This window comes from Lynx canadensis, chromosome A2 (assembly GCF_007474595.2).
Source record: "Lynx canadensis isolate LIC74 chromosome A2, mLynCan4.pri.v2, whole genome shotgun sequence".
Lineage (NCBI taxonomy): Eukaryota > Metazoa > Chordata > Mammalia > Carnivora > Felidae > Lynx > Lynx canadensis.
This window is the reverse complement of record NC_044304.2, coordinates 157,546,403-158,123,118: the sequence shown is the minus strand read 5'-3', so window position 1 is coordinate 158,123,118 and position 576,716 is coordinate 157,546,403. Positions and strand designations below refer to the sequence as shown.

The following is a 576,716-nucleotide window of genomic DNA, read 5'->3' as shown; positions in this document are numbered from 1 at the left end:
GCAGGGAGGGGTATAAACAAAGCTATGTGAATGAATAAGGTATGACTTGAATTAGGCAGAGGTTATTAAAGAAGGCTGAAAAGTAACCAAAGACACTGTGATGCTGTCTATCATTTTCCTCAGTTTCCTTATATATAAAATGAGGAGTTAGCTGAATCATTTTTAAGGTTGCCTCCAGCTTGGTAGTTCTGTGAATGGATTAACCATAAACATAATTTATACGATAGAGGGAAAACATAAAACAAACCCAGAGTTTATTTATGAGGATCTAGTTTGAGAAACAAACTTAATGATGTCAAATGGAGACAACTGTCATCTGATAAGATGGCATTTCCATTAATTGGTCATTGACATGAACTTGTCTAATTATTTCATCATCAATCATTCTCCTTCTCCCTTCTCACCTGCCTTCCAACTGTATTTGGCTAAACAAATTTATGTTTAGTATTTGACAGAGAAATACTTTCTTTTCTTAGAGAGTTAACACTGTATCAAAGTGATATATTCCCTACTGGTTTATCTGAGAAATATGGGATCAATTATTATGCTCTACAAGAGCAAAAATCTGAAAGCAATTAATCTATCTCAAATGAACAATATAAAATTGTATTTATAGAATCTGAAATGAAATTAACATTAGTCATCCTTCACGATTGATCTGAAGCATATTTCTTGTTCCAAAATGATCTGAAGCAATAGAGTAAAAACTCAGGAAGAACTTTCAGGATTTCTCATGACTAAACACAAAAATAAGACCTGTAAAAAAGCTAGATTAAAATTACCAGGGAGTGTTTTGATTTGTTTTGACACATTGCAAACTCCAGTGATAAGACATTCAGTACCTTACTTAGGAATCACCTTTTCACCTTGTCATACGAGGATTCATGTTTTCTTTAATTAGAAATTGATCAGAAGCCTAATAAAGCTTGATGAGTGGTAGCACTAAAAATCCCTTTGCAAAAGGCTAAATTCTTATCTACTCACACATTTTCTTTCCTTGTACTTACTCCATGTCCAAAACCATGTCTGAAAAGGGATGAAGCGTTGGGGGGGGGGGGGAGAATTCAACTTATTTTTCTTTGGACAGTTTCTCACTAGATGTTTAATGACCAGGAACAGTTCTTTTTTTATTATTAATTTTATTTTTTTTAATTTGCATCCAAATTAGTTAGCATATAGTGCAGCAATGATTTCAGGAGTAGATTCCTTAATGCTCCTTACCCATTTAGCCCATCCCCCCTCCCCCCCACCTCCAGCAACCCTCTGTTTGTTCTCCATATTTAAGAGTCTCATATGTTTTGTCCCCCTCCCTGGTTTCTTTTCAATATATGAAATTTACTGTCGAATTGGTTTCCATACAACACCCAGTGCTCATCCCAAAAAGTGCCCTCCTCAATACCCATCACCTACCCTCCCCTCCCTCCCACCCCCCATCAACCCTCAGTTTGTTCTCAGTTTTTAACAGTCTCTTATGCTTTGGCTCTCTCCCACTCTAACTTCTTTTTTTTTTCCTTCCCCTCCCTCATGGGTTTCTGTTAAGTTTCTCAGGATCCACATAAGAGTGAAAACATATGGTGTCTGTCTTTCTCTGTATGGCTTATTTCACTTAGCATCACACTCTCCAGTTCCATCCATGTTGCTACAAAGGGCCATATTTCATTCTTTCTCATTGCCACATAGTACTCCATTGTGTATATAAGCCACAATCTCTTTATCCATTCGTCAGTTGATGGGCATTTAGGCTCTTTCCATAATTTGGCTATTGTTGAGAGTGCTGCTATAAATATTGGGGTACAAGTGCCCCTATGCATCAGTACTCCTGTATCCCTTGTCCCCCTCCCTATTTTTATATTATTTTTGTTTCCCTCCCCTTATGTTCATCTGTTTTGTCTCTTAAAGTCCTCATATGAGTGAAGTCATGTGATATTTGTCTTTCTCTGACTAATTTCACTTAGCATAATACCCTCCAGTTCCGTCCACGTAGTTGCAAATGGAAATATTTCATTCTTTTTGATTGCTGAGTAACACTCCATTGTGTGTGTATATATATATACCACATGTTCTTTATCCATTCATCCATCAATGAACATTTGCGCTCTTTCCACGCTTTGGCTATTGTTGATAGAGCTGCTATAAACATGGGGGTGCATGTTTACCTTCAAAACAGCACACCTGTATCCCTTGGATAAATACCTAGTAGTACAACTGCTGGGTCGTAACCAGGAACAGTTCTAATGAGTAGGGCAGAGTAACAAAAAACTGTAAATAATCTTTTTTTTTTTTTTTTGTACGGAGTGAAATGAATAAGTTTCAAGATTCACTTGAGGAAGTTTCTAGAAATTTATTGAAGTGGAGGAACACAGGATTAGCTGAGAGAAATACTTTACACAACATGAACTGTGGCTTGTGATTCATTAAGACCAAAATCTTCAACTCTCCCTTTAGGGACAAATACATGCTTAAAGAATCAGAAATGTAGATTTGTGTGAGTCAATAAAATAGCATGAAGATCTGTTAAGCAAAAGCTATTGAGTAGAGTTCAAAGTCTATTAGTTCTTAATGATGGTGTAAATGATCATACTGGGTCACATCTTCTTCATAGTCAGGCTCAGGATTTATTAGGTGTATATTTTGATGGAGATACAGAGAGAGAGCTATAGGTAAAACTTCTGTGGTAATGGGTAAGCAAGAGATCTTACTATTCTTTCCCAGAAAAATAAAACAAAAATTCCATGGGAAAAAAATAGATCAAATGAAAAAGTCTGACCCAGAAGTAAAGCAGGAAGAGCACAGTTAAACAAAGCAAAAACAAGATCTGGAGAAATGCCCTGGCTAGAAGGTTCTGTTTGGGTTCAGTAAGTGGAACACTCAGCTTCAGTTACCACCAGAGCAGTTACCTGAGCGAGAGTAGAACGGAGGAACAGACATGGATGTGGGCTCATGACTAGGTGTCAGAGGAAGTGAGTAGACACAACAGGCTTGAGTGGAGTCACAAACAAGCGTCGAGAAGCTGGGGATCGAAGGGATCACTGTCAAAGAAGTAAAAACAGCAAAAGATATCTGAGAAGACACCAGAATTCTGTCTTTCCACGAAGTCTCATTGTTTCCATAGTTCAACGTGGTAGTTGATTTATCTGAAGAAATGACAGACATCCCCTTGCAGGTCCTTCTTCCTCACTAGAAGGATCCGAAGCCCAGAGGAGTAGTTTTATTTTCATCTAATTAAACTTTTTCTAGGTCTATGCCGGGTGCTAGTCACCCTAGCTAACCCAGAGCCACACCCAAGATGCCAGTGGAGGCAGAATCCTTTGAATCTCCTTAAACCTTCTTTGTTCTCTTCTTTCTCAAGATACGAGTTCCAATATAATAGCTCCTCTCTTACCTGAGATTCTCACATAAACTAGAAAAACATTCAAAGAGTCATGGAAGCTGACTGTACCAAAATATGGAGCTCTAGAGAAAACAAAACTAACCAGTTGACTACTGTTTCCTTGAGAGTCCGTGGAAGATTGAACATGGATCCCGGATGGAATCTCTATGAAGCTACATAAGAATGAAAAATGTCTTAAATGTCCTTGGGGAGAAAAGTAAAGGCCATGAGGCAAGGTACAGGCCAGGTATGGGAGGCAGACCAGGAGTGTTTGCTATAAGTCTCAGTGATTGCTCACCTGAAATAATTTATACTTTTTTTTTAAATAGTTATCTTTTGGGAGAGCGCAAGTGGGGGAGGGGCGGCAAGAAGGGGACAGAGGATCCGAAGCAGGCTCTGCGCTGACAGCAGCCAGCCTGATGCAGGGCTTAGCCCACAAACTGCGACATCACAACCTGAGCCAAAGTCAGACACTCAACCAACTGAGCCAACCAGGCGCCCCAAGAATTTATACTTTTAAAAATCTTCAGGTACTTTGGTTTGTGTTTCAAAATATCCTTCCTAACCACAGTGAGGGGATTAGGAAAGAAAAGAACAAATTTCTGTGAATTTTTATAGCAGTATTTTAACTGGATATTTTTAGGCCTGAGACTAAAGGAATTAGGACACAAACACAGTACTCTAGTTAGGAAATTTGTTTCTTACCGGGCATGGTTAGCAATTTTGAATCTACTTAAGTATATACTAGTGTTAAACAAATAAGGAAATAGTTTATAGATAAAGGGAGCCAGGTTTTACACTGTTGGAGAAAGAAGTTTCAAGTACAGTAAGGAACAGACTGGAATGAGTCATGTACTTCTGGGTTAGGACTGGAGATATTGGCATGAACTCATGGTCTTTAGATGACACGGAGAGAAAGGCAGAGAGACAGGATCTTTTTATGCACATAGTTGGTACGGATTCGTACATCCCCTAAGGTTGTCTGCTGGGAGTGCCAGATGCAATAACACCCAGTAGAAATAAACACATCTTAGCACCACATCTTGGTTTAAATACACTGTTCTCCAGTAAAAAGAAACATTTAGAGAAGTGGTTAAATTCCAGGGCTGGGGCAGGGAAAACACAAAATGAGCCTCGAGACTCCTGAGGGGCTGTAAAGCAAGGAATTTCTCTGAAAAAATAGGGGTGCCTGTTGAAAGAGCACAGGAACCACCTGAAAAGCTCCAGATAGCCCAAACTGGGACATTTTGAGATGAATGAGTGAGTGGATGAGATTATAGCCCCATAAAATAAAATAAGTATCAATTAATAAATGTGGGAGAAGAAATAGCTCTTATTTATGGCAGAATTCTTTTTTTAACTTTTGAGAAAGAGAGAGAGAGAAAGAGATAAAGGGAGAGAGAGAATCCCAAACAGGCTCCTTACTGTCGGCACAGAGTCTGACTCAAGGCTCAAACTCACCAACTGCAAGGTCATGACCTGAGTGGAAGCCAAGGAAGGGGCAAAAGCTTAACCAACTGAGCCACCCAGGCGCCCGGAAAGAGAGAATCTTAAGCAGAGTCCGTGCTCTGCATAGCCCGACGTGGGGCTCAATCCCACAACCCTGGGATCATGACCTGAACTGAAATCAAGAATCGGATGCTCAACCGACTGAGCCACCCAGGCACCCCTACAGCAGAATCCTTTTTAAGAAATGGGGAAGACGTGAGGAAAATAGACCATCACAACCCCGCAGTAATAGTGCAGGCAAGACCCACCCGTGGATGGTAAAATTAGCGGATGAAGTTTAGGGAAACGGTAATTCCTCAAACGATCTTCCCGAGATATGTATTCATTAAAAAAGAAAGCCAGTAACCTCGGAGGCAGACACTACCGTCACCTGTGATAAGGTACGCAGTCATCGTGCACTCCCTGACAAGGTGCACTGAGAAGGGCACATCACTTCCTTGGCACTCATCAAGGTGAGTGACCGTCATCTTGCACATCACGGGTGGCTCACAGACTGTGCCAGAGGGGCAGCTGAGGCTTGGAGGTTGTGAGGGTTAGAAGTTAGAGGGTTGCTACAGGTAATGCAACCGCCAAGGGGACTCTTTTCCGTACAACACGTCTCTCTCTCTCTCTCTCTCTCTCTCTCTCTCTCTCTCTCTCACACACACACACACACACACACACACACTGTGTGTGTGTGTGTGCCTGTCTCTGCCTAAGAACAGGGACACATGGAACAAGAACCAGGCATTCTTGCTGCTTCTGCATGGGAAATGCCAGGCTTTGGAGGACTCGGGGATCCAGAAACATAAGATAGTCAAGCACATAGACTATCAGGAGTGGAGGCGAAGGGCCTCGTCGTGGCAGCGATGGCAGGGGAGGGAGGGGTGCTGATGGCACTTGGGTGGCAGAGAAAGGCAGAACTCGGGGGGGGGGCCTGGGGGGCTCAGTCGGTTGAGCATCTGACTCTTGATTTCAGCTCAGGTCATGATCCCAGGGTTGTGGGATCCAGCCCCAGGTTGGGCTCCAGGCTCAGCGTGGAACCTGCTTAAGATTCTCTCTCTCTCCCTCCCTCGTTCCCTCTCCCCAGCTTGCACTTGATCTCTCTCTCTAAAAAAAAATTTTTTCTTAAGTAAACAAAATAAAACAAAGGTGGGAGCCTGTGGCACCATGTCTGGAAGCACTCAGTGGCCCCGTGCACAGGGATAAAGCTTCTTGCAATTGTCAACAGAGCGTCTCAGCTATCCCGCCCTTGCAGGCAGTTGCATAATGCTGGAAACCACGCCGAATAGGCTGGAGAAGGCGTGAAACGAACAAGGTGGCAGAACGAACATGTGTCCTGAGCATAATGTGCGATTCCTCCGAGGAGTCTGAGAAACGACTGGGGGCCCACTTGTGTGACTGCATATGCGTGGAGGTGCCGTGTGAGAACTCGGGGTAGAAGGCGGTGAAAACTAACCACACAAGGAGTCGCGATGGCCTAGAATTATGGGAGTGTAAGTTGATAAGTCATTGTACGAACATCTGGCAATATTTAGTGAAATAAAGTGTGGGTGCACCTCATGATCCCTTAATATGAGGGCAATTCTTACATGGTCTTATAAGAGGAAATGCTCATTACAGCTTGGTTTGTAATAGCACGAATTGGAAAGCAATCTAGGCATTCGTTATTAGTTTATTGGATAAATGTAGGGACATATGTCAGAGTGAGGAAACAGAACAAGAACTTACATGTGTGTCACAGTACAGGGTTTGATCATAAAAACAGAGAGTTGAGAGAAAACACAAATAAAAGAGTGTAATGGCTAATACTTAGGTAACACTTATTATGTGTCAGGCACTGTTCCAGGCACTCTATACTCATTCACTCACGTGCTCCTTGCAAAAACCTTCCGACGTAGGCACTGTCATCGTCCCCTGTTTACGTGTGAGGAAATTAAAGCACAAAGGGATGAATTGACTTGTCCAAGATCAAATAGTTAATAAGTGGTAAAGAAAATATTTAGACCCAGGCCACCTACCTGTAAAATCCATGCTCTTTACCACTACATGATACCAATTACCCTCTATCAATAAGAAATAGGAAGCGACTTTGTGCTAAATACACTGTTGTAATTTTAAACCACACATAAACCCCAGTGGCTCAGTTGGTTAAGCGTCCAACTCTTGGTTTCAGCTCAGGTCATGGTCTGCTCTGTCAGCGCAAAGCCTGCTTGGAAATCTCTCTCTCCCTCTGTCCCTACCCTGCACATGCTCAGTCTCTCTCTCTCTCCCAAAATAAATAAAATAAGCTTAAAAGGGGCACCTGGGTGGCCCAGTCGGTTAAACATCCAACTTGGGGTCAGGTCACGATCTCACAGTTCATTAGTCCGAGCCCCCACATCGGACTCTGGGCTAACAGCTCAGAGCCTGGAGCCTGCTTCCCTGTCTGTGTCTCCCTCTCTCTCTGCCCCTCCTCCACTCACGCTCTGTCTCTCTCTCTCTCTCTCAAAAATAAATAAACATTAAAAAAAATTTTAATTAAAAAATACAAATAAACTTTTAAAAAACATGTATATCCCAAAACTAAAGTACAAGTATACAAAGATACATATATTTCTAAGAACACATAACAAGAAATAATAGAATGAATATGCCCGTTTGGGGTAGAGCAGGCGAGGGTGAGTGAAGAATAGGATGGAAAGGGGGAAATAAACAAAATGAATGAAATACTGTAAAATAAACTACATAAAATGGGAGTAAGGCTTGGAACTGACGAGGCAGGCAGGGGAGTATTAAAAGAAAGCAAGGGGACCAGTGCCGGGAGTATAGGCTCAGTGTTGTCCAGGCTGAAAGAGAAACCAGCAAAGCCTGAAACTAATGGTCTACCCCACGAATCAAGATGCCCTCAGTAGCAGAAGCAAGCCCTCCTCCAGGGGAGAGAGTCTTTTCTTTGGTCGGTAATTACTGTATAATATTCATTAAATTATTTGTCCATTTATTCACCAAAGCAGAATTTTTTTTGAGTGGAGATATAGTTGACATATAACAATACGCAGTGACCTCTGAGATTGCGAGTAACTTGTTCTGCGAGTGTTCTGCAAGATGAGCAAACATTTCTAATAAATCTTCACTTGATAAACGAGCGATGTCTTGGAATACGAGTAGTACGTGTCACCAAACGTCACATGATCACAACTGAGCCAGTGGTTCTTGAAATTTGCTTTCGTATGCAAGTGCTTTGGATTACAAGCACGTTTCCAGAATGAATTATGCTAGCTAACCAAGGTTTTACTGTATTAGTTTTAGATGTGCAATATAATAATTTGATATATGTATAAATTACAAAATGATTGCCATAATAAATTTAGTTAACATCCCTCACCATACATAGTTACAAACACTTTTTCTTGTGAGGAGAATTTTTAAGATCTACCCTCTTAGCAACTTCTGAATGTACAATAGAGTAATTGTTAACTGTAGTCACCATGCTGTACATTACATCGTCAGGACTCATCGATCTCTTAACTAGAAGTTTGTATGTTTTGAACACCTTCATTCACCCTTTTCCCCACCACACGTCCCCATCTTCCACCTCTGGTAACCACCAGTCTATTGTCCGTATCTGTGAGTTTGGGGGTTTTTGGGTTTCTGGTTGTTGTTGTTTTTCTTTTTTGGATTCCACATGCAAGTGAGATCATACAGTATTTGTCTTTCTCTGACTTATTTCACTTAGCTTAATGCCATCAAGGTGAACCCATGTTGTTGTAAATGGCAAGATTTTCTTCATTTCTATGGCTGAATAATATTTCTATATATATATATATGTATGTATATATATATACACACACACACACACACACACACACACACTACACCTCCATTATCCATTCATCTGTTGATGGACACTTAAGTTGTTTCCATGTCTTAGCGCTTGTGAATAATGCTGTAGTGAACATGGGTACATATATCTTTCGAAAATAGTGGTTTCATTTCCTTTGGGTAAATATTCAGGAGTGTGGTTGTGGTATCATATGGTAGTTCTATTTTCAATTTTTGTGGTGAGCTCTATAGTATTTTCCATAGCAGCTGCACCAACTTACATTCCCACCAACAGGGCATAAGGGTTCCCTTTTCTGCACATCCTCATCAATGCTTGTGATTTCTTGTCTTTTGGTAATAGCCATTCTACCAAGTGTGAGATGATATGTCATTGTGGTTTTGATTTGCATTTCCCTGATGATGAGTGATGTTGAGCACCTTTTCATGTACCTGTTGACCATCTGTATGTCTTCTTTGGGAAAAAGTCTATGCAGTTACTCTGCTCATTTTTTAATCAAGTTGTTTGGTCTTGATTTTTTTCTTTTGAGTCGTGTGCATTTTTTTATATATTTTGGATATTAATTCTTTATCAGATATATGATTTGCAAATATTTTCTCCCATTCTGTCAGTTGCCTTTTCATTTCGTTGATGGTTTCCCTTGGTATACAGAAACTGTTTAGTCTGATGTAATCTCACTGGTTTATTTTTGCTTTGTTGCCATCACTTTTGGTGTCAAATCAAAAAAAAAAAAAAAAAAAAAAACATGCCAAGACCCATTTCAAGGAGGTTTTCCCCTTTGTTTTCTTCTAGGAGTTTTGTAGTTTCAGTCTTATATAAAGCAGAATATGTTGACCCCCAAATTTAATACCTGTATGCCTTAGATTCTATACCTTTGACCTACTAATTCTCTCTGTTCTTATTAATTATTAATAAGATTAATTATTAATCTTATACCCAATTCAATGAATCTTTCTGATAGTAATAATCACTGCAAAATAAAACTAACGACTAAAGTTGTATCTTTAATTTTTACTAATGACTACATAATATTGGAAATATCAAACATTTCTTGAAAAATTCATCTCAAAATTTAGCTCAAGAAAATTGGGTACTTTTGGACACAGGAAATAGTAGATACAAAAGAAAATGGCAGTATTGGACTAATGGATGGATTTAATCTTTGTTGTAAAATTTATGCACAAAATTGTTTTCAACTTAGTTTCATTAAAATAAAAATAGAATAGAATAGAATAGAAAAAAATTGTAATGGCTTTTACCCTACTATATAAAAAGTGATTAAGTAATTTAATTATAGTTAGCTCCAGGAAATTCTTTCTTACTGAAAATTCATCCATGATGGTAAAATACACATTGAACATACCTGTAGTAACAGGAAATCAACCCTTCTTAGGGTCACAACCAGGGAGAGCATTAGGTTCTCACAAGCATGCAAGCAACACCAGACGGCACGGGTGTGGTGGGGTAGGGCAGGCAAGTCCATCCAGATATATGCGAAATTCAATTAAAAGTTTAGATTTCAGAGCAAATACTGTTGGCTAAGGGAGAGCAGGAAAGGTTTTCTGATCTGAGTCTTAAATTATAAATAAGATTTTAAGGGATGCAGAGCAGGGGTCAGAGGAATCGGAATCGACTGAGAAAATTAATAGAATAGGGAAAATATAAGACATGACCAAAAAAAACATCAAAAGGTAACCTCTTTGGCTTCATCATAGGTTTTATGTAGGACTTCAGGGGATCATGAAAACCAGTCTGCCTAGTTAGGATGTTATTAGAGAAACCATTGAGCTACCTAAAAATTTTGTTGGTTTGATAAGCAAGCATTGACAAAAACAAAAACAAACAAACAAACAAAAACCACCCAGAAGAAACCTTCAGAATCCAGGATGCTTTAGGAAAAAGTATTACAAATTATGCACTGAAAGATTGGATCCGATGATGTAATTTTGCACTTGCTCAAGTCCTATAAAATATCACACCAGCCACAAGAGAATCCTCTAAGGTCCTTGTTCCGAGGATTGTCTCCCTCCCCCAGCAAGCGGAATAAATTTACTGCTCAGAAGCCACCCCAACTCTTTGACTCCGCTCTGACCCAGCAGCAACTCTGCTTTCGGTGTCGCCTTCTGAGGACTTGGGACTTGTGTCTGTGGCTGTCACTTCATGCTCAGGGCTCTTCCTCTCTGCTGCTGAACCGAGGCAACTGTGGCTGTGGTGGAAAAGAGCCTGGAACAGAGGACAGAGTTCGCTTCTCAGTTCAGCAGCCGCTCCAGAGCTTTGTAACCTGGGCGACTGCCTTACCCAAACTGGGCTTCATTATCTTTCCCTGCAAGGTGAAGAACTTGACCTGAGACGACCTCTCAGCTTCCTCAAGCCCTGACTTTTTATGTCTTGAAGACATTCCTTTAATAAGCTACCCCAGCATTTCCAGAACTGCTGTCTGCAGTGCAACACAGAAAGTTCCTGAAAACAGGCATTAAGAGATCAGTGTTCAGGACAAAATTATAAGGGCATTAAGCAAAAGTAGCTCTTTCTATTTGCAGTTGAAAATACAGACCTCACCAATTTGCCTTGTTTCCATATACTTTCAAGTAAAATACAGCCAAGCTACCTGGGCCCAGCCTGGGTCTGGTCTAGCATCATTCTGCCACACAGATTAGGAAACAAACAAACAAAAAGTGTCTAATTCCATTCTATTCTTTTCAGTCTGCTTTTAATACTAATCATGGCAGAATTAAATACAGTGATCAATAAATACAGAGATTAGGATCAGAAGACACATGTGTTTGACTATGATCACTTCCACTTACTAAATTACCCTGACCAAGTTAGTTAATCTCCCTAAGCCCCAGTTTCTACATGTATGAAGTGATATTTTGTGAGGATTAAGCAAGATAATGTAAGTAAAGATTTGACATATAATAAGATCTCAGGAAACAGAATGTAATAATGATGTTAAATGCACAGAAAATATTGACTCCAAAAAAAGGGATGGCTTTTAATATGGCAACTTCCCTTTAAAAAAATATCTGACTTGAAAAAGTTACCTGCTGACATTTCCTGTCATCCAATTAAGTTGTTCTCAATATTGGCTTCATGGTAGAATCATTAGGGAGGTTTTCAAAAGTACCGATTCCCAAGCCCCACCCACACCGAGTAAATCAGAATATCTGACTCGCTGCGATGCAACGTGCTATAAAGCTGGGCTACTCAATTTGAGAGCTCTCAGGTCTCCAGATCTGGACATAATTTCAACGTTAGAGACTCCAATGTAATTGGGTTGCATCCTCCCATAAATACCTGAAATTTACAGACCTAGACTAGTTTACAGGTGAACTCGTGCTATGTTTCATACAGTGAAAAACCCCTGCTGGAAAGCAGTCACTTCCCCCAAAACCGGGGATTCTTATATGTGCCGTATATTCTGGGAGAATTTTCTTTTCAAATAGGCTGATGAATGTCTGAATTTGGAGCTTGGAATCAACTGTCTCTCATCCAGCTCAGACCTAAAAACAGAAAGCAGGCCTTAATGATATGTGACGGCAAGATTAATATCAGAAAACATACTGGATGGTTTTTTGTTGGTATACAAGTACGTGATCTGATAACAGGACAAGGGGTAATGCAGAAAGAAAAACACTTTAAAGTTTTTAATTCTTCGTATAAAGTGTAGGCTTCTTTCCCTCAATTTGATAAAGATATTTTGCACCTAGGAGCTGTTGTTATTAAAAATAAATTTTTAGGGGGCTCCAGCCTGGCTCGGTTGGTAGAGTGCGTGACTCTCGATCTCAGGGTTGTGAGTTCGAGCCCCATGTTGGATGTGGAGACTACTTAAAAAAAAATTTTTTAAGCTTTAAAAATAAATAAATAGGGGCGCCTGGGTGGCGCAGTCGGTTAAGCGTCTGACTTCAGCCAGGTCACGATCTCGCGGTCCGTGAGTTCGAGCCCCGCGTTGGGCTCTGGGCTGATGGCTCAGAGCCTGGAGCCTGTTTCCGATTCTGTGTCTCCCTCTCTCTCTGCCCCTCCCCCGTTCATGCTCTCTCTCTCTCTCTCTGTCCCAAAAAAAAAAAAAAAAAAAAAAAAAAAAACGTTGAAAAATAAATAAATAAATAAATTTTTAGGAGTAATAAGGGCCAAATAACTAAATTAGATTAAAGAGAAAAAAATAAAAGGAAAAAATGTTAACAACAGACATGACTATATCCATTTCAATTTTGAAAGCATAGTAATTATAATAGTGTTATTTTAATGATAACTTTTGTACACCGACATAACTTTCACTCATCATGAGCCATTCCTGTTATGATAGAAAGATAAGATGACAAACGATTTTTCCAGTAAAAATGCCACCGCTCACAATATTGAACCTCGCTATATCATTATCTATATTTAGAAATGATCCGTGGTACTAAAGAACATTATCACTTCCCTGCAAAACAGATAATTCTCTTTAGGAATTAACTTGCAAGTTTGCCATGGGGAGATCCTAGATTATCTCCTATAGCATATCTTGAGTTAAATTGGCATGGCTAAATATATCACTATCAGTCAGCAAAAAATCTCGATGTCGTATCTTGACAAATTTTTCAAAATATAGTACATGTGGGGATGAAGCAGTTTGTATCACAAATGAAGATGTCTTTCACTAAAATATGAGCAAATTTAACATCCTGTAATTATTACAATGGAGATTAATTTAAAAGATTCTCTAAAAATTAAAAATTAAAAAAACAAAAACAAAAAACAGGACAGGGAATAAACAGCACTGCTCAGAGCTAGCCCCTGATCTTTGTCTAATTAATAATGTGATTCTGGAGAGATTGCTTAAATTATCTGGGCCTCCATTTTCTTCCTCTGTCTCTCAAATCCTTGCAAGCTTCAATATTCCTTAATTCTTTAATTATATGTGCTGTCATGTTTATAATCAAGAGGACCAAAAGCTCATTTCCATGATGTACGAAGTGAGTGAATTTCTCCTTGGTTATGTGCTGATCTTTAACATGAGAGTTTTGGTCTGCCTGGCACCATATTTCTCCATTAAAATGAATAAACTCACTTCCTAGCCTAAGTTACTGTTCTGTGATTTGGGACAGCTATATTATTTAAGGAAAAGGTCAAGCTTCTATAATAAGGAGGCCCTAGAATACAAGGGCCTAAATAAGATGGAAGTTTATTTCTCTTTCTTTCATGTCTATCATTCCAGGGGACCTGGACAGGTGGGGAGGACAGCTCTTTTTCAAGAGGTCATTCTGGCAGACAATTTCTTTCCCTCATGCTACTCCTCCATGCTTCCAGGGTATTGTCCTCATCATAATTTGGGAGTCGAAAATTCCCTTAGTAAAAGAATTCTGGTTTTAAAACCTCAGTTTGCAGTGATTCATGGTGGGTAAGTGAATTTGCCCCATGTAATACAACTACTCAGGGTTAGCATTAATCCAGTACTTTATCAACTTGGGCAATGTGTGTCTACCGATACTTCAAACTCAAAGCAGCCACTACTTAACAACGATGGAAAGATCAATGACTTAGGGTAAGCAAACATGTTTCTCTCTGAGCAAGCGACATAATGATGCATATTTGTAAGACGGAGATAATTCTTATTTCGTGGAGAAGTTGGTATGAAATCACGTAAGGTCAATCAACTCACTTATCCTGGAACCAGACACATAGTAAATGCCATTTAATGCTCCTCACCCTTCCTCACACAGACATGGAAGAAAATACTTCCCGTGCTCAAGTACTGCATTGTGGCAACAAGGTATTCTGCCGTGATCATCTCTTAAATGACCAACCTTCTGCGCCATACAATGATGGTTTACATTCATATCATCCTCTACGGTTATCGGACCACATCTGTGTATATTATCTCATTTGCTCCCACACTGGGAGGCGAGTAGTGCCAGAAAAACCACCCTCGTCTTACAGCCCACACAAACCACTGTATCACACTTTGCATTTCCAAAGCCCTCCGGTACGCATTACTTCATGCGAGGATCACAACTTTGTGAGGTAGCAAGAGCGGATGTCATTGTCATTGTTTGACATCTAATAAAACTGAGCTTGGGAGAAGTCATTAGTTTTTATTGGAATACGAAGTTAAATCTTATCTAGTCAGTTCTCGAAAACTATTTGTTAAATGAAAAAAAGCAAAGGGATAAATCTGTCTCTTGATTTCAAATACTGTTTTATCTTGAAGTCTCAGAGAAAACTACATCCCACAGTTAAGCCAAGATCTGATTTAAAAATATATATATTGACCAGGATGCTTCCCACTCACTACACTGTACTAGAAGGTATCTGAGAGGTTAGAGCCACAAAATCATGGGATACCTTCAGCGTCTCTCTCTGAAAAGATAGAGACAACCACCTCTGTGGAGCCTGCCTGCCTGTTCCAGTACTTTTACTCTCCTCCTCTCCTCCTTCAACAGGATGTCAATCAACACAATCAGCCTTGGGAGCTGGCAGTGTTGGTCCACCACAGCCCTTCCATCCATTTCAAGACAAGACAAAATTGCACACTTGCAAACCCCTGCTTGACTACATCTCTCACCGGCCAGAACTCTATCACATGGCCACTCTCACCTGCAAGAAAACTAATCACCTGGATATATGGGTCATAGGGAACTAGTTTTCTTCTGATTTCTTCCTGCCATTTTTTCTTCTCAAAAGTAAAACAGAAAAAAAAGATAGTCTCCTAATCATTTTGGAAACATTGGTAAATAAATACGTACCAACATGGAAAAAGTTCAAATGTATTTTGTATATACACACATTTAAATGCCTAGAAGATGTACCAAACTTTTGCCAGTCATAAACTGTGGGAAGAAAGATTAATTACATTTATTTTATTTAGTTTTTAAAAACATATTCAGGTGTCATTTGCATGCATCTTTTAAAGAAGATACAGCCCAAAAAAATTCTTGGAAACCAAGTTCTTGATGTTTTAATTATCACCTATCTTCTTCATGAATATTCTCCCTATATGGAAAAGAGGCTTCCATAGAGGAGATCTATACATTTAGCCTCTTTCCAAGTGATTTTAATGAAAATGATTTCTTCAGGAATTTTTGTCCTCTGTACTCTTCAATATTTAAAACCATAACTTGAGTAGAACAAAACAGACTTAGTTATACCATGAACTCCTCACATTAATTTCTTCTCCCTGGAAATAACATATAAGGCACTAATAAGATTTGGTCTATGATGTTTAGTCAAACTAATAATATAACACATTTAAGTGCCACATGTACTACAGGAAAGAGAATAATTATGTGTAATGAATCTATAAATTACACGAAACCAGTGGGCTGCAGTTGAACTTATTAGTGATAAAGAAATAGCATAATAAGTTCAACAGCTCAGTGATGTTCCATATGGGATTATTAAAGCAGCAATTTTTTAAAAGAGTATAAATGGAAAACTAAAAGTACAATTAGTCGTAGGAAAATATTGATTGCACCCAGTAGTTTTATAAAGAAATGACAAAATAAAAACATGCAGTTCTATGATTGGCTATTAAAATACCATGCAGGCAAAATGTAGAAGTCAAAAAGTCATTATGCTTAAGAGAGTATCACCAATGGGAACAACGTGTGGCTTATCACAACCTGTCACACTTCCGATGTGTGCTTGAATCTTGTTCCCTGTGAAGAAAGAAAAAGAAATTGTTAAAAATACAAATAGAAATGTATATATACATTAAATATTGGAATATTTTGGCAGTGTGATATATCTAGCTCCTAGAGCAATGTTGGAAAATAGGAGGCACACAATAACTATCGTCAAACCAATTACTAAGTTGAAATACAAATCCAAAAATGCTACCTTTGGGAAATGGGATTAGAAGGCATTTTCGTTTCTCTTTCTTTCTTTTTATCTTCTCTACAGCTTTTAAATTTGTATTGAATATATTTTTCTTCATCATCAGATAAAATAAATGATAAAGTAGTGTATAGAATAAAGCGAATTAAATGAGGCAAGCACCATTTGACGACCTACCAGGTTCAGGTTACTGCGCAAGGCAGTTAGGAATATAACTCACGCTTGGGGTTATCTAAGGGAGACTCACAGCCAATGAGGTGAGGGCAGCAACAAGGAGAGGCCCAAACATAGGCCTTACCAGCTCACATTTTATGCCTGTTCTCATTTAGAAAGCAGATATCCAGGAACATGTTGTCCTTCTCTGAATATAAACCTGAACATCTCTTTGCTACCCTCAGGTTATAGTCATAAATGAGCCAGTAGCCTCAGGGCCTGGAAAAGAAAAAACAAACAACTATTGAAAGAAAGATTGAAATGCCAAGTTTGTGCTGCACATGCCTGTGTGGTCTGAATCCAAGCTGTCCACATAGAATGCAAGCCCAAAACAGTAATGTTAAATTGACTTCAAGGAGAGAAACCATGTAAGACCAATCCCTTGGCACAACTTCATGGCCGTCCTCACCTGTTAACCTCTGAAAATTATTCTCTCAGATGATGAGTGTGGATAAAGATTACAAAATATGTGAAGTAGTAAAAAACCATATTAGGCAGGGGAAAAAAATACAAATAGGATAATTCACAGAAATGTATTCAAATAGAATAAAGCAAACTGAAGAAAGAAAGAAAGAAAGAAAGAAAGAAAGAAAGAAAGAAAGAAAGAAAGAAACTTTACAATAGGATTATTTAAAGATTTCAGAGACACCATGTCAAAGAGTATCTTTCAACAGGAACAAGCAGTTATAAAATAAGGAAAGGAGAAAATATAAAAGAGCCAAGGTAGAAATCCTAAGCTTGAAACACAAAGTCATTGAAATAAAAGTAAAGTACTTAGTAGACTAGTAAAAAAGCATGATAGACACTGGTAAAAAGAGCATTAGTACATTGGAAGAACAAAGTACATCTCCCTTAATATAGCATACAGAAATAAACTTGAAAGAGAAGTCAAGGCTTCGAGAGCAACGAGAATGAGAAGTTTTAGCATCTAAGGGAAGTTCCAGAAAGAGAGGAGAGAACATGACTGAGAGAAAGTATATAAAACAACAATGGCTGACAGTTTCCTGGAAATTAGTGAAGAGGTAATCCCTTGGTCCAAACAGAGCTAAGGAAAATGTTTAAATCTACACCCAGATCCATGTAGGGAAAGTCAGATCATCCAAGATGAAGTGAAAACTATTTAAAGCCACTGGAGACCAGAGGGCAGTTTTCTATCAAAGAACCAAAGTCAGACTAAAATAGATACCGTGTCAATAAAAACAGATACCAAAATGCAGTGGAGAAATATTTTCAAAGTACTGAAGTTAAATAATTTTGAATCTGAAATTTTTAAGCAATGAAACTATTATTTCAGAGTAAGGATAAAAAAGACATTGCAGAGATACAAGGATATAGAAATTCACAGGCCACAGAACGACTAAATCTATTTCTGCCTTGCTCACTTGGTGGCCAAGGTGCTATGTCAAATCTCTATCATTTAAAAACTTCTTCAGAGAGTAAAAATGAAGGAAAGCCATCGAATGCATTTTATGAGTCAATTATTAACATGACACTAAGACCAAATAAAACCGTTACTGAGAGAGAAAACTATAAACCCATTTTATTTATAATTTTAGAGCACAATTTCCTTATACATAAGGATACATAAAGAAGTATATTATGATAAAGTAGGATTTTTTCCAGGAGTGCAAGTATGATTCGATATTAGACTGTTAATGTTTCTAACAATGAAAGATTAAAGGAAAAACTGTATAATCATCGAAACAGAGAAAAATTATTTGAAGAAATCAATAGTCATTTATTATTTTTAAAACGCTTAATAGGGGCGCCTGGGTGGCGCAGTCGGTTAAGCGTCCGACTTCAGCCAGGTCACGATCTCGCGGTCCGTGAGTTTGAGCCCCGCGTCAGGCTCTGGGCTGATGGCTCAGAGCCTGGAGCCTGTTTCTGATTCTGTGTCTCCCTCTCTCTCTGCCCCTCCCCCGTTCATGCTCTGTCTCTCTCTGTCCCAAAAATAAATAAACGTTGAAGGAAAAAAAAAAATTTTAAACGCTTAATAAACTATGAGTGTCAGGAGAGTTACTTTACATAATAAGGTGAATCTTGCAGCAACCTAGAACAAATGCCACACTTGTTGGTGAAACTTGAGAAAATATTGTTATTAATGCTGGAAGCATAACAGGAAAGCCTGCTATTACTTCTAGTCAGTATTCTTTAGGAAAGAGTAATCAATACAATAAGATAAAAAGAAGGAAAATAAGAATAGGACGCTTAAAGACAGGAAGTGTAACTAAGTATAGGTCTTGCTATGTCACTGATAAGAAACTCCGACCCTGGACAAACTGGATGAAGCAACTGTTTCCAAGAACTGGGCAACAGACATGGAGGTGTGGTCTTTGAGAGAAAGGGAAAGCAAACTGAGCTCTACTTTCAAACTATGACATAATGCAGGAAACCCAAACAGAATGCAATGGTCTGGGTGGACTGAGGAAATAGATTGGAAGTTGGGCTTTGAGGAAGCTGGAATTTGTGGGCAGGGAGCAGGAGAGGAGAAGTCCTGGGCATCACTAGAGGGGTGCCATTTTGTTCTTCACCAAATCGCATGCTGTGCGATGCAAAGAGCAAGTCTCCCTGAGGCCTGCTTGTGAGCAGCTCCTGGAGATGAGCTTGGGGCTGTGAGCTAAGCAGAGATTCTGTGGGTAAGGCCTTTGTGGAGAAAATTATACAAGTTTACTAAAAGTAATATAAAATAATTATGAATACATGAAGACATGTGCCACGTTTGCCAGAAAAACATCCTGAATACATTTATTCTCTTCTAACTAATCTATAAATTCAATTGCATGTCAATAGAAATTTCTCCTAAAATTAAACAGGGAAAAAATTAAAGTGTGTGCAAACTCAAGAGAATCTTTTAGGATTGAAAACAAATAGGGGGTGTTCACACTGGGGTAGAGAAGATATTAAGACACAGCCATCAAAAAGGAAGCAAAGGTAGAAGAGTTTGACTATATCACAATTCCAAATTTCTGTAAGGCAAAAGGAACTACAAACACAATAATCAAGATCAAGGAAAGGCCAGAAAAAAACTATTACCCAGAATATATGAAGAGTTTTGGAAATAAAAGTACATAAATAAAATGGTGAAAATTAGAAAAAGATTATTGGCAGAAGAGGGAATCCTAATGAAAAGTAAATATAAAAAGTTGCTCAACCTCAACAATAATCAAGGAGCCACTGATTGGAGACATGAGATACCACTCTTCTTCCTTCAAGTCAAATATAAATAAGTCTCATAGTACAAAGTGCTAGTGAAGATATGAGGAAAGGAAATTTTCATACACTGCAGGAGGGAGTAAAAGCAAGTGCAAACACTTCTGAGGATAATTAAGCAGATTTTGCAATAACATTGAAAATACTCATAACCTTGAACCCCTGCCATTTCATGTCTGGATATATAACCTCTTCCATCCAGCAGTCCTCCACCCTAAAATGTTGTATATTTTTGCGCCAGGAAACGTATTCAAAGATATTTTTTGCAGCATATTTTTAATAACAAAAATAAAGAGGAGACTAATGTAATTATACTTCAACCTAAGAATGACCAAATAGCAGTATCCTTGTGATAAAATACTTTGTAGCAATTAAAAAGCGTGAACCAGATTTGGGGCACCTGGGTGGCTCAGTTGGTTAAGGGTCCGATCTTGATTTCGGCTCAGGGCATGATCTCATGGTTTGTGAGTTTGAGCCCTGCATTGGGTTCTGTGCTGAGTGTGGAGCCTGCTTGAATTCTCTCTCTCCCCCTGTCTGTCTTTGCCCCTCCCCGGCTCACACTCTTTCTCCCTCTCTCTCAAAATAAATAAATAAACTTAATAAATAAATAAAATAAAAAGAATGAACTAGATTTATATATTTATATATATATATATATATATATATATGGTAGGAGATTAACATAATGGCAGATTGTAGAAAGCAAATAGAAAACAAGTATTTATATATACACATATACATAAATACACACTGTGTATTTATATATATACATACTTATACACATAAAACACAATAGATAGTATACGTGTGTGCATGTATTTGGCTTGTCTGTATTTAAGGAATGCAAGAGTAAACATCACAGAATTTACTCCAAGTTCCAAATTATGAGTGGCTTAGCTAAATTTATGTTTCACTTAAGAAAAAAATACTAAAAGAGATTTGCGATAAAATATTAACATCTGTCAAGTTGGGGTGGAAAAAACTAATTGTATATTATTCTTGATCCTCTATTTTTTTTTTTACATATCTCAAAGCTTAAAAAGATCAATGTGTATGTAACAGGTGACAGAAATTTGTGGTGGTGGAAAATAGCTGAGAAAATCTTGGGTCATTGCAAATACCATCACAAGTCACAAGTCATTTGGGGGATCTCGTTTTGCTTGTCAGATATAGCTTTGAGATACCTAGATTTTCATTTTTTTATAAAAGAGGTAAATTAGGATGGCCTCAGCTTCAAAAAGAAACGTCTTGTTGGTTTACCTTAAATAACTCCCATCTGCAATGTTTGTTGGTAACACATAAACTTGGAAGAATTCTTTTGTTCCCTGTTCTCCAGCAGTGAAGTTTTCCCTGGGAACATTTTGAAGCAAAAGCCAGCCACAAGGCCATGCTCTAACGGCACCATTAAATTGTTCAGTGCTTGCTCTGGTACTTACAGTAACCCTTAAAGCATTCCCCCAAGACCCATCAGAATAGAGCTGAGATATTATGTTCATTCAAACAAATGTCTTGCAATTTATACCTAATGAAATTTTCTCTAACATTGTTTCCTTCACTCCTCCCTCGTTAATCAATTAAGAAGGAGTAGAATTAAAATACCAACTGTAGCATAATACGAGAAAGTTTTCCAGCCCTCCGGAACTAGGGAGTAAGCAAATGACACATGGTTTTTTAAGTGTGTGCAATCTATCAGAAATGGACAGAGGAAATTAATGTGAACTTGGGGGAAGTAATAAAGCTAATATTGTTCAGCGGCAGATCTTGGATTTGTTTTTCTCTTTGATTTTGAAATTATTGGATACTTTTATGGACTTTGCCAGTAAAATAATTCCAGTTTTATTGCCATCCATATCCTGTGGTTTTATTTCCTAATAAAAAGATGTGTAGTGTTAGTGTTGTCCTGAAATGTAATTGATTTCTGAGAGGTATAATTTGCTATCTGGGAAATGGTCTTTTGAATTTCTATAAAATAGTACATGGATGAATGAGATGCTGAGAAAGGCTTCCGTGCCAAAAAGTGATAATGGAGGTAAAAATTATTTTCCATTATTTTAGTACTGGATAGTTTTGAGTTTAATTTACCGAGCTTTTTAAAGCTTTTATCAAAATTGCGTATTCAATAGAAATCTTCAAAAATTAGCTTTGATGTCATCGAATTCTTTTCATTCCTCAAATCATTATGAACCCTCCTTCCCCACCCCCCCCCCCGCCAGAAATGCAGACAGATATATCTGGGATGAAATCAAAGATCACAAGAAATTTAATTGGGCAGTCTTGGAACGTGACAATTCCTCATTTGTTTAGGATCTCGCCACAGGAAGCTGCTGAAACATTCCAAAGAACTTAAAATACATACTGAGGGCTTATGTGAAGCCTTCATGCTAAGCATTAAGGGGGGCATGTAGACAGAAGATCTAACTGGGAGGAAAGATGTTATCCCAGCCCCCCCCCCCTCCCAGAGACAGGAAGAGAATGCCCTCCTCCTGCACTGGCCCACAGATCCCAGCCCCAGCCTTCAAACCTTTCAGCAGCCTCGCAAAGCCCCCCGCTCTCTGTTGGGGGTCACTTGTGTAAGTCAAAGTTTGGGAAGTAGCCCCAGGGAGAGCGCTGACTTTGTGGACTTGCTTTCTCTTAAGAACCACACCCTGCACATTTGTTGTCAAATACTTGAAGACACTTGCTTTGCCTGTTTTGTGCCGTATTGTAGTTGTTTATGACAGCGGAGCAGGTCTGATACTCATTTCTACTTCGGTCAGAACTGCAAGTCTGTTCCCCTCTCTTTATATCCATATAACTCTTTTTTCTTTTTTCCTTCTCCCACACCATGGCGTGAGCTACCTGAGGGTTGGAATTACGTATTTCCTTATGATATAGACCCAGGGCCCAGTGAAATGTATATTGCATGAAACTAAAGGGACCAAAAATCTGAATATGATTGATGGCCAAAGGTTTTTCCAACCCTAGTTTTTTATTATTTCCTCTGAACAAGAGATGATTTTGTTTTGGATTTCTCTTCAGAATAAGAATAAAATGATCAGAGGTAACAGTCTCCAGATACAGATGCATAATCCCTTGTCCACAATTCTGAAAACCACTAAAACTCATTCTTTTTCCCAATTTTGTGCCAAAACTCATTCGGTAGCAAAACCACACCTGAAATGCCACAAGTGATCAGGTAGGTCTCCATATTCCAGCCACAGGCCCCAGGACTGATTATCAGTTTTCTTTATCTTGTAAATTTTTGGTTTAATTGAACAATGACGACATCAGAGTGAAAATTTGGGTAACATTGAAAAGAAAAGGAAGCATCCGGTTGTGCCTAAGCAAACCAAACACATTTACCTTTCAGTTCTTCAAAAAATGGACTCTTAAGAAAATGGGACATTGTCAAAATTTCTACATAATGCTGAAGTTTCAGTTGCTCAGTCTTGAGCAACTACTGTTCTCCTGGGGAAATGCCAAGCAATACGATCCTGAGACTTACTTCTAGAATTGGGCTAGCCCAATCACACCCTACTAGCATTCCAAAATGTTATTTTTTTATTTTTTCAACGTTTTTTTTAATTTATTTATTTTTTTTTTATTTTTGGGACAGAGCGAGACAGAGCATGAACGGGGGAGGGGCAGAGAGAGAGGGAGACACAGAATCGGAAACAGGCTCCAGGCTCTGAGCCATCAGCCCAGAGCCTGACGCGGGGCTCGAACTCCCGGACCGCGAGATCGTGACCTGGCTGAAGTCGGACGCTTAATCGACTGCGCCACCCAGGCGCCCCAAAATGTTATTTTTTTTAATATTTTAATGTTTATTTTATTTTTGAGAGAGAGTGAGGGGAGGGGCAGAGAGAGAGGGGAAAAGAGGACCCCGAGCGGGCTCTTTGCAGACATCAGAGAGCTCAGTGTGGGGCTTGAACTCGTGAACCGCGAGATCGTTACCTGAGTCCAAGTAGGATGCTTAACCGACTGAGCCACCCAGGTGGCCCTAGAATATTGTTTTTAATGCATGCGAGTTGATGAAAATATAAAAATAAATATTAAAAGATACCATAAATCAAAATTTGACTTATCAAAACAAATAATATGTGAATTTAGATGTTTTCATTATGTAAGTGATGAATCACTAAATTCTACTTCTGAAACCAATGTTGTACTGTATGTTAACTAACATGAATTTAAATTTAAAAATAATTATGTTGTTATTAGAAGTGGGTTTTTGTTTTAGTATGTCTATGAGCAGTTCCCTCTCACTTTTCTAGCTTGCTTATTGGGTCAGCCTGTGGCACAGATATAACACAAGTGGAACCTGGTACAGAGAGAAGGAAAGGACAGAGCTATGATTTTTTGTGTGCGTGAATTAGACCACAATACTATGAAGTTAAATTGTAATGCTGTCATGTTGCTGCTAAGTTCTTTGATAAGAGAGGTGGACAAGAATTGCAGAAATTTTTATTTATTCACCCACATGAAAACTGGTTTTTTCATTCTCTACCTTTTTTATTTATGCCATTAATTATATCTAATATTATTGGGGGAGATCATAGCCCACAGAGTATTCTAGAACATTTTTTCTGCACCATGTTAGTTTTAAGGAAGTGATATGATTTTCACATGTTTTATATAATTTGTTTGTATAGATGCAGCCAAGTGGGTTTTTTTCCTGCTTTCTTGGATTTAACACCAATTTAGTAAACCCTATCTTGATCCAAATTGCCATTTGGAAATGTAGATACTATTGATTTATTTTTTGATTTCCCTAGTATAAACACAACTCTGAAAAATGTACCTAATTTCATGAGTTGTTTTCTAAGTATATGAAGCCTTTCCTTTCATACCTAATGATTTAATGAAATGTATATAAATAAATTTCCTCTTTCTCTAATAAATGTTTTAAAAGACATAAAAAGTTTGTATTCTGACGTAAACAAGGTTCTTGTCAATCTATGTAGATACAACTCCGAATGGTAAAACAAACAAACAAACACTGAATGCCTTCTTTATTCACTGAAAAAATATATATACAGATTATAAAAGCTGTTAACAAGACACAAAGTGATCTTATCCTAAACGGTAATAAAAGACAAACAGATCTCAGCAAACTTGAGATATCACTTTGCCTCACTAAATTAGCCAAAGAAATTCTAAGAGCCTGGAGCGTGCTTCAGATTCTGTGTTTCCCTCTCTTTCTGCCCCTCCCCCACTCGTGGTCTGTCTCTCTCTCTCTCTCTCTTTCAAAAATAAATAAACATTTTTTAAAAATTTAACTTTGGGGCGCCTGGGGGGCTCGGTTGGCCAAGCCTCCAACTTCAGCTCAGGTCACGATCTCACGGTCCATGAGTTTGAGCCCCGCGTCGGGCTCTGTGCTGACAGCTCAGAGCCTGGAGCCTGCTTCAGATTCTGTGTCTCCCTCTCTCTCTGACCCTCCCCCCTTCATGCTCTCTCTCTGTCTCAAAATTAATAAACATTAAAAAAAATTTAATAAAAAAATTTTTTCTAAATTTAATTTTGTTAAAGTTGTGTAAAACTAATATACCCTTCTACTGTTATAAGCTTCCTTGGAAAGCAGTACAACAACAGATATTGCATCATAAAAATGTTCATATATCAATTATTTAAAATAATGCTGGTGAAAATAATAGTCTCATATAAGGTTATTGAGTATCTAACATGATTGAAAGTATCACAATAATAAATGTTATGTTCACTATAATCGCATCTGTCAGTAAAAATACAAAATGTTGCTCTTACAGATTTAAGAGAAAGCTAGAGCGTTATTGATCAAAAACAATCAAAGCATTACCTGTGGATTTTCTCTCCATTTTTTAAAAAATGGCAAAAAGGATGGGGTGCCTGGGTGGCTCAGTCGGTTGGGCGTCCGACTTTGGCTCAGGTCATGATCTCACAGCTCCTGGGTTCAAGCTCCGCATCGGGCTCTGTGCTGACAGCTGGGAGCCTGAAGGCTGCTTCAAATTCTGTGTCTCCCTCTCTCTCTGCCCCTCACCTGCTCGTTCTCTCTCTCTCTCTCTCTGTCTCTCTCAAAAATAAATAAACATTGAATTTTTTTTTAATGGCAAAAAGGAAATTATTTTCAGGCTCTAGAGCTGCAATATCCAATAGGGTAGCCCGTAGCCACATGTAGCTGTTGAGCACCTGTAAAGTGGCTGGTTCAAACTGAGACATGCCATAAACATAAAATATACTCTGGATTTCAAAAACTTAGCATGAAAAAGAATGTAAAATATATCATTAATAATTGTTATATTGATTACATGTTCTAATTATAATATTTAGCTATATTGGGTTAACTACTATATTATTAAATTAATTTTGCCTGTTCCTGTATACATTTTAAGATGTGACTACTAAGTCATTAAGCATGATTCTAAACTAAAGAAAGCCCTTGAACAAAAAAATTGCAGATTCTTTTTTTAAATGTTTATTTGTTTTTGAGAGAGAGAGAGAGAGTTGGGGAGGGGCAGGGAGAGAGGGAGACACAGAATCCGAAGCGGGCTCCAGGCTCCGAGGCATCAGCACAGAGCCCGATGCGGGGCTCGAACTCACGAACCCTGAGATCATGACCTGAGCTGAAGTTGGATGCCCGACTAACTGAGCCACCCATGCATCCCCCCAAAATTGCAGATTCTTGAGAAAGGAATCCACCAAAGCTGCAGGTGACCTACACAAGTGGACCACGAAGGTATGGGCAGGGTGCTTTCTGCTGGGAGAATGTTTGACTGGAGACTGCCTTTGACGGCAAGCAGCATAAAACTCAATTCCAACTATTTTAAATAATAAACAGAATGTATTATTACATGGAATTCAAAAGTGCACAGATAGTCCGGGTAGCTTTTGATGCCATAATTTCATAGTTCAACAATGCCACAAAGATCCAATGTCCTACTGTATACAATGTCGAAGTCACCCTAACAAGAGCCCCCTGGTGGCAGTAAGAGGATTGCCAAGTGATAATGGGGGCTCGCTCTGTGCTTCAGACTTCCTACTTCAAGAGCAGCCAGTGAAAGAGAATGTGTCCTTATTTTGTTGTTGTTGTTATTGTCATTGCCCTCATGGAATGGAAAGGAAGTTTCTTTCCCAAAAGACTCTAACAAATGCCTCTCATTAGCCTTAATTGCATCCCAGTTCCATCTCTAAACCAGTCACTGTTGCCAAGTGTTAAGATGAGCTGAATGGCTTAAGGCAATCAGGGGTCACCACCTGTGTCTGAGAGCTCAAGGCTAGGGGTCAGTCCTGCCCAAACTACACAGTTGGGAAACTCAGAGTTGTTGAGAAAACGATAAAAAGGAAAATGGATACTAGGATGTACCCAACAAACATTCACTTTACAACCTCGGGCATAAACACAAAGGCAGGAATTCTGATGGGAATTTTAATTAACATCTTAGCATAAGGAAAAAATACCCACAGAGGAAAATGAATATATAAACTTTGTTAGATTTTTTAAAAACTTTGTACTATCTCCAAGGTCTTTGCTTTTCATCTCATTTTTTTTTCTCATAGTCCAAACAATATAACCCTTAAACTTAAAAGGCATGAGTATTTTTTTTCTCATTATCAAGAAAGGAACTAGTGAGGGGATATTGAGCTAAAGAGCTAAGAGAACAGTGACACAAAACTGAGCAAGTATCAATAGTTTGGAAGGACAGGGGTGCCTGGGTGGCTCAGTCAGTTAAGCATCTGGCTTCAGATCAGGGCATGATCTCATGGCTTGTAGGTTTGAGTCCCACATTGGGGTGACAGCTCGGAGCCTGGAGCCTGCTTCGGATTCTCTGTCTCCCTCTCTCTCTGCCCCTCCTCCTCCCCCCCACCGCCTCAAAAATAAATAGCCATTAAAAAAAAAAAGTAAATTGGTGGAGAAGCGCCTGTGTGGCTCAGTCGCGTAAGCGTCTGACTCTTGATTTCAACTCATGTCATGATCTCATAGTCATGGGATTGAGCCCCATGTCAGGCTGTACTGACAGTGTGGAGCCAACTTGGGGTTCTCTCTCTCCCTCTCTCTGCCCCTCCCCCTCCTCAAAATAAGTAAACTTAAAAATAAAAATAAAATAAAAACATAAACCCAAAGGAATAAGAACAAGTAGAAGTTCAACAATAATCCCCAAACAAAAATGGAGACGGTTCCCCCCAAAAAGGGGAGGAAACAGCTTAAACGACTGGAATGGGTAGTGGCAGATAAAGAGGAAAGAAAGTCAAGAGTGAACCCTAGAAATGAAAGGATTTGAGGATACTGGCAGAGATCAAGGTGGTTCTGGAGGATCAATAGTAGAAAAGCACACAGAAAGATGAAAATATGAAAATAATGTTTCTGTTAGATTAGTGGCTTTTCTATGGTTGTATTAAATCCAATCATTGCTTGCAAGTAAGACCGAAAGATACTTGACTTGGCTGATGCAAACCAAAGGAGAGACAGCAGAGTTCCACTTTAGGCACTGGCAAACTGGCTTATTTGTGACCAGCCATTCCACTAAGAATAATTCAATAACATCAAAAGATATCTTCAAATTCTGTTTGAATGCTTCAAAAACTACCATAGGGGATGTCACACTACACTCCCTATTTGCCCCACTCTTTCACTGAAGTGCTCATTAATTATCCTGGCTGCTAAGAGTGTTGGCTGCCTTCAGCTTTCAACTGTGTCCCTCTCAAGGACTTGAAGAGAGCCACCTCATCTCAGGCTAGGTTCCTTCCTGGGCGTGCCCTCATCCAATGACCAACATGATGAGGGAGGAAAAAGCATCTTTACCCCAATGGGATTCAACTCCAAAGGGCCATGCTTGCAGCAGAATACCATGTAAGGTTGGCTGAGATCTTTATCGCAACTGCATTGTAGTTCAACTTCTTCTGCTTCTTACTCCCCCACAGCTGTCAATCCCCAAGGAATTCACCAATAAATGTACGGTATGAAAATCTACATCTCAGATTTAGCTTCACACTAGTGGATAGTTGCAGGCATGTGGCGGTAATGCTATTGTTAAAACTTCCACTGATGAGGAGCTAGGAAGGGATACAAGTGAGAAAAACATCCGCTGGTGGTAACAATGTATCCAACATTGAGAAATGCAAGGAAACAGAAATTATAAGGATGCTGGGGTGGCTGTTGCTGGGGAATATTAATATTTTCGAGAAAGACAATGAAAGGCTGAGGGTTATTAATTGCCAATTTAATGGAATGTGTGAAAGCTAGTGGACATCCTTGTCAGCATTTTAAAACTCTCCCACAGCCAGAAGGTAAAAAATAGTGAAGAATAATTCCAAGGCTTAATTATAAAAGCAGCAGACCTCTAGAGTGAATGAATTCTCAAACTCCAAAAATCTGCTATGTCAAACTGTTGGGGGGAAAATGGGACTCTGAACCTCTTCCTCAAGACAAGAGGACTTAGGGGATTCAAGAATTTTAAGCACATCAGTTCAGACATCTTCATTCCATATCTGAACATAGATCCCTTGGACTCCCAAGCAAGGTCATGCCACCTGCAGTGAGGAATTTTACACCCTTGGAAAGAAAACATTCTAAATAGAAACAGAGCAGATAACTATGGGACATCAAAGAGCCATATAACCAAAGTTTCCCATGTGAAGCTGAATTCTGTCAGGCCCACAAAAGGCAGGAGGGCATAGCAGCAATTCACTTAATTATAAGTAGTTAATTCAGAATTCGTCTTGAGCAGGACTAGAAGGTACAAGTAAGACCCTGATGTCATTTACCGCTAGTGCACTAGCTCCTCGCCTTCACCTGACATCTAGGTCATACGTGTGGTCCCTTATAACCAACTGATGGGGGAGGAAAAATGCTAGCTTCCTTTACAGACAGGTTGTCCTCAAGCAAACAGAGATGGCCCTGAAAGACATCAGTGGAAGTGAATTGTCCTTGAGAGCAGTACCTTGGACAGTTCACTTCACACCCAGTCTGTGGAAGGGGAAGTCATTGCAGGTTAGAATGCTTGCACGCTGGTGGGCCATGGGGAGTTATTGAGCTGGTTGATCTGGGGAGGGGCCTGGAAGGAGAGAAACGGTAAGACTAGAGAAAGAAGGGGGGTGTGAGGAGGGTGTGCAGAGGATCTGTGGGAGTGTGTATGAGATGTGAAGTTCACTGAAGCACACACTTTGATGGCTTTGTGATGTGTCAACTAGGCTAGACTGCATTCCCCTTTCTCATATGTTTCCAATTAGGATAGGCTACAGGTGAGATTCTCTCTTGCTAAGTGGCAGACTGAATTTGGGGGTGGGGGCAACCATAAGAATAACAAGAAACATTTAGGGGTGCCTGGGTGGCTCAGTCGGTTAAGCGTCCGACTTCGGCTCAGGTCATGATCTCACAGTCTGTAGGAGCCTGCTTCAGATTCTGTGTCTCCATCTCTCTGTCCCTCCCCAGCTTGTGTTCTCTCTCTCTCAATAACAAATAAACTTTAAAAATTATTTTAAAAAAAGAATAACAAGCGACTATTCTTCTAGTTGTTCAGTCAAACACCAGTCCAGGTGCTGCTGTACTGAGATTTATGCAGATGTGATCAAAGTCCCGTAAATTTTGGGTTACTCAAAAGGGAGAATAGCCAGGGCTAGAGATGGGTGGAAGCCATTTAAAGAGACTAGGCCTTCCCTGAGGTTTAGAGACTCCAAGTGGCAAAGGAGAAGAAAAACTATAAAGTAATCTCTACATTCTGGAAGTTGGGTTACTCAAAAGGGAGAATAGCCAGGGCTAGAGATGGGTGGAAGCCATTTAAAGAGACTAGGCCTTCCCTGAGGTTTAGAGACTCTAGGTGGCAAAGGAGAAGAAAAACTATAAAGTAATCTCTACATTCTGGAAGTTGTGCCCTCACCTCATCACTCCCCACCTGCCAAGCCACCTCACAGGCATAAAGTAGCAACTGGGACCACAGTTGTTCTTTCTTCAGCTTGGATCTTCTTTCCTTGTTGTTTCCTTGACTGATAGGCCATATTTGTGTGTAAAGTTCTCTGGGGAAAGGCTCTGGCTTCAGCAATGCACCCTCATCATCAGGATCAGAGGCAACACGACCAGATACGGCTTCAGTTTGTCCTTTTGGGGCTCCGCCTCATGCCTATGGGTTTTCAGCCCACTCACAATCTTGCCAAATCCTGTCTGTGGTCTTTGGGCTCAAGCATTAGATGTGGAGACTACATAGGCAGCCCTCACAAGTGTGCCAACCAGTTCACCATGATAACTGATGGGCACATGGGACATCTAGGGAGAAAGGAAATCCAGAGAGGTAAACGTGAACTTGGCTTTTTACTTTTTCCCGTGATGGATTTGTTGATTTAAATCAGCAGTGCAAAGACTTAGAAGACAGGAATAAAGCAGAGGCTGAGCAGAGCTTTTAGAAGTTTCACTGAGGGTAGAGGCAGGGGGAGTTTTTACTTCAGGGCTAGAATAGGAGACAGAGCCTGGTAAGTACCCCCTGCTTTCATTTGTCAGCACAAAGAACTACAGCTTAGGAATAAGAGTGTACTAGAAATTGAACATCTTCAAGGACTGAAGACCAGCTTTGACTTGGTGCAATTTTTTTAAGTGTATTTATTTATTTTGAAAGAGAGAGGGAGCAGGGGAGGGGCAGAGAGAGAGAAAGAGAGAATCCCAAGCAAGCTCTGCACTGTCAACAGAGAGCCCAACATGGGGCTCGATCTCACCAACCATGAGCTCATGACCTGAGCTGAGATCAAGTCGGATGCTTAACTGACTAAGCCACCCAGGCACACCGGTGCAATTTCTGATTAATGTGATCTGCCCTTAGCTCAATTGTTTGCCAGGAAAAGAAGAAGGTCTTTAGCAGAGGAAAATAAGGCCAGGAGCCAAAAAATTATCCTCATAATATTGTTTTAAATACATTAAAAAAATAATCAGTAATTTTTTTAAAAACCTACAATTAAGAAAAACAAGAAAAAATATGAAGATTCGATATTAGTATTACCAGATGGAGATTTTAAAATGTTGATCACAGGAAGGCACCTGGATGGCTCAGTTCGTTAAGAATCCAGCTCTTGATTTTGGTTCAGGTCATGATCTCATGGTTGTCAGATCAAGCCCTGCATAGGGCTCCATGCTGAGCATGGCTTACGATTCTCTCCCTCTCCTTTCTCTCCTCCCCCACTCACATGCATGCGCTCTCTCTCTCTCTCTCTCTCTCAAAAATAAAGGGTAAAATGCTGATCATATGTATAATATATTTACTAAGATAGAAAACAATGATAAAGGGTAGAAAAGTATAAAATAAAAATCATATTGAAATTCTAGAACTGTAAAATCAATAAATGCTAATAGAATTCAATGGATGAATGGTCTTACAAACAGATTAACAACAGAGAAGATTTAGTGAACTAGAAGATATGTCAGGAGAAAATGATTCAAAAAGGAGTACAGAGAAGCAAAAAGATTAAAAATGCAGAAAAGCAGCATAAGATACATGAAAGACACAACAAAACTGGAATTCCAGAAGGCAAGGAGATGGGGAGAATTTGGGATCTGAGTCTAGAACTTTTTCAAAAATTTCCAAATCAAGATATCAACCCAGAGGTACTTATGTGTCTCAGTCGGTTGAGCATCTGACTCATAATCTCAGCTCAGGTTATGATCTCACCGTCCATGAGATCGGGCCCCACATCGGGCTATGAGCTACCAGCACAGAGCCTGCTTGGGATTCTCTCTCTCTCCCTCTCTGTCTCTGCCCTTCCCCTATTCATTCTCTCTCTCTCTCTCTCTCTCTCTCTCTCTCTCTCTCTCTCTCTCAAAATAAATAAATAAACATTAAAAAAAATATATATATAGCAATCCACAGGTTGAAAATCTACAGTGAACCCCAAGCAGGAATAACAACAAATGGTCTAAGATATAAGAGAAGTTTGATTATCCTTTTGGATCAGAGCAAGTAGCTCCTTCATTAGGAAAATAAATGGCTACAGAGATAATCTTTATGGTATGTGAATATGTTTCTAAGGCAAGTGAAAGCGAAACATCTCTAAATTTATAGCATATTTGTTCCCACAGCTAGGACTTTTTCCATGAACGCTGAAAAATCCAGGATGTTTCATTTCCCCCCTATTATATATCCAACCGAAATGTGTATGCATGTGTACCAAAGACATATATTCAAGAATGTTCACTGCAGCATCATTCCAATCTGGAAACCACTCAAATATCTACCAACAGTAGAATGAATAATGACCTTTCACAGGTATTGTAAATTGATACCATAGAATTCAACATAGCAATTAAAAATGAATGAACCTTTGCTATATGCAGCAACATGATGATTCTCACACACGTAGCTTTAATCGAATGAAGCCAACATAAACAGAATACACAGTATGATTCCACTGAAATAAAATTCAAAAATAGGCAAAACTAATCTATGATGTTGGAAGTCAGGATCATGCTTACCTTTGAAGAAAAAAAATGGGACAGCAAGTGGGAGGGAAGCAAGACAGGGACCTCTGAGTAATATGGTTTATGTTCATCCGGGTAGCGGTTACACAGGTGTATTCATTTTGTAAAACTTGATGAGCTGTTCAGTTATGATTTGTACTTTTCTGTATATGTGTTATATTCAAAAATTTATTTTAAAGCAGGGGAGGATTTTTCATAAGGGCACAGCAGTTCTGACAGAATTTAAGGTCGCAAACATTCTGGCCTCTGGAAATGCTAAAACAGAGGCTAGAAGGCGATACGACCCAAATGCTCACCTTCCTCTGCCTCTCCTCCCTGCTTCTCGCGACTCCCCTGCCTCTCTCTTTCCTTTCTCTCAAGCCCACTTGCCGGAGCAAGATAGATGAAGGAGTAAGAGTAGTTAATAGTGTGGTTAATATCATGTATTCCTAAAGGGTTTTCTTAATGGAAAATGTACAGCATTTGAAGTTCTCTTGTTTGTTTTACCCCCGGTAGGAATTAGAACAGAGCTGCTATTCTTAGCCTCAGTGTACAGGCAGGGTGACCATTTATTCGGATTGGTGTAGCCCGTTCTATATTCTCGTTAAATAGCTTGACTATGATCTCTGGCTTAGACTTTTTTAAGTAAATAAAGGGGAAAAAAACCCTTCATTTCAAAGCAAATAGACACTAATTATAAATTTACACTTTAAGTTTTCTGTAATGAAAAGATTTTGATCACTGAAAGAATAAAATAAAGCAATCTGACAGTTTTCTATGCCAAAGGGACTACAGGTGATAGCTAGTAAATGGAGAGATATCTCTAATGTTCCAAAGCAATTTTCTAAAGCCAGAATCATTCCTTCACACACCTGCAAAAGATTCAGAAGCCTATGGGGAAGTAAACATTTATTTCAAAAATAAACTTTAAAGTTGGGAAATAAAAACAGACAAGCTGTTTTCGTCTATAAGAAAACGTGGCTCGATGCTACCAGAGGCACTGTAATCAGGATTTCAAAGAGCGGAAATAACAGGTGACAACTTCCTCTGAGACGCTCAAACCAAGCGAACTGCAGAACAAGTGTAATTTACATCCAGGAAACACCAAATAAGCAGAGAAAACTAGAAATAAGGAGGCAGGGGTTCTAACTCCCGTTTGCCACTGACTCCAGATTTTCTCCTCTGTAAAATGGGAATAAGCACTCATGGTCTATCGAGAGAAACAAACGACGGAGGTGAAAATTCTCCCAAAGGAAGTTACCAACAACTTTTATTTGTAATTATTATTAAAATCTTCTGAGGCCTCTTTCTGTCTCTTTGCCTTTTCCTCCCTCTCTTTTCAGCCTTTCTCTTTACCTTTTTCTTTCTTCTTTTTTAAAGATTTTATTTTTAAGTAATGTCTACACCCAATGTGGGGCTCGAACTCACAACCCTGAGATCAAGAGTCACATGGTCCACCAACTGAGCCAGCCAAGCACCTCTACTTTTTTCTTTCCTTTCTACCTTCTCTCTCATGGCTGTAACTGTCCATAGTGTGCTATTTTGATTAATATAATATATATATACATGTACATTTGTATATACAATATACATATATATACATATGTATACATATATATATATATATATATATATATATATATATATTTGTATTTCTCTCTTAAAAATCAACTAAATTGTTATTTTTACTTGTTTGAGACCCAAAATTAATTTAGTTTCAATGGGTCACTGGTTTATAAGAGATAAATAAAAAAACTTTCTTTACCCTAATCTGAAAGAGTCATCCTTGGGTTTATTGAAATAAAAGATTTTGTTTGTTGGTGAACGATATTTCAGGGTCACAAAGAGCCGAGCTCTTAGTGATTTTCCTTTCAGAGACACTTAACCAAACACCACCTCATTTCTTTGGCTGCCCTGCATCCTACCCTTGGGTGAGTATGTATCTAGCATGCCTCCCCTCCCTGTCCACTTACTGAATGTTAAATGAGATCCCAGGATCTCTGATCAATGTTAATCAATCAATAAACACTTTCTTAGCATTCATGGTATGCATGGCTTCTGTTAGATCTTTGGGAAACTGGAGTTAAGAGAGATGTGGTTTGTGACTTCAAGTATCTCACTACACATTTATACTGGGAAATAGTGTAAATATAATCTTATAAATAAGAACAGATGCATTCGGTTTCATTCACTCTTTCAACAAACCCGGAGAACCTTTTACTGAGTACTATTTCGCAGGTGGGGAGACCAAGAAAATTAGGGGAGGCTCGCTACACTCAACATATGTGTCATCTGAAAGGGAAGAAGGACAGGTAAACAAGTGTATCAGAATACAATGTAATACGTATCATAATAGCGGATTAGGAGTAAATAGGATGAGGAAGGATTAACTCTGCCTGAGAAAGTCAAGGCTTCGGAGAAGAGGAAGCATTCAGCCGAGGTTAAGGAAACTCACGTGGTGAAGGAGAGAGGAACACACTGGTGAAGTGGGGTTTTGTCGTGTTAGCTTCTCCTCCTGCCCACCCCTCAGATGCCGGTATTCTTCAGAGCTCTCTACGGGTCCTCACCACTTCCTACTCTGAGCACCCTGTTAGAGTGACTTCATCCCGCTCATGACCTCTTTGCAAGGACTCCCAAACCTGCATCCTTAGCCTTGGAACCCTATGTTGAACTCCCAGCCAGAATTCTACATCTAAAGGGTCCAGAACAGCTTCATATTCATCATTTCAAACTGAACTTCCCTTTCTTGGTGCTTCCCACCTGTAATAATGCATCAGCCCCTTGACTGGTCTACTCTCATCCGTTCTCACTACTAGGGACACAGTGATATTTCCAAAACATGAACTTGGTCATGACGTTTTCCCTTTTCAGCTTTTCAAAGTTTCTCCATTAGTCTTGGGGAAAAGTCCAACATCTTTTTCTTACTAAGATGCTGGATTATCTGGTTATAATTTATCTCTCCAGCAATCTTTCTTGTTCTCCTGACCTCTCCTTTTACGTCCTGGTGATACTGAGCTTCCTCGAATTCCTCAGATCAAACATAATTTTGGGACTTCTCTGTTCTCCACCTTCAACACAATCTGCTCCTGTGTTATGTCCCGGGTAAGGCCTTCTCATTCCCCGGATGTCAGATTAAAGGTTTCTGCCTCTGGAATGCCATTCTTGGCCCCACAATGCAGGCTGGCTCCCATCCAGTAGGGTACCCTCTAAAGATCTTATTACACAAATTGCCATCGCCCACTTACTCCTTCGGCTATCCCCTCTCCACTGAAAGTCCCCAGAGGGCTAATATGTCGGTCTTGAATAAGGTTCTACCCCTTGGCACGTCAGTTCTCAACACGTCAGAGGAAAGACAGACCAGTACTGGTGAAGATAAGGCCAATGTGAGAGAGCAGAAAAAGGAAGAAGCCAGCAGTTGAAAGAGTGTCAGGTGCAGGTAAACCACAAGAAGGAAAGCTCGCCTAGACATAGAGTGCATGGTGTGGAGTCCAGAGAGAAAGCAAACGCATAGAAACTGGTGAGCTGGTTTAGAGATAATGTTTGCAGGCTCATGTGAAAGGGGCTGGTTTAGGCACTACCAAATTCATGGCTATTTCCGATTCTCATTTTCATTCAGATGCTCCCTTAAAGAGGAGGATTACAGTCACCTAAGAGATCACCTAAAGATTCTTGAGTGTTCGCCCCTCCTGAGAAGTCTTATATTTGGTTGCTCAGCTTACAATGAACTCGTGGACGGCTTCAACCCGCACCCAGAATCCACACAGTACTGGCTGGCACAGTGCACCCTCTAGTTTAATGAAGACAACATTCCTATCTTAATTGATGAAAACAGATTTACCTACCTGTGCAAATGGAGTAAAACAGGTAAGAGTTGGAAAAGGACTTGGTTATTTCTTGAGGTATCAGCGTGTTAGTTAAATAAATATAAAATAAATGATACATTTCTTTGTTCCTGTTCGTGTAAAGCTTAGAGAAGTGACTGGATCTTCTCTTCAGTTTTGCTATTATTAGTCATCAGCTGATCTATAAATACAGAGCAGGGCTATAATAGCTATAAAAGGTTTACCTAAAACATAATTACTTCTTCCATAAACAGCATTACTCAAATATGTGTCATTCTGGAGAGCGGTATGGAGCCATCATAGAATTGTCTCCAAAACTAAATTGTCAAATTACTAAAATGCGCCAATGCAAAACAAACTCAGAGTATTTCTTCTGGTTTTGGTTTTTGTTTTTGTTTTTTTAAGTCTTGCAGTGCTCCAGAGATCAATTTTGTATGTTTCTATGGATGGGCTTTTGGTATGTCGATAATGGAGAAAATGATAAAAGCTGAGTAATCACATGCGAATAGATTTTCAGCGCATAGCCAGAGAAAGCAAACAGCTTGGGACCCACGTATTAGAAAGGTTCCAACAAGATGAGAGGGCATGGTATTATTCCATCTCAGGGAGAGGACCCTTCTGGAAATGGATGACATGTGAATCAATACAAGACACTCAGGGAAGAATCCAATTCCAGGATCTAGGGAGCAGCGAGGCCTAAGCAGAGCTTCCTTATGGGGATACTAGGCTTCAGGGAAGCCTCAGTCGCTTAAAAAATGTGAACTGGACCTAATTTCTTTCTGTCAATTTCTTTGTTCTGCCTTCGTTTTTTAAAAGATAATCTTATTTATTTATGTATTTATTTGAGAGAGTGAATGAGTGCTGGAGAGGGGCAGAGAGAGACACAGATGTAACGACACACACACACACAGAGAGAGAGAGAGAGAGAGAGAGAGAATTCCAAACAGGCTCCACGCTCTGCACAGAGCCCTACATCGGGCTTAATCACACAACCCTGGGATACCTGAGACAAAATCAAGAGTCAGAGACTCAACTAACCGAGCCACCCAGGTGCCCCACTGCCTTCTTTTTTTAATTTTTTGTAATGTTTATTTATTTTTGAGAGAGACAGAGCATGAGTGGGGGAGGAGCAGAGAGACAGGGAGACACAGAATCCGAAGCAGGGTCTAGGCTCTGAGCTGTCAGCACAGAGCCTGATGCGGGGCTCAAACTCATGAACCATGAGATCAAGACCTGAGCCGAAAACAGTCACTTAACCAACTGAGCCACCCAGGCGCCCCTCCACTGCCTTCTTAAGATAGACTCTATTTTGGATAGACTGTGATCTTGAGATCCTAAAGTAGCTTCCACATCTCACTGAGCTACACACACCACGGTTAAATTCCAAGAAAATCTGTGGCTTGGAGAGTTCAAATAAAACTCCTGGTTTTGAGTCTCTTTGGACCTTTTTGGCCAGACTTGAGACAAATGTCCTAACCAACCATTGTGACCAAAGGGATGGGATCTGTTGATTGGCTTAAGCCAGTTGGGTTCTAACTTAGGGGTTGACAGTGGGTTTCTTCTCATCTAACTCACATGGCTGGAAAATGCAGGGTATTTTTAGGAAAGGAGCAAAAAGGCTACGTTCTAGGAAAGTGTCCAAGAAATATCCTTTTTCATATCACTTCAGTCACACCAAACAGTTATTATGTACATAGGATATGCCAGAGACTGTACTAGGTGCTGGGCTTGGAGAAGATTTGGAATGAGATATAGGGAATGTGCAAGATATAAACATGAATATGACATGGTCAGTCATTTCTAGGACCCTAACCCTCTGTTTGGGGAGACAAATAATTTCCTTGTCAGATCATGCTAGGGTGTTGACAAACATGGGTCCATCATATAGCCACAGTGGAAACACCTGCAGGACAACTTGGCAATGAACTTGGGTCCCCTTCCTGCCTTCATGTCCGTGGTTCCCACATCCTCTGTATTAAGGTCTTCTATGTGGCGTCTTTTGACAAAGCAGGAAATGTCCGGACTATTGTGAGATTGAGAAATCCATAGGGAAGGAAGCAAAGATTTTCATTTTAAATCTTGAAAGATTTTATGAAACCGGTGATTGCCTGAGATAACAGTACTCATTTATTTAAATCACCCTCTATGTTTTCTTTCATGGTTTTCTTTAAATTTAATTTAAACAGTGATTATTCTTTCTCCAGCATGATGTCTTGCCTGTCTCCCCTCCTGCTGATGGTGTTTTTAAACAATGACAAAATGACATTAAAAATTCAATCAAAATGGCTATTTTTTCATCACTATTCAACTAGAATTATGTATTAAACTGTGAAGAATAGCCTTTTCCTTGGCATGAGGAACATTTTTAGAATCTATCACCAAGATTCACAGGGTTTCTCTTAAAATGCCAGGTCTTGTGTTTTATAAAGTCACATTTTCTGTGACTAGACCATAGTATAACCTAAATATGTAGTTATCCCATGAATTACCAAAACTTTTGCAGTATTCTGTTAATTTTTTTTTTTTTTGACGTATTATAGAATATCTGCTATAGGGAACCTGGTTGGTAGAGGGTTATCCAACGTTAAAAGGGACACAGGCTTCTTTACTGCCCCCTAGTGCCACTGTTCAGGATTGCATGAGAGACCATGGGAACTGGTAAAGCCATTTTAGACAGGAAAGTAGAAATGAAATAAACCCCTAAGGATAAGTGTAAGCATCCTAAGAAATCCTTCTAAGGAAGAGCAGGAAGGCCAGCAGGGGCGTCCAGACCCGATAAGATAAATGCCAACGGGGTTGTCAGCCTCTGGGTGGAGAACAAGTACAGAATGCGAGAACATAGCTGGGGGCAGGGGCGTGGGGCGTGGAGGTGGGGGCATGGGAGAAACTAGGTGTGCACAGGAAGGGAAGGACTGGAGAGGAGCCCCTGGAAGAGCCCCGTGGAGCCCCAGGGGAGCAGCGTCGGAGGAGAGTGAAGTAAGGATTTCACCTTTCTGCTTCCCAATCTGTGGCCTAGCAGGCATCCAGTTTTGAATGACTGATGCCACCTGCTCCCCCTCCCCTCCCCACCCTCTCCCCCCTGCCTCCCCCCCGCCCCGAGCTGCCATCCAACGCCACAAGCCAATAAATCCTTACAAGCTTAGTTCTGAAGCTTTGGAATTCATATAAGGTGGTCCTGTCCACAGGAAGATGCTGCTAGCGGAACAAGAACAGTAAAAAGTTGTAAATTAAAACACACAGTCCCCTTTCATCCCCTTAATTAACTCTGAGACATAGATTACAGACGAACTCTGTCTCATTTCCCAGTTGTCTTGTCTGAGCTCAGAGTTAGTAGTAAAGAGGACCTCTACATTTTCCTTTCCATTTACAACAGGAAGTACGTGGCCTCTCCTCCTAGACCAGATGCCAAGTTTACATGGCCACTTTCACATCTGGGTTCCAGGAGATGTCAAAATATCCCTGATGATGTGCAAAAAAAAAAAAAAAAAATTGTTCTTCTGTGCTTGCGATCTCTTGCCAGGGTTAAAGTCTGTGTATCTCGTATGGAATCTTTCTCCTTTATTTTGCCCTGTGAACTTCATCTCTCATCCTCTGTCAGAATCTCTAACTTGGTTAAGTCCCGCCTACCCCCCCCCCCCACCATATCCAATAACCAGAGAATATAAGGATGCTTCTGTGTTTTGACAGGCCAGCCAGGTTGGTTAGATTATTTGAAGTTAAGTATGTTAGTAACCAATAATAGTTTAATAATTTTTTTGGATATAGACATATGCTTTTTTAATAGAACCCTTCAATATTTGCTCAGAAAGTATTATCAGGGGATGACAAAAGAGCAGTCTTTCAATATCTCTCACATAAACCATGGCTGCCTACCCTATTGTATACAAGACCCCTTCTCCCTGCCAGGATACCTTTGTATTTTCTCCTACTGCTTGAGTGTCCGCAAGTTAATTTTATATATATGTGCCTATTTGATTTTTGTTTATTGGCCTTTCTGCCCTTTAAATCCATGTGTCTCGATGATGCCTTAAATTCCTTACGTTGTAGATCAGGAGAGGAGAGGGAATCTGCCAAATTCAACCTAATACAGTGTCACATTTAGGTAAATGTACTTAGTAAGTGCCTTTTATTATCAAAAAATTATGTGCAATATTATGTCACAGAATTATTTCTTCATGATGTCCTTTAGGGGGGTCTACTGTTCACCTGCCTTTACATTAAACTTTTTTCAAGTCTCTCTTAATAGTGTCCCCAAGATAGAGGACAAGAAGTAGCAGTCCTTTAAAAAGTGGGGAAAATAGCAGGCAGGGTCCCCTCACGTCTGTTGTGTCCCTGGTCACAGGACTCTGAGCTGTGTTTCCTCAGTATGCAATGCAGATCACATAGTTTTATAAGACACACATTTCCCCTGAGAATTGAAGATGACAGCTTTCTACTCAAGCCACCAACTTCGACATCTCTGTATGTCAAAAATGCATCTCTTCTTTTTTTTTAGTCTTTTATTTTACAAACGAGGGAATCGAGATCTTTAGAGGTTAAATGGCTTGTTCATGGGGACACAGCTAATTAGCAGACTTGCAGACATCATTCATCAACCTTAAAATGTCCTTTCAGTACTTTGCCAAGTATAACCTATTACCCTTAAGAAAGCTCCTTTCCTGAGAACCAGGAGTTCGTCAATACTGCCCACCTTCCTTTATAATTAACTTTTGTTTTATCTCTCTGAATAGAGTCCATAAAATAGAGGACAAACACCAGGAGGTATTTTTAACCTGTTATAGTTTCTGTATGTTATCAAGCCAACTTTAAAACAATGTAAAATATTTAAAATAAGAAGCAGCCATAGTCTCACCAACATAATAAAACCACAAGTATTTGATATTAGGTTCCTTCCCAAACTTTTTTTTAAAATCTGACAATATATATACTTTTTAGAAGGCTGTAGAATATTTGTTATATGTGTATTTATGTATAGTAATGTTCTATTTTTTTCTCTTAATACTATCTTGTTCGTTTTTTCTATCCTTCCATGAAACTCTACAGAAATTTCTGCAAAATGCATAATCACGATAAAGAGGATAAATCACATAAAGAGGATAATTAACTTAACCTCCCCTACTTTTGGATGCTTAGGGTATTTCCAGTTATTCACCATTATGAACAATGCAGAAGAGAACGCGTTTGCACAAGTAGAAGCATGGAAGTCTTTCCATGGAAGTCTTGCCTGGGACAAATACCCTCATGCCAAGGGAAAAATCTGGTTCAGATTGACCTGTGAAAAACAACACGCAGATATTGAGCGTTGTTTTGACACGGAACACATTTGCTTCGCCATGAGGATAGAATGAACTTCTCTTCAAAACATTCTAAAGTTTTTCTTGGATAGTAGACTCCTTAATTGAACTGTAATCTCTGTATGGGTAAATATTTCTGTTTCCTCCATTTAGACAAGGATAGGCACTTATAAGTTATTCTGTTGTGTACGTATTACCGGCCAAGTACTTAACATATGTTATACAGAACCTTCCCAGAAATTCTATAAGGGAAGTGCTATTACTCTGTTTTATAAATTTACAAATGAGGAACCTGAGGCTCAGAGAACTTCAGGGACAACAGGAGCCAATTGCCAGTTAATTGACATCAAGCTCACATTCTTGACATTGGACTGTCTCACCCCACATCACAACTGAGCAGAGATGAGAGGAAATAATACCCAGTTGTTTTATTTAAACAGCTTCGTTGAGATGTAATCCACATGCTGTACAATTCACGCATATGAATTACAGTTCAATGGTTTTTAAGTAGATTCATGGATATGGCAACGACACACAGTCTACTTTACAACACTTTCATCACCTCAGAAAGAAACCCAATACCTTTTAGCTATCGTGCCATCCAGTCCCCCCAACCCCAACCCAACCCTAAGAAATAATCTATTTTCTGTCTCTAGGATTTCTGTACCTCAAATGTCCTATCACTGGAATCATATAACATGGGGACTTTTGTGTCTGCCTTCTTTCACTTAGCATAATGTCTTCAAGGTTCATCCAAGGCGTAGCATGTGTCAGTAATTCTTTCCTTTTCACGGTCGAGTAATATTCTATTGCATGGATATACCACATTTTGCTTACATGTTAATCCATTGATGGACATTTGGGTGGTTTCTACCTTTGGCTATTATGAATAATGCTGTGATAAACATTTGTATACAAGTTGTAGTGTGGACATACATTTTTATTTTTCTTGGCTACATATCTGAGAATGGAATCGTGAGGTCATATGATAATTCTGCTTAATTACTTGAGAAGGTACCAGACTTTTCAAAGCAGCTGTGCCATTTTACATTTTTACCAGAAGTGTCTGAGGGTTTCAATACCTCCACATCCTCATCAACACTTCTTATAATCTGACTTTTTGATTCTAGCCATTCTAGTGGGTGTTTTTTAACTTCATTTTCTGTCACCTGGAGATGCCAGAACTATATTCAGAAGGATGCAGAGAATTTACGTCACTGTCTCTCAACTCCCCCTTTGGAGATCAAGCAGATCTGGCCAATCACATAAAAAGTTCAACGCCAAAGAAAAAGCCAAAAGCAAGACAACTCAAAAATGTATTTTGCTTTTGTCAGACAGATGGGCTTCAGTTTAAAGAATATTTATGTAATCTACCTATCTAATATATCCTAAATATAGGATATATTTATCCTAGAAGTAGTTATTTATAACTATGAACCTTATGAACTTATTTCAGTTGCAAAGTGGTTATTTCTCGAATATATTCCTTTATCTCCACCACCACCCCCACCTTCATTGCCTCCCCTTTCATCTGAAATCACTTGTGGATGTGAGAGCATTAATTCCCTATAGTATCACGCGCCTTAGGTTTTAGGAACACTAGGCAATGGATTCAATACAAATACACTTACTGAGCATCTCCTGTAGCCAGACCCTGGCTATAGGAAAGAACTTGAATTCTGAATCAAAACCAAATAAAATCCTTGCTACCTTGGGACTTAACCATCTAGCGAGGAAGAAGTTATCCATCAAATAAGCACACAAATCAATATAAAACCACGCCTGTGCTAAGTGCCACAGAGACAGGTACTTAATTTAGGGATCTACCAAATGGCGTGTGCAGGGGGAGTGAGGAATTAGGTTGGCAGAGAAATTTCATTTCAGGGAACATTTGCATTTTTGACACTGACGTGTTCAATTTATGGCAGCGTATTAATAGTTGTCACTTCATTTCAAGTTTTGTTGGATCACACGTATAAATAGCTTCCGGTGAGGCTGCTGGGAGCTGGGAGGAAAACAGAATGTCTTTTTTCCTTTCGGTAAACAAAAATAATTTTCCTAACATGAAAGCTCACGTCCCGATAGGTGTGTATATTAGCCTCACTACTAAGCTACCCAAGGCGTTCAAATATATTCCCATGGACCTGATCACACAAAATCCATTTTTCTTTGTGTTTATTCATTTTTCTTTATCTCTTTTCCTGTGTTTCCCATTCTACTTGTTTTATCCAGGTGGGTTTGTTTTTTTTTTTTTTTTTGCACTCTTTGTTTCATTGTTTTAGATGTTTATTTCGCATAACCTATGGCCCTTTTTTGAGCATTGGAGGTCTTATCTGTTATTTTAGCTACAAGTAGATGAAAGTTTATTTTCAAAACAAGATGGTTTCTCAGAGATTTCTAATTGGAATAAGGAGAAATGGCTTTGATGTTTTATAAGTTTATATATCAAAGCTTAACTAGACCTCTGATTTATATGCCTATTATTCCCTATTGTGTTAACACTGTTCTTTGGACGACTGGGGTTCCAAACAAGTGTTTACATGGATTTCACCTGACTTAAGTACATCCTAATGTCTGATGCTGTGCAGACTCTGAGGTCAGATCTAGGTGTGAGTCCAGACTCTATTACCTACTCTTGGTGTGATTATCCAACAGGCTGTTTGACACCTCTGAACCTCAGTTCTTTCATTCAAAAAAATAAAAAATGGAACCTCTGCAGAACTTTTAGCATTCAATAATAGAATTTATATAAAACATTTTTTGTGGGGCACCTGGGTGGCTCAGTCGGTTGAGCGTCCGACTTCGGCTCAGGTCATGATCTCGCGGTCCGTGACTTCGAGCCCCGCGTCAGGCTCTGCGCTGACAGCTCAGAGCCTGGAGCCTGTTTCAGATTCTGTGTCTCCCTCTCTCTCTCTGACCCTCCCCCATTCATGCTCTGTCTCTCTCTGTCTCAAAAATAAATAAACGTTAAAAAAAACATTTTTTGTACATTTAGCAAAAAAATATTATGGAAGGGTAACCTATTGAATAATTATTTTGCTTCGTATTTTCCCCTGCTTTGGACTAATCTGGAAGGGAGGAAAGTTTACCTTCTTCCTCCCAGAAGAGTTACAGGCATTTTGTTTCTACATACTATCCTTCTTGACCCATGAGAAGGGTAAACAGGCTCCTTTGTGCTCCCAGAACCTGAAACCTAGCTTCTTAAGAAATCAAACACTAGCTGATGGGCCATCGTGTTCTACTGATGAGGGAGAAGTGTCCATGATGAAATGCAGCGTCTTGTTTTATTTCACTGGAGGAAGGGAAGACGAGAAGACAAAGGCGGCCAGTCCTCAGGTGGGCCGGTGGAGTCTGAAGGAGGGTTAGGGGAACCTAGAGCGCGGAGCCCAGGGCCTGCTCTGATGCGGCACTTGGGAGACAGGTGTCAGAATGGCCGTGGGGATGCCACTACGTGCTGGGGGCTGCTTAGGGGGCTTTGTGGCTGCCCCAGCCCTACGCTTTGCTTGGCAGACAGAATCGCTGAATATTGGGCGCGGAGCTTGGGGATGGCACCGAGCATCGGTCACAGGGTGATGGGGGGGTGACCAGCTCACTCCCAGCTCACACTAGCACCGAAAGTGACCTCAGCAGCCATGGCAGCCAGAGCCCAAAATGACAAGAACTCCTCCCTACTAGGGAGTTAAAAAAATAATAGTAACAGAGCTCTTTAAATATCTGGGAATGCTCGCAAAATTGCAAAGACGAGAAAAGATCCCACCAAAACAACGGATGGACGTCTTGCCAAGCGTGCGTCTGTCTGTCTGTGGTGGCGGAGGGCAGGGAGCCCATGGGGCTGTTCGCAACTCAAGCAAAGAAGCAAGAAAAATGTGACATTGTTTACACCCTGAGAGATGTGAGGCAGTTCATAGCTACTGCATATTTCCAAGAAAGGAACAAGTATTAATCATTTGATAATCAAAAAAGCCCATACGATATTTTGGCAACAATACTGAAATAATAAATGCCTATATGATACTGTTATCGTTTCGCCTTTGTGGGTCTTTTTCTTAAATAAAACCCCGTGCTTTGGAAAACCATAAGCATAAAACATAAAAGCCATAAAACATGAAACCAAAGGAAGCCTGACTTCCCGCCTTTATCACCCTCAGTCCCTAACTTTTCCCTCCTCTGCTTCTTCCTTCTGCCTCTCCTTCACCTTTTCAATTACTCCTTCCCTTTCCTGTCTTTTCCTCCACATTCTAGCTGTTTTTCCATCTCCCCCCTCTTTCTCCTCGTCTTATTTTACCTGCCACTCCTCCCCACCTCCTTTTCCTGTTGACTCTCCCTCTCTCCTTGCCACTCACCTGTCTCCCCCTGTGCTCTAGTCACCTACTCTGGCCATTAGCCCCACTCCTTTTCCCCCCACCTTTAGACTTTTTCAAAATAGAAGTCCCTTTAAATAGAACCACCACGGTAGATCTATAGTCCCTCCCTTCGCCCACAAGGGAAATTTCACCTCAAAGCAGCATAAGCGGGAAGTTTCCGCTGTAAGCCCTTGAGGGTCTTGCATTCTGGACAACTGATGCTGAAACCTGCATATGTCTGTAAAGAAAACTTTATATTTAAATAAAAAGTGCCCAAAATATCTAGGAAGCCTTTTTTTAAATAGCCTACCTCTCCGGTAAAACCAAACAGAACAGACATGGCCGCTGGTAATGGAAAGGGTTCTTTGGGGCTGAATTTAAGCTGCAAACAAGGACACAGTCAGATAAAGTAGCTGGTGAGGTAAAACCCTAACACCTTAGAGTAATAAGATTCTGTATTAAAATAGCTGAAGTAGAAAAAAGTATAAGTAATATTCTGCCTACCTAAGTAATTATGACTTACAATTTCTTTTAGTGACGTAGCTTCAAGGCCTGACCTTGTTTACCCTTGGGGCTTCTGTTCTAGAGGCAGAGAGAGCATTGTGTGAGCTGAGGAGAGACAGCAGGAGTCCGGACCCTGTCCATAGAGTTGATTTGAATAGATGGTCCAGATGTTTCCTTTTGCTCTTTTAAGAACTGGTATTATTTTTGCAAGAGGCTAATCAACCAAAACAGTAGTCGGTGTCCATGCTGCGTACTTTTTACCTGGAGACCTTTTAAACAAATGCCTAACAGGACCTTAAGAAACATCTTCTAATAACTAAAGTGAGTCCCTGCGACCAGGAAGTTCCCAGTGAAGAGGGCTAATGCAAACACAGGAGGGAAACATAAAAGAGGAAGGCCTGCACATTCTTCTTAATGATTGCCCATTTGGAAGGCAAGGAATATTATCATGACAGCCTCACGATTAAGTAAGAGGATGCAGTCTCCTAAATTGTAAACCTTTCAGATAAGGGCTTTCTGACATTCAAAATACTGCCTCCCCTTGCCTCCCTGATGTTTCACAATTAGAAAGTAATTCCTTTCTGTAAGTCTCTCTGTCTCCTGTTAACAGAATATAATAACGATAGAATGGGTAAGTCGGTAAAGAAAACCTGAGGACAGTTTTTCTAGAAGACTCTGTATCAGTGCTATCTAATAAGAACAGGATGTGGGTCATATATATAATCTTAACTTTTCTAGGAACCACATTAAATACGTAAAACAAACAGGTAAAATTAATTTTAATAATATATTTTATTTAACCCAAGGTAGCCAAAGTATTATCACCGAAGCACATAACAAATATGGAAAAAGAGTGAGGAACTATTTCACGTCTTTTTGTGCCAAACACAAAAAGGCTAACACTGTATGATTCCACACACATGAGGTATGTCGAGCAGTGAAATTCATAGAAAGTAGAATGGTGCTGGCCACGAGCTTAGGAGGGGTTATTTCTTTAAATAGGTACAGCGTTGGGGCACCTGGGTGGCTCGGTCGATTAAGCATCGAATCACAGTTTGTGAATCTAGAGCCTGGAGCCTGCTTCAGACCCTGTGTCTCCCTCTCTGTCTCCCCCTCATCCACTCACACTCTGTCGCTCTCACGCACTCTCTCTCTCTCTCAAAAAAAAATAAAATAAACATCAAAAAAATATTTCAACTAGGTACGGCATTTAGTTTGGGGTTATGGAAAACTTCTGGAAATGGATGGTGATGGTGGTGAATGTGGTTGTGTAAGGTTGTGAATTACCTAATGCTACTGATTACACCCTCAATGATGGTTAAAATGGCTAGTGTTATGTGATGTATATTTGATCACAATACAAATACTCAGCCTGTTAGCCCTGCCTTTATTTCCTTTACTTTGGGAAAAACAGCTTCTCCGTGCTGCTTGATGATCATAGTTTAGGAAGCGTTCAATTATATGGTTATTTCTAAAACTACATCTTTGTTCAGTGTGGCGGGCTACTAGGTGGTTCATGCAACAATGAGTGGGTTCAACTCTCACTTGCAATTAGCAACGCTGGGACCAGCTGAGAGTCGCGGAAAAACAAAGCTAGACAACTGGGTTCCTGTTATGGAGGCGGGTGTGCTTGACAGGAGAAAAGCAATTCAGCTCAGTAGAAGAACGGTTCTTTTAACAACTCAACACAGGAGATTCTGGCTTTGGGGGGAGATGTAGAAAAAATGCTTTATAATTAGTAAACGGACGAAAGGAATTGCCAAGTTTTTTTCCATAACGACTCCCACCAGTGCCGTGCTTAGCCTATCAAGAGGTGTGGGTTTTAAAAGTGAAAAGGAGAGAACATTTTTCTAACTTGAACGTCAGTTAACTAGTACAAACGTATTTGAGCTTCAGGATCACCTAATCTTGAAAATCTAAGCTAAAAGCAATCATATCTTACGGGCGAGAGAACAAGTTCCCAACTTTCCTGTCACTGCATGAGTCCTGCCCCCAGAAGAAACGGGATGCTGGAGAGCCCATGTTCAGCTGCTGGAGAAACGGCGTTCAGATCCCAGCCCTGGAGTTATTAGCTGAAAAGCATTAAGAAGTTAGACTCTTTGAACCCCTTTCTCACCTGTAGGATGGGGAGATATTTACTTTTCAGAATTGCCATAAGGATTCAAGATGATTTACATGAAGTGTCTGACATTGATAAATGAACATAATTATTACTCTCCTTGTGGAAGTTAGCTTAGGACTTATTCAACTTCTAGACCTACTTTTACTTTGAGTAGTGTAAAAGCTTTATTTGTCCCTGTGTTTTGTAGAATAATTACAACAGTAATTAAATACTCGTACGTTTAATTACCTGCTAAATGCCTCTTTCCCCTGTAACGCTTTTTCTCTGTATAAAACTTTTTGTAAACCCCATAAGTTCAGAGAACTTTTTCTCCCCAGATCCTTGGGAAATCATGCAGTAGATAAAGAGCCATGAATTGCAGGATAGGATGGTACCCAAGGATGGTAACCACAGTCCTGAGAGTAAGAGTTTCATGTTCTAGCCCCAGCTAGCACGAATTACTAAACACAGGAATGTGAGTTCTAGTCCCATCTAAGATGTTATTTTTGTCCTGACACTGTCTTCACGTGGTTCATACTATATATCCATGACTTACCAAGGTGAATACACATGGGGCCTACCGCAATGCCCAGCACAGAATAGGTACTCAACAGATATTTTTTTTAATTTTTTTTAACGTTTTATTTATTTTTGAGACAGGGAGAGACAGAGCATGAACGGGGGAGGGGCAGAGAGAGAGGGAGACACAGAATCGGAAGCAGGCTCCAGGCTCTGAGCCATCAGCCCAGAGCCCGACACGGGGCTCGAACTCATGGACCGCGAGATTGTGACCTGAGCCAAAGTCGGACGCCCAACCGACTGAGCCACCCAGGCGCCCCTCAACAGATATTTTTAATAAGTCAATTATAGGGGCCGCTAGGTGACTCAGTCGGTTGAGTGTCCGACTCTTGACTTTGGCTCGGGTCATGATCTCACAGTTCATGGGCACAGCATCAATCTCTGTGCTGACAGTGCAGAGCTTGCTTGGGATTCTCTCTTTCTCTCCCTCTTTCTCTGCCCCTCCCTTGCTCTCTCTCTCTCTCTCTCAAAATAAATAAATAAAATTTTAAATAAATAAAAATAAATCCATTTTATTTCAACGTTTTTTTTTTTGTTTTTTTGTTTTTTTTTTGGGGGACAGAGAGAGACAGAGCATGAACGGGGGAGGGGCAGAGAGAGAGGGAGACACAGAATCGGAAACAGGCTCCAGGCTCCGAGCCATCAGCCCAGAGCCCGACGCGGGGCTCGAACTCACGGACCGCGAAATCGTGACCTGGCTGAAGTCGGACGCTTAACCGACTGCGCCACCCAGGCGCCCCAAAATAAATCCATTTTAAATCAACCTTCTTCATGTACCAAGTGAATGATGCCCCTGACTTTGTAAAATTGCATGGTGCTGTTCATATAGCCTCTTATTTCTTAATCTAAACAGTCATAGAAATACCCACATGTTGCTCTTGGCATAGGTGCAATTGTAGAAACAGCACTGGATCTGGTTTTGGGAAAAGTGGTTTTTAAAGCACTTTGACTTTGGTTTGCCCATCTCTAGAATTAGAAAGCTGGAATAAATAAACTCTAGTTTCCTTCCAGATATACCATTATTTGATTTTTTTTTATTTTTCTTAATTTATTGTCAAATTAGCTAAAATACAGTGTATACAGTGTAGTCTTAGCTTCGGAAGTAGATTCCCGTGATACATCACTTACGTACAACACCCAGTGCTCATCCCAACAAGTGCTTTCTTTCCTCAATGCCCAGCACCCGTTTTCCCTGCCCCTCCAGCGCCCCCCACCAATCAACCCTCAATTTGTTCTCTGTATTTAAGAGTCTCTTATGGTTTTCCTCCCTCTCTATTTATAACTTATTTTTCCTTCCCTTCCCCCATGGTCTTCTGTTAAGTTTCTCAAATTCCACGTATGAGTGAAAACACATATCTGTCTTTCTCTAACTTATTTCACTTAGCATAATACACGCTAGTTCCATCCATCTCATTGCAAATGGCAAGATTTCATTATTTTTCATCACCAAGTAGTATTCCATTATATATATATGTGTGTGTGTGTGTGTGTGTGTGTGTGTGTGTGTGTGTGTGTATACCACATCTTCCTTATCCACTCATCAGTTGATGGACATTTGGGATCTTCCCATAATTTGGCTATTGTTGATAGTATTGGTATAAACATTGGGGTGCATGTGCCCCTATGAGTCAGCACTCCTGTATCCTTTGGATAGAATGCAATCAGGGGAAAGGGGCAGAGGGAAAGAGAGTGAATTTCAAGCAGGCTCCTTAGCTCAGAGCAGAACACAACACAGGGCTCAACCCCACAACCCTAGGATCATGACCTGAGCCAAAATCAAGAGTTGGCTGCTCAATCAACTGAGGCACCCAAGGGCCCCCATTATTTGATTCTTAAGTATGTATACTTCAGATAAAGAGAAAAGAGTAAATATATATAATTAAAACACTGAGCAAATTTTAGTGATTCAAAGCAATGCGATAGCTTCTGGTCACCACAATAATCTGGACAACTTATTTGTATCTCTCAAGTTTTTTTTTTTTTTTAATTTTTTTTCAACGTTTATTTATTTTTGGGACAGAGAGAGACAGAGCATGAACGGGGGAGGGGCAGAGAGAGAGGGAGACACAGAATTGGAAACAGGCTCCAGGCTCCGAGCCGTCAGCCCAGAGCCTGACGCGGGGCTCTAACTCGCGGACCGCGACATCGTGACCTGGCTGAAGTCGGACGCTTAACCGACTGCGCCACCCAGGCGCCCCTATATCTCTCAAGTTTTAATTAACTATTTAAATCAATATATGTTTAAGATACTGGCCCTAATCACTCTGATGTCAAGTTAGAACTTTTGAGCAACTTGTCCATAAGAGTTCTTATGGGTGGAGGCTACTTAAACCTGAGCAAGTATTCCTTTGTCTACCGTATTGAAAATCTGGATACTGGAAAATAGAGCCTTAGGAAAGCAAAACCAGAAATCTGTTCACCCCACCACTCAACTCCATGTTGACTCATAAGAGCAAACTGTCCACATAGACATTTGGGTGCCTATGTCTCCATCCAGCATTATCTAATATAAACCAGCATTATCCTTCTTTCCACCCTCTAATTTAAGGAGTAAACAAAAGCTGATCTTTCTTGTGTCAGTCCTCTCTGGAGTGTTGTTTAGTTTTTGTCTTTCTTCCGGCTCCCACTTTCACTGGAACTGATCCACTGAAAACAGATGTAACCGTGACCTAATAGCAGCAGCCTGTATGATAAGGTATTGTCCATCACCAGCAGACCTTGCAAAGAGATGAGGGTCCCTTTTCCCCCAAGTTGTCCTTCCATCTTGCCTTTCTGAGTCTCCAAGATTGGACCAATGGTATGTATACGTACAAGATAGTGACATTCAAAATATTTATCAACTGGCTCTGCAGAGGCATGAATCTGTAAGAAAGGATCACAGTATTTATTGCTAGAGTAGGGTCCTGGAGGCCTCCTGATGTGCCAGCAGTTAACTGTCTACTTGTTGTGTCCTGAAGACATCAGTGGTCCTAAGGATGAGACTAGAGTGGTGGGTTGGTAGGCAAAGGAACATTTAAGGGACCTCAGGGAAGCATAATAAGAAATAAGGAAGAACTTAAGTATTTTAACAACTACTATGACCATAACATTGTGTGCTGATGGAACATCAGCCTTCAGTATATGTGAGTTGCTCTACTGAAGAGTTCAATTTCAAGAGTGAATTGCAATAGGAAGAAAAAGGTTAAAGCTCTAGCTAAGTCGGACTTCTTGCAGTTCCAAAGTAAAGGCAGGTAAAGTATGAATCCTACTCTTCCAATTCCAAATGCCCCCCTCCTCCCATCCTCAGGATTGTGTTACCTTAATTATCTCCTTAATCTTTCTGTTTGAATTTCCAATCATTTTCCTGTGGGGAAGCCATTACCTCCTTCTACAGAAAGAAACCTCTTCTTGTGAATCATTCTTCCCTTTGCCCCATGCCATGCCCAAGAGTAAACCAAGCAGGCTTGAAGGCTCCCAAGGCTTTTGCCAAGTGGACAATGACACCCATTGTATTTAAACAGCTAAGGTGAAAGTGGCCTCCAATACTACTGGAAAGAAGGAATGCAACCCTCCAGTCTCAGCTTCTTTTTAATATTCTTGCCAATGTGAGCTATAGGTCTCCCAATTTTCAAATTTGATTATGTCCTCCTTAGAGTAAGCACATGTACTTAAAACTCTCATTAACATTTTCACACTACATAGATGCTGTGAACTGAATCATGTCTCTCAAAGACTCATGTTGAAGCCTTCTCCCCCCCTCCGCCCAGTGTGACTGTATTTAGAGTAAGGAAGTTATTCAGGTTGTGAGGTCATAAGGGTGGCTCCTTAATCCAGTGGGATACATGGCCTTATAAAACGAGACACCAGAGAGCTCACTCTCTCATTGCCATGTGAGGACACATCAAGAAGGTGGCCTTCAGCAAACCAGGAAGAGAGCTCTCACCAGAAGCCAAATTGGCCTGCATATGGATCTTGGACTTCCCAGCATCTAGAACTGTGAGAAATTAAATTTCCATGACTTAAGCCTCTTGGTCTATGGCATTTTGTTATGGCAATCTGAGTGGAAGAAGACAATAGTCCAATCCCATATAGAGAAAGAAAGTTATTTTCTCAATTAGCATGGGATTGTCATATCCTTTGTACGAAATGGTCTCATTTATTCTAGAAAAGCACTGCTTTGTTTTCTTTGGTTGGAGATTTGTTTTTAACTCTGACCTTATAGCCTATTTCAATTATTTTTTTAAAAGAACACAAACATTAGTTTTCATGGTTGTTTTCTAAGCTTCTGAAAGGAACTCTGAAAAGGACCTACTGACAAAGGGGAGGAAGCTTGAGGAGGTATTTCTCCGCTGGTTCAATCTGCTGCATGAATACTGATATCCTACAAATCTGTGTAGTTACTTCCTGCTTACAAAGAGTTCTCTCTTGAGTTGTCAGGCCTCCAAGACATAAATAATTTTGTTTAATTTCAAAGATGTTAAAACTGAGGCTCAGAACAATTAAGAAATTTGCCCAAAAAAACCCCAACAAAATAGAAAATATATGATTCAGATACCAAATTAAGTCCTCTTTCTCTGGATCTAACACTTTTTCCACTATGCTATTTTTTCTTTCATTTTTTGGTTTTGTTGTTGTTGTTGTTGTTTGGTGCTAATCTTGTCCCTGATAGAGGATAAGTTTCAGAAGTTCAGAACTATGTCTGCCTAATCAGTTTCACATAGCATCTTAGACAGATGGCTACTTTAATCAACTTAATTCAAGATATATTTATTGATCATATACTACATGCAAAGCACTAGGTTAGGCATTCTCTCTAGGCCTTCAGGAACTCAGTTACCAATTGATGACAGCCTACAATAGAATTACATTATTTTAAAAAATATGTTTTCCAGGGGCACCTGGGTGGCTTAGTCGGTTAAGCATCCGACTCTTGGTTTTAAGTCCATGATCTCACGGTTTGTGGGTTCAGGCCCCATGATAGGCTCTGTGCTGACAGTATGGAGCCTGCTTAGGATTCTCTCCCTGTCTGCCCCTCCCCTCCTCATGCTCACTCACTCACTCTCTCTCTCTCAAAATAAAAATAAATAAACTTAAAAAAATATATATGTTTTCCAGAGGGGTGCCTACCTGGCTCAGTCGGTTAAGCATCTGCCTTAGGCTCACGTCATGATCTCATGGTTCACGAGTTTGAGCCCTGTGTCGGGCTCTGTGCTGACAGCTCAGAACCTGGAGCTTGTTTTGGATTTGGTGCCTCCCTCTCTCTCTGACCCTCTGCTCATTCTCTGTCTCTGTCTCTGTCTCTCTCTCTCAGAAGTAAAGAAAACATTAAAAAATTTGGGGGGAGTGCCTGGGTGGCTCAGTTGGTTGGGCGTCATCTGACTTCAGCTCAGGTCATGATCTCACGGTCCATGAGTTTGAGCCCCACAATGAGCTCCATGCTGGCAGCCCAGAGCCTGGAGCCTGCTTCCGATTCTGTGTCTCCCTCTCTCTCTCTGCCCCTCCCCTGCCCATGCTCTGTCTCTGTCTCCCAACAATAATAAATAAATGTTAAAAAAAATTAAAAATTAATAAATAAATATGTTTTCCAGACTCTGTGCTGACAGCACAGAGCCTGCTTGGGACTCACTCTCCCCTTCTCTCTCTACCCCTTCCCCCACCCTCAAAATATATAAATAAAGAAACATTTAAAAATAAAAATAAATAGATGAATAAAAATATGTTTTCACAGACATACCCAAATTGATTCTGGAATAAATAAGGTTTAGATATCTATGTCTTCCTAGCATACTCCTCTTTATTGTTGGCTCATTAACACCACCTCCACTCCAGCTCTTTTGGTAACAAAGAGGCTGACTCTTCTGGTCTTATATGAGCCACCCTGATCACACTCGGGAGGCCTCGCCTGGATACCTAACCCAGGCTGGGCCAGTGAGTCCTCTCCCTAAAGTTTTGGAGCTTGGCATCCAGGGAATCAGAGTAAGTCTCCACTTAGAAGCTAAAGACCGAAAGTTAATTGTTGGGAGCTATCAGTAAGGATGCGTCTCCCCACCCCAAGTGGAGAAAGGGAATCTGCGAAGCATGAGCATGAAGCCAACAGGTCGGGCGAAGCAGAGATCATGGAAGAGATTCAATTCACCATAGTCCTATAAGGAAAAATAAAATGTGTGAAAATAAACGTTAACAGCTCTTGACAAAACCTATTCATCATTTAGAATGAACATTATTTCAGAGGTGCCTGGGTGGATCAGTCAGGCAGGTGTCTAACTCTCGGTTTCTGCTCGGGTCATGATCTCACGGTTCATGGGATCAAGCCCTGAGGCAGGCTCTGTGCTGACAGGGCATAGCCTGCTTGGAACAATCTCTCTCCCTCTCTCTCTCTGCCCATCCCCTGCTCGTGCTCTCTAAGTAAATATATAAATAAGTAAATAAACTTAAAAATGTATTATTTCAGGGGCGCCTGGGTGGCGCAGTCGGTTAAGCGTCCGACTTCAGCCAGGTCACGATCTCGCGGTCCGTGAGTTCGAGCCCCGCGTCGGGCTCTGGGCTGATGGCTCAGAGCCTGGAGCCTGCTTCCGATTCTGTGTCTCCCTCTCTCTCTGCCCCTCCCCCGTTCATGCTCTGTCTCTCTCTGTCCCAAAAATAAATAAACGTTGAAAAAAAAAATTAAAAAAAAAAAATGTATTATTTCACAAGGAACAACGGAATTCTGTTTCTGGAAGGATACTGGGAAATGTATTCCATGGCAGTATTTGAATGCTGCCCTCACATTTTTTATATCTGAGGACACAAAGCCCAGAGCCTTTAAATGTCGAGCTCACCTGCATCAAGAATGGAATCATGTCGGGGCACCTGGGTGGCTCAGTCGGTTGAGCGTCCGAGTTCAGCTCAGGTCACGATCTCGTGGTCCATGAGTTCGAGCCCCGCGTCGGGCTCTGGGCTGATGGCTCAGAGACTGGATGGAGCCTGCTTCCGATTCTGTGTCTCCCTCTCTCTCTGCCCCTCCCCCGTTCATGCTCTGTCTCTCTCTGTCTCAAAAATAAATAAAGGTTAAAAAAAAATTAAAAAAAAAAAAAAAAGAATGGAATCATGTCACCAGACTCCAGGTAATATGTTTCCTTCCATGCACATATGGTAGCCGTGTCCAGAAACATATTAAATGACAACTGAGAGTAACACACAGTGCCAGACACTGGGGAAATTACCGCACACATGATTTATGATGCCACACAAAGCAGGTTGAACGCCACCTTTATCTGCCATTGACAGTGTTTCCATTTTCTCTCCACTTTTCCGTCTCTGGCTCTCAATCTTTTATCTGTCTATCTTCAGTGTGTACCCTCTCTCTGAGTTTTTCCCCCAGCAAGGTTGTTGTACCTTCCACAAGGTGTATTTATTTACTTGTCTTTCGCATCTCCTGTAGCTCCGAGCACAACGCATCAAAACCAAGATCGCCTATTTGATAGTCATCAGGCTGCCGGAGATAACTGAAGTGCTCCATATGGATTATTTTCCTGGGGGAGCAAGATTTTTGGAAATACCCACCATTAGAAGGCTTAAATAGAATAAGAAAAAATCATTGGAAAAAGAGAGGTGAGTTGAGTCCTTCGAACTTTCTGATCCCTCTGCCAAATTCCCTTTGCGCTTCTGTCTTCGTCCCATACTTCACCTGGCTAACACTTCCTCATTCTTCAAGTCCCAGCTAACATCCCATTCCCTTAGGAAAGCCTTTGCCAGACCCCCAGGGTAGGTTTATGATTTCCTGTAATAAAGTTTCATTGCATGCCATGTTTCCATATTTTTGGCGTTTATTACACTATTATTTGTTAATATTTGCATTTCCCTCCGAGATAAAGCTCCTTGAGGAGCTCGTCTTTCTTGTTCTCTGGTATATTTGTGATACTCATGAGTACCTGGCACATAGAAGATATCTAATAAATGCTGTGTTATTGATTGAATGGAAATACATCCTCATAGAAGCCACAACACGGAAAGCATTTCAGAAAACAGGAAATTCATTCATTAATATGCCTAGTCGCTAATTAATCAAACATTCAATAAATTTTTATAGCCCGGATGTTCTATTTCTGACACCTTGGTATATGGATATTGGAAGAAAAAAAGCTACCACCCCATGAGAATGATGTTTTCTCTAATGGAGGGAGCCTCACTTCCACAAATACTTCTAAGCAAATGTGATCAGATAGCTATACGATGTTGTTAACATTACCAAATATTATAGAGAAGTCAAAAAGAATCAAGTATATTTAACATGCTATGTATATGCTTAGCATGGAATTGGGAAGTGTAAGATTTATAATTTTCTTAGTCATTTGGTATGTTTAAGCCTTGCCTTCTTTATAAAGGTACCTACTTAATTCTTGTGCTGTGAGAAGTCTGTGTATAGCCCTTCATATTTTTAAAATATACATATATATTTTAATATTTTAATAAAATATTTTGAAGGATTTATATATATTTATGTTTTTATAAATATTATATATTATATATGTATATATATATATAAATCCTTCAAAATATTTTATTTAAGTTTCAATCTGTCAACAGATACTCATGATATCCTATTTGCTCAGTGTGGAACTAAATACTAAATACAACTCTAATTTGGGGATAAAAAATGTGATGACCGTGTAAAAATATTCTACCAGAAAGAAGATAATAAATATCTCATTATTCCCTGCTATTTGTATGTGTATTCCACCCACTCTAGTGAATAATGAAGCGGCTGTTAAAAGTTCGGTAAAAGATAAAATACTAGTGATCCTGAACCCCAATCTAATTAGGCTTGGCCAGGATTTATTATGAGTGTAGAGAGACCATCGAGAAGTTTAAAGAAGTGAAGCTCTGTGGAGATTATCTATGCAGTGCGCATATGTATTTATAACTCCACTGGGCTCTTTTAACTCAACAAATAACCTTATTTTTCTCTTGCCCAAATAACTTTCTCTTTTGGAAAAAAATAAATTTCCTTGAACAATAGGAACACTTATTTTTAAGTGTAGGAACTGGCTTTATCGTTGGTCAAAAGAGGCTATAAATCAAGTGATTCTTACTGTGTATTTGAAATCTGACTACCAGTCTGGTGGGTGAGAAGCCTGCCTGGCAGAAACGGCCATGCTGTTGAAGCCTAGAAGGCCCCTGTTCCGGACTGTCAGGGCTCCACCAACTTGTGACATTGTGATTATTCCTTTTGGGGACAGTGTTACGGGGCCTTATCTCAGGATAAGACAAAGTGGCTAAATTATATTCTGGGAGGACAGCTGCTTGCTCAGTCAAGAAGGAGGCCTTTCTAGGGTTTGCACAGTCAGGTCCCCGAGCAAAGCGTCGCTCGCTGATGGAATAGCCCATCTTACAGTTACAAATCTGTGCGGAATGGTGGGACTGGATTCCCAACATTATATTATAGATGCCAATTTATTCCATTGAGTGAATGGTTCGACTTAAAGTGCCATCTGTTTTGTTGGGACATATTTTACACCCTTTCTCTGGAGAAAATTAACATGATTCAACATGCCACCCGAGTTCGCCGTGAGAGGGAAGAGCTCCAGGAAGTTTAGAGGTAATTAATTAAATAGATACTCGGAGCATTATAATTTTAATAGAATCCATTGTCACGTCAAAAGTGCCTTTCAATATTATGCTGAAAACCTGGAACGTTATGTCCTTGAACGTTCATTACAGTCGCTGAAAGGGCTAAGGGAATTCATTTCCGTTTTGTTTTCTCACTCTTTGTTTGAACTTTTAACTAACCTATTTTTTTCCACCCTTCTCTCTTGCCATTGCTGGGGTAGTGAGTATTTATACAGCTGTTCTCATCCCTGAGCTGCTGAATAAGGGCATGATTATTTCAAACAACTTTTGTAATTAGCTTTCAAGAAGCAAATTGCTACGTTATGTACAGTATCTGTGATTACGATAAACTGTTCTTTTTTATAACATTTCAATGTGGGCTTTAATTGGCAAGCCCCAGCAGCTTGGTGAGCATTCTGTGAACTCACTCAGTATATTGAAAAAACAGAAGAATATTTGACAATCAATAGAACAAGTACAGTCCTTTTAGCTCAGTTTGGTTTTAAAAGGATCTGTTCAATCAAAAAAAAAAAAAAAAACCCTAAAATGCAGTGTTGTACTTCTCCCCGGGGATAATTCTGTGACTCAGAGTGGTAGTGATAACTTAGCAAGCTCAGTGATTCAGGCAGTTATATCTCACAGATTCTGCCATGCTTTGATATTTCTTTATTTAGCACTCGCTCAACAAATACTTAGGCCAACACTTAGGATCCCTTAGAACTATTGTCAGATACCCCATGGGGAAACGCTCCCCAAACCTCCTGTCGGATGTAGCCACAGAGGATGATGCTACGGGAGATTCCTGTGGGGCAGGGCTTGGAGAATGAGCTGTCTAACCAGGAGCCCACTGCCCTACCAGGGAGAGAAGCCACAAACACCGGGGGCGGTGACCGCACGTTGTTTTCCCTTCTCTGATTTCCAGAAGGGAAATATTTGCTGCCGCCAGAGATCCTTTTTTCCTTTCTACCCTGTTTCCCAGGAGTGTTCGGGTGGCTAAGTGTCTAGCGTAAGCATAAGGTGCTACGTGAGTAGAACAGAAATCTGTACACAAACCATGAAGAGCGTCTCGCCCAGAAATCCAGGGGCTGGAACTGGATGAGACTTTGGCATTTGTCCCTTGGAGGAGACGGTGAGTGCATTTCTGAGCAGGCATATGATAGTTGCCTTACTGGAGCTGTCCGAAGTTGTGGACGTAAGTGTAGGTATTGCCTCTGTTGGGAATGAAAGGTTTCCACACCCAGTTCCCTGGTACGTGGAGCGGGACGAGGGGCTTCCCACACCACTAAGCAATTCTCACCACCAGCGGGGTGTCCTGCGGTTCAACTCAGTTCTCACAGTATCCACCCAGAGGTAGCGTCCGATTGCACAGCTTAAGAGGTCAATCCTGCAAGACTGCCTCTCGCCCCTGCCTGACTTCAGATACCAGTCCGTGAGTCCAGGTCATTGCCTGTGCTTCTGACTGACCGGGTAGGGACTGGATGTTCCAACAACCCGCTTCTTAGGTTTGATTACTTTGCCAGAGTAGCTCACCTGACTCCGGGAAACATTTTACTTACGAGATTACCTGTTTATCATAAAAGGATAGAACTCAGAAACAGCCAGGCGGTGGTGTGGGGAAGGGGTGAAGAGCTTCCGTCTCTAGGCAGGACACTCTCCCAAGGCTCCATGCGTCCAGAAGCTCTCCCAACCCTGTCGTTTGGGGTGTGTATGGAGGCGTCATTCCATAGACGTGATTGATTAAATCATTGGCCATTGGTAACTGACTTGACCTCCAACCCCTCTCCCCTGCCCGCCCATCCATCCTTAGGTGTTTTCCAAAGGCCACCTCATGAACCTAAGCCCAATTGTGGTTGGAAGGGCCTGGTTATGAAAAGCCAGGTGCCCATTTCACCTTTATGGTTCAAGAACCGAGGACAAGAGACCAAATAATGGAACAAAAGAAGATCCCATTGCTCTTATCGCTCAGGGAATCACAAGGGTTTGGAGAGCTGTGGCCCAGGAACGGTAGATAAAGACCAAATATACATGAGAAATGTATTTGGGTCATCTGAATGACCGAACATATATTTCTTATAAATCACAATATTGCAGGAATCCAAGAGGTGAAACCTAGCAGACATCCATTGTTTCTCCCTGTTCTTCATTCCTTCATTACTCTGGTATAAAACCCTCTCTTCCTTTCTCTAACTGCCTGTCCCCAATGTGATGGTACGGACAATTACAAACACCTGTTACGTGCCACAGAAGTAGTGTTGACTGGCCAAAAGGATTCTACAGACACCTGTCCAGAGATGAGGGCTGGACTCAAAGAGGACCAGACCCCTCTGCAAGGAGTGATCTTCATTCTGTGAAGTCATTGATGGGCATTGGGTGCTGAAGCCCCGGGAGCCCACGCCAAGGTCTCCCCCACATGAGTTGCACGTGGAAGAAAGAAGTCTGCCGGTAGAGCCTCTTATGCCTGTGATGAAGTTGTCATACTAACCTAAGCAGGAAGCAGAATAAGAAAAGCTCATTTCAGATGAAACCACGTCCCGTGGAAGACCAACTCCAAACCGTGGCATCTGGAAGATCCAGGAGAGTAGTGAACATGGACGAAGAACCCTGTCTGAGGATATCTAGAAGTTCCTGCGGCTCCCATACAGCTCTGAGAGGAGATGGAGTGTCCCCAAAAATAACTTTGTTGGACCGGAGTCTTTGGGTACACCCCCAAATCAAGGTTCTGATAGAAGTTTGTTTTAGAGGTGATTTCAGGAAGTAAAGTGAAGTGGGAAGTTAGACTAGAAAAAGGATGGAAAGTATCAGTAAAGAGCGAGCTACTGCTATGGACAGGGGGCCCGATCTTTTCAGAACCCTCTGAGAGACTGCGTCCAGCACAACAGACAGCAGGGACTCTGGACGCTTATCCACCAACTCTTCTCCCTCTTTAACTGAGGGTCACTCCTCAGCATTAACTTCCACCGCGCATTCAGCTTGCCCACAAGCTTGTTCACGTGGCCAGAACGATGCTCTCATGTAAAGAGACACAGAAGGTGGAAATCATCTACAGGAGCCCCCCAGGGTGGGTCCAGGGGCTATGGGCAGCACACGGAGAAAGTCCGCTGCAATTTGTCACCACTCTTGGGGAAGAGAGCTCTAATAATTTTATCTGTCTGATTTAGAAAGATAAAGATTCTAGTCAACATGACAAAATAAGCTAATTCACGGAAACCATTTCTTGTCACCCCAGCTCCAAGTCCAAATAAGTGTAAGCACAAATATTCAGTTTAAGAGTAGTTCATTAGAACCAAGCTTTCAAAAAGAAAACAAGAAAAAGAAAAAAAAAACAGCCCCAGGCGACACATACAGAACACACGCAGCAGTGATTTGAAGTTACATGGTCCGTGGGAAGAACCAAATATGTGATTTAGGGCTAGCATTGTAAACCTTGAGTGAAGAATACAGTCTTAAAAATGAATCAGACAGATTCTAGATGCGAAACATACAGCCACCGAAAGAAAAAAATGAAGAAATATATCTTTTTTTATTTCCAGTATTGTAAAGCAATGCATACCTGTTACAAATACACAAAAATAACATTAAATACAATGCAGTACTGGAACCACATCTTCAAAATTCGGAGGGAAAAATTGTCAAACAAGACCAGATTGTATATTTGGCTCAGTTATTAATCCGTACGGTGGCAGAATAAAGATAAATTTAGATCTACAAGGACCTTAACATTTACTCTCATACATTCATTCCTCAAAAGATGCCTGAAGGTGTACCCCCGGAAAATGAAGGAGAAAACAAAGAAGGGGAGACAGAACTTTCCAGTAACAGCCATTAAAGGAAGCTATGCACAGACCTGGGGAGCAACCAGGTCATATTAAAGCAGGAGACAAGGGGCTCCAATATCAATAGAAAAAGGGCAACAACATTGTATAGATAGAAAGATTGGAAAGAGAGGGCATTCCAGAGAGAATGGAGAAAATCACAGATGTGAAACCATCATGTGTTCAGGGAACTCGCAGTATTTCAGAAGCAGAGGTAACAAGAGATGAGTCTGGAGAGGTGAGCAGAGCCAGATCACACGGGGCATTGTGGCATGCGTAGGAGACTGTTAGCCTACGTGGTCCCCCTGCTGCTCACCCAAGAATGTAACAATCAGACCCCACCACTACTCCCACCTCTCTTCTCAATCTCTTTGAGGTTTTTTGACAGGTTTTGTGTGGGTGTGTGCTTGTGTTTCCTTATTCATTTGTTTAGTTTTCATTCCATCACAGTTAACATACACCATTAGAGTAGTTTCAGGTGTACAATATGGCGATTCGACCAAACAGTACTCAGTGCTCATCAGAAGTGTCCTCTTAATCCCCTTCACCTATTTCACCCATTCTCCCACCCACCTCCCATCTGGTAACCATCAGTTTGCTCTCTCCAGTTAAGAGTCTGTTTTTTGGTTTGTCTCTTTCTTCCTTTGTTCATTTGTTTTGTTTCTTAAATTCCACATATGAGCAAGTTCATATGGTATTTGCCTTTCTCTGACTAACTTATTTCACTTAGCATTATACGTTCTAGGTCCACCCATGTTGTTGCAAATGGCAAGATTTTGTTCCTTTTTATGAATGAGTAATATTCCAGTGTGTGTGTGTGTGTGTGTGTGTGTGTGTGTGTGTGTGTGTTTGCGTACCACATCTTCTTTATCCACTCATCAGTCAATGGACACTTGGGTTGTTTCCATAATTTGATTTCACACCAACGCATATTGGCCACAGCCAACACAGGCAAATTGGAAATAATCAGGTGTCATCTGTAATGACATTCTTTGTGCCCATTTTTTAGTGGTTGGATTCACCATCTACAGTCTAGGAGTTTTGCTTCAATCTCTCCCCAACCAAAAGTTACTTTAATAATTTCTAAACTTCATTATCCATTACTTAAGAGTGCTGTAAATGAACGTGTTGTTATCATTTTAAGCCTTTTTTTTCATTGTGAAATGAAAAGCTTTGCTTTTTGTTTAGTAAGCTTTCTGTTGTTAACAATACACCAACAGTAATCCAATCAAGGAAATTTTTCAGAACTTATACAATATTATCATCATTTAAAAACAGATAAACCAGAAAGGAAACCTCCTAGGGTTGAAAAATAATTGCCCTGATACAATAAAATCATACTTTCAAATTTGGCAACATTTTAAAAACCTTGTAATCACTTAATTAAGAGGAATAATAATTTTATAGTGAAAACATTTAAATATGTTGAAAATAATAGCAATATGATTATGCTATGCTTAAAGGACAAATTAAAATTAAATACTAATTTTTTTTTTAAATCGTAGGCTTCGGTTTATTTTTCCCAGCACTTTTACCCTAAGGTTACACGATGATAAAACATCATAATACCACTACCTTTACATCTTCAATAATTTCAGCATTATTATTATTATTTGTGCTTTTCTTCAGCCCAGAAATTCACTACCTTGAGTCCACATAGAACTTTTTTTCAGTCAATGTAACACACTCTGATAGGAATAGAAGCAAGTGACGTGAGCCATAGATGTCCCAGTACTTATTTAATAACAAGAGATACACTTACCTGCTTGGATAGACAAGACAACATAATGTTAGAACAGTTCTAAAACTTTACTCTGCATTTAGCCCATAATAGCTAAAAAGAATCACCAAAGTGGCAGATTTAGCCATGTTAACCTTTTTACTAGGTATAAGCAATGAGGAAACGTCCACTTAAGAAGCCAGGGAAACATCAAGGATCTCTGCAAAACAAATACTTCTTGTCCGTCCCAATAAATACTAAACTCACATCACTTAAATGGAATGCTTCTATTAATATAAATGTAAAATGTATATAAACATGCTCTGTATGCTGTAAAGTGCTATTATACAAAAGTATTATAAATGCCATAAAGTGGGAAAATGAAGATCAGGGTCAAGTCTTAATCCCAAGGAACACAGTAACCTCATCCCTTGGCAGAAGCAATTATAATTCAGTTAAAAGATGATGATGTCAAGAGATTCCTAGATCCCCTAAACCCGGGCACTTATATTGAATTTATGACCTATCACTTGTGAATTCCTCTTGTGCCAAAATATGTTAAAATAGGTAATATAATAGATATCCGCATGAATTGTTCCAAAGAGTGTGTTGGTTTTACTCTTGTGATTTTTCCAAAGGATTTTTGGTTTCCCCATTAGTCTTAAATCTGTTGTTGTAGACTATATGTAGAGTGACCGTATAATTTATCATACAAACCAGGACACTTTTGAGAAGAAAGGAGGTTCTATCAGCCATAAACATATCCTGAGGAACCTGGGACACAACTACCCTAACTGTAAGGAAGAATAATATTACTTCCACGTTATGAACTTCTGCAGCTGTCCTTGTATTGAGGTTTGAATTTTTAGATATGAACTACCTGAAACATGTTAAGCATCTTTAATTTAGCTTTTCCAGATATTTCACAACCTTTTAAAATTATATATTTAAACAATCTGAGATTTATTTGGACCTACGTATACCATATTTTCTCAACTCTCTTTGGGATCAGTCAAGACAAGTAAAATATAAAGGATTATAGGGGCACTTGGATGGATCAGTGGGTTGAGCGTCCAACTTTGACTCAGGTCATGATCTTGCAGTCCGTGAGTCCTAGCCCTGTGTCGGGCTCTGTGCTGATGGCTTGGAGCCTAGAGCCTGCTTCAGATTCTGTGTCTCCCTCTCTCTCTGCCCCTCCCTACTCATGCTCATGCTCTGTCTCTCTTTCAAAAATAAATAAACATTACAAAAAAATTTTTTTCAAGGATTATATATGGCACCACAAGTCATTCATTATTACAAATATTTAACTTCATTAATTCTAAAATGTATCAACAAGCATTATGTCTATTATAGTCAGGTCATTACCAAACTGTAGTACATTGTAGGAGACAGAAAATAAAAAACAAATTGATTGTATACAATCAATACACAAGTTGATAACACTATCCTAGAAGTATATACAAGTAATTGGTAAAAGGCATGCCTGAGAAGAAGTCTCAGAGAAGTAAAGTTTAAGCTGAGTCTCAAAAGATAAGTTCATTAATTGGAATATGACATTTCAATTCTTATGTGTACAGGTATGGAAGAATTCAGAAGTGTGCCCTGTTGATGTAAGGAGATCTGAGACCACATCAATGTGACCTAATATAGCTTTCCATGGAACTGAAAAGTAAGTGGAAACTCAACCATGAAAGGCATTGGGCAAAGCTGATGATGAGGACACATAAGGAAGGTTAAGTTCTAAAGACAGTGGAAAGGTGAGAATTACATTTAGTTAACACTGACCTTGACAATCTCTTATATTGTTCATAGAGTATAGTATTCATTTTTTAAAAATGTAATCCTGTGTGGTGTTCTTGTGTACAGTAAGGGTTGAGAACCACTAAATTTCCTACAGGAAGGATCGAGTGAAATTGATATGCAAATTATCTGGTCATTCAAATCTTTCTACTTTTTTTTTAAGTTTACTTATTTATCTTGAGGAGAGAGAGAGAGATAGCATGAATGAGGGAGGGGCAGAGAGAGAGGGAGAGAGAGAATCCCAAGCAGGCTCCACACTGTCAGCAAAGCCCGATGTTGGGCTCAAACTCACCGACCTTAAGATTATGACCGAAGGGAAAGTCAAGAGTCAGATATTTAACTGACAGAGCCACCCAGGTGCCCCCAAATCTTTCTATTTTCTGATAACTATAAAATCTCTAGGATGAATGGAGGGTAGGGAACAATTCTCTGTTTGCTTGCTTACAAGGGTTATCCCATTTTGTTTTAAGATTAAGCTTCTATAACCATAATTCATGCTAATTTGATTAGCCGATGTCACTTCACTGTGTTGATTAGATTCATTTGATACAGACTATACAGAATACATTCCATATAGACTGTGTTTCAATAAACTAACTATAAACCCAGAATCTGTAATTTACCATGAGTTAAATTAAATTTGTCTTTCAAAGAGAAACAATTTATATAGCAAACTTTAAACAAATTTAAGTTTCCTAAGAATAAACTTAAATTATGAATAACTTTTAGATTAAATTATCCTCATATAAATGCAAAATTTTAATCAAAAATTGGCATAGAAACCTGTACACTCTGTTAGCAATTAGTCACCAGTTACTTGAAAACATGTATCCCTTTGTTTAAAAATTTTCTGTAATGCATTTTTTCACTGATTCGGCCTGAGTCTTTCTCTCAAACTGCCCCTCCTACCCCTATAATGTTAATTTAAGTAGGTGATATTGTAATGTTGTAGCCTTCTCCATTTCTAATTAAGAATGATTTTAGGCAAAATCAAATTAAAAATAAAGCAGAGGCTGCAAAACTGAGTTAAGATGTGTAAGATTGCTGATAAGGTATGAACACAAATAAATAGATTACCATGCTGTGGCTTTTTAAAAGGACTTTAAATGATAGATCACTCATATCATGGGTATTGCAAAGATGAGCTGAAATCTACCAAAATTCATTTTTAGTTTTTAAAATTACCTAAAATATATTTAAACTACTAATGCAGAATGAAAAATGAATTAGAGGTAGACACTTTCAAATGAGGAACACAAAGATAAGGTGTTAGAATAAATTATCTATTCTGTCTATATTGTTTAGCTTTATCTTGGTGCTTTTAAATTAATTGTACTGAGCTAATGGAACTATGAAATTAGCCTTATAAAAAAAACTGGAGTCCAGAGTGAGTAAATATTTATTGAATGCCTACCATTTAATGATGCAAGACAAGGCATTGTGCAGAGGGAATATCTTTATATATGCATTCAAGATAATAATGTGAGATATTTCTTAAAGAAGCATTCCAGAATATTCCACTGGAGGGCTTCATCTTATAATTTAGTGTTTCTACATATCCCACCTTGCTCTACAAAAGGGTTTAAAGTTACCAATATTTGAGGGTACTTTAAGGCATGGATGAAAACAATACCATAAGCCAGTATATATCATATAAACTCCATAAGCATGGTACAAACAAAAATACTATTGGATTCTGAAGAGAATAAACTACTTCTGTCTTTGATGATCAGAGAAATCTTTAAGGATTTAGTGCTTTTTGAGTCTGGCTTCAAAGGACAAATAAGATTTCAAATAAAGGGAGTTGCAAAAGAAAAAAAAACAGCATATTTCAGATTCTAGAAATGGCTTACTTAAAGGAAACAAGGCAGGCAAGCCCATGATGCATTTGAGTAGAGTGAATGCAGCTGCCTTTTGTTGATGGCTGATTAATTTGTCGGTTGGTTGAGAGAGGGGAAAAAGATGTTCCCTCCATTGGTTTTTCAAGCACTGAGTTCATGTAGGGGAAATGATGAGATTAGAAAAGTAGTGTAGAGAAGATAGACGTAAAAACCAGACAGACCCGGGATTGGTATCAGAACAGGTTACTTAACCCTTGAGAACCTCTTTTTTTTTAATTGTCTTCTAAAAACAGATTAATAATTGGCTACTACAAAAACTTAAATGAAACAGCATATATAGAACATCTAGCCCATAGTTCTGTGATTTTTTCCTGTTGGAAAGAAACAGGATGATGAAAAGGCTTTGAATGTTAATAAAAATAATAGTGTTGTTGAGCGCTTACAATGTGCCAAACTCAGTTTGAAGCATTTGACAAGCATTAATTTACGAGAGACTGAGGGAGTAGATTCCCCAAGGTCACAGAGCTACAGCCAGGATTTGGACACCAAAACCAGCACTAGCTCAGTTGTGACTGCAAAGGCCCTGGAGTCCGGTGCCTGCGTGTGAATCCTCCTGACTTCAACGCTTTCTAGCTGTGTGACATTGTCAAGTAATGACCTTTTCGTGGCCTCAATTTCTTCTTCATGTAGGAAATAGAGTAACTCCTCCATAAGGCTAAGTCAAAACTTTATTTTGTGTTATGGTAAAACTTTATTTGTCAAAACAAACAGTGGCTGGACTTGCCCTCCTGCCTCCCCTACTCGCCCCTCCCCCCATCATAGTTTACTGACCCCTGGTCTAGCCAACTACAAGCTGGGTGACATTTTGAAAACCATTTAACTAACTTTTCTAACTTCACTTTCCCTTCTGTTATTTCAACATCAAAGCACTATTGTGAGGATAAAATTAAATGAAGTGTGTAGAAATGCTTTGTAAATTCAAACTGCTGGAGACTTTAGATTTTATAGTGTAAAGTCTACAAAATATAAATTGCCCTAATGGAAGACGTCATCCACTTCTACTGAAGAGCCATCGATCCCGGTGTCCCAGTGTCTTAGAATCTCAGAAATCAATGATGTTTGAAGTGTTTCCTTCCTAAAATTTACAGGATCTATGACTAGTCTCAAAAACTTCCAATGGTTTATTTTTGATCTTTCATATCAACCTGTTCTTCCTACTGTGGATTCTTATGGGCATTGTATTCTGAAACTAATAAAGTAGAGACAGTGTCCATTGACATGGAGTCAGTGATACATGCTGAAAAGAAATCAATTACAAGAAACATTTGCCCATCATATTTAGCAATATACTGATTCGGTTCATTTTTTCAACAAATATTGATTGGGCATCTACTATAAAGCTAAGCACATCGATGTCCTCAAGATACAAAAACGAGTAAGATGAAGACCCTAGTTCATATGAATAGACCAGTTACATGAACTCTATTGTTTCCAAGTATGAAACTCTTCTACTTTGAATGGCTCAGTAAGCAAGCAATCTTTGAGCTGAACATGGAAAGATTTTGCTAAGTAGAGAATATATGTGTGTAAGTTATGAAAAGACATGTCAGAAGAGGGCCATGTTTCAGAAATAGCATTCATTTGCGCACTATCTTTGTAACTTTCATCATGTCTGCATACCATTTTCCATTATTTGCTTTATAATTTCTCTTTAAATCAACACATAGTTTCAAGTTTAAGGAAATTTATTTACAAAGAAAACCTCAGTTTTGTTGTACCAGTTATAAGTTTCTCAGATACAAAAATTAAGATAAATAAAAAATAGCAATAAATTTAAAAATGTTAATTCTTGTGCCTTTAACGTTATTTTCTTGACCACCAGTGACGTGCATTTCACAATTTGGGTAACAGCATTTGGAGGAGTGGTGAATTCAACCAGGGATTTGAAATTACCTAATAAAATCACAGAATGTTTAGTCTAGAAGGAATCTTAGAAGCCATGTAATCTAATTGCCTACATTTTACTGAGGCCAAGGGAGAAAGTATTTTGCCCAAGATGGCAAAGATAAATCTTGAATTGAGACCTTACAACTTCTAATCTAATGTTCTTTCCAGTGTTCCATGGCATTAGATTTAACTTTCAATACTTAATGACTCTGATAAATAAATTTATAGATCTCCAATTTTAGCATGAGTCATCTAGAAACTTGCTTGAAAAAAAATGCATTCAAGAGGACTTGTTCTTTGGTAATGACATGAATAACTTGGAAAAACGCTAATGAGATTTCTAATTTCATTCGATACCACCGTTAGCCTAATGCCCAAAGATAAAAGAGTGAATAATGACCCTTCTAAATAAACATGGCACACACAAGATTTGTTCATCTCTGCTGTGAACACTCCAGCAAAATAACAGTGAAAGATTATTTATAAAAATCCAAAAAAAAATGTAGCTCTCTCCCCCAAAATAAGAAAAAATGAAGGAAAATAACAGTAGAGAGAAGGTAGCAATTAAATTATGTAACAAAGAAAATAAGGGGATAAGGAGATACCAAATTAGCAGAGCAGAGATAGCTAATATTAAAGTGCCAACAAGCCAGGGCATGGGAAAACTGAAAGCAGAGATTGAGGGTTCCTAGCACACCTGAACTGAGGGGTAGGCTTTGAAATGGAAGTGAAAGCAGAAGGATCAGTTGAGGGTCTGCAGGTCTGCATAAAGAGCAGTTAGACCCTACTATCTCCTCCCAATCCACATAGCCAAAAAATTGGCCCCATTTGGGAGATTAAATCATCTGCAAGTCCCTGGACTTGGGACTCCAGGCATAGCTGACAGCCATGGTTAAATGAGGGGGTTAAATAAAAGTGAGCCTTGTGGGCAGGGGAGCCCCCCTTCTTCCCTACCCTTACTCCCAGGACAGCCTAAGCTAGTGATGAGGGGATTCCTTTCTGATGACAGTAACCAAGACCAAAGAAAGAAACTACAAGTACTGACACTTGAATATCCCTTAACCAAATGAACAGTTTCCCCAGGCAATTGTCCTGAAGTGAAGTTGAACAACCCCTCACCCTCAAACCAAAAATGCCTCCTGCCCTCAGACTGGCTTTGGAATGACTCTGTTTTAAATATGCAAGGACAAAGGACCACCAGACACACTAAGGGCAGCTTTAGTATAAAGAACAGTGACAAAAATAGAAAAATAATTTGAAGTGTAGAGATAAAGGAACTAGAAAAACTTCAGCAAAATTGTATTTAATGATTTCCAAGAGATAGACGGTAATTGCTTTTATTAAACAAAATCAGGTTACCAGAAACAAAAAATAAGTAACATTTAAAAATCAAGAAAACTGGAAATTGCAGAGTAGAGAAAATATTTTTATTAATCAATGAAAGGTTGGGAGTTGAAAAGAGGAAATAACCCCCAAATAGCAGAATCAAATGACATATTAATAGGAAATAGGAATAGGAGAGAAAATATTTTAAAAAGTGGATTTCCCTAGTGAGACTTATATAGGAATTGATCTATTTTAATTATAACAGGGAAATTTCCCCAAGTAGCTCCTTGAGTAGTTTCCATTCACATCATATATGTTTGCATTAGACTTGCTCCAAATTGGGTTATCAGATCTTTTTGTTGAGAACAGAATATTTTAAATGTTTAAAATAGTCAAGTGGCAACTTAATCATAGGAGCACAGTCTCCTTTTATATATATCACCATTATTATATTCCTGCTTTATCAACTTCAGCCCATTTGGCTCTCTTTGCTTTAAGAAGCCCACTGTGCTGCTCATTTGGAACTCTCATTTCCAGATCTGTGCTTCAGTGAGCTGTGGGGGGATAGAGGAGAGTACAGAACAGGGTTGACAATAGAGGGGTGCAGGGTGAGGGGTAAGTAAGGGCTATCTGATCAAATGAGCAAAGCCTTCTAAGGTGATATTGTGTAGAAACAATTTCTGCAACAATCTCCTAATACCATGGCCACCCATAGAAGTCAGGGGTTTGATCACTATCAGAAGAAACTGAGAAGGAAAGTCGGCAAGAGCAGATTTAAAAAAAAAAAGGGGCCAGCCAGATGTCCGAGGCCGGATCTACCCTTGCGTGCTTTTGGCTTCTGTAATCTTGCTTGCCTCTTGCATCAGCCAACTGCCCACGTAGCACAACCAGTTGTGCCCCACCACCCCGAACGTGTAGCCAATAGAATGTTTCCAAGTACCGGGAAGCTAGCCAGGCATAAAAGAAGGCCCACACCAGGGCTTACAGCTCAGCCTTTGGAAGTGACTCTGCTGGGCTGGGACCAGTGCGAAATAAACAGTCTTTTCTGATTTCCCGAGTGCGTGTCACTTGGGTCTTTCTGGGCACCAAGTATTTGCTGTAACAAAACCAGAGCTGGGCAGTAGTAAAAGCAGTAAAAACAGATTTTATTCAGGAACTGTTGCGATGGGGGAAAAGAGACCTCGGTATAGAGTGGGGCTCAGTTCCAAATATAGCGTTGACAAGTGGGAATCTAGCGAAGGAACAAATTGCAGGGCAGATTCTTGCTAAGACTGAATTCCACAGGACGGAGATGACGGAAGATAGAGACGGAAGGCCTAGGTCAAGCCTACTCAGAGGGACCTGACCAAAGTTTGCTCAAGGAGAGATTCTTTGTCATCACCTTAACACAAAATCGGTGTTCACTACACTTGTAGCTTTCCCAGATCGTTTTAGAAACTGATGCACGCACGTGGCATCCCAGCCAGCTGAAACCACTACCCAGAAGCAAGAAGCTTCCCCAGCCTACCACCCCCACACTCACTATGGTGAGCTTTCCTGTGTTTTCCATCTAATCCCCAAACCTGAGATGCATGTGTGTACTCAGAAGTGCTGTAGTGGAGAACCTAAGAGCTCAGACTTGAAGCCAGAGGGTGTGGGTTCCGATTTTGACCCTGCCACTTGCTAGCCAAGTAATCTTGAGAAAATCACCTCATCTCCCTCTCACTCAGTTTTTCCATTTGTAAAATGGAGATAATCGTTGTACATGACCTCATAGAGTTGTGAGGATTCAAGATTTTGTATGTAAAGAGCTTGGGACAGTGCCTGGTACATAGTAAAGGCTCTGTAATTGTTAGCCACGATTATTTCGTGATGTTCGTTGTTCTTCCAGGGAATACAGGATCTACCAGTCCTACATTCACCATTTTAAATTTTTTTTTCCAACGTTTATTTATTTTTGGGACAGAGAGAGACAGAGCATGAACAGGGGAGGGGCAGAGAGAGAGGGAGACACAGAATCGGAAACGGGCTCCAGGCTCTGAGCCGTCAGCCCAGAGCCCGACGCGGGGCTCAAACTCACGGACCGCGAGATCATGACCTGGCTGAAGTCGGACGCCTAACCGACTGCGCCACCCAGGCACCCCTTACATTCACCATTTTAGGACAAGAACATGGGGGAGGAGTGGGCTCCCTGCTCTCATCCTAAGATTTCTCCACCCATCTGCTCCTTTGAACCCAAGGTTGCTCTTTCTGAAGCACGTAATTCTTTCCTATTTCTCTAGATTAAACCAATGCTATGTTATAAAATAACAAATAATCCCATATAATCTTACAAAGAAGGTGGGCCAAAATTAAATCTTCCCATCGGTGAAGCAAGCCCGTTGTTCTGAATCCTAAGAAAATCAGAAACACTGTTTTTAATGGGTACTATATTTTGATTACTATTTTTAAAATATAACAGTGTGATTTTGGGAAAAAATACAACTCAAAGGTTTTTAATGAGAAGCAAATCTCTTGCCCCTAGCATGCTAATCCTCTAACTTCTTCCCAAGAGACAAACATTTTGACTCTTAATCTCTTTCTTCTTGTAGTTATCTTCTTACCCTGCATAATATGTTTATATTAGTATCTCTTATTTTTTCCTTTGTATGCACTACCCATTGCTTTTCTTCTGTGGATGAAGATATAATTCGTGTACATTATGTCCGTCTCCCTCTCCCCATCTGCCTAGCATACCGGCATCATCCTTCAGGTGAAATCAATAAACCATGGTTACATTACTATAAATATGTACTATTGTTTACTACAAAGCAAAGTAGTGTATTGTGATTATTTTTCCATTCTTGTAAAACCCTTTGTTCCCCTGGAACTTCAAAGTGATTCTTTATCAGTTCTTCCACTATTTGTCCTTTCCATATTTGAAAATATTTCCAAGTACTCGCTCACAGTACATATTCTTCCAAGGACCAGAAACTCTCAGTAGTTTCTATTTTAATCGCAACATTCTCTCACCTTTCCATCTCCTTCGATTTCTGAATTGTTCTGGAGGGCAGAGGTAACTGCGCTAAGTTTCGTGATTCATCCTTTTCAGTTCTATCCGGATGCTATCACTGCTTCCTTAGGGCACTCGGGCCACCGTGCTTTGACCACCTCTGACTTATGATCATTCATGTCCCGTGGCGGAGGTTCATGACTGAGCAGCAGGAAGAGCGCCAGCTTAAGGTGCTTAAATCTACCACTTACCGAATGTGTGATCTCAGGCTATGCAATCACCCTGGTCCTTCGTTTGCCACTGCACATTAAGAAATGCATTAGAAAAAAAAAAAAAAAAAAAAAAAAAAAAAACGTTGAAAGAAAAAAAAAAAGAAATGCATTAGAGAATTCTTCAAGAAATACGCATTTCCTTACGGAGCACATAACACGTCCCGGGCACTATTCTAAGCTCTTTACATGCATTTTTCTCATTTAATCTTCACATCAATTCAGGAAGTAGGTAGTTGCATAATCCTCATTTTACATCTAAGGGGTCTGAGGCATCTGGAGGTTAAGGAATGTGCCTCGGGTCAAACAGAGACAAGAAGAGGAGCTAGGATTCACAGTCAAGAGTCTGGCTTCCCAGCCTAGACCCTCACCTCTTACAGCGTGCTTCCCCTTCGTACGAAAATGCATCTTGACAAACTGTTCCCCACGATAATAAACCATACGGCTTCTCATATGCATTCCATGTCCCAGGATATATCTGTAAAGGATGGTCAGTCTAATGGAACATTCTGTTACAAAACTGATCGGCTGTAACTACCTCTCTAGGCAGAGCCCGCAGCCAGCAAAGCGGATCTGTGAATAGAGTAACTGAGTACATTCCGCAAGGCAGATGCGGCCCCATAGGCTGAGAGCCTCAGTGAACCTGCTCGCCTCTATTACCCGTTAGCCACCCCACCCATGATGCAGAAAGTTCACAGCTCCAGAAACCCTGACACCACAGCTTTCTACACAGGTGTCTCATTACCAAGAAGCAAAGCTACCCTTCTTAACCTACTTCCTTGGCTTATTGAAAAGATTACCTGAGAGTGTGAGTGCTAAAATCACTGGTGGTCTGAATCACTCACAAAGCATCTCAAGTGATCAAGAGGACAGATTTATAATATACACACACATCCGAATTCCTGGGCCTCACATCTAGACATTCAGATTAAATAGGTCCAGGTGATGGGGTTTGGGGGTGATGGTGAGGTGGTCCAGAGCCAATCGCCAAGGAAGAATTCTCGAAGACGTCTTTGGTGCAAAAAGGTGATTTTATTAAAGCATGGGGACAGGACCCATGGGCAGAAAGAGCTGTACTGGAGTTGTGATGGGTAACTGTCTACCTTCAGGTTGGGAGAGGGTTAGGGATAGAGTAAATCTCTAAGGTATTTTGGAAGCAAGGTTTCCAGGACCTCGAGGGGCTCAGGTGTTGTTACGAAACGTCATTTATTACCGTTTAGTAAAACCTCAAAGACCCTTCAGATATATATCAGGGGGCCATAAGCTTGGAGTATGATTGCCAGCATGTATCTTGGGGGAGTTGAGACAAAGGAAATTTCCAAAGGAATTTTTATATGTTAAAGTAGGCTTACAAGACACTTGCACAGGGCGGGGCGGGATAATGCTAAGCCAAGATATCCTTTTGCCCCTAGCCAAGTGTCATCATTGAGGCAGCTGAGCTCCCAGAAGGAGGCGACTCTGCCTGTTTCAAGGACTTGTCAATGGGCTGTAGACAATAAGGGAGTTTGATTTTTCTTCTGCCTTAGTTTCCCACATCACCATGGCAAGCGCTTAAACCCCTTTCCTTTCTTCTTGGATAGCCAGGAGTGTCCGAGGAATATCACACATATTCCATCTGGGTGGGGTGCAGTCAGCGTGTACTCTGCCCTCAGCTTCCCCCACGCTCCCTCGTCGCAGGGAAGGGACACCTTGCACAGTTCCTAAAAGCCCCTGCAATGATTCTGATGGTCACTCGGCTGTGGGAAGCTCTGCTCGAGGCGCCTAGCCCGGCCGGCCGGCACGCCACCGGGAAAGGGCCGCCCTCTGCCCTGCTTCGTTTCTTCTCGCTGGGAACGCTGCCGTCGGCTGGACTTAGTCTTGCTTCTTTCTTTGCATCTTAGGATTCCCGACCAACTGTTAACCTATATATTTTCTACTGAGATCATCACTGAGCTAAAACCACAAGTTCATTTCTCTGCAGATATTTCATTGACCTCTGGTATTTGCCTTTTAAATTGATTTTTTCCCCCTTAGATCTTTCTCCTTCTGTCAGTTTTCCATATTAGAAAATATTCCATATTTTCTCCTTCTGTCCATTTTCCATATTCCATTTCCATGGAAATATCCCCAATTCTCACTTTCCACTGTTCCCTTTGCCCAGACCTTTGCCTCGGCCCCTCAGCTCCCCCTGCTTTCCGATTCACCATCATATTTTTTTTTTATTTTTTTTTTTATTTTTTTTTTTAATTTTTTTTTTCAACGTTTATTTATTTTGGGGACAGTGAGAGACAGAGCATGAACGGGGGAGGGGCAGAGAGAGAGGGAGACACAGAATCGGAAACAGGCTCCAGGCTCTGAGCCATCAGCCCAGAGCCCGACGCGGGGCTCGAACTCCCGGACCGCGAGATCGTGACCTGGCTGAAGTCGGATGCTTAACCGACTACGCCACCCAGGCGCCCCTCACCATCATATTTAAGTTGCCTTGTCCCCTTGTATGTCCTGGACCCTTGCAGAGGGGCCCGGACAGCGAATGGCCATAGAGATGTGTTTATTGGGGGGGGGGGGGGGGCAAGGAGAATTCCAGAAAAAGAGTTAAAGTCACCTGGTTACCTGATCCCCTGCTGCTTGCTTCCGGGCACCAGCGGGCTCTGCTTTCTCAGCAGGAGGCTGGCAAATTGCAGAGAATGGCAGGAAGGTTGTATGAGAGCAGGAGAGGGGAGAGGACCAGGGCACAGGTAGAAAAGATGTCATTATCAAAAGATTGATACCTTGTGCTTGAAGACTAGAGAAAGGACTGGCGAAAATAGATGGGGAGAGAGAGAGATCTATTGACTCAGGCTGAGAGTGGTTAAGGGGCTTGTGCCAGCCTGTCGGGAAGTAGGAAATCCATGACCTCGAAAGGAGGATTCTTTGCTGTGCTAGAAGTGATGCAGGATTAGGTGTTTGAAATAAAATTCTTCATTTGTGAAAGAAGCTGGATCCTGATAAAGCTCAAACTGGTGGGATGTGAGTAGGGAGTGACCTAGAGAGAGGCCTTTCACGCTGGGTGGGCAGATATTTTGTTTGCCCCAGGGGTGGTGGTGGCAGGAGGCATCCTGATTTGACTTCAAATCGCATTGTTGATCCAATAATACAATTATAATACTTTAATTTCGGATGTTTATCAGTTTGTATATGTTGTAAGTCAAGTAAAAGTACCCGGTGGGTTGTTATCACCGCACACCCAATTTATGTAATCCTGAGTTGGCCAGGACCGCTCATTTTATTTATCAAATACCTAACACCTTATTTTCACCTGGAGGACATCTCTGCAGGACAGGAAACACCAGTACTGGCTGGGGGTTGGGAGGAACGGGCGCCTGGGCAGTGAGGACACAGAAGGACTGGGGCTGAGATGCATTATTTCTTTTTTTGAACATTACAGAACAAAAACCACAGTTAAACACAAATACCACAACATAAAAGCATGCTGTGCCCCAACCTGGAACACCGTCTGCCTTGCCTGGCAAACTTTTACTTACTTTCCATTTATGCCTCAAAGCCACTCCTTAATAAACTATTTCATGGCCTCTCTGGGCATTTCTATTTTTTCTATGCTACCACAATAGGTTGAACTGACTATAGGAAGTACCCTGTTCATCATGGTGCATTTGAAATAATTGGATACAACTACCTCTCAATTACATTTTGAGTTTCTCCCAGGAATTGTGTTTTATTCACCTTCCTAGTCCTTCAGGGGCGACGTGGTGACAGACAGGGAGGGGAAAGCTTACAAATGAACAGTGGGAAGCATACTAGAAGTAAATATTTCCATAAAATACTTTAATGATGTATAAGCATGAGACCCTACCCAGTGCTCTATACACTCTGGGGTAGTCTGAAATTCTAGCTCTGAGATTAAATAGACTGAAAATCCAGTGGCAAGATAAGGTAGAGGAGATTGGTCACGACTCTCAGAATCTTGTCAGTGTGTTAAATTTCCACTGTGTAGAGGTTAAGAGCTCTGGATTTTGAGTCAGACACCGTGGAATTTACTAGCTCTGGGGCCCTAGGCAAGTCACTGTCTCTCAAAGCTCCTCTCCTCCTCCGAATGATGGGGAGGTTGAGGAACTGAAATAAACACAGTCCTTGGTACTCAATAAACATTATTGTCGTTATTGTTATTATAATCCAACCAGATTTGTACAAGAAAGAAAACCATTGTCCTGGAAAAATAAACTATCACTCGCTAGCCATGCATTATGAATGTCAGAAAATGTTGTATAAAATTAAGAAGTAGGGAGGAGGTACTAAGCCAAGGCTGTCTGTGTGTCTGAGATGCAGGGTTGTCTATGTGTCTCTGTGTGCACACACATACACATACATAGGCATGAGTGAAATTGGTGGGGAAACACTATGGATAAACAATAATTGCCAAGTCACAGTTCATCATGTACCTTATAGAATAGAATAAACGGCTTTTTCGAATTTTATAGGCTGCAGTGTGTTCTCACAACATTCACATATTGAAGCCCTAACCCCCATTGTGACTTACATTTCAGGATGGAGTCTTGAAGGAGCTAATTAAGGTTCAATGAGGTCCTATGGTTGGGCTCTGGTCCAATAGGACTGGTATCCTTATAGGAAGGAAAAGAGATAACCAGGGAGGCAAGCACACAGAATAAAAGGCATGTGAGGTCGCAGCAAGAAGACAGCTGTCTGCAGACCGAAAAGGGAGACCTCACCAGAAACTGCCCCAGCTGGCACCTTGATCTTGGACTTCGTGGTCTCCAGGACTGTGAGAAAATAAATTTCTGTTGTGTAAGCCACCTGGTCTGCAGTACATTTTTACAGCAGCCGGAGAAAATAAATACACTGAATAAGAGTACTTTTCACAAAAATGTCTCTCTCTGGAAGCAGGGATTTGGAGACCATATAGTCTGACCCTTCATTCCCGGTGGATTCTACCACTCGTGTTGCATATCCAAGTTTTCCTTCTACTCAGGCAGAGAGGAAGCTCCCACATCAAAGGTCTTTTCAGTGCTTATCTGGGAGCAAATATTTATGGCGGTTTCTTTTTATTGTTTAAAAAAAACTTTCTTTCTAAGGACACAAGAAAGTAGATGTGAAGCCATGGTCCCAATCCAAAGATGCCAACTCTGATGTCTGAACTTTTTCTAGAACAGCCTCCTCCCAGAATTTCCCCCAACATGGCACATAGAAGGTGGTCATAGTTTGGCTGAATGCTTCACTGAAAATTGAATAGTATGTCAACTTGTGTTATTCACACCAATTGATTAGTTTACGGTACTTATTGGACAGGAGGAACGATAAAGCTAAAAAGAACAATAAAGCTAAAAAAAAAAAAAACCCAAAAAACAAACAGAAAGACACCTAGAGGAACAATTTGCATAAAGTCACTGGAAAAGAAAAATAAAGTGATCAGGGGCCTGCACTGAAGTCTTTAAATTTGCTAATGAAATTTTCAGCATTACCTTCCTAACGCTGGATTCAAATACACAGATGTACTTTTTATTTTTATCTCTTTTTTAGCAGGTTCAGTTTCTACTTTCTCCCTTACCTTTAGAAAAAGCATCTGTTTGGGATTTCTCCCGTTCCCAAGGCTGTAGCTGGAGCGTGGAATTGGCTGATGCAGGGAAGGGGTTGCCATGTGCTTGCACCTCCCCCCCACACCCCCACACCCCCTCCCCCCACCCCCAACCTCACCCCCACCCCCAAGCTATTAAGTCTGCTGCTGACTGAGCTGACAAAGCAGCCAGGAAGAGCAAGCCGGCTCCAATTCTGTTTCAGTCAAGGAGCAGGGGGAAAAAAAAGAAATAGGATGAGACCCACCTGCCTGTTTCCTTTTCTAAAAGACACAGAAAACTCACTTTTTTTTTTCCCAAAGCTTTGAGTCAGAACACTGAGGGAATACAAGTCATTAACGGCTTCATATTTTTGTAATGCTTTACCTTTCTGGAGACTTGCAGTGATTAATTCGTTGTTTTCTTTATCTGTTTAGGTAGCAAGAAACCTAAATAACATTTCACTCGCTGCATTGTCATACATTGTGTAAACCTTGAGATGGGCGTCCCCTCCCGCATGAGTTCAACAGCTAAACAGTCAAACAAAAACACCTCAATGGCAGGCATCCATCGCTCCTTAAGTTTCCTTTCCCGAAATTTTAGGAGAGAGGAGGGGAAACATGATGGCACCTGCCATTACTCTGTATTGGGCTTTTCATTGGTTAATTCTGTCCATTTTTTTAATGACAGGGTTTTGTTTTTTCAGAATTTCTGTTCCAAACATTTGCTTTCTACAGTTTCTGATGGCTTGGCCCACGCTCAGACCTTCTCCCGTTAAAAAAAATAATAAATGAGAATAGGGGCGCCTGGGTGGTTCAGTTGGTTAAGCTACCGACTCTTGATTTTAGCTCAGGTCATAATCTCACGGTTTGTGAGTTTGAGTCCTGCGTCAGGCTCTGTGCTGACAGCACAGAGCCTGCTTGGGATTCTCTCTCTCTCTCTCTCTCTCTCTGCCCCTCCCATGCTCTTTGTCTCAAGTAAAATAAACTTAAAGAAATAAAAAATAAAAAATAAGCGAGAATAGAGGTGGAAGTTTGGGATAATGTTCAGTAACTTAATTCCTTTGAATATTACCAATTTAGCTTTTAAGAATACAGAAGAAAAATGGTCTTTTCCCAGTCAGACCTGTCTATCCAGAAAAAAAAAAAAAAATGATTCTAACTACTACAAGTGGAATCATAGATCTGCTTGTAAATTTGATAAAGAATGTTTTTAAAGGGTCAGGGTTGATTTCTAAGCCTTAAGTAGGAAAGAAGGGAGGGCAGATAAATACTTTTGCCAAGAGATTACAACCAAATACAAAAATAAGACATTGAAGCACAGATCATTTTTGGCAAGCCACAATATTGCAATATGAAAAAAAAAAAGTGTTTCAAGAGAATCAAATGAAAAAAAAAAAAAAGAACAGAATTTAAAACTGAAAGTAGGGGTGCCTGGGTGGCTCAGTCAGTTAAGCATCTAACTCTTGACTTTGGCTCAGGCAAGCCATGTTCTCGTAGTTCATGGGTTCGAACCCCTCATCAGGCTCTGTGCTGATGCCACGGAGCCTGCTTGGGATTCTCTGCCTCCCTCTCTCTCTGCCCCTCCCTGCTCATGCTCTCTCTGTCTCTCAAAAATAAATAAACATTTAAAAAAAGAAGATGTTGGGGCGCCTGGGTGGCGCAGTCGGTTGGGCGTCCGACTTCAGCCAGGTCACGATCTCGCGGTCCGGGAGTTCGAGCCCCGCGTCGGGCTCTGGGCTGATGGCTCAGAGCCTGGAGCCTGTTTCCGATTCTGTGTCTCCCTCTCTCTCTGCCCCTGCCCCGTTCATGCTCTGTCTCTCTCTGTCCCCAAAATAAATAAACGTTGAAAAAAAAATTAAAAAAAATAAATAAATAAAATAAAAAAAAATAAAAAAAAAATAAAAAAAGAAGATGTAGGGGCGCCTGGGTGGCGCAGTCGGTTAAGCGTCCGACTTCAGCCAGGTCACGATCTCACGGTCCGGGAGTTCGAGCCCCGCGTCAGGCTCTGGGCTGATGGCTCGGAGCCTGGAGCCTGTTTCTGATTCTGTGTCTCCCTCTCTCTCTGACCCTCCCCCGTTCATGCTCTGTCTCTCTCTGTCCCAAAAATAAATAAACTTTGAAAAAAAAATTTTTTTAAAAGAAGATGTAAATAAAAAAAAAAATCAATACTCCCTAAACTCATCTACAGATTCAAGCAATACCCTGACAGAATTCCAGCTGACTTTTTCACAGAAATTGACAAACTGATTCTATAATACACGTGAAATTAGAAGGGACACAGAACAGCCCAATCTTCAAAAAGGAGAATAAAGTAGGATAACTCAGACTTCCTAATTCCAAAACTTACAACAAAGCAAATTTACACCCACAATACACCATATTACACCCACAAATATGGTTAGAATCAAAAAGACAGATAAAAACAAGTGCTGGCAAACATGTAGAGAAATCAGAAACCTCGTACACTGCTGGTGGGAACAGAAAATTGTACAGCTGCTTTAGAAAACAATGTGGCAATTCCTCAAACAATTTAACATTGAATTACCGTATGACCCGGCATTTCCACTCCTAGGTACATATCCAAGAGAAATTCAAATATATCTGCATAAAAACATGTGCATGAATTATTGCAGCAGCATTATCCGTAATGGCCAAAACATGGGACTAAACACAAGTATCCATCAACTGACAAATAAAACGAAATATAATATATCCATACAACAGAATATTGTTTGGCCATAAAAGGCATACAGCTACTGATACTTGCTACAACACCAATGAACCTTGGAAACATTACTATAAGTGAAGTAAGCCAGTTGTAGAAGTCCACATATGACATGATTCCATTCATATGAAGTTCCAGAAGAGGGCAGTCTTCAGAAAGACAGAAAGTAGTTGAGTCGGGCTCAGGGGTTGCTTGGGGTTGGGGGTCATGGGGGGACACAAAGGTGGGAGTTAAAGAGTATGGGATTTCTTTTTGAGATAATGCAATACTTTGTGTTGTCTTTTAAAGATTTATTTTTATTTTTATTTTTTAAGTAATCTCAAGCCCCAGTGTAGGGTCCAAACACACAACCCTGAGATCAAGAGTCGCGTGCTCTACCAACCAAGCCAGCCAGGCGCCTTATGGTGACGCAATGGTCTAACATTGACTCTAGTGATTGTGTACTGTAGTGATAGCATACCTGTGACTCTATGAAACACCACTGGAATTGTACACCGTGAATGGGTAAATTGTATGGTGTGTAAATTATATCTCAATAAAGCTGTTTTTAAAACATTTTGAAGTGCACCATATCGGTAATCTGAAAAGTAAAGAAAATCATGCTATAAAATGCCTGATACATTATGCAGTTTCATTTAAGTTTTCATTGCACCAGTATTTCCAGAATCGCGACACAATTATTTTTTCTAATATTAAACACGTCACCATCATCTTCGTGTCCCCAGGGCTTGCAGAGAAAAATTGTAACTCCTTAGTTTGGAATTCAGCCTTCTTCACAATCTAGCTTTGTACTAACCATCAGAAAAAAAAAAAATTCTGTTTAAAAAGTTATATGAACATTGGGGCGCCTGGGTGGCGCAGTCGGTTAAGCATCCGACTTCAGCCAGGTCACGATCTCGCGGTCCGTGAGTTCGAGCCCCGCGTCAGGCTCTGGGCTGATGGCTCAGAGCCTGGAGCTTGTTTCCGATTCTGTGTCTCCCTCTCTCTCTCTGCCCCTCCCCCGTTCATGCTCTGTCTCTCTCTGTCCCAAAAATAAATAAACGTTGAAAAAAAAAAAAAGTTATATGAACACAAGTAAATAATTAAAACCATGCAAAGGGTATACAGTGAAGAGTGTAAATCTCCTTTCTATTTCAAATTCCTAGTTTCCTTCCCTACTGGCAACCGCTTGCCCATTTCCTGTGTATCTTCTCCGAGATGTTTACTACGACTCTGTACCCAACCTATTGTGATCTGCCTATGCATATTCCACTATTCAGGACCTAAAATTGACTGTCTTTATTATTAACCATGAGTTCATATGCATAAAAGTTAAATTTCCCACTGAAAGTACAATTATATGCTATATTTTTAAAACTTTCACCCGTAGCACCAAAACTCCAGGAACTTCTACATTGTGGATATCCCAGTAAATATTTGTGTATTGGGAAGATTAGAGGAAACTTTGACTCCCCTGCCCCCACCAAAAAATCTTGGCTCTGTGGTGACAGTAGAGACCTTAACAAGGCAAAAGAGATGAACAGGAATAGAGGTGTATGGAGGATATGTTCTGGAATGTTTTCACAAATGCACAGGGGCAAACACAACACAACGAACTTCCATTGAGAATAACCCAACTTGATATAGCTCTTCTGATAATTTTACATACCGGCTGCTGATAAATCATACTCCCCAAGTGGAAATTCATAGCCAAATAATTGTGCTCATGAAATGTTACAATTATACCCGCTAAAGCAATACTTTTTTGTCCTGAGGTCAATGGGATATTCTATTAGATTACAAGTTCATTTCGAACACGTAAAAGATTTTCTTCTTGTAGCTCAAAAGCTAACAATGAAGATAACAATGAAACAATTGCTCTATTCATATCTCTGTATTTGATTCTTGGTATTGAGAAAAATAATTTTCTCTTTAAGTAGCTTTTGTAACAGTTTGTCTTCTTTTCACATCTTTCACACTTTTTTCTAGGTGTGTTTTTTGACTTTTCTGAGTTAGTCCCCATTATATTTACTTCCTTTCTTATTTCTACATGCTTCATGATATTGAATGACAATCTTAGTTTTTGTACTCTTTCTGTTTTCATTTTGCTTCTCAAATTAGGAACTAAGCAGATATTCCCTTGAAGATCATGAAAGTGTGATGGTTTCATCTTGCATTATTAAGTAATAATACTGTTTTGAGATTCTGGTTCTCCAAGATCCACCAGTCTTTGGCTTTGCAGGGTGGTATTAATGACAGCACATTACCAACTTACCTGGACTGAATGGTTGCAGTGAAACTAATAAACTTCACTCATTAGTGAGTTCCATGAATGAGCAGTCTGAGTTTATTAGCATTTGAAAATGAACAACAAACCCCTTTACAATGTGGAAAGTAACAGTTGAAATGCCTAAGTGATTTAGTTAAAATTTTCAGTTGCAGAACTTCAACTTGGTCCTTGATATGTTTAGTTATTTGTACTGTTATTAAAATAACGATACGGTTAAATATTTCAGGTCTTCTTTCTGGAGGGCAGTGATTAATTCCACATCTTATTTCAAGATTTCTTTTCAGCCATGCACCTTAACTTGACTTCATCTAATATGCAAATAGACCAAAATATTTGCATTTCAAAAGATCAGAAACATCCCAAATTAATTCCAAATTTTTGTATACTTTTTAAATAAGTTTGGTGATCAACATCTGAGCTTAAACATTTAACTTCCATAACCTCATCCATTCATGTAACGTGTTTAATAAAGCATATTTAATAATATGTTTACTTAAGAGACCTTCAAAATGCTAGTTAACAAATGATAGAAGGATGTATACATTTGAATACCTTAATATTTGTTAAATGGTGCTCATTACAGACAATGAAATGATCCATTGGTAGAGCTTCAACTGCAGACCCAGACATGACAAGCTATTTAGTGAACAATTTACTGAGTGTTTCATTACCTTTTCCCCAACCACAGACATGTAAGTTCATTCTATTAACCTTAATAAGGTTGCTTTTGAAGCTCTTTACTTCTAAGATTTAAATGGGAACTCTCATATGTCAGCCTCCAGCGGAACTGAAATAACCAGACCAGTAAGGCAGATGCACTGTGTTAAAGATTTCATCTGCTACAGATGAGTTAGGATGCTCCCTTTTGCTTAAGTAAAGCTATTTATAGTGTGTTGGAAAATGAAAACTTAAGCAAGGAATAGGCTTTCTGTATCCTCGGAGCACGGATGTTCCTTCATCTTTTCAGGTTAGTGAAGCACATCTCTCTCTAGGGCTGACCTATATAATCCTCAGCCCAGAAAGTTATTCTAAACAGAATAATTTGAAAATCCATGAAGTGTATACATTAAAATTTAAGTTACAAAGAGCTTTCATGTTTCTAATGGAACCAAGACAATATTCAACAGCTGATTTTGTATGTCCAACACACCCGAAGATTTGGTTCTTTACAAATGGAATAATTGCATATTTTAAATGTGTTTTACTACTGAATGAAATAAAATAGTGTTCAGATGATCCATCGTTTTTTGTTTGTTTTATAAAATAATGGGAAATACTGAGTCTTACAAGTTAAGTCATCCTAACATCTTTTCTTTTTTTAATGTTTATTTAGTTTTAAGAGAGAGAGAGAAGAAGAAGCAGAGACAGGGAGACACAGAATCCAAAGCAGGCTCCAGGCTCTGAGCTGTCAGCACAGAGCCAGACTCAGGGCTCGAACCCACAAACCGTGAGATCATGACCTGAGCCGAAGTCGGATGCTTAACTGACTGAGCCACCCAGGTGCCCCAAGCCATCCTAACATCTAAGCTTTCTGTCCCATCTCTGACAAGTAGCTGCTCAGCCTCTGCTGGAAAATGGGGAGTCACAGAGAACCAAATGCTTCATTGTTGAAGAGTCCAGGATCGATAAATTCTTCCTTATGTTTAATCAGAAGCAGTACTCAGTAATTTCTGTTCATTCTACCTCTTAGAGAAATCTAAATCAGTCTAAATTCAAGGGGTAAATAAAACTGTAGATGATTTTAAAAAATGCATTTCAAGCTTGGTTTTCTTGATTCCTTGATTAAATAGCCCAATTGGTGGACAAGAATTTCCCAAGTAATTCTATTTACTAGAATTTCAGTGAGAAAGGGAAGCCCTAATATGAAGGAAAAGGTATTGTTGGCATCTGAGAGATCAAAGGTATATTTGTGATTACTTTTCCTCTCACTTTTGTGGCCTTTCCTCTACTTTCTTCATTCTTCCCTTTAAATTAAAACTCCTTTCCACTGGGGATGATTTCAGCTGGGTTCCTCTCTGATGAAAGCAAATGACATTGTTATTCCAGAGATATTTGTTAGAACGAGTGAATCCAATTGGTGAAATATAGAGAGTAGAATATTTTTTGCACTTTTTACCACTCAGAGAAACCATTTTCCTCTCCATTTATCCCAAGTAAGCCACTGGGGTGGGGGTGGGGTGGGGTCGAATACATAGAGTTATTTGCATTGCTTATTAATGCACACCCACATATTATTTGTGAAACACTTTGCACCTTGTGGGGAAATAATGCCTTTAACACTAAACCCTACGGTGGGATAGCTTCTACCTCTCTGGCAGGAATTTATCCTCAAGGTCCCATAGCAAAATGTCTTTCTCTTTCAAATGCCAGTATTAAAATTGAATTCCATCTTTGTTTGCACTGTGTGGACTCAAACAAAATCTCAGCTTACATAATGATGCATACCCACAGCACCTGAAAACTCCTCCTTTTTGAAGATGTGATAAATGAGGATTGCAGCCGAAACATGGTTGCCAGAGGTAAAGGCTAAGTGTGAATTTGAACTGGAGCCAAAGCCTGATGCTTAGTTGGACATTAAAACTGTCGGGTGGTCTTATAAAATATGCCTGGTGTTTGTTTCACTGGGCCAATTGGCCTTCTAAGTGTACTGACTTCCAAGTTTCATCCCACACTCTGAGACACTACCTGAGAGCCAAGAGACATGAAATTGTTGACACAAGAGGATATAATGTTTGTAATAAAATATTCCATCTGTCTCTTCTATATCTGTGCTTTTTTTTTTTTTTTTTTGAATTATAGGGCACTTAAGATGTTCAGGCAATCAAGTTTTGGACAGGCTTAACATTTAAACTTTGCTATGAGTTTCAAGCCACTCACTCTGTGAACTTCCTAGATCCATGTAGATTTGTTTTAATAAATGTGTTCATTTAAGGTTTAATGGAATTAACCTTTTTAATTCTTAGCTTTTTAAGAATTTACTTCCAGTGACCTGACATTACTAATTGCTTCTTGTGTTCTAAATAGGCATTCTGGGTTCTTTTTTACGAAGGCGTAAGTTTCTTTTTGTACTGAAAGTTACAAATGAAGTTTTCACCGGCAAAGAAGGTAAGAATAAAGAAGGGAAGTGGTTGGTTTTAGCCTATTTAGAATATGTGGTGACTTATGATAGATGGGGAACTATATTCCATTGTGTACCGTAGGAAAATTTTCTTAGACTTTCTTGGCCTCGGATTCCCCACTCATAAAATGCATATTAAAATGTCACATTTTATCAAATCTAAGCCACCGTTGATTGTGACATACACCATGATTTTATGTAACTAAGGAAAACAAAATACTCCATAACCTATAGCATAACACTTTCTTACCCTTGAAATTGTCATTTGATACTCATTGAAAGGGCTTTGGTTTTTAGCTTTATTTAGATATATTTAATCATATGTCAGATTTGTTTCTATGATTTTCTGTGTTCACAATAATTCTCAATGCAGTAAAAGAAAGAAAGAAGAAAGAAAGAAAGAATAGTATTATCAACAATCTGATACACAATTATCTTGTTGTATATTTTGCCTTTGTACTCAGAGCCATCAAAGTCTTCCGGGTATTACGGACAGCTCCAGTCTCAAATACACTTCCCTCTAATTCAGTACATCGGCATGAGTAGCTTTTAACAATAACTCCCTGTGAGACTGACCCATCAGGCACCCAAGTGTGCAAGCTGGGCTATCTTACTTGCTCTCTTTCAATTTCTACCTCCTCCCGTGACAGGGAACCTTTAAAAAAAACGATAGCTCCATTCTGTCAAGCTTTACAGACTTTAGGGCTTTATATAAATTCCATTGAACCTACATATTCTAACTTGATGGCCTTATCCTAGCTGAACACTTGTACTGAACTACCTCACAGTCAGTAGAAGTATCTTTGGAATCGCTTGGCACATGCCTCTACGATTCACTTTCCCCTGACTCATCATGCAAGGATACAGTACCGCAGAATTTCTCTCTCTACATTCAGTAACCTTCCTGGTTCACTCAACCAAATGAGAAAAGCATTAGACCACCTAATGTAAAAATAAATCCCTCACTGTGATATTTGGAAAGATTAGAAGTGTTTCTGGTTCATATGTAAACTCCCTTCCTCTCTTTAATGAACACAAAACCCAGTCGGTTAAAATTCCTCACTCTTGTGTTTTCGATAAAAGCAAAGAGTGAATTCATAAGGGGAAAATAGGAAAAGCTGGCCTGCTCTCACCAGTAATAGCATGTGTGTTCCTGTTCATGAGAATAAGATGGAAAGCTTATCCTGTTAAAAGCAACACATTTAAAGTTCTGTAGGTTTTCCAAATTTTGAGACGTTTAGTGACTTTATGCTTACTATATCTTCTCAACTTGTATCTTCTCAAATTGATTAAGTCTTCCTTTAAGTGACCCAGCCACATATCATTCCAAGGGGAGTCCTAACAAAGGGACTTGGGAAGCCTCTGGATTTTCATCCCGAGATGATGTGCTCCTCTACTGCCCTCTCCTGTAAGTATCAATAATATCCACAAGGCTGACGGAATGGATGCTATTGTTATTAACTGAAAGCAGAATATCTAGTAGAAGCTCTACTATGGAAAGAAAGAAAGCACCAAGATAACCTTTAAAAAAGTGGTAAATTTTCATTATAAATCACCACAAACGGTGCTATTTTAAGTCACCATTACTAAAAAAAAAAAATGTTCCAACAATACAAAGACCGCTAAGCGGAGTTGGCTATATTCGTAACAGCAAGAGGTAATTATCGCCAGATCGCATGTTGGAACTTTTTTGTTCACTCCATGGTAAGTAAATGAGTTAAAACATGAAGTGTAGTGAAGAACATACACTAACTTCTGCTCCCAATTTCCTCTTTTTAAATATCTCCTCTCTTTACTGAGAAAAGATACTCATTTTTCCTCTCTTATCAGAACTGGAGTGTAATATAGGGTCACTTATTTGCTCTTGTTTATAGCTGGGTCAATTTCACTTTAACAGAAGCTTATTCAGATTAAGCCTCCTGATATTTCTTTAAGAAGAATTTTTTTAATGTTTATTAATTTTTGAGAGAGAGAGAAAGAGTGAGCAAGGAGGGGCAGAGAGAGAGGGAGACACAGAACCCAAAGCAGGCTCCAGACTCCACGTACTCAGCACAGAGCCCAACGTGGGGCTTGAACCCACAAACCGCAAGATCATGACCTGAGCCAAAGTCAGACACTTAACCGACTGAGCCACACCCAGGTGCCCCAAGCCTCTTGATATTTCAGTGTCTTCTTTCTGTTTTGCCTTCCTTTCTTCCTTCAACAAATATTTATTGAGCATATTCTGTACCTCCGGTATCTTATTGAGAGCTGGAACAAGACTGGTTCCTGTCCTCATGGAACTTAACAGTCTATGATTAACAAACAATTGCAAGAATAAGTATTTTTAATTATAATTTTCCAGAACATTACAGATTGAGCAAGTAGTAGTTGTAAAGGACCCTAATTGGGCTACGGAAAAGTAACTGAGACGTCAGCATGCTAAAGAAATGTGGTATGTGAATCTGGAGAATAAGGCATGGGTAGAATATGCTGGATCTTTTAGGACATGTTAATGATCTGGGCCTTTATCTCCAGAGTAGTTGGAAACCATTGGTCATTTTAGGCAGAGGAGTGACATAATCAGACTATGTTTAAGAGAGATAACTATGCCATCTGTGCGGGTCAAGTGGGGAGAAGACTGGATGCAGATTTTTTTAGGAGATATTGCCTGAGTCCTGTGAAATATGACGGAGGCCTGAAATAAGGAGAGAGTGGATGAGTTGGAGAAATTTTTAGAAGGCACATAGGAATAAACTCATCATGTAAGCAGAGGAGGCATGTAAGTTTCTTTGTTAATCAAAACAAAACTTGCCCGACTGTACCTTCTCCCTTACTCATACAGCTGCACCAAGCACGTAGAAATCCCAACATTTAAAGGAATTTTAGGCATGTTTTAGTTATACGTCATCTAAACCGATATAGAAGGCATATCCTTCCATGATAAATATATTGAAATTTTAAATACATTTAATTATACAAGTGTGTGAATATGTATGCATGTATTTGTTTTGTGTATGTTTGTGTATATGTATATCATGTAAATATGTATATGGATGTACATATATGTATATATACACATACACATACACATACACATACACATACATGTGCAAGATGATTCAGCTGCTGCTAATGAGGATTCAGACCCTGCTCTAGATCTTACAGTGGGGGACCTTTAATGTACACGGAAGAACATTTGGGACTCAGGTGGTGGGCTTCCCAGAAGCAAACCTTTGTATGATGCCACTTCTGTTCATGAACTCAGCGAGGAAAACCATAAAGAAGCTTCCTTGCACCTTAGTGTGTTAAAGGGAAAGTAACTTTAATTTAAAAACCAGCCAGGAATAAACTAGCCTGAAATTTCTGCTACACGTTGGTGCAAAAACTGTAAACTGAAAATCTACAGTAAAATCTAATTCAGAAATGTTGAAATCCAAAGGCTGTTTTCATAAGCAAACACAAAAATGCTGCTAATATGTGATCAAAAATTTTAAACCACATGAGAAACAAATAACAATGTGAAAGAGTCAGTAGATAGAATCAATAGGAAAATTAAGACAAAAACTACAGGTGACTTCACAATCTGAAAAGGACTATAAAATAAGCTTAAAATAACTGAAAAAGTAGAAGAAAGAATAGATGTCCTAATAATACAAAAGGGTATGAATAAAACATCAGTTGTATCCAAAAATGAATGAAAAAAGCAATGCAGAAAACATCAAAAAATTAAGAGAAAATATCTTCAGAATATGGTTAAATAGCAGAAAAAAATAAAATTGAAGAGAGAAGTATTAGAGGACCCTAATCAAAAATAAAAGATTTATTTTCTAGAGACATCTTAACCAAAAAAGATCTGAACTCAGGAATAATTGAATTTCAGAGTGAGATGCCCAAAAGAATGGTTCTATGTGTAATGACTTTTATGGGGAAGGATAATGAAATCAATCACCCATTCTATCATGTGGATCAACAGTCAAAAGCACTTCATCAGAAGCACAGAACTTCTAAAGAACTTCGTGGGATTTAAGTTTTAATCTTCAACTTAATGAAAAGAACTTCCTCCCATATAGACATATGTGGCACAAGATCTGCTTTTCTGCATAAACTACTAGAAAACTGCATAAAATATATGAAATAGAGCAGAAATGTGATGCCTGAGAAAAGAGAAACAAACAAGATGAGCTCTATGATCGTTTCAGTTTTCTCTCTGGAAGCAATTTCCACATTACAGCATAGACAGAAAAAAAAAAAAAAGGTAAAAGCAACTTCCTCACTGAGATGAAAAGACAGACATAAAAATTTGGGGAGGCTAAGGTGGCTGAGATTTTCAGGGCAAAGAACCAGGGAACCATGCAGAAAAGGAGCTCCAGAGAGCTGCATAGGCATTGTTTCAAGTCTTTGACTGAATCCAATTCTAGTCATGCATTAAGAACTCTACAAGGCCAGCCAAAACAACATCTGGAAAACTATAAACTGAAAAATTCCCAGACTTCAAACAGGGTTGGGAGATATTGGAATTCCTATCAGCCAGAGAGGAATGCACTTGTTAAATACACAAGACATTCACTAGAGACCTCAGAGGAGTCATGCCTTAGTTCTAGGACCAAATAGTCCTAGACGAAAGGCTACAGTACTGTGGACCCATTCTAGCAAAGCCTGAAGACAAACCTCAAAAAGGATAAAACAGACCCTCAAGTAATTTAACTGTCTGCCAAAACAAAGTTCAAGATCTTTAAAGGAAGAAAACAAAATGCACTCAACTACACAAAAATTATAATGTCTAGCACCTAACCAAATATTGCTAGACATGCAAAGAAGCAGAATTACTTGACCCATACTGGAAGGGAGCGAGGGAGGGGAGGCTATAAAGAGATCCCCAAATGGCAGGGATGATGGAATTAGCAGATAAAGACTCTTAAAAAAGCTATTACAATTATGCTCAAGGTTTATAGGAAAAGGGAAGATATTTTTAAAATAATAAAACAAAACTTCTAGCATTGAAAAATACAATACCTGAAATGAAAAATTCACAGTAACGTCAGCATCATGGCGACAAACAATGTCCCTCATACTTTTCCCCCTCCCTGAACAACAAAAATTCACCATCCATCCACAGACAAAAGTGCCATTGAGGGAGCTATGGGATCCAGCACCATATACCAAGGGATCTGGGAGGAATCTTGCCAACCCATGCATGGGGTAATTGGCAGACAGACCCCAGTAGCAGGTGTGGACCCTGCATCCATTCATGAGCCAGCTCCAGCCCCACTCAACCATGATCTGGAAGCCCCTGGAAAACACTGTCTTAGTTGATCATTCACATCTGAGAAAGCATTTGTGGAAGTACAGGTTTCCAAAGGAAAAGATCCAGCACACCATTAGAGCCAAAAAAATATGAACTTGGACACATGAATTTGGATGGTTGAGAGGCAACTTGACTTTACCCATATCATCCCTCTCCCAAGGCAGCACAGCTGAGGGCCCTTGCCAAACCAAACATATTACAGGAAAGGGATGACATTAACTAATATCTCCTCATGGTCATAGATGCAAAATCTTTAACAAAATATGAGCAAATCAAATCTAGTAATATATAAAAAGGATAATATATTATGACCAAGTAATGGAGTTAATATTGGTTTAACATTTTAATATTAAGCAATATGATTATAATATTAATCGAGGTAAATAGGAAAACCATATAATCTATAATCGTAATCTTAAATCATGTAATCATATAATCTTAAATCATATAATCTTAACCAGTGGGGGAAGAAAGACATTTCACAAAATTAGCTCAATTACAGTGAAAATCTCAGCCAACTAAGGAATAGAAGGAAAATTCCTCAACCTGATAAAGCACATTCATGAAAAACCTATACATAACCTCATAATTAATGGTAAAAGACTAAATGCTCTATGCCTAAGATTTGGAAGAGGGCAGGGAAGTCTCTTCTCAGTGTTTCCTTTCAAAATTATACTGGAGGTCCTATCTAGTGCAATAAGGCCCAAAATGAAAATAAGTTAATAAAAGACATACAGATTAGAAAGGAAGACATAAAACCACATTACAGACAAAAATGATCAGATTTGCACACAACATGATCTGGAGATTCTAATCTAAATCCACAAACACAGTTAAATGACTAAAGGGTAAATTTAACAAGATCACAGGATACAAGTCCAGGGTAACAGATAAATTATATTCTATATACTAACAAGAAACAATTGATGTATAGCAGTTGATGTATAAGTGTCTCATAAGTGGCACAACCCCAAAGTATGTGTTTCCCAGTACTTCCCATAGGACATAGCTCCAGTCTCCCATAGATACCTGGTGTATGCACCCTTCTGTAGCCCCTTCTTTAATCATTCCACCCTTGACAAGTGTTTCTGTACCTCCAAATAAACCGCAATTGACCCCTAAACAATGTGGGGGTTGGAGGTGCCAACCTCCTGTGTAGTTGAAAATCCAGATACAACGTTTGACTCCCTAAAGTCTTAACTACTAATAACCTAGTGTTGACTGGAAGCCTTACCAATTACATAAACAGTTAACACGTATTTTGTATGTTATATATATTAAATACTGTACCCTTATAATCAAGTAAGCTCAAAAAAGGCAAATGTTATTAAGAAAATCGTAAGAAAGAGAAAATGTATTTACAATTCTGTACTGTATTTATAAAAACAAAATCTGGGGCGCCTGGGTGGCGCAGTCGGTTAAGCGTCCGACTTCAGCCAGGTCACGATCTCGCGGTCCGTGAGTTCGAGCCCCGCGTCGGGCTCTGGGCTGATGGCTCAGAGCCTGGAGCCTGTTTCCGATTCTGTGTCTCCCTCTCTCTCTGCCCCTCCCCCATTCATGCTCTGTCTCTCTCTGTCCCCCCAAAAAATAAATAAACGTTGGGGGAAAAAAAATTAAAAAAAAAAAAAGTTTAAAAAAAAAAAAACAACAAAATCTACACGTAAGTGACCCATGCAGTTCAAATTCATGTCGTCAAAGGGTCAGCTGTATGTCTACCCCAAATCCCTGTTTTAGGTTCTGTTCCTGAGAAACCCAAACCAAATCATGTGGCCACACCATTGGCCTGGAGTTGAGGTCACCATGACCCTACCTGTTGATGCCTCCATACTGAGGAGTATAGAAAATGGATCCTCTGACTACAGACAAGCCCAGACTGTAAGTAGGTAAAGTTAGGAACTACAGACTTTGGGGGTCTCTGCAGTGGGTGGTACCAGGGGCAATGTCTATAGGAACTGTTTTGAATTGCTTCCTTTATCAGCGTGCGATGCATCATGATTCCTTCATCGATGTCGTGCGATGATGTCACTTTCAGCTCCCATTAATGTCTGCAAGCAGTCAAAAGTCCATAACCAATGACAAAGAGGCAGCGATATCATCTTCACAGTCTGTCTACTTTTTCCCACTTCACGCTCTAAAGTTAAACATTAATTCCAAAGAAAGGCGGGAAAGGAAAAGACGTGAGAGAGGAGGATGTTTTTCTCCTGCACGCAAAATTGCTACCCCTGAAAGGGTCATTTGGAAGATGAAGAAAGCTTTTAATCAAATATGAGATCTAAGTTTTACAGTGAGTAGCCCAGAGTTTTCATAACTGAGCCTATTTTAATATTTAGATTTTTAGTTTAATATTGAATTTTTGTATTAAAATAAACATATTTGGGGGCACTGGGGTGGCTCAGTCTGTTGAGCATCCAACTTTGGCTCAGGTCATGATCTCACAGTTCGTGAGTTCAAGCCACACGTCAGGCTCTGTGTTGACAGCTCAGAGCTTGGAGCCTGCTTCAGATTCTGTGTCTCTCTCCCCTGCTCATGCTCTGTCTCTCTCTCTCTCTCAAAAATAAACGAACATTAAAAATTTTTTTAATTAAATAAAAACATATTTTAATACTAAAAGTGACCAAAAAGTATAAATTGGAATAATGTCCTAAATGAGTCTGGTAGTCACCAGGAGATAGAGGTGGGTAGGGGGTGGGATCTAGGGTTTCAAACAGAGCACAGCTCCCAGTAGTCATTGAAAAATAAACATGGGGACATGTAAGTACATATGAATATATAATAAATATATATACATAAATACCGTCTAAGTGAGCTGTCTCTATTCCCTGGAGCATGCACATGTATCTAACAACTGAAAAAACAAAGCATGGTTTTCGGATGATGCTTCTGAAGGATGTTGGTTGTAAATACATCCAAATCACTTGGATTGTCAGGATTTCTGAGAATGTGGCCTCAAAAATCTTCATTTTTTTAATTAAAAAAATTGTTTAAGTTTATTTATTTAGTTTTGAGAGAGACAGAGACAGCATGAGTGGGGGAGAGGCAGAGAGAGAGAGGGAGAGAGAGAGAGAGACACCCAAGCAGACTCTGCATTGTCAGTGCAAAACCCAACATGGCGCTCTAACTCACCAAACAGCCAGATCATGACCTGAGCCTAAACCAAGAGTCGGACACTTAACTGATAGAGCCACCCAGTTGCGCACAAAATCTTCATTTTTAGACAAGTTCCTCTTGGGGCACCTTGGTGGTTCAGTCAGTTAAATGTCTGACTCTTGGTTTCAGCTCAGGTCATGATCTCAAGGTTTCATGAGTTTGAGCCCCACATTGGGCTCTGGGCTGATGTGCGGAGCCTGCTTGGGATTCTCTCTCTCTCCCCCCCTCTGTCTCTACCTCTCCCCTGCTCATGCTGACTCTCTCTCTCTCTCAAAACAAATACATAAATTAAAAAAAAATTTTTTAAACAAGTTCCTCAGGTTAATCTTAAGAACGTTACAGTTTAAAATTATTGTTCTACATATTATCCTGTACCTTGCCTTTTTTGGAGATATTTCCTCCTACTTTATTGTTCTTTTTAAAGATTGTGTTGGCTATCCTGTGTCCTTTGTAATTCCACATGTAATGTAGAATCACTCTGTCATTTTTTATAGTATAGAAAGGTCTGCTTCATTTCATTTAATCACTGCATCAGATTGTCTTGTATTATTTAATTTATACAGTCATTCCTCTATTTTGGATACTTTTAACTTTTTTGCCATTTCAAACCATACAACAATAATATCTGTGTGCATATGTTATTAAAAAGTATGCAAGTACTGTTTATTCTCAGGCAGGTTCTTAGAAGACTGGACAAGGTATGTGCATTTCAAATAATGATAGACATGATCAAATTCACTACCAGGAAAGGAATTAACTCCTTACAATATGTAAATGTGTATGAAACTGCCCATTTCCTCAAGTCCTTTTAAACACTAGATAGTATTTATCTTTTCTGGTTTTTTTTTAAATTTTTTTAGTATTTATTTTTAAGAGAGAGAGAGAGACAGAGTGCGAGTAGGGGAGGGCCAAAGAGAGAGGGAGACACAGAATCTGAAGCAGGTTCCAGGCTCTGATCTGTCAGCACAGAGCCTGATGTGGAACTTGAACTCATGAACCATGAGATCATGACTGGAGCCGAAGTCGGAGGCTCAACCAACCTAGCCACCCGCGCCCCTCCATTCATGAATTTTGCAAGTTTTATTGATTTTGTTTGTATTTCCATAATTATTAGAGAGTTGGGCATCTCTGATGTATTTATTGACATTTTTTTTTCCCTTCTTCCATGAACTGCTTTCTTTTTTTCTTATTGATTTGCAGAAGCTCTTTTTATGTTCTGGATAGTAGGTTTTTGCCTATTATTTATGCTGCATATATTTCTTCCCTATGTGCTGCTTGTCTGTTTAGGTTGTTTTTCTCTTTATAAAAGTTTGAAATTTCTCAGTCAAATCAGAGTTGACATCTGAATTTTGTTTATTACTGAGAAAGACTTTCCTCATCCAAATATTATTTTTTAAAATTCTTGCTCAAAAAGGATTTGACTTTTATATTTAGCTTTTACTACATTAAAAATTATATGGTGTGAAGTAGAGATTTATTTTTTTTTCATTTGCATGTATAGATAATTGCATCAAAGATATTTATTAAACATATCACTATATTTTTTGTCTAATGTAAAATGTCACCTTTATCATAACCAAATTCCCACATATATGACTGTGTTTCTGAACTCTATTTGGTTCTTTAAAAAAATTATTAAAAAATATTTTTTTTAATGTTTATTTTTGAGAGAGGGACAGACAGAGGGTGAGCAGGGAAGGGGCAGAGAAAGAAAGAGACACAAATCCGAAGCAGGCTCCAGGCCCTGAGCTGTCATCACAGAGCCCGACACGGGGCTGGAACTCACAAGCGGCGAGATCATGACCTGAGCCAAAGTCAGACGCTTAACTGACTGAGCCACCCAGGCGCCCCTAAAAAAACATTTTTTTTAATGTTTATTTATTTTAAGAGGGAGACACACACACACACACACACACACACACACACACAGAGTGCTCGCGGGGGAGGGGCAAAGAGAGAGGAAGACAGAATCCCAAGCAGGCTCCAGGCTCTGAGCTGTCAGCACAGAGCTCCATGTGGGGCTCAAACTCACTAACTGTGAGATCATGACCTGAGCCGAAGTCGGATGCCCAACCGACTGAGCCACCCAGGTGCCCCTGAACTCTATTTTGTTCTATCAAAGTATCTGTTTCTATGCTTACGCTACCTTTTAAAAATTCGTGTGTTGTCATATTTTGCTTTACCTACTGGAAAAAGTCTCTTCTTACTGAACTTCTATTAAAAAAAAGTTATTAGGGGCGCCTGGGTGGCGCAGTCGGTTAAGCGTCCGACTTCAGCCAGGTCACGATCTCGCGGTCTGTGAGTTCGAGCCCCGCGTCAGGCTCTGGGCTGATGGCTTGGAGCCTGGAGCCTGTTTCCGATTCTGTGTCTCCCTCTCTCTCTGCCCCTCCCCCGTTCATGCTCTGTCTCTGTCTGTCCCAAAAATAAAATAAAAACGTTGAAAAAAAAATTAAAAAAAAAAAAAAGTTATTATTGGGGCCCCTGGGTGGCTCAGTTGGTTAACCGTCCAACTTCAGCTTAGGTCATGATCTCATGGTTCATGGGTTCAAGCCCCACGTCTGGCTCTGCACTGACAATGTGGAACCTGGAGCCTGCTTCAGATTCTGTCTCTCTCTCTCTCTCTCTCTCTCTGCCCCTCCCCTCCTTGTGCTTTCTCTCTCTCTCAAAATAAATAAATAGGGGCACCTGGGTGGCTCAGTTGGTTAAGTGGCTGACTTCGGCCCAGGTCATGATCTCAGAGTTCCCGAGTTCGAGCCCAACATCGGGCTCTGTGCTGACACCTCAGAGCGTGGAGCCTGCTTAGAATTCTGTGTCTCCCACTCTCTGCCCCTCCCCCACTCATGCTCTGTCTCTCTCTCTCTCTCTCTCTCAAACATAAATAAACATTAAAAATTTTTTTGAAATAAATAAACATTTTTTAAAAAATTATTATTGCATTAAATTTATTAGAGTTGCTTTTTAGGGATGAGTCTTCTCAATTAAGACCATGTATGTCTTGCTATTTAAAAAAACCTTTCACAGAAAACAGGACCAGTTTTTAACATTTCTTAAGGCCCCCCCAAATTCTGTAATTTATTGATTGAAAAACACATAATCATCAAGACTACAGTGTATAAGGTAAGGCTTATAAGTACTGAAGAGTGGCAGGCTATGCAACCAAAATATGCCACTGTGGCTTAAGGAACATTTTGAACTAAAGGCACTTGAAAAACAGCAGGTTCAAGAGGAGCAGGCTGACCTCCCCTTGTCTTCCTGGAAGCAAGAAACAAATCTGGCACGTGACAGCTGCCCTCTCTGTATCAAGAGGAAAGAAACATTGTTACTACCAGAGACCCAGAGTGGAGACGGAGAGAATTCTGTACAAATAGACCTTGTTAAAATAGCTCATCTTCTGTTGGCCTCCCCATACGTTTTCGTTACTTTTCCACAATTGCCTTTCTTCAACCTAGTTTGAAGGCATTTGGGTTTTGCCACTTCTTTGGGTTTTCATTTCTTTAGGAGGGCTACCATGTCCCATAAAACTTACATTCAATGAATCTGCTTTTCTCCTGTTAATCTGTGTTAAGTTAATTTAATTCTCAGGCCCAGCTGGAGACCCTAAGAAGATACAGGTGAAATTTTGTCCCCTACCCATATTTATACATATATATCCTACATTTATGTTATTCCTTTTAATTGTATCATATTGTATTGTATTGTATTGTATTGTGTTGTATTTTGATTTGGCAGAGAGAGAGAGAACAAGCAGGGGAGGGGCAGAGAGAGAGGGGGACAGAGGATCCGAAGCAGGCTCCAGGCTCTGTGCTGACCGCAGAGAGCCTGATGCAGGGATCAAAACTCACCAACCAGAGATCATGACCTGACCCCATGTGGGATGCTTAACCGACTGAATCACCCAGGTGCCCCTCCTTTTATGTTTTTAATCTTTAAAAAAAAAAATGTTTTTTGTTTATTTGTTTGTTTGTTTAGAGAGAGAACAGAAGCAGGGGAAGGGGCAGAGAGAAAGAAGAGTTCCAAGCAGACTTCCATGCTCAGGATGGAGCCCTACGCAGGGCTTGGTCTCAGGAACCTTGAGACTGTGGCCTGAGCCGAAATCAACAGTTGGACACTTAACCAACTGAGCCACCCAGGCGCCCCTCTATTATCCCTTTTAAATTCTTTTCTCTCCCCCTTCACTAGTCCTCCTCCCTCTCAGTAGATAAAATTACTATATAACTCGCTACAAAAGCCAAAACTTTAGGAGCCAAATCTGTGATGCCCCGTATTTGATGCTTGGCCAAGAAGAGCTGATTGTGATCCCCAAATATATCCCAAATCCTTTCACTTTTGTGCTTCTCTACTGCAATCACTCAAGGGCGGTCATCATTTCTTAGGTGATGTGTCAATTCAGACTAAGGTTGGATAGTGTATAACCAAAGGTTGTGTGTCTGGGGGCGGGTGGTTACTAGATAAGATTGGCTTAACCAAGATAGAAGCTTTATTGCTCTTTCACAAATACAAATACGATAGTGTTTGAAACAAGATAAAAGTGTGTTCCCTCTCAGTACTAAAAGGCAGTTGACTTCTATTGACTTCTGAAACAAGAATGGTTTCTAGTATGCCGGTGGCTTCCAGCCTGTGGGATGTCAATGCCTGGGAGTTCATGGAGTGGCCAGGTGTTCCCCAAGCCTTTTATGCATTGAGTATTATCCATAGGTTAAATAAATAATATGTATTCTATGGTATAACAGATATTTTTTAGCAATATATCAATCCTTTTGTGGTTAATAAATCCTGCACATAGGGGCGCCTGGGTGGCTCAGTTGATTGAGCGTCTGACTCTTGGTTTCCACTCAGGTCATGATCTCACAGGTTCACGAGTTCGAGCCCCACATCAGGCTCTGTGTGCTGACAGTGCAGAACCTGCTTGGGATTCTCTCTCTCTCTCCCCCTCTCTCAGCCCTCCCCCTCTCGTTTTCTCTCTCTTTCTCTCTCTCACTTAAAATAAATAATCTTTAAAAAATCCTGCACATTCATATATAATATATAAAATATATAGATTGTATATATGTTATATATATATAAATTGTGTATATATACATAATAATGCATATATAGAGAGAGACAGACAGAGACAGAGACAGAGAGAGGAAAAGAGAAAGAGCTCACTATGCACCATATACTATGTCTGGCCTGAGAATGTGAACAGATTAGGATAAGTCCCTGCCTTGTCATGGAAAAGAAGGTCAATAAATAAATGAACAAGTGTTCTAAAGAAGAGAAACAGGGTGCTAAGACAGAGAGTAGCTGCAGGGAGGTAATTTTAGATAAGAAAATCAAAGGCTTCTTTGAAGCGGTGACATTTGAGCTTGGAATGAGCCAATTATATGAAGAAGGGGGATGAACATTCTAGAAGGAAAATGAAATAGAAAGGACTCGTTCTGTTTAAAAAGCATGACAGGGGCAAGTTTGGCTGGATCTTCACATGTAAGGAGAAGACGCTTATATATATAAGATAAGGCAGATAGGCAAAGGGCATATTATTCAGCACCTTTCAGTTTGAATTTTATCTTTAAATCAGCTGGTGAGTCTTAAGCAAGCAGGGACATGATCTGTTTCCGTTTAGAAGAACTTTGGCTACTCTGGGGGCACTAGAGGAGAGAGGCTGGCAGGTGGAGAGGACAACAGACAGCAGGTATTATGAAGTCTGGATATGGGACACAGGAGGTCGGCTGGCTTGCTCTCAACATTGAATCGTTTTCTGTTCAGCAATAGCACCCACTTTTGTGGGCTCTACTGCATCCCATCTAAAAAACTACATTTTCCATCCTCCCTTCAAACTGGGCGGGGTCACGTGATGAGGTACTGGCCAATTAGGTTTGACCTAAGTATTGAGTGAGACTTTCAGGAAGCCGTTAATGACGTCAGACTCACCTGAGTCTGTCCTCCAGGAAGACAGTGATAGCTTAGAAATTCCCCCACCCTCTTGTTTGCTGAACACCACCCCCCAACCTTTGTGTGTTCCAGGAAGAGGATTACTTCAATGAAATGCCCTTCCCCCTATGGCTTAGGTAAGACTCCTTCCACAATCTCTCCTGAATCTCATAAGACTCTCAGATGATTACCTGTGTTTACCAGAACCTCTGAGGAGGCCAGAGTCCCTCCAACTCCCCATTTTTTTTTTAATTGAGATAGAATTGACATATAACATATTAGCTTCAGGTGTATCCAATGCCCCAGTCTTTGTCTCATGAATGATTAGCTGAGATTAGAAATATTTGCCTGAAAAGAGCTAAATATAGAGACAAATGTTTCTTGTTCAGCTGACTGAAATTTCCTCTGATTACAAAAAGTTTCCAGCTCTAAATCATCCCACCTGAGACTTGTCTATGCCTCCTATGAAAATCTAAGGCAAAATTACACTGTGATGATACTGGGACCTTAGATCTAGGGTGTTTTATTGCAGTAGCCTGAACCAAATGATATCCTTCTTTGTCTTACGCATTTTGTCTTTCACATCCTTTTATGAGGCAGATAGTGCATCTTCCTTGTCCTTCTTCCTTCCTAATGCTTGAAATGTATAAGCTGAAGGCTGGAGCTCAGGCAGCCTTCTTGGGCCATAAGGTGGCATACATTTAAAATCAACCATACTGGGGCTCCTGGGTGGCTCAGTTGGTTAAGTGTCAGACTTCAGCTCAGGTCATGATTTTGTGGTTTGTGGGTTCTATCCCCACACCCAGCTCTCTGCTGTCAGCATGGAGCCTGCTTTAGATTCTCTGTCCCTCTCTCTCTGCCTCTCCCCTGCGTGTTCTCTCACAAAATAAATAAGTAAATTAAAAAAAAATAAGAAAATAAATGAACCATACTATACCAGCCTGTGGAAAGGGCTACAAAAGAACCATAAAAGAATGTAAAGCAATTACAGAGAGAAAAGAGATTAACTGTGAGGGGTCTGAGTGAATCTCACGGAAGACTTCTCAGAGATGACACTTCATATAAGTCTTAACAAGCATTTTTGATCAATGGATGAGCAAAAATGACGAGCATGATAGAATCTGATCCAAATTGACCTCGACAGGTGGGAATAAGTGATCAGCACAACAAAAGTTGGCAATTGGCTGGATTTATGGAATGAAATAAAAGGCAAATTAAAGTTATTTACCAAGGAGGCCAGAATAATGATGCTGAGGAAAGAAATGGAGACTCTGGGAGGAGCAATAAATGAATCACTTGATCAGAGGTAAGTAAATGGCCAAATCTTTAAGTGGAAATTCCCTAGAGGCAGCTAGAAACACTGCCTGAGCTGTTAAAGTGAGATTGGAAAAGGTATGCATTTTGAAGTTGAGAGTAGATGTAGATGAGCTTATGGAAGCTGCCTGGAGGCTGGAAACTCCACCACCACCCCGTGGGGCTGTAGCAAGATCAGCTGTTGAAGCCTGTGGAGCTGGCGTCTGGGCTCACCGACTCTTGTAGCTTCTCTCCAGCCGCTGTGTGGAGCAACACTGTTCTGAAAAGATTTTTAAAAAGATACGCGAAGAAAACAGTGTTACTGGCTCCAGCGTTTTTGAGACATTCTGGGTATGGAGATAAACAGCTTCTTCTGGTCTTTAAGATATGTTTAAAGATGGATAATGTGTTATAAGTCCCAAAGGAGGTTGGTGATTGTGTGCCATGTTTTCAAAAGTTATTTCACTGCAGAAAATTTTTACTGTAGAGTCTTTTGGAACAATACACCACGTATTTTGAACTTCATCCTTTCAAGAAAACGAGAGCGGAGTGGAAGATAATTGGTAAGGAAGATAAAGAGCCGTCTTTGTACCCTGGAGAAAACCATATAGCTTGCTATTAGGAGTTCTTTCTATTGGAATCCATTGGAAATTTGTTTGAAGCTATGGACTCACTGCTCTGAAAATTGTACCACGTTTGTATGTGGGTTGCCCTCTTCGGAAGCCCAAAGTACGCCACTGTTAAGAATAATGACTCACTGAGTCACCTGGGTATCTCTGTCAGTTAAGTGTCTGGCTCTTGATTTTGGCTCAGGTCATGATCTCACAGTTTGTGAGTTTGAGCCGCGGGTAGGGCTCGACGCTGACCATGCGGAGCCTGCATGGGATTCTCTGTCTCCCTCTCTGTCTGTCCCTTCCCTGCTGGCTTGCTTTCTTTCTCTCTCTCTCAAAGTAAATACGCTTAAAAAAAAAAAAAAAAAAAAAGAATAATGAATCATTAATTTTCCTTGAATACGCATTTTTACAAACTTAAAATTTTAAATAAACTGCAAGAGGATTAATGCATAAAATACAAAATATGAAATAAAAAATACTATTTCCCTCAGCCTATGGCCTCCTACGTTCTTCATCTCTTTTTCTCAGGGGTCACTTTTAACCCTTCTTTCTATGGATATCCAAATGCATTTAAAAATGTAAGTGGGATTATTCTGCCATTTGCATTCATTTAATTTATTAATTTATTTTTAAATGTTTACTTAATTTGAGAGAGAGAGCACATGCGTGCACACAAGAGGGAGAGGGGTGGAGGGGAGAGAATCTAAAGCAGGCTCCCTGCTCAGCATGGAGCCCAGCATGGGTGATGTGGGGCTTGGTCTCACCACCGGATCATGACCCAAGGCAGAATCAAGAGTCTGGTGCTTAACCAACTGAGCCACCCAGGTGCCCCACCGCCATTTATTTGCATTTATAAAATTGATTCTGTCATGAACATTTCCCACAGGAGGGCATATTGATTTCATTTATCGTATTGATTTCGCTTATATCGTCGTATGATACACTATAATTTCCTATTCCCCTACCATTACTGTTTATTAATCCATTTAATAAATGTTTATTGAGTCTGTGTTATGGGTGCAGTATCCTGTTTCCTGGAGAATAGCAATGAACAAAACAGATAGGGTTGCAACTCTTAGGGAGCTAGTGAGAGAAGGCAAGTCATAAACAAAGAAACAAGGGAGTTAAAGAAGTTCAGATTTTGAGTATAGCTACGCGGGAAAACAAACAATCCCAGATGAGATAAATAGTAACTAGGGGAAGATTTATGCCCAGTCTTAATGAGTGAGCCAGCTGTGAAAAGAACTGGAGAAGTAGCATTCCAGGATTTTGCCAACAATTTCATTATGAACGTTCAATAAGTTGTCATTGCTTGTTCTTTGCCAGCAACGGAGCTAGAGTACGAGGATTCCAAGGTGAACTATTAAAAGTTGTTGCTCGTTGTGTTGGAGCCTACATTTAAGGTAATGAAATAAAATATAAATGACCTTAACACAGTGACTGCAACAAAATAATTGCTCAATAAATGTAAATTTGTATTATTATTTAAAAGGGTTTTTTTTGCAGTCTGGCAAATCAGTGTATCTCATTGTTCACATTGGCTTTTTTCCAAATTCTATTAATGCTGTCATAAAGGAAATTTTCAACTTTTAGTGTTTGTGGGCCCTGCTCCTGGGCTCCCAGGGAAGCTGTATTTTAACATTTACCAAGGTCAAAATGGCTCCACGAAACCTCAAAGCTTGGGGTTGTGCCCCAGGCATACATTGTACATCTGCTTTGTTAAAGCCGAAAAGCAGCATTCTGAACACAAAAGATAAGAAAAAAAAAGGAAGAAACTTCCCTGGCTCCCATACATTAAAGTCAAACAGCCCTGCATATACTAGAAACTGAAGATCTACAACTTTCTGAAATGTCCTTTGTCTAATGATTTGTAACTTTTTATGTTAAAAAGCGTACATAGCCCTACAGCAAATTTTCCTTTGCCAGAGCAGTCTCTTGTGAAGATTGTGTATCTGGGGCGGCTCTCCTGACTGGGGTTCGACTAAAACTCCTTTCTAAAGGAAAGGAAATTCTGAAAGGTCTGTTCATTTTGTGTCAACAGTTGTGTTTTCCACGTGTTTATTTGCCATTTGAGTATTTTCTGTGATTTGCCTGTATGTATCCTCGGTCAACATTTTACTGTTTTGTTTGCCTTTTGCTGATGGATTTGTAGTTCTTCATGTGATCTGGATACAGGAGCACTTGTCTGTTACGATGAGGGAGCAGAAGGCCCCCTGACAGGCTGCAAACACTGCCCCTCCCCCTCGGCCCCTCCCAGGTGGGATATGTGTGCTATTCCTCCGGCATTGGCATTCCCGGCTGCCCAAGAGAAAAGCAAAGAGGAAAAACAAATGGTTAGCTGATAGAGATCACAGTCCTGCAGGACCTGAGTCTCCATCCATTTACAAATATCTTAGTAAATCACAAGAAAATCACAATCTTAACCAATAGCCTGATCTCCGGAAACCTATAGACTCCGTTTTCTGGAGCCCCGCATCATCCCTCCATAGTGATGTGGGGAACAAGGGCAGAAGGAAATGGTAAATAGAAGTCAATTTCCTTACAACCTGCAGCCCATTGACAACTACTTGAGGCAGGCAGAGTAAAACATTTCTCTAGGAACTCCCTAATTACTTCGCTAGAGGGGAAAACAACCCTACTTTGACAATAGCTAGGCCTCCAGGACCTTGTGAGTCTTCAGCAGGTGAAAATCTCACTGGAAACTTCCCCTGGACTTTACCTCCCCCAGCTCCCTAGTATTTCACCAGTGTCTCTTCATGGTCCCAGGGCAGCTCTTCCTGCCCACGGGTCCTGTCCCCGTGTTTTAATAAAATCACCTTTTTGCACCAAAGATGTCTCAAGCATTCTTTCTTGGCCATCAGCTCTGGACCCCGTGAGCACCCCCCCCATCACCCCCAAAACCTCATCATGTTATATGTGCACATACTCTCTCTCTAATGTCCCCCAGCTAGTAGGTGACATAGTTGTTATGGCCTATGTGCCGCAACTGTGACTGCAAACGCATAATATTTAATTAGCACTTGGGTTTAAAATTGTGTATGAGATAGGTGTACACTTGGCTTAAGAGAGGTTAATGGGAAAGATACCTGGAGGTTCTGTTTGATCTGGTAGCTAAGAAAGTGAACAACATAGACTGTGGTGAGCTCGTCTACGACGGGATCACCCCTGGAACATCGTGACCGGTGTCAAAGGTAAACATTCAAAGCAGTTAAACACAGATTTTTTGTAGGAACTACTGACAGTAAGAGAAAGAGCTGAGCTCCGTTCTGATTTGTGCAGAACTGATTTGGATGTTTTAAAGGGAGAAGAAGGGAGGGAGATGATGGGGACCTAGAGGTAAAGTCAGACAAGTGAAGAGTTTACAAAGGGTTGGTAAGTGTAAATGCAATTAAGACCGCTGTGTTTGCGAGCTGGTGGCTGCAAAAGTTAGGGTTCTGTCCCCCAACAGAGACTGAGAAACAAAGGCCCTATCCTTCCTGTGGACTATATTTCAAAGAAATGACTCTCAGGTTCCGAGAGAGAGAGAGAGAGAGAGAGAGAGAGAGAGACTTCTGAGTTAGAGATACATGCTCACGGTTGTAAGCCCTTTGAGAGGTCAGGGCCTCATCAGGTTTGCTTGGAACAAATCGTGATTCTGGCAGCCATGAGGTTGGGAACAAAAGACCCCAGTGATCAGAAAGTAATAACTGACGGACAGGATGGGTTCCCTGATGATGCCAAGGGAGGAAACACTAAAATTTTAAACGGGACAAATGACCATGAGGAACAAAGCCAGTCACACAGCCTAAGGTGACAGGCTTGCACAAAATTCAGCAAAATTTGCAAAAAGACCCCTGCAGCACATTATATCATGCTCTCCAAAGGCCACCACATTCTGAAACGACCACTGGAAATATCGAACTGTATCCTGCTTGCCATTCTGCTTCGGAGATTTGTTGTTTGAGACAGGAGTCTGACCAGTCTCCGTAAAAGGCACAGAATTTGTGTGTTTTGTCTATTTAATCCTTCCCTTTTAGAGCCTAGTCTTTGTAGGTGAAAATGGCATTTCTCCATTTGCAAACTGCATGATAAAGCTTTTCCAATGGCTCTGGCCAAATCCTGCAATTCCAGGTTTTTTTGTTGACCAGCTTTCTTAGGCAGACACTTCATGGGGTTTGGGGGAGCAGCCCTGGGGTCAACCTGGGGGCAGGCCCGTGCAAGTAGAAGTCGCACTAGAAGTCGGTCAGGTGTCTTAGTCTTATAGGCGTCTGCAGGAGTTGCTGTATGCTGAGGGATGCGCAGTTCTCACTAGTTCTTGGACCCACAATTTATGAGCAACATTAAACACGGAGAATGGGAGCCAGGATAGCAGAGTCTGAAAATCACATCCCATTAGAACTTTGAGAGAACTGGGCTTCGCCTAGAAAAGGCAAAGCCTAGGTAGTTGTCGCGAGCGTGCTATGGAGGTGCACACGTGAGTTATGAATTTCCACAATGTCGGCTTTATTCAGTCACAGAGCAAGATTAACATAATTGTAAAGCAGGTTCAGGATTTCAAAGTCAGTGACATTTTGCTACCTCTTTGACTTGGCTTCTCACATGTCACACAAAGCAAAGCATATGATAGAGTCACCCAACAAACGAGATACAGCAAGGGGTGGGAAGTTAACAAAACCAAAGTCAAAGTCAGTCTGGGAGTGTGCAGTTGAGATAAGGGCTCGGACCAGTCAGGGTGTGCTCTTGGCACGTGCTGCTTGTTATGTTCAAGCCGTGGAGAATCTCTGTTCAGAGATCAGTAGGGTAAAGCCTTCCGTGGCAGTTGCCTTTTTGATGTGGTCAGACAGGAAAGGACCGTTATCTAGACAGTCTGACAGTTTGCTGCAAAGATCCTCCTTTTTTAAAGGCGTTTAATCAGTCTTCGGCCTTTGCAGACCTCCTTTGCTTTTGCTGGTTATCAGTTCTGGGTATCCTCAGCTTGTGGTATTTATGGCCATATCCGGCCTTAGCTACTCTTTGGCTGCTTACATCACTGCTTCACATAGATCAGGGACACGAGTGACTCTATCTTGCTTTCTACGGTAGTAGTAACTCTCTTCAATACCTCCAAGATAGTTATGAGAACCAGGGATCCCTCTAACCCACGGTGGGCCTGGGAGTGGGGCAGAACAGTGACAGGTGCACGGAGGGGATTTTTGCCTCCAGTAAGAATTTTTTTTTTTTTTTTCTGGCGATTAGGGCTGCTCAGTTTTGGAAAAGGCTGCACGGCAACAGAGTGAGCTCTCCATCCTAGGAGTATTAGAGCAAATGGAGCTGTAAGTATGCGGTTCAAAATTTCTTCCAACGAAATCTTTATTGACCTTTAAAGATAAAACAGGAAGTTATTTTGTCAGCAAAACGCGCTTATCCGGGAATAGCAAAGAATTGCAATTCAGGACGTGCAAGCTGTGGCCAAACCATTGGCAAGCCCAGCAAAGGAGAGGACCGTTATTTCAGGAAGAAGAAGGAAGCTGGGGAGGGTTGCTTTGAACCGAAAGTTCACTGAACTTCAAGGGAGAAAAGTGATGAAGGTTTCTCATTGGTTGAGTTGCTGGGGTTGCTAGGAGATGCGACAAACATCTTTTCCTGCTGAGGCCTGGGACTGTGGCTTCCTTCCCATTGAAGATTCTTCCGTGGGGGTCTGTAATTGACAATTCTCCCTGCAATTGGCAAGCCTTCTTATAATTGGCAGGAAGTGGTACAGCCTGAGGGCTCCACTTTAGTGAGGTTTCCCTTTATTAATTTTGACAACTTTCTCTGATTATGTTCAGCAGGAGGGGAGGAACGCGGGCGTGCTCCGTAAGGATACTGACAAGCAAGCAGGAGGTCAGAGAGCGTGAGGACCAGGGGAACGGGCTCTGGAAAACTGGGGCGTGTGCTGGGCTGTGAAGCCAGGTTGGGGACGCTGCCGCTCGGTTTCGAGCTGAGCGCGGCCTCCTTGCCAACTGCGGCGAAGAACGCCGGGCAGACACGCCACAGGCGGCGGGAGGGCAGAACCAGGGTAACGAGGCGACTGCCGCCGGAGGAAGGGGGCGGGCGGACCGCCGGCGACGCCGGGCGCGCGCGGCCCGGCGGGGACGCGCGGCTCGCACTGGCCGCCGGCTCCGGAAGGGGGCGGGGCCGCCCCGCGCGCCCGTTACTTAAGCCTGCGAGCGCCTGGCGCGCGCCGCCGAGGCTCCTCAGCTGAGCTCGGAGCGGTCGATCGCTCTCGCTCGCGCAGCCTGCGCTCCGCTCGCCGCTGGCTCCACCCGCCATTGTGTAAGTGCGGCCGCCGCTCGGCGCGCCGCCCGCGTCCTGGGCGCGCGGGCCGCGGGATGGGGCGGGCGGCGAGGGGAGGGGGCGGCCGCCTCTGGCTCCTCAGTGCCCGGATGGTGGCGGGGCGAGGGGAGAGGGAGGCGCGCGTCGCTCCCGCCCCGGCCTCCCTCCCGGCTCCTCCCCGCCCGGCGGCGCGGGCCGGGCCGCCAGCGCCAGGGCGCCGCGGGGGCTCCGCCCGGAAGCGGCCGCCGGGGTGCGGGATGGACGCGGCCGGCGCTGTGGCGAATTCGCGCGCTGTTTAATTAGCTAGGGGACATACTAACGTGGCGTTTCTGTTCTCTTAGCGCAGAGGCCTCTAGTCCGGTATGGAGCATGCCTTTACCCCGTTGGAACCCCTGCTTCCCACCGGTACTGTACTTTTGTCCACGTTTCGGTGTCACTGACGCGCCCCTCCTCGGAGCCCAGAGAGGCTTCTAGACCAGAAATGTTTGCAGTTGGCCTTGGACTCCCGAGTTGTCAGCCTTAGGCATACCCCGCCAGCCTCCCTTCTGCGTCACTTTCCCCACCTGAAAAAAACAAGCCTAAACCTTAGTCCTTGCCACCTGGCGTTGTTAGGACCCAGTGACTTTGGTTAACTAGATGCGGTCCCCCTGGGGAGGAGGGCGCGCCGCCTGCAACGTTAGCCCCTAGGCCTCTGACCGCTTGAGCTGCTGTGGAACTAGATTAGGAGACACCGAGGGGGTTGAAGGCAGTCACCTTCTCCAATAAAAGGTTAGAAAGTGGCCATACAAAGCATTTTAAAGCCGTAACACTCACTCGAGGATTTTTATTATGTTAAAGCTCAAAATTATTGTAATTCACAGGGTGCTGGATGGAAAGCAGCGGTTTTGTGAGGCTGCGTTCACGCGCCTGTGTAATTGACTCGTGCACCTTTCTTTTGGTTGAGAGATACTGCGAGTGGGGGAGGGGCAGAGAGGGGGCGAGGGAGACTCCGAAGCGGGCTCCAGGCTGTCCCGCTGCAGAGCCCGACCTGGGCCTCCAGACCACGAAAAGTGAGATCATGACCTGAGCCAAAGCCGAGAATTGGATGCTTAAGCAACTCAGCTGGTTCCTGAGCCACGCACGTGCTCCAATCATTTCTTAATCTTAATATATTTCTTATATATATATAAGATATATATATACATTTCAGTTTCTACTGGTGTAGAGCTTCTCTTTTATCAGTTCATGTATTTAAACAGAATGCATAATTTATCTTATTTAAATTTTTTTTTTTTTTTTTTTTTTTTTTACATTTATTTATTTTTGAGGGACAGAGACAGCAGGAGCTGGGAGGGAGTAGGGAGAGAAGGAAACAGAATCGGGAACAGGCTCCAGGTTCAGAGCTGTCCGCATAGAGCCTAACGTGAGCCTGACCCCGGGCTGGAACTCCCAGACCATGAAATCAAGACCTGAGCCGAAGTCCGAGGCTTAACCCACTGAGCCACCCAGGTGCCCCCACAATGCATAATTTAAAGTTTACTATAAACACATGAATAAATGGGCTTTGTTAGGGTACTGAGTTTGATTTGAACTTGTCCAGTTACACAACCTGGAAGTATTGATGGTAGAACAAAGAATAGAAGTGGGGGACTTTGACTTCTTAACTCTGCATTCCTTCACTAGGCTGAGTTTTTCGCATAGACCCTCATAACTTACTTGCAAGAGAAGGAAAGCAGTAGCAGAGCTAGAATCTGAACCCAGATCTGTTTGACCCTTGTTAAAAGGTCGAGTGTTGAATTATTTGTGTAAACAGCTTTTCAAAAGTTTGAGGAAAGCATTGACAAAAAAAAAAAAGGTGTGGGCAAATATTTTGCAAAATCAAGTTTTTAGTACTCAGTAGTAGCCAAACCAACAACATTTCCACGAGTCGACACTTGATCCATGTGGCTTGTTGATCAGCTGTGTTGTGAAAACATAAGTGCTTTACTGTGATCAAGGAAATTTTCAACTTTTTATATATTTGGGCCCTGCTCCTGGGCTCCTTGGGAAGCTACACTTTAACATTTACTGAGGCCAGACTGTGCAGAATCTTAAAGCATGGGCTCTATTTGTGACCCGAGCACAGATTGTACATCTGTTAGGTAAAACCAGAAAGGAGCGTTCTGAACACAAAAGGTAAAAAAGGAAGACACTTCCCTGGTCCCCATAAAATTAAAGTCCTGCATATTGTAGAAATTTAAGGTCTGCAACTTTCTGAAACATCCTTTGTCTGGTGGTTTGTAACCTTTTATGTGAAAAATATTGATAACCCTACACCAAATGTTCCTTTGGTGGAGCACTCTCTTCTTTGTGACAGTCGTGTATCCAGGGCAACTGTTTTGAGTTGGCCTTGAATAAAACTCAGTTTTTAGAAATTTGAAAAGATTTGTTCGTTTTGTGGCAACAGCTGACTGAAGGTTTCTTGTGTTTTCTAGGTTGAAAGGAATAGATCGTAGAGATAGTGTAGTATAGTAAAGTTTGAGTCAAGGAATCTGAATCTCTTGGTTTAAACCCTAGTTTTGCCACTACTTACAGTGTTTAATAACAAAAATTCAACCGAGTGCATTTTCAAGATGTAATTGGCTTTATTAACCAATTCCTGAAATTCTCGGCAGCATCCCAGCTCCAGAGGGCTATGGAAAAGGAAAGGATTTTAAAGGGGGACAAGGAAATCAACAGACAAAGGATTATTGTGGATGAGGTCACCTTCCTTTGGGAGATGGAGAACTGCCCATGTAAACAGATCACCTCATGGGTGCCCACTGGATAATTCCTGACTGACCAAAGACTACATTCCTGGGTGAGGTCGAAATTGCAGTTAGGTTGGCCTAGCCTAAGTGACTCTCATTTGAGCCTATGGTTTTCTTTTTAGCCCTAGTTATCAGACCTTGTATTTCAGGTTTTTCACAGATGAAATACAAATACTTCACAGGGTTATTGGGAGTATAAATTAGTTTTAATGCATATAAAGCACTTAGCATCCGTACTGATAAGCTATTGCTATCGAGCGAGTCTAAGGGGAGGACAAGAAGGCAGTTGGATCTTAGGGTCAGTGCTGAGATGGGAAAAATTTGGAGCAATAAATTGTAGGAAAAACAAGCAGTTCTGCTTGCTCTGTTTTTATGAAAGGTATAGTGGAGAAGGCCTGGACTCCTCAGGTCAGACACCTGTAAGCTCCTTGCTAGAGAAGAGCGTGGACAGTGACTGTAATATCTTTATGAAGCACAGATCTGCCCTCACAGAATCCAGTGTTCCTTGGGAGATTCTCTGATCTAGTGGTTCTAGTTTCTTCCTCCACTGAGGGTGAAAGGATGTAGGGATTTCTGCCTTATCTCAGGCAAGTTTACGGTTGACTCTGAATACCTAAGAGATCTTCAAAAACAGAACAGTGAGTGTATTATGAGGAACCAGTGCATTGCCTGGCCTTTTATAGCGATTCAGTAACTATTTAAGTTTAACTTTACATGAGAGGTATTCTCTTCATCAAACAGACATTTAGTACTTCCCTAGTAGAGAAGTAGTTTTTCAGTTGGTAACTTCTGTGGGTCTGATTTGTAGACCTGAGTGATCTGTGATGCTTACTTAGTACCAGTGGGCAGCCCCACAGCTGAGCTGGGCCTGGTAACTCATTGCCAAGTGGACCGACATGCTGATCTCTCTGGGATCCTAGCTCAGAGAAAGAGATTTTAATTAAAAAAATTTTTTTTTGGTAACTAAAGTAAGTGCTTCTTAAAGAAAAACCTCTGATATAAATTAGGAAAGTTTCCTGAAATCCCTCTTCTAGAAATAACCACTACTAACCGTTGGCATATGTTCTAAATATTCATTTTGGTACATACACCTCAGCATATTATTACTCTTGTTTTAGGGAAAATGGATTCATGGTATAAATTATATATTACTGTTAAGGGGCAGTGAGTGAAAATATATAGGTAGTTTTCCCTACGTACGTAGCATGTCTTCCTTGTTCAACTTTTTTTTTTTTTCCCCAAACAGAAGTTTCTAAAGTGAAAAAGTCCATCCTACATGCCAGAGATTATTATTCTAAAATTTCATGTTTTTATAGATTATGTGTCTATGTGTATATATATAAGATAGGACCTGTTTTACCTTTTTCCTGCAACTTTTTTTCACTTACTTTCACTTGTTAGGATCTGTGTATGTAGATGTCCTAAGTTTTTTTTTTTTATTTCCAGTGTAGTTAACATGTAATTAGTTTCAGGTGTGAAACTAATGATTAAAAAAGAAAAACGATGGTTAGATGCCAAGACGTAGGTGGCAGTGCCTTAAGTGTGTGTGCATATTGTTAAGCCTGAGGGTCTCTTCCGTCCTCGTCGAGGGAAGTGCTGACCTTGTTTCATACAACACCCCAGGTTTTGCTTTTTAATAGGCAGTACAGTCTCCAATGAAGTAGTCTTTCTTAATAGACATTTAGGGTTTTTCTAGTGTTTGTTATAATCTGCAATGCATATCTTTGATCATAGTGTTTTTGCATATATATGAATACATCTGTAGGATAAATTTCTAGAAGTGGAATTGTTAGATGAAAGGGTATGTTTGCATTTGTTATCAAGAGGCACCAACCACTAGCTAGTGTATGTTCTTTGGTAGTAGGTGCTGCGGGGGTACAAAAGGGAAAGGGGTGATCCCTTCTATCCATGAATTTATGGTCTGGTTGGAGAGTTGAGAACAAAACAAGATGGATTCTAGTTAGATGTTGAATTATGTATCACAGGAACCTACATAGGGAAGGTTGGGGCTCGGGGGAAGGAGATGAGGGCAGTTTGGAGTAGGCAGGAAACCTAGGGGTGGAAAGACCTCGGCTGCATCTCTGCAAAAGCACTGGCTTTGATTGAGAGAAGGCTCAGGTAAGGAGAAGAGCAGCGCAGGTGATGTGCCTTCAGTGAAAGCTCCGTGCCTCTTCTGACCTGGTGGTGAGAGAAGGGAAAGAGGTCTGATGAGATTGGAGCCTGCAGGTGGAGACTGGGGTTGAGCAAGGAGGGCAAAACCAGATTGGTGAGGAGAGAGGAATTCAGTGCAAGGTAGAAGATAAGAAAGTGTCTGTATCCTCCCCGCTTGGAACATTCTGTACAATGCTGTCATCCGTGTCACGGTTCGCTGATCCTATATGGGTTGAAGTCCTTCTCTTGGACTTGAAGACCCTCCAAGTTCTGAATCCTACTTTTCCAGAATACATTTTTATTTCCCCCCTCTGTGCCCAAGCCAAGTAAACTACCCACTGTTTACTTTTGTGAACATTTGTTCCAGCTTTGATATTCTTGCCTTAGCTCATGCTAAATTTACCCCCTAGAATGTTCTTTTCCAGTCCTTGGTATTAGTCTTAAATTTTATCCATTTGGTGGGTGTGTAGAGGTATCCCTGTGATTTTAATTTAGATTTCCTTTATGTCAGAATGCTAATCTTTCACATGTTTACTGGCCTTTTGCAGATATTTTGTGAAATATTTATGATTCTTGCATTTTTCTAGTGGGGGGGGGCTTTTTAAATTTTATTTACATTTTTATTTTTAAGCATACACCCAACATAGGGCTCGGACTCATGACCCTGAGATCAAGAGTCTTCATTTTTATGAGCCACCCAGGCACCCCATCCTTCCTTTTTAAAAAAATCAATTTGTAGGGGGTGCCTGGGTGACTCCGTTGGTTCAGTGACTGATGTTGGCTCAGGTCTTGATTTCACTGTGTGCCGGTTCGAGCCCTGCATCAGGTTCTCTGCTCTGCTGTCAGCACTAAGCCCGCCTCAGATCCTCTATACCCCTCTCTGTCTGACCCTCCCCAGCTTGCATGGGTGCGCAGTCTCAAAAATAAACATTTCAAGAAAATTTAAAAATCAGTTTGGGAGTTTTTGTTTTTCTAAAAATTGAGGCGTAATTTACATAACATGGTATTAGTCTTAGGGGTACAGCTTAATAATTTGATGTATGTGTTCAGTATTGCAAAATGATTACCAAATAGGTAATATATTCTGGATCCAGTTCTTTAAATCTTGAGTTTTCTCATCAATGAAATAGGGAGAATGAGACTTTCCAAGGACGGTGATTGTGAAGATTGAGGATACCTGTAAAGCATTTTAACGCTGTTGTATAGGAAGAATACAAACGTTTTTATTTTTTCATTGCCTTCTTAACTTTTTATCTAAAGGTTTTAGATTCATGATGAATAATATTTAACTGGCATGAGCATGCAATTGCTGTTTTAAACTCTCTAAATAGAGGGATGGCTTTTCAAAATACTTTTATAAATAGGGACTTTTCCTTGCTTTGTTCTTCAGTGTCTGTGATCATTTGATTTTGTTTTTTTTTATTGTGAAGGTTTATATTCAGAGCTCCATATGTTTGAAAGTAAAGTTGATTTATTTTAAACACCTCACAGCGAAAATAACAAGAGTCAAACCATCTTCGAGATAGTTATTTCACATGTGCTTGTTTCACAAACGTGAGACACAGCCAATGGAGAGGTTTTTCATTTTTGGCTTAATAAAAATACTGATGTTATTTTTAAATTTTTATTTTTACAACATAGTACATATGCATCATAAAAATTTAGAAGGTACAGATAAACAAAAATGAAGTAAAAACGCCATATTCGAGCTTCTCAGAGATTATAACTGTTCCTACCATGTATGTATAAGTGGTGTATGTGTATTTATATCCTTCTAGATATTTGTCGTGTATAATTATACAGTTAGGTATTTTAAACCTAAATGAGAACATACTGTAAGTTGTTTTGTTCAATTCATAACTCCATTTTCCCCATATAAAATTTCATAGTACCCATCCATATTTAAATTTTCCCACTGTTGCAAAATACCTTTTCTAGTTGCTCATTCCAAACTTGGACCGACTGTGCATTCTTCAGTCTTTTTATTTTGAATTTTTTAATGCTTATTTATTTATTTTGAGAGAGAGAAGCAGGGAGAGGGAGAGAGAGAATCCCAAGCAGACTCTGTGCTGATAGCACAGACACCCTGACCCAGGGCTCAATCTCACGAACCGACCTGAGCTGAAACCAAAGGTTGGATGCTCAACTGACTGAGCAGGTGACCCTCTTTAAATCTAGTTCCGTTGTTTCTCACTTTTTAAATCCCCCTTAATGTTGACTATTGACATTCTAAATAAATCACTTTTATGTCACTCTTAAATGGATCTGATGGAATAAAAAATAAAGCAATTAGATATGAAACATTATTCACTTAAAAATAAACTCTGGTTTTAAAGCCCCATTTTATTTTCTCAACTTAACCTGATCATCATAAATAAATTTTATGCTAGAAAGCCTTCTATCTACTGCCTGGTAATTTGCAAAAAGATTATATACATTTAAATTAAAAAAAAAAAAAAGATTCCTGTGACCATAATGCTCTCAGGAATTATTTCTTCTAAACTGAATTACCATGGTTGAGATTTATGCCGAATTTAATTACCATTTTAAGTATTGTCAGTACACACTTGATCAAGTCACTGTAATTGTATTAACAATTTTTATTATAACTAACATTTACCATACTACTGTTCTAGTCATAGTTTTAGTGCTTTAACAAGGTGAAGCTTCCAAAGTTTTGGAACTAGAAGACTAAGGTTTGAGTTTTAGTCCTTTACAAGTTACATGACATCGGGCATGTCACTTAATTTCTTAGAGCCTTAGTTTCTTTATATAAAAGAAGAATATATCCGAACATGAAGTTCTTGGGCAAATTAAAGATAAAGTATAAAAAGCAAGTTTTAAGAAGTAGAACACTACACAAATGTAAAATACTTTCCAGTAGATGAACTTTATTATACTGATAATTACATTTTGGAATTTCTACATTCATTTTTCTAATTCTTAAAGGAGAGACCTACTTATTTTAGTAAATGTGTTCAGACCTGTTAGGCAAGTCTAGCAGAACTATTCTCTTCATTTCTTGAATTCTGTGTTTTTCTTCCATGCTTCTTGAACACTGTTATTTACAGATGCATGAAATTATTAATAGTAGACATAGTTTTTGATGCCTCATGGTTAAATGGTAATGAATCCAGGAATATCCTGTTCTGAATAGTATTCATGCCATCTCTTATATTTCTGGAATTTGATTTCCATTGAAAATGGCTGATCAAGCCACAAAAGGTATAATAAAATCTAAAGATGAGTATTAGCATTCTCCAGTTGGACCTGTTCATAATGATAAATGTATCCTGGCCACCTACATCAGTAGCTGTAATTTGCAGGAAACCTTGGTGATGACATTCAGATGTAACAAACATAGCTCTAGACTATGAACTCCCTTCTCTAATCTACTCAGCATATCATAATAATAACCTAGTGTTGTTTTTCAGTCCTTTGCATTTACATTTTGTTTTAAAATTAAAGATTAAAAATGCTTCCATATGTAGTAGTAACACACTTTTTGGTCACCTCTCCCAACTAGTTAAGTACTCTTTTTTTGGGAATTTTTGGTTTGGTCTCATCTCTAGGTCTGTACTGTACAGTATATCGTGGTCACTGGCTGCATATGGCTTTTGAGCTCCTGAAATACAGCTAGTGTGAGTGAGGAACTGAATTTTAAGTGTAAAAGCCAAAACTCCACTTTGTTATTGGAAAACTTTATGTGTTTGGAACAATGTGTTAGTGTACTAAGGCTGCATAACAAAGTACCATAGACTGGGTGGCTTAAATGATAGAAATTTATTTTGTCATAATTCTCAGGCTAGAAGCCCAAGATCAAGGGGGTGCCTGGGGGCTCAGTCGGTTGAACGTCTGACTTTGGCTCAGGTCATGATCTCGCAGTTCATGGGTTCGAGCCCCGCATTGGGGTCTGTGCTGACAGCTCAGAGCCTGGAGCCTGCTTCGGATCCTGTGTCTCCCTTTCTTTCTGCCCCTCCCCTGTTCATGCTTTGTGTCTCTCTCTTTCTTTCAAAAATAAAAATAAATAATAAAACATTTAGAAGTCCAAGATCAGTGTTGGCAGCTGTGACTTCTTATGAAGCTTCTCTCCTTGGTTTTTGAGAGAGAGAGACAGAGCACGAGCAGGGGAGGGGCAGAGAGAGAGAGAGAGGAAGACAGAATCTGAGGCAGCTCCAGGCTCTGATCTGTCAGCACAGAGCCCAACGCGGGGCTCGAACCCACGAACCATGAGATCATGCTTGACCTGAACTGAAGTTGGACGCTCAACTGACTGAGCCATGCAGGCGCCCCCCAATCTCCTGTTCTTATAAAGACACCAGTCCTATTGGATTAGGTCTGCCCATAGGACTTCATTTTTCTTTAATCAGCCTTTTAAAGGCCCTGTCTCCAAATACAGTGACTTTCTGTGGTACGGGTGTAGGCCTTCAACAGCAATTCCGGGAGGACATAATGCAGCCCCAAACAAACTAGGTATGCCAATTCACTTATTCAGCTGAGAGGTTTTTTGTTGTTGTTGTCTTGGTCCTTATTTCAGAATTGCCACAGTTACTAAATAAGGGAGGTTTTTAGTGTCACTCCAACAGAATATAGCTGGTACATGAATCAAAAAGTCAATTTTGATCTTACTTTGTTGCTGTTTTATGCTTCTATTTAAAGTTTTCTCTGTTCATTTAATGTTTTTTGAGTATTTGTTATGGGCCATACTTCAGTAGATGCTGTAGAAGAATAAAGAATTTACAAACCTTACTGTAAAGAGTTCAGCCTGCAGCAGGCCATGCAATACAATAAAAATGTAATTTCACATGTAACTTAAACATTTCCAGTAGCCTTACTGAAAAGCTAGAACAAGTGAACTTAACTTTAATTATATGTTTAACGTAGTATCTAAAATGTTATTGCAACATGTAATCAGAATAAGCAATTAGTAATGCAGTAGTTGACATTTTTTGTACTAAATCTTCCAACACCAGTGTGTAGTTGATACTTGGAGCACATCCGAATTCAGATGCTAAATTTTCTTGATTAACACTTGGTCTGTATTTAACGATAATATATGATCTATATACAGTGATAAGTTGTCATACATTTTATTTATATTGGCAAGGGCCAGCTGATAGACTAATAGTTCTGGAATGACCTTTCAACACTGGGAATAGAATATTCCTTTTCTTAGGAGAAGCCTTTGGAAATGGGTATTGGAGATAGAACTGGGACTAAAACCTTGGTTTTCTGACTGTATTTTTCCTGAAATCAGGGTGGCTTTTTTGTTATGTAAATCAAAGCACTAGGCCTACTTTGAAACTTGGAAAACTTGGCAAGGTTTTTTTTTTTTTTTTTGTGGATGGCAAAGAAATCTCTAGCAAAGCTGCTGCTTAAGGATTGTGATATTTTTGTCATCTGGGGTAGCTAGGACATCTAAGAGACAAAGTGGTGGATTTTCGAGTTTCAGGGCTTAATCCTCTTCATTCTTCTGCTATATTAGAAATCCATCCCGGGTAGTTGGACATTGAATAGGAAATTTACTTCTTTTGACTAGTCACACTTCCCTTGGTGTATAACTCCTAATTGTTGGGATTTTTCCTTTTTAGTCTCTTTTATTTATTTCTAACTTGCTAATAAGATTTACTGCTCTAACTTCACTTTGCATGTTTGAGGTGGCTTAATTTTTTCCTGTACTTTCATTGATTTTCATATTTGTTTCTGTCATTCTTTTAATTAGTGTCATTATATTTGATGACAAACATGTTTGGCTTGTCCTCATTGCTAACGGCCAAATTGTTTCTTTTGCCTTAAGTAATATCTCATTAACTTTATAAGCCAGCTTTTCCACATCATCTAGAGAATCAATTTCCTGTGTTTTACTGGTGTTAAGCCTCTGTGGCATCGTCTTTCCATACTAGCATTTTAATAGCTATATGCTTTTAGAAACTAAAGCTTCTGAAGTGAGTTTAAAAATAATCTTAATTCTTAAAAAAAAAAAAATCTTGTCAATTGATACTTGGTAGCATTATCAGAAATAATGGCATTCTTTTAGGTGAAACCATTGAAAATACCGAGTGAAGTTGCGAGGGCAGTTTTAATATTCACGATGCTAAAACGTTATGGATTGATCACCCCCAAAAAGCCCAGGAAACAAAAAACTGGTGGGTTTTGATACATCAACACCAGATGTCTTTTGAGGTTTTCTAGGAAAATGAGGTGTGTTTCTGCATTAGCGTCCCATCAAATGAATTTTATTATCTTTTTTCTTGGTTAAATCCATCAGAAAGAGTTATTCTTTGTAGGTAGCAAACAGATGCTTAAACAAATGGATTTCATTCTGAGAGTATTCCTATATCTTTATCACACCATCGTCTTTGAAGGTATTCATTTATCACAGTGGGATAATTTCCTTTGTTATGACTTCCAGAGAATTTAAGCTTTTGATTTACTTTTAGGTCCTGTGTAGGGTTGTGGCTTCCCACCCAACTGCTACTTTTTTTTTTATATTCAAAGTAGGAAAACTGCTGTTGAAATTCCTAATCTAGTAAAGATGTTGTGAGTAGTGAATCAATCCTATGTGCAGAGGGCAGGAGGGCAACCTCAGAAATCCCAGTGTTTTCAGGGCAGAGTATCGTCTTTCTTCATGTTCCTCTAACATAGCATTTGGGCTTTTTTGCTTGAACACATTCAGGCAACTCTATTTGGGAAGACACATACCATTGTTGGGCAACTGATTCTTAAAAATGTGTATTTAAAATGAGCTGAAATAGACCTTTCATTCTTTTTTTCTAACGACAATCGTATGGGAGACTTTTTTTTTTTTTTGATTTCTAGTTAGTTGCCTTCAAATGTTGAAAAACCTTAACTAGATTCTTGTTTTCTCTTCTTCCAGGCTAAATACTGTAGTCATTTGTGCAACAGTTACTTGAGTGCCTGCCGTGTACCGGGAGCTCTTCTAGGCACTGGATGACATTCGAGCAATTTCCTTTAGTTTCATACTTTCCAGATCCACTAGCTTAGTATGGGTATCAGTAATCTACTCCCAGAAAATCAGATGATCTTGTCAAGAATGCTTACTGGGAATGTATTTTCCTTTATTTTATTTTACTTTGTTTCTTTTTTTTTTTTTTTTTAAACTTCTTTAGTGGTAGATATACAACAAAATTGAGAGGAAGGTGTCTAGATTTCCCACATGCCCTCTGCACACGCATAGCCTCCTCCATTATCAACATCCACCAACCAGAGTGGTACATTTGTTAAAATTGATGACCCTACATTGACACTACATAACCATCCAAAGTTCATAGTTTACTGGTGTTCTACATTCTATGGATTTGGACAGATGTATAATAAAACATATCCATCCTTAAAGTGTTGTACAGAGTATTTTCACTGCCCTAAAAATCGTCTGTGGTCGGCCTAGTTTTCTAAATCCCTTCACCCTCAGTAACCACTTAGTTTTTTATTTTCTTCATAGTTTTGCCTTTTCCAGAATATCATACTATCATACAGTATGTAGCGTTTTCAGATGGGCTTCTTTAACTTATTATGCATTTAAGGATTCTCTGTTTTGTCACGGCTTGATAGTGCATTCCTTGTTTTAGCACTGAATAACAATTCCATTGTCTGGATGTAGGATGGTTTGTTTATACATTTACCTACTGAAGAGCTTCTTGGTTGCTTCCAAGGTTTGGCATTTGTGAATAAAGCTATTGTAAACATCCGTGTGTAGCCTTCTGTGTGGACCTAAGAGGTAGTACAGGAGCACGATTGCCAGATCTATGTGGTAAGAGTATGTTTAGTTTTGTAAGACACCACCCACCTGTCTTCTAAATTTAGTGGCTGTACTGTTTGGCATCCCCCCCAGCAATGTGAGACTTCCTGTTCCTCCACATCCTCATCAGCATTTGGTGGTGTCCGTGTTTGAGATTTTGGCCATCCTGGTAGGTTCGTGATAGGTTTGTAATAGTATCTGTGATCATGTTGTTTTAATTTGCATTTTCCTGATGACTTACGACGCGGAGCATCTTTTCATATACTCATTTGCTGTCTGCCTTATCTCCCTAGGTGAGATGTTAAGGTCTCTGGCTTATTTTATAACTGGGTGGTTTGTTTTCTTGAGTTTTAACTATTTCTTGTATATTTGAAGAACAATCCTTTATCAGATGTGTCCTTTGCGAATATTTTCTCCCAGTCTGTGACTTCTTTTCTCATTTTCTTGACATTGTCTTTTTCCAGAGCAAAAGTTTTTAATGTTAATGAAGACCAGTTTACCGATTATTTCTTCCATGGATTGTACCTTTGGTGTTGTATTTAAGAAGGCATCACCATACCCAAGGGCTTCCAAGTTTACTCCTATGTTATCTTGTAAGAATTTTACAATTTTGCAGTTTATGCCCATTTTGAGTTGATTTTGGTGAAGGTGTGAGATCTGTGTCTGAATTACTTTTTTTGCCTGTGGATGTCCAGTCCTAGCACTGTTTGCTGAAGGGACCATCTTTGCTCCATTTTATTGCTTTTGCTCCTGTGTCAAAAGATCAGTTGGCTGTATTTATGAGAGTCTATTTCTGGGCTCTCGTACTATTCCACTGATGTATTTGTCTAATCTTTTGCCAGTATCACACTGGGGAAGCTCCAAGTTTCTCACCATTAAGTATGATGTCTGCTGTAAGTACTTTGTAGGTAGTCTATCAAGTTGAGAAACTTCCCCTCTATTTCTGGTTTTATGATGAATGGGTGTTGGATTTGTTTCATATGTTTTTTTCTGCCCATAATCATATGATCCTGTTAATTTTCTTTAGTCACTGATGTGATGGACTGCATTTTGATTTTCGGGTGTTGACTGAACCTGAAATCTAACTTTGTTGTCAGGCATAATTCTTTTTTTACTGTTCTTGGATTCATTCTGCTAATTTTTTTTTCCCCCCTTGAGGAGGGAGAGTGTGCCCACAGGAGCAGGAGTTGGGGAGGGGCAGAGGAAGAGGGAGAGAGAATCTTAAGTAGGCTGCATGCCCAGCGTAGGGCCCGGTCTGGGGCTTGATCTCACAACTGAGATCATGACCTGAGCCGAAATCAAGAGTCAGATGCTCAATTGACTGAGCTACCCAGGCTATGTTCATGAAAGATACAGGTCTGTAATTTTTTTATAATGATTTTGTCTGGCTTTGGCATTAGGGTAATGCTGGCCTCCTAAAATAAGTTAGGAAACGTTCCCTCAGCTTTTATCCTCTGAAAGATACTGTGTGGAATTAGCATAATTCCTTCTTATATATTTGGTGGAATTCACCAGAAAATTATTCTATTTTGGAAGGTTATAAATTATTGACTCATTTCTTTAATAGATATAGGCCTATTCAGATAGATAATCCATTTGTTGTGTGAGTTTTGGCAGATTGTGTCTTTCAAGGAATTGATTTATTTTATCTAGATTATCCCATTTTGGGGCATAATGTTATTCGTAGTATTCCTTTTATGTCCTTTTAATTTCCATTGGATCTATGGTGATGACCCCTCTTTTTATTTTTGTGTTTCCCATTATTTTCAAATGGTAGTATCTACAGAGTATTGAGAATCCTGAACCAGGAAGTTTTTGAAAAATCATCAGGGAGATAGCAGGTGCTTTAGGATTCCGAAAAACAACAAAAACAGGAAAATGGAGCTCTGCATACCTTTCTTTGCATTTATAAACTGCCCTTCTAAGAACCGCTACCCAAATCGAAGTCTCCCGACCAGCAGCACCATTGGTTTTACCTGGGAGCTTGTAAGAAGTGCAGAGTCTTGGGTCCACATTAGGCTGACAGAATAAGAACTTGTGTTGTAACAAGACCCCTGTATGAGTCTTCCTAAAGTTTGAGAAGTGTGGCCTAAGAAACATCAGATTCCTTTTTAAAATAATTTTTATTTTTTTTAATTAATTAATTTATTTTTTTTTCAACGTTTATTTATTTTTGGGACAGAGAGAGACAGAGCATGAACGGGGGAGGGGCAGAGAGAGAGGGAGACACAGAATCGGAAACAGTCTCCAGGCTCTGAGCCATCAGCCCAGAGCCTGACGCGGGGCTCGAACTCCCGGACCGCGAGATCGTGACCTGGCTGAAGTCGGACGCTTAACCGACTGCGCCACCCAGGCGCCCCTAAAATAATTTTTAAAAAGTCTATCACAATTAAGGATGTTTATCATTATCCAACACTTCCTTTAAGCTAATTGCATAGAGCGGTTTTCTTTAGAGCTCTGTTCTTTGGAGATGCATAGTGTGATAACGCATCCAGGAGACACACACGCGCGCACACACATGGCAGAGAGAGAGAGAGAGAGAGAGGCACTCCTGACTGTGACCCTGCAGTGCCTTTCTCTGCACCGGCAGTATGGGAAGTGCGTGTCCTCTTTGCTGGCAGTCTGGGTGCTTTTCCAAATACCTGCATATGATCTTGATACTCTGTCAATAGAGTTGAGATGGTAGCTTGAGGCTTTTGTCATAATAATTTTAATGTTTAATACTTATTTTTTTATCTTTTTTTTTAAATTTTTTTTTTCCAACGTTTTTATTTATTTTTGGGACAGAGAGAGACAGAGCATGAACGGGGGTGGGGCAGAGAGAGAGGGAGACACAGAATCGGAAACAGGCTCCAGGCTCCGAGCCATCAGCCCAGAGCCTGACGCGGGGCTCGAACTCACGGACGGCGAGATCGTGACCTGGCTGAAGTCAGACGCTTAACCGACTGCGCCACCCAGGCGCCCCTTATTTTTTTATCTTTATAGAGGAAACATACTCGTGTATGTATTTTTAGGCTACATAATATTTTATTCATTGAGCCAGCATCTGTGTGCCTACTGACTGGCATTATGCTAAATTCAAGCAATTGAATTCTATGGCACAAGCCTTCATGGAAGTTACAGCCTAATAGGGCAAGTGGATAAGCAAATCAGATTAGAGTGCAGTGTGGTAAGAGACCTCCTAGGGGGAATGGTGGGTATTAACTGGATCACACAGAAAGGATTTGGGGACTTAGTGAAGGCTTCTGGAAAACGTATTTTAAGGTGGGAAATCTACAGAAGTTATTTTACGTTTTTAAGTTTTTGTAATTAATGCTGTGAGGTAGGTGTATATCTTAGTGCACATCTGATTGTATGTTGAATGAAAATTTCTGGGAGCGGAGGTACAGAATCAAAGGTATGTGGCTAGGGGTGCCTGAGTGGCTCAGTCGGTTGAACGTTCTACTTCGCCTCAGGTCATGATCTCACAGCTTGTGGGTTTGGGTCCCGCGTCGGGCTCTGTGCTGACAGCTCGGAGCCTGGAACCTGCTTCAGATTCTGTCTTCCTGTCTCTCTGCCCATCCCTCACTAGTACTCTGGCGCTCTCTCTCTCTCTCTCTCTCTCTCAAAAATAAATAAAAACATACAAAAAATTTTTTTTTTCAAAGATACGAGCCTCTGCAGTTTCTAGTACGTGTTACCAGGTGGCTTTCCAGAAATGTTATACCAAGTTACATAGTAGCAGTGTATTAAAGTGTCCTCTTCAGTGTACCTTTGCTGGTAATGCCCGCTCTGCAGTTCTTGATGAAAACACTCGTTGATTGTAGCTGCCCCTGTATCCCTCCTCCCGCCTGGTGTGATTTTTTGCTCTACTCCTGTTAGAACCAACTGTAACCTAAGATGGAAATACTGTCCATGACTTGTAAATGAGCAAAAGAGATGACTGGGTGTTTTTTCAGCGAAGTGCTGTGTAGTGGATCCTCTAGTGATGGTACTTGGGATGTAAGCCTTTTACTCACTTTCTTTCCTTTGAGCTATTGGGCAACTCTGTAGGGGTAGAAGTTAAATAGTGTGCAAATGACTCTTACATAATAGTGCAAAATGTTTTTGTCTAGGAGGGATGCAGATGATTGTTGCTCTAAAGAAAAATAACTCCAATATTTTATTGCTCTATAGCAGAGGGTTATAGATTTTGTGTTTATGGTATTTTTAGTGTCTTTTTTTTTTTTTTTTTTTTTTTTTGTGGTGCCACCATGCCAAAAGTAAAACATAAGCTCCTTTTATTAAGTTAGTTCCAAACAGCTTAGTAGTGGTTTGTGCACTGTTAGTTCACTGAGGCATTTTGAATGCCTTGGTGCTCAGTTTTCAAAGCCTTTTCCTAATAGATTCACAATCTTTTTGCTTTTATTAGCACATTCATTTTAGTAATCCTGTTTGCCTTTATTCGAATTTTTACTGATCCCCTCATTAATTAACGAAATGAATAATAGCTTTTGCATCTGTTCATTTTATATTTTCATGAAAGTCATGGTTTTAAACTTTTGAAAATTACACTTTAGCACCAGGTAAATTCTTACTTTGTTGTTAATTTAAAAGGTAAACTAAGTAGATAGTTTAAACATTTTTTTGAACTCCGCTTCCTTGTCTTTAAGTGGTTTGTCAAAGGATGTGAGTCACAAGTGAAAATGCCTCTGCAAAAACATAGCCTAGAGCCTTGCAGGAGAATGGGTAAAGTGGACAGGGAAACACAGCTTGATAATACATGATGCAGTTGTGCAGTAGTGGTTTTTTTTGGGGTGGGGGGGATACTTAGAAGCAGAGGCGTGGCTGAGCACACAGGATTCCGCAGGCGCTCATCCAAGAAGTATCTTGGGCTGGGCACAGCTGGTTTGTGATTGCCTCGGACATGGGTCCAGAGGAAGACTTTCACCCTGTAACGTTGCACATTTGCTGGAACCTCTAGGTTATTCTAACACAAGGGAACTTCGAGTCATTTGTGGTGGGAGCCTCTGTTCCTTGGCAGCTAGTTCCTTTGTTGTTAACTGGCCTGTTGAATTAGCTTCTTTTAGAGATAGAGAACTATGACGGGAATGAACCTCCAGGGCCGTGTGGACTTGTATTCGTATTTCCTCACATGTTTCCTAAAAAAGTGAAATGGGTGTAGTAAGTAACTTTACAATGACATAATTTTACATATTTTATTCAAGTATACAGTATTTCAGGTGTACAATGTAATGATTAAACATTTCTATACATTTCTAAGTGCTCATAAAGGGAGGTGTCCTCTTAATCCCCTCTATTTCCCCCATCCCCCTACTGAGCTCCTCTCTGATAACCACCAGTTTGTTCTCTGCTTTTTTGTTGGTCTTTGTTTCTTTGCTTGTTTGTTTTGCTGCTGAAGTTCTACATGAGTGAGATCATAGGGGATTTGTCTCTCTGTCTGACTTATTTCACTTAGCATTATATCCTCTAAATGTAACCATGTTGCTGCAAATTGTTTTTTATGGCCAACTAATATTCCGGGGTGTGTGTGTGTCCATCCGTTCGCACGCACACATGCATGTGCCAGATCTTCTTTATCCATTCATCTCTCAGTGGACACCTGTATTGCTTCTATAGCTTGGCTATTGGAAACAATGTTTCTGTAAACATAAACATGCCTGTACCTTTTTGAATTAGTGTTTTCATTTTCTCTGGGTAACTATCCACTAGCAGAATTACTAGATGTCATGATAATTGTATTTTTAATATTTTGAGGAAGAACCTCCATATAGTTTTATAGTGATTGCATCCATTTGCATTCCCACCAACAGTGCACAAAGGTTCCTTTTTCTCCACGTCTCAACACTTGTTATATCTTGTTTTGATTTTCGCCATTGTTATACATGTAAAATAATACTCATTGTGGTTTTTTTGATTTACTTTTTCTTGCTGATTATGATGTTGAGTATCTTTTCATGTGTTTTGGCCATCTACATGTCTTTTTTGGAAAAATGTCTGTTCAGGACTGTGCCCATTTTTTAATGGGATTATTTGTGTTTTTTTGGTGTTGATTTATAAAGGTTCTTTATATATTTTGAATATTAACCCCTCACCAGGTACATCATTTGCAAATATCTATTCAGTAGTTTGCCTTTTTGTTTTGTTGGTTTCCTTTGTGCAGAAGCTTTTTATTATGGCGTAGTCCTAATGGTTTAATTTTGGTTTTGTTACCCTTGCCAGAGGAGACATATCCAGAAAAGTGTTTCTATGGCTGATGTCAAATGATGCCTGTGTTTTCTTCTAGGAATTTTATGGTTTCAGATCTTACATTTAGGTCTATAATCCATTTATTTTTGTGTATGGCCTAAGAAAGTGGTCCAGTTTCATTCTTTTGCACATAGCTGTCCAGTTTTCCCAGCACCATTTATTGAAGAGACTTTTTCACCTTGCATATTCTTTCTTCCTTTGTCACAGATTAATTGGTCGTATAATTGTGAGTTTATTTCTGAGCACTCTGTTTTCTTGATCTATGTGTCTATTTTTGTGCCAGTACTATACTGTTTTGACTAGCTTTGTAGTATATCTTGAAATCTAGGATTGTGATCTTCCAGCTTTGTTCTTCTTTTTCCAGATCGCTTTGGCTACTCAGCATCTTTTGTGTTTCCATATAAATTTTAGGATTATTTGTTCCAGTTCTGTGAACATTGCTGTCGGTATTTTGATACAGATTGCATTAACTCTAGATCGCTTTGGTAGTATGGACACAGTCTTCCAGTCTATGAGCATGGATATTACTGAAAGGGATTTGGTTTGTGTTGTCTTCAATTTCTTTCATCTGTGTTTTATAGTTTTCAGAGTACAGGTCTTTTACCTCTTTGGTTAAATTTATTCCTAGGTATTTTATTCTTTTTGGTGCAATTGTAAACGGGACTTTTTTTCTTAATTCCTCTTTTTGCTACTTGATTATTAGTGTATGGAAATGTAATGGATTGTATTGATTTTGTAGTATCCTGTGACCTTATTGAAATCATTTATCAGTTCTAGTGGTTTGTTGGTGGAGTCTTTAGAGCTTTCTTTATATAGTGTCATGTCATCTGCAAATAGTGGAAGTTTTACTTGTTCCTTATAAATTTGGATGCCTTTTATTTCTTTTTCCTGTCTGATTGTTGTGGCTAGGACTTAGAGTACTTTGTTGAAAAAAAAAATGGGGAGAGTGGATATCCTTGTTTTATTCCTGATTTTGGGAGAAAATCTGTTTTTCCCCATCGAGTATGATGTTAATTGTGGGTTTTTTATACATGGCCTTTATTTTGTTGATGTATGTTCCCTTTAAACCCACTTTGTTGAGGATTTTTATCATGAGTGGGTTATTGTACTTTGTCAAATACTTATTCTGCATCTGTTGAGATGATCGTATGGTTTTTATCTTTTGTCTTGTTGTGGTATACCACATTGATTGATTTTGCAAATAATGCACACTCTTGGATCCCAGGAATAAATCTCACTTGATTGTGGTGAATGATTTTTTAATGTATTGTTGGATTCGATTTGCTTATTATTTTGTTGAGGGTTTTTGTATCTACGTTCATCAGAGATATTGGCCTTGTGTGTTTTTTGTTTTTGTTTTGTGATGCCTTGACCTGTTTTTGGTAATCAGGATGGTGCTGGCCTCATTGAATGAATTGGGAAATTTTCCTTCCTGTTCTACTTTTTGGGATAGTTAGGGGATTGGTATTAGCTCTTCCTTAAATGTTTGGTAGAAGTCACTTGTGAAGACATCTGGTCCTGGACTTTTGTTTGTGGGGAGTTTTTTGATTATGATACAGTTTTATTGCTGGTAATTGGTTTGTTCAAATTATGTATTTCTTCTGATCTAGTTTTGTAAGTCTATATTCTTCTAGCAATTTATCCATTTCTTTCTTCTGTGCTGCCCAATTTGTTGACATTTTTATAGTATTTTCCTATAATTTTTGTATTTCTGTGGTGTTGGTTATTTTTCCTTTACTTCTCATTTTGAGTTCTCTCTCTCTCCCTCTCTCTCTCTCTCTTTCTTTATGAGTCTGGCTAAAGCTTTATCAATTTTGTTGATCTTTTCATAGAACCAGTTTCTGGTTTCATTGATCTGTTCTATTGTTTTTTAAGTCTCTATTTATGCTCAAATTCTATTTTTTCCTCCTTTCTACTGGCATTGGGCTTTTCTTCTTTTTCTAGCTCCTTTTGGTATAAGGTTAGATTATTTTTCTTGCTTTCTGAGGTAGACCTGTGTTGCTATATTCTTCCCTCTTAGAACAGCTTTTGTTGCATCTCAAAGATTTTGGACCACTGTGTTTTCATTTTCATTTGTCTCCATGTATGTTTTGTTTTCCTCTTTGATTTCTCAGTTGACCTAGTCATGTAGCATGTTATATAGCCTCCATGTATTTGTGTTCCTTCCAGAATTTTTCTTGTGGTTGATTTCTAGTTTCATAGTGTTGTGGTCAGAAAAAGATACATGGAATGACTCTGATCTTGAATTTGTTGAGACTTGTTTTATGGCCTAGATGATCTATTCTGGAGAAGATTCCATGTGCACTTGAAAAGAATGTATTTCCACTGTTTGGGAATGAAATGTTAGGAGTTTATGTTAAGTCTGTCTAGTCCAATGTGTCATTCAAAGCCACTATTTTTTTTGTTGTTGTTGATTTTCTGTTTGGATGATCTATCCATTGATATAAATGAGGTGTTAAAGTCCCCTATTATTTTACTACTGCCCAGTTCTCCCTTTATGGCTGTTAATAGTTGCTTTATGTATTTAGGTGCTTCCATGTTGGGTGCATAAATATTTACAGTTGTTAAATCTTGTTGAATTTTTCCCTTTATCATTCTATAGTGTCAGTCTTTGACTCTTATTACAGTCTTTGTTTTAAAGTCTGTTTTGTCCAGTATCAGTATTGACACCTAGCTTTCTTTTTGCTTCCGTTTACATGGTAAATGTTTTTCCTTCCCATCACTTTTAATCTGCATGTATGTTTAGGTCTGAAGTGGGTCTTTTGTAAGCAGCTGGTAGATGGGTCTTGCTTTTTTATCCATTCACTCACCCTATGTCTTTTGATTGGAGCATAATTTAGTTTATTTACATTCAGAGTAACTACTGATAGGTATGTACTTATTGCCATTTTGTTATTTGTTTTCCAGTTGTTTTTGAAGTTCTCTTGGTTTCTTCCCTTATGGTTTGATGGTTTTGTTTGGATTCCTTTCTCTTTATTTTTTCCTATCTACTGGAGCTTTTTCATTTGTCGTTACCATTAGGCTCATATATAATATCTTATGCATATAGCAGTCTATGTTAAGTTGATGTTCACTTATGTTTGAATTCATTCTAAAAGCACTAAATATTTACCCCTCCCACCACATTTTGTGTATATGATGTCACACTTCGCATCCTCTTATTTTGTGAATTCCTTGACTAGTTTTTATAGATATAATTGATTTTAATGCTTTATTTTTGAGACAGAGAGACAGAGCATGAGTGGGGGAGGGGTAGCTTAGTTGCTTTTCATTCCTCTGTCCTTGAGCTTGCTTATCTATTCTTTAGTCTATATATTCTCTCCAGGGTATTTTTAATTTCAGTAATTGAGCTCTTCATGTCTGATTGGTTCTTTTTATATTTTCTGTGTCTGTGTTGAGAGTCTCACTGAGATCCTTCATTCTTTTCTCATGATCATTACTTTGAATTCTTCATCACTCATCTTGATTATGTCCATTTCATTTAGCTCTTTTGCTGTGGCATTGTCCTGTTCTTTTATTTGGGACATACTCCTGTCTTCTCATTTTGTCTCTGTTTCTGTGTATTAGGAATGTCAGCTACCTCTCCTGATCTTAAAGTAGTCATCTTCTGAAGAATAGGTCCTGTGGTGCCCTGTAGCTCAATGTCCCTGTTTATCAGAACCTGGTGCTCAGGGCTGTCTCCTTTGTGGGTTGCATGTACCCTACCATTACTGTTGTGGCTGAGCCTCATTTGCCTTCAGTCCACTTGGCTGCAATGACCCACTTTGCCTGTTGTGGGCCAGATTTGGTCCCTGTGCTGTTAAGAGACCAATCTGGAGCCATAGTGGGCTTGTAGTTGGTTGGTGTCATCAGTCAGGCCAGATGCCTTCCTTTAGTCTATTTACTGGGGCTGCAGTTGCACTGAACTACAGGGAGTTCTCCCTAGGTTGTCCCATGAGAGGCTTTTGTTGGTGAGCAGGCTGGTGGTCAGCCCAGAGGCCTGCTGGGGGCTGGAGACGCACTGATGGGCAGGGTGCACTCTCTTCACTGCCGGTTGTAAGACTTGGCTGCCAGGACTTATGAATTTCTGGTGTGTGTGGTTCTCTTCTCCTCTCCCCAGGACAAGAGTCACTTTGAAATGATGCTGGTTCTTGCTGGGGCTGCTTGCTGGATGAGACAGGGCAGGAGCCACTGGGGAGGGACTTCTGCAAAGCGGGGTGTGTTGGATGGGACAGATTTGCTGGCGAACATGGGGGCCGATGCTCTGTGTTAGCAGGGTAGGTGGAGAGTGCTGTTTCCCACAGGTTTCTGACTACCTAGGCTGGGGGCAGGGGCATGAGGGAAATTGTGCCCACCAGTTCTTTTGTTCTTGGAGCAGTCTCCTAAAGGTCCCTGCCTCTCCAGCACACTTTCTGGGGTTAGTAATGAGTCCCCTACATTTATACTCAGGTGAGTTTCAAACTGCTACTAATACTGCTGTATCTTGGTGGGGTTGTTACACTGTTTCTTTAAGGGTGGGAATGTAGTTTTCTGTTGCCCTCCAGCTCTCCTATAGCTAAGCCCAATAATTTTTGAAGTACCTGGTGTTAAGTCCTGCTGGTTATAAAAACTCATGGAAGTTAAGCCCTGCTGGTTTTCAAAGCCGAGTGGTATGGGGATTTGTCCCTCAATGCAAGTCTGTCCCTGTGTCTTGAGTGCCTGGTGTGGGGTCTGCTCCTCTGCCTTCTCTGTGCCTGTGGTGTCCCTCCCATTCGTACTGAGTCTGCCAGAAGTTTGGTTCCCGACTGTTTCTCCGTCCTTACCTTGTTTGCCATGTTTCCTCTCTCCGGTTAGCTGGAAAGTCTGTTCTGCTAGTCTTGGAGTCCTTTTCAGGGTTGGATGCACTGATGGGGCATCCTTAGGATTCTCTTAACTCTGCCATCTGCCCAGAAGCCCACGAATTTTACACATTGTAAGTTATGTATGCTTGATCCCTGTGTGTTAGGTATTATCTGTTGACTATGGAGAATGACTTTCTGTTGCCTGCACTAGAGTGTTGCAGTTAATTCTGAAAATGTCTTTTCCCCCCAAATTTGAAGGTTTTTAAAATTATAACTGAAATTTGGAAATAGGATGGGATGCATTTGGGATTGGGATATCCAAGGAATGGAAAGCAAAAGAAGCTGATTTATCTGTGATAGAATGGAAGGGCTAGGATCACTGACATAGGAACATTAGGAACAGAACCTGACCGGGGGGAAAGTGAGGTGATGATGAGGTATCTAGTGCCTGAGGCTTTTAGGTAAAATTTATAACCAGACTACTTTGGGGGTGAGAAGCCTAATGGAAATCGTGTTTACTTTTTATTCAAAACTATAGAATAGTTTACCTTTTTAATTTCTGTTTTCTCTTTCTTGATCCAAATTACTATTATCATAGGAACAATTAGTTGTTGAAAGTTTTCTTTGCCTATTAATGACTCAACTGAATTAGTGTTACCGGCTTCAGTGACTTTTAGGATTTGCCTTCAGTAATTCCTCTGGATGAAAAAGTCTCATGTGAAGGGAGCCCACATGCATGCCAGCTCATACTAATGTCATTCATAGAAACCAGTAATTCAGCTGAAATGTGCATTGGGCTGTGATATTAGGTAACTAAGAAAGGATTATGCATATTGAAGTATTGTATACTCGAAATCGATCATAAATTCACCCTTTCTATTACTGTTAGGAGATGAGTTATTGTTTCCACTCGTCAGGTAAGAACAATACTTGAGGTACAATCTGACATTATACTTTTGCCCTTCAACTGCTTTTTGAGGTGTAAATGGCCTATGTTTAGGCAATTTCCTTGTTAGGAAATTGAATCAGTTTTATGGAATCTACACTAGAACTGCTGATGCAGCTATTAACAGACACAGAAGAACTGCTCAGTTGAGATGAGAGCTTTCAAGATGGTTGAGTTCAGGGAGGGATTTTCTGCTCACTTGTACCACACTGTTGGAGCTGTGTGTGAGCTGCATCAACTAAACCATACTCATCTTTATCTGTTTGTGTTGGCATAATAGCTATTTGTGTTTGTGTCATTGATGTGAAGATGATGATGATCATGCATATTTGCTGGGAGCTTGTTGTATGTGAGGAGCTATTCCGTGAGTTTCACATGTGTACCTTGTTTGTTCTTACGACCGTTCTTAAGAGGAATGTATTGTTACTTCCATTTTAGAGCTGAGAATACTGACGTACAGAAGTGCCTTGGCTGTCTTGCCGAGGTCACATATCTAGTAAGTGGGAGAGTCGTGGTTTAGACCTAGGCAGTCTGGCTGCAAAGCCTGATACATAGGCCCTGTGCAATGGTGATTCTGTACGTATACATGTGGAATGCCTGAAACTGTTTTTATTTCTCTCCTTTGATGGCTTTCCCACCTCCATATCTCTTCTCTCTAGGATCATTTTAAATTGGGTCTCATCCTAGTTGGTGAGACCACCAGTGTCCTTAGTTGGGAATGAGTATATCAGTTAGGAGTGTATTTGGAGATAAGTAATAGAAACACTAATCCCACGGTAGATTAAATGATTTTTCTTAAATAACAAGAGGTCTTGGATTTGGGTGGTTGAAAGCTGGTGCAGCTGCTGAATTTTCTTGATAGGGACTCAGACTTGTTTGTGCTTGTCCAACCCCTTTTTTTTTTTGTAATTGAATTAAATTTTTATTTATTTTTTAAATGTTTTGTTATTTATTTTTGAGAAAGAGAGTGCGAGTGGGGAAAGGGGCAAAGGGAGAGGGAGACACAGAATCCAAAGCAGGCTTCAGGCTCTGAGCTGTCGGCACAGAGCCCGACGCGGGGCCTGAACCTACAAGACATGAGATCATGACCTGAGCTGAAGTCAGACGCTCTTTTAAACATTTACTTACTTTTTGAGAGAGACAGAGCATGAGTGGGGGAGGGGCAGAGAGAGAGGGAGGGAGGAAGGGAGAGACACAGAATCAGAGGCAGGCTCCAGGGTCCAAGCTGTCAGCACAGAGCCCAATGTGGGACCTGAACCCACGAACCATGAGATCATGACCTGAGCCAAAGTCAGACGCTTAACCAGTTGAGCCCCCTGGGCACCCCTGTGCTCTTCCATTCTTACTTACTGCCTGTTGGCTTCATGCTTGTTAGTCTCCCGGAGGCAGAATGAATTTTGGCAGCTCTAAGTATTAAGGTTGCATTCCAAGCAGAAAGAAAAGGATGGAGGGATTTTAAAAGGTGGCAGCCAGCCTTGTTCATGCTTCTATATCCAAAAAGAAAAAGCTTTTCCAGAAGATTCATGCAATTGACATTTTTGTTTTATGTCTTATTACCAAAACTAGTCACATGGCCAGTTCCAGACACCAACCACATGGAATCATGTTACCATGACTGGTTTAGCCCAGCCACAACTTGTCACCAGAGATAGTCACAGGGACGTACTGCCACCCACATAAGTTGAGGTTGTATTGACAGAGGGAAGCAGGTTGGGTGGGGCAGATGCTGGGGAGACAGCTGACGAAGTCGAGCGTAGGGTGATTTGTAGGAGCTACGGGCCTCTAATCAGGATTTGAAATCCTTGTAATCTTGCTTGTCCTGAGGATCGAAGTCTCTGGTTTCCGGGATGTGCTTGTCATCTTTTATCTGATGAAGGGGCTCAATACCACTCTTCCTCAAAGGCCTTTTTATAATTCTCAAGAAGTCTAGTTTTTTGGATCTGGGAGTTGAGATTTCTCTGCTTTCTACCCATTCCAGAGCATCTTAAGTATAAGACACCTACTGAATTCCAGTCCTTGGTATTGGTGACCACTTTCTCTGATGATCTCTTTTGTCTCAAAGGATTGTCTAGCTCAAAAGTTAATGAGGGGCAGGGTCCTCAGATCAGGGAAGTAGGGCAAAGATTACAGGACAGTATCACTCACTGAGTGCGACTGTAGCTGATCTGTACACTTGTCTGAATTCCTGGAGCTCAGTGACACGAGTTGTTCATCTTTATATCTCCTATGCTAAGTGTTCAACTACATGTATTTGGAGGATGAGGCCATTAAGTTGACTCGGCTCCACACGCCTGCTTTGCATGTGCCGTGGTTTCTTTTCCCATCCTTGCATTGGTGTCAAAACCCAGGCTAAGAAGCGCCTAATGAGGCCCGGCCTCTGGCCGGACTTCGTCTGCTCCTTATCTTGACCCTTTGCTAACAGCATCAGGAGTTTGCTGTTCTGGCGTTCAGTTTCCTCATGTCACCCGCCAGTACCCACCCCCGCCAACACCCACATTTGAGAATTTGCCTCTCTCGTAAGGCCAAGCTAGAGTTAGAGCAGTCTTATTTACTTAATCTGTTTCATCCAGCATTTTGAGGTGTGTATAGTAAGAGGCCTTTGTATAAGTTTAGTCTGCCATGTTTCTGTGTCTTCTTTTAAGCAGAGCATCTTACACACACTTAAGCCTTTTACAGATAACTCACTGTTTTATCTTCCATTGTATTTATTAACCATCAGCTTAGTGTCTTAAGGCCATAATAATTTTCTTTTTCCTGACAGTTCTGCAATTTGGGCTGAGGGGGGTCATTCTCTAATTACTACCCCTTCCTTGGACACAAGTGGCTTCTTCACCTCTACATAAGGTGCATGTAATGGAAAGCATATAGTGAAATGGCTGGAAAGGGCCCGGCTGAGTGTCTCTTCCCACATGGTTTCTCCTTTGTGGCACCTGGGCGTCTCTAAGAACCCCAGGAAAGTGCATCCCGGGAGAGCAAGCACCATCATAGAAGCACCTGTCAACACCCTGCTTGTGTTGTACTTGTTAATGTCACTTTGGCGGAAGCAATCACCTGACTCAGCTCAGAGTCAGATGTCCAAGGGCTTGAATACCAGGTGTGTTTCTTTGGGGACCATCAATGTAACAGGCTCACTGGTATGTATGTATACCTATACATTATACATAGTCTCCTGCAGCAGCTCCATAGTGGCTACATTTTATTCCACTTCCTTCTGCACATAATGAATTTTGCTATGAAGTATCTTCCTTTTAAATTGCAACCATATTTTGAGGTAACACTGGATTTTCCCACAGAGTTGCAAACATAGCGTTCCCATATGCCTTTCATTCAGCCTTTCATTCAGCGTCTACTATTGCTAACATTTGCCTTAAACAGGAAACTGAAAATTAACATTGGCACAACACGATACTATTTACTATACTACAAACTTTATTTGGTTTCTATCAGTTTTTCTACCAATATCCATTTTTGTTCCGGAGTCTCCTCGTGGATCCCATACTGCATTCACTTGTCATGTCTCCATCTTTCCAAGCCTTTCATAGCCTGGATACTTTTGTAGAGTAATGGCTAGTTATTTTGTAGAAGGTCCCTTGATTTGCCCTTGTCTGATGTTTTCTCATAACTAGGTTTAGGTAATGCATTTTTTGGCAAGCATCCGACAGAAATGATGTGCCCTTCTCCATGCCTCGTGTTGGGCAGTGTATCTTATTACTGGCGCTGTGAACCTTGTTCACACTTGAGTAAAGCAGTTTCTCCCAGGTTTTTCTACTAAAAAGTTTTGTTTTTTCCTTTTCAGTTAATAAATGTTTTCAGGTAGATACTTTTATGAGAATACTGTTTAGGCTTTGGCTCACTAGTTTTGCATGCATTGGTGAGTTTTTGTCTGCAACAGTTCCGTGGTGTTCTACTGGTGATTTCTGTTCCCTTTTATAGTTATTTATATCAATATGAACTTGTGTATGTTTTATTATATGGATTATAATCCAGCAGTATTGTTTTGTTTCCTAAATTGCAATAGCTTTGACCACAGAGCTTAGATTGATTCCTAAGCGCGTTTGACATATCTCCATCCTTTTTGAGCACTCTTAATTTCTGGCACCACAGGATGCTCTAGGCTTGTCTTGCATTTTCCCTGCCCCGGCCCTGGAATCAACCCACTTAAGGAGCTCTGGGTCCTTTTATTGGAGAATGGTCTTTAGGAGTCAAGGTTTTGGAGCTTCCTGTACTTCTACTGTTGTAGGAGTTTCGTCAAGGCTCTCTGAGCCTAAGGAGCCAGGGGAGTAAGTGCAGTAACTCCTACCTGCTTACAGCTCTGTTCATGTCTGTATGTCTCTGTGTGGACACATCTGAGCATTGTGAGTTCATGCTCAGCACCTCAAATTCAGCCCAACGTCACAGGGTTCATTCCAGCCTTCCTGTGTTCCTTATTCGGGATTTCTTCGACAGTGAAGAACCTGGTTCTCGTTATCCACAGTATTGTTGACTTGTTTGTTCAACCCTAGTGTATGTATAAGGTACCTCAGCCTTGCTGACGCATAACCCTGTGAGAAACAGATTCACTTACTGGAGCACGGAATTTGCACATCGTTCTTGTCTGGAGCCTTACAGTATCTAGTCCAAATACTGTTTTCCAAAGTGCTGTTTGACTTTTAATGTGCTCTTTTAACAAATCAAAGAGTTGTTAGACTTTGTCAAATGTAGGAGAAAGTGAAGAAAAATAGGGAAGTAGATAATAGATGAAGGAATTATGGCTATTTGTTTTTTTTTTTTTTTTTTTTTTTTTGAGTTAAGTGGATGTATATGTGTGTATCTGAATTCCCGCATTTTTGGACTTCTACAGTTGCTAAGAAGTATTGTAGATAATTTTGATTCGACTCTCAGTTTGCCAGAGAGGTGAACTAACACAGTAACACGGTATTTAAACTTCTTTGTATATTTTACTGACATTAAAACTGTTAAACATAAATAAGAATTTTTAAAAGTCACCTTTGATACGCATGCAGTTACGTTCTAGCAAGTATAAAAACAGGAACTGGTGTATTGCCAGCCTGATCCCATTCACCGATTGTTTTGAAATAATTAGGTACCCTACTTTTTCTTACTTTAAAGATAGTTTTACTAGTACTGTAGTATTCTTGCAGAATGGTGGGAGGATAATGCATTAAATCTCTTACAGTGATAAAATTATTCTGTTTTATGGAAGAGGCTGAGTTTGAGAAAAATTGGGAACGATTGTCTACTGGTTACATATAGGTAGCCAAATTAAAAAAAAAAAGTGCATTGGAGCCCAGTAGATACCTTACCTTTAATGGAACAGCTAGTTTGGGTAGTACTGTAAATAGAAACGTATTGGACTGGAAAGCCTTGCAGGAAAAGATAATGATTACATAGTTAAGTGTTTTTAAAACAATAGTTATATTTACTCTAACTTCTATTTCTTAGGTGTGCCATAACTTAAAAATGTCTGTGGATGCAATATCATTCTAGTTCAATTAAAAACAGCTCCATTAGATAGCATCTGGGTAATGTGGTATAAATAGCCAGTTTATTGAAAAAATCCAGAGTATATTAGTTTATATTATGTTACATATGTTATTTAAGAAACATGCTAAGTATAATAAAATTGTAAATGTATTCATTAGTGTGTGTTCTAGGTCTACTGGAAACAGTCAGGTTTTAACGTATCTCTTGGGAGGGTTGGCCAGGTAACAAAATTCAGTGGGTCCTGTAAGGAGTAATTGCTGGTTTGAGTTCATCAAACTTGGATCTGTTAAAGAGTTCTCTTAAAATGTAGACTATGGCGTGTGGGTGGCCCAGTCAGTTAAGCATCCAACTCTTGATTTTTTTCTCAGGTCATGATCTCATAGTTCTTGAGTTCAAGCCCCGCATTGGGATCTGCACTGACAGCACGGAACCTGCTTTAGATTCTATGTCTCTCTCTCTCCCTCTCTCCCTCTCTCCCTCTCTCCCTCTCTCCCTCTCTCCCTCTCTCTCTCTGCCCCTCCCCTGTGTGCTCTCTCTCTCTGTCTCAAAAATAAACATTTAGAAATGTAGAGTACAAAACGGGATTTCAGAAAAGCTGTAAAGATTATTTCATTGGTTTAATGACGTGACTTAAAAGAACTGCAGCTGCCACCTGTGTCTTAGGATCAGTTACAGCAAGTAGTATTATTAAACCAAAAAATGAGTGATTGTGGGTTCCTGTCCTTTTCCCATTTCCCTCCTCTCCGCTTTAAAATGTTTACTATTTTTTTCCCTCTTACTGTCTTTCAGGCCTCTTTGTAATCTGTTCTTGATCTTTAAGGACTTAGAGAAATCTAGAAAGTAAGGGAAAACTCATACAGATTTCTGAAGTGGAAAGAGGTGTGTGTGTCACACAGGTATATAATTTACAGCATATGATTTTGAGAATTATATGTATGAAATAAACATAACAAATGTGTATATGACATACATATAACACATGCATGTAAAATGTAGGCATGTAACAAGTTCTCAAAAAGTAGAAATCTAAATTGACCTTTGTCTAAACAGCCATCTGCTCTGTTTAGTCCTGCCTCATCAGAGTCTTTTATGAATAGACAGGCTTTTTTATGTAGGAGTCTGTCAATAAATTATGTATCCCAATATGTTCACTCTGTTTTTGATAAAACCAGACAGTATTTGAAAACATGGAAACCCCATCCAAAACTAATTACTGCAATGTTATCAAATAGGATCACATGGTAATTAGTTGCTAAATGCTTTATCCTGCCAGAGAATAGCATAAGGGCAAGCAGGGGCCATGGGTTGTGAGCATTTTGTGAAGTTACTGGATATAGTTATTGTGAATTTTTGTCAGTGTTTGGGTTTTATGCATAACTAAGGATATTTGGCTTGGTTTTGTAAAAATTAACGGTGAAAGGATGATCCTGTAGAGTGTCAGATTTTACCTTGTAAAAGAATGTTATTTAGCTGATTAGATTTAATTAACAATAACATTAAACTCGTGTAGAGAACTGATGCTTGTTCAGAGTTCTGAACTCCATGTATTTTTTCCATGGAAAAGAAGTTGTAATGTTGGTCACCGTCTCAGACTAGTGTTTAAAAGCCCACTCAATGCATCACTGTAGCAGAATTGTCATCATTGTAGTAATGAGGTGTTGTTTCTAGCTTCTGAAATTCTGGCAGGACATGAGCTGGGGACTCTGGGAGTGGCCCTGGTGGCAGGTTTGAAGGCAGTGGAGGAAAGGTCCCCTGCTGCTTCAGCTGCCTTCAGCTCTGGAAGTGGAGCCTTTTCCGTATCCGGACCCTTAAACCCTTCGATGAATGCTTGCTGCCCGGGTGGTATAGTCCAACTTGTTTTTCTTCTTTGAGCCTCATTTCATGTATTGAAGCTCCATTTGCCCAATAAATCTTAGGCTATGTTATAATATTTTAGTTTTCTTTTTTCACATAGTCCGTGTGCGTGAGCAATTGTAACTTTGAATTGGAAAGCTAATTGTAATATGAAACTGAAATCTGAGTGTTCTTGAAGAAGCTTGGAATATATTGACGGCTTTTTCTCTGAAAATTAATTTCTTTTATCTGTGTTCAGTATCTTACGCCTTTAAAATAAGAACTAATTTTCAGAAGAGCTGTTCTTTCCCCTCGTGTCAGAATCCCACGTAGTGATAGCAGGCTAAATTTTCAGTGAAGGTTGAAAAGTAATTCTCTCTTTTTTTTAACGGCAACACTGTCAGACAAGTGGTAGAATGATGCAGATAATTTTTGTGGGCTGTAGCCATTATGGTCCTACACTTGTAATTTCAGGTGTATTCAGTCTTTATGCAAGCTTGAAACCTAGGCAGCTGATCTGATAGTTTGCACGTGCCAAAGTTTTAGTTTTTGTATTTTTATTGAAAGTTCCCGTATATAGTTTCTAAGGGATGACAGAGTAAGCTGAGTTACTCTGCAGTTAAAGGTTTTGTGATTTTTCTCTCTCTCGGGTTTCTACTTTCCTGAAGAGTGGTGGAGTGGAGTTTCTTCCAAAGCTGTAACCTTCAAAAAAAAAAAAAAAATCTCTTCTTTCCTCAGACTTTGCTCTCTCTGAGACTGCTTGGGTAATGGTCTGGTTAGCCCTAAGAGTACTAGATGTCTTTGTCATAGAGAGAAATAACCATCTTGGGATGTGAATGCCATCCAGGAAGCTTTAGCACAGTTTAACAGTGATTAGACAGCTACAGTTCTAGTTTATTCTGACTGTAATTTTGGGCTAGGTTCTGGATGATACAGCATTGAAATGGTCCCCTAAGTTCTGATTTGGCATTTCCGTTGTCTAGATTTTGCCATGCACATTTTTATCCTTGTAGGACAGATACTTCTCTGTCTTTACTTTCTACTTTTATACTTCTTCTGACTGTTCTTGAGGTGTTCAAGTATAACCTTCATGGTCTCTTGTTGGGAGAAACTAGAGAGCCATACTGGAAGGGTAGCTGGATTAGATATGTTCATTTTGAACCCAGGAGCCTGTGGCTCTGGTCCACCTCTGTAGGGTGCACTGCCTGGTCTCTGGTCAAAGGAGGCAGTTGGGGATGCTGAGGAGCTTGGCTTGGGTGATGAAGAAATCAGAGGATGAGAAGTATAACAAAGTTTGTGGTAAACTAAGGGCTCAGTTGACCTCGGTCACTCAGGGCCTCTGCTCTGAGTGAATAGTAAGAAGTAGCTAACAGCTTGAAGAAAGGATTTTTGAGTGAAAAAGTGGTGGAGTTTTCATTCAATAAAGTTACAGACATAGCAGATCATCTTGGCATTGGTTACTCAACCTTTGAATAAGCCTCCTGGAGAGCAGGAGTATACAAAAAAATGTTTACAGAGTCTATGAAATTGTCTACAGAGATCTATGATTAAAGGAAAAGATTTGGGGCAGCTGGGTGGCTCAGTCAGTTAAACGTCCGACTCTTGATTTCTGCTTAGGCCATGATCTCATGGTTCGTGGGATCAAGCCCCGTGTTGGGCTCTGTGCTGACAGCACGGAGCCTGCTTGGGATTCTTTCTCTCCTCTCTCTGCCCTCCCCTGCTTGTGCTCTTTGTTTCTCTCTCTCAAAATAAATAAACATTTTTTTAATGTAAAAAAAAAAATAAAGGAAAAGACTTAACAGAAGTTGCATGTAAGGTTGGAGTTTTTCAGTGACTTCAGGATTCAAAATATTTTTTGAAATTTTTATATAATTATGAAACTTAATGGTAATATACAGGCCAAAAATAAAGTACGTTTCCATTGCTACTGCGGGGTACATAGAGAGGAATGAGTATAATTTGCTGTGAAAATATTTGCATTTGGATCCCCAGTGATGTTTATATGTATTTGTGTGGATCTATTTGAACTTTAGTTACATATGTAACTAAAGAACACAGAAATGAGGCTCAAATTGCAGGAGCATGAATTATTTTAATAGAATGTTGTAACCACAAGAGTAAAGAGCAGCTAACCATTTTTCTTTTATACTCAGAATTTTCATTACTACTATAAAATTTCACTTTAAAAACAACCTTTCATAAATTTAATTGGTTGTTTACTAACAAACACAGAAGTATGAACTTGCTCACCTTGTTGAGGAAACAATCTGTGTGGTTACCTAGTCCTTGAATTTTATGATGTCAGATTGGAATTACTGACAGTTAGTGTATACAAACATGTATGTTTTTGGAATTACTTTAGAAATATTTCCTTCATGGTAGTTACAGTGGAATAATCTTATTCTTGAAAAATGAGTTTTAAAAGTCTGTTGTTTTTCATTTTTATTAGAATTGAGTTATGTTACATCAAGTTATGTTAAATTTGCATCATGCTGATTAGTAGAGGTAAAAACGTAAATTGGTTTTTGCGATCAAAAAGACTGATACAATTATGTGGTTTTTTTCCCCCCTTAGAAATATATTATGAATTATTAAAATGTGGAAAATGAAGAATACATTAAAACTTGTAATGAAGGGAAAATGGCATTTTTTCTTCAGCCCCATGTTTAGTAATTTTAGGGTACTTGTTGTGAAATTAGTACTCTAGCCAGTCATATTTTGAAGAGGGAGGATATCTGTGGATATGTCCAAAGCTAACTGCAGGCAGGTATTTAGATACCTTTTTTGAAAGATAAAAGGAGATGAAGTTAATGTTATGTAGTTCTGGTAGCTTTAGCACTGACAGCAGGAAATGAGCTGTTTGTGAAAATAGCATGAAATGTAATTCAGAGCATCTGTCTAACTTATCAGCAGAACAAATTGCTCATGTTTTAAAGTATATCAGTTACTCTAGGTACCCTTTATTGACTTGTTCAACCTACCGATGTTTGCTCAAAACTAGAGGAAGTTTGCCAATCTTTTTTAAATAAGCCAGATGAACCTCTTACATTTAAGTATTAATTTTTGAATTTGTACCTACTCACTATTAAAAACAATAAAACAAAACAAATAGAAACTTTATTGAAGGTTAATAACCAGAACCGGAAAAGTGTTTAGCCTGGTCAGTCTGTACGTGTTGGATGCATCCCATGTCACCAGCACCCAAATCCTGTTGCTCTGTGTGTAGAGAGGGCTGTGGAGACCTCCATAGGTCTCTAGATTGAGCAGTGTGGAGTCCCTGCTGACTGTGCTGTGAGCGTTTTCATTGGGTGGGAGCGAAGGCCTGATTGTGTCATGGGTTTAGAGAGAATGGGATATCAAGGAATTGGAGAAAACATTAGAATTCTCAAAAAAAATTTTTTTGAGGCATTCTGCATTAATGTCGACCAGAGAAATGGAGAGGTAGCTTAGGGAAGCATGAGGGGGTGTGTGTGTGTGTGTGTGTGTGTGTGTGTGTGTGTGTGTGTGTGTGTTAGTTAATGCTGTTAATTCTCCATGCTTTTAAGTGAGCTGATGGGAATGGTTATGTAGGAGAAAAGAGGGAAGAAGTATAGAAGAGGTTAGATCTCATAATGAGCTCTGCTACTAGAGGGAATGGGGCTGGGGTACAGAAGGAGTTGGGTGGAGAAGCTGAACAGTTATTGTGTAGGAAGGAGAGCAGTGACAGTGTAAGTGGGCAGATGTTTTTGTGTGACTTTGTGGAAGTTAATGGACTCACTTTTATGGCTGAAGAAGGATGAAGGGTTATAAGGTCAGAGTGAGAAGGAGGTAGGAGGGGAGAGAAGTGAAGTAACTAGTCCGCAGGAGAGTGTGGACCTTGTGTGGACCTGTGTCCCCTCACCCCTATTGGGCAGACCGTCTCTCTGTCCCTGAGAAGCATGTCAGTGACTGAATATTTTTTCATTTGGTTTGAGGTTAGTTATTCCCATTAGTCACCAAATAACTTAACCTCCGTGTATAATTCAAATGTATTTAAGATGCCCCCAAGTTTTGCAGCTCTGCTGTTGTAATAATTGGAAGAAAAGCTCTTTGAGTCTGGGTCCTCCCAAGCGTTGAGTCCATTAAGAATGTGCAGGATTTGGTACAGTGCAGTGCAGGAGGGGGACGTGCTGGGGCCGGAGTCCCCACTGCTAGTTCTGTGATTCTGGCCAACTGACCTGACCTCTTCAGACCTCTTCAGTTGGCTCATCCTAACAACAGGAAACAGAAGGAGTGCTTACCTGCGGTGCTGTGTGCCCCTTAAAGCACTTGGAACAGTTAGGGCCCCGGTAATGCCAGTTCCAATAACAATTATTCACACCCTTCTGCTTCCCCATTGCAGTAGAATGAGCTTTTTAAAATTTCCTGGGTGGAAGGAGGTAACCTGTTTTGGGTCGGATCTCTTTCTCTCAGATGCTCTGGTTTATGTGCAATGTGTACAAAAACACGAGACTCAAATTTAAAGTGTACTTTTTTTTCCACTTCGTAAGGTGGGCCCAGATCCAATCTGCTCTAACAGTACCTGGCACTTTGTGATGGTGAGTTGACTGGTGTCTTCCAGTAAAGATCTCGTCCTCGTTGTGCAGGACAGGTTCAGGTGGTACAGATACTTCCTGGATGTTTCTTTGTGGGTCTGCAATAAAATTAGCCAAACACCAAGAGTTGGCTGGATAAAGGAGAACTAAAGCATGAATATGATTCTCTATATCTTGGTTAAAACACCTCATCAACTGTTTCTTGCTTTTGGGCTAGGGGGAGGGTAGGTAAGGGCTTACAGTCTAAATATATACCTTAAACTGGAACCCTCATCTAAACTTTAGAATTTCTATATTTTAAAAAATTCAAAGAATTTATAGATATTCTGAGGCAATAAGACCTTTTTTTGGGTGTTCCCCAGAGGAGTAAAACTGCATTGGACACAAAATGTTTTGTTTACTGAGAATAGAAGTGCTTGTTAAAAGGAGACATTTTTGTAAAATAGTTCATTGTAACTGAGTTTCAGTGAGCCACAGGGCCGTGACAGACATGGGAGCTGGCAGAAATATTTTAGGAAAGCAGGAAAGCACTGGATATTGGATCTGGTTCTTAACCATTTTGTTAGGAAGTGTTGATCATCTGCTGAGTGCAAAGCTCTGTGAGGGAAACAGAAAACTTTCTGCCCTCGAGGTGTGGGGTGGAGATGGTATAAAATTTTAGGATTTATGAGAACCACATTTCATCGTTTCTCCGCCTTCTAAATCCATGCAGCCAGAGAACACAAATGCAGCTGTTTCCTCTGGGGATTACTGGATGATGCCCTGGTTGGCCGGGGTGTTTTTGTGTGAATGTGTGAATGTGTATTTTAATTTTTTACTTCGAAATAAGTATAGACATAGAAGTTGCAAAGAAAATACATAAGGAAGTCCTATGTACACCGAACCCAGTTTACCCTCCTGGTAACATCTTGGGTAAGTATAGTATGTGTCTATATCCTAGTTTTAATACTGTTTTTACGTTAGTACTTTCCAGGAAGCTCATGCACATTTCACCAGTCTTACATGTACTCTTGTGTGCATGTGTGTGCATGTCGGCATGTATTTAAGTCTACGCAGTTTTCTCTTACCTGTAACTGTCACCAAATTCAAGATATGCAACTGTTCAGTCACTACGGGCACCCTCATGCCACCTCCTTAGAGCCTCACCTACTCCTTTCTCTCTCCCCCTTCCAGACTGACTCCTGGCATCTACTCATCTGTTCACTGTTGCTACCATTTTACCTATAGAATTTTGTTTAAATGGTATAATACCTATGTAACCTTTTGAGATTCTTTTTTCCCCCCCCTCAGCATAATTCCCTTGAGATCCACTTGAGTTGTTGAGGATATCAAGAGTTAATTCCCTTTTACTGCAGCATATTACCATGGTAGAAATGTAACTGTTTTTTAACCATTTACCCAATGAAGGACATTTAGGTTGTTTCTAGTTTGGGGCTATTTTATTTTAATTTTTTTTTTTTCAACATTTATTTATTTTTGGGACAGAGAGAGACAGAGCATGAACGGGGGAGGGGCAGAGAGAGAGGGAGACACAGAATCGGAAACAGGCTCCAGGCTCTGAGCCATCAGCCCAGAGCCTGACGCGGGGCTCGAACTCACGGACCGCGAGATCGTGACCTGGCTGAAGTCGGACGTTTAACCAACTGCGCCACCCAGGCGCCGTTTGGGGCTATTTTAAATAAAGCTGCTGTACACATCCATGTTCTGCTTTTTGTGTGGTCGGGTCTTCATTTCTCTGGGATAACAGTTGCCCAGGAGTGTAATTGCTGGATTATGGTAAAACTAAGCATGTTTAGTTTTTTAAGAAACTGATGTACTCTTTGGGAGTTGACTTTCTCACTAGCAGTGTATGAGTGATCCACTCTCTCTGCAGCTCCCCAAACATTTGGTATGGTCACTCTTTGTATTCTCGACATTCGGGTAAGTGTGTAATGATAATCATTGTGGTTTTAATTTGCATTTCCCTAATAGCTCGAGGTGAACATCTATTCATGTACTTCTGTCTGTATATCTTTTAGTGAAATGTCTGTTACTGTTTTCTTGCCCAGTTTCTAATTGGATTGTGGTTTTTTTTTTAATTGTTGAATTTTGAGAGTTCTTTCTATACTTCAGATACAAATGCTTAGTGTAAGATACGTGGTTTTCAAATACTTGGTGCCAGTCTGTAGCTTGTCTGTTCTCACTCTTAACAGGGTCATGGGTGGAGCAAAGGTTCTCAATTTTGACAAGGTCCTTACCAGTTTTTCTTGTCAAGGATCACGCTTTTGGTGTCAAATTCGACTTTCTTTGCTCTTTCTTGTCTAGGAATTTTGTTGTTTTTAGAAATCTTATTTTCTGGTAGATAGGGGGAAAAAAGTCAAATGTTTATTCTCCCATACTTAAGCAAACTGAACATCGGGGTAAACCAATAATCTGTATGAGGAAGTTTGTATTCCGTATATTAAGTAAAAGAGTAATGATACAGTTAGAATCTCACCAACTCCTAATAAGCAGTGATAGAATTAAAGAGCAATAGAATTAGAATTTCGACTCCTAACAAAATAATGGATGTAGATGGTGACCATGCCAAAAGGAGAGACCTGAGTCTATTTGGGCTACTGTAACACAGTGGCACAGGCTGGGTAACTTACAAGCAATAGAAATTTATTTCTCTCAGTTCTACAGGCGGAGAAGTCCAAGGTCAAGGTACCAACATGGTCACCTTCTGGTAAGGGCCCCCTTTCTGGCTCATAGCTGGCGCCTTCTCTCTGTCCTCACTCGGTGGAAGTGGGGTCTCATCTCTAAGGCTTGGATTCCATTTATGAGAGCTCTATCTTCATGACCTAATCACCTCCCAAAGGTCCCACCTGCTACTAATGCCATCACCTCTGGGGAAGGCTGTCCAAAGGGAAGTGGTAGCTGCTGGTCCTCTGATGATGTGTTATTTGTGACTTTAAAAAAGTTAACTAAAATAGCAACCAAGAATAGTCAAGTCTAAAGAAGGGATTGGATAGTTAAGGTATTCTTAGATTCCCAGAATTTGCTTTGGAGGTAGGCAAAAGTTAGCTTTATATTTTATGTAGACATATCACTTAGAAACTTAAAGATAAGCACGAAAAATATACATGGGGTATAACCTTTATTGATGAAGCCTAACATTGGGCCAGTTGGCAAGGGAGAAGTAAGTGCCATGTTCAGCTGCACTGTCAGAGCAGGAAAGAATAGTAGTAGATTTGGGGATGGGGGGACGAGCAGAAAATTAACTGGCACAGACTACCAGATTACAAGAAATTTGGGTGATAGAGGAGTATTCTATGTGGTAACATTAGATACAATCAGCAAATTATAGAGCATGGGATAAACAACCTATTTCTTTCAGCAAATAAATTGCTGGGAGAACAAAAGAGATGGAAGGGAAACCTGGATTAAAACAGACAAGGGTGTGGACCTTTTCTAAATTTTCCCTGGAATGAATCAAGTATAAAAGGAACTTTGGTTTTTGATACAGGAGGAGATTTGAACACAGTGTAATTGATAATAAGCGATCATTGTTCCTTTTGTTTTTATTTTTGGATGTGACTGTGTTAAGGTGGGTGTCTTTTTTAAAAAACCTCTTTTAGAAATGCACGCTGAAATATTTACAGATGAAATGATAGAATGTCTGGGATTTACTTCAGTATTGTTTTTGTTGCCTTTGTGTTAAAAAAAAAAAAAAGAATGTGAACACCATTTTTATTTAGAGTACAAAAGTTATTACCCTCCAGCAGCCCCCTACCTCAGCCCTGTACAAAGTCCTCAATCGTGAATGAAGACCTGTCTTTAAAATAATGTAATTTTGGATCTTCTTCCTGGATTTTGTTTATAATGAGCTGTTAGAAATTTATGATAAAGATAACTGTCATTTACCGAGTCATATTCTGTGGTTACATTCATATGCACGTATTTTGACTTGGTAGTTTATGATGTGAACAAAAGTATCTTGTGCTTTATAGGATAGTTAATACTGTCTCATGGAAGGAAAGAAAATCAGTGATCGTTTCCTGCAGTCTAGTTGACGTAGACATATGTTTTCCACCCATAAGCCTGAATATGTATTCTTCTGACATATTTACTGTTTCTATAAACTATGGTATTCTTAAACATTTTAAAAATGTGACTTCTGTAATATTTATCCTCTGCTGATATATTATTTACAGCATAAACTAGAGTTGTAAATTCTGAGAAAAATTCGTATTAAAACAACTACAAATTCCCAAGAGACAACATTTTAGATGCCAATCAGTGCTTTTATTAATTCCTGAAAAATTTTTAAGTAACTGTCCTTTATAGTCGTTTTCTAGTGTTCCTCCGCCCTGTATAGTTTTAGTCTTGTTCATTTCATAGCTAAAAGTACAGTGTTGGGAATTTATAAAGTTCTGATGGCATGATGTAAGTAATAAAATTTAGTGCCTATAAGTATTGATGATATTTGTAGTTGGGGAAGGTGCCGAGCAGAGTGGGGTACGGTGCGTGTTTTGTTAAATTCAATAACCTGTTTCTTAACTTTTTAGGGGTTTCGTAAATGGGTATATGCAACCCACTTTTGTGCCTAAAACTATAATTTACTTTTTTTTTTTTTTTTTTTTTTGGGTGCTATAAATTGTTAACTACCTTAGGTTTTTACCTTACTTGGAAGCTAACAAGTCAGTCGGCACCACTTTCATGGACACAGGTAAAAGACATGAGAATTCTAGATCAGAGATGAAGGACAGTTTATTACTCACAGCAGTAGCAGTTATCACATGATTAGCGATTTTATGGGACCTCATTTCCCATGAGATGATGGGTCAGATGACACCTGTTTGTGCTGTGGGTCACATTACAGACCAGAACCCAGAACCTGAGAATCTCAGACTTTTTATAATAGAAGTAAATGCTCTGGAAAGAGACTAGGTCTTTATTTTGCTGGAGAGTAAACATGCCTGTGCTGGGCTCCAGAGGTGACACCATCTCTGTCTGCCAAACTGTCCTTGAAAAGGTATCTTTTATCTGGAATAAAAACAGTTGACATCTCACTTGAAACTCATATAGAAACATGAGAGGCCCTTGGAGAATGAGCTCTCAACAGAATCTACCTTCTGTATTGTCTTGGCTTCTGACGAATTTTCACATGAATTTTCCCACTCTATCAGCTAGTCTGATTAATCAGATCAATACTCAGACCATAGCTGTTCAATTTGTGTCCTACGCAGTTTAACCAAGGGCACTATCAGTAATACTTGAAGCAGCAGGATGAGGCCAGCCTGAGCTAGGCCCACTGCTGTTACTCCAAGGGTCAGTACAAACATGTTAAGCTTCATCAGGGCCCTGTTGGCCAGAGCTATGGATGTGGCCTTGAGTACCGAACAGAGACACCTTGTCCACTTTGCTTCTGCACAGTTGGTGCTGAGATTGAACAGCTGCAGCAGCCCAGTGGACACTGGGTCTCAGCTTATTCGAGAGCAACATGAGCCAGTGACTTGGCTTCAGGTGGTGGCCTCAGGAATAGAGTTTCCCCGCAGAGGGAGAGCTGCCGCTTTCTCATGGAAATCTCACATGCCAACTGGGAACCGGTCTGGCTCATTCTTGAGTGTATCATTTCTGTTTGTCACCGGGCACTTAGGGGCCCTTCCCGCATTGATAGTCATGGAGTTCAAGTTGAGCCGTCCTCGACTGCAATATCAAGCCAGAGAGTCAGAAGGCTTCTGTTGGTCACGCAGTTAGTTTCCAAAGAGCCCGGCAGCATGCTCATAGCTGCTTTTTACAAGGGATGCGCTTGGTAACCATGGCACAGAGGTGCGGAATCCCAAACCTCAAGGCAGGTCTCTGGAGGTCGCTCCCTACCTTGCTGGATGCTCCAGTTGGCAAAACCCTTACTTACACAGACTTGTTGTCTAAAGGTCCTTCGGGCTGTGGCCCCAAAGGTTCAGCGTGTGCCACAGCCTGTTGCATGATTTCCCATAGAGCCTCCTGGTTCAGGCTGGTCTCCGTGGCTCCTGGCTTGTAGATGAGCTGACTCAGAGTACCAAGTAGAACGCTCAAGCATGGCACGTAGCGTCACCGGAGTTCAGTGAGGCATTGGGCTCCCTTTTGGTAGTGGTAGGGGAACTGAAGAGCCCGTGAATTTCCCTGACTGCCGGAGAGATTGAGCATGGATCGGTGCACTGAGTCCCAAAAACTGTGAACTAGAGAAAGACCTTGGATCTTGTGAGAGTCTCTTAGCCGCCTTTGCGGGCAGAGGTGTGATAGCACCACAGTCAGACTGTTGAGAATGAGGCTTCGCTTTCTCATAACCAACAGAATCTCCTTGATAGTGAAAATTTCGATGTCGGAAGACACTAAATTCTGACACCCCCCCCCCCCCACCCCGGTAGTAAATAGGCTAAGGAGTTTAGATTTTCTCAGGGATATACCTGGAGGCCTTGCCCCTGAATGCAAATTGCTCTTGGACCTCAGGTGCCTGTGGGAAAGGAAAGAAATGTTTGGTAAAGCCCAAGACAGCAGCCAAATGGCATCAGTCCGAAGTGGATTCGGTTATAGACACAGCGCTGGAGTAATCTGGAGCAACGACCGAATTCAGTCAGCCCTGATTCTACTCTAAGCTTCCAGCTTCTCTTTCACTGGCCATGTGTGGCTGTTAATTACATTGAGATACTCTTTCCCTTACTGCTTCCTTTAAGTCCTTGACCGAGGCTATGATTTTGTTTCAGTTGGCCCGCTGCAGGGAAAAGAAAGGGGGAACAGTTTCCACATTTGATCGTAATTCCTTGACGTGCTCTTTTTCCTCATCGAGATAAATCCCCTCTAGCACCAGGGGACGGGGAGGTACAAGCATCTCACACACAACTCTTCTTATACTTTCACACTTGCAGGCGACGCCACGGCGTTTAGGAGAGCCCCCTGCAAGGTCCCCGACTCAGCTCCAGAGGGGGACATTCTGTCTCCCTAGTGTCTTGACTGTACACATACCCTTGAAAAGCTGGTCCAGAACGAAGGGGTCAGTGCCGTGCCCCAAGGTGGACCAAGGTGGAAGCAACTCCTGGAGAATCGTCTCGCGACAGAAAACCCATCCAGGCGCGGTCGCCTTCTGCTCCGTGTCTGCCGTGGAGCTCGCTCGCTCTCTTCTGTTTTATTGGAAGGTGATCCCCTCTGGTTTACGTCTTCTCACTTCGCAAAGTTTTAAGTCGCTGATGTTGTTCTCCTTTAAATTTATATGCTTCAGTATTGTTACGTCCAAGTGATCCTGAGGAAGGAGCCGGCCAGTTCTGTGTGCTCCGTCGGCTTGATGCGTGTTCAGGTTTTCCTTCCCTTTTGCCCTGAGGAACCCCTTGTCCTCAGGTTTCCTTTTTACTCACTGTGCCTTCTGGACTTCTCCAACGCCTTTGAACGTCTCTTACCATAATTCTCCTTACTCAGTAAGGTTTTATGCTGGTATTTGTTCAAATAGACAGGGCGTCCGTTGCGCGGCAGTCACCCTCGAGGTGCGGCCTTGCGGTTCTTCGTACTCTGCTGGACGTTGTGCTGCTGCCCTTCGTCGTTTAACCCTCACGCTAGCCTGGTGGGGGTGGCGTATCCCTCCCACCTTGAGCCCTGACATCCCTGCTGGGTCACCTTCTTCACCTCTGTCTTCAAAGAACAAAACGGTCTTACTCGTTCTAATATCTTCACGAAAAATAACGGGCACTGTAGCTGTTCAGTATTAAATGCCAACTACTTAATGGAATTCGGGCAGAAAGAATGAATGAAATGTAAATGCAAACCAGGTCTCACAGTTGACTGAAAAATTCTGAACATGATACTCACATAATTGAGTATTTACAGGCTTTCAAAAAAGGCGTTAGAACCAGATTCTAAGGAAAAAAAACCCACATCTTCATATTTGCTTAAGGAGTTACATTTCATGTTTTTGGTAATATTTTCCTCAAGAGGAAAACATTGAATTGTGCTTTGTCTTAGTTTTATTATGTGTATTGTTAATAGATTTCCTTACGCCTCTTTTCTCTTGTAATTATTCTTTGTAATTTTTATTTTAGGAGGTTTCCTTACTACATCTTTCACATGTATAATGAAGTCTTTTTCAGTGACTATTACTGTTTTTTACTCGTGTTGAATTTAATTACTTATAATTTGTCCCTGCCCACCCCTCTCTCCCTCCTTGCTCCCTCCCTTCCTTCCATTGTTATCCCCATAGTATCTTCATAGTATCTCTGAAGATAGTCTTCAAGGAGACGCTCCTTTGATCTCTGCTTATTGTCTTGAGGTGGTGATTCTGAGATTCCTTGCTCTTTTTCCTTGATACTCTTACTTATCCTCCGGTATCTCTTAATTTTTCATTGAGCAGTAAAAGATTTCCTTCATTGGTTTAGGCCAGGCTGGATTTCCTTTATGGTTGTATAGTCTTATCCGTATGGATTCTTCCCTGAAGGAAGTCTTCTGAAATGCAGGCCTCATGATTAGAAATTAATACATTTTAAAGGGCACATGAATTTTCATAGCTAACAATGGGGTGTTTGAGCCCCGGATAGGCTTCAAATACATGGAATTTTCCCCTTTTCTCTAATCCTTTCAAATAGCGAAGTTTTTTTTTTAAATTTTTTTTTTTTTCAACGTTTATTTATTTTTGGGACAGAGAGAGACAGAGCATGAACGGGGGAGGGGCAGAGAGAGAGGGAGACACAGAATCGGAAACAGGCTCCAGGCTCTGAGCCATCAGCCCAGAGCCCGACGCGGGGCTCGAACTCACGGACCGCGAGATCGTGACCTGGCTGAAGTCGGACGCTTAACCGACTGCGCCACCCAGGCGCCCCTCAAATAGCGAAGTTTTAAATTTGAATGAATCATCTTGTAATTCAGATAGAATTTTTAATTGCAGACATTGAGAGACGGATAGCAGTTATTTAATTCTTTAGATTAATACTTCTTTTGGTGAAAATTTTCAGTATAATCTTGGCCCTGAGTCCACACATGCTAATCTTAGGTTTATTCTTACACTTTTACTTTATTTTTCTCACATAACCTTATGTTGGTCATCTGTCTTCTGCCAGATTCTGGTATATTTGAGAACAGATACAGTGTTTCTATCTGTAGTACCTTTATGTCAAACTCATAAAAATGCCAAGCACAAGAAAATATGGTTATATAAACAGATATATGGGAAAATTGAGGCCAAGAAACTGACTTTTAAAAAGCTACAGATACATATTGAGTTTATTTATTGAGTGCTACAGGTAGAGTTGTCTTCTAGACATTAGGGAGCCCGTGTTCAGCTAAGTATGGTAAAATGGAACACAAGTCCAATATTACTTCTTGGTCTACTTTACCTTGCTCAGCCAAAAATTAATGAGAAAGTGTATAAGAATTATAATAGGTGAATCCATTATATTATTTGGGGCCAGACTCCATTCATTTGTCCTCATGAGACTTTCCTATTTGGTAGCAAAGATAAAGATTAGGTCTATGGTTTCTTTTATGTTGCTCCTTGGTTCCTAATATAGATGTTTATCATTTCCCATTTTCTTTGTCCCCCTGGTCTGCCCCATGGTGCTGCAAAATAACATGTTTAACTGGGGATGGGCTTTCACATAGTTTCTTTCTGTTCTGTTTAGTCTGTTTGCCATTTACTGTTTGTCACATGAGCTTCCATTATACATAGTTTTATCAAGATCTTTTGTAGGTATTCCCCATTTTTTTCAGGATAAAAAAATCTGACCACCGACATCAGTGTTTTCTTGTGTGTGATCTTTGGTGTCCTACTCTTTTTGTCTCTCCTTCTGTACAAAGCTGTGCAGAAAAATAAGGAAGTCGTCCCGTGTATAAACATAACCACTATTTTAGGATTTCTTATTTTTACTCTCTTCCTCATCTCTGATCGGTGTTAAACATTCAGACTATTAAAAAAAAAAATGATTCCGTGACACTCGTTAAAGCACAGTTAGGTTTGATTCAAGGGATGATGGACCATGGCACTTGGCACAGGGATCACCCACTGGGTCTCATGGTGGGAGATTTGATGCAGCTCTCAACACAACAAGGGCTAGTGGGAATTTGTAGCCATGGAGCAGGGGTAGGGATCATTAGATGGGGTATTAGCAAGAGGAAGCATCAGGGGTAGGAAGATTCTGGCTAAAATGATGTGACAGGATTCTTGCTGAAGGCAGGGTAAGATCACCTGGGGGATGCTGGAGCATAAGGGACCTGACCTGATCTAGAGGGTGATCAGGTACTGAGGGTGTGGGATAGGGGCGACAGTTCTGTTTACACCGACTTAGCAGGGTTCTTGGTAAAATTGGGTGGTATGAAATGAACATGGAAGTCCAAAAGGTCAGGTGTAGTTGAAAAAGAGTTCAGGATAGCCTGAGTAGAGTTTGGTTAGAAAGAAAATTTTTATCTTAGGCTGTGTACCATTTTTATCTGGAGACCATTTGTATTTTCTTACTTACAATTTAAAGTTGTTACAGCTCTACTCCATTTTGATGCTGTATACACACCATATACATATACATACATACACATATATACATGTATACATATAATTTACATTTGAAGAAAACCAGGTTGACTTGAAGCTTTATGTTAGCTGAGTTTTGTTAACTGCTGGTTTTAGATCCAATATACATTAAGATTAATTTGCCATGTATATGGAATAGTATATAAATTAATGTTAAAAAACAACCATGACAATTACAGTTACCTACAGTGAGTATCTGCTCAGTACTCTATGCAAGTTACATTATTTTGTTTTTCTTGTAAACCTTCAAGCATTTGTAGGAGCCTCCAAACACTAAGTCACATCTTTGTGTGATATAATCCTTGCCTCCCATGCATACTTTCTATTTTGCTTATTATTATTATTTTTTAAATTTAAACATGCAGCCTCAAGGCATCTGGGTGGCTCAGGCGGTTCAGTGTCTTGACTTCGGCTTAGGTCATGATCTAGCGGTTCATGAGTTCGAGCCCTGCTTTGGGCTCTGTGCTGACGGTTTAGAGCCTGGAGCCTGCTTCAGTGTGTGTGTGTGTGTGTGTGTGTGTGTGTGTGTGTGTGTGTCCGTCCCTTCCTCTCTGCCCCTCCCCAGCTAGTACTCTGTCTCTCTCAAAATAAATAAATAAACAAACAAACATTAAACATGCGGTGTTTCGTGGTAACACACCCAGAGGTTTAGAAATGATCCATTTTTCCAGTTTATCCATTGTTTGGTTTAAAAAAAAAAGTTTTAATACACCTTTGTGTTGAAAATTTTACTTCATATATTATTTTAGATATATTTTTAAAAGAAATACACTACATACAGAATTTAAAAACAAACCATTAATTGTTCTATGTATTTTTAGTTGATATTTTTTGGACTGCTACATTCTATTTGATTTTGTGTTAAGGCTCTTTGGGCAAAGCATAAGATTCCTCTGTTCTTTTTTTTTTTTTAATTTTTTTTAATGTTTTATTTATTTTTGAGACAGAGAGAGACAGAGCACGAGCAGGGGAGGGGCAGAGACAGAGGGAGACACAGAATCCGAAGCAGGCTCCAGGCTCTGAGCTGTGAGCACAGAGCCCGACGCAGGGCTCCAACTCATGAGCCGTGTGATCATGACCCGAGCCAAAGTCGAAGTCGGATGCTCAGCCGACTGAGCCACCCAGGCGCCCCAAGATTCCTCTTTTCTTGAGAAACTTTCACTCTTGCACACTCTCTAGCTGTTGCTCTGTTTTTCCATGGATTAAGAGAGTTATGTTTCTGTCACTTCTTAACCTTCCTAAAATTGGAATGGCACCTTGCAGTCACTGTCAGCAAATGACAGTCATGACCTAGTTGTATGAAAAATCATTCTTGGAAACATTCTGATAAGCTCTGACTTAGATTTGACAAAATATTACTTAAAGTCAATACGTTCATTGTATATAATTTGGGAAAAGTTAATGTTTTGTTAAATTAAGTAATCTCCATGCCCAACATGGGGCTTGAACTCCCTCCCTGTTATTGAGAGTGACATGCTCTACCAACTGAGACTGCCAGGCACGCCTGGGAAACAATTTTAAAAGGCTGATAGAAGGAAAAATAATAGTTTGAAAAAGAGACTTTACTTACATTAATAATCAGGGAAATTTAAAACATTCAAACAGCAGGACTTTTAATGCTGAAACATCCATCAAAATTGCCCTTCATCCTAGAGACTCCTTTAATTTTCTTAGCCCTTCTCTGCTTCTTTGAAGGTTTTAGAAGCAGCCTGTTAATTCGGCTGGAAACTCAGTGGTTGTTGACAGATTATGGAGAATCTTCGACTTAGCCTTTCCTGAGGTGTTTTTTTTTTTTCTCCCTATTTTGAACTCTAAGTCTCAGACCTCTTGGGATTTGCATGAAGTGTTGTCCTAAGTAGGAAATTAACACAGATATGGAAGGAGAGGCTTGGAGGTTAACCACTGAGGCTTTGGTGGGAAAATGTGGCCTTGTGCTGCCATTTGGCAAATTAATTTCTGTTTTAGGTGTTAGTTTTTCCTTTGGCAAAATGGGAAAAGCAACAGGATTCCCCCCTATTTTGTAGGGATTAAGTAGTGCATATGCAATACTTTGGTTTCCAACTTGTGTTTTCTTTTTTATTCTGTATTTAATGAATACTTACGAAGCGTCTCCTCTATGCCAGGCACTGTGGATACAGCAGTGCATTCTAAGAAATTCATGCCCTCTTTGAGCTTCTCTTTGCTAGTTGGGGAGACTCTTAGTACTTGATACCTCGTTAACATTCAGTAAATGTTACCTTATTGTATGGGAAGTTAGTGTATAGCGGTCTGTGTAACAGTATAATGAAAGAGTAGCATCTTATTATTCTTTTGAGCCTGACAGTACTTGGAGATGAGAGCTCTAATCGCCTCCTCATGCAGCCCTACTCTACGGCTCCTGCCGTATCAGGGCTCAAAGGGAGGAGCTGCGAAGAGTTCTAGATGACAGCTTGCTGTGTTGGCACTTACTATTCAGATGCTGACGGGATATATTCTTGGGCTTTTATACTTGGGAGCAGATTGAACCTGTCCGCTTTAGATTTCATTCATAATCTTAATCACATTCCTTTTAGCTTTTTCGAGCAGTCTGTAATTTTAGAAGCCCTACCTGCTGAATCATAATGGTGAAGAACATGAGTTGATTAGCCAAAATAATGTTAAGAGCTGTTTCATTTTAATTTGAGCACGTCAGGTCTAAAGAAGACATTCACAGTCTTACAGCTAGCTGGAACACCTTGACATTGCTGTCAGCAATAAGGCCAATAATAGCCATATCAGAATGGAGATTTTTTAAAATATCAATTATTTGCATCTTCAGAATCTTCAGCTGAGATTAATGGAGAGGAGAAGGTGGTGATCATTACTTGAAATGGTCTGAAATATATTTTACTATGTGGCTACCACCACTGTCTCTAGGTTTCACTCCTCCCATTACCCCTGTTAAAAGATGAACTGGGACACATAAAAATTTTCAAGAGTTTATTGGAGCAAATATCTGTCTAACTTGGGCAGCCCCAAACTGAAGCAGTTAGGAGTGGTCAACTGCCAGGAGCCCCAGGCAGAACTTAGAGACGGCAGTCCTGGCAGCAAGGCAAAGAAATTATTTGATTAGCTGTAGCTTAATCTGTATTATATATTACATTTCTGTCAGTGCAGAGCTTGATGCAGGGCTCCTACTCACAAACCATGAGATTGTGACCTGAGCCAAAATCAGGAGTTGGGCACTTAAGCGGGTGTGCCACCCAGGCACCCCGAATTTCATTTTCTAAGATGCCAGTGCATTTACAGCAGACTGGCTCAGCTTCCCATTTCCTCACATAGGCTCCCAGGGCATTAGGGCCACCCCAGTCTGATGGCCTCCTTAACCCCCTCCTTTTCCCAGTCTGATGGTCTCCTTAAACCCCTCATTTTCCCAGTCTGATGGCCTCCTTAAACCCCTCCTTTTCCCAGTCTGATGGCCTCCTTAAACCCCTCCTTTTCCCAGTCTGATGGCCTCCTTAAACCCCTCCTTTTCCCAGTCTGATGGCCTCCTTAAACCCCTCCTTTTCCCAGTCTGATGGCCTCCTTAAACCCCTCCTTTTCCCCGCTCATAGTATTGCCAGTTAGTGTGTGTGTTTGACCCTTTTTGCAAATGATATTGTATCTGAGTACCATACTTCCACCTGAAGGACTCACTATTGCTGGTCGGTCCTTCATGAGTGCCCCAGTAAGTTTTTTGTGACCCTCTCCCCGCATCTCCCCCCCCCCCCCGCTGGGGGGTTAGGTTTCCCTTGACATGGAATCTCATTGTACTTGGCACATTACTTGGCACATTGGCTTTGTTTCATTTGTTGTGCTTCATGTCGTCTATTTTGAGACTTAATTTCTTCGTTGGCTGTAAGACATTAGTAATCATCTTAATATCATCAGCCCCTTATGGCATCACAGGGAAATCATGACTTTTAACTATAAAGAGTAGTTTCTGTTAGAAGAGCAGAGAACGTTACGATCATTCCTGGTTAATTCATACTTGTTTTATTCTGGCACCTTAATTCCACAACCTTTAATTGATTTATTTATAGTCCGTATCTCACATAAATATTTGTGACATTGGTGTAAAGTAATAGCAAGAGTCGCTTAAATATTGGCTTTAATTGCATTGATGATGTCCTTTAGGGGGCTTTTATGAGGAGAAGGAAGTGGGCCAATTCCGTGAAATAAGAGGGAAAAAAGTTTTCTGTCGGCGTTTTGACAAACCAAGCCACTGGGGTTATACGTGGAGTGACTGCTGACTTCATCTTCAGAAAGTCCGTAACTGCCAGTCTTGCGACCATGTGTGTGTGCTGCTGACTTCTCAAACAGTTGCCATTTTGTCCCCGTCCACGGGTTTTGGCCCAGTTCAAACAAAGGTGGGTGAGGGAGTTTCTCTCCAGTGGCCACTCCAGCTCCATCTGAGAATGGCTCCGGTCGTGTCAGTTTTTCCCAGAGGACTAGACACGGGATCTGGGAACCCACCAGGTTATATCATCTGCTTTCGTAATGCTAAATGTAACCTACAAATAAAATAAGAGAGTTATAAGTAGATAATTGGTTAGCCGTGTATGTTCATGAGAGTTACGAACAAGTATCTCATCATGTCTGACAAACTTTGTGTCCTAGGACGTTTTACGGCAAGTAGCACCAGCTGCCCTGTGGGGATGTGGGACAACCAGTAACTGGGTGCATATTGGGCAATGAGTTGACTTGCTTCAAAATCTCACATGATTGCTGGGTACAAAGGTTAGTTAGTAAGAGCATGAGCACTGGTTGTGTTTCCCTTGACTCAGCTAATGTGGAGTGTTCTTCATGTGTTAGGTGCAGAGAAGGGGACCCTGGAGATGGTTTGGTTTATTCTCAGGGTTTGCCAGCTTTTTACGTGTCGTACTTTTACTGCTCGCTGATCATTTTGTAATAATGTCGCGGTCCTAGACGACAACCTGGATGGCACGAACTACCCTACTTGTAGTTAAACGTCTGGTGGCATGAGTAGTGGACTCAGAAATCTATAGCGTCACCTTGACTTCTGGCAACAGTGTTTAAATCTTTATCTTGCTGGACCTTGTTCTTTTGATATTGGCTTCTTTTCCATGAAAATGATATTCAGCCCGTTCTCTTCACGGACTCTGATTGTCATTTTACACTGTGAAACCAGCAGTTTGCTGAATTGTAAAGACTGTTTAAAAAAAAAAAAAGGTGTATAAAATATCATGGAGCTGAAGAGTGAGAGAAACAGAATATTCATCCCTCTCCCCACTCCCGCCCTCCACACGTTTTCAGGAACAAAGCAATGAAACTTCCGGCTTTTTCCCACGTTGAGAACATTCTCTTTGTAATGATAGCAATTGATGTGAAAACCTTACCACAAATCCATTTAATTACTTTAAAATAAAAAAAAACAACATTAAAAGTGTAAATGAGAAGTTCAGAAACACAGGTTTTAAACCCCAAGTTAACTTCTGTTTGTGGCCTTAATTCCCACCACTGTTCCCCTTTCTTACTTAGCTCTAGCCAGATTGGCTTTGTCCATCTTTCTCTGAACGTTGCAGGGAAGCAGGTTCCTTTCCCTACAGGGAGCCTTGGGCCCCATCTGTCTCACTTCCTACTTATCACCTCCTTAGAGTCTAGATGTTGCAAGTGACCTAACCTCTCCTTTTTTACTTCCCTGACTTGTTTTTCTCCTTAGCATTTATCATTGTGCAACATCCTGTGTATTTTATTTATTTTGTATATTTTCTGTCTTCTTGCACGGAATGTGAACTTCGTGAGGCAGGAATTTCATTGCTGTAACCCTTATTCCTAGAACAGTTCTGGGAGTGTAGAAAGTGTTGAGTAATACTTGGTGAATGAATAAAACTGTGCTGGCATTTGTGGTTACTTTTCTTGTCTGCTACAGGTGGAATCATGAAGTGTTGTGTGCATGATAAATTGTTTCCATATAGATCTCAAATAGTTCTTTAAAATTTAAATCAGTGATTAGATAAAACTGAAAGATTCCAGATGTATTATAAAAATTAGGCCCTGGGATTCGCTGTCACAACTGAATGTAGTCAGTAGAGATTTTTCTGGCAAGTAAAACAAAACAAAAACTAGTTTGATTGTATTTTTTTTCTCCTTTGGTGCAGATCATATTCTCTTTATTGGAATATTTCATTCTGTGTCTAGGGATGATAGAGGAATTATTAGACACCTGATGTATTAAAATATCTTCCAGGTCAAATATAGATGTTCCAAATTTTTTCTATTAGAATTTTAAAATTAAAATGATTAAATTTTATTTATTTGCAGTCAAGACCTAGGGAACTATGTTTTTTCCCTTTTAGAAGGGTTTTAATTCATGCTGAGACTCAGATACAACAATATGAAGTAGTTGATTACAGTTTTATTGAGTTTATACAAGGTAGAATTAACATACTTTGTCTTTTTTTTTTTTTTTAATTTTTTTTTTTTTCAACGTTTATTTATTTTTGGGACAGAGAGAGACAGAGCACGAACGGGGGAGGGGCAGAGAGAGAGGGAGACACAGAATCGGAAACAGGCTCCAGGCTCTGAGCCATCAGCCCAGAGCCCCACGCGGGGCTCGAACTCACGGACCGCGAGATCGTGACCTGGCTGAAGTCAGACGCTTAACCGACTGCGCCACCCAGGCGCCCCTATACTTTGTCTTTTAAGGTTACCAGAAATCTAGGGATTCAAGTATCCTTTTTCAAGAGCAGTGATTGCAAGAGAGAGTCTCCAGATGCTTATTAAGTACTCAAGAAATGTGCAAGCCACTTATTAGGTTGTAAATGGCCATGGCCATGGCCATTTGCTGTGTGGAAATTGGCAAGTGCTTGAAATCAGGGCTTCATGCATCCTTCAGCTATTTGGGCTAGTTGTTTGTGGTGTGAATTTGCTAATGTTTGTCAACTTACAGTGCCGTGGTATTCCTTTAGATTCGGATAGGCTTTTTAAAAAAAAATTTTTTTTTTAACGTTTATTTATTTTTGAGACAGAGACAGAGCATGAATGGGGGAGGGGTAGAGAGAGAGAGGGAGACAGAATCGGAAGCAGGCTCCAGGCTCTGAGCCGTCAGCACAGAGTCCAACACAGGGCTCGAACTCACGGACCGTGAGATCGTGACCTGAGCTGAAGTCGGATGCTTAACCGACTGAGCCACCCAGGCGCCCCTGGATAGGCTTTTTTTAAAGTCCTGGAAGGAGGAAAAGTTACAACCAGGTTCATGGATGTGTGCCCAGGATATTAAAACCATTCTTTTTATGTGTCCTGGCAGGGGAAAGCAGAGGGGGGGGGGAGGTACATTTCCTCCCTTTGGCCCACATCATTTCCAGATGTGTGTGTGGGCGGAGCGGTGGTGGGGTGTAGTTCACACGGAACCTTCTTGGCATTGGCAACTTGACCGTAAATGTTACTGATTATTAACCAGCTTGTAGATTTACAGGAAGAGGTTTAAGCATCAATGTCTTATTTTTATAATGAATGCCGAAGAAAGAAATAGAATTCAGTGTGTAGCTGCTTTAGAACTTGACCATATGGTTCATTAAGTGAGGGACCTCTATATTGAGCCTCTCGTGGTTTGTTCTTTACATTAAAAAAAAAAAGTTCTAAGATTGGATTTCTGTTCATACAGGTTATGATGTTGTTAGAAGCAATTTTATAAGACATAGTCTTAGAGACTAATTGGAAAGTTAGAACACTCTAAAATTATGATGGTTAAGTTTGTGAGCCTCTGTACGTGTGTTGAGTTTTGGGGGTAACTATTTAGTGATACAGGAAAACAACACAATGCATGGTTTTTAAAGTTCATGTTACAGAACTGTTATTTCAAGACTTCTTCGTGCTGTGCCAGGAGCTATCCTCAATTTCGAAGGTAAAAGGAAGGAGTACATTATTTTTTTCTACATGCCTTGACTATACACTTTGTTGAAAGAGAAGTATATAACTACTAGTGGAAAGAATTAAATACTATGATATACAGGTGAGAATAATAAAGGGGTAAAAGAGAGAGAGGTAGAGAAAAGGAGTATAAAATATTTGCTCTAGGTTTTGAAGGATAAGCAGGTCTTTTCCAGGGCGGACAACTACGTTTGCTGAGTATTGATTTATTTTGTTCAGACACCATCCTAAGCTCTTTCTACATGTTTTTTCATTGAATCTCCTGTTATTATAGTCCACACTTTGTGGACTCAGACATGTTAAATAAATGTCTCAAATATCTCCAAAGTCCTACAGCTAATGACACAGCTGGGATTTGAACTAGGTCTGTGTGATCCCAAAGCTGATGTTGTTAAGCACTGAGTTATTCTGAGTAGTCTTTAGGGCAGAAGGAAAATCACAAAGATACGGGGATGAGGAAGGTGACTGACCACAGGACAGTGAACCAGTCTAGACCCTTCCTGTAGACCGGAACGTAGGAGGAGTTGAGAAGGTTAGAAACCTGACCAAATTGCCACGGCTGCTGACCAAACAGGATATGCGTTTCAGTCACTGATAGACTTGATCAGTGTTACTGGGCACCTACAGTATGCTGGGCATTTTGCCTCATGTGGGAGGTTCAGAGATGAGCACCTGAGCCTAGGAATAGTAATGATCCCGGTATTTTCGGTTTTGATCTCCTGCCGTGCACATCGGCCTAGAAGGATTTTTCTTCACTCCATCTTGAGAGAAATTTCTTAGTTTTTGTATTAAATTTACAGTTTCATAACTATATGTAACTTTATATACACGTTGCGTGAGTGTGTAATAGAATTTTACTGTGTGGTGTGAGGCAGAAAGTTTATGCCATCTGTATCTTCAGTTTTCATCGAAGTAGGAGGCCTCTTCTCCCTGTTGAACAACTAGGCTGCTCTCATTTCAGTGCCGCAACTATTGACTTAAAAAATGCATTGTGCAGGCTGTTAAAATCCTTTATAAAGTTAGGTAGGCAAATACTAAATGAGTTTATGAATAAATGAACCAAAATGCTTTATTTTAACTAGCATGTGACTGGTGGTGTTTCCTACCCCCCCCCCCCCAGCTGCCACCCCCGCCCTTGTCAGCTTCTCCTTTTCTGAGAGAACAGAACTAACATTTTGAGGTCTACCCCCAGCCTGTTTTCAGTTTCTAATCTGATTCTGTGTGCTATTTTTGCTCATAAATTCTCCCTCCTCACCTCCTTCTTAAAGAGCTTTTAAATGGAGTACAGAGTTGATTTCAGCATTTATATGATATAAAGGCAAATACAGAGAAAGTTAATGATTTCTTGCTCCCTTTTTGATTCTCATTCTCCTAAGGTAATTGGTTTTTAGCTTGTTACACCTTCTTCTGTGTTCATTTCTGGTAAATGTCAACCTTAAAAATAAAATAGCCAGTTACTTTACTAGCAAAATGAGTTTATCAGGGAATGGCAAAGGAAGTGCACCTGGGGACAAGCAAACTATGGTGAACCACAGGCAGGTCCGAAGAGACCCGGGCAAGGTCAGCTTTGACTAGTTTTAGGGAAGAAATTGGGGAGGGTTGTTTTGCACAGAGTTTCACTGGAGAAGGACAGGAGTTCCAAGTTGTGGTGGTTTCCTCACTGGCTGCAGGAGGTGATTGCTGCTTTGTTGCTGGGGTAGGGAGGGAACTTCCCTTCCTTTTCTTAAAGGCAGCAAATAAAATTCCTATGTGAAAAGCACACTCCCTGTCAAAATAATTCCTTTCTGCTGGTGATGCAGGCTGCAAGTGCTGTGTATATGTGAGAGTGGCCTGTTAAGGGTTCCCCACTCCGTTTTCAATGAGGTTTCCTGCCCTCATTTCAGGGAACTATTGAAGGGAAAAGTTCTTTGTGGGAGCAGTATGAAAATACTGACAGAATTGGGAATGGGGACTTGGGTACATTCTGAAATGTAACACCGATTTATACAAACCTTACCCTAACCTTTGAAGAACAAGTATTTCCTGAATTTTCTACAATGTGTTACAGTGCATGGTGGGGGAACCCTACATTCTGCTCTATAAAATAGAGTGAGTTGGGGCGCCTGGGTGCCACTTCGGCTCCAGTTGTGATCTCAGTTCGTGGGTTTGAGCCCCGTGTCGGGCTCTGTGCTGACAGCTCAGAGCCTGGAGCCTGTTTCAGATTCTGTGTCTCCATCTCTCTCTGCCCCTCCCCCACTCGCACTCTGTCTCTCTCTCAAAAATAAATACACGTTAAAAAAAATGAAAAAAATAGAGTGAGTTGTATCTTTATTGGCTGTCCCGAGAATCTGGTTGTAAGTCACTTTCCCTAGCTTCTTAAAAAACACTTAAAAACACTGTTTAAATAGCGTAAATTACTTGGTAATTTGGGGAGGAGAGATTGCTAGATAGTGTTCCACAAATTCTCTGCTTTTAACTTTCACTCTGAAACTCAATGTACCGTGTTAATAATTCTTTGTTCTACTCCAGTGTGGTGTTTAATGATTGTTGGCCAACACCTTTGGGGTTGGGCAAGTTGGCTGGCATGTTAAACTCTTCTCTTTCACCTTCTTTTTAATCCCATAAGCACAGGGTGCCAAATTCGTAAGATAGAACAGATTAACGTAAAATTAATGCTCCCTTCTATTTTTGTGTTCTAACTAACATTTTTCCTCTTGGCATTTGTAAAAATATATGTATATATTTCCTTTATAAAATGCAGACACATACTCATTCATTTGCAACCTTGCTTTTGCACTTACTGTTATCTTGGAGACTGCTTGGTATGTTGGACGTAGCATAAGCCGATTCTAATGCATTGTTTCCTTTCTTTTCTATTAAAAACCAAACCAGACCTTTGGATAGCCTTGCTTCACGTTCTGTTTTGTGTGTATATCATTCCTGTGAAAAACAAAATCGAATCACCCAGAAGTTGAAAAACCTGACCTGTTCTGTTCCCCGGACCTGGATCTGAGTAAGGGCCACTGAAGTGTTAGGTGTTAGCATATGAAAGTGTTTACCAGTGTCCTAGGGCAGATCTTTTGTTGAGAAGCTGGGGCCTACTCCTAGAAGTTGCTCTTAAATTCTCTAAAAGCCCATAGTACCCATGAGCTAAAAGTGTTTATTTACCTTGAGTTTAGTAAGGTTTCTTCCATTGTGGGTTTGCCTTTTCCTGTAGTGGACCCTATGTAGATAATCAGAATTACTTCATGGTACGTGGTTCTTTGGAATTAAAATCTGTGTACTTTTTACTTTTTTTTAAGGGTGAACAAAAAAGTTCTTTTTTTTAAAAAAAATTAATGTTTATTTTATTTTTGAGAGAGAGACAGAGTGTGAGCAGGGAGGGGCAGAGAGAGAGGGAGACACAGAAGAAGCTGAAGCAGGCTCCAGGCTCTGAGCTGTCAGCATAGAGCCCAACGTGGGGCTCAAACCCACGAACTGTGAGAACGTGACCCGAGCCGAAGTCAGATGCTCAAATGACTGAACCACCCAGGCGTCTGGAACAAAAAGACTTCTATTTTATTCAGAAGTACTTTGATCAATCACATGATCGTGTACTATGTAACCAGTATCAATTTGAGAAGGACATTGACTTAGTGCCTAGCAAACCCTGGAACTCCAAATAAATGTCATTTGTTTTCTCCTTACCAACTAGAGGTCTCAGAGAGTGTCAGAGTGTGGTTTGAATATATCCCAATGTAGCTTAATTTGGACTTAATTTTGATTATAAATATTTGTATTCCTTTTGAGTCAAAATCCTGTGTAAGGAAATTTAAGAAGTTCTTTATATTGTCATTATGTATAATATTGCTGTATATGAAGATCTCCCTATCCCCCCCCCCCAAGTAGTTCTCATGATATCTAATCAAGCCCAAATGTAAGATCTAGAGAAGGTATTAAAAACGGATGTGCTTATTGGCATGATGAACCTCTTTGGCTCTCACTGTGGGTCAGTTAGAGGGGTGCTGTGCTTTTTGAGGTGATCAGGAATAGTTGAGGTTGTAGGAGTAGCCTAGGGATAGAAGATAGGCCTTCTGTGTTAGAAGCATGTGCCAAACTTAAATGGATTTTGCCTTCAGAAAATGTTATGGATTGACTTTTCAAGTGTGAGTACTATTGTGGACCTAGCTGTCAACACGTCAAAACCAATGTGAGGGACTATAATTTTTTAGTACTTCATGATGAACCCTTAAGGTTATGACACTACGTCTACAGTTTGCTAGGCAGTGATTGATTTATTGATTGACAGGAAACACAGTTTATTGTCGCCCAGGTCAGCAGGGCAAAGGACAGTTGATGGAGCAGCTTTGAATTCTGTCAGCAGCTCAAGAGATGTCAGCGTTCCAACATGAAGAACTCCGCTTCCTTCATTTGGGTTATGGTGAGGATGTTTTCTGGGAACAGGTAGATGGTTAACCTTTACAAGGGTCAAAAAAGAAAAATTCCTTCACTTGACTTTTTTTCTGTCCAGAAAGACTTAAAACGTTGTTAGACTTAACTTCCTTTTCCTATTCCCCTCTGCTTACACAGTAGAAACTTGCCAGGTGTAAAATACATTTCTGGCATAGTGGCTTCTTGTGAGAATTTATCAGAAGCATTTGGTTTTTAGTGGCATAGTTTTTATAATGTTAGGATAATCAAACATGGACAGACCCATTATGGTTGCATTGTGGGAAGTAGGTAATGCTCTTTATAGGAATTGATTTAAACCTTTCAGACTCTTAAATACACTTTTAACCTAAAGATTAAATGTTAATAAGATTTTTCAGGCTCTGTGGCATAATACATGGATTTCTTTATTCCCTAAATAGGTACTAAATATAAATATCCATTTAACTCAAAAAGTCTTAATTGATTCTCATAAAAAACTATTTCCAAACTCTTTAATTATTTAGTTGTACTTCTGCAGAGCATCTTCAGTTTTTTTTTTAGATTTTTCTTAATGTATAATGATTAAGACACCATTTATTCAACATAGTATTGGAAGTCCTAGCCAGAGTAATTAGGCAAGAAAAATAAATAAAAGATACCCAAGTTGAAAAGGCAGCTGTCAAAGTATTACAGTTTTCAAATGACAAATTATATATATATAAATTCTAAAGTCTGCATCAAAAAAACTGTTAGAAATAATAAAAGGATTCAGTAGAGTTGTAGGATATAAAATCAATACACAAAAATCTGTTTTTTTTTACATGAATAATGAACTATCAGAGAAATTAAGAAAACAACCCCATTTACAATCCTATCAAGAAGAATAAAATGCCTAGGAATAAATTTCAGCAAGGAGGTGAAAGAGTGCACTGAAAACTATAATACTATAATGAAAGTGGTGAAGATACAAATAAATGAGAAGATATTCCGTGTTCATAGATTGGGAGAACTGATATTATTATTATTTTTTTTAATTTTTTTTTTCAACGTTTATTTATTTTTGGGACAGAGAGAGAGCATGAACGGGGGAGGGGCAGAGAGAGAGGGAGACACAGAATCGGAAACAGGCTCCAGGCTCTGAGCCATCAGCCCAGAGCCTGACGCGGGGCTCGAACTCACGGACCGCGAGATCGTGACCTGGCTGAAGTTGGACGCTTAACCGACTGCGCCACCCAGGCGCCCCAGAACTGATATTATTAAAATGCCAATACTACCCAAAGGAACATACAGATTTAATGCAATCCCTATCAAAATTCCAATGGCACTTTTCACAGAAGAACAACAAACAATCCTAAAACTTGTATGGAACCATGAAAGACTCTGGATAGTCAAAGTGATGTTGAGGAACAACAACAACAAAGCTTGAGCTATCACATTCCCTGATTTCAAAATACATAGATGAGAAAGCTATAGTAATCAAAACAGTATCCTATTAGACACAGACATTGTGTGTGTGTGTGTGTGTGTGTGTGTGTGTGTGTGTGTATGTATGTCTATTTGTGTCTATTTGTATGCTAATAGGATACTGTTTTGATTACTATAGCTTTCTCATCTACGTATTTTGAAATCAGGGAATGTGATACCTCAAGCTTTTTTTTTTTTCTTCTCAAATATGTACACACACACACACATATATATATATATATACACATACATACATATATACATATATATATGATGAACTGATGACAGAGAAGCCATGAATAGGGGCTTTTGGGTGGCTCAGTTGGTTACATGTCTGACTTTTGATTTTGGCTCATGGATTGTGACACTGAGCCCCACATCAGGCTGTACACTGACAGTGTGGATCCTGCTTGGGATTCTTTCTCCTTCTCTCTACCCCTCCCCTGCTTGCACTCTCTCTCTCTCAAAATAAACTTAAAACAAAGAAAGCCTCCATGAGTATATAGTGCAGAAAGGACAGTCTCTTCAATAAATGGTGTTGGGGAAACTGAACAACCACATGCAAAGTAATGAAATTGGACACTATTTTAACAACTTACACACAAAAAAAATTCCAAATGAATGAAAGACTTGAACATAAGACCTAAAACCATAAAATTCCTAGAAGAAAACAGGTGGTAAGCTCCTTGACATAGGTCTTAGAGATGATTTTTTGAATATGCTACCAAAAGCATCAGTTCGGACTATGTCTAAAAAGCTTCTGCATACAAAACTGAAAGGCAACCGACAGAATGGGAGAAGATATTTGCAAACGACATTTCAGATAAAGGGTTAGTATCCAAAATCTATAAAGAACTTATCAAACTCAACACCCAAAAAACAAATAATCAGTTAAGAAATGGGCAAAAGACATGAATAGACACTTCTCCAAAGAAGACATCCAGATAGCCAACTGACACATGAAAAAATGCTCAACATCACTCATCATCAGGGAAATACAAATCAAAACCACAATGAGATACCTCCTTAATACCTGTCAGGATGGCTAACATCAACAACTCAGGCAACAACAGATGTTGGCAAGGGTGCTGAGAAAGAGGATCTCTTTTGCATTATTGATGGGAATGCAAGCTGGTGCAGCCACTCTGGAAAACAGTATGGAGGTTCCTCAGAAAATTAAAAAAAAGAACTACCCTACGACCCAGCAATTGCACTACTAGGTATTTATCCAAGGGGTAACAGGTGTGCTGTTTTGAAGGGACACATGCACCCCCATGTTTATAGCAGCACTATCAACAATAGCCAAAGTATGGAAAGAGCCCAAATGTCCATCGATGGATGAATGGGTAAAGATGTGGTATATATATACAATGGAGTATTACTCGCAATCAGAAAGAATGAAATTTGCCATTTGCACTATGTGGATGGAACTGGAGGGTATTATGGTAGGTGAAATTAGAGAAAGACAAAAATCATATGACTTCACTCATATGAGGACTTCAAGAGACAAAACAGATGAACGTAAGGGAAGGGAAACAAAAATAACAAAAATAAGGAGGGGGACAAAGCATAAGAGACTCATAAATATGGAGAACAAACAGAGGGTTACTGGAGAGGGTGTGGGAGGGGGGATGAGCTAAATGGGGTAAGGGGCATTAAGGAATCTACTCCTGAAATCATTGTTGCACTCTATGCTCACTAACTTGGATGTAAATTAAAAAAAGCTAAAAGATAAAAAGCTTCTGCACAGCAAAGTGATAGCATCACCAAGATGAAAAGGCAATGTGCTGAATGGGAGAAAACAATTACAAATCATATATTAAGGGGCTAATATCCAAAACATACAAAGAATTTGTACAACTCAACAGCCAAAAAAAAATCCATTGAAAAAATAGGTTGAAGAACTGAATAGAACATTCTGAAATACACGTATATATATATTTTGAGAGAGAATGTACATGCACAAGCAGAGGAAGGGCAGAGAGACAGGGAGATAGAGAATCCCAAGCAAGCTCCATGCTGTCAGCACAGAATCTGATGTGGGGCTCAAACTCATGACCTGTGAGATCATGACCTGAGCCAAAATCAAAAGTCATATGCTTAACCGACTGAGCCACCCATGTGCCCCCGAATAGACATTTTTATAAAAGAAGACATACAGGTGGCTGACAGGTACATGAAAAGATGCTCAACATTAATCATCAGGGAAATGGAAATCAGAAGTACCATGAGATGTCCCCTCATGCTTGTTAAAATGGCTATTATCAAAAAGACAATAAGTGTTGGTGAGGATGTGGATAAAAGGGAACCCTTGTGCACTTTTGGTGGCCATATAAATTGGTGCAGCCATCATGGAGAACAGTATGGTGGTTCCTCACAAATTAAGAATAGAACTACCATATGACCCAGCAATTCCATTTCTGGGTATGTATCCAAAAACAAAAACACTATTTCAGAAGAATGTAAACACTTTTCATGTTTATTACAGTATTATTTACAGTAACCCAAGTATCTATTGATGGGTGAATGGATAAAGAATTGTGGCATTCATATACATTGGAATATTTCAGCCACAAAAAAGAAAGGAATCTTGCCATTTGTGACAACATGGATGGATCTTGAAGGCATTATGCTAACTGAAGTAAGTCAGAGAAAGACAAATACTGCATGACCTCTGTTATATGTGGAATCTAAAAAAACAAAATTAAGCTTGTAGGTACAGAGAACAGATTGGTAATTGCCAGAGGGGTGAGGGGTGGGAGAAAAGAGTGAACTGTTGGTTTGTTTTTAGTTTAAATATATTGAAATTAAGAAAACAAACAAACATTTAAAAAGCACCATTTAGCAGTTTTAAGGCAAGATGATTGGTTTTATTGCTTACTTTTTCCAGTATCCTTCCTGGAGTATTTTGTATAACATTCGTTTAAGAGTAGTACTCAGGACTCCAGGACCTAGAAGAGGCCATTGTGTTTTACAAGGGTGTTATTTCATTCTCTGAGGAATTTTATTAGGTAAGGAGCCTATTCATCCCCAGACAAATTGGGGGTGGGGAGTTCACTTGATTATTAGAGGAAGTAGCTTGAGTGAATTCATTGTAAATGGATGTAAAGTAGAATTGGAAGAGGTACTCACCAAAATGTGACTGCTTTCTTTCAATGCTGCTTTTGCGAGAGATCACACGTGCAATAGAACACCTGTGCATGCGGGGGAGGGGCAGGGAGAAGGGGACAGAGGATACGAAGTGGCTCTGTGCTGACAGCAGTGAGCCCGATATGGGGCTGAAGCTCACAAACTTTGGAGATCATGATCTGAGCCCAAGTGCTGTGCTCAACCCACTGAGCCACCCAGGTGCCCCAACAAATACGGGAGTGCTTCTCATGCAGATGATGAGAAAGCAGCAGTGGGTACTGAGTGGCCAGGCCGATGGGAGGAGAACCAATGGAGAGTGGTTGCCAAAAAGGCAAGGGAAGAACGTGATTCAAGAAAGACGGAGGCAAGATGTGGTGTAGTTTGCTAGGCTATGGAGATACGTCAGGCAGGATGAGAACCTGTATTTAGCTGTTGAATTTTATAATAGATGGTTACCGATGACTGAAACAATAGCTATTTCATGGAGGTGGTGGGATGAAAACCTCGTTGAAGTGAATTTTGCTGAAGACTGAAACAAAGATGGGGTCAAAGTTGAAGATCGAGGGCGGATGACCATCTTAACTTACCACTTAAACCAGGACCTTTTGCGAATGGAAGGGGGCACAATTTACCCATATGCTAGTGTAACTGGGATATATTGACTGGTCATTCTTGGTGGGGGGAGCCAGAGTTTTCTCAGGGATGTATCTATTTATGTCTACTCTTTGTTTACTTTCTCTGAAGCAATTTCTTCTATCTGATTTACCAGTGCTTAGTTCATTGGTAATTTGATTATTTTAATAGACTTTGATATGAAATATTTGTTCAGAGCTCTTTAATAGTTCTGCTTTTTCCACATGCAATTTATTTTCTCAAAGAATGAATTGAGTTTTGATTTCCCTGTGCACACTTGAAAAAAAAAATCTTGCTTTTAAATGTACAAGTTTGTATAATATGAAAATGAAATTCAGTGCCCTAGAGTTTTTATTGTTTAACTGAAATACTTTTAGGGATGAGAGATTCATAGTAGTGGTCTTTGGTCCTCTGACAACCTAGCTGTTATATATAATGAATGGCATGTGTTTTGGCTAATACTGATTATATCTGTCTTCCAGTAATTTTTTAAAATAGGGGCACCTGGGTGGCTTGGTCGGTTAAGCGTCCGTTTTTGGCTCAGGTCATGATCTCACGGTCCGTGAGTTTGAGCCCCACGTCAGGCTCTGTGCTGACAGCTCAGAGCCTGGAGCCTGTTTCAGATTCTGTGTCTCCCTCTCTCTCTGACCCTCCCCCGTTCATGCTCTGTCTCTCTCTGTCTCAAAAATAAGTAAACGTTAAAAAAAAAAAATAGAGATCATTAAATCCTTGATAAGTTACTAATGCATTTCAGTAAATTTTTTATATTTTAAGTTGTGTTTTATTTCAATGTATTTTCATTTACAGTGCTGGTCTTCAATTCTTTTTTGATCTTATACCATATCGGTTAAAGAAATTTTTTTAATAAAAAATTACAAATAATTATGATAATAAAATATTAATAAGATGATATTAAAGACTATGATAAATATGAAACACAGTATTTAAAAATAATGATGCTATTAATAATGGCTTTCTACTATCATTTGTTAATATCTCAAGGCACTGTACAAATGATTCTCAACTTTGATTATGTATTAGACTGTCTTATGGTTTTTGTTTTTGTTTTTTTTTTAATTTTTTTTTTCAACGTTTATTTATTTTTGGAACAGAGAGAGACAGAGCATAAACGGGGGAGGGGCAGAGAGAGAGGGAGACACAGAATTGGAAACAGGCTCCAGGCTCTGAGCCATCAGCCCAGAGCCCGACGCGGGGCTCGAACTCACGGACCGCGAGATCGTGACCTGGCTGAAGTGGGACGCTTAACCGACTGCGCCACCCAGGCGCCCCTGTCTTATGGTTTTTAAGAAAACATGATGCGGGGCACCTGGGTGGCTGAGTCGGTTGAGTGACCGTCATGATCTCACGGTCCGTGAGTTTGAGCCCCGCGTCGGGCTCTGTGCTGACAGCTCAGAGCCTGGAGCCTGCTTCCGATTCTGTGTCTCCCTCTCTCTCTGGCCCTCCCCCGTTTGCGCTCTGTCTCTGTCTTTCAAAAATGAATAAATTAAAAAAAAAAAAAACTTTAAAAAAAGAAAACGTGATGCACCAGCCCAATTGCCAGCATGTTGAATCAGAATTTCCAGGGAAGGAAATTGGCTTCTAAAAAAAAAAAAAAAAAAAACAACCTTGTGATGCTGATATATAAGGAGGCTGATACCTACTTCTCTATATACTTAAGAGTAGATTTATTCATTTGTGATAATTGATGTAAACCCAAAGTTTATACCATCTACCTTTTTTCCTTCCTTCCTTCCTTCCTTCCTTCCTTCCTCCCTCCCTCCCTCCCTCCCTTCCTTCCTTCCTTTTCTATCATTCTTTTCCTCTTCCTTTTTTCCTCCCTCCCCCCACCCACTAAGTTCCTCTCATAACTGGTGAGATTGCATTTGAAACTTATGAGCTGGTTCTAGGAGGTAGGCATAATTAATACTGTCATTTTCTTATATAATTAGGCTTTTGCAGAATTTGTATTACCTTCAATATGTGTTGAATATTTTCAAGCCACTCAGCCATTTGTGAAGATTAGTTTATGTAAAAATCTTGTTATTTTACTTTACCGGGCGCAGGTAAACTGCATCATCATAATGTATTGAGAGAGAAGCGAGAATGGGGCACTGCTGATGCCTCTGTGTGGCGCTTCCCTTTTTCCTTGGGAATCTCCTTTATAATCGATAACTCATGGGCATCTACTGCAAGGATGAGTGAGGTGCTGGGGCTCCCCTGTATGTTAAATATCATTAAGTCTTAGTTTCTTTTTTAATTAAAAAAAATACATAAAACTTTTACACCTGAGCTGCAAGACTGCAATTCTTAAATCATTGATTTAGACATGTGAATAGAATCTACCCCTGCATATATATTAGGAGATGTAAAGGGAAAAATTGCAATACAATAAGAGTTTGGGAATTTAGTATCCCACTTACATCAATGGATAGATCATCCAGACAGAAAATCAATAAAGAAACATCGGTTTTAAAGGACATGTTAGACCAGATGGACTTAACATATATGTATAGAACGTTTCAAGCAAAAGCAACAGAATACACATTTCCTCAAGTGTACATGGAACAGTTTCCAAGGTAGATCATGTTAGGCCACAAAACAAGTCCTAATAAATTTAAAATGGTTGAAATTATATCAGATTTATTTTCTGACCACAGTGGTATCACAGTAGTAATTACATGAAGAAAACTGGAAAAATTGCAAATATGCAGAGATTAACATGCTACTGAACAACCAGTGAGTCAAAGAACAAAGAAGTCAAAAGAGAAACACCTTGAGACCTTGGAAAATGAAAGTGTAACATACCAGAATTTGTCAGATGCAGCAAAAGAGGTTCAAAGAGGGAAGGTCATAGTGATGAATGCCTACCTCAAGAAACAAGAAAGTTTGAAATAAGCAACCGAGCTTTACACCTTAAAAAACTAGAAAAAGAGTAAGTGAAGCCCAAAGTTATTACAAGGAAACAATTAACAAATACTAAAGTAGAAATAAATGAAATAGAGAGTAAAAAGAAGGTAGAAAAGATCAATGAAAGTAAGAGCTGGTTCTTTGAAAAGATAAACACAGTTGACAAACCTTTAGAAAGACTCACCGAGGAAAGGATTCAAATAAAATCAAATGAAAGAGAAGATATTACAGCTGGTACCATAGAAACATAGAGGATGAGAGACTACTGTGAATAATTATATGCCAACAAATTCGACAACCTAAAAGAGATAAATTTCTAGAAACATACAATCTACTAAGACTGAATCATGATGAAATAGAAAATGTGAATTAATCAATTACTAGTAATAAATTGAATCAGTAATCAATAGCCTCCCAACAAACAATAGTCCAGGACCAGAATGACTTCACAGGGGAGTTTTAACAAAACATTCAAAGAAAAGTTAATATCAATCCTTCTTAAAGGAGGGAATTCTTCCAAACTCATGTTGTTATAAGCCCAGCATTACTCTAATACCAAAACCAGACAAGGATGCCACAAGAAAAGAAAATTGCAGGTCAATATCCCTAATGAACATAGATGTAAAGATCACCAAAAAAAGTATTAGCACATCGAATTTAACAATATATTAAAGGATCATTATACTATGATCAAGTGGGATTTATTCCAGGGATGCAGGGATGGTTCAACATCCACCAATCAGTCAACATGATAGACCTCATGAACAAAATGAAGGATAAAAATCATAAGATCATCTCAATAAGATGAAGATGAACACATTTATTGAAATTTAACATCCATCTATATAAAAACTCAAGAAAGTGGGTTTAGAGAAAACATACTTCAACGTAATAAAGGCCATATATGACAAGTTCACAGGTAACATTACCTCAACTGTGAGAAGCTGAAAACTTTGCCTTTAAGATCAGGAACAAGATGATGCCCATTCTTGCCTCTTCAACATAATATTGGAAGTTCCTAGACACAGCAGTTAAGTAAGGAAAAGAATTAAAGGCATCCAAGTTGGAAAGGGAGAAGTAAAACTGTCACCATTTGCAAATGTGTGATATTATATATAGAAAACCCCGAAGACTCCATCAAAAAAACTGTTAGAACTAATAAACCAGTTCAATAAAGTTGCAGGATAAAATTCAGTACATAAAAATGTTGCATTTCTATATACTTACAGCGAACTATTAGAAATGAGGATAATCCCATTCACAATCACATCAAAAAGAATAAAGTACCGGGTCGCCTGGGTGGCTCAGTCGGTTGAGTGTCCGACTTTGGCTCAGGTCATGACCTCACAGCTCGTGAGTTCGAGCCCTGTGTCGGGCTCCGTGCTGACAACTCAGAGCCTGGAGCCTGCTTCTGATTTTGTGTCTCCCTCTCTCTCTGCCCCTAATCCACTCACATTCTGTCTCTGTCTCTCTCAAAAATAATAAATAAACATGAAAAAAAAGGACCTAGGAATAAATGTAACCAAAAAGGTGAACGATCTATATATTGAAAAATATAAGACATTGATAAAAAGAATTGAAGACACAAAAAAATGGAAAGCTACTCCATGCTCATGGACTAGAAGAGTTAATATTGTTAAAATGTCCATACTACCCAAAGCACTGTGCAGATTTAATGCAATCCTGGTCAAAATTCCAATGGCATTTTTCACAGAAATAGAACAATCCTAAAATTTGCAGAAGCACAAAAGGCCCCGAATAGCCAAAACAATTTTGAGAAAGAACAAAGTTTGGATACATCACAATCTGATTTCAAAATAGATTATAGAGCTATGGTATTTAAAGAGTCTAGTATTGGCATAAAAATAGACACACTCAGAAATAAATCCACACTTATGTGGTCAATTAATTGATGACAGAAGATCCGCAAATATACAAATGGGGAAAAGATAGTCTCTTCCATAAATGGTGTTGGAAAATTTGGAAGCTACTGTGAAAGAATGAAACCGGACCCACACTATCTTACATCATGCACAAAAAACAAACTCAAAATGGGTTAAAGACTTGAACATAAGCCCTGAAACTGTAAAACTCCTAGAAGAAAACATAGGTGGTAAGCTCCTTGACATGGGTCTTGGTGATGGGTTTTTGAATCCACCAAACTCATCATTGGGACAACATGAATCTAAAAAGTTTCTGCACAACAAAGGGGTAGTATACCAAGATGAAAAGGCAATGTACTGCATAGGAGAAAACAATTGCAGGTTATGTACCTGATAAGGAGCTAATTTTTACAACTACTTAGCAAACAAACAACCAAAAATCACAGTGAAGAAATGGGCAGAAGATCTGAATAGACATTTTTCTTTTTTCTGTTTTTACATTTCCATTTATTAAAAAAATTTTTTTTAATGTTTATTCACTTTTGAGAGACGGAGACAGAACAGGAGCAGGGAAGGGGCAGAGAAAGAGGGGAACACAGAATCCGAAGCACACTCCAGGCTCTGAGCTGTCAGCACAGAGCCCGACGCAGGGCTCAAACTCGTGAACCGTGAAATCATGACCTGTGCTGAAGTCGGACGCTTAACGGACTGAACCACCCAGGCGTCCCCATTTTACATTTTATTTTTTAACTTCTACACCCTACATGGGGCTCGAACTTAAGATCCTGACGTCAAGAGTTCCATGTGTTCTTCAGGTGCCCCTGAGTAGACCTTTTTCAAAAGAAGACATGGATGTCCAACAGGTACATGAAAAGATGCTAAATGTCATTAATCATGAGGGAAATGCAAATCAGAACTACCATGAGATGTCAGCTCATGCATATTAGAATGGCTCTTATCAAAAAGGTAAGAAATAACACATTGGTGAGGATGTGGAGAAAAGGGAACCCTATGCACTGTTGGTGGCAGTATAAGTTGGTGCAGCCACTGTTGAGAATAATATGGAGGTTCCTTACAAAATTAAGAAAACTACCATATGACCCAGGAATTTTATTTCTGGATATTTATCTGAAGACAAAAAAAATACTAATTTATAACTTAAACAGTTAAAAACAGCTCCATGTTTATTGCGGTATCATTTGCAATAGTCAAAATATAGAAGCAAGCTTTGTGTCCATTGATGAATGGATAAATTTTGGGGCGTGTATTTATATATATAACATATAAAACATATATATATATATATATATATATATATATATAATGTATATAGTAAAATTATTCATCCATAAAATAGGATGAAATCTTGCCATTTGCTGCAACATGGATGGACCTTGAGGCCATCATGCTGAATAAAATAAGTCAGTGAAAGAAAAATCCCAGATGATGTCTTCTTTATGTGAAATCTAACACAAAACATAGGTGCAGAGAACAAATTGGTGGTTGCCAGAGGTGGGTGTGGATGGTGGGGGAAATTGGTGAAATGTTTTCTTTTTCTGTTTACCTAAATTGGATTTGGAAAAATCTAATTTTCATTTTGGAGCTCTGAAATAAAAAGAAATTGGTTTTCTTAGGATTTGCTGTTCTGTTGTCCTTGCTTTACTTTGTTAATTAAAATAAAATCTTGATATAATATAGTTTTCCAAAATGAAATAGAATTATCCTTGCCTTCTGTTGCACTGGGCTTTTTCTTGGCTTTATACCTGAAGTCCAGACAGACTTTGGGGCTCAAATGACCCTTGTTGGAGTAATTGCTGAATCATTACTTTATGGGATAGTTTTTAGTTCTGTTTTATCCCATGCTCCAGGAATTTAAAACATTTGTAGACTTTATTTTTTTTAAAACAGCTTTATATTTACAGAAAAATTGAAATAGTAAAGAGAATTCCCTTATAATTCCCCCAACCATGTTCAATTTTTCCCATATTAGCATTTTACTTTAGTATGGTACATTTGTATAATTAATGAACCAGTATTAATATATTATTATTGCATCATTTATTCACATTTCCTTAGTTTCTAACTAGTGTTAATTTTCTGTTCCTGGGTCCCTTTCACATACCATTTAAATATATTTAATTGTCCTGTCTCCTTAGGATCCTGTTGTCTGGAAATTTCTTTTTGTACTTAATTCAGGATTCCCAGGCACCTTTGGAGCACTTTGGTTTTGATATATCCAGGGTCAGGGATTTTCTATCTTCTGCTTTAAATGAAACCCTTTTGAGAAAGCAATTCTAGTACTTGTGACTTTATGTTTGAAGAGTTGAGACCAGTCTGTGTTCTCTGTTCTTTAAAATGGAGTGCATTATATAAAGAAAAAGTTCTCTTACTCTTGAAATCATGTTCTCTGCTCTTACATTTCTCTTTGAGATTGCCGTGGGACCCTTGATATAAAACTTATAGTCTTTATAGCATAATGAGGAAGTTCTTCCCAGCCTTTCTCTGAAATCTGTTTGCATATCCAAGAAGCACATCACATCAGTGTGACCCCTGGGCAAATACTTGAAATAATACTGTCCACTTACTTCCATATAAAGACTTTCTCTCTTTATATACGCTTTTCCAAATTTAGAGCCAAAGGCAGTGTCCCATGATTTAGTACCCCAGAGGGATACGGAGTTCTAGATTTTAGAATGTCTGCTTTGAGATCTACTCCCATAAACCGTGTAGTTACCACATGTAATTCTGGATGCTACTTTTTCTGCAGCCCGTGCATTAGTAAGGCTTCGAGTGTGATATGAATGCCAAACTGACTTCATTGAGTTAAAGTTCCAGAGGAGACTAGATGAGAAAAGTTAAGAATTTCGGATCCCAGTATTTGAGGACCCGTAGATAGAATCGGCTTAACATAAATGTGATATATAGAAGTCGCTGAAGTGGTTGGTTCTTGATTATTAATAACTTACTTAGTAAAGCTTTATTGTATATTTTCATACTGTGTCATTCTTTTCAAGAATCACTTCACAGATCCCACCTTGGTGGAAGTATTGGTTTAGAGGAGCAGTAACATGGATAATAAAGCCTTTCCCTTTGAGGGATGAGTTTACATATCAAAGAATCTGTGACAGAAGGTGGTTTCACTCATTTATTTAAATATACATATTGTATCCTTGAATGCCTTCTTTAGCCGTGCAGACCTTGTCAAACATTAAAGGACCATTGGTTGATCCAAATTATTAACTCCTTGCCAGTAACATTGAGCACCTGCCGTGTGCCAGGGTTTGAATTTCTTAGATTGATGTTCCCTCTATGTTGAATGAATGAGTGGGTTAAAGTTTTCCTTCATTCTGATGCATGCCTGTTCCTCTTTAACGTCCTCTCCAATTCCTGTCTAGATTGTCTCAACACAGCCTGGACCATGATCATTGCATTAATTAAAATTTAGTTTCTGTAGAATAGGGAAACCCTAAATAGTAATGATTTGAAATAGAAGTCTAGTTTTCTTCACATGAAAGAACTCTGCAGGCAGGCAATGAGGTAGTTTAATGGAGGCTTTGTGGAGTCATGGGGGACCCAGCCTCCTTCAGGCTGTTGCTCGCTCTTTTGATGCTTTTGATGATCGTAGGTGGCTGCAGAAATTCTGTTCAGCAGTTCCTCAATCCTTGATGCAGAGGGCAGGATGGAAGAAGAAAAGAAGCAGAGGATAGAGCCGCCACGTTTTTTTTTTTTTTTTAAGTGTATTTATTTTGAGAGAGACAGAGAGAGTGAATGGGGGAGGGGTGTAGAGGGGGACAGAGGGTCTGAAGCAGGCTCCAGGGGCTCACAGCCTGATGCAGGGAGCCGCGAGATCCTGACCTGAGCCCCAGTCAGAAGCTTAACTGACTGAGCCACCCAGGCGCCCCGAGCCGCCTCCATTTTGAGGAGGTTCCTACAGGTAACTTACAAAGGTCTGATTACATCTCCTTGGCCAGACTTCACCTGTAGACTACATTTTGCTACAAAGGAGTCTGGGATACACAGGTTTTCACCTGGACAGTAATGTGTCCAGTAAAACAAAAAACAGCCAAACAAAGCAAAACCCAGAAATGAAGCAAAATGAAAACACCCTTCAGGATTCTGTTGTTAAACAAGAGAAAGAGCCTCCTGAGGCGGTTACTGGTCTCGGTCACAGTCGTTCACGGTCATGCTGCCCACAGGAACGTCCTAGATCCCTTTGCCTCCTGACCAGTGATTTTGCCAATTCTCAAACCACATGTCATTAGCGTTTGTCATCTTGTTTATTTATGCCTGTTCCTGCTCCTCCTAGCAGAATTAGTGGGGGCAAAGTGCTGAAATTACAGATGGGTCTGATATCCTCTATTTGCTGGTTAGCCCCAAATGAAATGGTAGTCTTTTTTTAAAAATTTTTTTATGTTTTTCAATATATGAAATTTATTGTCAAATTGGTTTCCATACAACACCCAGTGCACATCCCAAAAGGTGCCCTCCTCAATACCCATCACCCACCCTCCCTTCCCTCCCCTCCCTCCCACCCCCCATCAACCCTCAGTTTGTTCTCAGTTTTTAAGAGTCTCTTATGCTTTGGCTCTCTCCCACTCTAATCTCCTTTTTTTTTTTTCTTCCCCTCCTCCATGGGTTTCTGTTAAGTTTCTCAGGATCCACATAAGAGTGAAACAATATGGTATCTGCCTTTCTCTATATGGCTTATTTCACTTAGCATCACACTCTCCAGTTCCACCCACGTTGCTACAAAGGGCCATATTTCATTCTTTCTCATTGCCACGTAGTACTCCATTGTGTATATAAACCACAATTTCTTTATCCATTCATCAGTTGATGGACATTTAGGCTCTTTCCATAATTTGGCTATTATTGAGAGTGCTGCTATAAACATTGGGGTACAAGTGCCCCTATGCATCAGTACTCCTGTATCCCTTGGGTAAATTCCTAGCAGTGCTATTGCTGGGTCATAGGGTAGGTCTATTTTTAATTTTCTGAGGAACCTCCACACTGCTTTCCAGAGCGGCTGCACCAATTTGCATTCCCACCAACAGTGCAAGAGGGTTCCCGTTTCTCCACATCCTCTCCAGCACCTATAGTCTCCTGATTTGTTCATTTTGGCCACTCTGACTGGTGTGAGGTGCTATCTGAGTGTGGTTTTGATTTGTATTTCCCTGATAAGGAGCGACGTTGAGCATCTTTTCATGTGCCTGTTTGGCCATCCAGATGTCTTCTTTAGAGAAGTGTCTACTCATGTTTTCTGCCCATTTCTTCACTGGGTTATTTGTTTTTCGGGTGTGGAGTTTGGTGAGCTCTTTATAGATTTTGGATACTAGCCCTTTGTCCAATATGTCATTTGCAAATATCTTTTCCCATTCCGTTGGTTGCCTTTTAGTTTTGTTGGTTGTTTCCTTTGCTGTGCAGAAGCTTTTTATCTTCATAAGGTCCCAGTAGTTCATTTTTGCTTTTAATTCCCTTGCCTTTGGGGATGTGTCAAGTAAGAAATTGCTACGGCTGAGGTCAGAGAGGTTTTTCCCTGCTTTCTCCTTTACGGTTTTGATGGTTTCCTGTCTCACATTCAGGTCCTTTATCCACTTTGAGTTTATTTTTGTGAATGGTGTGAGAAAGTGGTCTAGTTTCAATCTTCTGCATGTTGCTGTCCAGTTCTCCCAGCACCATTTGTTAAAAAGACTGTCTTTTTTCCATTGGATGTTCTTTCCTGCTTTGTCAAAGATTAGTTGGCCATACGTTTGTGGGTCTAGTTCTGGGGTTTCTATTCTATTCCATTGGTCTATGTGTCTGTTTTTGTGCCAATACCATGCTGTCTTGATGATGACAGCTTTGTAGTAGAGGCTAAAGTCTGGGATTGTGATGCCTCCTGCTTTGGTCTTCTTCTTCAAGATTACTTTGGCTATTCGGGGCCTTTTGTGGTTCCATATGAATTTTAGAATTCCTTGTTCTAGTTTCGAGAAGAATGCTGGTGCAATTTTGATTGGGATTGCATTGAATGTGTAGATAGCTTTGGGTAGTATTGACATTTGGACAATATTTATTCTTTCAATCCATGAGCATGGAATGTTTTTCCATTTCTTTATATCTTCTTCAATTTCCTTCATAAGCTTTGTATAGTTTTCAGCATACAGATCTTTTACATCTTTGGTTAGATTTATCCCTAGGTATTTTATGCTTCTTGGTGCAGTTGTGAATGGGATCAGTTTCTTTGTCTTTCTGTTGCTTCATTATTAGTGTATAAGAATGCAACTGATTTCTGTACATTGATTTTGTATCCTGTAACTTTGCTAAATTAATGTATCAGTTCTAGCAGACTTCTGATGGAGTCTATCGGATTTTCCATGTATAATATCATGTCATCTGCAAAAAGTGAAAGCTTAACTTCATCTTTGCCAATTTCGATGCCTTTGATTTCCTTTTGTTGTCCGATTGCTGATGCTAGCACTTCCAACAATATGTTAAACAACAGCGGTGAGAGTGGACATCCCTGTCGTGTTCCTGATCTCAGGGAAAAAGCTCTCAGTTTTTCCCCATTGAGGATGATATTAGCTGTGGGCTTTTCATAAATGGCTTTTATGATGTTTAAGTATGTTCCTTCTATCCTGACTTTCTCGAGGGTTTTTATTAAGAAAGTTGCTGAATTTTGTCAAATGCCTTTTCTGCATCAATTGACAGGATCATATAGTTCTTATCTTTTCTTTTTTTAATGTGATGTATCACGTTGATTGATTTGTGAATGTTGAACCAGCCCTGCATCCCAGGAATGAATCCCACTTGATCATGGTGAATAATTCTTTTTATATGCTGTTGAATTCGATTTGCTAGTATCTTATTGAGAATTTTTGCATCCATATTCATCAGGGATATTGGCCTGTAGTTCTCTTTTTTTACTGGGTCTCTGTCTGGTTTAGGAATCAAAGTAATACTGGCTTCATAGAATGAGTCTGGAAGTTTTCCTTCCCTTTCGATTTTTTGGAATAGGTTGAGAAGGATAGGTATTATCTGTGCTGTAAACGTCTGGTAGAACTCCCCTGGGAAGCCATCTGGTCCTGGACACTTATTTGTTGGGAGATTTTTGATGACTGATTCAATTTCTTCGCTGGTTATGGGTCTGTTCAAGCTTATTATTTCCTCCCGATTGAGTTTTGGAAGCGTGTGGGTGTTTAGGAATTTGTCCATTTCTTCCAGGTTGTCCAGTTTGTTGGCATATAATTTTTCATAGTATTACCTGATAATTGCTTGTATCTCTGAGGGATTGGGTGTAATAATTCCATTTCATTTATGATTTTATCCATTTGGGTCATCTCCCTTTTCTTTTTGAGAAGCCTGGCTAGAGGTTTATCAATTTTGTTTATTTTTTCAAAAAACCAGCTCTTGGTTTCATTGATCTGCTCTACAGGTTTTTTAGATTCTATATTGTTTATTTCTGCTCTGATCTTTATTATTTCTCTTCTTCTGCTGGATTTAGGCTGTCTGTCTTTGCTGTTCTGCTTCTATTTCCTTTAGGTGTGCTGTTAGATTTTGTACTTGGGATTTTTCTTGTTTCTTGAGATAGGCCTGGATTGCAATGTATTTTCCTCTCAGGACTGCCTTCGCTGCATCCCAAAGTGTTTGGATTGTTGTATTTTCATTTTCGTTTGTTTCCATACATTTTTAAATTTCTTCTCTAATTGCCTGGTTGACCCACTCATTCTTTAGTAGGGTGTTCTTTCACCTCCATGCTTTTGGAGGTTTTCCAGACTTTTTCCTGTGGTTGATTTCAAGCTTCATAGCATTGTGGTCTGAAAGTATGCATGGTATGATCTCAATTCTTTTATACTTATGAAGGGCTGTTTTGTGACCCAGTATATGATCTATCTTGGAGAATGTTCCATGTGCACTCGAGAAGAAAGTATATTCTGTTGCTTTGGGATGCAGAGTTCTAAATATATCTGTCAAGTCCATCTGATCCAATGTATCATTCAGGGCCCTTGTTTCTTTATTGACCGTGTGTCTAGATGATCTATCCATTTCTGTAAGTGGAGTGGTAAAGTCCCCTGCAATTACCACATTCTTATCAATAAGGTTGCTTATGTTTGTGAGTAATTGTTTTATATATTTGGGGGCTCCTGTATTCAGCGCATAGACATTTATAATTGTTAGCTCTTCCTGATGGATAGACCGCGTGATTATTATATACTGCCCTTCTTCATCTCTTGTTACAGCCTTTAATTTAAAGTCTAGTTTGTCTGATATAAGTGTGGCCACTCCAGCTTTCTTTGGACTTCCAGTGCCATGATAAATAGTTCTCCATCCCCTCACTCTCCATCTGAAGGTGTTCTCAGGTCTAAAATGAGTCTCTTGTAGACAGCAAATAGATGGGTCTTGTTTTTTTATCCATTCTGATACCTTATGTCTTTTGGTTGGTGCATTTAGTCCATTTACATTCAGTGTTATTATAGAAAGATATGGTTTAGAGTCATTGTGATGTCCGTAGGTTTCATGCTTGTAGCGATGTCTCTGGTACTTTGTCTCACAGGGTCCCCCTTAGGATCTCTTGTAGGGCTGGTTTAGTGGTGATGAATTCCTTCAGTTTTTGTTTGTTTGGGAAGACCTTTATCTCTCCTTCTATTCCGAATGACAGACTTGCTGGATAAAGGATTCTTGGCTGCATATTTTTTCTGTTCATCACATTGAAGATCTCCTGCCATTCCTTTCTGGACTGCCAAGTTTCAGTGAAATTGTAGTCTTAAAGCTGTGGACCGTCAGCTTCTGTCATCCACTTCTTAGAGCAGTTGTTTGAAAATTGTTCACATTCTGCTCTAATTCCATACTCTCGCTTCGTTTTTGTTCACATACAAGTAAATCGACCATACTCCACCTCTACCTCTGCATGTTTTCGCGTACCTCAATCTCAATAACTATTTTCATCAGTAGGATGGAAGTCTGAGGAGGTCCAGAACCTCACTTCTGCTGCTCGCTGCTTTCGCAGCAGGGCCTGAATGGGAGTGCTTTGTGCTCTCTAAATGCCTGCTAAAGGAATGACTGAGTTCTCTCGTTGTTTCCTCTCACATCTCTCCTCTTTAGAATGTAAGATTACTTTCGTTTGAAGAACTTCCTCTTGACTTCGCTGCCATTTCCCCCACGCTTCTCATGGTTCACTTTTTATTTTTGTGAGAAGAGGCATCTCTCCTCCGGATTTACTAACTTCTTGTCTCTTCACTGTCTTGAGGCTCTCTCTGTGACTTCTCAGATTTTGCTTTGAGATGTGCCCTCCTCATTGACCTTTGTTGGTTCTTCAGTCTCTGTGACATCTCAGCAGCACGCTGTGTTACTGACAGCACGTTCTTGGAAATCCCCTCTTCACTCTTTTACCTTTCTGACTTTTCTTTCTGAGTTTCCTTTGTTGATGTCCTTCAGCTCTGTGGTGGTGAGCAAAACAGAATAATTTTGCTCTCATCCTTTGTTCTTTTCTCTCTGCTTTCTTTGCAGTATCCTAGGCGCTAGGTTGCTCTTTGACCTTAGCTATTGTCTCTGTGTGCGTGATTACCAAATAGAGACAAATTGCCTTTACTACTCATTTTGTATCCTTTTAAATATTTCCTGTGTGCCTCAACCTAAACTCCTCTGTCAAGTTAAACAGTATGTGTGAAATTTGGGATGCCAGTGCTAATGCCTTGGGCTCCTGTCATTAGGGCGTCACTTCTGAAACTATGGAAGTAACCCTAATGGCAAAGGATAGCAATTTCCGCTGTGTTGTTTTCTTTGTCTGGAATGCTCTTTCCTTTATTCTTTTCAGCTTCCTTTCTCCTTTTAAGATCAACTTTGGAAACCTGCAGTTCACAAAGATTTCTAGGGTGACACCAGACCTTATTGACTTTCTGGGCTTTGAACTCCCTCCATACTCATTTATCTGTTACCTGGCACTCTTCGTATACTTGTGTCGTATTGTGTTGTAGAATAAATCCTCTTTGTTATAAATGTTTTATCTCACAGATACTCTGTAATCTTAGTCCTCTTTGTGCTCGCAGTGCCTAGTATATGATCAGCACTTAATAACGTGTGCTGTGGATGATGGCTTCCCCTTTGCATTTCCTTATCTTGTTCCACTTCTAATACTGAGATTGCTTAAAAATTAATTTTTCTTATCACCAAACAAACATTTCTCTTTCATAAATGAAATGGAGTGCTTGGACTGAGCCGAATGACAGATTTTCGATAGCCTGATTGCATTTTGCTTTGCACTATTTTTAGTACATTATAAAGGACTTGGAATGACTGTCGGAGAAGTAACTTTCCTCTGTCTTTTCAGTGTCTTCATCTTTTGAGTGTCATCTAAAAACTTGGAATGAAAGAATCATGATAAGAGCTATGGGATTCTGTGCAGACACACGCGCAGTTTTGTATGCAGTGGGGAGAGATGGAGTGGGGGAGAGAATATGAATAAATAAAAATGAATGTGAGGACACACCGCCCAAGCCCATATACCACCTGGCAACTAATGTTGGGAGGATGCCGGACCAGCCCCGCAGAAGAGTAGTTGTGTCAAAGGGGTGGTATCTCATAAGGATGTCATTTTAAGAGCATTCTCCCCCTTACCCCCTGCAAAAAGAAACCTACCCAGTTTTTATGATAAATTGTTGTTATAATCAAGTCCTCAGCAATATAGTAATGTGGTAGACATACTGAATAAAGAAGATCTAGTTAAACTATGGTGTCTTTTAAAAATAAGGTATAAGAAATTAGCTGTGGTTGAAATTTAGCTCTGTGTAGATGGAAAGTCTGGGTTAGTTGGGGCACCTGGGTGGCTCGGTCAGTTAAGCATCCAGCTCCAGGTTTGATCTTACCGTTTGTGAGATTGAGCCCTCCCATTGGCTCTGTACTGACCGTGCAGAGCCTGCTTGGGATTCTCTGTCTCCCTCTGTCTGCCCCTCCCCTGCTCATTCTCTCTCTCTCTCTCTCTCTCTCTCTCTCTCTCTCTCTCTCTCTCTCCCCCCCCCTTCAAAAGAAATAAACATTAAAAAAAAAAATCTGGATCAGTAGAGGGTAATTCCAGGCTCAAATGAGGGGAACAAAGGACTTCACCTACTTATTTACTTCTTTTTTTTTTTTTTTTTTTTTTTTTCCGTAGGGAAGTTGAAATACTGCCTTGTGGTTCTGAATCAGCCGGTGGACAAATGTGTTCGTCATCTTTGGAGCAAAGGTAATCTCAATTAGCGTTCACATTTCTTTACTTTCTTTACTCCTTGTAGGATGAACATGACTATTAAATATTCCAAAATCTGACTGTCATACCAAAAAGTGTAATTCCTAGCAAAGTGATTTAGTTATTGAATTACCAGGAGAATAAATCTTTTCTTAACCAGTTTCCACTTGTGGTTTCCGCATCATGAATCCCCAAGGACAGAATTACAATGTAGCATCATTATACCACATTTCTGATCCACCCTGTGGATGTTAATCCTGAGTACTTACTAGGTGTTTGTTGAAGTGTGAATAGTTTTGGCACCAGGGACAACAAAAAGCATCCTCAAGCCTCACTCATCCCAGCATCCAACAATAAGATATCTGCAGGGTAACCAGATTTGCAAAATTAAAAAAAAAAAAATGTTAACAGGGTATTAGAATCTCTAGGGAATGCTGAAAAATAGAAACAGTAGTTTTACAGAATTCATACTTCCATGAGTTTTCCTGTAAAAAGCAGCCTTTATTAACTTTTTTTTTACACTATTCTTTGATTTTTTTTTTTTTTTTTTTACATTCTTTGATTTGTATAGGATTAACCCTAGGCTAGAAAAGATTATTAAATACCATTTGGTGTTTTGAACCTCTGCTCTTCCATGAGATTTGAGTTTTTTTTCCAAAGGGATACTTCTGCCAAGGTTCCCAATGTAAGTTACAGGCCAAATTAGATAGACAGAACCACATGATTGTTGATATGCTGATGCATATTCCAGATGACTCTTCTAATCGCAGAATTCTTTAGTATTCTCAGCATCCAACTCTCACGTCTTGGAATGCAAACCTATTCGGCCAATAAGCTCACATCTGCGGACAGGGGTCCTTGTAATACTAGAGGGAACAGATCATCGTGGATGATTTTGTGTAAGGAATTGTTCTTGTCTTGTGTGATTACCATGAAAATTCTTGATTCCAGATTTAGCTATCTTTATGTGAGCCCACTGAAAATGGCACACTGTTACTGTACCAACACTGCCCTGAAAGCTGGCAAGTTATCTAACCAGAAGCTTCACTCTCCTCGCACTTCACACTTGGTTGTCATTAGGTAGTTACTCGGGGGCGCTAAAAAAAGGTCTTTTTTTTTTTTTTTTTTTTTTGTCACTTCAGTGCCTACTGCTGTGTCTGGCTCATAATTACTTAGTAATTATAACAAAGGAAAGTGAATTTGAGGGGTGCCTGGTGGCTCAGTTGGTTAAGCATCTGACTCTTGATTTCAGCTCAGGTAATCTCACTGTGATTTGTGAGATCCAAACCCACATAGGGCTCTGCACTGACAGTGTGGAGCCTGCTTGGGCTTCTCTGTCTTCCTCTCTTTTTGCCCCTCTCCTGCTTGTGCTTGCTTGCACGTGCACTCCACTCTCTCTCTTTCAGAATAAATAAACATTAAAAAAATTTTTTTTTAAATCTTTATTTTTGAGAGAGAGTATGGGTAGGGGAGGAGCAGAGAGGGAGACACAGAATCCGAAGCAGGCTCCAGGCTCTGAGCTGTCAACACAGAGCCAGATGTGGGCCTGAACCCATGGACCGTGAGATCGTGACCTGAGCTGAAGTCGGATGCTCAACCGACTGAGCCACTCAGGAGCCCCATAAATAAACATTTTTTAAAAAATGCTGTGGTTTTGGAGTGATGGTTGGATATTGGTGGGGGGTGGGGGACGGAACTGAAACTGATGGCCAAGAAAAAATTCTTGAGACACTTTTGGTGCGAAAGGTGGTCTTATTAAAGCATGGGACAGGACACCCATGGGCAGGAAGAGCTGCCCCAGGATTATAAGGAGTGCCTGATAATATACTTGGGAGCTGGGGGAGGTAAAGGCAAGGGGAAGTTTCCAAAAGGATTTTCATATGCTGAAGAAGACTCACAGGGTCCTGGAGGCCTAGCTATCATCAAGCTAAGGTTGTTTTTCCCCTCTAGCAAAGCATTAACAGTAAGACAGTTGGCTGTTCCTGGAGGAATGTTATACTCTGCCAGCCTGAAGCATTTGTCAGTGAGCTGCAGGTTATAAGGAAATTTAATTTTATCTGCCATTTCCTTCTGCCTTTGTTTCCCGTGTCATTTCCCCTTGAACAGTTTTGATCCTTAAATCTTTAAGGTTGCTGAGGGTGGAAGGTCTTCTCATCTGTAACTTCTTCATGCTATTAGGGGCATAGAGGTGTCCCTACCTATGGGTCAACAATGGTCAGTTTGAGGAATTTATATAGAGGAGTTACAAAGGCAGAGGCAGCCAGTCCAAGGGAGAAAACCTATATGAACCTCCTTGAGTAGAAAGGATCATCTGTCAGCTAGAAGTTATGGCAGTGAAGGAGGCTTGGCACGAGGCAGGGAGACACTGGAAAAGACAATAAAATAAAGTTAATAGTATGAGACAGAGAAGCCTAAATAAAAGACCTTTGGTAGTTAATCAGAATTTTCCGTCAGTCCTTCATTGTCCTTTGAAGAGAAATTTGAGGTCTTCCACAGGTTCACAGGAATAAGAAGGCGTGTCAGCTGACATACTAGACTCCTACGAGGAAGGTAGCAGTTTAATTCTTGATATATGAGTCCATGAGAAATGTCCTCCTAATTTTACTGTGGTGGAAGTGCATAACATGGCCCCGTAGGAGCCCTTCCAGGAGTGCATAATATGGCCCGGTAAGAGCCCTTCCGTTATGGAGTGAAATCCGTTGCTGTTTTAGGTTTCCAATCCTTTAAATAAACCAGGTCTTCTGGGTTTACATGGGGTGAGTTGCTAGTAACTGTCAGATCAGGCTTAGGGAGGATATGGTTTGCATATTCATTTAGAGATTTATGAATTAACCTGGCCTGACATGAATAATTTAATAGAGCATTCTAGTATCTATTTATTGATAGGTCTGCAGTAAGAAAAGGCTTTTTGGAAGAAGATTGGAAACCTTAGTTTGGAGAGCCATAGCCAAACAAAGACTAATTTGTTTGTAAAACAAGTCTAATTTTAACAAACCTGGCCTAATTATTTACATAAACTTAGCAAGAATAGTGATAGATCATATAGATGTTTTAAAAATGTGCTTTGGGGTGCCTGGGTGGCTCGGTCGGTTAGGCGTCCGACTTCGGCTCAGGTCATGATCTCATGGTCCGTGAGTTCGAGCCCCGCGTTGGGCTCTGTGCTGACAGCTCAGAGCCTGGAGCCTGTTTCAGATTCTGTGTCTTCCTCTGTCTCTGCCCCTCCCCTGTTCATGCTCTCTCTCTGTCTCAAAAATAAATAAACGTTAAAATTAAAAAAAAAAATGTGCTTTGCTGGAGCTTTTTTGTAAGGAACCTCTAGATTGAACTTTTAATAAAGCCTGTCCAGGTCAGGAGCCAAGTGCTTGCCATCAGGCATGTCTAGAGTACCTATAGGTTTGGGTGAATTCCTCTTCTCAAGGTCCCCAAGTACGCTGAGGTTCCTGCACCTGCCAGGAAGTGACCTTCTTTGCTTACCTGGTAAGGCTGCTGGGAGCTATGTAAGCAAGGTATCAGGCCAACAGTTCCAATGGGCTGCATGTTTCATAAATTCAACCTCAGTTTCTTAAAGCTGCCTGGTCATATCTGAGTCTATGCATGTATCTCAAATATGACATTCCAGTCAAAGCCTTGGTAAAATAACCAGTATTTCCAATGGTATCAGAATAGATGCTTATTGAATTATGCAAATAACTGTAGTTGCCATGAAAGAAAGAACACTCAATGAGAGTTTTCTGAATTTCATAGGGGTCAAGTAGAAAAGTTAAATACTTCAGTTCACAGAGGAATACTTTATCCTATTTCTGTGTATCATATGTATCTTTTTTTTTCTTCTAACGTTTGTTGTTTTTTGAGAGAGAGGGAGAGAGAGAGAGAGCGCACACGTGAGTGAACAGGAGAGAGAGGCAAAGGAGAGAACAGCAAAGAGAGAGGCAGACACAGAATCTGAAACAGGCTCCAGGCTCTGAGGTGTCAGCACAGAGCCTGACGCGGAGCTCGAGCGCGCAAACCGTGAGACCATGATGTGAGCCAAAGTTGGACACTCAACCTACTGAGCCACCCAGGCACCCCTGTATATTATGGATATCTTAAGAGAAAGTTTCCTTAATCTGGAAGAGCAAACATTAGAGAACCAGCAATATTTCAAACAAGAGTCAACAAAAACTATGATGACAAAAAGACTCAAAAATGGACACAGTTAAAAAATCTGATGAGCGATTACAACATAGCTGTCAAGAAGTCCAGTTATTTCTGTAACTTATATCACTTCAGTCATAGAATATCACATGATGGCATCATACTAAAATATATTAAAACTTTAAGAATTGTATATAATCTCCAGAATAGTTACAGTATTTACCCAAATGTAACCTACAACTATTATTTGTGCTTTCAGAGTAACTTAACATACTAAATAAAAAGCCCTGCTTGGTCAAAAAGACTTGACTTACAGTTTAAATCTTGGGAAGTTTGTTAAAAACCTCAGGACGTTATAATGCACAAAGCAAGTATACCATCAGACCCAGATATCCTTAGTTTCTCTGCAGGAAGTACAAAACACAAACCAACATGCCATAATCAATACTTTAGTATTTTATCTCGTTTGAAAAAGACCTAGATGTCCAATGGACTCAATTCCAATTTGTCATGCAAGCAAAACTTTAAAATTTCAGGTTACCAAAAACTTTGAAATCTTAACAATTACCCATGAAAAATTGTGAGACAGAATTAACCATCATTTTAAGTCACCTTTTTGCTAACAAATTGCAAAAGAGAAAACAGCTTATTTGACCTTCAGTAAATGTAGGTAGAATAAAAAGTTTAATATATTTAATGCTGGTAAGTCTTTTTTATTAAACCAACAAACTTAAATTAGTTTAAATACTAAATTATGTTCCACTTGGGTCCACTTCAAAGACAATTAATTTGTTCCCCATGGTCAATTTTTCCCTGGGACACTGGTGGGGAAATCTGGACAGTCTAAATAGGGTGCTCTTTGCTCCTGACATCGAGGGCGGGAGAAGTAGCCAGTGGTGCCCGAGGCCCTGAGGATGGTATAGAAGCCGGTTATACAGGAGGAGGAACAGGGGGAGGGGGAGGCAGAAGAGGTGAGGTGCCACCAGAAGTCAGAGGAAGAGTATTCCTGGTTCTAAACCTTGTCAGCTCAGACAGATGAGCAGACGCCACTTTTTTGCCCGACCGAAGTGGAGTTAGGCAGTCCATGTCAGGCAAGAGAAGACAGGGAACTTCCCTGAAACGAAGGGAGTTTCAGCAGATGCCTCGGAATATTCCTTCACGTCCCTGTCCTGAGATAGACTAACCACAATGGACTCCATTTACCATAGCCATTAACCTGGGAAATAAATGTGGGAAAGGCCCCCACATGTATTAGGAAGAAGGAACAGTGAGGGATAGTGTCCCCTTCGTTAGGGATGGCTTGTGTTTCTTCCAGCAACCTGGCTTCTGTTAGGCAGAGGCCTATTTAAATTATCATCCAGAATGTCAGGAAGGAGTTTATCAGCCTGGTTCTGCAGGAGACTATTAGGTCTGCATGCTGATTTAGAGCTATGAAGGCCTGGACCCAGGGTACCTCTGTCTCATTTGCCCTGTTTCCTGCAAAAGATCTAATTGAGATCCTAGGAGGCCATGCAATGTTATAGATCAGTCCCTTCTCAAATGTTGCCATCTGACTTGTTTCCAGTGGATCAAAGAGACATGCTAAAGGAGAGTCCTTGGGAACTAAAGACAGAGGTCCATTACCAAGAAAATCCACCCCTTCCCCCCCCCCCCCCCCCCCCCACCCCAACTCCCAGGTTGTGTCCCACATGTAGGATATGTCAGAGGTTTCTGGTGTCAAAACAAGCTGAGGTGTCCCTTGAACAAAATTACCTGCCGTAAAAGTTACCGCCTGACATAAAGGTCCCCACACTTCCCCATTGCATTCTAGACTACAGTGGGTTCCAGTGTGCGGACTCAGTTTGCCTTGCTGAGAAGGCCATGCATAAAGGCCAAGCTGTACGTTGGCCTGCCTTGCTGAGAAGACCATGAAGAACCTGCTGTTTTTAACCCATGGAAAACAGTGAAAAGTTTTACCAGATGAAATTACCCAATTCTGTAACTTAAATAGTCAGTAGAGGATAATGACGAAAAACAGTAAAGATAGAAACCCATTGTGTAAATGACATTCCAACACATGTAACCTTTAAAACTCATTTCCTGGGAAAGGGCCTCCGGTTGGGTTTTAATTCATTCGGGTACTGGTTTCGACCGGCTCTGAGCAGAGGTCTCCTGGCCAGAAGCAGCTAAACCAGAGATGTGGAGGGAACCTCCCACGGGAGTCTTAAGATTAAGGGCTGTCCTGGTGACTTTAGCTAGCTGTCCTGGGCCCAAGATGGACCACCTTGTATAAGAACAGAAACGAAGAGAAAGCATTTAAGTCTGAGTCTTCTTACCATCCCGAGCATGGCACTAACTTCCAGCCAAAAGGCAGGCTTTCTCCTCCCTGTGGAGTAGCCACTGGCTAGAGGATTGCATTCTGAGCAATAGATGTGAAAGTGTTCCAATAAGACAATACTCCTTGAAAAGCCCCTCAAATGAAAATAAAAGGAGAGGAGATGTACTCCCCGAGGCTCAGAGTCCAGATGAGAAGGCTCAGCCCCATGTTAGGTGCCAAAATGTTGTGGTTTTGGAGTGATGGTGAGGTGCTGTGGGGGTGGGGGTGGGACATCCAGAAAGAATTCTTGAGACATCTTTGATACAAAAAGGTGGTTTTATTAAAGCACAGGGACAGGACCTGTGGGCAGGTAGAGCTGCCCCAGGACTATGAGGAGTGACTGATTATATACTTGGAAGTCAGGCAAAGTAAAGAAAAGGAAGTTTCCAAAAGGATTTTCATATGCTGAAGAAGACTCAGGATCCTGGAGGCCTAGCTATCATCAAGCTAAGGTTGTTTTTCCCTCTAGCAGAGCATTAACAGTAAGACAGTAGGGAGTTCCTGGAGGAACGTTATACTCTGCCTGCCTCAAGCATTTGTCAATGGGCTGCAGGTTTTAAGGAAGTTTAATTTTATCTGCCACTAACGTCTGCCTTTGTTTCCCACATCAAATTTGATTTGAAAAAGTCTCTTGTCTGACATAGACAAAGGATTTATTTGATTTGCATGAAAATTGAACACTAGGTCCGTTTGTATACATGGAGAAAACTAATGGTGTCTAAGTGTGACATGGCCTGAATTGGTTAGGTAAGTCTCCTTCCCAAAATACCTTTTCTTCAGGTTATTGAAATGTACTTTCTTATATACTTCAGGATAATTCTTAGCTCTCTGGAGCCATTAACCATTGTAGAAAGCAGCTCTGTTAATAAGTACTGAGGAAAGGTAGAGTAAGGTTTTTGTGGTTCTCATAGTAGAAGCTGTGATTTTCTTTTGTTTGTAGTATCCTGTTTTGTATTGTTATTTTTCCAATAAAAAGTAAAAAAAAAAAGAAACTTTGAGCTTGAGTCTGAGTTGATGATCTTAACAAAAGTGAGAGGCCTAGAAAAAAGTATAGGGTAGCCTTGAGGGCCTCGATGGAACAGTGGTGTGGCTTGGGATTTCAGCAAATAAGGGCCAGAGGCAGCTTTGTCTGGTGCTCTTTGTGCTGTGTGTGCAACACTTTCTAGAACCTTCCTTCTGTGGATGTGAAGATTTGTGAAGAACGGAAATGAAGGGGTGAAATCAAGACTGTTATATCAACCCACAGACAAATTTGGAGGCTGCTGCACAGTATAAGTCTCTTATATAAATCGGTAATTTAACTTTAATCTATGCTAAGGACTTAGGATGAGCAGGTATATCCTGAGATTCCTTTAAGGGGAAAGACTATTTTGAAGGCTTATTTATTAGTTTTCCCCTGCAATGTTTATGTGACAGGTTATGCAATTTACATTAAATGACTAAAGAAGAGCTTCAAGGGAATTTAAAAGTGGAGGCTTTTAAATGTATTTTGTTTTTAATACTTCATGAAGTTTCAGTGATTTTCTTGGTTACGGGTCTGGGTCATTTTTATTTCTACCTGTCCCAGCCTTTTATATACCCAGTTTGATCTGGGGATAGATAAGTATATAGATAGGTAGGTGGATAAAAAGGCAGATAGAAATGTAGTTAGTATCTGACTTTTCTGTTAACTATCAGAGGTTATTGGCATTTGTGAATGGATATTGTCCTCAGATTTCTTAACCTTTTTTTTTTTTTGAGTCAGGCTTTCTCTTCCAGTAAATGTCTTTCTCATCCTGAAATATGTGTTAAATGAACAAAAATAAGGATGTCTGTGTTTGAAGGATTCTGCTTATTTCTTGTTGTGTAGATCAGTTATTCGCCACTTGAGGTCACCATGCTAATCAGGATCTTTAAAGGTATTTGGAAAGACCTGAGTTACATAAAATTAAAAAAACAAACGAAGAAATAAAAAAATCTAACAGACATTCACTTACCTGAGATGAGGTGATAGATAGACCATAGATCAGGTTTTTAGGAGTTTGACTTCTTAAAGAATATCTTCATTAAAAAAATTTTTTTTAATGTTTATTTTTTTTGAGAGAGAGAGAGAGAGAGAGTGAGTGAGTGAGTGGGGGGAGGAGCAGAGAGCACAATGGAGACAGAATTTGAAGCAGGATCTGGGCTCTGAGCTGTCAGCACAGAGCCCGACACGGGGCTTGAACCAACAAAGCTGGAGATCTGAGGTCAGACGTTTAACCCACTGAGCCACCCAGACGCCCCAAAAATATCTTCATTTTTAATGTGAGTTCACAGCTTTTCTCTATTTTCCATTTGACCCATAGAACATGTGACCATGTTAATTATATTATGAGTAGATTATCAGATTACATTGATGCCAATGTGATTTGTTTTCTCCTGTAAAAGGAGTTAGTTTTCTTCACTTGATTTCTTTCTTTTTCAGTTCTCTGGCAACAAAGCTTCAGATCATGCCAGAGTACGGGGGTATGGGCCCCGTACTCCAGCTCATTTTTGATGAAGCTTTAAGTCCTACATCATTTGGCAAATCAGGCAGGTCTTTTAGGTTGAAAGACCTGTTACTGCCCATGCAGTATACATGAGTCAAAATAGAACAAGGTCTTTGGTGTTATAAAAACATCCGTGTTCTCCCTTCTGGTTCATTTGTAACTGCTTGTTGAGTATATTCACAGACAGAAGCACAGAGGCATGAACACTTCCTCATGAAGGCAGGTCTGAGGCTCTGGGAGCCACAAGTCCTTAGGATGATCTTGCTCGTCCTTGTTTCTTAAGTAGCTGAAATTATTGTAGTATGTGATTAAATGTACTTGGTCATGTCTGTATGCCTTTTGCTTTCTTTTTTAAACAAAAATACCTTACACTTATAAGTGCTTATAAAGCAGTTTTTAATAGAATCCTGACGTGCTCCGTGAATTAAACTGATCTTGTGCTAGTGAGTAGTATGCCATCAGATTAAAGTTTTAGGTGATGTAGAAATCTGCTATAAGGCAACCTACTCCAATAATAGTTTTGTTGTATCAACCTTTTGCTTTATAAATTGTGCACTCCAGGATTCTCAAAGCTTGTTTTTAACCTGGTTATTTGCGGGGAAGGTCAACCAAAGTTAACAAATTTATATTGTGTAGTTTTCTTTTTTTCCTTTTCTATTCACTGGGACCTCTACCTCATTTTGGTGTCCAATATGACACCTTCAAATAAATGAAATTCAGTAAAAGCCACTTTTAGGTGTAGATTGGTTGAATTGATTGGTTTACTTTAATGTGCTTGGTATCAACCCGCGTTTTAATCCCACTGGATCTGTTTGAGTACTTTATCCCTGTTAGATTTCCAGGGAAACATGGTTTTTGACAATCACCTTGAAATTTTGAAATCACCTTAATGCTATTCCTACAGCTCACTCTGAAGGCTAGTCCTGGTCCATTTTATTTATTCATTTATTTTTTCTTTATTAACATTTATTCAGTTTTGAGAGACAAAGAGACCGAACATGAGTTGGGGAGGGGCAGAGAGAGAGGGAGGCACAGAATCTTAAGCAGGCTCCAGGTTCTGAGCTGTCAGCCCAGAGCCCGACGTGGGGCTCGAACTCATGGACTGTGAGATCATGACCTGAGCTGAAGTCGGGTGCTTAACCAACTGAGCCATTAAGGGGCCCCAGTCATTTTTTTAAAGAGTGTTTCTGGAGTGCCTGCGTGGCTCAGCCGGTTAAGCGTCCGACTCTTGGTTTTGGCTCAGGTCATGATCTCATGAATTTGAGCCCAATGATGGACTGTGTGCTGGAACCTGCTTGGGACTCTCTCTCTGTTCCTCCTCCACTCGTGGGCATGTGCGTGCACGTGCGCGCGCTCTCTCTCTCTCTCTCTCTCTCTCTCTCTCTTAAAATAAGCATAAAAAAAAAAGAGTGTGTTTCTACATACACTATGGTTTTTTCTCTGGCCTCCTCTCCCAGAGCTATTAATGATTGATTTAATTAAAAATGATTTTTTTTTGTTTTGCGCAACATAGATTTTTTATGTGTATTGCAAACTCCCTCTCATTCTTTAAGATCCGACACCAGTGCTGTCTCTTGTGAAGGAGGGCTCCCTTAGCTCTCCCACTTACCAGAATCTTCTTTATAGTATTTGTATTGTTTTCCTATTGCTCATAAATGTCCCCTTATCCCTCTTGGAGGATAAGCTCCTTGAAAATGGATATAAAGTGCTTTTCAGATGGTGTTTCCTCTTCTCTCCTGTGAGACTAGCCTGGGGGGTAGCGATTATAGGTCATGCTGGCAGTTGCTTCTTTTCTAGATCCTGGGAATCCTCTTCCCCTAATGTGAACTTCTTAGCAGGAGCATGCATGTGGGCTCTCTTTTGCTCTTCTCTGATTCTTTTCTGGTCCTCAGCCTCCGTTGAGTCCCTTTTTACTTATGCTAAACTTGGGCCCTGTCCCTCATTTCTTCCCCCTCTGCTCTGTGACTCCCAGATGCTTATTTGGTATGTCCTTGTACAACCAGTTAGAACTGATTTTTTTCATGAATCTCTCATTCTTTTCACATAGCTCATGTGCCAATGTATTCCTTTTTTGCATCTATGATTTTATGCGTTTGATGGTTGGGGTGCTAACAAATACGTCATTGGGATATATCCTCTTTGTTCATTAAGGTATTATGGGTAAGGTACATCTTTTGTTGTATAGAAGGATATAAAATCATGCAGTTAAGCAGTACTCCTATCTTTTGACAATCTCTCAAGAAATTTATCATATGTTCTCATTGTAATACTCATAAAGCTCCTTTCTTTAAAATAATTTTGTTGTGAGAACTGTAAATTAATTTTATTTTTGTGAATTATAAATGTTTTTCTCTAGATATCTTTTTAATTTTAATTTTATTTTATTTAAATTTCTTTTAAAGAAGTTTAGTTATTTTGAGACAGAGAGAGTGGGGAGGGGCAAAGAGAGAGTGTGAGAGAGAGAGAGAGAGAGAGAGAGAGAGAGAGAGAGAAAATCCCAATCAGGCTCCTCACTGTCAGCATGGAGTCAGATGCAGGGCTTGAACTCATGAGCCTATGAGATCAGGACCTGAGTTGAAAACAAGAGTGGGACATTTAACCAACTGAGCCACACAGGTGCCCTGTTCTCTAAATTTCCATCTTTAACTATAGAAATAGGTGTGCATTATAAAAATTTTAAACTTGGGGCGCCTGGGTGGCGCAGTCGGTTAAGCGTCCGACTTCAGCCAGGTCACGATCTCGCGGTCCGTGAGTTCGAGCCCCGCGTCGGGCTCTGGGCTGATGGCTCAGAGCCTGGAGCCTGTTTCCGATTCTGTGTCTCCCTCTCTCTCTGCCCCTCCCCTGTTCATGCTCTGTCTCTCTCTGTCCCAAAAATAAATGTTGAAAAAAAAAATTTAAAAATTTTAAACATCAGTTTATAATGAAAAATCAGTCCCTAGTGACTATTTACTATTCTCTTTATTGCTTTTTTCATGCTTGTAATTTTTGCTTTTTAATTATCCCCTATGAAATGATTTTTGAATGTATTTTTAATATCAGGGTAATGGATGAAATATTACTACTACATAGGAAAATCCTCCTGAAATGGTGAGTGCCAGGCCATGTGACTGTGTGCTTCATGGCAGTAGGCATTTTCACTGCCTGTTTTACTTCATTCTGTAGGCCATTTAGTTCTGTTTCCTAACAAGTATTGTCAGTTTTTCATGTGACCAGAAAATAGATTCCAAGTTAGTATGGGATATATGTATATGTATACATATACGTATATGTGTATGTGTATGTATATGTATGTATATATGCACACACATGTTTATATGTATTTACATTTCTGTACATGTATGTATACATATGTATGATTATTTACATTTGTTCCATGTTTAATTTGTACATGCATTTGCATACACACACACACACACACACACACACACACACACACAGTCTCTGCTTGATGTTAAGCCTCAGTGTAAGTGAGCCTGATGTGTGGTCCGTGAGAGGAGTACGTGAACATTGTGGATAGTTATCCTTGCTCAGGAGGCTAAGCAGCACTAACTACCCACGGGAAACTAAGTAGAAGGGAAAAAAGTCTCAAAATGTTCTAGTTTTACCGTAAGTAGGTGGTGGACTCCCACTTAAAACCTGGAAAACGTAAGTCAAACGTCACCTTTGGATAACTCTCCAGGGGTGAATTTGACATTTTGCATTTCTTGTAGTTAATAGTACAGATCGCAGTGCTCAGGTGTTAGATGGCCCTCTCTGAAGTGCAGACATCGTCACGCTCAACAGCTCTTCTCAGCAACCTGTTAACAAGAAGCAAATGTGTCTCTGTGGTGTTTTTTTCTCTATTTCAGTCTAATACACAATAACCCATTTAATGTGAAAGACTTCTGAGAGAGCAGGCTTGGGAGAAGCAGCCAGAGAAACATGGCGGAGTCCATCGTCATTTTCTCCCACACTGTATTGTATGTTGTGCTCTTAAGGATCTAGAAGCATTTATTTTTCCTTGGTCCTCCTTTAAACCCTATATACTGTTAGGTGTTAGATAAGCTCTGTTGTCTCTGTGTGTATTGTTTGTCCACTTTGCTTAGTGGCCTCTCTTTACAATAGAGTGTTTCAAGGCCAGCAACATCTGGAATTTTATTTAATTGATTATAGATGACCACTGGTTAATATTTGTGTACAATTGTAGATTAAAAAGTAACTTGAACTTTTGTGTAGTATTAGTCTTTGGCAGAAGCTGAGCGTCTCTGAGATTTTAGTTTTACAAGAATAGCTGCTTGGAGTCTTTGGAAAGAAGCCGCCCCTGGGAAGTAGAAAAGATAGTGAGAGGGTGTAATGAACGGACTCTTTACCACCTTGCTAGGAGACAGATATTTGGCCCTGAGAAAATCTGGTCTACATTCTTTCTGTGTCTAGAGGTTACTGGTGATGTTCAGTACAACTTGAATGGGATACCAGAGGAGAAACTGTAGTGCAAAACTTGTTTAAACTACTAGAAGAAAAACACTGTTGAGAGGAAATACGCTACTTTTGAACATGTTTAGTAGAAACTGGACAGTGAGAATTGTTTGATTCATCTAATGGCAGAGTCTACAGAAATGAAAGTGACACCTTCTAGGAAGGCTTCCTTGCTATCTAAATAGTTACCATGGATTTAGCTTGTAGGGATGAGCTGGTTACGACTGCTTGGATAGGTAGAATATCATGTACGTTGCTGTCATTTGAATACATTGAGGCAAAGACCTAGCGGATATGTTATCTGGGAACATGCTAGGCTTTAGGGTATTCAGATTTTAAGTTAGGATGATCTGGGAGGCATCTGTTCTAGTAATGAGCAGCTTAGTCGTTAGACTTAAGAATCCTGTAATAGTTAAGCCTATCACAGTTTATCGAACTACCAAATTGACACCATTTGTGTCATTTTCTATGCTTAGTGTTTCGCAGAACTTATGCTTTGAGCACATTTAAGAGAACATTGAGCCAAAGATCCGATGAGCAATTTGCATACTTCGTTCAGGTCCATTAAGTAAAACAGTTATGTACAAGCTGTGGTCCCTGTAAATAAGGCTGGCAGAAAAGATCTGTCCCAGTCATACGGAAACATTTGGGAGACTACAAAAAGATTATTTAATATAGAGCACATTTCAATATATTAGTGGCACAGAACAAGATACATTTTGTTTGATATGAGGCCAGAGATGTATTTTACTATTCCCATCCCCAAGATGATGGTCCATTTCTGCTGAATTAGATCTTTTATCATTCTGGGTAGTATAATACAAATATTATCAGATACTAAAGACCTCTGTGTTATTTTTATTCCCAGGATCCGCTCTTAGGCCTTTGTGTTGTTTTAGTAACCGTAATGTCATAGGGAATGTCGGGAATTTCTACCACAATTTTGGTGCTTGATATTTGAAATGCATTTATAAATCTTGTACTATGCTTTCTAATTCCATGGTACTTTATGTAAATTGCTGCACTTGATGTTCTAAAGACAGGTCATTTTTAAATACCAAGTTTCACAGCATTACATTTTGTAATATGTGTAATAAAAGGCCAAAAAAATCCATTATTTTGTTTTTTAATCCATATTTAAAAAACTTTTTTAATGTTTATTTTTGAGAGACAGATCTTGACAGAGTATGAGTGGGGGAGGGTCAGAGAGGGGGCACGGGGGACACAGAATCCGAAGCAGGCTCTGAGCTCTCAGCACAGAGGCCAACGTGGGGCTTGAACTCACGGCCCTAGAGATCATGACCTGAGCTGAAGTAGGATGCTTAACCGACTGAGCCACCCAGGCGTCCTCATCCATATTTTCTGAGCATTGTCTGTGGCAAGCAATGTACAAGGATTGTATACCAGTGAGAAAGACACAGGCCCTTTCCGTAAAGTGCTTGCAGTCTAGTGTCTAATGTACCCAGTCCCAATGTGTACATCTTAATAGTCTCTGTAAAGTGTATTGTTGTTGTGGACTGATTTGTTTCCCCCAAATCATATACTGAAGCCCCAATATGATAATATTTGGAAATAGTGCCTTAAAGAGGTAATTAAGTTTAAATGAGGTCTTAGGTGGGGTCCTTATAAGAAGGGGAAGAGACACTGGGGATGGTGCTCAGAGTAAAGGCCATGTGAGGGCGCAGTAAGAAAAGGTGCCCATCTGCAAGCTAAGGAGAGAGGCCTCAGGAGAAACAGCTGACACCTTGATCTTTGACCTCTAGTCTCCAGAACTGTGAGAAAATAAATTTCTGTTGTGTAAGTCACCCAGTCTGTGGTATTTTGCTACAGAAGTCCTAGCAAACTAATGAAGTTACATATAAGGCTTCTGGGCAAGTGGAGAATTGTTCAGCTCTCTCTTCTCTGTAAAATAGCATTGATCTCAAAGGTCTGTTTTATTTGTAAGCCTGGTGCCAGGTTTTCTTATAGGCAGTCTTGATCTTACTTAGTACTTTGTAGTTTCAATCAATTACTGGTAGGCATTGATACTCCCTTTGATTCGATTCCATATAGCCTCAGACTGATATCGTCCCCCTTATTTAAAATTTTTTCTTGTACATTTATTCATTTTTGAGAGACAGAGACAAGCACAAGGGTGGGAGGGGCAGAGAGAGAGGGAGACACAGAATCTGAAGCAGGCCCCAGGCTTCGAGCTGTCAGCACAGAGTCTGACACGGGGCTCGAACTCACAAACTGCGAGATCATGACCTGAGCCAAAGTCGGATGCTCAATCGACTGAGCCACCCAGGCGCTCCTGGCCCCCTTGTTTAGAGAAGACATTTCAGTGACTTCAGAGGAACAGTGGAAATTTAAAAAAATCATATATATTAGATATTAATTTGATGGATATAAATAGATTTGGAAAATAAATTTTGGACATGTTAAACAAATACAGGAAAAAATGTAGACCAAATAGAGGAAAATACAAATTTAAGTAACTTAATTGCCATTGATTATTTTCAGCATTAATTTATTACCCTGTATATACATTATTTGCTTTTCTTGTAAAACCTCAATTAGTTCTTTGCATTACTTTGGGACCATTATAAACTTCAGTCTGGGTATTTGGTAGGTCATTTGACATCACACCAACCTTAAGTGGACTTCCCCCCCCTTTTTTATAAAAGGATGTGGTTTTTATAAGATGTGGTCTTTTCTGTGGTCTCGTGGCCAGCCCTTTTACATTAGCTTTGTTTATTGAGTGGTAAATAAGGGATTGCTAATCCCACCCCTGGACTCTTGGTGAAACTATCTTTTGGTGCTTGGTAAGATCACCTAGGGATAGAAGGATGTTTAAGATGAGGGGGGCAGGTGGCTTTTAAACTAAGACGTAAATATGTTTATAAAGAAAGGTTGTTCCTGTATCTGCTTTATTTTATTTTTTTGTAGTTTTGTGTTTCTGACTTGGAACATACAGTTCTTTTCTTTTTTTTTTTTTTTTTTTTTTTTAAGATTTGGTTTCAGGTCATCTCTACACCCAGTGCACGCCCTGAGCTCACAGTCCTGAGATGAAGAGTGTCATGCCCCCCTAACTGAGCTAGCCAGGAGCCTCTAGACATATAGTTCTATAATAAAAATATTTCAGATATGTTACATTCTTTCTAATATATACATGAGGAAAATACCTCCTCTTTCTTCACCCTCAATTCCTGCCATGTTAATAATGTGTTAACGTGTTAATACACACACACACACACACACACACACACACACACACACACATACACACTTGGGTAGTTTTTATGAGGTGAGTAGACTCATTGATGGAGCCATACTGCAAAAAATATTCAGCAGACTGTCCAAGGATGGTAAATAAAGTGCGTTAGTGAAATCAGCCAAGATATGTTTGCCAAACTTTCATCTTTTAAAAAGTTACCTGCTTCTCTCTTCTTTCATTCTTAAGAGACTTAAGAAAGTTTCTTTCTTAAGCGACTTAGATAGTGAAAAGGGGAAAATACCAGTGTTGGTTGTTATTTCTTCCCAATCAGTAATAAATGAATAACTCTAAGAATTGAGCATTATAAAATATTTTAAATTCTTTCACTGTACAGTTGAAATTTATCTATTCTATAGATCACTGGTCAATGTGTAAAAACACATTTCCAAGGTAGTGGATGTCAATGGAAAAATAAAAGGATCATCCAGAATATTTGTCTTTGATTCTGCCATTAAATAAAACTGTTCTGTAACTTTATATTGAAGATCAGAGTGTCAAAAAAATGCACCTTCCCCTCCTGTATTCTATCATTCCCTTTAAGAACATAGGAGTATTTTGCTTGCTGACTAATGTGATCATGTCTTTGGGATGTTCTTGGAAGTTAAGAACAGGAGACAGTAGGGGATAAATCAGGTATAATGGATTTTTTTTTCAGCAGTCAATAACTTCAGGTTATGTTAAAAAATAGATTGGTAACATATGTTTAAAATGTTCTAATTATTACCAGCCTGGATCACCTATTAGACAGATATTTATTGAATGTGTAACTTACTGTGGTTACAAACCCAAGCTAGTCTTTTTACTTAAAGATTACTTTGCACATCTTGTTTATAATGCATTTGGTAATTTCAGGCCTTTTCTTGGGGTTTCACTGGCACTCATTCATGATTCTCAGCACTGCACATTACTTCCTGTTCAATGGCGTATAGAATATTGCAGAAATAATAAAAAGGGTATTACCTTTGTACTGGCTGGAAATAGGCAGGATTTGTCATCTTGGAGAGAGGAGACAGAGATAAATATAGACTAGAATTTGTGTGGATATGAATGTAAATAGAAAATTTAGGAATCTTGAGAAATATAAATATGCCAACTTTAACATCTATATATTTGTTTAACCTAATAGATTTATTTTCACTTACCTCCAGATGCTTGAATTCACCAGATTCTCCTTTGCTTTGATTATGTAGGCAGGACTATTAGTTTTGGTTTCCTTACTTTTTAACTTTATTAATGCCAATTATTACTAAATCAAAGATGTCCTTGAGAAAGTAAGCTTTTAATCATAACATTCAGTAGGCCTCTGCGTGCTGTAGTCAAAAGCTCTCACTGCTTGAATAAAATACTATCTCTCATTGTTGGAAGTGGGATAGGAATATTGTCATAATGGTGAACACAGAACAGTGTGTCTGGTTTTTAATGGATATTTTTAACAGAGGCCTCCATAATAACTTTCAGTCGCTTTGTGCCCTTTTATATTTTGTCTTATATAGCAGAGCAAAACTATAACATGTGAATGTTACAAGTTAGTCTACAACTGGCATCTTTCCCCAATCATAACAGAATTGTAAGCATGCCTTAATAACTTACTCATATTTTCTTGGAGAGGTGAATTGTTTATGTTCTCAGACAGTAACAACAATTTGACATATATATGCTTTCTAGGTTTTAAAGAAGCAACACTCCTTTTCTCCAGAGGAGAAAAATAAATAGAAAATATACGCAAACTTTCTTTTTCTTTTTTTTTTTTCTTTTATTTATTTATTTATTTATTTATTTATTTATTTATTTTTTAATTTTTTTTTTCAACGTTTATTTATTTTTGGGACAGAGAGAGACAGAGCATGAACGGGGGAGGGGCAGAGAGAGAGGGAGACACAGAATCGGAAACAGGCTCCAGGCTCTGAGCCATCAGCCCAGAGCCTGACGCGGGGCTCGAACTCCCGGACCGTGAGATCGTGACCTGGCTGAAGTCGGACGCTTAACCGACTGCGCCACCCAGGCGCCCCTTTTTTTTCTTTTATAAATAGAAAGTAATCTTTTCATACTTAAAAGCATTAAAGGCTGGGTATGTAGGTTTAGTTAAATGTGGTATAGAAATGGTTTGGAGGTTTCTACCTGCAGAAAATGATTTTTCTAACTCTCTGTAAGCACACAACTGTGAAATGCTGCAGCTAAGTAGAATCCTGAGGCCTTCGACAGTAGCTAGAAACATTACCACTCATGGAGTTTACCAATGATTTGAGGTTGTGGTATGAATGTGTATATTTTATCCTGGAATAGGTACAACTGGCATTTAAGTTTCTGGAAGGAAGACTGAGCTGTGCAATTCCTGTATTTCTTGTAAAACAAAAACAAAACAAAACTCTAGTTATGGCGAGTTTGGATGAACTGGGAGTCTCTGCACTGGACATTTTTTCCACACTAACTTTACTTTTAGAAGTTGCGAGTCCTGAATGTCAAACTCCCAATCAGTATGAAGACAGCTTGGTAAAGATTCTGTCCATGTTCTGATTTCTCTGATCTCTCCACTAATGAGACTCCATGTTGAATGTTGGTCTTGGTACTTGGGGATCTTTGCCATGAAAGAGGTTCAGTTATATTTACTCCATGGTACTGTGTCAGGAATGGTCATTAATTATTTTATATGAAGATTTTGAATACTTGTTAAACACAGGTTGGAACAAACTGGAAGTGTTTATGTGTTACTTAGTGACCATTTCTATTTCAGGATCATACAGATAACTTCATTAGCACTTCGACTTCAGAATTAATGTAAAATTTACTTTTGTCTACTGAGCATTTTGGGTTTCTTGTAAACAATTTTATATTATCACACAATTGTTGATGGTATCAGCTTATTTTTCTTAATTTTCAAAAATGTTTATCTATATTTGAGAGAGAGACAGAGATAAAATCCGAAGCAGGCTCCAGGCCCTGAGCTGTCAGCACGGAGCCCTACGTGGGACTTGGACTCACAAGCCATGAGATCATGACCTGAGCCACATCGGATGCTTAACTGATTGAGCCACCCGGGCACCCCCAGTGGTGGCAACTTACTAATTCTGAGTGGCGAACTAATTGTAATTTCACCTATTTTATATTCAGTTTTGAATCAAAAGTAAAAGGCCATGTATTCCTCGTGGTACGTGGACAGTGTCACTTCAGTAAATTTAAGTAGGATCTCAAGCAAAATATTAGTTAATTGAATTTGTTTTTTCAGGTTAATGAATGATACCAACATACTTCTGTAACTCATTTTGTGGCAACCAACCAATAAATATGTCACCAAAATAAGTGAGGAAACATTACAGAGATAAATATAACAAGTTATTTACAACGGTGGAATAAAAAATTGTAAATTGAATGCACTTAAAAATGAATATAGGAGAACGTTTATCACCAAAGTTTTTGTTATTACCTGTATTCTTTTTCTTTCTGGGATGTATGGAGATAGCCTTCAGCTGTCATCTGATGGATGTTGTTGGGTTCATCAGATTAGGAGGTTATTTTTTTGATTGATTAATTGGATACTGTCATCGTCCTTTTTTCGTTTGGCCTTTCCAGACAGCACATTTTCACCTTTGGTGTCTTAGGTAAAACTTCCGGCAGCACTGCTCCGAAACAAACTCTAATACCTGTTTACTACCTGTTTTCACCTTCTCACAACATCAGTCAAAAAGTGTGGTTTTAAAAATTAATTTATGAAATTGGTTGCTTTTCTAATTGGCTTCTTCATATTCACATGATCCTACTTTGGCGATTTGGACAATACGATAGATGATGGTAATTATCATTTTTTAAGTAGCAACTGGAAACTTTCTTCAGTAAATAAAAACTATTATGTTAATACTACTGAAGGGAATTAAAGAATCGCAAAACCTATTTTTACTCAAGAGCATTTGGTAAATGTGTCTGTAGGTAACCAGTATTGCGAAGGGATTGAAACGCACATATTTCCGAGTATGCCAAAATAATAAAATCCAAATTTCCGTGTCTGGATGAGTTAGAGAAGATTTTCCAATTTCAAAAATCCCTTCAGTTCTCTTTATTTGATTGTCTCAGGGAAAGGGGATCTTTCCTGAACACATTTTACAAGGATGAATAAAGAAGTGTTGCTTTGAGCTTTTGGAGATAAGCATTCTATGAAAGCAGATAAAGTCCGGGGGCTTTTCCTGAGATTTAAATTCATTAGCACAGCACGGATGGTGACCATAAAAAAAGAGTCCAGGTTTTAAGTGGACACATTGATGTCAGGAGTGGACGCTTCAGTGTTTCTCTGCTTCAGACTCCTTTACCATCTCCGGCCGACTTACATAAAGCAGTGTTTTTTAACAGTATTGCCTCCTCCCCAGCTTTGCTTTTCACCAGTGCTTGGAGAACAGTGATACCTAATTTTAATTAAAGGGCATGGAAGTTTTTCCATGGGGAATTGCATGTAATGGAATTGTTGGAGCTCATACCTTCCGTTATTGGATTAAGGTGTGTTTTCAAATTGCTAAACTGATGCTACCTTTATTATGGTTGGCCTGAAAGATGCTTTCCCCTGGAAATTTCCGGATTCGTCTCTTAGCACATTTGAAACCGCCTGTCGTTTCTCTTAAAATCCGAGCCCCTGTGGGTATACATCCGTTGTTTCCCACTAAGGAGGGCTCGCTCTTAGAAGCCATCCTTCACCACCACCCTTCTTTCTTTCAGCCTCACAGAAGTATAGCAACTGTTGCCTGTTTTCTCTTCACACTGTTGTCATGTCCTCATCCATTCTCTCGTGTCCCAACTAATCTCTTCCGGGTACTGGTCCTGTGCTGCTTATTTCCAGTTGGCCTGGGCCGTCTCTGCCTACCAGTGATGGCTTTCCCTTTCTCTCCTGTCTGCCATTTTTAGGTTCATTTATTCTCCCTATTCAGAAGCTTTGTCCCTGTTGCCTACAGGATCAAGTTTCCACTCCTTCAGCCTGTAGGCTTCTGTATTTCACACTTCTTTACTATCCTCATTCTTACATGTGCTGTTGTCACAAGTAGGCTTTTAACTTCAAGGGTGAGGTCTTGATTTTTATCTCTTAAAAATAGCACCTTGCATGTTGTGGACCCTTGGAGATGATAGAATCTAATCTCCGTTATTTGTCCCTCTATCTGTCTGCTTGCCTTTCTGCCAGTCAGTCTTCTGTCTTCCTGTCTCTGCTTCTGTCTATGCCATTTGGTCTACTGTTGTCTCACGTTCTGCACTTCTTTTGAGGAAAATTCATCTAATGTCTCCTATCTCTTTTACCTGACATCTACCCCACCTTTGTTTTGTTTCGTTTGTTTTTAGTAGACATGTGACTCAGTTTCTGTTCTTTTTCTAGATTTCCAAGATACAATAATCAAATTTTTTTTCACAGAACATCCTTATGTTGCCTTTCTGGGGCTTGATAACACGAGAACTCTGTATATTGTATGCCAAGGAAAATTACCCTTGGAGAGTATACAATATTTTAAAGAATTTAAAATGTACAAAGCAGATGAGTTCTTCATTTTGTATTATCTTTTGTATTTCTGATTACTTTGCATCCAGTGAAAGTGATGTTACTATTACAGGTGATGGCAAAGTTGACACAGAACCGTTGCTTTTTACATTTAAACAACGAATCCAAATACTCTTGACAGTTCAGACCTGCTCCTTCTGCCACCTGGTAGTATGTCAGGTCTCTGTGTTGCAGTCACTTCAGAAGATAATCTGTCAGCTCATTAAGCAGTTAAATGTAGAGTTATCATTTGACCCAGAAGTTCCACTCTGAGATGTGTCCCCAAGAGAAATGGAAATATACGTCCACCCGAAACCTGTATGTGACTGTTCACAGCACCATTGCTCATAATAGCCAAAAAGTGGAAACAATCCTAATGTCCATTAACAGGTGAATGGAGAAAAAAAAATTACGTCCATACCTTGGAAAAATGTTTAGCCGTAAAAAGGAATAAAATACCGATAATCTGCTACAACATGGATGACCCTTGAAAACATTAAGGTAAATGAAAGAATCCAGACACAGAAGACCACATATTTCACAGTTTCATTCATATAAAATGTCCAGAACAGGTGAATCTGCAGAAACTGAAAATATACTAGTGGATGCTTACGGCTCAGTAATGGGAATGTGGGGGAGAATTATTTAATAGGAATAGGGTTTATCTTTAGAGGGATGAAAACATTCTAAACTTGATGGTGATGATGGTTGCATACCTCTCTGAATATTCTGCAACCGTTAAAATTCTTTAATGGCATCAATGGGATGGTGGGGGATTACATCTCAGTCAGCGGTCACAAAAAATAATACACATTAAGGTGTAATTTAGGATCTTGTAATCTTTATTAGTCTAATAACTTTTAATGTTTATCTTGATTAGGATATTCCCTTTCTTACAAGCTTTAATTTACACCCAGATTTGTCTCACGTTCCATCCTCACTTCTGGATATATTCATGGAATTTGGGCTGGTGGCTCTGAAATTCAACCTGCATTAGAGTTACTTGGGAGGACCCAACTCCAGCGGGTCAGATTTTGTATGTCTGGCGTCAGGCTCAAGAATTTCCCTGACATTCTGCGTTGATAGTGTGGAGCCTGCTTGGGATTCTCTCTCTCTTTCTCACTCTCTCTGCCCCTCCCTTGCTAGTGTTCTCTTTAAAACCTGGAAAAAAAAAAAAAAAGAATTTGCCTGACAGATTTTATGAGAACTCTTGGTACGGTTTGAGCCTAGTGCTTTAAGTCTTACAACATCATTTGTTTAGCATGTTTATTAGCTTCAAGCTAATGGCCTTGGTAGACCTTGATTTCAGCTCTATAGGATCTCTCCCATTCTGCTGTTCTCATACAGCATCTCTCTTTTACCAATGAGAACATAGCTGTTTAGTGTTCTGATTTCCTTTGGTGAGCACACCTCTCCCCTGGTCTGCCTAAGGGGCTTGATGTCTGAATGAAAGGTTCTTACTTACTTTTCAACTTTTAAAGCTCAATTTCCTTTCACATTTGTAGCACAATTTTCTTTGCAAATCTGCCTTAGAAACTTTACGCTGCACAAAATAAAATTTTTTTGCAGAAAGAAATGAAAAGCAGTTTGTTTATAAAGTGATACACTTAAGCTAGATGCAAATGTCACTTACCATTTTTTGGTGTACTTCACTATAGTCTTAGTATTTGTTTCGATTCCCAGATTAAAGGGTGACTTCAGTTTGTTTTAATTAGAGCTTTCTTATCTGAAATAGTTTCACTAGGTAAGCTCTATGTGGAAACATATGACAAAGCATCCATTATTGGCAAATGCTTAAGGAAACTGCTTTCGGAGGAAATTTATCTTCTTGATTTAATGCAAGCAAACAAAACATTTTCTGAAAAGGAAATATCCTTAGGATCCTGTCGTCATAAAGTCCTTAAGCCTCTTGCCCAATGTAGAGAATTAGTGATGGTTCAAAATACTTATTAAACTAATAAATGAATGAGCCATCGGCTGGGGATCTAGCAGATTGCTGGGATTACAGAGACAATGAGACCCTTGCCTTGAAGGGATTTACAGTCTGGTAGTGTGCCTTGTAAATCAATCAGTGAGGATTTACTTAGCATCTGAGGTTTGCTGGTGCTGTGTGAGATGCTTGAAGGGGGTCTGAGAGACATAGAAGGGAGGCCCTGCCCTCGAGAGTTTGTAACCTGTTACGAGAGGACACTCAGCACAAGAAATAACCACCTGACACGTGTAGTATATTGTGTGGTGGTGACTGCACTTGCCGCTGGAATTCAGAGTGGGGCGCTGGGGATTGAGCTGGAGATGTATGTGGACGCACACATCAGGACTCCGCTGAAAAACAGCTGTAGGCAAAAATGTCATCTCTGAGAATAAACGGCAAGGAGCTCAAAAGTGATGTTTCAAAAAGAAAAAAAAAAAAGCAACCAGCCAGAATGTAGAATTCTTTACTGTGCTGGTGTGGAAGCAGCAGCTGTTCTCTATCAAACGGAGGAATCCTGATTCACGCTGGCCAGTTTAGTGCCCCTCTCCTGCCTACTGTGTTGTTAGAGGCCCTTTTATATGGGGCTCTGGCTGGCACCATAGTTTGGGGAACCGTCTGGAAGAGCAGAAAAATCTAGAAGCCAAACGACAAACAGCTTGCTTAGGATGTTTTACTATGCTGGAATAAGTAATGCAGAATTTTATTTTATGAACAAAGGTAGGAATATAACAAAAAATACAATGATGATAGAGAGTATTAGAAACCGAATACTTTGGGCTTATCTGCCGCGTTTGAATGTTAGAAAAAAATCTCAGGTTATTCTGACTTTGGAAAACTCTTTCCAGTTTCCATTCTGAGCCAAAGTATTGGATGGTCTCTCTTTTATATAATGGTAACAGTAACATAGACCCAAATGGGGAATGCTGTGTGCCACAGGTGGACATTATATGCTTAAAACTCTGAATTTAACTTAAAAATTCCTATTTGCATGATAGGTGTTGTATGTATGTGTATGGAATTAGTTAAGTTTTTGTTGATTATTTTATTATTGCACTAGCATTGGTCTTGTTTGAGTCCTGTGACTTCAACTTTATGAGAACATACTTGATTTAGCCAGATTTTTAAGTTGAGGCCATATGTTTGCTAAAGTGAATTAGTCAATAATTTATAAGTATGGTGGATATGTACATAATACATATTTACCTTTTTTTTACCTTATTCTAAAAATGATTTAATAAGGAAATTTTAACTTAGCCTCCTTTTGAACACTGCTGAATAAAAATGTATATGTTTATACATATACAGTTTAATAAAATGTTTATCTTCCCCATAAAGACTGTATACTAATATTGGATTCTTATATCATATGTGGAAATATTTCCAAATGTATAAAAGACTAAAATGTAAAAAATAAAAATCTTGGAAGACAATCATTTAGGATATATGTGAATGTAGGGTTAGGGAAAGTCCATCCTAACTAGGGATGGGAAGCCCAGAGATTTCAAAGATAGGCATTTTGACTATATCAAAACCTAGTAAATTTTTACAGCTGAAAATATCATAAACCATGTTAAAAGAAGAACAGATTTGGAATAATAAGTATAAAGAGATGATAGATAAAAGGTTTTACCTATAATATAAAGAGAATTTTTATACAGATGAATAAAGGTAAGTAAAGACCAAATTTGTCAAAAAATTTTGCCAAAGCTACAAGTAAGCATTTTAGAGAAAAACAAATTCCAGTGAACCCCAAACATATGAAAAGATGCTCAAAGATGCTCAGTGTATTTGGGGAATGCACGTTAACATAACGAGATACCATTTTATACCTATTAGTGTGACAGAAATGAGAGTAATCAGTCTTGCTGTTGGAGACAGGAAATGGGGCAATCTGCTGTTGTTAGCAGAGATGGGAACTATTACATGTTTTCTTTGGAAAATAATCTCGCTAACCTCTATTAACATAAAAAAATACATGTCCCTTTAATTCTGCAGTTCCAATTGTGACTATCCCATAGAAATATGAACAATATGTGAAATACATATGTGAAAAAATATTTCTATGTACCCATATATAGACACTTATTGCAGTACCTAACAGAGGCAGAAATCTGGAAAACAAAGTAAATGCCTATCCATAGTTGAATATTACCATATATTACGGTGTATCTGTGTCACAGAATGGTATGTCATTTGGGGGGAAAATTAGCTATGTTAGTTGCCTTGGAATTGCAATGATGTATTACTGAGAAAAGCAAGTACAGAAAAGTTCCAATTACATAATCCTCTCTTTGTAGAAGTTAAAAAAGAAAAGTTCATATGGGCATATTTTAGTGTATATATGTGAAAATCTATGTCTGTTTATAAATACAGAGACGCACAGCCCTAGTATGTGTGTTGGACAAGGGGGTTAAAGGAAGGGTATGAGATGTTTATATGCAAATAAAGAGAAGGAGAGACAGAAAACCAAAAATGAGAGTATGAATAGCATAAGTAAAAGCATTTGTGATAGCAACAAATTTATATATGTAAGTTTTGAGACATTTATGTAAACTACGTACATGTATTTAAAAATCTAAAAAAGGTGAAAACAATCTCAAAGAGGGAGGGAGCTGGTATGCTTGTGCCAGAGAAATTGACCATGGACATCTCTTTTGGCTGGAAGATACGGGCAGTCCTGTAATGGTGTGAAAAATGCCATTTGAGAACTACAAAAAGGTTATCTCTAGTGTTAGAAAAAAACTTTCTGAGATTGGCATGCCCTTTTATATTGCAACTCTGCACTTTCAGTTTATTGAGGAAAAACAACATCCCCAAATAGTATACATTACTACATTACTTCGGTAAAGACGGATTATGATAACACTGGAGTGTGATACAGATAGGCTCTGGACCTAGTGGCACACTCACTGTATGAGGCAAGGTATGTAGTTTGACTGAGGGAGGTCACAGAAGGCTTCCAGTTGGAAGCAGAAGAAGATGTGTTCTAGGCAGAAAGGCAGCAGGAGAGGCCGCGAGAAGGCGTGTGGGTCTTTGTGTTAAGTGCAGTGGAGCACACCAATCAGCTAAGCAGGAGACTGTATATGGAAATTGCTCCATTTTATTGACTGTAACACTCCGTCGATTGTAAGATACATTAGTATTTTACGTACCACTAAGAAAGAAAGACATGCCTATTAAGCTATTATACCAACATTTGTATCTCATGGTTTCTCTGAGATCCGAGAGTTCTGAAATTCTCAAGAATCCAGTAGCAATTTTGGCATCCATGGTTCTGGCTTAGGATCTCTTAGGAGGGTTACCCTCAAGATGTTGGCGGGGACTGGGGCACCTGGGTGACTCAGGCAGTTAAGCGTCTGACTTCGGCTCGGGTCATGATCTCATCTCGCGGTTTGTGAGTTCGAGCCCGGGATCTGTGCTGACGGCTCACAGCCTGGAGCCTGTTTCGTATTCTCCTTCTCACTTTGCCCCTCCCCCACTTGTGTGCGCACTCTCTCTCTCTCCCCCTATCTCTCAAAGATAAATAAACATTAAGGAAAAAAAAAAGATGTTGGTCGGGACTATAGTGATTTGAAGGCTTGACTGGGGCTGGAAAACCCACTTTTGGGACGGCTGCCTCACATGGCTGACAGGAGGATCCCTCGTGGCCCGTAGGGATGCTTGAGTGTCCTCACAACATGGCAGATACCTCATTGCAGAGTGAATGATCCATGAACATGAGTGAGGAGGATTCTGTACTGTCTTTTATGACTTAGTTTCAGCAATCACATGGTATCACTTATAATATTCATTAGAAACGAGTCACGACATCCAGCCTACTTTCAGTGGGAGAGCAATTGGATTCTGTCTTCTGAAGCATCCAAGGAGGAGGGTCACAGGGTATATGGGCATAACGGAAACCACAACGTATGGAAAAGGAAGTATAAGTGGACAAAATGGTTAGTTACTTTGTAAAACTTCATCATGGTCTTCCTCTTCTCAACCATTTTACAGAGGAGTTGTTGTTTTGTACCTTTTGACACATATTGTTCTCTATGCGATTAAGAAGATTGCTGATGAAGGAGTTTTAAACAAAATGATACACTATTGACTCCCAGGTTTTTTGTTTCCAAGTTGCTGTCAACAGAAATGTGGGTTTTAAGGCCAGCCCTTTCTTGACCTTACCAGAAAGTTAGAAAAATTTCCATTAACACAATCAGGATTTATTTTCCTTACTCAGATGGTTCTCAAATGGCTTATTGATTGAAATGTTGAAGAGTTTTCATGGTCCAGACAGGTCACTGGGAGTAACAAACCAAGTTTGTGCATGCAGGGATAGTGACAACTGTGTCACAGTTGCCACCAGGCCCACAAGTGTTGATTAAATTAATTAGAGCACACCCTTATTTCAAAATGTGAAAATATAAAAAAAAAAAAGTGTGGTTATTACTCAGTGATGTATACAGCTGTTGTTTTTGGTGGCTCAGCACACTCCCTTTTGGCTAGTTTTCTCTCTCTCTCTCTCTCTCTCTCTCTCTCTCTCTCTCTCTCTTTTGGGGGTAATAGTTCCACATCCCACACATTTTAGGGGAATTGCTTCTCCCTCACCCTCACCATGCAGTCTTAGGGGATGCCGCCAGTCCTACCTAGCCGTGAACTGTGGTGGTGGACCCCCAAGCTGTTATCCAGGTGACCACTGTGAATGCCTCAAGGATGGAGTCATGACTAAGTCTGTCAGTATCGTTTGGAGAATATTTGTAAACTGGAGGTAGCCAGGCTAACTGCCTCTCTGCAGTTGTCTCCTCGCAGGAAAGATAAGAGTTCAGCTTCCCTTGCAGCCGTGTGTTCTGTTTTGGGCTTGCGGGGTGGGGGTGGGCGGGCAAAATCCGCAGCAGAAAGCTATGAAACTAATAAGGCTTTTTGGAAATAAATCCACCGCTTTTGCTTAAGGTGGTTCAAGTTGAGATTAGTCCTGACTATTAAAGATTTGTAAAATATGATTTCTCTAGCTTTGTTTAGTGTTCTGCCTTTGCAGTAAAAAATGTCACATCACCCATAAAGGATGTTGCGATTTTTGTGTTATGAATTTGATGGTGACCAATCCGGTAGTTCTCACTAGCCTTTTTTTTTTCTTAATTTAGTCCCAGAGCTTGCTTGCTTTATGCATTTATTTGAAACATAATTTATTGTCAAGTTAGCTAACATAGAGTGTATACAGTGTGCTCTTGGCTTCGGGAGTAGATTCCCATGATTCATCACTTACATACAACACCCAGTGCTCATCCCAACAAGTGCCCTCCTCGGTGCCCATCACCCATTTTCCCCACCCCCATCAACCCTCAGTTTGTTCTCTGTATTCAAGAGTCTCTTACGGTTTGCCTCCCTCTCTGTTGTAACTATTTGTTTTTCATTCCCTTCCCCCGTGGTCCTCTGTTAAGTTGATCAGTTTCCACATATGAGTGAAAACATGATATCTGTCTTTCTCTAAGGGACTTACTTCACTTAGCATACATAATACCCTCCAGTTCCATCCACATTATTGCAAATGACTGCAAATGGCAAGATTTCATTCTTTTCATTGCTGAGTATTATTCCAGTGTGTGTGTGTGTGTGTGTGTGTGTGTGTGTGTGTGTGTGTGTGTGTATCACATCTTCTTTATCCATTTGTCAGTTGATGGAAATTTGAGCTCTTTCCATAATTTGGCTATTGTTGATTGTGCTGCTGAAAACATTGGTGTACATGTATCTCTATGAATCAGTGCTCCTGTATCCTTTGGGTAAATTCCTAGCAGTGCTATTGCTGGGTCAGAGGGTAGTTCTATTTTTAATTTTTTGAGGAAACGCCATGCTTTTCCAGGTGGCTACACCAGTTTGCATTCCCACCAACAGTGCAAGAGGGTTCCCATTTCTCCACATCTTCACCAACATCTGTTGTTTCCTGAGTTGTTAATTTTAGCCACTCTGACTGGTGTGAGGTGGTATCTCAATGTGGATTTGATTTGTGTTTCCCGGATGATGAGCTATGTTGAGCATCTTTTCAGTGCCTGTCGGCTGTCTGGATGTCTTCTTTGGAGAAGTGTCTTCTGCCCATTTCTTCACTGGATTATTTGATTTTTGGGTGTTGAGTTTGGTAAGTTCTTTATGGATTTTGGATACTAACCCTTTATCTGATGTGTCATTAGCAAATATCTTCTCCCATTCTGTCGGTTGACTTTTAGTTTTGTTGATATTTTCCTTGGCTGTGCAGAAGCTTTTATCTTGATGAGGTCCCAATTTGTAGATCGAGTTTTTGATGTGTAGCTAATGAGAAGAGAAGATGAACATAAAATTGGTAGATGTCTGAATTTGTCTTCCAAGAAAATAATGGGGATTTTAAGCATTGCTTACTGGTTTACATTTGATTTTGACCAACTTGTTTGACTAAGTGGAAAAATCATTTTGGAATAAGGAAAATTGAAGTTTTAGCAACAACCCCGGAAGTCTGAAGTGCTGAGCATTCTGGTTTCCACAGGAGATGTTTGCGATGCTGAGCTTCAAGCTACTATAGAGGATTGCTCAGGAGAAGAAATAGTCTCATTAGATGTGAAGTTTGTTTTTTTACATTTATTTATTTTTTAGAGACAGAGACAGAGCACAAGCAACAGAGCACGAGCTGGGGAGGGGCAGAGAGAGAAGGAGACACAGAATCTGAAGCAGGCTCCATGCTCTGAGTTATCAGCACAGAGCCCCCGACACGGGGCTCGAACCCACGAACTGTGAGATCATGACCTGAGCCGTAGTCAGTGCTCAACCGACTAAGCCACCCGGGTGCCCTAGATGTGAATTTTTTTTTTTTTAAATTTTTTTTTTCAACGTTTATTTATTTTTGGGACAGAGAGAGACAGAGCACGAATGGGGGAGGGGCAGAGAGAGAGGGAGACACAGAACCGGAAACAGGCTCCAGGCTCCGAGCCATCAGCCCAGAGCCCGACGCGGGGCTCGAACTCACGGACCGCGAGATCGTGACCTGGCTGAAGTCGGACGCTTAACCGACTGCGCCACCCAGGCGCCCCTAGATGTGAATTTTAATAGTGATATTTTATACTGTTTACACAGTATTTACCTGAACATTAATAACTAGACACTCCTAAAAAATTCATTTTTTTGTCTTCTCTGATTTCTTACATATGCATTTTGTAAATTTTTTTCCATGCAGAGCCTTTCCATGCATTTTTGCATTTGTACCTAAGTATTTTGATATTTTTCAAGTGTTTACAAGCAGTACTTTGTTTTAAATTTTGGTTTCCACATATTCACTGTCAGTATGTAGAAATGTGACTGGATTTCATGTGGAGTTGAAGAAGTCCTCATGTGAAAAATGACACTGTTTGTTCCCATAGGAAATAATGAACCACACAAATGACTTTGTTCTTATTTAGGCAAAATCTTCAAGATTTTTTTTTATGATTTTTGAGGTTTTATGATTTTCAACCACATCGTATATATCACTTTAAATATGACTTTATTTTTGGAGAAAACTTTACAAAGAAAGCATCTGCCCAGAGAAAATATTTTTCTAAGTAAATGAGTTATCCCTGATGCATAATGGTTTTGAAGTTCACTTATAGCATGATACATGTGGAAACAATAATTGAAGCTTAATTTCTCTGTCAGCTATTTTTTAGACTAAACTTGTTCTGATTATGTGCTTAGTTTTAAAAAGTCAGCTTGATCAGACTTGCCTCCATCATTCAGTGTATTCCCTTCTAAATAGACACGTAAATTAAACATAATGATTTGGACAGCTAGTTAATGACATTTAAGATGAACTTAACACATATTGATTTGCTTATTCAATCCTCTATTTAGAAGCATATATTAGGTAAACTCAGTCAATCCACACATCTCAAGTCTTGCTGTGGATTTATGTGTCACTTTCTCCGTAATCTCAGGTTTGCTAGTAACTTCGTTATTCTCCGGTAAGACCTGCCTTTATTGGTTAATGTTGACTTTGCTGCCTTCACACAGTATTCACTACCGCTCTTTATCGGTTGCAGTTACAACCACCATAAATAAAGCATGAAGAGAAGAGACAGAAGGAGTCGATTTATTTTCATGCATTTTTGGTTACCATCTAAATCACAATTGTCAGAGGCAAGTGGAGTTTAATGGTCATCCTTAACAAGTTTAGGGAAAAATGTGCAGTTTTACTCTTTCCATGTTGTGTTTTATGGCTCTTTCCCATTTGGTTCTGAATAATGATGATTCAGTAATGACATTTTATTATCCAAGTTTGATGAATAGGAGTGGAAAGTGTTTATTTTCTCCTTCCACTTCGCTATAACACCTCAGCAAGAGTGAGAGACGCTGACTGATGTTATACAGAGACCGTGTTTAATGTTTTTTAATGACGTGCTTGAGTTAAAATAGAAATATCTCTGGCCTTATTTGGACCCTGGCAGGTAAGGCCTGTTCTTTGTAGTGTGTTTGTTGGTTGGGGCCATGTCCAGTTTCATTGCAAATGTATGCGTTGACGATCACGCAGTACAAATACACAGGCATATAAATGTATATATTGAATAATCTTTTACAGTGTTTTAATTTTGTTTTACCTGCAAAATCATTTTATTCAAGGGCAATCATATATGAGAAATCTTCTGGGAGTTCCAAGGCCAGGTACTAGATGAAAGGCAAGCCCTTTGGTTGAGGTGGCTTGTGTAGTGCTGGCCACCGGACTTCCCCCTGCCACCTCCACATCTCTGCACTGATCTGTTACAAGCTATAAAATCACAGTAAAACCTTGGATTGCGAGTAACTTGTTCTGTGAGTGTTCTGTAAGATGAGCAAACATTTCTAATAAAGTTTCACTTGATAAACGAGTGATGTCTTGGAATACGAGTAGTACGTCTCGCCAAATGTCACATGATCACACCTGAGACAGTCGTTCTGGAAACTTGCTTTGATTAACAAGTGTTTTGGATTACAAGCATGTTTCTGGAACGAACTATGCTCACAAACCAAGATTTTACTGTATAGGGTTTCTTGCTGTTGTCTTCTTCGCTATTTCTTAGGCTTTTTTCTTCTCACCGTAGGTAAGTCGATACTACCTTTTGATTATAAGGAAGTTTTAAAATGATCGAATGATGTATTTTAATTATTTGGGATGGAATAGATCCAAAGTTGCTTTATTTTGTTTTACTTCATGGACTGATATTACTGTTGGCAACATGACTGTTTGGAGAGGAAACTAATTTTTAGAGAATTGGAAGTTTTAATAACCTTGGAGATGGAATCAATCCAAAGTAAATATAGAGAATTCCATTATGCTTTATCATTTTGATATTTGTTAACCAGTTTCCTTATGTTGGCTGTGTAAGAAGATAGAGTGAAAAAGGAAAAAAAAATAGATGCTTGCAATGAATTGTTCTGTAAATTTAACATATCTTGTATTTTCAACTACGTGAAGTTTGAACCATATTGTTTGATTAACACTTTTAAATGATTTTTTTAGATATAATTAAGGTTGCAATATTTGCCCTTTGATAACTGGAATACAGTGTTTGTCAGTTGGAATGGTCTGTTAATGTGATTGTTTTTTGGCCAGGACAGGATTTACTGAAATAGGCTAGGTTGCTTCAAGACTAAAGGGACAGTCCTGTGGGTATTTTGGATAACTGGCTTGTGGATCTGCCCATCCTTCTTCTGAAGGGGCCACTCCTGGTATTCTTGAAGCATGTTAACAGTGAATGTTCTTTATATATGATTTTTAATCATTTGAACGAAGCTTTATTCTGGGATCATTAAGCTTCATTATTATCCTTTTAAGTGTTATAAGAAAGAAGATTTAGTCTTTATTACCCTAATCTAAGTGGGATTTCCAGACACAGCATTGGTGTGTAGCTTGGTATAAAATTTGAGTTTATGACTGAAAGAAATACATGATTTTTTAAAAAGCAGTTAAAGAAGGAGTTAAATGGTGGTGAGAGTTTTTATGATGAAATTTTCAGAGAGAATGGCCCAACGTCCCCATTGCAAATCTGTGGTGGGAGGGACGGAGGGAGGGAGGGAGAGGTTCTGCGTGTGTGCCTCCCAGTTGTTTATAGATAGAAACAATAAAATATACCTTATTGGATTACTGTGAGGATAAAGTGAGATAATATCTAAAACTGGGTAGCTGTAATTACTTGATAAATTGTACTCATTATTAGAATTGTTATTCTTAACACTATACAGTTCCCATCCTTTTAGCTTTTTTGGAGTGTCAGGAATGTAGTGTGTCTCTGGTCCAGTGAGGACGTTTGCCAAGGTTTATCCTCCTTTATTCTACTTAAGAACTCTATTAGCTTATTTCTTTAACTCGATTGGGTATTCCATTTGTTCTTTCTTAAGAATAAAAACAAATGGGAAAAGCAAAAGAAAAGGCAACCCATCTTACCTTAATATTTTTATCAAAATTTCAACTGCAATTTAAGATTTTAGACAATGTAAAAAAAAAAAAAAGAAAAGAAAAAGGAACAAAAAAGCATAACAGATTTTTATTAATTGGTTTAGTATCCTGCAGCTTTATTGATTTCATCTATTCCAACATTTTTTGATGGACTCTTTGGGATTTTGTATAAGTAATGTCATCTTCAAATAGTGATAGTTTAACTTTTTTACCCCCAATTTGGATGCCATTTATTTCTTGCCTGATTGCTCTGGTGAGAACTTCCAATACTACGTTGAATAAAAGTAGTGAGAGTGGATACTGTCTTATTCCTGATCTTAGAGGAAAAGCTTTTAGCTTTTCACTCTTGAGTATGGTATTAGCCATGAGCTTGTCATATATGGCCTTTATTAAGCTGATACAGATTTCCTCTATAACCACTTTGTTGAGTTTTTATGATAAAAAGTATTTTGTCAAAAGCCTTTTCTTTATCTGGTGAGATAATCGTGTGATTTCTATTCTTCATTTTGTTAATGTGATGTATCACATTGACTAATTTGTGGATGTTGAATTGTCCTTGTTTCCATAGAATAAATCCCACTTGATCATTCTATATGATTTTTTTAAATGTATTATTGAATTCAGTGTGCTAATATTTTGTTGAGAGTTTTTACATCTATGTTCATCAGGGATATTGGCCTGTAATTTTCTTTGCTTGTGGCATCCTTATCTGGTTTTGGTATCAGGATATTGCGGCCTTGTAAAAATCTTTTTGAAAGTATTGCCTACCCTTCTGTTTTTTGGAAGAGTTAGGAAGGATTGGTATTATTTCTTCTTTAAAAGTTTGGTAAAATCCACCAGTGAAGGCATCTGGTCTTGGACTTCTGTTTGAATCAGTAGTTAAAAATCCCTCCCGACAATCTCCTTTATGGAAATCAATCTGCTCACATTTTCTGTTTCATTATGATTTTGTATTAGTAGGTTGTGTGTTTCTAGGAATTGATCCATTTCTTTGAGGTTGTCCAATTTGTTGGTATGTAGCTGTTCATAGTAGTCTCTTATGATCCTTTGCATTTTTTTCATGTCAGTTGTAGTATCTCCTCTTACCTTTTCTGTGGTGAGTCTGTCTAAAGGTTGTCAGTTTTCTCTTTTTAAAGAACCAGCTCTTACTTTCATTGATCTTTTCTATTGTCTTTTTAGTTTCCATTGCATTTATTCTGCTATAATGGTTGATTGTTTACTTCTTGCTTCAAACTTCGGGCCTTGTTTATTCTTTTTCTAGTTTTTTGAGGTGTAAAGTTAGGTTGTATATCTGACTTTTCTTTTCAACGTTTTTATTTATTTTTGGGACAGACAGAGACAGAGCATGAACGGGGGAGGGGCAGAGAGAGAGGGAGACACAGAATCGGAAACAGGCTCCAGGCTCCGAGCCATCAGCCCAGAGCCCGACGCGGGGCTCGAGCTCACGGACCGCGAGATCGTGACCTGGCTGAAGTCGGACGCTTAACCGACTGCGCCACCCAGGCGCCCCTATCTGACTTTTCTTGATGTAGGCATTTATCACCATGAACTTGTCTCTGAGAACTGCTTTCGATGTATTTTGTAAACTTTGGTATGCGCCATTTCCATTTTCACTTGTCTCAAGGCATTTCTGTTTTGATTTCCTTTTTCCACTAGTTCAGTAGCTTGTTGTTCAACTTCCACATATTTGTTAATTTTCCAGTTTTCTTTGTGTAATTAATGTATAGTTTTATACGATTATGGTTGGAAAAGGTGCTTAATATTGATTTCAAGCCTCTGAAATTTATTAAGACTTGTTTTTTTGGCCTAACATGTGATCTTTGAAAATATTCCATGTGTAATTAAAAAGAATGCTTATTGCTTTTGGATGGGATATTCTGTAAATATCTGTAAAGTCCATCTGGTCTAATGTGTCACTTAAGCCCAAATTTATTAAAGTTGCAGGATCAAAAATCAATGCACAAAATCATGTGATATTTCTATACACTAATAATGAAGTATCAGAAAGAGAAATTAATAATAGTCCCATTTACAATTGCATCAAAAAGAATAAGTACCTAGGTATTTGTTTAACTGAGGAGCTTAATGACCTGTGTATTGAAAACTATGAGACACTATAATGAAAATTAAAGATACACATAAATGGAAAGATAATTATGTGATAATGGATTAGAAGAATTAGTATTGTTAAAATGTCCATACTACCCAAACCAATCTACAGATTCAGTGCATTCTCTATAAAAATTACAATGGCATTTTTCACAGAAATAGAACAGGAAAATTCTAGAATTTGTGTGGAACCACAAAAGATACTGAATAGCCAAAGCAATCTTGAGAAAGAACAAAGCTGGAGGCATCACACTCCCTTATTTCAAACTATATTGTCATGCTATAGTAGTTAAAACAATATGTCATTGACATACAAATAGACATATAGATCAGTGAAACAGAATAGAGAGCCGGCAGTAAACCACATATATATGGTCAATTAGTTTATGATGAGGAGCCGATAATGTGCAATGGAGAAAAGATACTCTTTTCGGTAAATGGTGTTGGGAAAACGGGACAGCCATATGTTTATGTTTATACAAAACATAAAGCTGGATCACTGTCTTAGACCGCACAGAAAAATTAATTCAAAATATATTAAAGGTTTGAACATAAGACCTGAAACCATAAAACTCCTAGAAGAAAACATAGGCAGTAAGCTCCTTGACAGAAGTCTTGGTGATAGTTTTTTTTTTTTTTTTTTGACTCTGAGAGCAAAAGCTAAAGCAACAAAAATGGAAACACACAAGTGGGACAGCATCACACTAAAAAGCTTCTGCACAGCAAATGAAACCACCACCAAAATGAAAAGGTAACCTACAGATTGGGTGAAAATGATCACAAATCCTATATTTGATAAGGGGCTATTAAAAATATATAAAGAACTTATGTCCCTCAATAGCAAAACGAAAGCTTAAACAATTTAGTTAAAAATGGGCAGAAAATCTGAAGAGACGTTTTTCTAAACACCTACAGATGGCCAACAAGTACATGAAAAGATGCTCTATATCATTACTCATTGGGGAAATGCAAGTCAAAACTTCAATGAGATATCCCCTTAGACTTGTTAGAATGACTATTATCAAAAGACTAGAATTAACAAGCGTTGGTGAAGATATGGAGAAAAGGGAACCCTTATTTACTGTTGGAAATGTAAACTGGTGTAGCCGCTATGGAAAATAGTATAGAGGTTTCTCACAAAATTAAAAATAGAACTACTGTATCACCCAGCGATTCTACTTCTGGGTATTTATCAGGAAAAAAAAGTGAAAACACTTACTTGAATAGATGTGCAGCCCCATGTTCATTCCAGCATTATTTAGCCAAGGTATGAGAACAGCCTCGGTGTCTATCAGTGGATGAGTAAAGAAATTGTGGGGTACATCCGTGGTGGACTATTCAGCTGTGAAAAGAAGGAAATCTTGCCACTTGAGACCACATGATGTACCTTGGGAGCATTATGCCCAGTGAAATATGTCTGCAAAAGACAAATACCGTATGATGTCACACGTGGAATCTAAATAATCGCACATTATATGGTCACACATCATACGTTCACATATCATGCGTTTATACATACAACGTACAAAACACTAAGTCTAATGATACAGAGAATAGTGTGGTTGTTGCCAGAAGCAGGGGTTATGGGTAGATGAACTTTTCTTGGGGGAAGGAGATAAATAAATTGGGAAAGAAAAGGGCACCAAGGGGATATCCCATCAACATCTTGGAGTGTTTCTTTCTCATTTTGTGTGTGTGCGCACATGTATGTGAGATTGTATTTACTATAATAAGACATATACTTTGAAAATTCTTTGCTGGGGCGCCTGGGTGGCGCAGTCGGTTAAGCGTCCGACTTCAGCCAGGTCACGATCTCGCGGTCCGGGAGTTCGAGCCCCGCGTCAGGCTCTGGGCTGACGGCTCGGAACCTGGAGCCTGTTTCCGATTCTGTGTCTCCCTCTCTCTCTGCCCCTCCCCCGTTCATGCTCTGTCTCTCTCTGTCCCAAAAATAAATAAACGTTGAAAAAAAAAATTAAAAAAAAAAAAAAAAAGAAAATTCTTTGCTTACTGATGTATCATAATTACACAGTTCTGTTGCTCTGCTCTGCAGAATAAATGAGGAGTATTTTTTTAGTCTCTAGAAGAAGCACCACTTTAGCAGAAACGTTGCCGCCCAGTTTCTTCTTGTCTTTTTTCTCCTTTGCACTGATTTTCTTCCCTGTCTTTTTCATGTCATGTGCTAAACTAATGCATCAGAAAAGAATTTTTTTTTTTTCAAAAGCAGGTTTATTGGTAGCCTCTGGCTCAAAACGTAGCTTAGAGATATTGATAGGTCCTGATCTCTTCAAGGACACAAATTTGGCATTCTGAGAAGTACTGAATCTGAAAGATACTTTGGAATAACGTCGAACGAAATGGTACTAATCGTTTAGCATGTAGGCAGTTCTTTAATACATGTGCATTGAAAATTTAATAGGCAGTAAACTTAAAAAAAAATTGAAGTTCAACATTAAAATATTCATTTACCAAATATTTAGCTCGGTGCCTGCTACACACCAGCCAGTCCAGGGATGAAATGGTAAATAAGACGTGCTCTCTGTTGTCACGGAGCCTGTAGTTTATTGGGATAAAGGGATACGAGGAAGACAGATCATAAAAGAGAAAAGAAAAAAATGAAGGAGAATATCCAACGGTGATCACACTGCATTAAATCAAAAGGTGAGGTGGTCAGGGAGCGTCTCTCTGAAAAGGATTTGAGCCGCAATCTAAACATAAGAAGAAACTAGCCCTGGAAAGCCAGGCAGCAAAGTACTTCTGTCTAAGGGAGCGATAGGTGCGAAGGCCCTGCGAGTGGAGTGGGGTTGGTGCGTTTGAGAAGCAGGAAGAAGGGTATTTGTGGCTGGTGGCCAGTCAGTGAGGAGGGTACGCAATTTCTCACTGAAGTGAGACAAAAAATACATTTTGAGTTATATGTATATGAAAGCCCAAGTAAGATTTAAGTTGTTGTTTTTTTTTCGTAAGAATTGTGTGTGCACATACTTCCCCACTTTCTTGGAAAGAAACGTTAAATCTGAGCTGTTCTAATTTTTAACTTTAGTTGTGGACTGTTAACTTCAGTTGTGGGCTGAGAAGGATTGTGTGTCCCCAGCTCCTAACTGGCTGTTATTTACCATGGGGGAGGGGGAGGGGGAGGGGGAGGAGGAGGGGTGGGGGAGGGAACCCTGGGAAGAAGCCTGATGTGCATTTTTGTATGGGAAGGTGGGAGCTATAGACATGCTCACTGGAGCCGGCTGGGAGCCGCAGCAGTGCTAATGCGTTCACAGTGTTTATGAAGTGCCAGGCACGCTCCTGACATCATTTTGTAGGTTGATTCATTTAATTCTTACCCTAGGAAGTAGGTGCCCCATGTAACAGATGTGGAAATAGAGACACAAAGAGATTGAATGATCTGGTCAAGGTCACATAGGAAGTCACACTTGTTCAACGCCACAAACAAGTAGCTGAGCTAGAATTCAACCCCTGATTTACATGTACCTGCTTAAAATAAAGCAAAACTTTGTTTTTAATTTTAAAAAACCTGTTTATTCTTTATTTTTGAGAGAGAGAGAGGCCGAGTGCAAGCAGGAGAGGGGCAGAGGGAGAGGCAGGCTCCAGGCTCTGAGCTTTTATCACAGAGCCTGATGCGAGGCTTGAACTCATGAACCACGAAATCGAGACCTGAGCCAAAGTCGGGCGCTTAACCAACTAAGCCACTGAGGCACCCCTAAAGCAAAACTTTCTAATAAGTCATCATTGGTGATTCATTTCCTTGTGTCTTAGGAAAAGTTAATGATTACAAAGTATAATGGGATCTGGTCCTTCATTTTTTCTTTATGGAAAATCTCCTCCTTCAAACACTCTTAGTACTTAAAACCTTTTTTTTTTTAATGAAACTTTTATTTTTTTAATGTTTATTTATTTAGTTTTGAAAAGGAGAGAGAATGAATATATCTGAAGCAGGCTCCAGGCTCTAAGCTCTCAGTGCAGAGCCTGAGGCAGGGATCGAACTCACAAACTATGAGATCATTACTTGAGCCGCAGTTGTTCACTGAACTGACTGAGCCTCCCAGGCGCCCCTACATAAAACCTTTTCTAGGTATTTAACAAAGCTTTTTAAGGAAGAAAGTGAGACCGTAGACTTTTGTTTAGTTACATTGTTCTTTTTAGTATGATAAAATATTTTTCAGGATTTAGAGTCCTTGGATGTTTAAATTTTTAGGAGGGCATACATGCTTGGGATCCAATACATTGTGCGTCTCTAAGAGCTTAAACATACCCTGCATCCCAAAATAATTCTAAGAAAGCAAATGCATTAAGGGTCTGTTGCACTTTAAATTATCTCGAGGTTCTTAGTTAACTAACCATTTACACTTTATTAAGAAAAATTTGCTGACTCCAAACTGTAGCTTAAGATTAATAGTTTATATTTGATGTTCATGTACTCAGTTATATACCACATTTTTATTGGGATGCAATGGCAAGAGATAAGATATTTCCATCGGTTACTATTTGAGAGATCTAGCTATCCAAGGTGCAAAGTTTCCTAAATGTATTTTACCCAAAGTACTGTACAATGTGTGTAGCACTGAACTGTAACACCAATGCTTGCTGTTTTCTATATCTTGTTGATACTAATGTATTAAATATTAATCTGTTTTTTAAAATTAGAACTGTTTATTAATTCTCCTTGACGTCCACTAACGTGCAGGGGTGAATGGGGTAGGGTTTTCTGTTTGTTCCATGTTTTTTGCAGTTATGTTTAGTAATGGTTATAATGCGTTAGATTTGCCTTTTAGTCAGAATCATTTACAAGTTACAGGATCAGATTTCACAATCATATCCTTTAGAAGGGAGCGCTGAGTGAATGGTCAGATTCATGTGAACAGATAAAAGTGGTCAGCTCTCTAATAAGCGGAGAGGATAGTTTACTGAGCCCCCATGTACACATCATCCACCTTCAACAATGACTAACTCGTGGCCATTTTTGCTTCATATATACTCTTCCCCACTGGATTATTGTGAAGCGAATAGCAGGTATCGTGTCATTTTCATGCACAAATAAGGAAACTGTGTTTTAAATGTATTCGTAAGTGTTTTATGCGGTTGCACTTAATAATATACTTAAGCTTCTTCTGTTGAAAAATGCTGGAGGGCCTCATTTGGCATGCACGATTTACAGCAGAAGCCCGGGAAAGATGTGAAAACAGATGGAGTTTTTATGTGTTTTGATGTTGTGATCAAACCTGCTGCCAGTCTTTCCTTGTGCTTTCCTAGATGGGAACATTGAATCATCTTGGATGCTTCCTTGTTTTCCTTCTCCCCTTCCTGATAGGTCTTCAAACCGTATGGATTTGTTGTTGTTGTTGTTCTTTATATGTCTCCTTAATTCACCTTTAACTCTGTTTATCCACTGCTGCCATCTTCCTTCACTAATTATTCTAAGTCCCGTAAGCTGTTTGCTCTGATCGCATGTCATGTCTGTTGCTGTTCATCTCTGGGCCACTCTTCCTAGCTTTCACCGTATCCCTTGCGGTATCTGTCGTGTTTATCCCACCCATTTAAATTCCTTTTCTCGGACACTCCGTTTCTTCCATAAGCTGACCCTGCCATAACCTCGGTTTTTCTTTTTTTTTTTATTTACCAACATAAACCTTGTAGGCTGCTCTCCTGAATACCCTTCGCACGTGCTGGGCCATGCTCATTCCTGCCTCTCTCTGCTTTGATGTACACTCTACTCCGTTTGTAAATGTGTCCTCTGTCTTCTTTGATCGATTGCCTACCTTTGACTGAAAGTCCAGTTTGCTTTCTTCCTCTTCCGTCAAGTCCTTCTTGACGACTCTAGGCCTGTCCTGATCTTTCCTTTTCAGAATTTACATGACGGTGACTACTCAATGCCATGAAAATGAACTCTTCGGTTGCCCTTTTTTTTATATTATTCGAGTTTTCCTATGGATTTATGTTTCTAAACTGGATAGATCTCTTCTTTTTTTAAAACAAAGTTTTTTTTTAATGTTTTTATTTTATTTTTTGAGACAGAGAGAGACAGAGCATGAATGGGGGAGGGTCAGAGAGAGAGGGAGACATAGAATGTGAAGCAGACTCCAGGCTCTGAGCTGTCAGCACAGAGCCCGACGTGGGGCTTGCACTCGTGGACTGTGAGATCATGACCTGAGCCGAAGTCGGACGCTCAGCCGGCAGAGCCACCCAGGCGCCCCTGGATAGATCTCTTCTTGTAAGCAGGGAGTTTTCAAAACAGTATTTGCCACATGGTATGCACTTCCCATGTATCTGTTGAATATGATGTATATGTGTGTTGTTTTGACAAACCATCTAATTTTAATACGTATTCCTTTGTCTTTTTTTGAGAATGATTTCCCTTCTTTGTGTTGTATTTGCTGTGATTCATTGTGCCAGTCAATGTGCCTTTAGCTTCTCTCTCTCTCTCTCTATCTCTTTTTTAAGCGTTTATTTATTTATTTATTTAGAGAGAGAAAGAGAGCGTACATGCATGACAGAGGGAGAGAGAGAGGATCCCAAGCAGGCTCCGTGCTGTCAGCCGAGAGCTGATGCGGGGCTCAATCCCATGAACTGTGTGCTCCTGACCTGAGCCTAAATCAAGAGTCGGATGCTTAACCGACTGAGCCACCCAGGGGCCCTGCCTTTAGCTTCTGATAAAGGTGATCCAAGAGGGAGAGGCCGTTGGCACACTTCTCTTACTTTAGCACCATTGCCATGATGCCTCTTCTACAGAGCAGTGGGCCCGTGCTTGGGTGTGTTGGGAATGCTCAGTGAGCCTCCCTTGTGTCCAGTTCTGCACCGAATTCTGCTTTTTCAGGGACCAGGAGAGGAGAAGGCTCAGGTTTATTAAGCCCTTTTCAAAAGACTTTTTAAAAGAGTAGGCTTATTGGGGTGCCTGGGTGGCTCAGTTAGTTACGCCCGACTTCAGCTCAGGTCATGATCTCACGGTTTGTGAGTTTAGGCCCTGCCTTGGGCTCTGCACTGACAGCTTGGAGCCTGGAGCCTGCTTCAGATTTTGTGTCTCCCTCTCTCTGTGCCCCTGCCCCACTTGCTCTCTCTCTCGCGCGCGCTCTCTCTAAAATAAAGATTAAAAAAATTTAAAAGAGTCAGCTTATTAAATGAGCAAAATGCTTTACGTTTTTTACACAGGGACATGTGTTTATTTATAAGTAGGGGGAGGAGAGGAAATGAAAAGTAAGGATAGCTGTACAGAGAACTGGATAGGAGAAAAGCAAATGCGAAGTGAGAATAAAAAAGAAATACAAAAAGAGTAGAGTGAGTGGTGAGAGCAGTTTCAAGTCGGGAGAGGAAGCCTGAGAAGGATGGTCATTGGATTATGAAAAAGAAAAGGAAAAGATGAGCAGAAAGTTTAAAAAGAAAAACTGGAGGCAGAGGCCTGAGGTGGAAGGGAAATAATGTAACCATCCTCACTGTCAGGGACATCAGGGACTGAGGTGTTAGATAAGTGCTATGACTTTCCTTGTTTACAGGAGGAGGAGATTAGGAGGAAAAAAAGTAATAAAAACTTTTAAGAGATTGTTAGCAGAAGTAACTCTTGGGGGAAAAAAAGACTATATTATTAAAGATCTTAACGTTTTACTGTTGGTGAATTTGTCTGTTTATTCTGTATTGCTTACTTGTGTGCTGTCCCATTTGCAGTTAACCTGTGTAGCCGTAATCAAACAGCTCAACTGGTCTCCTGGTCTCATCTCCATCCAGGTCTCAAAGGAACAAAAATAAACGTTTAGTTGTGTAACCACTTCATCTTTTGGACTGTGTTGTTTCCAATATGGTAGCTGTTAGCCACATGTGGCCATTTAAATTTAAATTAATTGTAGTGAAAAGAATTTAAAAATTCAATTTCTTAGTCTCGATAGCCACATGTCAAGTGTCCAGTGGCCACATGTGAACAGAGGTAATCGACACAGATGTGCTGCTCAGACGTGATCATCGTAGATGTCAGACGTTTCCATCTTCACCTAGAATTCTGTTAGACAAATCCAGACTGTAGGCCTTACCAGTAGAACTTTGAGTTTTTTAAGTATGATGTAAAACAGATAAATATTTTGCTTTCATGATCAGAATAAAATTTTCATATGTTGAGCATACAGTTTGCAGTTACAATAGGACAGGGCAAATTTACTTATAAATTGGTGCATCCCAGTTGAAAAATGTTGATGAGTGTGTGAAATAGTTCTCTTTCTCCACATTTCAAGATGTGTTCTTTTTCTGGGTAGCTTTCTTCAATTATTTAGAGTCCTGAAATGGAATCTGAATATACATGTATATTATAAGGCTTTCGGGCACATAAAAAACAAAATCTGTGTATGTGTGTTTTATTTTGTAATGAATTTAAAAGGCCTTTATTTAAAACAAACAAAAAAAAGTCTTTTTCTTTCACGACCAGTGTTCTCTTGAATTATATATTCTGAGATTTTACATATTCTATGCAACAATGTTCCTCTGTTTTGTTTACGGATAAATTTTACCCATGGCGTGTGACTCCAAGGCTCTCCCTTAAAACAGTGCATCCTTGGGGCGCCTGGGTGGCGCAGTCGGTTAAGCGTCCGACTCCAGCCAGGTCACGATCTCGCGGTCCGTGAGTTCGAGCCCCGCGTCGGGCTCTGGGCTGATGGCTCGGAGCCTGGAGCCTGTTTCCGATTCTGTGTCTCCCTCTCTCTCTGCCCCTCTCCCGTTCATGCTCTGTCTCTCTCTGTCCCAAAAATAAATAAAAACGTTGAAAAAAAAAAAACAAAAAAAAAAACAGTGCATCCTAATCTACAGGGGAGGCCCCGGGAGTCATCATTTCTATCTTGTTCCCCAGATGCTTCTCACGAGGCAAGTTTGCTGAGCACCCTTTGACCACGGATTCACCAAAGATCAGCTTTGGTGGGTTTGTGATTGCTGACAGATACTAAATTTGCTTCACCTGAGCAGACTCCGCCCTTGGCTGCCGGTAGGCTATATTCACAGTGTCTGAGTCATCTGAATTCTGACATAATACTGTAAAATAGGGGGAAGAAATATTATGAAATTAGTAATGAAACAGTATTTACTATCTGCACATTATCATACATTTATTAAGTCACAGGAAATATTCTTGCTTGATGAAGCTATTCAGTCATTAATAGTAAATTATTTAATGGATGTATGCTTGTGGAACAAATAATTGAGGATCTTCCCAAGATTGAAGTTGCCTGCAGTAGAGTAATATAGGTTTGTTTATGTTTGTGAAACAAATATTTTTGTAAAGTCACATCCAGTTTGTTTTGCTCTCTCTTTTAATTAAAGCACTTGAGTGATACTTATTTAAAATCTAGTCTGAAAAACCTTTTACTTTTTTAAAGTTTATTTGTTGAAGCAGTCTCAACACCCCCCAACGTGAGGCTTGAACTCATGATGCCAAGTTCAACAGCAGCACGCTCCTCCCACCGAGCCAGCCGGCGCCCCTAAAAACCTTTTAAAATGAAGTATAGTGGTTTCTGCGTGAAAATATTGTGTCATTGTTTAATTAGTGTAACTTTTTTTTTCTTTCCTGGTGGTATGTAGAACATTTCTGTTAATGATGTCTTTGGTCTAGTGAAAATACACTTGAGCTTAGTAACTTTAGTTGACCATGTGAAGCATATAACCAGTAGGGGAACAAAAGCACTGGTTATGGCATAGGAGAGCGGGGTTGAGCCCCATTCCTGCCATTTATTAGCTATGTTACCTAGAGTAAAATCAGTTTTTTTGAACTCGAATCTTAGCTGCTAAATACAATAGCAGTGGTTTACGATTTAGTGGTCCTTAACTGGACGGTAACACTATGTTCATCTATTGAATACCATATCTTTTAAATGGCTCCTTTTTATGTTCTTGATGAGGTTAATAAAGATCCCCCCCTTTTTCCCAGATCAGCAGTTCATTTTGATATACCTGTGTACCCACCTTCCCTCTTCAATTCCTCCCTTTTGACTTAAGAATGAAAAATTTCCAAAGAGAGATTAGGTTTCTTTCTTTCTTTCTTTTTTTTTTTTTTATTTTACAGTTGGTTCCCATTTTTATTACATAGTGATCATGGAGTGTTATTTGTCTTGCTTTTCTTATTAGGCATTTAACCTTTTCTTTGTGGCCTGGATATATAGCTAATTTTTGTGAATTTTGTATGGACAGTGGAAAAGATCTATATTCAGATCACAGCATTTGATACACTTCACTTAATTGTGCCTTGCTCGTTATTTTTTAACGTCCTTCAGCTTCTTGGATTGAGAAAGGCGAAAAAGATCCTTCCAATACTGATGCATGACCGTTGCTTTCTTTTTGTTTTCACTTACAAAGTATGCCTTTGCCCATTTTCAGTCTTCTGGAGTTACTTTATTTTAGATACAGTATTTATAGCACACCGTTGGGTAATTCATTAGAAATGGAGAGAGAAGTCCAGACAAATGACATCAGAAAAGATTTTAAGGAAGATATGATGCATGAGTGAATTCTTCATGGAAGGAAAGAGGGACCTTGGTGTATGAGGTGGCAGGGAGGGAGACGGGGAAGGAGGCAGGATGGCAGAGAGGGGGCAGGGAGACGGGGCAGGTGGGATGGAAGGAGGGAGACTGGCTGGGAGGGAGGCAGAGGGGTTGGGAGGGAAGGAGGCAGGTGGCTGAGTGGGCCCATGAGAGGGATGCTGCAGGAAGAGGTGTAACAGCAAAGGCTTTGGTGTGAGAGGCAGTCAGTCGTACTGTTTGCATAAATGTGTGTGCTAAGTTGAGGCTTTTCTTCTAGTAGTAGCGTTTTCAAGAAACGTCAATGGGAATGAAATTTCATGGATTTAAAATGTTTCAAGATGAGTATTTGTTTCCTTTAAACTTACACAGTGTGACTGGATACACTTTCATTTACTAAGGACTTGATTGGGATCCTTTCAGTTCCTCAAGTATATTGAATGTTTCTGGAGGGAAGTCTGAGGCTAGTGAGACTGACTTGAGAATACAGTTGGACTTTTACCTGTAAGTACAGCAATTTTCATTAGACTTGACTCAACATCAGTGTGCCTTGGTTTTTCTCGGCATGCCTGTGCCCCCTGAATCCATAGGTTGAAGTCTCCCTGTAGATCTGGACAATTGGTCTTTGATTTGTTCTGTGTTCTCCTAAGTGAGTAGTTATACATGTGCCATTTTTTTCTTAATCTTCCATTTCTCATTTTCTTTTCATCGCTAATTTCGTTGTTTCCATTTAATTTTGCTCATTTCTCCATTTTATCTAACGTGTGGTTTACTCCGTGATGCTTAACTCTGCCTCAAACAACTTAGTGCTGAGAGTTAATTTCCTCGGTGAACTCTTTAGGCTCATAATTCATCTTTCTCACAATTCATCATCATCGTAATTCTGTGTTTCCAGAGTTCTTTTATCTCTTCTTGGAATGTTTCTTACTTTTTCATTAAGTTCTTTGAACCACAGTGGTATGTCCGGTCACGATTTTCATTCGCTTGGTGGCAGTGTATTTCTGGTGACTCTCCGTCCTCTGTTTCTCCCGTTGACTTCTTCTGCCTCTTCCTGCTTGCTTCCCTCCTGTTTTTCTCTCTCTGTCCTTCCCCCTCTCTCCTGTGACTTCTTGGTCCAGTTCTTCTGTTCCTGGTCTTCGAAGGAATTGGCTTGAAACTGGGTTATGTGGGAGCTGGGAGGGCAAGGGTAAGCAGAGATTGCTCCTCAGGCACAGTGAAGGGCTTCCTGACACTGACCTTGACTCACTGCTGGCCGAGGGACCAGCCACAAAGCTGCTCCCACTTCAGTTTTTTCTATTTTTCTCCACCTTATCTCAGCGACCGTGTTTTCTGTCTACACTGCTTTTGTATCTGAATCTTTAGTCAAAGACCTCTTCTCAGTATCTTTCCATCCCCTGTTTGAGTTCACTGCCTCTGGTGGCCTTTTCACACACACTGTGTTTGGGTGACAGATTTTCCCTGGTTTTACCTTTGTTTTTTTCATTTGGCTGTTTTGGGATGGAGAGAGAACAGAGACTTCTCCACTGTCTTAAGGCACTCATCTTCAAAATATTTTTTTCTTTTAGTCTTTTTTTAAATTTTTATTTTTTATATGAAATTTATTGTCAAATTGGTTCCCATGCAACACCCAGTGCTCATCCCAACAGGTGCCATCCTCAGTGCCCATCACCCACCCTCCCCTCCCTCCCACCCCCCATCAACCCTCAGTTCTCAGTTTTTAAGAGTCTCCTATGGTTTGGCTCCCTCCCTCTCTAACTTTTTTTTTCTTCCCTTTCCCTCCCCCATGGTCTTCTGTTATCTTTTAGTCTTCCGGTAAATTTGTTTTAGTTAACAAAAGCCTTCTGGAAAGTCCCATTTAGGATTTGGCCTCTTGGCTCTTTCCGTTCCTTCTTTTATTTCCTGGTGATGTTTCTTCTGGTTGTTGATTACTTTTCTGGAGCACCAGATTTCACTGTCGATGGGGGGGTTTCCCAGATGGGTTAACTCTGAACAAGAGTGACATCACAGTACTGTGAACATTGAGGGCACATGTTGGTATTGCATTTATTAACTGTATTGTAGGGATCAATATTTCCACCCCCGTTCATTTCTCTGGGCTCTGTTGTACTTCCTTGTGCGCTCATGATGTTGCGCATCCTATGGATTATTAAAACAAGTTGAGTACGTCTTTTAAGAAGAACTGGAGTAACTTTCATTTGCCTGCTATCCCATCTGGAGGCCCTGGTTTCCTATTACTGAATTCTACTTAGTGGTGTTGTTTATGTTCCAAGGAGCAAAGAGAGGGAAAAAAATGCATGGTTAGAACCACGGTTAGAACAGGAGAGAGTTATTTTAGTTTCTGTCGAATACCAAAAGTTATTTGCAAGCACTGCAGCCAAAAAAGAGAAGAGAGAGGGAAGAAAGAAGGAAGCCCTGCCAGTCCATGAAAACACCAGCATGTGCTGTCGTGCAGCACTTAACACTTGTTTCAGATTTACAAACCCAACAATGAAACACATTTTGCATAATGAAATATTTATTTTTTATCCATCATGCTTGCAAGCTGCTCTCCATTCATCATGTTTACAAACAGCAATGGCAGTGTTTCTTTCACAGGAGCCGAATGCAATTTCCAGCTATTGAAATTAATTCTTTTTAAAGTCCTGTGAGAAACTATCCTCCAACAACGAATGTCGGCATTTATATTTTTGTTCTCTTTTACATTTCCATTGGCTTTTGTTTTTATTTTCACTCATTAATAAAAGTGTTTTCAGTGGTGCTTGGTGTTTGAGATAGAACTAGAATAAATAAAAGGCTTTCTTCTCATTGTGTAACTGTGTCATTCACCGAGTTGATCACATTCTACTTTTGCACCGCCTTCATTGCTGTTATATGAAGATCATACTGTTCTCATGTGATTTTGAGCCAAGACTTGTATAAAAGCCTCAAGGTGTAAAGTCTTCTTCATCTTCCTCTGGGGTATAATAGGTTGGGATATGCCGTGGGTGGTGATACGTTCTGCTCTGGGTACTGTATTCCCTTAGCATGGATGTTATTTACGCCCTGCTTAATTTCTGATAGTACAAAAATAAGTAATTGGTACTGTGAGGTAAATAATGGGTTAACACTTATTTTCTGTATGAAGTTGTGCTTCAGTTGTCTAAAAGTTGCCGTCTTTAGGGAAGAAATAATACAACAAGACGGTTATTATTATTTTAAAAATATTTTTAAGTCATTTTTGTTTTATTTTGATTTTTTTCTGTACGTGCAAGTTGGGGAGAGGGGCAGAGGAGAGGGGATCCCAAGCACGCTCCATGCACAGCATGGAGCCCAGTGCAGGACTTGATCCCACCACCCAGAGCCGAAATCAAGGGTCGGATACTCAACCGACTGAGCCACCCAAGCACCTCGGTTATTGTTATTTTAAATGAAAAATACTGATCTTGCACAGGGTTACGAGGGGTAATGTGGCTAATCAATCTAGCCTAGTGTCTGCTGATAGGACTAGTTTTGGTTTACTCTCTATTCTGGGCGTCTACCTGGAATGATTTCATTCTCTTCCTCTCTTTACATCTAGCTAACTCCTATTTTTCAAATAATAATAATAAAACATTTTTTTTATTATCTGTGGTCTCAGTTCCTGTGGTTTGCTTTCTTTTAAACCTAAAGCTGAATTGACTTTGTCCTTTCTGCCTGCTCCCATAGAGTTTTGAACTTAGTCTACCTCTCTGTGTTCTACTTAATCTCTCATGCCGCCTTCTTTTTTTCTCCTTTTCCTCCTCCTTCTCCTCCTCTTCCTCTTCCTCCTCCTCCTTTTTTCTTAAATAAGTTTTTAGTTACTTATTTGAGTAATCTCTACACCCAACGTGGGGCTCTGACTCACAACCCTAAGATGAAGAGTTGCATGCTCTTCTGACTGAGCCAGCCAGGCGCCCATCTCATACCTTCTTAGCCAGTGCTGGTCAATATAATGTGAGCCACAAGTAAAAATTTCCATTTGCTTGTATTCATGTTAGAGTAAAAAGAAGCAGGAGAAAGTAGTTATTGTAATGCTGTTGTACGTATTTAACACAATACATTCAGAGTATGATTTCAACAGAAAGCCGATATAAAATTATTGAGACGTTTTATATTCTTTTGTACTGAGTCTTCAAAATCTGGTGTTTGACACTGGGGCACGTCTCCAGTGAGCCTAGCTGCACTTCAGATGCTCGCGTACCCAGGTGGCTAGTGGCTACCATATTGTATAGCTCTAGACTGTTCTTGACAGTTGGAACCACGTCTGCTTTTGTTGGCCGTACTGCTGGCCACAGTTGGTGCTCATTCAGTACGTGCCTACAGATGAATGAATAAAAGATACTGGGGGGGTTATGCAGATCGACGTCTTCCCGAATAATATCAGTACCTCCTGTTAGGATAACTGAGGCACACGTGGCTAGAAAGATCCTGTGTCCAGTGATCAGGTAGGGTAGTGGGGGCAGCCTTCATAGAGGTAAGTTGCTGAGGATTTATTGCAGAAGACAGTGGGGTGAGGGAATTAAGAAGGTGGTCAGTCTCTATCCACCATCTAGTTTCCAGCCGACAGACCCTGATCCAGAGCATTGGACCATCAGCACCTTTCACTTTTACCGGTGGATGAAGCATCTTTCCAGTAGTCATAATCAAAATCTTTTTTTTTTTTAGTTTATTTATTTTGAGAGAAAGAGAAAGAGCATGAACAGGAGAGGGGCAGAGAGAGAGAGAGAGGGAGAGAATCCCAAGCAGTGATAGATCAGGGCCTGATGTGGGGCTCAAACTCACGAACCACGAAATCATGACCTGAGCCGAAATCAAGAGTTGCACCCTTAACTGACTGAGCCACCCAGGTGCTCCCATACTCAAATTCTTACTCAAGTCCTGTGCACACCTATTTAATACAAATGGTTGGTAATGCATCTGCTTCCGTTTGCTACTTAAAAAATACAATTTCAGGGGCGCCTGGGTGGCGCAGTCGGTTAAGCGTCCGACTTCAGCCAGGTCACGATGTCGCGGTCCGCGAGTTCGAGCCCCGCGTCGGGCTCTGGGCTGACGGCTCGGAGCCTGGAGCCTGTTTCCGATTCTGTGTCTCCCTCTCTCTCTGCCCCTCCCCCGTTCATGCTCTGTCTCTCTCTGTCCCAAAAATAAATAAACGTTGAAAAAAAAATTAAAAAAAAAATACAATTTCACCTGACATAAAGTGATAAAGTCTACGTGGGATAACAGTTCAAAATTGTGTACTAAAATAATTAATGTGCATATTCTATGACCTGGTAAGTATCCATTTATGTATGTACCATTGAGAAAATGTTTCATTTGTGCACAGGGAGGCATGTAAATGATAATTGTAACATTTGTTTTAAATAGTAAAAATCTGTAAACCACCTAACCATCTATTGATCATATCAATGTTTTTGACACATTCCTAAACTCTGTACAGTAGTTAAGTGAATCTAGAGTTTTATTTCTTTAAAAGGAATTTTTTTAATGTTTATTTATTTTTGAAAGAGAGAGACAGAGTGCGAGCAGGGGAGGGGCAGAGAGGGAGACAGAATCTGAAACAGGCTCCAGGCTCTGAGCTGTCAGAACAGAGCCCGAGGCAGAGCTCAAACTCACGGACCGCGAGATCGTGACCTAAGCTGAAGTGGGTGCTTAACCCACTGAGCCACCCAGGCGCCCCAATCTAGATTTTTATTTCTAAATGGAGCCCTCAAGTATATAATGTCAAATGACGAAAACAAGGTTTGGAACACAACAATTAAAGATAACCATGTCACATAATATTGCATGTGGCTCGTTGATGCCAATGCATGCTATGAGAAAGTTTAAAAAAAAACAAAACCGAACAAAACACAAAACTCTAAGCCCTCTATTCAGAATAACGGTACGGGGCATGGAGGTAGGTTGGGGCATTGGAGAGGTATCTAGGGAATATAAACTCCCACAGTTTCTTAGGTGACACAGAGTGCTGGGTGGAAACACTTGGCGGTTTTAGGTGGAGGGGACAGAGGTGTTCTCTTACTCTTTGCTGTATTTTAAATCGTTCTCAATTTATAAGATGCCTTCCATACATTCAGAGGATTTTCTTTGTAGTATATATTTTTTTGAAAGTAAGGATTTCAGATTAAAAAGGCTAGGGATATTTTTCCTGGTGCACTTCATGTGAATTATTCCGATCCCTTGCTGAAAAAGGGTGCCCAGGTGGAGAAGTATCATTTTGATGTACAAAAGTGCATTCTGTAACTGAACTTTGTTCTATATTTCAGGCTAGAATTTTAATCCAGATCCCGATAGGAAAATACCCAATAAATTCAGTGTCCCGCAGGACCTTTTGTAGCCTCTTGAGTTAAGGTGGAAAGTACTTTTTGAAATCTAGAATAACCGGAGCCATTCAAAGATGTTTTGGCTGTGGCGCACTTGGGCTCAACAGGCGCTTAACAAAAGCCCGCGTGTGCGAGGTACCGCGTCAGGCCGGAGGGTGGCTAGGAGAGAGCAGGCGTGAGGGGAACAAGAGAATGGCTGCTCTCAACTTTGCAGGATATCAGAGCAGTTGGGCAATGTTTGGTCAGTTGCTCAAGATAGAAAGCTAAAGGTCATCTCTGGTTCCTTTTGCACTGCCCCCCCCCCCCCAAGGCAGTTTCTCAGCCCACAGTCCCTTCCACCTCCTGAATATATCTTGAGGTACATTTATTTCTTCCTGCCTTAAATGCTGCCCTCCTGGTCTAAGCCACCCTCTTCATTCCCAACTCATTCCATTACTTCCACTCTTTTCTCCCTCTAACCTGTTCCCAACAGAAAAAATGATCTTTCCTCTGTAAGCTAGAATAGAAAACTCTCACACAAGCCCTTAATGACTTCCCTTTGTGCTTAAACTCTAGTCTAGGCCACAACCTGCTTAATGTGGTCTTTGACTGCCTCTCACCTTCATCTCTTTAGCGGCTGTTCCTGTACCTGACGAAAGGCCAAAGCAACTGGCCTTTGTTTAATTACTTTAAAAATAAGCCTTCTCATATCTGATAAATCATGCTTTAAAGATTAAGATGAATTTCTCTCTAACAGTGCTCTGAGACAGCTTACAAACTAAGAAATGTGGTAGTTAATAAAGCACTCATCCATCTTCTGGAAGCACTTAGATCTTTGCACTTTGTCCCATGTGGTGGTGACTCTTGGCCTAAGGAGTTTTTGGGTAGTCACTTCTCGCTTTTAACCTGAACGCAGTGATTCCTCTTCTTTCCTTCTTTTTCTAGAAGTACAGTCCCTAGTTCTTCTCTCTTTTTTCTACTCATAGTCTTCAAATAGCTCTCCTACCTCTACTTTTCTTCCCCCTAAGCAGGAAGGAGAATTAGCTTATAACTGTGCTCACTTAGAAAAAGAGCATAGTCAAGTTCGAAGATTATGTGGAATTCTTACTTTATTTGGTAATAATAACATGTACTTATTTCTCTGTTTCTAATTATTTTGAATAAAGGCCCAATTACTGAAGTTAACCTATTATTGCTACTTAGGTTTCATGATGATTGGTTAAGAGTTTAGTTTGCGAGAAACTCTCACTAAATAAATAGTGTTGGAATATTTTTATAAAGATGTCAGAGGTACTGGCAACAGTACAGACATGATCTGTAGGTGCGTTTCTTTATCTACAAAAAAGGGCAAATATATCACTTGTGTAACAAACATCTGATTTTGACCTCACTTGTGATATATGCACCAATGAATCTCTTATTTGAAATATGTCTTGTATATAAGCTATGAGGTCTGTTCGCAGTGATTCATAAAAAAAGGAGAGGTGAAGGAATTCTGGTACCAAAGAAACTGGCAAAGGATGAAAATTGGTTCCAAATCTCTCTGCCTTTTGTTATGTTACGTATTTGCATCAACAAAGTGATTTTTATTTAAAGGCTTTTATTTTCGCTACGTGGTGCAGCCCCCACTCAACGTTGTTCTCCCTTTCTATCTCAACTCTTCTTAATACTTGTAGGCATTTTGTTATTTTTACTCCTTCACACAGATTTGCCACATCTCCTCATTTCGTCACTGCCATCTTACCAGTCTTTGTATATTAGGAAGTGAACAGAGCTAATAGAAGTGGTCACTTTTCATGTCACCATCCATGGTGACATCTGTGCAGTGGTTGTTCTTATCTGACTTGGGAGATGTGAACTACCCAGCAGTTCCCCAGAAGACCATCAAAAGGACCTAACTTCAACTTCTGTGACTAGTGGAAATGATTTAGTCATAGGGACTCAAATGAGTGTGAAGCACATATGCGGTGTGGGGTCATGATTAGAAGATTACCCAGAATATCACAAATACCCAATATGTGCAGAGAACATATGAGAGAGCTTATTGAAGGTTCAGAATGCTAAAATAGAGGTTAAGATGGTAGGTAGATTTGCATCTGGGAGAGACAAGAAGGCAGTCGATTGAGTTTGGACATAAGTTGCTTTGTTAGTTCACCTGACTTTGGTAGCTGGGTAGAATGCAGTTTCTGGGTAATAGTCTTGCTTGTATTTTTATTTGTTGATAGTCTTGCTTTTAATTTGGAAGTTGAGAGATGGCGGCAAACAATCTGCTTTACCGCTGGATGTCGTGGGATTGTGGGCAGGCTGCAGAAACGTAAGCGGTCCTCTGGTTAAGGCACTGGTTCTCGACTGGGAGTAATTTTGCCCTGGAGGGGACATTTGGCATCATCAACTTGGGGGTGCTGTTGGCAGTTAGCGTGTAGAGGCCAAGGATGCTGGTAAGCATTCTACTGTGCTAAGCGACCCCCTCGCAACAGAAGTTCAGAATGTGAATAGTGCCAGTGCTGAGCGAGTGTTGTGCTGTGTTACAACAACACCAACAAAGCTCTGTTGTATGTTGTTTTACTCGCCATAGATAAAGCATGCGTATTTTCTACCTTGGCCCTAAAGAATGGCCAACCTTTAGTAAAGATGTGATGATTGAGGATGGACTCATCCTTGTTTTTAACAAGACACATTTGTACAAATATGCCTATGCTAGCTTCACGTATATAAGACCATCTTTTTCTGTGCTGCTTCATGCTTTGCGTTTTTTACACATTATGAGGGTACTTCAGGATAAGCAGACAGTTTGATAGTTGGCTGTTTTTAAGATTTTTTTATTTAGTAATGAAGTATTTGGTATCACTCAGTGTTAAGGGGGTACCTGATTTTAGACTTTATAAATTGCATCAAGGATAACCAAATGTCATCCTTCAGCTGCATGCTGTATAACTAGGAGGGGGGGAGATAGAAGGTGGCAGGGAGAAAGGATTAAAGAATTTATACTGCAACACTTACCTATTGGTAATAAAAATCTTAATTATGTGGCATGAACCCAGATCATTAGGACTAGTACAGCACTGTGCCTATAGATGCTCAATATAAGAACTTGGTTTTTATTTGAAATAAGGAAAATTCTGTACTACTGACTTGAATAAAATTTAAAGAGTATGCCACTTACTGTTTGTAGGATATTACAAATAATATGAGCCTTCTTAATTGTACATAAATATACTATAAAACCTTTTCTCTAAAACTGAGTTATCTAAACAGCAAATAATTACGCATTTCAGTACGTCTGTGAGCAAAGTAAATTGTTGCTATCTCTCTCGGAGCATATATTTCTGTGACATCCTCTGAATGAAGGTGTTTCCACATGAAATCATGTCTTGATAGGAAAAGCATGCTTATCTGTCTCTGTTAATCCTGCGCATGAACCAACTGCTTTGCATCATAATCAAGGCTGTGCTGGTGATAGTCTGCCTATTTTTACTATATACTCTCTAAAGAAATATGCCTCTCCTCTTAAGGGCTTGGTCCATCACAGATTGGAGACCTGAAAAGTAGTCTTCTCCACCTGATAGAAGGAAGATTCAGTGTCTTTGAAACAGAAATTAAGATTTGTATTAGTTAGGGCTCTTCCTGTTTCAAGTGTACTTGGCCTGAGCCCGAAAAGGGCGTTTAGAGTTCATATAATTGAAAAAGCTAGTGCCTGGCCCTTGCTATGGCTGTGGGACCCAAACAGTGCTCTTGGCCTAGCTTTACTTTACTATGCTGACTTCATTCTCTGTGTTGATTTAATAGATCATAGACCCAGCCTTCTCAAGGTCAGGTCAGAGTCTCTCTGGTTGCAGGGCAGTAGGAAAGGGAATGTGGCAAGTCTTTTTCAGTGTCATTATTATTTTTTAAAAAAATTTTTTTTTTCAACGTTTATTTATTTTTGGGACAGAGAGAGACAGAGCATGAGCGGGGGAGGGGCAGAGAGAGAGGGAGACACAGAATCGGAAACAGGCTCCAGGCTCCGAGCCATCAGCCCAGAGCCCGACGCGGGGCTCGAACTCACGGACCGCGAGATCATGACCTGGCTGAAGTCGGACGCTTAACCGACTGCGCCACCCAGGCGCCCCTCAGTGTCATTATTTTTGAATGGATTGAAGGAGATTGGCGTAGATTGGGCCATATGTCATATCTGGATTTGGGTATAGATTTAATGTCCCCTATGACTGAAAGTACAAAAACCAATCTTTTTCCTAATCCTGTCCTCTTTTGCAGAAGTACCACTGTAAGCAGTATCTTGTGCTTAAAGTTGTATAAATGTAAAAATCATTAACTATCATTTTATATGTAGATGATTGTATCTTAATAGTGTTTTTCCTTTTATCAGAGATCATCAATATATTCAACACCCCCACATATGAAAGATCTCCAAGGAAGTTCCTTTAACTCTCTTTTAAATAAATAAATATCTTAAACAGATTTCTGTTTTTTTTATGAAGTGTTTAAGAAATGCCAAAAGTGGATAATACCTAAAAGAGCTTAAAGGTAATAGTTCACTAAAGAAAAGCTTCCGTGAATCCTCATACAGAATCTGTTTCTTACTAGGCTTCATTATATGGTTGAGTTTTTAATACCGGCAGAGAATAACTGTAAGTGAAATAAATGTTTTTAAGCAAGAGATATTTCTGGAAGAATTAAATCATTCAGAGCTTCTTGGCTGATTTAAGTACGACGTGTAAATAATTGCTAAGTATAGTCTCTCATGATAAAAGTTGGTTAAAAACACTTATTTTCAATGCAAAATGGATTAAAGAGTTAAATGTAAAACCCCAAACTGTAAAACTTACAGAAGAAAACATAAGGAAACACGTCACAACATTGGCTTTGTAATGATTTCATGGATATGATGCTTAAGAGCACAGGCAACAAAAGCAAAACGAGATAATTGGGATTACGTCAAACCAGAAAGCTTTTGTGCGGAGACAACAACAGGGTGAAAACGCAGCCTACAGAATGGGAGAAAATAATTTGCAGGCTATGTATCTTGCAAAGGACCAAAACCCCCAAAATATCACCACCACCGTCTGATAGATGCACAGAACAAATAGGTGGCTGCCAGAGGTGGTGGGAGTGAGATGGGAGAAATGGGTGACGGGGTCCCCCCGAAATAAGAAAGTTTTTAAAAGGAAGAAAATCTTGCAATACGTGAAAACCTGGATGAGCCTGAAGGACATTAAGCGAAGTGGGAAAAGCCAGCCACAGAAGGAAAAGTACTGCCCGGACCCCTTGTGTGAGGCAGCTAAAATAGTCAAGCATGTAGCCGAGAATGGAACGGTGGTTGCGGGGGGCGCTGAGGGAAGGAACAAATGAAGAGTTGTTATTCCAGGGATCCAAGGTTTCAGTTATGCAACACCATCAAGTTCTAGAGATCTGTTACACGACACTGCACCTCTAGTTAATGAGACTGTGTTGCTTACCTAAGCTTTTAAGAGGGTAGATCTCCTGTGAAGCGTTCTTACCACAATAAAAACAAACCAAACAACACTCTTCTCTGTAGTGCCTGATAGTGAACCTTCTGCTGGCATCAGTGTAGTTGTGAATGTGCTCACGGTGGTTCTCCGCGATTTTCATTTCCTTATTAATGTGTATTAGTGGACTGTTGCTGAGTCTCATCCAGGAGGGACATACTTTTTCTGCCGTAGCTGGATGAACTCATGGATGGCTGTGTCAGGCAGGGAAAGAATCCTGGCTTAAACTAGTAGTATTGACGGATTAGATTGGTTTCATGTACGCAAAGGCTAATTGAATCCTTGGGGTACTAGGAGTTAGGACCCGTGCTGGGAAGAAACAGGATTTCGGTAATTAGAGTTACTTAGCTCTCTAGGGATACAGTAAGACTTCTAAAGAAGATTCGGACCTTCTCTTTCCTCTAGATCAACTGTAGGCATCTGCAATTCAATCCTGACAAAGTCTGACCAAATATTTGATTCCTTCTAACAATGGGGTTAGATCTGGAATTGTTACATTACTTTATGTGTATTTCCCCTTTTAGTTCCTACTGCTGATTTTTTAAAATTAAAATTACACTATGATTCAAATTCTTTTGTGCAGATATTTTTAACAGCACAGGGTTTAACGTAAAGAGTGAAAAAACAAGTCTTCTCCATGATGCCATACCCATTCCTCACTAATAATCACTGTTAAAGGGTTTGGGTCTGTGGGATACAGAGGTGGTCTTGGGTTTGGATTAACGCACTAGTAACACATGATAGGCTTTACTCAGCACTAAGTGTTCTTAGCTTTTAAGGAAGGGTACAAGACAGATCCTAAAGTTTGTTTGATAACAGAAGTAGTGAAGGTCTAGCCATGTCCTAGGAATGACTTTGAAATGTTCTGGTCACTCCATGTGTGGGATGCAGGTGGCCACAAAAGCCATCAGTTCCCCCGGGGGTTTTATCCTCTGCTGGTTGTTAGGAGTTTCCTCAGGGGTGTATGTTAGCATTCGTTCTGCAGCACATCTTATCAACTGAGTACTGATTACTTGATAAACATTCTTGGTAATGTAACTTTTGCCTGACTCTTTGTTTTCTTGGATTTGTTATACCCTTACACATTCTCTGAGTCGCTATTGCAAGGAAGATTTGACCAAGGGTTATTTAAAGTTTTAAATAACAATGTATCTGATAAGAGCACACAAATACATATAAGAGCTACCTTTTTTTTATGGTTCTCTACTATGGTTATGATGTATCTTACCCCTATTCGACTGATGACCGGTTAAGTTTGCTGGTAGTTTTTCATGATTACACATCATATCACAATGAATATCCCTGTGTATATGCCTTTGTGAATTTGGGCAGGTGTTTTTATAGGCTACGTAGAATTTCTGGATCAAAGGGATGCACACTTAAATTTTTATTACTCTTCCAAACTGTCCTTCAGAGTTGTAGTGTCCTCAACAGAATGTGAGAGAATGCTTCCCTCTGCTGCTTCCTTCTAGTTCCACGTTGTCTCTCCTGAAAATTATGGAAATTTGGCAAAATATATATCGTAATTTTTATTTTACATTGGAATCAGCAGGCTTGGGATTAGCTTGAAGTTAGAGGGCTAATAAGTGACGGATCTAGATTAGAGTTGAAACCTTTGATAGTCTGCTTTTCTTTGACTTCAGCTGAAACTGCAAAATTATTCTTTGGTTTTATTTTATTTTTCCATTTTAATACTTAGAACAAATTTAATAGCCTCCTTTTGAGAAAGTCACATTATTTCTGTCCAACTTTATTCAACAGAAATCCATGAAATAGCCAATTAACCTCTGCTTTTGAATGGAGCTCTTCATTTTCTGACAGTAACATTAACTCACGTTATGCCACTTACACGTTTAATATACTTACTGGTAGTACCAATATATAAAGATAATGTAATGATTTTACTGTACTGTAGTCTTTAGTTGCATATTAACCCAATGCATAGTAAATAATTGCCCAATCATTGAAGTTACAATATTTCACAAATGTACACAACTTCAGCTGTATATGCCAATGAAAATTTCACATTAAGAGATAAGTCATGGACTAACTTGTATTTGTTCTGGTTTGGAACAGTTTAAATGATGGAGTGAACAGGTTTTGAAGCTGATTCATTATGACTTATAAAAAAATGTGTAAGAGTACCTTCTACTTCTGGGTCTTTTAGTTTGTTACTTTCATCAACAGGTATATTTGTAACTTTTTTCCACATCCTCTCAGTGAATTTATGCCAACATTCTTCATGCTTGAAATATTTTGTTTTTCAAATGAAACTTTATGTACATATGTGGAAAGTATTTCAAACCAGCCAAAACATTTTATTACTAAAATTTTAAAAAGGTAGAATACATCTTTTTTTGGTCAAACTTTATTAAAAACAAAACTGTTTTAGGGCTAGATGGGAACTTGTTTTTCCTTTCAGGTAGATTATACCCCCGCTTGCAACTTAAAGGTAATGAGAGAAAAGTCTATAGAATTTCTCAGGGTTATTTTAGCTCCCTTTGCCATTTAAAACAGGAATAGGGGCGCCTGGGTGGCTCAGTGGGTCAAGCGTCGGACTTTGGCTTAGGTCATGATCTCACGGTCTGTGAGTTCGAGCCCCATGTCAGGCTCTGTGCTGACATCTCAGAGCCTGGAGCCTGCTTTGGATTCTGTGTCTCCCTTTCTTTCTGCTCCTCCCCCTCTCTTGCTCTGTCTGTCTCTCTCAAATAATAATAATAATAATAATAATAATAATAATAATAAAATAAAAAACATTAAAAAAATTAAATTTTTTTTTTAACATTTATTTATTTTTGAGACAGAGAGAGAGCATGAACAGGGGAGGGTCAGAGAAAGAGGGAGACACAGAATCTGAAACAGGCTCCAGGCTCTGAGCTGTCAGCACAGAGCCCGACGCGGGGCTCGAACCCACGGACCGCGAGAACATGACCTGAGCCGAAGTCGGACGCTTAACCGACTGAGCCACTCAGGCGCCCCAACATTAAAAAAATTTTAAACAGGAGTAGATATGGACACATTTGCTTCCTATGATCTAAATATTTCTCTTTTCTTTTTTTTTAAATTTTTTTTTTCTTTTTTTCCCAACGTTTATTTATTTTTGGGACAGAGAGAGACAGAGCATGAACGGGGGAGGGGCAGAGAGAGAGGGAGACACAGAATCGGAAACAGGCTCCAGGCTCTGAGCCATCAGCCCAGAGCCTGACGCGGGGCTCGAACTCACGGACCGCGAGATCATGACCTGGCTGAAGTCGGACGCTTAACCGACTGCGCCACCCAGGCGCCCCTAAATATTTCTCTTTTCATAAACTGCTCTAAAAATGTCAGTGTGAATTTAGGCGTAAGAAGTAACAGAAATTAGAGAAAGTTTTGGGATTGTGAAAGTAACACTAATCTTCCCTGAACTAGATTTATTGATAAGCAGTTGTTCGGAGTTGTTCACTGAAACTTCCTTCTCCCTTCCTTGTCTTCCCATTACATTTTGTTGCCTTTATTATAGTTCCCTGAGAATCTATAATGCATCCTGTACATTTGCTTCAGTCTCTCTTTCTTCTGCCAAATTGTGAGCCTGGGGTATTAAGTGTGTTGGTTACTCACCTTATTATTCTGTTTGTGGCCTGGAACATAACAAGTATGAATGTTGAATTCAACCGATCCTTGACAAATACTATGCTGTGAAGTTGACAATTCACTCTATTTGCTAATCCTTAGCCACTGCAAAACTATTTCTTAGATTTCCTTATTAGTTGGGCGAATCCCTTTTTATATAAAAAGATTTAATATATGTTAATTTTGTATAAAGATAATTGTTTTATGTACTCAGAGGGTAATTACTGATAGTTTACCATCTGTCTCTATTTTCATCAGTCTCTTCTGTCTTCCTATTCAGTTGTTGTATGCCGTGTTTTATATATGAGACCCAGTGTAGTTTTTGATGGTTTTGAACTTTGGGGTTTCGATATTTAGAAAATGTGCAGAATATTCTGTGATCTTCTTGAAGTTATGTTTGTAGCTTATTTGAATTTGGGTGTCCTTCCTCCTAAGGAAATATATATTGTCAATAATTGGTAAAATGAGAAGGGAAGGGGATTTTGTAAGTGCCAGAAAATGATGCAGTAGCTCCAAAGAGTAGTGTTTCTTCTGAAGGTGCTGGTGCCTAGGGTCTTTGCTGATCTTTGTGGCCCTAGTGACTTTGGTTTTAACAGCTGTGTGGGGATAGAGACAAGCTTTGGTTTGTTCGAGATGAGGAATTGGAATCTTGGACATATCCACATTCACTGTCCTTGCCCAAGATAAAAAATAAAATTTGATATGAAACCTTTTGGTAAAGAATATCTATCTATCTATCTATCTATCTATCTATCTATCTATCTATTTATAAAATTTTTTAAGTTTATTTATTTTTTGAGAGACAGAGAGCATGAGCAGGGGAGGGGCAGAGAGAGAGGGAGTCACAGAGTCCAAAGCAGGCTCCAGGCTCTGAGCTGTCAGCACAGAGCCCGACGCAGGGCTCGAACCCACTAATTGTGAGATCATAACCTGAGCCGAAGTCAGACGCTTAACCGATTGAGCCACCAAGGCACCCCAAGAATATTTAAAAAAGAAGAAAAGAAGGAACTGATGATAAGATACTGAACATTTCTGGGAAAATTGGAAATGAGAGCAGTAATGACAAGAAAATGGTAGTTCCTGGGCTAAGAGAATTTCAAGGAACAACTGCTCAGTAGCTCCAAATCCTAGAGTGAAAGCAAGACATAAAAGTCCCGGTTGGAGAGACAGCCAGTCTTACTCAAATGTCTTGGTATTTCCCGAATTTTACTTTTGTGCCATCTCATAATTTTTACTGTGTGCACACATTACCTAGATTGTTACTTAATATTTTAAAACAGTCTTATGACATTATGTTTATGATTTTATTTTTAAAAGAAAATGGTTATATCACAACAACATATGGAAACCCATTCCTGCCATCAATAGAACACATCTGTAAAATTAATCGAGGAAGGGAACAAAGTGACAACTATGTCCTGTTGTCTCCTGTTGAGCATGAATCCTATCTTCTCTTGTAAAGAAGGAAAAATAAGCTTTGAGAGAGATTGAAGACGCCCAATACGCTCCTCCCCTTTGATTTTATAGGAGGAATTTAAAAAGATGCAAAAAAGAAACACTGTCTTAGGTGATTCTGTCTAACTTGACCGTGTGCTATGCAGGATCCCTTGCGGTATGTTGTACAGAGGTCACGGGCTGAATGTGACAGGTCCAAAGCGGGAAGGAAGCATTGACATTGTGTATGTCTGAGTGCCTACTTTGTGATGTTTATCATTTATGTGGTGCTGCTCTAAGCTTCTTATATTGAAATACTCTTTGTTTTTTCTATTTGAAGCTCTTTTAAGAGCCTGTGCTGATGGAGGTGCTAACCGCCTATACGATACCACGGAAGGAGAGAGGGAAAGGTATGCTTTCTTCTAGTCAGTGTCAAAAATACCACTAATTCTATTCTTGGGTTGGTTTTCTTCTCTCCTTGGTAAATGATGACTATTAATTTTACTTCGAAGTGAACAGAAAACCACCTCAGTGAGAGACCTGCTCCGCCCTGTTAATATTATTTCTTTGTTTTGAATGTATCTCTTAGAATAACTAGGCCAACCATGTTATTTATTTATGTGCTTATTTATGTATTCATTTATGCTTAAAGCTTATTTTTGAGAGAGAGCGAGCGTGCACATGCGTGAGTGGAACAGGGGGGAAAGGGGCAGAGAGAGGGAGACAGAGGGTCTGAAATAGGCTCTGTGCTGAGAGCAGACAGCCTGATGTGGGGCTGGGACTCACAAACCCTGGGATCATGACCTGAGCTGAAGTTGGATGCTAAACTGACTGAGCCACCCAGGTGCCCTGGCCAATTGTATTATTTAACAGTCCCTCACTCTGCTACTTGAAAAGTCTCATTAAGTAGCATTATCAAATACTTGTATCTAGGGGGACTTTGAACATTGACTAAAATAAAACCAGTAATGATTATTTGAGTTGTTATTCAGTTTAAATGAATGAAAACTGGCCTTGTAAACAAATGATACATTCTGTTGTAGAAGCAAGACTTTTGTATTAGTGTTAAGTAAAGCTAAATATAATTTAACTTCGTTACTTCTGAGTTATGCACCCACATATTTTAGGAGATAAGTTACTTATTTCTTTTTTTAATGTTTATTTTTATTTTTATTTTATTTTTATTTTTTTAACGTTTATTTGTTACTGAGAGACAGAGACACAGAGCACGAGCAGGGGAGGGGCCAAGAGATGGAGAGACACAGAATCAGAAGCAAGCGTCAGGCTCTGAGCTGTCAGCACAGAGCCCGACATGCGGCTCTGACTCACAAACCGCGAAATCATGACCTGTGCTGAAGTCAGACGCTCAACCGACTGAGCCACCCAGGCACCCCAATAACTTACTTCTTAATGATTTGGTATCTGTACTGTCTGATTTCCCAGATCTTTGCATGATGAGCTATTTTTAGACAAGGGAATACGTTTGATGAAAGCAAATTTAAATCCAGCTCATTGCCAACATGTTTATGGTTCAACCTCCTGGCAAACATAAGAATTTATAGTCCAGATATGAGTAGACTAGCTGTGAAATTTAGTTCCGTTTCTATCATATGTGTTATTAAATGTACTGAAATGTTTATAGTTTGAGAAATCACCTCCTTGCTGCAAAAAATAAAATAAAAATATTATGATTCAACAAATCGCAGGTGTGAATTAAATATATGTAGTTTGAAATGAGGTAAAATACATCTTTATGGCATCAGAATTTTTAACTTCAGCCTTCTATTGGAACTGCTTTTTGAAAGCAGCCCGTTGCTTACAGGAGGAAAGCATGTTTCCTTTGAGATGGGGCATACTAATGTCTAGGGCCCGGATGAATTATCAAGAACTATGGCAGTAGAGACAGCCTAGGAAACAATTTAAATTCTTAACACTTTATGGTTCTTTATTTTTTAACTTTATGGATTCCTCTGACCATATTCCCTAAGACCTGACATGGACAGTGTATGAAAAATACTCTAAAAAGCGCCTGGGCCAGTTGGTTCAGGGAAGAGCATGATACCCAGGAGGCCAAGATTAGGACCTGGAGATTGCATTTCATGCCCGTAGCCGGCTTGCTGGCGAGGGATCTGGTACTGAGTGCTGTTTCCCTACGGGTAGGTGCAGCTCATGAACATAATTACGTGAACCAGAGCTGTGAACAGATAGTAACACAGTGCTTCCCAACTCTGCTCTGACCGTCAGAACCATCTAGATTGCTTGTGAAAAAAGTACAGATTTCCCTGCTGATCGCTTTTATTGGATTGGGTTGGACGCTCATAAGAGAGAGAACATTAGAACACCCTAATAAGAGAGAGAAATGTGAACTTTCATTCACATTTAAAAGCAAAACAGGTGACCAGGGTGGTGGAGTGAGTATCATCATTTTTGCCCAGATTTCAAAATAATCATTTCTAATATTCTTAACACATTTATCAGTAATCTTATGGAAGACTTCCAAAAAGATTTACATGATTTTATCTAAGAACCATTTGCCCGTATATGAAGATGTTCAATACTAAGATGTACTTTCTGTTACTTTTCTCATTATAATAATGTGTTTGCAATGATTCATACTCAGATACTTAGGGACAAGGCTGGCCTGGGTAGAGTGTCTAATAGGGAGCTGAGTAAACTAACTGCCCCGTGTGGGAATTGAATCCTTAAGAGTAAATCTCATTAAATACAAACCGTAACCAGTTATGCTAATTGGATATAGGTGACTAAACGTGATTCCTATTTTTTCTCACATTTTTGTCAGAAAAGCAGAAAAACAGAGTTAGAAAGGAGAAAACACAGGTTTTGAAAAGCCGAGTATGGTTTGTGGACCACCGCTTGGTTGGTTTGTATTTGTTTATTTAATGCCGTATCTACAATGTAATACCTTATAATTATGCAATAAAACATGAATGTGTAGAGAATCTTCTCCAGCTGAGGACAAAATGAGCTGTTCACACATTTGAAATGGAAGGAAGGGAGACTGATGTAGACACCAAGAGAGGAGCAAGGGGGGAGGAAGAGATCCTGAGGAAGGACAGAGCTGAGGCGAACATCCGCAGTGACCTTATGTCTGATCCTTACCAAATGCACTCAGCTGTCTACACCGTCTTCATAAATGTCGGTCTTTGTTTCAACTCTGAGAGGGGCCACTCCGTATTTATCAGGGTTGACTTTTCATAAATAAGTCCGAAGTGTTTTTTATTGCTATGAAAATAATACATGATGATTTGAGCATATGTTAAGAGGTTGAGAGAAACAAAAAGGAGGCAAAAAAAAGATCTGTTTTTCCTTCCTAAGTAGTAAAGAGTTACATTGAGTCTTCCTATTGGTTCCGCTCTTTGGGAAGACAGAAAATGTGACTAATTTTTCTTGTTCAGGTGAATATAAGCTTGCAGAATGGAAGCTCGGTGGTGCCTAGAGAATGTGTGGGAGTATGAGAGATTCAACAAATATTTGTTGATAAATGAATATATTGTTGCAGTCACTCTGATCTCTCTTCCCATAAGGTTTTGAGTGACTTCGATTGACCCTCACATTTTAGATGAACGGATTACCTCTGCTCTGAGGACTGGCAGGTTCTGACTTGGGGGTGTGCTCAGTCTGGACATCAGACTGAGGCAGGTTGAAGACCCAGTCAGGGAATTGTAGGATGGGCATCGCCCATGACAGTGGGGTCTTAGCTTTGGTTATGGACTCGAGATTAAAGAGGAATGCATTTTAGGAAGACTCCATACTTTGTACTCCCATACTTTTTTTTTTCTTTAGTTGAGGGAAAAAAACATCTTATTTGGTTAGCCAGTTTCTCCAACCTTATTTTTTAAATCATCTGAACTATCCCCACTGATTTCTGATTTCAATGTTATATTGAGAGTGGTATATTATATCCTATATTATATATATTTTTTATTGCTGAAATATAGTTGATCCACAATGTTACATTACTTTTATTATGCAACATAGTGATTCCATAACTCTGTTTCCATACTTTTTTTTTTTAATGTTTATTTTCTTTTTGAAAGAGAGAAAGAGACAGAATGAGACAGAGCGTGAGCAGGGGAGGGGCAGAGAGAGAGGGAGACAGAATCCGAAGCAGTCTCCAAGACTGACGTGGGACTCGAACTCACAAACTGTGAGATCATGACCTGAGCTGAAATCAGACGCTTAACTGACTGAGCCACCCAGACACCCTTGTTCCCATAGTCTTAACTGACTGTTTTCCAAATCCCAGATACCTGTTTTTAGAAATGTGAGGTACTATGGTGGTATATTAGATGTGTGGGCCAATACCCCCATTTCTGCAGCTTCAGCCTAATAATGAAGTCACATGTCTATATTTTGATAGGTGTCTGTGATTAAAAACTCGTATGGTGGCCTCATAACATCCACCTCCTGCTTTCTGGCAAGTAGGTCAAACCCACCATTGATCTGAATCGGCATGGGAAAGCTCAGCCTTGTCAGAATAATCACAGGAGGCTGAAAGGAAAAAACAAACACGAGTGAGGCAGAATAAGATTTTCTAGGAGGATTTTATGAAGTGGATTTTGCTTCTTGCCCCTTGTTGATAGACTTTGGAGGGTTTTGTTTTTCTAGTGACAGTTTTATTAACGTTAAATTAGATCAGGAAAGTGTAAATTGTCCACGTCAAAGAATATGAAAAGATTGTTATTTATGGGTACCAGGTGAACAGTAAGGATTATGGGAGAGTTAACCTCGGCCCTCCTCCCATACCCAGTCATTGCTATGTCTGCATCTTTCCCAGATACCCTAAGAGAACCACTTCTCCTCTCATCAGTTCCTAACCAAAGGTGGAAAAGTTGTTAACTATGCACCACCTTTTCCACCAGAGGGAATATTACAAACATATAGAGAAGTACACAGACTATAATGATATAGCTCAATGAATTTTTACAAAGGGGAGCACATGAACGAACAGTACTGAGATCAGTAAATTGAGTATTAGCAGCATTGCAGAGGCCTTCTTCATGTTCCCAACCCCCAATTGCCATCTCCCCTCATAGGACACTGTCTGACCTAATTAATGTTAGATTCATTCTACCTATCTCTGGTCTTTATAAAATGGTAATATATTGAATTTTGACTGTGTGGCCTTTTTTTTTTTTTAGGATATAGAATTGATAGCTCTTTGCACCCAAAAAATGGATTAAGAAACATTGCTATAGGTTCTTAGAATTGTGGTCACAACTAATTATGGTAGGAGGTGGAAGAAGTGAGGGAATCAAGTAGAATAGGAGAGGTATGGAGACCAACTAGAATCACAAAATCAATGCCACACGAAAGTTATTTGACGGTACGGGAAAAATAGTTGATATTGATGATTCTTTAAAAAAATACTTTTAAAGAGATGTCAACATTTGTAGACCTTATTCTATTAGAAAGTTGAGGTAAAGTAATCAAAAATAAAATAAAATTACAGTTAAAAATAAAATTAGCTTTTGATTGAGACAGGATCCCTCAAAAATATAATCCAGTGACAGAATTAAGAATGTAGCATCTAGCTTATGATTCATTCATTCATTTTATTCAAACTTTTATTGAATAACTTCTCTGGTTAGATATTTTGATAGTTACTGTGAATATATAAATAAATGATTCCTGCCCATAAAAAACTTAGAGTGATACAAGTAAAGAAGAAATTAGTGTGCAATATGTAGATTATAAAGCACATAATGAGAAAATTCTAGTCCAGTGCGATAGGTTCTATGACAAAGAAAAACACAGAGAATGGACAGTTAATCCAGAATGGGCGTATTAGAAATAATCCCGAGGATCCTACTGGAGTGTAAAAGGTTAGGGACACAGAGTGGTGTGTGTGTGTTGACTAGTAGGGAGAAGGGGAGGTTCTCATGTCTCCTGGATAAAATCTAAACTCCTGACCTTGAGAATCAGGGTTTGTCTTTTACTTCTCATTTTAGCCAAGCTGTTTCCTCTGTTTTCTCCTTTGTCCTTTCTCCTTGCTGCCTGGGCTACAGAAGAAACTTTGGATAGTTATTTATTAGCATGTATAAACCAGAGTGCCTTCTATCTAGAAAGATTTTGCATGTTTTGTCTGAAATCACATGTAGAATACATCCCACCTATTTTCAGAATATTTTATATTGCATTCGAATCCCTATCTAAATGAGTCTTTTATCATGAAATGAAGATCCTTGCCTTTAAATTCATTGGTATTCTGAAAGCAACAAGAATCTAATGTTAAATGTGATAATTTCTTTGAATTGTGATTCTAAAGGACATAGAGTCTTTGAAACTCATCTGTGTACTTGTCTAAGGGATAGCTGTGGATTTTGGTATCGTTAGTGTGTAAGGGCTTGAAATGGGGTGTGGTGGTATGGTTTCCTGGTTAGTTTTCTCAGAATAATTGATGAATCCAGCATCCTGAATGGGAGATCCTACAGATGATCATATGAACATTATTCTAGCTTAGCTCAGATGGTGAAGAGCTGCTCTCTGTGGAATTTCAAAGATCAGCATCCAGTAAAAATTCCTTGAAATCACACAGATGACCCTTCACGTAAACAGTTGTTAACATTGTGGGTTGAGGAGGAACTTGTGGGGCTCCCGCAGAAAAGGAGGGCTCATTCTTGATTGCTTACTCCCATCAGACCATTCATTTTCTCACACATAGCATTTCAGACTTCCTAGCCTTATATATTCTCGCAGCTTTCTTATCAGCAGATCAATACCACTTTTCTGAGCGATCAAGTAGGAATAAAGCTGACCTGACTCTAAAGCTTACTGTGCCCTGACTAAACCAACTTCAGAATGGGATTTAAATAAACTGAATAATAAGAGGTTCCGATGTTACAGATTATCCTCCAAAGTCATTGTCGTTATCATTAAACCAGGCACCTGGCAGCAAGAATCAGACATCCTCTTGAAGGAAGCATTGACTTGTCTGTTTCCATAGGATTACCTTTGAACAATTTTGTCCTCTCTGTCCATTCACTGCAATAGCAGGATTTCCACGTTGGGAACTGTGAAGTGAGAGGGCACAGACTCCTTAGTGAGGTCAGGATTCAAAATCTGATCTGGCGACTTCATTACTATGAGACTTTGGCCAAGTAATTCCACTTCCTTGAGCTGTAGTTTCTCTATCTGCGACATTTCAAGGAGAGATCAGGATCTTCTGGAGTACTCAGCGAAGTCATAATGAAGAAGTGTTTTACTCGGGCTGGTTATACAAGAATTGGATAAGCCAAGAGGGTGGAGGGTGGCCCTTCAAAGCTATGATGTGATGAATTACAGAAAAGTTAAATGCGTGTATGATATAGGTTTCGATAATAGCTGTAAACATTCTTTCATGGTTAGTGCATTGCATGTGGTAACTGAATAGCTTCCAGCTCTTTTCATATTGTTGTTGAAATGAAGGAATATGGTGTTCAGCTTCTCTGATTCCTTTTTTTGTTTGTTTGTTTTTAGTCAGCTTTGTTCAGGTATAATTTCATACAATAAAATCCACCCATTTTAAGCACACAATTCAACAAACTTTGAAGTAATCTACAGGTATATCCACCGGCAATCAAGATCAGAACATGTCCCTCATCCCAAAAAGTTCCCTCATGTCCCTTTGCGTCCGTTCCCAACTTCTGTATCCTAGCTCCTGCAGCCTTCTGGAATGTCCTATAAATGGAGTCATTCAGCTTGTTGTCTTTTGTATCTGACTTTTGTGACTGATCACATGCTTCTGAGATTGAGCTTGTGACTGTATCAGTAGTTTGTTCCATTTCACTGTTGAGTGGTACTCCATTGTATAGGCCCACCAACAATCTTGTTTGTTCCTTCAAGTTAGTTGATAGACTTGATTCTTAAGAATTGTCTTTTTAGTTGGGATCTGTTGCCACTTTTTTCAAGTGATTCTTTGGGAGGAATGTTAGTTCTTGTAGTCAGAACCAAACATAATTTTCAAAGTTGGCACTTCCACCGTGGAAGGGATATAAAGAGTAGCAGAGACTCATATAATGCCTATATTTGCCGTATCTTAGTGAAAATCTTGCAAAAGCTTGCTCAGTACTGTTAGTTTTTTATGGAATGAGACAACAAATATAAAAATTGTTGTGGAATAAGTTGGTGTCAAGGATCTGAGCAGATACTGTGATCTCAATAACGTCTAATGTTTAGGACAATTGATTTCAGTCTCCCTGTGACTGTAATTTTCTGAGTGATTGGCCTTCATTTTAACTAATGCTCACGCATTTCATGGCATAGTTAAAAAAAATATACCTTCAGTATGTGTGAACATATATAGAAAGGAAACAAGTTTGTACTTGCTTAAGGAAAACAAAAGATCACTGGTTTACCTTGATTTCTTGTAAGCCTAGCCTTAAGCAATTATGTAGTCATTTGCTTTGACAAGTTTCCATTAAAAAGTATTTATGCCATCAAATTACTAAGTCTGTAAGCGTGTCAACATTACTGGGCCTTTGAATTAAAATGATGGAAGGTAAAAATGATTAGCACATTTAAAAGAAAATTTGTAATAGGAGTCTTTATTAAAGAACCCTACACAATAAACTGTGAGGACATATTTTTCTTGAATTGCTGATTGAATTAGTTTCCTAATATATTTTAGTCTGTTGGTTATCAAATGCTATAAATCAGAGATCTCAAAGTTATCCATGCATAGCTCTGAATCATTTGGGGGGATGTGGGGAGACAGAATATGTATGCAAAGATGCTGTGTTTGTCAGATCATGCATGAAGTCAAAATAAATTTTCAGAGTGAAATCATTTTAAGCAGCCGCAGGAAGTCAGTTTACAACTAAATTTAATCAGAGGCATTGTTCTTTATGGCTATTCTATTTCATAAAGTATGTTCCTGACAAAACCCTTTTCCTTTCCTGCACTGTGGATGGAGCCTTCAGAAATAAATTACCTTCCGATGATTTTTCAGAGAAACCTGGATCATCTGTCAAAAGTTCTGAGTAACACATGGCTCTTTTAATTTTACTTTTTAAAAAGAAAGGAACTTGAATTGTCTTAGGCCTTGTCAGTACAATGTAAGAGCTCATGTTTTTCAAGTTTTTTGGTTTATTTTCAGTATATTATAGATTGCTGAGTTAGGAGTAATAATTGAGAATCACATATGTGTGTATGTGTATAAATATGTTGATTAAAAAGTTGTAGAATGGTCCTTCGCTGTCTGATTTTTCAGACTCGTTTCAGTGTGTGCGCATATGGGAGCGCGCCCCCAAATGCACCTAGATATTTCCTATTTCTCGTTATTAAAATTTTGGTTTTGTATTATGAGACCAAGAATAAGCACAATAACTCCAACAACAGGACACATGTACTATTCGTTGACACATCGTCATAAGACATGAAATTTGAGTGGATGCTGGATTTGTACCTGCGCCAGCTATGGGGACAGAAAAGTGACAGCTGGAATTCAGTGGGAGCAAGGGCTAGTTAATAAATTTTGTGGGAATATATCCAAATGGCACTTACACCAGGATAAGCTCTGGACTTTTACTTACAGTCCTGGCTTAGTGATCTGAGAGGTGTTTGACACTGTATTCCTTGAAGACTCCACTTTTGTCTCTAGCCAGAAGTTGGAGAATATGCCAAAGAGTCTCAGAAAGGCTATTTAAAATACAACCAAAAACATTTTATCACTGCAAGAATAAAATCATTGTGTGTATGTAAGTGTGTATGTATATGTGTGTATGATATATATGATGTAAATATCATTTGTGTGTATGTATATATTATGTCTAATGTGCTTATCTCTGGATTCTCTATCACTTCAGAAAGTCGGGGGAAGGGAACTTAAGTGATGAACAAGGAGACACTAGTGTATAAATGCCCAGGCTCATAGGAACTATAATTTAAAAAATCATGAACATTAAAGATGTTGACTTACCAATCCAAATTGTATGATTTGGAATTGCACTTAGTACTTTTCTTGAATGAGATTCGCCATGTTTTGCCTGAACTGTAGGGAAGAAGTTGTCGGTCCCACAGGATTTCGATCCACGAGCTCTGTTTTCAGCTTTGGATGCTTGGTTACGTCCATTTCTGCTGGATACCGTGTTGGGGTGCCTGACACCTGGGACCTGCTCCTCAGGGCAGGAGCAGCCGTGAAGGGAGCACTTGTGTGAGCACTAGCACTCTTTAGCAATGGTTATTTAAAATATTGGTGCCATCTAGGGGCGCCTGGGTAGCTCAGTCGGTTAAGTGTCTGACTTCAGCTCAGGGCATGATCTCCCCATTCGTGAGTTGGAGCCCTAGCTTGGGCTCTGCGCTTAGAGCTCGGAGCCTGCTTGGAGCACTCTCTCTCTGCCCCTCTCCTACGTGCTCGCTCTCAAAAATAAGTAAACGTTAAAAAAAATACTGGTGCCATCGAAATACTGATCCTACTTGGTCAGTTATTTTTCAAAACCGTGGGAGTATACATTGAAAGGTCAAGGAATTAGTTTTAACATCACACGGAGATACTTTTTTATAGAACACCATGTCTGACCAACTTATAAAACCCAATTCTATAACAAAACCCTCTTTTAAAATTCTTTCATAAAATCCCTCTTCTGCTTTCTTCCAAGTCGTATACACTCCTTTCAAAACTCAGTTCCCTTGGGTTTCCCCAGAAGTCTTTGTTTCCTCAGACCTAATTCAGGCATAAATTAAAATTTTCTAGGCAATAATTACGTATCATTGCATATTATGTCAAAATTATCTGTGGGTGTTTCTATTTAATTTCACACAATTCTTTGTTGTTGTTTTATTTATCTTGGGAAATAACTCTGGCACGTAGGACCCAATTTAACAAATAAAAGATGATAAATAAATATTTTTGTTTTCATTAAAAAAAATTTACGTTTATTTTTGAGAGCGAGAATGCGAGCAGGGGAGGGGCAGAGAGAGGGGGAGACACAGAATCCAAAGCAGGCTCCAGGCTCAACATGGACTGTGCCACCCAGGTGCCCCGATAAATAAATATTTTTAATTGAGCAGTCTTACTCCTTTTTAGATAGCTTTCCCTGAAAATAATAGTCATTTCCCCACAGGCCGTAGATGACAAATCCTAAATGAACCTCAGTGAGGGTATTTGGTGGCTAGATTTCTTGCTTTACCAAGTGGAGTTCATTGTCCTTCTGAGATGTTCTCTCACCCGGTACTTCCCTTATCGTAACACTTATCACAACACGTTGGAACCACTTCTTTCCATGTTCCCACCCGCCTATAACCCCAGTGGAAAGCATTGTACTGTCTCTGGCTTTTTCACCGTCTCATCCCCAGGAACTAGGTCACTATGTGCTTAATAGTTATTAAAGAATGATTAGACACGCTCTTCCATAAAAATTTAATGTCTTCAACTTTCACAGATTAAGTATGAAAGCATATTCCTGACCCAGTAAAGCAATTCTTAAAGTTGCTTTTATTTAAGAGGAGAATCAGAGACTGATACTAAAAGCTCTTTTGTTAACGTTGTCAGGAACTTCTTATTTAACTTTTTGTCTCATTGAGGGGTCCTGGTTGTAAAGAACAGAGGAACTCTGACCGATGTAAACAACAACAAAATCAGTCGAAAATATTATAACTAAGAGTAAGTGGAAGGACTGGAAAGCTGGGCTTGCGAGGGAATCTGCTGGAATCTGGAAACCAGATCCGCAGTTGCATTTGTGTTCTAAGAACAAGTGTGAGCTGGGCACCGGGTGCTGCCCCTGAATTCCCAGTGGCCTGTCTTTTCTTGTGTAAGGACATACGAGTGACTGACCCCCCTGAGGGGGCGAAGGGGGAAGACTGCCCGCGCCCTTGATGGGAAGGCTGACATACGGAGACCCCTGACTGGAGGGGGCTGTGCTTAGCACCGGGATCCACTCCGTGTTCGCTTCGGTGAACATGGGTAGGGACAACCAGATGCAAATACAGACACAAACGACATTTCCACAAATGCCCCCCGCCCCCAGCGCTTTCTCTCTGGCTGCCGTGCTATCATCATGGTTTGGGATCTTCTCAGGGTCTCTCGTAATCTGCACACTTCTGCTACCCTGGGTTCTCCTCTAACTTAAAGTTTACTGTGATGTAAAATGCCCCTCGATCTGTGATTTTTTTATTCCTCACACTCTCGATGACAGTGAAAAGGAATTAAATGGTTACCTGTCATACGTAGAAGTGATAAAAATACCTCCTGTGCGTTCTGAGAAATTTAATAACATTCCTCACAGACTTTTTAAAAAGGGTATATAGTATACGTATACTACCTCGGTTTTAGAAAAGCTTGCTTTTAATCAGATGATTCTGTTTTCCCTGAACTCATGGTATCATGCGTTTTTTTTCTAAGTAAACTCCTTAAAACCCCACTCTTACGATTCATGATTTTTCTGTGGGACTTGGGATATTTTTTAGATCTCTTTTGCTTTTAAAAATATCTTCCTTTCCCAGGGCACCTGGGTGGCTCAGTTGGTTAAGTCTTAGACTTCAGCTCAGGTCATGCTCTTAGGGCTTGTGAATTTGAGCCGGCATGGGCTGGGCTCTGTGCTGATAATTCAGAGGCTGGAGCCTGCTGTGTCACCCTCTCTTTCTGCCCTTCCCTGGCTCAGGCTCTGTCCCTTCTCTTGCAAAAATAGATAAACATTAAAAAAAATTAAAAAATATACATATATATATATACATGTATACATACATATACATATACATATACATATACATATACGTGCGTGTGTGTGTGTGTGTGTGTGTATATATATATATATATATATATATATATATATATATCTTCCTCTCCATGAATGTATAACCAAGACAGATTTACATCATTGAGCATAAGGTTTTCTTTACTTGATCTGAATCTTTGTGACAATTAAGAGAATAACTTATTCTCCTAATTTGTACTCTATAAAAAGGATTCATTGCTTTAAAGGACAGCTTTGCTTTAATAATATGGTAATACAGAAATTAAAAAAATTTCCTTGATTTGTCATTTTAAGATGAAATTTGCCCAGCTCTATTTCTTTTATTTCAAGAAAATTTAGGAGAGGTTTATAGATGGAAAAAAATGTTTTCTGACTTGAAGGATAGTACTTAAAAAGGCAGCTGAAGCTAGAAGCTTAGAATGCAGTTTTCTTTGTACTGCTCTCATCATGTTTTTTACTTCATGCAAAATTCACTTATTTATCACTAGCGGCCTCTAGTGTGTATTCATTTTGTTCCTGCTGGGCTGTACATTAGTAGGTTATTAGTAACTAGAGAGCAGTTCCTTGTGTTAGGAACAAGAAAAACAACCTCAGTTTCTGTCATCTTCCCATTATATCAGTCAGTGAGAAGAAAAGTTTCACATAGTGGTGTGGTCTTATGATTCCTATTACCAATAATAGGGCTTTCGTGGTGAGTTTCCTCTGTGCAGTAGCTGTTCTCCGACGAATACTTCTGATGCGGTGCAGAGAAAGGGTTGATGGTCGTGGACGGCACTGATGCATTCTCATGCTTCAGTAGGATGGAGTCGTGAGGATACAGGTGGCAGTGGTTACCAAAAACAGCAATTTCAGCCAAAAAGTCTGAACCAAACTGTGCTTTTTTTGTTCAATTTTAAACAAAACTGTATACAAGCAATCTCGGTGAAATCATAATTATAAATGATAGCAGTAGAAAAAGAAATTCATTTAAATGAACCAAATCTGTACTATTTAGTATTTACCTTTTTTGATTATTGATGGAACTTTATTCTTTTTTCTTAACGGTATATCATCCCCTACCCTCACCTATCTTCCTGCTTACAGAAGTAATATACAAGTTCATTATAATGAACTTGGGGAATGCAGGAAGATGCAAAGAAAAAATAAAAAGAACCTGAAACACCGTGATTCTCACTGTTCACATTTTTACATACCTTTTTCAGTTTCATATTTTTGTAAGCATGTTTCTCTTGCTGTGTGTGCACATGTCATAAACTAGGGATTTTTAGGCATATACTTTTACATTATACCAGTTTATTTTTTTTATTTAAAAAAATTTTTTTAAATTTAAATAAATTTAAATAAATTTTTAATTTATTTATTTTTGAGAGACAGAGAGAGACGGAGCATGAGTGGGGGAGTGGCAGAGAGAGAGGGAGACACAGAATCCAAAGCAGGCTCCAGGCTCTGATACTTTGGAAGCTTTATTTTAAACTTTCTTGAGGTAGGTCCAGAGCAACTTTTATTATGGGAATAATTTAGTCTTACTTTTATTTATTTTATTCATTTTTAAGAGAGAGAATACATAAAGAAGGGGCAGAGAGAGAGGGAGACACAGAATGCAAAGCAGGCTCCAGGCTCTGAGCTACTAGCACAGAGCCTGATGCAGGGCTTGAACCCACGAACTGTGAGATCATGGCCTGAGCCAAAGTCGGACACTTAACCAACTGAGCCACCCAGGTGCCCCAATTTAGTCTTACTTTTAAAGTGAGACTCTACTTAATGACCTGTTTATGACCTGTGTCTCTGTACTCTTGATGACCGGAGCATGGATTCTACCCAACTGTGTTTTATTTCTGGGAATTGTCGAGACCACTGGTTTCTGGTGATCATCCTAGCTTTTCATCTTCCATTAAAATTGGTCCCCTCATTTGGGGAGACCACTGATCTCTGACTTTTCCCTCACTGTGCGGTGGGCTAGAAACTGGCTCCAGAAAGAAAGCTGAGGCAATAATACAGCTCATCTCCCCTGTTCCCCTTTTTCCAGCAAGTACTGTCCTGAGCTGCCTATTTTCTACTGTCCGGATACCACTGTTTCACATATTTTGTCTGGTTTTCTAACTGGTTACAGTGGTTACAGGTTAATTCTCGTAGCACAGACAGTGATAGCAGTCCGTATATTTTAATTTTTTAGCCACATAATTTGCATTGCTGATACTGAATTAGAGCAGTTACAGAATTAAATCTTCTTTTGTTTGTTCACTACCTAGAATGAAATATACTTTCAGCAAGTCTCATATGATTTTGTAAATGTGCCTCTTTTTATCACTTCTCTATTCATTAAAGTAAACCACAGGCCTTAAAAGTTTAAGTTGAGCTTGCTTAGGAATTGATAGCTTATGGTGTGGAGTAACTTTGCACGGCACTCACACTGCTATTTGATTATCAGGCAGCTCTGGTTGGACATATTTCCAATAAGGGCCAAGATTTTGGGAGAAGTAGGATTGTATCTTGTGAAGGGAATGTAGCAAGAGGAGGAGGAGGAGGAAACATTATGAATCTGTGTGACATCTATGTATGTTGCTTCCTATCTCTCAGACTTGGCTTTCTACCATAAAATGAGGATGTTAAAAATCAACTTTGGGGCACCTGGGTGGCTCATTTGGATAAGTGGCCAACTCTTGATTTTGGCTCAGGTCATGACCCCAGGGTTGGGGGGACTGAACCCATGTCAGGCTCTGTGCTGAGCATGGACCCTACTTAAGATTCTCTCTCTCCCCACCTCGGCCCCTCTTCCCTGGTTGCACGTGCTTTCTCTTTCTCTAAAATAAAAAGAAAAATCAACCTTATGTGGGACTATTATGAAAATCAACTAAAATTTTACTAATTAAGAAGTATAAACTGCATGAATGAAATACAGAGACTGGCATATAAGAAGGATTCAAAAAATATTTCCCGAAAGTTTTCTTCTAGGGTAAGAGCCCTCAGATCTTTCTCCTTTTTGTACCTTTTTTTTTTTTTTGCTTTTTCTCTAATTCAACTTTTTTTTTTGCAAAGTTATATTTTTCCCCTATCATTTCTTTCTCCTCACTCTGTCCTTAATCTTTATTTTAACTATGTGATACAGAGATTTTTATCTATATTTCCATTATTGTTACTTTTGTTTTTTCTAGGTATTTCAGTTATCTCATGTAGTTATTCTAAAGTTATTTTATTAAAATCTTAAAAAAAAAACCCATCCTCTGAGATCAATCAGTGTCAACAGCTTAATTCACTCACTACCATGATTTCCTTCATGCTTATACCAAAATGTATGAACATGTCTACAGGTATTTGCATTTCTTTTGAATTTTATTGTTTTAAAGCACACTGTTAATACTAAAACTTAAGGGATGCATCAAAATCTGTATTAAAAGAGAAGTCTATAGTAATAAAATTCTATATGAAAAAAAATCTCAACGTTACACTTCAGAGAAGTAGAAAAAGAACAAACTCATCCCAAAGTTAATAGAAGGAAGGAAATAAAGATTAGAACAGGAAGAAATGAAAGAGAGAAAAACATTTAAAAACTCAGTTAAAGTCAGAGTTGGTTCTTTGAAAAGATAAAAACCAAATTGAAAATCCTTACACAGTCTAACCAAGGAAAAAAGAGACAAGATTCAAATAAAATCATAAATGAAGAAGACATTTTAATTCAGTGCCACAGGAAAAAAAATCATAAAGGAGTATTATGAACAATTACGTGCCAACAAATTGGACAACCTAAAGGAAATAGATAAATTCCTAGAAGTATACAATAAAGCCTACCAAGACTAAGTCAAGAAGAAATAGAAAGTATGAACAGATCAGTAACAAATAAGAAGATTGAATTGGTAATCAAAAACCTTCCAACAGGAAAAGGCCAGAACGGATGGCATCACAGATGAATTTTTCTATTTTTTTAAAGAAAAATTAATACAAATACTGCTTAAACTCTCCCAGAATACAGAAGTAGAAGGAATACTTCCATTTTTTAAAAATCAAGTCAGCATTACCCTGGTATAAAGCCAGAGATCCTAAAAGAAAACTATGGAACAATATCCCTGTTGAACATGTATAAAAAAGTCCTTAACAGAATAGCTAACCGAATTTGAAGAACACATTAAAAGAATCACACACCATGACCAAGTGGGATTTAGCCTTGCTATGCAAGGATGGTTCGACATATCAACAGGTTACACCACAGTAACAGAATAAAGGACAAATCACATTATCATCTCAATAGATACAGGAAAAGCATTTAACAAAATTTAACATCCTTTTGTGATTAAAAACTCTCAAATTTCCTCAACATGATAAAGTGTGTACGTGGAACACCTACAGCTAACATCATACTCAGTGGTGAAAAACTGAAAACTTTTTCTCTAATACCCGGAAAAAGGCAAGGATTCTCACCTCTCACCACCAATATTCAACATAGTACTAGATGTCCTAGCCAGAGCAATTATGCAAAAAAAAGAAATAAAAGGCAACCAAATCATAAAGGAAGAAGTAAAATGAGCTCTATTTGCAAATGGCATGATCTTATATCTCTAAAACTCTAATGACTCCACAAACACACACACACACACACACACACACACACACACACACACACACACACACTAAAAAATAACCAAAACATCTATTGGAACAAAAAAAGAGCAAAATTACAAAATCATTGCCCCCAAATCAGCTGCATTTGTATACACAAACAAAAAATTATCTGAAAAGGAAACTAAGAAAACAATCCCATTTACAAAATCATCAAAAAAAAAAAAAAAAAAAGAAACAAAACTAAAAGCTTAGGAATAAATTTAACCAAGGAAGTAAAAGACTAGAACACTGAAAATGATAAAATGTTAATGATCTTATATTAACTGTTCTTTAAAAAATTTAATAAATAATAGGAAACTTTGGAGGTGTTGGGTATGTTGATGATGTAGGTTGTGGTCATGGCTTTATGGGTACGTCCTTATCTTTAATTTATCAAGTTATATATAGTAGTTATAAGCAACTTGTATGTAAAAACAAGGTAACAACATAGACATTTTTCTACAACTTGTTTTTTTTTTTTTTTTTTTTTTTAACTTAACGTGGAGTAGACATTTCCTCTGGGACAGTTGTCAACTCTAGGATGAAGTCAACTAATCTTCAAGCTGCCTAATTTCCCTGTTAGGGTACATGATACTCTGTTTGACCTCTCCTGTATTATTGAACATTTAGTTTTTTTCTCCTTATTATTATCGTACAGATACCCTATATAGTATATTTTTGTAGGATAGATTCTCAAGTGGGGTTGCTGGTCTGTAAGTTGTATTCCACTCAGGATCCCAGAAGTCTGTGCTTTTATTTAGCCTAGCAACACTTGTTCTTCCTAATTTTTGACAAGTTCTTGTGTAAGTCAGTATCCTAGTATTGCTTTAATATTTATTTCCTTGATAAGTAGTTAGTTACCATGTTTTCATATACTTAGTGCTCTTTGTATTTGTTGTGTGGCTTTTCCTTGTGTTAATAGCCTCTGACAGTTTTTCTACTGGATTTGTTTCCTTTACCACCTTGGAGTACTGTTTTATTTATATATATTTTAATGTTTATTCACTTTTGCGAAAGAGAGGGAGAGAGAAAGCACGAGCAGGGGAGGCACAGAGAGAGAGGGAGACACAAAATTTGAAGCAGGCTCCAGGCGCTGAGCTGTCAGCACAGAGCCCGACACGGGGCTCATACCCACGGACCTTGAGATCATGATGTGAGCCAAAGTCAGACACTTAACCGGTTGAGCAACCCAGGTGACCCTGGAGTACTATTTTCATATTACGTACTATTTTCATATATATATATATATATATATATATATATACACACACACACACACACACATATTGTATATTTTGCATATATAAAAATATTACTATTTTATAAGCACATTGGTACATTTTTATACAGTTTAATAGGATTTGTCATTGTATGTTTTCTCTTTCCTCAGAATAACTTTTGTCCAAAATTATACAACTATTTAAATATTTCTTGACATCTTTATTACATTTAGAGACTTATTTATGAAGATAGTTGAACTAATTGCTTCTAGATACACAGTCGTTTTTCCTTATTATACTTTGGACCCCCCCTTTTTTGCCCCCTCCCCTTATTTAAGTTATGCGGTTTTGCAGAGAATGTTAGCTCAGATCTTTGAATGATGACATCATTCATCATAACATCATGCCTCTACGTCCCCTCCTTTCTTTAGATGGAGTACCATTTTTTCCCTTGTATCTACAGCCATACTCTTTTTCAACAATGTTCTCAAACAGTCTTCTAACATATTCCTTTAATCAAAATCTCATCCTTTTTTTAGCAACCAGTGCTAAGTGTTCCCCCCCCTGCTTTGGTGATCCATTTGTAACATACACAGGTTGACCACGGGTTGACCACATTAACACTGATGAATCAAACCCCTAGGGGAGTGATGTGGTTGTGTACAGAACTTTCTCCACGATGAAGTCTTTTTCTGTTTCCTTAAATGCATGCACGTGTGGAAGGCTGTGGACGTAGTTGTCTAAGATCAAAGATGGGGCTGCCTGGGTTTGAATTTTGGCTCTAGCTCTCATTAGCCTTGTAACAGGCTCCTTACTTAGCTTCTCTAGTAACATTTATTTTAGCTGGAAGCTTTAAACTGTGCTTGCTGTGTACCAGGATTTTCTAAGTGCTTTACATCGATTAACTCATCATCTCCACAACTGCTCTAGAGTAGCTTCATTTTACATGTGAGGAAATGAAGCTCAGACAAGCTCAGTCATTGGGACAGGCTAGGAAATAGTGGGCCAGGCATAATAGGAAGTTGGTAATAAGTGTTTCTTTCCTCCTGCTTCTTTTTCACTCTTGTCTTCTCCTGCCTCCCTGTCTCCCCCTTTTCCTACCACCTTTCCCCATTCTGCCTCACCCTGTTCTTTTTACCCCTCTCCATGCCCCTCTGCCTTCTCCTCTATCTTATATTCTTATCAACATCTCTGTACTTGGCGCTCACGCATCATGTTTAGGGATGTTTTCTAAATATATCAGCCTCCCTGTTGATTATTACATGTGATGAATCTTTAGCTCATTAATTAATCTCTGCTCCTTTTGAACTCTGTATTTTGTTATTAGTGAGTGGCCAAGTACGATAAGAGTTAAACGTAAAAATCAAAGGAGGCTGCACCATTTATGGAGCGTTCGGAACACCTTTTAGTACCAGCCGGCCAGTGCCAGTGGAGGGAGGATCCCAGCATGAGGTGTACCGGTCTGATCGATGACAACAGCGAACAGAGGTGTGGTCAGTGGAGAGAGAATTCCATCTACCTTTAGTCAGTTGCTTGAGCAGTCAGTCCCCAGAGAGTTGTGAAAATAATCTTCCCGTGTAAACTGTCTTTTATATCATGACATCATGCTTCGACATCTGTGAAGTGTCATCCCCAGTGTTTCTTCAGAATGCCGAAGCACCATGGCAACCAGTGCCTCAGAAATGTGAGGTGGGCTTTTAATTGCTTGTATCCAAAAGCACATTTCAGGAAGTTTCAAAAACTACGGTATTCTGAGGAAAGTTTACAATTACTGCAGTCATCTCAGCATGTATACCAGGTGTATTTTGGGCATGAGCCTTCTTAGAAATAAGAATCTTTGTTCATTTTTAAAGCATGCATGTTGTTGTAGAGAAAATTATATTAAAAGTTAATCAAAGTTTGTCATCCTTTATCAATGTAAGTTTGTTTTCCTGTTAATATTTTATATGAAAATACAAGTAAATCTGTATGATTGCTTTCCTTCATGATTCACAGTGTACAATAAAAAGAGATCTAATTGTCTTTAAAATTCTATATCCTAAGGGGAGAGAGATTCAGCTGCCTGTGTGTATCAGTTTTTATTTTTCATTTTTATTATTGTCAAAATCAATATGATATTTGGAGACTGGCAAATTGATTCTAGATATCTGAGGGACTAAAATTTGTAGAGCCATATAAGTCAGTCTTGTGGCTTGTAAACACTTCTCACAGTTTTGGAGGCTGGGAAGTCAAGGTCAAGGTTTAGCATATGATGAGATCTACTCCCTCGTTCATAGATGGCTGTCTTCTTACTGTGTCCTCATATGGTGGAAGGGACAAGAGAGCTGGGGTTTCTTGTACAAGGGCACTAATCCCATTCACATGGGCATCACCGTTCTGAGCAAATCACCTCCTAAAGGCCTCACTACCCTGTAGCATCATCGCATTAAGGGTTAAGACTTCAACATATACATTTCAGAGGTACACAAACATTCAGAACTTAGCAAGCACTTAAAACAATCTGTGACCTGTATGACCTTTGTTGTATGAGTTATTGAATGTTGGCTGATGGAGGCATTTTAAAGAAAGTTTAAAAAATCAGTGAGTTTTTGCAACAGGAAAAACAATGAAGAAAGAGGAAATGGGCTATTTTTAGTCTTCATATGGGTAGGGTGCAATGTATTTACCTAAATGTGTCTAAAATGAAGTTGAAAGTAATGGATGTGGTGGCATACACGTTTTGAGGAGACCAGTTTACAGGAAAATGTTGAAACCAGGCAAGTGACTGAAAACTTAGGTACTTTCCAATTCTGCCTTATTCTGAAATAAACTATTGTCTTTTCTGTATGCTTGATGTTCAGTGAATATGTCTGGAATCATTTAATGTAATAGTTTTATTAAATACCCCAAATTTTAATAGTTAACCATCGTTGGTTAACAAGAACAAAAAGGAAACAAAACCCAGCACTTTACGCAGTACAGACCAGTGTGGTAGAACATTCTTACTGTTTGTTCTAGGAAGACATAGAACGCCGAGAAGACTTAACACAGATTAGTAAGATGAGGTTAGACCTAAGAAGTCCTATTTCCAAATACATTAAAAGCTTGAAAAAAAATTGTATGAAAGAACAAGGTTAGTATTGGGTTTTTCATGTTCATCTTTATTAATTTTTAATTTTTTAATGTGTATTTATTTTTTAATGTGTATTTGCACACGAGCAGGAGACAGACACAGAATCCCTGAGCTGTCAGCACAGAGCCCAACATGGGGCTCAAACCCACAAACCATGAGATCATGACCTGAGGTGAAGTCGGATGCTTAACCGACTGAGCCCCCCAGATGCCTCTCAGCTTTATTCATTTCATCCTGAGGGCATACACAAGGTGTTCTGCGTCTAGTTTAGTTTTATCTCTGTCCCCAAAGCTCTAATTCTTACACCTTGGCCCTGCAGTGATGGCCAGGTCCATTGTCCTGTGCTTGTAGCTGCACACCACGGGTGAAAGAGGAGGAAATAGGATTTTCCCCCTCAATTTATTAAGTGGGTTGTGGCAGGTTACTTCCCCCTCTTGCAAGGGTCTCTGTGGAAATTTGATGACCCTGAATCCTAAGCCCCACCCCACTGGTATGTCAGTAAAATCTCTCCGGGAGCCTCTGTCTTGGCTTTTATGACTTAAAGATGTCTCCAAGTCCTGGGGCTTCAACTCTTTTGACATGTAATACCTAGCGAAATGAAACTTGAGTCTCCATTTAGCCAGAGATCTAGTCCATGATATAGCGACTTGGCCCTCTTGAAAAGACACACGGAAGTTTTATTATTCTTTTGAATCAGAACAGTTAGATAAATGTCGGCAGATCTAATTCTCATGGTGTGTGAAAAGAAGAATATATCTGTAGGATGAAAGTAAACATTCCCTTCTTTACATTATATATATTTTAGAGACTCAGGAGGCTAGGGCTTTTTGTTAGAGCACTGCTAAATCCAAGGAAGCTTAATTTTTCCACACCGGGAAGAAATTCTACCAGGTCATGTGAATGTTTTATGTAAAGTGAACGATGGCAATGTATGTAGAGTGAGGTAGGCTTTCTGGATGAATTCTGAAAAAATGTAAATGGTAGAGAAGAGAAATAAGATACTTATGATGTAATTAAAAACTTTTACTTTGGGGAATTCTCTCCCTCTGTCTAGTAACTGACTTGTGTAGTATTTCAAACTTGTCTGGAAGCCTCCTGTTCCTAGAAATGTGTCAATAGGATATTTGGAAAATGTGTCTGAACTGATTCCGGCTCTAAAGGGAATGCCTAATCCTCTTCCTCCTCTGTTTAAATTTGTTGAAGTTGTGGACTTGTGTGAGGGCACAATAATGTAAAAGTTTGTATATATGTAGAAAGTAATATAGAAAGATGGAGTCGTGATGTTAGGGTTTTTGAACTGGGACTTTTTCAAACCAATAATCTTCTTTAATCTCTATTTTTTAAAGCAGGATAGATATTGGCTGATAGTGTGACTAAGTTGATGAATTATGTAGAGTTACTCTTAAACATACCATATAGAAACCAAGAGCGTAAGACATCCTATTGGCGTAGTTTTTCAAAGATAACCAAAAGTAGTCTTGATTAGTTGACTTACTTGGAACTCTTTCTTTCAGCTTTTTGCCTGAATTCATCAGTGGAGACTTTGATTCTATTAGGCCTGAAGTTAAAGAATATTATGCTGTTAAGGTAAACTCTAAACTCTTTTTATATTTAAGATCTCTTATGATTGCTTTTCCTGTGTTCTTTCTGATGTCCTTGACGTATGCATAGGGGTTTACAAACTGGTTATTAAAAAAAAAATATATAGCAATTGTAATGCACATTTAAATAGAAATTTAGAAATGACAAGTGGAAACCCAGTCTTAGAAATTCTGTCACCATCAGATGATCGTGAATGCTTAGTCCTTTAAACATATATATTTTAAATGAGTTTATCGTTTATGTAGGCTCATTTAATAATAGGCTCATTTAATACTCTTGCCTACAACCTCATTAGTTAATAATATTTTTCACAAATCATTTTTAATTTCCTTTAATGAGTCCACTGTATTTAATTTAACCAATTCCCAATTTATTTATATTTAAGTTTGGAGTCCACTATATTTAATTTAACCAATTCCCAATTTGTATATATTTAAGTTTTATCCATTTTTTTGCATTGTAAACTAATAAAAACATCCTTGCAAACTGAATTTTCATAAAAATACATAATTTCATGTTCCAGAATTTGAGAACCATAGTTTTTTTCTGTAATATTTAGTTTTCTTGAAACTATTATTACTCTGTTCTGAATGAAACTATTCATTACAGCTTGAAATTAATAATGACATACAGCTTATTAACGTGTTTATGTTATCATTCCTATTGTGCAAATATTCCAGAGATCCTTGTCCCTTATAAATGATCTAATTGAAAATGAAAGAAGACACGTAGGAGTGTATTGCGGTAATTGATCATTTGAACTTTCGCTGGTTTTAGAGGACAACGCAGAGTTTTTAAAATAAAAATTATAGCCTCAGCAATTCTTGCCACACACCGCCATCTGTGTTATTCTGAACTTGCATTAGCAAGTCATACGTGTTTGTAAAAAAAACAGCAGTTACCAACACAAAAATTTAAATTCTTTATGGGGCTTGGGGACGGATGAGATCAATTCAGAAAGAAGGGAGGAAACCTTTCATAGGAAGGAAAGAAATAAAGAGGGAGGGAGGGAAGGAAAGAAGGGGAAAAAGAAAACACTTGATTGCAGATGGGGACACAAAGGTCGCCAGGTTATAATGCATTCGCTGTGGTAATAGGGAATTTCTGGGGCCTGCTGCGAATGCGGGTCTGTGCTTGTTCCCTCTGCCCACCAGCTGATCAGACTCTCTATCAGCAAATGAAGACTGTTCCCAAGTCAGCGTTTGATATTCATGCTCAATTACTTTAACATTGGCATCTTTCTGTTCGTTCCCCAGTCTCACTTCTCATTAACTCCATACCTCACCCTCGTTGGGATGGACAGCCCTCAGCCTTGCTTACAATGCAGAGTGTTATAAATTCATAGACGTTAATCATATTTTTGGAAGCAGAAGAAACAGCAGGAGAGGCAGGGACAAACAGACTTAGAAACACGTTGAAGATCTGGCCAGATGTGACTTTCCTCCTCCTCTCTGAAATGCTGCTGGCTTGCAACAACTGGAAATGTCCATCTGATGATTCCTATCCAGGATGGGGGAAGTAACAGGAAATAAGGGGAAGCCAGCCTCTTAATTTCTTACTGCAGTCAAGCATAAAGGAAAGTTTTGACTTATTACTATTTGATGAATTTCTCTTATATTTCCTACTTCATTTTTTTAACTTCAAAGCTAATTTATATGTGTTAAGATATCATTTTTAAAGTAAGCATAGCTCATTTTCTAATTCCTTCATTGCGTAGTTAACAAACTGGTTTAGTACAATCCAGTTTTTTCAAGTATATATGGGAACTCAGTTCTGATCTGTTCCCAGAGGGTCCCAGTGATGTCTTTTATGTAGCTAATGTGCCCTGTACAACACATGGTGAGTGTTTAGCTACAGTGTTAATAATGATGCTAATGACAACAAGTTAATGCAGCGTCTCGCGATTCATATAAGCCATTATCTCCAATTTAAGCAGTATTGAAGCTGCTCTTTTACAAACAAAAGAAGGTTATCTCTGCTTTCAAATACACTCCTCCCACCCCACATGATCTGGGTTTTCAGTGCAGCTGAAACTGGGGCTCTAGTAAAGAAAGTAAAAAAAGAAGTTTAGAATGCTAAAGGTTTGTTAAAATTTTAAAGTGCGTTTTGTAGCCAACATTTACTCACACAGTTTTCCCCCAGTAGATATGTCTTTGACGTATCGAAAAACCCAGCGTTACATGATTATATAAAACTTGAAATTGGTCTGCCTGCTTTATTTCCGAGAACCTAAAATATAAAGTACTTGATTTGTCAGCTTTTAAATAATATATCCCACATCTTGCCGTCTTTATCAGTTGTCTGTTGTGGAATAAATTATCCTAACATTTAGCAGTTAAGAACAGCAAACTTTTTATCTCCCATACTTCCTCCAGGTGAGGAATATAATGTGGAAGTCAGTTAACTTGGTGCTTCTGGCTCAAGGTTTCTCATGAGCTGGGTTTTTCAGTCATCTCAAGGCTCCACTGGGGCTACAGAATTCTCTTTTAATTTTTTTTTTTCAACGTTTATTTATTTTTGGGACAGAGAGAGACAGAGCATGAACGGGGGAGGGGCAGAGAGAGAGGGAGACACAGAATCGGAAACAGGCTCCAGGCTCTGAGCCATCAGCCCAGAGCCTGATGCGGGGCTCGAACTCACGGACCGCAAGATCGTGACCTGGCTGAAGTCGGACGCTTAACCGACTGCGCCACCCAGGCGCCCCCAGAATTCTCTTTTAAGATTACTCATGTGGTTGTGGACTGGTCTCATGGGCTATTATTTGTCACTGGTTCTTGATTGGAGGCGTCAGTTCTTTGCCGCTGGGCTGCTCACACCATGGCAAGGAGAAGGGAAGGACATACAAGACAGCCAGCCCAGGACAGAAGTAGCTATGTTTTTTATGACCAGACTTCAGCAGTGATTCACCATCTTACCATCTCTTCTGCCAGGTGCCGTTAGTCACACAGACCACCTCTGGTACAATGTGGGATCAGATTCCACAAGGTTGTCCACACCAGATGGCAGGAATCCTTGGTAGCCATCTTGGAGGCTGATTACCGCACCATCTTACTGACTTTGTTCTGGCAAAGCCTGAGTGTTAGGCGGTGGCAAAGTTGTTTTCGTGATGTCATAATACATTCTTGGTCTTTATATACAAGAAGGAAGAAGACTTAGCCTTTTAGAATTCGCTGTTTGATTCTTTACATGCATAACCTGCTTCAAGCAAAGTTACATTCAACAACCAAAACACTAGTCTTTGTGTTCATAGCCCTTAATTATTTATTCCTTTGGGATTTAGGCAAGTTGGGGGCAAGCTCTGGTCCATCACTTAATTCCATATGGCCCATAGGAATGCATAGGGCAGGCCTATCTTAATTTATTCCATACAACTTTCCTTTTCAGATAGAGCTATAAAATCTTTGTGTTTCTCTGTGTTGGCTCAGTTCTTCCTTGCATGGTTCATGAATATTAGCTCAGAATGAGGAATGTCTCTTACAGATTTTCCCCTTGATATTTTTATGTTTATTTATTACTTTCTGACTCAGTGTGTCTTGACTGAAGGCTAGAATCACCTATTTCAACCTTCTTAATTATCCAGTCAGTCATGCCCACATTTATTTCAGTTTCTTGAGAACTTTTGAAGAAGCTGTTATCTCCTGTAACTCCGTAGACGCTTTGATTGACGTATAGTCTATGGTGTCTTCACTAGATATAGGAAGGGGGATTTTTAAGGATGCTTCCTTCGTATCAGGAGATTAAAGAACTGGTTGCTGTATTTTAAATGCCTTAAAAAGCCAAAGAATAACAAGGTTTTTGCAGATACGTAGGTGTGTAGGATAGAAGTAAAATATGGTAAATATAATGATAAAATTGCACAATAATTAGGGGTGCCTAAATTATTAGGCTCAGTCGCTTAAGCATCTGACTTCGGCTCAGGTCATGATCTCGCGGTTCGTGTGTTCGAGCCCCGCATCAAGTTCTGTGCTCACAGCTCAGAGCCTGGAGCCTGCTTCAAATTCTGTCTCCCTGTCTATGTCTCTGTCTCTGTCTCTGTCTCTGCCCCTCTCCTACTCACACGCTCGCTCTCTCTCAAAAATAAATAAATGTTAAAAAAATTTAAATACAATAAAAAATTAAGCAGTGTTATGTAGCTCAGTTTCCTGATGAAAAAACAGGCCCATAAAGTTTAAATGACTCAAAAGAAAATGGTAGAGCTAGTCAGAGGCACCTGTTGGGTCAATACCCATGTTTTCTATAAAAAACTGGGACTCAGCTAATACTGCTGGTTTTCAACACACTGTATCTTTGGCCCGTTGGGCAAGTTGGTTGCACAAGGTATTTAGTATGGGAATGAATGCCAGTGTCACCGTCAAAGTGGTAACAGTGTGTTCACATTTCTATCTTGTCACTCACTCCTACCCTCAACTCTGAGGTGGCAGTAGTTGGGCCAGACCAAGAATGACCAAACAAACTGATCAATTATTAAGTTACATAAAAGCCCCTAATAGGCCTTAGGATTGAGCCAAGGTAGAACATTGAAGAACCAAATCGATTTGGTAATAGAAAATTAGCAAGGGCATGGGTAGCCTCTGAGTCTATGAATGTCTTCCTTTGTGCTACAAATGAGTATTTTGGCATTCCAGAAAGTGTTGCGATAAACAGAAGACCATGTTTCAGACCGTGTGGTGAAAATGACTCTAGTTGTAGTCAGGAATAGGACTCTAGATTCAAGTTCTGGTTTTATCTTCTCTGTTAATCCTTGCAAGTCCCGGAATAACACAATATGGTATCAAACAGTGATCAGAAATACACAACATCGTGTGGGTCTACTGGTAAAACCACAGTAGAACTTGATTGAAAAGATACAATGAACCCTGGTGTATATGATGAAATGAGACTAACAGGAAGGTTGAGTTGATGCTAAAACACCAATTTGCTATTACAGACATAACAAGATTATTCTAGGCTACCAGGCTATTATTCTAGACTATTCTGAATGTACCAGAACTGTAAATTCAGGGGCAGAGATAGAGATCCAGACATATGGTCTCCTTGGCTTTCATTATATCTTCCTCAGAACTGAGGAAAGTTTATTTTTTCAGCAAATAAATGAATTATTGAAGAATGTCTTGTATTAAATCAATTTTTTGACGTTTATTAATTTATTTTCAGAGAGATAGAGACAGCACAGGTAGGGAAGGGGGCAGAGAGAGGGAGAGGGAGAGGGAGAGAGAGAATCCCAAGCAGGCTCTATGCCACCAGCACAGAGCCCGACATGGGGCTCGAACCCACAAGCTGTGAGATCATGACCTGAGCCAAAGTTGGATGCCTAACTGACTGAGCCACCCAGGTGCCCCTAAATCAGTGTTTTTGATGTTTTCCCACAGTCCTCCAGCACCGGCATGGCCATATCCAAAGTTTTGAAGTCTACTCTTGAAAGACAAGGGTAGTATGTATAAACTTTTTAAACCTGTGCTCCTTTTGATAAATATATAAGAAACGTTACATATAATAGAAAATTGCTTATCATTTTACATCTCATCTTAATGGCTGTTACCTCAAATGTTTCTGTTATATTTGGGGGGACCAGGAATTTGGGTTTGAATATAACTTTTTCCAGTCAGAATAATAAGAAATTGACTTCTCATTGACCTTTGAATAGAATGTCTGATTTTTCATAAGTAGACTACCAATGTTAAACAAGAAATGCTAGTGTATTAATCCCAATTTAAAGATGAGGACATTGATTCTCAAGTAGTTGGGATGGCAGGTAAAGGTAAGTTTAGAACTCAGAGAAGTCGGCTGACTACCACTTAGTCTTGGCCATTAGTAGCGTGCGGTTTTAGTTTTTAGATGTTTACAAATAATAAAGTCATTATATTTTCTTGAACTAGCTATGCAAATTATGTTTTGAGTTGTTCGCTTACACATATGGAAGTCTTCCTAAGGCATGTGAAATTAAGTCAGCCCTGACTTTCTCATACACTTGTAATAATGAACAAATAATGTTATACACGTGGCAGTATTCTAAAAGTGCTAAAGAAGTATTTTAATATAAGGCCGTAGTATTTCGTTTTACTTTCTAGAGCTTTTTTTTTTTAGTAACTATTCTCAGTAATACTGCCTTTCAAAAGATACCAATCCATTTATTTCTGTAAGTGTACAATTTATGAACCTAGATTTAATCAATCAGAATAAAAATTATTGAAAATATCCTTTTCAGTTTGATAATTGCTTGGGTCCAGGTCTATTGAAATGTCACGGAATCTTCACAGATGTTTTTAATCTCCAGTTACAGACATCTTTATTGGGGTGCCTGCGTGGTTGAGTTGGTTAAGTGTCCAACTCTTGATTTCATGATCTCACAGTTTGTGAGTTTGAGCCGAGTCAGGAGCTTCACAGCGTGGACCCTGCTTGGAATTCTCACTCTGCTCTCTCTGCCCCTCCCCTGCGTGTGCACTCTCTCTCCCCGCCCCACCCTTTCTCTCTCTCTTTCTTTCTCTCAAAATAAATAAACATTAAGAAAACAAAATAAAACAACCACATCTTTATTGATCTACGTAATTTCATAAATCTCACTATTTTCTCCTTGGAGCTGTATCTCTTTCCCACTTCTGCCCAGCCACGTGCCAACAACTTTTAGATGTGGTGAAATCAATTTAGAGATGGCAAACTGGACTGTTAGAAATTGTAAGCTGTTAGCAAGTTTGAATATTATGCCAGACAGAGCAAACTGTATAAATATATAAAGCTCAACTCCATTGACTGGTATATTTCTTTAAAAAAATAAAACAGGGGCGCCTGGGTGGCTCAGTCGGTTAAACGTCCGACTTCGACTCAGGTCACGATCTTGTGGTCCATGAGTTTGAGCCCTGCGTCGGGCTCTGGGCTGATGGCTCAGAGCCTGGAGCCTGCTTCAGATTCTGTGTCTCCCTCTCTCTCTGCCCCTCCCCATTCATGCTCTGTCTCTCTCTGTCTCAAAAGTAAATAAACATTAAAAAAAATTTAAAAAATAAAAAATAAAACAAAAACCCTGAGTACAGTAAATTCTTAGGCTCCCCTTGAAGGCTAATGAACATATGTTGAGGTAGAAAGGCTTTGTTAAGGGAACCATAGGCAGTTTCCATTGACAACTGAGTGACAGGTTCTTCACTTCATATTCTTAAAACCAGTGAGCTCATCCTTATTAGCATCTCACCGAGGGAACGATGAGACAGGCAGGGGACATTAAGTGAAACTGTCTCCAGTCTACTTTAATTCTTAATGCTTTCCTCAATCATAGTCCCTTCAAATTGACGTTATTATAAATGGTTGACATTTTTCAAAGCCTGTTTTGTTTGGATTTGTTTAACATATTTAAGGCATTTATAACTGTTTAAAGAACTCCTAAGTGCCTCACAAATGACCTCACCCCGCCTGCCCGCCTGTCCTTTACCTTACTGTGTTCTCCAGGGCCTCTGGACTCGGTCTCCCTCCATTCATTCATGTGGTTCACGGGACGCCCCTGCTCCATCCCTTTCCCCTTCTGGGCTCCTTGCCCATAATATCTGTTGGGATTCCCTCCTTTGTACTTGTCTTGCTGAGCTTGATATAAATAATTTTGTCATAATTTTCCTCCTCAATCTCTGTTAGTACGTGATCTTCTGCAAACTGACGTCCGGGGGTGACTAATCCTGGTTCCCCGAGTAGGTGGTAGGCTCTCATTACAGTTGATATGAAGCAGTTATCCTGCTTTTAGAAGAGTACATGGGGCGCCTGGGTGGCTCAGTCGGTTGGGCGCCCGACTTCGGCTCAGGTCATGATCTCGTGGTTTGTGAGTTCGAGCCCTGAGTCACGCTCTGTGCTGACAGCTCGGAGCGTGGAGCCTGCTTCGGATTCTGTGTCTCCCCCTTTCTCTGCCCCTCCCGTGCTCTTGCTCTGTCTCTCTATGTCTCTCTATAATTAATAAACATTAAAAAAAATTTTAGAAGACAGCAACCTCTAGCACCACACAGCACTTAATACAAAAAAGATTGCCTTGATCAAATGGATTTGTGAAATTTGACATTCTGTGTGCCCCTTTTGGAAATTCACCATGGGCAATATCATTTTAAGGAAGTCTGCCAAAAGTCTTAATTTTGTTTGCCTTCCTGTTTCTCAAATGAGTTTGACCACAGAACACTTACCCTTGACCTACCAACACCTAGTGCACGTTGGCTTCCAGTGAGACTAAAGTGTATTTGGCCGTTTATAATCTTGTTTCACGTTTTCTCTACTTTTAAAAGTTGATGGGAAAAAATAATCAACCTGACTTTCAAAATAATAGTAAATGCCACCAATGATTTTAAAGTGCTTCCAATATGCCAAACATTTTATAGGTACTTGCAATTATAAATGCATTTATCTTTGCAGCAAACTTTATCAGGTCGGGACTCTTGGACACACTTTACAGATGACAGAAGCACAAAGAGATGATGCAACTTGCCCAAACATAAGCAGCTAAGAAATGGTTGAAGTGGGGTCTAACAGACATTCTGGCCCCAGAATCCAGTTTTCTAACCACTATGCCATAATGCTCTAGTTGAAAGGGAGTTTTCTCAAAGCAAAGTGAGGTCATGTGCTGAGGAAGTTCTCTCTGTGGCATTTAATTTTCCTTTCTTGGTTCTACTTCGTTCTATGTAATTGAGCAATAGTACCCAACTAGGCTACCTTCAGGCTGCCTGTCCTGCCCCCCTGTGTCCTTGCTTTTTGGGGCTACTTGACAGAGAGCCCTGGTGCGGCTCATTCTTTCTTTAGCATGTACAGAGTGGTTGTGAAGTAACAGCACCCAGGCCAAGAGCAGATCTCTGGGTCTAGGTGCGTACAGGAATGTGATAAAATAGAAGCTTATCCAAACATCCTAACTGAGGAAGTGTCTGTCTAGCGCTTTGTTTTGGGGGTTTCCACGACCACCCCCCAAGTTGGGTGATTCACTAGGAGAACTGACTCACAGGACTTGTCGTGTAGTCCTACTCATGGCTGTGATTTTTTGATTGAAGCATAGTTGACATGTAATGTTATATTAATTCCCGGTGTACAACATAGTGATTGGACAATTGTATCATCAGGCGGAGATCACCATGATAGGTATAGTTACCGTCTGTCACCATACAAAGTTATGATCGTATTATTGACTATCTTCCCTGTGCTGTAGTTTTCAGCCCCATGATTTATTTATTTCAATACTGGATACGTTTGTGGCTCTAATCCCCTTCACCTGTTCTGCCCATCTCCCTACCCTGTCGCCTCTGGCAACTACCAGTTTCTTCTCTGTATTGATGATTCTTTTTCTGGTTTTGTTCATTTGTTTTATGGATTCCACCTATAAGTGAAATCATGTGATACTTGTCTTTGACTTATTTCACTTGGCGTGATCCCCTCAATGTCCATCCGTGTTGTTGCAAATGGCAAGATTCCATTTGTTTTTATGGCTGAGTAACATTCTCTTGTATAAATATGCCACGTTTCTTTACCCATGCCTCCATCCATGAACACTTATGTTGCTTCCATAACCTTGGCTGTTGTGAATAAAGTAGCAATTAACAAAGGGGTGTTTATCTCTTTTCACATTAGTGTTTTTGTTTTCTTTGGGTGCATACCTAGAAGTAGAATTACTGGAGTACATAGTAATTCTATTTCTAATTATTTGAGGAGCTTCCATACTATTTTCCACAGAGGCTGCACCAATTTATATTCCCACTAACGGTGCAGGAGGGTTCCCTTTTCTCCACACCCTCACCAATGCTTGATTTTCTTTCTTTTTTTTTTTTTGGTGATAGTCATGGCTGTGATTTATTAAAGTGAAACGATACAAAGTAGAATAAGCAAAGGGAAAAGGGGGACATGGGGACAAGGTCTAGAGAAAGCCAGTCACTAGTTCAAGAGTTCTTTCCCAGTGGAGTCACACAAGATGTGCTTAATCAAATTGTGACCATACGTGTGAGGTATTGTCACCAGGGAAGCTCAAGGCCCCAAATTTTACTGGGGCACCAATATAGGGCACCTACACCCTCTGCACAGCATGTATCAAAATTCCAGACTCCCAGGAAGAAAACAGGCAGCAGCTCAGCATAAACCACATTGAATAAACAGGTTAGGCCCAGTGAGCCACTGCTAGTTTTAAAAAAAAAATTTTTTTCTTTTAAGTATAGGGAACTGTTTACCATTCAAGTTCTCAGATGTGAGCCAAGGGCCAACCTTGCGGGCAAACCTTTTTTAGGATAACAGTCTGAAGCGTGCTATGTTAACACTTTAGGGCACTCTCTTCCAAAAGAACTCTGGCTCTGCCTTTAGGAAGAAAGCCATCATTTAAGACCCTATGCTGTTCTAAAAAAACTTTTGCCTTCCGTTAATGGAACTAGTGACTTTGTTGTTTGTAACGCTAAAGTTTTTATTCAATGCCATGTTGAAAGGAAAGGTTATTTTATAACAAACACCCAGGGCAGTGAAGATTGCACTAGATTAGAATGTCTCTTTATGTTTGGGATTGAATGGAGAATTGAGACAAGGTTAAATTGCATTTATTCTTTTCTTTTGTGCATGATCTAGAAAACCAGAAGGAGAACACTAAATTATATCAGGCAACCTGTTACTTAGGGTTTTTAAGAGTGTAACTATGTGACATTCTTGCTGAAGAAATCATTACTCATACGCTGTCATTTGAGGATAAAAAAAATCGTTTTTGGTTGAAAAGTGAAAAATGTTTTTAGAAGGTTGGTAAATAAAATGGAAGGAGCAATCTACCAGAGTATGCTTTGTACAAAAGGAAAGTGGGAAATGGTTATTTTGTGATTACATTTCTACAGAGTAGAAGACAATTTTAATACCTATATCAAGGAACATAGATCATTTAGATTCTGAGTGGCTTTATCTAGAGAACAAGCTTGGGCTAATTTTAGAACTGTATTTTTGATAATCCAGAGTATATGTCATTTTGCCCTCTGCCTGCCATGCTGTTAATCTGACAGGCAGTTTCTTATTACAGAATTCTGGTCAGTTCAGTTTAATGACCAATTACGGAAACTCATTATTAATACTTTAACATACTCAATTTTTAGAATACTCTTGAATATATCTGCCCAGAATATTTCCAACTGTGTATCAGGCTTGTATACAACAAGAGAGGCAACTTCAGCAGTAAATAGGGGATGATAAAATATGTGGGAACCAGAATTTTAAGAGTCAGTAAAACTCTTATCATTGCTTATTTACAGAAAAATCCACATCAGTACTCTAATATGATGGGATAGTAAGTTATTTCACGTTTTCAGAGCCAACTTGAAAGATAATCTCTGATGTAGCTTCTTGCCTCCTTTCCTAGACGGTGTTGATGGACACCTATCTCCCCTTCCAGAAATGTCCGTTTCTTTTATACTGTCCTTCATCCCTTCATTCCTTGACCTAATGAACCACCTCCAGCCTCATTCCTGCTTCACACTCCAGGATTTTCCTTTCTTTTCCTTGCTTTCCCATGGATGTCCTCTTAAGGAAAATGACTTCTCTTTGCTATTAAGAAGCAAGTACAGCAATTAAATTAATTCACAGTAAGAAATTGGTGATGAATTATCTTTCCTACTATTATATTTAAAATTTTTAAAAATCTTTATGTATTTTTGAGAATGAGAGAGACAGAGCATGAGCAGGGGAGGAACACAGAGAGAAGGATACACAGAATCCGAAGCAGGCTCCAGGCTCTGAGCTGTCAGCACAGAGCCCGACGCAGGGCTCAATCCCATGAGCTGTGAGATCACGATCTGGGCTGAAGTTGGACGCTTAACCGACTGAGCCACCCAGGCGCCCCTTCTACTTTTACATTTTAAAAGAAGAAACTCTTTGCCCTTCTATACTGCTAGTGGGAATATGTATTTTTATGTCCTTCCTAGAAACGAAAGCACTCTGGCAGTGTGTATATCAAAGATCACGAAAATTTTTCTTAGATTTTTCCCAGTGATTTCATTTTCTAGTAATCTAATTCTAAGATAATAAACTGAAATAAACACTTATATACAAAGATAATGATCATAAGGGTAAGTTTAATAGCTGAAGAAAAAGCGAATTGTGAATATAATGATAAGCATAGTGATGATATTATATGATGATATTATATGTTAGGAAAACAGAACAAAGGAGAGAGAGAGATCGCTAAGCATTCACTGCCCATTCTCAGATGTCTGAGGCCTCCGAGATATCTAAGCCTTGGGCTACTATGGGAGTAGCTTGGAGTCAGGCGGGAGTCATGTCTGCTAAGAGTTACAGCATTTCCAGGTATTTAAAACCGGAGAAAACCAACAAAATCAAGGTTCAGAATAAATTATAAAGCAAACTTTCTGCTTAAAGCTGCCAAAATACCCAAGGTTTAAATAAACAGGGTAGAGTACAAAGCATGGTTAAGAGTACAGGCCTCTTAACTCTGCCTGGGTGGCTCAATCAGTTGAGCGTCCAACTCTTGATTTTGGTTCAGGTCATGATCCCAGGGTCTTGGGATTGAACCCCATGTTGGGCTCCTTAATGAGTGTGGAGCCTGCATAAGATTCTCTCTCTCTCTCTCTCTCTCTCTCTCTCTCTCTCTCTCTTTCTCTCTTCCTCCCTCTCCCTCCCTCCCTCTGCCCCTGTCCCCTGCTCTCGCTTGCTTGCTCTCTCTCTCTCCCAAATAGAAATTAAAAAAGGAAAAAAAAAGGTATGGGCTTCAGATCACATACAATGTCCTCAACACTTGTGTGACCTTGGGCAAGGTATTTAATCCCTCTAAACTTCAATCTGAGTATATTAAATGTGATCATTGTGTTTACCTTATAAAGGGTATTGTGGGGATTCAAGACAGTAATTCAGGTAAAGTGACTAAATATCTCCCATAACAATGTGTTTGTATTAATGTTAGTTAATGAGGAAGACAATTATCAGCAGGTGGCAATGTTAACATTCTAATTTTAAGACACTTTTCGGGGCACCTGGGTGGCTCAGTCGGCTAAGCGCCTGACTTCGGCTCAGGTCATGATCTCACAGTCTGTGAGTTTGAGCCCCGCATCGGGCTCTGTGCTGATAGCTCAGAGCCTGGAGCCTGCTTCAGAGTCTGTGTCTCTCTCTCTCCTTGCCCCTCCCCTGCTCATGCTATGTCTCTCTCTCTCTCTCTGTCTCTCAAAAATAAATAAAAAACATTTTAAAAAATTTAAAAAAAAGGACACTTTTAAAATAATCTGATTTTTCGAAGAATTGGGTTGTATTTTGTTAGGAAAATTCTTAGTTTCTTGAAAAGCATCTTAGATTTTATAGCTACCTACACATCGCATTTAATTATGCTAGATGAGAGGCTATACGCAAGCCACTCCAAATAAATTTTCAGAATTGGTGTGCACGGCACCTTTGAGGAAATAACACTTCTGAATTCTTAACCTTATACACTCAGCCTATAAAGTTACAGTAGAAGTCTCAGAGCCCCGTAAAATCTTTTCAGGGTAATTTGTGCAAGTCCTTTCTTGTCCTGGGTAGATGGATGGGCATCGAATGACTTCACCGAAAATGAGTAAGCTAATAGCAGATTGGGGAATGCCTTCACCAGACTTAACTCCTTGCTTCTTGTTTTAATGAGGCCAAGTCTCTCTGTGGATATAGTGTATGAAATGAGTTGATATGTTCTTATGATTTTTTTTCCCAAAGGATCTGTTTTCTTTTCCATTAAAGAGTTTTAGAGGAGTCAGCATAGTATCACCTGAAAGGTGTTAAATGTAAAATGTAAAAACTCATTAACTTACGTTAGTTAAATTATTGGCAAACAGTAAATTAATCAGGAATGACAGTCTCTCGGCTTCCGCATCGGTCTTTTGCAGTTAGGTTGATTATTGATACTCATTGCCTTGTAATAATTTCTTTGAGTTGTCAGTAAATTAAAAAATAGTTCAGTAAGCATCCCACACAAAGTTCTTTGGAGAATATTTACGATATGGTGCTTCCTCTAGTAATCTTTGATGTGCGGTGATCTGACTGCAGCAGCTGATGTTTCTAGAGATTCTTCTGAAATGCTGAGGTGGCCCCTCGGGGTGTTCATCACTGTGCCTGGGGCCTCATGTGCATGGAACATGGACCCTCAGCCGCAGTTTTGGTGTGCACATTACTTCCATTACAGATGAGGAAAAGGGAGTTCAGAAAGATTTGATCAAGGGCTGAATCTTTTTCCTTATATGAAATTCCTTGCGCGAGTAGAGAGTTTCGTTGTAGTCACAAAAACTAATTGTGGTCCTGGAACTGAGATTAGGTGGCAAACTTCAGCCCCTAGGCGGATCTGGCCCACTGTCTGTTTTTGTACTGCTCACAAGCTAAGAAGTGTTCTGACATTTTTAAATGGTTGGGGGAAAAAAGAAATCTAAAGAATTAGAATAATATTTTATGGCATGTGAAGATTATATGAAATTCAAATTTGAAATGTCAGTTCTGTTGGAATACAAATCTTCCTATTTATTTGTGTATTATCTGTAGCTCTTTCATGATCCCAAAGCAGCGTGAGTGGTTGGGACACGGGCCCTGTGGCCTGCACAGCCAGAAGGAGTTTCTGTCTGCCCCTTTCCAGAAAACTTTCCTGATCCCTGGTCTACACTGATCATTTACCTCAGGACTTTATAAGTGACTTCATTCATCACTGAGTGCTTACCTCTTGCCGTGCACTGTGGGCAGGTTCGTGTACGGGGGTCCGAGAGTGAACAAAAGTTACGACAGACACCTTCATGAGGCTCACAGCCTGAAGGAAGAGTTGGGTTAATATTTTAATAGTAATAAGGTGGACATACTGTGTTTATGTAGCAACATTACTTGGTCATTTGAATAAAATATTTTAATACTCATAGGCTATTTATAAAATAATGAAATGGGTTAATGTAATAATACAGTTATTTGGTTAATGTAAGCAGTTAGCACAACCCTTATTGTTTAAACCTTTTTTCTTTAAAAATGTAAGTCTACCACGCTCAACATAAACCTATCTCTTTTAGATGATTTGTGATTTTATTGTGATGAGGCTCATGCATTACATATATTGCATGCATTTTTGTGTTTGCTATGACCTTAGATGTTGGCAGTGTTAGAAACCGAAGTGAGCTATTGTCATTCTAGGACATGTTCTGCAAACTGTTCATTGCTAAATTTTTATTGAGTCCCTGATATCAGTTTGATTCCTTGTCATTTGTCTTTCTTTTAAGAAATAAATTACAACTCATTGTAAAACATTTCGGGGGGGTGGGGTGCCTGGATGGCACAGTCTGTGAAACATCCGACTTCAGTTCAGGTCATGATCTCAAAGTTCATGAGTTCGAGCCCCACGTTGGGCTCTGTGCTGACGGCGTACAGCCTGCTTCAGATCCTGTGTCTCCCACTCTCTGCCCCTTCTCCTCACGCTCTCACATTCTCTCTCTCTCAAAAATAAATAAACATGAGGAAAAAAAATATTCTGAGTTCCTTATGCAGTACTTTCGTAGTGCTTCATTTGTTAGCCTTAATGTACAATTGGTAATTCTCTTCCCTCATTGGATGTTAACTACGTTAATGTTATTGTGGGATTTTAGTTTCCTTAATTGCATATGAAGCACTAGCATATGTCACCTCTTTAAGAATCTGTGTCAGTCATGCCCTAAAACAAAAGTGTTACATGATTTTCTTAGGGCAGCTGTGGAATGGTACCCGGAAAAATAATTGGCAATGTTGCTTTTCTGTATTATGCTTATTGTCTAAGGCTGACCCACATTTGTATTTTAGAGAAGCATTCCGTTAGTGCCATGAGGAGAGAGACGGTGTTAATCCGTCCATCGTTATTCTGTCCATCAAATTTCTGTCGACTGCTTGAAATGCACCTGTACTGTCCCTGCGACTGACACGCAGGTGCCGACGGCTGCTCAAGGAGGCTTGAGTCTTCCCTCCCTGACCGGACATCCAGAATTCCCAAAGTAGTAGGCAAAGATTGGCCAGACGAGAATTTGTGTGTGTGTGTGCGTCCGTGCGTGCGTGCGTGCGTGCGTGCGTGTGTGTGTGTGTGAGAGATGTGTTCCACTTGGGTTCCTTTGCTCCGTGAGCTCACTCCCTCATGTGTAAAGTTCTGCTTTTGTTTACTTAAGTAGGTTTGCTTGTTTGTCTTCATTCTCCTCAAGTCTGCTGAATCAGCATGTTGGCAACCGGCCTGATTTACCTTATTTGTAACTTCTCTACATCTTTCTGCACCTTCCAGTTTTGTTTTCCTGAACCTTAAGGCACCTGTCATTTTAATATGAATTCATGATATTTGCTTGATATTGTGAATTCTTTCATTTTCTTAGTACATGTTTTCTATTACAATATGATTCTCAACATTGTAGTTTGGGGATGTTCATTATACCTCTATGGAGCAGAAGCTAATATAATCGGCAGTTTTCTGAGTAGGTATCTCATTCCAGTGTATTGCACTTGACTATTTTCTTTTATATTTTTATTTTCTAAATTAAAAAAAAATTATTTATTGTTTATTTTACATCCAGGTTAGTTAGCATATGGCGCAACAATGATTTCAGGAGTAGATTCCTTAATGCCCCTTAAGCATTTAGCCCATCCCCCCTCCCACAACCCATCCAGCAACCCTATTATGTTCTCTGTACGTAAGAGTCTTTTGTGTTTTGTCCCTCTCCCTACTTTTATATTATTTTTGCTTCCCTTCCCTAATGTTCATCTATTTTGTATCTTAAAGTGAAGTCATATGATATTTGTCTTTCTCTGACTAGTTTTGCTTAGCAAAATACCCTCCAGTTCCATCCATGTAGTTGCAAATGGCACAATTTCATTCTTTTTGATTGACACTTGGCTCTATTTTAGAGTGTAGTTTTAGTCCAAAAGCAGAATGGGATCTCAAATGCCTACACTATCCCCACTACCCAACAAAAAGAAAGGAGAAATTTAGGGATGAATAGAAGACGGACTTTCTTGCAAGCAATCACTGGCTAGTGGTGAAGTGTGGCTAGGAGTTTCTCGGTATGGAAAGAGGAAGAAAAGGAGCCTCCCCTTACCTGGCTGTCTTTCTCACACTCAGACACACACATATTTATAATTTACATGTTTACTGATTATGATATTCATGTTTTTATTTAGCACTGGCCCTTTAGTATCTGGTAGAGCCCCACTTCTTCCATGCACAGTACAGTTTAATAAAACAGCGTACATAGAGTAAGACTCTAAAAAGTAGTCTACTGGACCCCCTGGTCATTTATTTATAATTAAATTTACATGCGTCTTTTTCTGGTTTTGATTTATGGGATGAGAAAGACCTGATGAGGAAGTCTGTGGTAAATACAACACACTGGAACAGAATTCTTAAACTCGTTCAAACTTAGTTCTCCTCGCTTTTCCTTTTGTGTTTGGTTATGGTTTAGAAGGAAGGGGCGGCATTGTGCTTTCTCATCTTCAGAAGACTGTTTTTGGGTTAGAACAAAATTAGGGTAGCCTTGATATTTACACGTACTGAAATTCGTGACATCAATTCTTTGAATTCTAATATAAAACAAAATTAACAGTGTAATATTAAAAAATAATCCACTTAAAAACATGTATCCACCAGTGGAGCTTATTATTAGAATTGAGTTATTTTTTTCAATTTTCTTTTTATGTTTATTTTTGAGAGAGAGAGTGAGCGAGCATGAGCAGGGGAGGGGCAGAGAGAAGAGGGAGACAGAGAATCCAAAGCAGGCTCCAGGCTCTGAGCTGTCAGCACAGAGCCCGACGCGGGGCTCCACTGCGGGGCTGGAACCCACGAACTGTGAGATCATGACCTGAGCTGAAGTCAGATGCCTAACCAACTGAGTCATCCAGGTGCCACTAGAATTGAGTTATTTAAATTTCTATTTGTATAATGACAAAAACTTCATAAGAAAAGCACATAGAATGAGATTGGAGCCACCTGCTGGCTTATAAAACAATAATATGGATCCTAAAAAATATATTCTAAGCAACTAAGAAAAATCAGAGTCAGTAATGGTTAAAACAAATGTTTCCACTCAAACATTGATATGTTAAAGCTGTTCTTAAAACGTTTATTAGTTTATGCTTTGGAAATTTTCCGTATATTTTCAAGTCAGGTATACCTTCATCTATTAGGAAGCTAACACTAGAAACCATCTATTTGGTTTCTAATAGTGATACACTTTCTTATTTGGCCAGATTTCCTAGCTTTTATATCTCCTAGGTCCTTGGATTACTGTGAGTTTTTATTTTGTTTTTTAAACATCAAATCCAGTAAAATTCTTCACAGTATCCAGTGCTTCTGACTCTAGTAAATTGAGCCTTACTCTATACATAAATAATTATAAATAAACATTAATATAAAATAGTTGAACCTCACTTGATACCTAATAGCATTTCTGCATTTTTCCTATTCTGCAGAATTTTGCTGATTATTTCTTTGGTTTTATATGTCTCCTCTTCTAGACCTTCTTGTGTTATCATGAGACCCAGAAAACAGTAAAAACATCTTTAGTTGGCCAAAGGCCTGGTGTTGCACTTTGGCTAGTGCTCCGTTTTGCAGGTGTCCTTCTAGGTGTCGCGAGCTTCCCTGTGAGGGCTGTTGAAGCTGTTTCCGCTTCCAGTGAATTTGTTGCCCATCTGTGATGAGATTAGAATCATTTAAACTCAGGAAGATTCCAAGAAGCTACGGATGGCTGATCGACACCTCAGAGTTTCTAGAAGTTCTTGCTTTAGATACAGTCTGGATTTTTCAGTTCCGGTGATCTGTCTCCGTGTCCTGACTTACACTTTTCTGTGTGTCCGTCTTAAATTGATGAGATAAAGTCAGGTATTATTCAAGCCTTGCTCCTTTTTCGGGGGTAGCTTTTTCCACGATGCCATTCTTGTGGAACCAACTCTGGAGATGTTATTATAACCTTTTTGTGTCTGATATCTAGGCATTTGCTCCCACTTGAGAGTAAAGAAGCAGGATTTCTAGATGTGACATTGTTGCACCCTGCTGTCCGGTGATTAGCAAGTCCACTTAAATCTCTTGTTTTTAGGGGCGCCTGGGTGGCTCAGTCGGTTAAGCGTCTGACTTCAACTCAGGTCATGATCTCACGGTCCGTGAGTTCGAGCCCCGCGTTGGGCTCTGTGTTGACCGCTCAGAGCCTGGGGGCTCATTCAGATACTGTCTCTCCCTCTCTCTCTCTCTCTCTCTCTCTGCCCCTCCCCCACTCATGCTCTGTCTCAAAAATAAACCTTAAAAAAACCCACCTTTTTTAAACCTTAAAATCTCTTGTTTTTATTTCCTTAATCTACAAAATATTATAGTGGGACTAGAATCTTTCTTGGGTTCTCATTCACGATTATTTTTCCTATGGATCTGTGTTGATTCCATGAAGATAGCTGTGAAGGTAAACGGGTCTATTAATTGTTTCTTGTATTATTGTTACTTCTGTTTGCCTTTTTCATTGTGTTTCCTTTTGCTGACGTGATTGTATTATCAGCACTAAAAAGAGCATAGATTATTTCCCATTGTTAAAATTCTGTATTTGGCAGTAAGATCCCATGCTGTTACTCGCCCCCTGCCCCCCTTTGCCAGCTTACATTTTTATTCCTCAGGAATATTAGTGAAACATTTATCAAACCCTTACCATGTAGCAGACTGGTGCCACACATCATTCACTCATGGTCATGAATGCAACATAATTCCTGTCCTCAAGGAACTTTCAGTATAGTGACAGTTTGGTTGGGTGACAATCTAATCTCAGCACTGCTAACATCCCCGTAGGTTCTGGCATATTCCTATATCTTTTTTCTAGGAGCATTAGCTTAAGACGAGTCAACTTCTTTATGCCCTTGCTTGGTGATGATAGTAAATTTCAGTGTTCTTTTAGGGTCAGAAAAGTACATGTAGACGATTTTATAAAGATGATATATACATCTTTTAGGGTATAACATATTTCTAAATTATGAGAAATTAATTTTTTCATTGGTTGCTACCTTGTAGGACAGTAGTCATAAATGAATGAAGCCCAGGCTGAACTTGACACATTTAGGGAGACCTTGAAGTTTGAGAAGAACCTTTAAATCTACTGAGAACAGTTCTTAGAATAATTTAGGAGGCAGTATGGGTGTTTTGTATCCTTGAAAACTCTTTGAATGGCAACTTTATATACTGGATTATATTTAACTTCCCCTTACTCAGCTGTTTGTGAGAGACCACGGATTGTTACGTTCCTGAATTAAGAAGTCTCCAGTCCCACCACGCTCTGGTTTTATACACCTTTGCCTCTGTAAGACATTGGAGGAGAAAGTGTCATTTCAGAAATATTGTTTCTCTAGCCATCAAAGTTCACGAGTGCCAACCAGCTGGCACTTTTGTGACTTCATATATATAAATATATTCCTAGTTTTTCACTAGGTATCTGGTGTAGAAGAGGCAAAGACCTTATAAATTCACTTCATTATGTCCAAAAAATAATCCAAGAGACATATTTATGCAGGTGTAGCTCTCCATGCTTCTTTTTACATTGGGTGAGGAAGGTCCAGTAAAGTAATTTTATACAACAATAGACTTGATTTTACTTGAAATGTAGTTTTATCATTAGTTCAATATTAATATTAGTTTTCCCATTCATGTAAGTGAACTTGGGAGGTCTGCTTTAAAAAATGCAGACTTTTTTTTTCTTTTTTTTTTAGAGATAGTTTCATTTTAATTTCAGGTAATTTTGCTGTGAATATATTTTATAATACTTATACTAGAGCCCTTATGTTAGTCTCAGATGTCATCACAGCAGTGATTCTTAAAGACCAGTAACGTAGTGTAAAGCTGCACTTTTGTTGAGTAAAATGATTGTCATAATCAGACCATTATTGTGATATTCTAACACCATTTCTGAGATGTCTTGTTATGTGAGATAAAAAAAGATGATGACAATGATACTAATGATCGGGGTATATAATACAGGCATAACTGGCTGTGTCTATTGATACCTTATCTTTTATGGTTTTTGATCCTGTTCATAATAAGGCTGCCTTCATTACGTGTTCTTACCTTTTCTCTCTCTTTAAACACATAGGGATGTGAGATTATATCAACGCCTGACCAAGACCATACTGACTTCACCAAGTGCCTTGAACTGCTCCAAAAAAAGATAGAAGAAAAAGACCTACAGGTAAGATGCACACCTTTTTGGTGGTTAGGAGTCTTGGTACCAAGGATGTGAAAATCCCGCTTAAACTTTTCACTCATCGGAAGTGATCGGTTACTTTCCTGTCAGTCTTTTAGATTCCCTGTCAGATTTTTCCCATATACTGAATAAATCTGTACTTAGCTGCCAAAGTATTGATTTGTTCACTTAAATCAGAGGTCACAGATGCAGATGCTTTATCATGGGAAAGTCACAGAAGAGGGGAAGTGGACTTTGTATAAAGCAGCTGAAACTGGCTGCTCATTTTTGGCCTAAAATAAGTCCCCACTTTTCATCTCTTGTTCATTGTTGCCATGCAGACCTAGTGTGTTCAAATATTGTGGGGGCAAAACAGGCAAACAAGTACGGCCTGTATTTGGCCCAGGAGGCATCATTACAAACTCTCGTCTATAAATGAAATGTTATCAACTCTTCTTTTTGAAATCAGTGAAGAGTCCGCTGCTTTGCATTTGTGGGCTCTTTTTTAAGTCCGGTTTAGTGAAGGTCAACAAAATTAAATGTGAAGCACTGAATGACAGTTGACCATTCTTTTACTGGCAGGGGCAGGAAAGTAAGCTGAGGCACGTGATGTGTATGTAGTGTTAGACTAAGAAAACTAGCGGGACGCCTGGGTGGCTCAGTCGGTTTTGCATCCCACTTCGGCTCAGGTTATGATCTCATGGTTCATTGGTTTGGGCCCCGTGTTGGGCTCTGTGCTGATGGCTCAGAACCTGGAGCCTGCTTCGGATTCTGTGTGTGTCTCCCTCTCTGACCCTCCCCCACTCACGCTCTGTTTCTCTCTCTCTCTCAAAAATAAATAAACATTCAACTAGGAAAACTAGCAAAACTTGCTTGTACATTCAAGGCAGCCCTGAGAAGAACTTCCTCTGTCACAGAAAGTTATCAGAGATTTCTTTTAGCATGTATTTACCTAGGTGACATAGTAGATCCTTTTCTCTTTTTGAAGACAAGCCTTGTTAATTGTCATAATTGACAAGAAGCACATTGTGCGAACTGAACAAAAGTAATTGAGTGAACATTTCCCATCTCTGTTGTAGCTTGAACGATACCAAATGTATTGTGCTATTTCTGGCAATAAATTGCTATAATTAAATATTTGCTTAATGAAAACAGAACACAGCCCATTGAGAGTTCCAAAGAAGCCCATTGCTTCATCCGGACATAACTGAGTTTGAGTTTCTTAGAAAAAAAAAATTGTAAGTTCTTCACAACTTGCGTTTCAGTTTTCCCGGCATCAACACTGAAATTAAATTATGTGTGTCAAATTGATCGTATCTGTAATATAGTGCTCGGTCGTTAAGTCTGAAAATAAATAATCATATCTCAAACTCATCAACAGTGAAATTCAGAGAGAGCTTCAAGCTGGGGAAAGAGGGTAATCAGCTGTATGTGATCCACAAAACAGATCTAGTAAAGTCTAGGTGGGCCCAGTGGGAGGGCGGAAGCAGGAGGACCTGTTGGAGGCATCCATGTTGGGTGGAAAGGACCAGACCCTCCCAGTCCCACTGTGCTTAGTCATGGGCTGGACGCTCTTAGGGACCGCTGTACCTTGATGGCACTTGCTACTGCATCCTGAAGGAGTTGCCTCTGGGCCATGACAGCCAGCTGCCCCCTCCCAGGCCTAGCGAGTTCTTTCTGGGAGAAAAAGGAGCAGTGAGCTTCCATGGATGCCTCTGGGCCCTGGCATGATTTAGGCCCAGTGCCTTGTCCAGCTTATCTTGCACTCCTTTTTCTCTTTGCTCCTAAAATATGGCCTGTTCCGTCTTCTCTGCCTTGAGCGATTTTTGCGTATGTTGCCTTTTCTGCCTAGAATTTTTTTTTTTTTTATAAATTTTTTTTTTTTTTTTTCTTAACGTTTACTTATTTTTGGGACAGAGAGAGACAGAGCATGAACGGGGGAGGGGCAGAGAGAGAGGGAGACACAGAATCCGAAACAGGCTCCAGGCTCTGAGCCATCAGCCCAGAGCCCGACGCGGGGCTCGAACTCCCGGACCGCGAGATGGTGACCTGGCTGAAGTCGGACGCTTAACCGACTGCGCCACCCAGGCGCCCCTCTGCCTAGAATTTTTATTTCAATGTTCATTTATTTTTGAGAGAGAGACAGAGCATGAGCAGGGGAAGAGCAGAGAGAGAGGGAGGAGCAGAATCCAAAGCAGGCTCCAGGCTCTGAGCTGTCAGCACAGAGCCTGACGCGGGGCTTGAACCCATGAACCACAAGATCATGACCTGAGCCGAAATCAGACACCCATCTGACTGAGCCATCCAGGCGCCCCTCTGCCTAGGACTCTTTACACATTTTTCGAATATTTTTCAAATTTTTCCTTCTCTTGGTCTATATCACGATGGCAGAACAGGGGATGTCCTTAAAGAGGACTCCTCTTCCCCCTCCCTCAAGTGGGGTCTGCCACACTCTAGCACTTCTAATAATTTTGTTGGTTATTTCTAATTGTTGGCTCGAAGCCTTTCTTCCCAGCTTTACTGTATGACCCACAAAGTTGGGACAGATCTATCTTGCTCACGACTGAACAGCAGGACCTTGAGTGTTAGAAGTGGCCTATGAATGTTGAGCCTGTGGGAACGCACAGGAGGGTCGAGCCCAACACAGAAAGGGGAAGGGCTTTTTAGAGAAGGCTGGGGCATCATAAACAAGTGGGGGGTGGGTGGCAGAGGGAGAAGAGCGTTCAAGGACAGATACCTCGGCGTGGGGAGGATGGATAGTGCTTCAGCGAACCAATGGCAGGGAGTTTAAAGCATTTTCAGATGGACAGTGAGCGTGATGGGTTTGGTGTTTTAAAAAGCATAATTGGGGGCGCCTGGGTGGCGCAGTCGGTTAAGCGTCCGACTTCAGCCAGGTCACGATCTCGCGGTCCGTGAGTTCGAGCCCCGCGTCAGGCTCTGGGCTGATGGCTCAGAGCCTGGAGCCTGTTTCTGATTCTGTGTCTCCCTCTCTCTGCCCCTCCCCCATTCATGCTCTGTCTCTCTCTGTCCCAAAAATAAATAAACGTTGAAAAAAAAAAAATTTAAAAAAAAAAAAATAAAATAAAAAGCATAATTGAATAAACCAAAGGCTCCATTACTCACAATGAAAACCTTGTGGTTGTATTAGTATAACCTTCAGGTTATAGTAAATCTGACAAAATGGGGTATCTGTGAGCTTCCACCTGTCTTTACATTTAACCTCAAAGTACATCATTTTATGTGATTTAATGTAATAGCAAGAGAAAAGCAAGATTGGAAGCATTAGCAAGGAAAATTATAGAAGATGCCCCTGCACACGTTGTCGTACCCTCTAGTGAGATCATCATGAGGACCGTTAAAAATTTCTTCTTAAAATCTGCATAAACTGTATAAAAAAAATCCTTTATGCTTCTCCACCTAATAAGTCCAATCAAATTATCATACATTGCTGTTTTTCTACTTGCTAAATTATAAATATGAGGTTGTCATCAATGTCTGTATTTTATAGTAAGATCTTCTCTTAGGAGCATATACTTTAAAATGTAATTATAGGGGCGCCTGGGTGGCTCAGTCGGATAAGCATCTGACTTCGGCTCAGGTCATGATCTCACGGTTTGTGAGTTCGAGCCCCGCGTCGGGCTCTGTGCTGACAGCTCAGAGCCTGGAGCCTGCTTCAGATTCTGTCTCCCTCTCTCTCTGCCCCGCCCCTGCTCATGCCATCTCTCTCTCTCTCTCTCTCTCTCTCTCTCTCTCTCTCTCTCTCCCTCTCTCTCTCTCTCTCTCAAAAATAAATAAATATTTAAAAAATTGTTAAAAAAAGTAAAATGTAATTAAAATATAAAGGAATTGAATTAAAGTAAGATTTAATATGTTAAGGAACCATACTGTGTACCATATTAGAACTTTATAGGATTTGAATTAGGGTTTGTCCTTAGGCTAAAGGAGTTTACTACCCGGAACATATGATTAATTTTTAAAAATTTCCCTAAATCGGGGCGCCTGGGTGGCTCAGTTGGTTGAGCGGCCGACTTCGGCTCAGGTCATGATCTCGCGGTCCGTGAGTTCGAGCCCCGTGTCGGGCTCTGTACTGACAGCTCGGAGCCTGGAGCCTGTTTCAGATTCTGTGTCTCCCTCTCTCTCTGACCCTCCCCCGTTCATGCTCTGTCTCTCTCTGTCTCAAAAATAAATAAACATTAAAAAAAAATTAAAAACAATAAAATAAAAAAAAATTTCCCTAAATCACCTGATCTATTTATTTATTTACCTATTTTAAACCTGCTCACCCTCACCTTTTATTTTTTTGCAAAAGGCTTCATCGATACATGTGACTTTTTAATGCTTTGCTTTTATGTAACCACATTGTTTATCTGGAACTGAGTCATGAATAATACATTATCAGGATGCCATCTGATATGACTGGATCTTCAGGGAGCACATGTTTCTTCTGATGCCATGATGCATACTTGAGATTCAAACCTTTGAATTCAGTAAAAGACATCAAAATCTATTGCTCTGACTTTGTAAAAATGTAAGGTGTGTGTGGTTCAGGATGAAGCACAAATACATCCAGATTGTAAGGCCCCAAGAATAACAGACCTCCTAAAATAGAGGAGTATTATATGACAACAGAATCTGTTATTTCAGTCTCTGATATTTTGCACACAGGTTTAACATTAGACACAATTTGGGCAGATAAGTTGTCATTAATTTCACACTGTCGATTGTGTACTCATTGTGTTTGGTAAAATTTTAATACATTTTAGCTTCCTTATGCCATGTCATTTTCAATCAGTTTTTCAATCAAATGATGCAGTATGCTGAATAAGGACTGTATGAATGAGAGCAAGTGCCCAACCTTTATACATGCACACAAATATTAACGACTGCAAGTTAAATAAGGACTGTGGGATTATGACCTATTGTATTAAGTTTTTTTTTAAATTCTTGTAATAGCCTGAGCAAATATTAAATTGTGATTTCTATGTATTAGAATAGTTTTTATGTGATTATTTCTGAATTGTAGTTCTCAACTATTGAGATTCGGTAAGGGATATTAGTCTTTCTACTTAATTCCTACGTGGTATTTCTCAGATAGATACCTTATGTTTAGGCATCTTCAAGTATTATGAGTTTTAAAATATTTATTTGTATCCATTAATTTTCTTTTTTTATTATAATTTATTGTCAAATTAGTTTCCATACAATACCCAGTGGTCATCCCAACAAGTGCCCTCCTCAGTGCCCATCACCCACTTTCCCCTCTCCCCCTTCCCCCATTGACCCTCAGTTTGCTCTCACTATCCAAGAGTGTCCTATGGTTTGCCTCCCTTCCTCTCTGTAACTTTTTATTTTTTTCCTTTCCCCTCCCCCATGGTCTTCTGTTAAGTTTCTCAGGATCCACATTGGAGGAAAACATATGGTATCTGTCTTTCTCTGACTGACATATTTTACTTAGCATGATACCCTCCAGTTCCATCCACGTTGCTGCAAATGTCATGATTTCATTCTTTCTCATTGCCACGTGGTAGTCCATTGTATATATAGACCACATCTTTATCCATTCATCAGTTGATGGACATTTAGGCTCTTTCCATAATTTTGGCTGTTGTTGAAAGTGCTGCTATAAACATTGGGGTACAAGTGTCCCTATGCATCAGCACTCCTGTTTCCCTTGGATAAATTCCTAGCAGTGCTATTGCTGTATCCACTGATTTTCAGTGTTGGGTTATTTGTGCATTATTGTTTGTAATGGACTGATGACTTTTTTGTCTGTTTATACAAATGCCTGTTGCTCCTCACTTAAGACTGTATCTGACTGGAGTAATTACTCATCACTCTCCTAAGTTCTGACTCCTAGGATTGTAGGAGGAACCACGATAGTGTTCTGAGCGTTAACTTCCAAGGGACTCTGGTGTCTCCAGTACAGTCTACTCCCATAAGCCAGTATCTTCGGCAAGATTCCAGTCTCCTCTAAAGCAGAATTTAATAAATGTGGTGTGTGTGTTAACATGTATTCTGGAAGGGAATAAAAAGTTTACAGTAGAGACACTTGGCAGATACCAACTCAGTCAAGTAATCAGAATCAACAATGTCAGTGGTAATTCCTGTTGATAGCCCAGGCCCCTCTATCTAACATAAAGGGTGACAAGGGTACTTGGGAAGTTCTTCCCTAAGACCCTTAATCCCGGGTTAATCTTTGAAAAGAAGTCAGAGAAAGTCACATTGAATATCATTCTATACAATACCTGACCGATATTTTCAAGGTCTTGAAAAACAAGGGAAGATTGAAAAACTGTCACAGTCGAGAGGAGATAAAGGAGACATGGAAACGAAATGCAATGTGACATTCTCATTGGTCCCTGAAATGGAGCAAAGGTGTTAGTGGAAAACTAGGAAAATGTGAATGAAATCTGAAAGTGAGTTCCTAGTAGTATATTGGTGTCCATCTCAGGTGGAACAGGTACACCATAGTTACAGAAGACGTTAATATTCAGGGACTGAGTGAAGGGTATAATCCCTGTACTGTCTTTGCAACTTTTTACTAAATCTAAAATTATTCCAAACTAAGGAGTTCACTTGGGGGGGGGTGGGGAAAGATGTTCACTGTTTGACATATGCTCTAACTATAGGGTGGTGTCATCTTTTTGTGACATGGCTCAGTGAGGTAGAATTAAAAAGCACGTACTTCTTAGCACCCAGGCAAATCCAAATACCTTTCTATGACCTCTTTCACCTTTCAAGTGGTTCCTCAAAAAGTTTCAAAATAGCCACAAAAGTTTCTCTGTCGCATGTTTTGGCAACTGTTTAATGGGCAAACTATGCCTGATTGAAAGTCTTAGTTGGAAACTTGAAGATCGTTAAGCTATGGCAACAGCCCAGGTCCTCAACCTTCCTGGTTTCCCAAGACATCAAAGGGTGGTGCTAGTTAATCAAACAGAACTGGGATTTGATAGAATTTTATCGCGATTGGCTCCAGAAGTAACCCTCATTCCTGCCCTGCCTCCTTACCTGTCAGAGTCCTGTGGTCTCCATCAACACCTCCATTTTCACCTGGCTCTTCTTAGGGCCATACTCTGCCACACCTGCCTTTTACTTGTATCTTTTTTCCCTGGGCTTCAGTGATCACTCCTGTGCCATTAACTCCTTAATTTATACCTCTCAGCCAAAACTCCAAAGCCTTTTTCTAACTGCTGAGAGGAAGGCCAGAAGAATTTCATTTCAGTGTCTAAGACAAAATCCATCATTTTTCTCTCAGAATCCCATTTTCTCATTCTTCTCTCTCTCATTCACTGGTACCACCATCCATTTGCCTGGCAGAAACCCGAGAGTATCCTTATATTTCACTCTACCGTCCCTGACCCGTTGGTCACAGCTCCTTTAATTCATAGGTACGTCTTGTGCCCGTTTGTCCTTTCCAGTCTTGCTGCCACTCGGTTAGTTCAGACTTTCATCATTTCTCATTTGGGTTATTTTATTAGCATCTGTTTGACCTCATTCCCTCTAGTCTCTTATTAAAACTCCTATCTTATATGTTAAATGCATATCTGCTTGAGATCTTTTATGTCTCCCAGTTATTTGCTCAATAAATATTTGTTCAACGAATAAATAGATTTCCAGTAACATTAATGTAAATTCCCAAGGACATCATAGCAAACCTTAACTCAGTCCTTCTTTGAAGGGATTTTCTTAATAGTATTCTGGATATCCTACTAATTCTCCTGCAACATATGTTGAGATGATGTATCATCCTTGTGTCTACCATTGTAATAGGAAATATGTTTATTACTAAAATTATTAGTCTTGTATTGTCGTTTTTTTGTTTGCTTCAAGTTTTTATTTAAATTCTGGTTAGTTAGCGTATAGTATAACATTAGTTTCAGGAATAGAATTTAGTGATTCCTCACTTATGTATAACACCCACTGCTCATCGCAACAATTAATACCCTCCTTAATACCCGTCACCCATTTAGCCCAATCCCCACCACCCACCTCCCTTCCAGCAACCCTCTGTTTTTTTCTCTATGGTTAAGAGTCTCTTACAGTGTGCCTCCCTCTCTTTTTTATTCTTCCTTCCCCTATGTTCATCTGTTTTGTTTCTTAAATTCCACATATGAGTGAAATCCTATGGTAATTGTCTTTCTCTGACTCATTTATTTAACTTAGCGTAGTACACTCCATCTAGCCCTATCCATGTCATTACAAATGGCAAGGTTTAATTTTTTTGATTGCTGAGCAATACTCCATTGTGTGTGTTATATCTATATATGACCTCTTTATTCATTCGTCAGTCGATGGGCATTTGGGCTCTTCCATAGTTGGGCTATTGATAGCGCTGCTACAGACATCAGGGTGCATATATCCCCTCGAATCAGTGTTTTTCTATCCTTTAGGTAAATACCCAGTAGTGCAATTGCTGGTGGTAGGGTAATTCTATTTTTAACTTTTTCAGGAACCTCCATACTGTTTTGCAGCATCGCTACACCAGCTTGCATTTCTACCAGCAATGCAAAAGAGATCCTCTTTGTCCGCATCCTCGCCAACATCCGTTGTTGCCTGGGTTGTTAATTTTAGCCATTCTGACTGGTGTGAGGTGGTCTCTCAGTGTGGTTTTGATTTGTATTTATTTCCCTCATGATGAGTGATGAGCATCTTTTCATGTGTTTTTATTTTTTAACATTTATTCATTTTTGAAAGACAGAGAGAGACAGAGTGCAAATGGGGCAGGGCTAGAGAGGGAGACACAGAATCTGAAACAGGCTCCAGGCTCTGAGCTGTCAGCCCAGAGCCCGACACGGGGCTTGAACCCACTGGCCGCGAGATCATGACCTGAGCCGAAGTTGGCCGCTTAACCTAGTGAGCCAGCCAGGTGCCCCTCTTTTCATGTGTTTTTTAGCCATCTGGATGTCTTCTTTGGAAAAATGTCTGTTCATATCTTCTGCCCATTTCTTCACTGGATTATTTGTGTTTTAGGTGTTGAGTTTGATGAGTTCTTTCTGTATTTTCGATAACCCATTATCAGATATGTCATTTGCAAATATCTTCTCCCATTCTGCAGGCTGCCTTTTAGTTTTTTTCACTGTTTTCTTCCCTGTGCAGAAGCTTTTTATCTCAACGAAGTCCCAATAGTTCACGTTTGCTTTTGTTTCCCTTGTCTCTGGAGATGTGTCTAGTAAGAAGTTGCTTTGGCTAGGGTCACAGAGGTCGCTGCCTGTTTGCTCCTCTAGGATTTTGATGGTTTCCTGTCTCCCATTTAGGTCTTTTATCCATTTTGCGCTTATTTTTGTGTTTGGTAAGAAAGTGGTTCAGTTTCACTCTTCATGTTGCTGTCCAGTTTTCCCAACACCATGCAATGCATTGCAGTTTAGACATTTGGCGTTCAAATGCTTGGAATAGGGCTGGCACTCTGCATGGTGATAGAAAGCTTTTTAGTTTTTGAGCCTCGGTTTTCTCATCTGCAAAGTGAGAATAACAGCTTACCCGTATCAGCAAGTTATGGGGCAGAGCACCTCATTGCCTGCTACATAGAAAATGTTTAATAAAAATATAACAACAGTAGTATTAATAGCCATGCATTGTTTTATACCTTAGTTCTTGTGATCTGCAATGTATTTTATATAATGTACTTATATATTTACATAATGCATTGCATGTTGCAAATTATAGAAGACACATAATTTATATATAATTACTTTACAAAAACATTTTGCGCATATCATAAAAGAGAACTATATTGTGATCTTTTGATTTTATGATAAATTTCAAAGACTGACATGATTTTAGAATTAGACCCTGTTTTTAGAAATCTCTTGAACTAGTTACAGTTTATTGCCCACGTTCATGCGCTTACCAGTAGCATTGGTTCTTTTGGACATATTCTGATTTCACAAGAATTACCTTACTCTCAGAAACTTGAAGGAAACGGAGGACTCCTTATGTGTTGAAATGTTTCTCAGGGGATGTCTTCACCAGCCCTCATTCCCAGGGAACTGGTGAGAATGGGGTGTGTGTGTTCGGTAATGGAACCCAGCACAACCCCGCCAACCACCGTTTGTAGCTTGCCTTGGTGCAGAGAGAAAACAGGAGTGATTGGACTTCTCTAGTCCCGCAGTAACCACTGTGTGCCTTACGCTCGCTGACGGATGGTTCAGAATTTTAGGGGCTGGTGAAGACCTCCCCTTAGACTTGAAAGGGCAGACCTCCTCCCTTCAGATACACTGTGGAAGCTACTGAGGGTCTCCTTCCTCGCGGAGCGAACTCGTGTACAGAGTGCCTGTTGTGGTTGTTATGCTTAGTTGGGCACCTAAGTTCAAGGCCCCAACCCTCCAGTCTCATAGAGGAGACAGATGTGCATGTAACCATAGAATAACTCAGACTATAGTGAATGCTGTAACTTGCCTCTACAGAAAAGAGTCGGCTTTTTTTTTTTTTTTTTTTTTAGTTAATTGTTTATGTGGAACTCTCACCCTTTAACTTTGCATTTGAGAAAATGGGATAATATAATTAGTTTTCTGATGATATTGCAGCTCATATCGATGAGGCCTTCCATAAAAATTCTTAAAAAATTTTTTAGCATTTATTTATTTTTGAGAGAGAGAAAAGAGAGAGAAAGCGAGCGAGCGCAAGCGCATGGGCGGGGGAGGGGCAGAGAGAGAGAGGGAGACACAGAATCCGAAGCAGGCTCCAGGCTCTGAGCTGTCAGTGCAGAGCCAGATGTGGGGCTCGGACCCATGAACCGCGAGATCACGACCTGAGCTGAAGTCGGACGCTTAACCCACTGAGCCCCCCCCAGGTGCCCCCATAGCCTCCCTTTTAAAATAAACACCCCCATCCCAACCCCACCTCCTCTTTGATCTCTTGGCTCAGCAATCCTTGTCCCCCTGTCTGCTCAATCTTCCTCACACATTTGTCACCTGTGTATTTAGGATATTTGTTTCTTTTTTTTTTTATTTTTTTTTATTTTTTTTTCAACGTTTTTTATTTATTTTTGGGACAGAGAGAGACAGAGCATGAACGGGGAGGGGCAGAGAGAGAGGGAGACACAGAATCCGAAACAGGCTCCAGGCTCTGAGCCATCAGCCCAGAGCCCGACGCGGGGCTCAAACCCACGGACCGTGAGATCGTGACCTGGCTGAAGTCGGACGCTTAACCGACTGCGCCACCCAGGCGCCCCTAGGATATTTGTTTCTATTACACCTTCACTCATGGAAATGCAAGCTTCATGTGGGCAGGTAACTGTGCATGTTTATTCCCTGTTAACATTCCTAGCACCTCCAGTAATACCTGACCCAACGTGAACACAACATAAATGTTTACTGAACGAATGAATGTGCACATACACGGAAGGATCCTTTTTTAGCAAGCCCTTTTTATCAAATGTTGGTAAATGTTATTAAGTAATCTACTTTAACAAGGCTTATTCCCCTGCTCCAGCTCTTGTCCCATTATAATTGAAGATTTTTTGGCATTGGCAGGACATGGAGCTATTTTTTGATCCTATATGCCTTTGGTTTTTCTCTTCATTTTATGGGGTAGAGGAGGAGATATGTGTTGTGTGTAATTAAAAATGGTACACGAACTGCCTTCTTTACGTTTTTTTAATTGGCGTTTTGTAACTTCTGAGACCTGCTTCTTTTTCCAAGTTGTAAGTTGCTTGGAAAAGTTGAGAGCTGAAAAATGAAAATACATAGAGATTGTCTCATAAGCCATTACCAATGTGAACTTGACAAGGATAAATCTTGCCCGCCTCCTTGAAGTAATACTGAAAGCAATACCATTCAATTCCAGCGTCTGCTGTATAGCTGAGGCAATGTAAGACTTCTGTGACGACTTTCTCTACCTTCTTGACTGTGCCTGTCTACCTCAAAGCAATGTTATAAACTTAAATTAGTAATTGTTACGAATTTCTAAAAAGTAACACATGTCCGCATACAGACATATTCTGCTATACTTAAGTATGTCTACACAGAACACCTCTTGTTTTTCAATATATAAGCGGAATCGTTCTCTTTGTCAAGTGCCGAAGTAACTGCTTATACATTCAGGTTCTGGAACAAATGCGCAAGCTAAGTATCAGATGAGGAATCAAGAAGAAGGAAAGTGTTCTGGGCATCGAGTGAACTAGCTGGCTGTTGCCTAGATCACTTCGGAGAAACCTTCAACAGAGAAATTCACATCTCTGTTTTTCCTTCTTCTTAGAGACCAGCAATCTTTTTTATAGTGCTGTGTAACAAGAGAAAATAGATACACCCGGTGCTTTGAAGTGACTCGGGAGATGTTGCTACGGATATAAAAAGCTTACTGCCTTAGCAGCTCTGGCAGCCTCATCCATCCCTGCCACAGGAGAAGCATGCTTTTATAGGCCCCGGGACAGGGGTTAAGTTTATCTGCTTACCAGGAATCTCAGTTGGGTGACTCACTTGCCAGATAAAATTTCTTATTAATTCAGAGAATTGCAGATACGGTTGGTGTGATACTCCTCTGCAGAAGGCATGCCGACCTCACGTGGAAAGGACGATTTTCTTTTGAATTACTGCATCGAGAAGATGCAGAAAGCGCAGAAAGTGGAGGAAGAAACTATCTTGAGGACATCTGTAGGAAAAACGCACATAGAATGGAATATCCTGCAGATGCTTAGTGGATTCTAAAATCTCCCCTTATTCTGCAGATCCCTTAGCAAGACCTACGTGGCTGTACCCACATCTATGATTGCGATTGTCCGCAATAATAATTATAGCTGCATTTATAAGAAATGATTTGTATGTAGTTTAAGTCACGACTGACAACTAGAAGAAAGTTACTGCTTATCCCAGGGATGTGCATATCAGATCAGTATGTTTTCAGTGGTAGTTAATTAAGTCGTCAGGAGAAGAGAAATACATCCATAGGAAATGCGTTCTTCTTTGTGTTAAACGACAAGGATAGGTATCTCAGAAAGTTTCATTTAAGTCAGAGGGGAAGATGGAATTTATATAATATTCACTTTCCATTCTTCTCTTAGTAGAAAATGCCATTCCGTCTCCATGACCATCGCTTTCCCAGTTGGACTTAGCATACCGTGGTCAACTTGCTGGTCCAGGACAGCAAGTGGTGTGCTAAAATCCTGACGGCTGGAGGAGAAGGGAGGGGATTACAGCTCCTTTCCTGGGTCCGTGATGTACCTTCGCCTCTTAACATCTATGTGAATATATGTAATCTCCAGTATGAGCAGCTGGGGCTAGATATTTGGGAACACATTAAGCAATAGGAAGATCTGAATTCAGAGTACACCGATTACATTTTAATTCTGTTTCCTCATCCATTCCTACTAGAGATTTTAGATGGTTATAAATAGACCCTAAGTATTCTTGGTTTTTTATTTTTGTTTATTTTTTAAATGTTTATTTTTGAGAGAGACAGAGACAGAGCACAAGTGGGGAAGAAGCAGAGAGAGAGGGAGACAGAACTGAAGCAGGTCCCAGGCTCCAAGCTATCAGCACGGAGCTCCACACGGGGCTCAAACTCATGAACTGCGAGATCATAATCTGAGCCGAAGTCGGATGCTTAACTGACTGAGCCACCCAGGCGCCCCAGTATTCTGATTTTTTTAAAGCATTCATACAAATACAGGAAATTATTTCAGAAAGAGGACATTACTATTGAACAAATGTTTGATCCTAGATGGCACTCCATTTGTATGGATGCTCATGGATATGGAATACATTTAGCAAAATCGTCAACAGAAGCATTGCTTGTAACAGTAAGGTGAACCTGAGGACGATGAGGTGATCAGCTATTTTGCGTACATGTATTAGGTAAAGCACGCTTACTCACTTTACAAAAAAATAAGCTTTAAGTAATTAATGTCACTGCAGTAAGAGTTTTAACATTCTCATTTGGCATTATAAAATGGTCGAATGCATATCTAGAAACCAGAGTGTTAATGACCAAGTGCAAAATTTGCAATCAAAATGTTCTCTATTCTCCCAGAAGGTGGAAAGGGAATAATTAACATAAACTATTTATACTGCTCCAGATTGCAAAACCTAAGGATTGCACTACAGCAAATCTGATAGCCACCTATTATAAACTGGTCAGTAAAAAATGAAGAGAGTTTTATATGGCTCAACTTTGGGAAAATAATACACTCAAAGTACTGCAAATAGCTAAATCTAATCCATCCAGACATGGAAACCAAGGGTTTCATTTATCACTTTGGACAAGAATATGCAGCGAAGATTTCTTTTATCGCCAGTGCAAAGCAAGAAATATCGTTGGGTAAAAAAGAATCCTGATGATGCAAAAGAAGATAATTGCTATTAAGAAATGATTGCCAGTGCAGAAATACTCATCTTCTAAGAACAAAGCATTTCTTTTTTTTTAAATTTTTTTAAGCGTTTATTCATTTTTGAGACACAGAAAGAGACTGAGCGTGAGCAAGGGAAGGGCAGAGAGAGAGGGACACACAGCATCTGAAGCAGGTTCCAGGCTCTGAGCTGTCAGCACAGAGCCCGATGCGGGGCTGGAACTCACTGACCACGAGATCATAACCTGAGCTGAAGCCAGACACTTAACTGACTGAGCCACCCAGGTGCCCCAAGAACAAAGCATTTCTGACCAAAGTCAGTCTGTTTGCAAAAAGGTTTGGACAATTATCTGTCTCTTCTTACCTTTCTCAGTAGGTGGAAATAAGTACAGGACATAGGTACAAGCTCACGTCCGAGTTTCCACAGAGTGGGAAGAATGACAGTTCAGTGTTCTTTCAAATATCCGTCTTCAGTAGGGAAACATGTATGTTAGAGAATTCTTAGCCCGAGTGAAAAGTATCTGATCCATTTCAAATAGGATGCTCAAGAATGCAGAAGGGAATTTTTTATTCATTGACCAAGCAATCATTTAGCTTCTTTGGACAAAATTGATAATATGCAAATTGTAATAGCCTTTCAAAGTGTACTTGCAAATAGCTAATTGTTTCTGAATATGATATAAATGATATTTTGATTTTTTTATTTTACACTAAACATCAACTATGTTGAAGATACTATGTGCGGTGTTTTGGCTATTCTAAACCATAAGAAATTCATTTTTCCATTTCTCAGGACCCCATAACTCAAAAGGAATACCTTTGAATACATTTTCCCGAGAAAAATCTTCATATCCTGATAGTGTGAGAGGTTTGGAGACCATGATTACCTCCATTGGATTTATAATACCCATGTACTTATTTATACAAACTGTGACTTTCTATAATTATACTTACTCGTGAATATATTCCTGACTCTTCAAAGAATTTAATTTTCAGCAGAGATAATAGAATAAAATCATGTAAAATATCCATCAGTGTGTTTGTTTATTCCATCCAACTCTCCTTGGCGCTTACTTCCTGATACAGAGAAATGTGAACACATACAAATTAGCTCTTGCCATCCCTTGGTGTATTTACTTGGGAAGGAAAAATAACACGTTTCCACATTTTTGTCTATATCACAGTGTTGTTTTGTTTGTATGAAAAAGATGCCTCGTCCCCAGGGATCTCCCTGATATGGCTTGAGCCTGTAGTCCAATTAATCAAGGAAATATTAGTACTCAGTACGGATCTGTAAGGGAAGACAGAACTATTACTAAAACCAGGCTTGAAATGTTTGAACTAAAAAAATTCTAAGCTTTGTCTAGGGCCAGCCAAAAACGCATTGCATCATTCTGGGAATGAACTCACTCATTGTCCTATACTCTCTCATGAGCAGCGTACCTGAAATTAAAGTGCTTCACGCATTCTTAATGGCAGTCTGAGTGTAAACAAAAAAAATTCACACCGCGTGTACAGTAAGAGCTCTAAGGATGAGAACTGTTCACAGAAATCGTCAGATTACATTTACAGTTACAAAGATGGTTTGTGATCAACATGGAGAATCTTTAGTCTCTAGATACGGAATCTGAATTTTGATCCATGGGTAATGGTAACCCATTAAAAACTTTTGAATGGAAAACCATAAGATAATTTAGAAAAATAGAGTAGTGGTTGTGTGCAAGCTGAATTAAAGGACAGAGATGACAGGGACAGTAATAATAGAACCAATTAAAGGATGCTTTGAAGAATAACTCTTTAGTCATTTTCCCCATCAAGAATTTGAGAAAGGAATAGGGGCCATAAAAATAGACAAGGTGGATACTGGATAATGATTTGGAATTGTTTGCCAAAGAGTTACAGCTTAAAAACTGTAACCATTCGGCTAACCAAAGTCTGTTATAAATATCCAGCCCTACTATTAAGTATTACAGGTTGAAAAATGCAAACTAAATGAGGTGTAGTTTCTAACTCTAATACTGTGCAGCCTTCAGAATAGTTATTTTAGTTAAGCAGATTATCCTGATATGTTGTCAGTGATGCTGTAATTGAAGTCTGATGGGACCCACGAGGAGCCTGTTGGGAGTGAACCTTGTGCTGTGTCCACTGTCCTTGGGCAAGACAGATGAGGGGCTAGCCAGAGTGAGGGGAGGGTTCCATTCTGAGTGTTGAAGGTTAAGGGTGAAACTCGTAGGTTTGGGATGTCAAAGGGTAGACAACAGTGCAAGTACTAATCACACACACAAGCCAACAGAGAACGAAGTAGTAGGGGAGGAGACCCCGCGCGCGCACACACACACGCGCACACACACACACACACACACACCCTTCCCCTTCCTGGGATGGATCAGTCTCTCCTGGGTGCCTCCATTGCTCACTTGCAGACAGTGTGTCCAAGAGCTCCACCAGCAAGAGTTCCTTCCAGTCTGCACGAGACGTTGGAGTCCCCGGTGCTGAGCTCTCCAGCAAGGCATAGGTCGCCATGGTCAATGAGTGTGTACACGGCCAGGGTTTTTACGCTGAAACTTGTAGCGGGGGATTGTGGGTTATAGCTCAGGAGTCTTATTACGTGCATCCTTCTCACTGCCTCCGTAGTTTTTCCCTCAAATGCAGACAAGCTTGGATACACTGATCAATTTTCAGTGATATAAATATGTTTTTCTCCTCCCTTTTTAAAAAAACTTTTCTCTAAAATGACATGTTCAAAAACAAGTTTTGTATAAACATGTTGATGACATTTCCTTTTTTTAATACATTTTTTAAGTTTATTTTGAGAGAGAAAGAGTGTGTGTGTGTGAGCAGGAGAGGGGCAGAGAGAGAGAGAGAGAGAGAGAGAGAGAGAGAGAGAGAGAGAATCCCAAGCAGGCTTCACACTGTCAGTGCAGAGCCTGATGCGGGACCTGAACCCACAAACTGTGAGATCACTACCTGAGCCGAAATCAAGAGCTGGACACTTAACCGGCTGAGCCACCCAGGTGCCTGATTTTTATGACATTTCTTAATAAGAGCATATTCGCAATTTGACAAAATTGGAAACGATACTCTGTTCAAATTCTTTTTTTTTTTTTTTTTTTTTTTAGAAAGTGGAAGTAGGCATCCTTTGAAAAGTGCTTACACGAATCACACACTTCACCCTGAATTTTCTTAGACCTCTCATCTGTGAACGGAAAACTCATGGTCTCGCCATTGGAAGTGACATTATTTCTTTCTGACTCCAACAGGCTTACATTAAACCATGACTCCGTTATCCTTGTTGAAATTTAAATGGGATCCCTGTAGTAGTATTTTCATGAGCCTCCATTCAGCTAAGTATATTCTATGTTTGTGAGTACAGTATGTCCTTATACTATAAGATCTGTGGTCTTTAATTTCCTTGGTGTCTCACTGTACTTTTTATCAATCACTGGAGTTATTTTATAGGCCTATGAAAACATTTTCGCATTGATGATTTTTTGGGTCACTTTATTGCTTTCGCTCTATCTTTATCCGACTTTTTCCTTCATGGCCTGTGTTGGATTTTCCATCTTTAAAGTATCAGACAGTTGGACCAAAGAATCTCATGATTCTATTCAAGCCTAACTGTAGTACAGTACAGATCTTTGAAAGGGAACAGAAGCTTAATATTCACGTCTATGTTTTTTGAGTCCCTAGTGTTTACTTTTGTTAAGTTGGCTATGCTAATGTTAGTTGTAATTCTCAAACAGTAGGGTAGACACGTCTTGGTTTATGAGTGTATTCTTGGTGTAATTACTTACATTGTCCCCTTTTTGCTTTCAACAGTGTCTCAGTTTGTGTGTTAAATTGTAAGGACACCCTATATATCAGGGAGAGCCGTAAAGAAATTGTCCATTTGTGCAACTCTAGAATTCAATTTATGAAAAGTGAATGTAATTAAAATATGCTGACAGCCACTGTCTCTGCTATGGACTTCATGTGTGCTGTATCTAAGATTTTTTGAGGACAAATGGATAAAACATAGTGTTTATTTACTGAAAGGTTTTTAAAGTTATAAAAGGAAAATGACGTTGCTTTTCCTTTTAGTTCTTCTCTGCCTCTCAACCAGTCTTGTCATGATTCTATTAAGGCAAGTCGCGCGAAGCTAAGGTGTTCATTTATTTTCTAAACAAAATAGATACAGTTATGATTTAACCAGTTATGGTGGAAGCCAGAGAACCTTATGTGGGCTGTTGGAAGTGAAAGGAATCTTGAAAAATATGTTCCACGAATCTGGTCTATCCCTTTACCTTTATAGATGAGCCACTACATCACAAGGAAGTTTCATAAGTTGTATGTGGTTTCCTGGCTTTTAAAAGAATATACCACACTATGGTCAGATCTCCAATATAGTAGTCCAGGGTTTCACAGTTCCTTTTGCTAGACACGATTGCATATGAAAGGCCAAAGGCAACCCTATTTCACACCACTCTCCCTTGCTAATAAGACTGTGACCGCGCTTGTTTAGAATTACAGCTATTGGATCCTTGGTACATCACAACCAGTAGAAAACATGTCAGCCTCTGAGACTGGCCGCCATTCGTTAGAGAATAGGAGGCATATTCAAAACTAAATGTCTGGCCCTAGACTCTGTATGCCCTGCCTGCTAGTGCCCTCCGAAATTCATGGTCTATCCTCACTAAAATCTCCTATATTCGCTATGTCTTTATAACTAACTCCAACACAAACTGGGCTTTTCCCCGAGGACCGCAATTCTCCGCAGCCACAGGAGTGCTTTTGTTTGGTTTCTCCCACTACTTTTTCTAGAATGGGCTCTGGAAGTAGCAGTAGCTGTCCTCCCTGCTTTTTGCTGTTTTTAGATTTGTGCTGTCCAAAACTCTAACCACTAGTCACTTGAGTACTTGAAACGTAGCTGATTCAAATTGACATGTGTTATTAGTGTGAAATACATTCAGGATTTTGGAGACCAAGTATGGAAAAAAAATGTAAAATATTTTGTTATTTTTACCAGCTTTATTGAGATATAGCTGACATATAATAATGTATAAGTTTAAGGTGTACAGCATGATTTTGACACACACATGTAGTACAAAATGATTAGCATAGTAGAGTTGGCTAACCCCTCCATCACCCCACATAATTGCCTCTTATTTTGTTTTGAGTTTTTCATATGGTGAGAACATTTAAGGCTTATTCTCTTCACAGCTCTCAAGTATATAGTACAATATTGGTAACTTCAGTCACCATGCGGTACAGTAGATCCCCAGAGCTTACTCATCTGATAACTGGAAGTTTGTGCCCTGTGACCAACATCTTTCATTTCCCCGCCACCAGCCCCTGGCAACCATCACTGTACTCTCTGTTTCTAGGAGTTTGACTTTTTTTAGATTCCACATATGAATGAGATCGTGTAGTATTTGTCTTTCTGAGTCTGACTTACTTCATTTAACATAATGCTTTCACGGTCCACCTGTGTAATTCTTACTGGTAGGATTTCCTTTTTTCTGTGGCTGAATAATACTCCATTCTGTGTGTGTGTGTGTGTGTGTGTGTGTGTCTTTATTCATTCATTGGATACTTAGTTGTTTCTTTACCTCAGCAATTGTGAATAATGCTGCAATGAACATAGGAATGCAGATACCTCTTCAAGATCCTGATTTCATTCTTTTTGGATGTATAATGAGAACTAATTTACATTTCTCTGATGATTAGTGATGTTTGGCATCTTTGCATGTACCTGTTGGCCGTGTGTATGTCTTTAGAATATGGCTAGTCAGCTCCTCTGCCCATTTTTTAGTCAGGTTTTTTGGGGTTTTTTTGTTACTGAGTTACGAGTTCCTTATATATTTTGGATCTTAATTTCTCATCAGATAAAATGAATTGCAAATATTTTCTTCTTTATGTTGCCTTTTCCTCTTGTGGATTGTTTATTTTGCTCTGCAGAAGCTTTTTAGTTTGATGTAACCCCACTTATTTTTGCTTTTTTTGCTTGGGCTTTTAGTGTCCTATCTAAAAAACAGTTGACGGGGCGCCTGGGTGGCTCAGTCGGTTAAGCATCCGACTTCAGCTCAGGTCACGATCTTGCGGTCCGTGAGTTCGAGCCCCGCATCGGGCTCTGGGCTGATGGCCCAGGGCCTGGAGCCTGCTTCCGATTCTGTGTCTCCCTCTCTCTCTGCCCCTCCCCCGTTCATGCTCTGTCTCTCTCTGTCTCAAAAATAAATAAATGTTAAAAAAAATATATAAAAAACAGTTGACAAGACCAACATCAAGGGTCTTTTTTCCTATGTTTTCTTCTAGGGATTTTATAGTTTCAAGTCTTACGTTTAAGTCTTCACTTTATTTTGAGTTAATTTTTGTGAGAGGTATAAGATAGGGGTTCAATTTTATTCTCCTGCATTGATCAGTTTTCCTAACACAGTGTTTTTTTTTTTTACTGTTTATTTTTGAGAGAGCAGGGGAGGGGCAGAGAGAGAGGGACAGATGACCTGAAGCAGGCTCTGGGCTGCTGACAGCAGTGAGCCTGATATGGGGCTTGGACTCACAAACGGCGAGATCATGACCTGAGCCGAAGGTGGACACTCAGTTGACTGTGCTACCCAAGTGCCCCCTCAGTGTTTTTAACACAGATTTCATTTTATAATGATATTTTAGATATATTGCATTAAAATCTTTTAAAATTAATTTTACCTCTTTTTTTTAAAAATGTAGCTGTGAGAAGCATTTACAGCTGCCCGTGTGTCTCCCCTTATATCCACGTTGGACAGTGCTTGTTGTATTCCATTCCTCTTTTGCCCTAAAAACTCTAGTTCTCAACCTCATGGCATCAGATTTTATCACCCTCATTACTCACTGCTGTGGTCCTCGTTGTGGCAGTCCTGGTCATTTCCCTTCATGTCTTGGTCAAGTTAACATCTAGGTCATCAATATTTTCTCCGACAATATTGTCCCAATTCATGGTAAATTCCGTATATACTTGAATGAACCTTCCAGCACACAGACCTCTTGTTTCCTTAAATGTATCCCGTCTGACTTATTTATTTTTTTTTAACTATGACAATACCTACACTTTGTTGATACCAAATTTTTATAAACCCTCTCTCATCTCTATTTTGCCCCTTCGACTACCTTTCTTGTTCCCGGACTCCAGCAATTCTTCGACTCCACCAGCACTCTGATCCGTTCATTGGTCATGCTCTTTTACTCTCCATCCATCCTGTTTCAGTCCTCTATGTATTCAAAAAATATTTACTGGACACCTCTTACGTGCCATGCTTCATTCTGAGTGGCAGAGATAGAAAATCTCTGCCGTCATGTTGCTTTTAGTCCTCTTGGCGTGACAAATAATAGGACAGGCTAAATTAGTAAGATATTTACCATGGTATTGGATAATAAGAGCTGCCAAGGAGAAAATGTAAGTCAGGAAATGGGGATACAAACCGTTGGCGTGGGGGTGGGGAATTTTTAAAAGAATAGCTAGCGAAGAAAGTAAATGAGTTAGCCGAGTGAGTATCTGGGGCTAATGCATTCTAGGAAAAAAAAAAAAAAAACTACAAATGCAAAGTCCTTGGAGTAATAGCGACTCTGGTATACTCCAGAAACAGGAAAGAAGTAGGCTGGAGAAGAGAGGAAGAAGGGAAGAGAAGTAGAGGGTAAGATCAGAGAGACAGCTGGATCTCAGATAGGGCAGGGCTTTATAGATCCTAATGGAAAATACTGTAAAACCATTGGAGGATTTTGAGCAGAAGAATGTGATAACCTGACGTTAGAGGCTTGTAGTATTTCGAGGGCCGTCTAATGGTGGCTTACCCCCTCTGACGATTTTGGTGGCTTGAGCCGTACTTGTGATGAGGTTGTAAGCGTTGAGAAGAGGAGAAATTCTGGATACATACTGACTTTGGGAATACATGGATCATGTCATTCCTCTGCGCAAAATAGCTCCCCCTTTAATGCCAGTAAGCATCAGGGGCTTAAGAATGTCTTAACGAGTCTCTGCGAATCCGACACTTACGTTTTACTCTGATTTCTCCTAATTTCTCATTTAATTTTAGCAGCTAGCCCTCTGATAGTCTTTGAAAATGCCTGGGGCCACGTTGCTGCTTCATGGTCTTAGTAAAGCCTGCTGTCTGGAGAATCCTGCCCCAGGTATCCATGCACACGGCCACCTCCCTCTTCTCTTTTGGGTCTTTGTGCTACTCTTACCACTTGTGCAACACAGTCTGCTCTAGCTCCTACTTAAAGACGAAGCATCATCCCAACCTGTCATTTTTGGTCTCCTTTCTCCTGCTCTGTTATTCTCCAATTTTACCACCATTTCACATCCTAACTAATAGACTGACTATGTATGTCAGTCAGTTGCGTATTATCCTCCACCTGAATGTGAACTCCATGAAGGCAGGGGTTTTTGTCTCCTTTACTGATAATGTCCTGAATGTTTATTATGGTACCTAACACGTGGTAGATGATGAGTAAATATTACCAGAAGTAGTAGCAAATACGAAATAAGTTAACTCTTTTCAAAAGCCGAGGACTATTTGAACACTTGCTAAGTAGGAAAGTACTATTTTATAGGAGTTAGATGATGTTAACTTAGCCTCATTAGCTTTTTGCCTCTCTGGTTATTTATTCAGTTTTTCCCAAAGCCTTTATATGCTTAAGGGAAGCTCAGTAATTACTTGTTGTCTACTCTGTTGCAAACACTGCGGCTGGCATCTGGGATACATGAGCCTCCTCTAGGAGGAGAGCTACTGCAGTATATCAACAGTTATAATCAAGTGCACTGGGTGTGTTGTAAAGGATAATTACGTTACTGAAGTCTGGAGTGTTGATGATCCATCTGATCCAGACGCAGAGAAGCATGTGGAATTGAAAGGTTATTATACTTCCAGGCCCTGGAGAGGAAGGGGCGTGCCATGCAGGGGTCCACATGGGAGGAGTGCCGAGTGAGCAGGCTCAATCAAACAGGTCCAGGAGCCAGAGGATAGAGCGAGGGTCCATGGGAAGTGGCTTACTAGGGGGTCGGGGTTGGGTATACAAGCAAAAGAGTGAGTCAGTTTCATTGGCGTGTTCGAATGTCACTAGGTCACCATCACGGGAGGGCAAGCAGGGGGAACTTGTGACAGGGACCAGCCTTTATCACTCTGTGCACCTGGTTGCCGGGGCCAGGTCTCACAGCCTGTCTAGTAAGAAGGTGGAGACCTCAGGAAATCAAAAGTTTTAAAAATTTACAACACACTGGGTGATACTAGAAATAAACACACAAGGCTTTGGATCCACAGAGAAAAGGCACCCTGGCAGTCTGTAAACAGTCCATTTCGGATTGAATGCTTTCCCAGTGGCATTGTAGTCCTAAAGACAGAAGTCTGGCCTCTTAAAACCTAGGTAAGCGTGCAGGGCTGGTGTCTGTCTCCCTCCTATCTCTGTGAATATCAGATGCCCTACTTACAGCCAGAACCAGAACCCTCCCCCACCCAGCCTGCAGCCTGCATTGAACCTCTAATGTTTTTAATCAGTCTTGCTAAATACTTCCTGTAGGGAGAATGAGTAGTGATGAGAAGTAATCTTGCGGCTTCTTTATTCTGAAAAATTCAATCACTGATCTACAGATACTGCTTATTCATCATGATACCCCAGTGTAGAAGATGGGGATTAAATTTCAGCCTTAAAGGTTGTGGGATCCCTCAAGGCTTAGAGTATGGTAATGAAAAATTGAGAACCTAAAAAAGGGATTCCAGAATCTGCATAGTGAATAAACTCTCACCAGGCCTTGCTTCTGATGTGAATTTAGGATTATGTGCATAGGAATATGCCATGTGCTTTTCACTGGAGCCTTAGTGCTTTGTCTATATTTCACATGTAACTCCTTTTCATGTCCTTTTCTTCAGTTTCAAGCAAATTCTCTTTAGTTTCTTGAGGTCATATGTGATTTCTGGGCCTTTCTTCACTGGTCTTACTAAGTATGTAAGTACTAGGAAGGCCTCCTGGTTACAATTAGAAGCCATTGACCTGACTCGATACTCTAAACAGAAGCTGTCTCCTTGGCAGGTCTATGCCTGGTTGCTTACCAGTGACCCCCTGCCTCTGAAGGTGAGCGCATGTCCCTATCTTTGCCTTTGTATTCAGAGTAATACATGTTTCCCAGGATCCATGGTCTTCCTGGACCCCAACTCTAATTCTGTGAGTTCTTGAAAGATCTCCAAAACTAGCTATTAGGTCCTTCACATGCGTGGTACGCTTGTCTTAAAATATGCTGACTTGAGCATGAAGCCACCTTATCTAAAGTAAAAATTCCCGTTCTTCCTACACTCCGGTAAAGTCAGAAATAGAAAATTCATTTCAAATGTCTTGGCTCTTGTATGTAATTTTCCTTTTGTGCTTTTGTGGGACCGCATTCTGATTTACATGTTCTCACAGTATGGCAGTGAATCTGTTTCTTTCTTACGTGGATGTGTCCTTTCTTACAGTGTCTCCACTTACTTATTCATCAAGCACTTTGCTGTCTTGTGTTAGGCATTGTTACCCGGGCTGTCACATTGGAACCAGAGGACACAGCCTTTGGCTTCGTGGACTTTCGACCACTTATTGTTCCTCTAAGAACCATACAGGTCATATTGGTGCTTGGTTAACATACTATTCTTTTAAAATCATGGTGTCTTGGGGCACCTGGGTGGCCCAGTTGGTTGAGTGTCCAACTCTTGATTTTGCCTCAGGTCATGATCTCAGGTTCGTGAGTTCGAGCCCCACTTCTGGCTCTGCACTGACCGCACAGAACCTGCTTGGGGAGTTTTCTCTCTCTGTGTCTCTCTCCCCCTTCTCTCACTCATATGTGCTCTTTCTCAAAGTAAATCAATTTTAAAATAAACAAATAAAAATAAAATCATGGCGTCCCTCTGACGAAATGTTATTTAAGCCCTTTTCTCATGAACTATTGTAAAAACCTGAAAACCAATACTCCCAATATTTTTAATTAAAAAAAAATTTTTTTTAATGTTTATTTGTTTTTGAGAACGAGAGAGACAGCACAAGCAGGGGAGGGGCAGAGAGAGAGGGAAACACAGAATCCAAAGCAGGCTCCATACTCTGAGCTGTCAGCACAGAACCCAACTCAGGGCTCAAACCCACGAACTGTGAGATCATGACCCAAGCTGAAGTCAGACGCTTAAATTGACTGAGCCATCCCAGTGCCCCCCAATACTCCCTATTTTTCAACGATTTCTGTTTTATTCCAGATAGAGTGATTATTATAGTCAGTTTTTATTGCTTGTAAGGTTTTCTTACAGTATTTTAATTAAGTTCTTTAATACTTCCTCTTCCATGATGAATATACCAACTTTGACTATGTTGTTGCATTATAAGGTTAGGATGATCGCAAGAAGGCAAGTAGGGTCAAGGGAAGAGACAGTGCCTCCAGCTCTGTTCTCCGGGAGCCTTTTGGTACCTGCTCTGTGCAGGAGAAGGTTACTCCACCCCTCTCATTCCTTGCAGCCCGTTTTCACCTTTAGTCTTACATAGAAGGAAAGCAGCACGGTAATTTTATATACAAATATCCTGGAAATATATTTTCAACAAAAGGGGACCATTTAAATGAATTACACTTTAGTTACAGGAAATGCTATCTTGAAAACATTAAGTGAAGAAATAACATCAAACTACAGGTAACAATCACAAAAATGTTAATATAACTGTAATAATACCCAAAATGATAAAGGCAATAGAAGAGTAGCTAATATTTTTATTTATTTTTAAAGTTTGTTCATTTGTTTGTTTGTTTGTTTGTTTTTGTGAGAAAGAAGAGCCGAGCAGAGCGATAGTCCCAAGCAGGCTCTGCACTGACCTGAGGCTCAATCCCACAAACCATGAGATTCTGACCTGAGCCGAAATCAAGAGTAGGACACTCAACAGACTGAGCCACCCGGGCACCCCAGTAGCTAATATTTTTTAAGCAATCGCTATGTCACGAACAGGTTCTAGATGCTTTACACTTAATTCTTTTGATTACTTCATCAAACCCCACAGCAACCTTATCAGGTGGCAAACACCATCCAACTTTTCCATGTGAGCGTAAAAATGAAGTACTGTGAGTTTAGGCAACATTGCTAGGTTCAGTGAAAAGATGATACCCATCCTCAAGACACTTGGATTCTAATGGTGTGACAAACCTGTGAAACAAGCGTGGTGTCTGTCACGAGCCGTGTGTTACCAGGGAAGACGCCACAGGTTCACGACGGGATTCCACCAATTGTGAAACCAGAGAAGATTCCACATGGAAGAAACACGTGAACAGAGTTGTAAAGAAAGGACTGCCTAGTGTTTCGGGTGAACAGGCAGATGGGAAAAAGCTAAAAAGAGTTGGTCTCAAAATGGGACTGCCACCCACCAATTATGTGACTATGCACAAGTAGCTTTAATCCTTCATCTGAACAACAGAAATGATATCTACTATTTCTTTATGGCTTATCAAGTAAAATACAGTTGATTGAGAGCTCTTTTTGGTTACTAGATACTATTCAGTTATTGAAAACTCTTTAAATACGTGACTCTCCCTTTTGCTTCGCCTTGCTTAGGTAGATGTAATTGTGACCTTGGGAGGTCTCGGTGGGCGTTTTGACCAGATCATGGCATCTGTGAGCACCCTGTTCCAAGTTACTTGCATCACTCCTGTGCCGATTATAATAATCCAAGAGGAATCTCTCATCTACCTGCTCCAACCAGTAAGTGAAGAATAAGTATAATGTCAGCACATTGCTTCCATAAAACTTCTAACATTTGAGTAGACTAGAACGAAACATGAGCCTAGCGTGTGTCTTTGAATTTGACACCTGAGGGAAGTTGACCATGTTTGCTTCATTTTATCATGCCCCGAAAAAAAAAATCGCATAACTTTTAATTAAATTGACTAAGAATTAAATTTAGCCCTTTTGCATTTTGAGCAGCTGAATGTGAATGCCACTTGAGAAACATCTCAACAGAGGAAGCCCAAAGCTTGGCAAATATTTCAAACGGAATTCTCATATATTTTCAGTGCTGTCGTTATAACTGGAAACTGGATTTGATTTTGTTAAGCACTAAAAAAAAATTTTTTTAGCTTTTACTCTTCATAAGTTGCCTGCTTATTAATTTCACTGCTTCAGAATACATTTCTAATGATCAATGTCATTCACTTCCCCTGATGAATATCATGGAAATTTTCTATCGATCCAGTGCTGAGAACAGAATCCTTATTAAATAAACCAGTTTTATAAGGTTGATCAGTGGGCTCCTCTAGAAAAGTAATCGTTTGGTAACGTTTTTAAAAGAGTGGACAGTTGTTCTTCCTTGCCTCTCACTGTCATGTGCTGCTTACAGCGTTGCTCCTGCCCCATCTGCCAGTCTCCCTCTGCAGCGTGCTGTTACCTAGAAATTGTTGTTTGGTTAATATAGTGGGTATCAGGCACACTCCCTGCTGGTCAGCCAGCTTTGCATTTTTTTTTCTGGCTCTTTGTATTGCCTAGCTTTGTTGTTTTCTGGAAAACTTCCTAAGAGGTGTGGAAAGGGAGCTGACGAATTCAGTTTTCAAACTCCATACTCTCCATGGATTTAGTCAACGAACAGTTTATGAAGTGCCTGCTCTTTTTTTTTAATCTTTTTTTTAACATTTATTTATTTTCGAGAGACCGACAGAGACAGAGCACAAGCAGGGGAGGGGCAGAGAAAGAGAGAGGGAGACACAGAATCTGAAGCAGGCTCTGGGCTCTGAGCTGTCAGCACAGAGCCTGATGCGGGGCTCGAACCCATAAACTGTGAGATCATGACCTGAGCTGAAGTCAGACGCTCAACCGACGGAGCCACCCAGGCGCCCCTGGAGTGCCTGTTTATTGCAGTGCTAGGCAGTTGAGGATTCAAAGAAAATACTGACATGATCTTTGCTCTCTAGCACATGTCCAGTGAAGACGTCATTAATAAAAACATAAGATGTAAAGCACGAAGATGAAAGATTATATAATTTGATCATACGTGCAGTAAGGGAAGTCCACCCACGGGCACTCACATTTTATTCACTCCGTTAACTCAACAAATACTTATTGGGTACCTGCTATGTGCCAGGCACTTACCAGGGATACAGAAGCCAACTAAAGAGACAAAAATCCCTTGTTTTCGTGGAACATACATTCTCCTGAGGTTACAGTGCAGCAGAATCCTCCAGGATGAGTGGATGTTTGCTATGGGAGATGATGAGAAAGTCATTTAAGGCAGAAAGGAGACACTAAAGAAAGGTGGAGGCATAAGGTACATTGTAGGATCTGCAGGTAATTCTGCACAGCAGTGTGGAAGATGCTAGAAGATAAGACTAAAAACTACTTTGATTGTGAAGAGCCTTGAATTCCACACAGTGGAGTGTGGACTTTTTCGCTAGAGGTTATGGGATGTCATTAATAGATTTCACTTAGTGGTATGACGTGAGCAGATATGCCTCTTAGATTTCTAATTGTGTATTTGTTAAATACCTATACTTTCCTAACAGTTTCTGAAGGGTTAAAGTTTCTACCATTGTGAATCATTGAGCTTTATTACATTATATATACTATATTGATGATTTGATTGCTTAAGTAGTCAACTGTAACTTGGCTGTATGTAGATATTCTAGTTAATAGATTACAAGTTAGTTGATGCTGTACTAAAATTAAAAAGCAAACTAAAAAATAAAATTGGAAGATTAACTGGTAGAAAAAAATCATATCTGAAAAATGACTTTTGCTCTTAAGAGCTTCTCAGTGTTTCTGGTATCCCTACTATCACTGGAATGTGTGTAATTTTGGACTTCCTAAAATGCGTTCAGCTTGAGATTCCTTGGATTTCCGCCCTCTGCAGATGCTGTCTGTCATCCGTTTGGGAAACTCTCAGCCATTATTTTTTCAATATTGTCTCTGCCCTGTTCTCCTTCTCCCTTCCTCTGTAACTCTGCTTAACTGTACCTGAGATGCTCTAATTGTATCCTGTCCATCTCAGCACTTCTCTTTCATATCTTCTGTGCCGTAACCTCTCTGGGCTTCACTCGGAAGCTCATCACCTGTGTTCCACATCACCCTTCTGCTTCAGCCGTGTCTGTTTTGCTGCTAAAACCATCCACGGTGTTTAAAATTCCTGCCATGATTCTTCTTTCTTGTATGCCTGTCCTCTCGTCACTGTTTCAAGATTCTTTCCTAAAACATAATTGTCATACTTATTTTATGGTCAAGAATAATTCCAGTACCTGTAGTTCTTTGTAAGCCCGCTGTCTTTTGTATTCATTTTTGCTTCTATATTTTGTCAACTCGATTCCTTCTGTGTGTTGTGAATTTTGGCAATGACCTTATATTTCTGGGAACTTTACCTGTGGGAATTGTTTGAAGTGTGAGTTAAAAGTGAGTCCAAGGGGGAGTTTAGAGCAGACTCCCAACCCAGTTATTCACAGGCATTAACAACTCAGGACATCTTGCTGGAGACTTTTTGACCATCTATGTGGTGTGAATTCTGAAGGCAGTATGTCCCGAGTTGGACTTCCGGTTACAGGTGCTCATGGGAGACTTGCTCCCTCTTCTCAGCTACAGGGTGCCTGGGTTTGGTCAGGGTTTTCCTGGCGGTCCAGTGGAAGTGTTATTTATATTCATCTTACACTGAGAGTCTCTGCCTTATCTCGTGCACTCTCCTGCACTCACACCTTGGAGAGGCCTTGGGCTTTGTCTCCTGATGACTTTCTGTACTTGGATGTCTTGGAAACCAAAGCTCAAGTTCATCTGCTTTGGTAAACACCAAGTATTTCAGAGGTGAAAGTTAGATGTGGTGTTCAGTCCAACCTTAGTTTTTGGCTTCTGAGTATTCTTAAAACAAAAAAAAAAAAACACAGATGTTTGATGCATTTTAAAAGATTCTTTTTAATTTTTTTCTAGCACTTTTTATTGCTTTAAGTTGGTCAGGATGCTAATTTATCATAGTGTCTCTGTAAGACAGGTCTTACCCTGCCTGTGTTGCAGGAATAATTAACTCCCAATCTCAGAGGTTTAACTGAGATTGAGTTTTTAAAGTTTTTTTTCTCATCAGTGGAGTATCTGGTCTGGTTTCGGCGGCTTCCTCCATTTTATATCTAAGCCAACTGGAAGAAATTGCAGCATCTGGAGGAAAAGATTGCTAGAAAGTGGCACTGCATGTTTCTAAAGGCCAGGCCTGGCCATGTTTATATCACCTTTGGTGGGAATACAGTGACACTCCCCAGCCCACTGCAAGGCCTTCTGGGAAAGGAAGGGGGTGGTCAGGGAGAGGAATCGCTTTGTGAGCACAGAGCGTGGTCTCTCTCAAACCGCCAGCAACTGAAGTTGGGGATGAAAAGTCTGGAATCATGACCTTAGATCATTTCTAGGAGTATAATTTTTTTCTCATTTATACGATATGCTAAACTTTGATTAGTTGTGAAAACAGAATCCTCCTGGGGCACCTGGGTGGCTCAGTCAGTTGAACCTCCAGCTGTGGCTCAGGTCATGATCTCACGGTCTGTAAGTTCAAGCCCCACATCAAGCTCTGTGCTGACAGCTCAGAGCCTGGAGCCTGCTTTGGATCCTGTGTTTCCCTCTCTCTCTCTGCCCCTTCCTCACTTTTGCTCTGTCTCTCTCACTCTCTCTCTCAAAAATAAATAAACATTAAAAAAATAAAATAAAATGAAAACAGAATCCTCAGTTCTCCAAACATAATTATCATTGCAAGTGTACCTGTATAGCCTACATGCCCCAAAACAATGCCTTCTGGATCCTCTTTCTGGTCATTGTAATTGTGTCTCATTTGCCTCTCCTAAGAAAGTAATTATTACATAGTGTGGGGCACAAAGCTCTGCATGATCACACCCCCTGTCATGTAGTGGGGTGACGGTATTTAGCATAGACTTCGCCTCTTGCTTTACCAGTCCTGGCCTTGCTCCTGTTTGGCACTCAGTTCCAGAGAAATCTTCCCAGAGACACATACTAGGTTCCTGCTTTTCAGTTCCTTTTAGGAAGAGACCACTAAGACAATTTAGTGATATAAATGCAAAAGTCAAAATGAGTGTGTTTGAGGGTTTAGGATATGAACAATCTTATGTTGTATTGTATATATTGTATATATATTGTATCCATGATCCCTCCCTGACTTCAGCTCTGTCTCTTTCTCTCTCTCTCTTTCAAAACTAAATAAACATTTAAAAAAATTTAAAAACTCGGGGCGCCTCGGTGGCTCCGTCGGTTACTTAACCAACTTCAGCTCAGGTCATGATCTCACAGTCTGTGAGTTTGAGCCCCACGTCGGGCTCTGTGCTGACAGCTCAGAGCCTGGAGCCTGCTTTGGATTCTGTGTCTCCCTCTTTCTCTGACCCTCCCCTGTTCATGCTCTGTCTCTCTCTGTCTCAAAAATAAATAAACATTAAAAAAAATTAAACGATGTCTACAGTTACTGTTCGTTAACAGGATTGATCATAATCATCATCACGATGGACAGAAGAAACCTCATAACTTGAAATTGAAACTGTTTTCAAATATTGTGGAACTAGGGCCCAAGAAAATCAATCCGGTATGCTTCAGTGCCAAATAAAGAATGGTTAAAATTTTTTTAATGTATTTTTTTAATTGAAAGTCAACAAATAGCTGTTTTTGAAAAGGAAGTTAACTTTGGGGCTTTTACAAGAAGCATCTAATTTGAGCTTCATAACAATACCACAAGGAAAGCAGGACAGATAGGACTCTATGCTTTCTACTACATTACATTTCTTCTTTCTTGGGGCTAGTGGACTAACATGCAAATAGCGAGCTCTTTTTAAAAACTTTCTTTTTTAATGTTTACCTATTTTTGAGAGAGAGAGAGAGAGCGAGAGAGCGTGAGCAGTGGGGTTGGGGGGCAGGGGCAGAGAGAGAGAGAGAAACAGAATTGAACCAGGCTCTGGGCTCTGAGCTGTCAGCACAGAGCCCATCGTGGGGCTTGAACTCAAGAACTGTGAGATCGTGACCTGAGCCAAAGTCGGATGCTTAACCGACTGAGCCACCCAGGCACCCCAACAAATAGTGAACTCTTACAACAAGTTACAGTTCATAGGCTGGTGATTATCCATAAACAATGTTTTACTGAGTGGCCAGTTGATGTGTGTATATATGTCTGTGTGTGTGTGTGTGTGTGTGTGTGTGTGTGTGTGTGTGTATGTATTATCCACAACATTATTTTCAATAAGATAAATTTGAGGTACACTTTAAGGGTATATCCCACCTTGTACCCCTATATTAAAAATAACTGAATTTTCTTCAAGTATGACAAAATCTACATACAACAAGAATTTTTATCATTTAAGAAGATTAAGTAAGATTACCTTTGAGCTTTGCTAAAATACATTAGAAATGGTAAAAATTCAATGTAAGTGTTAATTATTATGAGTATTATTTTTCAGAGCATTGTTTTCTAGAATTGATTCTATAACTATAGATTGTCTGACATTGAAGATAATAGGAGACATGAGACATGGGAACTGTTTTTTTTTTTTTTTTTGATACTTGTTTTGGTGCTGTGCTAGGCTAAGAGAACTCATCTGTGTGGTTTTTTTTAATGTCTGTTTTTGAGAGAGAGTGACTGAGTGTGGGTGGGGGAAGGGCAGAGAGAGAGAGAGAATGGGACACAGAATCCGAAGCAGGCTCCAGGCTCTGAGCTGTGAGCACAGAGCCCAATGTGGGGCTTGAACTCCTGAACCTTGAGATCATTCCCTGAGCCTAAGTCAGACGCTTAACTGACTGAGCCCCCCAGGTGCCCCTCATCTGTGTCTGTTAAGTGGCTAGGATAGCCCGAGACCATGGGACTGAAACATGCCTTTTTTGATCTTTATTAAAAAGCCACCCCAACCCTCAAATCATCTTAGCATTTCTGTAATAATCTACGTGTGAGACTCTCGAGACTGTTACATAAATAAGTAAGCATCCTTCATTCATGGTTTTTAGGGGCTGACCTGTGTGTCCAGGAGCACTTGCCTTAGGGTTGTCGGGGTTGGTCCAGCCTGAAGTCTTTGGTCTGCATTCTCTTTTGAGTCCCCTTTCTCTGACTCATTTTGCTTACTACAAATTGAATTTTAAAACAAGGAGACAATAGTGTAGTTCCAGATCTTTATGTAGATATTTATATATATGGGCAAATGTTTGAAATTTTTTAGCTGGTTGATTTTGAAACATATAATGTCTTTTATATTAGGTTTTGACATACCTCACTTGCTGTGGGTCAAAGTGTCATCATGAGTGAAAGCCTTAGTAGGGAGCATTTACTTTGAAGGAATGTTCAGTCTGCCAGTTTTTGAATAGAAAATTAAAAATAGAATGCATAATGGCTCCTCCCTTAAAAGTAAGCGTTCCTCTTTTACTTCCAAAAATATCTTCTTAATAAGGCATCACGACCTTTTACGAGCAGGAGGTTTTATGAAATCAGTGAGAGACATTTTCTACATGAAACACCACTGATACCAATTACTAGCGAGACTATATTCCTTATGAAGACAGTTGGGTGCTCCCGGCCATCTTTGTCATGCTAACCATGCAGTGTGGATGGTTCCGGGTTTCTCATACATACTTTCTCATTTTCTGGTCCTGTGCTTCTCAGGAGTACAGAAACATTAGCTTCTGTACACTGAGCATAAATTATCTTTTATCTGCAAGTTTTATGGCAGTTGGTAATACAAGTTAATAGGATTTATGACCAAGAAATGAGATGTCCAAGAGTTAATAAGGCGTGCCTTATACATTATCCTAAACCTCGTTCGGTGATTCCTAGTCAGGATTCCAGTATCTGATGCCGGGGAATGGTGTTACAGAGCCGACTTCTAAATATGTTGTAAATATTTCTTCTTCACGATCTCCGTCATGTTTACTGCTGCTTGTTTTTTCTCCCACTAGAACAATCACTTGCTGTTTAAATTTCTGACATTTTACACATTAGACGTTTGCAGTGCTGGTAATGAATAGGATAGAAATATGTTAAGTGTCTGATGGAAGCTGGATATCCGTGATGTGACTTTGCCGTGCATGGTGGTTTCTGCTGAGGACTTGAGGGTGTGGGCTGTCCACCCACGTGTACACGTGTCCAGGATCATCTCATCAGTGTCATCACCAGAGAAGTGATTCTCAGAATATAAACTATATGGTAGCATAGAACCGTTAAATATTAGCGTAAATAGTATAAAACCATAAAGATCGTTTTATGGATGAGTAATTGCAAGGACTTTAAGTGATTTGCCCAAGGTCATACACAGCGTTTCTTTGAAGGAAAAATGATCCTGAAAATGCATCTCAGGCAGCAGTGGTCTGAAAAGGGCCACCAGGCATTTCCTTTCTACGGACGGGCTGCCACACTGAGCCCTCTAGTTCCTCTTCCATAAGGCAAATTGCCAACACCCGTTCCTTCCTCTGCCTTCCGCCCACCTAAGCTTGCTTTTCCGGGAAAGTTCTGCCACTCAGAGTCTGACCTAAACACTCGATACCTTCGAACCGTGTCCTTGCATTACTCACTCGTTTTCCCTGGCTTGTCTGCTCTGCTGTGGCAGGCGGCACCTTCTCCACATGGAAAGCAGAGACACACATCTTCCCGGAGCATCCTCCTCTTTTCCCTTGCTTCAGACCTTGCCTGGCTTTCTAGGGCCCATTCTCTCCTTCTGTTCTCTTCTCCTCTGTGTGCTTTTCTTCTGCCCCTCCACATCGTTTAAAATTATAAATCGAAAACCGATCCCGTTCAGAACGCTGGGTTAGCCTTATTATGTCATTACAAAAACATGACATTTTAATGTGCACTAAGACAAAAAAATTCTAGAGCTATACAGTTCTCATTTTTCTGAATGCCCTAATGTCCTCTTTAGATTGCCATAGAAATATTTCCTCTGGTTTTATCCCTGTTTAGTTAAGCTTATTTTATGTAACTGAGGAGTTAAACCACACATTCATAACGAGTTTATTTCGTAGGTGTTGTGCTCTGTTTTGTTGATTTGTAGCATAGAATATTTCAACAGCAAACATTCTTCAAACACCATTAGGTAGTGGACACTGTGGTGGGCACCGACAGTGTGGAATTAAAACCCCTTGCTTCTGTTCTGCTCACGGTTCAGCAGAAAAGCCAGCAGTATAAATTGCAAGATTCAGAAATCTGTTAGGAGAAAACACTGAGTTAAAAAAAAAAAAAGTGAAATGTAATATGGGTCGCCTGGGTGGCTCAGTTGTTTAAGCATCCAACTCTTGATTTCGGCTCAGGTTGTGACCTCACGGTAGTGACATCAAGCCCTGCATCGGGCTCTGCACTAGGCATGCAGCCTTCTTAAGATTCTCATCTCTTTCTGCCCTCCCCCTCCAAAAAAATTTTTTTTAATTGAAAAAAAAAACAAAAAACAACAAAACACTGCTGTGGGGATGACATGGAAAAAGCGTCTCATCCAGATTGGGGACAGGTTGGGGACAAGTTGATCATGTAGATAGTTTTCCAGCGGAGGTAACATCTGATGGAGAGGTAGGCAAAGAGATGAATAAAGGGATTAATGTCACGTGCAAGGCAGCCTGAGAGAATTTGGCACATTTGGGGGAACACCGCGTTGCTGGATCCTGGGGAGCCATACGAGATGCAGCTAGAGGTAAGAAAGGTGTAGACCACGAGGGACTTGTTTGCATTCTCAAGAAGATGCTCTTTATATTGATGGCATAGCTCAGAATATTAAGCATTTTTCTTAGGGGAATGGCATTAGATTGCCAGTTAGAAAGTTTAGTTTGGTAGCAATATGGAGGATAAGTTGGTCAGGGAAGGGATGGAGGTCATTCAACTCTGAAATCCAAAACAGACACAGTGCATAAATCAACCTTACTTTGCTGATGGAGTTTCTTGGGATGTGTGGCCCAAAGCCTTCTTTGGAGGAACACAGAGGGAGGAATCAATGTAATGACTAGGATTCTGGATTAGGCAACTGGTTGCTGTCTTTCTTTGAAATTGAGAATATGAGAAGAACAGGTGAAGATGGGAAGCTGGTCAGCCGACGTGGGGACATAAAGAGATTGATCTGTCTTTGAAACTGTGTAGAAGTGCCTTGATATAGATACATCGATATCTATAAAATATATCTCCCTTTAGGCAATTCTTTCTTCCTCCCTCCCTCTCCCTACACACACACACACACACACACACACACATATGATTCTACTCAATTTATACAAATACACACACACACATACATATAGCCTGGCCTAGTGATACACCTTGAGAATCATCAACATATTCATGGTAACTAAAAAGTCAGGAGTGGACCCTTACACCCTGGAAGAAGGTATGGAGTGAAAAGAGCCATGACAGAGCCCTAGAGAAGAGACAGAATACCTTACAAGAAAAGAAAGAGGAGAATTGAAAGAGTCATATCATTGAGACCAAGGTAGTTTAGAGTTTCAAGAGACAAGGGAATGACCACCTAAGGTGTTGAGAATATAAAAGATGTAATAATAAGTTTGACAGCCGAGAAGAAACTTAATCAGGCAGGTTTCGTGGCAAAATAGAGGTAGAAGCCAGATTACCATGAGTTGACTACTAAGTGGGAAGGCAGGGAAGTAGAAACACATTGCTCTTGTGTTTTTACCCTTCTTCACTGTTCACTCAGAGCAGTTGCATTTGGGGGACTAATGATGGCTTATAAAATTATTCTCGTGAGGCCTTTTCCAAGTTAAACAAAACCAGAACGTGCATGTTGGGGATGATACGTTTGTTTCCAGGTATGAGCCCAGGTGCAGCCACCATGCTGTATAAGATGGCTGGCACATTGACGGACCCTGATTGTATCACTCTGTGCTGGCGAAGTACTTTTCAACCTATTTCAGGTCCGTCTTCTCTTCCTGGCCCGTCCCCAGCTCTGCAGTCTTGGGGCGCCCTTCCCTTCCCCCTCTGTGTGGGTACCTTGGTCTGAGCCCAAGTAGGAAGCTTTGAGTTTGACTTATCAGTGTCCCTCTTTCTGGTCTGTCGTCTTCTCAGTGTTATACAGCCTAGGGAAACTGACCACAACCACTGTTTTCCTGTGCCAAACATGATCTTTAAGTCACTCACTTAAAACCCTACTCAAATTTTCTGACTCCTACACAGAATTTCCAAGTAAGCCTTCATGCACTCCCCTCATCTGGGTCATTTTCATTTCTTTTTAAAGACTTTTTTTCTCCTACAGGCCCTAAACAGTCTATCCATAAAACAAAATTTACTAAGTTATAACTTCTCTCATTTTCTAAACCTTAAAAAATTTACAATTGCATTTTTATGATCCAGGAAGAAATAATGATCACACCTAGTTCATCTGATGCTAGCCAAATCCAAATACATAGAAATGTGCCACTCCCATTATCAACAGTATTCATAATCCCCTCCTCTTGTGAAATACACGTGGCTGGGCATCCCAGGCTGTGACTGAGTCCACTTATTTCCCTATTGACATGTACTTTCTTCCTAGTTGGTTGAAAGCTCATTTTGGGGGAATGATTTATGCTTGGAGAGGCTACAGGTGCATTTCTACCCTTGAGCAAATGGATGAGGATGATGGTGGCAGGGGTGGTAGGTTTCAAGGCAACCTGGATATACGGTGAAGTCTCAAAGGGAAAGGCATGAAGTAACAGCCTGATGCCCATACAGCTTACAAGTTCTTTGACCTTAGAGTAGTGTTTCACTCTGGGGAGTGGGGGGAGGGGGTTATAGAAAGATGCCCATCAGCAAAAACCTACGGTTGATCCCTCAGTGATTCCAAAGGAGCACGGGAGGAAATAGCAAATTCAGTCTCTGGGGAAACTGTTTAAAAACTTATTTGAACATTGGCCTTTTCATTTTCAACCATGGGTGACAGAGAATCATTTTTGGAGACTTGATGCAAACCATAAGGGTGCCGTGTGTGGGTAAAACAATAGAAAAGACCGCATCAGCGTTTGTCTGAGCTCTGTCATCGTAATTTATCATAATCCAATTGTAGGTAAAGTAATGGAATATTGGACGCAAGGTGTCCTGGTTTCCTTTATCTCCCCTTCCACGGTCCTCTGTGGCAAGGACATGAGTACATTGTGTCATGTATACTTAGTTCAATTGAGCATTGCTTCAGCATCTTCCTTTGATTGAAAACAAAAGGTTGCCAATGCGGTATCAATGAACTGTGAAGCGATTTGAGTGTTACCAGCAGGGAAATGAAATGAGCCTCTGGGAGGAAGATTGGCACGAGTGAAAGTTTCTATATAAAGGGCTTCGTACAGCTCCAGCTGGGTTGTATTACTTCTTATCCCATTAAGGCTTTTTTCCCCCTGAATTTGGGAGCATTTTGATCTCCTTTGTTCCAAAAGTGATCAAAACTGAAAGTGAAGAAAAAGTGGGAAACGTTTCCAAATAAAGTTCAGCTAGGAGGGCTGGGATTTGAGGGGACTTATTTAAATTGCACATTCATCCTGGATCTTACGAAGGTCTTCCATGGAATGGTGTAAGGTCCCTTGCCCTCTTCCTCGGAATGGTGTAAGGTCCCTTGCCCTCTTACACAAACGCACGCACGTGCACGCGCGCGCGCACACACACACACACTGCATGTAACATCCATGTGCATGCATAGACACACATCAAAAATCTCAGCACTTGTAAACCTGTCTTACTGAGAGGAAGGAAAGTAAGTATTCTGTCTCTCGGGTCAACTGACCGGGATTTCTTTTCTATTTTTTTTCCTCCCTCCCTCCCTCTCTCTGTCTCTCTCTCTCCCCCTCTCTCTCCCCGCCTCCTTCCTTCCCTCTCCTTTTGAAAAACCCTGTCCTATATAAACCTTTGTCTTTTAAAAGCTCCACTTAGTTGTTCATAACTTTGTCATGACCAGAATTACATTTGACTTAGATACGTATGGAATGGTTTAAGTGATATATATAAAAATGCATCAGAGTTAGGAACCAAGTTAGCAAAGCAGAGTGTAACCTACGATGATCTATAGACTGAGAGAGAGGGTTAAACTTGACAGAGAATAAGACTAAAGATGGCCCAATCCCATATTGCCTTCTGAAGCAGACTGAGACTACTAATGTGATACCTAGTAGTTTAGGATAATCTAAGTATCAAAGACATACTGACGGTTACTATACCACTGAAATCTCTTGGGAGCCATGTGTGACTCATAAAATAGCCTCTGATCCTGAAAGTTTGGAAAATTATATTTTAATATCTATAGGGGAGTCTGGATGGCTCTAGTCAGTTAAGAGTCCGACTTTGGTTCAGGTCATGATCTCATGGTTTGTGGGTTCGAGCCCCACATCAGGCTCGACAGCTTGGAGCCTAGAGCCTGCTTTGGGTTCTTTGTCTCCCTCTCTCTCTGCCCCCCCCAAAATAAGTAAAACATTAAAAAAATAAAATATATCTGTAGAGTTATACTGCCCTTTACATTTATGAAATACCGTCTTCATGCTTACTTGACTCTCCAGCAGTCCTTGTAAGCAGAACGCTCACATTCATTGTTTCTGCTTCTCAGATGAGGAAACTACGCATAGAACAATATCGAGTTCTGTGGTACCTCCATGAATAGTCTAGGAATTTTCTGAATCCTACTTGTGTGCCATTTGCTTTAGAGCTCTCTGTTAGAATCCGTGCCTACTCCCTGAATGTCATTGAATCCATATTGAGGTCTCCAAAAGAATGAAGGAGAAGTAACCATCCTCAAGCATTTTCTGTGTATCGAGAGTGGCTCACTGAGGAATACGCACTGAAATCACCTGCATAGCTTTATTTTTCTCCTCAGTCAACTTTTTTTTTATTATGGAAATAGTCCTATTTACAGAGAATTTGAAAGACTAGTATGATGAACATATTCCAACTATTTTTAAATTTTTAAGCATCTTAGCACGTATACTCTGTGTATAGACTCTTTTCTTTTTTTTTCTTTTGGTAACTATTTGAAAGTAAGTTGCAAATGTCCTATCACATTATGGTAAATACTTCAGCATGGGGGATGATATTCAGAAACCAGGATCTAGGTCATATGTGTGCCCATTGCTACTGTGGTTAGACTTCTTCAGTGAACAGAACTAGAACAAAAAGGGGCACCTGGATAGCTCAGTTGGTTAAGTATCAGCCCTTGATTTCAGCTCAGGTCATGATCTCCCAGTTCGTGGGTTTGAGCCCCGCATCAGGCTCTGCACTGACAGTGTGGAACTTACTTGGGATTCTCTATCTCTACCCCTCCCGTCTTGTGTCCTTTCTCTCTCTCAAAATAAAAAATACACATTAAAAAAAAACACACAAAAAGGTATGTGTATGTGTGTATAGTATAAATCACGAGGTCACTTTGATATTTTGAATTCAGTTTTAACACATAGTTTTTAAACTGCTTTTACTTTATATTTTTATTTCTTTAATCCCCTCATAATCCTGGCTTGAAATGTCATGCTTGTATTATACTATGATATATAGTAGCTAGTTTCAAATTTATAGTTCCCACATTACTATTAATAGTGCACCTAGTGAGCGAAATTTAAGATTTCTTTGTAGGTCTGTCTTTAAATTATATCCCAGTCAGAGCACTGTATCTAAAATTTCTCACTTTAAATATTAAATATTTTTCTTCCTGTGGTTATGCTACTAATTTAATATACTCTTAGGCTCATTTGTTGTAGTTTATTTGAAGTTATAAGACTTTATCTTTTAATTATTTAAATATTTTACAACAGTTACGTAGTCCAAAGGCAAAGCTTGATAAAAAGATAACCTCAGGAGAGGTCTTGTGTTTATTCCAGTCTCCCTCACCACCACTACCCTCCCTCAGAATCTTCTAGATTATTGCAAAAAAAAAAAAAAAAGGCAAAACAAGGCAGATCTGTACACATTTTCTCACTTCCCCGTTTTTATATGAAATTTGGCATAGTGTATACATCTGTCTCAATCTCCTTCTTTCACCTAATAATATATTTTGAAAACCACCATATTCAGCAATAGAAATCATCCTCATACCTTTGTTATGACTGTTATGTACAATATTGTGTGGATGTATCTAAATGTACCATCATTTATCCATGTGCAGCTTTTTGAAAGAACATACTGGAAGTTCAGACAAGGTAGTTCTTTGAGTTGTGATTATGTATATTTAGGGAGTGTTCCTCAGGTGATTCCCACTTGAGACCTATTTTCTTCTCAAAACACCTTATGAGGTGGAGACAATATGACCCAATTTTCAAGATGAAAAACTGGGTCTTAAAAAGATGAACTGACTTCCAAGGGTTATATTCCACTCCTTAACAGAAAAGCCACATTCCAAATCTGTGTCAGATTGACCCTTGAGTTTTCTTCACTCCATGACCGTTTCCAGTTACATGATTCGTGACCTTGACACGATGCCATTCGGTGTAGAAGAAACAATTTATAGATAAACTCATTAAACATAACCTATAAATACCACATCACTCTTTATAACAGAGTAATAGGCTTCACTGCCGACTTTTGTAGAGTGTATGTGTTTTTAAATAAAAATGAATGGACACAATCAGTTTTCTTATCAGAGAAGAAGAAGAATATTCTATCATAGCTGAGGTAGTAATGATAATGAATCAGAGTCTTTTCTTTTTGGAAAAAGTCCTGTTGATAGAGGAGCCTCAAAATTGATTAATTACATACACGTTGGCCTTTCCAATTGTCTGATGATAGGAAGCCAATTTCACTCCTAACCAGAAGCCCTCAAGGTAAAAGGCACAGAGTATGGAACATTGGTCTTATTTTATCAGGGAAGGTTAATGTACAAAAATGCCGCTCAGGGGAAGGATTTATTTTCTCCTGGGTGAAGCTAGGCTATTAAGAAGTGGGCACTCTTTGGAATTTTGATAATAGTAATTGAAAAGCTATGAATAGAGCTTAATATTTTTTTCTGAGCATATTTCACACCATAAACTATTTCCCAGAGCAGAGTAAGCCTTACGAGAAATAAAAGGACTTGGATGAACTTTTTTCATATATTCATTTGACCAGCATATTATTAAAGACTTATTTGTATCTGGTATTAACAAATTGCTAGACTGAGGAGGAATAAGTTACTCTCAAAGAGCTACTCAGTATCATCCCTAAATAGATGATGATTTCACAATAAAATAAAGTTCCAGATATATCTACAGAACATCATGGAAGCCTAGAGAAGCAGAACATATCATGCCATAGACCGGTCTTACGTACAGCTAGTATCATGCAGGGATGAGATGCACCCAGGCACTTGGCTTGCACGTGGCCTGCTCTGTACTCTTGTTAATTGCTACTCTGCTGTCCGTGAGAAAAACAATTTGAGGCTGTTTTCAGTGATAGAAACCTAGACGGATAGGCCATAGATGCAACTCCATAGGCAGACCTTATGTTCTGTTCATGGCACTTACCTCTTAGATGCAAGTATTCCTGCCCTTGTAAACACCAATTCATTGCAGCCACGTTCATAACAGATCTTTAAATAGTGTTAAATATGGCACCAACATTATTAGCAGCAACACTGAATCCTGCATACCATCCAGTAGGCTGCTGTAAAGAATTTCATTTCTAAAACCAAATAGTGCATAATTCTTTAAATCCGCCTTATCTTTAACACACACTTCATTTAAAACAATTTTATGAACCAAATTCTAACTTACTACTTAGCATAAAAATGTTGATGTGCAACATTAAAAAAAATTAATGCTACAAATCTTGTCCTCTCTTCCTTTTATCTACAATGCCTTTTACATGAAAAAATGCATTTATGTCTAAAATAGAAGTTTATTACAACAAGGCTCTTTGGGACAGGAGTTGTACTCAAAGGAAACATTCAGAATCATTACAAAGGGAACTAGAAAGAGACCGTATATCACAGTTAATTATAGGATAGATATTTAATGAGCAAACGTATGCAGAAGCAACGTGGTGTCTATTATCCTGTGCTTTGTTAGGTCTGAAATTTTCAAATTACTCAACGCGTACATAGGTGTTGTAGGGCTTGTGGCTCTGTGTGGGAGGCTTAAGTCCTAACTGTGGTGTTTACTGGCCGCGGCTCCTGGGAATGCTGAGTGAGTCTCAGTTTCTCCATGTGCAACTGGAATGATAATGCACATACATTTCATGAAAGTTACAGTGTTCAAGGCCATGTATATGAAAGCTGGTTTTGTTTTGTTTTTTTTTGTTTGGTTTCTTTCCTTTTGGGCTTCAAGTGGAAAGGGCTGAATTAATCACACATTATTGGCACATTGTCATCCTTGGTCACTTTGTTTCACCATTTGGTTAGGGTTTGTTGATTCAAATCCAGTTCCCCTCTAGGATTCCCTTTCCATCACATAAGGAACTATTCCTAATACATAATTTATCTTTTTGTTTGTATATCCTTTGCAAATTGTGTATTGTTCTCATGGCCACTAAAAATATTTTTGTACACATCTGTAAAAGAAAAGGACTCCTAAAAACCATAATTACAATCCCATTTTCACACCCCATAGAAGTTAAAAATAATTTCTTAATGTGATAAGGTGTTTCCATTTCCTCCATTGTTGTAAGAGGTCTTTACCATTTGCCGTGTGATCCAAGATCCAAACAAGGTCTGTACATTGCAATGGATTTTTTTTTGTCATTCTTTTAAAAAGTAGGTCCCCTTGTCTGTCTCTGTCTCCATTTTGCTTTTTCTTCTCCTTCCTCTTTTTCTTCCCCTCCTCAGTATTTTCGCTGAAGACACTTTGTCATTTGTTCTATGGAATTTTCACATTCTGGGCTCATTGCGTGGCTTGGTGTCATTAAATGCTTTCTATTTCCCTTTGAATTTTTGTTATTTTTAGTTAGTTCTAGAGCCATCATCAGAAACAACGCAAAACATGAGGGGAGACTTCTGAAAAAGGGGACATTACATGACAACATTGGCTTGGTCTTTATTGTGATGTCGTCATCATGCGCCTCCATGACCTTATTAGTGGCTGCTCAATGGTCATCCTAAACTATTCTGCCATTATTACTTCATTATTGCCTGAAATACCTCTATAAAGAGAAGCTTCCCTCAGACCAGCTACTAAGTTATCCTGCGGAATAGTCTGTAAAGGAAAGCAGGATATGCACTTAATTCTTTTTTCTCTTATCTACTATGTTTCAAAATAAGGAATTGATTCCCTAGCATTCTTTTTTTTATTGTTATATGCATTTATTGGCTAATATTAATGCAATTTGAGGGAACAAAGGCTCACAAACACTCTACACAGTTTCACAAGATACAGTGCAGAGAAAAAAAGCGATTTAAGAAGGATTGATAGTATCCTAGAGTCTTGGTGGCTGCATTCCGGGAGGATGTTGAACCACTAATTCCTGGCAGAGGGGGTCTCGTTCCTGGAGGGGGCATGCCTGTTGGTGTCCCTCAAGCAGGGGGAAGCCCAGCTGGTGGGCCCACGGGAGGTCTTATACCAGGCGAAGGAGCCGTAATGCCTGGGGGTGGTGTTGCTCGGCCCGCAGGAGTGGGTGGGGGGAAGTCACTCATTACTTGTTGGGATGGCCCCCGGCCCCTCAGACAGTGTCTGCTCATCCAGTAGGAGTCTGGGGGATTGGAACACCAGTCACACTCCTCTGCCAGCTGCCCTGCCGACCCCAGGGCCTCCTGCAGCTCCAGCAAGTGGGATGCCACGATGCCCGTGTCTCCGGGGAGTCGTGGAAACCAAGTTTTTCCCATGTAGCCACACCAGACCCCAAACTCCCTTTCTTCACACTGTGGCTGCTTGGCAACCCTTAGCTCAGATCTTCCCGGATTCATCTGCGTCACAAAGATATGCTCGTCAAAAGCCTTAAGGTTGCCAGTGAAAATTTGGCCATCTTACAGGACCCGTCTCATTCTGTCGTCCGTGTGCCACGGCCTCTTGTGGCTCTTTTCCCACAGTCGTGGCTGCTGTTCCACCAAATGCAAGGTCCGCGGTAAGGTTCGAGGGTCTTGAGGACCTGAGGAAGGGCTGCAGACCAAGGTTTGATGCAGGTTCTCCTGCAAACAACGCGAGCTTGGGGAGGAAGCTGCAAAGAGCATTTGGAGCCCGGGGGTTCCCTCGGAAATCAGCTCCCCTGGATGTCCCATGCCTGCTTTAACTGCCTCTTGGTGTCTCAGCTAAAAATGCCTGGCTCGGTTCCGGCTGAAAATGCACCACGGGACCTTACGCTGCTGCTGAAATCGCCTTGGGTACAGCTGATGCTCGGGGTTGTTCAGTGATCTGTCCTTCTAGGTTTGATGTGGACTTCCCCCTGTGGGAGGTGCCGCACCGCAGTCCCTGGCGGTGTTAGCGGTCCTGGCTTGCCCCCATCCCCCCGCCCGCTGCGCTGGGGACACACCGTCAAGGCGTCTCCCGCGGCCACCCTGCTGATTCCCCAGCGTCTTCAACGCTGATCAGCTAGTCTTCTTTGAGCTGGTGGATTTTAGCATACGTGATATGTACAATCGGTCCATTCTAGTTCTTATCCTTATTGCTACTCAAAGTGTCCTACCTTTGGCCAGCGGGAACATATTCAGTTTGGCGCCCGAATGAATCCTTTTGACACAAACCCACCAGTCTGATAACTGTCTTGCTTTTCTGTCTCTATAGTATGTTCCTGGCTCATCTTGTACATTTCCCGGCTGAGTCCTGGAATTTCTCCGAGGGGCCCTTTTATTAAGAAAGAATAGTTAGAGACCATAATCTGGGCATTAAAGGGAATGCTTGTAGCTGCTAAATTGATTGACTTGACAAGCTAGGGTAACGTGAGGTCCTACTTATACTTGCTTTCAGACTCAGGACAACAGGGAAATACTCTTTTGATGAGCAGAGTTTTAAAATTTTGATGAAGTCCACTTTATCCATCCTTTAGGTTATGGATCCCGCTTTTGGTGTTTTGTCTAAGAAATCTTATCCAGCCCAAGGTTACAGGAGTTTCCTTTTATGTTTTCTCTTAGAAGTTCTGTAGTTTCAGGTTTTACATTAGAACTGTGATCCATTTTGAGTTATTTTTTGTAGACCATGTGAGGTATGGATTGACATTCCTTTGTTTGTATTTAGGTATCTAGTTTTCCAGCACCATTTGTCGTAAAGACTATTCTGTCCCCACTGTATTGCCTTTGTAGCTTTGTCAAAAATCAGCTATCTGTGTACATGTGGATCTGTTTCTGGTCTCTCTGATGTACTCCATTGATGTTTCATTTTGTCTGTAAGCCAGGACTACAGTGATGCGATGCAGTACAGCGAATAATTGTTGTTGTTTTTTACGTGCCGTTTTGTATTTTTGCCAGTGTATCTTCGGTTAGAGCCCTAGAATTATGATCACTGGCTCTAAGCGTCTGACATGTTTCAAGTGCTCCACGATAGGGTTGTGCACTGCGGTGGTAAGAGTGCCTGTTTCTTCTCAGCCTTACCTATCTATAAAGGGGCATCCCAGTGGCTCAGTCGGTTAAGCGTCCCACTCGGGCTCAGGTCATGGGTTCTCCCGGTTCATGGGTTCGAGCGCCACGTCAGGCTCTGTGCTGATCTCTCAGAGCCTGGAGCCTGCTTCGGATTCTGTTTCTCTCTCTCTCTGCCCCTTCCCCGCTCATGTTCTCTCTCTCTCTCTCTCTCTCTCTCTCTCTCTCTCTCTCTCTCACAAATAAATAAACATTAAAAAAAAATCCCAAAATAGTTTTGGTTTACATTTTTCTTGTCATCAGTGAGATTGAGCATATTCTTATATTTTTAAATTCTTTTTCTCTGGACTGTCCATTTTTCTCTAAAGTTATTGGCCTAATTTTTTTCTGTTACTGTTAGAACCTCTCTCTATGTATTAGTGGTATTTCCCCTTTGTCTATAATGTCAGTTGCATATGCTCTTCTCTGTTTTTCTTCTTCTTTTCTGATTTTGGGTTGTGTATATATGTACTTTACGTAAATGACTTTTTTTTTTTTTACCTTATTACCTTTGTAGATAATTATATATTTTTAGTAACAGACTTAATTTTAAAAAAAATTTTTATATTTTATTTATTTTGATAGAGACAGAGCACAAGTGGGGGAGGGGCAGAGAGAGAGAGGGAGACACAGAATCCAAAGCAGGCTCCAGGCTCCGAGCTGTCAGCACAGAGCCCGACCTGGGGCTCGAACACACAAATTGCGACATCATGACCTGAGCCGAAGTCGGATGCTCAACCGACTGAGCCACCCAGGCACCCCGTAACAGACTGACTTTTAAAAATAGTGTTAGACTTACAGATTAGATTGATTAAGTGAATAAGACAAAGAATTTGCATATATGTCTCCTTATCCCACACACATAGTTCTCCTTATTATTACTAATCTATTGTATGGTGCATTTATTGTACTTAATACTGACTTACTGTTAACGAAAGTCCATAGTTTGTTCATAGGTCCTTACTTTTTAACTTGATGTCCTTTTTCTATTCCAGAATCCCACTGAGGATCCCATGTAACATTTTAGATGTTATGTCTCCTTAAGTTTCTCTTGATTGTGACGTTTTTATCAGACATTCCTTGTTTTTGTTGACCTTGGCAGTTTTGAGGAGTCCTGGTCAGACATAATGTAGGATGCTGTCTATAGAATGCATCTGATGTTTTTCTCATGATTAGACTGGGTCCATATGTTTTAGAGAGGAAGAGTTAAAGTACTATTTTTATCACATTAGTCCAAAGGTACATACAAGCAGTATGACTTACCGCTATTTTTGCTAACCTTGATCACCTAGCTAAGAGCAGTGTGTGTCAGCTTTTTCCACTTTAAAGTTGCCCTGCCTTTCCCACCCATACCCCTTCCATATTTACTCTAGAAGGAAATCAATATGTGCAGCTTGCACTTAAGGGGTGGGGACAGTTATACTGCCACTCCATTAGGGTAGTTAACATAATTTATTTGGAATTTTTGTGTATGGAATTTCTCTCTTTTTCCCCCATTTAAAAATGTATTCAGTAAATTATTTTTCTCAGACTAATGAATATTTTTTCTGTATATTGATTTGTATTCTAATAGTATTTCATTTATTTGGTTTTTCAAGTTGTTTCAGTTTTGGCTGTTGGGAACTCTTTCACTTGGGTCCTGTGCCCCTTTGAATTAGCCCCCAAAATTGTGTGTGTGTCCATCTGTCCCATACATGCATGCATGTGTAGATTTTCTTCATACTACAAGATGCTATAGGCTCATCCTGTATATTTCTTGCCCTAGTTCTAGAATCATCCATTTCTCTTTAGAGTTCTGTTTCCTCTTGTTAGGGAATGATATTAGAAACCAAATTCTGGATGCTAGGTGTGCTTATTACTACTGGGGTGTCATTTCTCTACATCCTCTCAGCCAGGAAATACAGGTGTGTATATGAACCTATGTATATACCTGCATTTATACATATTTATATATGCATCTGTATTAAATTAAACATGAGTTTTTGCTGATGTTTCCAACCCGAATCCATTACTGCAGGGATCATTCTAACTCATTCCCCTTGCTTGCCTGTAATCCCCCACTCCATCACTGAGGAACCTGGATCTCACCCTCTACCATTTATTTAATTCTTTAACTTCAGTATACATGGATAACACTATTCGAACTGTTAACTTGCACACCTATAGGAAACTTTTATCAACCAGAGTACAGTGCTCACGTCGTTCCTTTGCCTGTACTCTTAGAGACCATTCATTTCCAAAGCTAGTTAGGTCAGCACCTTTTTTTCCTTCTCCCTTCATTGAGATTGTTCCTTATATTTGTAGTACAGTGAGGTTCTCCTATCACACCCTGCAGTTTTCCCCAAGATCCCCTGAACCTCCTAAGTGGTTCTTTAAATTTGCATACAATAAAGTTCATTCTTTGTCTTCTTGGTATCGTTCTGTAGGTTATGACAGACTCATACTGTCACGCGTCCACCGTGACAGTGTCATGCAGTATAGGTTCATCCTGCTATTAGTCCCCTGGGTTTCCGCTAATCACTGACCCCCACCTTTCCTCACACCCTTGGGAACCGCTCATTTTTTACTCTTGCTAAAGTTTTGCCTTTTCTCAAACGTCATATAATGGAAATCATTATAGTGTGTAGTTTTTCACACTGGCTTGTTTTGCTTAGCAGTGTGCATTTTCTCCATGTCTTTTCTGATTACCTTTTTACTCAGCAAGATCTTTCAGTAAGATCTTTCTGTGCTGCTGTATATACATCTGTCCTTTTTAGGTTTTTCATAGCATTGTATGTTGGACATCTAGTATATTTGCCCATCCACTCTGAATACTGGGCACCAAATTGCTTCCAAACCTTGAATCACCCCCTGCGATCCCACCCAGCTCCACCCCTGCAAACAGTGCAAGGAACCCCGGTCATATATACCTTTATGGACTTGAGTGAGCTTTTCTTTGACACATAAATAGCTAGAAAAGGATTGCTAGATCATAGGGTATGTGTTTATTTTATTTAACCGGTTCCAGATTGCCCTATAGAATGCTTTTACCAAACCAGCAGTATGTGAGGGTTTTTTTCTTAATTTTTATTGTGTTTTAAAAATTATCCCCATATCCCCACCAACACTTCACATTATCCAAACTTCTGGATATAAAGTATATAAGAATCAGGTGATATCTTGGTATGTTCATTTGTATTTCTGTCATTACTAATGAGTCTTAGCATCTTTTCATATGCTTGTTATTTTTTTTTACATTAGAAGTATTTATATATATATATATATTTTTATTTTGTTTTCATTTAATTCCAGTACAGTTACCATAAAGTGTTATATTAGTTTCAGGTGTATAGTATACTGATTCACCACTCATTGCTCATCACGACAAGCATGCTCGCTCCTTAATCCCTCTTGTTAGTGTTAACTCATTTTTCTGTTGGGGATAGTGTCAAATTTTTATTGCTATGTTTCTTATATATTTTAAAGATGAATCCGCTGTCAACTCTGAACATTGCAAAATGTCTTTTCTCATCACATCATCTATTAGCTTTGTTCATGATACCCTTTGTTGAATAGAATAATCAGTTTAGTCTTGGGCTTGGTGGATGGTGGTACCATTTACTGACACGCTGAAAGTGGGGAGGGGAAGAGGATGGGCTGTGGGTAGGAACGAGGGTTGATTCAGCTGTGTTAAGTCAGAGATGGCCATTGAACCTTCACCTAGGGATCTTGAGTGGCAGTTGAATATCTGAGTCTGGAGTGAACATGAGATTTTGTTAGTCTTAATATTTTATATTGTTTTCGTTATTCCTTGAAGATTTTTCCTTCCTTTATTTATTTTTTTAAGACTTGGAGCTGTGTTGTTTAAAGTTATGGATAAAATCTTTGGTTAAGAAATTGAATTTGAAGGTACTTTTATTTGTATCCTAATAGTAATTTTTGCTACATATGAAATTTTGACCATAATTTTATTTTTTTCTAATCCCAAATATTTCATCTGTGTAGAGTTGTTGTACAGTTCCAGCCCTACTCACCCTCTGCCCCTCTAACTCTCCTGGCATGATTCAAGGGCTCTCTGGGTGTATTTCATAGAACATTTACTATTCACCGTATAAATGATTTTTCCTCCATTTCACATTGAAGTCATAAGAAATAACTCAAGGTGACTCTCATCTTCAAATTGAATATGAAAATAGTTTTTAAGCAAACCTATAATATGTTCATGGGATTTAGTTATCAGGTACTGACTATTATAGTTTCAAGACCATCTTCCATGAGAAAAAAAAAAATGTCCATCTGCAAATGTGCATCTTTTTAAACATGGAAACAGTTTTTACCTCAGGATTATTATTTTTTTTTCAACGTTTTTTATTTATTTTTGGGACAGAGAGAGACAGAGCATGAATGGGGGAGGGGCAGAGAGAGAGGGAGACACAGAATCGGAAACAGGTTCCAGGCTCCGAGCCATCAGCCCAGAGCCCGACGCGGGGCTCAAACCCACGGACCGCAAGATCGTGACCTGGCTGAAGTCGGACGCTTAACCGACTGCGCCACCCAGGTGCCCCAGGATTATTATTTTTAAAAGCAAAACCTTAATTATTAAATGCCTTTTTTAAATGGAAACAAGACCCTTTATAGTTCTTGTGAGAAGTTTATCTGTGGCAACTTCTGAGCTTGCAAATAATAGAAAAAATATTTGAGTCAAACAATAATGTACTTTTTCTTATCTCTTTTTTTAAGGCTCACTCATAATGATTATTTTTTGTAACAACACTTGCACATCCATGCTTTTTTTTTTTTTTTAATGTTCATTCATTTTTGAAGGAGAGAGAGACAGAGTGTGAACAGGGGAGGGGCAAAGAGTGAGAGAGACACAGAATCCAAAGCAGGCTCCAGGTTCCGAACTGTGTCAGCACAGAGCCCAATGTGGGGCTCGAACCCATGAGCTGTGAGATCGTGACCTGAGCCAAAGTCAGATGCTTAACTGACTGAGCCACTCAGGTGCCCCAGTCATAATGATTATTAATTCTAGATTCCTTCAGACAATTGTGTAACAGGATTGATTTATTTTTTATTTTCATCAAATAAAAGTGATTTCTAGTATACACAGTTGTATATCTGTCATTTATCTTTTTATAAACTGTAACCAATTCATTATCACATATACATGTATTTTAAGAAAAACTAATCATTTTGGTTGTTGCAAATAATATCTAAGAGCCTAATTAGGGGATACAGTTATTAACATAAATCCATGGTTTTATACCTTAAAATACATTCACAGTGTACTTTTTATTATTTAGGAGGAAACTATATTATCTTAGCTATTTTTATAGGGATGACATTTCTTTCAAAAGGGGATGTGTCACCATCCTTGAGAAGCCAAAACAAAGAAAATCTTTCTTTTAGGTATGAAAAAAAAAAAAAAAAAACCCTTATATTGCTGAGCTGAGCACTCATAAAAATGACTAATGATACTTCTAGGCGTCATTCATCAGACTTAGGTTTTAGAGAGAAAAAAAAAATCTCATTATCCACTCCATATTCATTTAAGTTTTAAGTGCTTAGAAGACTTGTCATACCCTGGACTTAAGGTCTGCAGTGGTAAATCTGGACACCGCTCCATTCCAGCAGCAACTCCGGGCGCCCCCGGATCCAGCGCCCCCACGTGCGGGAGCTTTCTCTTCCCTTCTGCCCTGGTTCTTGCATGTCGCCGCCCCATCACTCCTCACTTTGTAATGTTGTTAGCATTTCTAAAACCAGATTAATCTCAAAGCTTCCCATTCGGTCAGAAATACCAGAAGAACATATTGGGCACTTGGGCACGTTGCATTTGCATTAACAAGTTTAATCACGATGAGCAAGGGAAGAGCACTTTATTACATTCAAACGGGCCTGGAGAACGAGATTTCTGTGAGGTCATAAAACATGATATTGGCCTTAATTTTGTGCCCTTTCTGCTCTGCCCAGCGCTTTCTCCATCTGCCACACCATGCTGACTTCTCACAGAGCAGAGTTACTCTGATTTTTTTAATTGATTTTATTTTAGTCTATAAGTTTGGGTTGGGAGAGAAAGGACTGGAAATATTGTTTATTCATTAGTATCTGAGAAGTGGAAGGTTAAAATGGGCTACTTTGGTTTAAAAGCATATGTATCCTATATATCGTTCTTGCACTTGCAACAGTACAGTATTTATGCTAACATTTCGATACCAACCTTCCTCATTTGAGGAAGTGGTATCTATCCTTTCAGAATGCATTTTTGCCTGGGTTACTTAAAGAATAGAATGAGGTTGTTTGTTAATACTCAGCGCTACTGAGACATCAACCTTCAGCTCTCAGGAGAAGGACATAAAGAGAAGCAATTTTAACGGGAAGAAAACTGCCTGGTTTCAAAAACTTTTTTTTAAATGTTTATGTATTTTGAAAGGTGGGGAGGGGACAAAGAGAGAGAAGAAGGCAAGGGCATAAAAAGAGAGAGGGAGAGGGAGAGAATCTCAAGCAGGCTCCACGCTGTCAGCGCATTGCCCAACACACGGCTCGATCCCACCAACTCATGAGATCGTGACCTGAGCCGAAATCAATAGTCAGATGCTTAACCAACCGAACCACCCAGGCATCCCCAAAACTCCTTTTATGCTGTCTCTTGTTAAGTTCTCTCTTAAGGAAAAGAGAGAAAGTTGGGTGAGAGGGTTCCTACAGAATGAGTCCTAATTTATCTCTACAGCATACACATGGCAGCCGAGCTCCTGTTACTTCAATGGCCAATGTTGCCAAAAATTGAACAGTCCATTTCTTAAGTGAGTAAGACTTTTAAAGATTCATTGAGGATTGGAAATTACCACAAAATTACATTTTTCCAATAACTTTTAAACCAGCTGTGATGTCCAACTTGGATTCGGAAGATAGGCTTCCGATTTTGACTTAGATAGTATGTCCAAAGCAAGCAGCGCTCTGATTTGTGGAATTTATGGAGGGGCTAGGATGTAGAACAAAGCAGTGAAATTACAGCATTTTTAAGACAAATAATGATTTGGTCATACTCGTTTTTCTTTCATGTGATAGCCTCTGTGTGCACTTTCCTGGTCTGTGTTTTCACAGCAGCCTTGAGACACTGAGAAGGTGATGTCCCACACTGCTGTGTAGACTGGCCCTTAGAATGGACATTGAGGTTGAAAAGGAGTGGTGTAAGCAGAGGTGAAATTATATGAAGATATTTCTTATAAAAAGCACCACATGGAAATTATAATGTGCCTTCTGCCTCTTGTTTTCTCTATTGGTTTATCTAATGAAATTAAATAATGACAGACGGGCAACAGAGCTCGTCTCCTCATACAAGTGCATTGTTCACACATTAAGGCCACCTCCTTTATTTTTTGTGTTTGCCATGACAAAACAATGACTTTGAAATAGCTGAGATTTATTGAAAACTATTCTAAGTGCTTCGTGTCTGCTATTGATTTAGCCACTGCAACAACTTTGTGATGTTAGATAGTATCTCCTCAGTTTTGCAAGTGAGGGAATTGAGACGGAAAGAGATGAATTCAGTTGTCCAAAGTCACACTGCCCGTAAGCGGCAGAATAGCATCTGGTCCAGATAACCAGACCTAAGTCTACACCGATTCTGCCCCCACTGTGGCTGCCTCTCTTGGCACTGTTACTGCAGACACAGTGATAAATATAAGCTAAAATACAGCGACTGAGACTGAATGCCAGCGTTCTCTTATAGAACAGTCATCCGAATGGCCGTTAGTAGAACAATAGTAATGTTTTATTAAGATAAACAGCTAAATGAAAAAGCAACATTTAATTATTTTCATAGATGAGTAAAGATAGCTTGTTCATTGGAAACCATGTGTACCCATTAAAGATCCTGAGTTTTCAACTATTTTGCACATGAGATGGTTTTCAGCCCTTTACCTGGTGCATCAATATATATATCTCAGAGAAAATGCCCAACTACCACGACTGAGCTGTTAAATGCCAAATGTTTAAAAACTGTTACTGATGGTTAGAATAAAGGCTTCCCAGAACATACTTCTTAATGTTCCCTGCAATAAAGAATTACTGACATCATACAGGAAAAAAAAATTAATGTTTCGTCCTGACTTAAAAAAAAAATCTCTATAGTTTTACTTATTTTTTTTCTAAGTAGCTAGTTGCATATACACATAGCTATTTCACTTGCCACTGTGTCCTTGGCTTGTGTTATAGTTGTGCCCAAATCATACACATCTTTCACTTTTGAAGTTTGGAACAACAGAGTCATGACAGCATTAATCATGATAAACAATCACGAAGTCTGTGACAGTATTTAACTTGGATATGGAGAATGAAAGAAGAGATATTAAAATGCCAGTGACATTCAAGAGCAGGACCTTTATTTTGTATCCACCCAAAGATTCTTTTCTTACAGATAACTTCAGAAATTAAACCCTGAAAACATTCTTTGTGCACCGGGTTTTCGAAGTGCTTGGACTCAACAATGAAAATGCAGTGCTTTTCTTGTCCAGGTCTACAGGAAAAAAGTGCTATCAGTTATTTAGAATCTGATTTATGCCTTAAGAGAGTAGCTGCCACTCTCTGTGATTTCATGGAAGCCGGGTATCAAGGAGCAATTTTCAAAGAATTGAAAGCTGGTGCAGGGTCATGAATAAACTCGGAGAAGCTTTGACCTTCCCTGTCAAATGATAAGGCCATAAATATGTTGGTAATTCTGCTTTGTTGTGAGTACCTGTTCTTTTCCATCATTGTGGAGTTTCTAGGATACCATAAATTGGTACCAACAAAACTAAAACAAATTTTTTTATTGTATAAAAAAATGAGAAGAGTAGAAAGTGTAAGATAGAGAACACAGGAAGCAGCCTCTTGCGTATTGCTCCTGAAGTATATCTGGCATTGGAGGATCCAATTTTGGGAACTTGATAGTATCCAAATCAAATTTAAAATAACTATTTGGTCACATTTTATCATTTACCTAAATGATACTAAGTAAATGACTTTGGGATAGGAAGTGAGATAGTTAATATACAATGTTTAATGCTTTTTTCCCTTATGATGCCAAGTTCATTAGGAAATAGGGCTCATTTTTGCTTTGATGCAGCCTTTTTTTTTTTTTTTTCAACGTTTATTTTATTTTTGGGACAGAGAGAGACAGAGCATGAACGGGGGAGGGGCAGAGAGAGGGAGACACAGAATCAGAAACAGGCTCCAGGCTCCGAGCCATCAGCCCAGAGCCCGACGCGGGGCTCGAACCCACGGACCGCGAGATCGCGACCCGGCTGAAGTCGGACGCTTAACCGACTGCGCCACCCAGGCGCCCCTGATGCAGCCTTTTTAAATAGTCACATACAGTACAGTGACTTTGAATATATGTAATGCTGTTAAGCATAAATGTTCTGTTTTAATGATTGTTATCTTAATTTCATTAAGATGAAATTTAATGACTGTTGGGGAACGTTTTGTGCTTCTAACTTTACCCTTCCCTTTCCCCCAGTCGGTAGCTTAGGGAGGAATAAAGATGAGGAAAAAATCAGTCCCAATAACCCACAGAGAAGGGGACAAAGGAAAGCTGGTAGTTTTCCTTTAGAAACAGCGTCTCATACTACCACTTTTTAACCATATACCCTGCTGAACAAAAGTAAAAAAATACACATATATGCCTGTTCTGTTTTATGGACATTAAAAGAAGTAGAGGGGGCACAGGAAATAAGAAGGGAAAGGGCCCTGGGGATCTGAAGGTAAAGCAAAGCAGACACACGCACCTGGATGGGGACAGCAAGAGATTGAGAGTGTGTTGGTTATCCTTTGCTGTGTAACAAATGGCCCCAAATCTTGGTAGCTGAAAACAACAGCGAACATTTATTATTTCTCAGTTTCTCTGCAGGTTTAGTATTTGGACTTTTCTGGGTGCTTTAAACTTGGGGGTCTCATGAAGCTCAGTTGTCTTGGATATCAGTCATAGGATTCCAAGGCAGCCCATTCCTATACCTGGGAAGCTGGTGCTGGCTGGTTGGGGAGGTAGATGGCTTCATCCCTCTCCGTGTGGGCCCCTACGGGGCTGACTGAATGTCCTCATGACAAGGTGATTGACATCCCCAAGAGCAAGTAATCTGCAAGAACAAACCAGCAAGAGGCAGCAGTCATATTTGTTACAATCTAGCTGAGAGGTGACACGCCAGCACTTGTACAGTACCCAGTTGGTACAGCTTAGTCCTGTTCATTGTGGGCAATCGCTGTACAAGGACGTAAATGCCAAGAGGCGGTGTTCATTGCGTGCTGTTTTGGAGACTGACTGCCACAGAGAACCATGAGAAAAGGGTGGTAGACACACACGAACACAGACTTGGACAGACAGGAGAGGGTGAAGGACTGGGCACTTCGTTGTGAGGGTGATCGTGCAACACGCTTGATTTGCTACAAACACGAAGACTGCCACCATTACACCAGTTGTTACTGACCACACACCCACTGCATCCCCCCCGTACACTTCGTTGTGCCTTCATGACAACCGTCTCCTTTGTAGCACAGAACCATAAAGTTAAGCTGCATTAAGGCCAGGATACTTCTCTCAGAAATCTCACCGTAATTTTACCTCAAGACCTCAAAAACTACCCAGTCTTCTTTGCAAACAGCAGTGCTTTTACCTTTCTCCTATTGAAGACCCTTACCTCACATGTAAGAGGTACCAACATCAGACTGCTGTAACGAGTAAGATTGTGATCTAACTTGAAAGGTGTATTTATTCCTACATTTTGCCAACACAGATGATGTGTTACATAATGGGGTACTTTCTGGGTTACTCTCAGAAGACAAAATGTCCTAACATTCTTGACGCGAAAAATGAGAGGCAAGTAAATTGACTGTCAGAAATTGAAAGTAATGCATTGTTTGGTTGCCCATTTTAATCCTTTTAATAATAGTGAATGTTTATAGAGCATTGACTCTCTGTCAGGCACTATTCTAAGTACCTCACATATCAAGTCATTTAATCCTCGGCAATCCTTTTGTTCTGGTTTTATAGATAAGGAAAATGAAACACAAACATGGTGAAAAGGGATTCAAATCTGTGAAGTCTTACGTCAGCACCTGTACCCTTAACCACAGCGCTATGCATATAACAGGCTCCCTGAGGCTAGCTCAGAACAAGGATTCGTTGATAACAGCATTTCTCTTAGAACCACTCCATGGACAGCACCTTAAGTCTAGCCACATGTCTTAGGGGCTAGAAGATGGAAATGGAAAACTTTCAGAGTGTTTCTCTTGAGGAGTCAGTGTGCAGGTAGGTAGGTCTGACTTACTTTGTCAATGGATCACTTTAGCTGCTGAGTTGAGAATAGACTCTTTTGGGACAATGGGAGATCTTGTTATGGGGATTTGTATAGAGAGGTAGTGAAGGAAATCATGAGAAGTGATAGGAATTGGGATATATTTAGAATATAGAGCAAATAGGATTTCCTTATGTGTATAAGAAAAGAAGAGAAACTTTTTGCCCAAACAGTTGGAAAGATGGAGTAAATATCAACTCCAATCGATATATGGTGGGTTTGAGGTAAAAGACCAGGGTGTGTCAAATAGGCAGCTGGATGTTCGGGCCCACAGTTAGAGAACTCTCAGCTAGAGATACAAATTTGGGATTCGCCAAGATCTAGACAGTTGAGCTCACAAAGGGCAAACTGTAAATAGATTGGAGAGAAGGATGTAGCTGAGACTAAGGGACTGAGCCCTGGGACAGTCCAACTTTAGGATCTGGAGAGAAGAGGAGACAGCAAAGAAAATTGTGGGTCAGGGGGAAAACCAAGAGTGTGGTGTTCTGCAAGCAAAGTAAAGTTGGTATATAAAGGAAGAGAGAGTGATGACGACCCATTGCGAGTTCTACCGGAAGGTGAGGACTAATAATTTAGCAATTGAGAGGTCGTTGGCTACCTTGATGAAAGCCAATTTGGGAAAGAGGTGTAGGTAAAAGTTTAGCTGGAATGAATGCAGGAGAACTGGAGGCAAGGAATTGGAAATGGTCAATTTCAACAACCCTTTCTAGCTGTTGTGTAAGGAAGAACAGAGAAATGGCCTGGTGAGGTGGTAGTAGCACATAAATTAGAGGTTGAGAGTAGTTATATGGAAAAGGCTAAGCTTAGTGCTCCCTTTCTGGTAAATATTTGTTGTATTCCTACTATGTGTCTAACACTGTACAAAATTTTGGAGATATATATATGAATGAGACATGGCTTTTCTCCTTGAAGTGTTTGCTTTCCAGCAAGAGAGTTAACCATAAAACCGTGTGCTGTGGAGCCTTGAGGATGTGCGAGTAGCCAAGTTACAGGTTCAGGGAGAACCCTGAAGAAGGATGGTGGAGGAGATGATGTCTGAACTGAGTCTTGGAACTTGTACCATTTGAATATTAACCTGACTCTTTCCAATTAATATAGGAACTAGGGGAGAAACAAAATTGTCCTATTGGTTCCTGACTAAAAATAGTCCCATCTGTTTTAAAAACACTTTAATCTTCTTAATCTTAGGTCAGTCATTGATTTTGCTTTAACTGTTCCTTGTGCACTTCTGGAACACCCAATAGTGGGTTTTGAAAACACAAATTTGTGACCCATACCTTCTAATTAGCACCCTCCCTATATTGAGTCACTAGCAAAGGACAAGTAAATGAATGGGGACATGTAAATAGAATGGGTAATGTTGAAGATAGGTGGATGAAGTCAAGAAGGATAGCTATTCATTCACCTATTAATTCCTTCATTTAGTGCACATGTATTTATTATTTACGATAAGCTTTGGTGAGGTTCTTGCAAAAGCTTAACTTGGACATTGAAGATAGGGAACAAAAAGTAATAATGAAAAGAGCAAAGGAGTGAAATAGTTTTGACAGGCCTTTAAAGTCGGAAGCCTGGAAAAACATGGTAATGTAGTGAAAAGTAGACTTTCAAATGATGGCATACTTGGGTATAGACCCTACACCTACCCATTACTAGTTGAGAGATCTTGAGCAAGTTGATGACTGCACTGAGTCTGTAATCTCTTCTGGTAACTCTGCCACTCAAGCTTGTTGAGTTATGGTACGCAGAAAACTATCAGGATATAGCCGATACTCAAAAATTGTTACATCACTTATCCTTTTTTGCTTTTACTGGAACTTTCTCATTACTTCTTCCAGTTTATAAAGTTTGGTAGTTATTCTGGGGTTTGAAATACATAAATAATTGGCAAAATTGTCTTTTTCTCACCACCACCGCCCCCCCATCCCCCCGCCACCTGTCAGGAACACTAACAACATCCCATGAGCATTGTGTATGTGAGTGGGGGGGAAGACACCCAACTCAGCCAAACATGCTGAACATCAGCCATGCTGCATCTCCACGAGCAGAAACTCTTCCTGGAGTCTGTTTAGATAGGATAATGAACAGGATCCTTCTAGGAATTCTCTCCTTCCCCTCCACTCCCCTGCCAGTCTTGCTCACTTTCAGCTTCTGGGATCACAGAAAGGAGAAGTGCCTGGGGGATTGCTTAGCTAGGAGAGGCCAGCTAGGGGAGAATGTCGGTGCTTGAGAAACTGTGGGGAGTGGATTTTCTATTGGAAGAGCGTCTACATGCAGCTTTTTTATAGACAGAAGGTTTGGGGTGGTTACCCATCCAGGCAGGAAAGTTGAAATATATATTGCAGTGTTGGTATTCCTGTCAACCCTTGATCAATGATGACAAAACTTGAAAAGTTAAGTCCAGTGGTTTAGAGTCTGAATTGAATTGTATTTAAAGTATTTGCTTGTATTGGAAAATAAAAAGAGAATCTCGTGTAATTTAGTAGTAGGCTCAATAAATACTGAGCATTTCAACAACAACAAAAAAAGAATTGCATTTTGGATATGATGACTACATATGAGACCTCAGAAGGAGTTCTTAGAACTGTTCTAAAATTGATTCACAAAATTCATGTTTATATTCCTAAAAAGGACTATTTCAAAGTAGGACAACAACAACAACAAACAGTTAACTGAAAACTAGAGCTTTTATAAAGCAAATGGAGGTATGATTCTTAAGACAAATCAGTGCTTTAAGGTTTAACATACAATGTTTAAATAAAAAAACTTCTCTTTCTTCTTTCTGCTAATATTTCAGATTAGTCTCAGGAGTAATCGCATTTATTTTCCTTCAAATATTACTGGGACAAAGTGCCGAGGCTTTGATAAAATAAAGAGCAGAAATGAGTGGAGGCAACACTTCTATTCCAGTTAAATTGGAAGGACCTGATGGAGAGAGAAGGGTCTGTGTGAATGTTCGAAGCTCTGTTCTTGGCACGCGACACGTGTTATCTCACTGACTTCTCAAAATAACCCAGTGAGGTAGTATTGTAAACCCCATTTAATGTACCAACAAAAAATGTGTACTCTGTATACATCTTTAAGTGTATTTCGAGCACTGTTGGCAAGTGTTTGTAATTGGTGGGTGCATGCCTCTGTCCTAGTGAACAGCTAAGCAAACACCATCTACACAAAGAATTCTAGGTGTGTGTAGTAAGTTCAGTTCAACTAGAATGTCCCTCCTCTACTCAAACTTTGATAAAGATTTTACTAAGCACATCGACCCCTTTTTTCAAGCCTTTTTCCTTCTGCTCTGAGCCATCAATCAATCAGATATTTATTAGACACTTAGTATGTTTCTTCACTGTGCTAGAAATCTAACAGAAATAAAAGGCAGGAGTTTTTGCCTTCAAATAAATTTTATTCTTTTTAAGGAGACGACACAAACCCATTTGAGAGATGCAATGCTGTAACAAAATGCTACACTTTGTAGTATAAAGACTGTAGCCATTAGAAGCAAGTGATCTCTGTTAACTGGAAGACACAGGACGTTTTCATAAAAAAGTAGAATTTGCCCTTTGCTGTGAATTTTTTGCAGATTAAAGATGGAAAAATAGCATAGAAATAGACAGGAGGACTTGGACATCCCGATCATTCCATATATTAAATAGAATAATAATATTTACCTGAAACTATTTGAAAATTCTGCCATAACTCTTTGACTCAGTATATATCTTTCAGCATAATTTGTCCTGTTAGAAATGCTTGCTTCTGGAGCAAGTATTGTCTTTAGATGGTACTTTAAAATATCCCATGTCTTTGGGAGGAGCAAAGAGTAGGTTTCTGACATTTTAGCATGAGGGCACTCACCCGATGGTCTCCTCCGACTGGAATACAAGGGAGGTGTAAAGACAGAATAGGATGCATTGGAAAGAAAGGGAGGGAGGGAGGGAGGGAGGGAGGGAGGGAGGAAGGAAGGAAGGAAGGAAGGAAGGAAGGAAGGAAGGAAGGAAGGAAACAAAAACATCAATACAGAGGGATAGAAAAGAAAGGATAAACATTGATTTCATCAGTTTTGTTTTGAAATAGCTAGTGTTGGGGGTTAATAAGGAAATTAGCCTATCGTTATAGTATTCTACTGTCTCTAACAATTGTACATACTTTTGACTTTTGAATAAACAAACTAGCTTAAGTAGCATGCAGAAGGCTTTCTTTTTGGATAACCATCCAGTATTGTCGTTAACCTTTTGATCAGAGAATAAGCCTACCTCCTATGTCAGAACACACACAATTTTAGCCTGAGGTTATCAAATAATTTCCAAAATGAAAATCTGATGGAGGTTATTAATTTCAAGACATACCATTGAAATGTTCTGGCTGTGGAAATATTAAACCACAAAGTATTATAGTTTTGGATGCTGTGTATAATATTTCTATTCCAAATCAGTATTTTCCTAGGTGAATTTCATGAAATGCAGATTCCATGGGTAATTATGAGGTGTTATTTGAGGGGCAAGAAAGAAGATCTCTGGTCCAGTAAGTGTGGGGAGCTCTTGCTCAAGTAAACAGCATTTCTTTGCTGCAAAACTACTGGGAACATCTAACCGTGCTGCTGTGCGTTGTGACTTCCAGGAGGAGAATCTAAAACGCGCTCTTTCCGATCTTATCTGATGTTAGGAGTCGTGTTCTGTACAATGGACTTTGGAAACTGTGCTTCTTCCATAGTTGAAGACCCTAAAATCTGTCTATAGATAAGGTATTAGTGAATTTTAAAAAATGCCTTACATAAAATATGTAAATATATTTATATATAACATTCATTGTAGGCTACTCTGTATAAAACCAATACACTTAGGTTTTGAATTCTGCTTGTGAAGCAAAATAAAAGTAAAGATACCAGTCTTCTAGCTCTCAGGTTGTAGAACTACACATTCACCGGGGAGACCATTTCTCTTACGAGTACCTTCTGTCACGTGAGCAGAAAATACACCATCACAGAAGTCTGTGTTTGTGAGAGAGAGGTAGCAGGTACAGTGTAGATACCTCCATCTACTCCTTTCACTGTTCTTTTCTGCAGGCTATTTCATTTCCTGCAGCGTTTGTTGATAAATTTTTTAAGTACCTGGACAAACTAAAAAAAAATGAGCTACCAAAGGTTCTCCTTGTGTTTAATCAGTGTACAATGGCATTTCATTCATACTGGCTCTGTGTGCCCGAAATCTTACTGCAGTTGGCCACAGGGTATAAGTTCAGCATTAACAGCAATGTGATGAATGGTCATCCCCTTTATACCTAGCATGGCCACCTGGTTCCTGAATCTTCCACTGAATAGAAATCTACTAAATAGGAAGTACGCTTATGTTCTTCCTGCGTTTGGTTGCTTTGTGAATGATCTGGTTAAACTGCTATGTATTTTGTGAGATCCACACGAAGATATCTTGGCATAAAACTTGGCATAGTTATTGTATGTAACGATTTAGAGGTGTAAAGAGAGTTCAGATGCCTCATTGTTTTGTATTTTTGCAAAAGCAAAGGCTAGGGTGAACTTTATCTTTTCTGTCCGTTGTGTCTTAGGGTTTTGCAAAGAGGAAGCATAATAACAAAGTGCCAATGATTTCTTACCCTTTCATTAGGTATCAATTTGTGTATATTTTGCTCCAGGTTGCCATTACAGTCTAGCAAAAGTGATCTCATGATGATGCCCACCTTTAACATGCTCCTATGTATGATTTCCAGCACAGGCGCCAAGCAATATCTTTGCTACTTTTCACTAAATTACAAGTTCATACCTTATTGAGGTTGTTAATATGTTAAGAATAGCCATGACTGGAAAAACAAACTGTCTGATTGAATTTTGTCCCGTCTTCACCATATAGAACTGCCTTTGATTTCAGCGAGTTATCTTAGCTCAGAACCGGGACAGAACAGGAGCCTGTGCAGTGATTCATGAGAGTGGATGGAAGTCAATGATTAGTTCATGTGCCTCTAGTCTCCAGTAATGGCATAAATCTTTGGGGAAGTTCTTTAATGTCAGGCTGTATGCCTGCCCGTGTCAAATCACATATAGGCTAGCATATATTATGAATGGAGAAATCTGAGGAATGAACAAAAATTCCTTTTGTTGTTCATTTTTTAAAGATGTCACATAGACTGAAGATATGGGAGACAAGCATAATATTGCTCTCCTTTAACCAAACAGAGCTAAATTTGCATATTTATGAACACAGAGACCATTCATGTATGGCTAAACATCTTTTTGGAACAAAAGAAAAAATATTAATTGAGTGCAGGCTAAAACCTATCTGTGACTTCTCAAGTCCACAAACTAGTTTATTCTCAGATTAAAAATTTCAAGGTGTGTTGAATGCTAAAATAATGAGGAGAGCAATGAATATATAGCAAGGCTAGAAAAGAAAGCTTACCACTGTGTCATTTAAATCAGTGGATTTTATAACAGCATCCTCTCCCTGGGATAATAAAACTTAACATGTATATGTGCTGTTTCCTTTGCATTATATGATACAAGTTGAAGAATCTTCTCTTAGGGAGTTAATGTCCACCAGTTGAGAAATCATTCCTTACTTCCTTCACCAATTCTTTTTTTTTTTTAATTTTAAATTCCAGTGTAGTTAACACACAATGTTATATTGGTTTCAGGTGTGCAATATGGTGATTCAGCAGTTCCATACATCTCCCCGTGCTCATCATAAGTGCCTCCTTAATCCCCATCACCTAGGTCACCCCTGCCAACCCCCTCCCTCACCATCCTTTACCAAGTTATCTGGAACACCAAATATACTGTGTATAGTTGACCACTACCGAACTGTTAAGCAGACCACAAACAGGAGGAGGAAAGTCTTCAATTAAAAGATAGGAATTAACTGTATTATTAAGTTCAGAATGTTAATTAAGTTCAGAATGTTAACTGTTAATGTCAAAATGGCTAAAATTAACAGGTGTTGGTGAGGATACAGAGAAAGGAGAACCCTCTTGCACTGTTGGGGGGAATGCAAACTGGTGCAGCAGCCACTCTGGAAAATAGTATGCAGGTTCCTCAGAAAACTAAAAATAGCCCTACCCTACGTTGCAGCAATTGCACTATTAGGTATTTACCCAAAGGGTACAAAAAACAGATTCGAAAGGGGACATGCACTCCAATGTTTCTAGCAGCATTATCAACAATGGCCAAACTATGGAGAGCCCAAATGTCTATCAACTGATGAATGGATAAGGAAGATGGAATACACCCATGATGGAATATTAGTCAGCCATCAAAGAGAATGAAATCTTGCCATTTGCAATGACATAGATGGAGCTAGAATGTATTATGCTAAGCGAAATAAGTCAGAGAAAGGCAAGTATCTCATGATTTCACTCATATGGAATTTAAGAAACAAAATGGATGAATACAAGAGAAGAAGAGGAAAATAGAGAAGAAATGGAAACAAACCAAAAGAGACTCTTATTAATAGAGAACAAACTGAGGATTGGAGGAAGGTGGGTGGGAGATGGGCTAGAAGGGTGATGGGTATTAAAGAGGGCACTTGTTGGGATGAGCACTGGGTATTGTATGTAACTGATGAACCACTGAATTCTACTTCTGAACCCGATATTGCATTGTATGTTACCTAACTGAAATTTAAATAATAATTTTAATAAAGATAGGAATTAGCTAACACACTGAAAATACGACAACCCAATGGGACACAAATCCCTCTGGGATAAGGAAGGACGAAGAGGTCACAGTCTCTAACATCAGGCCTCATTGTCAGAGACCCCGTTACCTGAGACAAGGGTAGAGCCATCTGGGCCAGGTGAGTGTTCTGCCTTTCTTCTTCCTGAGCCGTCTGCCACTCGGTGCTCCAGAAGGAAGCTATGGATTGCCTGTATCCCCTCTGATATGCTGCGCTTTCTGAGAGTACAGCCCTTATCAGGCCACGACCCACCCACACGGAAAGCCACCACCGCTTTCTGTTCCTTTGCTGCTAAAACCAAAGCAATTGCAAGGACATCAGAATTTCTACGGTCCTCCGTTGTCATCATGAAGGAGGCTTTGTTACCGCTTTCAGAATTTGGTAAAGTGTGTTATGTTTGGCATCTATGGACGATAATTTGTATTCTGTCCAGCATCTATATCTTCAGAGAGAATAATTTCCGTAAGGGAGAGTGGTAGGGAGAAACAAGACTCACGTTTGTCTGGCAAAGCTAGTCAATGTAAATTAATTCAGGGAAAATTTCTATGCCAGGAAATTAAGGCAGCTCATGGCTTAAAAAATCCTGTTTTTTAGTGGGGGGGGGGGGAAGTAGAGTAAGTTATACTGGTTGCTGAGGAGCAGATGTACACTCTCTGTGCAGGACCTTCATGTGGCTAGCATGGGGTTCGGACCTACCGTCACATTGCTGCCAGTCCCATTTAAGGGACGAGAAACTGAAAGGTCACCAGGGGACTTTTTTTTTTTTTAATTAATAGACTTTATTTTTACAACAGTTTTAGGCCTACAGAACACTTAGCAGACTAGACACAGAGTTTCCATATGCCCCTCTCCCGCTCACACTTCCCCTATTATTTTGCATTCGTGTGGTACATGGGTTCCAAGTGACAAAGCAATATAGCATAGTATTATTTTTTAAAGTCCGTAAAATTTACATTAGCGTTCACTCCCTGTGTTAGAGATTCTATGGGTCTTGACAAATGCGTAAGTTCATGTATCTGTCATTAATGGTGTCACAAGGAAGAGCTACACTGCCTGAAAATCCCTGGGCCCCACCGGTCTGCCCTACCCTGGTGGCCCAATCAGGGAGTGTCCTGACCCCCCCCCCCCCCCCGGGTCCGCAAATGCGCAGCCTCGTGCACGGAGTGATTTCTGTTCCCAGGCAAAGCCTCACGGAGCCCCAGGCCTACGCTCTGCCCTCCCCTCTGCGCATGAGCAGGTCTCTGATCAGTCTGTTTCCTACTTTTCCGTGCTGCACCTTCCATGCAGTGATCGCGGCCTTCGCGTGGACGTCTCTGACGCCGGTGTGGAGGTGTCTGAGGGAGGACTGTGGCCGGAGAAGGACACAGCTATTGGAGTGCTCCCTCCTCGCTCCCGTTTCGGCTGCTTAGGCGTGTTATCCACATCACCAGTTACTTAGACCTGGAGCACCGTTTAAATCCCCGCCCCAAATCTGCCGCTCCAGGCACTGTTTCTTGATTCTTCCTGAAAATGATGAGAAAATGAGGGCCACTCCGCTTTACCATACCCTTTGACAGGTACTGCTTTGCTCTGTAACATGTAAACGTTTCTATAACCATACTAACAGTTTCTATGCTTTTGCTCTAAATTGATCTAAAACACACCAGGGGCAGCTGGGTGGCTCAGTCGGTTAAGCATCTGACTCTTGATCTGGACTCGGATCCTGATCTCTTGGTTCCTTAGTTTGAGCCCCTCCTCCGGCTCTATGCTGTCAGCACCGAGCCGTTTCACATCCTCTGTCCTGCTCTCTCCCTGCCCCTCCGCCACCTGTGCACGCCCCCCCCCCCCCTCAAAAATGAATATTAAAAAAAAAACCCCAAAGATCATTATTCAAGAACAAGGTTAGTTTTTCTTTTCCTTGTAAGTTTTTTCCATGGCTATATCCCAGTCATTCCTCTTTTTTGAATTACTGTTTAGAATTCCTAGAATATTTTCCCTATTTTTATTTGAGACTCTTCGGGAGAGTCTAAGAATTACCGGCTTGTATCGCTTCGTAAAAGTGATAAGTAAAAAGGATATTGCTATCTTTATAAGATTTCAGTGCTGAGTCTCTTATGCTCACTGGTTACTGGCACGTTATCCTCTCTGGTCCGGGCAGGAATCCTCAGTGATTGGTCCATCCATTTGCCTCCCTTGTATCCCTATGGCACATTCCCATTCTCCTTGCTCTTTCCATAGGCAAGCAGGTTAGTGTGTGTGTATATATACATATATATTTAAACTTTTAATATATATTTAAATTTTATTATTAGAAGTGTCTTATTGTTTGCATTTATTTTAATTTACATAGATGGGTTCTGTGATTTATCACAATTCTGTTTCTTATTGGGCCTTGTTTTCACAATGCATCATGTTGTCGGTTCACCTACATTTCTCCGCGTGCCTCTACATTTCCACGTGTTGCCTATCTTTTCTTCCGGTAATGGTCACCAAGTTCAAATATATTTTATGTTTTCTTTACATATTCTTTGTGTTTGGATATATTTAAGCCCGCTTAATTGAATTTATGCCTTCGGATTAAGTGTTCAAATATATATGTATATACACAAATATAAATACACACACACATATATACACAAATATATATGTAAGTATGTAGAAATTGTATGGGTAATAAAGATCTGCATAAGTTTGTGTTAAATTTCAAGAGCTGATAAGTAATTTAGAGAGTTGTCTTCCTAGTAAAAGCAATCCTTTGAGTAAAGACAAAGCCTACTCAGACGTTGAGTTCTTATGTGCAGTAGAGTAAGTTCTCAGAAGCCTAAAATAGAGTCCAAAAGTCATAAGGAATAAATAAAATGCTATAAAAGGAGACTTAACTACCTTGCTTTGTTATTATATCATATATTAAATATACTTTTAAATAATATTTTGTCAAAATAAAGAATATCCTTTGGGGGGCACCTGGGTGGCTCAGTCGGTTATGCATCTGACTTCGACTCACGTCTGATCTCACGGTCCGTGAGTTCGAACCCCACATCAGGCTCTGTGCTGAATGCTTGCTCAGAGCCTGGAACCTGCTTCAGATTCTGTGTCTCCTTTTCTCTCTGCCCCTCCCCGCTCATGCTTTGTCTCACTTTGTTTCTCAAAAATAAATAAATGTAAAAAAATTAAAAAAAAAAAAAGAATATCCTTTGGAACATACTTGTTCAGAGTTTTGTGAATTATGGAAAATATCTTTTTCATGTAATTATTGAATAGATATGTGCCTTGGCATTTTCCCATAAGGACTTGAGGTGTCCTTCTACAAAGACCAAATACTCTAAGGATAATGAATAGAATAGGAATGGAAAGTCATTACTTTACAGCAGAAGAGGAATTTCCAAATATTTTATTTAAAATCAAACATTGTAGAGGTGCCTGGGTGGCTCAGTGGGTTAAGCGTCTGACTCTTGATCTCCGCTCAGGTCATGATCTCAAGGTTTGTGAATTCAAGCCCCGCATCGGGCTCTGTGCTTACAGCATGGAGCCTGCTTGGGATTCTGTCTCTCGTCTCTGCCCCTCCTCTGCTGTGCACATGCTCTCTCTCTCTCTCTCTCTCTCTCTGTTTCTCCCTCTCTCTCTCTCTCTCAAAGTAAATAAATAAACTAAAAAAACCCAAAACAAACAAACAAAAAACCACCATTGTAGCCTTGGTTGAACATTACATTTAACTTTAACTTTCTTATAAACTGAAAAATCGAAAACATGGTAAATTATATCGGTTTTCATCATCCAGATGGAGGAAGCGTTCTCATTCCTTGGGGTAGATACCGTTTCCGGGCAGAGGCACTTCTTAGTGGATGTGCCCTACAGGAGCCACGAATGTAGGAAGCAGGCTAACCATTAGCAGGATTGACATGGAATTCGGAAAGCTAGAAGCCCGGTTCTGAGATAAAGTAGAGCTTGTACTTAGGAAGCAATGTTTTACTTACACCTGACCAAGTGTTTGACTAAGACCCTAGAATTCTGTCACACAGAACGCGACATCATTAGCATGAGGATTCCGTTCAGTCTTCAGAATTGCCAAGTACAGATAGGAATCCTGGTTTGCCCCTTGTTATCTGTGTGGGCCTGGACACATTTAATCTCTGCAAGCTTCACCTTTCTCATATGTAAGAATGAGAAGTAACAATAAGCTACCTTGTGAAATTGTGGCTAGGATTAAGTGCGATGAGCCACGTGAAGTTCTCGGATGGTCCGCGCGCCTCCCCAGGTCTTGAGTGTACATCGACCCCTGCCCTTTCTCTTCACCGTGTCGATGATCATTCTTTCTCTACTTCAGGGAAAGCACAAATTGCATGTAGATACTGGAATGGAAGGCGACTGGTGTGGCCTTATTCCTGTTGGACAGCCTTGCAATCATGTCACCACAACGGGCCTGAAGTGGAACCTCAGTGAGTAAAACCCTTGCCAAAGGGAGGTTTCCTTTCTTAAGCGTATATAATTCACGGTGAGATAAATACCCCTCTGTCTGGTACACACCTAGCCGTGGAGCTGCTGGCTTCTAGGCAGCTCTGTGTTCAGCCTGCCGGCGAACTGCCAGGCCGTCTTCCCAAGCGGCAGCACCGTTTTGTATTCCTCCCAGCGACGCGTGAGGTCTCCGGTTTCTCCACATCGTCACCCACACTTGTGATTTTCTTTTTGTTTGGTTTCCACACATCTTCGTGGTTATGAAGTGGTACCTCATTGTGGTTTTGCTTTTTCCCCGATGACTGATGATGCCAAACGCCTTTTCGGGCGCTCAGGGGCCACTTGTATATTTTGGAGTAATGTCTTCAGATCTCATGCTCGTATTTTAATTGCGTTATTTTTGTTTTTTGGTTGAGTTGTAAGATTTCTTTATATATTCCAAATACAAGTCCTTCATCAGATTCATGACTCACAAATACTTTCTCAGAGTCTTTGACTAATCTCTTCAGTGCCTGAAATGTAATTAACTAAATTCATTAACTTAATTCTGATGACGTCTGATTTTTTTTTCCTCTTATGGATTCTGCTTCTAGTGCCGAATCTAAGAACTGTTTGCGAAACCTTCTTCATGATTTTGTGTTGTTGAAACCCCCTTTACTTTTCCAGATAAGCAGGAATTCTGACCAAAGTAGTAAATTCTCTTCATAATCAAACCTCTGAGGTTTTGTAAGATTAGCTGCTCTTACTAAGTTTTAAAGTGTTTCCCAGTACTTATTAACTGTAATAAGTCCAAATTATACTGAAGTGTCTGATTTGAAAGGAACAAAAAATGAGGTGTATCTTTTCATGAATTAAAGGCTGATTCCACAATAAACTGTCAGGCTTGTGAAAGGAGTCAACTCCAGTCTCTTTAAGAATAACGGCAGTTTAATCAAAGAACTTTGGTTGAATGTCAAAGGGATTGTCTCCTGATTGACCAGTACCTCTAAGGTTGTAAAAACCAAAATACGGAGCCATGTTCTTTTAGAACATGTAGAACTCTTAGGTTCCCACAGGAAATAAATATTTCAAGAAGTAAATAATTTGAAGATAAAAAGATATTTTAAAAGCCTTTTCTGCAAGCCACTGCTGAAACAATTAGGAAAAACGAGAGATATTTTGAGGCAAATGTCTGGAGAGCTCATCAGAATTTGAAAGGATGGTGAGACAGATCCGCTCTGGTGCAGGGAAATCCGTGACGGGCTTTGAAGCTGTTTAGCTAAAACTGACATGAGTTCCCATTAGAAACTTTCTGTGAAAACATCTGCAACCTAAACCAATTACACTTTTTAGAGTTCCGTTCTTTCCCAGGACCGAGTCTAGATACTGGTGAGGTCCTTCTGGATCTGGCAGCGAGCTCCCTCTTCAGGGCTGGTTGACGGACACCGAGGGTGACAGTCGATTCTTCTGAGAACATCCTGTGACCTGGCTGTCCCACAGTAATAAGCACTCCCTAATTCTGTAAAATGAAGTTGACCCTGGGAAGGGGACCTTGGGCATGACGTGGCTTTTAATCTTTTTATCCATGATAATGTTCCAATCCCGCAGAAATGCTCCGTATTATTACTTACTTATATGCGTACGGATGGCACTAACTTTTGAAATAATTATTTTTTCATCTAGAATTTTTATGTAAAATATGGAAATAGCAACTTAATGGAGTATGCAAAACAAGAAAATTGAGACAAAAACCGCTTCATCAATTCTCTGTGGTGAAAATGCTAACTAATGGGGTCTTGTGACAGGTAATATTACTTCATCAAAAAGTAGTAATACCAGCTGGGAAATGACACAGTGTTGACTGGAAGAGCAGTGTCAAGATTTCTGTCACCGAGAGGACAGGGCCTCTGCTTAACTCGGTGTCACTGTCTGGGAAAGGCGAGGCCTGAGGTCAGTGTCAACTTGTCGGTCACACCCATGAAGTGACAGTGTGGCCTGGCCGGGGGGAGAGAAAGGAGGTGCAGTAACTCAAGTCAGGTGCTGATCACTGCTTAGGTCAAGGAGAGGACGCACGTCCTCCTAAGGAAACCGATCGATGTCTCCCTCATGTGGTCTGGAGACTGGCTCTCTCCCAGGCTTTACCCGCTCTAAAATATGATGTCACAAGTTCTGAAACTCATCCCGATTTCCCTGTTTCGATTTGCCATATCTCTCATCACACTCTGTTTTTAAAACGAGTGTGAAAGATGCCTTTGTACCAGTCACCTAGAAGTGAAACTTAACTGTCTCTGAAGTTGCCTGTCTGTAGGACAGTGTTTTATTTCCTCGCAGTGTGCTGGGAACATTGTGGAACATGGTTCTGGGACCAGAGTTTTCTCTAGGCTGTGCACGCTCAGGAGTAAAACAGCTGCATCCTGGACCTGAGCGCCTTCACTTTTCCTAAGTGTTCCACACTGCTCTGACAGTGACAGTGGGAAAGCCGCCGTGAGCTCATCAGGAGAACGCAAGGGTTCCCACACTCTGGATCCTCACGTGATTCTCGATATTGTCACATTTCAGCATTTTTGCCAGTCTGATGCGTGTCGGTGATATTTCATCACGGTCTCTGGTTACCGCTGAGGGAAAGCATCTTTCTGTAGTTACTCCTGGCTGTTTCATCTTCATAAATGTTAGCATTAGCTTGACAGGTGTCACATACACCCAATCACATTGTATGTTTTATTGGAATCATTTTTCATGTGTAGATTAATTGCGAGAAAACAACAATTGGGGAAGAAAATTCCTATGTGTAATTGAGTCATCCTCTCCATAAACATAATATATTTCTCTTTTAGAACTTTTTAATTGCTTTCAATAATTTAAAAATTTGTCCATAACATCCTGTACATCTTATATAAGATTTATTTCTAGGAACCATATGTTTTGTGTTGCTATTGTAAATTATACCTTTTAAAAAATTAAATTTCTGAGTTCCTTGGTAGTACATAGACACACAATTGACTTTTAGTATATTGTTATCAATTTATTGCTGAATGCTTTTATTGTTTTTAAAAAATGTGAGTATAGATTCACTAAGGTTTTCTATAGACAGTCATTAAAAAAATTTTTTTAATGTTTATTATTTTTGAGAGACAGGCATAGACAGAGCGGGGGGAGGGGCTGAGAGACAGAGACGCAGAATCCAAAGCAGGCTCCAGGCTCTGAGCTGTCAGCACAGAGCCTGACATAGGCCTTGAACTTATGAACCTTGAGATCATGACCTGAGCCAAAGTTGGGACGCTTAACTAACTGAGCCACCCAGGCTCCCCTGGACAGTCATATTTTGGGTGGTAATGAAGTTTTCTTTCTTCTTTGCTCTGTAAGAAATAAGAATGTGTTCAGTTCTGACTGGCTGAAATAGTAGCTTTAAAAAGGCCTATTCCTTTCCCCCCATGTAACAAAGTCCAGAGCCAAGCAGTTACAGGGCATGGCTTCTGTGGTTTCCTCAGCCTTTGCCTCCAGATCCTAAGGTGTCTGTTGTAGCTCCAGCCGCTGTGGTCCCTCGTCGGCCTCAGGAGAGAGGGAAGGGAAGACAGGAGGATGGGCTAGCACACATGGCAAGAAAACCAGGCTTCAGGGATTCCACCATTTCCAGAAGTTCTTCCTGCATCCAATCTTTTGCCTCAATGGCCAGAAGTATCAAACGGCCACCCTAGCTGCAAAAGAGGCTGGGATGTACAGTTTTGCCTCTAAAAACATAGGGATCCCGAGTGAAACCACGGTTCTGTCAGTGAGGAAGAAGAGAATGTGTGGGAGTCTGCTCTTCTGTCAAAAAAAATGTCTTCTCTTTGTCTGCCATCTTGATGAACAGTTTAGCTATTCATATAATAAAATCTTATTTTCACTTTCTTTGGGCCATACTCTTATGGGTTTCTCTTAACTGCTACTGATGAATCCGCAGTTAAGCAAACTGATTCTCATTCATATATAATGTTCTTAGCTCTGTCCTTTGGACCTTATGTTTTTCTTTGACGTCCTACAGTTTTACCACCACATGTGTAAGTGGGACCTATCTGTGGTTCTAGTTAATTTTCCCCAGCTCTGATAATTGGTTCATGGACTGTGAAAATTTTTCAAATGTCCCCATTTTTCAGATAAGGACATGGTAGTTCCAAGCTCTAGGCAGTGATTTGCCCAAATTCACATCATTAGGGATGGGTGCACTAAAAATTTGAAATCAGGTCATGTATGCTATTTTTCCTTGCTTCCAATTAGTATATGAAAGACTCCATATAAGATAAGTTGATGTTAAAAAGAAAGCACTAAAACGAATTTGGGATAAAGAGAAGAAAACCAGGGGAAGGCACATGTACAGGGGAAGGCAGGAGGTAGGAGCAAGAAATGGCAAGGATTAAGAAGAATTTTAATTCTCCAGGACAGACCTTTTAACTCCTCTACACTTTGGCCTAAGAAAATATCAAATGGAATTGCCCTCCATTCGCCCAGCCCTCTTGTTTATAACACTCACAGATTGTGAAATTATGCCGTCATTGTTCCTTCTTTTATATGTTTTTTCAAAGTATGGAAATAAATGGCAGAATGAAATAATTTCATAGCACTGACTGAAAGAGACGAGAATCTAACCCTAGTGAAATAGTTTTGAAAGAAAAAAAGTAAGAGAACCCCATTTGAAAAGATTTTTCACGCGGTAATGATGAAGTTTCAGTGAGATACACCCTTAATTCTCACCCCATTATGACTCAGAGTGATTCCCCTCAGTTAGGATCACAAGTCTGGCATGCAGGACAGAGGTCTGTGCTAGAGATGGAAGTTTGGGGGTTGTTAACACAGAGGTCCTGCTGTGAGTTAGTGACACTAACATGTGAAGTGTTTTACGTTTTTTGGAATCTTTGTTATTAACTATTGCTTTTCCAATCCAGTGCTTAAAAAAGGGCACCCTGAAACTGGGACTTCAGTGTTTCCTATCTGATTCAAGGACAGTATCTTTCATATCTTATTAATTCTTTGATAACCAGTGACCTACTTTGAATTGAAGATACTGTTAAAATTTTTACATAAAACATGTGCATTAGAGAGCAAACATGATAATAAGGATGGCTTTTTTTTTTTTGCCTCAGTTCCCCGCCCCCCGCCCGCCGCCACAAGGAAGCTGTTAGTGAAAGTTTTCCACTCCCAAACCATTTTCTTAAGTGGACAAATAGGTGAAATGACTGTATTTCATCACGTTTAAGATGCCATCAATTGTGGGATGCATTATTATTTTCTGTTCACTAAGGAAAAAAAATACTAATTATAACTGCAGAGATGAGGGGGAAATGTACATGTTAGAACTGATAAAATATGGCAGATCAAATAGCATAGAACTTAATTATCAAATTATATGCATAGACATAATTTGTTTATATAATTTGTTTAATTTATTGACTTCTAAGATGTCAGCTAGGATTCTGATTAGGATTGTGTTGATTCGGCGGATCAGTTTGAGAAGTAAATCCATTTTATAATAATGTTAAGTCCTCCAATCCATGAACCTAGGGTACTTTCATTTAGATCTTTAATTTCTTTCAACAAAGTCTTGCTGTTTTCTTCCTGCAAGTTTTGTACTTATTAAATTTATTACCAAATATTGTATTGTTTTAATCCTATAGTGGATGAAATTCTCTTCTTAATTTCATTTTTGGATCGTTCGGTACAAGTTATAGAAAGACAGTTGATTTTTTGTATCAATTGACCTTGTGTAACCTTGCCGAACTCATTTATGAGTACTCATGGTATCTTAGAGGATTTCTTAGGATGTTCTATGTATCCAAACATGTCCTCTATAAATAGAGGTAATTTTACTTCTTTTCTCATTTGGATTCTTTTATTTCCTGTCCTTGCCAAGTTGTTTTTGCTAGAACCGATGGTACAATATTAACTATTCAGATAATACTGATAGCAGCAAAGTGGACCTCCTTGTCCTGATCTTGATCTTAGGTGGGAAGCATCCAGTCTTTCACCATACATATGACACCAACCATTGGTTTTTGATAGATGTCTTGTATCCGACTGAGGAAATTTTATTCTGTTCATAGTTTGTTGAGTGTTTTTATCATGAAATAGTGTGGGCTGTGCTTGTTTAAATCTTGTCTGTTGAGATGATTATGTGATTTTTGTGTTTAATTCTATTGATATATTACATTAACTGGATTATGGATATGAAACCAAACTTGCATCCTTGGGAATCAATCTCACTGGGTCATGACTTATAATTCTTTTTATATACTGTTGGTTCACAGTGTTCTTTTTTTGTTGATGATTTTTGCATCCATAAACTAAAATACATTGTTTTGTGGATTTTTTTTTCTTGTGATGTCTTTGACTTGTTTTGGTATCAGGATAATACTAACATCTACCCTTTTTTTTCTTCATTTTGCCATTTGTTTTCTTTTTCATTATTCAAGTACAGTTTTCCTTTTTCTTTTTTAAATTTAAATCCAAGTTAGTTAACATACGGCGTAAAAATTTCAGGATTAAATTTAGTGATTTGTCACTTACATTTAACATGCAGTGCTCATCCCAACAAGTGTCCTTTTTGTTTTAATTTTTAACGTTTATTTATTTTTGAGAGACAGACATAGAACATGAGTGGGGGAGGGGCAGAGAGAGGGAGACAGAATCCAAAGCAGGCTCTATGTTCTGAGCTGTCAGCACAGAGCCTGACGCAAGGCTCAAACCCATGAACCGTAAGATCATGACCTGAGCCGAAGTCGGACGCTCAACCAAATAAGCCACCCAGGCGCCCCAACAAGTGTCCTTCTTGCTGTCCCTTGCCCATTTGGCCCATCCCCCCTCCCACAACCCCTCCAGCAACCCTCTGTTTGTTCTCTATATTTAACAGTACCTTATGTTGATCCCCCTCCCTGTTTTTATCATATTTTTGCTTCCCTTCCCTTATGTTCGTCTGTTTTGTATCTTAGTAAATCATAGGGTGTTTGTCTTTCTGTGACTGACTTATTTTGCTTAGCATAATACACTCTGGTTCCATCCACAATGTTGCAAATGACAAGATTTCATTCTTTTTAATCGCTAATATTCCATTGTATGTATATACCACATATTCTTTAGACATTCTTTAGTTGATGGCCATTTGGGCTCTTTCCATACTTTGGCTATTGTTGATAGTGCTGCTATAAACATTGGGGTGCTTGTGCCCCTTCAAAACAGCACTCCTGTATCCTTTGGATAAATACCTACTAGTGCAATTGCTGGGTCATAGGGTAGTTCCATTTTTAATTTTTTGAGGAACCTCCATATGTTTTCCAGAGTGGCTGTACCAGCTTGCTTCCCACCAGCAATGCAAAAGAGATCCTCTTTCTCTGCATCCTCACCAACATCTGTTGTTGCCTGAGTTATTAATGTTAGCCATTCTGACAGGTGTGAGGTGGTATCTCATCATGGTTTTGATTTGTATTTCCCTGATGATGAGTGATGTTGAGCATTTTTTCATGTGTCTGTTAGCCATCTGGATGTCTTCTTTGGAAAAGTGTCTATTCATGTCTTTTGCCCATTTCTTCACTGGATTATTTGTTTTTTGGGTGTTGACTTTGGTAAATTCTTTATAGATTTTGGATACTAAGTCTTTATCTGATATGTCATTTGCAAATATCTTCTCCCATTCCATCGTTGACTTTTAGTTTTGTTGATTGTTTCCTTCTCTGTGCAGGAACTTTTTATCTTGAGGTCCCAATAGTTTCTTTTCGCTTTTGTTTCCCTTACCTCTGGAGACATATCATGTAAGAAGTTGCTGAGGTTGAGGTCAGAGAGGTTGTTGCCTGTTTTCTCCTCTAGGATTTTGATGACTTCCTGTCTTGTATTTAGGTCTTTCATCCATCTTGAGTTTATTTTTGGTATGGTGTAAGAAAGTGGTCCAGGTTCATTCTTCTGTACTGACAGATACTCTTAAAATCCAGGCATTCAAGAGGGAAACACTAGGGAAGTCAACCAGGGCAACAAAGGCAAGACAAAAGGAAAGTAGGTCTAGCAGGCAGGATGCAGATTTGGGGAGGACACAGCATAGAGGGGACTCTGGTTGCAGGAGATACCTGGCCTGTGTTCTGATCCTTTGCCTTCTTTTATTTGTGTGCTCACTGCCACAAAGAGGGGAGGGGGGAGAGAAGGAGACCTACAGAGCCATCTTGTTTCTAATTAATAAACAGCAGTGGCTGGCTGGCCTTTCTAAGGAGTATAGACCACTGAACATTGAGGCAAGCACAGCTTTATGGGGAAGAAGTTGCATTTACATGAAAATTATGTATTAAAAAAAGTTATTTTAAAAACCACTTATCTCTGTAGTAGAGCCTAAAGTCTGGGATTGTGATGCCTTCCGCTTTTGTTTTCTTTTTTGACATTACTTTGTCTATTCGGGGTGTTTTGTGGTTCCATACAAATTTTAAGATCGTTTTAGCTTTGAGAAGAATGCTGGTGCAATTTTGACTGGGATTGCATTGAATGTGTAGAGTGCTTTGGGCAATACTGACATTTTAACAATATTTGTTCTTCCAATCCATTAGCATGGAATGTTTTTCCATTTCTTTGTGTCCTCTTCAATTTCCTTTGTAAGTTTTCTATAATTTTCAGCTTACAGATCTTATACATCTTTGGTTAGGTTTATTCCTAGGTATTTTATGGTTCTTGGTACAATTGTAAATGGGATTGATTTCTTGATTTCTCTTTCTGTTGCTTCATTATTGGTGTGTAGAAATGCAACCGAGGAGGGCATTTGTTGGGATGAGCACTGGGTGTTGTATATAAGCAATGAATCATGGGAATGTACCCTCAAACCAAGAGCACACTGTATACGCTGTATGTTAGCCACCTTGACAATGAAGTATATGTTGAAAAAACAATAGTAAAATAAAAATAAATAAACAAAAAGCACCATCTCTACACATGGATAGGAGAAATCTTTCCCCCTTCTGTGTTCAGTGAGCCATCAATGACGTTCAATCTCTGTGCCTTTAATGATTAATTTAGAAAAGTCATTAATGTTTTCATAGCCCATTTTTATTTATAAATGGAATGTGCTAGCTATAAATTCCAGTATTGATTTTTCTTCATTAATAATTTTTCACTAAGAATCTTTTCAAAACTCAGAAATAAAAAAGTTCTTTAACAAATTTATGTAAATGTACACGTGTGATACAGGGATGAAAGATTTATTTCTTATAATGGCCATACCTACAATATTACATTTATATTATTTATATAATTTAGGATAATAACTGCAAATAAATATTTTCACAGACATTTTTCAAGGAGGCATTACATTTCTATTTATAGTGTACTGAATATTTCCAAGTATTTGGTAAAACTTTAATATAACAGCACTTCCCAGTTTCATTACTCTAGGCCTTGGTGAGCAATTTCTTATGCTTTGGGACTACATTATGGAAATAGCAGAATATTACTTTCTTTACTAATAGAATGCATTAAAAAAAAAGAAATCTTGTTGATACATCTTGATTTTTTTAATGCATTCTTTATAGTAAGTACCAGCAAATGGCAATTTCTATGATGTATGAGCCAAACTGTATGAATACTGTCTCTTTTATTTAGATTCTGGAATAATTATTATACCATAATGCCAAGATGAAAGTATCCTAATAATGTCATTGGTTGTTGAGACCTGTGATTTTGTGAAATAACTAAGGTGTCAAAATGACTTGCACAAACCACACAGCTTCCTGGAACTAGAGCTGACCTAAAACCCAGGTGTCTCGACTCCGGGCATAGAGCTTTCTCCTCCTGATCTCCTTCACTACTCTCACTGCAGGAAATTTTGATGCTTGATCACGGGAACTAAATACATAGAAAGATAGATAAATCTAAAACGTGTGATGTTTGATAGATTGAGAATAACCATATTTGTTAAAGTTTTCATGATGTAAGTTTCCAGGTATATCAGATTCAAATTGGTACTGTAACAAATGATTGCCACCGACCAGTGGCCCAAAGTAGTGCGTCTTTTATCTTCTGGTCGTGGAGACTGGGATCCTACATGGGTCTTCAGAAACAAAAATCAGGGTGTTGACAGAGCTGCCTTCCTCCTGGAGGCTTGAGTGGAGAATCCTTTTCCTACCATTTCCAGCTTCTGGAGGCTGGCTGTATCCCTTGGCCCGTGATTCCTTCCACGGTCTTCAGGGCTAGCCAAATAGCATCACCAAATCCCTTTCTCTGTCCTCTGCTTCCGTTGTTACATCTCTTCCTCCGACTCTGACTCTGTAACTTCCTGCTTTTAAGGAATTTGTGATTACGCTGGGACCACCTGGATGATCTAGGACAATCCATCTCAAAATTTTGATTTAGTCGCATCGTGCAAAACTCCTCTTGCCATATAATTAATTCATTCACAGCTTCCAGGGATTGCAGTGTAGACGTTTGGGGAGGTAGTGGAGATATTATTCAGCTTCCCATGTCAGGTCTGTAATCAATGATTTAAATAATTTTCTGAAATAATACTTACTGAGTGCAGTTTTTAGATCATTGAATCTTTACAGTTACTCTGAAAATTAATGTATGAGAACTGTTTATATTGCCGTTGAGAAGCTGAATTTCAGTGCTGTCTTTCATCTGGCCTCAGATGACTTGTGATAAGGACTCAAGACAACATAAAAACAAAGCAGACTGTGTGAGCACGATTTATTTGGTGCCCACAAAGATAATGAGAGTAACACTTTCCATCCGTCTGGTTTTTGTTCTCCAAGGGCTGAAGTCAGGTTTCGCCAAGAATATATTCTGATCCCTGAGAACCGAGAAATGAGTCAGGTTTGCATAGACGAGAGCCAAAGCTCCGTCCAGCTGTGGGGTTGTAGGCAGTCTCTTATTAGACATATTCCTGTTTATTTTTTTATCCTTTTTTACATTTCTTACCTTTTATTAGCCTTTGAAGCTGTATTTACATAAGAAACTGATAGTTCCATCAAAAACAGGCAGCAATTTGATGTGTGATTAAGGTGGTAAAAAAGCAAAAGGCAGAAAGCGTGACTTTTCCTTATATTGCTTACATAGCCACATATTACTAGTCTCTGGGCTCTCAAGGTCACTAAAGATCAAGCAGGTGTTTATTAATTAATTAACTGAGCACCCATATTCCATCACATTACTGGTTTATTTATGCCACTATTACCATTATCCCTACCCTTCTCCCTCCCCACCCCCCCACCCCCCGCCCACACACACACCTGGGCCATGTGCACATACTTGTACTGTGAGATACTACAAGTTTGAGTTTTCTTAGTATGTACCTAGATTTGGTCAGTCTGGGCTTACAGACCACACAACTGCAACTTTTGATATGTTCTAAATATTAGCCCTGAGGAAACACTGCGCAAAGTGACAGTCGTGGGCAGCTCTAGTACCCAGCTTTCATGAAGAAGGCAACGTTAGGGGTGTTGCTAATGAGCAGTAGATATTACTTCTCTGGAGAGAATAGGACAAAGAGAGGAGCAGAATTAGCATTTAGACTATGTCACTGAGAAGGATTTTCAAGTATTCTACTTATAAGCAAATATTACATTTTCAGATGCTTAAGACCAACAACATATGGCCTATACAAACTCGTATTAGATACCTCCTTCATTAGCCCAGCTCCAATTCTGTTTTCTGTGTTGTAGGATTTGAACCAGACATGAACGATTTTTCTTCTCGTAAGGCCTTGCCCTTTTGTGATTCTGCTGAGAGCACAAGGAACCAACAATAATTTACTATATGCCATAATCATCCTGTTTTGTTTTTAGAAAACTCCCTACAACCTGACAACACACATTTATTATGGTTGATTCTAGGCATTTAAATATGAAAACAATTAACGTGCATTCGTAGGCAATATGACAAATGGGAATTTGTGAGCAGACCAATTTTTCACTGACCTGCATTCAAGAACACTATTATAACTCAGGTTTGCCTCCCAAGTTTTTAAATGAGTTGATTTCCCAGTATTTATGTGGGCAGGTTGACGGATGAGAATGACTTTAGTGTAAGCTAGGGAGTCCCCTTCTATGTCCCCTCCTCCAGGTTGCACTTTTGTGCTGATTCAGAGAGCGCTCTGTGCGTTCAACCATCCAGCTAATATACGGAGACAAGAAAGCGATAACTTTTGGTCATTACATGAGTTGTAGAGAAAGAATCAAGGGGTGTGGGTAAATAAACTTCTACTATGGGAATAGCCCGCTGGGTATAATTTTCTACTGTGTCCAAATGATCAAACTTTGCATTGTGAATAGTACATTCACATCTCCCACCTATCTTTTCTCCACACTCCACCTCACCCCTCTTGTTAATGCAGAATATTATCTCCATTTGATAGATGAGGAAACTGAGTCATAGGATGTTAAATGAATTGTCCCAAGTTCATATTGCCTAACTTAGTCCTCTGTGCACATAGGATGGATCCATCACTGGTGAATTATGTATCTATTTTTAAAAGCATTGGACATTGTGAAATAACCTATCTCAAAATCCTTTCTCTAAATGAAAGAAATGTTCCTTAAGTTTGGGCAGCATCAAAGACATCGGAGATAGAAATTAACACCTTGGCAATTAAAATCATGTTGCAAGCCCCTCCCCCCCAAAGACAACTCCTTTCCACTCTGTAAGACAGATCATAAGCCACACAGCGTTGGAGAGGTGGGTAATTCAGGTGTAATTTTGCTCACTGCGATTTCTGATTTCTGGGGTGATTATAAGCCAAATGTCAGTCACCATGTTTCTCAAGATACTTGTAATAAAGATTCAAGTGGAAAAAAAATGTATTTAGCATTCACAAAGAGGACAAATGGTTAAAAGAGAATTTTTGAGTGTCTGAAGATTCAAGGATGAAAAAGAAAGAACAGTGATAAAAAGGGCAGGATGGCTTGGTTGCAGGAGGTTTAGACAGCCTGCAGGTTTCTCAGTGGCGAGCTGCCACTTTGTCCTCCAGATTGCTTGGAGGCCAAACTGTGAAAAAGCAGAAAATATTTGGAGAATTCTGGGCTTAAATTAAAAGAAGGGGAGATCAAACTGGGGAAATGTCCAGTATGCAGGCTAAAATAGAAGCATCCCACTTAAAAGAGCTTTTCTGTAAAACTGTGTACCCCAAGTAAAGTTTGTAGTGAAGAAATATTTGGGCTTTTTTTGCGGGGGAGGCTGTAGTTCAAGGGAAACTCGAGATGCAATTTACAAAGAGAGGAGGCAAGTTCTCAAGCTTAATTATGCATCAGGAAACTACCCTGTAGTTTTCTTTCCTCTCCCACAGAAGGGAATAGAACTGAACTAGCAAGAGAGGGTAGCAGTCCTCTGGCTTTGAGATTAAAAACAACCAAAAAGGGATACATCAATGCTTGACAAAAGCCCTTGACAAAATAAGTCCCTGGAGGTTATTATATAACATAAGTTACCTTCTTTCTGTACAGCTTGTACCTTGAGTTTCCCTTGAAATGCAGCAGAAAAATGTCTGCTTTGTTTACTTGGGTTAACAATGCAGAGGAAAGAGGACAGGACAGTAGGGTTCAGATCCTGAACTGGGACTCCAGGTGGATTCTTCATCTGTACGATGAGGATGGGTAGGTGATGTCAAGGCTTTCTTCAGTTTGAGCACCGGCTGCTGAAGCCACAGAGAATTGGGAGAGTCCAGGTTATAAATGCCAATGGCTTAGTTTTTCAAGGAGACCTCCTTCTCCTCCGTTCCATATGGGCTGGCAGTTAAAGGAAGCAGTAACAGGACCAGAATCGAAGGGTGTGTGTCCGGGTCGGGAGCTGATGTTGCACGTGCAGACCCGTCTCAGAGGTTTCCTGTGATGTGGTTCACTACTTGGAAGTGCTTTGAACGTCAAGGAGGAAGATGTCCTGTGGCATCACTGCGGTTCATAATCTCCAGCTGAAGGTTCTCACCCCTCAGAAGTTCACGGTGAAGCCAGGAATGGGAAATAATTACTGCCCCTCATTTACACTGAGACGGGGCTGAAGGTCTGGCTGCAACCAATGAAACGCTCTTTGATACTGATTCGTTAGTAGCGATGCTGTCTCCCGGCAGCCCTGTGCCAACGTCACAGTTTGGCAGCCTCCTCAGTTCAATTGCACGGTTTTCCTTTGGGCACATCTCCTTGGCCTTCTTCACTCATCTGTTTGCTGGACCCATTTAATTGCAAATTAACAACGTGTCTCCCTCAACTACCCTTCCCTAAATCCGGTTTTCCTTCTGTGTGTGTGTGTGTGTGTGTATGCATGGGTGTGTGCTAAAGAATGTGCTTACGGCAAAATTATCCCAGCAAGAAGGCTTTCTGATTTTTCTTTTTTTTTCTTCTTTTTTCTTCTTTTTTGCCAGCTACAACTAGTAACCAACTTTTGTTTTTACCCATTTAAAAAGTATTTATTTGCAAGCTATCAGTGGCAGTTTAAATGCGACGTGCAATTAAGAAAAATACAAACTGACCCTTGTGGTGTTTTCCGTTGACCTGTATCCCGCCAGAGGCTGATATTGTATAGATAAGGAAAGAAATTTTATGTTACTAACACAAGGAAATCTGGTTTGTGCATGTAGGACAGAGTGAATGAGGGGGGTGATGCTGGCTTCGTTCTCTTCCTGGTTCAGCTGTCATTCTGATACAAATATGAGCACCGCTCCCACCTACCTCTGGATCGGGTTCTGTTTCCTTTAAAATGAATGACTTTGAACAAAACCGTCTCAGTCTCATTCAGTCTCCAGCGTTGTCCCTCTTTATTCATTTTGTTCTTTCCTCCTGAATGCCTGCAAAAAGCATTGGAGGTCCAAAGCACATGCCTTTTCTCCCACGAGACATGACCCCACCCCACAGTATTCCCAGAGTGTGTTCTCCTTTTGACATCTTCCCCTCCCTCCCACTAATCTTACTCATCTTCAAGGGCCACTTCAAATCATATCCTTGATGAAGATTTCCTAACAAAATCTGTTTTCTCTTTCCTCCAAATTCCTCAAGTGCACTGCATACCCCTACGATGTATTTACCTGATAGCATCATTCTTTGTGCAGATTTCTTAGTCCCTTTACTAGAATGCATTCGCCTCACATTTGGTGCCTGTTACGGGCACAGCCTCCTGGTAGGCTAGAATAGTGTCTTGCTTGTTTTATGCATTAGCAACCTTGTTTAAATTAGCACGAGCATTTTTCTCCACATGAATTCTCTAAGAGTCAATTGCACTACAGTGAAAGATGTTGAAGCAAGAGACCTTTAACACAAACCTTTAAAACAATTAGGATAATAAAGGATAAGTTGAATTTTAATGGTGAAAATAACTGTAAACTCTGCCAGAACTTGGTAAGGTTTAAAGTGATGTGGGGCTCGATTTCATGAACCATGAATGAGATAATGACCTGAGCCAAAATCACGAGTCTGTCACTCAACCGACTGAGCCACCCAGGTGCCCCACCACAGACCCTTTTTGAGTGTAAGTGAGTGTATGTTGGAAGAGGGGCCTACCTAGGAATGGTCCACAGAGGCCTGAATCTAGAAATCTCACCTTATGGGGAATTTGGAGTTTTAAAGGATCTCCCTGTTCCCCTGGGTGATTTCTCTTGCCCCTTTCTTTACCACTCTGAGCATGAGGCAAGGTCTAAAACATTTCATTTTCTTCGTTCCCTTCTTACAGATGTTGAAAATCATATAAAACTGTAATTTGAGGACAAGTATCATAAAAACAAAGGCAACTGAAATTGGTTCTCTCATTGTGTGTCCACTCATGAAACTTACAAGATTTGCTTTGCAAAAAGAAGAAAACCAGAGAACTCAGTGTTACTCTACTGTGTCCTACAGGGCACAGCCCTACGATATTCTGTAACTGTAACAAGTGCATTCATGTTTGTTCCAGTTATTTTGTATCTTTATTTTATCCACTTAACTGGATTGTATACCTCTTTAGGTTTGTTCCCATTGTATTTAACCTTAACTCTAGGTGTTTAAGTGACTTAATTGATAAGACTCATCAGAGTCGCTCTTTTTCATATTCAGACCTTACGCATTTCTCTAGCATTGCCAACCAGAAGTAACTAATAAAGTGGTTACCTAGCCTTCGAAATGAGCTTATTTACAGGTTGGTACAAAATACTAGACTCTGGGGGAAAAAAAGTCAACGAAGGAATAGTGAACAAGGCAGGAAAAAGAAAGGATTGTATAAGTTATCTGAGAAAGAAGCTGCCATTTAAAGAGGGAATAGCGAATAGGATCATTTCCAAAAGAATGACATTGTTGGACTTCACTGAAGGAATAATTTGGTCACTCTTGAGAATGCAGAATAGTAGGAGCACAGTAGGGACAGAAGCCAGATTTCTGCTTCTTGAGGTAATTGCAAAGGGGTGCATGTGGACAGCACAATGGGAGCAGATACGTTAAGCTTTTTAAAGAAGTTTGTCAATGATTCAAGAACAACCATAGGCATGGAGTTTTGTTATCGAAGAGGCCTTTATGTCCAAGGCACAAGCAGCCTATGTTGAAAATAAGAGGGAGCCGAGAAAGTGCAGAGATCCAGGGAGAGGTGGGAGAAATCGAGGGGGGGTAGGGACGGTGTGCAGGTGGCAGGGGACACCCCTGAGGAAGCTGGAGGGTAGAATCCAGAGTAGAGGGGGGAGGTTTTTCAGAGGAGAATGTTTAGCTCCACTTTCCAAAACAGAAACAAAGATCACAATGAGAGGTGTGGAGTTAGGTGTTAGGGTGAGACATTTACGGGGGAAGGCACTCATCGTAAGTGGCATGAATCTTTACCAGTAAGAGTAACTTCTGAGTAAATAATCAGACCACGGCAAGGACTGATTGTCGAGGGTTCCTCAGGTCCGATTTCCTCTCTGGAATCCCCCAGGGGAACAGTGGACAGGGCACGTTGGGGCCAGTGACCATGGCACTGGTGGCCTAGGGCAGCAGCTCCGAAGTCACCATTGGTTGTAACTTTGACCACAAGTAATCTGTAACTGAATGTAAGTACTAGTGATTTTGATTGAGTTTTAAAAATTCATTGAAGCAGGTTCAAGGTCACTCTTAAAATATTGTCCCTTACTGGTGATTTAGTGTGTTTCCTTGGGTTGACAGGGTAGCTGTGGATGAGGTCCAGGGTTATGGGGCCTGTGCATACTCACACCATCATCTCGTGCTGCCTCGTGCTGTGTGCAGGGCTGTTACTGATTTACCATGAATTCCTGTGGCAGTCATAGGAACTCCTATGTTAGTTAGGAACTAACTAACTCCTAAGTTAGTTGGAGTGGCGTAGGTGGAATTTTACAGTTCGCTATGTTTCTTGTTTAGCATTATCCATGAATATATTTTTTAACGAAGAAGGTAGGAATAGAAGAAGAAAATGCAGGGGGACGGGGCGGCTCAGTTGATTAAGCGTCTGACTCTTGATTTCAGCTCAGGTCGTGATCTCACGGTTTGTGGGCTCGAGCCCTATGTCAGACTCAGCACTGACAGCACAGACCCCTCTTGGGGTTCTGGCTCTCTCCTCTCTTTCTGCCCCTCCCCCACTCACGTGTGCACACTCTTTCTCTTGCTCAAAATAAAAAAAAAATAAACCTTTAAAAAAAGAAGAAGAAAATGCTACCAGTGTCTCAGTGACTTTATTGTACTTGACCTAAACAACCTGAAGACTGTGGATGGGTGGGGTCAATGCTGTCATGCCTGTCAACAGAGCCAAACAAATTGAAGGCAAGTTTGTTACCTAGAGGTCAACTGATATATTTTACCAACTCCATTTCCATTAAGAAAGTGCCGCTCTCCATTCGGTCTGTTTCACAGTCCCCTTCTGTCTATCAGCTGTCCCTAACTGATCTGATCACCACCTAGAGCTTTAAATACGTCCAAATGCCCTTGCTTCTCAAATGTGTATCTCCACCCCGACCTTTAATGACTTGCCCTTGCGTTTAGAATAAACGCCTCGCTCTTGTCCTGGCTGCAAGTCCTGCTCTGAGAGCTGGCCTGGTTCCTGCCCTTGTGGTTCTTGTCTTAGGCTCTTCGTACTTGCTTTTCCTCTTCCTGGAATACTGTTCCCGTACCTTCCAGTGGACCTCCCACATTGCAGAATTCAGGTGTCTGCCTGGGCGTTACTCCTTCATGGAGAGTGTTCTCTAATGAGCAGGTCAAAAGGATGTGCATCCCTGCCGCCCTGACAAAGCACACCAGCACTCACCCTGTTTTCTTGTCTTCAGTGCAGTCATCCCGTTTGATATCCTCTCATTAAATTATTGCTGTCTGTCTTCTCCTCAAAGGTTGACCTTCACGAGAGCAGGGACTATCGCCTGTCTAGCTCTCTACTATACCTTGAACACCGAGCGTGGTCCCTGTGCAGAGGAAGCCCTGAGCAGATACGTGCAGAATATAAAGTTGCTGTGGGGTTGGGTCAGATGGCAAGTGCTAACATGGAATCAAGAAAGAAGGATTAGCCCAAGGCTTGGCCTCCTGTTCCAACTGCATCATTATCTGGAGGTTCAGCTGGGGTGACTTCTCCCAGGGGGAGTTAGGAACAGTGGACACAGCGGCCGAGCAGGAGGTCGGCATGGGGCTGGCCGCAGTGGTGTGGCCAGAGGACTGTGTCAGACCGTAGACATTGTTTAGAGAAAGACAGGAAGGAAGGAAGTCAGGAACAACAAGGCCAGCCTGGAATTAGAGCCCCTACAACTGCACACCCAGACTTTACCCCACTTTCAGCCTCTCCCAGGAATGACCTTTAACCAGTCAATCTGGAATTTCCGGATCAGCTCTAGTGAGGTAATCCGCAAGATAGACCCCCACCCTTCCCCCAAAGGGAGGGAACCTTGCCTGAAACAATCCACTCTTTGTTAGAAACTTCCTTTTCCGCCCCTTCTGCCTCTAAAAGCCTTCATTGGCTCAGCTCCTCCAGCTCCTTTCTACTTGCTGAGTGGGATGCTGCTGGATTCGTGCATCCTTGAATAAAGCCAATTAGATCCTTAAACGTCCACAGTTGAATTTGGTTTTTTTTTTTAACCACATAGAGGATGCAGTAGAGGCCATTTTGAGGAGGGAATCAAAGATTATACCTGAGGTGATTCTAAAATGACACTTTTTGGGGCGCCTGGGTGGCTCAGTCGGTTGAGTGTCCGACTTCGGCTCAGGTCATGATCTCGCGGTTCGTGGGTTCGAGCCCCGCGTGGGGCTCTGTGTTGCCAGCTCAGAGCCTGGAGCCTGCCTCGGGTTCTGTGTCTCCCTCTCTCTCTGCCCCTCCCCCACTCGTGCTCTGTCTCCCTCTCTCAGAAATAAATAAACATTTTTTAAAAAGTTAAAAAAAATAAAATGACACTTTGTGCTAAGGAAGCTCTCCTTTCTGTCCTATTAAATAAGATATGCCTTGAGAGCTCCCTCAAAACAAAAATTTAAGGAACCCTGTCCATCACTGTGATCCAGTTCTGCCGTGTCCGAAACCCGGGAGTTTGCCACGTCTGTGGCTTCCACCTCTAGATGACAGGCTTTCAGTCCACAGCGAAAACCAAATCGTTTTTGGTTCCTTGTTGTGAATCACCCATGGTTCAAGGCCGGCGGCCTAGAATGGGCCAGTTATAGATGCCCTGAACTACACACTTCCATTCTCTGAATCCCACCTTATTTTCTGGGCTTCTACAGAGCAGCAATTGCCTTTTGAAGATTTATACCCCCACCTAGATGTGATCTTTCGTTTCCCAGAATCTTCAAAGCACTTTGCAAGTCTCTTTAAGGCACTTGTAGCCTGGGATTGTAGTGTCGGTGTAATCTCCTTCGCCCCTTTCCCTAACTAGATCATAAATTCCTTAAAGGCAGAAACCAGGTCCTATCATTCTGGTACCCTCTAATACACAGTCTACATGCCTTGGACATTAATCAGTGTAAAGCTTGGAAGGAAGAAGTGATGGGTTTGAGTAATCAGTTCTGCCACTTGTTAGGTATATGACCCTGTGGTTCACTTCTCTAAGCCTCCATTTTCTCATCAAACTGTAATAGTGATAGAGAAAATAACAATGTCCTAGAACTGTCGAAAGGATTAAATGAGATAGCGTACATCGAGTGCTTGGCACAGAGTATAATGAGTAATGGATACTATCATGGTGATGATTTTTATGGGGACCCAAAATATCAATATTAAGAGAACCCACGAGTGGCCAGTCGTAACTGATTCTGTGATTCTGATATCAATGACATTCTAAAATATTGACTGTTACAGAGCCAATAATATAGTATACCAAAAATTCAGCTGTGAATACAGGCCTGTATCCTTAATTAAGAAAAAAGTGAACAGTGGAAAATCACTTCTGAGTCTTATAAATAGGAAATTGGATTTCCTAATGGGTAATTTAAAATACTTTGGGAGCATAAATACACCTGGAGCACTCAAGCTCTAAGTTGGTGACTCAGAGAACAAGGGCACAGAATCCTGAAATAAGCAACAGCAAATGGCCACTTAAGCTCTTAAAGAGCAAGTTGCGGAAAATAAATTAATTCATTTAAATATGCATGAATCTCCTGAGTGGTGGAATATGCTGAAATGGTGCTGAATGATTTCCTTTGTTGTGTGTGTTCTGAAGGATTAATAATGCCTTGCACTTGGTGCCTCGAACCTTTGGTTAGACTCTTTTGCCTTTTTAAATTGTTTTTAAAGCAATTTAGATGATACAACCGGAAATTGCAGTCAAAGTACAGTTTGGTCTCATTGATTTGGAGAAGTGGACAGCAGGTTGATCAAGGGATAGATGGATCCCTGAGGGAATGGAAAGGGATTCGGATTAAGACGTTAGAAAAGAGCTTTGGGGAGGCTGACATAATTTTGCAGAAACTTTGAGAAGTTTCAAACTTTTCAGCCTTTCTCCTGAGATATGTGCCAGCATTTAGTCAGCCTCTCTGATACTGTGTGGCACAGCAGTTTGGGTCCCAAGAATCCGCATATGCCATTGTAGACCGTAGTGTATATTTAGAATATTGATCAGAATTATCACTCTGTTATTTCCAGCACTTGTCAGATCCTTTCATTTTCATTATGGGAACCACAGACACAAAAATCCTGGTCCTTCATGTAAAGGAGAGGGGCGAGGAAGAGGGGGCAGAGACATCAAAAGCAGAAGCAAATGATCAGCTAAATGACTGTAATATTCTAGGTCATGTTCTGATTTGTGAAAGGAGGGGGCTTTAAGGAAATTACTGTTTGCCCTACACACACCGGTCATTAGGGCAGGGCTTCATTTTTGATGCCAAGGCAGTGAAAGGGAGCTTGGCAGCAAAGTGGGGGCTGGAGCCCGGGACCCCTGAGCGATGGGGTGGATGAAGCCTAGGAAAGGATTTGGCAGCCTTGCCTGAAGAAGAAAAATAATGAAAAGAATTGCCAAGAACCATAAAACCAGGAGAATAGGGATATGAAATACTTCAACTTGATTTTCCCAACATGGAGAAATATTAAATCTATTCTAAGTCTGTTATGATGTCCATGTATTATTGTGGGTTTCTGTATTACAGTAATTTATATGTTGCCATAGGGCTATGAATAGGATCAAGTCAGATCAAGTTTTTGTTGTAGTTTATTTTTTTTGTAAGTTGGGAAAAACACTTACTTTTCCACACAGTTTAAATAATTTGTAAGTTGTGTGTGTGTGTGTATGTGTGTGTGTGTACGTACACATCCCTATTGTTGAATATTTCCTTTGATGCCAGAGGCTTGTCATTTATATGCTAATTTGTTCTCTTGGTAAGCTATGATATGTCACAATTACAAATAATCTTTGAAGAGAAATCTTTTGTAGCAACTATAAAATGAAACAGCACATTCGAGGAAGATGGTGTAGCCTCCACAAGAGTGTGTGATGATGGGTCAGAAGGTACCGATGTAGTTCAGGTACACAGTAGAGGTGGTGGAGGTGAGAGATGCTGTTAGAAGTGTCGGTGGGGTCACATCCCAATGGGGCTCACAGACTGTGAGAAGAAGGTCAGATTTCTCTGTAGGCAGTGGGGAGAGATTTTAAACGGAGGAGGGAGGTGATCACTTTTGTGTTTAATGAAGATGACTCCAGAATCACTGTAGGAATCGGATTAGACAAAGATACAGTAAGTATTTATTTTTCTTTTTAAAAATCAGCCCAAATACGAAACTAGAACCTTATGTCATTTATCCGAATAAGCACTTAAAGAAGCATTTCTCACTTATTCCAAAGGGGTAAGATCTATTGAGTGACATTTTAAAGAAATGATGGCTACATTAGATACATTATCTTTTTCATTCTGTGCCGTTAACCATTGGAATTCCAAATTCAACTTCCATGTCTGCTTGTGAAAGAGGGTATTCTCTTCTTCAGGCCTATAATTTGTGGAATGACTTGGTTCTTGCCAACAAAAACAAGACTGGAAGTGTCTGTTATCCTTGTGAAATGTGACAAATCTCTGTGTCGTTTATTCTGTCCCATTGCTCTCTCCCAACCAGATGACCTACCACCTTTTTTAAAACAAGTTGATGCAATTTAGACAACCAGTTGTACTGTAAATGAAGTTCTGTAGATATTGGGAAATTGACACAGTTCCATACATACAACCACACACGCACTATACTGCACTTTGCACTGCCTGCTGCTATTTATAGAAAGATTATACTTGTAGGTGGATTTCAGATATTACCTGCAGAGCCATGCTTCTGTAGGTACTAACTGTTCATTGATGCTTCATTAAGAGCATATGCCGTATAATAAATTAAAAGCAGACATGTTAAGAACTTTTGGTATGAAATACTGTTCTATCACCATTATTTTTCTGGTGATTAACTTGCCTTTCTAATAGCTTTGAGAGATGTTTTTCTAATCAGTGCACATGGGCTGTCATCAAAACTAGAATTCCTAATTCTGAGCCAAAACAGTTGGAGACCAACCAAATCAGGACCTTTAATAAGGTTTATGGGGGGAAAGCCATCAATCATTCATTCCCTCTCCTAGCTCTGCCTACATTATTGAACAATTTTGTCAAAGTTTTTCTGCTAAAAAAAACCTTTAAGAAATTTGAATAGTGTACCTATTTGCATGTAGTATTATCTAATCAAAATTTGATTTGCGAGGGTGAATCAGCTAACATATTCATAATTTTAATCGTGTTAACAGCTCTAAAATTGGCTGATAATTACCTTAGAATTAGAGGTTCTAATTTGTACATTGGTAATGTGTTTCCAATCACCAGCCAGTGTAATAACAATAATAAATTATACTTCTGTCTTCACTGAGATCATGATGGACAGCTGAAATCGGATATTCCCACCAGAACTGGATATCAGACTTTTTCTCCTGAGTATTACAAACTTCTGAAGTTTCTGAAGATGCAGGGCCATTTTCAGCCTGTGCTGGTCAACCCTCTTGGCGTTCTCAGTGGAAGTCTGTGGCCAGGAACAGCCTCCTCTACGTCAGCACCACTGTCGGCAGCTGGGCACAGCACCGAGCTAACTTGCCTTGTACACAACTGAAAGCCAAAAGCTTGACCACACAGCTATACCCATATATCTATGGGTGTATATATATATATATACACCCATAGATATATGGGTATATATATATATACCCATATATATACCCATATATCTATGGGTGATATATATATATATACACCCATATGTATATGGGTGTATATATATATGTGTGTGTGTGTGTGTGTGTGTGTGTGTGTGTGTATATGTGGGTATGTATATATATGGGTATATATATATATACGTATATATATGGGTATATATATATACGTATATGTATATGGGTATATATATGTATATGTATGTATATGGGTATATATATGGGTGTATATATATATATGGGTGTGTGTGTATATATATATATAGGTGTATATATATATGGGTATATATATGTATATGGTAGGCATCCATCAAATTAATACAAATCAGAGAGGCCTCAGAGAAGACAAGTCCATTGCCTGTGATTATTTCTAACAATATGTTTTAAATCTACAAAATAAGGGTAAAGTATGTTAACACAGGGATTTTTACACATTTCCTTAAATTGCAAAACCCTTTGCTTGACCAAGATTTTACCTAGAACCTTAAACCATAAAGGTAGATGAACAACTGTTTTGTTTGAGGTATGATAACTAGTGCTACCACAGACAGTGACTTATCATGTGTAGTTGGGGTTTTTTTCGAAGTCACTGAAATGAATTCCTAACATTGTGCATACATTTCTAACTGTGTGCCCTCTGCTTTATTTTTTCTGCAAGAAATGATAGCCAATAAATTCGAAGTGAATACTGACTGCTTCCTTGCGTGTCAGAAACTCTTCTGAGGCATGTCTGTGAGTTGTCTCCTGTAATCCAACAGGGTGAAGTGCCATTTCACAGGGAGGGTGAGTAAGGTATAGGGATGAACTTTGTTGCTTGGAGTCACAAAGCCTGTAAGCGCCTGACTCCAAACCCACATGCTTACCACTCAGATACCAGCTCCTACCGAAAGCAAAACTAAACCTTCGCCGGGATCGCAGAATTCACAGAGCTGCTACAGAGAGATTTTTGTCAGACCTACTTTAGCAGAATTGGGCAGAGAATTAGTTGCCCTGTGGTTTTCTGATAAATTATCCCACAGGCCAAGGGTTTTGTCTTAATACCTTCTTTTTTGACCTCTTGAACTATTTCTGAAGCAAATGAGGGTGTCAAGCATGACTGCACACTGGAATAACCTGGGGGTAGTGGAGGGTCTAATTTAATTGGTCTATCTCAGTTGTTGTGTAGATGGTGGTTTTTTGGTTTTTTTTTTTGTTTTTTTTTGTGTTTTTCCCCCCGTTTTGGTTTTTAACTTTCCCAAGTGCTTCTTTTACAGTCAGAGTTAAGAAGGACTGCATTTAAAGCTAAGCTGTCTTTGTGGGGTGTCTGGGTGGCTCAGACAGTTAGGCATCCGACTCTTGATTTCGGCTCGGGTCGTGATCTCAGGGTTTGTGCGTTCGAGCCCTGCATCGGGGTCCACGTTGACAATGTGGAGCCTGCCTACTTTGGATTCTGTCTCTCTCTCTCTCTCTCTCTCTTCCTCTCTCTCCCCCTCTCCCTCTGACCTTTCCCTATTCTCTCCCTCTCTCTCTTTCTCTAAATAAATAAGTAAACTTAAAAAAATAATTGAGCTAAGCTGCCTTTCTGCTGTGTTCATGCCTCTGCTCACGTAGGACATCACCAAGATGGCTGTAACTGACAGAGTGGGACGGGCTATTCAAATCATTCCAAGTCTCCCTATAATAGGAACACGTGGCCATAGTCCTTAAGCCACTCTTCTACAGTTCTTTAGAACCCAGTATTCCCTAAAAATGCTCAAATGGGTTCTTGAAAAACAGTCTCAGTGGGTCCTATTCGTTGTACATATGTTTTCTGACCCCCTCTCTTTACACCTTTGTGACATGAAAAGGAACCAAATCTCAAGTTTGGAAGAACACTGTTTGGGATGATAGAACGTAGGACTGAAAATGGGAACATTCTGTAGGAAGGGAACATCTTGTTTGTTTAATTAGCAGTAGTGGTTAAAAAACCTATTCTTCTTAGGAGGCTCTTCTTATTTCTTTAATAACCCACATTGCTGCTTTCAGCTAGAGGACGTGTCCTCTGTAACGCCTCCCTTAGAACCATGACAGAGCCAGATGATTCATCGAGGGAGGAACTCGTGGGCCCGGCATGCATCCATCTACATACACACACCTACGTGTACACATACACAGAGATGGGGAGGGAAGGAAGGCAGAAAAAGAAGAGATTGATTTGCATGCCTGTCACTAAATTTTTTTGCCAAGGGTGGGCAAATAGATTAGCTCTCTTTTTTGTGATTTATGTGCCAACAATTGCACTTCCATCTAGAGTAATTCAATATATTCCTCTGTTTTCCTGGAAATAACTAAAAGTAGATCATATGCCATCAAAACAGACTTATTTAGTGGCATAACCCCACCTGCCCCAAAACATGCATATGTGTTCCTCTTCCCCCTACTACCAATTTTGGTTTATTGTGATTTTTTTTTTTTAACCATGACTGTTTAGTTCCAATAAATTCACTTAGGCTGTCATAGGAAGGATGCTCCTTTATAAATTATAAATTAAAATTTATATTGTGGTTTGCTCCTTTTTTCCCTGTGTTCAGATTGAAATTGTAATTTTTTTCTGTTATAACTTTATATTTCCTGTAGATAAGCTTTCTTCTTCTCTGAGGATTTTGTTAGAACATAGATTAACAGTATCCTTGGAAGGATGGAGACATACACTTGCCTAGAAAAAAAACACGACTGGAGGAGGAAAAAATAACTGAGGTCCTTGAAATCAAAGTTCATTCCTTCCATTTGCCAGCAGTATTCTTTTCAACCCGAGAGCAAAACACCAGATTCTCTGTTGGACGCGTACCCCCTTAGTAAGTGCTGACTCCAAATGCCCAGAACAATTAGTGTTGAATCAGGGAATCCCTAGAGTTGTACTTCACTTTATTATTTTTTTCAAGTAAAATGCATTGCATGCAATAGTGAAATAATTATGTAAAATGATACACTGACCTGATAGTAAAGTCGGAATATTCTTTAAAACAAACTTCCCAGCTGGCCACTCAAGCCTGAGACACTGGGAAAAAAGAGTAATGTTATTGCTTTGACAGTTCATTTGTTGATTTTCTGATCCCAGACTGTTACCCTGCCAGGATTTTGTGAGCCCTAGGGTCCTCGTTGGATTCCCTTCAATACCTCAACCTCTAGATAATTGAAAAATAAAATCCTTGTGGTCTGCTTGAGGAATTGGGGGTCAGCATTGATACATTATATCCTTTGTTTCTCTTTTTAGCCAGAGTGTCATTCTACTTTCTCCTCATTCTAGCATCCTCACTGTTTCTGGACCCGAAGCATTTGTCTCTGTATTATTCCTCGTTCTTTATTTCTGTCACTGAAGTTCAATTGGCCAGATGGACGGGAACGGTGAGAGGCTGCTTGAAGCAGCCATCTCCAAGGAAGGGGAAAAAAAAAGATGAGAACACCTCATCTCTCCCCTGTCAGCTCTTTAAAGTAGTGACCGGCTCAGACAAAGGGTAGGAGAGATGACCCACTTACGCGGGCATAGGTGAGCTAGTATTCATCAGCCAGAAGAGTCTGGCAAGGCCTCTCCTTCAGTGCACAGCATAAATAGCCAAGAGGGTGAGGACTACAGGGCAGCTGTGTCTTTTTAGCGGTCTAATGGAAGAGAGAATTTTCTTCGTGGACAAACGTTATCTTGACGCTCAGAGGGCCAGGATGATTAACGGCCAGACTCGCCATCCCTCCTGTATGTTGCAGGATTTACCTGTAAAGGAATGGCCGGTCCAATGCAACGTGCTTCTTGAATGTCTGCTCAACTACGACTTGTTTTCCAGCTTTGTAGTTGAGCCAGAAAAAGCCAGTGTAATTCAAGTATATGGGAAGAGAGAGCAGTCTGATCCTACGGCATAGTTGGAACTATTTTGCCCCTCTTTTTCCAGTTACGTCACATCAGCCATTAGTGACCCTGGCGAAAAGGTTAATCAATCAGTCAGTCATTGTGAAATAAAATAAAAGTCTGGGTTTCGGGAACAGGAGCCTTGACCTTTCTCTTTTTTAAATGCTTTAGCTGACTGACAGCAGTTCCTTGCTCCAGACCAAGAAGACAGACGCCTTTCCTCGCGTTCTGGTCTGACTGCCGTGGTGCCTCTGTCTTCAACCCTTTGTCCTTTACCTTCAGCAGATACTAAATCTACGTCCTTGCAGAAAATGACTTAACTTCCTGGGCTGGGAAGTAAAATTCAAGTGCCATAAGAAGTATTCTTTTGGTTGAGTCAGCCCCAGAATCCACAGGAATGATTTATTATGAATCACTTTATCAATGAATCATTTGTCCACTTCGAGAACAGACATTATACTATACCTGGCAACAAACTAAAATAGATAGAGCAAGATAAATAGAATGATTTCAGCAGTTCAGCCTTTGTGGGACCCAATACGTAGTAAGAACGTTTCATTACATTACAAATTAGAGTTGTGTCCTGCCATTGCAAAGTGATTTCTGCTTTTAGAGCGAATGTGGTTTTCCTAAGCACCCGATACGATACTTTGCCGTGTGGGGCAGTGATAACAAGGCTTGTGAGCCAAGCCTTGTCATTGTTGGACCTACAGTGCCATCTACAGAATAGATTGAATAATGTACATTCCACGTGTGTGCTTCAGATAATGCAGCCACAGGGGAATTAATCTGTGTATGTGTTTCCAGTTAGCTGTGTACAGACAGGAAGACTTTGTTGCTACATTAATAAAAGGTTATGTGTTTGCAAAATGCTGTTATTGTACTTAAGTCCCTATTAGACTCCTAAGGGAATAGAGTGTTGTTTTTCATTTTGTTTCTTATTTCATTAACCAGAGAGCCCATTTGTTTCAGAAGTCCATTTGATAATCTTTGTATGAGGTAGTAGTTAACTTTCTGGTTACTTTGCATGGGTTGTATTTGACTTAATGTTAGTTTCATGATTTATTTATTTATGGTGTCCACTGCTTACATCAGTCGCTCCCTGCCAGAACATAATCACTATGAGAGATTTTTTATCTATTTTATTTGCTGATTTTTCTTAAGAAACTAGAACAATGCTTGCACAAAAGCAGGTACTCAGACGTCCGTATGTGAATGAATAAATATCACTTTGCTAGTAAGAGGACCATATGTGAAAAGTCAGTTACCCTCTTTGAGTCTTAGGTTCTTGTGTTTAAAATGGGACGCTGGGCCAGCTGGGTGGCTTAGTCGCTTACGTGTTCAACTCTTGATCTCTGCTCAGGTCTCGATCTCAGAGTTCAAGCCCCGCATCAGGCTCCATGCTGGGCATGAAGCCTACTTAAAAAATAAATAAATAAAAACAACAACAACAACAACAACAACAACAACAAAAACGATGCCAATACCTGTTCTTCCTATCATTGTGTTATGAAAATTAAATGAAATAATGAATGGCAAAGTACTGTAACCTGTAAGGCATTATATAATTTAGGCATAATTTCCCCAAGTATTGTTGTTTTGTTTTGGTAGAATTCTAGCAACGCAGACCATATAAGACTCTCCATCTCCCCCATAATTTTCTGGGGTACTTTTAAAATGTACATATCTGGGCCCCAGATCATATAGGTGGAGGCCTGGCAATCTTCATTTTTAAAAACATTTAAATAATCCTGAAGTACACGAAAATTTCAGAACTTCTGGCATGAAAAAGATGAAAATTGAATCCAAAATGAAAGTCACTCCTTTAATATTGCCCCTCCCTAAATTATTCCCTGATAGGAAGTTGTTTCTGATAAGATGCATTTCTTTGTCATAAAGGAAAATACAGAAAAACTGAATCAGTCTGTTATTATTCAGTTTATGGTGTAGCATACTACCTAATTTTTATAAAAATGTAAATAGAAGGATCTAGACATAAGTAAAGATTCCCTTAATACATCAAAAGTATCCAATGTTAGAGAATTTTACAGATATTCCACCAAGTATAGAATACAAATGTTATATAAAATAATTAAAAAGGGAGCAAAGCTTTTATTAGACTGATTTTTAATTTTATCTAGGAAATGCCACTTGTTAGCCTTTATATGAAATGCTATACAGTATATTATTACTATGTTTTAGCATATTACAAAAATAGTTAACTTTTTGGCATTGAGGTTATTTCTCTGCCATCTTCTTTAAGCCTTTGTGAAGGAATAAATGGGAAAGGCCATATCTTTAAAGTGACCAGATTTGCAGATTAACCATGCAAGAAGTAAAAGGGTTTTTAGGGGTTTGGGGTTTTTTGTTGTCGTTGTTGTTTTGTTTTGTTTTGTTTTTATAGCATGTAAATATCTCATAGGCAAGTTAAACATGTTTTTACTCAGTGTTTATATTTTATATTTGTTTTGAGGACAGTGTACGCTGAGTCATTATCCACCCTATAGCACTTGCCTTACAGTTTCAATGAATAAATCAGATGTTTACTCTAAAACAGGGGAGGAGTGCTTTGGATAGTGGCTAAAAGTGGAGTTGGCAGCCAGGTCATCTTAGGTGCAAATTCTGGCTCTATTACTAGACGTACTCCTTTAACTCATCTTCTAAGTATTATGTGCAATCATATATTTTATCACTTACTCATGTATATTCATTTATATAGTCTTTTTTTGGGAGTGGGAGTGTCCATATACCAAGCACCACCATGCTGGTCCCGTCAAGGATAAATCAAGCTCAAGAATTCCCGGGCTCCCGTGACACCTTTGGGGAAGGGGTCATAATATAACGAACAGGTAAAATACAAGTATGATAAACAATCAAGACAAGTAGATGCGGTGATAAGTGGCATGGAGGAAAAGAGTAAATTAAAACTATAGGGAGTAATTGAGGAAGGGCACATTACATAGGGTTTCCATGGATGGTCCTTTTGAAGAGGTGAGATGAACAGAATGAGAAGGAAGTCGGCATGAAGAGAGCTGGGGGAAGAGAATTCTGGACAGGGGAAGCAAGTGCACTGTGGGAGGGGAGGGGGCTTGGTGGGCTTACAGACCAGAAGCGCGGCCTGGGGCTGGGGACGGTGGGTGAATGGGCCTTGGGTATAAGATGAAGAGGGAAACACCAACAAGGCCTTGTAGGCCGTGGACAAGTGTGCGTTGGGTTCTGAGAGCAATAGGAAGCCATCTAAGGGGTTTAAGCAGGGAGTGATACTGACATACGATTTACATTTGGCAGAGATGACCCACAGAGGTGTAATTTTACCTCCAAAATATTTCCCCTCATCTCCAGTTCTAATACTCTGGCCTCAGTTGAGCTTTTTATCTCGTATCTCGTCTACTAATTGTCTCCCAGCCTGCGGTTCTATCCCTTCAAATATGTCCCTCATAAAACTGCCAGAGCGGACTGTCCAAACTCTCTTGTCAGTTTCCCGAAACGTCTGATGGATCCCCTTCACCTGCACACGAGCTGAAGTCCAGGCTCACTAACCAGCTTGTCAGGGCTCTTTATGGCATGGCCTCCATTGTTTTAATGCCCGTTCCTCTCTATTCTCTGTCTGCCTGGCGCTTTTTGTTTTTACTACAGCAGGCTGTCTTCCATTCCCTGTACCTCCCATCCTGTTCCCACCTCCCTGTCTTCCTCTACTTCCATCTGTCCTCCCTCTCTTAGACCAACTCCTCCCTTTAAAACAAAAAGGGGGGAGGGGGCCCACCTGGGTGGCTCAGTCGGTCGAGCGTCCGACTTCGGCTCAGGTCATGATCTCGCGGTCCGTGAGTTCGAGCCCCGCATTGGGCTCTGTGCTGACAGCTCAGAGCCTGGAGCCTGTTTCAGATTCTGTGTCTTCCTCTCTCTCTACCCCTCTCCCACTCGTGTGTTCATTCTCTCTCTCTCTCTCTCTCTCTCTCTTTCTCAAAAATAAATAAACATTAAAAAAATAAATAAATCTTCCTGTACTCTTTCCCTGCACCACTACAATCCAGAACTCACTGTGCCATATTTCTACTTAAGGGCCTTTCCTGCCTGTGAGTTTTCCTGAAGATTTTGAGAGAAATGTGCCTAGTGGCCAAGGACTTTCAGTAAAAGGCTGGATAGAGATCTGGGGTAAAGATAGCCATGCCGATGAATGAGATCATGTTTGTCGAGTTCCCAGCTGGTGTTGGAGCACAGTCTTTATGGACACTTGGCACTAACCTGGTCGTCACTCACCATCCTTCTTCTTGTCTCCCACTTTTGCCCTTGTCTGTCTGGCAAGCTGTCTCTCCCTCCTATCATGTGCACATACTTAACACCGGGCGCTCTGTTGGTAGGCCTTGCAAACAGATGGAAAAATCCTGGACCTGTCTCCAGAGGACTTGGACTCCAGCGGAGGAGCTGGAGCAGGCTCGTAAAAGAATAAGCCACCAGCCTAAATGTGTAGGATGAAGTGATACATGAGATTGTGGACAGGAAGGGCTAGCCTTGAACTGAAAAGGAAGTCTCCCCTCATTTATTTCTTGGAAAAGAAGACTGGAGAAAAACTTTGTATTACTGAGCCTGCATTACCTTTCCAGAATATCCTGCAGCATGCTTCCTAATGCATTAGGAAATTCTCACGAATAAGTCACTGTAATGTCACATCTCAAAATGTGTGAACAAAGGGTATTTTTAGAAGTTTTCCTGCATGTTTCATTTTGTATGCAACCTCTCAGAAATGTGTATATATAGTTGAATATACTTATGGTTTGATGTGTCATAAATCCCATTACTCTTTAAGATAATCTTACTTAACTGCTGATGAATGTATTAACCCATTTTTATTACTGGAAATATGCTTAAATGGATTCTAGTATGAAAGCATTCAAAGTTTGAAAAAATAATTTATAAGAAAATTATTTTTAAAATATATAAAAGTAAAACCCATTCAAATTGGATCATGCACACACACACACACACACACACACACACCAGAGCTCTATCCTAATTGGCTTTACAATTATCTGTTTTGCTATTTTTTTCTCAGAAATATAAAAATATCCAGTGTCTAAGCATTTAAGACATAAGACATTGTCTTTCTCTCCCAAATATGTAATTTTTAAAAAATATTTATTTTGAGAGAGAGGGGGAGAGAGAGAATCCCAAGTAGGCTCCATGCTGTGAGTGCAGGACCCAACACAGGGCTCGGTCTCATGAACTGTGAGGTCATGAACTGAGCCGAAATCAAGAATTGGATGCTTAACCAACTGAACCACCCAGGTGCCCCCAAATAAGTAATTTTTAAAAATTCAAACTCTAAGAAACAGCAATTTAAATATCACTCATTTTGTAAAAATGTTTGTTTATTTTTGAGAGAGAGGGAGACACAGAATCTGAAGCAGGCTCCAGGCTCCTAGCTGTCAGCACAGAGCCCAACGTGGGGCTTGACCTCCTGGACCATGAGATCATGACCTTAGGCGAAGTCGAATGCTCAACCAACCAAGCCACCCAGGTGCCCCCAGTATCATTCATTTCCATAAGCCTGACTAGCATAGTGGTGATGTACGACTGATCTCAAAAACACTATTGTCACTTAGAAGAGACACGATCTTGTATGTATATGAAGACTAGTAGAAAATTCTGTTATGTGTTCCAGAAAATATGCAATAAGAAGTACGTCTAGAAGATGGGGCCCCTGGGTGGCTCAGTTGGTTAAGCGTCCGACTTCGGCTCAGGTCATGATCTCGCGGTCTGTGAGTTTGAGCCCCGCGTCAGGCTCTGTGCTGACAGCTCAGAGCCCGGAGCCTGCTTCGGATTCTGTGTCTCCCTCTCTCTCTGCCCCTCCCCTGTTCGCACTCTGTCTCTCTCAAAAATAAATAAACCCTCCCCTCCCCTGCTCATGCTCTGTCTCTCTCTGTCTCAAAAATAAATAAAAACGTTAAAAAAAAATTAAAAAAAAATAAATAAACCTTAAAAAAATTAAAAGGAAAAAAAAAGGACATCTAGAAGAAATCACTATCTTGCTCTGGGAAGACCTCACAATTCAGATTTGAGTTGAGCTGGGCCTTTATAGTTAGGTAAGAGGACTAGGGGGGAAAAAAAGGGAGGTAAGGAAGGAGAAAATGAACATTCCTGGCGGGAGGAAAAACATAAAAACACGAGCATCATGGCAGCCAGACAACCCACCTTCTCCCTCTGCTACTTAAAATACCCTGAAACCTAATTATCCTATTATTCAGGCTAAAGATAGGCCTGGCATAGCCTCCAGCAAAGCCACCTTTCATGCTGCCACATAGAGAAAAGAACTGGGGAGAACAGAGGTTTCAGCCTTCTTCGCAGGTAGGAACACACTTGAGTGTGGGACAGGGAAGGGGCGAGAGTACTGACCTGAAAATAGCACTTTCACCCTTGACCAAGGTTTCAGGTTTCTTGAGCGTGTTTTCAACCAGGGTGCAAACAGCACCCTGAAGCATCTTAGCTGAAGAACAAGAGAAATTCAGTTAAATCCATTTGGGATAGCTTGAGAGTTAATACATTTTGTGCCTCCCCTCCCCCTCCCCTCCATACCTCATCCCTCCGTCCAGTGGTTAGTTAAAATTATACAATGGCAAAGGCTCAGTGTAATGTAAATTCCCCCACAAAGTTGTCACAGCTACATGAACACAACCCAGTAGCGGGTCCAGAAGTAGGTGAGCTAGGATTTTACCCTTTAGTGACATCACTCTGCTGTCACCGGGTGTTATGTTATATAAATACTTCTTTTCAAACGAAAAGAAATTGTACAGAACAAAAGTTTGAGAGTTTAAGATCCTTAAATTAAGCTACATAACGTAGAAAGTATAACAGTGCATTAACAATGGGGCAAGAAGCGAACAGAAATCAATTCAGCATGTGTCTGACCAATGAGGTATGATTTGGAGTTAAAACACACACACACACACACGCACGCACACGCACACACACGTGCACACACACACACACACACACCTGTGACAGGAGAGGCTTGGAGACCTTTCCAGAACAGGAAAAAAGAAAGCTCATCAGTGTCCTGTCAGTGACCATCTTGGGTACTTTTAGAGTTGTTTGTGATGCTCCCAAAAAGACGTCATGGATGAAATGAGTATGTAGAAACTTTGAGGCTGATTGTAATCCTGAAAAGAGCCTGATGAAGAAACCCCACAGACAAAGCCTGGAGGGTGTGGGGGGGTGAGCTGGAAAAGGGTCGAGGGATGTGGCGGGGAACCGTGTGTGCAGTTGCGGGGAGGAAGCTGGATGGGTGTATAAAGCGGCTTTGCCTCTTTATGTGATTCGGCAAATAAACAGAAAATATGCTTCAGAACCACAATGTCAGTTACTAGCTGCCCAAAGGATGTTTTCCTTTGCTGGTCTGAGGAAATGTGGCAGGTGATTAGCTCTGTGTTCTCACCGCTCTCCAGTCATTCCCCTGCCCTCCTTCAGCCGTGATACGGGGGAGAGAGAGCATATATCGTTCCTGTAAATGAAACACACGCCGGGGCAGGCATACGCATTTGATAGTGTTAATCACCCCGAATGTTTCTGTGTTAACTGACTTTGAACTGCTCATGGGTGGTAGTCGCCGCGGGCTCTGATTAGATAAATGGATGCAAATGGTAATTGTAACTGATGAATGATTGATGATGCCTTTATGTGTGTCTCATTCTGCACCCTTGGAAGCAGCCCCTGGCCTCCCAGAAATGTAGCCCGTAACCAGAGGATGATGATCAGTCTAAAACTTAGGCTCCAGTTGGTTTTCTTGGCAGGGTTGGGGTCGGGGGGAGGCGAGAGTGTGCAGCACAGCAGCTCTGGCATGTTCTGGGAAAACTGGGGCGCTTTTCTCTGGCCTCTGTCTGTCCCCAGTTTCACTACTTCGTGTGCCAGATCACTGCAAGTTAGAGTAAGAGGGCCAGGGATGGGGTCTGGGTCTCAGCATGGGGACTTAGAAAATCTAGCCAGTACCGCATTGCTGATTTCTGAATTAAAGACATCCAGCACTAGACGGCTAGGCAGCCTGGGGTGGGTACTGAGCCTGTAGCTCTTGGTTTAAGGATCACAGGCCTACATTAAATAATAATAATAAATATATATACACATACACATATATTTAATTTAGTACAGCATCTCCTAAATTTTAGAACACATTAAATAGATCATCTAATGCTGTTCAGATACGATGGTGATTCTTGGCATCTCTCCAAACGGGGTGTGTGTGTGTGTGTGTGTGTGTGTGTGTGTTGGGGGGAAGACCTATTTTGATCATGTTTATTGAGTGTATTTGACTTTCTGAAGCAAAAACACGAGCAACATATACATCAGGGTGGAAAAAAACAGAAGCATGAACAGGAATTAAGTAAGGCTGCTGTGACATTCCAGTGGTACATCAGAAGTTTCATCAACATATTCAAGATTTCCTTTCTTTTTCCTCTCTGAATCCAGAGAATGAATCCTGTCTCTTTGGCCCATCTATCTGAACTCTTGTCCAACCCCAGAGATTGCAGCTGAAGTGAGGTTGTCAAGAATACAAACATGAACTGATGAAAAATTAGAATGTAGATTGCCAAGAAGCCGATTTATGAAATGAGGCTTACTGAGGACCTACTGCATATTCAGCACTGTTTTCTCTGCTGGTTCCCAGTATCTGGGAGCCAATCATCCTGGGCAGAAGGAAGGAAGTGGGGGGTTGGGGGGACCAGAGCAGAAGTAGGCCTGGAGCCCGAGGACCAGCGTCCGGTCACATCTCCTTCCTGGTGCAGTTTATATGACCTTGAAGAATCCTGTATTTCCAGCTTTTTCTAAGGTGAGAATCTTACTATTTTTCTTTTTTTCTTTCTTCTTTCTACTGTCAACTTTTTTCCACAAAGAGTTTGGCAGAACTTAACAATAAGTCGTCTAAAATAAAATGACAAAATAGAGGAAGAAGTCAAAACTCCAGTAGAAATCAGACGCAGATATGTAGGACAAAAAGCACATAATTTTAACAATGCAGGCATGTTGCAAAATTCAAAAAAGATAATATATGGAAATCTTTTACACTTTTAAGGGTATTAACTGCATGGTATTTTGGATAGTTACAGATTCAGGGGCAAGAACTTGGAGCCAATAGACTCTTACTGTTTACAAAGTTTTGTCTTCGGTTGGTGGTATTGTTTTTAAAGAATTGACCAATACCTCCTTAACTAAAAGCGGACTCTGATTTGAGTGAAAATCCAAATCATCACTAAAGACAGGTAGAGAAGTGGACTCCATGGGCTCAAACCAAGGGTCACTGAAAGGCAGCAGGAAAGCAATAAAACCATCAGGAAGGAATGCACTGAACCGTTCTTGTCTGCTAACCACTTTTTAATTTTTCTTAAGCCTGGACATTTCTTTTTTTAGTGGGTAGAAAGCAAGAATCATAAGGAAACATGTGGTTTCCGTTTCCGACCAGAAGTCGGTAGATTCTTGTCTCCTCTGGTCCCCGTATGGCCTTTGCAGGGATGCTGACGACTTTGGCTTTTGTTGTGGGTAAGGTGGGAAGACCTGGTTTCTCCTCTGGCTTCCTGCACGACTTCCTCTTTATCTCTGATTCTCCATCCTTTGAACACGCCCTGCCCGTGCGTGGTTCTTGGGCCTTGATCCTGCTTAGTTATTCTCTGAGCTTCCTGGTGTTCGGTGTCTGGCCTGCCCAGTGGTTATTGTTTTCAGTACTTCTTCTGGTCCTTTCTCTCCTCCTCCTCCTCCTGGGATTTCCATAATGCTTGCTACACCTTTCCTGCTTGGGTATTCAGCTTTCTGGGTTTTTTTTTTTTTTTTCTGTCCCTGTTTGCTTTGCTTTTCAGTATTGGAAGATTCTGGTAATATCTCCTCAAGCTCAGAGACTCTTTCCTCAGCCACGTCCAGTACAGCAGTGTTGCCGTCAGAAGCCTCCGTTGTCGCTGCCACAGTGTTTTGACTTCCGCTACTTACTTTGGGTTCTTAGAATTTTTATCTCTCTCCGCACGTGGCCCATTTGTTCCTGCATGCTGTTGACTTTCTCCTTAGAGGTCTGAGGATATTAATCAAAGTTGTTTTAAATTCCTGCACCCCTACCATATCTGAGCCTCGTTCTGATCCTTGCTCTGTCTCTTCGAACTATTTTTGTTTGGTTTTGGTGTTGGTTTTTTGCCTTTTAACATACCTTGTCATTTTTTCTTGATAGCTGGACCTGATATACTGGGTAAAAGGAGCTGCTGTAAATAGGCCTGTAAGGTGGTGGGGAGGTGTGGGAGGAGATGAACATTCTAGTGATTCGGTCTGTCAGTCTAGTCTGTCAGTGAGCCTGCGCCTCTGGACTGTGCACTGCACACACAGGCTCCTCAGATGTTCCCCCCCCTCCCCACTTTGGCGGGACAGGATGGCCGATGCGGGCTGGAGCTGGGGATTTCCCTTGCGTCCCGGTCCCTTGGGCTCTGATGGTATCTCCGCAGGCTAAGCTCTGGTTAAGTAGTTCCTCCTGAGGGCAGGCCTTGTTGAAGAGAAAAAGCAGTGCGCTGCTGTATTTCAAAATGGCCCGTTTTCCCTTCCCCCTGGCAGAAGCACAGCGGGGCTTTTCTCTGGTATTGACTGTGGGAATCTGGTCAAGCTCCTGGAAGTGAAACTCACAGAAAATACGGTGACTCCCCATGACTGGGTCGCCCCGGAGAGTTTTCATCCCTCAGCCTTGTCCACACTGAGGCTCCAGCAGTTCGTCTGATATAGTTCAGGTTTTCTTATGCGGCACTGGCCCCCACGGAGGTGTGGGCTTGAAGGTTCCGCCCTGGTGAGATCGGATTCTCTGTATTCACCCATTGGTCTCCATTTGGGGGCACCAGTTTACCCTTTGACCTCCCTTCCCTTAAGGATCTGAGAAGCGTTGTTGCTTTTCCAGTTCATCTTTCTACTTTTTGGGACAGAGTTGAATCGGAGGATTTTAAGCAAAGGAACAACCTATCTGACTGATATTTTACAAGAAATACTCGGGCTGCCATATTGTGAAAAGACTACAAGTCAGCAAAGGCCAGTGTGTCAGGCCTCCGCTGTGTCTAGACTTGTTGAATTATTGAAACATCATTATATTTGTACAAACTGCAGCTCACTGTTCTGAGATGTGAGGGATAATGGGAGTTTCTAGGCCATCTGTGGCTATGAGGTTCATCAGGACGTCTTGCATGGAGTTCAAGGGAACCTTGGGAAGTCTGAGCACAGGTGTCTCTAGATGGACATATGGGGGGTTGGGGAAGCGTTTATAAGATGCCGAAAAATGCTGGGTTTTATTCTAAATCTCACCTTTTTTTGTAAGACAAACATCATTCGGCAGTTGCCGAGTTAGGTAGTCAATTTTTTTTAAGTTTATTTGTTTATTTTGAGAGAGCGAGCTAGCGGGGGAAGGGCAGAGAGAGAGGGAGAGACACAATCCCAAGCAGGCTCCACACCCTCAGCGCAGAGCCCAGTGCAGGACTTGAACCACAAACCATGAGATCATGATTTGGGCTGAAATCAAGAATTGGATGCTTAGCTGAGCCACTTAGGCACCCTGCAAGCCTCTTAATTCATTTTTAAATGTCATTGATGATCAAAAGAAATCTTAAGGTTGATTTGGGGTATAAAATTAGTGCCTCCCTCTGAATCAGAACAGAGCCCTGTGACTTCAGTTCACACAGTCGTTTGGACTCCGGCTCCTTCCACCTGCCACTCTACCATTTCTGGGTGCAGCTTTGACGTGCTGGTACCCCAGGCGGCTGGCACTGTGTCCCGTTAGTGTGCCAGGCCAGCAAGGTAGAAGTAAAGGAGGAAAGGCATCAGCTGTCTTTTTAAGGAAATAGCCCTTAAGTTGCTACAAAACCTCTGCATGGATGTTTTTGCAAGAGAGTCTGAGAAATGTCATCTCTATTAGCGAGAGCTGTGAATCCAGATAAAAATCAGCGGTTCTTTTATTCTGGATGAAGACAAAAATGTGTATCAGGGGACAATAAGCGGTTTCCACCCAGCCTCTGAATGACGCGGGGAATAGATGTTTGCTTGTTGTTAACCTGGGTCAAGACAAGAAATGTGGAAGACCGTTGGGTGGTTGCTGAATTGAACTTACAGTTTGGCTCCGCGCATTTTCCTGTAGGCAACTTTCCCTGGGCCACTTGAGGCACTTATTTTTAAATCCGCCCTCTACTTAAACTGCTGGAACTCACACAGGTTCTGTAACTCAACCCCAGACGGCTGTTTCCGACCAGACTTGGGACCATCCAGATCCATTGTCTCGGGGGTTGTGTTCTGTTCCCCAGGAGGCCTACCACTGTCGATGAGAGGAAGGTGGTGTAGGAAGGAGTGGGGACGCGAAAAGAGAGAGAAAGAAGGAAGGAGAGAAAAGGATTCCCACAGAGTCACCATATACTTAGGATGAAAGTAGGAAAGCGAGGATTCTCCAAACCCCGAGAGCCAGGTGGTGAAGCCCTGGTGACATGAATTGGATTCTCAGCTCCCCGTATGTTTTGCAACAGTAAAGGGAAGATGGGTGGGAGGGAATTGAGCCGTCTGCATAAGAGCCTAATAATCTGGCTGGCTATTGTGAGTCACCCGCTCATTGCTCAGAAACCCCTGTCAGGCTCTGTCAGATGTCTACTCACACTTTTTTTTCCCTTCCCACTTCTTTGGGGTCTTTTCTTCCCTGCTTAGTTTAAATATGAAGGAAAGACCGGGGGCAGACAGGTTTCTCTTGTATCTTGAGTCAGGATGTCCGTCCCGTCCGAATGCGAGAACTCCGGTAAGGGAGACGGACCCTTGGTTGGCAGTTCAGGCACGGGTTCGGGGTTCACGGCCCAGAGCCCCACAACCCTCTGTCATCTGCGGCGGATGACCTGACAGCTACTCTGCAGAACCTGCAAACTCAACTTGGGAAGAAGAATAAACGCAAAATATGTAAATGAACTGGAAACCAAATGCTATTTCGTTTCGACACTTAGTAAGAAAAAATGCTCACCTACCTGGGTGTGAATTTGGGCCGTCTCCATCACGTGCGTGTGTGTATTATGCTGGATGGAGCTCCAGACGGCTCCGTTTCTTTCCAGTCTTTGTTCCGCGGCCACTAGAGCAAAATTCACAGCCTAATAGGTTCAAGAAGTGAGGGACGTTTTCTGTCTTCTCTACTTGTTGCGAGTAAAACCACTTAAAATGTGGAGTGAAGAATAGATTTACATTCTTCCAGCCACCTGCTGCATTTTTCTCTCTTTTTTTTAACCTTGCTACCACCTTTTTTTATCTCTTTTTGTTTCAGTTTATTATCGTAATTCATAGAAGAGTATGCGGCGCTTGGCTGATCTGATAACTAATTCAGAAAACAGTGTCAGCCTATTGTGAAGAAATTACCCGAAAAGAATCTTGAAAACTAGAACCGTGCCTTTTGCATTCTTGTCCCTGCTCAGCTGCATTCAGCATGGGCTTCCGCTGGTCTAGCCTGGATCTGTATGTAGCTGTGATGCTTTTTCCTGCTTGTACCTAGGAGCATAATATATTACTTAACAAAGTAGCTTCTAAGCATAAAGGCCTTGATTAAAAGAATATAATCATTTCTCCTACAAAACCACCGTACCCACATTTCCACCACCTCCCCGCCCCTTCAGGATTCTGAAGGTGACACTCTTTTTACTGTGGGTGGGACAGGTGAGCCAGCAGACCCTTAGAGTCACTTTTATAATTTGTCATTAAAGTTTCTATGTGAGCCCAGCTCTGGAATAACCATCCAGTGATTACAGTCTGATTATTTCAAAGGCTGTTTTAAAGAATTTAAAAATGTATCTATCAAAGGATGTTTAGGAAGATTAACTTCCAATTTAAAGTAAATGAAGAAGGGCTTTGGGAAAGGATGCAGAAATCCCAGGGGCCTAAGGGAAACACGGAAAGGAAGGAATGCACTTCTTTTTCAGGCCCTTGTTCCTCTGGATTTTAAACTTGTCTGAATTCTGTCGCTGTTTTCAGCTATCACGTTGATCTAGGAGAAGAAAATGGGGCGCTTAGAGTCTCATTCCAGCCCGGAACTGCCTCTAGACTGCCAACAATGGCAAGGTGGCTGAAGAGAAGGAACTGAGTGCTTGGTTTCTTCCTGACCCAGGTGTGTCTGTCCAATTAGTCTGTGCCAAGTACAGAAATAGCAGGTGCACACGGTTGAGGGATGTCGTGACCGGAGTTTTGTGCTTCTAGGAAGGCCAGGAACACTCCCTCCTGCCCCGTTTAGCACCACGGGATTGTCAGTTATTCTCCCAACTCTGCCTCTGGAGATCCACTCATTCTGACGTTTCAGTTCCAGTCAGTGAACGAATGTATTTTGAATCCAACCCTTATGTACAGCCCTGAGAATTGTAAAGGGTTCAGAAATTAATAAAGGTGGTCCTATCCAGGAATTTCCAATCTAGGGGATGGGCACACATATTTTGTAAGAACGTATGTTGCATGATTTCTAACTTCAAACCAAAAATAAGAACTAAAACCAAACATAGAAGTAAACAAAATTAATTGCAAACTTAAAAAAATAGGGTAAAAAATATATATACTGACTACAAGAGATCTATTTAAGGTGAAGTGACATAGAAAGGTTAAATGTAAACCGGGTTAAAAGCACTAACGAGAATAAAGCTGTTGTTGAAATTCCTATTAGGTATAGTTGGATTCAAGATAAACTATGTCGAGAGAGATGGATGAGGAATTTATAATATTTAAGGGCATAATTAGGGTATAAGTATATACACAAATACCACTGCACCAAAATCCATACGCATATATTATATGAAAGTGAAAGAAACTGACAGAAACACAGTGGTGATTAGAGGCTTTAATTAACCTCTGTCAGCTTGTGACAGATCAAGAAAACAAGCAAAAAGAGGTGTAAAAGATATGAATTATAATTAGTAAGATTTACATAACAGATTAATATATGTTTATTTGTATGTATATGAAATACAAACACAGCTTACAAGCGTATGACTAAAATAATGATAACAGAACTACTTTTTAAACCACTTTGGAAGTTCACAAAATTAAATTCCAAAAAATTTCCATTTTTGTCCCTGAAATAAAATTATACATTCTACATTCTGAAACAATACAATAAAACTACAATTTATAAGAATTCATTAATTCATGACAACACATTATGGAAAGTAAAAATGTACTCTTCAACAACTCTTGAGTCAAGAAGAATATACATTATAAGAATTGAAAAAAATCCCCTGCATATCACAGGCTACAGTAAAGTTTGCTTAGGAAAATATATAGCTTTTAACACTTGCATTCTAAAAATGAATTTGTTTTCATGGTGTCTGGGTGGCTCTGTCGGTTAAGCGTCCGACTTCAGCTCAGGTCATAATCTCGCGGTCCGTGAGTTCAAACCCTGCATCAGGCTCTGTGCTGACAGCTCGGAGCCTGGAGCCTGCTTCAGATTCTGTGTCTCCCTCTCTCTCTGCCCCTCCCCTGCTCATGCTGTGTCTCTCTCTCTCTCAAAAATGAATACATATTAATTTTAAAAAATTAAAAAAATAAAAATGAATTTGTTTCTAACTCAAGAAGCTACAAATAGAATAATACAGTGTACCTAAGGAAGTCAAATGAAGGAAATAAAAACTATCAAAGGAGAGATTAAAAATGACAGAATTGTTCAGGTAGTCGAAAAGCCGGTTCTTACAAATAGAGAACAAGAAACCCGGAGCCCGTGGGCCATCAGAAAACAAAAGGAGAAAGCACAAAAAGTAATAGAAATGTAAAAGGACAACCATAGTTACAGTAGAGATTAAATGAAAAAAGTAATGTGCAAGCATCTACCAGGTACATTGAAAGCTGTATTTATTGCAGCAAGAATATGGTCCTGTGGGGTAGGCCCAGAGTCCTTTATTGAGAGCAGAATTGAGAAGGAAGTGTAGATTTACACCTGCTGAGATTGTGAAACATCCCAAAAAGAATAGGACACTAGGTTTATAAACGTCTGATTAGATCTTAGAATAATTTCCCTTCCCATCTCTCTTGAAATGGCTACTCTCTCATGAGGCAGAAAGCTGCTCATTGAGAAACCATTTTTCATTTGGAAGGTAAATTTTAAAGCCGGATATAAAACTGCACATGCTATGACTGGACTGTGCAAAACAAAAAATCACATCCGTGCATAAAGATTGAAAGTGGGAAAATATCTAAGATTATGAGTGATTTTTCTTATTTTCAGCCTTTCCAAAATACTGTTTGTGTAACAGAAATGCAGGACACGGTAAGGTGTCTCCTGTATAGGAGCCCAAATTTTGAACACTTCTCCGCTTTGTCCTAGTAAAGTGACAAAGTGCATTCTCCTCAGCATTAGCAAATTGTAGCTGGTGTCAAGTGACTCCTTCATAAGCCACCCCAAGTCAGCCATTTCCTTAGTTGAATGCATACTCTTGGGTTGTTATTCTTTACCGACTGCTAGGGCAGTCCTCAGCCTCACAGGAGGGCAGTTCAGGTAAGAAATCAGCAGTTCAAACTCCATTCATATATTTTGTGGGAAACAGAGCGCATTTCCCAGTAAACTGAAAGACTCTAACTAGTGAGTAATTCCAGCATTCTTTCTTGAATTCCCTTGAAGTAGAATGGACCGGACGACCACTTTGGGCACTCCACTAGACGCGATAGATACTGGGAATGAATCTGATCTTGGACTTTCAGGGGTATTAGTTGGGATGACTGTTGGATGCTTCAGTCTCTGGCACAGCGTGCAGGGAAGCAAACGTTCTATCATATATCCAAGACTGTCTTAGCCTTTTCATAAATAAAATGATTCATTTTGCAGCTGGCAACTAAATTGCTCATTTTAAAATGTCTTGGGAATTTGTTGAGGTTGGCAGCCGTACTACTTATCTGAAGATGCCACGGAAAATTCTCATTTGCTGCCAATCCTGTGTTTTTGTGAGCGAGAGTTATCTATTTTGTGATAGAAAGGAGGAAATATTGCCCTAAGTTTTGGTTATATTTAGTGTGTCATTATAACTTTTGGTCTTATTAATACTTAGATGATTTTGGATAGAGTACTCTCAGAATATTTTTGCACATCATTAAAAATTATATATCATGTCAGGAATTGGATGAATTGATGACAACTTGGATAAAATATGACCTACTTTGCATATATATAAATATTTCAAATAGTGTATTCAGGGAGAAAAGTATAGCATTTTTTTTTCCTGTTTCTTTACAGTTACTTGTACTTAGAAGGACAGTCAAGAACTTAAGGCAGCACTGCTTTAATTTATACCGTTAGTAATTACCACAAAATCTCTTCATCCAGGATAAAATATTACATTGCATCACTTAAAGAAAAACTTACTACTCTATCACTTTCTTCCACCTCACAAATAAAATCTTCAGAAATCTTCTATTCTGGTTTCCATGCCACTTACCATCCTTGTCATTGATTATGAACTCCTACAAAATAAATATAAAGTTTTACATCATCATTAAAAGCTATCTTTGCAACCACTATTTGGTCAAAGTAATGAAACACAGAAAATGAAGTCCCATCATGATCTAACTGCCATAGGTTATTGCTTCTGAAAATTTGGTATTTCTCTTCCTGGAATTGTATGCCTTTATTATTGTTACTGTTTGTGTGTGTGTGTGTGTGTGTGTGTGTGTGTGTGTGTGTGTGTATGATACATTGTGAAAGGTCATTTCTCTCTTGCAGCTTTTAAGATTTTCCTTTGGGCATTGTCTTTCTTCATTTTGATCATGAAGTGTCTGTGTGAGTCTCTTTGATTTCATCCTACTTAGAATCCCCTGAGCTTCTTAGATGTCTATATGTATATTTTTAACTAAAAAATGTTCATAATACATATACTCTTTTATACTTGCTTTTTTGACTGAAAACATGTGATGTATTCTTAAATATACTGCCCTATGTTACAAAAAGAGAGCCAACAAATTGGTTTAGTGCACACATAGTATGATGTTGTTTAGAGCTACCATGATATATTAAACTAATTCCAGTTTGAAATATACGTGGATTATGTTTAGATTTTTTTTATTATTATTACAGTGTTGTAGTCACAACCTTTGTACATGTATTTGTGTGAACAGTCAAGAGGACGCCATGTCCAGAAGTGAGATGGTTGGATCATGGGATATATCTACATTTATATTCATATAGATATTGATACACACTTGCCAAAATGAATTTTCTTTGTCAATCTAGTGGAGGAAATTGTCGTTTTAATTATTTGGGAAATTATTACTTAATTATCAGGGAAATAGGGCATCTTTTCTTATAAGGCGTAAAAAATTTTTTCATTGCCTGCTCATTGTCTTTGCCCCTTTTTTTGTTGGATTGTTCATCTCAGTTGTGTGAACAGACTTCTCTTAGGGATATTGAACTTCCATGTAGTGTAAATTTATTTGCAGTTTGTGTTCTGACATGGTGCACTTATGTGCTCATTTATTTTACCCCAGAAAGTTTTGAATCGTTTAAAGAAATTTTTTGAAATGCACAAATGTAGAAAAATAATTCTCACATTTCTACCATTCAGAATTCACAGTTCTTGAAGTTTTAGTTTCGTTTGTTTTAACTTAAAGAAATAAAACATTTCATACATTGCCAAGAAAAGCTAGTCCTCCTGACCACCACCCCAGACCTCATTTATCTATCTTCTTGAGTGGTAAAATGCGCTCCATAAGCCTCTAAAACTTGTTAACGTACTTTTGAATGCTTACATGTGTTTTTATGCATAAAGTGTCTCTTGTAAATGAGGGCAAGTGTTATATAATATTCAGACTTTTATTACTGAACAGCTTGTTTTTGAGATTGATTCTTTTAGATATATATAAATTTAGCTAAAGATGTTTAATTTTTAAGCACCCAAATTTAGTAGTCTGGAATGTCTTATCTGTAATAGACTTTCTTCCTGTCAAAGTATAAAATTATCCGAGTTTCTTCTTTTTTTCCCTATTTTTTGTTCTCATTTAAAATTTTGATGTGAATCATTTGAAATTCATTTGAGGGTTAGCAGTAATGTAGGTAGGGAACTGATGTCATTTTCTCCTCCAAAGTGCTGGCTGGTTTGCCTCCAGCTCATTCATAGTTCATCATGTGCTTACCAATTGAAAACATTGCCTCTGTCAAGTATACGGTATCCAAGTACATATGATCAGTCCCTGAGATTTTTCTATGCGGTTTTTCCTGTCCCTATACTGTTTTTTGGTGAGTATAGCTCATTCTTCCACATACTTCCCTTGCTGTGCTAGTTATGCTTTAAATGAGCTTTAGAATTGTTTTATCATGTTCCTAAAAGAAAATCTTATTTTTATTACAATTTCCCTGAATTTGTAACTATGATTAAGGGAATTTTTCATACTTTTAATTTGTTCTCCATGCACATATTCATTTATTTGCATGTTCTTTCATGCCCCTTTGGTAAAATTTTATAGCTTCCTTCATATAAGTTCAGTAAATTTCTTCCCAAGCTCATGTATAAAAATTTTTGGTTGCAGTTGAGTGTAAAATCTTACCTTTCATTGTATTTTCATATTTTCTGTCTTGGTAATATTTGTATATTATTTAACTTTATCAAACACTCCAGTTGTTTCCGGTAGTTTTTAGTTGATTATCATAGGTTGTATAGGTTTGCATCCATATATCTTCTTTGGTAAATAGTGTTATTTCAAATCAGTGGTTCGCATCTGGGGCAGTTTTGCTTCCCATGGGACCACTGGCAGCATCTTGAGACCTTTTAGGTTGTCACTGCTAAGGTGTTGACCTCTACTGGGCAAGACTAGAGAGGCTGCTAAACACCCTGCACGTACAACTCAGCCTTCAGTGTGTGATCAGTATCCAACCCAAACTGTCTGTAAATACCAAACCAGAAAAAACCATGGTTCAAATCTTTGGCCTATTTTTCATTGGATTTTTGGTCTTGGTATTAGTGAGCTATGGGAGCTTCATATGTATATTCTAGATATGCTTTCCCCTTTTTGGATATCTGTTTTGCAAATACCGTCCTGTCTGTGTCTACCTTTTCATTTCCTTAGCAGTCTCTGATGAAGATAAAAAGTTTCACATTTTAGTGAAATCAAATTTAGGGGCACCTGGGTGGCTCAGTCAGTTAAGTGTCCAACTTCAGCTCAGGTCATGATCTCACAGTTCATGGGTTCGAGCTCCGTGTCGGGCTCTGTGCTGACAGCTCAGAGCCTGGAGCCTGCTTCAGATTCTGTGTCTCCCTCTCTCTCTGCCCCTCTCCTGCTTTTGCTCTGTCTCTCAAAAATAAATAAACATTTTTAAAAAGAAATCATATACATTTTTATTTTATAATTCATGCTTTTTGTATCTTATTCAAGAAATCTTTGTCTAACCCAAGGTTAGTAAAATGTTTTCTTGTATTATTGTCTAAGTTTCATAGATTTTGCTCTTATATTTAGATCCATGATTCATCTTGAGTTAATTTTTGTAAATGATGAGTTAAGGCTTGAGGTTCATATTTTTGCAAATGGTTGTCCTATGTTTCTAATGTCATGTATTGAAATCCCCCCCCCAACTGGATTGCCTTGAAATCTTTGTCGAAATCAATTGTTCATATATGTGTGGGGTTGTTTCTGGACTCCCCATTCTGTTCCTCTGATCTCTATGAGTAACTGTCTCCTGTTACTATAGTGTCTCGGTTATTCTAGCTTTATAATTAGTCTTAGAATCAGGTTGTGTAAATACTCTAACTTTGATCTTTTTTAACAGTATTGAATCTTCTGGCCCAAGAACACCGAATAATTCTCCATTTGTTTAGGACCTAATTTCTCTCAGCAATGTTTTATAATTTTTGTTGACATCTCCTGTAATCTTTTATCAGATTTATCACTATTTTTCTTCAAGTTATATTAAATAATAACATGTTTTGAAGTTTTAATATTAGTACTATATTAGCTTACATCAAAAGAAGGATTTTTTTTCCTGTCTTTTCTCTTTTTTTTAAGATTTAGAGTAACAAATGGAGATGTTGTGCATAAAATGCTTTCCTCCTTAACTCTTAGTCAAATGCTACGCATCCATTTGAGATTCTACAGGGGAAGGACCTTTCCTCCACCCTCCTAGGTTCTGTGGCAGGAGTCTGAGAATTAAAATGACAGAAGACAGATGAACAAGAAAAAAGCATACAGATTTTAGGTGATGTCAGTTTTTTATGTGCACATGGAAGCTTTCCTATAAAAAAAAATGAAGACCCAAAGAAATATGTAGGCCTGAGAGTCTATATACTATTTTAACAAAGAACAATAAATTGTGGAGGCTTGTCAAGACAAAGGGAAAAGGCGTTTGGGCTAAGGCCAGTAAATTGTGGGAGAGTGACTAGGAAATATATGGAGGGAAACTAGTGGAAGAAAAGGGTTATTTTATTAGGTCTGTTTATACAGATTTGTCTTGGCATCAACTCCTTGGCTCCAGTAGTAGGAATGTTCTCTTCACGGTGCAGGGAGAGCACCTGACTCATGGGAAATGTACGCCCTGCTTTCAGGTACAAAGCCAGAGGTCAGAGAGCCCTTCCTGCACCTGCTAGTTCTTAAGTGCCTTCAGCTCAAAATAATCCGTGTGTCAGAGTGGCCTGTTTTGGGTGACATGTTCTGATTCCCTTCAAGTTGTGGCTCTTTTCCATGTCTCTAGATGCAGTTTTCCTACAAAATGCCAATATAGTAAATGTTAGAGCAATTATTCTCTCTTCAGTTAATTTGATAAACACTAACTTCCACTCATCTTTATTTATTTATATTGGGCTATTACCGAATTTAATTAAATCTCTTATGAAATTGACCTTATTTTACCTTCTACATTTCATGCATCTTGAGGCTTCTCTTGATAGCACATGGCACGATGCCTTACACACCTCATGCATAGGGCATGGAATTCGGTCACTGACGCTTGAGTGCCGAAAGACCGCTTTCCATAAGAAACCTTAAAATAGAATTATTTCACTGAGGTAGGATATTTTAGGATAAACACTGCTTATAGGATATTTTAGGATAAACATTGCTTATAATGTTCTTGGCTAGCTTATTGACGATCTGACAATTCACTGACAATTAGTTATTAAATCACTGTTTCTCTAAAATACATGTCTGACAGTCATTTCCTTTGGAGAAACATTAGAAGGATATGGTGAAATAACATCAAAATGATAAATCACGGCAAGACTGGTAACATTCTTTTTCAACAGACTGAATATAAAGGTGCCTGGAATTTATTTTCTGCGGCCTTAAACTCGTACCAGGTGTGATGAAACATAAAAGCTGTGCATCTCAGTCACTTCACATAGATATGGTACTTACCCTAAAATGGACTCTTGCAATTAAAGTTCTGGTGTGCTTTATACCAGAAAGAATGTTGCTGCTAGTGGGGGAAGGCACTAGAATCCTACTGAGGAACAAAAAACTTAGACGCAGAGGAACCATCTTGACAAAGAAAACCTGTACATACTCGTTTTAACACTCAGATAATAGAGCATTTTAAATTAAGAGCCAGAAAGTGAGCGTGACAGTTAAGCTGGCCAGACCAACCTCCAGGAAAGCCTGCACTCACTGGGGGCTTCTCCTGTTGGACACCATTATCCACCAGTGGGCACACGCTGAGCGGTGACTGGGATACAGGTATTTGTAGGTCTGGACCTAGATGCAGGTGTACAGAAGGATGTACACATATGTGCCCATCTTAACAAAGTTTATACTAGGGAAATCAGTCAAAGATTGAGGGCAAAATTTAAGTAGGGGGGAAAAAAAGAATAGAAAGTTATAATGGACCATCCCCGTAAGAGCATCAGGTTTTGTTTGTTTGTTTGTTTTTGTTTTTGTTTTTATCACTTGCTGATGAAGCCATCTAGCTCCTTCCCTGCCAGCTGGACTGGACTCCCTTGCCAGGAGCAGGCAGAGGTAGCACTTGAGAGGGAGTCCTCGGGTGGCCTAAGAAATGGTACTTAGTGCCCGAGGAAGACTTTGGCTTCTAGTGTAAAAATGCTGGTCAGACTAACAACTGCACCAAAAGACTACAGGTTTGTCTCCCCAGAGCAGGAGAAACTCAGTTGGCCTGACAAACTGAAGTTGTTGGTATTAATAAGGAACAGGAAAAAGTAGTGGTATTTCACATCTGAAAATAATTCATTGATTTATCAGCACTCTGGAAAGCCTTTCAATAAACAAAGTATATGATTAGAGATGGTGCTTTATCACAGCCAGAAAGACTTGACATACCTTTTATTCTCCACTTCTTATGATGTTATATATTATATTCTAAAGCAGGCCTTAAATAATGATTTTTAAAATAAGCTCATTTAGAAATTATGCTGGTGACATAGTAATGTTTTATAGGTTAGACTTTTTTTCTCCCCCTCTTCATCAAAAAGTACAAACTCTTACAGTGCTACACTGATGAAGAATTGGTTGGTACCAGCCTCACGGCTGCTGTCTGAAGTAAAGGCAGGTCATGTGGAAAACTCAACAGCCCATCCCAAGTCCTCGGTAATAAGCGTTTCATCAGCAGAGGACGAATTGTGAGTGGATCACACAACAGTGGAACACCACCTTTGTGTCTTACTAGCACTGTTCTAGAGGATGATCGATATTTGCGGAGTTTTGGGGCTCAGTGAAACATCTTTTTAGGTAATAGTTTTAAAAGTCACTTTTGGGTTTCACTCCTACATCACAAAATAAATATTCTGAACCAGTCTTCTTGCAAGTAGCTTAGATTATTTTTCTTCAAGGGCATTTATGGCATCCTTTTATTTTAGTTGACATTTTTCTGCCTGTTTTTACTGACTTTACATAGTCTTAGCTTATTCTCATCCCTTTAGCCATTTGCCTCATATTCTCTACCAAGTTGTAGCTGTTGTCCACGTCTGTAAACTTATGGGCCCGTTTTCCAGATTATTTGTGAAGTAAACAAACATCCTGACAATCAACCATTCATACCTTTTGCTGGGAGAACTGATCCCTTCTCTCTTCTAATGGAAGACCCAAGCTAATTTCCTGTTGAAGACCAAAGTCTTTATCCCGTCCCAAAGACACCAAACCCTACTCCCACCCAATTCTAGGAAGACCCAAGCTAATTTCCTGTTGAAGACCAAAGTCTTTATCCCGACTGCACGCCAAACCCTACTCCTACCCAATTCTATGGTGAACGCAGAATGTTGTGGCCAACCAAAACAGAACAGCGAAAAACACTTCTTTGTAGAACCTTCACAACGGTCTTAAGAAAACCATCACACACACACATACACATATGTGGGTTTAACTGCTTCTCTCCTTACATTTCCTTTTCCGAGCCCTCAAAGAACTCAAGAATTTTAGTCAGGTATTTCTGTTTTGAGTCTGATTTATGAACTCTTCCTTGTCTGGCCAGGTGCCGGCCATATTCCACAATTCATAATCTGTCAACAGGAGTAATGGCCCATTTCCAAAGGTGAAGCGTAACATTTCTTTCTGCATGCATCCGATAAACAGATTGTGTGGCTGCTCAGTGATCTATCTGGAGTGGGCTGAAGAGCACATTAACCTTTCGGTACACCCCCATTTTCACTGTGGTTCTTTTCTTTTATGCTCTTCATTTTTCTTCATAAAAGGCAGACCTGATGAATAACACAACATCCAATCACTAGGGAGCAGATTGCCCGAAATCTGGAAGGTGAGTGGGCCGTGGTACCCAGTAAATTTCAAAGCATCTCAACCTTCAGACCTTTGCATAAAATGCCATTCGATGGGTATAAAGTTTCAGTTACGCAAGATGAGGAAGTTCTAGAGATCTGCTGTACATCGTGCTTAGGGTTATGCACCGTGCATTTAAAATTAACAGTACTGCATTGTGCATTTAGAATTTTGTTAAGAGGACAGGTCTCATGTTAAGTGTTCTTGGCACAATAAAAAGGAAGGAAGAAAAGAAAGCCATTGAGATTAAGAGGAGAATTTGGTTCAGTTTTGTTCTGGTTTGATTCCTCCACAGTGTGAGCTTCTTCTGTAACACTTGATGGGGAGGAATCCTGTGGCTCTTTTCTTGTCTCTGTTTCTAACACTATACTATAGATGGGCCTTTGCATTCTAGAATTTAGGAGGCTGACATCTTCAGGAAGAACGTCTAAAATAGATAAGCTTCAAGTGCTAGGCCCCATTTGTTTCATTGCCGTGAATTCTTTGTGTATACTTGTGGGGTAGCTCTGCAGAGATAGAAAATTTCTGTTTTTCCAGGTTGGGACAGGACTGTAGGAGACAGTCAGTACACTGGCTGGTGTAGGCCAATCTAGCCAGCGGAGCAGGAGCACAGATATGTAGACGATCTGGAACGGATGCATGATAGGAGGGGCACTCAAAAATCATCAGGCACAAATGCTAAGATAATTCACTTTCCAGGCAATACAGGGACTCTAGATTCTATAAGGTTGATGTAAACTTACCCAAATTAATCATCTACATCTGTGTCTGTGTGTGTGTGTGTACAGTGTGTGTTTCACACTGGAGTGAAAGTCAAGTTTCAGAATGTTAAGGAGATAAGTGAATTAAAGGGAGCAAGGGCATAGAATCCATTCCAGGAATGGGGTAACCAGAGAAAGCAAAATGAGATAGTTTGATCGCCAAAAAAGATATCAGTGACCGAATTGGTGACCAGAAGGTTTTTTTAAATTTTTTTTTTTAGGTTTGTTTATTTATTTTTGAGAGAGACGCAGAGTGAGCAGGGGAGGGGCAGAGAGAGAGGGACAGAAAAAATCGCAAGCAGGCTCTGCACTGTTGGCACAGAGCCCGAGGTGGAGCTCAAACTCACAGACTGTAAGATCGAGACCCAAGCTGAAACCAAGAGTCAGACGCTCAACCGACTGAGCCACCCAGGCGCCCCGATTTTATTTTTAATAATGAACCTTGGATTTCAAGAAGGAAGGAAGGAAGGAAAGGAAATGGGGGGAGAAGAGAGAATAATGGCATGTGAAAAGGAGGGGCTAATTTTTAAAAGAGTGGCCTACCTCAGTACTTCTTACTCTTTAATGTGTCTTGTTAAAATGCAGACTTTCATTCTTCGGTCTGAGGGGAGGCGGGGGATTCTGCTTTTCTAATGAGAACCCAAGTGATGCTGTGTTCTAGGCACTCAGGATCTAGCTGGGAGACCGCATCAACACATACGAAACCAGTCATGATTGTTTGGGTCCCTCTCTATAAAAGTGCAAAGAACACAAATAAGTGCTAAATAAATAGCAACATACTTTCCAATGAGTGCAATTAGCATCTCTCAGACTTTAAGGCTGCCGCATAGCCTGAGCGATAAGGAGATCGCTCATTAGACGGGAAAAGACGGTGTCATTTAGTTCGTGTGAATAAATGCATTGACAAATTAAAATAAAAAACTTAAGTAACTGAGAAAATATAAACAGAGAAAATAAGTCAGAACCATCAAGGGTTATTATTATAGTTTCAGTTAAAAAACTGTTTAGATATCTGACATTTTTATACACACGCTCACAACTCTGCTGATACATAGTAAAGAAAGTAAGGTCTTGTTCATTATGTGCACATTTGTTGCATCCCTTAAAAAATCTGAACACGCGTCCTAGCTTGCGTTTTGATCTTTGCACCTCTGTGGGAAAGGAAAGAAGGCATGTGGCTTTGTACTCCGCTGATTCTGTATCCCTCTGTATTCTGCACATATTTGGCTTTTCTTTGCTTAAGAGGCAGAAAGTAGCTCTTATGTTTTAAAGATAACTTGAGAATGACCTGATGAGGAAGTTAAATGTCTCTTTGTGAAATAGAAACCTAAATCTTCTTAGATTAAAAGAAACATAAAAAGATGATAAATTTATTAATCAGGTTTTTCAACATGGATCCTTGAACCTACTAGCACAATGTAATAAAATATTACACGCTTATCACAACCTGTATTGTTTGATCTTTTTCATTTTTTGACAGAGAAGCAGAGGGCCTTAAACTCTACATTTACTTTTCACTGCAGACAAAATTAAGTTATTATAATAATTTTTATCATTATAGATCGGGGATACAGACGTCAGCAGAATTATCTATGCATGGAAATTGCCTGTGTGTTTCTTTACAACACTCTTTAAATCTCTAGTTATTTAAAAATAAAAGTTTTTCTTTAAAGTGAGGGGAAATACACAGAATTAAAATAGGCAACAACCATACCATACAGGCATTTAAGTTGAGATGGTTAAATGGAGTTCCAAGTGTCCAGAGATTCTTACATTCCCCATGATGAGGGTAAAGTTACTGAAGACTGGAAGACATCATCAGCATAAGCATGTTGAAATTCCTAGCGTAATCACTAAAAGACTAGAAACGGCGTCTAACTTCCAGTCTAGTAGACAGATACCCAGGTAGATACCTAATTAGTTGGTCTCTGCCAGAGAGGAAGGGGTGCTGTAGGAAGGGGGCTGCTGCAGGAGAGCCTCTTGGGGATGAGACAGCAGACAGAAGACAACAGACGTAAGAAGATACAAAAACGGCAAGAGTTAGGACTTGAAACTAAAACGGAGAAAGCACTTCAGAAAGTCAGATCAACTGAAGGAATTAAAAACGCCGAGGTAATGTTCTTATTCCAATCGAAATGGGGTTCATAATAAGATCAAGGACAGCGTTTGGGGGTTTTAAGTGCATGGAAAACACAGATTTACTCCACTAACAGTGTCTGTTTAACTCAAGGTGACAAGGTAATGGTTACTATCTAGGTATTTACTTAACGTTTATTCATTTTTGAGAGACAGAGACAGAGCATGCCACTCTAATATAAAACTCCGTGTTTTTAGTATGTTCACCGTGCTATGCAGAACATTTTCATCAGCCAAAAAGAAACCGTGTATCTATCAGCGTTCAGTCCCAGTACCTCACTCTTCCCTTCCCTGGCAACCGCTCTCCCACTCTCTGTCTAGAGACAGAGTAGATCTGCCCATTCTGGACATTTCGTATAAAGAGGATCATACAATGTGTGGCCTTTTGTGTCTGGCTTCTTTCACTTAGCATAAAATTTTTAAGGTTTAATCAATGGTCGCATGTAAGAGTACTCCATTTCTTTTTATGGCTGAGTGATATTCCATTTTGTATGGATATACCACATTTTGTTTACCCATTTATGTTTGTGGACATTTGGGCTGTTTTCACTTTTTGCCTATTATCAGTCATGCTGCTGTGAACATCCATGTACAAGATTTTGCGTGAGCTTACGTTTTTCATTCCTCTTGAGTGTGCACCTAGGAGTAGCATTGCTAGATCATATAGTAGTTCCATATTTAATTTTTGAAGAAACTGCCCAACTGCTTTCTTCAGTGGCTGTACCATTTTACGTTTCCACCAGCAGTGTGTAAAGGTTCCATTTTTTTCCACATCCTCACCAACATTTTCCTTAAAAAAAAAATAGCCATCATAATGGGTGTCCGTTGGTATCTCACTGTGGTGTTGCTTTGCATTCCCAACGATGATGATCAGAGATGTGGAGCATCTTTTCATATGCGTGTTGGCCAACTGTACATCTTCTTTGGAAAAATACCTGTTCACGTCGTTTGCCCTCTTAAAAGTTGTGTTGTCTTTTCTTTTTACTGTTGTGTTCTTTATATATTCTGGTTAATAGATCCTTATCAGATATATGATTTTGGAAATACTTTTTTTCCTGGAGGCTGTCTTTTCATGTTCTTGATACTGTCCTTCGAAGAAAAAAGTTTTTAATTTTGACGAAGTCCAATTTATTTTTTCTTTGGCTGCTTGCACTTTTCTTTTCTTGTATCAAGCTATTTTTATTGAAATAAGATGCTGTTTCACATTTAACATTCTTGTCTCTCAGTTACCCATAATTTAGATGGTAACCTATATTCATTTCATATGGATTTTGTAGCAGATTGCCATAAACTTAGTGGCTTAAAACAACACAGATTCCTCATTGTACAGGTTTGTAATTCAGAAATCCAAAGTAGGTTTCACTGAGCCCATCTTATCCGCTGACCCATGTTTCCTTCTGGAGAGTCTGGGGAAGAATCTGTGTCTCTGACCTTGGCCCCTTCTGGTGGCCTCCTACATTCCTTGGCTTCTGGCTTTCTTCTTCCATCTTTGAAGCTACCGATGCTAGATCAAGTCTAGCAGTATGTCACTTTGACCTCCCCTCTCTTTTCCTCTTTTAAGGGACCCTAGTGATTACACTGGGCTCACCTGGATAATCCAAGGTAATCTCTCTATTTAAGGTCAGTGGATTGGAAAGTTTAATTCCGTCTGCAGCCTATACCCACCCTGGCCACGTAATGTGCACAGTCACAGGTTCGGGGGATTCAGGAGATGGACGTCTTGGGGCAGCTGTTACTCTGTGTATCAGCCCCTTGCTGCTGACCGTGCTTTACTGAAGCTAGAGACTGTGCTACATCCGTTGACAGCTAATGAAATTGCAAGTACTCAGAAACTGGCTATAAATAACTTTGCTCTTACCTCTACAACCCTCTTTGGGTTGTGGCACAGCTTATAAGGGCAGAAAGCTTAGTAAGTATGCAGATTGTTGATTCTTAATAAGCCTGTTTTACAATTCCTAAACCAGAAGTTTCTGTTCTTGCAATCCTGGAGGAAAGTAGCTCCAAAATTTGGCATTACGGATAGCAATCTTAAAACTGGCTTTCAAGGAGTGGATCATGTGGGCAGGAGCTTCCTTCAAAGATAGTGTGGTGCAGTAGGGCACGGGCTTTGGAGTTAAGTGGTAGGTCCAGGACCAGGTTTCCTCTCACCTGCTTTGTTAGAGAAGTCCACTGGAATTCGACTGTATCCAAAAAACCCCAACCAGACTTTTACGAATATGTATGAAACTCTGCTACTGTGTGGTAATATATCTCAAATATCTCTAAAAAGGTAGATTGATACTTTTTTTAAAAAAAATGAGAAAAATGAGTGCTTAAATTGTCTAAAGCAGTTTAAATACACTTAGCCATACTATTTAGCAACTACTGGTGCCTTTAGGAGCACATGGTAAAGGTCAGCATTTTAGAATCACTTTGCTGGTGTGATGCTAGCGGATGAAAGGATTCTCTCCACCTGCTGCTGCTGGAAGCCACCACTAAGAGACTGACCGTGAATTCCGTGAGGTCTTCTCTGATCAAAAGGAAAAGGAGACGACAGACAGGCCGGCCTGTTTACTGCTAAACTTTCCCTTCTGGCCTGAGTACTAATCTATTGCCACACGTAGACGGAGGGGAAAAGACTAATCTGAAGACGAATAGAGTAGCAAGTGAATGCCCGCAGTGATGTCGATAAAATCTGATTTTTTCTATCTCTGGCTGCATCGAGGTGTCTTTTATCCTGGGATATCTGGATGGTAAAAACTAAGATTATTATTAAAGAGGGCAGTGGGCAATTTAGGAAGCGCCCTGTCTCCCTGTGACAAAAGCTTTGCTGCTAAGCACAGTAATTTATGTTGATAAATTGTAGCTGTCAGAGTGTCCAAAGCACTTCGTGGGGGATGTTTCTGACTTTGCATTTCTCATTCATGCATTCTGATGTATAAACTTCTATTAACAACAACAACAACAAAAACACCGCAAGTTTCTGCAGATATTCCTAAATTGTCAAAGAGTAAGAATAATAACAACAGATTATTACGGTTTCCTTTTCCTCTCAAAGTTGGTAAGGATGTTAAGGCAGAAAGAAGTGTTAGAGAAAGAGAGCATTATTTGAAAGACTTGGGGTTTCCAAGAAAAGAAAACAGAATGTCAGAAAAATGGAAAAAACATTTCCAAAATAGGAAACTACACACATACCAACAAGAAGCATGAAAGGCAGTGGGAAGACACGGTAGATAAACCAGGCAGAAAAAAAAAAACAAGCGACGATAAACAGAAAGGGCACAAAATCACACAGACTTAAGTTCTGTATGTTGACGGTGTCATGCCTGGTGGAACAAGGGGCAACAGGTGATAGATAACATTTCCATTCAAGTATGAGCTTGCAAACTTCGATTCCAGTGATCTGCCACTGGATGCACTAGCTGTTGGCCCAAACATGCCGTGTTTTATGCTTCCTCAAAACCCCGTGATTTAAAACCCCGTCATTGCTATTGCTCGTGCACCTGCGTCTCAGGTACGATTTGGCCGATCTGAAACGGCCCTGGTTTCATGGCGCCTGGTGTGGCGCCACTCGGCCTCTTAGAAGAGATCCACGGAACATCCAGATGGCCACGCTCCTCATGGCTCTCAGTGGACTTGGTGCTAGCACGTTCTCAGTAGAGTGGCAGACACGCAAGACGGCGAGCGTGCAGAGCCTCTGAAGGCCTGACCTGGCACGCTGTCCCCTCTGTCTGCATACCATCGGCCAAAACAGTCACACAGCCAAGCCCGTGTCAAGGGACGGAGAAGGACAGTCTGCTCTCGGTGAAAGTTCCTGCAGAATTGTACCAAATTCTGGACCTAAGAAAGCCTCTGTGATAGATAGTAAGATGATATAGGTAAGGGGCACCTGGGTGGCTCAGTCGGTTAAGCGTCCGACTTCGGCCCAGGTCATGATCTCACGGTTTGTGGGAGCCTGGAGGCTGGAGCCTGGAGCCTGCTTCGGATTCTGTGTCTCCCTTTCTATCTGCCCCTCCCCTGCCCACGCTCTGTCTCAAAAATAAACATTAAAAAGGTTTTTTAAAATAATACAGGTAAATTTATAATGTCATTAAGTGAACGTTTTGAAGACAAAAGGCTTTAGTTTTTCAATACCTCGTGTATCAACAGTCTTAACGTATGACACGGATACACCTTTTGGCTTTCACCTCCCCGCCCCCTAATTGTTCTACTCAAGAAATGATCAAGTTGTAGAAACTTCTTCACTGTCGGTACTTTGTTTTTAATTGATCAGCTTTCACTTATAGCTGTAGGTATTTGAAAACATTTTTTACAGAAAACAGTTGTTGGAGAAACGAATGAATGCAGCTACCTTGGCCACAAGAATGGAGATCAGTGCTCTGCTAATCATGAGCTCCCGGACTGAGCCATTAAACACTACTAGCTAGACATTCTCAAGCATCATTTTCTCATGTGGGCACTTGACTACATCAGTCAACATAAATAGTTCATGCTTTCAGAAGAATCATTTAAAGCCTCAGCTTTTTGCTAACAAAGGATAAATAGTTATCATCTTAGCAGAGCAACAGTGTTTTTGGGTTTGATGCAGAAGTACTTTATTCCAGCTCCTACTTTGGTATGTTCTATCATAGTTGTCAGATATTCCTAAAATACTGCTTTCATCCAATCAGCCCTTATAAAAATTTACACAGTGGTTCCCTATTGCTTAATACTCTGGAATTAAAATCTTTCTTCATCAGGTTCTCTCTAGGCCCATAAATGTGTCTCTCAGAAGACAATATCACTTTGCCAAATCATAAATATTAGCGGTGACATTGAGTGTATGTGGTGGAATACTACTTAAATAGGGAAGAGCTTACAGACCATCTCTTCTCCCTATGTTTGCACACCCAAGGATACACATTTTGCACCGAAAGCACAGTGAGTGGTGCATTGTGGATTGTAATTGCTTTAAGGTGAGTAGTAGGTTTTAGGGAACGACTAGAACAGCCAAAGGCAGGACAAATGTTGTGGCTATTAAATAGAGGATAGCCAGATACATAGAGAAACTTGAGTAGGCCACAGTTTCTTGTCCTAAGCTTTGGTGGTAATTCTCAAATTCAAAAGTGGATTCAGAATGTGTCACCTGTAATTACACAGGGTTATATTCTCATCTAGAATAAGTCATGAGGGCTGGATAGGACAAAGGACTTTGTGGCTTCTAATGTTTATGATTATAACATTAGAAGGTGGTATGATTAATGATTCTTTAAATTAAATGTCACTAATTTGGATTGTGTGATTATTCATCAACCCTTTTATTATCTAAAGAGAAAGAATTTGCATAGCAAACAATGGGTCATTTAAACTATTTGGAGAAACAAACCATTTTCAAGTATTTTAGGGTACATTTACTTTCTTAAATGAATTCATTTATAATTGTTCTAATTCATCCATCATACCTTTCTGCAACTCCACCTACCACAAATTGGTACTGGCTAATTTTGCTTTGTTTTTAAATCTTAAACTAAATATTTATCTCTGACTAAATACATCCTTAGAACTTCGTAATTAGGAATATTTTGCACAAAATTAGGAATATTGTGGCCTCTGCATGCAACCTTAATTCTCTATTTTGACTCCTTAGACTCCTTTTTCTGAGCTGATTTGGTTGTGCTTGTCAAGACACTCTAAAGCAGTCTGCTCACATGGCCACACGCTATCACATTTGCTCAACTGAAACATGTCTGACAGCGATACCAAGACGATGGAGGTTTGGTTCCCCCGGCCTTGGATTCATCTCCCCTTCTCCCATTAAAGCTCTTCTGGATGTAGGTCTTAAAAATGGGAGATGAGAGAGATGAAATGTGGCTTAGAAAGGGAATAGGGTTGGTTGGCTGTGGGTTTGCATTATTTTGTGATTCATTTTAATGCCCTTCTAGACAAACCCACAACCTCAACAAGCTATTCAAGGCTGGAGGTGGTAGTTGCTAACTTCTGGTTCTTTCATGACCAGTGGGAGAAACATAATGTCTTACGAATACGGAGTCCTAAAGCCCCAGAGGATATGCTTTGTTTAGCAGCCATCGGCCCAGAAAATACCCATGACTATGGAAGAGAAACAGTCACCTCCCTTCTAAGTTTGTCCAGAAATAAAGACCTTAGGATATTTTTTCCCATTGCCCTGTGGTCAGTGTCTCTACCCAAGCAGGTGGTCTTTGTTTTCATCTGTTTATTGCTGTGCCGACTTTTGTAATTGAGAGAGAGGTGAGATCGTGTGCAGTACAATTGATACTCAGACATGACAGACAGCCCTCCATCAGGGACACCGCAGTGACATCCGACAAATTACCAGTCACGTGCACTGAAAAAGGAAAGTTAGCGTTCCACCAGAATGATTTTTCCTCTCCGGTAATAAAAAAAAGAGGAGACTTCCAGAATTGTATCTAGCCTAAACTTTAAGTCCTAGTGTTAATTTTTTCAGTTATTTTTTTTTTTTTACAGAAAATACATCAAGTAGATCAAATTAGGATGACGTAAGAGCAACTACATGCATAAAATTCTGTCCTTTTCCCCAGTTGAGTTATATTAGCGTTTGCAAGAGGAGGCGGTGGAACTTGAGGTGTGTTGTCTTTGTCATCAGACTGTGAAAAAGGCTAATAAAATATCACGTCTGCAATCAGGGTGACCACGGTTTAGGGGAAGAGAAAAGACCTAAATATACACTTAAAAACATGAAGATAATACAAAGTAGCATACATGATTTTTTTTTTATTTTTTCAATGTTTATTTTTGAGAGAGAGAGACAGAGCGTGAGTGGGGAACAGAGAGAGAGGGAGACACAGAATCCGAAGCAGGCTTCGGGCTCTGAGCTGTCAGTGCAGAGCCCGATGTGGTGCTCAAACCCTCAAACAGACAATGACCTGAGCTGAAGTTGGACCCTTACCCGACTGAGCCACCCAGGCACCCCTAAAGTAGCATACATAATTTTAAAGAGGATCAATGTCTCAACATACTCTGTGTCTCAGTTTGGGCTGCTGTAACAAAATACTATGGATACGTGGCCTATAAACAAGTATTTCTCAGAGTTCTGGAAGCTGGGATGGCCAAGATCAAGGTACCGGCAGATTTGGTTTCTAGTGAGGACCCATTTCCTGGTTCACAGAAGCTAGCCTTCTTGCTGTGTCCTCAGATGGTCACAAGGCTGAGGGAGCTCTCTAGGGTCTTTTTAAAAAAAAAAAATTTTTTTAAATGTTTATTTATTTATTTTTGAGAAAGAGACAGAGCACGAGCAGGGGAGGAGCAGAGAGAGAGGGAGACACAGAATCCGAAACAGGCTCCAGGCTCCAAGCTGTCAGTGCAGAGCCAGATGTAGGGCTCGAACTCACAAACCGTGAGATCATGACCTGAGCCAAAGCTGGACGCTCAACCGACTGAGCCACCCAGGCATCCCTTCTAGGGTCTCTTTTGTAAGGGTATGAATCCCATTCATGAGGGCTCCATGAATGACTATTGCCTCTTATGGCCTAATCACTTCCCAAACCTCAACCCCCTAAAACATCACCTTGGGGGTTAGGATCTTGATATTAACTTTGGGGGTACACAGTCTATGGCACTCAGTGTCAAACAGCCTTGGGGAAGGGGACAGCAGGGATTCCCCCCTGCCCCCGCCATCCTACAAAAGCAGAATACAAGGAAAAGAGACAGAAATAGAAAATTTGAATGTCACAATTTCCCCATAATCTTCTAATACACTATTAACATTTGGGGGTTTGCTTTAGTCTTTTTACTGTGTTAGATTTTTTAATTAGAAAAGAACTTCTGTAATTAAGCTTTTGTACTTTAAGGCTGTGTTAGATTTTGTTTTCCTTGTGTTTTGTTGTGTTTTTAAGCAACATACTTAACAACTAGTGAAGGTTTTTATTTTTCTTTTGAGAGAGAGAGAGCGCGTGCGCGCACATGAGCAGGGGAGGGGCAGAAAGAGAGGGAGAGAATCCCAAGCAGGGTCTGTGCTGTCAGTGCAGTGCCTGACGCGGGGCTCGAACCCACGAATCCGTGAGATCATGACCTGAGTCAAAATCAAGAGTTGGATATTTAACCGACTGAGCCACCCAGGTGCCCCTCGAGTATTGACTATGCATCTACTCTTTGCAAACATATTAAGTGCTGAGGATTAACCGCATGTCTGCACCTCAGGAAACTTAGACTGCAGGAGACCATGCTGCTGACTGATACTGATTTCATTCTACTCAGCCCCCAGCACTGTCACCAACTCCTGGGACTATCACCAGTCAAGCTTTTCCCGTCCAGGATGTTTGTTTTCTTACATGTGGCTTTACATTTTCCAGTTAAACATACTCCTTTGCTTTTGTTTGTTTTTTATAGAACAGCTTTAGCAAGATATAATTCACACACCATAAAATTCACCCTTTTAAAGTATATAATCTTCCCACTGCTTCTGGCTTGTACAAGCTTTAACTTACCAGGATCATTGTGGATCTTGACTCTTTTAAGTTTACCTCTTTGAGTATTTTGTCATCTACAGATCAATCTCACTGGCTTTATTCCAAGGCGATGATACATAGTTGAACAGGACAGCAGCAAGGACAGAATCCTGTATCATTCAGGGCCTTCCCGGGGAGCCAATAATCAGTGCTCTTTGAGAAAGATACTGAACACATCTGAATTAATCTGTCTGTGTAATCCTTAGCCCATGTTGCCCTGTGTTATTCTCGACAGTATACAAAAATAAAACTATGGTCTCTGAAAGGGAACCATTAGTCAGGAGTCACTGTTGGACATTGTTTTCAAAGACCTGAGTCCAGCGACGGATTCTGATAACCTCCCAAGCCTGGAGCCGCCTTCCCGCAGACAGCACAGACGACTGTGCCCTCGTGGAGACAGTGAAAGAAAGTATCAGTTGAGTAGCTGAGGCTGCATCACCCTCTCCAAGCAGAAATCAGTCTTTTTATTTTCCCCTTTGCTCCCAACATAGCTTTCAGGGCCCCTCGTGTTACTGAATTTAGCACCTTTTGGTTTTGTGATCTTCCAGATCTTTAGCTTTTCCGTCTTCCCATCTTTAAAAATACCACTGAAATGGGTGTCTTCCTCAGAGCTATGACTTCCTCGGAGCTATCTGGGTGGCTCCTTCAATTAAGCATCTGGCTCTTGATTTCAGCTCAGGTCACAATCTTGTGGTTCATGGGATTCAGCTCCGCTGAGCTTGGAGCCTGCTTGGGATTCATATTCTCTCTCTCTCTCTCTCTCTCTCTCTCTCTCTCTTTCCCCCTCTGCCCCTCCCCTACACATGCACACTGCGCTCTCTCTCAAAATAAATAAACATTAAAAAAAACCCAATATTTAGTCTGTGATGATAAAAGAATCCTGCTGTTTGGGAGGTACTTTGCTGTCAGAAGACAGGACCTAATCCATAAGCAGTGCTCTCAGCCAGCTTTCATGAGAATTTCAGAACATCTGCATGACGTCAGTATGGCATCCAGAAAGCTATCGCATCCGTCCACGGTACCGGCCTTTGGCAGCTCGTTTGGGTGATGTTTTCCTTTCCCCTCTACTTTGGAGGTTAAACTCCTTTTATCTAATTTATAGGCTTCTTGCCAAATTTTTGCCTATACTGCATTTCTGGCCAGAAATCCATTCTTTGTTTAAAGTCGGCACCTAGTGAACTGTTTGCTTCCTATGGGTTTTTTTTTTTCCCCCCTCTTGGTATAATTTTCTTTCCTTAAGGGCAACATCATTAAAGTAACACAGTGTCTGTAACAGGATGTATCCTGTCATATCTCCTTGCTCTTATACTAAGGAAAAACATCTCCCAGTTGGTAAGCAATTCTTTATAGAACTTCTTGGCAAACTGGCAACTATCTTTTGGGATTTTTTCGTAAGCATTTAACAATATTTAGACAGAATGACAGATACTAATGCTTTATTTTAGTAGGCATTTTTGAGGAGCTCAGACAATTACATGAGCACTGTTACACAGTGTGGTGTAAATACAGTATCTTGCTCTAATTTTCTCCCTTGGCTCAGTTCCTGAAACGTGAAGGGAGTTCCTTTCCTTATCATTTGTGTTAACGACCTATTGTTCCTCCAGCTGTCTTTATCCTCTCTATCCGCCATAAATTGATTCCAGTGGGAGGGAAGGCAAGATAGTAAATCAGTAAATCTATGCTCTTACGTCCTCTTTTGTTTTGCTCAACTCTGTAATTACACTTCATTTTCCTACAGTGGCGCATTTTCAAAGTTAAATCTCATGAACTTCAGTATTTAAACATGTTCAATAATAGGAAAGACTTAACCGCTCTCCCCCTCGGTTCACGCCTACCAACCGATATTTGCCATAATGAGATAAAGGTAAATATTGTTCTCAAAAATATAACTACAGCTACCCAATACCACCGTCTGTAGTTTTGCCTTTTTAGAAATGAGTGAGTGCATATTTAGGAGAAAGGAAAAATACAAAGGTTTCTCTTGTTCTTTTCTAAAATCAGTGTGACCAGGTAAAGGCCTCTGGAGGCTTCGAGGTCATGGAGGATGCCCTGCTTGCCTTTAAACCCCAGCAAGCCCCACCTCTCAGCAGATACAGTTATCACAGCATCATTGTTCTGACCTCTCTGGACACATTTAATTTAATTAGTCAGAATTTATGGAGTATATTCCATGGATAAGGCATGGTTTGGAGTGGCAGAAAAATAATGGTCAACATATAATGAGCTTTTTCCTGCATGCAGCGGGAAGTGTACAAAAAATCTGGGTTTTTCAAGGTATTTTCCTGTCTACTGCCATTGTTATCTCGGAGGGAGAAAGCAAGGATGAACCATGGGGAGGAACACGAGCATTAGATGTGCATTCTGCACGGACAGATTTAACTTCTGTGAGCCCTCATCTCCAAAATATTAATAAGACCGACGTTTATCTGGTTGTTATGAGGATGAGAAGAGAGGATTCAGGTAAAGCTAATGCCAGACCACAGTTCAACAACGCAGGGCTGTTTTCAGAGCGAAAAAATCAAGAAAGAGGAGTCTGTACCACACATCCGTCCCAGTAGCAGGCCCCGACAATACACTTTGTCTTTAGGACAAAGTCATTGGTAATCTTAGCACAGTTTCAGTGGATTAACTGAGGTGTGGAACCTGCCATTGTAGACTGGGTGGGAACTGAAGGGCAGGTAAGTAATTTGTGTTGGGGTTCTACCAAAGTGGTGAAGAGAGACACAATGATGGGTGACGGACTTTGTGATGGTAGAGACTTGAACACGTGGGAGTGCTCTCAGAAAGAAAGAGATGGGAAGTGCTGGAAGAAACAGAGAGTGGCAAACTCTGGTCAAAGCTGTGGGAAGGTGCGGGGCGACGGGATCCACAGCCCTGGACCGGAAAGTGTTTCTTTTTCTGTCGTGACTGGATGAAAAGGAGGAACTGCATGGATGAAACTATTGATGTTCGGAGTGAATATTGACAAGATGCTGAAGCAGTTGTTTTGGGCTGCTTTTTCCCCCGAGAGGTTGGGGTAGAGTCATAGGCCCAGAGTAGATTAGTATAGTATTAAGTAAGTGTCAGGTTTATAGACATGTAAGGTGTCATAGATACGTGGACATTTTTAAATGGTAGCTATCAAGAACTTAATAACTAACCAAAGAAACACAGAAAGATTACTTCAGTTGAGAATCCAGTTGAAGTTGAGAGCTTTCTCTGTGTCCTTTTTAATTCTCACTGTGGAAATAAATGAACACCAACCAAACGAGAATAAGCAGACTATTCAGAGTCACTTGCAGAGTGACTCATTTTGGCCCAGACACAAAGGCAGATGAGGAATTGGAAAACATTAGATGAGAAAAATGGAAGACTTCAGGTCTGCCCTGATCGCGGAGTCTGTATGGAGAATCTGGAGGCGGGCTGACTACCGGAGGGGCGGCCCATGTGTGGTTGGTGAGAGGAGCATGTTTGGCTTTTTCTTTGCTTGGTCTTAAAGTTAGAAACCGAGACAAAAATTAGGGAGGCTATCAGTTATTAATCGGGTCCTGCCCGTTTGGGGCCAGTTATCACTGAGTTATTGTTTGGCTTCCTGGATTGTTCATGGAAATAGCACTCCGACTTCCTACAAGCCTGCCGTATAGCAGGCTGGCCCCCTGGGCTGGTTTCTGCAGCTTGTGGGTCAGACTTCTGTTTTATATATGGTCTGACCGTTGACTGTGTGTGTATTCAGTCTCTTACCCACTTTATTATTATGAAAGTTAGAATGACCTTCTATTTGGAACCTATTGTTCCTTTCGTTAAAAGAATGTAGGACCGGAGAGAATAGTGGAGTGGAGGTAAGGGAATTTGTAGGAATACATTTCGGGAATGAAAATGGAAGTGTACACTGTAATGTAAAGGAATTACTTTTTAAACTGCATCACATGGGGTGCCTGGGTGGCTCAGTCGGTTAAGCTCAAGTCGTGATCTCCGGGTTCGTGAGTTTGAGCCCCACATCAGGCTCTGAGCTGTCAGCACAGCTCAGAGCCTGGAGCCTGCTTCAGATTCTGTGTCTCCCTCTCTCTCTCTGCCTCTCCTCCACTCACTCTCTCTCTCTCTGTCAAAAACAAATAAACTTTAAAAAAAGTAAACTGTATCACGTCATTTTCAACCTCCCAGAAGGTAAACCCAAGCTGTGGAAGCTCTTGGGGCCTCTCTGACCAGTGGATCTGGACCTAAGACACAAACTGCCTATTTTACACCCTTAACACTGAGGCCCAGACAGGATAAAGGATTTGCATGGGCTCTCACAGCAACCTCAGGCTGGACGTCACCCCAGTGTACTTCCGTTTTCATTGATCGGAGAACCAGCCATTATGTCAAGCACACTGCAAATTTCCTTTTCAAATCTAGAATCACAAAGTTCAAATCATGCAGGACATTGACCCAGACATTCCATTAATTACTCTATGGAACTATCTAGAAACATCATAAACCTATTACGAATACCTATTATTCATATTGGCTGTTTTAGCTTAAGAGAAGTTAAGGAGAATTTAAACTTATAAATGTATTAACTATAGGGCATGATAAGCATTATGATTAATGGTATGTCACCGTGTGCATACTTTTAGGATTATTGTTTCTATCCCAGAAATTTCCTTGTTCCTAAAAGATATTTGAGGGGCAGTTTCCCTGATAAGAGAAACAAGGGTGTATTAACATTGATTGATTATATAGTAAACCTTTACCTTGCCTCTCTTTACATAATGAATCTCTCTTCTCCTTACTGCCTGACAGGAAAATTTAATGGTATGTTTCCTCCAGTAGTAAAACCACTGAGCCCTAGAGAAAGTGCTTTGTACATCCAGTGAGGGAAACACCTTGTTACCAGCAAGGAAGAGTCATGACTTCTCCATTAATGTGCTAAAATGAAAAGCTTAACAATACTCAGTTGATCAGAAACACAATACTTCTCAGAGTTCCATCCTTGGACGTGTGGTACTTAATGGATCAAAGATCATCTGAAGTTGCTGATATATTATCTCAAAGGGAGAGGGAGAGAGAATGGGTAGCAAGGGTCTCACCATTGAGGCGAGTGTTCCCCACCCCCCCCCACCCCCGTGCTTCTGCACACACCTGGGTAGGGTAAGGTGGCCTAGAAGCAGTATCAAGTATCAAGCAGTGGAAAACCTGGGGTGGGTAAATTCAGTTAGTAAATTAACACTTAAGGAAATGCTGCATTTTCAGAAAGGGGTGGGTCTCGTTTGAAGTCTGTAAAAGATCAACCTTGATATGAAAGTTCAGGGGGAATCGATACCAAAGGAGTGTGGTTGGTCTCTGTCTTGACTTTCTGGATGAATCATCTGACAGCGAGGCACATGGCCTGGGTGGATGTTTGTAGAACAGACACCCAGTTTCAGATCAGCTATTGTTTTTCCTAGGTACCAAAGTCATTCTTAGTCCTTATATTGGTTGTTTTATTCATGTATTCATTTATTCATTCAATAAATATTTATAGAAAGTCCACAGTGTACTTGGCACTATGCTAAGTATATAGTATAATGGAGGGCAAAACAAACGTAGTTTCTCCTGGGCTTACAAGATTCTGAGTAGTGAGAAAACTGCAGAAATATTATTTTTAATATTAATACTTTTGTATAATTGTATAAACAATTAGGGAGGTACCTTTGGGGATCTCTTATTTTTATTGGAGTTTCTCGAATTGGCAAACTGTATTCTATGAATTGAGAATAACCTAAAGCATAACTTTAAAATAGCTTTCCTAATTTCATTTTAATAAAGTTCTTTGCTAATAACACAGAGGCTCTGAATTTGCACATACAGTGAACCCTCAACTCCAGCTAGGAGCCTTGCCAGTATGTGTTATAATGTCACAGAGTCTCAAACTGTGGAGCATAGCCAGTCCATTACCACACAAATAATGGATTGCAGCAGCCCCTTCCAACAATCTTCTTGAATGCATGCTTATTCTAGTGTTTCTTACCTTTTTTAAACTCGTGACTCTTTTTAATAAGCATAAAAAGATCACCCTTAATGTCTGATTTTCACAGTAATTTTATACTTAAAAACAGATTAACACAATGGCAGTTTTAAGAATTTTTTTCAAGCCGTATACATTCAGCTTCCCACTCTAACCCTAAGAAGTACTCTTGTATGTAATAAAGCATATGAATGTCCATGTAGCTTACAGTAATTGGGCCTTTTTCATAATTTTTCTACAATGTTAAAAAAAATTCAAGGGTGATATACAAAGAGTCAGATTTTTTTAAGCATCTTAAAATGGTAATTCACTGGACCCAATAGAAATTTACTAAAGTCTTGACAAAAAGAGACAGGCCTTTATGATGCAATTTTTTTTCTTCCCCGTTGTAATTACCACTATCTCTGAAACTCCAAATGTCATAAATTAGCTGTACAGGAGGATCTTAGCCCAGAACATACTCTGCTGGTTTTGTATTTCCTGAATGGCTTTGTAACTGTTGCTGAGGCTGTGTAAACTCCTTTGTACCCTGGGTTTCGGCTAAATCCAAACAGAAAGTAGATCCTTTTATGTTAGCATTTGAGCACCCAGTAACATACATCACATACTAGAGCGTGTCTTCTGCAGTTTTTCACAAGCAACGTGTTTGAAGGTTGAACTACATGCAGTCAACTGCACTGTTAAAAATTTAATGTCTTTGCCTGCAGAGTGTACCAGTGTATTAATTAAACGCATTAAACCTCTGCGTTTGAGGGTCATGAGCTTACATCTCTAAGCCTGGTAGATATCTAATAAGGTTCAGTATGATTAATACATGAGTCTTTTATTAAAAAAAGAATCCTTTTTACTTAGATTTTATGTATTTTTTCATGACCTATAAAATCATTTACATAAGCCACATTAACTAATCCTAAAACACACCACGATTCTTGCATTGCATATAAGAGCCATAAAGGATTAACTACTATTTTAAAAGGCAGTTTACATTTGGAACAAGTATTAAAAAAAAAAAAAAAAAACTATTCCTTTTTGATTTCAAAAATTTTTTTAAAAATTCAGTCACCATTGGGAGAAAAAGACCGACTGAATTGGCCAATTTAGTACAGAATGTTGAAGCATATTTAAGTCATGAATCAAGAAGACCCCAGTCACTGTCTCACTTGAAATTGCAAAGAGGGTGCCACAGGCAGAGGTGTAACCAGATGCCTAAAATTATGCTTAGATCTGGAGGATGTTCCTCCTTATTCTCCAGCAGGTCTAAACATCTCTCTTAAAGAAGAAAGACAGACACAGTCAGCCACGATGGTTTCTTCATCCCTTGACAGGGAAACAGGGGATGGGATAGGTTGTTTGTATCCTTGGATGTATTTGGAAGGATAAGACTTCTATGGAATGAGAGCCAGAAGAGAGAGATTTTGTCAGTCAGATTCATGTCTACATCTTGGCAAAGCCCTGCAGTACACATTGTAGGAAATGGCCCTTTGATCCTGAGGGGAGGGGACGGCATCACCGCCGTGTCATCCCTCCAGGAGTGCAAAACGGGATACGCGGGATACCCCAGCGCTATTAGACCGAGGCACAAGAGGCTTCATGGCCACTACTTGCAAGTGAAGCTGCCCCAAGGCCAAGATCAGAGGCAGCTGTTACTCTAGATCCATCAGATGGCCTCAAGTGCCCAAGTAGAAGCCAATCTATAGTCACATCTCGGCAAGACTCTCCTATTGAGTGTGCAGTGTCCATCACCTCTGCGGCAAGGGATGTGCTAACACTCGGAAGACCTCAGAGACATTTGGGTGAGTGTTCATCAACGAGACCCAAAAGAACCAGATGAAACACTCACATTTTCCAAATGGTTGCGATGTTATATGGAGTAAGGGAGGGACATCTCCCAGATTGCTTCTTTAAAAAAATGTCTTTAATTAGGAGTAGAAAAGTGAGAAGTCACCATTGTAACTACTGGTCCACTACCGACTGTACCGAAATGAGTGGCTCAGCACAGCACCACGAAGGGCCAAATCGGAGATACTCTCAAGCTATTTCTACATGTACGCCTGACTTACGTTTTTTAAAATTAGTTCAATTTCAGTAATGACTGTTTTACCAAACAGATTAGAGTCGTAAATCTGTCTATATCATGCCAAATAAATAGGACTTAACCTCTAGCTTTGATGTAAATCTAGCTTCTACAAACTGTATAACTGTTTTTGAAGAATGATTTTTTTCAGTATACAGTGTATAGTCAACATGTTGGGGGAATAATGTCAGATATTTTGAAAAGTTTTTTCCTCCTGATAGTTGCAAATATAGCAATTAAGTACAAATGAACTTGTTTTTCGTTTTCTCCAACAATACTTGTAAATCTAGGGAAATTGATCTATAAAGTCTGTACTTTGTCTTTCACCTATACCATGAGATAATATTCCCGTATTAAAAGTGAATGTAGATTAGCTGAATTTTCACCTTTTTAATTTTTTTTTAAATTTATTTATTTTTGAGAGAGAGACAGAGTACAAGTTGGGGGAGGGGCATAGAAGAAGACACAGAATCCGAAGCAGGCTCCAGACTCTGAGTCGTTAGCACAGAGCCCGAGGTGGGACTCAAACTCACAAACCGTGGGATCATGACCTGAGCCGAAGTCAGAGGTTTAACCAACTGAGCCACCCAGGCACCCCTGAATTTTCACCTTTTTATCTAATGTGTTTTCTACAGAGGTAGCAAAATGTGTTTGCTAAAAGTCAAGTATTGAACCATGTCCTTAGCAGTAAGGACATTTGTCGGGTCATTTTCTCTTCCCCCACTGTCCTATAGTGTTTTAGGAATGGAATCAATGCATTTTTGAAATAAGAAAATACAGTACAAAGTGTCTCAGTTAAGCACTTTATGTCTGTGCCCCATGTTTTGTGGCCTTTCAAAGATACGGGATGAGAAACCTCTGAATCAGTTTTGCTGCTGGTCTAAAGTCCGTGACATTGGTCTGTCTACAAGAATCCCTTTCTTCTGTTTCATAACAGAGGTCTAAAAAAAATTAGGTGGCACTGCCACATTTTCAAGCAATTTAAATACTTGGCATACAACTCAAATCATAAATTTGCTCAGCCTGGCTAAAAAGGGTTCTGGACAGTCTTCCAAGATGTCAAGTTCCATAGTTTGAGTCTGTTACAGAAGGCATCAGGAGACCTGGGTCCTGGTGCTGTGCGTCTTCAGATCGATAAAATATCTTAATTTGGTTTTCCAGCCTTGAAATAAAGGGGCTGGATATCAGACCAGTGGTTCTTGGTCTACATTCTCTGAAGCTGTACAGCCCCTCACCAGTTCCCTAAGGTCACCTCAGTTTAGTGGACAGAACTCTGAAGTTGGTACCTTAACTGGTTAAAGTAGAAGCAGCTTCACTATTATCTACGTCAAACCGCTGAACGAGATAGATAAAGGTCTCTTTCGGATTAGAAATTCTGTGATAAAAGTTAGATCAAGTCATGTACCTTATTGGGAGAAAAAGACATCATTTAATGTATACGACAGAATGTGCATGCCTCTACACCAAAGTGATATTGAGCATTTTAAATAGAAAGTTATATATCTGAGGCCTAGATAATATGTAACTTTGCATGCAAATAGTTAATGCAAAGAAAGTTCAGCCATAAAAGGTTGTCATCAGGAAGGGATCCATGGTATGAATATTGAAAAATGGATTGATTATTGTAACTAAAGCAGGGGAAAATATATTAATTATGAAATAAAGTAGCTTGGTTTTAAAGATGGCTAATATTTTCAGGCTCATTAGAATATTCATATAGTAAGATGCCAGCTATTCCTAATGTGAAATATTATCATTGTATATCAGTAAGGGGAAATTAAAAATGAAAATAGGTCATGATGAAATATAGTAGGAACAAGCATATATATTTATAGGTTTATGGACAAAGTCTAAGACACTGTTTTATTACTATTGATAAAACAAATCATATCTGTTAATCCTAAAACATTTGACTTAAATCAAATGCTGTTTTTTCCTAAAAGACAGTGGTCAGACTCTCATTAAATGAAATTCTATTTCAAAAACAGCCACATAATTTACTGAACTCTGCTTGATAGTAAACATCCATCTACTATTCCTGTCCTATAAATATTTTTCAACAAGGCAGGGAAAAGCCACTGTGACCACTGGGATTCCATTTTCGGGAGCCTCACAGTTTCAGGCTGAGGGATAGCAGAAAGATCAGCCATCATTTAAGGAGCTGCGACCCAGGTGTACTGACAGCCCTGGCGGGCTAAAGCATGGAGGACGTGAGGAGGGGGGGCAGAGCTCCTGAGGGACAGAGTGGACAAGGACCTAGAGTGGAGGAAGTCAGGAGGCAGTTCAGGGACCCGGGCAGCAGGGAGGATGCCATCTTGAGAGAAGTGGACATTTCACAGCATCTCCTCAGAGGAACAGTGGTCTGGGTGTATTTACCAAGGTAGAGCCAGAATCTCAGAGGGGTTTACGTGGCCCATCTTCCAGAACTTCTATAAAGTCAAGGACTCAGAGTCCTCTGATGCATCTGACTAGACCTTCCCAGCTCTAAATAGATGGAGAATCAACTTCTAATCGTAAACTTCACTCCTAAAACTTATCAATAATTCTGCCTAGGGGGTGGAAATAGATTTTTTTTATTCATATATGGGCGTGTTTTTGTGTGGCGGTATGTGTAAACATACAATTTTTTTTAACCCCATATTACCTAATATATGTATCCCCTCATATATCACCTGTTTGATATACCTTATGTTCAGAGTTTGGAAATACTTCTTCAAAGTGGTTCTGCTCTTTGATCTAAGGAGGTGGTCTTTCCTATATGGTTTATGTGGATCCTCCTTCTAGTTTATATGAAAATGTATGTCATTCTATTATTTCATTTTTTTTTCAACGTTTATTTATTTTTGGGACAGAGAGAGACAGAGTATGAACGGGGGAGGGGCAGAGAGAGAGGGAGACACAGAATCGGAAACAGGCTCCAGGCTCTGAGCCATCAGCCCAGAGCCTGACGCGGGGCTCGAACTCACGGACCGCGAGATCGTGACCTGGCTGAAGTCGGCCGCTTAACCGACTGCGCCACCCAGGCGCCCCACTATTATTTCATTTTTTAAATATACATGCGTAAACATTTTTCCAGTTGTGATCAGTGTATCTCGTGTGAAATGTTGATTTTTCTTTTACTTGTTTCAGCAATTTTTCTGGAATGCACAGTCATCTTTAATGACTACATCATGTTCACCAAAGTTTATATTAGAAATTTATTTTTAATGAAGTCAGAAAGCGTGTGTCTGACATGGCATCCAAGAGTGGCACTAGTCAGCTGTAGAGCAGACTTGCCAGGCCTCCATCCCCTTTCAGAGCTTTATTTCCACAGCCACCCTGGGGTTTGGACTCTCTGATGTCATTGCCCTTCACCATTTCCATGCTTTCACCACTTCTGTCCACACTCAAGGTGACAGCTGTAATCCAGACCCTACCCATCTGTCACACACTGTAGTGGGTTGAAACCTATCTGGTTAAAGATGAGGTTAATAGGTACCTTCACCAGTTGAACATATATCCTGTTACAACAGGTTATGTTCTGCCTTAAATATGAATACGCTTGGTTTATAGACTAGCTTAATCTTAATTAAATGAGTAATGTCCTTCAAAGCAGTTTCTGGGTTTTTTTTAGGGGGGAGGGGTGTCACCAATTTTTTTCCAACCCCACACATGCCACTCTTTGAGTCTCTTTCTCCAGGGATAAGGAAGAAGTGAGATGTTTAGTAATAGTCCTTCATGACCCCTTATTCCTCCCAGTAGATCTGTGCCTTTTCTTGAGCATAATGTTTATGGATTTTTTGTTTTCTTTTGTTTTTTTGATCTGTCTGGGGTTATCTGATGTGACTTGGTAAAATCTCAAAGAGCACAGGTTATGTCTCCTTAGCTTATTCTGAGTAGAGCCACCTGCAGGTCTGAGACTGATATTACGTAATTATACCCTGCTACCTCCCATCTTCTTTTCTTCCCTCTTCTATGCCATTTCCATTTGTTTGAAATGGAATCTCTGTTGGTATTTGAAGGGTAGAAGCAAATGCCACTTTAGAGCTTCCTCAGTGCAGGTGAAATGATGACAATAATACAACAAATTTTCAGTGCTTTCATGCAGAAGTCAAAGACCGGCACAGACATTAACTCATTCATGTTCACGACAGCTGTATCAGAGATGACAGAAGACAGGTATTGTTGCATGCTGAGGTCACCAGAAGAACTGTCAGCCAAAGCCGGGGGAATACTGCAGTGGGAAGCTCGCCTCTTTTGCAGGGAGGGCAGTGAGGCAGGAAGAACAAAAGAACTTGCCAAATGTCCTCCCACCAGTCAGCCACAGATTGGGATGGGAATCTTTGGGATTGTCAGCTTTGCCACGTGCAGCGCTGTCACGCCTGTGGGCATGTTTGGGAGACGGGCCAGTGTCCACAGGAGGCCAGGCAGGGCCCCAGGAGTGGAAGGAAGTAGAGCAAAGTAAAGCAGCTCTGAGCAGCCCTTGGACAGACTCACATTCCCTTCTTTGCCCTCACCTTTAAATCTGATACACGCTGGCTGGGGCTCCTGGTCGGCTCAGTCGGTGAAGTGTCCAACTCTTGATTTTGGCTCAGGTCATGCATGGTCTCACGGTTCATGAGTTCGAAGCACACAGCGGGCTCTGCTTGGGATTCTCTCTCTGTCTCTCTCTCTCTCAAAATAAATAAACAAAAAAAATTTTTTTAAGTAAAACACCTGATCTGGACTTTCCACACTGAAAATCTTGGGCCATTTCTACACAGACCATTCATTTTTAAATAGGCCACATTTTGTGGGTTTGGACTGTCCTTTTTTTTGTCATAAAGCAGTTCTGTCTGATTGGCTCTTTAACTGCAGCACTGACCCTGTGAGTAGAACATGCTGGTGATCTAACACATTAGAGAATTCTTTTTAACAAAGAAAAAAAATAACATATTTTAGAAAAGCCTCAACGTTTGAAAGTGCTTGGGAAACCTTTTCTCACTGGCCTCATTAGCCTTGGTTCCTCCAAGCTGCAGCATTTTCTCGGTCTAATTGTTTTTGGGACAGCAGGCTGAGTGGAGACACAGGCAGTGTGGAGATGGAAGAGTAATTGAACATCAGAAGCCTTCAACCCAAGGGCAAGGGAAACGTGACTTCCGAGAGATGAAGACGAATGCAGCCACTTTCGAGTGGAATTAGAATAGCCCTTCCTCAGACACGGGAGTTCACTCGGGGAGCAGCCGGCAGGATACAGAGGGGACAGCGCTCACCTTGGGAGGAGGCCTCAGCCCGTGAGGGCTTCAGAGATAACTTCCCAAAAGAAAGCACAGAGGAGGGCTTGTTATCAGAGGCCCGGGTAACAAGGAAGACGTCTGCTCTTATCATTTTTCCAGGCACACGAGGCATAATCTGGGTTAATTTTCCGTCCTCCTGCATCAGTGAGTGTAGGTAAAGGCTGTCCTTGGTGAACTTCAGCAGGCTGACAAAGGACGGACCCCTTCCCATATTCCACACTACGCCCAGCGTCCCCTGTACGGGCCCTTCTGTGCTGCCATTACCGCACAAACCACAGGCCAGACGCCTGCTTCCTAAATTCAGCATGCGTTTTCTTCACTTCAGATTTATTTTAACACATTTCAAATCAGCGAGCATTTACTGATTTGATTCTCCTAACAGCATTACTTCAGCTTTTGAGGAAGTAAAGGTGAACAAGGAGAAGGCACTTTCCTTCACGAGTTCTTAGTCTTTTTTCCTAACTTTCCTCCCAAATGTCATTACTGAATTTTAATATTAAAAAACCTCAAACCAGGGCGCCTGGGTGGCGCAGTCGGTTGAGCGTCCGACTTCAGCCAGGTCACGATCTCGCGGTCCGTGAGTTCGAGCCCCGCGTCAGGCTCTGGGCTCATGGCTCAGAGCCTGGAGCCTGTTTCCGATTCTGTGTCTCCCTCTCTCTCTGCCCCTCCCCTGTTCATGCTCTGTCTCTCTCTGTCCCACAAATAAATAAACGTTGAAAAAAAAATTTAAAAAAACAGTAAAAAACCTCAAACCTACAGAAAAATTGAATAGTACAGCAAAATCTTTATACCTTCCATCCAGATTTATAACTGCTAACATTCTTCTTTAACATTTGCTTTTCTTTCTTTGTATGTGTTTATTATTAATTTGGGCTGTAGTGGGTAGAGAATCAGAGCTTGTACAGGCTAGAAGCTGACATTTGAGCTGAGACTGGAAGGATATGGGATATGTTCCAGAAGGAGGGGAAACATCGGAATTTCTCACAGGAGTAGGAAGTTCCTCATCTATTAAGGGAACAGCAAGGAGGTTCTGTGGGAGAAAGTAGCCATTTGAGGAAAGGCCTTAAATGCCAGGCCAAGGTGTCTGGGGTGGGGGCAGTGAGGTTGTGGGCGACTAGGTTCCCTCAGTTTTCTTTCAGATGGGAATGGCAGGGTTGGGTGGGGGGAGGGGTGATGACTGGGAGGAAGGAGCATCGTTAGCAGACCACCTGCTGTGTGTTCTGACAGGAGTCTGCTCACTGAGTTCCTTCCAAAACCCAGGACGAATTCTATCGGTAATTTTAACGTAGGTTTGTTTAGGTTTTGCGCTTTTGGTTTTCTTGTCCAGTTTTGCTAAATCTTTCTCAGCCCTCAATTTGGATGGCAGAGGACTCCGTCCTTTTCTTATTGCTGAGCATATGGCAAATGACCAGGTCCTTGTTGATCTATTCCTGCTGTAGCTGAAATAATTTGAAACGACTTGATCTGCTCATTTGAATTTAATAGTCCCTTTATAACATGAGACTGTCTGAATACATATCTGCAAATGAATCAGTCCAAAGGTAAAGTTCCCTGGAGAAACAGATGACTGATTAGTATGGTTTCTCCTTCAAGAACCTTGATCTCTGCTGTTCAAACAGTATGGTAGTCACTAGCCACATGTGGCTGTTAAACACTTAAAACTGGATTTGTGCAAACTGGGATATGCTATAAATACACACTGGATTTCAAAGACTTAGGTCAATAGACATTTTAGATATATTACATGTACAGAAAGTGGGCCACTCTCACCACTTTTATTCAACATAGCTTTAGAAGTCTTAACCAGGGCAATTAGGCTGGAACAAGAAATTAAAAGCATCTAAATTGGTAAGGAAGAGGGGCGCCTGGGTGGCTCAGTCAGTTAAGCGTCCAGCTTCGGCTCAGGTCATGATCTCACAATTTGTGTGTTCGAGCCCCTCGTCGGGCTCTGTGCTGGCAGCTCAGAGCCCGGAGCCTGCATTGGATTCTGTGTCTCCCTCTCTCTCTGCCCCTCCCATGCTCATGCATTTTCTCTCTCAAAAATGAATAGATGTTAAAAAAAAGTGTTTTTAATTGCTAAGAAGAAAGCCGTCACTATTTGCAGGTGACATGACCCGACAGATGATACAGAGAAAACCCTAAAGACTATTTCAAAAAAACTGTTACAGCTAATAGAGGAATTTAGTAAAGTGGCAGGATACAAAGTGAATATACAAAAATGTTGGATTTCTATACACTAATAGAGAACTATCAGAAAGAGAAATTAAGAAAATAATCCCATTTACAGTTACATCAGAAAGTATACCTAGTGATAAACTTAACCAAGAAGGTAAAAGACCTGTACACTGAAAACTCTAATACTTTGATGAAAGAAAGTAAAAAATACACCAATGGAAAAATATACCATGCTCATGGACTGGAAGAATGGTGTTAAAATGTCTATATTACAGGTCAGTGCAATCTCTGTCAAAATTCCAATGACATTTTTCACAAAAGAACAATCCTAAAACTTGAAACTGCAGCAGATTTTGAAGAGCCAAAGCAGTCTTGAGAAAGAACACACCTGGAGGCATATTACAGAGCCACAGTAATCAAACAGTATGTTACTGGCATAAAAACCGACACAGGTCAGTGGAACCATTTAGAGAGCCCAGAAAGGAACTTATGCATATATAGTCAATGAAATTACAACAGAGGAGCCAAGAATATACAATGGGAAAAGGACATTCTCTTCAACAAATGATGATGGGAAAAGTGGACAGCTACATGCAAAAGAAAGAAACTGGACCTCTATCATGCATCATTCACCAAAAAACTCAAACTGGATTAAAGACTTATACATAAGACCTGTAACCATAAAATTAGTAGAAGAAAACAGATGGTAAGTAACTTGCCATCAGTCTTGGCAATGATTCTTTTTGATTTGACACCAAAAGCAAAGGTAGGCACTAAAACAAAAATAAGCAAGTGGGACATCAAATTAAAATTCTTCTGCAAAGTAAACCATCAACAAAATAAAAAGGCAGCCTATACTGCAGGAGAAAATCCTATACTGGATAAGGTATATCCAAAATATATAAAGTTGAATAGCAAAAAAAAAAATGGATTAAATATTTTCAAAGAAGATAGTCAAGTGGTCAGCAGGTACATTAGAAGGTGTCCAACCTCACTAATAGTTAGGAAAATGCAAATCAAAACCACAGTGAGATATCTCCCCTCACCTGTTAGAATGTCTATTATCAAAAAGACAAGAAATAACAAGTGTTGGCAAGGATGTGGAGAAAAGGGAACCCTTCTACACTGTTGGTGGGAATGTAAATTGGTGCAGCCACTATGGAAAACACTATAGAGGTTCTACAAAAGTTAAAGATAGAACTACCATATGATGCAGCAATGCTACTTCTGGGTTTTATCCAAAGGAAACAAAAACACTGAGTTGAAAAGTGTCCATCAATGGATGAATGCATAAAGAAAAGCGGGGGGGCAGGGGGGGTACACACACACACACACACACACACACACACACACACAATGGAATATTATTCAGCCACAAAAAATAAAGAAATCCTGCCATTTGCAACAACATGGATGGATCTTGAGGCCATTATGCTAAGTGAAAATAAGTCAAACAGAGAAAGACAAATATAATATTCTTTATATGTGGAATCTTCAAAACAAAACCAACTCCTCAATACAGAAAACAGATTCATGGTTGACAGAGGCTAGAGGTTAGGAGTGGAAGAAATGGGTGAAGGTAATCAAAAGGTACAATCTTCCACAGTTATAAAATAAGTCATCAGGATGTAATATACAGCATAGTAAGTATAGTTAATACTGTATTGTTTGGAAGTTGCTAAGAGAATATATCTTAAAAGTTCTCATCACATAAACAAATATTTGTAACTGTGGTGACGGATAGCATATTGACATATCGTGGTGATCATTTCTCAAAATATACATATATACCATATTAGTTTCATACTACATAATGATTCAATATGTCAATTACATCTCAACCAAAATAATGTGTATGTGTGTGTATAAACATTTTACCCATTTTTACTCCTTAAAAAGATGTGTGGATCACATATTTCCATTCAACAGTGTGAGAAAGATAATTGGATCTATTTCTGTGACAGATGGTCTCAAACTTGTTGTTTTTTTAAGATTCCAATAAATATACATGAAAGGCATGTATTCTACAGCTCTACACTAGGACTAGTTTGAGATTCTACCTTCAAGAAAGTGAAAAGACTATACTGATACTTAATTTTTGACAATTTTTAAGAACGACCATAAGTATAAAGCCTAGTTGATAGGAAACCACTTTAAAACAGCAACTCTGGGAAGGATTTTTAATTTTTTTAAATGTTTATTTTTAAGAGAGAGGGAAACAGCACGCGAGCAGGGGAGGGGCAGAGCGAGAGGGAGACACAATCTGAAGCAGGCTCCAGGCTCTGAGCTGTCGGCACAGAGCCCGTCGCAGGGCTCGAACCCATGAACCGTGAAATTGTGACCTGAGCCGAAGTCGGACACTTGACCGACCAAGCCACCCAGGCGCCCCTGGGAAGGATTATTATTATGAAAGAGTAAGTTAGTAGTGTTTAAAACAAAGTTTGACTATCATATATATCTGTAAAAACCTTTTTTAAATCTATAGTTCAAATAATTACAATGGTAAAGACCAATCGTAGTGAAAGGATTTCAGAGGCAGTAGAGTTGGCTTTTTCCTGCTAATGAAATCTGTCATGTTTTCTTAATATACAGTGTTTCTCCAAATAGCCCAAGCATCTTCAGAGAGTAAATGATGAATGTAGAGCATACGGTAGTTCCATTATGTCTGAAATAGTGATATGTCCAGTGCGTCTAACTTCACTCCTCGAGTTTAACCTAATGTTCTGGGATGGTGGGGAGTCTTGAGATCCATCATAATGGCTTCATTAAGCATTTGTCTGTGTGGCATAGAAGGTATTCATTTAAGGCTTTGGACGGTTTCTGCATTTCCGCGGCATCGCCCACTGACTGTCCATCAGGCTGCTGCCGGTTCCATACTTTAGGGAAAACAGACCAGCCTCGATTCTTGTTGTAAAGCTCTTCAAAGCGTTGCCTTACCCTCCCTTGGTAACATGTGTCTAACAACTTTTATTATCGTCATAGCCTGTAGATTTAACCTCCCTGAACTTCATTTTCCTCATGTGTAAATTGCAGATAAAAACCTGCTGTACCTCGAGCACGTGCTGTGCTGTAAGTGCCCAGGCAGTGTGTGGAATGAATGAGAATTACTCCATCTCAAATACCACCTCTTTGCATAGCATCTCCTGGGCAAAGCTCATTCACTCCCCTCTCTTTACTCCCTCAGTTTCATCAATTTGAGAAATGTTTGCATTGCCTTTTTAGAATTTTACTGATGTATTTTTACAAAATAACCCGTGTCAACGCACAGATTCCTAGGAAGCCAGGACAGAGGTCAGGCCTCTGGGGAGAATGTATGTGGCACCCTCCTCACCCAAGGATTCACTTCCTACTCGAATATACAACCCATCCTGGCCAACTCATCAGCGCCTGCCCCATGCTTCTGTCCAGTCTGCTGGGCTTCGTTGTATATACATCTTTCTATCTCTAGTGTCCAGCAAAGAGTATACATAGCCTTAGTAAATACCTATAAAACAAATGACTTACTAGTCTGGCCAAGCTTATCTCATTGTACCTCTCCGCTGACTATAAACTAATCACTTGAATCAAGGCATTTGCTAATAGTTCAAATCATGGCAGGCTCTCTCTCTCTCTCTCTCTCTTTTAAAAAGACTACTAAGGTGGGGAAAGAAAACCTTGACCTACTTCGCTGACAGAAGAAAGTAAAGACGTTTAAGGTTTCTTTAACACTTATATGAGAAAACTGAGTTCATAGATAGAGCCAGGGTTTGAACCCGCGTCTGACTTAACCTCACATGATGAGGGCTATACTATTTTTGACAGAGAGATGCCTCCTCTGTGAAAGTATCAGAACAGACCTATGACCCAGGTGCAGAGGGAGCAAATGCTTCCCCATCTTGCTCTGCAAAGCCTTAACGCCTCAGAGTCCTCCCACAGTGCTCCTCCACACTGTCAGCCCGCTGAAAAGAGCCACAACCCCGTGCATCAGCTTACAGAGGTAAGGCAGGCAGGAATCCAGGACGGATGGCCCTTCTTACCTTCATGTGACACCAAAAGGATTGAATACTTTGAATTCTACCAATGTGCCAGCTTTCTGCTTTATAATCTTTAGTCTTTGCAGCTTTAGAGGAAAGCTGGTGGGATGTCACTGAAAGGAAACAGAATACTAAGTGCCTCACTTCCATCCTTACCTTTGGGAAGGAAAACCGTTTGAGGTCATGGATGAAAACTGTAAAATCAACGTTAATGTTTCTCTTATTTTTAAGTACTTCTGTGTCTCTAGCATATGAAAACCCAAAAGTTAGGCTGTGCCTCTGTGGTCCCTAATATATCCGGTATTGAATTTCATTGGAACAGGAACTACATTGTTGTCATTAGACCCCAACTGCCCTTAAAACAATGGATGACAGTGGCTTTGAAGCAAACAGACGAGACTCAACTTTCACATTTAGACAGAGCAAGCAACTTTAGCTTATGTTTATCACATATGATGTGGTTGCCTATAATTTTATACATAGCTGTAACTTTTATTCTGGTCTCTGATTAAAGCAGGACTTGATCAGAATGACTGGTTATCTTAGAACCATGGTTTACTCTCTGCAAACAAAGAGGGGGAAAAATAAACTGCATCTAAATTGTCTAAATGTTGAATCGAATCTAACCGTTAAGCCAGCCAAAGTTTTGGGCAAGTTCTCTGGGATAGGTATGAACAAGTAATTTTTGAGGGAATGATGGCATCACGATGGCAACCTAGGTCATTCCCATCTTCAGTCCCCTTCCCAAGAAACCAAGTAACAGTTATCCACAGATGAGACACCATTGTGAAAACCCCAGAGCATGGGCGTGAGCCTAAAACACAAAGACCGAGGGAGACTGCCCTAGAAGAGGAGAGGAGCGGCTGCACTCTGGCCGTACCCCTCCTCCCCCACCCCGGGCAGCACAACGCTGCACCAAGCGGAGCCTCCAGTTTCTCCAGCGGGAGAGACAGCCCGAGATGGACATCCAGCTCCCCTAACACCAGGGCTCACCTGAAGGGGACCCAGACTCGGGGCTCACCTCAAGGGGGGATTGTGCAGCTTGACCATGGGGATCAGATTGTGATTAAAAAAGGGAAGTGGGGTTTATAGCAGCCACATCTGGATCTTGGAAGACCAAGTCTCCACTCACAGTGGCATCCAAACAGAAATCTCAGCCAGTGCATTTGCTTACCTGCAGAGCCAAGATTGTGGCCCAGTCGGACCAAGGAACTTGGTGGGGCACAGATCTGCCAGATTTGGGACCACAAATAATGAGCCACGCCAGCCGTGGAGTCCGTTCGTTTGCACTGCTTGGGCCGGACAGCTAATTCACAGGGCTACCTACTGCTGAGTATAGTTCCCAGCCCAGGAAGCCTGGCCCGAGACCCTGGGAAGCTGTTTAGCCCAGTGGGACTCAAGTGGAAAACCTGGCCAGCAGTGTTGCCTATCTGCAGAGCCAGAACGGTTACCGTGTTTGGCCAGAGAGCTTGGTGCAAAGTTCCACCCGATTGGACCCCCAAACAAGAGCCTTGCATGCCCTAGGGTCTGACCTATGGCCCCAACCAACTAGGGAAACTCATTTATAGTCCCGCTCACTGTTCAATACAGCCTCCAGCCCAGCTTCACCAGGAAACCCAAACATATCTCCTTCAATCCCAATTACAGGAGCACTGGACTGAAGAGCCTAGCCAGCAGCCTTGACCATTTGCCGAGCCAAGCCACCGCCTGTTTGGTCTCCAGAAAAAGAGCCTTGCCAGCCTCGGGGCCTCTACGGCAACCCCACCTGAGCAGGGAAATAATGTGTAGCACTGACCACTGCCGAGTACAGCCTTCCGCCCACCCAGCCAGGGAACCTAACCAGGGCACACGGAAGTCAGGTAGCCCGTCCTACAGCCCTGCTTGTAAGTGGCCCGCGAGCAGAGAACACAGCCAGTGGCTCTCCCCGTCTGTAGAACAAAGCGAGTGACCCCACCTGGTCAGAGATGGTACACAGTCCTGCCTGATTTGGGTCCCCAAACAACAAGCCACGTTGCCTGTAGGCCCCGTGCTTCCGCCCTGCCCAAGCAGGGAATCTAGTTCACAACCATGCCTGTTTCTGAGGATAGTAGTAGTCCTGACTGTCTAGGAAGCCTGACCACCAAATCCAGTCAACTGTGGCGTCCATCATACAGTTGCACTTTGGCGGGGAACACAGCCAGGACATGGAACTTGAGGATCCTATGTTAGGCCACAGAACAAGTCTTAGCAAATTCAAGAAAATTAAAATCATGCCAGCTGTCCTCTCTGCCCACGACAGTATGAAACTAAAGATCAATAACAAGAGGAAAACTGGAAAATTCATGAATACATGGAAATTGAATAGCACTCTCCTGAACAACCAATGGATCAAAAAAGAATTTTAAAAGAAAAAGTATCTTGAAACACAGCATACCAAAACTTACGGGATACAACAAAAGCAGTTCTAAGAGGAGAGTTCATAGTTATAATGCATACATCAAGAAAATAGATTTCAAATAAACAGCCTAACTTTATACCTATGGAACTAGAAAAAGAAGATCTAAGCTCAAAGCTTGCACAGGAAGGAAACCAAGATTCAAATGAAAACAAAGATTGGGAAGTGAAATGGAGAACAGGAAAACTGTAAAAACTATAAATGAAAAAGATGACAACCCAAACCACCAAATACGAAACATCGTATGAAGGTACTATGAAAATTCCACCGACAAACTGCACAGATTGGAGAAGAAATGAAAAATTCTTAGAAACATATAACCTACCAAGACTGAGTCAGGAAGAAATAGAAGATCTGAACAGATGAATTACTAGGAAGGAGCTTGAATCGATAATAAAAAAGCTCCCTGTGAAGAAAAACCCAGGACCAGATGGCTTCACTGGTACATTTTGACAAACGTTTAAAGAAGAATTAGTGCCAATCCTTTTCAAACTCTTCCAAAAACTCAAAGTGGTGGAAACACCCCCAAATTCCTTTTGTGAGGCCAGTATTACCCTGATACCAAAGCCAGATAAGGACACTACAAGAAAACTACAGGCTAATACCCCTAATACAGATGCAGAGTTTTTCAGGGGCACCTGGGTGGCTCAGTCCATTGAGCATCTGACTTTAGCTCAGGTCATGATCTCATGGCTTGTAAGTTTGAGCCCCGCATTGGGCTCTGTGCTGACAGCTCAGAGCCTGGGGCCTACTTCAGATTCTGTGTTTCCCTCTCTCTTTCTGCCCCTCCGCTGCTCGCTGGCTCTTCCTCAAAAATAAATTAAATTTAAAAACAAGAAGCAAAAATTTTCAATGAAATGACTAGCAAATTAAACTCAGCAGCATATTAGGAGGATTATTCACTGTAATCATGGGAGATTTACCTCTGGGATGCAAGGATGGTTCAACATACACAAATCAATAAACATGATACATCACATTAATAGAATGAAAGAAAAGCAATCATATAATCATCTGAGTAGATGCAGAAAAAGCATTTGACAAAATTCAGCATCCATTCATGATAAATACTCTTAACAAATGTATGGAAAGAACATATCTCAATATAATAAAGGCCATATATAACAAGCCCACAGCTAACATCATACTCAGTGGTGAAAGTTAGTTTTTCCTAAGCTCAGGAAGAAGACAAGGGTGCCAACTCTAACCAATCCTATGCAACACAGTATTGGAAGTCCTAGACAGAGCAGTTAGGCAAAATAAAAGACATCAGAATTGGAAAAGTAGTAGTAAAACTGTCAATTTGCAGATGATATGATTTTCTATACAAAAAAATCCTAAAAACTCCACCAAAAAACTGTTAGATCAACAAATTCAGCAAACTTGCAGGTTACAAAATTAACATAAAAGAATCAATAGTGTTTCTGTATACTAACAATGAGCTATCTGAAAAACAAGGAAATGATCCCATTTATATAATAGCATCAAAAACAATAAAATACTTAGGAATAAATTTAACCAAAGGCGCCAAAGATCTCTACACTAAACCTACATTAATGAAAGAAATTGAACAAGACACAAATGGGAGAATACCCCATGTTCATGGATTGGAAGAATGTACTTAAAATGTCATACTATCCAAAGGCATCTATAGATTTAATGCAATCCCTGTCCTAAAATTTGTATGGAACCACGTAAGACCCTGAAATAGCCAAAGTAATCCTGAAAAAGAACAAAGTCAGAGGCATCACACTTCTTGATTTCAAACTATATTATAATGCTATAGGAACAAAACAATGGTACCAGCATAAAAGATATACACATGAGCCAATGGAACATAATCAAGAGCCCAGAATTAAATCCCCACATATACAATCACCTAATAGATGACAAAGGGTCCAAGAATACTCCACTGAGAAAAGACCATCTCTTCAGTAAATGGGACTGAGGAAATTGGATATCACATATGAAAGAATGAAACTAGACTCCTATCATAAACCACTCCCAAAAATTAACTCAAATGGATAAAGACTTAAACATGAAACCTGAAGCCATGAAACTCCTAGAAGAAAAACTAGAGAAAAAACTGCTTGGACAAAAGGTCCTGGCAATGATGTTTTCAATATGACACCTAAAGCACAAGCAACAGATTAAAAAAATAAACGCGTGGAACTGCATCTAACTAAAACCTTCCACACAACAACAAAAATCAACAAAATGAAAAGACAACCTATGAAAAGGAGAAAAAAATATTTGCAAGCCATGTATCTGAGAAGGAGTTAATTTCCAAAGTATATAGCTCATACAATTCATTACCAAAAAGAAGAAAAAAAGCAAATAATCTAATCAAAAATGGCCTAAGTACCTGATGAGACAGTTTTCCAAAGAAGATATTCAAATGGCCAAAAGGTATATGTAAAGGTGCCCAACATCTCTCCTTATTAGAGACGTGCATATCAGAACCACGATAAACTATCACCTCTCACATGGAAGAATGGCTATCATCAAAAAAACAAAAAATAATAAATGCTGGCATGGTTTTAGAGAGAAGAGAATGCTTGTATCCTGTTGGTGGGAATGTAAATTGGAGCAGCCACTTTGGACAACAGTGTGGAGTTTCCTCAAAAAATTAAAACTAGAACTACCATATGATCCAGCAATTCCATTTCTGGGAACATCTCCGAAGGAAGCGAAAACACTATGTTGAAGAGATCCCTGCATGCCACGTTCTCTAGCAGTCCTATTCACAATAGCCAAGAAATGGAAACAACCTAAGTGTTATTTCCATCAGTGGATGAATGGATAAAGAAGTCATGTATGTGTGTATGTGCATGTGTGTGTATATACTGTGTATACACACACGCACACACACACACACACACACACAGGAATATTATTCTGCCATCAAAAGGAGAAAATCCTGCCATTTGCAACATGAATGGACCTTTAGGATATTACGGTAAGTGACGTGAGTCAGAAAAAGACAAATAGTGTATGATGTCACGTATATGTGGAATCTGAAAATACCAACTTAACAAAAAACCTCAGATATTTTGTTGCCAGGGCTACAGGGGTGGGGGGAATGGGGTGAAGGTAGACACAAACTTCTAATTACAAGATACAGAGATACTGGGCACATAATGTACATAACTATAGTTAACAATGCCTCATGGAATAGAGCTGGTCAAGGTGGATTCCAAAAGTTCTCATCACAAAGAAAATATTTCGTAATACGTGTTAACAAAGTTTGTTGTGATAATCATTTCCTAGGATGTATATACATCCGGTCATTATGCTGTTCCTGGGCATCAGTATCTCAGTGGAACTGGAAGAAAATCATTTGCTTTTCTTCTATCTGTGGGAAGCTGTCAGTCTTGTTATTTTACTTCATGATTGACCCTCAAACATTCAAAGCAGGGGGAGTTCAATCATAATTCCAAATATTTTCCTCAAAAAAAAAAAAGGACTTTTTTCTCATAAGGAAGACTTCAAGGTTTGATCAAAAAGCATGATTCTTTGACTTGAAGAAATACACTCCAAAATAATTGTAGTGACGTAGTAAATTGAAATTCATGATTTATATTTCAGCTTATTCATCTTTTCTATCATTTCATTGTAATACAATCAAATATATTTCAGTGTAACCTTTCATTAATATTGACCGTACCGTTAGAGACTGGATGTGTTCCCCTAAAAGTCCTAGGTGGAAGCCATAACCCCCCAAAGTGATGGTATTTGCAGGTGGGATCTTTGGGAGGAGTTTAGAGTTGAATCAGGTCAGGAGGGTGGGGCCCTCATGATGGTAATCAATTAAAACGATTTTCATTCTTTCTCCATTAAGAATTAATGTCTTAGGGAAACCAATGTATATAACCTAAGTGTCCATCTAGCCCTGATAATCAGATAGTCTGCTTTCAGAAAATCAGAAAGGAATTTACATGCAAGTCAAGCTAGAGAAATAATCTTGTGCTCTTGTCCTTGGAGCCCATGTGAAAACCAGGATTTTAATCTAATCAGTTTCCAAAACAGTAAAGTGTGCTGCATGAAATTCAGGTGGTCGTGTACACCTTCTTTGCACTCTACACTGGCAGGCCCATGAAAGCATCCCAAGTTGTCTTCATGAATAAAGGTTTGAAATGTTCGAGAGAGAATCGTGAAACCCTGGGCCTGGGCCAGAAGTCCCGACGTCCCTGTGTGCACCTGCCTGCAGGCGTGGCCACCCCGCAGGAGAGCCAAGGTCTCTTTCTCCAACAGATCCCAAGCAGACTTGGCCTTGAACCCACGACCACCTCCCCTAACTCACTATCCTCACACTTGTGTCTGGGTTAGTAAATTCATGTGTGTATTAATGTCCTGTAGAAATTTCATCTCAAAATTCCCAATTACTAAAAAGGCCAGAGCTCCTACTGAATTATATATTAGGGTGATATTCCCACAAGGTTCACTCTGTACCCTTAGTTTTACCTTCCAACTTGCATCAGTAAACGCATTGACAACTCCGAAAAGCAAACGAATTTGAGTTTTAAGTAAATAAACTGTGTTAACTGGTAATACTAGTTATACATTATCCTGTAATGCTGTTTCTGAATTGCCTTTTCAAGATTTCCTCAGAAAGATAACAAGCTCCCTCTTGTGGGCAGTGGGCATTATATATAATTATTTCCCCAAAGCACTGTAACTTCATAGGTACCTTTTGTTTAAAGGAAAAGGGTCCTCTTCTGTCTTTGACAGCATGGGGCTCTATTTTTCTCTTTGAACGTTAGCAAGGAAAATAATATTGATTATCATGGAATGTTTATAGGACAAGTCATGAGTTTAGAGTCATTTGATGTGAAGTGTTCTTCCATGTGCAAAGACATTAACTTCAGCTAACCTGTTAGAACATATACATACAGGTATATATTGATGTGTATGTGGAATTGATAAGCAAATTCTATCACTCAACTCCTAAACCTTTACTTTGATAAGTAGTTAGAGGAGATTATCTCATCTCCTGGCCTCAGTTTACAGCTTGGCTTATGGCCTCCTCAGGATCACCCCGTTGGAAGTCTGCTTTGACCTTTGAGTTCCTATTAATTTTACAAAGCAGGCCTGGCTCATTTTGGCTTTTCTTAATTTACGAGAAAAATATAACCAAAATCCCATGCCTTTTTGGAGTAATTAGCTTTCCGCCCCATATCATTCATACTTGACGCTAAGACTGCATCTTTATAGAGTTTAATAACTTATGTAAAATGTTAACTCTGAATCATCAAGAAAAATTATAATTGCACCCAGGCAGGGAAGCAAGTAGCACATTAGAAAATGGGTTTTGATTTTACAATCGGTAATGAAAAAAAGATTAGAAAATTTAATGAAATTTTGTGAGAGAATGGCATATATCCCAGAATGGTTAACAACCAATAACCAACTCCCAGAAAAGTGGTTATGGCAAGTTCTACACATTTACAGTTTTAAAATCCCACGTCATATGTTTCACCTGTCCCACATTTTATATATCTTCTATCACATATATATATATATATATATATATATATATATATAGCTTCTATCTTAAGCACATGCTTAACTGCTTTTCTGGTAACTGTTGACAGAGTTCTACACTGGAGAAAGGCTGGCTGTCATTAAACATTTCTTTTTCTCATTTTCTTACAGCAAATAACGTGCTTGGTTTTGGAACACTGGTCAGTACTTCCAATACCTACGATGGATCTGGTGTCGTGACCGTGGAAACGGACCATCCGCTCCTCTGGACCATGGCCATCAAAAACTAACCCCGCACCTGGCATCCATAGCTGTGCCTCTGACTTACCTCATTTGCCACCGACTTCTCGCTCAACAAGAACAGTTCACCTTGGTTTACAGAAATGAAACCTCTCCACGGGAAGCCCACTAGTTTTCAAGATATTGATGTTTAGATAACCCAGGTAACGCAAATGGCAGATCTCAATTTTACAGCGAGGGAGAAAAAATCATTATTTGTTCAAGTAAATAAGCTCTGCGACATTCAATTGGAAAACTAATGTGGATCATTCCACTATAACATTCAGTACTGTTGTTATGTTACTAATCATTACATTTATCCTAGAAAATTTTTTTTTAATTTTGAAGCTGAGAAAGTTCTCTGCTGAGGGTTCTTGGTGTTCAACACGTAAGCCTTCTTCTGCCCGTCCTTAAATCCATACCCCAAAGGCTACTTCTGAGTATCTATTCATGCTAGATTGCTCTGTATAATATAGGAAAAAATTCCTTTCAGATTGGGATGTTAGAACCACACCATTTCACCCTGGCCTCATTACTGTCTTGGTATTATGATCTTTTAAAAGTAAATCAAGAAGCATTGACCTAGTTATTAAGTTTGAAAACAGGCAGTTATGTAAGCTCCACGTGAAGGGAGACACAGCGTGGAAGCTGAGAGGTCAGAAAGCCCCACTGACACAGTGACCCCAAGCTCGGCTCCGCAGCGAGCATGCTACCCTTTAGCGGAGTGACAGGTGAAAACCGCCCTTGTCATATTTACAACCAAGCCTGAAAACGTGCAGAGGACATCTACGCATGCAAACTGAATGGTTTCCGACATTACTCAGACTGAAAAAGCAGTGGTTCACAGACCCCAAGTTTATGCAGAGGACCAGGAAAGGAGTTTGACAACCCGTGGGGATAAGCGAGCACTGCGTACTGAGGATCTGGGTCTGAAAGCCTGAGTTCCTGTCCCTGTCCAGCCATTCGCCCCAGTTCCTGAACCTGCTCCTTAGCCAGAAAGTGGAAGGGGCTGCACGGAGGGTGCCTGAGCTTCCTTCCCACAGTCAGAGTCTAGACGCGGACACCTGCCCATTACCAGGCAGAGAATGCACAGGGTTGCTGACTCAGCAGTTTAGACACCCGGGGCCCTGGGATTCATCCGTGTTTCTAACGAGACCCTCTTCTCTCTTCTTACCCTTTCCTGAACAATTTACCAAACCAAACGTTGCCATACAAACCGTGACATAGGAGCCACCCCCCCGCCATGTTTTATGTACACGCATCCCCGTCCTGCTGTGAGGGAGCAGCAGCCCGTTCCTTCCTGGTGTGGAGACAAAGCAAGAGTCAGCTTTGAAGTGGAGAACAGAAGGGGGATCAGCTGAACCAGCGTGCAGTTGTGAACAGCTTACCTGAGAGGTCATTTTTAGTTATTATGCAAACACATGAGATTGAAATCTGATGTCAGATAAAATTAGTTACCCACGTATATGTTTGTAGTCCACTTTTAAGATAACATTCCATTTTCTCAGTTGTATTCGTTATCACCAGTCTCATAATCAAAGTTTCTGTACAAACCAATAAAATCGCTCAAAGGATGAGTAAGAGTGACAGTATTTCACCCATCCAGTGTCGGAGGGCCAGCCAGGATTATTGATACTTGCTCTGTCCGGCACGCAGGGTACCCACCGGATCACGTGTGCCAGGGGTTCACACAACCTCTGGATCCGTTGCCCATCTGTAAAACAGGGAACCTATGTAGCACCTGTCTACCTTGTAAGACTTAAGAAGGACAGGGAGACTGCTTTCAAAGGTCTTTATAAGCTGCAGAAAAAAGAATGGAAGGAACTGCTGTCACAGAGAAAGTGAAGACAAGTGGGGGAGGAAGGGCCCTGGGAAAGAGGAGAAGGCTCAGAGCGCAGGGGAGGGTCCCAGATCGCGCGCTCAGGGCTGCGTGCAGGCTCCCTCCAGAGCCTTCCACGTCGTCTCCGCCAAGCAGCTCCCAGAGCCTCTGTCCCTGTACTGCCTGCCTTCCCACTCAGAGCAGGCACGATGGCACAGAAGCCGGAGGAAAGGTCACGCATCGGCTTCTTCATTGGCTCATTCAACTCAGAACCTCCAACGGAAAAACTTAGTACTTAAGACCTCCAAACCACTGCCCCAAACAATACCTGCACCAGAAGAAACCAGGAAGGAGCAAAGGACCGGTGGGTACAGCGGGTGCCATTCTCGGCACTTGTTACTACTTTTTATTTCACTTAGAAGCTGAGGCTCAGCCGTTATATGTACATTACTAGAAATGAATTCACGACATATAAACGTCTTCTGTTTTGAATTTTTACTACCAAAAAAAAAGAAAAGCAATGCATGTCCTACTGACCCTGAAAATCTTACCAGTGGCAGTAAGTGGATACTTAGCAAAAGGAACATAGTTTCTGAAACCCAGTAAGCAGAGGTGGGAAAAGCATTCAGACAGCCCACGCTCACCACCTGCGGATCGGGCCAGAGCCACTGGACGCCCAGGGAAGGGCTTCTCTTACAGGACAGGGCACCTCTCCCGCTTCCCGCAAGGCTACCGAAGAATTAGGTATCGGACCCCATTCCGTTCCTTAAAGCTACCCAAGTGCTCCTTTTCTCTTCGTGTGCTTCCCTGCCACACCACTGAAACACATATCTCTTACGTTTGTCCCAACAGCAGGAGCCTGTAGACGGCATGATCTTGGGTCCCCAGGCAGCCCCTCTTCCCACCGTCCTGTCCAGTTTGGATCCTGTCCAGGATCCTGGTTACCGAAGTCACTGATCAGTGAAAACATGCTACAATTGCTCTTCTCTACAGGCAGCTGGGAAAGTCTGAAAATGGCTGTAGCTACTAAAAGCACGGGGGGGGGGGGGGGCACAGGTGACTCTGAGACCGAGTGAGCTGTGTGGAGTCCAAGGAATTAGAAGTGGGCCACGCCCCCAGACAGAGGATGGGCAGGGCAATACATCTCTCTTCCTTCAGTTTTACTCAGAGCAAGGTTCTCCCGGGATGGGAACTAGGGCCATGTCAGTGACAGAGGCTCCTCAGAGCAAGGCGGAGGGCATGACAGCGTGGGCATTCAGAGGGTAAGTGCACAGCGTTCGTGTTTGCTCCGTATGCGCGTCATGCGTTTTAACAGGCCTTGCTTACTACCCCTGCTCAGATTCCTACCTTCCAAAGTTTTACTTGAACAATCAAAGCAGCCCTTGGATTGGACGTGATGGAGACTGATGACAAAAGCCAAGTCAGTAAGCAACAAGAAACTATTTTATTCTCTAAGGTTCTACGATGATAAAAAGGGTGTGGGGTGCCTGGGTGGCTCAGTTGGTTAACCATCCAACTTAAGCGCAGGTCATATCTCGCAGTTCATGAGTTCAAGCCCCATGACAGGCTCTGTGCTGACAGCTCAGAGCCTGGAGCCTGCTTCGGATTCTGTGTCTCCCTCTCTCTCTGCCCCTTCCCCGCGTTCTCTCTCTCAAAAATAAAAAATAAAAAGGGTATGGTCTGAATGGTGACTTTCAAATTGTATCGCTCACAACCCACCAGAAATACATTCCATCATATGACCTAGACTCACATAAGAGTGTGTGCACACACTCAGAATGCTTTAATTTATTCTAAATTGAAATAAAAACAGCTAGAAATTCTAGATTGGAAAAAAAAAAAAAGCCAAAGGATAGAGTGAAACGCATAAAGTAACTTTTTAAAATGTATGGATGTAAATGCAAGAGTTCTGCACTGAGCAGAACCCTTCTTTTCCTAAGTTTAAGACAATATGAGTATAATTTACCCCTTAGTAACAGTTTTCATTCTATGTGTGCGAATAGGAGTAACCTTCCGATGACAGCAGGCTGAATGGGATCCTAACTGGGAATAACATCAATTTAACTTCATTAAGAATGGGGAGAAGGGCTAGATTATTTAAGTTGTGTCTAAAACATTCTATTCAGAATAAAATAAACGATCCTTACTCCTGGAGGAAGATTAAAAGCCAAGCCACAGGGTCAAGCCATTCCCAGGGAGCCAATAGAAAGTGGAAAATTCCGGGCACGTACGGTACAAGTTCCTTCCTTGCCCACAGTAGATTTCACTTACCAATCGTAGTTTTCCCTTCAGATGAGCCCCAGTCTGAGCCTCGTCTCAAACCATTCTCTAGGCAGCCACCATCAGTTCACCGGCTGGGCCCCCGGAGGCAGAGAGCCAATGCGTGATACCACCACACACACCACAGCGACACTTCCCAGCCCGGGAAGAGGTCACGGCAGCATCATTTTCTTCCCAGGTTATGAAGGACTTGTTTGCCGTGTACTTAACTCTACCCCTGAAAGCAAGGCTTGTGGGCTGCGAAAGAAAGACTAATGCCATCCCTGCAGATTACTTGAAAAACAGAAACGACCCTGAGATCACTCAGTTAAGAAGGTTCTCCTAACAGACCCGTAGCTGGTCCCTGAGAACAAAGAAATCTAAGGCTTAACAACACAACGTGAGTACAAAGGTTGAAAAGGGTTTTAAACTAATTAGTAAGAAGCACGGATAAAAGAGTACAAATCAAACCTTAAGTTTTTCTTTTAAAAATAACCTTTAGGGGCGCCTGGGTGTCTCAGTTGGTTAAGCGTCCGACTTTGGCTCAGGTCATGATCTCACCGTTCGTGAGTTTGAGCCCCATGTCGGGCTCTGTGCTGACAGCTCAGAGCCTGGAGCCTGCTTCAGATTCTCTGTCTCCCACTCTCTCTGCCCCTCCCCTGTTCACAGTCTGTCTCTCAATAATAAATGTTTTTTAAAAATAACCTTTAAATCCTAGAGAATAGAGAATATTTAATAGCCAGGTATATTTTGAGCAATAAACCTGGGAAATTATGGGCATAAAATTCTGCAGAACTGAACAGAGTCCCATCTGAGTGGCACAATTAATTTTGTGCTCGCTCGTTTAACACTGAGTCCTGTGCTAGAGTAAAAGCCCCTTGGGAGCATGGACTTTGTGTTTCATGTTCTCCGCCAGATCCTCTGTCTTCGGATAGGGCCGTGTCTGCGGCAGGTGCACAAAACCTGTATGGCATCGCTGGTGCATGAATTCACCTCCCCACTTGTACCCGTTCCTCAGGAACATAGCGCATGGCTTCCCTAGTCCCTGAAAACTTACTCTTTTCCCTCCTTGATCCCTAACTATCCATCATTTAAGTAGATAATGCTAAAGTTTTCCTTAAATAGTTTCTAAGTCCTCATGATAAAAGCCCTAATTCTAGACTGGACAGACCTGGTGATAGACACTTACTTGCTCACTCACAGACCTGAAAAAGGAGACAATGTTCAGAGCACCAAGGCTGTGCTTAAAGACATCATCCAAAGCAAAGCACAGCTAGTCACAGACTCGAAAGGCCAAGGAGCTTTAAGTTTCTTGAAACGGGTAGGGGAAAACGAGTCATGAGGCCAAGTAATGACAAAGGTTTGGAGGACTGGTATGGACTGAAAGAATCAAGGTCAAAATAAATGTAAAGAGCATGTGTGACTGGCCTAAATTGCCAGGGGGAAGAAAATGGAAGGATATGAGATTAATAAAGAAAATTCAGAGTTAGAAATCTGGTAGCTGGAGCTATTTCAGCTCTGGAGGTTCAAGGAATGACCCTGGCTGTCCTATGCTGAGGTTGTGAGGCTACGGACGCGAATATGTGTTATTCCGAAATACTTAGAGACCATGACGTTCAATTAGAATGCACGAGTAGGCTTTCTGTGTTACAGTAAGACGTTCTCACCTGTTCCTTACAGAAATTCGTATACTCTGTCCCACCAGCCCCTGCTGGATAACCCCAATAATTTTACTATCGTCAGTTACAATGTTAGAAGAATAACCATCTCAAAAATATTGAGGCTTTTATTAGTATGGCTATGGGGACAAATATGTGAAGGGCATAGAGTAAGGGATTTCTTAAAATAATAAAGAAGTTTCGCTTTTTTTGTGTACCGTAGGAAATACTAAATGTCCACCAATTCTCTCTCTACTGTGCCAAACTTCATTAGTTCAAGAAATATTTTTCACTCTACTTTCCATTCCCTGTTCATGAAGAAACTTTCCTAGACCCCACTGGTCTATACATTCTTCTCTTTTATTTGCAGTCCTTAACATTCAGGGGAGCCTCCGTGAGTAATGACATGAGGGGAAATGGTGCAGAAAGTTGGGAGAGCTCTTCGCCGGCGAATTTATTATGCGTATTTTAAAGGTGACCTTTTAATCCAAGTTTTTATTCGATTCCGTTGCAAGGAGTTAGGCAACACGGTCAGTTTGAATATTTGTATGCCACTGGCACTGAACAACGATTTTATGAGGAAAAAGTGACAGACTAAATCACGAAGAGGCCAATATATTCTTTTTAAGGCTAAATGGAGGTAGGATGGAGATTTTTGAGAAAGAAAGTACATTTTCTACAAAAAGAAAACCGGGCTCTAAATTCTAAGAACTGGACACACACCTCATTTTCGTAATTTCTTCTCCAAATGAGATGTTGCTGGTAACTGCGTCCACGCGAGCACATAAATGGCATTAGTCACACCGATGCTATCGTTCCTCATTCCCGTCTTCGGGAACAAATAGCTTTTCACAAGTTGCTCCGAGCTTAACTTTTCTCTTGGGTAGGAGTGTAATTTATAAGAGCTGAACCTCAGCACAAAAAATCAAGGAAATAATATTAGTCAAAGGGGACAGGATGAACAGATTGGCTACAAACTTGGAGTAACGGAAGCCCCAAGTTACTGTGTAGTTTCCATCGATTTCATATTCTGGCCTTCTCGGGACATTCCAGATGCCAGGACCTCTCGTAGACTTTAGGCGAGACACGTACCATCTTAACGTAAAGAAAAGAATCTTCTAACATGTGGCCATCCGACAACCACAGAATGCACTCCCGCCCCCTGGCCACGGCAAGCACCCCAGTGTTCAGTCCGAGGCTGAACAAACACTCTTGGGGACCTAGCCCCTAAATTAAGCTCTAACATTCTACGTTGGGTAATTCCCCGGGAGATCCCACGTATACCTACATGAAGTCTGAGGGAGAGGATGTATCTGTTTTCTAGATTGTGCTGCTTGATTAAAACCATCAGAAGCAATCTTAACTTTGTATTTTTTACACATGTATTCTTAGGGCCTCGTTGAAATTTTACCCCTAGCACATCTGCTTGGCAGGCTCCTGGGTGCAGGCTCCTGGCTGGGGAAGGGTCGGACCTGTAGAAGCGCGCGTGAAAGGACGCGGATGGTTCCGTGAGCGGTTCAAGGTCCCAGGCAGGAGATGGGCCCCGTGCCGCTTCATGGTAATAACAAGTTAACTTCCAATAATGCAGAAAGTCTGGTTTAAGGGGAATATTCCAAACTGACACACTGCTGTCCTTTAACACAAATCTGAGTGTCTACTGCAAGGCGGACGCTGGGGTACAGGGATGCCCTCACTGGCTCCCATTACAATGACATGGGTGAGGGACAGAGGGGGTTGGGAGAAAGGGGGACACACAAGAGGAAAGCCACGTGGGAACGCAGACAAGAGGGCAACGAGGAGACTTTCACTTTCCTTGTCTACCCAGGAGGAATGCTGGTGGGCCTCAACTTCCAGCATGAACACGACCTGTGAACACATGTACAAGACTGGACTTTCACGTTTCCAGTAAGAGCTGTTTGTGAGAAGTCTGTACCGACGGGTTGATGTTAAGAGCAAAAAGACACAGTGCCCATGAACATCTTGGTCACAATTGTGTAAATACTAGACAATACTGGGAAACTATATATTGACACTTTTGCCCTGGTTAGCTTTCAATAATGAAATTGCAGGTAACGTTTTCCTCTCTCTACTTCGGTCTTTTTCCTACATTTTTAAGGAAAATAAGCAGCGTGTACAGGAACGTTGTACTTTTTGAAACATAACTGTATCCTTCAATTTAAAACATTTACATGGAAGAAAAAATAAATTGTGCATATTAATAAAAGCCACTTCCTAACATTATAAAGACATTCACACAAGCAGAGGGGCCTAAAGGGACCCACAGAGGCAGGCACAGATTCTCAGAGCCCTTGACAAACAGTAGTCACACAGACAGGCGGGTCCAGGAAGTCAGATGGGCAAAAACTGACTTACGTGTGCAGGACGCCCGCCAGCATGGAGTGGAGACCCCCGTCATCTGACTTGTTCTGTATTTTCTCAAACATTGAGAGTATTTATTCTATTATTCTAAGACGCACAGTTTTTCCTCTTTCATAAATGAAATTTCAGCTTTGCATTCAACAAACACAGCGGAGCATCCCCTCCTTGAATTCCATCTCAATCCTTACGGTCACGCCCAGCCTAACACCCTCAACCCTCTCGTCGTGCTCACTTGGCAAAGCCAAACCCCTGTTGAAATCCAAATCTCTGCCTCCCCTGCACCTGAAAATAGATGGAGAAAAACACACCAGCGTGATGACTGGCCTCATTTAAAATAAAAAATGTACCAACACATATTTACGCTGTTCCTTGATGGTGCCCAGCACATGTCCACAGTCCATTCACCCTGACATCCTCAACTTCCCCTCTGCCCCGGACCATCCTCGCCATCATCAGAACACAATACTATCTTAAACCCTTCTGTTGACCCCACTTCCTCTGTCGTACCACCTCATTTATTTTCCTTTGTGGTAAACTCCTCCCAAAAGCTGTCCAAACAAAGGCACTTTTTCCAAATCCCCCTCCGCCATTTTCTCTCTTAAACCCCACCTGGGGACGATGCCTTGGCCCCGCCACACCACCAAACCACGGTCCTCTAAGTAGGGGCACCACCGGCACCCATAAGGGTGAGGCCAGTGATGAAGCCTCAGTCCTCGTCGGCCTTGACCTTGCGGGCATGTTTACCGCAAGGATCACGTTCTTCCCTTCACTTCCGGGAAAGCACGCTCTCCTGGTTTCATCCCCGCCTCGCTGGTCACTCCTTCTCCAGACCCTGTACCACTTTCTCAGCTTCTCCTCCAGCCTCTGAACACGCTGCTGCCAGGTCAGTCCTCCCTCCTTTCTCTCGCACCGTGTGCGTTCACCCCCTTAGCGATTTCACGAAGCGCTCATGGCCTCAGACGGTGTCCGCGTGGAAACTCGCCCATCCAACTGTCTACCTGACGTCTCCACTCTGACGTCCAAGACTCTTCACATCAGCACGTCCACCACTAGCCCTGCGCTGTTGTCCCCAGAGCCTGCTGCCACCACCACCTTCCCCATGTCAACCGATGGCAATCCCATCCTTCTGGTCCTCGGCGCCCAAAGCCTGGAGTCATTCCGGTCTCCTCTTTCTCTCACGATTGGTAGCCCTGCTTTCAAAAGGTACTTCGCATCTGACCGCTTCTCACCATCCCGGCCATTATCCTACTGGCCCAAGCCACCGCTACCCCTCATCTGAATCACTGCAAATGTCCCCCAACGGCCCCTACTTCTACTCTGTCCCTTCCCCGGACTGCGCTCAATACAGTAGCCACATCCAACCATTCTATTTCTCTGTGCAAATCTCTGCAGTGGCTTCGGGGAAAAGCCAAAGGCCTAACACTGGACTCCGATGCCCCAGATGATCTCCCCCCCCCCCCCCCCCGCCGCAACCTCCTTCTCGTTCTGTACTCTCCGCCTGCTCGTTGCGTTCAAGCTTCACAGGCCACCTCGCTATCCCTCAGACACACCCAGTCCCACTGCTGCCGGAAGACTTTGCCCTGGCTGTTCCCTCTGCCGGGGACGTTCCTCTGCAGGTGCCCACTTGACCGACACCCTTGCCACTTTCAAGTCCTTTCTCAAATCTGCCCTTCTCAGACCCACCTGGGGTGTGTCACTGAATAAAGGAATATGCGCCCTGCCCTATCCCACCCCACCCCATCCCTGGCACTTTGTATCCCTGCTACTTTGCTTTAATTTTTTTGTTCCCCAAAGAATCCATCACCTTCTGGCATACCACATAACCTACTTACTTACCACGTTCTCTCTGCCTCCTGCTAGAATGTTTTATTCCCGGTCACATCCAAGCCCCTAGAGCGACACCTGGCGCCTGCTGGGTGCTGCGTTCAACCAGGACTTCGCGAGAATCCCACGCGCCAGCACTGGGAGTCGAGCCTGGATGGAAACCAACGTGGTGCTCCTTCCCTCGGAGCTCACGGTCTAATTCTTGCTGAGATTTCCTGGAGGGAACTGAGTTTTCGCATGCCCCGAGGAAAGCGGAAAAGCATCAAGAGGCATTGCACCAGCCACCCTCACGGCGCGTGAAGTCCTCTAGGTAAGCCACCCAGACGCCAACGGACCCGACGCCACAACCGTGTGCTCTCCCGGGACCCGGGACCCAGGCCCCCCCCCCCCCCCCCCGCCCCGGCCCGGTGCGTAGGAACGGATTCGCCCCGGGGACACTGGGTGCGCGGATGAACAAAAGAAACCACATAAGACACCAGGTCATTCTGGTCTCAATAACTACTCCCCCAGACAACCAGACGCGCTCCGAACGCAAAGCTCCCCACGTAAAAAATTCTCTGACGTGGTAACCGAGTCTTGCGCTTTATTCAACAATTAGCTGGCCTGAAACCCTTCCATGCCCATTTTTCTGCAGTGCTGGCAGCGAACTGATAACCTCGGGCAATTTTTAATTAGCACTTTTTAAGAATGGTTTGCTAAATTAGTCAACTATGAAATCACCTCACCCAGATGATTAGGTTCAAATTGCATTTCCAATCCGTCGTCACCTGCTTTTACTGTCGAAGCACACCGTCGCTCCAGGATTGTTAATTACAATGTTTATCAGTCTGTTTCAATACGCGCGCGGCACAGCGGGAAGCAGATGCCAGCTGGAGCGTCTCGGCACCGCTGTTCCGAGCGGCCCGCCAGCCATTTGGTGTTGACATTTCTATTACCAGAAACAGCTCTGGCTCCGTCCCCAACCCAGTGGAGCTACTGTTTCCGGATAAGGCTCCTTATGTCCAGGTAAGTCACCCGGTTCCTTGGTGTGAGGAACGCCAGGTCCTGCTTCAGCGGGGACCTGGTGGTGGCTGCGCTTACCCGGCACAACGGGCCAGTCACGGGCAGCCCCGCCCTCCCCACCGGCACCCAAACGGGATTCCAGAGGCATCTCTTACGTAGCAGGTGTGTTCACCTGATTCTCGAAAGAAGACTCGGAATCAGGAGGTCCTAACCTCAGCTCCCGGATGAGCAAACAGAGCAGTGGGGACCCCCCCCCCAAAGTTAGTGACAGACAGATGGGCACCTCTGGTCTCCTGACTGCAAGCGGCTGCCGCCACCTCGTGCCTCACTGGCTCCAGCCTCCACCCCCAACCATCTCCCCACCTCTCTCCGTTTCTCAGGTTTCATCTCCCTCCCATCGTGTCTCTACCCTGATGCAGAGTGATCTGCTTCAAACGCAAGCCTGCTTGAATAGCTCTAGTGCGGCCTTCGGGCTAAGGTTCCAGATCACCCCACATCCAGCCACGTCTCACCTGCCCTCTGCCTCCCTCTCTGCCCCACCGACCTCGAGCAGCTCTCTGAGCTCTGCACTCTCTCAGCGCCTCCTCACAAGCTCTGTCCCCCGCCCACAACCCAGTCCCAGAACCTTGCACTTTCACCCCATCTGTCACCAGGGTTTCCAGGCAGCCACCAGGGATGCCGAGTCCCAGGCCCTCCACTGATGTCTGCCTCAGTCTTACCCAAGGAAGGGTAGTGCTGGTGCCCACGCCTGACCTGATGAGCCCACAGAACCCAGCCTTGCCCCCGGGGCAGAACAAGGTGGACAGTGGTGTTAGGAGAGGGGATGGTGGTGGCCTCTCAACCAAGCGGCCTGGGGATGGGGGCCAAGGAAATCGGGGAAGGGGTATCAGTGTGATCTGACACATGATTATATTAATCATTCTACAAAATTGGGGTATCTTCCCTGTACCCTAAAGGGTTCCAGAACTCAAAGGCAAATAGATCACTTTTCTGTGACTCGTGTGGTCGTTTGAAGCCACAAGAAAAGAAGACCTCAACTTAAGGGAAACCCATCAGGCGCCCGGCACCGTCACAATCTCTCTTGCCCGCTTTTCCATTCGACCTTATACACACGGTCCGCACTTACGGGGCTGTCATCTCATAAAGGGAAATGAGAATTCTTTCCTGCTCCAATTTGCTCCAGGAGATCTGTTCTACAAGTGGGTGGCTTCCAGGAGATTTCACATCTGGATGGAGTGGGCAGGATTCCCCTCCAGCTCCAGCTGGCAGTAAGAACCCCAGCAATCCTGGCCTCAACGCTGTTCTCTGGAGTTAGATATAAATTTGCACAATCGCGCGGCTGCGAAGAACTCAAGGAGAGATTGGCTCTGGTGCCGGAGACTCATTTGATTAATGAGTACTCCCACTGGCAAGGAGCCAGGACTCTGCACACGCGCCCTCAGTGCCACAGACACACCATCACCACAGTTGCAGTCACGCAAGTCTTTAACTCCCCTAAAGCTGCCAAACTATTTCGGAACATTTTTCCAGGCATCCAAACACGCAGTTAGCGAACGACACAGGCATCTTACTTATTTGTTCAATACTGAAATGCACATAATGGAGGGGTTCCTCCACCAGGTGGCAGCCAAGCCTTGCTAAAATAAATGTAGACTCTATACAGAATATACGTACACACGTGAATATATAGAGAACATACATACATATGCACATACGTATATGCTACATATGTACACAGCATAGAGAGAGAGTCCCAGTTTTATCTTGGCCAAGTAGGGTAACGCATCCGGATTTGCAGCTCAGTTCAAGATGCCCACGATGCCCTGTGATAAATGATAAAGGACCGAGACAATGGGATCATCAGGATACCAGGGTTTCAACAACTGCTCTGGGGTAGCTACTGGCAGTCCAACCTGAATTGGGTTCATGTCCCTGATAATCTTCGTTCAGCCACTGCAGTGAGAAAAGCAGATAGCGGAGCACTGGGTGGTCTTAAATACGAGGCTTTCAACCAACTACTGACCGGCAGCTTTGTCACCCAGCACGCCAGATGCTACTCTCCCCAGGCTTCCTGTCTGTAGGAAACCCTGTCTCTTGGGGAAAGAATAGACCCACACACAAGACGAGGAGTAAAGAACCTGTCCTCTTCCTCAAATCCAGAGTACAGGGCTTTCCTGTATCCTTCCCCAGGGTCCTTGAGCAAACCACAGAAATACTAATAATGAGAGGTCAGTACTATGTTTAATCCCTCCAAAAAGCCATGATGTGTGATTGACAGACAAAGAAATGCTCCATGGGTTCAAAGAAAGGAAGGTGATAGTCTGGGGCGGAATATCACCTCTGATGCTCCCAATTGTTCTCAGTCAGAAAGAAAACACATGAACTGGACCAGCGGTTCTTTCCTTCCCCCATTATTTCTTTTGACCAAAGCTGGTTATCTCCCTGAGTCTTCTCCAAGGACCTAGATGTAAGTCTGCAGAGGACAAAACAAACAAGTTTGCCGACCGGCTACAGTGTGGTGGGCATGTGATTGTGGGTGATCGTGTGTGATCTGGGGGAAACGGTGCACGGGGCTCACCAGTCTCGCCCTTTAGGAAGAGTGGAATATGGAGGTCTCCCAGAGACAACTGATCCAAGCCCGTGGGAAACAGGACCACATAGGAACTGAGTGGTCTGAGCATTGGTTTGACACACATAGTCTCTGTAATGTGAAGAAACATTTAAACTAGGAAATGGTGAATAATTGAGGAGCCAACTACTGCACCTCTTCCCACACTCATTCTTTCCCAGTTTACCTAAATGGAGTCTCTGGTCCTTCCCAACACAATACTTGAAGCAGCCCCTTCTAATCAGGCAGAGCTAGGGCAAAAGTTGAAAACCATCTCCAAAATCCCAACTAGAGAAAGAGCCTAGACACAAGACTCTTGGTTCCAGAACTGTCCGATACGGTAGCCACATATGTCTATCAAGCACTTGAAATGTGGCTAGTATGACTGAGAAACTAAACTTTTAACTTGATTTGATTTTAATAATTAAAATTTGTGTTGAAATAGCCACATATGGTTAGTGGCCATTGGACAGTAGAGTTCTAGAACATGTCCATCGACACCGAAAGTTCTGTTGGATGGCACCGGTCTAGTAGAGTTCTAGAACATTTCCATCGACACCGAAAGTTCTATTGGATAGCACAAGTCTAGTCCACAGCAGCATCAAAAAGCTTTAGATATTCACAGAACTCACACCATCTTAACATTGTCTTACAGGAGTCTTGCACTTCTATACAGATTTGTTTGCTTTATTTGTAATAGGAGATGATAATACTGGAATCAAATTAAATCGGATCCAGGGATTTTACCTGCCAGCATGCTGAGGTCTAACTCAGCTACGTTTGGAGCACAAGAATCTTCCGTGTGGTTTGCTGCGGAGATGTTTATTGTCCACACCCACGTCATGGTGGCACCATTCCTGTCTGCCATGCCTGGGCCCAGAGGTCCCTCATGACAAATGTGGAGGCAACAGCTCTGAGTTTATCTCCCACCCACACCCTCAGCATCCACACAGCACCACCCACAGCACTTTGTTAGCCAACTGGAAGTAATGTGTCAATGAGGCACGGTTCCTTACCATTCACAGATTACAAACACACACACACACACACACACACACACACACACACACACACACTGTAAACAGTGGAGGCACTCACCTCTTCCTCATTACAAGTCAGCTACCTCCCAGTTTGGGCCAGTTTGGTCTCTTCAGAGCCTTTAACCCTTGTCCACCTGCCACCATATTCCAGTAATTTGAGGGGACACATTCCTCCTAACTCTGCTCTAGAGGCAGGAAAGACCTTCTACTCTGACCCCTGGTCTTGAATCCAAACTTCTGCTTGCTGTGTAGAGGCAGTGTTGGTTTGGGGATGGGGAGAATGGAGTTGTCCACAAAGAAAACATAGCTTCCATCCTTTCCGATTTGTTTACAGCAGTGATACCAAAACACAGATTGGGGCGCTTGGGTAGCTCAGTTGGCTGTGCGTCCGACTCTTGATTTCAGCTCAGGTCATGATCCCAGGGTTGGGGGATCGAGCCCTGCACAGGGCTGTGCACTGAGCCTGAAGTCTGCTTAAGATTCTCTCTCTCTCAGGGCACGTGGGTGGCTCAGCTGGGTAAGCGTCTGACTTCGGCTCAGGTGGTGATCTCACGGTTCAGAAGTATGAGCCTCGCATCGGGCTCCGTGCTGACAGCTCAGAGACTGGAGCCTGCTTCGGATTCTGTGTCTCCCTCTCTCTCTCTGCCCCTCCCACTCTGTCTCTCTCTCAAAAATAAAGCATTAAAAAAATGTTTTTTAAAAAAGTTCTCTCTCTCTCCCTTTTCCCCCCCTCCCCAATGCACACTCTCAAAACAAAATAATAAAATAAAATACAGATTAATACCTTCATAAGTTATTCTTCCAAACTTACCAGGTATTGCTATTTTCTAAATACCAATGGCACTTAACACAGCGATGCAATTTACAGTATTATCAACATAACTGACAACACACATTCCCTGACCGATGCAAAGTAAATCGCTTTAAGATCAAACTGCATATGGACATGCCTGGGTCCATTCACTTGGTCTTGACACCATGGAAATGGCATTCTCTGGAAGATGCTCCAAATGAATAATAACAGTAACACGGTATCTGACGATTCCTTCCAAATTCAGGGATGACATTTCACCACCGACAAAGCAAGGCTGCAAGGAAGAAAATCTTAAAGTGGTTTCTCCATTCAGGGTGCTCCACTGTTTATGCAAGACGGCCTGTTCTCTTGCCCTGACTTCAACACCAGAAGGACTCGAACACCAACTCCGCCATGGTGTTCCACGGTGCTCAACACCAACTTCCCTTCTAGCAACACCCAAGGGAACACCGAAGCTGGCTGCAACCGAGAAGAACTGTAAGCCCTGCCTGGCTGCATTGGCATCCTCACATTACGTGCACAGAGGTCCATTTCCTCACCGAAGTGTCAAGTCTTCTAGGGACAGATTACATCATTCACCTCCGTTTCCCTTTCTCCTTTCTCCAGTACTTGGCCCCTCCTGATTTCTTCATCCTCTCACCAGTTATTCTTACGACTCATTCATCTGGCTCATTCCACATCATTTCATTTTCTCTTTTTATTTTGGAGGGGGAAACTTCCCTGGTGCCCCTAGACCTTTTTCCTTAAGTTGGCAAGAATTGGTTTCTGTTGGTTGCACCCTAGAACCCCTGGCTGACGTGGGCAAGGACTACAATATGCCTTCGGCGCTTTACAGAGTGCCCAAGACAGAGTCAGCACCGCATCATGAGAAGAAGGAATGAGTACTGAATTGTATACATAGCAGGAACTGAACAAACACCCAGATGTTAGCATAAAGGCCTCTGGAATCAGACTTCTCTATTTTTTTCCTTTGCTGCCCTGGAAGGATGGGAGGTGAACACGCCCCCTCACTTTCTGAGCCCTGGTCCTCCCTGTTCTCAAGCAAAGGTAAACGAAGTTTGGGGTGCTAATAATTCAGTCTAAGAACAGGTTTGAGGGGAAAAGGAAGGTGGACTGGAGGAGCAGACAACGGGAAGGGAGCGTCGTGAGACAGAAAGAGCGGTCCTGTGCAGGGGGGCAGGGACTTTGTTAGTAGAGGAGCAGCAAGAGGCCAGAGAGGAGAACCGTGCGCTACTTGCAGGGGTGGGACCGCGGGGCAGGTGGCCGGCGACTCCTCTCTCCCGCGGAGAGAGCGCTCAGGCCCACAGGAAACGTGAACACAAGGACCACAAGGTCTCAGTGATGACACGCGTGAACAGATGGCAGAAAACCAGGTAGTCTCTCTTGTAAAAGGCCCAGAGCCTTGAGAAGCCCCGAGAATGACCGAGAATGGCAGCCCAGAGAGACAGATGTTTCGCAACAGAATTAGCACGGCTTAGAAAGCTTAAAGGTGACACTTCTCACATGCGCGAGTGTGTGAACACAGATTCCTACGTGCCACGGTTATTAAATAAATAGGAAGCGCTCTGTGTAAGTTCTGTATTTGTTCAGCTTCTGTGCCAGGCCGTCGGTCTCCCTGCTGGGCCCTCGATCTGATCAGCAGGTGCAGGGGTTCACATACAGAAGCGAGGGAGCAGAGATGCTGTGGGTTCCGCACGGGCTGCATCGGACAGTGCTACTCCTTGCTCAAGGTCAGGGACAGAGATCACGTAGGCTTCTCTTTTGGTGTTTAGCATTCTTGTAAGTCTAAGGGTCAAATTTATGATGCAGAAGTGTCCCAGAACAAATGGTACTTTTTTCGCCTCTTTGCCTCTAATGATTTACTGCTACGACCGTCTTCTAACTCAGAGGTCAAAGAATCAAGGAAATTGAGATCTCCCTCTTCAACTTTTAAATTAAAATCTATAAAGAAAATTTCAAGGTGAGAAAAGACATGAAGCCATATCAATATATAAAGCACGAAAGAAGACCGTATAATACTGTCAGCGTGGAGGGAGGCAGCCTCCTTATTCTAACCCCTCGCTTACTGCAAAGAGAGGAAGCCACGCTGTGCTGTTCATTCCAGGGCAGTGAATAATGGCAGAATCCTCTGAATAATTTTATACAGATAGCTCCGTGGTACAAAACAAATCTTTGAACACACTGTTAAGCGTGAAAAGGAAGATATCTAAAGGCAATCATAAGGGCTTGATCATAATCTGCCCAAACGAGGGAAGAAATATTCACGGCAGGTCACACTCAGCACGCAGTTGGCAGAACATCTCTCGAGCGGAGCCAGAAGGTGGAGCCAGAAAGTCGCGATGACTAATATGACTTGTGGCGTGACGCACACACGTGCGCCTTAGGGAAGGCCTGTTGGGCTGCAGACACAGAAGTCCCATCAGCACTACTGCTGAGGATTATCAGGATCGAGGGCAGTTTTGCATCAGATGCCTGGTCAGGCAGGATCCACGCCGATCGGCCGGGACTTGTGTCTTTCCAGGCATCTAATGCTGATCACCCAGGGCAGTCACACGGAACCCAGTTTCTGGAAGTACAGCCAGATCTCAAGGGAGTGGAAAGCAGAAGGCAGTTTCTATCTCCCTGCTGTGATCAGCACGGAAGCAGCAAAAATGCTTAAGAGATGTTCTCTGATAGCGGTGGTGAAGCAGACAGACGATAAAGCCAATGGGGGGAAAGGGTGCAAGGACAGCCTCGGCAACAGCGAAGGCGTATTGTCTTGAAGAAAGCGGAAAATGTGACAAATCTGACCGAGAAAGAGTTGGCAAGCACTTGCAACGGATGAGAACTCTGTTTCTCAAGGAGGACAGCCATTACTGGTATTAAAATTACATGTGCCATCTGCTAAAAATGCAGGATTCCTGGGCCCTACTGCAGAAGCAAAATATCAGAACTGGGGAGGTGGAGCGAATCTAAGGAATCTGCGTTTTAATTCATTTCTCAAGCGATCCTTGAAGCAAGAGACAGTATGAGAAGGGGAAGGAAGATGATGCGCCCAGCCTGTGTCAGCCTGAAGTGCCACGGGGCGTCCGAGAGGACGGCTCTGACTGCAGCTGGAAAGACAGGACACCAAAGGGAGACGGTCGGAATGACAGTTATAGATCTGGGATCAACCCAAGTCTCTCGATAAGGTATAAGCAGGTAGTGATACTTGGACTTTATGCACCTACATACATTCAGCCACCAGATTGCCTCCTATTTTGGCAGAACCCTTGCTGGTGGATTGGGGTGGCCGGGGGGGCCTCATTTCTCAACACGGGCGCCTAGAAGCCAGTCGTTGCCTGTCCCGACCCTCTCGTGGCTGGAGTGTGAGGATGTACCAAGATCAGGTCAATTAGACGCTTCTGCTCAGGATTTTGCGTCTTCAGAAATGATTTTACGATGCAGAAAGAAAGAGTTAAGAAATGATTCACAGCAACGGCCTCCCTAGTGGCAAGCTATCCAGGCAGATGCCAAACCCAGATTCTTCTCTGAGGGGTAGGAACTTAACTTCTGCTAAGCCATTTCTCAAGTATGACTTTTCAGCCTCCCAACCCCCAAGTCTATGAGCTACTCAAGTATTTTAATTTTTTTAATTTTTTTATTTGAGAGAGAGAGTGATGAGTGGGGGAGAGGGGCAGAGAGAGAGGGAGAGGGAGGGAGAGAGGGGGGGAGAGAGAGGGGAGGGAGGGACAGAGGGAGTGCAATGGATAGAGGGATAGGTGGAGTGGTGCGGTGAGAGATGATTGATTGAGTAGATGAGGATGAGGCTTATCCTTAGCAGGCTCATGCTCAGTGTGGAGCCCAACAATGAGCTCAATCTCATGACCCTGTGATCATGACCTGAACCAAAACCAAAACCACTCAGACATTTAAGTGACTGAGCCACCCAGAAGCCCCTGAAATATTTTTCAAAAAACTTCATTTTTTGCCTACATTTTTAAGATTTAGAGAACACTAGAGGACAAAAATAAGCCCATGATAAATTTCTTGAGATATCAGGAGAGAATACAATGATAAGAGACAGGAAAGCATGCTCAGAAAGCAAAAGGTAGAAGAATGCTTGAGTTAAGGATTCAGGAGAACACAAGACAATAGAAATTAAGAAAGTTCACTGAAGAGAAGAAAGTGATGTGTGAGCCATTTCCTTCTCTCTCAGACTGCTTTGATCATATTTCTATTTTAAGAATTATGACAGGGTGCCTGGGTGGCTCAGCCAGTAAACATCTGACTTTGGCTCAGGTCATGATCTCATGGTTCCTGAGTTCGAGCCCTCCGTTGGGTGAGCACGAGCCCTGCTTCAGGTGAGCCCGCTTCTCTCTTTCTCTCTCCCTCCCTCTGCCACTCCTGGGATTCTCTTTCTCTGCCCCTTGCTCACTTGCAAACTCTCTCTCTAAAAAAATAAAATAAAATAAAATAAAAATAAAAATAAAAATAAAAAATAAAATAAAATAAATAAAATAAAATAAAATAAAATAAATAAAATAAAATAAAACAAAGAAAAGAAAAGACCACATTAAAGTTACGTCCCCCTAGCAGACTTCGTGCCACCAGAGAAAACCACTGCATCCACAGGGCATTTCCTAGTGCTGTCCACAGCAGACACTCTGGAAATATGTGAGACAAGTAGGAAGGAAGAAAGGAAAGACTGAACCTTGGAAAAGGTAGAACACACGGAACAGGAGCCCCCCTGGGCGCCTGAGGGACAAACCAAGCCAGCCCCACCCCTGAGGCCCTTCCTTAGCCCCCGGCTGTTACCGAGGCAGCTCCCAGATTCCCACAGCTACCTCTTCCCAGTTGGGCCATTTCCCTGCTTGCTCCTTTCAAAGGCTCTCTCTCTTCGCCTTTCTCTTCCCCACCAGACCCTTTACTGTCCCTCACACTTTTAAGAAAGGCAGGAAAAGTCTTTGATCTCCAGCAGCTTTCTTTGGATTTTCTGTCCTACAGAAATTCCTGAGTCGAGGGAAGGTGAAAGGCTTACTCGTGTGTCTGAGATGTGAAAGAGGAAAAAAATGCAAATACACATTAATATCTGAAAAAAAGTGATCTTCCAACTTCTCTCTCCTACCCACTTGCCTGAGAAGCTGAGCGCCACTAAGAATCCAAGGTCTCCTTCTGTGTTAGTCTGCAACGTCGGCATCAGGCTTTGCACGTAGAACGTGCTTAATACAGATAACAATTAGATGCGCTCAAGCAGAGGAGAAGAAATCCATGGAGACAAAGGGGTTAACAGTCCAACTAGGTGGGCAGAAGGTCCCGGAGAAGCTGGAAAGTGGATTAACTACACAGCGGGAGAGATTCTATTTGGAAATGTGAGACCCCTCTCAGACAGCAGGAAAGGCCAGAAGGTAGAAGAGAAGCCCCTCTTTCTGGGGAGAAGAGGACCTAAGAGTATTCAGTGTTCTTCGCCCTGACATGTTTGGTACGGTTATAACCTGGTCTGTTCCACCATGTCTGCTAGGTGTCTGCGCAGCAGATAACGTGTCCTCTTATTTCTCAGACGTCCAAGCTGAGAGGAATCAGGCCATAACCGGACACAGAGACCACTGTGCAGTACTCAGGGACCCTAGGATTGGTACTAGAGGCCATGATCAAACAGAACTTGCGACTGCCTCCAGAAACTGGGAAGAAGGAAGCAGATGGGTTAGGGTTAGGGTCCGAAGAGCAGGCTAACCCAGATACAATGAGTGCTCCCCCGACTAGTCCATTTTCTCACACACTTCCCACTGTCCTTGCGATTAACCAGGGCCATATACTCGTTCAGGATAACAAAAGAGGAGCACCAAGGTCGGGGTCAAGTCCAAGGAGTGGCACACTTGAAAAGCCCTCACTTCTGCTGGGAGGTCTGAGGAACAGGATGTGCTTTCCAGATGATGGGACAGGAGGATGGTAGCTTGCGTCCCTGAGTATTGGAGAATGCCCTACTGACTGGTGCTGGACGTGTGGTGTAAGTGACAACTAAGCCTTGTTGTCTCTAAGCACTGGGATTTCAGGATCTTTTTTTAAACTGTATTACAGTATAACCTGTCCAGAACTGCTTTCAACCAGGTGAGGTTGTTAAACAACTATGAACTTTCAGCAAATCACCATCCTAAGCTAATAAAAGACAGAACTGCGAGGGCTCTGATATGTCAGATCTTTATGGGGCCCAAAGTATAGACTCTTTTCTGACCAATGATCTTGCTCTCGCCAAACGTGCACAGACTTACGGACTCATCCTGTTTCCATGTAGAGATGAGGTTTTCCATCATTACTTAGCATAACCGCCTTCACACCACCATTCCAGTGGATAAAGACTCTCGATCTCGACTTCCACAGCCCCACCCTCCATGGCTTGGGGAACGATTTAGTCAATTTCTTTAGTGGTACTCCCTTGCCTGGCAAGCAAGATAGTAAGCTCCCAGGGTTTTTTCTTTCTTTCTTTATAGTCTGGTAGGCTTTGTTTTATTTGGTGACACATCTGATTACCCTTCTCCAGCTTGATTATGGAGGGAGGCATCCAAAATGTTTGCCCTTTCCTAAATTGTCAGCTTTCAAGAACAGTCAAGAATCTTGAACCTCTAATATACATTATCCTGACTGCACATGTCCAAGGCAACTCAGGGGATATCTGAGTCATGAGTCTCTAAGATACTGACCTTCAACCAGGCCAGAAGTACCCTGACTCCAGCGATCTCTCAGAGTTGAAGCTGATGCTTTGAAAATGATTATACAACATTAACTCCAGGGAACTCCTAAGGAGAAACTTTTCCTGCACTTACTTCTCACAGAAATCAGTCACAGAACCCCACCATCTGCGTGAGAGAGAGGAAAAAAAACATTGGCTATGAATTATTTTAATGGTAGAATAATAACCCTAGAAGGGAACCAGCACCTGCTCAGCATCCTCACTGATAAACATAATTTGGAACACCTGCTAGCCAATGGCAACTCTTTGAGTCCAAGTTTTATTTAGTTTGTCTTATTTATCATTCCCAAGTTTCTCAAATAAGCAAGCCAATAACTATCATCAGAAATCAAGATTTTACACTGTGATAGGATGTTCATTTGCCAAGCAAACATTTGCCAAGAACTCACTACAGGGTAAGGTACTGGGCTTGGCTGAGAAATGAAAATGTGAATAAAGTGTAGATGTGATTGCCCTCTAGAAGATAAAAAGACTTCAGTCAGGTGTAAAAGTCAAAATAAGAATCTCCTTAAAAGTGTCGAAAGTGAACAGAGTCAACTCCTGAGTGGTGTCGGAACACAGCAGTAGTAACTAACACTGACTTGTGCAAAGTTTCACAGAAGAATTGAAAATCGGGTTGGGTCTTAACAAGTGGAATTTGGTCAGATGGGGGATAGACTGGAAGAAGGTCTTTGTAGGCAGAGATAGAGCAGGTACAATGCACTGAGGATGAAGAAATTTTGATATGATGAAGATTTAGCAAACTGTTCTAAATTAAGGGGGTGAACTTGGGGATGGAGGTTGTCATGAAGTCACCTTATAAAAAAACTGCTAAACTAAGGACTTTGAACTTCATCATGTAGGCAGTAGAAAGCAAACTGAAACTTATAGTTTCTGTGTGCTCCCACTTCCAGCCAATATGGAATACCACAGGCCAAATCTACCCTATTATCAAAAACAACTAAAAACTATACAAAATATATGCAATGATTTTGGGACATTGGACAATAGCAAATGCAAGACAGTCATTTCTGAGAAAAAGGAAACAAATGAGCTAAACTCTACAATTACCCCAGCACACTGTCTGGACAAAAAGTCTCACAATTTGATAGACACTAAAAATGAATAAAGCCAAGAAGCCATATGAACCCCAAGTACATGATGCATAAAGAAAACTACATTAAGAAATAATAAATGACCATATAAACACAAAAGATTATGAGAACACTATGAAAAATTATATGCCAACAAATTGGGACAACCTAGAAGAAATGGATAAATTCCTAGAAACATAACACCTTCCAGTTCAGAAAATTTGAAAGGATGGATTAGCAATTAAATTGAATCAGTAATCAAAAAACTCCCAATAAATAAAAGTCTAGGACCAGATAGCTTCACTGTTTTAATTCTACCAAACAAATAAGAGTTAGTACCTATTCTTCTCAAACTACTCCAAAAAAAAAAAAAAAAAGAAGAGGAAGAAAAGCTTCCAAATTCATTCTACAAGGTCAGAATTACCCTGATACCAAAACAAAAAAAGAAAACCACAAGCCAATATCGCCAATGAACATAGATGTGAAAATCCCCAACAAAGTATTACCAAACAGACTCCAACAATATGTTAAAAAAAAAATCATTTACCATGATCAAGTGGGATTTATTCCCAGGATGCAAGGGTGGTTTAGTATTCACAAATCAATCAATGTGATACATCACATTAACAAGAGAAAGGATTAAAAATCATATGATAATTTCAATAGATGCAGAAAAAGCATTTGACAAAGTTCAACATTCCTTCATGACAAAAACTCTCAATAAAGTAGGGTTGGAGAGAACATACCTCGATGTAATAAAGGCCATATATAAAACCCCACAGCTAACATAATACTCGGTGAAAACTGAGAGATGTTCCTCTAAGATCAAGAACGATACAAAGATATCCACCCTCATTACTTTTATTCAACACAGTACTAGAAGTCCTAGTCACAGAAATCAGACAATAAAAAGAAGTAAAAGTCATCCACATTAGTAAGGAAGAAGTAAAACATCCACTACACTATTTGCAGGTGACACTATACTATATAGAGACAACCCTAAAGACTCCACACCAAACAACTACTAGAACAGGTAAAATGAATTCAGTAAAGTCACAGGATACAAAGTTAATATACATAAATCTATTGCATTTCTAAACACTAATAATTAAGTAACAGAAACTAAGAAAACAATCTCATTTACAATTGCACCAAAAAGAATAAAATACCTACGAATAAACTTAATCAAGGAGGTGAAAGAACTGTACTCCAAAAATTATAAACATTGATGAAGAATTTGAAGGTGACACAAGCAAATAGACATCCCATTGTCTTTGTACTGAAGAACTAATATTTTTAAATGTCTATACTACCCAAAGCAATCCAAAGATTTAATGTATCCAAAATACCAACAACATTTTTCATGGAACTAGAACAAATAATCCTAAAACTTGTATGGAAACACTAAAGACCCTGAATAGGCAATGCAATCTTGAGAAACCAGAACAAAGCTGGAGGTATCACAATCCCAGATTTCAAGATATACTACAAAGTTGTAGCAATCAAAACAATATGGTACTGTCACAAAAATAAACACATAGATCCATGGAAACAGAATAGGGAGCACAAAAATAAACTCACATTTATTTCATCAGCTAATCTAGGACAAAGGAGGTGAGAATATACAATGGGGAAAAGATAGTCTCTTCCACAAATGATGCTGGGAAAACTAGACAGCTACATGCAAAAGAATGAAAGTGGATCAGTTTTTTACACCCGACACAAAAATAAACTCAAGCTGGATTAAAGACCTAAATGTAAAGACCTGAAAACATAAAACTCCTAGAAGAAAACACTGGCAGTAATTTCTTTCACATCAGCCATAGAAACATTTTTCTAGATAGGTCTCCTCAGATAGGAAAACAAAAGAAAAATTAAACTACTGGGAATACATCAAAATAAAAAGTTTCACCAGTGAAGGAAACCATTAAAAAAACAAAAAGGCAACCTATTGAGTGGGAAAAGATATTTGCAAATTATATATTTTGGATACTAACCAGTTATCAGATATATCAAGAATGTATACAACCCAATACCAAAAAATAAAATAATCCAACTAAAAAGTGGGCATGAACAAACATTTCTCCAAAGAAGACATCCAGATGGCCAACAGACAAATGAAAAGATGCCCAACATTATTCCTCATCAGGGAAATACAAATCAAAACCATAACAAGATATCACCTCACATCTGTTAGAATGGCTAAAATCAAAAATACAAAACATAACAAGAATTGATGAGGATGTAGAGGAAAAGGGACCCTTGTGCACTGTTGGTGGGAATGCAAGTTGGCACAGCCATTGTGGAAAACAGTATACAGGTTCCTCCTCAAAAAAATGAAAAACAGAATTACCATACGATTGAGTAATTCCACTACTATTTACTCGAAGAATATGAAAACATAATTCAAAAAGATATATGCACTCCTATGTTTACTGAAGCATGATTTACAATACTGAAGATATGGAAGCAGCCCAAGTGTCCACTGATAGATGAATGAAGAAGATGTGATATATGTATACAATGAAATATTACTCAGCCATAAAAAGAGATCTTGCCATTTGCAGTGACGTGGATGGACCTAAAGGGCATAATGCCAAGTGAAATAAGTCAGACAGAGAAAGACAAATATCATACGATTTCACATATGTGTGGAATTTAACAAAACAAATGAACAAAGAAAGAAAAGGAATGAAAAAACTCAAGTACAGACAACAAAGTGGTGGTTGCCAGTTCTTTTGCACATAGCAGATGGGACGTGAGCTTGGAGAGGAGTGAAATTGATAAGACGCATCAAGAGTACATCTTGGTGAGCACTGATCAATTGCTGAATCGTTATACTACACACCTGAAATTATTATAACACTATATGTTAATAATACTTCAATAAAAAAAGAAAAAACCTACACTAAGGTACATGATAATCAAGCTGTTTACAACCAGTGATCAAAAGGAAATCTTAAAATTAACCAAGGACAAAAAAAGTAACATGTGCATAGGAACAAAGCTAAGAATGTTGGCAGACTTTTCCTCGGGAACAACGCAAGACAGAGACCGTGGACCAACATCTTTAAAGTACTAAAAGAAAGAAAAACTGTCAGCCTAGAATTCTATACCCAGTTTTCAAAAATGAAGACAAAATTAAGACCATTCACACATATGAACACTGATAAGTTCATCACAAGATTTTACCACCAGAAATGTTAAAGGAATTTCCTTAATATGAAAACTATACCAGATGGAAATCTGTTTTTTTCCCCAAAGGAATGAACACTTACAAATGATAAATAGGTAAGTAAATATAAATACTATTTTTATAATTTGAAAAAATATATTTTTAAGAGATAACTGACTGCCAAAAGCAAAAATAATACAATGTATTATGTGGTTCATAACACACGTAAGAGGAAAATGTATGACAACAATAGCACAAAGGAGAGGAGGGGAGGCAGAGAAGTACAATGTTGTAAGGCTCTAATATTTCAATGAAATGATATAACACGTATCCAAGAAGTTCTAAAGCAACCACTAAAGAAAATCAGTGAAAGGTTATAAATCAACATTATCATTACATAGCCAACACAGGAGATAAAATTGAATCATAAATAATACTTACCTAAAAATAATACATAAAAAGAGGAACCAAGAACTGATATGGTGAACAGAAACTGCAAGAGGACAGATTTAAACCCAACCATGCAATAATCATATTATATGTGAATGGTCTAAATACCTTAAACAAAAGGCAAGGATTGTCATATTGCATTTAAGAAGCAAGATCTACCTATATGCTACCTACAGGAAACCCACTTTAAATATAAAGTAGTTTGTACTCATCTCTGAAGACTGCACCAGCCCTAATGGACTGCAGCTTTCAGCTCTTCTCCTCTGGAATGTCACGGCCTCTGGAGAATATGGACTTTACCAAAGAGTCATGCCAAGTCTCACTGTGTTCACTATAAGCACTAAAATGCCCATTTTATCCCAACTTCTGGATTCTTCAGTTGTCAAAATGGCCAACTTTCAGGAAGCATTCCAACTTACTGGCCTTACCAAATACCTGTTTTGTATCAGACTATGAATTACCAGAATTACCAGAAATTAAAATTTGTGCCATTCAATCTTTTTTCTCCCTTCCAACTAAAAGACCCATATTAATAGTTCATTAATTAATTAATTAATTCAACAAATCATTAACATTTATAATTTGGTCACTAAGCCAGATGCATTGCATACACAAGTATATATTGGTGAAACAAAACAGCATAGTTTCTGTACCCATGGAGCTTAAAATACAGTACGGACAGTCTCCAAGCAAACAAAAATATAATTACATGTTAAGAGTTGTAATGGAGGAAGCTAGAAAGATGGTGGAGTAGGGAGACCCTAAGCTCACCTCAGCCCACAGATACAACTAGATAACACTCACATCAGCACAAATAACGCAGAAAATGACCCCAATGCTAGCAGAACAAACTCCACAACTAGAGTTAGAAAAGAGACCACACAGAAGAAGGTAAGAAGGGCAGAGACTTGGTTTGGAAACAAAATGGACGGTAACCAGCCACAGTCAGGAAGGAGCCAGGGTGGTGAAGAATGGCAAGATACAGACTATCACACCTAGAAGCCCATGTGGGAAACACAAATCCCCATAACATTTGGCTTTGAAAGTGAGAGGGGCCAAATCTGAGTTCTTTCAACCAGAAGGTCTTAAAGCCTAGAATTTTAAAAGTTTGGCAGGCTCTGCTCTGGGAGAGCCTAGAGGGCATTAGGAAACAAAGTCCCTGCCCTGAAAGAGACAGCAAAACAAATAGCCAGTGGAGATACAGTGTGGAAGCAGCAGTTTGGAAAAACTGGGGGCAGATGGGAAGAGGGTTATTTACTCATCTTCGAGCATATCTTGGAGAGGCAGGGATCACAGGGAGGCCCCTCTAGGAACAAAGGAGCTGGCACGAGCCATTTCCCTTGCTCGTTCCCCAGCATAAACACACGACCACCTGCAGGAACCAGCACGGTACCAGCACTCACTACCAAACTTGCTTACACCAAGCCCTGTTCTCCCTGCGTTTCGGCAGATCTTCCCTTCCCGCTCTTGCCTCAGTGTCAGCCCTGCAGAGGCCTCCCCCAGGAGACCAGAACAAACCTTGCCAGCACTGTCTCCCAACCCACACCTGTTGCAGGGCCTCAGTGTCAGCGGCAATGGCAGCAACAGGTCTCATTACATAAGCACGCCTGTGCATATTTTGCTAAAATGTGCCCCATCTGGCTAGGGACAAAACACTGCCCACAACAGACAAAGAGAGACTCTGCAGACAACCGGACTGAAGGAAAAAGAGGCCAGGACTCAACAGTAGGGCACATGAAACCCACATAGGAGATACTCCCTAAAGTGCCAGGATCTGGTGAACAGGGACGCTGCACTGCAGGGCACTACAAGGCCTCTTCTTCATAAGGCCATGACCTTCCAGAGCAAGAGATGTAGCTGGATTTCCTAACACACAGAAACAGAGAAGCTAGACAAAATGAGGAGACGAGGAATATGTCCCAAATGAAAGAACAGGACCAAACCACAGCAAGAGAAATGTAATGGATGTGAGTAATATGCCTGATGGAGAACTTAAAGTAACAATCATAAAGATACTCACTGGACTTGAGAAAAGAGTAGAAGACATCAGTCAGACCCTTAACAAAAAGCTAATAAAGAACCAACCAGAGATGAAGAACACAATAAATGAAATAAAAAATACACTTAAAGGAATAAATAGCAGGCTAGAGGAAGTAGAGGAATGAATTAGTGACCTAGAAGACAGAGTGATGGAAAGTAATTGAGCAGAACAAATGAGGGCAAAAAAAGAATGAAATATTGAGAATAGTCTTAGGGGACTCAGTGACTCCATCAAGCCTAATAACATTCACATTATAGGGATCCTGAAGAAGAGAAAGAAAAGGGAACAGAAAATTACTTAAAGAAATAATAGCTAAAGACTTCCCAAATTGGAAAAAGGAAACAGATATCCGGATCCAGGAGGGACAAAGATCCACCCAAAAAATCAACCCAGGAGGGTCCACACAAAGATACACAGTAATTAAAATAGCAAAAAGTAAGTGATAAAGAAAAAAAATTTTAAACTGCAAGACAAAAGAAGACAGTTTCATACCAGGGAAACCTCATAAACCTATTAGTGGATTTTTCAGCAGAAACTCTGCAGGCCAGAAGGGAGTAGCACGATACATTCCAAGTGCTGAAAGGGAAAAATCTGCAGCCAAGAATACTCTATCCAGCAAGGCTATCATTCAGAATAAAAGGAGAGATAAAGAGTTTCTCAGACAAACAAAAACTAAAGGAGTTTATGACCAGTAAACCAGCCCTACAGGACTTTTTGAGTGGGAAGGAAAGACCATAAGTGAGAGTATAAAAAGTAAAAAACACAAAAGCAGCAAAAATAAGTATTTCTGTAAAAACCAGTCAAAGGATTCATAAAACAAAAGGATGTAAAATATGACACCATATACCTAAAATATGGGTGGGAGAGGAGTAAAGAATGGGTTTAAACATAAGAAACCATCAACTTAATATAGAGTGCTTAATGCAGATGTTTATACAAACCTAATGGTAACCACAAATCAAAAACCAATAATAAAGAATAGAGAGAAAGGAATGCAAATAAATCACTAAAGAAAGCCAACAAACAATGAAAGAGAGCAAGAGAAGGATCTGAAAAAACTACAAAAACAACCACAAAATAAGTAACAAAATATCAATAAATACGTATCTGTCAATAATTACTTTGGTTTTTTAAATGTTTATTTTTATTTATTTTGAGAGAGACAGAGACAGAGAAAGAGAGAATCCCAAGCAGGCTTCGCACTGCCAGCACAGAGCCTCATGTGGGGCTCAAACCCATGAACCATGAGATCATGACCTGGGCTGAAACCAAGAGTCAGATACTTAACCAACTGAGCCACGCAGGTGCCCATCAGTAAATGGATTAAACAGTCCAATCAAAATACACAGTGTGACAGAGTGGATAAAAAAAAAAAAAAATAGAACCTATGTAGATACCGCCTACAAAAGACTCATTTCAGACCTAAAGACACCTGAAGATTGAAAGTGAGGAGACAGAGAAACATTTATTATGCAAAGGGTATCAAAAGAAAGCCATGGCAGCAATAATTATATCAGACAAAATAGGCTTTAAAACAAATACGGTGGGGTGCCTGGGTGGCTCAGTCGGTTAAGTGTCTGACTCTGGATCAGGTCATGAGCTCATGGTTCGTAAGTTCAAACCCTGGATTGGGCTGTCTGCTGTTGGCAGAAAACCTGCTTCGGATCCTCTCTCCCCGCCCCTCTGTCTCTGTCCCTCACCTGCTCGCACGCACTCTCTCTCTCTGAAAAATAAATAAAACATTTAAAAATAAATAATCAATACAAATCCTGTAACAAGAGACAAAGAAGGATACTACATAATAGTAAAGGGGACAACCCAGCAAGAAGATACAACAATTGTAAATATTTATGCACCCAATATGAAAATACCCAAAGACATAAAACAGATAATAACAAGCATAAAGGAACGAATCAATAGTAATGTGATAGCAGTAGAGGACTTTAATATCCTACTCGTGTTAATGGACAGATTATCCAAACAGAAAACCAAAAAGGCAGCAGTGGCTTTGAATGACACACTGGACCAGATGTATTTAACAGATATATTCAGACCATTCCAACCTAAAACACAATACACATTCTTTTCAAGTGCACACAGAACATTCTCCAGAATAGATCACCTATCAGGTTACAAAACAAGTCTCAACAAATTCAAGAAGACATCTTTTCTGACCACAATGCTATGAAACTAGAAGGCAACCACAAGGAAAAGTCTGGAAAGAACACCAATGCATGGAGACTAAATCACATGCTACTAAACAATGAATGGGTCAACCAGGAAATCAAAGAAGAAATTGAAAACTACACGGAAATGAATGAAAAATGAAGACACAAGGATCCAAAATCTTCAGGATGCAGCAAAAGCAGTTCTAAGGGAAGTTTGCAGCAAAAAAATTCTTGCTTCTCAAGAAGAAAAATCTCAAACAAGCTAACCTTACACCTAAAGGATCTAGAAAAAGAATGACCAAAACCCCAAACCAGCAGAAGGAGGGAAATAATAAAGATCACAACAGAAATACATGATACAGAAACTAAAAAAGCAATAGAACAGATGAATGAAACCCAGAGCTGGTTCTTTGAAAAGACCAACAGAATGGATAAACCTCTTGCCAGACTCATAAAAAGAATGACCCAAATAAAAAACAAAATAACAAATTAAAGAGAAGTAACAACCAACACCACAGAAATATAAACAGCTGTAAAAGAATATTATAAAAAAAACCTATATGCCGAAAAACAAACAAAAACAAACAAACAAACAAACAAACAACTAGATGCAGGGGCGCCTGGGTGGCTCAGTTGGTTGAGCATCCGACTTCAGCTCAGGTCACGATCTTGCGGTCAGTGAGTTCAAGTCCCGCGTCAGGCTCTGTGCTGACAGCTCGGAGCCTGGAACCTGCTTCGGATTCTGTGTCTCCCTGTCTCTCTGCTCCTCTCCTGCTCGTGCTCTGTCTCTCTCTTTCTCTCAAAAATGAATAAATGTTTAAAAAAAAACCTATATGCCAAAAAAATTGGACAGCCTAGAAGAAATGGATCAATTCCTAGAAACATATAACCTCCCAAAACTGAAGCAGGAATAGAAAATTTGAACAGACCAATTACCAGCAATGAAACTGAATCAACAGCCAAAAAAACTCCAAACAAACAAAAGTCCAGGATTAGATGGCTTCACAGGTGAATTCTACCAAATATTTAAAGAAGAGTTAATACCTATTCTTCTCAAACTGTCCAAAAAACAGAAGAGGAAGGAAAATATACAAATTCATTCTATGAAGCCAGCATTACCTTGATTCCAAAACCAGACAAAGACTCCATTAAAAAGGAGAATCACAGGTGTGCCTGGGTGGCTCAGTCGGTTAAGCGTGCGACCTCACCTCAGGTCATGATCTCACCACTCGTGAGTTCGAGCCCCACGTCGGGCTCTGTGCTCACAGCTCAGAGCCGGAGCCGACTTCCAGTTCTGTGCCTCCCTCTCTCTGCCCTTCCCCCACTCACACTCTGTCTCTTTCTCTCAAAAATTTGCAGATGACATGATACTATATACAGAAAACCCTCAAGACTCCACCAAACAACTACTAGAACTGATAAATGAATTCAGTAAAGTCACAGGATACCAAATCAATGCACAGAAATCTGTTGCATTTGGATACACTAAAAACAAAGCAGAAGAAAGTGAAATTAAGAAAATAATCTCATTTACAATTGCATCAAAAATAATAAGATACCTAGGAATAAACCTAACCGAAGAGGTGAAAGACGTGTACTCTGAAAACTATAAAACACTGATGAAAGAAACTGAAGATGACACATAGAAATGGAAAGACATTCCAGGCTCATGGATTGGAAGGACCTCTATTGTTAAAATGTCTATACCACCCAAAGCAATCTGCACACTTAATGCAATCCCCATCAAAAAGCCAATAGCATTTTTCAGAGAACTAGAATAAATAACCCTAAAATATGTATGGAAACACAAAAGACCCTGAATAACCAAATAATCTTGAAAAAGAAAAGCAAAGCTGGAGGCATCACAATTCCAGACTTCAGAAGATTACAAAGCTGTAATTAAAATAGTACGGTACTGACACAAAAATAGACACACAGATCAACAGAACAGAATAGAAAACTCAGAAATAAACCCACAATGATAGGGTCAATTAATCTATGACAAAGGAGGAAAGAACATACAATGGGAAAAGAGACAAGTGTCTTTAACAAATGATGTGGGGGAAAATTGACAACATGCCAAAGAACAAAACTGGACCACTTTCTTGTACCGTACACAAAAATAAACTCAAAATGGATGAAAGACCTAAATGTGAGACCTGAAACCATAAAAATCCAAGGAGAGAGCAGTAACATCTCTGACATCAGCCCTAGAAACATTTTTTCTAGGTATGTCTCCTGAGGCAAGGGAAGTAAAAGCAAAAATAAACTATTAGAGCTACATCAAATAAAAAGCTTCTGCACAGTGAAGGAATCAACAAAACTTTTAAAAGGCAATATTTTGACGGGAGAAGGTAATCGCAAATGGCATATCCGATAACGGTTAGTATCCAAATATGTTAACACCCCAAAACCAAAATAATCTAATTTTAAAATGAGCAAAAGACATGAACAGACATTTCTCCATAGAAGACCCACAGATGGCCAATGGACACATGAAAAGATGCCCGACATAGCTCATCATTAGGGAACTGCAAATCAAAACTACAATGAGATATCACCTCACACACGTCAGAATGGCTAAAATCAACAACACGATAGGTAACAGGTGTTGGAAAGAACAGGCGAGAAAGGAACCTTCTTGCACTGCTGGTGGGAATGCAAACTGGTGAAGCCACTGTGGAAAACAGCGTGGAGGGTTCCCCCCGAAATTAAAAAAGAACTACCCTATGATCCAGCAATTGCACTACTGGATACTTACCACCCCCCCAAAAAAATACAAAAACACTGATTCAAAAGGATACATGCACCCCTATGATTATTGCAGTATGATTTACAAGAGTAAAATTATGGAAGCAGCCCAACCGTCCATTAACAGATGAATGGAAAAAGAAAAGGTGGTACGTGTGCACACACGCATACACACATGAGGCACAATACTCCTCAGCCATAAAAAAGAATGAAATCTTGCCATTTGGCACACCATGGATGGAGCTACAGAGTATATGCTAAGTGAAATAAGTCACAGAAAGACAAATACACATGATTTCACTCATAAGTGGAATTTAAGAAAAAAATGAGCAAAGGAAAAAAGAGAGAGAGAGAGAGAGACCAAGAAACACGTTCTAAACTATAGAGAACTGGTAGTTACCAGAGGGGAGGGGGTGGGGGACGGGGCAATAGGTGATGAGGATTAAGAAATGTACTCGTCACGATGAGCACTGGGTGATGTACAGAAGTGTTGAATCATTCTATCATACACCTGAAACTAATATAGTTTACTATACTGGAACTAAAATAAAAACGTTGATAAATTTTTTGAAAAAGACTTGTAACAGAAGCAAAGAGAAAAGATTAGGAGGCAGGTGTTAAGTAGACAGTGCGGCCAAAGGAGGCCTCACTGAGGGACAGCGTTCAAGCTCAGATCTGAGCGGGAACCAACAGTTTCCGAGCACAGGGAGCACATACGTAAGACCCCGAGACAGGAGCAGCTTGGTCGTGCTCGAGGTGCTTGAAGGCCAAGGGTAGTCACCCGGGATTCAGTCGAAGCGGTACGCTGGAGCTCGATCATGCAGGACTCTAGCAGGAAGGCTGTGTTTTCCTCTGGGTGCAGCGGAAAGTCCTTACAACGTATAAACAGAAGGGTGACATGTGGCTCAGTTTACATTTTTAGACTGCGGGGTAAGTCTGTGGGGGAATGGATTATAGCACAACAGGAGTGGAGACAAGGAGACAAGTCCAGGAGGCTGTCGCTGAGGGACCGGCAGGAGAGGAAGGGCTTGGACCAGAGCGGTGGCGGCAGAGGGAGGTTAAAGCGTGGGAGATGCACCAGGGAGGTCGAACTGGTTTTTGACAATTTATCTGTCAGCTGGGAGGGAGAGAGCGAAATCAAGGGTAATTCCGGCCGGGTGGGTGGTGCAAAGATGAAGAGGACCGGAAGTGTCACACGTTCTGGGTGGGAATCAGGAGTTTGGGCTGAGACTCAGGTTCGGTTTGAGAAGTCTGAGAGGCAACAGCGCCCGCCCTGGCTCTCGCGCCCCAATCAACAGAGGCCAACAAATCGGGCCCCGCAGGATCTCGAAAGAGCGCAGATCCGAAATTCGGTCACCAGACTTAAGACGTATGTGACCAGGTCTAGTTCGTCTCTAATTCTAAATATGGCTTCTCCCATCTCTGTTGCCCTCTTCCCCTGTCCCTGGGCCTGCGTCGGCAGCCTATCTGGTTCTCATGCTGCCTTGTCTTTCCAACGAACTGAACGATAGGTTTTGCGGGGTCGAATTGTTTCTCAGGCGATCAAGCTCACCTCCCATCGTTTGGATTCTCTACCTCACAATAGGCGAGCCCAGGATTTCCCCCCGCTCCCGGGCTCCATGCAGAGGAAGCCTCTCCTAGCTTCTAGCCCACGCTAGCCCACACAAGCACCAGGAGGTATTTAAAGACAGGGGCAGGTCATCTGTGACCCCACGGACTTCGAACGGTCACCCGAAGATGAGCGGACCTAAAAACCTGGAGCCCCCAAAGAGCAGAGGAGCCTGCCGACCACGACGGGACCTCACCTTCCACACTACTCACCAGACCTGGAGGGCACCTGGGTCATGGCGGACAAGGATGGCTTCACAGCCCAGGAGGACAGGGGTCCGTGTCCCAAAAGAACCAGCGGAACCGTGAGGACCACGCTGTGGCCAGAAGACCGCACTCTCGCCCACACACTATGGTCCCCTGGCAGAGCACTTTTTCCTGGGGGTCGCCGACCCAGACCTGAACACCAGAGAAATCCGTCAGGCCACCGGCAGAGGTCTAGCCCCAGGATACCACACGAGGAAAAAAAACGTGTTCAGGGAATCCTACTCTCTTAAAAGCTGCCCTGCTGGCCTGTCAAGTTTATGACCACAGAATCCCTGACTCCTCCTTGAGGAAACACTTTAGCTGAACACTTGCCAGCCTGGCTGCCTGTCTCTGTGCAAGGAACAACTTTGTGGCTCCTCACAGGTTCGGTTGGGACTGTAATAAAAAAAAGAGAGAGAAAAGAAAAGAAAAGGAAAAAAAGGACAAAATCAAGTCAATCACTAATTGGAAGAGATTTAAAAAAAAAAAAAGGTCTGCCAGAGGAAAAATCAGAAGGTTTATTTCAAATTTGCTTTTTTAGTTTTGAGAAATGTAAGGCTTTAAATGTTTTTTCCAATAGGTGGAGACTAGTTAAATTACAGCGTCACTCAATAAATTCTGAAGGCTGGAACAATACAGACTGAAATATTGTTTCAATATTGAATATTGAATATCAATATTGGAATACAATTGAAAAATTGTTTTTCCTTTTCTAATCCTTCTGTATTTATCAATATTTTCCTAATAAATTTGCATTCCTATTATAACAGAGACATTGTTATTGTTTTACCTTTTTTAAAAAAACATTTTTAAATTTATTTTAAGTAGGCTCCCTGCCCAGCTTGGGGCTTGAACTCATGACCCTGAGATCAAGAGTCAAATGCTCTACCAACCGAGCCAGTCAGGCGCCCCTATTTTACTTTTTAAAACAAGTTAGACAGACATTCCTCTGCGTTCCTATCCACAGCCCTGAAGAAATAAATATAATTTAAATCTAAATGTTTTACAATTATCGTCAACAAAAGGTTAGTAGTGCTACTCATACACAAAATGTTATTTCTGTGAATTAAACGTGAGTCCAGAAGAACTGAATTTGTGGTCAGAACACTGGGATCAAGGCACCTGAGTGGCTCAGTCCATTCAGCATCTGACTCGATTTCAGCTCAGGTCACGATCACCAAGCGTGTGGGATCAAGCCCTGTGTCAGGCTCTGCACTGACACCACGGAGCCTGCTTGGGATTCTGTCTCCCTCTCTCTCTGCCCCTCCCCTGCTCATCTTTTCTCTAAATAAACAAACAGTTTTTTAAAAATTTATGGAGCATAAATTATTTATGGAGCACCTGGGTGGCTCAGTCGGTTAAGTGTCCAACTTCAACTCAGGTCATGATCTCATGGTTCGTGAGTTCAAGCCCCGTTGTGCTGACAGCTCAGAGCCTGGAACCTGCTTCGGATTCTGTGCCTCCCTCTCTCTCTCTGCCCATCCCCTGCTCCTGCTCTGTCTCTCTCTCTCAAAAAGAAACAAACATGAAAAAAATTTAAAAAATAAAAATAAAAATGTTTATTTATTTTTAAAACAATAAACTGGGATCAACAATTAAAAAAAAATTTTTTGAGGGGTGCCTGGGTGGCTCCATCGGTTCAGTGTCCAACTTTGGCTCAGGTCATGATCTCACAGTCCGTGGGTTCAAGCCCCGCATTGGGCTCTGTGCTGACAGCTCGGAGTCTGGAGCCAGTTTCCAGTTTCAGATTCTGTGTCTCCCTCACTCTCTGCCCCTCCCCGACTCTCACTCTCTCTCAAAAGTAAACATTAAAGATTTAAAAAATTTTTTTGAGATAATCGTATATTCACATGCAATTGTTAGAAATGATACGGAGAGATCCCATGGAGTCATTACCCATTCCCCCCTTGCGGTGGTAACACTGTACGTAAGTATGAAATAAGGTCACACCAGGAGACATATGTTGGCACTAGCCATAGAGCTTACTCAGCTGTCCCCAATTTGATATACATTCACGTGTGTGTGTGTGTGTGTGTGTGTACATCTAGTTCTACAAAATTTTATCTCACGTGTAGACTCACGGGACTGTCACTGGCCCAGCTTCAGAAAATTCCCATCACTGCGGCTCCCTGAAGAGCCACGGCCGCCTCCCATCCTCCTGCCCTAACTCCTGACAGTGGTGATTAACTTTCGGTCAAGGAACAATGACCACCCCCCAACGTATAAATCGCTGTGCCAAGCACTGAAGGGCCGTGACGGAAATATAAATAAGCAGTATAGCCTAGTGACTTGGAGGAGGGGTGGGAACCAGACTAACTGGGTTCAAATCCTGGGTGTGTCACTTACCAGCCGTGTGACCTTGACAAAGTACTCAAGCTCTATGCCACGGTTTCTTCAATACGACGTGGCTAATAAGAGTACCTCCCTGGGTTATTACGAGGATTCAATGAGTTGGTATTTGTAAAGCAAGAAGAAAGTGCCGGGCACGAACAGATGCAGGTTATCACTCAGGAACTCACATTCCCACAGAGAACATACAAGGCTCTCAGGTCAGCCTGTGTTGAGCGCGGTCAAGTCAAGGCTAACCCAGCACAGTGGGAGGACGCCGCTTATTCGGGCTGTGGAAAGTTGAGATGGCTTCACAGAACAGAGACTATCTGGGCTGGGCTTTGAAGTATGAGTAAGACTCTGACAGAAATAAAAGGGAAGGATGGCGTTTCATGCCTATAAAATGACACCATCTGTGGCCCTGGGGCGTGAGGTGGCAAGAGCCATTCTGAGAAAGGACGAGCTTAGAACAAGAGCCTGTGAGGAGACTGGGGGGCCAGGGGAAGGTTGGGGCCAGGTTCTGAGGCATCTTGGATGCCATGCAACAGTTACTGCTAGAACCTCGCCATCCTGGAGTGGACTGGCATGGCACAGAAGTTTCTCCAAAGTCCTGAATACTGGGAAGAGAGGCTCAGAGGAGAAAGTACTAACTAAATCACAAAACACACGCAATGTGGTTTATTATTACTACAGGCTGATTAAAAACAAGCAGCAGAAACCCCCTCTCTTTCTCTTATCACTTTTTTTTTAAACCTTATTTAAATCCAAGTTAGTTAACATAAAGTGCAATAAGGATCTCAGGAGTAGAATTTAGTGATTCATCACTTACATATGATACCCAGAGCTCATCCCAACAAGTGCCCTCCTTCATGCCCATCCCCCACCCAACACGCCTCCAACAACCCTCAGTTTATTCTCTGTATTTAAGACTCTCCTGGGGCACCTGGGTGGCTCAGTCGGTTGAGTGACCGACTTCAGCTCAGGTCATGATCTCACGGTTTGTGAGTTCGGGCCCCGTGTCGGACTCTGTGCTGACAGCTCAGAGCCTGGAACCTGCTTCGGATTCTGTGTCTCCCTCTCTCTCTGCCCCTCCCCACTCATGCTCTTTCTCTGTCTCAGAAATTAAATAAACATTAAAAAAATTTTTAAAAAAAGTCTCTTACGGTTTGCCTCCCTCTCTGTTTTCATCTTATCTTAGCAACCCCACGTCTTAAACATGGTCCCTGTTCTTGGTAGAAGCATAAAGTCTTGAGTGTTTGGGGCCCGGGGGTTAGAGGTTATGAGGCTAACTCATGCCGGCACCTGTTTTCTCCCTGACAGGGCTGTCTCCCTTCAGCCAGGTGTTCTCAATGCCCCTCACCGGTGACCTCAAACCGTCCTTTCCTGGGATTTCCAAAGGAGGCCACTGGGCACCACCCATCATCAGCTTGGTCATCATGGGCCCACAGCGTTCATCTGATCATCCGGCCCTTTGCCCTCTTCAGGCTCAGGGCGCCCTGGTCCTTGAACCTGTGACTGCTTCCAGCTGCCCTCGGCCCCCCACCCCCACCCTCTGCCTTGGACAGGTGCCTCGCCTCCCGGTTGTTTCTGGGCCCTCACCGCCCCATGTGCTGTGACTGGGCCCTCTCCCTGCCCAGGGCCCGTTCAGATTTCTGTCTTTCACAACTTTACTCTTGCCTCTCTGGTCCCAGGCCTGCCACGCCTGGGCATGGCAGGTAAGACAAGAGCAAACGACCCTGTTTCTGCTTTGACATTTCTCTCAACCAGCCACCTTCTGGTTATCGTTCTCACTGTGGAAAGAGAAGAAGGGCAAAGGAGTCTTATTCTCCTCCAAGGGAAGACAGAGATGCTGGACTAAATGGCTCTTGATGAGAGGGTGAGTGGTGGTTTAGAATTTGACTCCAAAAACTAAGAACCACTCCCTCCCAGTAAAAATAAAAAACCCCGCCCACTAAGCCAGGTGAGCATATGAAGTTGTGTGACGATCACAAAGATGAAATCTAACCAAACAAGACTTAGAAATAAATATTCCCAAGCGCTCCTCAAACAACACGTTCTCGCCCTCCCTGTGAAGAGTGGTCTTCCTGCCCTTGGTGCTGGAAGGGGGGCTTGAACAGTATTACAGGTAAGTGGACTGTATCAGGGGGAACTTTTAACAGCATGTATCAGCAACGCTACCCCTTCCCAAGGAAACTCACGAAGATGTTCTTCTAAGCCTTAGGAGGCCAAATTCACTTGTAGCCATTAGAGCAAATTTTCATGTGAATCAACAAATGCTACGATATTTGTAAAAAAAAAAAAAAAAAAAAAAAGCCACACAACAGCAAGCCAAGAATATCAACAAAGGAAGAAACCTTAAATTTTTCTAATGCAATACTCCAAGCCCAACAGGTTCAGCGATTTATGTGTTTAGAAAAATGCCAACATCTCCAATTCCCTTAAACACAAACACTTTGGTACAATTAGACCCTGAATCTTAAGGGTGGCGTTCAATCTGTGGGTGATTTGAGTCTTTGCTTTTCCAACCCTCGCCCAGGCAGAGGGCGACCACGCAGTGAGAGCAAACACAACATATGTGATAGAGAAGAATGACTTATTCTTAGTTTAACGTAGTAGGATAACCCATTAACAAATTAAGTGTTCCTGGCTCCTAGCTGCCACAGACACTTCAGTGAAGGTGAAAAGGTCCTTTCCTCCATACAAGCCCCCACCACCTGCTTCCTCCACTCTCCCCTCCCATGATTTTAATTGACTTTGTTTTTGAAAGGTCTAGCAGTGTCTCAAACTCTAACATGAATAAAAATCACCTGAGGGGCTTGTTACAATGGCTATTTCTGGGTCCCTCTCTAGACCCACCAATTTAAATTTCTGGGGATGTGGCCTGAGAGCCACATTTTAAACAAATTCCCTAAGACATTCGGATCTAGGGGCGCCTGGGTGGCTCAGTCGGTTAAGCACCAGCTTTGGCTCGTGATCACAGTCCGTGGGTTCGAGCCCCGAGTTGGGTTCTGTGCTGACAGTTCAGAGCCTGGCACCTGCTTGGGATACTGTGTCTCCCTCTCTCTCTGCCCCTCCCCAGTGCACGCTCTGTCTCTATCAAAACTGAATAAACGTTAAAAAAAAAAATTCTGATCTAGGGAAAGGTTAGGAACACTCAGAACAGTGGGTCAAAGAGTAAAACTGGAGTACTTTGGCACAGGAAAGCAGGTAAGCTGAGGCTGAAAGAAAAGGGCTGGGATTTGGAAGCCTCCTGTCCCAGTAGGGAGACTGGTCTTTACCTCCTGGGCAGGCAGGGACCACTGCAGGGTTTTAAGTAGGGCTGGGACAAGGTAAGGTTTGCAATGAACCAACCTCCTTTTAACCTTCAGCTCACAGCTCCTCTGTCCCCCTCACCTTCCCTGCTCCCCCCATCCTAGGCCAGGAAAGCTCCCTGCTCCTCTGTGCTCCTAAGAACCTGTGTGTACATCTAACTCACCACTGACCACACTGGATTGACACAGTCCACTTACCTGGAGTGCAGTTCAAGCCCCCTCTCCACCAGCAAGCTTCTGCAGGCAAGGAACGGACTTGTGCACAGCGGCTGGCATACAGCAGGTGTCCCATAAATGTGTAATCAAGCAGACTACTGGGCTCCATTTACAACCGTATCACCGTTCTGATTTTTCCTGTAAACTCACTGCTCTGCACGCCTTGGTCACGAGGCCTCCAGTGCTCCCTTTCTGGCTGAGAAACTGGGCCCTATTTCTAAGCCCCTTATTTACCCGAGAACATTAGTCTGTAACAGGAGTCAGACTGAAACATCAGACTCCTGAAGTTTTCATCATACAATCATGAGATTAAGCCGTTTGATTGTTTCTGTTGCAAAAAGAACGAAAGCTTTGGCCCCTCTTCCAAGGTGAAGTGTGCAAGCCAAGCCCCTCAACGGAATGGGCGCGCAGGGAAACGGATGGATAGGTGATTGTAGCAGGAAAGCACGTGGTGTCCAGAGTCTTTTAAACCCTTAACGCAAAACACCTGGAGCTTGGTCTGGACCCCCCCCCCCCAACTCCCCACCCTCACCCGCACACACACCACCCCAGCCTATGCCCAGCTCCAAGCACCTGTTTCAATCTGTCCAGCACTTCCCACGGGTGGGCAGATGTAGACATAAGGAGGCAGCAAGGAGAATTTTAAATTCTGAATTTTCCTTAAAGGCAAGAAACATGCTATGAACTAGGAGTTACAAACATCACCCGTGTGAGCGCTCCCTCGTGAGGCTCAACGAGGTTCTCAATGATCACAGTAGGCTATCCAAGGGGCGGGGGGGCGAGCGACCACAAAACCTGGGCCAGCCGGGCCTCCCCGCCGCCCCCCCCCCCCCCGCCTCCGGCGCGTGTGTGGTGGTGCCCCGGCCACGCCGCGGGTTCGGTGCGGCTTACCCAGCAGCACGGGCTCCTTCTTGCTCGTCGTCGCCGGAGGCCAGCTCTGTGCTCTCAGGCGAGTGGAGGGGTGGGGGTTCCGGGGCAGCCTCGGTGAGCCGTGGGGACGCGGACAGCCCCGCGTGGGGCGCTCCCTGGATGAGCGCTCCAGGGTGGGTGGCCTTCCCCCAGTTTGCACGGAGCTCCCGGGACCGTAGGCCAGCCGTCGGGGGCAGGCGGCCCCGCGGCTCGGAGGCGCGGGCCGAGGGGAGGGGCGGCGGGCCGCACACCTGGGCCGCCCTCGGGCCGGCGGGGGCGGGCGCGGCCCTGCAGCTGCCCCACGCGCCCGGGTGGGCCTCGCCCTGGCGGCGGGGTGAGGGGCGCGGGCTCGGGCGCCCCGGGGCCCGTGCGGACCCCGCGCACCTGCCCGCCCGCGAGGCTTCATTAGGCGGCGCGGGGGCAGCGCGGCGAGTCGCGGCGGCGCGAGTTCGGGCCATGGAACCGGCGCGGGAGCCCTGCCCGGAACGGCGGGGTGAGCGTGGGGCGCGCTTGGGAAGGGGGGGCTGGCGCCGGGCCGCGGGGCTGGGGGTGGGAGGGAGGCCCGCCGCCGCGCGCCCTCCCTCCCTCCCTCCCTCCTGCAGGTTCCCATCTCTCTGCACGCGGGGCCCCGAGCCCCGGGCCCCTTCGTGTCCAGGTTCCGACACCCGTCCCTTCTCCTACCGGGGCTACATCACGCTGATAGGTCTCGTTTATTGAGCACCTACCGCGTACCAGATTTGCTAGGCTCCAAGCTCGCCTAAAATGCGGGAAGCCCGACCCAGCGTGTCCCTCCTTCCCCGGGCCACCATCCAGCCTGTCCCTTCCCCGCCACGCAGGCCGGCGCACACTCCTCACCAGCCCCGGGCCCCGTTCTGCTGGACGGGTCTGATGCACCCTAGGAAACAACCTGACAAAGTACCTTCGCCCCCGAAGGTCCACCTTTCTTTACATGTCGTTAGAAATTCGCATTCCTTTAGATGGTCCGTCTTACGTAATTTTCATTAAAATAACAGCAGTTCTTAGTCGCTAGTCAGCATCTACTTAAAATTTTTCCAATTTAGGGGGAATGATAAAGCATCTGGGGATTGTGAGGAAGGTGAACTGGAGAGGTTCTGGGGACCCCAGGAAGGACTCTGCATGACGACTAAGCGCTCTTTGCTGGACTCTTCGGGCAAATCACTCAATTTTGTAATCTGTATGTCCTCATCTGTTAGAATGAGCTATCAACCGTGCCTTCCTCACAGGGATTAGGTGCACACTGTGCTAGTCTTTGAAAAGTGCTTAGCACAGAGCCTGGGACATGGTAAGTGCCTGGTGAATGAGACCCAGCCTCAAGACAGAGGAGCTCGGAGGATGAGCGGAAGGGGGCTTTCGGTGCACGCCCGGTGTGGCTGGATCACACTTCCTTACCTGTGCAGGGAGGGGTGGCCCGCGCCCAAGGCCACAGTGAGGTTCTGCTTTGCAGGGACGGGCAGGAGGGTGCACACAGGGTTGGGGAGAGTTGGCAGGGGCAGAGTGACATCTGTGGATGGTGAGGATGGCTGTCCCCCTGAGTTCCCTTGCTGTCCTTGCCTGGGCTTCTGGAGAGCCCCCAATTTCAGCAGCATTCCTGCAGCAGGAATGAGATCCAGTCTTAGAAGCAGTCTCTCCCTCCTCCTCCAAGTTCACCCCCAGCTTCAACATTTGTCCCTTAGCAATGCCTGAACAGATGCCTGTCCCTCAACTCACATTCCAGGTGTCTGGGGTGGGGGTGGGGGGTGGGGGAGAAAAGGCAATTCCCAGAAAGTAAGTGCCCCCCAAATCGGGATAGCCCTCCTACCATCTGTGTGTGTGAGCTCAGGCCCCCTTCTAGGTGCATCTATTTGCTCACATTTTACAAAGCAGTGGGCTATCTAGTTTGATCTCTACAACAGCCAAGCCTAGAATTTTTACCCTCTCTGACAAGTGCACAAGTGAAAGGTTGAGGCCAAACGGGACACAGGCCGCAGAGCAGGAAGCCGCACATCCTTAGTCCAGGCTTTTCCTTCTCCCGGTGCTAAGGTCAGTGGGTGATGGTCCCCACAGGCCAGGAAGGTGGAGACAAGCCCCTGGCTGCTGGGCCAAAAAAGGAACTGCGGCAGAGTTCAGCCCCCTGCGCTCAGGATGCCCCAAGTGAGGAACTGCCCCCCTCCTGCATCGTCCCCGGGCAGAAGCCACCATCAGACCCCCCTGGAGAACCATCTGGGACAGATACCAGGAGAGGGGGCCAGCCATCTGGTTCGGGGACTCTCCACAAAGACACGCCTCTGGCCCCACCGGGACCCCAGCCTCCTGGGGAAGGCTGTTCCTTCCCAGTGAAAGAGGCAAAGCCAGGGAAGAGGTCCTACTCTCCAGCCTCCAGTAAGCAGAAAATACCCAGTGCCGCGGGTCTGGCCTCCACACCATCTCCTGGTGTCACCCACTCAGCCCGTGCCGCACACAACCCAGTGCCTTGTGGGTCAGGCCGGGGGCCCTGCCATCTGGCTAACCTCCTCAGCACATTGGCTCAGAACAGCCAAAACACAGATCAGAAGAGGTCCCTGGAAGTGACCTGCCAAGTTCGGAAAAAGACCCGGACCCTATACCGCTCAGGTAAGTCCCCAAAGTTGAGAGGAAATGTAAGAGAGCAGGTGTCCTCTCTGGGAAAGGAGGGCTCAACACAGAACATTGTAACTCCAGGAGATTGTAGTGTGGTTAGTTTGTACATCCCCTTGTCCTGATTCCTCTCTCCACCTGTGGCAGAGCCATGACCTCTGACCCTCAAAGGGAACATTGGGTTGCCTCATCAGAAAGTGAAATTGGGGGGCACCTGGGTGTCTTAGTCATTAAGCATCTGGCTTAGGCTCAGGTCATGATCTCATAGTTGGTAAGGTCAAGCCACGCATCAGGTGAGCTTGAGCCCCGCTTCGGGTAAAACATGAGCCCTGGGTGAGCCCTACTTCTCTTTCTCTCCCATTCACTGACTTGGGCCCTCTCCCTTTCTCAAAAAGGAAAAAAAAAAGTGAAATTGGGAACAGATTAGTGAAAGTAAATACACAGTTCCCTGCCACAAATCCCAGGAGAGACAGAAGGCCCCAGCCCAATGGGGAACTTTGTTGCAAGCCTTTGGGAAGACCCTTGAGTTGGGGACAATGGTCCCTTGGAAGCCATCTTTCTCCTGTTGTTTGTCCTCATGCAAGTTTCTTCTCTTCCAGACCAGCTGGAGGAGCTAGAAAGGATCTTCCAAGAAGACCACTACCCAGACAGTGATAAGCGCCGGGAGATTGCCCAGACTGTGGGGGTTACCCCCCAACGCATCATGGTAAAGGGGGCTGGCCAACTGGCATCAGGGTGGTGGAGAAACCACCAACTGGTACCCTTGAAGGAGTAGGGCAGATGCTCGACCTCACCCCATAGGGGCCAAGGTTAGGTCTCCGATCTGGCTGTGTTCTCACCTGTTTCCACATTGCCACAGCCTCAGCTTAGAAGAGGAAGATACCTCGGCTATCTAGATGAATCTTTTCATAAAACCAACCTTGCAGAGAAAGGCCTCTGAAGCAGGGTGGTAAAGCGACCTCCTAAAGTCCCGTAGCTCATTGTGCGACAGTCAGAACCTGAGTCTGAGTCTCTGCTGTGCTCCTCGAACACTTCTAGGGTCTCTCCCCTATAGGTGTGGTTCCAGAATCGCAGGGCAAAGTGGCGGAAAGTGGAGAAGCTGAATGGCAAGGAGGACAAGGACAGCCCTGCAGACCCCGCCCTTACCGGGGCCAGCGGTCAGTGCAGGTACAGATCTCTCCTCTTCCCAGATCACCCAGGAGGTAGAGGTAGGAAGGGGGTAGAAGCTGGGCACCTGGGGTCGAGGAGATCGCATTGGAAAGCTGGCCTTGAGGCCTGGAGCTGTTGGCCAATATTTAGAGAGACCTTGGATGGAGGAGGGTCAGGAAGTTGCCAGGGTCTTGTACGAAGGCAGTTTTTGGGAATCTGGTGTCCTGTGCCCTGCACTGAGCCCTGGTCTAAATGCAGAGACACTAGAGCTCCAGTCTTCGTTCTGTCTGCCTCCAGCTCTGCAACTGAGCTGCCAGCCACTGTGCCCATGGACCCAGAGCCTGGTACCTTCCCTCAGGAACCCCCTCTGGATTCTCTTGCAGGTAAGCTGAATACTCGCTGAGGGTAATGTGAGGGAAATGGCAGCTGGAAAGACGGCAAAGACCAAGTCCTTTCTGGCTAGACGTGAGAGTGGGCCAAAGCTGTCCAGTGTTTTGGTCCAGTGGGGCCCACTCAAGGAGAACTCGGCATGGCACACCCCAAATCTGCCTCCTCCTTCTCCTACCCTTGTAACTCGTCTGACCTTGATTCCTAGAGCCTCCCATGCTGCTGGCCTCTGAGCACACTCTGGCCCCAACCCAACAGAGTGAGAGTACTCAGAGGGTAGCAGTGACCCCACCGCTCTTCAGCCCTCCGCCAGTTCGAAGAGTCAACCTTCCTTTTCCCCTTGGCCCTGTCCCCACCCCCCAAATGATGCCTCTGCTGCTGGATACCCCAGGCAGTGACAGCGGCCACAAAGATGGCTCCTGGGGGACAAGGTATGGAACCTACTGGGGGTGGTCCTCCGAGTTATTGTGGGAGGGGTATAGAAGGAGAAAAGACAGAGCTTGGTTGGGGAAGGGTGAGCTGAGAGAAGCGAGGACTCATGCTCGTGATGAGGATTAAACGGAAAGTGGATTTAGAGTGGGAAAGATCTAGAATATCATAGCAACAGTGTAGGTGGGAGGGCGAGAAGCCAAGAACAGGAAGAGAAAGGAGGAAGCGAGTCTGGGGTCATGGAGATGGGAAGGGACTCACCTACTGTGTGGTCACAACGAGGAGGCTCCCGTGAGCCTCACCAGACACTCCTTTGTCCCCCACAGTGTCACCCCACCATCCACCTGCTCATACTTGGAGGAGCTGGAGCCCCAGGATTACCAACAGAGCGCCCAGCCGGGACAGTTCCTGTTCTCCCAGGCTCCACAGAGCCAGCTCTACCAACAGCCTCAGCCCCAGTTCTCCTACCTGCACCCCTTCCCCTTCCCCATGCCCCACCCCCTGCAGCCTCTGCTGCCGGATGACCCCCTCTTCACCTCGCCCTATGGCCCCAGTGCGGGGACATCACAGGGCTACTTCCCAGGGCCACCGCCTCCGTCAGGGCAGACGGTGCTTCAGCCACCTGCTGGGAATGCAGGTGAGTCATGACCGAGGACAGTGACCAGGGGCAGACCACCTCACTTAGCCGAAGGGCTGGCCGAGGCAGCAAGTGGACCACTTTCCTTGCCCCTGGTCGTCTCTACGAAGTGCTTAAGTTTCCCGAAAGGCTGCAGGGCAGAGCGAGAGCCTTGGAGCTGGGAGTTCTGAAGTCAGGCTCGGCCATTCCCAGCGTTGCCGACTCTCGGTTTGCCTGGCTCTCAAATGGGAATAATATCCCCATACCGGGGAGGCATTGGCGGAGGATTAGCAGCCGCATGAGGGAAATCCTTGACAGCTGATCTGAGCATTCAGACGGGCCACTCGGACCTCTGAAATCTGGACGCAACCGTCGTCGTAAGACTAAATTCCAGTAGAAGGGGAAGAAAGAGTCTGTTCCCAGTCTCCCTGCTGCCTGCGTGAGGGGGCGCTCAGCCTGGCCCATGACCCACTCTGTGTCGATGTTCCCAGACCTCAGGACTTAGAGGCAGGAGTGTGCCCGACCCGAGGGCAGGGAGCTCCTGGTGCTAGGACTTCACCCACACTGGCACTGGGTTCCTAAGCTGGGTTTCTGTGGGAGGAGGAGGAGGAGGGGGGTGGGGAGTCTGTCACAGAGAATGTCCAGCCGTGGGGGAGACGCTTAATCCTCTCTCACCTTTCCTGCACTCTTTGACCCCGCAGGTACAGTCCCCTGGAATGACCCTTGCTTTCCAGAACTGCCTTTCCCTGGTCCCTTCTGTCCGCAGGCCCTGGGGCAGCCCCCCGGAGGGGACGGCTACTTCCCTGATCTGCTCCCAGCCCCCTATGCTCCGGCCCTGAGCAGGCAGCCTTCCCCAGGTGTCACCCGGCTGCCTGAAGGGGCCAGGCCCGAAACGGGACCCTTCCTCGGCAGGGCCCCCGAGGAGCAGCCTGCCCCCTGTGTGGAGGGGCCCCCCGCAGCCGAGGAGCTCCGAGCGGAAGAGAAGGACAGCTGTGGCCCCTAAGTGTGGGGCCAAGCAGTGTGGAGGAGCAGGAGAGGCTTGGTGCCCCCTCCAGGAGACAGCGATGTCAGGACAGACTGCAGAGTCTCCTGACCCGGGGGAAATTGGACGTTTCCCCTCTGTGGGCTCACCTTGCTGGACCTGATTGGAGAAGGATGAGGGCCCGCCCGCCCTCTTGTCCACACCTCTGTGTGACCACCCTGAGAAAGGGATGGTCCCTATGATTTCTGAATGCTGTGTACGTTTATGTTGTTTCCTTTCCTTGCCAGACAAACGCATGTCTGTTGTAAGTGGTAGACTAGTGCATCTTGGGCCTCTCTGCGTGGCTCTGTGTCTCCCCACTAAGAGCTGCATTTCTTTCACCACCATCCACTCAGCTGGCCGGTTGTGGGATGCAGTCCCAAGTGCCCCAAGTGAGGTCCCCGTTGGGCATGACCCCATGGAACCTGGCATCTTTCCTGGGCCCATCTCCTGCTGGAGTGGAAATCAGGCATCTTGGGCCTGTTTTTCACTCCTGATATTAACTCTTATTCCCAAACTCAGGACTGAACCTGAACAAATTTGAGCACAAGCGTCTCTGGAATTTGGGCATTGTAGGGATAGGATTACAAGAGACACCCAAGGATATTTCAGGTCAAGTCTCCGTGTTGTGAACCAGAACTTATCTTTCCACAGCTCTTCTTTTGGGAGAGGGAGTAGAAATGAGAGGTGGGAGCACCAAGAAAAAGATATATATATACATACATATATATATAATTTAGCACCCCATATCTGCTGGCCCTACTGTGCCCAAGTAGGTAAGATTTGAGGGGCCATTGATTCAAACTACATCAGTGCATTTGGGGAGTGTGTGTGGGGGTGCTATTTGGGACTTGCAAATGCTCTGATTATTGGAAAATACTTTGTTTTTCAAAAACTTACACGTATTTGCATCATAATAGTAATAGAATCTTCACTGAAAAGTCAAAATATTTGGAAATGGAGAAACTTCTTGGTTACCCAAAAACGTGTGTGCACATCTCTGTTCGAGTTCCTAGACCAACGGTGTTGAGTAGCTCTGTTCTTCTAGCTGTCCTCTCTTCCTGCCACTCAAGGACTGCGACAACCAGGCATCAACAGCCTTAATTTAGAGATTAGAATATGTATACTGAGATATGAAAGGATTTGTGTTATGAGACATAGCTGGGTCTTTAAAAATTTTTTTTTATAAAATTAAAAAAAATTTGTTTTGGAGAGAAAGCAAGCAGGGGAGGGGCAGAGGGAGAGTGGAATGAGAGAGAGGGGGACAGAGGATCGGAAGCAGGCTCTGAGCTGTCAGCACAGAGCCTGGCACGGGGCTCAAACTTGTGTGAGGTCATGATCGTGAGATCATGACCTGAGCCGAAGTCAGACACTTGACTGACTGAGCCACCCAGGCGCCCCTGTGTAAATTTATTTTTGATAGTTCCACTTAATGTCTGACCCATCCTCATTTGGGAGGATGCTGGTCTTCTTACAATTAGCTCTAGCTTTTGTTTGGGTTTTGGCTGGATTGCAGGAGCAAAATCTGTGTGCCGGTGAGCCACGGCCAGGCCACTCGTGTCCTTAGATGGCAGGGCAAACCACATCCCAGCACCCCTCCTCCCTCTCCTCCCCCCACCCTCATCTTCTTGCCATCACCCTGTCAGCACTAGGACCTCAGGGCTTTGCAGTGGGCCAGAGCAGAATCCTTCCAGGAAGACTCTGGAAAAGGACCTAGCCCTTCAATTTAAGCCTGCACTATCACAAATTTTCCACCAGATGGCAATCGACCACCAGTTTCATTACGTCTGAAACTATTCTTTCTGGTTGTTTATAGTCAGAAAGCCCAGGCTAATTCTTCCTTCAAAACATCCTAGAGCCATGAATACCAGGTTCAAAGATACTAAAGTCACTTGGGTTGCAGCTGGGTTTGTCAGATAAAATATAAGATGCCCAGTTAAATTTGAACTGCAAATAAACAACAAATGATTTTTTAGTTTATGCTTCCTGCACTATTTGGATGTTTGGTATTTTTATTTGCTAAATCTGGCAACCCTGGCTGGAGCCCTTTGCTAAGGACATCTGTGTCCGTGAGAGCTTCACAATTCAAAGACCGTCCAGGAAGATGCCTCCAGCTGTCTGCTCAGCTTTCTGGCACTCCAGGCTCCAGAGCCGTCGTGGGCTCACTATAGGAAACTGGTTCACTCAGCATCCCCTCCTGCCCACGAGTATAATCTTCCCTACAGGCTCCACACTTGTCTAAAAACACTCTGACATCTCTTGGAGTCCTATTATGTTTTTTCCTATTAGCCAAGTTTCTTATATATTTCTGAGATAGTCCACTGTAATTTATTTTTGACTGTGTATTTTAATATTATTTGCATAAAAGGAACACATAAAAACAGGCTGCAAAAGACAATTTTGCTTTGGGTGATTCCACTCCAAGTCTTGAATGTCCTTGATTAGTTAAGAATCAGTCTGGGGGCACCGGGGTGGCTTGGTTGATTAAGCGTCTGACTTGGGCTCAGGTCATGATCTCATGGGTTGTTGAGTTCAAGCTCTGTGTCAGGCTCTGCACTGACAGCTCGGAGCCTGGAGCCTGCTTTGGATTCTGTGTGTGTCTCTCTCTCTTTCTCGCTCTCAAAAATGAACATTAAACAAAAAAGAAGAGTGAGTTCCTAGAAATGAAACATCTTCACTCACCTGGAAGGGGTGTTGTTTTAGAATAGAGGGACAGTCTGGGAGATTTAGGGGTTCTTGTAATTTATTTTATATAGTTCTTTCAAAAATACCCTCTTCTCTTTCATAACAAAGTCCTGAGAAATATAGAGAAATCCATTCCATCATCCAATGGGGAATTACAGGCACCCCAGTACCGGGTGAACACAAAGATAAATAAAAAGTCTTTCCAGCTTCAGATACAGCACTCTTGCTGGGGAGGGTGACGACAACAAGGACCATTACAATACAGGAGGGCCGTGTGGTGCAGGGCCGCCCGTGGACAAAGTGTGATGAAAATTCACAAGGGGAGAGCAGCCATGTCTGAGGGGGCTGAGAAAGTTTCAGAGTCCAAGGCATTACTCGTGAAGGAAGAGTAGAATTTGGGTAAGCAGAGAAGACAGGAAAGGGAATGTCAGGCAGAAGGTATAGTGAGTGTAAGGCCACTGAGACTGGAACGATGATCAGGGAGTTGAGAGTGGCTGGGGGTGTGTGTAGGAGCGGCCAGTAGAGGGCCTGTGGTAGAAAAGGAGGCTGGTGGGGAAGAGTGGGGAAAGCCTCAAGTCCAAAGCTAAGATCTTTGAGCTATAATCCGTGGACGACTAGAGACATCAGCAGTTGCAACTCATGAACATGACTTGCCAAGAATTGTATTTTAGAAAGACAAATGGCGGGTGTGGGGGCTGGGTGGCTCAGTCAGTTAAGTGTCCAACTTCGTCTCAGGTCATGATCTCATGGTTCATGAGTTCGAGCCCTGTGTTGGACTATGTGCTGACAGCTCAGAGCCTGGAGCCTGTTTCAGATTCTGTGTCTCCCTCTCTCTCCAACCCTCCCCTATTCATGTTCTGTCTCTCTCTGTCTCAAAAATAAATAAACGTTAAAAAAAAATGTAGAAAGACAAATGGAGAAGGAGACTAGAGGGCTCAGAAAGGAGATGCAGGGAAACCAGACAAGACTACCGAATCAGTCCAAGTGAGAGATGAGAGCTGAGAGTAGGTGGTGTAAACGTAGAAGAGGGTCCGATCGGAGAGATATTAAAGAGCTGGAATAAATGTTGATGTGATGGATAATTTGTTGAAAGGAGTCAAAGAGGAAAGGAAGAGGAAAAAGACCTTGTAACTAAGAAATTCTGTCAACTGAGAAAGGACATAATGGGCACGGAGCAAAGTTGGGGACAGGGAAACCGGTCTGTTGTGTATGTTGAGGCCGAATTGCCTGTGGTTATCTGGGTGGATGTGTCTGGGGAGAAAACTATGGAATTAGGCTCTGTGAGAGAGACAAGAACTAAAGGGCCTGTAGCAACTACTGGCCTCTTCGGCATAGAAAATACTAGTTGAGGTCAAGAGACCAGACAAAATTGCCCAGCGTGTAGCATGGATGAAAGTGGTCTTAGGGTGGACTCATGGAAACACCAATGAAGGACAGCAGAATGGGCCAGAAGAAAAGATGGCATTGAGGTAGATAAGGAATGGCCTAACAGTAGGGGTGAAACGATCTGGAAGAGGTGCTGAATGGGCAAAGATCAAAAGCCAAATTGGGTCAGTAGGTCTGGAGAGGAGGTTGAACAAAGAATTGTGCATGTTATATATAATTACCCCAATTTAGAGAAGAAGGCACTGAGGTTTAAATGATTTTCTAAGAATACCTTAACCAAATCTAGAGAGAAGTCTTAAGTATTTATTTTCTACTTCACCAAATGCAGATAAGAGTCTTGCTTCCTGAATGCAATATTTCATTTAAAGAGCCTTAATAGGTAAAAGGCTATTGATGATAGATAACTTTCTGTGTTTACAAGATCACACGAGGAACTGAAAGAGCTTCCTTACTTTGCCCAGAATTGGTCCTTTGACAAAATATTAATGATGATGGTAACCATTTATTTAGCACTTATTGATTACCTAGCTAGCTCTCTAATAGGGAACCTCATTTCAAAACAATCCTGGAAGGTATTATTCATTTGACAGGTGACAATCAGAGACTTGGAGAGGTTTAAATATTTGCCCAAAGTTGCAAAAGAAATACATTTTGGACAGGATGTAAACCTATGTCAGGAGGCGCCAACTTCAAGAAGCAACGTATTTTGATCATTCTAGAGGGGGGAGAGAATACAGAAGGTCAGAAGGTGGGGTGAGTGTAATCAATGGGCGTAACCTAGATTAGATTTAGAATCAAATCTTTCTATAGATCCTAGGTCTGTGTTTAAATGACTTAAAGACTCAGCAGTGTTTAATTTGAAACAGAGACACTACTGTGAGAGGGGAGAGAAGAGGCAGCAGGGAAAGGGAACACCAAACCGCATCTTATCAAAGTGGAAAGGGTGCTGGAATGCATGGACAGAGTAGGCGGAGAGGGAGGCGAGGGGTGTGTAAGAGGCAGTATGAGGGGTACCGTGGGAGCTGGATGGCCAAGCTGTCTCTGGCTCTGGCCAAGCCTTATTACCTAGTAGATGCAGTCAAATATAATATAGCACATTCCTCCAGAAAGATGGGTCAAAAGTTTGGGAGTAGAAAGTAATTCCAGTGTCTAGGAATTTGGTGTTGAGACTAAAACAGTGGTAGGGGAACATGAGGGGAATGGTCAAGGTGAGCGATGCTATGAATCCATCAATGGAATTTGTGCAGGCAGGGAGGAGAGAATGTCAAATCGACTCTGGCTTTTAGAGCCCAGGCATCTAGGAGTATGATTGACAAGATACAGAAGTCCAGGGGAACTGGTTCCTGCCTTGGCATTGCAGCCTCTGTGTCTTCATTTGTAGTTTTCACATTTTATTTGTCTCTCAGTCAAGTTGCCTCAAGTACATTCCTCTGCCAACAGTTTTATTATCTGAGAATGGAATTCCCACCCACAGAGATTCCACAGTCCTTTCTGGTGCACTTTCGCCCAATTGTGGCTTATGTCATCCCTCCCATCAAATTCTATCCAGGGCATCCTTCTCTCCAGCGTGGCTCCCTTTCCCCAGTCCATATCCCCGTAGCCTGCCAGGGCTGCCATCTGTAGGGCCCCCTTGAGAACTCTCAACAGTAATAAGCGTCTAATGTTCCCAGGCATTCCGATTTGTCCACCTTCTGATGCGTTGTTCATTTTGGGTGGACTTTTCTGTTACTTCCTTTAACTCTTAATCATTTGAACTGGTGAAACCAAGTACATTTTCATACCCGGCGAACTAAGAAATGTCCCTGGCATCAAATTAAAGGACTATTGTCAAATATTTTTAACAAATATTTTATACATCCATTTTTCGTGATGTTCAACTGGAAAACTCCATCTTTTCCCTCCTTTTGTTAGTGCCAGTGTTACTGTATTTCAAGGCGAGAAAGCCGTCTCTCTGTATAAATTCCACGTTCTAGTAAAGATCCTCTTGTGTCCTCTCCTACCCGAAAAGCAAACAGCCGCCTCTTTACACACATACACACACCCACGTGCACACGTGCTCCGGGGACCCGCTAGTTCTTTAAGGCCCTCCTGTGCTAGGATGACAAACAGCTGTGAAAACCACACCTTATCTTCGTTCCAGTCTGTGGCCTGGCCAAATCTGGCTACTAACAATTCCACGTGTCTGACCTCCACCTCCTCCCCCTTTCCCCGAAATAATCGGCCCACCCGTGTTCTGTTTCCTCAATCCTTGCATTTTATCGCAAGTCCCCTTCAACCTTTTGTAATGAGCACGAACATTACAATGACAGACACTTGCTGAAATCCTAGAGGAGAACATCGGGCTAGGGCCGTTCGGATTCGTAGTTTGTAACTAACTGGCTGTGTGACCGTAGGCAAGTCCCCTCCCCTCTCCAGGCTCCACCGTGACAAGTGAGGCCATTAGACACAAAGATCCCGAGGGTTCTTTGGACTCCAACAGTGGATGACTCCCTCCTCCTCACCACAAGCTGACCTCAATAAGAAACCTCTCCGGAAGCGCCTGGATGAGCCCCATCCAAGGGTCCCTGCTTTCTCTGCCCTCTGCATTTTCTTCCTTCTCCCCGGGACCGTCTGCTTCTCTGAGGGTGAAAGCCTCTTGCTGAATTGGCGGACTCTACCGCAGTAACCCCTGGCCTCTCTGTTGCTCGCGGCCTCCTTCTCCAGAGGATTGTGAGCTTTCTCCCTGGTGTCTGAGAGCCCCTCGGTCTGTGAGCAGATTTAGAGCATCCACCTCCACAATAAGCTGACTCGGCTCCCACTGTACTTCTGAATTTCCATCTGCATTGTTCAGAGATAATTGCCCTCTGAGAGGCGGGGGTAAACTGCCAGGAAAATATTTATCTGCCCATTGGTGCTCCTGGGGAAGGTTGTGGGCCAGACGGTGCTGCCCCTCCCAGCAGCAGGCTCTGCCCTCAGGCCCATGACTCATCCACAAAGCATCAGGGATCAGAGTCACTCCCGCTGAGCTCCTTTGCCAGCTTGGAAAAAGTTTATAGGCACACCAAGCCAGCTCCTTTTCTCCGCACATTCTCTGCTCACAGGCCACCCAGAAGGAATAAACACCCTCGTCCACTCACCTGCATTCCCTGAGTCTTCTTTGTGATCGTGGCCTCGTTTTTTTGCAACGCTCCCTGGGAATTCGGCAGAATGAATGAATGCTTTGCTTCCCCCTCTTCCAAGGGACCGGCTAGAGAAATGTCCACTCCATAAATGCCATTTAAAACGGGAGGGTTGGAAGAAGTGGGTCAAAAACTTGCTAGTGCAGAGAACGTTCTCAGTACATTTGAGTCAGGACTGAACTTGGCATCTGTTCCTCGTTAGCTCATTGGCTGGTAACCTTTGCCCCCCCCCCCACACCTGATTTCAGAGTTAGACGATTACATTCAACACCAGCCTTGGAGTTGCTGGAATCACGCAGCTCCTGAGTCATGTTTACAGCAAATGAAACTCTAGGGTCACTGCACTGTTAGTGATAGAACCCACAGACATTTATGTAGAGGTTTGAAGAACACAAGTCTCAGCGATGTGTCCTGGGGTGGGTGGGTGAGAAGTAGTTGTCTAGAAAAGGCCACTGTACCCAACTGCTGCATTTCTAATGTCATTAACGAGAGAAAGTTATGATAAGGGGAGTATCACTTAATACTTAAAAGAGTACAGACTATTATAGATAGAGCAACAAGGGATCAGAGGAAACTGGGCTCATTTCAAGGGAATAAATCTACGTGTGAAAGAAGGGGAGCCAGTGAGTATATTTTCTTTTAGATTTTCAAAGACTTTTAACCAACTTCTATCCCAAAGGCTAAAAAAAAAAAAAAAAAAAAAAAAAAAAAAAAAAAAAATAAAACACTCATCATGGGACCAATATCCACTTTGTTTTGAATCATGGATCTAGAATTGTTTCAGAGACAGAACACAAAATTAGGGGAAATAAATACATCTCAAACTGTGAGCCTTCCAGATATTAACATGTAGGCTGAAATTATTAAAATTATTACAAATGACCACAGCAGAGCAAATAGTACACAATAAAAAACTTAAGATCATAGTTAACTGTAAGTGAAGAGTTAATGGTGAAAATAAATTTTAAAGAACAGCTTTCTAAACTGTGTTAGTGGTAAAAGTGATAGATGGAAATTCAGTGTGGTCAAGGGCACAAAGGAAATAATTCAGCAGATATCTGCTAAACTCCAGGCATGTTACAATCCAGAAAAGGGCGATAAAGAACTATCCTTGATGTCTCTTGAAGACACTATCCATGTGCATGGTTTTGCTTAAAAACAAAAACAAAAACAAAAACACTGTATATTCATACATGCCCCAGATGTAATTCTGTCCCAAACGTGTTGGTAATGGTTGTTTGCACAATCTCTTATCAGAAATTGCTGTTTCTAAGATAATGACGTCAATCAGAATTCAAGAATAAGTTGTGTTGAATTATGGAAATCTGAAGAAAGAAGAAACAATAAGTAGACCTATACCCAATTCTCCAAAACCCAAAGGATAGAAAATTTAGCATTCAACTGAGTAAAGATTACTCATATCTAAGTTTTTGTTTGGTTTTTGTTTTTAAAACAAAAGACAGGCAGAAGCCAACTGTCTTTTAATCTCCCAGATTAGGTGAGAATAACCCAATTAAATGAATACATATTAAATATCTAAAGGCAGTTTTAGTCTTACAAATGTCAGCTTCAAAGACACCCAGAAAGCCTTAGCAACTTCAAACAAAGAAGTAGTCATTCAACTAAGAAAATTATTTGCGTGTGTATCATTCAGAAGTTGACATTTTATCTCTTTGGGAAAATAAGGGAGAATTTGCCTAGAAAATATAAAGATTGGGATACGGCTCTGTTTGAGCCACATGGCCAGTAGTCAAATACTGGTTTGAACAAATAATGTGGATTATGTTAATTATTACAGCTATTAAGAAGAACCAATTGCTAATTTACATACAGTATATACATATTAATATATCATGTATTAATAATAAAAAGCTGGCTTTATGAAAATAGTGAAAACTTCAATTGAACTTCTCTAAAACCATTCCTATTTTAGATTTTTCAGTCATGTCAACTTCTTTAGGATAAGTGAGTCCCATCTTACTACAGTGATAACTTTTCTAAAAATTAAGCCAGCTAAATTATATTTTAGGATGGGTAGAAAACAGAATGTGTTAACAAACATGAGACTATCATGTTGTATCATCCTTAATTGGGTAGAGGACAAAGTTTACACCATTATTCTTACCTTTGCACAAAGCTGCAATGCAATGCTACTCCTGGGCACTCCTAAAGATGAAACAGAGCAGTAGAATGTCCACGGAAGAACTATAATGATCCAGCTTAAAAGGTGACTATGTGAGGGCTCTATATGAAAAATCATACAGTGATGCTCAATCGAGGAAGGCAATCCAGTAGGAGATAGAGAATCCTATATTGCAGAGCTGGATAGGACTTTGAGATTACTTGGCCCAATCCTGCCTTTTACACTTAAGGAAACTGAGACATGGACAGGCTGAACTATGGCAGTACAGCAAGATGGTCTCTTGACTTGGGTTCTAGGACTCTTCCATTATAGCATGCTACTTTTCACAAAGAGGATGAAACAGCTGGGAAGATACCTTCATCATAATTCAAGTCAAAATATAAAATCACGAATGGTCTCAGTAGGATTTCCAAATCCATTCGAACTAACCTATGCTTAACTTATAGGTTCAGTAAAAAAGGTTTGAATGGGGTTTTTACCACTCGTCAATTCCTCTTAATCCCTTGTACAACCTCTGAGGCTGTAACAAACAGAAAAGCTGCCCAAACTCTTGGGAATCATAAAGCAAGAGTCAGCATCTGCCCTGATCTAGGCACCATCTTGGTCTTTCATGGTACCTAAATCAAATGGCCTAGAATTCTCATGGAATTCCATGTTCCAAACCCCGTTCAGTGCTCAGGAGTCTGAGAAGAAAACACTCAGAGAAGTGCCAAGTTTATTAGCGTGAGAGAGTACAACCCTCACATTGCCACCAACAGACATAGATCCCAGAGATGCATTGCCCTGACCTCACACCAATAATTAGGGAAAATCTCTTGAGTTGGAAGGCACCTTAGAGGTCACTAGCTTGATCCTCTCATCTGATGTGTTAATCCCCCTTAAACATCTCCCTCCAGTGAACTGAGATCAGATTCTGTTTAACTTGTAGCCGCGATGTTAACTTTGGTCAGCCCTGAATCTGTATTCTGGAAACAGAATGTTTAAGTACTATATGGTAGTAGAGGTAAAGTTCCTTGGCTTAGGCCCCATTTCTCCCTTTTCTTATGAGAAAAGCTTCTCAGAGTCCAGTGCAAAGTCCTTCAAAATCCCTCCACCAAGCACAAAGCATAAAAACAGGAGGTTTGGGACTAGCAACTGGTAGCTGGGTTTTTGTTCTTGAGTTTTCCGAAGGTCTAGTTCTTGGTCCACAGAAAGCCTCTGTTGCAGGGTTCTGGGGCCAGCCCTTTCCAGGAACATCTTGTCCTTATGCTCAGGGGATTCCTCCCAGAGAAAGCTAGGTCTGCTGTTCCACCAGCTGTAGTTTGGCAGTCTTGACTCGATGAGCTTCCTTCAGGTTCCGGGCTCGGACTTCTGGGTTGGAAATGAACTCCACTTGTTGCACAGGGAACCAGCCTCGCTCCCCATCTGAGAGTCTCATGCCCTCCAGCCAGCCTACGGGCAATGGGTGGGAAGAAGAATTACCCAGGACAGACTCACAATAATTCCCCCAGACTTTTCTGAATGGTAAGGCTGAAATGACTAGGGAGGCCCCAGCATTGGGAAATCCAGTCTCCCAGTATGTTAACCATGCTGCTCTAGGTCTGGCAAGGTCTACAACTGCCTACTCCTGAACTACTCTTACGCATTCAACTATGTTTCCCCCAAAATATATGTTGAAGTTCTAACCCCAGGTGCCTCAGAATGCGACCTTGTTTGTGAACAGGGTTGTTGCAGGTGTAATTAGTAAGGTTAAGATGAGGTCATACTGAGTAAAGTGGGCCATTAATCCCATATAATCAGTACCCTTACAAAAAGACAGAAATTTGGACACACACACACACACACACACACACACACACACAGAAGGAAGACAGAGGTAGATATCGGAATTATACTGCCATAAGCCAAGGAATACCTGGAGCCACCAGAAGCTGGAAGAGGCAAGGAAGGATCTTCCCTGAAAGGCTTCAGAGGGAGTACGGCCCTGCCAACACTTTGACCTCGGATTTCTGGCTTCCAGAACCACGAGAGAATAAACTTCTATTGTTTTAAGGCACCGTACTTGTGGTACTTTGTTATGCAGCCCTAGGAAATGAATACATCTACCTATAGTGTCCCACCTCCAACGCCCAGCTTACTCATGGGCTCTCCCTCTTACCATCGCTGCTCTGCTGAGTCACCATTACCACGTCTGCCTTCTCTAGCGCCAACTCGTCATTCTCTCGGGGTTTGTAGGCTCGAAGGCACTGTACTTGCGGGGAGTCTTTGGAAGAGAAGAGGGCGAAGAGGGGTTAGGAAAGGCAAATGACTGGACCAGAAAAGGAATTACAGGGGAAGCATATGAGGACTCAGGATAAAGTCTGGGTTTTAGAAAGTTACAGACAAGTGAGACAGAAGAATCTTTCTCCTCTACCAGGAAACAAAATGGCCAATAAGGAAATGAAAATACTGGAACTGAAATGAGTCAAAAATTCTATTTCTCTGGGGAAGATGCATTGAGAAGTCCACTGTAACAACCTTCAGTGACTCATTACAAATACTCAGATTCTGCTAGAGGCCCACCTTCCCTCTGTAACTTTCCCTGACTCTTCAGTCCACCAAGGATCCTGAACTCCTTTAACACTAATTGTCTAGACCACACCATCTACCTCTTGTCTAATTGCCTTGTGTATGCGTTCTGCCTCTTCAACTAGATTGTAAAATCTGAAGCTGTGACTCATTCTCCATTTTTGTCACAGTACCTACCAGATCGGGCTGGAAGAGCTGCAGCCATGGGGCTCCAGGTACAATCAAAGTAAGGCACTCAATCCCCTCAGCTTTGGTTTCCCCACTTGTAAACAACTGGGTTGATCAAGATGACCCCTCGGGAGATTCTGGATTTTCTGTATTTCTGTGTTTTTGTAAGCCAGAGGAAATTTCCATAGTTTTTAAGGTCAAGATAAGAAGCCTCAGAGGTCTTCTGACCCATTAGCCTCCAACCTTACACTCTTTCTCCTTTACCACACTGCACTGGTTCCCTCAGAAAACAAACAGAATGCTGCATTATTGTCTGTATTTCATTTACTTTTCTTTTTAATATTTACTAATTTTTGAGAGAGACAGAGAGAGAGCAGGACAGAAGATCCGAAGTGGGCTCTGTGCCGACAGCAGGGAGCTCGATGCAGGGCTCAGAGTCACAAACTGTAATATCATGACCAGAGCTAAAGTTGGACGCTCAACTGACTGAGCCACCCAGGCGCCCTGATCCATTTTCTAAAGCTTATCTCCAATCTGCCCCTCATAAGACCACAGTGAAGGAGGACATCTTGCCTTCATTCCAGCTGGGGGACTGAAGGCCAGCAGATGGGTTCACAGAGTGAATAAGGTAATAGAACTCAGTTTACAACCTGAGTTCTCCTACTTCCTTTTCAGAGGTTCTTTGTATTTGTTTGTTCTTTTGAGTCACCAGTGTTCCTTTGTGTTCAGTTCCTCTCTGGATACCAGTTAGGGAATTCTCGCTGAAGGACAACTGTGGGGCTTTAGGAGACCCAGAAATCTACTGTTCACATGAATGCCAGACACATGCATAATGTGCGTGTATGTCTGTGGCTATCTGGAAGCCTGGGCTAAGGGTGGTGAGCTCAGGTCATTCTTCAGGAGAGGGTGTGGTTATGACACATCTACTGGGTTGCTTCCTTCCACAACTCCTACTCCAACCATCCTATTTCTCCCTATTTCCCCAAGACGTTCAGGCAGGTAAAATCTAGGCAGAATAATCGCAGGATAGATTTACAGGGACAAATATTTAAAAAGAGCAAATTATGGCCCAAGGGAGAAGATACACGGCAGAGGAGGTGGTGCCATAGTGGTGAGTAGTCTTAGGTGGATCATCTCAGCTGCTTAAGCTCCAATGGCCAGACTTCCACTCTGAAATTCTGGATAAAAGCAATAAGTGGAAGGTTCTCAGAGTTACCACCCAGCCTCCTAAAGTCCTGCATCCAAAGGTGACTTCTGGCCCTGCCATTTTTCTCTGCCTTTTATACCCTCACTCACCGTAACACTCTAGAAGGTCCAACTCCTCTCTGGGCATGGCCAAGGCTGAGATCCATCGAAGCTTTTCACTTCTGAGAAAACAAAGCAGGGTCAGCTGCTTCAGCTGTAGCTCTGGGGTAGAGGACAAAGGCCAAGGATGGGGTAGGGAAATGACTGTGGGAAAGACTTGGCCAGTTCAATGCATTGTTTAGTTCAATGACATCAAGCACAAAAGTCAATGGGACTTTGCTTGGTTGGAAATAGAAGATCTCCAACTGTGTGTTAATGTGTTTTGTCACCCTTTATTTTTCTCCTTCTCTTTCCAGGCTTACCCTCTTAATGGCATATCTTTCAAGTGGGGACATAATGTCAGCTGTCAATTAGACACATGAGATTTTCCATTTTGTAATAAGCAAGATGTCCATCTTAGTTTAGATCCCCACTATCACTCTGCAGAATTCTCTACACTCTACTCCCCACCTCCCTTCCTCCAAATACTTCAGAGATGAAAAATATTTTGTAATCACAATTAGATCAGGGAGATATCTGTGCTATTTATTTATTTATTTTTGGTCATGCAATATAACCCAAGCTGATTTTGTAATCATCTGAAGGATTTTGCATTATCTTAGCCTCTGCTTCCAAAAACGCTGGAGTAATTGAGAGCTGACACTATTTCTATTCCAGAAAGAGGCTGCCCCAAATACTAAACAAAGAACAGGAGTCTGTAACTGACTACCTGACTGTGGTCACAGTTTGCACACAAACCCCTGTACCAGCCCCTCTATTCCATAAGTGAAGACGGGTAAGGTCGATCCTACCCGGAGATGTCTTCCAAGAGACAAAACGGAAAAGTATCTACAACATAGGGATCGATCCTCAGACCGTTTGGCATCATGTCAAACCTTTAAAGGGAGAGGCTTCTTGTATCTCTTGTAACAGCAGCAACAGCTATGAGCTTATAGTTTGTTCATTGTTTTAGGCACTGTTAACTACATTTTATAGGTATTATTTTTAATACTCCCCAAAATGTGTGTATTATATTATTATAATAATGTAATTATATAATATGATATATTATAAAATATATAACATAATATATAATAATGTATATTATTATTATTACTAAAAACATGAGCAAATCACAGTTGTCAACACTATGGATTTCTGCTCAACAGAGGCCTGGGTTGGAAAGTGGGAGGGAGGAAAGCTAAAGACACCCCAGTGCTTGTCTTAGTCACAAAGTGTCCACCAGCCTTCGGCACTGAAGAGTTTCTGGCTTATACACATGACTCGTGGACGTCAGTAATTCAATTCTTTAGTTACTCCATACCAGCCCGTCTCTTCTCTGTTGTCTCGCTCACTTTGTCCTTCTTGACTGAAGAGCAGAAAATAGATGCTAAACATCGGCAGCAACTCTGTACCCCTTCCCACCCCGTCTCCTGCAAGTCGTCTATTAGCTCAGAGTTTGGGTTTGGATTTCTCCTCGGATGCTCTCAGTCCGGAATGGGCTAGATCGTGCTGTGGCTGTCCTCTGGACACAGTTTCTGTCTCAGCCCCACTTTCTTCCCAGGCTGTCCTCCCTTCCTCCCTCCCCCCGACTCCTCTGCCCAGCCCCATCTCACTGGGTCTCTGTGCTGAAGAGGAACTCAGTCTGGGTGCCCTGTGCGTTGTGCAGCAGGAAGAGCCGGAAGAGGTTTTTGTGAGGTCCGTGTAGCTTCATTTCACACTTTTCCCCTCGGATGGAGGAGAAGGGAGCATGGTCGAATACCAGGAACCGGCTACCCCTGCAAAATACGAGGCTTTTCAACTTGATTCTACAGTTGTTATGCTTCATCCACCATCATACCTTTGGATTCAAAATCCCTGTCCTTTGTAGCTTGCAAATCCTCATAAAAACCACGAGATGGTGCTACCTTGCTCCCAAGCTGGTGGCTCCAGAGAACCCAGGGTTTGTCACAGAGCTGGGAAACCACATGTCTAGTACAATGAATACTTCACCACTTTAAAGAGTTGAAGAGATCGAATCAATACAAATTTTCTAAAGCCCTTAGGACCAAAGAGTTAGGATCTGGAATTGGCTAAGAACCTCTAGACTAGCAGGCTGAGTCTAGCCCAAACAAGCTAATTTGAGAATGCGAGCAGCTCATTTGCTACATTTTGCTCCATGTCTACAACATAGTTCAGGCCCTGCCACGTGATCTTGTGACATAATTTGGTGGGATCCCCTTTTTTGCTTCGGACCTTTCTTTCTCTTCTCTAGCCCATGACCTGCACTCCATGGGTCGAGCCACTGAGAAGGGCTCCCCCAGGAACACGACCCTTTACTGTCCCTTTTAGTCCTGCCCCCTGGCCCCATCCCCTTTCCCTCCCGTTCTAGTCACTGACTCTCGGGGCCGAGACAGCAACAGACAGTCGTTGAAGAGATGCAAGTGAACTGGACGCGTGTTCAGTTTCCTTCGCGGCCCTGGGGAGAGACTGAACTCGAGGGCCGTCAGCTCTCCACTCTTCACCAGCCAGCGTGACTGCGATATGAGCGGGAATATCTACAGGGAGGGGAGGACAGAAAAGGCAGCGCGTCACAGACAGGGCAAGTGAGAGGCTTCCTTGGTCCCGCCCTCCTCACCATGCCTCTTCCTCGTGGCTTCCGCCACTGACACCCTCTTCCGCATCATCCTTCCTGTTCATCACCCATCCACCTAGACTGCTCCTCCCAGAGCCCTCTACCTACCACTGTCTACTGTGTGGCCCCCACGTCCACCCATCAGGCGAACGGAAGGTGCCTACGCTCCAACCCAGGGCAGTGACTACGTGACAAAGCCCAGCCCTAGAAGCCTGAACTGAAGGAGAACCGGATGACCCCAGTCGAGGCATGTGAAGGAACACGGCAGGGAACCGTATGCTGTGTGTCTTAGAAGTTAAAGGATTTGTGCAGTTCTGACATTTGTTCTTTCTCTGATTATAACCAGAGACATAACAGGAGCAGCTGGAGCCATATGTGGGAATAGGGATAAGGAGAAGTAGGTGGGGTCTGCTCGGAGTTGGAAGTTGGGTAAAGACAGGGGTGCTGGAATACAATTAATACGGGGATACAGGATTCCCCTCTCTTCGAGGGAAATAAGGATGGGACCCGTTCTGAGGTGGAATCTGAATACGGAATGTTTACTTTACATTTGTATTTTGATGGGAGATTTTGGCCCTATATTTGGAATCCATTTCACAATGCGTTGGTTAGATTAGATGAAGACTTGATCAAATATTGACTGATTTAAGTACCAAATGTTATTGTCATCAAGGCTTACAACTGATAGGTTCTCCCTCACCTGTCCCATTCCCAAATGCACATTCTCCCCCTCAGGTAACCCCTGTCCTACCCTTCTCATGTGCCCCTTCCAGCCTATCTCCACGTAGACACAAGCAAATGCATACACAGATCTGTACCCACAGTAATATGCTATGGTACGCACAGCTCTGTCTTTCCCTTTTCAATGAACAATATACCACAGAGACTGAAGTAGGCATTTGGGTGTCCCAGAAACAGGCCAGAATAGAAGACACACAGCAGTAAGGGCAGAGACCGGGACGGCACGAGCAAGATGGTTCTACGCTAGAGGCTGGCCTGTGGCGGCTTCCCAGGCAGGGTGGGGGTGCAGGGGACCAACTCACTTTGCACTCAAACTCAATCTTCTGGCTCAGGTAGATGAGCTCCTCTGTCCGGCGCATCCTCTGGACATTGTTGTTGCAGTCTCGGATCAGCTGAACCGTGGGTAGGTTGAGGAAAGAGGAAGAGCACTGTGTTAGAGGCTTTGATCTTTGAGTCCTCTGCAAGAAATCTGGAAGTTGGTTGCGACGGCCTCCGTCTTTTCTAGCAGGCTGGAATGGTGTGAGGGCAGCACCAAATGGCAGTTCTAGGCCTCGGGTATATTTTGTATGACCTGACGCCATTCCGGGGCGGAGTGGACGTAAGATTTAGTCTGGGGCTGGTGGCAGTGACAGCATGGCCCCTTGGTGTAGAGCATCCTCAGTGTGGGAAAGAGGCTGGGGGGAGGGGGCGGGTGTCTGGAGGTTTGGTGGGTACAGTGAGGTGGCTGAGTGATCCCATGAGCAGGGACCCCTGCTCTCTGGAGTCACGGGCCTGCACAGAAGAATTCTCTGTGAAGGACAATCCTGGGCGTCTGAGTGGGGGTGGTGGCTGCTTACCTCCTCCAAGGCATGATGTGCCTTGGTGGCTTCTGCTTCCTCTGAAGAGCCAGGCTGTGTTCTCTTCAGAATGTTCTGTAGGACAAACAGTAAGCAGGAGCCAGATGGAAAGAAGGGACGGGAAAACAGGAAGAGAGAATTGTGGGTAAGCTACTGAAGTCTAGGAACCAAATTTTTGCAGCAAATTCACCCTGAGGGAGAACGGTGAGGGCGGTGGGCAGAAGAAGGCTCACGTGGTCCACAGGGTGTGGAAGAGGGGCAGAAGCATGCATGGTCCCGGGCCCTGGGGCTCCCGGAGATCATCTCTTTCGGGTGGAAGGAAGAGGTCTGGGGGACAGGGCGGCGGGGGGGAGGGGGGGGACGTGCTGTACCTGAAGCAGCAGTTTGAGACGGGTGATGCGCTGGAAAGGCAGGATCAGGAAGGACTTGAGGGAAAGGCGCTGGCAGACAGGATCGCTCTCCAGCTTCTCCAGAACCTCCCGGAAGCTGCTGTTGCTGTTCCTGCGTGGGCAGCGAGCCTCCAGTGAGGAGGGCCGTGGGGAGGACTGGGGACACAGCGGAGGCACAGGGAGTAGAGATGCAGTGGAATGTCTATGGTGGGGGCGCCCACATGTGACGGCTGAGGGCGTCTGACCTGGAAGGTGCTTTGGGGTTGGGATCACAGAGCAGGCACAAGAAACATGGGCTCTTGGGATGCTGCTTGGGATTGGGGTCCGGGGGTTTTAGTGCAGCAAGGTCACTGCAGGGCTCGCGTGGGGACTGAATAGGGATCAGGTCTCACAGCAGGACTTGGAAGGTGCGTTCCTGGTAGGTCTGGTTGGTGACGTAAGGCAGGTAGACCCGGCGGAAGTTGGGGGCATGGTTCAGGACCACATCGCACACTTGGAAGGTGAAGATGTTGTTCTCGAAGTTCTCCTCCAGGTCTGAAAGGAACCTGTATGGTATTCACACACGTCTCATGAGACTTGGGGGCCTCACGTGAGCAGCTGACGGACCCCTCCTACACCTTGAGTTTGTGACTCCTTCCTTCTGTTAGGCGGTAACTTCTACTGACTGTCCTTAGCTCGGTGCCCCTGCCGTGCTCTAGCGTTCTCTCCAAGGCAATCCCTAGTTTGCCCCGATCTAACCCTCTGCTCCTTATATTCCATTTCTTGTTCTTCTTTTGGTTCTGCTCTGGCTCTCTGATCTTCACCTGTTGCCCATATCCCATCTCCAGTGCATCCCCTCAACCTGGGAAGCATCTCTCATTCCTCTGTTTACCCGTTAACGGATCTACCCACCCGCATACCTTCTCCCCTTCTTTGCTCTCCCTATTCCCACAGCGCTGGGAATCATGGAGGGAGAGCAAGGAGAGGGTTTCTGAGAGAAAAGAAAATCCAACTGACAGTTTACAGGCTAAAGACACCGAGGCTGAGTTTGGGACAAGAGGAATCTCACGTGGTGCTGACTTCACGCACGTCCTGTAAACGAGAGAAGAGCCACTGGTATTCTTGGTTGCTAAGGGTGGCCCGCAGTGGGGCGGAAAGCTGGAAATGGTCCACTGCCACATGCAGACTGCGCAGGTATGAGGCCTCTGACACGATCAGCTCGAATTTGGCCTGGAGGGTAGGAGAGGAGATTGATTAAAAATACTCACCGAGGGGCGCCTGGGTGGCTCGGCCGGATGAGCGTCCGACTTCAGCTCAGGTCATGACCTCACGGTTTGTGGGTTTGAGCCCCACGTCGGGCTCGCTGCTGTCAACGTGGAGCCGGCTTCAGATCCTCTGTCCCCTTCTCTCTCTGCCCCTCCCCAGCTCAGGCTTGCTCTTTCTCTCTCTCAAGAATAAATAAACATTAAAATAACATAAAAAAACAAACATAAAATAACATAAAATAACATAAAATAACATAAAATAACATAAAATAAAATAAAATAAAATAAAATAAAATAAAATAAAATCGTTCTGGAGTCCCTGGCATTTGCTAGCCACTGCATAATGTTCGAGGGGCAGAGCAGGGAAGGGGGCAGACCCTCTCTGAGAGCTTGCAGTCACATCAGAGCCTAACCTGGTATCAGGAGGACAGGGACAGAGCATTTGAGGCCGAGGGAAGAATGTGTACAAGCCCCTAAAGGTAGAAGAGAAAAAGATACTTTCAAGAAGCTTAAATAAACTGAGTGATTCGGGGAACTAAGTATTTATACTAAAGGAGTGGCAGGAGCTGGAGCTGGAGAGGTAAATGGGGTGTCGTCTGGAGGATTCCGTAAACAAGGTAAAACGGTTTGGACTTAAGACAACGGGAAGGTTAAAAGAGGCTTTATGTAGGGAAATAACCCGATCAGATTTGGTTTCTGTAAAGGCTATTTCTGAGCACAGCATGGAGAAAAGAGCCGAAGGGGCAGGGGTGTCACGTTAGGAAGCTGTCGTAGTAATTCCGGGTGACAGATGGAAGCCTGAATGGCCACGGGGATGGGAGAGGTAGGCCAGTTTCGTAACTTTTGAGGAGGCAGATTCGGAAGAACTTGGTTCTTTGCTAGAAACGGGGGCTGGAAGAGCAGACGGAGTCACAGCTAATGTGTCAGCTTTGGAGTTTGGTAGCTGAATGAATGGCGGACCGACTCACTCTCTGAGCCACAGGACTTTGAAAGAGGAACAGATTTAGGGGATGAAGGTGATTTGAGGTTTGGGGAAACACGGGCGCAAAGAGGATATTTGAGAACGAGTTGGTGCTGTTGAGGTTTAATGGAGAAGGTCCAGCACGTGAGAACTTGTGTGGACTTTCCAGCAGGGGGCGCAATGGCTCACGGCCCCGTCCTCGCGCTGGGCCACCCCTACTCTTCATCCAAGCATGCAGCTTAGGGATAGATGCACGAACAGAACAGAAAAGGCAAAGGAGACACACGCACACACCTGGGTAATGACCCTGGTAATGACGGTTGAGTCCTGGTTCCAACATTCAACTGACGACAGGACTTGGAGTGGCTCATTTAACCTCACTGAACCTCAGAGCTTCTTGCCTTTTTGTGTAGGTACAGTGACCCCCATGTCACAAAGATGTTGTGCCAGTCACCAGAAATGGGGTTGGTGCAAGCACTTCGTAGACCCCGGAAGTGCTATTTTATGAAAGGACTATGTGCGTATAAGCACAGAGGCTTCTCTTCTCAGAAACGGAGACCAGGGCTGGCCCAGGAGCCCTGGTGGGCTTCCCAGTATGCTGGAGTTGGTGAGACAGCCAGGGTCCAAACGCTCTCCTGGTGTTTGGTCCTTAAGTATTGGGCAGATCACTGACTTTCTACATATCCTCTGTATGCTTGACAAGTTGAGGTCAGAACAAGGGCCCCAAGCCTGAGCCTCAAAAAACCTAAACATTTATAGCTGCCTCTGTTTGATTTGCTTATCTCTAAGTCTTTCTGGCCAACATTTTCCTCCTTCCCACCTCCGAGAGAGGGAGAGTCTGGCAGTAATATGTATCAAACTAGGCTCCAGACTTCACACTAAAAGCCAGACAGGGACATTTCATTTAAACCACACGGCCACCCTGAAAGGAAGACATCAGTATCCTCGAGTTTTAGGTGAGGAAACAGATTTAGTGAAGTTATCGAACTTGCAGTCACACAGCTAGTAGTAAATGGTGAAGCCAGGATTCACACCCAGGTTGGCCTGACTTGAAATTAAAGTACAATAGAAAACATTTCTTGGGTGACTACTGTGCATTGGGCACTTATCTTTTTTGGTTCTCCCACTGACTATTGGTGACCCAGTTTTACGAATGGCAATACAGAGAGGTAGAAAGAGCAAGTAATCTGGTCAAAGTTAAAGAGCCAGCAAACAGAGAAGTGGGCTCACAACCAGGTCATTTACTCCGGAAGCCAGATACACAAACATGATTCCGTGATGCCTTTCCATGGTGCCATACTGTCTTCCTGGGAAGAAAGGTTCTAACCCTATTTCAGATTGATTAGTAAGAGCAGTTCTCCACGTAAAACCTATTAACGGTAATAAACACCGAACAGCCTTGCCACGGGGTCTAAGGACCGAGCTGCGACTGATGGTCATTCCAAAGCCTCTAGGAGACCAGTGGACCACAGGACAGCTACAAAGGACTCAGCAAAAGAGCCACTGCAGGTGCTTTGGTTGAAGAGAAAACCTCCAGTGTCGTGTGGAACCCTGGTTGAAGAGGGAAATTTTAGCCTAGACTGAAGCAGCAGAGAAGGGATTAATTCCACACTCCTCCCAACAAATTCAGAGGCACAGTCACTTCCTACGAGCCCAAATAGTGACAGGTGGGAGGAAGTGGCCCGTGCCGAGGGCAAGCGGGGAGGGGGGCCAGCGGGAAGGTTCAGAAAGCAGTTCAGACGCATCAGAGTGGAGAGGAGCGGAGAGGAGCGATAGCCGTGGTGCAGGGGCACATGGTGGGTTTGTGATGGGGACAGCCTGCTCTTGCTGCCGGTGGCGGTAGCGAGCAGGAAATGAGAGCCTTTGCTTTCCCTCCAGTCCGCCCCTGCCCTGCCCGGTACCTCCTGCAGTTTTTGGTCTTCGTGGGTCATGGAGAGCAGCACGGTGCTATTGCGCACCACCGGGATCTCCTGCCAGAGGGAGCCGCTGGAGGCCACGGACAGGCGCTGCAGGTAAGACTCCGAGGAGACCAGGGCCCTCCGGGGCTGCCGGGGGGAGGCGGGCCCGGGCGCCTCTCCCAGGCTGTCCAGCCGCTGCTGGCTCTGAATCTCCTTGTTCAGAACCACATCGCTGTACTCCTGGTAAAGCAGATGGGCTGCAGGGGCGAGGCAGCACGGCAGAGGGAGAGAACGAGAGAGACAGGGATGCTGAGGCACAGAGACAGAAGCCGTCAAACTGCTTCTGGCTCTCCTGGCAATCCTCTCTCCCCGCAGATATCACCACCCCGCAGTGGGGAGCCACGAGCGCCAGTGCTGGGCAGCAAGCCACGCGGGTCTACGGTTTTGTTTCAAGGTACTCACAGGAGTTGACGAGCTTCGAGCAGCGTCTTGAAAAGCCTGCCAACACCTCCTTTGGTTTCTTCTCCCTGTGGAGGCAAGAAGGGCTCTGGGGTGCTTGCTGGCCACTGAGGCAGAGAAGCCCCAGGTGACTATAGATGAGGTAGTCTCTGATTTCTGGGATGTGTGCTGGGGTGTCAGGGCTGAATCCTCTGAAGAGGCAAGTTGTGGCCTGACCCATTTTTAGGCAGTTCAGAGCTTTTCTGGAAGACATACTGAACTTTCACGGAGCGGTTAGTTCATGGCTAACGGGCCTACCTAGGAGGATGGGAGATTCAGATCCAGCTGACGGAACCAGGAAGGTAAAAGATGCCCTTGCTCTGGAATCCTGGTCTATGTCTCTTCCCCTCCCCATCTCTGGAAGAGACAGGGTCCCAGAACCCCTGGCAACTAATGGAAATCTCGGTATCCTCAGAAAAGACAGTACAAGTGTGTCTATTAGGAGAAAACATGACTCACCGAAAAACGATGGTGTCTGAAGAGCCAGCGGATTTTTCTACGGCTGGACCTTTCGTCTCTGAAAATGGAAATGGTGAAGTAACGGGGTTTTAGAGGCACACTCTGACGGCCAAAGCAGGAAAGACCTAAAGTGGGAGATGTAGGCATCTGGGGGGATATGAGGGCTCAGCTGGGAGGACAGTGCCCAAGCAGAAAGCACGCGAGGACACTATTGCCAGGTAATGTCCTCGCCCCTGGCGTCAGAAAGACAAGAAGAGGACGTTTTCTCTACTACTAGGAGGACACCGAGCCGAAGAGTTGGGAAAAACAAACACAATAAAAGAACACCATGGCGGGTAGAGGGGCAGGAGAAGGCAGAGTGCTCCAGTGAGCACCACAACACTCTGAGTTGAGGTTGGGTATGTGGATGAGTGAAGCCAGCAGAGGGAAGAGCAGAAGCCCTGGGGACAGAAGATGAGTGAGGTGGAAAGAGCTGGAGAAAGCGTGGTCCGACACGAGTGTCCCCATGATCCCTGCTCCTTGCTCACCTGAAGAGCCCTCAGGCAAGATAGAAGGCCTGCGCAGGCCTTGCCGATTCCAGCCCTTGTGCTTACTGGACCCCTCGCCAGGGTCTGCAACCTGACCGCTGCCGCCCTCCGGGGGTCTCCCTGGGTCTCGCCTGTGGGGCCAGCTGGATGCCTTCTCCAGGTGGGGATGGCTGAGTTTGTCTGACTGCCTTGCTTGGCCTCGATCCAACCTCCTCAGGCCATTGGCTCCTCCCTGAGGGGCTGTTCTTCTCGAAGACCCTCTAGCAGGGGCCTCAGACTCTTCTGAGGGTCCTGGTTCAGAGGCAGGTCCCTGGAGCTCCAGATTCCAGGGCGTGGTTGGGGAAGAGGGACTCAGAAGGGTTGCCATGTTGCTGAAAGCCATGCCAGGGGACACTTCGCTCTTATTCCTGCTGGTAGAAGCCAAAGAGTCTGTCGACCGACCCATAGCTGGGGGCCAGGAGGTACGTCCAACAGAATGGGGAGTGGAGACTGTCCACTCTTGACAAACAGGCCTTGGCTTGCCCTGACCCCCTGAATTCATGAGTCCTCCCTGAGTGCTCCTGCTCCTCCCCCTGGACTTTGGGGGTAATGGGGGTGGTTCAGTGGGGGGATCCATAATAGGGACAGGGGGTAGAGGCCTGTAGATCCTTGCACTACTAAAAGAAACAGGATGGTGGGACTGGGACAAATCAGGGGTTGGGGGTAATGGCTTGTTGTATCTCAGTTTGCGGGAGAACGAGGTCTGAGGAGGGTGGGGCGTGTCTGGGATAGAGGGCAGAGGTCGGTGCTGCCTTGCCACAAGGGGGTCAGGAACTGGGGGAAGTGGGCCTTTGGGGGGGCCATGTAGCCCCAAACCTGGGGCCAATGGAAGAGGATGGGCACACCGCTTCAGTGTGGAAACCCCTGCATGGAGATGGCTGTCTCTTTCCACCATGGAGGGTTGGACATGCCTCTTCTCTGGGGTAGGAGGGGGCAGAGGTTCATGGATCCTCGTATCTACAGAGACAAGGGGTGGGGAAGAGCCATAGGCAGGAGGCCCTGGGGAAAAGGCTGAAGTGTGTGGGGAGCCCCACGGCTGGCTGCTGTGGGGACTGCTGGACATTTCTGGATTTGAAGTGAATTCTTGAGAGTCTTGCCCCAGAGTGGATAATGAACTAGGGGATTCTGGAATGATCCTGTGGTCCCTACCACCTTTCCTATCCCTTCTTGGAATCACAGAGCCAGAGACGGCAGGTTTGGGGGGCCTCTGGGGCAACTCTGAATGGGAGAAGGAAAGTGATATTCCCAGCAGGTCCGGAGTCGGCTCTGTCCTATGAGAGCCCGGGAAGGAGTTGCTCCTCAGGTGCTGGACAGCCCCTGTAGGGTGGCTGGGGGGGCTCTGAGGGCTGGTCCAACTGGAGCTGGTGGAGATTTCCACGGCGGCCTCTGCAGAGGGGAAGCCATGGAGGGCAGCAGCGGGAGTCTCCAAAGCCCCACAGTGAGATGCCCTGTTGGTCCAAACAGATGCTCTGGAGGTTTCTAGAGAATGTGCAGCAAGAGACGGCTCCCTCCTGGGAGAGGCAAGTGGGGAGCTGGCAGATGATGATGCAGTTGCGCTGGGGGAAACTTCAGCAGGACTGGAAGGGGCGGAGTCTGGTGTCCTTGGAGGAGTCCCGGATGTACTGGCAGAGGCCATCTCAGTCCCCACGCCGAACACCGTCCCCTTCCCAGGCTCAGATCCCTCCTGCTGGCTATCCTGAGCTGCTTCTTGGTCAGGTGACTCCCCAGCAGGAAAAGAGCCAGGTAAAGAAACGGGCTGGCAGGACCATCCTCCTGGCTCCAGTGTAGGACCCAGAGCTGTAGGGGATAGTTCCTCAGCCCGAGGCTCCTTCTGAGTCCCAGGAGTACTGGTCATGGGGTAACAGGCGTCTAGAAATAAGTCACAGGGAGAAGAGACCTCAGGGGCTACCAGAGCCAGTGTGGAAACACCATCATGGGCCTCCCCTTCTCTGGTACTCTCTTGTCTGCCCTCTCCCCACAGCGGGTCCCCAACCCAACTCCCTGGTTCCTCCTCACTTGACCCCGCCTCCTCTACCTGCCCCTCCCCGGGCATCACTTGCCCCTGCAGACCTTGACCTTCTTGCCTTCCAGTTACTCTCCCTGATTTCCCCACCAGGCTTTGATTCTCCTCATACGGGGCGTCCACGCTCCCCTCTTCTGTCCCCCCTAACGCCCTCCTCCCCTCCTCTCCCTGCTGTAGACCTCGCTGGCCCCGAGACTTCCTCTCCTCCTCACCATAGCGCAGACCTTCCAATTCCCCACAAAGCCTCGTTCTTTCTCTCTGTTTTGCGAGCATCACATCACCTGGTGTCTGTTCCTGGCTTTGCCCGTGTTCTCCCTCCGTCCCCTTCTCCGGCTCTGCCAGTTGCTCCTGCTCCCCTACATGCCCACCCTCCCTGACAGTTCCTCCGTCCTGGAACCCCACTTCCGCTAGCCCCTGCTCCTCCAGCCCCTCGAGTGCCCCTCTCCCTTGACCTTCTTGCGCCCCCAGAGACCGCAGCTCTTCCCCCTGCCTGACGGAGCCCCGTGGCTGGTTGGTTTCTGACAGATGCTCTTCCCGGGCAGGTCCAAATCTGGGCCGAGCAGAGGTGTCTGGAAAAGTCTCCCCCTTCTCTTCTGCACGTTCCGTTCCCCAAATCAAAGAAGTGAGTTCTGGTCTAAATTCCATCTCCACGCGGCCACCCAGCTCACTGGATACTGGGACCATGTCCGGGTGTTCATCCTGGGCAGGACAGGCCCCGGGCTCTGCGGGAGCCCGTGTCCTTGCCCGTCCGTCCTCCGGGCTCTGAGGCGCCACCTCCGGATGCTCTGGAGTGCCCCAGGTCTCACCCGCAGCGTCCTCCTGGTTGGTCTCCGCACCTGCAGAGGCTTCCTTGGGGAACGAGGTCATGCTCTCAGCTGCACAGCTGTCCACATCCCTTAGGTCTCTCTGCTGCGTCTCTGAGAGTCTGCGTCGCTCTGCCCAGGTACAGGATGGCACCTAGCCTTCTCGACCTTCGGGCCCCCAGGCGGCGGTCTGACTGCTCCCCCTGAGGGCTTCAGGGGTAACACCGAGCTCTGCTATGGCAGGGATGGGGGTCGAGGCCCTGAGTGGGGGCTCCTCAGCCCGCATCAGGGTGAAGCCCTAGAGAGGAACAAAACACAAAGTGTCCATCACCCTTTCTGCTTCTACCTATCAAAGGAACACAGCAGAAAGGACGAGAGCGGGGGATTTCTTTGGTTCCACTTAGAGTCATTCTTTGAGACAAAAGATACTCAACAAAGTAAGCAAAAGCCTCTATAAAATGTATGTAGGCTTATTTATTTACCCATCTAATAAATATTTACCAATATTTAAGTGCGGGGCATTCAGTGGACAGGACAGAGAAAGACTGTGTCCTCATGGAGGCTTGTGGAGGAGACAGATAATAAATGATTCAATTAGAGGGTGAGACCGTTGTCAAAGAGCACCAAGCACTCCCAGGGGTCATTACTCTCTAGATTGCATTAGGTCATACTGTCTCTCCCGGTCTACTCTCTGGACACCAAGCGTGACTCAGTCCCCTATAACTCCCAGACACTGTGAGTGACACACCCTAGATCTAACAGCCCAGAGAAGCAGAGTCTGAAGGCGGAATCTTCCTCCAAAGCTGCTGATTGGATTAAAATAGGTCCGGCAATTGTAGCAAGTGAATCGGAGGTACTGAGGCGTAGTGTTATCTCCCTATGTACAGTCTGGATTTTACTCATCTTATTTTCTTCTAGAGTGTCTAGCAGGGCCTTATAACTCATTATTAACTTTGTATGCAATTTTAGAAGCAGCTGTTGTAAAGCGGAATGATAACTAGACTCAGTAGATTAGAACCAGAGCAGACATGGTGCTTGCCCCTTTCTGCCAGGTCCAGGACACCTGCTGGGTGGGTACCCGCTACTCTCTTACACCCCCGCTGCTTTCAACAACCTTATGAACTCCTCCCATCACTTCTCAGAAGATCGACCTTCCCACCTGTCTTCTCACTTCCAAAAGAATACCACATCCCCCACCTTGCAAAGAATTTAGAAACCAATGGAGAGAGGAGCGGCTTCAACTCCTCGTGATTCAGAGCGCTCTGCGTTTGGCTCTTTCCACTCTTCCTGCTCTAAAAGCACAAGAGGCGTCCCTGCCCTGAGGCGCCGTGTTCTTTAGCCCGGCTTCTTGTGGCATGGATTTTCTCTTCTTCTCACCCCTCGCCCCCTCTCTGTCAGAGCCATCCCACAACTGAAGCATGGCCCTGGCTTTCTCATCTAAACTGTAAAAGAATTGTTCATGCGTGTGGTCCTCACCTCCTCACCTCTCCGCCTGCCTCTATCCATGCCTCACTGGTACCGCTCTACCCACCGCCCCCACAATCGCCAATGTCGTGGCTCTTGTCGGTACTGGATACTCCTAACATTAGCACTCTTTCTTGTCATTTGCGAGACTACATACTCCTGGTTTAACCCTGGAAGATCTCCCAGTCCTCTGATCAGGTCACTGTGCCCCTCTGTCTACCACTTACCAGAGATCGTTCACGTCACTTCTCCTCTGTAGCATTTGTACGGTTACCATTCTGTGTGCATCTTGATTTACCATCTATCCCAAATAACAGGGGGTAAGCTTCACAAGATCAAGAGCTACATCCGTCTCGCTCAACTGTCTCCACCTAGCACAACACCCGGCCCACATTAAGTGCTCAGTAAATGGTTTTCAATTACAGAACAAAATTCTTGTTTCCCTCCTGGCCCCACCTGCCCCATATTGCACACGTTGCCAAGTCCCGTGGAGCCCACCTCCTATGCACCTCACGTCTGTGCACATCTCTCCATCCGCACTGCTAGCCCCTGGTGCGCTCTCCTGTCCTCTGTTACCAGGCCACCTGGGGTACAGCTTGGCCACCAGCCTCCACAGAGCTTCTCTTGCCCTGTTTAAAAAAAAAAAAATTTTTTTAAGGTTTATTCATTTTTCAGAGACAGAGAGACAGAGTGGGAGCGGGGAAGGGGCAGAGAGAGAGAGAGAGACACAGAATCTGAAACAGGCTCCAGGCTCTGAGCTGTCCGCACAGAGCCCATCGCGGGGCCCGAACTCACGGACGGCAAGATGGCGAGATTGTAACCTGAGCTGAAGTCAGATGCTTAACCAACTGAGTCACCCAGGCGCCCCTCCTGCCCTATTCCCAAGGCATTCTCTGCTCTGCATGGGAGTGATCCTGAAAAGCCCCATTTGTAGTTTAAATTCTCCAGTGGCCTCCGACCGCCAATGGGATGAAACCCAAACATTTAGCCTGGATTATATGCCCTCCACGCCTGGCCTCTGCCTTACTGCCCTCTGCCCCTGAACCCCCTACTCCCATGCTGTGGGCCTCTGCTGTTCCTGTGCCCGGCATCCTCTTCTGCCCCAGTGAACCCTTTATTTCTCTCACACTCACTGCACTTGTAATTACCAAGTTCATGTCTATTTTCCGGGCTAGAGAATGAACTTCATCAGGGCTCAAACACTGCCATGTTAGCTGCTCAGTCTCTTTGCCTGCAGCTTCCTTTGCTCGCCACAAAGATTTATTGCATGGATGAAGAGAGGAAGAAAACAGAGTCAAAAGAACGTCGCTCGATTTTTAGTTCGGTCTTTTACACATCTTGCTAGTTCTGCTCGTTGTAATTTCAGACAGTTGTAGGAATCCTGCAATTTATTGGAACGGCCATTTTCTTATCTTTAAAAAGGGTTTAAATTCTTTCTTTGCAAGGAGTTCTAATGAAGATCAAATAACATGAAAACGTACAGTGTCAACTTCAAGGGTCACAGAAGCGTTAGGGATTGTAATTACTGCTGAGCAAAGAGAAAGAAGAAAAGAGAAATGTAGGATTCATGAGCTGGAAGGATTTTTAGGGACATACAAGAGACGCTTGCAGATGAGGAAAGTGAAGGTCACATAACCTGGGCACTTGTTCAGACTTCTTAAGCAAATGGTACAGGTGAACTCAAACCAAGGTCTCCCGACGCAAGTCTGTGAGAAGCAGCCCCAAGTCCTTCTGGAAGAAGCTGGCAGGTGGCTGGCCTAGAGAAGGTCCCAGGGGCCTACGGAACCCACAGCTGCCCCTGGACCCGCACATTTCCTATCTTCTCTAGGCTTAACGTGGGAGCCCAGCACCCAAAACGTCTGCTGTCCTGCTGAGATACTGCACACACATATACACGCTGGCACAGGCACCCATCCACACGTGCACACAGGCCATAAGCCGCCCTTGCAGTTTCTACGCAATAGAGCCTGATATAACCAAACAGACAGGTCCCCAGCCACCCCGCAGATGTAGCGTGTGACAGGTTCCTGGCCACCCCATAGACACAGATCCCATCTGTATGGGGCACAGAGCCACGTCTAACATAAGCATACTTGCGTAGAAGAATTTTTATGTCCTTTTCCAGTTCACTGACACGGTGCGTGATTTGCTCCCTATTTCTAGACCTAAGTACAAAATACTATAATCACTATGGATGATACTGTGACGTGACCCTATTCTCTCAACCGCACATTAAATAACTGTAGTTGCTCGCCGTAAACACTTTGTGAAACTTGGCTCCTACAGGCCTAAGAAGACTGTGTAAGCCCTAAGTCTTCTGTCACCCACATCTGTATTGTCCTGGCCCTGTCCCCACACACACTCTCATGTCCTCAGGATGGACGGCCTCTACACACACCTGTGTCTTCCTGCTCTGTTCAGGCTGCATCTCTCTGTACCCTGTGCCGCACAGACCTCTTCAGTTCAAGTTACACGATGCGTGTCCGTCTCCTACAAGCCCACTGGCACTATTCCTGACACTGCCTCTATCCACTAGGAAATAATGGCAGTCACCGGATCAGCCGCCATTTATCACAGAGGAAAAACATACCCTGTGTCCCCTATACCTGATCCTGTCCTAGCAATGCTATTGCAATCAGGCACGACCAAGTACGACATAAGAAAGCTAAAGGAAATCTGCAAGCCGTGGTTCCACTGGCATAAAGGCACCAGGAGAGAGGCTTTTTGGATTGCCCGTTATGTTAGTTACCTCCTCATCTCCACTGGGGGGAAGGGGGTGAATAACCACCAATTATCAGAAAACAGGTAAACTGTGGCATCATGGTAAACTGGTCTTCCTCTAGACCAGAGACATTTTGCATCTGCTGACCCCATCCACATGTAACTTCTGGCAAGACAAAGCCCTAAGTCGCTCTATTAATAAATACAGCGACAGAGCTCAGTGTCTCCTTTGGAGCCCCCCAACACCTTAGGTCTTGTCCATTTCTAGTCACCAGACAGGGAATTGTATTTCACAGATTATCCCCTCCTCCCTATCATACTGCTTGTTCTTTGAACCGATGTTGAGTGTCATGTGTATTTTTCAGGACCAGGCTTCCCAGATTTTGTACTGTCAGATTCAAGTATTCTAGAATCTGACTTACACCAAACATCACTGCAATACTCTTGAGATTACAACACTACTGAATTTACACGATATCGTCTATACTCCGGCTCACCTTAGGAAAATACCGCACATATCAAACGTTCTCATTTTGATTTAGAAAATAAGACCACCATACAGATATGTGCCTTTACTCACTCTTTGATAATATTGCCTGCAGTGTTACAAAGACACTAAAATAAGAGAGCTTTCTGGACCACTAGCTTGCCAACACCTGTGTTGTATCCATTTGAGGAAAGCCCCACCATCCCGATGAAAAGTGTAATAAACATCTCTTATGTGTTCCCTGATGCTTGAAAACACCACATCATCCACTGTCTTGTAGACCACACGGGCTTACCTGGAACATCATTAGTGGCAAATGACATATACCCCACAAATCCATCCACGGCCCTGGTGCCATCCACATAGATAACATGAGTGTGAGCGCCCTCTGTGTGTCCTTAACACAGACCCTGAGGGGGACCTTGTTCTGGTCCACCTTGCAGACGCTATAAATGACCAGCTCCTGTTCACTCTATACACACAGTGACTCATCCCTGTCTACAGCTGAAGCTGCAAGTCACTTGTTTTGAGTCTACACCGCTGACACTTCAGCAACACTGTTCCTGTTCGACCCATGATCCTGTGAGTGACCCCATTCTTGTCCACACCGCATTGTGACCAACCATTCCACACACCACAAATGACACGTTCCTGTCTATCCTACAGACACCATGCTTCATGTGGCCACAGACAACCTCAGACAGACTGTTACGGGAGCCATACACTCTGGGGACCCCTAATATATGAGGACCCCTGACTATATTTAGAATTACTGTACTCTTTTAAGAGTACATACCTGCCTACCTCCCGGCCTCTCTCCTCCCCGCTAGGGTAACAACATGCAATCCTCCTGCTAAAGAGACTCTCTTAGAACTGATATCCCCATCCTTCCTCCTCCCCAGCCCCCAAGAACCCCCTCACTAGGCAGGTCTTCGGTTTTGTTAACCCAGGTTGGTTAACAAATGACCTCCGCTTTGCTGGGGCCCGGGGCCAGGAGCTCCCTCACGCTCCATGTGTAGGTAAAACAGTAAGTCTGAGAAAGAGGCCACATGCGGAGCTGTGTAGCTAGGAGCTGGGACTTCCGCAGGGGGCCAAGGCTGCAAGACCAGGAACGCAAGTCGCAAGTCGGGGAGCAAAGGAGGGTAGAAACTGGAAAGGAAAGTCACCCTCTCTCCCTGGTCTGACACACCCTTCCCCCTCCATCTGACAAGAGCCCTGGCCAGAGTTCACTTCTAGGTAGATGGGAAGGCAAATCTGTCTCGGGAATCCAAGATCCAGGAAGGGGAGAGGGCCTGAGATCTGAAACCCCAGGGACATCCGGATTAGCTTTCCTAGGGCAGTCCTGCTGAAAGGCAACCATAAATGATGCTCAGAACTAGCGTTGATCCAGCACCCCCACCGCAACCCCATCTCACCTCCCCAGCTGCAGAATGCAAAGTCACCATCGACAGAAGCTTTGGAAGTACTTCGAATATATGGGGGAATAGGGTGGGGGCAGGGCAGGAGTCCTTTTTACACGTTCCGGCGCTTCGTGGGGCAGAGGAGAGGCGTGTACTTAGACGTACACAGCATGCGAATCCAGAGCAAGATAAATGAAGGAAGGCCCAGGCCCGGGGAAGAAAAAGGAGACGACAAAAAACACCTCTAGTTAGGGGACAAGGACCACAAAGGGAACCTCAGTTATTTCTTACTCCCGGGGGTTAGGTTTCCCCAGGGCCGAGACCCTGAAGGCAGAGGCCCGATTCTTGGCCCGGGGAACATCTGGGGTCCGGGTGCCCACTTCCAAGGCGGGGACCAGGCCGGAAGCAAATTTTTCAGGCAAGAGCCTTCCCTCTAGCTTCCTTCCTCTTCGGACCAGGGTACTCGGTCACACACCCCGAACTCTGCCTAGCTGCCCTGCCCCCCATTTCCGGAGCCCGTGCCCGGGGACCCAGCTGGGGCTGGCCCGGGGTGGGGGGTGGGGGGGTGAAGGCCTAGACTCCCCGTCCTTCCCGGGCCGTCCCTCACCTCCGCCGGGGCTCTACAGCCGCCCCGCCCGGGGCCCCCGAGCCGCGAGGGAGGAGGGCACCCACCTGGGCAGTGTCACATGCCGTCTCGGCCCGAGAGTCCCCTCCGGGTCCCAGGCGCCGGCCGGCCGTCCCCGACGCAGGCCCGGCCGCCCCAGCCGCCCCACCCGCGGCCCGCCCCTCCCCGCCCGGACGGGAGGGAGGGATCTGGCTCTCCTAGGAAGTTTCAGGTGTGGAAACCGCGGACACACCTTCCTGGGGGAGGGGCAGGGCCCGGCCGCGCCGGGGCCTCATTGGTGCGAAGCAGGCTCCCGCGTCAGAGCTGGGAAGTGGCGGGCGGGCGGGCCCGCAGGGGAGCCCGGGGCGCGGGGCGCGGGCGGCGGGGCGCGCGGGGGGCCCCGCGGAGGGCGGAGGGGGGGGCTCTCGGGGGTCGCGTGGGTTCCCCGCGGCGTGCCCGGCTGTTTCTCCTCCCGTGTTTTCTCCGGGTCGCCGCCTGAGCCTGCCTCCGGACCCCCCGCGATCTGCCGCTTTCTGCGGGTGCTTCTCTTTTGGCCGATCTGTGCCCGCGGAGGTCTGAGTCGGTGTGCGCTTTGGGGCGCTTGGCTCGGGGCCTCCGTGTTCGTTTCCCTCCCTTGACGTCCACCTGTCTCCATCTTTTAGGGCCCAGAAGCATGCATCTCTAAAACAGCACGGCCAAGCCTCTCCTCTCTGTATTACCTGTTTGCTTCTGTCGTTTTTAAGGTTCGGTTCAGTTTGATGATGTGCCTTACCACATGCGTTCCTTCTGCAGTCTTCCCGGGACATGTGTGTGTTTGTGTGTTTGTGCCTATGTCTCAGGCCTGTGTGTTTTCTCATGCTTGTACTATTGATTTTTTTTTTTTTTTTTTTCAGATTCTTCCAGGGAAACCTCTGTTCTGTTGGTCTCGGAGGCCACGCTTGGGGGGGGGGGGGGGGGTGTCTATCCTTCTACCTCTCCATAGACTTCACCGAATGCCACAATGTTCTAAGGGGGCAGCCACACACACGTAGGAAGAACCCCTCACCTTGAGGGACCCAGATTCTTGGCCTTTTTTTTTTTTTTTTTTTAAATCAAACCACCACCCCCTCCCCAGCCCCAGTCATTACTCTCCAGGGCTTCCCATGGGGCTATGCCAAGTAGAATCTTACTAGGCTCTCTGGCTGTTTTGTTCTTGGGAATGCCGTGATCTACACACCCATGTATCTAAGTGGGTTAGACCGTTCCCAGATTACCCTGTGCATTGACCGCTCCACTGATCCCGTCTGACCACACCCACCAGGTTTTTGAAGACTTTAGGAGAGAATATCATTAAGGTAGAACGGTGTCTTCTCCAATAAAGTCCTGAGGCATCTCTGTGTTCAGAGAACGAGCTGCTTCAGTCATCATTACTCTGAAGGGTTAAGCCCTCAACAACAGTTCAGCAGCCTCCAGCCTGCTCTGAGCTGCTGCGTAAGGTGTGGTAAGCAATGAGGAAATCAGAAGTAGGAGTTCAGGTGCGTAAGGGCAGGCCCAGCAAGTGTCACCAGCTCAGTGAGAGGTTAAGAATGGGAAGTGCATGGGGCGCCTGGGTGGCCCAGTGGTTGAGAGTCTGACTCTTGACTTCCTCTCAAGTCCTGATCCCAGGGTTGTGGGATCAAGCCCCGCATCAGCTCCTTCCCTCTGCCCCTCTCCACTTGTTCTCTCTCTCTCTCTCTCAAAATAAAGAAATAACCTTAATAGTTTTTTTAAAAAAAGAATGGGGGGGCGCCTGGGTGGCGCAGTCGGTTAAGCGTCCGACTTCAGCCAGGTCACGATCTCGCGGTCCGGGAGTTCGGGCCCCGCGTCGGGCTCTGGGCTGATGGCTCGGAGCCTGGAGCCTGTTTCCGATTCTGTGTCTCCCTCTCTCTCTGCCCCTCCCCCGTTCATGCTCAGTCTCTGTCCCAAAAATAAATAAACGTTGAAAAAAAAATAAAAAAAATTAAAAAAAATAAAAAAAGAATGGGGAGTGCAGTAGGTCAAAAACTTCAAACTAGAAGTGTCTCTATTTCTAGGCTAGGAGAGAAAAATGCAGTCCAGGGTGCGAGGAGGCCGATGATTTCTAGGGGGGAGCAAAGTTAGTAGTCAGAGGAGCTGGAGCTGCCTTGGAAACCAGCCTGGCTATTCCTTCTGTCACCTCCATCTTGACTTGGCTCTCCCCAGTGACAGACAGCTCGCTGTGCCTTAGTTTCCTCCAACCGTCTGGCAGGTCTCTCAGACCAGACCTCCTCTTGTTCTGCCAGCTCTGACCTATCAGCATTTTTTTCTTAAGTCACTGCCCTTGATCGATGACCTCTGGGCTCTCGTCCAGAGAGTGAAGCATATGAGGCTGGACCTGACTTTTCAGCCGGGAGTGACATGAGGGAAAGTTAAAACTTGTCCCTTAGGGGGTTGGCTTCTCCCCGGGAGCATCCCTGTCTGCAGGGTGTACACATTTGGGGGCCAATGTAGCCCTCTTGGCTCCTCTCTCTTCTTCCCTCGAGTCTGCAAACCATGGTTCTCATGTTATTATTTTCTTTCTGTCTTTCCATCTTTCTTTCTTCCTTTGACAGAGAGGGAGAGCACAAGTAGGGGAGAGGGTCAGAGAGAGAGAGAGAGAGAGAGAGAGAGAGAGAGAATCTTAAGCAGGCTCCACACTCAGCATGGAGATGGACACAAGTCTCGATCTCACGACCTGAGCCAAAATCAAGAGTTGGAGTCAGTCGTTCAACTGACTGAACCACCCAGGTGCCCCTTATTTTATTCTTCTTTTCCATTTCTTTTTTTTTTTTTAATGTTTATTTATTTTTGAGAGAGAGAGAGGGAGCAGGGGAGGAGTAGAGAGAGAGAGAAACACTATCCAAAGCAGGCCCCAGGCTCTGACCTGTCAGCAGACAGCCCGACGCAGGGCTCGAACCCATGAACCATGAGATCGTGACCTGAGCCTAAGCCGGACGCTTAACCGACTGAGCCACCCAGGCGCCCCATCTTTTCCATTTCTTGATGCTTGCTTGTGGTACCCGGGTTTCCTAATCAGGCCTTTCATCCTGTCCGAAGATTTTGATATTTCATTTGGGCTTATATTTCCTCTGTAAAGTCCTAGAGAAGAGAGAGGATGATACAATGGAAGAAGGATGGGATTTAGGTGCAGATAGGGGTGCATCTGAATCCTACCTTCCCCACTTACTTAAGGCAAAAATTTGACATAGTACCTTTCCTGTGCTTCGTCTTTACCTTACTGTGCTTCATTTCCTCATGTCTTAAATGAGGATATTACTATTTAATAATACCTGCCTCCCTGCTTCAGTAAGGTATCATATAGAGGTCACCTTGCTACAAGCGTAGAAGGTGATTGATATGAGTTAGTTTTCTTTCCTAATAGAGCCCGTAGTTATGCAAGTTGAATGAATACATTTACAATCACAAGGTGATAAGGGTTGGGAAAGGTAAGCAGATTCAACATAAAGTTATTTTACAGTGAGAGCAGTATTAGATGGGGGAAGAAAAAGTATAGGTTCTGGAATTTGGGAATATTTAATTGGAGACAGTACTTTTGAGATCCAGCCATGGAGGGGAAAGGACAGAGAACTGTCCTGTGTAGTTATGGGCATCAAAGGAATGATAATGGCTGTTTTTAAAAGCAGGACCTCATTAGGGGTGCCTGGCTGGCTCAGTCGGTTAAGCATCCAACTTCGGCTCAGGTCATGATCTTGCTCAGGTCATGATCTTGTGGTTCGTGAGTTCGAGCCCTGCGTTGGGCTCTGTGCTGACAGCCCAGAGCCTGGAGCCTACGTTGGATTGTCTCCCTCTCTCTGCCCCTCCCCTGCTAGTGCTCTGTCTCCCTCTAAAATAAATATTTAAAAATTAAAAAAATAAAATAAAAGCAGGAACTCATCAAGATATCCCTGGGGCTGTCACTGCCCTGACTGGACACCCCCCTGGTGCCATCATCCCCTGATGTTGGCTACACTGTTTCTCACTTGGTTAACTCTGACTCTCAGCGGATCCTGTGCTAGTTTTTTAAATTCTGCTCTGGCTTTTCTGACTCTGCTTTTTGCCTGATCCCATGACCCACAGTTGAACCTTTTTGAAGTGATTTTTGAACTCAGTTCTTTTCTTAACTGGGCTGACCCTGGTCTCTCCTTCCTTTTCCTTTAAATCCACCCTGACTTGGCTGCTCTGGTTCTGAGCTATCCTGTTCCAGTCGGAGCCCGCCTTTGGTTTCCCTTTATTCCTTCCCTTCCCTTTCCTTCCCTTTCCTTCCCTTTCCCTCCCTTCCTTCCCCCTCCTTCCTTTTTTTTTCTTTTTTAATTCAGAGAGAGAGCATGCACACAAGCAGGGGAGAGGGGCAGAGGGGGTGGGAGAGAGACAGAGAAAGACAGAGAATCTTTAACAGGCTCCACGCTCGGCTCAGAGTTTGGCACGGGGCTGGATCCCGTGACCCTGGGATCATGACCTGATCTGAAATCAAGAGTCAGACCTCAACCAACTGAGCCGCCTAGGCACCTCCCCCCTTTATTTTTCTCTCCACCTTTGCACATTTGAACTAGCCTAAATTTGGTGTTATTCAAGGTATAAATACTAATGAACTCATTCATTTAAAAAAGTTCATTTACTCAATATGCATTTCTCGAAAACCAGATATGCAAAGACCAAGTCTCTGCCCCAAGGAGAGGAGCTCTCAATCTAATCAAGGAGAGAAACATGTAGCAAATGATGATAGGAGAGTATGATAAGTGTTAAGATATAGACAAGGTGCGATGGTAGACAAAAAGGACAGAGCACTGCTTGGGGAATAAGAGAAACCCTAATGAATAAGGTGCTGTTTGAGTTGACTTGTCCTAAAAAAGTACTCTGTGCCTGGTAGAGAGGGAATAGAGGAAAGGCATGCCCGCAGCGGAAATGGGATATGCGAACATAGCACAGAGCACATTCTGTTCAGGGAAGGGTGAGGAGTGTGGACTTCACGTGAGGTATGGTGAAGAAATGGCAGAGAAGAAAAAGAAAATGTTAACTGTGGAAGGTGATGGGTATGTTATGTGGCTGGACTGTGGGGATCATTTCAATACAAATATCATGGGACACCTGGGTGGCTCAGTTAAGCATCCTACTCTTGATTTAGGCTCAGGTCATGATCTCACAGTCGTGGGATCGAGTCTCTAGTAGGGCTCCATGCTGAGTGTGGAGCCGGCTTAGGATTCTCCCTCTCCTGCCCCTCCCCACCCACGCACATGCACTCTCAGGAAAAAAAAAAAAAGTATACAAATGTCAAAACATCAAGTTGTATACCTTAAATATTTACAACTTTCATTTGTCAATCATACCTCACAAAACTGAACAAAACCCTTCAGAGGAGCGCCATCTCTGAAAGTATAAAGTCCAAACTCAGTAGCGTGCGTGGCTTAAAAGCCCCCTCATCATCTAGCTACCTGACTTCTCACTCTCCCCAGGTCCCTGGAGGCTCATAGTTTTTTAAATTTCTCCTGTAAGCATATCTTTAGCTTGGTGCATGTATCAGAGGAAAAGAGATATGCCTCTCCATCTTATTAAATTGAGTCTCTAAAATGCCTGGTAAATACTGAGAATGACCAGGTGTTTCCACAGAATGGTCACAGCGATGGGAGAGGGATGGCCGGCCATGGTGGAGAGGCGGCAGGGTCCCGTCCCACATCGCAGTAAGCCGTCCCCAGAAGTGCCATTACTCATTGTCTTCTGTTTTGGCATGTGTTTAGTTTGAGGATGTTTCAGAAGTTCTCCACCCAAGATTCTTGGAAGATAAATATGAGGATAGGGACGGGGATGATCCATTTTTTCAAAGAGACTAAAATCGATGCCATCCATTCAGAGGAGTTCTGGTTCTATCGCCATGGTTTCTAAACCTGGCAAATCAGCAAAATCTCCGGGAACGATTTTTTTGTTTGCTATTGTTTAAGGGCCCCCCTGTGATTAAGACAAGAAGCCAGATTTGGGAACCGTGATGTGAAAGCAGTGGTTCTTTACCAGAGGTTTCGGTCAACAATCACCTGACGAACTTTATGAATTTGCCTTTGCTCAAAATATTTGGAGTTTCAATTCTGTAGGTGTGGGTCAAGAAGAACGGTTGAAAAATAGCTCCTTGCTGATTTGGATACATAATGATAATGGAGACCTTCTGATCTGTAGCAGTGGTCTTAAAACTTCTTTTATCCTACCTTCTATTTAAAAAAAACTCAACAGGCACCCCCAATATACAAGTGCTTATTTATTTATAAACTGTATATACCTGTACTTTTTTTGTTTTAAGTAGGCTTCACGCCCAGCGTGAAGCCCAACACGGGGCTTGAATTCATGACCCTGAGATCAAAACCTGAGCTGAGATCAAGTTGGATGCTTAACTGACTGAGCCACCCAGGCTCAGTACTTCTGTACTTCTATATACATGTACTTCTTCTTTTTTTTAAGTATTTATTTATTTTGTGTCTTTTTATTTATTTAAGTATTTTATTTATTTATTTTGAGAGAGAGAGCCAAAGCACGTAGGAGGGGAAGAGGCAGAGAGAGGGGGAGGGAGAGGATCCCAAGCAGGCTCTGTGCTGTCAGCGTGGAACCGAATGTGGGACTCGAACCCATGAACCATGAGATCCTGACCTGAGCCAAAGGAAGGAGTCGGCTGCTCAACTGACGGAGCCACGCAGGCACCTCCCTGTGCACATACCTGTTTATAATAGTGAAACCCAGGGTAGCCTGTTGTCACTGCACACCCAGGCTTCCACGCACCTGCCATACCTCCCTGGGGAGAGGTTGCGGTAACAAACGAGAGAGCCCTGTATCACCGTGGCACTGTCTTCATTGCTGAGGCACAGAGGCACAACCCAAGACATAAAAATGGAGATGAAAATAAAAATGAATAGAAAGGGAGATGGCATTCACTTTAGCGGGAACATTCTTCTATTTTTCTTATGATACAAATATACTTGCCTTCATGGCCCCCTCAAGGCAGGGAGACTGAAGACATTAAAGTCAGAGAGGCAAAACATTAAAAAGAAAAACAGGGGCACCTGGGTGGCTCAGTCGGTTGAGCGTCCAACTCTTGATTTCAGCTCAGGTCATGATCTCAGGGTTGTGGGATAAAACCCCACATTGGGCTCCCATGCTCAGCGTGGAGCCTGCTTAAGATATTCTCTGTCTCCCTCTCCCTCTCTCTCTCTCTCTCTCTCTCTTCCTCCGTCCCTCTCCCTGGCCTGCTGGTTCTCTCTCTCTCTCAAATAAATAAACAAATATTTAAAAAACAAAGAAAAGGAAAAAAGATTTATCACTAGATTCTACACCTGAAACTAATGTTACATTGTAGGTTAACTAACTGGAATTGAAATAAAAACTTGAAAAGAAAAAAATAAAAAAAGAAAAAGAGTTAGGAAGACAGTTTAATCCTATCCTTCTAGAGACGATCAAACAGCTTCAGGGGGCCCTTGGGTGGCTCAGTCAGTTAACTGTCCATCTCTTCGGCTCAGGTCATGACCTCATGGTTTGTCAGACTGAACCCTTGTCAGGCTCCACACTGACAGCGCAGAGCCTGCTTGGGATTCTTTCCCTGTCTCTGCCCCTCCCCCCACTTGCTCGCACGCTCTCTCTCAAAATAAATAAACATTAAAACAATTTTTTTAAATAAGATAAAAGCTCACATTCAAAAACAAACAAAAACAGCTTCAGAGAGGTTGTGACTTATGAGATCAGAGTCCTAGGTCCTAGGCAGTGGCCAACGGGGGCTGGCATCCCTCCCAATTATTCAAGCCTCCCACCAAGGTTACTGAACACTTACTTTAGATTGTCTGTGTTCACAGTCTCATTAACTGTGCATAAATTCAGGGTAGAATGCTTGCTGTTATATATGGGATGTACAAAAGGCAATTATGACGTGCACTCTGTCTCAAAAGAATTTGGGCAACTTACATGGAAATGGTAAAATAATATTCTAAAGCAATCTCTAATAAGCCCTAAGAGAGGTAAAAATAATAATGCCAGGGAGACTCAAAGGCAAGGATGATTAATGTGAGCCAGAGGGGTAGGGAAAGCCCTCCCAAAGAGCTGAGTCTTGAGCTGCCTCTGGGGACACAGTGTGGGTGGATGTGGGAGATACGTTTCCAGGACTGGGGACACGTGTGTCACTCCTTAATACCCAGGTTCCATTCCTGACACACATACATGCCTCACAGTGTTAAGAGCAGCACTTTGGGAAAGGAGGGGCTGAAGGAGCCTTGAGACATCCACTCGGGGACGTGTGGAGGTGGAGGAAGGCATTCGTACCCGCACAACCTTTACCCTCTTGGCCCAAATCTACCTCCACCAGAACAGAGATTTGGTTCCCATCAAAAGTAGATTTTGGAGTTCTAGCTCCTGAAGGAAGTGTGAGCGTCTTCCGTGGCAGAAGTTATAGCACCATCTTGTGGAAATAAATGCTTTAGATCACGGAGTTTTGTTCTGGAAACCTTACTCTTCTAAAAAAAAAAAAGAAGGAAGGAAGGAAGGAAGGAAGGAAGGAAGGAAGGAAGGAAGGAAAAGATAAAGAAAACAAATCAATCCCAAAACTCATTCCTGGCTCCAAATCATTCCTGGAGTCCACAGTTTATGGGTAACAAAAAGTATCTCATGTATCCTCAGTCTTTGATGGCTGAGTTAGCAGCTCTCCATCCGTGACAGCATTCTTGTTTTCAGAAATAAAGACACATAGGTAGGATCCAATATTCTCCCCGTTTCAGACTTCTTTAAGGCTGGATCCTCAGGTTTGGTTTTTAACCATTTGCCAAAGGATCCTGTCTTCTTTGAATTTAGCAAAGCAGCTATAAATCCCCAAAGAAAATAAAGGAAAATAAAGGCAGAAACACTGGCTGTTATGGCCCTTTTCTGTCTCCTCCGTGAGTTGGAAAGAGGAGGTCCCTTAATCTTTAAAGAGCTAATGCTCTGTAATGGGGAGCTCAGAGAAGAATTCATAGCTGCCAGAAACTTCCAGAAACATTTCCTAGAAATCTAATTGGGTCCACTAAACAAGTAATCCCCAGGAATATGTTCCATTTAGAGTCATAAATTCATTGGCTCATTGAATAACTAATGAGACTTTGAAATGCGAGCGCTCTACACTCCAGTGGAGAGGGAAGAATGCCCAATCTTCTCAAATCTTTCTTTACCCTGGTTTGGCCCCCTCTGACATCTGCATCTGTGAAAGTTTGGGACTTCAACAGCCCACCCTTGAGCAGCCTCAGGCTTCGCAACAGTTTGAAGTGAATCGCAGAATTTAAAAAAAATGTGTTTTCACTTTTTCAAAAATCATATGTTGAAAAAGTTGCACCGTGACATGTTTCAACATTTAAAAGCACAAAAGTTTTCCTTTCACACCTGTTCCCTGGCCAACCAGCTCCCTGTCCCCGGTCCCTCCAATGTGGCGAGTTGTTTGTGAAATGCTTCCCCAAAACATTCTGCGCTTAGAGGAGATACATTACGTCAGTGGTAGCCCACGATGTGTTTTGAAACCTGAGTGTTTTGCTTAAAAATATAAAGAGTGTTTTACAATATCAGTACCTAAAGAGCTTCCTGGTTTATTTTTCAGCTGTGCAATATTCTATTGAAGGCAGGTAGCCTAAGTGATCTAGGCAGGCTCCTCCGGAGGCAGTTCCAGTAGTAGGGCAGTACAAATAACGGTGCAGTGGGTAACTTTGGCCTTCGTTGCTGTGCATACGTGCCGTCCCACCTGTAGGATATATTCCTGGAAGCGGAAATGCTGGGTCACATGGGATGTGCGTCTGTAATCGTGTGAGGCCGTGGCAACTCGTTCTCCGTGGAGGTCATTCAGGCCAAACTGAGGCAATGTATGATAACGTCACGCCCTCGCTTCGTGTTATTAAAACTTTCTGATCTTTACCAACCTGCTAGATGAAATGCGATCTTTCAGATAGTTACCGTGACGGTTTTCATGACTTTCTTGCTACGAATTTGATTCCATGAAGTCACATTTTTCACGGGGCTTGGTCACCTAATCGGTTCTCTTTCTCCAAAGCTGCATTGGTAGAGGCACTGATTTTTGGTTTTTTAATTTAGTTTCGTGAACAGGTACAAATGGCTCAGATTTCTAGCAGCTTTCGAAGCATTCTTTGACTTCTCTCTCTCCTGCTTGTCCTCAGTGTGGGACTTACCACGTGTTAGAGCATCAAGCTTCAGAGCCCCTACCAAGGGCCCATTCCGAGGCTCTCAACTAATGTTGTAGTCATAAATTAACATTCTTTTTCTTAAAGGAGCTGCCTCAAATTTTATAAGCTTCAGCATGAATATGCTCCTGCTTGCTGCCATCATCAGGTTGCAGTCCCTCTGCTTGTTTTCTTAAGTACTCCTCCAGAATTATTTTATGCACGTAGAACCACATACAGATATAGGGTATTTACCTCTTTTCCTATTACCCTTACTTTTCTCAAGGTATCTTGGAGATTTCTCTATATAAGCTATGGAGAACGTCCATATTGCTTTTTGTTTGTTAAAAATGGCAGGGCATTCCATTGCCTGGAGGTACTGGTCCTTACTTAATCAGCCCTCTACTGGCGGAACTTAGTGTGTATTTGCTTTGTTTTGTTTTGGCCATTTCTTAAGTTTCCCGGCAGTTTTCAGAGACTGAAAGGGTAGCTAAAAGTCTGGTGTGGACACAGGTTTCAGAAGACGTAAACTAGGTGACATGGCAGGGGGATCCCAGACTCCCTCACTCCCCACCCTCTTTAGGTATCTAGGACTCTCTTATCCAACCAGGTCCCCTGGTGCCTGTGATTCACAACGCAGCATGGGTATGTGCATCCGTATATTAAGTTTGTGATTGTGAAACAAAAGATGGTCTTGCTAAAGAAACTCTGAGTATCCGAAGGCAGCAGGGAGAGATCACTGTAAGCCCAGGATGCCTCTGAAATCATACCGAATAGGCGTTGGCTTCTGCAAATAGTCCATGAGGTCATATTACTCTATCAGTGGCATTGCCACAGCCCACAGAAGTATTCCCCCTGCACACACACTAACAATTTGTTCTGCTGGACCTGATGGAGAAAGATCGAACAACCCAGGCATGGAGTGCTGGATATCTTCTGCACTCTGGAACATTCAGTCCCTTAGAACTTTGCCTCATAACCAACTTCAGTCATTACTTCCTTCTGCTCTTCGGGTTCAATGCCAACGCCTTGAGCCTTGGAGGCATCATTTTGGATAGCTAGAAATGCAGCCTTTCCATTCTTCCCACCCTCTTAAAGTATCAGCTGTCCAATCTCCTATTCCTATAACAACCTTCTTTCTGGATAAGAAGGATCATAAACCTGTCTAACTTGGGGTTGGCTACCATTTCAGTCTCTGAAAACTGCCCTTTTGCCCAGTTACATCTTTTGTTCAGACACTTTCCTTTGGCTCTTCTCTGATATCTTCCTTAGAGCCGCACTGTCCTTGATCTCCTTGCAAGGGGGTCAGTTAAAAAATACAGAGAGAATGCAGGGAAGGGGAAAATAAAGGCGAGAGAAAAGAATTGATGAATCTATGCTACAGGACTAAGAACAATGTTTAGTACTTCTTTTCAGTTTAAAAAGTATTGACAGGTATATCACCTTTTCTGAAGCTCACAACATCCCCTTGGAACAGACAGGGTGGGTGGTATCTCATCACCATTGTATAGATGGGGAAGCACAACAGTATCCATCTGATCGTGGCATACCTGAACCCAGGTTTACAGGATTACCCACTCCATCGCAATTCGATGCTTCAGGGCTGATACCCGCCCTGAGACCCTCAGGAAGTGATCTGGGGAGCAGGAACAGTCTGGAATGTCTGTACTAGAGTGGGTCCCGGGGGATTTGTCTTAAAACTCTATCTGGGTGGTGTTTCACATAAAATTGAAAATAAAAACATCGATTGTATAGATCAGTGGGAGTGCTGCTGTCGAAGATCTGTGGAGGAAGATCACATGTCTCTATTTCTTCTCTCAGTACCCTTTAGAGTTTCACTGTGGTCCTGAAGGGCCACAGGGCTAGAAACTCAGACCCTCTGAGTACTTGTGGCAGAGACTGCTAGATGTTTACCAAAGTAGTTTTCTCTTATTCCCAGGTACATATGGAGACTGTATCTCCCAGACTGCTTTGCGTCTTTGTAAGACCCTATGACCAAGTTTTAGCCAATGGGATGTGAGCAAAAATACCCAGTCCACTTGGAGGTCAGGCCCACTAAAGTCTCCATGCTTTTTCTCCTTCCAACATATGGGACAACCTTGGGAGCCACAAGGTGTAAGGACCTGAGTCCTCCCCCCCACCTTTTTTCTTTTAAATTGCAACACTGGGGCACCTGGGTGGCTCAGTCTGTTAAGTGTCTGACTCCTGGTTTTGGCTCAAGTCATGATCTCAAGTTAGGCTCCACACTTAGAGCATGGAACCTGCTTGGGATTCTCTCTCTCCCTCTCTCTCTCTGCCCCTCCCTGACTCGTGCTCTGTCTCCCTCAAAAAAATAAACTTAAAAAATAAAAATTGTGACACTAACACTTGATTACCTTAAATTTTTATAATAATGTAGTGTTATTTTCCATAGCACATTTCCCATTTTGAGAGTCATCTTCTTTAACCTTTTAATGTTTATCATTTTGAACATTTTCCTGTACCTTAATATGCCCGTAAACACACACACACACACACACACACACGCACACACACACCCCTTTTTCTCTACATGAATGAGAAAGTACTATAACAATATGACTTCTTTTACTCACTTATTTTATGAGAATCTTCTCTGGACATTAGAGGGATAAACCTTATTTAAAAAACAGGAATCCCCAGATACCAAACTCCTGCCTTGTTACTTGGAGGACTAAATGTAGATGTTGTTAGTATACTTTGTAGAATATTGTGGACAGAGAAATAAGGCACTTTGCCGTTTGGTAATGGAAGGAAGGGCAGCAGATTTAGAAGAAGTACATGCACCCAAAACCACACCAAACCCAAAAACATAAACTCATGTCTAATGTGTCCAGTGGTCATAGTCAAAGGCTTTGTACTGCTACGAAAATTGCCAAATAGTTTTAATAATACTGGATTTGAAAAAAAAAAGTATAGATTTATAATGTTTTATTTAACAAACTCACTACTGAAGGATATTAGTTTGTGACATTCACTATTGTAAATAATGCTTCAATTTAAAATAAATGTACATGTATATATTTTGCATATACATATGAATATCTCTGTAGGATATGTTCCTAGAATTGGAGTTGCTGCATTAAAAGGAGTGCGAACTTTAATTTTTGAAGATATATTCCCAAATTATCACTGAATCAATTTATATTGCCATCCAGACTATCGCCCACATGCTCAGCAACATTGGAAAATATTCATCTTTTTATTTTAGTCCCATTTAACGGGCAAAAAATGGTATCTCATGCTTTAAGATTTGTTTCTCTAATTACTAGAGAGCCCGTACATCTATCATCATATTCACGAGTGGTTTTTACTCGTTCTACAGTGCATGGCTCATTTGTCTCCACTTATATCTACGTAATTTTTGCTCAGTTAAAAAACTGATGTGTATATTACTGTTTTGTTCATTATATAGGTATTGAAAACTCTGCTAGCTCTATTTTTATCTTTTTTTTTTTTTAATGGGTTTTCAGAACATTCAGGCTGATTTTCTTGAATGTTACCTAACAATTGACGGAAAAAGATTCCCTGGGTCTAGGCTACAGAGAGGCCCTGTGCTTAGTGGCGGTGGGTGTGGTTTCTGGAGTCAGGCCGACCTGGATTAGAGCCCCAGCTGTCACGTACTTGTAATCACAGGAAAGCTCTCAGTCTCTGTGTCTTTCTTTCTTTCCTTCTTTCTTTCTTTATGAGTGCAATAAAAAGCACTCAGCTCATTAAACTCAGAATTGTCATGAAATTTGGGCGAGATAATAACGCGTATATCTCCGTACAATGCCTGACACTTAGTAAGTGCTCGATAACTACAAGATACAACAATTACTTACAATGTGGGCAACAGAGATACCAAATTAGATACAAAGTTTGATTTCTGGTTCTAGAACCTTTCCCAATGAAAGTTCTATTTAATAAGATCCAAGGAGGCTAATAAAACTTCCTTTTCTAAAGAGTAGGCATTTCACTTCCTATTATGCAGTTTCAAGAGAGCACTAAAGTATTCAACTCACTTACTGACTCGGGCAGTTACTCTCGAGTTCCTACGATGTTTAAGGCCCAGGACATGTGGTTATCTTTGAGTCCATTTCATTTTCTTCACGTGGAACTTAATTTTTACTCCTCTGAAAAAATGAAAATCCAAATTCCAATGAAATGAGAGGAAATCAACCAAGGGACAGAAAACTAGAAAATAAGAAAGGCTCTTAAAGATCGTCTAGCTCAACATTTCATTTTATAGATGAGGAAACTGAAGGCCAGAGGAGTTAGGCAACTTTTCTAACACAGTGAGTTAGTGCAGGGAGCTGAGAACCCACACACCCCAACTCTGAGCCAGTGCCGTGTGGACTAAATCCAGACGTGTTCAAGGGTCCGCCTCCTTTTGCGATCAAACGATTTCAAAAGTAAAAATTAAAACAAACAACAGAGAAACGCTGATTAAAAAAAGACAAATCAAAATGAACCAATAAAGTTTGTCAAGAAAGCACGGAGAGTAAGACCCTGCCCAGCTAGTTGGGGGAAGAGTCATGTTTTCATCCAGTGGGACTACATTCCTGCCCTCCTTTCAGACAAAATTCTGCCCTCGACAACCCATATTTAACACGGATACTTTACACTCACAGCAAATAGTAAACAACAATCCCGTAGGTTGGCGGTTGGCAATCCCTGGTCCACATGCCAAAGATGCTGCAGGTGCTAATTCCAGGCAGCAAGTGAAGCCACGAAGCACAGATCCCCACCCTATCATTTCCAGTGGTTACTGCCCGCAATCGCCTCCTCCCTCTTGCCAGTTTTCGAGGGCAACACCCTTACATGGCTCCCCATCTGGCACCGGGATCATCCTGGCCTTCCAGAGTCACAGGCGCGGCAGGGTGGCACATTCTTTGAGACCACTGCTTCCTGCGATAGAAATAAGTAAGCACCCCCAGGACTTTTGATATTTAGTGCTATGTTTCTATCCTAATTTTTCCCTTTCTTCTCTGTAATCTTAGAGCATCAACATATTCTTAATTATTAATATCCATCATGTAAGAATATACTAAAAGCAAGGGCTGGATACATCTGATGGACTAGAAGATACCCTAACTTAGGGGCGCCTGGGCGGTCAGTCGGTTAAGCGTCTGCCTCTTGAGTTTGGCTCAGATGGTGACTGCGCGGAGCCTGCTTGGGATTCTCTCTCTCCCGTGCTCTCTGCCACTCTCCTGCTTGCTCGCTCTCTCTCTCCTCTCTCTCTCTGTCAAAATAAATGAATAAAAGATATCCTAAATTAGAGGAATGAAGGGTAACCCATCCCCAGGCCCACATATTATGGGTAGAAATCTAAACGCAATGAATATTTGTTCGTTCATTCCGTTGAAGTTTACTAAGTACGTACTATGAACAGTTCTGATGCCAGCCACTCGGGTTGTGGGCATCAGTGGATCTGCTACAAAAGAGCAGTTTGGAGTTGATCTAAAACCAGACGGCCTAGTCTTGGCTTGTAGTTCCACCAGTGAATAATTTTGTGACCCTGGGTGAATTAATTCATTTCTCTAAACTTTATTTCCTCATTGTTATGTAATGACAGTAGCAGTGCTCCCTCCACAGATTTGATGTGAAGATTGTATTAAAGCATTTTATGTCACGTCTACCTATAGTAAGTGCTCAATAATTACCAGCTACAATTAAACTTCCACTATACTATAAGCTGCCATTTGAGGTAGGTAAAGAAGGGTAGAAACCAGAAGATAGTTCAACGCTGAAATTTCGGAAGTGAGGCAAATGGATAAATTGTCCTTTATCTACCTACCAGGTGAGTATGTTAAGGGTGCTCGGATCCTGGGGATGAAGAGATGAGCAGATTCTTGTTCTTCTCTTGAGGGAGAGAGGACACATAATTGAGAAAGGTCCTATAAATCCCAGATTAGAGATGGCACATGTTGGAAATCAAAAACAAAATCTGAAAAAACAAAAACAAAAACAAAACAACCCTGAAATCTGGACTCGTTTGCTTTAGGAAAGGTCCCCCATGTTTTCTTGGTGGAGGGGCCAGGAACAGGTTCAAAGGGAGAGAGTTTCCCCATGGTGCCTTTGCCAACTGACTCACAGAGAGGTCCCTGAGTCCGGGCTGCAGGCTGGCCTCGGGGAAAGGCTATTCCCTCCAGGGCTACAGGGGAGATGCAGAAGCCCCTGGGGACAAAGGTTTGGGTGACCTCCTCCCCCCTTGTGCTCCTCCTGACTAGGGGATAGCTTTGGTACCAGGCTCAAAAGTTTAGCAAGTCTGACAGTATTAGAATAATTTCTGATCTAATGTTAACAATAATAACAACAGCAATATCTTATGTTTGTGTAGTATTGCAAGTCTTTAAAATGCATCCATTTGCACCACTCTTGTCTGAGGCCTTCAGCAGTCCTGTGGGGCAGCCTAGGCGGCTCTCGTTAGGCATAGTTGATGGATGGGAGACAGAGATTCAGGCAGTCTTAAAAGACTGCCCTGGAAAGAGCACAGCTAGCAACCAGTAGACCTGGGACTTGAACCCTGTCTGTAGCCACAAATCGTGGGCGTTTAAGGGTCCGGGGCAGGATCTTGGGCTTCCTGGATGCCTGGGCTAAACTTAGGAGAGCACTGCAGAGTCCGGAGTCCACGCAGGCGGCTCCCTGGGCATGGTTTCTCCGTCCCACACTTTCCTGCTGCTCCAACTTGTCCCAGGAGAGCTATTTTCCTGTGAGATGTGTCCCTAGAATGACAGCTGTTCACGATTTGTCCTGCCCACTGCACTGCATCTCACCGAATGTCGCCATTCAGCACAGCAACATCTGTCAGGAGACAGATTAAACACTGTTTTAGGAAATACTGGAATTACAAAGTACATCCAGTTTAGGTAAATTACAAGAACACTTTCTAAGGCTCTTCATTTTGGTGAGCCATCAGTTTAAAACTGCATTGTTAACCTTTCTCTTCCATTGTTTTCTGTTCTCCTGTCCAGCCTGTCGAAAGGCCCCTTCTCCATCCCTGACCCCTGGAGTCACAGCTTATTATTTCTTTACTTCCTCACCTTTCTTTTTAGTCCAGTATAAAGTCAAGCTGCCTTTTTTTTTTTTTAACCCTAAGTCCCATGACAACTGATTATACAGGTGAACCCTGATCATCATGATGGTTTATTGGTAGGCTTTCCGGTAGCGGGCACAAGCACCAGGAATGCCAAACATTTTGGATTCTCAGTGCTGGGGCTCAGCTACCAGCAGGGTCTGGTCGTCCTGGATGAGGATGTCTTTGACCTCCTTCTTGGAAGCCTCATCCACATATTTCTGATAATAAGCCACCAGGGCTTTGGAGATGGAGCCACAGATTGTGGAAGTCTGAGCCACGTGACCACCACCACACGGACTTAGAGGCCTCCGGCCTGGCAGGTCGCTCCTTGCCCAGCAGCAGGACAGGTTCCAATAGCTCGTCCTGCAGCGAACGTGGCTCGAGTATCTCCAGGGGCCGCTCATTCACCTGGATAAGGCCGCTGCCCCATTTGGAGGGTGCCACCGCTGTGGCCATCTTCTTGCGCCCACTGCAGGGGACCCTTGCACCGCCTGGCTGGGAACACAGACCAGAGCGGCTCACCGCACAGCACGGCACCCGGACAAGGGCTCAAGCTGCCTTCTTTAGCACACATTAAGTATCCTTTTTATCTGAAACCTGATATCTATCTCTGGCTAGAGGTTGAGTTTCTTACTCCCTTTCTCCACTTCAATTTCCTTCTTCTGGAACCTCACAATCTCTTTGACTTTTGCTTGGTGGGTGGTTATGACTATCGGTTTGGCAGTCAGATCACCTAAGTTTGATCCTGGATTAGCTGCGTATCAGCTGCAACGTTTTAAGTTACTCAATCTCTTTGTGTCTGTGTTCTCTCGCCCAAAGAGTGGTTGATAATAGTCCCTGTCTCATAGAGCTGTTATGAGGGTTAAAAAAGATAATACTTGTGAGGTGCCTGGCTGGCTCCATCAGTTAAGTGTTGGACTCTTGATATCGATTCAGGTCGTGATCTCGAGGTCGTGAGGTCGAGCCCTGCATGAGGCTCCGTGCTGAGTGTGAAGTCTGCTTGGGATTCTCTCTCTCCCACGGTCTCTGCCCCTCTGCCACTTGCACCCTCTCTCAAAATAATTAAGTAAACGTTTTTTAAAATGCTGTAAAAAAAGACAATACTTGCAAAGTGCGTAGAACAGGCATCACCTTAGTAAGCACTTCATAAGTGTGTGTGCACGCATGCACACCTGTGTGCACGATCATGTGGGTGGTGGGAAAGTGGAGATGCCTTCGTTCCGGGTCTCGCCACCATGCTGAGTTCTAAACAGAACCTCAGGGAGAACAGCCTCCATTCCTACCCTCTCTGTGCTCCTCTGAAACTCCTAAGGTTCTTTGTGACCGTGACCATAGGGCTCACTAACCCAGACAAGAAGCCTTCCATACATAGTCTCTGGCTCCCCCAGCCTCACTGTGGCACAAAAATTGAGAAGAAAGCCACATTCACTTAACGTATCCTAGCTTGGGGTAGATTAGTCTTACTCTGAAGTTGATAATATTGATAATGATGTACTACATTTGGTGTCAGGTAGAGAAGGCTCGGGAGTCAGATCGTTGGGTCCCAGGTCTAGCATTTGCTTAATGTTTGCATCTGTAAAATGGGATGCTAATGAGAAATGGGTTTTTATGATCAAATGAGGTGATCTCTGAAATCAGCTATGTATGTGCAGTGGATGGCACAGAGTGAGTACGTGATAATAATGTTGACTACTATTATTATTATTAAAACCCTTTTTCCCCCCACTCAGTTGCCTCTGCTTGGGACATTCCATCCCCACCTGATAATTGAGAGTTGGGTTGTAGGACTTGCTAACTTCTTTTTTTAACGTTTATTTTTTAGAGAGAGCGAGAGTGTGAGCAGGGGAGGGGCGGAGAGAGAGGGAGACACAGAATCCGAAGCAGGCTCCAGGCTCCGAGCTGTCAGCACAGAGCCAGATGCGGGGCTCGAACCCACGAAGTGTGAGATCATGACCTGAGCCGAAGTCGGACACTCAACTGACTGAGCCACCCAGGTGCCCCAGACTTGCTAACTTCTAAGTGGAGAGTGTGTGTTTATTCATAGAAAATCACAGATACTCTTCTTGAGCAGATGAGAAGAGTTTAGAAGCAAGTAGCCATCAAAAGCTCAGGGCAGACTGGAAAGGGGATTTCGTTGGGTAATTCCTTGGGATGCCAGCTGAACATGTGTGGACTTATTTTCTGACCCCAGAAATGATAAACCAGATTACAGGGTTGAATCAACAAAGTCAGTTTTCCCCTTAACCTAAGTAGGCATTTAGGTGCATTGACTATAAGAGGAAGTACAATGGATGGAAAACATCCTAATTGGGGTACAAATGAAAAAGGTATCAATGGGTCCTAAGTCTCTGTGGCTGCAGTATTTTTAAAAATTGTCACTGATGTGGTTACGTCTGCCAAAGCCTGTGTTCTGCTGTTATTGAACATACCTGACCAAGTTAGAGATAGAGTGCCTATTTGAACTTTTGGAACCCACAGCAGGGGATGAGATAAATTTATTCCTCTAGATATTCTTAACAGACTATGCAGTTAGATGAAAGAATATGTTTGACAGAATTAAATATAATGATGCAATAAAACCTAAATACTTTCTAGACAGAAAAAGGGAGTGCTTTGCAGTTTCTTGGATTACCCAGTCTCAGATATCAAAAGAGTGATGAGCTTAGTTGTTTCTCAGTACCCAAGGCTCTAGGGGACTACTGAGGCTAAGGATTCCAATGTCACTCCAATTAGGAATGACTTTCCTTGTATAGCACTCTCCTCAGGGCGCCCTTGACCTCTGCATTCCTCAGGCTGTAGATCATTGGGTTCAGCATAGGATTGAAAAAACTGTAAAACAGGAAAAGGATCTTCTGCTGCTCCTCGGGGTGGCGGGATTTGGGGGCCATGTACATGACAATGGCGCTTCCAAAGAAGAGCCCCACCACGCAGAGGTGGGAGGAGCAGGTGGAGAAGGCCTTTCTGCGGCCCTCCCCGGACTGGATCCTCAGGATGGCGAACAGGATGCGCGTGTAGGACACCAGCACCAGGCAGAGGGGCCCGACTAAGATAAACACAGAAGCAGCAAAAATGACAACTTGGTTGAGCCAGGTGTCAGCACAGGCCAGCTTGAGGACAGACAGGATCTCACAGAAGAAGTGGTTGATTTCATGAGGCCCGCAGAAGGGCAGCCTCAGGATGAGAACCACATGGACCAGGGCCAGCAGGGAGCCACATGCCCAGGAAGTCACCACCAGGGTGATGCAGCCTGTCCAGCTCATGATGACAGAATATCGGAGCGGGTGGCAGATGGCCACATACCGATCATAGGACATCACCACCAGGAGAAGACATTCAGTATGAGCAAAAGTCAAGAAAAGAAAGGTCTGCGTCATGCAGCCAGCAAAGGAGATGGGCTGGTCTGGCTTCAGGAGGTTTACCAGCATCCGGGGCACCGTGTTGCAGGCATAGGCTATGTCGACGATGGCCAGGTGGGAGAGGAAGAAGTACATGGGGGTGTGCAGTCTGGAGTCCAGCCAGATGAGCCCCAGGATGAGCCCGTTCCCCAGCAGGTGAAGGCATAGAACAGGGAGAAGAGCCCAAAAAGGATTATGTGAATCCTTGGACCAAGACAAAATCCCAGTAGGATGAACTCTGTGACTGATGTCTGATTTCCCTCCATTTCACTATGAAAAAGATAAAATGGATAACTTGGGACAGAATTGTCGAAAAACATCCAGGCATTGCAGTATATATTTTGTCATTTTTAAAAGATAAACTTTTGACGTTAACAATCTAGTTACACCTGAAGTTAATCACTTAACCTGACAACGAGTTTTACACGAGAGGGTCGTGTCATTGGAGACAGATTACCTAAAGCCAATGACAGTGTAAGGGGGAGGAAGAGTGTCAAGCCAAAAGAGAAAAGAAAGTAACCATGAAATACAGATTATCTTGGAGCTGCACACGCCAGGATTATTCAGAGAAGTTGCTGGAGTGGAGAGGTAATCAGTGCTGGAAGAACTCCAGACATGAGGATTAGAGGAGCCTCGAGAAGAGATGTGAAAATTCGGTTTCTCAACAGAAATATCGGCTCTTCTGCGTTCGGCAATGGAGATCCATCTTTGTGCTCTACAGAAGCTTATGCCATGAAAGAAGGAGCATTTTTGGTGATTGTTTAGGTTGCTAACAAGGAATCAGTGGGTGTGCTACGTATGGGCTCTACTGACTATATTTTCCAATGGGTGATGGATACAAACCGACAATTGGCCACTTAGCAATCTACTGATGGGCTCTCAGTTACTGATTTACCAAAAAGTTGTTTTGAATAATAACACACAAGCTTCGTAGGAATTGGTGTTTCGGTGGGCTGCCCAGTGTTCATGCATCACGAGTCTAGACTTTGTGTGCAGAAGGTGTAAATGTGTGTGAGGTTAGTCGTTCACACTTGATTTGAAGGCTGTGGTGTGTATGGATCTGTGTGAAGACATTTCAAGATGCAGTTCTCTATGCACGATTTGTAATTCACCTCATCTCTACTCCCATTCAGAAAGCAAATCCAGGGGCACCAGGGTGGCTCCGTCAGTTGAGCAACCGACTTTTGATTTTGGCTCAGGTCGTGGTCTCACAATTCATGAGTCCGAGCCCTGAATTCTGTTCTGTGCTGACAGCATGGAGTCTGCTTGAGATTTCTCTCTCCCTCTCTCTCTCTGCCCCTCCCCAGCTTGCTCTCTCTCTTTGTCAAAAATTAAAGAAACATTATATCTATCTATATCTATATCTATATCTATATCTATATCTATATCTATATCTATCTATCTATCTATCTATCTATCTATATCTCAAGATCTCAAGGTACTAATCCAGGTACTAATTAGTACACAGGTACTAATATAACTAGGAAAGGCCATACCTGGAATGACACCATGTTGGAGGACTCACTCTTTGTGTGATGGCTTAGCATTTGTATCACGTGCCCTGTGTGAGATTCAAAACCATTATAAACAACCATTTACTAAAAAATGAACTCTGCCTCACTTCAGCAATAGAAAGATCACCAAATGCTTGATAGATAGCTAATTTAATTTTTTTTTTGGCAAAGAGATAATTTAGTGAATTTGTCATTCACAGATTGCTGTAGCAATACTCTGACAGTCGAGTGGGTATTTGAGACTTCTACGAATTGATGATGAACCAAATAATAGTTGGCTTGTCCTTATGTCCTCAGTAACAGTTTGCAATATACCATGTAGAAATCAGCATCTTTCTAGTGCACACATTTTGTCAGTGCCTTTACTGGGCAAAAATAACCTGAGGCTGAACGATTGAACTTGTACCTGCTTGCCTCTTGAAGAAAAGGCTCTCCAGGATTACAACAAGGAGAGGTGCTGCTGTTTTAAGACCCTGGTCCAGGGGTGCCCGGGTGGCTCAAGCAGTTAAATGTCGGACATCAGCTCAGGTCATGATCTCACGGTTCTGTGCTGGCAGCTCGGAGCCTGGAGCCTGCTTTGGATTCTGTCTGTCTCTCTCTCTCAAAAATAAATAAACATAAAAAAAAAACCCACCCTGGTCCAGCTGTCATTAATTCCAGTGGAGAATCAATGAGATGCTCCCTGAGGAACTCGAAAATAAGAGCAATAACACTGCCTCTTGAAAACTAGAACTTGCAAATCCACTCATAATGGATGAGAAGAACTGGAGGAGGGAACACGACAACCGGAGTGAACGTGGAGGTGGGGGTTGTGAGTACATCCCAGACTCCACTCGAGATGCTTTGATGCAACCTCCTGGGACTCGGGGAGGAGGATCCAACTGTAATCAGGGGACCCACATGTAATAGGTGTGTAGGATACGTGTCTACAGAAAGGCTGAGGGGTATAGAAGGGGGTGATCCCCGAGGGCCAGTGTGTGCCAGCACATTTTCAGCACCGTCCAGGGAAAGGTGGCCTGCTGATCTGAGAGAGCTGTCCTCCTGGCCAGTGTGGACCCACGGTCCAGATGGCTCGCGTGATCAGCAATCAGCAACCCTAGCTGTCGGGTCTCCAGTGAACCCCCCGCCTCTGCTCTGAGCCCGTGCTCACCAATTAACCAGGAGGTATTAATCTGCCTTCTTGTGCAGATATTGTGACAAAGAGGAAATGTGCTACCAAGCAAAGCTCTTGCCAGTTTTTTTAATGATAAATAATTCCATTCAGATTTGTTCATGGTTCTTTTTCTCCCCCGCTTTTTAGTTTGGATAGTATGAGACAGATGGAAATGTATATACTAAACAAAATTTCCAAAGCTGGATCTACAAAGTGAGGACCAGGCCGTGGCAGGGATAACCTCGCTGAAATACAACACAAGGAAAATTTCTCTGAGCAGCTAATTGGGACCTGAAGGACGTCCCCATTAGATCCCTCTCAAGCAGCATTAAATGCCTTTTTTTAGAATAATGATTATCAATAAATTAGATCATCAAGTCACAAATGAATCTAATGACTATACTATGAACTTCTAACACATTATCAGGACTTTTTTTTTTTCTGGAACAATGCTGTGCGAGGACAGCCTTTTAAATTTATTTGGAGGTGCCTGGGTGGCTTGGTAGGTTGAGCGTCTGACGTGAGCTCAGGTCGTGAGCTCACAGCTTGTGAGTTCAAGCCCCACATCAGGCTTTCTGCTGTCAGCATGGAGTCCACTTCGGATCCTCTGTCCCCTTCTCTCTCTGCCCCTCCCCCACTCATATTCTCATATTCTCTCTCTCTCTCTCTCAAAAATAAATAAAAACATTAAAAAAATAAAAATGTTTATGTGGAAAATATACAGAGTATATGGAAATGTTTAGTTGTGAAAATGCATTTGAACCCACATCTCATAAAAAGCATAATCTCTTTATTCAGTCCTCCCTTAATTCCTTTCTTAGCTTCCAAAGGCTTACATAAAGGGGAAAAAATTACTTGCCAAGTATGAATCTCTTTGAAACTTAAAGGGGCAGACGAGAAAGGAGGGGGCCTAACGAGTACATTAAGGTTAGGAACAGTTGCCCTATGGACTGAAAGCCTGCTTTCTTTTACAGGAGTGGGTGATAAAACACCCTTTGTGAATAAGGAACAAGGGCACTCATTTTTGTGATTCTGGCACTTAGCAAATGTTTACTGAGTGAACAAATGAATGAATGAATGAATATACAAGAATAAGTGAATGCCTAAATATTGAATTTTTGAACTCTCCTTGTACTGGGTCTGGAATTTCTAGCTTGCTTAAATCTTGGTTGCCCAATTAAGGACATTCTTCCTGAGGCAAAACAAAACAAAACAAAACAAAAGAAAAAAACAAAAACAAAAAAACCCCTCTATTACTAGAATCTCCAAAATGTTGAAGCGTTGGATACTTGAAAGATACTTCCATTTTCTTTTTTCCCCATTTTTTATTTCATCCCACATAATATTGAAAGCATCTTACCTGTGGCACCTGGGTGGCTCAGTCAGTTAAATGTCTGACTCTTGGTTTCAGCTCAGGTCTTGATCTCACGGCTCGTGAGTTTGAGCTTTGCACTGGGCTCTGTGTTGACAGTGTGAAGCCTGCTTGGGATTCTCTCTCTCCCCCTCTCTCTCTGCCCCTCCCCTGTTCACACTCTCTGTCTCTTTCAAAATCAACAAATAAACTTAAAAAAATTAAAAAATAAAAAGAAAGCATCTTACCTGAATGCAACAGATTAAATTTGCTAACGGACTGACAGAAGTGAGAGGAGGAACTAAAAGAGAAATTAAATGCCTCTCAGTTCCAAATGTAACATTCAGACCTTGCTTTGTGCTATAAATGATACATCCTATATGTATGTACAAGTTAGCAATTTAAAAATTGGCCAACCGTTTGATGACTAATAAATTATCCAGTGTCTTCATGGTTTCAAAGTAAATATCTAAGATTGAAATCATTTCTTTACACAGGAACAAACCTGTCAGTACGAGATGGGGCCTAGGTTTCAAAAGTAAAATTTAAGATCCGATGAGCTGACAAACTTTTCTAATGCTGTAGGCATGAGTCACACAGCATTCCTAAAATGAAAGCTATTTTTAAATCCTTAGTTCAACTGAAGTATTAGATGGTTTGCCTCCAAGAAATTAAAAAAATAATTATTGTTATAACCAATTTATTCAGCATAACCCTTTTCTGTTTCTCCTTTAGTTCAAAATATTGTAAAGTTTCTGAGATTTTCCTCCCTGGCCCATGTGTTAGTTAGAAGAATGTTGCTTAATCTCTGAGTATTTGGGGATTTTCTGGCTCTCTCTCTGCTACTGATTTCCACTTTAATTCCATTGAGGTCTGAGAGCGTGCATTGTGTGGCTTCTTTTCTTTTGAATTTGTTCAGCTGTATTTTATGTCGCAGAATATGATCTGTCATGGTGAATGTTCCATGTGAGCTTGAGAAGAATGTGTATTTTGCTGTTGTTAGATGAAGTAGTCTATAGATGTTCACTATGTCCAATTGATTGATGGTGTTGTTAAATTCAACTATATCCTTACTGATTTCCTGTCTGCTGGGTCTACTGCTGATAAAGGGATGTTGAAGTCTCCAACTCCAACAGTAGGCTCATCTATTTCTCCTTTTCAGTTCTATTGGTTTTGCCTCATGTATTTTGACGCTCTGTTGTTAGGTGCGTACATGTTAAGGATTATGTCTTCTTGAAGAACTGACCTTGTCGTGCATGACCCTCTTTATCCCTGGTAACTTTCCTTGCTCTGAATCCCCTCTCTTGATGATTATGTCTCCCCGTCTTGGTTCCTCTACCTCATTCTATCATTGTCTCTATCCTGATCTTTTTTCTCTCCTGGTCCCCTTTATGACATTCTCTTTCCATTCCCAGTTTTCCTTATCTCTCTTCTACAACCCCCAATTCCCGAAATCTCTTATTTCCTCTTCCACGGTATTTCTAGAGACTTCTCAACAGTTCCAATATTTGAGTGGTGTCTTAGAAGATTTTGATTACATAGAAAAATCTATATTCGGGTTAATTGTCTACATTTAGGTTGTCTTATAAGAAACCTTGGGAAATACTATCTTGTAATTCACCATAGCAGTAATATCTGTCAGGACATTTATCTGGGATATTGAAATATTACCTCTTGATATCATAATGACTAATAAGGGCTAGCTACTTGTACTTCAGAATTCATCTAACAAAATATACCCTCAGATTGAAGGAATTTTTTGGATCCAGTGAGTGATGAAAAGATCATATATTGGATCATGCACTGTGCCTGGAACATTGTAGGTGTTCAATATTTTTTTGACTGACTGGATATCAATTTGATGAAATATGAGAAAACAAAACATTAATGAGCTCTCTGCATTCTGTCTTGAGCCAGATTCTAAAAAAAAAAAATCCAACCCCACCCCCCAAAATCCCCAAATATTGAAAGGCAGCATAGAATAGCAATCAGAGAGCATGGGCTTAGGGGGTGAGATACACATGTACTTCTTTGTATGACTCTGAATATATTTCTTAACTTCTCAAGCCCTACTTTACCACTTTTTTGAAAGGAGTGATTGTATTTATTTCACAAGGTTGTTGAGAAGACTGAGATAATACATTTTAATTGTGTTAATTAATTCAATGAATTAATCGAGATAATATATTGAGCACATTCCTGCTGCACGGTGAACATTCATTAACTTAAATCAGTTATCGATCTTTAACAATTACCGATCTTTAACAGTTTCTTGAATAGCCTATGACTGTATGAATCTGACAAGCCCGCCTTTTTTGTGGTTCCAGGAGGTCCCTAGAAATCACTCCCCTTATTGGCCATTATCCTCTTTAAGCCAGTTTTTGCAAAGTCTTCACAACAATGTAAGTCTACAATGTGATCTTGTGGATAATATGTTGTTGAAGGACTACTGAGGCAGATTTGGCCTCCTGACCTTTTGATGTCTTTCCGGGGAAAGAGCACAGTCTGTTGAAGAGCTTGGAGGGATTAAAAAGAGCACAGAACTACAACAAACTATTAAAGACGAGAAAGAGTATCCTCTACAAAACAATGCCTTCTCTTTTCTGCACTTCCTCTAACCTCATCACACACATACACATACACAGGCACATTCACTCACATGTGAGTCCAGGTTTGGGAACGTCTCACATTTAAAAGCTGAGTACTTTCTGTGTGCCTGACACTGTTCTCCAAGTTATAAGTAATTCAAGAGCTGTGTATGGGCAGCATAGACTACGTATTGTGGTTCTATTGACAGAAACACAAGGACTAAACCAACGTCAGTTTTCCTGAAATGTAAAGCCCCTCCATAATACACCCCAGTGTAAAGTTCTTTGGCTTAAGAAGGTTATTCTACCCACGTAACCTAAGTCCATCATGCAGAAATTTCTTATTCTGTATCTAGCTTCACCATCCACAAGGTTATTGCTTTCATGCAACCGCTTTGCACCATGTAAAATGAAATTAACTGAATTCTATACATACTTACATTATTTGTGAGCAACATGTTCAACCAACTTAGCTTTGGTTTTTCCTCAAACTATCCCCATAGCAGAATAACAATCAGCTCATATTTAGACAAGACTGAATTTCCTTACCTGACTTTAAAAAGAATAGTTAACAGAGTGATAGTCCACTGAAGGGTAGATGTTACTCCACGTCTAAGAGGAATTAATGATAAAATAAAATAAGGTGGCTTGGTTAGCTCCCACGTTTGGACTCAGGGACCCCAGAAGGGGAAAATACCTCAAGGTTGGGCAGGATCGTGCTTTCTGGGAGCGCCTGTGGGAGCTGCAGAACCCTCACTCCTGTTCCTGACTGCAAAGGTGGCAGAATCCTCAGAAAAGGCGCTTTTATTCTCCTATGGCCCCAGCCTAGTTGGTAGCGTCTAAGGGCTCCCTGGAGGGGTGGGCTGTGAGATACAGTGCATGCCCACTCCACTGGGAAGGGGACAAAGCAGTTCCCTAGTTCTGCTCTCATCCCCAGCAGGACACACGATCAGGAAACACAACCAGCCACAGAGCACACCTCTGAGACAACACCGGTCATTACGGCCCTGGAAAAGTTGGCATTATTTGGATTTCATGAATCTCAGCACTGCCCTAATTCCCAAACCATCAGGTCGTTCAGGGGAACCTAGAAGGAAGCAGAACGAGTGTGACGATGAAGAAGCTCCCGGCATTCACCTCTGTATTTCAGCTTCTCCCCACTGTACTCTGGGCCACCTTATGTAGCAGCAGAGGGGGGAAGGAAGGACCCTGAAAAATCAGCTGGTTCCAAGCAACAGCTCAAGATGTGGAGATGGCGTAGAGAGCAGGTTATGGAGGCAGGGAGCAGACCGGGGAGTCTGAGGAGAAACACGGAGTCCCAGTGGGGCTTATTAGAACATGCCTGAGGAGGGGTTTTCTAGAACACAAACCACCCAATTAGGTCAATCTTGGAAGGATTCTCTCATCTCTATTCTAAAAAAGGAGCTGAAAGAATCTATTCCATCCGACGACGGGAGGAGAGAACCCTCTCAAAGGCAGCTTCCCCTCCAAGCCACTACTTCTCCCAGAAGGGTGGAGATATTTGCTGCCTAAGGTCTTCTCATGTTTATTTATCTATTAAACTAGACAGAGGAGAGCTAGGAATTTCATACCAAGCAATTGTGCAACTTACAAATTAATGAGTTTGTTACAGTATGACCCTGCTGGGGTCATGGCATAAACTCGAGGAAAATCTTGCACAGATTATCACACGTGTCTTGCAAACACGCTTACCCGTGCTCCAACTGTAGATGTCCATGGAGAAGGGCCGCACATTCATCCAGGGACAAAGAGTTTGCTCCTGATTAGATAAGAAGCCTGGTGTGTGGGAGGCAATCCATAAACACTAGAATCTTTTCTTCTCTTTTCACACTCAGGTGAACCACAGAAAATGTGGAAAGTAGGAAACACAGATGAACAACAAAAATCCCGTGAAAACAATAGTTAGGACGTGTTTTTCTACATTCGACATCGTGAAAACATCAGTTATAAAAAATCATTTTGGGGCACAAAAAATAGAAAATTTTAACTAAGATGATCAGAAATATAAAATTTTGTGATACCAAAGTAAAATGTAGGCAATACATCAAAATAAGGTGTTTTCTAATAGCATGAAATTGATGCAATTTTAGCCTGTGCACAGCTTCTAAAATGTGGTCAGAGTGAAACAGGACCATGTTCAAAATGTGCAAATATACAAAGGAAAGTAACACATAGAGAACAGACAGATCTTATTTGATATGACTATTCTCTCAAGTGCTTACCGTATGTGCCCGGCTGCGGAACAGGAAGCCACCTTTCGTGAGCAAGTACTAAAGTGAAAACCTGGGTAAAGAACGGTTTTAAAGAATACATTTCTATTGTCAACATGTTAGGAATATTGGTTCTAAATAGACATTTTGATAAAAATGAAAAATTAAAAGTTAATAAGTAACTCAGGATAACATTCGGGATTATTGCACAAACTAACAGGAAAACCTTCAAAAGATAAACAAACGTCAACATCTATAAACTCAAAATTGTCAATATTCTGTTAAAATTAAACTGCAATAACTTTTATCTTGATCGTGTTTACTTTTTTTTTTTTATTTTGAGAGAGAGAGCGGGGGAAGGGGCAGAGGGAGAGAGAGAGAAAATCTCAAGCAGGCTCCATGCTCAGTGCAGAGTTTATTTTTTATTTTTCTTTTAGAGAGAGAGTGATAGTGTTTACTATTTAAAGAGAGTAACAGGGGCGCCTGGGTGGCTCAGTCGGTTAAGCGTCCGACTTCAGCTCAGGTCAGGATCTCACGGTCCGTGAGTTCGAGCCCCGCGTCGGGCTCTGAGCTGATGGCTCAGGGCCTGGAGCCTGCTTCCGATTCTGTGTCTCCCTCTCTCTCTGCCCCTCCCCCATTCATGCTCTGTCTCTCTCTGTCTCAAAAATAAATAAACGTTAAAAAAAAAAAGAGAGTAACAATAACATAAATACAGGAAAGAACTAGGGTACAGAAAAACAAGGTCAGGATTAATTAAAATGAAAACATTATCTGCTAGCATTGGGCATTTGGTTTCACCAGACCTTTTCATTTATACCTTTTATGCACGAAGTCAAGTACTGCTAAAATTTGACTGTGGGGTTCATTTGATTGGTACATGGATAAAAATCAGGGTGGAATGGGTGGATTTAATCATCTCTCCAAGTAAATTACCATAATGGATGTTTTTGCACAAAAAGCAGAGGGTAAGGTTGTGACAAATGACCAAGACATGATTTTCAGGATCGCGTTATCAGGATGGCATGACCACAGTATATTGGTACAGAATGAAAACGGTAATGTTCTCAGTTGTATTTCTTAAGTAGTTATCAGCGAAAAGAGCAGACATTTGTTTGGAATCCTTAACAAAAGGGAAGAAGGAGGAGGGATTTCCAAGGGCTGTTTTTAGAAATTTTATTTTTGTCCATTGCTAGTGTTATCTTAAGGAAGACCCAGCTCCTTAAGAGATCCGTACTTCTCTTCTATACACCGTTGTCTCTGGGCTGCGGTGGCCAGCACGTGGCTGTACTTCCTAGCTCTCTGCCATCGGTGGTGGTGGTGGTGGTGGTGGGGTGGTGTCATATTCTTACAAAAGGAACATAAGCAGAAAAGATTTGTGCCGCTTCTAGGGCTACAGTGGGTATGCCTCCCGCACAATTGCTCTTCCCATCACTGGCTGGAAGCAAAGATCTCCAAGGCCAGGAGGATGGTGGTAGGTCCACGAGATGGAAGGTCCCTGCATCACCGCATGAGAGACTCTCACTTGCCTGCATCGGACTTAGCAGGAGCAAGAAGTAAACTTTTGTTTTGTAAAAATTGCTTTGATTTGGGGCTTCGTCTGTGACACCTTTACCCACAAATCCGTTACTTCACATTGTTTTCGGAGAGAAAAGGAATGAGGAAGGGCTGGTAACTCTCAAGTATTCGTGGCTTCTGAGACCAATTCACATTGTAAAGAGCATCTCCTTATGGCGCAACATGCTAGGTTTTTATTTATGTCACGTAGCTGCCTTAAAGTCTGGGGAAGCATAGTTTACTTTGCATGTTATTCGGTGTCCCATTCAAATTATTTCAATTAATAACATAGGTCATCTCACCCCTAAACATTACAGCATAGGATTGAATAATGAAGTAAACAGATACAAAAAGGACATTTTCAGAGACACCTTGATACAATTCAGCAGTCCCACAAGATTCTGAACTGCTTTTAATTGCTTCGTTCTGGCTTTCCCTAAGATATGTAAAAAATGTGTACCGATAAATATTTGAGAACGTAAGCATCCAGAGGTGCCTTGGAAGAAGTTTTTTTTTTTTAAGTTATAACATTAATACATGTTCATTGTAAGATTACTAAAAAACACAGAAGTATGTATTTCTCAAGCTTACTCTTATTTTTATTTTTTTTTAAATTTTTTTTTCAACGTTTATTTATTTTTGGGACAGAAAGAGACAGAGCATGAACGGGGGAGGGGCAGAGAGAGAGGGAGACACAGAATCGGAAACAGGCTCCAGGCTCTGAGCCATCAGCCCAGAGCCCGACGCGGGGCTCGAACTCACGGACCGCGAGATCGTGACCTGGCTGAAGTCGGACGCTTAGCCGACTGCGCCACCCAGGCGCCCCATCAAGCTTACTCCTATTTTTAAAAGCAACTTCTATTGGCTACTTCAGTGTGCATCATCCTTATATTCAGACATGTAAACACACACACACACACACACACACGTGCACCCATGTGTATGGATATGTATGTATGAATTCGTGAAGAGCTAGAAGTTTCTCCTACAAAATGAAAATGAATTTTTAAAGTATGACACATTTTCTTCATTTAATTACATTTGATGAGTAATTTCCATGGTAGCCCATTATAGATAATACTTACTCTTTTTCATATACTACATATATACTTCTTATAATTTACTAAGTCCAAAATTAATACATTTTAGATCATTTAGTATTTTTTTATAATAAATGTCAACTCAAAATCCTTGTACCCATTTCTTCATGCAATTACATATGTTAAGTATTTCTCTAGACTAGGTTCTTAAAATTGCTATTTCCATTTTTAAGCGTTGAGTAGATATTTCCAAATTTTTTAGCATATAAAAATCTGTGCCTATTTATACTGCCACCAACAGTGTCTGAATGTTTGCTCTGACCCACGCACTTACGAACAGTGAAAGTATCGGCTTTGACCCACAATTTTTTGGTCAAAACATGGGTTCTCATTTTAAAGTAGATTTTCCTGGATGAGGATAAAGACATCGTCATATTTATTTTTGACTTGTGTTTATTCTGTGAATAGTCTGTAGCTACATATTTTCATTTTTTCATGGATTTGTATATTGCCCTTCTGTTTTATATACGTTAAAATATCATAGGTATACTATTATACCCTTTCTTAGGATGAGTTTTCAGGCCAGTTAAAAATTCAGTCTACTCTTCCCAAGCCTTAGTTTATCGTAGATACATGGGGCGCCATAGGTCAGGCTGTGTGTGGGGACAGTCTAACTTAGTAGTTATAAATACGGTCTTTGGCCTTTGGAAGACCGAGATGAGGGTTCTCCTGTTCTACTCACTAGCTCTGTGAGCCTCGAGGGGTACTTAACATCTCTGTATCTTGATTATGTTCATGTATAAATGAAATCTAATGGTAAAACATACCTCTGGGAATTATTGTGAAGATTAGACTGATATTAATGGGTAGGTCCTCATAGAACAGTACTTGATATGACATAAGCAGTCAATAAAAGCAGGCTATTAGTATTATTATCCTAATTACACAACACCAGACAGAGATCTGGGACCCTTTGCAAGTGAATGGTATTATTAATCCTTCCCCAACAGAATAACAAAACTTTTTTTTTTTTGGTGGGGGAGGACAATTCATGTAGAATATATCTTATGCCATCCGTACTTCCAAGATCATTATTATATGCAAACCATTCATTCGGTATTTACTTTTGAATTCCTGTGCAAGGCTCAGGAATTAATTGTATAGATTAGTCTCAAAATAATCCACTTAATTTTGTCTCTTATGTAAGAGAAAAAAAATTGAAATGTTAGAAAGTTAGTTGAGAGGCATCGAATTAGAGGTACTTATAGATCATCTAGTCCAATGTTTCATTTTGCAGGTAGGGAAACCATGCCCAGAGGAATTAGGTGATTTTTCTAAGGTCACACAGTGACCTGGTAGAACTGAGATAGGAACCCAGATGTCTGGCCCTCTGAGCCAGCCCTCTAAGGGCGAAACCAGACTGTGATCACAAACACACCTCTTGTCTCGGCCCAATGGTATTACACAAATTAAAAGCAAACAAATAGCAGAGAACAAGCAAAACAAAATACCAGATGACACTAAAACAGT

The 576,716-nt window shown here is 41.3% G+C and overlaps 3 protein-coding genes, 1 non-coding gene and 1 pseudogene across 13 annotated transcripts; 1 reads left to right on the top strand and 4 right to left on the bottom strand.

Moving 5' to 3' along the window:
• The first annotated feature begins 110,355 nt into the window (after positions 1-110,355).
• On the top strand, positions 110,356-463,011 carry TPK1 (thiamin pyrophosphokinase 1). 9 transcript variants are annotated; one of them, XM_030308673.1, is made up of 9 exons: positions 110,704-110,790; positions 110,926-110,977; positions 111,751-111,814; positions 191,852-191,923; positions 279,079-279,151; positions 300,193-300,288; positions 327,118-327,264; positions 370,208-370,319; positions 461,327-463,011. In XM_030308673.1, the coding sequence occupies exons 1-9, from the start codon at positions 110,719-110,721 to the stop codon at positions 461,443-461,445; spliced, it is 807 nt and encodes a 268-aa protein (XP_030164533.1). In that variant the 5' UTR covers positions 110,704-110,718; the 3' UTR covers positions 461,446-463,011. The 9 variants fall into 9 exon arrangements, with proteins under 9 accessions (XP_032448363.1, XP_030164533.1, XP_032448362.1 ...); XM_030308680.1 differs by having other exon boundaries at positions 110,763-110,790; positions 111,756-111,814; XM_030308677.1 differs by lacking the exon at positions 110,704-110,790 and adding an exon at positions 256,288-256,357 and having other exon boundaries at positions 110,957-110,977; positions 111,756-111,814.
• LOC115509526 lies at positions 115,673-115,795 on the bottom strand. Its single transcript, XR_003967413.1, has one exon. It is a non-coding gene; the product is annotated as a U6atac minor spliceosomal RNA (small nuclear RNA).
• Positions 463,012-520,088: 57,077 nt separating the features above from the next.
• Positions 520,089-543,244, bottom strand: ARHGEF5 (Rho guanine nucleotide exchange factor 5). 2 transcript variants are annotated; one of them, XM_030308669.1, is made up of 17 exons: positions 543,182-543,244; positions 538,400-538,530; positions 536,087-536,735; positions 533,573-535,480; positions 533,046-533,103; positions 532,551-532,615; positions 532,092-532,345; positions 529,034-529,194; positions 528,378-528,530; positions 527,968-528,097; positions 527,597-527,671; positions 527,063-527,152; positions 525,785-525,942; positions 525,022-525,183; positions 523,418-523,488; positions 521,544-521,648; positions 520,089-520,837 (listed from the first exon to the last, which is right to left on the bottom strand). In XM_030308669.1, exons 3-17 carry the CDS (start codon positions 536,499-536,501, stop codon positions 520,680-520,682), a joined length of 3,963 nt encoding a protein of 1,320 aa, XP_030164529.1. In that variant the 5' UTR covers positions 536,502-536,735; positions 538,400-538,530; positions 543,182-543,244; the 3' UTR covers positions 520,089-520,679. The 2 variants fall into 2 exon arrangements, with proteins under 2 accessions (XP_030164529.1, XP_030164530.1); XM_030308670.1 differs by having other exon boundaries at positions 538,411-538,530.
• Positions 543,245-560,428: 17,184 nt separating this feature from the next.
• Positions 560,429-561,488, bottom strand: LOC115502080 (annotated as a pseudogene).
• A 1,601-nt stretch (positions 561,489-563,089) lies between these two features.
• LOC115501029 (olfactory receptor 2A1/2A42) lies at positions 563,090-564,021 on the bottom strand. The gene is given in 2 exon segments (XM_030295857.2): positions 563,090-563,913; positions 563,916-564,021. Coding segments are annotated over 2 exon segments (930 nt in total).
• Between the last annotated feature and the right edge of the window lie 12,695 nt (positions 564,022-576,716).

What these genes read in the sequence shown, in the direction of transcription:
- TPK1 (XM_030308673.1), top strand. Translation starts at nt 110,719, where the DNA reads ATGCGACAAACATCTTTTCCTGCTGAGGCCTGGGACTGTGGCTTCCTT. An exon ending in TCGTCATCTTTGGAGCAAAG is followed by an intron (nt 191,924 to 279,078) that starts GTAATCTCAATT and finishes TCTTTCTTTCAG; the next exon opens with CTTTTTGCCTGAATTCATCA. An exon ending in TAGAAGAAAAAGACCTACAG is followed by an intron (nt 300,289 to 327,117) that starts GTAAGATGCACA and finishes CGCCTTGCTTAG; the next exon opens with GTAGATGTAATTGTGACCTT.
- ARHGEF5 (XM_030308669.1), bottom strand. Translation starts at nt 536,501, where the DNA reads ATGACCTCGTTCCCCAAGGAAGCCTCTGCAGGTGCGGAGACCAACCAG. An exon ending in CTCGAAGCTCGTCAACTCCT is followed by an intron (nt 532,346 to 532,550) that starts GTGAGTACCTTG and finishes TCGCCCCTGCAG; the next exon opens with CCCATCTGCTTTACCAGGAG. An exon ending in AAGACCAAAAACTGCAGGAG is followed by an intron (nt 529,195 to 532,091) that starts GTACCGGGCAGG and finishes CCTACCCTCCAG; the next exon opens with GCCAAATTCGAGCTGATCGT.